The sequence below is a fragment of the Mobula birostris genome, chromosome 23 (genome assembly GCF_030028105.1).
Source record: "Mobula birostris isolate sMobBir1 chromosome 23, sMobBir1.hap1, whole genome shotgun sequence".
Lineage (NCBI taxonomy): Eukaryota > Metazoa > Chordata > Chondrichthyes > Myliobatiformes > Myliobatidae > Mobula > Mobula birostris.
The window spans coordinates 50,472,581-51,049,296 of record NC_092392.1 but is presented as its reverse complement, the minus strand read 5'-3'; the positions used below and the strand labels follow the sequence as shown (position 1 = coordinate 51,049,296).

At 42.3% G+C, this 576,716-nt stretch overlaps 1 protein-coding gene across 2 annotated transcripts; it reads right to left on the bottom strand.

The window, feature by feature from the left end:
• Positions 1–177,950: 177,950 nt before the first annotated feature.
• Positions 177,951–450,986, bottom strand: LOC140186823 (phosphatidylinositol 3-kinase C2 domain-containing subunit gamma-like). Of its 2 annotated transcripts, XM_072241431.1 has the most exons (34): positions 450,551–450,986; positions 449,072–449,194; positions 435,071–436,273; positions 427,292–427,413; positions 422,082–422,239; positions 406,688–406,802; positions 397,220–397,331; positions 397,010–397,086; positions 395,630–395,693; positions 391,833–391,952; positions 376,878–376,914; positions 368,693–368,897; positions 366,150–366,275; positions 362,254–362,418; positions 355,908–355,983; positions 345,882–346,015; positions 340,968–341,159; positions 324,735–324,828; positions 316,799–316,893; positions 296,769–296,949; positions 295,290–295,397; positions 290,239–290,331; positions 286,790–286,919; positions 283,940–284,076; positions 282,859–283,028; positions 280,871–281,027; positions 259,887–259,996; positions 254,980–255,181; positions 252,766–252,890; positions 216,486–216,603; positions 209,722–209,791; positions 209,485–209,585; positions 191,709–191,834; positions 177,951–178,640 (listed from the first exon to the last, which is right to left on the bottom strand). In XM_072241431.1, the coding sequence occupies exons 3-34, from the start codon at positions 436,220–436,222 to the stop codon at positions 178,482–178,484; spliced, it is 5,031 nt and encodes a 1,676-aa protein (XP_072097532.1). In that variant the 5' UTR covers positions 436,223–436,273; positions 449,072–449,194; positions 450,551–450,986; the 3' UTR covers positions 177,951–178,481. The 2 variants fall into 2 exon arrangements, with proteins under 2 accessions (XP_072097532.1, XP_072097531.1); XM_072241430.1 differs by lacking the exon at positions 449,072–449,194.
• Positions 450,987–576,716: the final 125,730 nt, after the last annotated feature.

Below are 576,716 nucleotides of genomic sequence, written 5' to 3'. Positions count from 1 at the left end.
TTGTGAGGCTTAGTATGGCTCCAAAGCCATATAGATAGATAAGTAGATAGATAGATATACTTTATTGATCCTGAAGGAAATTGGGTTTCGTTACAGCTGCACCAACCAAGAATAGAGCATAAATATAGCAATACAAAAACCACAAACAATCAAACAACAAAATGCAAACTATGCCAGATGGAAAAAAGTCCAGGACCAGCCTATTGGCTCAGGGTGTCTGACCCTCCACAGGAAGAGCTGCAAGTTCGATGGCCACAGGCAGGAACGACCTCCCGTGCCGCCCGTGTTGAATCTCGGTGGAATATGGCCGAAGTCCAAAAGTAAAGAGTTCAATATCTGGTCTACAAACACGTTCCTCGATCGTAATATGACCCGGATTGCACCATCTGTTGTTAACCAGAACAGTAAGCACCCAACTCCTTTACGCTCTCCGCTCTCAGTGCACTTCCGGTCAGCCAGAACGGTCTGGAAGCCATCCATGGAGAAGTTTTGATCGTGTATGTCCTCGTGCAGCCCTGTTCCAGAGAAACACATAACACTGCACTCCTGAAATGTTCTCTGACGCCTGGCTAGCGCCGTGAACTCGTCCATTTTATTACCCACCGAACTCCTCTTCTCCATAAGTCTCTGTTGTCTCGACCAGGTCCTCTTTCCTCGACTTTGTGATCCCCCTCTGCATCCTCTGTGTGTTTTCCTCCTGATTTCAGCAGGGGTGTCCATCGCTCTGCTTGCTAAACCGGCTGGCATTAGCGCAAGCAGCTGGTCCCTGGAATGAACAATGCGACCATGCTTCTCTCCCGCGTGTTGGAATGTAACTATTTCCAGCGCTAAAAACCCAAATAAAACTCTGTCTACCAGCATGTTCGAGAGGGTGCAGCTTCGACGTGTTACCGTGAAAAAAAATGCAAAAAATAACGTAAGTTAAAAGTAAGAAGAAAAGTTTGCTGACGACACCACTGTTGGCTGAAATAAAGGTGACAAATCAGTATGTAGGAAGGAGATTGAAAATCTGACTGAATGAGTGAGAGGCTGTTGTTGTGGAACCAATGTCAGCAAAACTTTGAAAAACTTCTGTAGTTGTGCGCTGGAGAGTACTATTTTCAGCATTCCCACATCCATGTTGGAACTCCTAAAATCTACTACTGGTTATGATGAGAAGTGCTAGCAGTACTATAGGGAAATGATAATAAAGTCCAGGCCCATCTGCTTTACTGGGTTTTGAACTGGGAGATAAATATTGATGCACTTCTCACCTCTTCTGTGAAATGGTGTAATTGGAACTTTAGCATTTAGCTGTTCAGCAGTGAAGTGTAAGCCTGTGTTCAGTTCAGTTCAATAGGTTTCAATAGGTACATTTAATGTAAGAGAAATGTATACAATATACATTCTGAAATTCTTCTACTTTGCAAACATCCACAAAAACAGAGGAGTGCCCCAAAGAATGAATGACAGTTAAATGTTAGAACCTCAAATAATCCCCCCAGCTACCCCTCCCACATATAAGCAGCAGCAAAGCAATGATCCCCCTCCTCCAGCAAAAAAGCACCCCACTGTGCACTCAAGCATGCAGCAAAGCATCAATAAAGACACAGACTTGCAGTACCCCAAAGATTACTCATTCGTCCAGTATTCCACAGGCTCTCTCTCTCTCTCTCCCTAATAAGGGAAAAAGAGATGTCCTCATTTTACAGTGAGAGGGGAGACATAGCAAATCAACTTGCTGATTTATGGTGTTAGAAGTCTATTGCGAGCACTGAGCCCAAAGAACTCCGTGCACACAGCCAGCAGCCAGCTCGCTGCTTACGATCTTCCGTCTCCTACGATTCGTCAGGCGGCAGCAGCTTCGGCCTTGAATCCACCCGCCTCTAGAGCCACGAAAATCTGACACCCTGAATGCGCGTTAGTCTTCCAGGCTGCATCCTTGGCATATCGAAAAGCGGCTAGTCGTGAAGCCCCGACAGCAGGTCCCATTTCTGCAAAGAACAGAAGTCAGCGTGTAACTCCAGGTCAGGGTCTTCAAAAGAACATTGAAAAGGGAAAAAAGAGATATCAAAGATAGAAATAGAGCTCTTTCCGATGATGCAAACAAAGAAGTCGTCGTTAGGCGCCATCGTCCTCCTAAGTTCAGTTCAGCAATGAAGTGTTAGCCTGTGTTAAAGCTCAGATCTCTGAAGTGAGGCTTGAACTCACAACCTTTTGCCAGGAAGGTAAGGGTGCTCTTCAATAATTGTAATGCTAGTCTAACAAACGGAGCAGAAGAGAGCATAGCCTTCAACTTTTCCATAAAATGTACAGTAAGAACTATAGAGGAACAAAACATGAGGAGGTAAGTCTAGGAAATGAAGAGCGGTTGCAGCTAAGGGAGACAGTTAAGTGCTAGACGTATGATGGGGATAAAGGCTGACTGATGAGAGAGAAAGCGTGAGAATGAGAATGAGAGAGTGGGGGAGAGGATGAGTGTGGCTGAAGGTGTGATAGAAACACGACTGCAGAGGAAATCACAGACAACTGAGAAAAAGAAGAAGCTCGAGAGAAGTGCATAACCACGAGAGGGGAGGAGAAAAATGGAAACACCAATAACCAACAAAATGGAGGAACCAAACGGCTTAGCAAGTTCTGGACTCAGCATCAGAATCGGATTTACTATCACCGGCATATGTTGTGAAATCTGTTGCTATGCAGCAGCAGTACATTGCAATGCATAATAATAAAAAATGAATTACGTTTGCTATATATATATTTAAAAAGTTAAATGAAATACATTGTGTAAAAAGAGGGAAATAACGTAGTGAGGTAGTGTTCATGGGCTCAATGCCCATTCAGAAATCTGATAGCAGAGGGGAAGAAACTATTTCTGAATGAGAGAAAAGCAATAAGGTTAACTGCCCGAAGAGAGCAACCACGACAATGTAGTTCAGTTTTGAAAATGGTGTCGTAAATCTTGCTCACATCAACCATCAACCAGAGAAGGCTTCTGCTTTGAAAGTACAGTTAAAACGCATTGATGGAGTTGGATTGTAGTCGAGGTAGTTGCTAAACTCTATGTTATTTTATATTGACAAGCAAGCTATGATCCTTCTGACAGGTCTCAATACAATCATGTCATTGCCCCAATACTTCCTTCAATCTGCCTTGCTGCAATGTTGCATCTCCCCTTTAACATACTTCCCATGAGAGTGCAACTAATCTTCAGAACCAGCAACAAATTTTTATCCCATGGTGACTATACTCTATAACCAAGGTTAAGTTGCAGTATGAAATGATAGCTGCACTTGTATGCACTAATGCAAATTGCCAAGTCATTGTTGATTAATGTATTGAAGGACCTTACACTCAACATCCCCAAGACAAGGTCCTCAATGAGTATTCCCTTACTGCATCACACTCTCCTCTGCCACTAATTTTCAAGCTAAACCCTTGAAGATATGGATTACTTATAGTATTCAATGCTATAATTCAAAGCAATCTCATTACCAAACTCCTAAATATAGAACCCAACACCTCCAATTGCAACTAGATCCTGACTTCCTGACCACTAAACCACAATCAGTAAGGATAGGCAGTAACACTTTCATCACAATTCATCACCATCACAAACAGTGGTGTCTGACAAGGCCGTGTCCTCAGCCACCTTCTCTACTCCTGTACACTCATAACTACAGGACTATATTTTGGTCTAACTCCATCTACAAGTTTCTAGATGACACCGTCCGACTGAGTCGAATCTCAGATAGTGATGAGTCAGGGTACAGGGTGGGGATAAGGAGCATAGTGACATTGTGTCATGAAAACATCCTTTCCCTCAATATCAGCAAACCAAAAGAGTTGGTCACCTACTTCAGGAAGGGGGACAGTACACATCAATGGTGCTGAGGTCAAGAGTTGAAAGTTCAGGTTCCTAATAGTGGACATTACCAATAGCCTGATTGGGTCCAGCTTTGTTGTTGCCACAGCAAAGTTACTGCACCAGCACCTCCACTTCCTCAGGAAGGTAAAGAAATTTGGCCTGCCTCTTTGATACTCATTTTCATTAATACACCAAAGAAAGCAACCGAATTGGATGCTTCACAGCTTGCTATAGCAACTGCTCTGCCCTAACTCTAAGAAATTACAGAGAATTGTAGACATAGCTTAGGGCAGAAATCAGCCTCCCCTCCATGGACTTCTTGCTGCCTTGGTAAAGCAGCCAGCAGTATACACTCACCTTGGACATTTTCTCGTCTCTCCCTCACAAAAACTTGAAGGCATCCAGTATACTAGCAGGCTCAAGGACAGCTTCTATCCTACTGTTATAAGTCTATTGATTGGTCCCCTAGTACGATAAAATGAAATTTTGACCTCACAATCTCCTTCAACTTGCACCTTATTGTCTACCTGCACTGCACTTTCCCTGTAACTCTTACACTTTATTTTGCATTCTGTTACTGTTTTACCTTGTATTACCTCAGTGTACTGCTGTAATGAATTGATTTGTATGTACGGTATGGAAAGCAAAATTTTCACTATACCTTAATACATGTGACAATAATAATACTTTCTATATCTCAAGATCTACCTCTGAAGCAAAGGGACGACACCGATGACGAAAGGCACCACTACATACAATGCAAACAACGGGAATTCTGCTGATGCTGGAAATTCAAGCAACACACATCAAAGTTGCTGGTGAACGCAGCAGGCCAGGCAGCATCTCTAGGAAGAGGTGCAGTCGACGTTTCAGGCCGAGACCCTTCGTCAGGACTAACTGAAGGAAGAGTGAGTAAGAGATTTGAAAGTTGGAGGGGGAGGGGGAGATCCAAAATGATAGGAGAAGACAGGAGGGGGAGGGATGGAGCCAAGAGCTGGACAGGTGATTGGCAAAAGGGTTACCAGAGGATCATGGGACAGGAGGTCCGGGAAGAAAGACAAGGGGGGAGGGAACCCAGAGGATGGGCAAGGGGTATATTCAGAGGGACAAAGGGAGAAAAAGGAGAGTGAGAGAAGGAATGTGTGTATAAAAATAAGTAACAGATAGGGTACGAGGGGGAGGTGGGGCATTAGCGGAAGTTAGAGAAGTCGATGTTCATGCCATCAGGTTGGAGGCTACCCAGATGGAATATAAGGTGTTGTTCCTCCAACCTGAGTGTGGCTTCATCTTTACAGTAGAGAAAGCAGGATCTCCCAGTGGCCACACATTTTAATTCCACATCCCATTCCCATTCTGACATGTCTATCCACGGCCTCCTCTACTATAAAGATGAAGCCACACTCAGGTTGGAGGAACAACACGTTGTATTCCGTCTGGGTAGCCTCCAACCTGATGGCATGAACATCGACTTCTCTAACTTCCGCTAATGTCCCACCTCCCCCTCGTACCCCATCTGTTACTTATTTTTATACACACATTCTTTCTCTCACTCTCCTTTTTCTCCCTCTGTCCCTCTGAATATACCCCTTGCCCATCCCCTGGGTTCCACCCCCCCCCCGTCTTTCTTCCCGGACCTCCTGTCCCATGATCCTCTCGTATCCCTTTTGCCAATCACCTGTCCAGCTCTTGGCTCCATCCCTCCCTCTCCTGTCTTCTCCTATCATTTTGGATCTCCCCCTCCCCCTCCAACTTTCAAATCTCTTACTCACTCTTCCTTCAGTTAGTCCTGACGAAGGGTCTCGGCCTGAAACGTCGACTGCACCTCTTCCTAGAGATGCTGCCTGGCCTGCTGCGTTCACCAGCAACTTTGATGTGTGTTACTACATACAATGAATCAGCAAAACTATGGTCAATTGGTCAAGAGCTTAGATCTGGCATAAAACGTATAGCAGCAGTGATCTCTACCCTTTTGTATGCCTCTGAGACCAGGAACACCTGCAGCTGGCATGTCAAGGTACTGAAAAAATACTGCTAATGCTAGCTATGAAAATCTTCCAAACTCACTGGAAGGGTAAATCCTCACCCAGATAAACATCTCCAAAATTAAGCCTCAGTTACCCTCTACCGGGCAAGCTGCACTGAGACCAGAATAGACGTTCTATTCTGAGATCTGCCATGTGGAAGTATTACCAGGTTGATGAAGGAAAATATTCAACGAAGCAGACAAAGCCTCCTTTGAACGAAATGCAACACATCCACTACCTCTTAGTAATCCTTGGTTTGTGACCATTCAAAAGTGTTGAAGGAGCATTGAGAATGGTGTTAAGAACCCCAAGTCCATGCATTGGAACACACAGGAGCCCAATGTAAGTCATAGATGGTGATTAACACCCACCTGCCCCACCAGCCATCTTCTGCCCTATCTTTGGGAGAGTATCTGTTTCCCATATTAGCTTCATCAGTCACCTTGGAATATGTAAAACCAAGGAGAAGCAAATATCCTTTGATCCTGATGATTGTCTAAGAAGAAGAAACCTAAAATTAATTATAATGGTGTAAACTATGAGGCACAGAACAATTGCAAATTCATCCTATTGATGTCTTATGCGACAAGGTGATTCGGACTTGCCTGTGGCATACTGACAAATAAAGTATTATTACCATGTTATTCTTGACAAATATATACTAATTGCTGCCAAGGAGATTAGTCACTTTGAATTATTGAGAAGTGGCAACTGGGAATTTACGACATATTTATAATTAATACAATTTATTCATTCCAATAACTGGTAAGCTCTGTACTCGTGGATCACAAGCATAACAATTTAAATCAACATCAGGATATTTGAACTAATAAAGATTAGCTCTTGGAGTTGGCATTATGATTCTTGATTGCTCCTTCAGTAGGTCTAATTGCATATAGATGTAAAACGTACCTATCTTTCCAATTTCAGGACTTATTCATGCCTAATTAGAAATTCATATCATAGCATTGCAAAATGTTTTATGTACTCAGAACACTCACCCAGGGTGTTATTCTCAACACGTGCTTCTCATTTCACATCAGTCTCTAATGTACATTTTGAGAGTGAAATTTTCTGATGCTTAATATTATTTATAACATATATAACTAATTATTTCCCTGAAACGTCCCCCCACATTTCCTGGTGTCCTGAGTCTATAACCTTACAAGGAAGGGAAAAGTATTTAACTTCAAACTTCTTCAATGATGATATTGAATCCCAGTTTGGAAATACAAGAGGTAGTTTCATGGGTGAGGCTAACACTTATTCCTATCATATACAATTACTGTATGCCTCCAACATGAATGGATGGGAACTCATTTTCTGACACTGTAATATGGTTGTATAGTATTCTGAACAACTGCCATATCGATTTACAAGAATGCTATCAGGCGCCAAGTCACTACTAATAAAGTAGATGACCAAATACTTGACAAAGTTTTAAAAGGATTTATTGGGGATTCAGGAAAAGAATAGTTGAAGGTCAAGGCCTTAGATCGAACATAAAGCCATGGGCTCTTATATAGACTATATTTAAAGTACTTGAAAGATGGCACCAGTGCTGATTTAGAAAATCCTCCAAATTCTCTGGAGAGATAAATGAATCAGCCTCAGCACCCTCTCCCAGATCAAAAGCCCCCCAATCAGACTTTAATTTACTTAATCAGCTTTCTTGAGCAGGCCAGTTGTAACATGACCACCATGAAACATGCTAATCCACAGTCCGTCATGGGAAGAGTACTAGGTGAAAAAGGGAACGATTCAAGGACATACTCAAGGCTTCCTTGAGGAGATACAACATCCCTATTGACCTGGGTATCTCTGGACTATCGTCACTCAAGGTGGAGAAGGGGCATTTGGGATGGGTATTGGGAACCTTGGGTCATGTATTAGAAGCATCACAGAAGTCCTACATAAATATCAGAAGCAGTGCACCCCCTCAGAAACTATTGAGCACTCATTTATCCCTCCTGTCACAGCTGTATGGGAGTCTAGGGTCATCTCATAACACATTGAACCAGCAAAAGAAATAAGCAACATCATGAATTCTGTAGGAAAGAATACGAGGAAGAAGAAGATCTCTCAGAGCCAGAGATTCAGGTTTGATCATTGCCTTGGTGTCGTCTATGTGGGGTTTGCGTGTTCTCCCTGTAACTATATAGTGTGCGAGTGAGTGATATCGGGGGAGAATAAACAATAGAGGATCAGTGCAAACAGGTGGTTGGAAATTAGTGCAGACTCATTGTCTGAAGGGCTTGTTTCTATGATGCACATCTTTGTGAAGACTTAAAGGAGGACAGGTCGATAGAGAGGAAGAGAATATTTAGAGAAGACCATATCTTACGGGTTTAGCTGACAGGTGTTCAAGACTGTTGGAAGGTTGGCAGTTTGAACTCGTGCATACAAAGACTGACAGAGGGTGGGTGTGGGAAAGGGTGATTATAATCAGAAGAACACTGGAATGGTTGAATATGGAGATAATAAAGGACATTGACTGTAATCTTTCTTATTGTGAAGAGGATGTGATAAAATTAATTGATTTGAAAAGTGAAGCCTTTTTTCAGACAAACTTTTAACTGCAATGGCTATAACCTCTGAAGTCACCTGGGTTGGGAAATCACATTATACACTTCTGAGCTAATCTCCTGGCTCATGTGTGGTGAATTTGGCATTGATGCAGCTTGACATTAAAATTGGTTGAGCTTGCCTGAATGTTGTAATCCCCTAAACAGCATTGCTTTATTGCACTCCCACACAGGATTATTCAGGTTTGTGGTAATGTTGTTTGGAGCTGTGGGGAGGGGCATTTCACCTCCTACACTCTGGACCTCACTGATTTACCAACAATTAGAAGAACACTGTAAATTGTCACTAATAGTCTTCCAACACTTCTGGAAATTTCTGAATTCAGATACAGTTTTTTTTAGATAATTAAGAGTTAATTGAATTTGGACACAGAATTCATAGCAATTTAGCTAAATTCCTTTTTCATTCAGCATTGCCAAAAACTGATTGCTCTAACTAGGCACTCATCTCAGTGGGATTTTATGATGTTATGGAATATCTCTTTGTGTAAAGGCGGCGACTTGTTGGTTTATACAATGATCCCAAATATATTTTATCAAGACATATGAGAGACGTATGAGAAAAAATAGTTAAAGTGTTTTGAAGTGTTTTTGGGACAGTGAAAATGTTACAAAATTCACACGCCAGGTCATTGCAAAGTTCAGAAGGAAAATAAATATCTTACAAAAAGTGATGGATACAACTCAGTTCGTCACAGGCAAAGCCCACCCTGGCATTGAGCACATCTACAAAGACTGCTACCCCAAGAAAGCAGCATCCATATTCAAGCATCCTCACCATCTAGGCCATGCTTTCTTCTCATTTTTGCTATTGGGAAGGAGGTATGGAAGCATTAGATCCTACATGACCAGGTTTAGGAGCAGTTATCATCCTTTGACCATTTGGCTCCTGAAACAGCGTGGATAACTCACACATTTCAGCTCTGAACTGATTCTAGCCTAAGGACTCACTTTCAAGGACTCTACAACTCATGTTCTCTGTACTATTTATTTACTTGTTTGTTTATTATTATTATTAGTTTCATTTTTATTTTTGCACAGTTTGTCTCTCTTTTACACATTGGGTATTTGTCAGTCTTTGTGTGTAGTTTTTCATTGATTCTATTGTATTTCTTTGGTCTACTGGGAATGCCTATAAGAAAATGAATCTCATGGTAGTGTATGGTGACATATGCAATACATACTTTGATAATAATTTTTTATATTGAACTTTGAATATCCTTTAGCAAACTCTTGAACTTTTCCAATCTTTAGATATGATTAATACTGATTGTTTATACCCATTAGTTATAACTATAACTAAAGAGTAATGGGACTAAAACTCAATGTTATTTGGCGAAGAAGGGACTTTGTCTAACACCTGTAAACCTGATCACAGCAGCATGTGAATAAATCAAGTGTATTTACAAAGTCTTTTTGAAAAGACAATGATAGAAGTGAGCAGAACTAACAGATGGATCACTGACATTGATAATGGCATTGTTATTGTTGTGAGTCAAAACGGAACTTGACTGAATTTGTGAGATGTTGCTTGAATAGTAGCTTTCTGTGGATGAGTCCATTATGCCATAAAAATAAGACTTCAGGAATGGAGGCATCAACTTGCTATTGATCTTCTATGGAAAATGGGTATTCCTATGGCCAGTATTTGCACAGGGAACCATGTTGAGGTCAGTATTAGAAATTACAACTATAACACATCAGTTCTTCTCTCACTGTTGGAGTAATTACTGACTAAATGCAGCAATATGACAGGAATATCATTGAGATTAGCTTTTAGTTATATGCCAGTTTGTGTGCACTATAATCATACTGTAATGTTTGGTGTACTTGCATAGACTACGGTAAAACATCAGAAATTTGGGGTAGAGGAATTTATTTATAAAGTATTGTGCAAAAGTCTTAGGCATGCTAGATTTTGATATAAGTTGTTTTAGATATTTATTTTTTGTCTTCTGCCTTAGGAGTAAATAGAAAAGAGCAGATTTTAGATTTCGAAACATCCATTTTCCAAAAAATTTAAAATTACGGGTAATTTTTGCATTTCGTTAAAGAAAGTAATATATCAAGTAATAGACCACTTTTCAAATAAAAACTTGGTTGCTTTGTCGGCATATAGTCCAGTGCATGATTAAGCAAAGATAACAACCAGGTGATAATGAGCAATGACATAATAAGTTGAATGAACTAAACTAATTAATTGAAACAGAAACAGGTGTAGAAGGAATCAAAGGACAACCAAACTAAAAGGTGAAGGTGTGGCAGTTGTAACAGTTTAACCTTCAAATCATTAATTGTTACACCATGGCGAGAGTGAGCATCACAAAACACAAAGTGATCGTCATGCATCAGCAAGGTCTCTTGCAAGCAGAAATTCTGCTGCAGACAGGAATTTCAAAATGTGTTGTCAAAGCTCTTCTGAGACGCCATGTTGGCCATGGAAACTGAGTGCAGCAGACGAGAGATACACCTAACTGATGTCCCTTCCAAATTGGAAGAAGTCCAGCACTACTATCAGCTCTGAATTCACAGAAACTTCTGGAATCCAAGTACACCCCTCTACAGTCCAGAGAAGTCTTGTCAGAAGTGGTCCCCATGGAAGAGTTGCTGCCAAAAAGCCATTCATCTGAAGTGACTCAACTACGCACAAAAGTACAAGGACTGGGGCACTGAAAAATGATAGCAAGTGCTCTGGACTGACAGGTCAAAATTTGAAAGTTTTGCTTTATACAGGAGGTAGTTTGTCCGTAGAAGAGCTGGAGAGTGCTACATGGATGAGTGTCTGTAGCCAACAGTGAAGCATGGCTGAGGTTCCTTGCAGGTTTGGGGATGCATTTCTGCAAATGAAGTTGGTAATCTGGTCAGATTTAATGGAATCCGCAGTGCTGAGAAGTACAGACTCTCATCCATCACACAATACTATCAGAGAGGTGCCTGATCAGTCCCAACTTCATTCTGCTGCAGGACAATGACCCCAAACACATGCTCAAGGTCATCAAGAACTACCTTCAGTGAAAAGAAGAACAAGGAGTTCTGCAGCAGATGGTATGGCCTCCAGAGAGCCCTGATCTCAACGTTATCAAAGCTGTCTGGGATTACCTGGACAGACAGAAACCAACATGGCAATAAAAATTCATAGAAACATAGAAACATAGAAAATAGGTGCAGGAGTAGGCCATTCAGCCCTTCGAGCCTGCACCGCCATTTATTATGATCATGGCTGATCATCCAACTCAGAACCCTGCCCCAGCCTTCCCTCCATACCCCCTGATCCCCGTAGCCACAAGGGCCATATCTAACTCCCTCTTAAATATAGCCAATGAACTGGCCTCAACTGTTTCTTTTGGCAGAGAATTCCACAGATTCACCACCCTCTGTGTGAAGAAGTTTTTCCTAATCTTGGTCCTAAAAGGCTTCCCCTTTATCCTCAAACTGTGACCCCTCGTTCTGGACTTCCCCAACATCGGGAACAATCTTCCTGCATCTAGCCTGTCCAATTCCTTTAGGATTTTATACGTTTCAATCAGATCCCCCCTCAATCTTCTAAATTCCAACGAGTACAAGCCCAGTTCATCCAGTCTTTCTTCATATGAAAGTCCTGCCATCCCAGGAATCAATCTGGTGAACCTTGTTTGTACTCCCTCTATGGGAAGGATGTCTTTCCTCAGATTAGGGGACCAAAACTGCACACAATACTCCAGGTGTGGTCTCACCAAAGCCTTGTACAACTGTCATTCATAATTCATGACAGTTTATCTAAGAGAATTTATACAGTATTAAAGAAAAAAAGCTGGTCACTCCAATATTGATTTGATTAAGTATTTTTTACTGTTTACTGCTCTTTTTAGTAATTTTCTTGCTATTTAGAAACTTCTCATTTCATTATTCTTGAAAGAATCTTTACCTTACAGAATCTATTTTGCATGTGCCTGGAACTTTGGTGCAGTGCTGTATATATTAGGTTTTCACCAGATGATTAGAGCTGCAAGACCAATTCAAACAACATATGTCCGATGGTAAAGACCTGGTGGCTCTCAATCCACTGCTGTACTTTCTGAACTATGAGCAACATGAAATCAACACAGACAAAAACATTGCTTTATTGATAAGTAGCAGCTATGAACCAGTGATGAGGTGTAAATATTGATTCTTTCTTCAGCAGAGCTAATAACTCCAGGTGATGAAAGCACCACAATTGAGTGTTTATCAAATAATATCACTATTCCAATTGTTTCTTCTCTTCTTGTTATTAATAACACCACTAAAATGCTTCAATTTCTATTTTGTGCCAAACACTGATAACACCCCACATGAATTCTTCTCACAATAATGTCTATGACCTGGGAGAGTACTTAATAGCTCTTTCACAGTATAGTTTATTCAAAGTAGGTGAATGCCTCTAATAAAAGAATATCCAGTGTTGCAAACCGCAAGGTATGGGCACCACATTCTCCTGAAGAATTCAAAAATACTTACAAAATTTGTGGAAGGGAGGATGTGAAGGGTGTGGAATGGATAGCATACCCACCCAAACTTAATGCAGCTTTTACACCAACTTCTCGGCTTGATAATGTAACACCTGCCTGAAAGAAATAATAAATCTCCTTTGAGCCAGGTGATGAGTCACACAGTCATAGGTGAATATGGTGAATACAATGAAAACATGTACTGTTTGTCTTCTTGTGCACAAAGTGATTTGCCTGGGTATCTTATAAGGAAGAATCTGAGAGAATGAGTTTCACTTTTTTCTCTCCCACATTTTCCCACTGTTTTCCCAGTAGGTTTTCCTCTCCCAGGAGCTTTGTGTGGTTGTGGTCAGAGGATGGGAAAGACCAGAGGTAGTCATAAGTTTTACTAATCCAGGTGGATCTGTCACAACAACGGACTCTGCTGTAGGATCTACGCACCCACACAGGTGGGCTGCGCAATAGGTTTGACAATTGCGCTGGTGACTATGCAATTTCCAGCTAATTAGTATTCCATTAGGGTGGTATTTAACTCCTTCTTTTCATTATTTTGTCGAGACTTGACAAAAGGACAGCAACTTTTATGCTCCCTGCTTGCCCTCATCCCTGTCTAGGAAAGAAGACTATCTTTTCAACTGATGCTGTCAAGGACCGGGATTCATTTAGTTTTAGTTATTGCTTCTAGCTGCAGTGTTGGCATTAACTTTCAGTTTGAGACTTCTGGTTAATGGCTCCATGGGCCTAGCATTTATTGCTTTCCTTTCCCTTTAAATTCTGCAATAACACTCATTAAAGTCAGTGAACTGCTGACCCACTTCAGAGAGTCTCAGTCTCTCTCCCCCTCCCCCCTTCCCCCTCCCTCCTCCCTCCTCCCTCCCCCCCCTATATATATATACACCCCCACCCCCACCCCATCCAAATATTTTGACAGGATCACCTGGTCTTCTACCTGCCAGTTTTTGTGCATTTTGGAGTATCTGATGGGTCAGATATCCTTCTTTTCTGTGAATTGGATTTCCGTTAAAAACTGTTTTCCCTGCCTAAGTTACCCAGGCACGCTGCACCTAATTTAAGTGTCCCTACCAACCAAATTCTCATCAGTTTCACTATGAGTATATCTGTACTCCCATATACCTATCATCATTCTAGATGCCTAGGGTCTCCTGAGGCCTTTGCTGGCTTGCTGCACTTCCATTGCAATGTACTGTCTGAACTTCAGTAGGCTGAGCAACTGCATTGCATCAGACCACAGCTCAAAGTTGGGGTGGAGTTTATTGTCACGAACATAGGCGAAATTGTAAACTTGCAGCAGCATCAAACTATGACGTACAGGAAAAATGATCGAAGATAAATCAGGTGAAAAAGCAAATAACATATTTAAGGTAAGTACCTGACCTTGATGTTAAGATAGATCATCGCACTAACACAAATATGAGATCAAACCTCAAAGTACCATCACTGGGTTATTTAGCTTTTTACTATTATGTCTTTTCTTTAAACTTGTTGAGTACAAGCGGAATAATATAAACCTGTTGCTGACAGGATTCCAACAAAGGATATATAAATACCCCTCACTTCATTCTTCTTACAGGCCAGAGGAACTTTCAAAAAAGCAGTGGTACTGGTCATATACCACAAAGGAGACAGAGCATGTCAGTAACCTGGAATGTTTGCATTCAATGAAGTAACTAATTTATCTGCTCCAAATATTATCATTTGTTCAATCATCTGTCAGGATATAGCTGGACTGAATGACTTTACATTCAACTGATTTTGTCACAGCTTAGTTTTTAACCTGTCAGGTATCCCAAATTTTTGTTCCACATGCCAAACATCACTGAGCTATCAGTGCTATCACATGCCTTTTTGCAGCTATTTCATTTCATTTTGTGCTGCAAAATTATGTACAACTTTCTAATTACCTTGTACAAAATATTATTGGTATTTTTCATTAGCGTGGCAGGGCGGAGATACGACTCTACCAAACGAGGTGCAAGGTGCTCTTTCCCTCCGCTAACCTGTACCTGTTTAGCAAACCCCCTCCCCCCCTCACCGATCAGAGTCATGTGAATCCATAGGAGTAAGTGATGGCTGGTGCATAGCACAAGTTTTGGTAATGCGACTACTGACGCCAGGCAGACAATATCTGAAGAGTATTGATAATGGCTGGAGTCACCCATCCAGTAAAGACACTGCTCAGAAGGAGGCAATGACAAACCCCTTCTGTAGAAAAATTTGCATGAAAATCACAAGACCGTAAGACATAGGAACAGAATTGGGCCATGTGCACCATTGAGTCTACTCTGCCATTCAATCATGGCTGATCCTTTTTTTTAATGTCCTCCTCAACCCCAGTTCCCGGCCTTCTCCAATTAACCATGATCCTATGTCATATGACGTGTCATATAACGAATGATCTTTTCATTACTTCTGTTAGTAAGATCAGTGTCCAGGAGAGGGCTCAGCATCAGCTGGAATGACCTTCGGGAAACATTAACTGGCTTTTGAGATTTAAAATGGGAAGCATGATTGCCTGTTTTGACTCCATGCTTGTGCCTGATTGTACAAGAAATGCTTGCACTCTTTAAGACTTGTACCATAGCCTTGTGTGGTGAGTGTCTTCTGGCACTCTGCCAGGGCTCTGCAGTGAAAAACTGCCACTTTAATCAGATGTCATAAGGGGCATCTCATCCATGTCAAAATGCATTCTGGTGTTTCAACACCTTTGAAAGAGCGGAGAAACAGAAAATATAAATAAATCTATTTTTAAACTTTGTCATGCAGACAAGCTGAAAAAGACAACACAATCAAGTGACTTCCTTCGATACATAACTGTTGCATATTCAATCAAGATAATACTGAAATCTGCAAAAGTATGGATATGACCATGACAACTATTTCATAGTGTCTTCACAGGACACGGGCATAAACAACTAGTTAATTGGACAAAGCAGCATTTATATTAATGGATTTATAAGCTGGATGACATGTAGCCTCAAGTGATTCCAAATTTAGGTTTTTAGCACAAGATTATAGTGGTGAAATTCAAGTTCTAGAAACTACAAAAGCAGAATTATTGTAAGAACTGTTTATTTTTTGATGTGCTTACCAATAAACTTTCAGTTAATTGTTACTAATACTCAAATGGCTTGAATGTTATAAAAGCAATGAACATAGTAGAGCATCAGAATAAGTAATGTGGCTTTCTAGAGATCTACATAAATGTTGCTGTGTAGGCCTAACTGCTTAGTTGTATTATGTTGTGACTTTGAGATGATACCAGTTATACTACTGGATCAATGTATACCCTGTCCATGTTCTATAGTCTTTCTATTTCCTCCTTTAATTCAGCGCAATTCACTTATTGATTTCTAGATGTTATGTGTGTTTGGAATGGCTATATCTATTTGCTTGCTTGTACTTGCTTGTTTATAATATTATAATCCAGGTGGTTATTATGGGTTGCCCTATCTATAAAATTATATGTAGGACTCTGACTCTAAAACAAGATTAGGCTTTTATTTATAGATATGGTGTCTTTTATGAGTTTGTATTTTAAAGCAAGATTTTGGTGAATGATGTTTGCCACTTGATTGTGCCTGTGTAAGTAATCAGATTGAGTTAAATTGCTGCTGGATCCTGTATTGTGTTGGATTGTTTCTGGTTTCTCTTGCCATTTTCTGCATTTATCATCTTGAATTTGTTGGACTTTTATTACGTGTTTTTGATTTTTCTTTTTGTTTGAATCATCCAGCCCTGTATTTCCACAAGGAATCCCTCTGTTTCTGGGAAGCATTCTACAACTATTATTATTATGTATTACACTGTACTGTTGTCACAAAACAACAAATTTCACAACATGTGCCAGTGATATTAAACCTGTTTCTGATTACGTTAACATATTTCCTGTTGGTGAGAATTCTTTCATGTGGTTGGCTGTTCAGCCAATTGGATGACATGACAGCTACTGGGTGCCAGATGTCCCTGTTGAATGCATGTCTGACAGCAGCAGACATCAGAAAAGGAGGCTTCTTCCAACAAATATTGAAGCTTTACGGAAGCTTTCTTTGTGCTTGGTAGGAAGTGTCATTGTTTTGCAGTGACTACAAGTTCTGGATATTGTTTCCACTGATGTTATGTGCTCTAAAGACTTTATAAAATTAATTAATTAAATATATACTGTAAATTAAGCTAGCAATGTTTCCGATTATCCCTTTTGGGAGCACGGTTATACAGTGAGATCTGAGAAAACCAGTGGATTTTTGTTTGTAAATATTAACCTTTTGCTAAAAAAATATGATGGGATAGGTTAATGCATGATACAGGATGTATATTTTTGATCTATGAAAGTACAGGTGGGGTTGATTGATTGATACAAAAATAATGGATGGGATGTTCAGCTACGAAAATCTTCATACTGAACCATGAAACAAAGAATGTAGAACAATGCAGCCCTGGATTGGCCATTCAGCCCACAATGTTGTGCTGATCTTGAATTCAATTTGTACTAAATGTCCTTCTCCTGTGTATCATCCATGTCTCTCCATTCCCTTCATATTCATGTGTTCAATCAAACTAGCTGCTTCCACTGTCCTGATCACCCATTCTAGGTGCCTACCACTCTTTGTGTTTATAATTTAAAAAATTGTCTCTCACATTGCCTTTAAACTCCCCCCACTCCCCCAACCTTAAAAGCATGTTTTCTTGTGTTTGACCTTTCTACCCCAGGGAAAAGATTCTGACTGTCTACAGTACTTATGCTTCTCATAATTTTACAAAACTCTAGCGTGTCTCCCCTCAGCCTCTGACGCACTAGGGAGAACAACTCAAGTTTGTCCAACCTTTTCTTAAAGCTCCTCTAGGGGCATCTTGGTAAACTTCTTCTGCAGCCTTTCCACATTCTTCTAATAGGGCTACCAGAAATGCACACAATACTCCAAGTGTGGCTTGACTAAAGTTTTTTTTAATAACAGCAGCATGATTTCCTTACACTTATACACAACACCCCTACTAATAAAGGCAAGCATTCCATATGTCTTATTTACCACCTTATCCACTTGCATGGCAACTTTCTGTAAATTATGAACCTGGACCCCAAGCTCCCTCTGTACCTCAATGCTATTGAGGGGCCTCCCATTAACTTGATACATTCTATTTTCAAAATATAACACCTCTCACATGCCCAGGTTTAAAGGGCTTTAAAAATTGTTAGTCAAAGAAACTGAAAATATAACAATAGAGTCAATTATTTAAACCATTTAATGGCAGGCAGGTTCTTATCAAGTTTGTTGTTTTCTTTGGAAGTGTATCATATGTAAAAAGTGACAATGCAAATTAGAATGAATTCATTCTGGTACATAGATGTTCAGGAATGTATCTGACTCCAAAAAGAAAACGTACGAGAAACTTGTATTATTTGGATCTAGAAATATTTTCCCTGAATTTTGACATTAATGGAAAAGGCAGTGCACAATTTAAACTTAATCCAGAGTGGGAATGATTTTAGAGGAGTGGGTACATTTACAATATTCAGCCTTCCGGTGCTCCCTTGTTATTCATGACTCATTTAACTTGCCTGCTGCTGCCTTTTCATTTGACACCAAGTCGTTCAGTCCCTGCTGCTATTTTAATGAAGAGATTGTCTTTGATCAAATGAAATCTAAAAATCAATCTATTTCACAAATTAGAACTCTGGTTGTGAATTAAGTTGCGCTTAGCACAAGATACTTCTTTAACTGCAGTCACTGATTCCCGTCTGCTGATCCAGAGCACAGAACATTTCAATATTTGCATAAAAGAGGTTAGGATGAAATGGTTAGTAACAGAACTTATTAATGGGTACCTTGGCTCACCATGTCCATGCTGACCATTAAATACCCACCAATTTTAATTCCATTTACCAGCACAAGGTTTGTAACTTCCCATATCTTGGTGATTTAAGTGCTCATCTAAATATTTCTTAAATGCCACTAATATATCCTTAGACACTGTTGCAAACTGGACTGTCCTCTAAGTGGGGAAAAATCCTCCTCTGATCCCCACTTAACTATTTACCCCTTAATTTAAACCTACTGTGTAGCTGCTACTTTTCATCTTCTCTGCTATGAGGAAAAAGGTTTCCTCCTGCCTACACTGTCACTGTGTCTCACAATTTTCGGTATTCTTTGTCATCTTCCCCTGTTCCAGGGGTGGCCAACCTTTTACAATCCTTGCGTCAATTTTTTCATTCATGAGTTCAGATGCGTCGTATAACTCTTGTACTCCCATTCAATTCTTGTTAAAATATGTTAATATAGAACTCGTGCGTGAAAAAATCGCATCTGAACTCGAGCGTGAAAAAATTGACTCATGGAATGTAAAAGGTTGGCCACTCCTGCTCTATTCCAAGGAAAACAAAGTGGCACAAGTTCAGTGATAGCCCAAGTACAGAGAGAGCGACACCAAATTGGAGTTAACAGTTCACTGAATTTAATAAGAACTGTACAGAACAAAGAAAAGTAATACATTCTAGGCCAACAGGACTATTAACTAAAGACGAATGACATCACTGCAGCTCAAAAGCAGTGCTTTTATACTAAATTACTTTAGTACTTAAGTACTAAATTAATACTGCTCCTCTTAACAGCGTCTCTCAACTCTGCTCTCAAACACATCTCCCCCATTTCATGCACATCTGCTCTCACTCCATCCTCCTGCCACCCTACTAGGAATAGGGTTCCCCTGGTCCTCACCTACCACCCCACCAGCCTCCGGGTCCAACATATTATTCTCCGTAACTTCCGCCACCTCCAATGAGATCCCATCACTAAGCACATCTTTCCCTCCACTCCCACCTCCCCGCTTTACGCAGGGATCGCTCCCTATGCAACTTCATTCTCCATTCACCTCCTCCATCCCTCCCCACCGATCTTCCTCCTGGCACTTATCCCCGTAAGCAGAACAAATGCTACACATGCCCTTACACTTCCTCCCTTAGCACCATTCAGGGCCCCAGACAGTACTTCCAGGCGAGGCGAAACTTCACCTGTGAGTCGGCTGGGGTGTTATACTGCGTCCGGTGCTCCCGATGTGGCCTTTTATATATTGGCGAGACCCGACGCAGACTGGGAGATTGTTTTGCTGAACACCTATGCTCTGTCCATCAGAGAAAGCAGGATCTCCCAGTGGCCACACATTTTAATTCCACACCCCATTCCCATTCTGATATGTCTATCCACGGCCTCCTCTACTGTAAAGATGAAGCCACACTCAGGTTGGAGGAACAACACCTTATATTCCATCTGGGTAGCCTCCAACCTGATGGCATGAACATTGACTTCTCAAACTTCCGCTAATGCCCCTCCTCCCCCTCGTACCCCATCCGTTATTTATATATATATACACACACATTCTTTCTCTCACTCTCCTTTTTCTCCCTCTGTCCCTCTGACTATATCCCTTGCCCATCCTCTGGGTTTTCCCCCCCTCCCCCTTGTCTTTCTTCCCGGACCTCCTGTCCCATGATCCTCTCATATCCCCTTTGCCAATCACCTGTCCAGCTCTTGGCTCCATCCCTCCCCCTCCTGTCTTCTCCTATCATCTTGGATCTCCCCCTCCGCCTCCCACTTTCAAATCTCTTACTAGCTCTTCTTTCAGTTAGTCCTGACGAAGGGTCTCGGCCCAAAACGTCGACTGTACCTCTTCCTAGAGATGCTGCCTGGCCTGCTGCATTCACCAGCAACTTTGATGTGTGTGGCTTGAACTTCCAGCATCTGCAGAATTCCTCGTGTTTGCGTCTCTAACTCACTAATGTTTTTTTACCCTGGAACATGGACTAAGGTAAGCAGAGAACGTTGCTGTTACTGTGCTTCACTCAAGACTTGACAAGATGAAAATGAAAGGAAGGAAGTTAAATACAATTACAAAGAAACCCTAATTAGCTTGAATTCTCCAGTGAATGATTGCCAGCTCCTCCTGTGAAAGCAGCAAGACTCAGCGGCAGCGTCCATGGCTGTGACAGGGCCCCCATCTCTAGGCCTAGCTCCTGAGGTGCTGTAAGTCTGTGCCTGCTGTAAGTCCCAGGTGGGAAATTTGTCTAGTATGTGTCGAGGGGCACCCAAGAATGTTCCTCTGGTCCATACCTTTTGCAATCCACGAGGTACTGAACACTGCCCTGCACCCAGTGAGATGCTAGGACACATTGCACAGAACAGTCCAGTGACCTATCCCAAGAGGGGGTGTGGGGGGGTGATTGGAGTTAGTGGGGACGAGGTCACTGGCTTGAGGTGGGGAACATGGAGCACTGGGTGAATTTTCATGGATGATGATAGGTGCAGCTTAGAGGAGGCTCTGTGGATAGTCTTTTTCACGAACATAGCATGGGTCCAAACTGCGGCTGTCTACTCTCAATGGAAGTTCTCTAGACACCAGCCAGACTTTGTTCCCTGGCTTGAGAGGCTTCACCTTTCAGTGGAACTGATCAGCCTGCCAGGCCTGTCTCTGTTTGTGCTTGTAGAGTTGGACCAACCGTTCAGCTGCAGGGACTCCCACAGCAGTCTCTTGGCCAGAGAAGATTGGTGGCTGAAATTCCTTCTGACGTTTAAAGGGGGGCATGCCAGAGGAGGATGACTGGGGTTATTGTGGGCAATCACTGCCCAAACCAGTTGGGAACTCCAGGTTGTGGGGTTGGAAGAGACAAGGCAGTACAGGGTTGTCTCTAGTTCCTGAGACAGGGTTGTCTCCAGTTTCTGAGACAGGGTTGTCTCCAAATCTCAGTCTGGCTGTTAACGTGGGGATAGAAACCTGATGAGAGGTTGGATTTAAAAATGCAAACACGAGGAAATCTGCAGATGCTGGAATTTCAAGCAACACACATAAAAGTTGCTGGTGAACGCAGCAGGCCAGGCAGCATCTATTGGAAGAGGTACAGTCGACGTTTTGGGATCTCCCCCTCCCCCTCCCACTTTCAAACCTCTTACTAGCTCTTCTTTCAGTTAGTTCTGACGAAGGGTCTCGGCCCGAAGCGTTGACCATACCTCTTCCTAGAGATGCTGCCTGGCCTGCTGCGTTCACCAGCAACTTTTATGTGTGTTGCAAGAGGTTGGATGTAGTTCCCAAGAGATAACAGAAAACCTTCAGAAAATGGGACGTGAACTGTGGGCCTCTATCAGACACTATATCCTCTTTGGTGGCCAGATGTTCTTGGTTCCTGACATCAGTTACAGTCTGGTGGAGTCAAGCAATGGGAAAGAAAAGCACAGTGGTGCAACTGATCGTCTACTGAAGAGTGCTGGGAGAATACAGCTCCAATGCATCAACCTCGACGAAGAATGGATGGGGTGGGTCTGGATTTTGCAACACTGTAGCAGTGGTGAAGCATCACTTTAGCTCTGAGGCGGCTTGGCCTGCTTCATTTGTCTAATCGAATCCTGCAGTGGTCTCCTTGGTGAGTGCATTTATGCAAGCTGCAATGGAACTGAAGTTTCTGGTGAAGCGGTGATAAGAGTTTGCAAACACCATGAAGCACATCACCTATTTGGTTGTAGATAGTTTGGGCCACTCTGTGACTACCTGAGCTTGACATGGGTCCATTTGAACTCTGGAAGGGGTGAGGATGTAAGCACAAGAACAACACCTGCTCTTTGTGAACTCACACTTCTCTGGCTTGGCATAAAGGTCATTTGAGGAGTCATCTGAGAACCTTCCAGACGTGCTGGACATATTCCTAGTGAGAACAGGAATAGATAAGAATGTCGTCGAAACAAACTGACTCAACATGTCCTAGAGCACATCGGTGACCAAGTCTTGCAAAACAGCAGGGGCATTGGCCAGACCAAATGGCAACATGAGGCAGTCATAGTAGCCAGTGGAGGCATTGAATGCTGTCTTCCACTCATCCCCTCCGTGCATGTGAACCAGGTTGTAAGCATTGTGTTGATCAATCTTAGAGAATGTGTTTGCTCCCTGGAGATGTTCAAATGCAGAGGCAAAAAGGGGAAGAGGGTAGCAGTTCTTCACCACGATGTTGTTCAGCGGCTGATAATCAATGCAGGGATGGAGCTTGCTATCTGCCTTGCTCACTAAAAAGAAGCCTGCCCCTGCTGGTGAGGCGGATGGACAGACAAATGCCTCCTCAATGTATTCTTCCATGGCCACTCTTTCAGGATGAGAGAGGGAAGCTAGGACTAGAACCTGGTAGGAGGTCAACGGCGCAATCGTATGGCTGATGTGGAGGCAGGGAGGTGACCTTCTTACTGAAGACTTCGAGAATGCCAGCATCTTCAGCTGGATCACCTGACTGGTCCACACTACTAGTTGGCTCAGGAGGGGTATCACTGACAGGAGCTTGTGCTGTACCCAGACAGGTAGACAGGCATCTCACACAAAATGCTGGAAGAACTCAGCAGGCCAGACCACATCTATAGATAAAAAGTACAGTCGACGTTTTGGGCCTAGACCCTTCAGCAGGGCTGAAGAATAAAAGATGAGTAGATTTAAAAATGGGAGGAGGGGAGAGAGCAAAATACAAGGTGATGGGTGAAACCGGGAGGGGGAGGGATGAGGTAAAGAGCTGGAAAGTTGGTGAAAGAGATTGAGTGCAGGAGAAGGAGGAGTCTGGTAGGAGAGAACAGAAAGCCATGGATAAAAGAAAAGCTGGGGGGGGGTTGTGGAGGAGCACCAGAGGGAGGCGATGGACAGGCAAGGAGATAAGGTGAGAGAGGAAAAAGGAGATGAGGAATGGTGAAGGGGGGTGAGCACTACCAGAAGTTTGAGAAATCGATGTTCATGCCATCAGGTTGGAGGGTATCCACACGGACTATAAGGTGTCGTTCTTCCAACCTGAGTGTGGCCTCATTGTGACAGTAGAGGAGACCATGGATTGACATATCAGAATGGGAATGGGAAGTAAAATTAAAATGAGTGGCCACTGGGAGATCCAACTCCTAGCAGACTGAGAGTAGGTACTCAGCTAAACGGTCTCCCAATCTACGTAACGGTGCGTGACCAAGTGGTTAAGGCATCGGTCCAGTGATCTGAAGATTGCTAGTTCAAGCCTCAGCTGAGGCAGCGTGTTGTGTCCTTGAGCAAGGCATTTAACCACACATTGCTCTGCGACGACACCAGTGCCAAGCTGTATCGGCCCTAGTGCCCTTACCTTGGACAGCATCGGTGGCGTGGAGAGGGGAGACTAGCGGCATGGGCAACTGCCAGTCTTCCATACAGCCTTGCTCAGGCCTGTGCCCTGGAAACCTTCCAAGGCACAAATCCATGGTCTCGCGAGACTAACAGATGACTATTATTATTATTATTATTATTAATCAACATAGGGAGAGACGGAGAATTTGAGAGAAGAGGATGGCATTTTTACAAGTATCAGGGTGGGAAGAGGTATAGTCCAGGTAGCCGTGAGAGTCCATGGGTTTATAATAGACATCAGTAGTTAAGCTGTCTCCATTGATAGAGATAATGAGATTAAGAAATGGTAAATTTGAGGGGAGAGTGGAAGTTGGAGGCAAAGTTGATGAAGTCGATGAGCTCCATGTGGGTGCAGGAAGCAGCAACCATGTAGTCTTTGATGTAGCATAGGAAGAGCAGGGGGCGGATACCAGTATAGGCTTGGAACATAGACTGTTTCACATGGCTGACAAAAAGGCAGGCATAGCTGGGACCCATGTGAGTGCTCATTGCTACACCTTTTGTTTGAAGGAAGTGGGAAGAGCCAAAGGAGAAATTATTGAGAGTGAGAACAAGTTCTGCTGGATGGAGGAGAGTGGTGGTGGAGAGGAACTGGTTGGGTTCTGGTGTCCAGAAATAAACAGAGAACTTTGAGGCTTTCCCGGTGGGGGATGGAGGTGTACAGGGTCAGGACATCCATTGTGAAAATAAGATGATGGGGGCCATGGAACTTGAAATCTTTGAAAAGATCCAGAATGTGTGAAGTGTCATGGATATAGGTAGGAAGGAACTGAACTAGAAAGGATAAGACAGAGTTGAGTTAAGGTATGCTGGTCCCCAATCTTGGAGCACTTTTAAGGACCAATCGATGGGTGTTGAGAGAGCCAGGGAAGGCCACGCACCAGCAGCAATTCAGGTGAATCAATAACATAGAAGAAGAGCTGTTCCCTTTTCCTGCCTTCTAGGACAAGTTGGAGGGGTATCATAGAAAGGTGGATCTTACCAGTGCTCAGGGGCTGACCATTCAGAGTCTTGATATCAATATTCCCTCTCAATGGGAACTTTGCTTCTATGAGCATGGGAGATATCCATGAGGTTCCCGGCTGCCCCGGAGTCAATAAATGCTAGAAGCCCATGGATCTGGGATCCCCTCAACAGGGAAGCTGGGAGTATTACTTGATTAGGGGAAGATACTTGCAGGGTGAATCGAACCGGCAGAATTCCCTTCTTGCTGACGAGTCTCAAGATTGGACACTTGGGACATGGTGCCTGGAAGTGCCATGGTGAGCCACAGGAGAGGCAGCAACCTGTCCTTCTGTGCTGATCACGTTCCTCCTGAGACAGGTGTACGCCCCCCACCCCCTACCTGCATGAGCTCCTCTATGGGTGATGAGAGAGGAGAGAAGGGGGTGAAGACAGGCAGTAATCTGATGAGTATGAGAGTTGGGACATTCCCCCTCAGCACCACTCAGCTGTCTGGTTGAGTATTTGAATGGACAAATTTAACAGGCCATCCAGGCTGTCCTGTTCATCACGCACTTTGATCTCATAGTGAAACTCTGTACGCAGCCCATGTTGGAAAGCAGCGATGAGGTTTTTGACTCCCATCCAGGAGGTGTGTAGTCTTCTGAGGGCTAGATTAGTGGCATTTAAATCCGATGATCCAGATCTATATAAGAAAACCAGGTATGACTTGCGGAGGGCTGTTTGGAGGGCTAAGAAACAATTCTGGAAGAGGTTAGAGGCAATGTTGGATGCACGTCAACTCTGGCAGGGTTTGCAGACCATTACTTCTTACAAAGTGAAACCCAACACCATGAATGGCAGTGATGCTTCATTCCCAGATGAGCTCTACGCCTTTTATGCTCTCTTTGAAAGGGAGAATAAAACCACGGCCATGAGGATCCCTGCAGCATTCAAGGACCCTGTGATCTATGTCAGAGGCTGACATCGGGGGGAGGGGGGGTGAACCCTGCAAGGTGGCAGGGCCTGATGGAGTACCTTGTCAGGCTCTGAAAACCTGTGCCAACCCACTGGTAGGAGTGTTCAAGGACATCTTCAATCTCTCACTACTACAGTCAGAAGTTCCCACCTGCTTCAAAAGGGCATTAATTATACCAGTGCCCAAGAAGAGCAGTGTCAGTAGCCTCAATGACTATTGTCCAGTAGCACTCACAACTATGGTGATGAAACGCTTCGAGAGGTTGGTCAAGGCTAGAATCAGCAACTATCTCAGAAAGGACCTGGACCCATTGCAATTTGCCTATTGCTACAATAGGTCAACAGCAGACGTGATCTCAATGGCTCTCCATGCAGGCTTAGATCACCTGGACAATGAAAATACTTATGTCAGGTGCTGTTTATTGACTATAGCTCAACATTCAACATCATTCCTATAGACCTGATCAAAAAGCTACAGAACCTAGGCCTCTGTACCTCCCTCTGCAACTGGATCTTCGACTTCCTAACAGGAAGTCCACAGTCTGAGCGGATTGGAAATAACATCTCCACCTTGCTGACGATCAACACTGGCACACCACAGGGACGTGTGTTTAGCCCACTGCTGTAATCTCTCTACACTCATAACTGTGTTACTAGGCATAGCTCAAATGCCATCTATAAATTTGCTGATGATGCGTCTATTGGCTGAATTTCAGATGGTGACGAAAGGGCAAACAGAAGTGAGATATACCAGTCAGTTCAGTTGTGTTGTAAGAACAACCTAGCAGTCAATGTTAGCAAGACCAAAGAGCTGATTATGGACTTCAGGAAGAGACTAGAGAAGACAAACCAATTGTCATAGTCGGATCAGAAGTGGAGAGAATTAGCAATTTCAGGTTCCTGGGTGTCAAAATCTCCGAGGACCTAACATGGATGCAACATATTGATGCAGCTATAAAAAAAGGTAAGACAGTGGCTATGTTTCTTTTAGGAGTTTGAGGGGATTTGTTTTGTCAACCAAAACACTAAAACTCCTACAAATTTGGTGTGGAGAGCACTCTGACTGGCTGCATCACCGTCTGGAATGGAACGGAAAGTTGTAAAGTTAGTCAGTTACATCATGGGTACTAGCCTCTGCAGTATCCAAGACATCTTCAGGGAATGGTGCCTTAAGAAGGCGGCATCCATCATTAAAGATGCCCACCACCCAGGACATCCTTTCTTTGCATTGTTACCATCGGGAAGGAGCCTGAAGGCGCATACTTAGTGATTCAGGAACAACTTCTTCCCTTCTGCCATCTGATTTCTGAATGGACATTGAACCCATGAACACCACCTCACTGCCTTTTTGTTTCTGTTTTATTTGCATACTTATTTTAACTTAAATATTTAATATATATTTACTATAATTCAGTATTTTCTCTCTGTTTATTTATCATGTATTTCATTGTAAAGTTAACAAATTTTGTGACATATTCAGGTGATATTAAAATCTGATTCTGAGGCGGCATCTCCTACCCTGTCTCAACCGCAAGTGTGCGGAACTTTACTGCATAGTCTTTCACTGACCCTCGCCCTTGGCACAATACAGAAGTTGGTGGGTAGCCTCCTGACCCCAAACTAGAAGGTCAAACATTCTCTTGAACTCGACTACAAATTGCTGGAAAGTTTGGGCTGCAGGAGAACCTTGTTCAGGGTGTTGAACAGGCTGAGTGGGGTCTGACTATGAGATTCACCAGCGTACCTGCACCATTACTAAACTAACTTGGGTGGGCTTCGAAAGTCAGGTCACACTGTGTAATTAAGTTTCTGCAGCCGTCAGTGTCACCAGAGTATCTGCTGGATGTGGGAATACTCGGATCAGGTCTGGAAGAAGACAAGGGAATCGGGACATTAGCGGCTGAGGCTGTTGAGATTGTAATAGAAGAGGATGCGAGAGCTGACACCTGCTCTTTCAGCTTGGAATGGGCTTTCTGTTCTGAGAGTAAACATTGTACTGCGAGAGCCATTTCTGCCAACCCAGCCTCCACTGACTTTAACTTCTCATTCCACCTGACCAACAAGATTCAGCCTGGACTGATCTTGCTGCTCTGAGAGTAGTTGTTGCACTGTGAGAGCCACTTCTGCTTCATTACAATCTTGGTCCAAATGTGGATGAAGGAGTTGAACTCCAGAGGTGAGGTCTAAGTAAATGCAATTGATGTCAAGGCAGTATTTGTTTGAGTGTAGTATGTAGCTATACTGGAGTCTGTGGTAATCAGGCATAAATCTCTGCTTGTTGGAATCATACCTCACACAATGGAAAATGGTTATGGCAGGCAGAGGTCAATTATCTCAGCCACTGGATGCCTCTGCAGAAATTCCTCAGGTTAAGGTTCTGGACCCAACCATATTCGCTCAATGCCCCATCTTCAGTTGTAAGATCAGAGTGGTGAAACCCACTGATGACAGCACAGTGTTCAGCAGTGTTCATAGCTCTGCAGATAATGTAGAAGTCCACATCCAAATTCCACAAGACTTTGGACAATATCCAGGCCTGGGCTGACAGGTGGCAATATTTGCATTACACAAGTGCCAGTCAATGACAATATTCAAAAGAGAAAATCCAGCTATCATCTCCTGACATTCAATTGCATTACCATCACTAAATCCCACACTTTCAATATTCTGGTGGTCACGATTGACCAGAAGCTGAACTGAAGTAACTATAAATATAACGTGCCTACCAGAGCAGACTAGAACCTTAGAAACCTGTGACAAGTGACTGACCAAACTCCCCAAAGAATGTCTACTATCCACAAGAAGCATTAGGTTTACCCTCCATTGCCTCAATGACACTCAAGAAGCTCGACAACATATAGGACATAGCAGCCTGTTTGATAGGCATACCATTCTGAGCCATTTACTCATTCCACCATTGATGCACAGTAGAGATAGTTCGTACCATCAACAGCATGCACAGCAGCAACTGATCAAGAGTCCTTAAATAGCATCTTCTAAACACATGACCTCTATAAGCGAGAAAGGTAATGGCAACCAAAGCATAGGGACACCACCATGTGGAAGATGTCCACAAGCAACACACCATCCTGAGATGGAACTACATTAATCCATGATATCCTTTGGCTTTAACATTCGCACACATACCGACTGCGATATTTCAACGGTAAACCCAACCATTTTCCTCAGGCACTTGTTAGTCAAATGACAAATTCCCGTAGAGACATCTCCTCATATACCCTCTCGGTATATAAGTGACACCTAGAAGACCTAAAGAACTGTGTCAGGGAATTTTGTACCCAATACCTCTATCGCTATGCCAAAAAGTATATATTGCTGAGACTGGAAGGCCATTGAAGACCAGGATAGCAGAACATAAGCGTGCCTTAAAAAACTTGAAAGCAGATCACTGCTTATCATACTCATGAGGACCAAAGTTTGATGAGGCCAACATCTTTGATGAGGCCAAACACTGGAGATGAAGCATGTGGGGGAACCTAAATGTAGGTTCTAAGAGCGTAAAGATAACTCCAGTCTGGAATCACACATTCCTAAAGTGGGTTTAGGACTATAAAAAGAATTGACCAATCAGAACAAGACCAATTCAAACTAACCAATCAGGAATAGAAAATTCAGTTCCAGCCAATTGGGATCGAGCATTAAGCCCTGCCCATGCCCTGCTCACTCAAGAGGGTTTATAAGGAGGTGTCTCCAGGAGGATTTTTCATTTGACTAACTTGTGTCTGAGGAAGATGGTTGGGTTTACCTTTGAAATGTTGCAATCAGTATCTGCAAGTGTATGACTGTTAAGGTCAAAGGATAGTATGGATCGATTTGATGACGAGTTGCAGAACTTCCGTAGTCACTAATGGAAATACATTGTCATTTCTTCACTGGATCAAAATCTTGGGGTGCCCTTCCTAATAGCTCTATGGCTATACCCACACTTATTCAACCTGAGCCTGAGGCTCCGGAGAGTTCCTGTACTGTGGAAAACGTCCTGCCTCATCCCTGTGCCGAAGACGCTGCGCCCCAGTGGCCTCAATGACTACAGACCGGTGGCATTGACCTCCCACATCATGAAGACCCTGGAGAGACTTGTTCTGGAGCTGCTCCGGCCTATGGTCAGGGCACACTTAGATCCCCTCCAGTTCACCTACCAGCCCCGACTAGGAGTTAAGGATGCCATCATCTACCTGCTGAACCATGTCTACGCCCACCTGGACAAGTCAGTGAGCACTGTGAGGGTCATGTTTTTTGACTTCTCCAGTGCGTTCAACACCATCCGCCCTGCTCTGCTAGGGGAGAAGCTGACAGCGATGCAGGTGAATGTTTCCCTGGTGTCATGGATTCTTGATTACCTGACTGGCAGACCACAGTACGTGTGCTTGCAACACTGTGTGTCCGACAGAGTGATCAGCAGCACTGGGGCTCCACAGGGGACTGTCTTGTCTCGCTTTCTCTTCACCATTTACACCTCGGACTTCAACTACTGCATAGAGTCTTGTCACCTTCAGAAGTTTTTGGATGACTCTGCCATAGTTGGATGCATCAGCAAGGGAGATGAGGCTGAGTACAGGGCTATGGTAGGAAGCTTTGTCACATGGTGTGAGCAGAATTATCTGCAGCTTAATGTGAAAAAGGCTAAGGAGCTAGTGGTAGACCTGAGGAGAGCTAAGGTACCAGTGACCCCTGTTTCCATCCAGGGGGTCAGTGTGGACATGGTGGAGGATTACAAATATCTGGGGATATGAATTGACAATAAACTGGACTGGTCAAAGAACACTGAGTCTGTCTGCAAGAAGGGTCAGAGCCGTCTCTATTTCCTGAGTAGACTGAGGTCCTTTAACATGTGCCGGACGATGCTGAGGATGTTCTACGAGTCTGTGGTGGCCAGTGTTATCATGTTTGCTGTTGTGTGCTGGGGCAGCAGGCTGAGGGTGGCAGACACCAACAGAATCAACAAACTCATTCGTAAGGCCAGTAATGTTGTGGGGATGGAACTGGACTCTCTGACGGTGGTGTCTGAAAAGAGGATGCTGTCTAAGTTGCATGCCATCTTGGTCAATGTCTCCCATCCACTACATAATGTACTGGGTTGGCCACAGGAGTACATTCAGCCAGAGACTCGTTCCACCGAGATGCAGCACTGAGCGTCATAGGCAGTCATTCCTGCCTGTGGCCATCAAACTTTACAACTCCTCCCTCGGAGGGTCAGACACCCTGAGTGAGCCAATAGGCTGGTCCTGGACTTAGTTCATAATTTACTGGCATAATTTACATATTACTATTTAACTATTTATGGTTCTATTACTATTTATTACTTATGGGGCAACTGTAACGAAAGCCAATTTCCCCCTGGGATCAATAAAGTATGACTATGACTATGAAAGGTGGCAGTCATTCAGGAAGGCAGCTCCCCATTACCTCCTCCAGGGCTATTAAATGGTCTCTTAGTGAGCAAAGTGCATATCCCTTGAATGAATAAAATATAGTCTGATAAAGTTCCTCTGCATCCTCTCAACTGCAATCATGTCCTTCTGTGAGGAGAAGTACTCAAAAGAGAATGAACAGTTATTGTGGAAAACAAGTTAAGTAGAAATAAAAATTAACTGGGAGTCTGCATAATAGCAAGTTAGAGGAGTAGAATGGAAGAAATTCATAACTAGCAGTATTACATTGTTCCCACCTCTCCTTGCCCTGACAGGTTATTATGACTCTTCATTGTCTAACGGGAATAATGGTACAGTACAGCTGTGGTACAGGACAGGATGTAACTGTGGAATGATTATTAGTTTGGAGAATGTAGTCTATTTAGCATCTTCAACATATTACAAAGGTTTAAAAAAGGGAACCACTTAATGAGATAAGAAAAACGTCCAGTCAAGGAGGTTAGTTAGAGAGTGAGCTTGAGGTAGAGAGGTTTGCGGACAGAATTGCAGAGACAGGAAAAAGCACCGTTTCAATCACAAAGCATAGTCATCAGTTAATTTGACTTGACCTTAAGGAACACCTGAGAACACTGGATGAAATAAAGACAATGAGACAGTCCAACATCTTAGGTATGGTGCTGAAAGTTTGTGCTTCGGAAGCACCTGTGCCTGTAGTCAGGCTGCTCTATGACTTTGTAAAAGTATCAGTTTCCTGACAAGGTGGAAAGTTGCCATGGTACATCTTGTTCACAAAAGCAGGATAACTCTAATCTAGCTAATTACCATTCCATCAGAATACTCTGTTATCAGTACATGATGGAAACTGTTGACAAGTTTTATCAGTTGAATGCTTGTATTACATTCTGATAAGACCACCAGGCTCCAGTCTTCACCACAGCCTTGGGATCATCTTTGACAAATGGAATGTTCTAAATAAAAGGATGTCTGGCTCACATGAGCACCACCTGCAAGTTTCCCTGAGAAGCTGCTGTTCATTCATTATCACTGGGTATACATCCTAACCGATACAATGAAAAAGCACCTGTATCTCACAAACTGCAGCAGTTCCAGAGTGCAGCTCATTCTTACCATCTAAAGGGCAGTAAATGCTTGCCATTCCAGAATGTCCAGATCCTGTCAATGGATAAAAACATATAATGGATTTGGAAGAACAGCGGGATTTGATCAAAATGACAGCAGATAAATGTGAGTCCTTTGCCGCTGTTCTTTGAGAAATCCAATTTGATTTAAGCAGCAAATTTAGAGCATTGTGCTCCTTTTGTTAACCATGGAAGTGGCTGAATTCTTTTAAATGGTGACTTGAATTGAACTCATTGGTTTGACCAATTCTTGTGAATTATGCTTTTAATTTATAGGGATGGCTCTTTATATTTTATATTTTTTATTTTTTTCTATTTTATATCTTTATATTTTGTGGGTGTTTCTTTATATTCGTAGCAGCTTTAACTGTATACTGTTCCTGAGAGAGGGGGAAAGGGAAGGAAAAGAGGGGAAAAAGCAGGGAGAGAAGGCGAGAGAGGAATAGAAAACTTTAATTTAAAAATTAATCTTAGTTTAAACTATTCATGGATCATTTGACTTACTTGGCTAACTCCCTCTGCAGAATTAGCTTCTGGATTTACAGGGATGAGTTCTACCATTAACATTTCACGCACAAAGCTTTGACAGAAACATATGCTGGGATTTTGGCAATACCTCATAAAACGAATGAATAATGCATCAGAAATCACATTGAGTGAATCGGCTTTGGTTCCCAAATTCCAACATTCGCTCCCACTGCATGATTTCCCTTGCTGTGACAATTAATTAGTAATGTCTATCCTTCTCCAGCAACTTGAGTGCATTAGCTTAACTGATTCTTCAATATGGAACTGAAAAGATGTTCCCCAAAATATTATAATTTGGATGAGACTTCAAGGCACATCCCCCACTGTGCTCTTATGTGGAGGTAGAGCATCTTTTAGTTCCATTTTAAAAGGAGCTGTGAACCTTCTATGGCGTCCTGGGAAATACTTATTTTCAATCAACATCATATTGGTTGTCAATGTTGTTTGTGAGAACATACGGTGTACAAGCCAACTGCCAAACCTCTGTCATTATTGTAGTTACCACATGTTGAAAGTACTTAGTGAGGTATTTTTGAGAGTTTATGAGATTGTGGGTCTCCCTTTATTTTCTTGGGCAGTACAGTTAAAGAATTAAACCAATGAATAAATCAAGCTTAGTATTTTCAACTAGTTTTGTTATTAATTGAGTCTTCATTCAAGCTAATGAAGAGAAAATGAATTGAAAATCAAAGGGAGCATTGGCCAGACCAAATGGCTTCAAGAAGTACTCATAATGGCCAGTGAAGGTGTTGAATGCTGTCTTCCACTCATTCCCTTCTGACCAACACCTGACATGCTACTCAGTTCTGCTGAGTTCTGCAGAATTGTCATTGTAATATTAGTTGTTTGGAGTTATGGTCCAAGATTAACTTTTACCTCATTGCAATTAATTTTGATTATTTTTAAGGCTAGGAGGAACTCCTTTATAATTTTTTTAAAAGTGTCTAATACAGCTTGAAGCAATTCAACTCAATCTCTCACATCATGGCACTTTTTCCAATCCTTGCAATGGATGCAGAGGCAAAATTTTAAGCTGATGCTCTAAGAAATAAAGACTGGTTTAGGGCCTTATTATTTTTTTTTGAGTATATTGTGACCAATTCATTTTAAACTTTTTTCTTATTTTATTCTCTGAAATGGAAGGATTATCTAAATGAAATAAATCCTGTGCAATTGTGAATCTCATTTTCATTAAAACTGAATTAAAATCAAATTGCTGTATTCCAGTTGAGCAGATCATCAGTTACTCTTTGATGTTCATTATCCTTTTGTATTATAATCAACTTGGACAATTATCAGTATTTCAGAGCATCAATTCCACTGGAAAGTGGCCACTGACTTTGTGCCTTGAACGTGTTTCATTAGTTAACAACAACCTGCAGCACATCCCTTTCCCCTCACGTGTCTTGACTTCTCACCTTTATCTTTTCTTCCTCCTGTGTCTATATATGTCCATTTACAAAAACCACAATAATCCATTTTCACCTTCTGTGTCCCAACGTATTGATGCAATTAAGAAGGCACACCAGTGGTTATATTTCATGAGGAGATTTGGCATGTCACTAAAGACTCTAGCAGATTTCTACAGATGTCCCGTTGAGAGCATCATTGGCTAGAGATGGGACAGTGCACAGAATTGGAAAAAGCTGGAGAGGGTTGTAAGCTCAGCCAGCTCCACAGTGGGCACCAGCCTTCCCACCATCGAGGACATCTTCAAACGGCCATGCCCCACAAAGGCAGCATCCACCATTAAGGGTCCTCATCATCCAGGACATGCCCTCTTCTCATTACCACCATCAGGAATGAAGTACGGCAGCCTGAAGACACGTACTCAATGTTTTAGGAATGGTTTCTTTCCCTCCGCTGTCAGATTTCTGAATGGTGAATGAACTGATGAACACTGCATCACTATTCAGATTATTGTCATTTAGAAATGCATGCATTAAAAAATGATACAATGTTCCTCCGGTTTTATATCACAGAAACACAAGACAGACCAAGACTAAAACTGACAAAAACCACATAATTATAACATATAGTTACAACAGTGTAAAGCAATACCATAATTTGATAAGAGCAGACCATGGGCATGGTAAAAAAAAGTCTCAAAGTCCGATAGCCCCAACCTCTCACGCAGACAGTAGAAGGAAGAAACTCTCCTTGCCACGAGCTTCCAGTGCTGCAAACTTGCCGATGCTGCATCTTGGAAGCACCCGACCACATTTTGCTCTCTTTTTGCACTACTTTTTAAAAAATGTTTCTTACTGTAACTTTTACTTTATATATTGGACTGTACTGTTGGAAAACACATGTCAATGATAATAAACTAGATTCTGATTGATTAATACACACTGCCACTGACTTCCCATATTACAATAGCACACATCACCTCCCCTTATGCATTCCTTTAGGATCAGGATGATTTGCTGCCATGCTGGTTCTGTGGTGACTAACGAGGCTACTGTACCAAGCACAGATTCTTCCTCCAATGGGGCAGGTACTGCTGAGTGGTATAGAGGTACAGTAGGTTCACTCCAGGGCTTTCAAGCACTCCAAAAGGGTTTAAGAGGTTCAAAGGTTAATTTATTATCAAAATATACAACTCTGCGATTCTTCTTCTCCAGGTAGCCATGAAACCAAGATAAAAAGGAATGGCAACACGGTCATCAATCCCCAGACTCCCATCCCCCCGTATGAAACACCACAAGGACATCGACCCCCATATCTCCCTCCCCCGCACAAAAAGAGAAAGAGCCACTAAAAATGCAGAATATATTAAAAAAAAATTATAAGACTGAAAAGAGTCCAAAGATCACGGTCCAAATCCATATCCATGCTCATATCCACAATGCAGAAAACTTTGGTAACATCCCTCACGCACAGTGGCAGGTCATACAGGCTCTTCTGTCTGGCAGCAAAGCAAACCCACCAGCGATCAGAAGGCAGGCAGCCAGCACTCGCCTCCTGTATTTGCACTGATGTTTCAATCTGCCTTATTGCTTTAATCGGTGAAATGGAATAAAAAAACAGCTCGCGCTCTTCTCAGTCTTTTAGCTCGAGGCCCGCGCTCACTTCCTCCCAGAATCCTGTTGGAGACAGCAAAGCACTGGATCACCCAAACGATCTTCAAACTGCAAATCACAGGCAATACAAAACACAGATATAACAAGACATAAAATAAGTGAAATAAATAGAAATAATAAGTGAAATAAGAAGTTTTCTGATGACTCTGCCATAGTTAGAAGCATCAGCAAGGGAGATGAGGCTGAGTACAGGGCTACGGTAGGAAACTTTGTCACATGGTGTGAGCAGAATTATCTGCAGCTTAATGTGAAAAAGACTAAGGAGTTGGTGGTAGACGTGAGGAGAGCTAAGGTACTGGTGACCCCTGTTTCCATCCAGGGGGTCAGTGTGGACATGGTGGAGGATTACAAATACCTGGGGATACGAATTGACAATAAACTGGACTGGTCAAAGAACACTGAGGCTGTCTACAAGAAGGGTCAGAGCCGTCTCTATTTCCTGAGGAGACTGAGGTCCTTTAACATGTGCCGGACGATGCTGAGGATGTTCTACAAGTCTGGGGTGGCCAGTGCGATCATGTTTGCTGTTGTGTGCTGGGGCAGCAGGCTGAGGGTAGCAGACACCAACAGAATCAACAAACTCATTTGTAAGGCCAGTGATGTTGTGGGGATGGAACTGGACTCTCTGATGGTGGTGTCTGAAAAGACGATGCTGTCTAAGTTGCATGCCATCTTGGACAATGTCTCCCATCCACTACATAATGTATTGGTTGGGCACAGGAGTACATTCAGCCAGAGACTCACTCCACCTTTCTTCACAGAATGTTATAGGAAGTCATTCCTGCCTGTGGCCATCAAACTTTACAACTCATCCCTTGGAGGGTCAGACACCCTGAGCCAATAGGCTGGTCCTGGACTTATTTCCTGGCATAATTTACATATTACTATTTAACTATTTATGGTTTTATTACTATTTAATTATTTATGGTCAACTGTAACGAAAACCAGTTTCCCCCGGGATCAATAAAGTATGACTATGACTATGACTATGAAGTAGTTTCATGGTCTATCCAGAAGATTTCGACTCTGGGAATGTTGTATGCAGATGCCATCTTGACCATCTTGAAGCAACCCAGTGCTTGGCCTCAAGTTTCTCTGCAGCATCCAGAGTCTTGCTTCTCCATGTTGAGCAGTATGGGCCAGAGATTCTCAGGAGTCGGAGGGAATGGTGCATTTCTGCATGGAAGCCTCAAGAATATCCTTCAGTCACTGCTAATGAGGCAGATCATCAGTGGAGGTGCCATTTCCCAGCTGAGTTATCTTCACCCTAAACCATGAAGAAGGGTAGAATTCTAACACCCCACTTGAGATCAGCATGAATTTCAAATGAACAAATTAGGATTACTCATAGACATGAAATATGTTGTGGTGATACAAATACTAAGAGCTTTCGAACAGTAACAGGGATTGGTAAACACAAGAGATTCTGCAGATACTGGAAATTCAAAGCAACTCACACAAAATGCTGGAGGAACTCAGCAGGTCAGGCAGCATCTACGGAAATGAATACACATTCAACATTTTGGGCTGAGACCCTTCTTCAGGACTGGAAAGGAAGAGAGAAGATGCCAGGATAAAAAGGTGGGGGGAGGAGAATAAGGTTAGCTGGAAGATAATAGGTGAACATGAGAAAAACTGGGGTCCTGATGAAGGATGACGTTTGGCCCAAAATATTGACTGTTTACTCTTTTTTCATTGATGCTGCCTAGCCTGCTGAGTTTCTCCAGCATTGTGTGTGTGTTGCTGAAGTGTTGGGTGAAGAAAGGTGGGTGAGAAAGGTAAAGGGCTGGAAATGAAGTATTCTGATAGGAAGGAGATTGGACAGCAACTGATGCAAGCTTTGAAATCGACTCTGTGGCACACTGACAGCAGCGGATGTACCAATGGCTTCAGAACCAATACACTCCTGCCTTCATTTCCATACTTTCAAAGTTTGGTCTCTCAAGCTTATGAGAATAGTTCCAAGCCTTTCACAACAGCTCATTCATGTCCACAGGGAACTGGTATGTAATTCTACTACCCAACTCATCAAAATCTGGCTGCACATCATGGCGTTCTGAAGTTTAAGCAGAAAATTTCGGAGATGCTCAACACTTGAATCAGAGTCTGTGGAGAGAAAAAGAGAGTTAATGTTATAAGTAATTAACCTTTCTTCAATTCTGCTGTTAATATATGATGTGGCCTCTTAAAATTTTAAGGAAAAATGAAGGTGAGCCTGATGGACCTGCAGTGAGCTTTATAGCCCAGGTCCGTTTCATAATGTTAGAGTATATATGTAGACAGACCTCCAATTCACATAATCCTCCATCTTACATTCAGTGGCCAACACCTGTACCTAATAAAGTGGCCACTGAGTGTATGCTCATGGTCTTCTGCTGCTGTAGTCTATCCACTTCAAAGTTCATCGATTTGAGTGTTCAGAGTTCTCTGAGTTGTGCACACCACTACTGTAACACATGGTTATGAGTTACTGTTACGTTCCTGTCAGCTTGAACTGATCAGGCCATTCTCCTCTGACATCTCTCACTGATGAGGTGTTTTCACCCATGGAACTGCTGCTCACTGGATCTTTTCTTTGTACCATTTGCTCTAAACTCCGGAGACCTTTGTGTGTGAAAAGCCCAGATCAGCAGTTTCTGAGATGGCAACAGCTGTAAATCCACATGCAGGTCACTTAGATCACATTTCCTTCCCATTTTCATGTTTGTTCTGAACAACAAATTAATCTCTTGACCATGTCTACATGCTTTTCTGCATTGAGTTTCTGCCACATGATTGGATGATTAGTTATTTCCATTAATGAGCAGGTGTACGGGTGTAACTAATGAAGTGGCCACTGATTATGCATTTATATAACATATCTATTAGACATGGAGCAGAATTAGGCCATTCAGCCTCTCAAGTCTACATCACCGTTTCATCATGGCTAATCTATTTCCTTCTCAACCCTATTCACCTGCCTCTTCCCTGTAATCTTTCATTTCCTGATTAATCAGAAACCTCTCAACTGTGGCCTTAAATGCACCCAGTGACCTGACCTCAACAGTCACATGTGGCAATGAATTCTACAGAATTATCACTCTGGCTAAAGAAATTCCTCCTCATCTCTGCTCTAAATTGACATACCACTATTCTGAGGCTGTGCCCTCTGGCCCTCGACTCCCTCACCATAGAAAACATCCTCTCCACATCCACTCTATCTAGGCATTTCAACATTTGATAGGCTTCAATGAGATCCTTCCTCATTCTTCTAAACACTAGTGAGTGCGGGCCCAGAGCCTTCTATTGCTTCTCATATGACAAGACTTTCATTGCCAGAATCATCCTTGTGAACCTCCTCTGAATCCTCTCCCATGTTAGCACATCCCTTCTTAAATAAGCAGCCCAAAACTGAGCACAGTACTTTGTGAGGCCTCAGCATTGCATCCTCTCTTTTACCTTCTGTCCTCTTGAAAGGAATGCTAACATTACATTTGCCTTCTTCACTACAGACTCAACCTGCAAGTTAATCTTTAGGGAATCCTGCATGAGGACTCCCAAGCATTTCCCTTTGCATCTTTGATTTTTTAAAAATTTCCTCTCTGTTTAGAAAATAGTCTATGCTTCTATTCCTTCTACCAAAGTGCATGACCATCCACTTCCCTATACTGTATTTCATTTTCCAATTCTTTGCCTGTTCTAATCTGTCAAAGTCCTTCTACAGACACCTTGCTTCCTCAACATTTCCTGCTCCTCCACCGACCTTTGTATTGTCTACAAACATAGCCAGAAAGCCATTAATTCCATCATCCAAATCATTGACATACAATGTAAAAAGAATTAGCTCCAACTCCGACCTCTGCTGGACACCACTAGTCACCCGCAGCCAATCAGAGACGGTTCCTTTTATTCCCACTCTTTGCCTCCTACCAATCAGCCAAATCTCTATCCATGCTAGTATCTTTCCTGTAATACCATGGGCTCTTATCTTGTTAAGCAGCCGCATGTGCAGCACCTTGACAAATCCAAGTATATAGCATCCACCAATTCTCCCTTGTTAACGAATCCTAACAGATCTGTCAGAGAAGATTTCTCTTTAAGGAAACCATGCAGACTTCAGTCTACCTTATCATGCGCCTCTAAGTACCCCAAAACTACATCCTTAAGAATCGACTCCTACATCTTCCCAACCACTGAGGTTGGCCTAACTGGCTTAGAATTTCCTTTCTTCTGCCTCCTTCCCCTCTTGACGAGTGGAGTGACACTTGCAATTTTCCAGTCCTCCAGAACCATTCCAGAATCCCGTGATTCTTGAAAGATGATTACTAATACCTCCACAATCTCTTTAGCTGCCTCTTTCAGAACCAAGGGGTATAAACTATCTGACCTAGGTGACTTATCTACCTTTTAAACTTCTCCCTGGTAATCACAACTTCATTCACTTCTGCCCCCTGGCACTTTTGAACTTCCAGCATACTGCTAGTGTCTTCCACAGTGAAGACTGATGCAAAATATTTTCTCAGCTTGTCCACCATTTAGTTGTCCCATATTACTACCTCTCCAGCATCATTTTATTTATGATTTTCTACAAACTACAGCGTAGAAGAAAAAAATCCATAGTATAAATAGAAGGATCATTGCAATACAGACAAAAATAGCAATAATACATGTCTTAACAAATGAGCAAGTCACCCATATCAAAAATGAAAAATTAGAAAGGAAAGCACCCAACCCACCCACTGTCCAACTCCAAGCCAACCATTATATTATAAGTATAAATATTTGAAAGGACATTTGAGATAAACTTTTATCTCCCCAGAACTATATATTGTAATAAAAAGAGAAATTAATAATTATTATAAAAAGCAGCCTGCTACCTAATCAAAGAATCAGAGAAAGCTGGAAATGCAGGATCTGACTATCAAGGGAAGAATAAAAATACACCAATCAATCTAGATGAGAATTATGAAAATATTCAAGAAAAGGTCCTCACACCTTATGGAACTTTATGTCCGAATTAAAAAGTGAATAGTAAATCTTTCAATGATCTAAACAAGACATAATATCCCTAAGCTGTTGAGCATGGGTAGGGGGAACTACAACTCTCCACTTAAGGAGTACTGCACGTCTAGCTAAAAGAGAGGCAAAAGAATCGGCTGGGTGATATACTGCGGCTGGTGCTCCCGATGTGGCCTTCTATATATTGGCGAGACCCGACGCAGACTGGGAGATCGTTTCGCTGAACACCTATGCTCTGACCGCCAGAGAAAGCAGGATCTCCCAGTGGCCGCACATTTTAATTCCACATCCCATTCCCATTCTGATATGTCTATCCAGGGCCTCCTCTACTGTAAAGATGAAGCCACACACAGGTTGGAGGACGACACCTTATATTCCGTCTGGGTAGCCTCTAACCTGATGGCACGAACATTGACTTCTCAAACTTCCGCTAATGCCCCACCTCCCCTTCATACCCCATCCGTTATTTATTTATATACACACATTCTTTCTCTCTCTATCCTTTTTCTCCCCCTGTCCCTCTGACTATACCCCTTGCCCATCCTCTGGGTTTTTCTCCCCCCTCCCCATTTTCCTTCTCCCTGGGCCTCCTGTCCCATGATCCTCTCATATCCCTTTTGCCAATCACCTGTCCAGCTCTTGGCTCCATCCCTCCCCCTCCTGTCTTCTCCTATCATTTTGGATCTCCCCCTCCCCCTCCCACTTTCAAATCTCTTACTAACTCTTCCTTCAGTTAGTCCTGACAAAGGGTCTCGGTCCGAAACGTCGACTGTACCTCTTCCTAGAGATGCTGCCTGGCCTGCTGCGTTCACCAGCAACTTTGATGTGTGGTGCTCAAAAGACAATGTTCGTCATTTAGCCGGGATCAAATGCTTGTTAGAGTCTTGAGAAATACCAAAAAGGGAAATCGAAGGATCAGGTTCTAAGTGACAATTTAATATAGAAGATAAAGTTAAAAAAACTTTCCAAAATTTTTCCAAAGTAGGACAGGCCCAATACATATGAATAAGGGAAGCCTCACCTCCTTTGCATTTGTCACACCAGGGACAAATATCAGGATAGAACTTCGCCAATTTGGTTTTAGACATATGAGCCCTGTGGACAACTTTAAACTGTAAAAGACAATGACGAGCACATAAAGAAATTGAATTAACTGACTTAAGAATTGAAACCCAAATCTCCTCTCTCTATACACCGATGATTTGTTACTTTTTATATCAAACCCGACCTTTGATGTTTTCACTTCTTAATAAATTTAGTCCGTTACATAAGAGTGAACTTTTTCCGATAAATAAGGAAGCATAAGCATTAGAATTTCAATATCTCCCTTTTAAAGTAGTAAACAATTATTTTACTTATCTTGGTATTATAGTAACAAGGAATTATAATTGCCTTTTTGATGAGAATTTCTATAATCTTTTAAATTGTACAAAACAGAGTCTAGCACAGTGGTCACCTCTGTCTATGTCTTCAATTGGGCGAATTAATGTAATTAAAATGTATATTCTTCCTAAATTTTTATACTTATTTCAATCTTTACCTATATTTATTCCTAAAGTTTTTTTTTGATTCTTTAGGTTCTGTTATCTCGTCATACCTATGGAAGGGTAAACTGCCTAGACTAAATGAAGCTCATCTTCAAAAGCCTAAAAGAGAAGGTGGCTTGGCATTGCCTAATTTTCCTTCATATTATTGGGCAGTCAATATTCGCAATATTATCTTTTGGTCCTACTTTTGTAATCAGTCTATTTGTCCAACATGGGTGGCAATGGAATTCAATGCTTATAAGAAATTATCTATTCTAGCTTTACTTGGATTTACACTTCCTTGCCACTTGCCAAAATTTATTATCAATCAGGCATACTCTGAGAATATGGGTTCAATTTAGAAAATATCATGGCCTTTATAGTTTTTCCCTTTCTAGTCCTATTCTATACAATAATTTATTTCAACCTTCTATGCAGGATTCCACATTCCAAGACTGGTGTAGGAGAGGTATCAGGCGCTTTGAAGATCTTTTTATAGACAATCGGTTTGCGACTTTTGAACAGTTGTCTACAAAGTTTAATTTACTGAATACTCATTTTTTTTGATAACTTCAAATTAGACCTTTCATTAGCCCTTTAATGCCACATTTTCCTGAACAACCTGTTAAAAATGCTGTAGACTCGTTTCTTCAAATGAACCCCTTGGGTAGAGGTTTAATTTCTACTATTCGTGTCAAATTTATGAATCGCAGACGAGCCCCTTGTGATAAAATTAAAACTGCTTGGGAGCATGACTTAGGTTTTTTTTTGTCCGACGAGGTTTGGGACTCTTTTTACTCTTTATGTATCTGAAAAAACTTCTTGTATCCTCATTGATATTGTTGGCTAACTTACCTTCAAATTTCATCTTTTCCATCATTATGGCTTTTTTTTTAAGTTGTTTTGTGTTGGTTTTTAAAAGAATCCCAATCTCTAACTTCCCACTAATTTTTGCTCTATTATATGCCCTCTCTTTTGCTTTTATGTTGGGTTTGACTTCCCTTGTCAGCCATGGTAGCTTCATCCCTGCATTTAGAATACTTCTTCTTTGCGATACATCTATCTTGCGCCTTCCAAATTGCTGCCAGAAACTGCAGCCATCGCTGGTCTGTCAGCATCCCTGCTGGTGTCCCTGTCTAATCCACTTTGGCCAGCTCCTCTCTCATGCTGCTGTAATTCCCTTTACTCCACTCTAATACTGATGCATCTGACTTTAGGATCTCCTTCTCAGATTGCAGGATGATTCTATCATATTACGATCACTGTCTCCTAAGGGTTTCTTTACCTTAAGCTCCCTAATCAAATCGGATTCATCAAACAACACCGAATCCCCTTGTGGGCTCAACCACAAACTGCTCTAAAAAGCCACTTTGTAGACATTTTGCAAATTCTCTTTCTTGGGATCCAGCATCAGCATGATTTTCTCAATCTACCTGCATATTGAAATCTGCCATGACTATTGTAACATTACCTTTTTGACATGCTTTTTCTAACCCTTGGTGTAACTTGTAACCCACATCCTGGCTACGGTTTGGAAACCTGTATATAACTCCCATCTGTGCCTTCTCAACTTTGTAGTTTCTTAATTCCACCCACAAGGATTCTACGTCTTCCAATCCAATGTCACCTTTTTGTAAGGGTTTGATTTAACTTTTCCATTTTTTACCAACATCCATGCCACACCCTCTGCCTACCTGCCTGTCATCCAGGGTGTGGTCTTGGATGTTACGCTCCCAAGTATAATCTTCTTTCAGCTATTGCTCAGTGATGCCCATGGCATAATATCTGCCAATCTCTAACTACACCACAAGATCATCTATTTTATTCTGTATACTGTATGCCTTCATATATTTAACCTTCAATCTTGTATCCGTCACCCTTTTTGATTTTCTTCCTCTTTTTACACTACAATTCATCTCGCCGACTGCAATTTTCCCCTAACATCTGCCTGTCCTTCCTGACGTTTCACTATATACTGCCTCTGCTTGTGAACCAACTGTCCTATCACTCTAGCTCCCATCCCCACCAAATTAGTTCAAACCCTCCCAACAGCTCCAGCAAACCTACCCGCAAGGATATTCATTCCCCTCTGGACCCCATTCTCCTGTCTTCTTCCCTTTGACATCCTTACTAATGAAGATCCTATCAACCTCCGCTTTAACTATACCTAATAACTTTACCTCCACAGCCTTCTGTGGCAATGAGTTCCTCAGATTCATCATTCGCTGACTCAGAGGACATCCTTGTATTCTGAGGCTGTGCCCTCTGGTCCTAGACCATCCCCCCCCCCCCACTATAGAAAACATCCTCTCCACGTCCACTCTAACTAGGCCTTTTGATAGGTTTCAATGAAATCCCCTTTCATTCTTCTAAACTCCAGCAAGCACAGTCTCAGAGTCATCAAACATGTCTCAAATATTAACCCTTTCGTTTCTGGTGCTTATGATATTCTGATTTTATTTCAGGTTTTCAGCATCTGCAGTTTTATCTGGTTTGATCTACATATGACCTGGGCTCATCCTGATTTAGGTCTGGAATCTGCCTCAAAGTCAAGAATAGGAAGGAAACTATGGAATCAGAATCAGGTTTATTACTGGCATGTGTCGCAAAATTTGTTAACTTTACAGCAGCAGTACAATACAATACATGATAGTATAGAAAGAAGAAGAATAAATAAGTATATATGTGTATATTAAATAGATTAAAATAGTGTAGAACAGAAATAATGTAAAAAGGGAGGTACTGTTTATGGGTTCAATATCCATTGAGGAATTGGATGGCAGAGGGAAAGAAGCTTTTCCCGAATCTCTGAGTTTGTGCCGTGATGGTAACAATGAGAAGAGGACATGTTCTGGTTGATGGGGGTCCTTAATAATGGATGCTGCCTTTCTGAGACACCACACTTTGATGACCTCTTGGATACTATGGAGGCTAGTACCCAAGATGGAGCTGACTAATTTTACAACTTTCTGTAGCTTCTTTCAGTCCTGTGCAGTAGCCACCCCATGCCAGACAGTGAAGCGGCCTGTCAGAATACTCCCCACGGTACATCTGTAAAAGTTTGAGTGTTTTGGGTGACAAACTAAATCTCTTCAAACTCCTAATGAAATATAGCCACTGACTTGTCTTCTTTATAGCTGCATCTATATATTGCGACCAGGTTAGATCTTCAGAGATCTTGACAGTAGGGACTTGAAATTGCTCACTCTCTCCTCTTCTGATCCCTCTATGAGGATTGGCTCATGTTCCATTGTTTTACCCTTCCTGAAGTCCACAATCAGCTCTTCCGCCTTACTCACCTGGAGTGCAAGTTTGTTGCTGCCACACCACTCAACAAGCTGGTATATCTCACTTCTGTGCACCCATTCATCTCAATCTGAATTCTACCAACAATGGCTGTATCATCAGCAAATTTATAGATGGCATTTGAGCTATGCCTAGCCACACAGTCATGGGTGTAGAGAGAGTAGAGCAGTGGGCTAAGCACACACCCCTGAGGTGTGCCAGTGTTGATTGTCAGCAGGGTGAAGATGCTACTTCCAATCCTCAAAGATCTTGGTCTTCCAGTTAGGAAGTCGAAGATCCAGTTGCAGAGGGAGGTACAGAGGCCCAGGTTCTGTAGCTTTTTGATCAGGAATGTAGGAATGATAGTATTAAATGCTGAACTATAGTCAATAAACAGCATGTGGGTTTAGGTGCTTGAATTTTCCAGGTGATCTAAGACTGCATGGAGAGACTCAAACCATTTTTCCTTGACATTCACTTCCACACCACCAGCATCCTTGGGGTCACCATTAACACATAAACAATGTCTATAAAAGAACAGGCAAGCTGCTTGGTATTCTGCATGACTAGAAACTTCTATCGATCAGATACATACTATTATATTTGTTATTGAGGGAGAGCGCAGAACACACACCAAGAGTCCAGCATATAAGATATTCAACTGAACTTTATTGATAACACTGCTTGGACAATATGTGGGAGTATCTAACTGAGTGACATAGGCATCATCATCATCATCAGATGCCATGCCCAGTTTGAGCTTTGACTGCCATGGCCCACACACTCCTGTTTCGGGTCAAGTGGATCAATTCATTGGTATTCATTTCCAGTTCCCTGGCTGCTGTCTCCATCATCATTTGCCGTTATCTTCCTCTTGCTTTCTTCCTTTCAGTCGTTCCCTAATTACTGTGCATTCTAACTCCTCTTTCCTAATCACATGTCCAATGAAGTTACATTGCCTTTTCATGATCTCATACATAATTTCTCTTTTTGTGTTTGCTCTGTTCATGACATCCTTGTTAGATATTTGTTTCATCCATGGTATTCTTTGCATCCTCCTCAAAAACCACATCTCTGCTGCTACAATTCATTTCCTCATGTTACCAGATATTGTCCAACATTCTGAGCCATATAACATAACTGGATAAACGTAACATTTCAGTACTCTGAGGCCGGTTGTCATGCCTAGTTTAGTATTGGTCAGTATACTCTTCATTCTCGTAAAGGTGTCTTTTGCCATCCCTATTCTTCTCTTGATGTCCAAGTCGCACCTGCTATCTGATGTCACCCAGCTTCCTAAATAGCAAAAGTTCTGTACTTGTTTTATGTCTTCCCCGTTTATTCTCAGCCTGCAGATAAGATTCTCCTTCTTTTTGGATATCACCATACATTCTGTCTTTTTGCAATTGATAGATAGACTCATTTTTGCACTTTCTTCAACAATTATATCAATTAAGTTTTGTCATTCTTCCTCCATACTTGCAATTAACACAGTGTCATCTGCATATTTGAAATTATTGATGTTTTCATCGCCAACTTTGATTCCCAAGATGTCTCTTATTTTTTGTAATATTGTTTCACTGTACACATTAAATAAATCGGGGAGAAAACGTACCCTTGTCTAACGCCTCTCTTGAATTTCGTAAACTGACTCATTTCTCCATCTATTCTTACAGCAGCACTTTGTTCCCAGTACAGATTTCTGATTAGGCCGAGGTCTTTCGAATCTAGATCTAGAGTTTTCTGTAATATTTCAAATAACTTATTGTGCTTCACTTTATCAAATGCTTTTGTGTAGTCGATAAAACAAACAAACAAATCTTTTTGCATGAATAGCTTGTTCTGATATTGCATTTCTTGTATCTTTGTCTTTCACAAAACCACATTGTTCTTTGCCTATTTCAGCTTGTATCTTACTTTTAGCTCGTAATCAAAATTCTTAGAAGTATCTTAGTGATATGACTCATTAAACTCCGAGAAGAGGAGAAGATGGCGGCACGACGCAGCTTGCAGCGGCCAGTCCGGTGGTGATGTCTATTATTTGTCAAATAGGGTGCCGTGCACAATCCTGATTTAAAGGAGATGGACTTGAGAGCACTGAGGAACATCTGGTGAAACTTCTGAAATGCCTGCTTCACTGCTGCTGCTACTGTGTGGTCCAGAATCTCCGGAGGAGAAGGCCCCGAGTCCTCGGCTTTGCTTGTTGCTTGGCAGCCGGGGCGAGGTCAAAGCGCTCGGCAGAGGATGGTGCTTGGAGAGGTTGTGTCGGAGGGGCTGGTCGGAGGCTCAAAGTTTTCGGACGGACTCAGAGTCCGCTGCAGTCGGGTGCTTCCAGTGGTGCTGCATCGGCAAGTTGGCGGTGCTTGGAGGTTCATGGCAGGGAGAGTTTCTCCCTTCTGCCGCCTGCGTGAGATGATGAGTCTATCGGGACTTTGAGACTTTTTTTTTTACCATGCCCATGGTCTGCTCTTTATCAAATATGGTATTGCTTTGCACTGTTACATCTATATGTTATAATTATGTGGTTTTGTCAGTTTCAGTCTTGGTTTGTTCTGTGTTTTCTTGTGATATCATTCTGGAGGAACGTTGTATTATTTTTTAATGCATGCATTTCTGAATGACAATAAACGATGACTGAGTGTCCTCATACTCTAATCTAAACCTATGGTCCTATGTAATTCACATTCTATTGCTCCAGGTTTCTTAGGAAGAGTGATAAGTACTGATTTTTTCATCTCTTCTGGTATTATTCCAGTCTCATAAATGTCACTGATTAAATCAGTAAGATTTTCAATTCTATAATCTTCAAGGACGATAATTTGTTCTATTACTAATTCATCAGGACCTGCTGCCTTTCCTTTCTTCATCTTACTTATTGCATTATGAACTTCAGATTTTAAAATACTTGGAGCAATGAATGACTAAGGGGTAACTCCACTTTCCCCAAAGCTCTGAAAGTCCCCAATCAGAGCCTCATCACTAGTTGCAGTTTACAGCCATACCCAGGACTAGACATAGGCATACCACTATTAATAACCACAATATCTCCCCTTCTTGAAAAAAGAAAAAAACAGGTATGTATTATTTGTCTATAGAACTGCACTGAATTATTGTCACTGAAATTGAGTGATTCAGTTCACTGTACCCACAACATGTAACTTATGCTCCTTGCATAAACATAAAAAAGAACTGTGAACATTATAACTGCCTTTCTCTTTGTTTTAATGGCCTGTCTGACTGTCTGCCTCTCTCTCACTAACTCTCTCTCTGTTTTCCTCCTTATATTCCTCCTATTTTTTTTTAAGATCAGTCTCATTTTGTGGAATGTTTTCAACATTGAAACAGTTAAAAAAAAGTACCAAATCTAATGGAGGTCAGGGTAGACTACTTGAACTTTGGCAAAGTGAGAGGACAATTCTGCCTCTTTTAGTAACTTGCCCTAAGCTATTGGGCTATGGAGTATAACTCTGTAGTGGAACAGATAAAAGACCTGTACAGGTATAGGTTTCTGGAAGTGTTGGAGCAGATGGAGTTCCTCGAACAGGTGCATCCACCTCAGGCAAGAGGTTCTTGTCATAAGGATCAGGCCATTGTTTCTTTGTCTACCTTTTGTGGACTTTGAAGGTGCACAATTGCACATCTGTTCTGACTGATTTCATTTTGTGATGCTTTGATCACAAACGATTGTGGTGCATGCTGTCAGACTCATTCCTCTGGCGAATTGGTTTGAAAACCAAACAGCTTCACCACTCCTGACCAGCGACAAAGATTTCACTCTGTGTCTGAGATCATGCATGCTCTTTGTTTTCTCACGCTGTGCTGTCTCAAAATTTCCACTCTTTCTAATTCCAGTAAGTGAAGTTGGCAAAGGGAAGGAAGAATGGGGCAGACTTGTTCTTATTCTCCAGCCCATTGACGGCTCTGATTGACTGCAGCCATTTGCAAGTGCTATGGAGTGATAAGCTTGCAATACTTTGTTAGGGGTCTTTTGCCTTCAGTAGGAGAATCTTAACAGTTTGCGCTGTTCTTTCCACTTCTCCATTTGCCTGTGGGTACTTTGGACCACTTGTCTGGTGTTTGAATTCATAGTCCTTAGCAAATGCTTTGAATCCTGAGCAGCTGAATTGTGGACTACTGTCTGACACAAGTGTCTCTGGTATTCCATGGTGAGCGAATACAGGTTTCAGGTGCTGTCTAACTGCTGCTGAGGATGTAGAGGACAGCTTGAACACTCAACGTTCCATGAGTAGTTATCAACAGTGAGAAGATATTTGTCCCTTTTCAGGTTGAAAATGTCTGTGCCTGCAATTTGCCATGGAATATCAGGGAACTCTATGGGCCAGAGAGGTTCAACATGATTTTTCGACCGTTTTCTGCATGTATTACATTGTTCTACATAATCCCGCAGCTGGGTGCTCAGACCAGGCCACCACACAATTGTCCTGCTCTTAGGCACTGTTTTTCGAGGCCTTGGATGACTAAAGTTTTTAGCAGGCGTAGAAGCAGGAATGATGACTCTGGAGCCCTTAAGCAGCAAACCATCAAGAATGTTGAATATGTCTTTTTTATCCAGTAAGATCTGAGTTTGTGAGCTGGCCATCCGTTTTCAGTGTATTCCATGACCCTGCTGCAGATTTGGTTCTTTTTCAACTTGGCACCAAGTTTACTCTGTGATGCAAGAAAGCTTTCACAAACCTGAGCTTAGTAGATGTTGTTACCTTCCTGCAGCTTCCACCCACTCACTTTTGCATGGCATCCTTGACATCCTTGAGAAAGATTTGCCAGGAGCATATTCAATGTCATAACAGTATCACATAAGCGTCATTCTGAATCTTTGCAGATGTGGAGGTAAGCCATCCAAGTATTTTGAGCTGAGGAGGCTGACAAGTAGCTTGTGGTCTGTTTCAAGAAGGAATTTTGTGGCCTATCAAGTAGCAGCTGAAGTGTTCACAAGCCCACACGAGAGTCAGCATCTCCTTTTTGATTTGGGTATAACACTATTCAGTAGGAATCAGTGCTCTTCATGCACATGCCACCAGTTTCCATACACCGCTGCAGTTTGCATGAGCACCCCCAAAGGCCAAAGGAAGAGGCATCTGCTGAGACCTTGGTTGCTTTGTTCGGATCAAAGAATGCCAATGTTGGCGGAAAGATAAGCTCTGCCTTAAGTGATGAGAGTGGTGCGTCCCAGGCCTAAACATTTCTCTGAGAGAAGAGGTCCCATAGTGGTTTTGCTTTCTCCATCAAATCTAGAATTAACTTTCCCAGCTGGTTTGCCATGCCAAGGAAACTGCAGATCTCTGATACGTTCACAGGTTGTTCCATGTTCCAATCTCCTGCCAGTTTGACTAATCTGGTTGCACTCCTTCTAAAGACGATGTACACTCCTTCTGGTGGCCTGAGAACTTCACCCCCAGCTTTGGAAATACACATTTATTTTTGTTCAGGGTGATTCCTGTCTGTTTCATTTTCTCCAAAGTAGCTTTCATTCTTTTGTCATGTTCCTCACTTTGAGCCTCCGAAGATGAGTATATCATCCATGTGGCAGAATAGTCCTTCCAGTCCCTCCAAAATTTGCTTCATCCTCATCTGAAGGAGTTCAGGGGCTGATGAGATGCCAGAAAGGAATCTTTTGTAGGCATAGCATCCATAAAGTGTGATAATGGTTGTGAGCTTCTGTGACTCAGAAGCTAAACAGATCTGCCAGAACAACGTGCTTGGATCTAGTTTGGCGAAGAACTATGCTCCACCCAGCATACCCAATATGTGGTCAACAGAGGGTAGAATAAACTTTTACCTCACTGCATTATTCAATTTTGTTAGATCAACACAGATCCTCACTGTGCCATCTGGCTTGGGAACAGGAACAATGCCCGCACATCAGAGTAGGTCCATCCACGCTAGTTACGATGTCAGGTGCCTCCATTCTCTTAAGTTCAAGCTTTGCCTCTGTTCATCAATGGGACTGGTATTCACCTTGCTGTGGTCAGAGAGTAGGGTGTCACTCCTGACCTCACTTGGGTAAGGTAGTCTTCTTTCAATATTCCCAGGCCTGTGAACAAATCCAAATACTGAACATTGTATAGTAAATCCAACCTTGCAATGAGGTTCAGCTTTTTAATAGCATGTCATCTCAGTAGCGGTGAAAAGACATTCTGAAAAACATAGGCATCCTCTTTTAACTGTTTGTCATTTTGACGGATGGAAGTAGCTAACATTCCTTACACACTGAGCTTATGTTTCCCTGGTCCCGTGAGCACTTTCTTTGTTGGGTTTAGCGTAATGTCTGTTTTCTTCACCAGTTTTGTGAACAGATTTTTGGGAATGGCTGTGACATCTGCTCTAGTGTACATTTTGAACGTCACTGCCTCATTTTGCAACGGAATCGTAGTATACCAGCCTTGTGTATTTGAATCTAGAGCCCCAAGGAAAGCTCTTTTCTAAAAATCTGAATCATGGTCTTCATTGACCTCCTGAAGAACTGTTTTTGAGTGGCACTGGTTTTTATAATGGCCAAATCTATTGCATTGGTGGCATTTCACTTCTTTTGCTGGACAGGGCTCTTTGACGTGGAATGGAGACTTGCCACATCTCCTGTAGTTGGACATTTTACCTGCCCTTTGTTTCACTTGTTTGTTTTGCTTAAGCTGATCTCCACTGTCACATCTTTCTAAGTCTTTCTGGCTACACGTTATTTGTACCCTTCCTTTTGCACAGCTTCCAGCATTACCTCAGCATCATTTTCATGCCTTTTGCTGATGAACATTCTCACTCTGCCTAACCATAGTAATAGCTGACTGGTGTGTGACTTCCTAACCAGAAGACCACAGTCTGTGTGGATTGGTGATACTATCTCCTCATTGCTGACAATCAACACTGATGCACCTCACGGGTGTGTGCTTAGCCCACTGTTCTACTCTCTCTATACCCATTACTGTGTGGCTAGGGATAGCTCAAATACCATCCATAAGTTTGCTGATGTTACAACCATTGCTGGTAGAATCTCAGATGGAGATGAGAGGGCTTACAGGAGCGAGATATGCCAATTAGTGGTGTGGTGTCGCAGCAACAACCTTGCACTGAATGTCAGTAAGACGAAAGAGCTGATTGTGGACTTCAGGAAGGGTAAGACAAAGGAACACATACCAATCCTCATAGAGGGATCAGAAGTGGAGAGAGTGAGCAGCTTCAAGATCATGGGTGTTAAGGTCTCTGAGGACCTAACCTGTTCCCAACATTTTGAAGCAGCTATAAAGAAGGCAAGACAGCGACTATACTTCATTAGAAGTTTGAAATTATTTGGTATGTCAACAAAACACTCAAAAACCTCTATAGATGTACCATGGAGAACATTCTGACAGGCTGCATCACTGTCTGCTATGGGGGAGAGGCTACTGCACAGGACCGAAAGAAGCTGCAGAAGGTCATAAATTTAGTTGGCTCTATCTTGGGTGCTAGCTTACAAAGTACTCAGGACATCTTCAAGGAGCAGTGTCTCAGAAAGGCAGCATCCATTATTAAGGAGCCCCAGCACCCAGGGCATGCCCCTGTCTCACTGTAACCATCAGGTAGGAGATACAGAAGCCTGAAGGCACACACTCAGCGATTCAGGAACAGCTTCTTCCATTCTGCCATCTGATTCCTAAATGGGCATTGAACCTGTGAATACTACCTCACTTTTTGAATTTCTACTATTTTTGTTTTTGCACAATTTTTAATCTATTCAATATGCATATACTGTAATTTATTTATTTATTTATTTATTCTATATTGTGTGTTGTATTGAACTGTTGCTGCTAAGTTAACACATTTCACAACACATGCCAGTGATAACTAACCTGATCCTGATTCTGATTCTCTAGTGTGAGATTTGCCTGTAACTGAAGTCCCTCTTACAATTTATTGTCCAGTAGTCTAACAACAATTCTGTCTCTAATGAGCTCATCTCTCAGGTTTCCATATTTACAGTTGCCAGACTGGGCATATAATGTGACGAAGCTATTTACACCTTCCTCTGGCTCTTGTTTTCTGGAGTTAAACTTTGCCCTCATATATCACATTTTGATTTCCTATGAAATATTCTTTGAATTTGTCCTGCACTGTTTTGTACTCCTTTGTCTGACTACCTTTTAGTCCTAATCCACCCACAATGTCATCTGCTTTGTCACCTATGCAGTATGCTTACTTGGTGCTTACTTGATGCTCTTCTGAAGCCTGAGTGAGCTTGCTTGCAACCCTAAATGTATCAAAGCATCTGAGCCATCTCTCAAAGTCCTCTCATTTAGAGAAGTCAAATGTCTCCGGGAGCTTTATTAGGCAAGTAGTTCTAAGTGTTGTAGGTATTTGGTCCATTTTCCCATTTGTTTGTTTATTTATTATTTTATTTGTTTGGACTACAAAAGTCGTCTTTTCTCTCCCTGAGAGCTTGACTGACTTCTCCACTGTGTCTGTGTCTCTGTGCACTTCCCCAAGCTAGTGGTTCACAGGTCATTACAATGTATCCACTTTTGGGTGCAGCCCGAAGGCATTGCCTTGCAACCTTGGCTAGTTCTCAGCTCATACAGTGCATACAAAAGCATAAGGAGTTTAGATATTTTTCATAGATACAAGTGGACGAAAGCAGTTCTTACTGTAAGTTCTTTCTTGTTGGGTATCTCCTTTGGTCTGTCGTCCAAATTCATTGACAATCAACCACTTCTGACACTATGTTGTGTTAGGTATTGTGGGAAAGTGCAGAGCACACTAGGACAGCAGCATGCAGGACACTCAGCTGAACATTATTGATAACACTGTTTGTACAGTGTGTGAAATCCTTCCCTGTGGGAGCGGCAAACTGAGTGACATTGAATAACATTAATAACTACCACAACACATACCATGGTTGGAAGAATGTATGTGAGGTTTGGAATGCTTCCTCCTTTCCTGATTTCCCAAACTCTTTCCAGCATCAATGAGACTGTCAGGAATGTGATGGAAAACTTGCTCTTTCCTGGATGAATGCAGTAAAAGCACACTCCCCAAGCTCAGTACCATCCACGGCAATTCAGGCCATTTGTCTGACACTTCATCAACTACACAAAGTATTCACTCCCACCATTTTACTGCACCAAATCAAACTTATGACTTCAACCATACAGTCATGCAAGAATTGCAGGCACTTTGGAAGACCACTATTTGCATGTTGTCTTCCTAATCCTGAAAATGCCCTCTTATCAATAATGGGGTTGTACTTTCTGCACACAGACTACTGAGGTTTAAGAAGGCAGTTCACTGTTATCTTCCTAAAGGCAATGAGGGATGGACAATGAGGAGACTAGACAGCACCCATGGAGTGAGAAACATAGTTAATGCTTCAGTTCTGATGAAAGATTGTTGACACTGCTTTTATCTCCACAAATGCTGTCTAGTCTGCTGAATGTCTCCACAAATAAACAAGCAAAAATAAAAACAAACTTGATAACTGCAGAGACCATTGGTGCCTTACAGCAGTTTTTGTTTAGGGCACATTGAAAATCCTTTCACATAATAATACAATTGACAGCTGGTACTGGATGCATTACTGGCATTATGTGACAGCAGGATTCATTGCTTTGGATATTTAAGCATATGGCTCATTGAGTAGTTAGCATTACCTTCCTGTTGGGCTTAGCAGCTTATAAACCTAAGGCAAATTTCAAATATTTCAAAGCCACCTGAGCTTGATTTCTCTACATGTGTCGTGGTTGATCTTCTGCTGCTGGTGTGATCTTGCTTTCTTTGCTCCTCAAGGGAGAATGTGACATTTTTCATTCACTAGCCCATCCTTCTCAGAAACAAGCTTCATACACTTTGTGAAAGTGGCACCACTTTGGTAAAAGATGAGTCATACAGAGAGACAACATAAACCTTTCATCCCAGTGAGTCAGTGTCAACCATCAGTCATCCACTGTTTACACTAACCCTACCTGTAGTGGCAACTCGAACAAACCAATGCCACTGCTGGCAACCACACAGGGAGTTACCTTGTTTGTATGATGTGCCCTCTCATCAATCCAATAATAATGTTCCAAAAAGTCAAAGAAATGTTTTTGATCCTTTATTAGCAACTAGCAAAACATACAATCTTGAAGTAATGAAACTTCTGAACAAAAACTAGTGATATTAAAAATAATTAAGCAAAGTTAGGTGCTCAACAAAAAATATGACATCTGGCAGTCCACAGCTCTAAAAACTGAACAGAATAAACTCAAATATGCAACTTATTCCCTTCACTTTTACCATGCCCCCACCCATGTGACTTACTACTATAATCAGTGCTCAACACAGAATACAACAAACATGAGGAATTCTGCAGATGCTGGAAATTCAAGCAACACACATCAAAGTTGCTGGTGAACGCAGCAGGCCAGGCAGCATCTCTAGGAAGAGGTACAGTCGACGTTTCAGGCCGAGACCCTTCGTCAGGACTAACTGAAGAAAGAGCTAGTAAGAGATTTGAAGGTGGGAGGGGGAGGGGGAGAGGGAAGATCCAAAATGATAGGAAAAGACAGGAGGGGGAGGGATGGAGCCAAGAGCTGGACAGGTGATTGGCAAAAGGGATATGAGAGGATCATGGGACAGGAGGCCCAGGGAGAAGGAAAAGGGCGAGGGGGGGAAACCCAGAGGATGGGCAAGGGGTATAGTCAGAGGGACAGAGGGAGAAAAAGGAGAGTGAGAGAAAGAATGTGTGTATATAAATAACGGATGGGGTATGAGGGGGAGGTAGGGCATTAGCGGAAGTTAGAGAAGTCAATGTTCATGCCATCAGGTTGGAGGCTACCCAGACGGAATATAGGTGTTGTTTCTCCAAGCTGGGTGTGGCTTCATCCTTACAGTAGAGGAGGCCGTGGATAGACACATCAGAATGGGAATGGGATGTGGAATTAAAATGTGTGGCCACTGGGAGATCCTGTTTTCTCTGGCGGACAGAGTGTAGGTGTTCAGCAAAACGATCTCCCAGTCTGCGTCGGGTCTCGCCAATATATAGAAGGCCACATTGGGAGCACCGGATGCAGTATATCACCCCAGCCGACTCACAGGTGAAGTGTCGCCTCACCTGGAAGGACTGTCTAGGGCCCTGAATGGTGGTAAGGGAGGAAGTGTAAGGGCATGTGTAGCACTACAGGGATAAGTGCTGGGAGGGAGATCAGTGGGGAGGGATGGGGGGGACGCATGGACAAGGGAGTCACGTAGGGAGCGATCCTTGCAGAAAGCGGGGGGGGGGAGGGAAAGATGTGCTTAGTGGTGGGATCCCGTTGTGGCGGAAGTTACGGAGAATAATATGTTGGACCCGGAGGCTGGCGGGGTGGTAGGTGAGGACCAGGGGAACCCTATTCCTAGTGGGGTGGCGGGAGGATGGAGTGAGAGCAGATGTGCGTGAAACGGGGGAGATGCGTTTTAGAGCAGAGTTGATGGTGGAGGAGGGTAAGCCCCTTTCTTTAAAGAAGCAGGACATCTCCCTCGTCCTGGAATGAAAAGCCTCATCCTGAGAGCAGATGCGGCGGAGACGGAGGAATTGCGAGAAGGGGATGGCAATTTTGCAAGAGACAGGGTGAGAAGAGGAATAGTCCAGATAGCTGTGAGAGTCAGTAGGCTTATAGTAGACATCAGTAGATAAGCTGTCTCCAGAGGTAGAGACAGAAAGATCGAGGGAGGGGAGGGAGGTGTCAGAAATGGACCAGGTAAACTTGAGGGCAGGGTGAAAGTTGGAGGTAAAGTTAATGAAGTCAACGAGCTCAGCATGCGTGCAGGAAGCAGTGCCAATGCAGTCGTTGATGTAGCGAAGGAGAAGTGAGGGACAGATACCAGAATAGGTACGGAACGTAGATTGTTCCACAAAGCCAACAAAAAGGCAGGCATAGCTCGGACCCATGCAGGTGCACATAGCTACACCTTTAGTTTGGAGGAAGTAGGAGGAGGCAAAGGAGAAATTATTAAGAGTAAGGACTAATTCCCCAAGAGCAAGCAGCTTTAAGTTCCTGGGTGTGAGTATCATGAAAGATCTATGCTGGGCCCAGCACGGAGATGCAACCCTGAAGACGATGTGCGATGTCAGTGCTAGAATTTTAAGGAGAGTTGGCATGTCATTGAAGAACCTGATGAACTTCCATAGTTGTAGAGGGGAGAGCAATCTGACTGGTTGCATCATTGCCTGGAATGGAAACTCCAATGCGGAGAGATGCAAGAGGCTACAGGGAAGCCCAGAAGGCTACAGGGAGTGGTGGGTTCAGGCAGTTCCATCATAGATATAGCTCTCCCCGCCATCGAAGACATCATCAAAAACTGATATCTCAGGAAAGCAACATCCATCATTAAGGACCCCCTCTATTCCGGTCATGTCCTCCTCCCATTGTTGCCATCAGGCAGGAGGTAAAGGAGACCAATAACCCCCACCTTAATGTTCGACAACAGCCTCTTCCCCACTGCAATAAAGTTCTTCAACTGATCTGACAGCTTACTTTGGAATATTTATCTGTTTTCTCTTCCTCCTGCACTAATGTTGTTATGTTTATTTTCATTTTGTCATGTGTTATGAATAAATTAAATTAATTTAAGTTTATGTTAATTTATGATGTCATGTTTGTAATGTTCTGTGCAGCTGCTGCAAAAGGCTAAGCTTCAATGCATTTATACCCCGTGTATGTGTGTTTATGATAATAAACCTGAACTTTTGTTCTTCTTGCATTCTTTTCAAGTACACCCTCAGCCCCACAAACCCTCAGACTTTCCAAAATCTACCGCACACCTTCACATGCAACGGCCTACTATAATTTAAGCCTACCAACATGCAGGTCTCTGGGATGTAGAAGGAATCTGGAATATCTGAAGGAAACCCATGCATTCGTGGGGAGAATGTGCAAAGTCAACATACAAACCATCCAAGGTCAGGGTTGAACCTGGGGATGTTGGAGACATGCAGCTGCTTGACTCCTCAGTGCTGTGTTGTGCCACTCTCCACCTCCTGCCTGATTTTCCACAGCACGGATAAGAGCAAGTGATCAGGAGAGTACAACTTCCTTGCAATACACATCACTAATTTAAATGGAGATTTATTCTCTTGACAGATGAAATCTCTCTGGAATGCAAAAAAAAAGTTATCTTAATCATGCTCTTGCTCTCATTGCTTTCTCTTATAAATGCCCTGTGATCTCACAGTACAGGGGAAGGGCAAAGCCTTTGAAACAATCTCCGATTACATCTACAGCAGCAAAGTAAAACATGCTATCCTCTCTGGTTAGAAGGAGATTAGAGACATTTGGATAGCTTTGAAAGTAAAGTCATCTTCACCGAGTCCCCAGTCCCTCCAAAACGCATGTCAGTTTACAATCAGTTGGACTTTAATGGTTTGGGCTTAATTTAAATTGAATGGAGTGCTGAACCAAGCACTTATCTCTTTATGAGATTTATCTTCGAGAGAAAGGATCACTCGAAGGATGGCAGATATCCTTCTGTTAAGATACAATGTAACATGCCATGGTCTAAAGCACTTACACACTCAAATACTCAGGATTATCAGTGATGTGTCAATACATGGATCATGCTAAAATCTTCCTGTAATTTTGCTCTAGAAAAAAAGACAATGGTAATGTTATTGGCAGATGGACAATTTTTCACTTTACTTTTTAATCAAAGTATTAACCCACTCTGCACTGTGTAACTTTCAAAGTATGCCCAGTGTGACACTTGTAATGACAGCAGCATAACTGTGCTAATGGATATCTTAAACATGACAAGAATGAATGAATAACTTAGGTTAAACTGATAGAGAGGCACATATGTTAATGTAACTGCACTGCTAATTAACATAGCAATTTTACCATCAAGAATTTGAAGAAGAATTTTTTCACCGCAGGTGATTGAAATCTGCAAAGACCTGCCGAGAAGGTGGTGGAGACAAGTTACTCACAACATTAAGGAAGTACGTCAATCAACAAGGCACGTTAGGCTACAGTGCATGTGCTGGAAAATGGTATTAGTATAGATGACTATTTAATGGTTGGCATGGTTATGGTGAATCAAAGCTTATATTTCTGCGATGATTGTCTCATGACTCTGCAACACTAATAATAATAATAATGATGTCCCACACTCATGGTTAACAGAAGTTCTTTATATTTAAACAACTCCCAATACTTGTGATATTCTTGCAACATCTGATGACGTGATGGCGTACTATAATCACTCTACCTAATAACAACCGAAAAAGAACAATCGCCATTATCAAAATAATCTGATACATTTTCCAAGGCGACTCTCTAAGTCCACTATGGTTCTGTCTAGCTTTAAACCTGCTCTCTAATTTACTGAATTGGATGAAAATTGGGTACCAAATCAGACACATTGAAATGAGCTATACCTTAACACACCTTTTATACCTGGATGATTTGAAATTATATGCTCCTTTACATTTAAGCTAAAGCAATTAATTCAAATAGTAGACCTATTTTTGAAAGACACAAACATGAGCTTTGGACTGGATAAATGCAGAACATTGAACATAAAGAAAAGTGTAATAGAGCAAGTAGAATACAAAACAGAGCAGCTGGATACAATACAACCGATGGATGAATAGGAAACATAAACCATTTTTTAAAAAAGGAGGGAGAGAGAAACCGGGGAATTATAGACCGGTTAGCCTAACGTCGGTGGTGGGGAAACTGCTGGAGTCAGTTATCAAGGATGTGATAACAGCACACTTGGAAAGCGGTGAAATGATCGGACAAAGTCAGCATGGATTTGTGAAAGGAAAATCATGTCTGACGAATCTCATAGAATTTTTTGAGGATGTAACTAGTAGAGTGGATAGGGGACAACCAGTGGATGTGGTATATTTGGATTTTCAAAAGGCTTTTGACAAGGTCCCACACAGGAGATTAGTGTGCAAACTTAAAGCACACGGTATTGGGGGTAAGGTATTGGTGTGGGTGGAGAATTGGTTAGCAGACAGGAAGCAAAGAGTGGGAATAAACGGGACCTTTTCGGAATGGCAGGTGGTGACTAGTGGGGTACCGCAAGGCTCAGTGCTGGGACCCCAGTTGTTTACAATATATATTATTGACTTGGATGAGGGAATTAAATGCAGCATCTCCAAGTTTGCGGATGACACGAAGCTGGGTGGCGGTGTTAGCTGTGAGGAGGATGCTAAGAGGATGCAGGGTGACTTGGATAGGTTGGGTGAGTGGGCAAATTCATGGCAGATGCAATTTAATGTGGATAAATGTGAAGTTATCCACTTTGGTGGCAAAAATAGGAAAACAGATTATTATCTGAATGGTGGCCGATTAGGAAAAGGGGAGGTGCAACGAGACCTGGGTGTCATTATACACCAGTCATTGAAAGTGGGCATGCAGGCATAGCAGGCGGTGAAAAAGGCGAATGGTATGCTGGCATTTATAGCGAGAGGATTTGAGTACAGGAGCAGGGAGGTACTACTGCAGTTGTACAAGGCCTTGGTGAGACCACACCTGGAGTATTGTGTGCAGTTTTGGTTCCCTAATCTGAGGAAAGACATCCTTGCCATAGAGGGAGTACAAAGAAGGTTCACCAGATTGATTCCTGGAATGGCAGGACTTTCATATGAAGAAAGACAGGATGAACTGGGCTTGTACTCGTTGGAATTTAGGGGGGAATCTGATTGAAATGTATAAGATCCTAAAGGGATTGGACAGGCTAGATGCAGGAAGATTGTTCCCGATGTTGGGGAAGTCCAGAATGAGGGGCCACAGTTTGAGGATAGAGGGGAAGCCTTTTAGGACCGAGATTAGGAAAAACTTCTTCACACAGAGAGTGGTGAATCTGTGGAATTCTCTGCCACAGGAAACAGTTGAGGCCAGTTCATTGGCTATATTTAAGAGGGAGTTAGATATGGCCCTTGTGGCTACGGGGGTCAGGGGGTATGGAGGGAAGGCTGGGGCGGGTTCTGAGTTGGATGATCAGCCATGATCATAATAAATGGCAGTGCAGGCTCGAAGGGCCGAATGGCCTACTCCTGCACCTATTTTCTATGTTTCTATGTTTCTATAAAAATATCCAGGATATCAACAAGAAAATAGATCATAGTGCAATAAAGGAAAAACTTTTGACAGAATTCATTTCAAGGCTTAAGAAAATCTGCCAAACAGAGCTCAACAGTAAAAATATGGCAAAGACAATAAACACTTTCACTTTGCCTATAGTAATATATTCTTTGGGCATAATATTTTGGTCTGAAACTTATATGGAAAGTTTACAAAAAAAATAAGAACTGAAATGACAAATTTCAGAAAGTGCTTAGCTTAGTACTACCTGGGTCAGAATGGGGAAAGAGGAATGAATCAGCACTCTATGAAAGCATATGTAATTCTGATAAAAAGCACACACCACTAAATTTAAATAAAAGCACAACCCAGAAAATGAAGACATTATCATCATTGAAGAAAAAGTTATCCAGCGGAACAGCATAACCCTCCATGGAAGTCATCCCCATGATCTGAGCAGACTAGATGTCAACAAGGAAGCATTGAACGGCTGGCTCTGAGTGGGAGAGCTCTTCCCAGAAACAGAAGGGTTCCTTGTGGCAATATAGGACCAGCTGGTTAACACAAAAATTATCAAAAATACATAATAAAAGACCAACACATTCAGGGTATAGAAAACGCCAAGAAAAAACAGAAACAATTCATCACATTACAGGATTCTATAGCAGTTTAACTCAATCTGATTACTTATACAGGCACAATCAAGTGGCAGGCATCATTCACCAAAATCTTGCTTGAAAACACAAACTCATAAAAGAAACCATAACTTGCTATAAATACAAGCTTGGTGCAGTTTTACAGTGAGAATACCTCGAGTTGTATTATGTCTGATCAGTTATTACATATGGGACAATCCATAATAACCACCCAGATATAATAATACAGAACATACAAGCAAGAACAACTTATTTAATAGATATAGCCATTGCAGACACACATAGCTTACAGAAATCAATAAGCGAAAAGCACTGAAAGCATGTTGACTTAAAAAAGGAAATTGAAAGACTTTGGAACACAAAGATGTACATTGTCCCAATAGTAATATCTACAACTGGTGTCGTCCCATGGTCACTACACAATAGCATTAAACAGTTAGGTCTGCACAGTAATATCTATATAAACCTTCAGAAAGCCACAATAAGAAACATCACTGGAATAGTCCAAAAGTTCCTTGCAATTGAGAAATGAGTGTGCCTGGCTATGCCCATAATCAGGTTTTACCAGCTTGAGCTGAGAAAATATAAAAATAATAATCATTACTTTATTTTTATAGGATCTTTCATTCATTAAGATGCAGGCTCAAAGTGCTTTACATACAGTAGATTGTATAAATAAATCAATATAGTCATAAAAATGAGACAAAATTAAAAATGATATGTAAAGACAAACATTGTATAGAATAAATGTAATTGAAAATAGCAAATTACATAAATGTAATCAACATCAACAGACATCAAGGAATTCTGTAAATAGGCAAAATTTAAAAAAGTAGGTCTTAGAAGTGTTTTGAAACGTTCCACAGTACTAGCCTGGTGTATCTTGGTAGGGTATTCCAGATTGTTGGTGCATAAGAGCAAAAGGCCACATTACCAGTTCTTATATGCTTGGCTCTAGGAACACAAAGCAAACTAATATTTGCTGACTAAGATTACGATTTGGAATGTAAGGGGATAGACACTCCAAAATATGCATTAGAGCTAGGTTATTCGAAGTCTTATGTACAATTAAGAGTATTTTAAAATTTATTTTAAGGGTCACAGATAGCCAGTGTAATGATGCCAAAACGAGTGAGGTGTGCTCAGATTTTCTTTTTTTTTTTGGTTAAGATTCTTGCAGCTGCATTTTGAACAAGCTGCAGCTGATTTACATCTTTTTTTGGTAGTCCTGAAAAGAACGCATTACAGGAGTCTAATTAGCGAGTACCAATTTTTCTGCATCTTAAGATGTTAAGAGACATCAAACTCTTGCAACGTTCCTCAAATGAAAAAATGCAGACTTAGTTACGTGGTTAATATGAGATTTGAAATTTACCTCAGAGTCAATAATAACGCCTAAATTCTTGACTTCTGGCTTGATTTGTAAGGCTGTTTTCGCGCACCTCTCATAACTTCGTGCAGGTTTATTTTTAAGAATCACACTATTTTAAAAAATTGCTACCAATAAACAATTTCTATTTTTTTTTCCTTATTTAATTTAAGGAAATTCGAACTCACCCATTCTGTAATGCTAGTAAGACACCGAATGAGAGGGTTTAGAGACTCATTTACATCTGGAGTAATAGACAAATATTTATGATATTCGGCAATAAATAATTCATTGAGGGATGGCCATTATAGATTGTACATGGGCGATTGTAGCAGAATGGACAGAGCCTGACAGTAGATGTGAATAGATTTGTATGCAAGATGAACTATAAAGCAAAGACTGGAAAGAATAACTGCTTCATCCTGAGATAGAAAGGAAATTTTCCTTAACGATATGATTTAAAAACCCATGAGCCTTGAAACTCCTTCTCACAATATTGCAAAACAAAAAGCGCTGAGCTGTTGAGAATGAGCTTATGCTGGAGTAGAACAAAGTTTTCAAGCTTTTCAGTGCCAGTCTGACTTCCTGGTGGGAGTCATTCTGGTGCACAAAACCTTCCCCAACTGATATCAACATTAATGCAACAACCAATGCTCACCTCCAGAGTAATTTTCAACCTCACTGGTCTGAAAAATAACAGTCTTAGTTACTTACAGAGGACTCAGCTTTTGTACTACTGTTTCAGGTGAAACTACATGAATTACAGGGTCTACACTCGGCCCCTTTCCTGTGCTGGGCGAGTCTGCAACTCTACAGGCACTCAGTGGCCTCTTTATTAGGTACCTCCTGTGTACGTTTGCAGCCGTCTGCTGCTGTAGCCCATCTGCTTCACTGGTCTGAAATATGATAGCCTTACTTTGAAAGGACTCAGCTTTTATATCACTGTTTCATGTGACACCACATGAATCAAAGGGTCTACACTCAGCCCGTTTTCCTTGCTAGACTACTCTGTAGCCTCATTGCTTACTCTAAATATAATTTACATATTGATGCAGCTATTAAGAAGGCAAGACAGTGGCTATATCACATTAGGAGTTTGAGGAGATTTGGTTTGTCACCTGAAACACTCAAAACCTTCTACAAATGTACCCCGGAGAGCATTCTGACAAGCTGCCTCACTGTCTGGTATGGATGGGGTCGGAGGGTGGGGTGGTACAACTGCACAGGGTGGAAAGAAGCTACAGATAGTTATAAAATTATTCAGCTCCATCATGGATACTGTCCTCTGTAGTATCCAAGACATCTTTAAGGAGCGGTGTCTCAGAAAGGCGGTGTCCACTATTAAGGACGCCCGTCAGCCAGGGCATGCCCTCTTCTCATTGTTACTGTAGGGAAGGAGGTACAGAAGCCTGAAGGCACACACTCAGCAATTCAGGAACAGCTTCTTCCCCTCTGCCATCTGATTCCTAAAAGCTACCTTACTTTTGTTTTATTATTTCTGTTTGAGTAGTATTTTTAATTTAACTATTTCATTTATTTATTTATTTTTCTATATTTTCCACATTGAACTGCTGCCACGAAGTTAACAAATTTCACAACATACGCTGGTGATAATAAACCTGATTCTGATTCTGACTTAAGACTGAACCTTTGTTTCATGTTTAACTGCTTCTTGATGCTTTAAAACGACATTGAAAGGGGATTTGACTACATTTCATGTGTAAGTTGGTGAATAACAAGAAATGTATTATAATTAAAAAGCACAGCAGCAAGTCCTTCTGGCCATTGGGTCTGCATAAGGCATCAGACATCCAGTTACACGAAGACCTTTATTTTCTTCACCATGTCCCTGTCAGCTCCCCCAGGATACTATCACTTGCCTATACATTAACGGCAATTTACAGTAACCAATTAATTTAACAACCCATGCAGCTTAGCAATGTGTCAGGAGGCTGATAAAAATCCATATGGTAACAGGAGAATGCGTAAACTACACACAGGTCAGCTGAAGCTGTGAGACTACTAACTGTGTTGCAATGACTCTACAGCTGAGAGGCGGGGTGTAATGAAGGAAGGCTGTGATTAAATTAAAAACAATGCAGAAAACATTCACAAGGACATTGACTGAATTTGGAGGCTGTCTTGATTTATAAGGAGAGATTGAATAGGCTGCCTTTGTGTTCTGTGGAGTGAAGCAGGCTGAGGGGTGACATGATTGGCATACAGTACTGTGGAATTGTCTTAGGCACATATATACAGCTAGTGTGCATAAGACTTCTGCACAGTACTGTGTAGTTTTATGTATTGCACTGTACTGCTGCCACAAAAAATAAACAGATTTCATGACATACGTGAGTGATGATAAACCCGATTCCGATATGGGTCTCTATTGTGGACTGAGAGTGGGAAGGGGCCAGGGAGAGGGGTATCATGGTTGGGAAGAGGGGAAGGGAGAAGGGAGGGAGTGGGAAGCTCCAGAGAGACATTTTGTAATGATTAATAATCTGATTGTTTGCAATCAAATGGCATTGCCTGGTGTCTCAGGCCTGGGTGTGTCTGCATCCGCATCCCCCTCCCCTGCTCCTGACTCTCCTTCTGCTCCACGCCTACCTTGCTCCACCCTCACCATTCCCAACACCTTCTGCTCCCGCCAGATTTACAAACTCGCCCTCTGCTTCACGTGTACAAATATAGTACTGACCAGTAGTCTTAGACACCCTAGTTATATATACTGTACATGTGCCTAAGACACTATACTGTCTATAAAATTATGAGCACACAGATAGGTAGATAGCCAGTGCCTGTTTTCCATGGTAAGGGTGGCAAAACAAGAGGGAAGAAGTTAATATAAGACAGAGGAGACCTAACGTGTAAATTTTTTACACAAAGTGTAGTTGGTATCCGGACTGAACTGCCAAAGGTGGTAGTGAACACGGGACTAGTAACCACAGTTAAGAGGCAATTGGATGGACTTGAACAAGAAGGGCATGGAGTGATTAATACAGGCAAGCATGATTAACATGGATGAGCATGATGGTCGCACAGACATGTTGGGCCTGAAGATGTCCCCAGTGGACCCAGTTCTCTCCAACTCAATGTCTTTTCATGCTACTTAAATCATGTCGGAGGCAGGAATCTTCATTCAAATCCTTGTTCCCATAGAGTTAGTGAAGACCCATGTACACAGTGAGACTTCTCTACTAAGCAATGTACTTCAGGCTAGGCTTCACTGAAATCCTTACTGATGGCAATGATACAGAGTGAGATCATTTATCAGCTCATGGATGCCTGGACTGTTTTTGTGGATGGATTTCAAGGTGTTTGCATTTAGTACCTTAGATAAACATAGAATTGCATCTTACAAACCACACGAAGAATAAATTACCAATGGCTTCATTTCATTGCCACCAGCTTTGATGGGGGTACTGTGCAGCCGCAGTAGAAGCCTTCCGGGCAAGTCAATAGGTTTCTATAGGTACGTTTAACGTCAGAGAAATGTATAAAATACACATCCTGACATTCTTTTTCTCTGCAGACATCCACGAAAACAGAGGAGTGCCTCAAAGAATGAATGACGGTTAAAACGTTAGAACCCCAAAGCCCCACCCCCCAACTCCCACTCCCACACACAAGCAACAGCAAGACATCGACCAACCCCCACCCCCTACAACCTCACCAGCAAAAAAACATCAGCCCCCTCCACCGAGCGCTCAAGCATTGGGTGAAGAGCTTTAAAAAGCAGGAAGTTTTTTTCAACAGGAGGCTTTGATTGGAGTACTGCTCAGACGCAGTAGACACATTCCCACACAAGTCTAGTGAAGGGCTTTAAAAACCCAGTGTCCATAAACATGGAAACATGGAAATTCTACAGCACAATACAGGCCCTTCGGCCCAGAATGCTGTGCCGAACATGTACTTACTTTAGAAATTATCTAGGGTGACCCATAGGCCTCTATTTTTTGAAGCTTCATGTTCCTTTCCAGGAGTCACTACTGTATCTGCCTCCACCACTGTTGCCGGCAGCCCATTCCACACACTCACCACTCTCAGCGTAATAAACTTAACCCCTGACGTCTCCTCTGTACCTACTTCCAAGCACCTTAAAACTCTGCTCTCTCGTGTTAGATATTTCAACCCTGAGAAAAAACCTCTGACTATCCACACCATCAATGCCTCCCATCATCTTATACACCTCTATCAGGGCACCTGTCATCCTCCATCGCTCCAAGGAGAAAAACCCAAGTTCACTCAACCTATTCTCGTAAGGCATGCTCCCCAATCCAGGCAACATCCTTGTAAATCTCCTCTGCACCTTTTCTATAGTTTCCACATCCTTCCTGTAATGAGGCGACCAGAACTGAGCACAGTACTCCAAGTGTGGTCTGGCCAGGGTCCTATACAGCTGTAACGTTATCTCTCGGCTCAGTCCCACAGTTGATGAAGGCCAATGCACCGTATGCCTTCTTAACCACAGAATCAACCTGTGCAGCAGCTTTGAGTGTCCTATGGACTCGCACCCCAAGATCCCTCTGATCCTCCACACTGCTAAGAGTCTTATCATTAATATTATATTCTGCCATCATATTTGACCTACCAAAATGGACCACCTCACATTTATCTGGGTTGAAATCCATCTGCCACTTCTCAGCCCAGTTTTGCATCCTATTGATGTCCTGCTGTAACCCCTGACAGCCCTCCACACTATCCACAACACCTCCAACCTTTGTGTCATCAGCAAATTTACTAACCCATCCCTCCACTTTTGCATCCAGGTCATTTATAAAAATCACAAAGAGTAGGGGTCCCAGAACAGATCCCTGAGGCACACCACTGGTCACTGACCTCCATCCAGAATATGACCCGTCTACAACCACTCTTTGCTTTCTGTGGGCAAGCCAGTTCTGGATCCACAAAGCAAAGTCTACTTGGATCCCATGCCTCCTTACTTTCTCAATAAGTCTTGCATAGGGTACCTTATCAAATGCCTTGCTGAAATCCAAATTCACTACATCTACTGCTCTACCTTCATCAATGTGTTTAGTTATATCCACAAAAAATTCAATCAGGCTCGTAACGCATGATCTGCCACTGACAAAGCCATGCTGACTACTCCTAATCATATTATGCCTCTCCAAATGTTCATAAATCCTGCCTCTCAGAAACTTCTCTCTCTCTCTCCTCTCTCTCTCTCTCTATATATATATATAGAGAGAGAGAGAGAGAGGGCACACGCTGATAGCTAGTGGGCAAATTCTCACTGGCAGTTGATTGAGTGGATGGGTGGGGACTTTGGTGTGGAGGATCCTAGTAGTTTGGAAGGGGTTAGTTTGTAGCCTATGGCTGCAAAAGGGAGAGGGGAGTTGAGATTGAAGCAGGAGGGCAGGAGACTGTGGAATATTCCAGAAGTAAGGGTAGTCAAAAAAGGGTGCATCAAGTGAAAGACCTGAAGTAATGGGAGACAACAAATTGAGGAAAATGGGTGAATTGGAGGAATTTATAGTTCTGTATAAAATTAAAGGTCAGAAAGAAGGAGAAGGAGGATTCAGAGCCCTTAATCGTTTGAAAGTGGCAGCAGCATTAGAGAACCAAATAGGTAAAGGATTCCAGGCCAAGATTTTGTCTAATGGATTGCTGAAAATTTGTTGCAAAGATATTGACCAATAACAGTGCTAAAATGGTGGGAAAATGGGTTGTGAAAGTGGAGTGTATTACTCTGAAAGAAAGAAGGGAGTTAAGGGAGTAGTGTATGATATTTGGTCTGGCATGACTGAAAAGGAAATTTTAGACAATATTAAAGGTGGTTGAGTGATTGAAGCCAAACGATTAAAATCGAGAGAAGGTGGTAATTGGGATTCTCCTGTTTTTCTGGTTTTTGCAGGTGATGTTCTTCCAACTAGAGTCTATCTTGGGTGCATGTCTTATCAAGTTAGAGAATACATTAGGCCTCCCTTACGCTGTTATAATTGCCAGAGATCTGGACACGTTGCTGGTTCATGTCGAGGTAAAAGAAGATGTATGAAATGTGGAGAGGATCGTGATATTAAAACATGTAAAGCAGTGGTGCCTAAATGCAGTAACTGTGGAGGGCACCATATAGCGGCGTTCAGTGGATGTGAGTATTTCAGTAAGGCAAAGCAGATTCATGATGTTAGTATCCAGCAAAAAATATCATAAGCTGAGGCAGTAAAGAAAGTTGATAGAGAGCAAAGGATAAGTAAAGAAAAGATTGGAATGATGAGGAGTCAGTTCATTCCGAGTTCTCCAACTATGGTTCCTTCACGCATGTTGTTGATGACTAAAGAGTCTTTTTTGGCGTTTGTTGGTGATGTACTGGTCGGGGCTAAAATTACAGCCAAGAGGTCGGATATGATAAAAGTAGTTGTTGGAACTGCAGAGAGGTTCCTTGAAATAGAACAGATTTCGCCGGAAAAATTACATGAGCATATGACAGACAAACAATCACAGAATACTTCCCAGTTGTTGGGATCAGAGAGTACGGAGGAGCTTTATGTGGATGAAGAGGCCAATAATTAGTATTTGGATGTTTTTAATATTACAATGGAATGCAAGAGGTTTATCTGCAAATGGTCAAGAATTAAAAAGATTTGTCGGAACTTTTAAAGACAAGTGTGATTTGATCTGTATTCAGGAGACATGGTTAAAGACTCATTTAGATTTTGTGATCCCTGGATATGATAGTTTGAGAGCTCACAGAATGAGTAAATCTGGTGGAGGGTGTGCAACTTTCATAAAAACAGGATTCCAGTTTAGAGGACTTGATTTTAAATCTAACCTTGAAATTGTAGCTGTGGCGGTTTGGAGCTCTTATGGTCAAATAACTTTGATTAACTTTTATAATCCAGGTAATATGATGTTATCAGATTTGGATGAAATTATGAATAAGGTAAGATCCTCAGTAATCTGGGTTGGAGATTTCAATGGCCATAATCCTATATGGGGTAGTGAAAGTAAAGATAGTAATGGAGCGGTAATAGAGGAGTTTCTAGATAAATACAACATGGTACTGCTAAATGACGGAAGGCCTACAAGATTTAATATTGTAAAGAATACTTGTAGTCATTTAGACTTATCTATCTTTTCCTCAAACTTAGCTAGGGTTGGGGAATGGGATGTTGTGGACAGATACACACTAGGACATGATCACTATCCTATATTATGTAGATCTGGTAGAAATTTGATAGTCGAAGTTGAGGAGAGGTCTGCTGAGTATAATTTTTCTTTGACTCATTGGGATGAGTACCAAGAGAAAGCTGTGGATATAATAGAAGAGATTAATAGCGAGGGCTCCATAGATGATTGGAATGAATCTCTCTGTTCTATAATTCATAAATTTGCTCAGTTGACTATTCAGCTATGGAATGTTCCTAAGGCTCGAGCACTAGTTCCGTGGTGGAATAAAAATTGTGATATGGCAGTTAGAAACAGAAATAGAGCTTACACGAAATTAAGAAAGTACTCAGTGTTAGATAATGTTATGGAGTATAAAAAGGAAAGAGCAGTAGCAAGGAGAGTAATTAAAAATGCAAAGTGGGATAGTTGGAGAAGATTTTGTGGAATCCTGAGCCCTGAGACACCTATAAAGCAGCTATGGATGATCATTCACAGAATGTCAGGGATATATAGGAGACCATCTATTCCAGCTTACCTGAAAGGAGATATTGAAGCTGTAACCAATAAGGAAAAGGCTGATATGTTTGTAGAGGTGTTCCAAGCATTACACAGTTCTGGAGAGTTAGGTGATTTGAGAAAGGAAATTATGTTAAAAGTAAGTTGGAAATTGGACAGGAGTTTGGATGATAATAGCTCCATAAATTTGTTTTTCTCCCTTCAGAAATTGTAGGAAGCTGTCCAATCAGGTTCAAACACTTCTCCTCGTAGATGGACTGTGTTAATGAACTGCTTAAGCATTTAGATGACTCTATATTAATAGAAATTCTAGCATTGTTTAATTCAGTGTGGAAAGAAGGAAAATTACCAGTAGAATGGAAGCATGCAGTGGTAGTTCCAGTTTTAAAGCCAGGTAAGGACGCGTCTAGTCCTAGTTCATATCGGCCTGTAGCTTTAACGTCAGTGCTTTGTAGAACTATGGAACGAATGGTCACCAACAGACTTGTTTATTTTTTGGAAAATAAGGGACATTTTGCTGCCTATCAAAATGGTTTTAGAACTGGAAGATCAACAATGGAATCTGTTGCCCTTTTAGATCATGATATTAAAACAGCATTTCAAAATAGAGAAGTAATGGTAAGTGTATTTCTAGATATTAAAACAGCACATAACTCACTATGGAAGGATGGTTTATTAATTAAACTCTATGATGCGGGAATTAAAGGTAGAATGTTTAACTGGATCAAAGATTTCCTTAAGGAAAGGACAATTCAAGTAAGAATAGGCAGAACAAGCTCCAAGTCAGTTAAATAGGTAATGGTACCCCTCAAGGAAGTGTCATCAGTCCAGTTCTTTTTAATGTCATGATAAATGATATGTTTGATCAGGTAGGGACAGGATTTGGCAAATCATTGTTTGCAGACGATGGTGCAATCTGGAAAAGTGGAAGAAACATCAAGTATATATTAAGGCAGGTACAAAAGGCTTTAAGATCAGTTGAAAACTGGGCTAATAAATGGGGTTTTGGGATTTCTGCTTCTAAGTCCAAGTATATGATTTTTGGCTTTAGAAGAAAGATTCCTGATGGTGAATTGTGTCTATATGATTCTTCACTAGAAAAAGTCAAGCTATTCAAGTTTTTAGGTGCCTGGTTTGATGAAAGACTTACTTGGAGGGTTCATATAGATAAAACAATTGGAAAGTGTGAGGAAGTTTTAAATGTTATGTGAAGTATTGCTGGATGTGACTGGAGAGCAGGGTGGGAAACTATGTACTTAATATATCTGGCTATGATTAGATCAGTTATAGATTATGGTTGTATTGCTTATGGCTCCGTTGCTACGGCAGTGCTTGGAAAACTAGACACTGTGCAGTCCAAAGCACTTAGACTCTGTTGTGGAGCTTTTAGAACAACATCAGTCCCGGCATCATGTGTGGAGGTGGGAGAAGTGCCTCTGCATTTAAGACAAATTCAGTTGGGCCTGCAGTATTGGGTAAAACTAAATGGATTCAATCACAGCTGTCCACCAAAGTGTCTTTTGCAGGGGAAGTCGGAGCGCCAAAGTAAAATTAAAAGATACCCATTTTTAGTTTTGATTAATAACTGGGCTGTGAAATTGAAACTAACTGAAGAAGACATAGTTAACCAAATTTGCTTGCCACCCGTCCCTTTTTGGCTCTTTCCAGAACCAGAAGTAGACCTATTCCTCCTTTTACAGCTTCAAGGAAGCAGTGCAATTTCATCAGCGTTGATCACAAATGAATATTTAAATAATAAATGGGGATCTTATCTGAAGATTTTTACTGATGGCTCAGTGGACCCAGAAAGCGGTAGGGCAGGATTTGGGATGTATGTGTCTCAAATTGGAGTTAAGGTTGGTCATCGGGTTTCAGATGGTGTTTCTGTCTTTGCAACAGAATTATTAGCAATCCTCTGGGCCTCATGGTGGATAGAAGACTCTTGACTACGTAGGGTTATCATCTGTTCGGATTCTGCTGCTGCCTTAGAGGCTATAAAAGGGAATAAATCAAAAGCTCGTCCTGACATAGTTATTGAGATTCTCTTAGTGTTGTTTAGAGTAGGGAAGATGGGTTGTGCAGTTAGATTTTCATGGATATACGGGCATGCTGGGGTGGAGTGAAATGAAATTGTGGATGGCATTGCAAAGTCTTCCTTACAGAGCAGGCAAGTAGAAATTAGAGTTCCCCTAGGCAGAGCAGAATTCAGAAGTAGGATTAAAAAAGATATAGAGAAGAAGTGGCAGGAGGATTGGAAAAATGAATTAAGGGGCAGGCATTATTTTTCTAGTCACCCACTAGTTAAAAAGGTCTCAGAATGCTACCTTTTAAGTCGTAGAGATATAGTGAAATTAACAAGACTTAGGTTGGGGCATTGTGGGTTAAACTATTATTTAAAGATAATAGGAAAACATCCTACTGGATTATGTGACTGTGGTAGTCCAGAGACAGTCCAGCATGTTTTGCTGAGCTGTAATCGATACAAAATTGAAAGAAGCATGTTGTCCAAGAGGCTATCTGGCTTAAATTTATTTTGGTTTTCTATTAAATCTTCATTTGGCCATCAAAAGAATAAACATCTGATTGAAGAGTTTATTATTCAGTTTATACGTGAGACTCGGTTGTATTCGAGAATTTGAGTTCCTTGAAGTTCTATAATTAATTATACATCCTGTGGAGAGCAGTAATATGCCTAGATGCGTCTAAACAGCCGGAAATAGAAGAAGAAGAATCCTCTGGTTGGGCTGGCCAGGCGTCCAGCGGAGACTGGTAATTGGGGCTGTTGATTGAGTGGGTGGGGATTTTGGTGCGGAGGAGCCTAGTAGTTTGGAAGGGGTTAGTTTGTAGCCTATGGCTGCAAAAGGGAGAGGGGTGGTTGAGATTGAAGCAGGAGGGCGGGAGACTGTGGAATACTACAGAAGAACGGGTAGCCAAAAAAAGGTGCATCAAATGAAAGACCTGAAGTAATGGGGGACAACAAATTGAGGAAAATGGGTGAATTAGAGGAATTTATAGTTCTGTATAAAATTAAAGGTCAGAAGGAAGGAGGAGGAGGATTTAGAGCCCTTAATCCTTTGAAAGTGGTAGCAGCATTACAGAACCAAATAGGTAAAGGATTCCAGGCCAAGATTTTGTCTAATGGATTGCTGAAGATTTGTTGCAAAGATATTGACCAATAACAGTGCTAAAATGGTGGGAAAATTGGTTGTGAAAGTGGAGTGTATTACTCTGAAAGAAAGGAAGGGAGTTAAGGGGGTAGTGTATGGTATTTGGTCTGGCATGACTGAAAAGGAAATTTTAGACAATATTAAAGGTGGTTGAGTGATTGAAGCCAAATGATTAAAATCGAGAGAAGGTGGTAATTGGGATCCCCCTGTTCTTCTGGTTTTTGCAGGTGATGTTCTTCCAACTAGAGTCTATCTTGGGTGCATGTCTTATCAAGTTAGAGAATACATTAGGCCTCCCTTACGCTGTTATAATTGTCAGAGATTTGGACGCGTTGCTGGTTCATGTCGAGGTAAAAGAAGATGTATGAAATGTGGAGAGGATCGTGATATTAAAACATGTAAGGCAGTGGTGCCTAAATGCAGTAACTGTGGAGGGGACCATATAGCGGCGTTCAGTGGATGTGAATATTTCAGTAAGGCAAAGCAGATTCATGATGCTAGTATCCAGCAAAAAATATCATAAGCTGAGGCAGTAAAGAAAGTTGATAGAGAGCAAAGGATAAGTAAAAAAAAAATTGGAATGATGGGGAGTCAGTTCATTCTGAGTTCTCCAACTATGGTTCCTTCACGCATGTTGTTGATGACTAAAGAGTCTTTTTTGGCGTTTGTTGCTGATGTACTGGTTGGGGATAAAACTACAGCCAAGAGGTCGGATATGATAAAAGCAGTTGCTGGAGCTGCAGAGAGGTTCCTTGAAATAAAACAGATTTCGCTGGAAAAATTACAGGAGTATATGACAGACAAACAATCACAGAATACTTCCCAGTTGTTGGGATCAGAGAGTACAGAGGAGTTTTATGTGGATGACGAGGCCAACAATTAGTATTTGGATGTTTTTAATATTACAGTGGAATGCAAGGGGTTTATCTGCAAATGGTGGAGAATTAAAAAGATTCGTTGGAACTTTTAAAGACAAGCCTGATTTGATCTATACACAGGAGACATGGTTAAAGCCTCATTTAGATTTTGTGATCCCTCGATATGACAGTTTGAGAGCTGACAGAATGGGTAAATCTAGTGGAGGGTGTGCAACTTTCATAAGAACAGGACTCCAGTTTAGAAGACTTGATTTTAAATCTAACCTTGAAATTGTGGCTGTGGAGGTTTGGAGCTCTCGTGGTCAAATAACCTCAGAGTGTTAGACAAGTGGGTCACGGTTAGGAGGGGGAAGGGGAAGAGTCAGGTAATAGAGAGTACCCCGGTGGCTGTGCCCCTTAACAATAGGTACTCCTGTTTGAGTACTGTTGGGGGGGGACAGCTTACCCGGGGGAAGCGACAGTGGCCGTGCCTCTGGCACAGAGTCCGGCCCTGTAGCTCAGAAGGGTTGGGAAAGGAAGAGGAGGGCAGTTGTGATAGGGGACTCGATAGTAAGGGGGTCAGATAGGCAATTCTGTGGACGCAGTCCAGAGACCCGGATGGTAGTTTGCCTCCCTGGTGCCAGGGTCCGGGATATTTCTGATCGTGTTCAAGATATCCTGAAGTGGGAGGGTGAGGAGCCAGAGGTCGTGGTACATATAGGTACCAATGACATAGGTAGGAAAAGGGAAGAGGTCCTGAAAGGAGAATATAGGGAGCTAGGAAGGGAGTTGAGAAAAAGGACTGCAAAGGTAGTAACCTCGGGATTACTGCCTGTGCCACGCGACAGTGAGAGTAGGAATGCGATGAGGTGGAGGATAAATGCGTGGCTGAGGGATTGGAGCAGGAGGCAGGGATTCAAGTTTTTGGATCATTGGGACCTCTTTTGGCGCAGGCGTGACCTGTACAAAAAGGACGGGTTACACTTGAATCCCAGGGGGACCAATATCCTGGCAGGGAGATTAGCGAGGGCTACTGAGGTGACTTTAAACTAGAATGGTTGGGGGGTGGGAATCAAATTAAAGAGGCTAGGCGAGAGGAGGTTAGTTCACAACAGGGGGATGGGAACCAGTGCAGAGAGACAGAGGGGTGTAAAGTGAGGGTAGAAGCAAAAAGTAGTAAGGAGAAAAGTAAAAGTGGCAGGCCGACAAATCCAGGGCAAGCATCAAAAAGGGTCACTTTTCAACATAATTGTATAAGGACTAAGGGAGTTGTAAAAGAGCGCCTGAGGGCTTTGTGTGTCAATGCAAGGAGCATTCGTAACAAGGTGGATGAATTGAAAGTGCAGATTGTTATTAATGATTATGATATAGTTGGGATCACAGAGACATGGCTCCAGGGTGACCAAGGATGGGAGCTCAACGTTCAGAGATATTCAATATTCAGGAGGGATAGACATGAAAGAAAAGGAGGTGCGGTGGCGTTGCTGGTTAAAGATGAGATTAACGCAATAGAAAGGAAGGACATAAGATGGGAAGATGTGGAATTGATATGGGTAGAGCTGCATAACACTAAGGGGCAGAAAACGCTGGTGGGAGTTGTGTACAGGCCACCTAACAGTAGTAGTGAGGTCGGAGATGGTATTAAACAGGAAATTAGAAATGTGTGCAATAAAGGAACAGCAGTTATAATTAGCTAAGATAGACTGGCAAATGACACTTAAAGGATTGACGGTGGATATGCAATGGCAAGCATTTAAGGATTGCATGGATGAACTACAACAATTGTTCATCCCAGTTTGGCAAAAGAATAAATCAAGGAAGGTAGTGCACCTGTGGCTGACAAGAGAAATTAGGGATAGTATCAATTCCAAAGAAGAAGCATACAAATTAGCCAGAAACAGTGGCTCACCTGAGCACTGGGAGAAATTCAGAGTTCAGCAGAGGAGGACAAAGGGCTTAATTAGGAAGGGGAAAAAAGATTATGAGAGAAAACTGGCAGGGAACTTAAAAACTGACTGTAAAAGCTTTTATAGATATGTAAAAAGGAAAAGACTGGTAAAGACAAATGAAGGTCCCCTACAGACAGAAACAGGTGAATTGATTATGGGGAGCAAGGACATGGCAGACCAATTGAATAATTAGTTTGGTTCTGTCTTCACTAAGGAGGATCTTCCAGAAATAGTAGGGGACAGAGGGTCCAGTGAGATGGAGGAACTGAGTGAAATACATGTTAGTAGGGAAGTGGTGTTAGGTAAATTGAAGAGATTAAAGGCAGATAAATCCCCAGGGCCAGATGGTCTGCATCCCAGAGTGCTTAAGGAAGTAGCCCAAGAAATAGTGGATGCATTAGTGATAATTTTTCAAAACTCGTTAGATTCTGGACTAGTTCCTGAGGATTGGAGGGTGGCTAATGTAACCCCACTTTTTAAAAAAGGAGGGAGAGAGAAATCGGGGAATTATAGACCGGTTATCCTAACGTCGGTGGTGGGGAGACTGCTGGAGTCAGTTATCAAAGATGTGATAACAGAACATTTGGAAAGCGGTGGAATCATCGGACAAAGTCAGCATGGATTTGTGAAAGGAAAATCATGTCTGACGAATCTCATAGAATTTTTTGAGGATGTAACTAGTAGAGTGGATAGGGGAGAACCAGTGGATATGGTATATTTGGATTTTCAAAAGGCTTTTGAAAAGGTCCCACACAGTAGATTAGTGTGCAAACTTAAAGCACACGGTATTGGGGGTAAGATATTGATGTGGATAGAGAATTGGTTAGCAGACAGGAAGCAAAGAGTGGGAATAAACGGGACCTTTTCAAAATGGTAGGCAGTGACTAGTGGGGTACCGCAAGGCTCAGTGCTGGGACCCCAGTTGTTTACAATATATATTAATGACTTGGATGAGGGAATTAAATGCAGCATCTCCAAGTTTGCGGATGACACGATGCTGGGCGGCAGTGTTAGCTGTGAGGAGGATGCTAAGAGGATGCAGGGTGACTTGGATAGGTTGGGTGAGTGGGCAGATTCATGGCAGATGCAATTTAATGTGGATAAATGTGAAGTTATCCACTTTGGTGGCAAAAATAGGAAAACAGATTATTATCTGAATGGTGGCCAATTAGGAAAAGGAGAGGTGCAACGAGACCTGGGTGTCATTATACACCAGTCATTGAAAGTGGGCATGCAGGAACAGCAGGAGGTGAAAAAGGCAAATGGTATGCTGGCATTTATAGCAAGAGGATTTGAGTACAGGAGCAGGGAGATACTACTGTAGTTGTACAAGGCCTTGGTGAGACCACACCTGGAGTATTGTGTGCAGTTTTGGTCCCCTAATCTGAGGAAAGACATCCTTGCCATAGAGGGAGTACAAGGAAGGTTCACCAGATTGATTCCTGGGATGGTAGGACTTTCATATGAAGAAAGACTGGATGAACTGGGCTTGTACTCATTGGAATTTAGAAGATTGAGGGGGGATCTGATTGAAACATATAAAATCCTAAAGGGATTGGACAGGCTAGATGCAGGAGGATTGTTCCCGATGTTGGGGAAGTCCAGAACGAGGGGTCACAGTTTGAGGATAAAAGGGAAGCCGTTTAGGACCGAGATTAGGAAAAACTTCTTCGCACAGAGAGTGGTGAATCTGTGGAATTCTCTGCCACAGGAAACAGTTGAGGCCAGTTCATTGGCTATATTTAAGAGGGAGTTAGATATGGCCCTTGTGGCTACGGGGATCATGGGGTATGGAAGGAAGGCTGGAGCAGGGTTCTGAGTTGGATGATCAGCCATGATCATAATAAATGGCGGTGCAGGCTCGAAGGGCCGAATGGCCTACTCCTGCACCTATTTTCTATGTTTCTATGTTACCTTTTAAATCGTAGAGATATGGTGAAATTAACAAGACTTAGGTTGGGGCATTGTGGGCTAAACTATTATTTAAAGAAAATAGGAGAACTTCCTACTGGATTATGTGACTGTGGTAGTCCAGAGACAGTCCAGCATGTTTTGCTGAGCTGTAATCGATACAAAATTGAAAGAAGCATGTTGTTCAAGAGGCTATCTGGCTTAAATTTGTTTTGGTTTTCTATTAAATCTTTGTTTGGCCATCAAGAGAATCAACATTTGATTGAAGAGTTTATTATTCAGTTTATATGTGAGACTAGGTTATATTCGAGAACTTGAGTTCCTTGAAGTTCTATAATTAATTATACATCTTGCAATATGCCTAGGTACGTCTAAACAGCCCGAAATAGAAGAAGAAGAAGAAGAAGAAACCACCTCTGGCTGCTGGATTGTTCCTGACCATACCCACTGTCTGAATCCCTTCTCTTCCTTTTCCTTCTGTTGCCTCGCGTCACCTGTAACCCTCGCCTGCATTGCTGACTAGTTCAATCGCCGGAGCAAGATAAGGAACTGTCTATCGTTGTTTTGAGCTGTTTCTGTGTCCACGCCTTCACTAAGTAGGTCCGGCTGTTTGCTGCTGCCTAGTGTTGGGAACCGTCTGTATCCACACCTTTGCTAGGTAGGTCTGACCATTTGCTGCTACCTAGTGTTGAGAACCGTCTGTATCCACACCTTTGCGAGGTAGGTCCGGCCATTTGCCGCTTCCTAGTGTTGGGAACCATCTATATCCATGCCTTTGTTAGGTAGATCCGGCCGTTTGCCGCTACCTAGTGTTGGGAACTGTCTGTGTCCACACCTTCACTAGGTAGGTCTGGCCGTCTGCCGCTGCCTTGGCTTGAGAACCATCTTGTTGTATTCTGCATTCTGTGTAATGAGTCCTGGCTCTATGTCCTGTATCCAAGGAGGGGTTCCGGTTCTGTGTTCCATGTTCTGGTCTCTCCCTCGACCAAGGCTCTGCATTCCTGTCTCTCCCTCGACCAAGGCTCTGTGTTCCTGTCTCTCCCTCAACCAAGGCTCTGCATTTCTGTCAATCCCTCGACCAAGTCAAGGCTTCAATGTCTCGTCCTAGAACCTTGTCTAGTCCAAGTCCTGTCCAAGCCATGGCTTTGTGTTCTCATCTTGTCCATGTGTCTTGCCCAGCCCAGGAACACCTTGCCCAGCCTGGTGCTGGGATTCCCTCGTCCTGTGCTGAGGTTCCCTTGTCCTGTCCAGGAGTCTCACGTCCAGTCCTGTTGCCACTCCTCATCCTGGAGCCACATCTTGTCTTCGCCTAGTTCTGGAGTCTGAGCCCGAGTCAAGTACCAGGTTCTGGCTTGGAGACCATACCCAAGCCTCAAAGTACCCTAGCCTCGAAGAACCCAAGCCTCGTCATGTCTTCACCTATATCTGGGGTCGGAGCCCGAGTCAAGATCCAGGTTTCGGGTCCTTGTCCAGTCTCTGGTTCGGAGTCCAAGCCCAGACTCCTAGTTCCAAGTTTTATGTCCTGGTTCCACTATCCTAGTCAAGTCCTAGCCCAGGCCCTGAATCCTTGTCTCGTCCAGGGCCTGTGTCATGTCCAGTGTCGTTTCCTCTCAACTTCCCTTGCCTTCTTGATGCTCCTAGTCCAGTACCTAGTACGTCAGTGTCTGTGCCTTGCATTTGGGTCCCGCTCCCAGCGCCGCACATTATGACACTCCCATCCCCATTGATCATGCAAAGGTCATTGCCAGAGGCTCAGCAATCTCCCCCCTCACCTCCCACAGTAGCCTGGGGTATATTTCATCCGGTTCCAGTGACTTATCCAACTTGATGCTTCCCAAAAGCTCCAGCACATCCTCTTTCTTAATGTCTATATGCTCAAGCTTTTCAGTCCACTGCAAGTCATCCCTACAATCGCCAAGAAGCAAAGTATCCATTAAGTACTTCAGCTAGCTCCTCCAGTTCCATACACACTTTTGCACTGTTAAACTTGATTGGTCCTATTTTCTCAGGTCTTATCCTCTTGCTCTTTGCATACTTGTAGAATGCCTTGGGGTTTTCCTTAATCCTGCTAGCAAAGGTCTTCTCATGTCCACTTCTGGCTCTCCTAATTTCATTCTTAAGCTCCTTCCTGCTAGCCTTATAATTTTCTAGATCTCTATCATTACCTAGTTTTTTGAACCTTTTGTAAGCTTTTCTTTTCTTCTTGACTAGATTTTCAACAGCCTTTGTATACACTATGGTTCCTGTACCCTACCATTCTTTCCCTGTCTCAATGGAATGTACCTATGCAGAACACCACACAAATATCCCCTGATTTGCCATATTTCTGCCGTACATTTCTGAGAACATCTGTTCTCAATTTATGCCTCCAAGTTTCTGCCTGATAGCTTCATATTTCCCCTTACTCCAATAAAATGCTTTCCTAACTTATCTGTTCTTATCCTTCTCCAATGTTATGGTAAAGGAGATAGAATTGTGATCACTATCTCCAAAATGATCTCCTACTGAGAGACCTGACACCTGACTAGGTTCATTTCTCAATATCAGATCGCATACAGCCTCTCCTCTTGTAGGCTTATCTATATATTGTGTTAAGAAACCTTCCTGAACACACCTAATGAACTCTACCCCACCTAAACGCCTTGCTCTAGGAAGATGCCAATCAATAGTGGGGAAATTAATATCTCCCATCACAACAACCCTGTTATTATTGCCCCGTTCCAGAATCTGTCTCCCTATCTGCTCCTCAATCTCCCTGTTACTATTGGGTGGTCTATAAAAAACACCCAGTAGAGTTATTAACCCCGTCCTGTTCCTTTCCTTTCCTTTTTCAATATTTTAATTGATTTTGATTTCTATATATAGAAGAATGCAGAGTTCAAGAGAATACATATTATTCCTTTTCCTAACTTCCACCCACTGAGACTCAGTGGACAATCCCACCATGATTTCCTCCTTTTCTGCAGCCATGACACTGTCTCTAATCAGCAGTGCCATGCCCCCACCTCTTTTGCCTCCCTGTCCTTTCTAAAATATCTAAAGCCTGGCACTCTAAGTAGCCATTCCTGCACCTGAGCCATCCAAGTCTCTGTAATGGCCACAATATCATAGCTCCAAGTACTGATCCACATTCTAAGCTCATCTGCTTTGTTCATGATACTCCTTGCATTAAAATAGACACATCTCAAACCATTAGTCTGAGCACATCCCATTCCTATCACCTGCCCATCCTCCTTCTCACACTGTCTGCAAGCTTTCTCGATTTGTGAGCCAACCGTCCCTTCCTCTGTCTCTTCATTTTGGTTCCCCCCCCCACCCCCAGCAATTCTAGTTTAAACTCTCCCCAATAGCCTTAGCAAACCTCCCTGCCAGGATATTAGTCCCCTATAAAAGACAAGTACCGTCTAGCAGAGCAGTCGTGCGAGCGGTCATTGTGGGAGTGGTCTGAGTCAGAGTGGTAAGGCTTTGGTTCAACAGGGCTTTGGTGAGAACAGATGGAGACAACAGAAATAGGTACACTCATTCCTTATTTCCTATTTATTTTTTCTTATTTAACTTTTGAGAGAATGGGGGTCTGTCTACAGAGCCTCTGTTCTGTTCTGGGTGTCAAATGTGGGATTTCTGATAGACTATCAGCCACTCCAATGACCACATCTGCATCAGGTGCATCGAGATGCAGCTCGACGGCCTTCAGCTCCTTTGGGAAAGTGAAGGGGTGATCGACAGGAGCTATAGTGAGGTTGTCATCCTAAGTCTACAGGAGACAGACAAATGGGTGACTGTCAGGAGAGGGAAGGGACAATGTCATTTCATTTTTAAATCTTTTTTATTGATTATTATTGAGATCAACAAAAGAAAATTAAAATAATCAAATCAGCAGGTCAATATGTACAATGAGGAATTAAGTTACCAAATAACTGATTAACAAAGCTAAACAATATAACAATAATAATAAGAAAAAATAAAGTCTTAAGAATAATATTTTGGAAAAAAGAAAGATGGGAAAAAAGAACACCTACTAACTAAAACAAAAAAAAACCCTACTAACAAAAAAAACACCAAAAAGAGTTAAAAAAAAAACCATTGAGAGCACAACCCCAGAGCTATATGCCATACAAGCTTCCATAAAAGAAAAACAGCAATCTGCCAACTCAAATCCATTTAAACAAGAATCAGAAGGAAACAGGGGGAAGGGACTATGTCAGATCGTGGAGAGCACCCCTGTGGCCATCTCCCTCAATGATAACTACTCCATTTTGATTACTGTTGGGGGTGTGGACAAACTACCTGGGGGAAGCAACGATGGCCATGCATCTGGCACAGAGTCTAGCCCTGTAGCTCAGAAGGGTAGGGAACTGAACAGGATGGCAGCAGTAATAGGAGGCTGTATAGTTAGGGGACGGATAGGTGATTCTGTGGATGGGGAAAGAAAAACACGGATGGTAGTTTGCCTCCCAGGTGCCAGGGTCCACGATATTTCTGAACATGTCCACAATATCCTGAAAAGGGAGGGTGAGCAGCCAGAAGTCATGGTACATATTGGTACCAATGACATGGGTAGAAAAAAGGAGGATCTCCTGAAAACAGAGTACAGGGAGTTAGGAAGGAAGCAGAAAAGCAGGACCTTAAGGGTAGTAATCTTGGGATTATTGCCTGTGCCACACAACAGTGAGGATAGGAATAGAATGAGGTGGCAGGTAAATGTTTGACTGAAGAATTGGAGCAGGCGGCAGGGATTCAGATTTCTGGATAATTGGGACCTCTTCTGGGGCAGGTGTGACTGGTTCAAATGGGACGGGTTGAACTTGAATCTGAGGGGGACCAATATTCTTGTGGGCAGGTTTACTAAAGCTGTCGGGAGTGGCTTAAGCTAATAAGGTAGGGGATGGGAGCCAGTAGGATAGAGCTGAGGATGAGCCAGCAGGTTTACAAGTAGATTATGGATGTAACATGAATGTAAGGAAGTACAAGCCAGTGATTGGATACAAATGCAGACAGAGCGAAGAGTTAAGTTGTACCAGAGAGGCAAAATTAAAAGGGCAAAGAATGCAGGACTGAAGTTGCTATATTTAAATGCGCATAGCATTCAGAATAGAATGGATGAACTCGTTGCGCAATTAGAGATGGGTCGGTATGACGTTATAGGCGTCACTGCATCGTAGCTGAAAGAAGGCTATAGTTGGGAGCTTAACATCAAAGGATATACTTTGTATCGAAAGGACAGGCAGGAAAGCGTAGGCGATGGTGTGGCTCTGTTGGTAAGAGATAGAATTACATCTTTAGAAACAGGCGACATAGGGTCAGAGAGGGTCATAGGGTCTTTGTGGATGGAGTTAAGAAACTGCAAAGGTAAAAACAAAATGGGAATCATATATAGGCCTCCAAATAGTAGCCAAGATGTGGGGTTTAGATTGCAAAGAGAGCTAGAAAAGGTATGTAATAAGGGTATTGACACAATTGTAATAGGAAACTTCAATATGCAAGGGGCTTGGAAAACTCAGGCTGGTGTTGGATCACAAGAGAGGGGATTTGTTGAATGCCTAAGAAAATGAATTCTTAGAGCAGCTTGTGCTTGAGTCTACTCAGGGAAAGGCTATCTTAGATTGAGTGTTGTGTAATAACCTAGATCTTATTAGGGAGCTTAATGTAAAGGAACTTTTAGGAGGCAGTGATCATAATATGATTGAGTTCATACTGCAACTTGAGGGGGAGAATCATAAGTCACATGCACCATTATCACAATGGAATAAAGGGAATTACAGAGGCATGAAAGCAGAGCTTGCCTAAATGGGTTGGAGAAGGATACTGGCAAGGATGACAGCAGAGCAGAGATGGCTGAAGTTTCTGGGAATAGTTCACAAGGTGCAGGATAGATACGTCCCACAGAAGAAGAAGTTCTTAAGCGGCAGGGCTAGGCAACTGTGGCTGACAAGCGAAGTTAAGGACAGCATAAAAGCCAAGGAAAGGGAATATAAGGTAGCAAAAATGAATGGGAAGTTGGATGATTAGGAAGCTTTTAAAGTCCAACAAAAGGCAACTAAAAAAGCTATAAGAAGGGAAAAGATGAAATATGAGGACAAATTAGCCAATAATATAAAGCAAGATACTATTTTTTTTCAGTTATATAAGAAGGGAGGAAGCAAAAGAAAGAAAATCATAGGCCAGTTAACCTAACCTCAGTGGTTGGGAAAGTTCTGGAGTCTATTATTAAAGATAATGTTTCGGGGTACTTGGAGATTAATGATAAGATAAGCCAAAGTCAACATGGTTTCTGTGAAGGGAAATCTTGCCTGACAAATTTGTTAGAGTTCTTCAAGGAGCTAACAAGCAGGCTGGACAAAGGAGAGGCAGTCCATGTCATTTAGCTGGATTTTCAAAAGGCATTTGATAGGGTGCCACACATGAGGCTGCTTAACAAGGTAAAATCCTAGGGTGTTACAGGAAAGATACTGGCATGGATAGAGGAATGGCTGACAGGCAGGAGGCAGCAAGTGGGAATAAAGCGGGCCTTCCTTGGTTAGCTGCCAGTGACTAGTGGTGTTCCTCAGGGGTCAGTATTGGGACCGCTATTTTTCATATTGTTTGTCAATGATTTGGATAATGGAATTGCTGGCTTTGTGGCAAAGTTTGCGGATGATATGAAGATAGGTGGAGGGGTAGGTAGTGTTGAGGAAGCAATGCGATAGCAGCAGGACAGACTAATTGGAAGAATGGGCAAAAAAGTAGCAGGTGGAATACAGTGCTGGGAAATGTATGATAATACAATTTGCTAGAAGAAACAAAAGTGCAGACTATTATCTAAATGGGGAAAAAGTTCAAACATCAGAGGTGCAGAAAAACTTAGGAGTCCTTGTGCAAGACTCCCAGAAGCTTACTTTACAAGTTGAATCTGTGGTAAAGAAAGCAAATACAATGTTGGCATTTATTTCAAGGGGAATAGAATATAAAAACAAAGAGATAATGCTGAGCCTTTATAAAACTCTAGTCAGGTTACACTTTGAGTATTGCCAACAGCTTTGGTCTCCATATCTCAGAAGGGCTGTGTTGTCATTGAAGAGAATCCAGAGGAGGTTCACGAGGATGATTCTGGGAATGAAGGGGTTAATGTATGAGGAGCATTTGGCAGCTTTGGGCCTGTACTCACTGGAGTTCAGAAGAACCTTTCGGGGTCTCATTGAAACCTACCGAATATTGAAAGGATTAGATAGGGTGGATGGGGAGTGGATGTTTCCTATGGTGGAGATATCCAGAACCGGAGGGCACAGCCTCAAAGTTGAGGGGCGACCTTTCAGAACAGAGGTAAGGAGGAATGTTTTTAGCTAGAGAGTAGTGAATCTGTGGAACGCTCTGCCACAGACTGCAGTGGAGGCCAAGTCTGTAGGTATATTTAAAGCTGAAGTTAATGGTTTCCTGATTGGTTAGGGTATCAAAGGATATGGTGAGAAGGCAGGTGTATGCAGTTGACTGGGATACGGGATCAGTCATGTTGGAATGCTGGAGCAGACTCCATAAGCTGAGTGGCCTAATTCTGCTCCTATGTCTTTTGGTCTTATTTTTGCTTCAATTTCAAATTCATCACAATTTGATGACTAGTATACATAAAGAAGTAACATGATATTTCATTTCCCGTTCTGCACTAATGGTCAGATAGGCTGTCAAATTGTAAGTGCCTGGATTTTGCTGGGAAAAAATAACCTCAGTTGATGACAAATGGTATCATTGGCGTGCAAATTGACTGTCAAGTTCAAGGTTAAAACCATGACTTGCTAATCTGAACTGTCACTGCACTGCCTCATCTTGGTCCAGGCGCAGGTGCGAGGCTGCATATATGGCATTACTCAGCGAGGACTGTGTCAGTGAAGTGTTAATATCAGTGTCAGCACTGCTTTTCAGCAGGGTCTCTCTATTAGCAACTGTCCTTGTCATCCCTGGGTGGACCAATTCACCCAATTTCCTTACTGAAGTAAATAAAATATTTCATTTATGTTACTTTAGTGCACAAAAGCAAGCAGAATGGGCCTGCAGATTTGCTCACACTGCAAGTCTCTAAGTGCAAACATTCATAGTGCGCAGTTGTGCTATATCACTATTTACAGAGTCTGCCCCTCTCCTTTTCCAGAATTGCAAAATTCATTCTTGAAACAGCATCACTGTCCAGGAACAGGAAGGGTACTGCTTGCATTGTGTATTGTACCTTGAAGAGATGACTGTTGTGAGGCTGTGTGTTATTAGAGTGCTCGGAATGGTAAACCGTGTGGCGTCAACAGGGACATAGAATAATGCTGTTCTGGAAATCTTGCATGAGAGTATTGTGATACTTGCAGAAATTTGAAAACAACTTCAGGCTGACGCATAGTCGGGAAATCTGTAGATGCTGGAAATCCAAGCAACACACACAAAATGCTGGAGGAACTCAACAGGCCAGGCAGCTTCTATGGAAAACAGTAAACAATCGTCATTTCGGACTGAAACCCTTCATCAGGACCCCTGATGAAGAGTCCCAGCCCAAAACATTAACTGCTTACTCTTTTCCATAGAAGTTGCCTGGTCTGCTGAGTTCCTCCACAGTAGCATTTTTTTTTATACCCACAAGAGATTCTGCAGGTGCTGGAAATCCAGAGTAAGGCACACAAGGTGCTGGAGGAACTCAGCAGTTAGGCAGCATCTATGGAGAGGAATAAACAGATGAATTTTCAGGCTGAAACCCTTCATTAGGATCATCTTTTCCTCTTGGCGCTGATAAAAAGACTTGGCCAAAACTCCAACTGCTTTTCCCTCACCGTGGTTGCTGCCTGAGCCGCTGAGTTTGTTTAGCATGATTTCAGCATCACTAAAATGTAGAAAGGAAATTCTTATGCCACCAAGTTAATTATGTATTTTTATGCAGGATGCTTATAAAATTAAAAAAGCACAAAAGAGAACAATGTAACTCTAACTTTCTGTTATCTTCTGAGTGCTGCTCTTTTGATCTACTCCATGATCAATCTAACTCTTCCCTCCTATATAACCCATAATCTCCATTTTTATTTCATCCATGTGCCTATCTAAGAGCCCCTTAAATGTCTGTAATACATCAGCTTCTACCACCACCCTCCCCCTCCCAGCAGTGCAAACCAGGCACTTGCCTCTCACTGTGTAAAAAAAATTATCTCTCACATTTCCCCTAAACTTTCCTCCACTGAGCTTAAAAGGATGTTTCTTGTATTGGTTATTGCTGCCTTGGGAGAAAGGCACTGGCTGTCCACTTGATCTATGTCTCTTATAATCTTATACACCTCTCTCAAGTTACCTCTCATCCTCCTTTGCTCCAAAGAGAAAAGCCCTAGCTCACTCCACCTCTCCTTATAAGATAGTTCCTCCAATCCAGGCAGCATCCATGTAAATCTCCTCTGCACCCTCTCCAAAGCTTCCACATCCTTCCAAGAACGAGGTAATCAGAACTGAACATAATACTCCAAGTGTGGCCTAACCAGAGTTTTACAGAGCTGTAACATTACCTCACAGCTCTTCAATTCGAACTCCTGATTAATAAAGGCCAACACAACATATCCCTACTTAACTATTGTGTATTTAATATTTCAGTAATATTTGAGTAATATTGTAAATATATTGTTTGTTTATGCATTGTTTACATAATGTATTGCAGGTTATCTGTAAAAGTATATAAATAGCATACTTCATCACACCACCACGTGACACATCAGAACCTTGATTAAAGTACAAAATGAACTAAGAATTGTATCTCTTGGCTCCCTTGTTTTCCTTTAAATTACTTTAATATTTTGCAGTTACAAAACATAACAGTGGTGACGAGGTAATGTTAGAACAAACCCAAGATGACTACTTACTTGCTGAAGGGCAGTGAAATGTTTGAGTTTAAAAAAAGCACAGTGAGAAATGGTCCAGTTATTTTCTTCGGTGCAACATGTTTTCTTTTCAGAGGGAAAGATGATCGAGTTAAAAGAAAGGCAAAAAATGGAAGAATTCATGGGTTCATAAACAGTGAATACCAGGTGATTATAATCATATAAAAAAAGAGCAGAAATGGCTGGCTATGTCAGAAAGATTGACGTGTTTGATTGCACAACAGATAACTGGATTTTGTGTACTGGATGGATTGAGCAGTACATTAAAGCAAATGGAATATCCAATGAGAAACAAGTACAAATTTTGATGAGTGTATTGGATTTAAAGGCATACAGTTTGTTTAGAAATTTAACTGCTTCAACTAAACCAGCCGAAATGAGTTTTGCTGATATTGTGAAAGTAATGCAGGAATATTTAGAACGGAACAATTGTTGATTGCAGAATGCTTTAGATTTCATAAGCTGAATTGAAAGGAAAGGCAGTCCAATTCATTGTACATGGCTGAATTGAAGAGATTGCCTGAGCATTGTCAGTTCAACGATAGGCTTAATGATACTCTGAGAGATCGTTTAGTTTGTGGAATCTTACAAGAAAGCATTCAAAAACAGCTCCTAACTAAAGCACAAATTACATTTATAAGAGCAGTGGAACAGTAGAAACAGCAGACAGAGACACAATTGAGTTGCAGTCAGGAATGAAAGTGAACGTGAACAAAATTACAATGTCTAAACAGAGGCCAGCCTGGCTGAACAAATAGCATTATTGGTGTGGCAGGGGCTCACACACAACAGACCAATGCAGATTTAAAGGTGAAACTTGCAGAAAATGCAACAAAAAAGTAGGACACATAAAAGGTGCATGTCAGACAGACAAAAATAAATGGACTGTTCAGGGAGGAGGAAAAGATAAAAAGTCAAATTGCGGTTTCAAAAAGAGTACTGATCTGCATGCTGTTGATGAAAAATCTGATGATGAGAGTTACACTGGACTGAATAGACTTGAGATTTACAATGTGAAAACTAATAATAGACAAGCAATATGGCTTAAGTCAGATGTGAAGAGCAAATTGATTAGAAGGAAATTGGACACCGGCTTGGCTGATTCAATCATTCCACAGAATAAGTTTGAATGGCATTTCGAAGATACTGAACTGAAACCTGCAGATATCCAACTAAGAACTTATACTGTGGGAGTGACATTTGTAACAGCGAAATACACCAACCAACAAGCCACATTAGGATGGTATGTAGTAGAGACAAGGCAGCCAGCATTATGGGGGTGTGATTGGCTGAGGTAACTAAAACTTCACTGGAGATGCCGCGTGCAATAGTGTCAACTTAAAGCGAACTCAGAAAGGTACTGAATGATGCCATGACAGTGTTCAATAGTGGCACTGGAAAACTCAAACATATTGAGGGTAAAATAGTGTTAAATGAGAATGCCACATTCAAGTTTTCCAAAGCCCATCAAGTTCTTTATACCATCCGCGATAAAGTAGCCAGTGAGCTAGATTGTATGAAGGCTGAAGAAATTCTTTCTATTTGAGTGGAGGCAGTGGGCAACACCAGTAGCCCTAGTAGCCAAGAAGAATGGTCTGTCAGGATCTGTGTCAATTTTAAGTTCACCATCAACCCAGTACTGAAAGTAGATCAGTACCCTTTGCCTACTTCCGAGGATATCTTTGCAAACCTTTCTGGAGGGAGGCACTTCAACAAAGTGGTCTGCTGAAGCCTCCCTACTGATAGAGATAGAAGAAAAGTCCAAAATGTTTCTCAACATAAACACTCACAAAGGGCTTTGTCAGTAAAATAGGCTTATTTTCAGAGTAGCAGCTGCACCTGCACTCTGGCAGAAAGCCATGGACCAGCTGGTGCAGGGATGCACAGGCACTCACTGTTACCTGGATGACATCATTGTTACTGGTAAGGACGATAAGGACCAGCTCCAAAACCTGAAGGCAGTGTTGCAAAGATTAGAAAATTATGGATGCAGAGCATGATGCAACAAGTATGAACTCTTTAAACCAGGCATTACTCACTATGCTCGAACAATCATCCCACAAGGATTACACAAGTGTGCTGAGAAAATTCATGCAGTGGTGGATGCCCCAAGGCCAAAGGGTGTGTCACAGCTGTGATCTTTTTTAGGATTTGGCAATTACTATAATAGGTTCCTGCCAAACCTGGAATTTGTCCCCCATGACTTGAACTCATTGCTACAGATCAGGAAGAAATGGCAATGGACAAAGTGTTGTGAGGTGGTTTCCGAAAGGTAAAGGAAGTGGTGACTTCAGACACTGTACTCACACATTAGATCCACATCATCCAGTGAAGCTTGACGTGCACTGTTTGGGATGCCAATATGCCTGGAAGAAAGGTGTCCAGAGTCAACTCCAGAGCTGTCAGAACTGCTTTCTGCGGTCTGAGAGACAAGTCCTACAGCCAGCGAGGAGGGGGCTCCAGAACCTTAGATTGTTTCACACTGCAAGTCTCTCCTGCCAAGCAGAGTGACACCCCCACCCTCCTCCCTACCCCTGCCGCCCGTCAGGAGAGACATTATCCCCCAAGAGTAAGAAAGCCTCCAGAGCGATTAAATCTTCAGGCCTGAATGGACCAATTGCTGTTGATATCTATATATAATAGTTATAGTATATATTATTTAGTATAATGTGTATATAGTTGAGATGCATTCTATATTGAGTTGGAGTTAATGGCTAAGCAGGAAGGGGTGTTGTGTATTTAATATTTCAGTAATATTTGAGTAATGTAGAAAATATATTGTGGGATTAAGCATTCTTTGTTGTTTACATAATACATTGTGGATTATCTGTAAGGGTACACAATTGCCACACACCATCACGCCACCACATGATACATGGCTGTCTCACTGAAAGTAAAAAATGAACTAAGACTCACATCTCTTGGCTTCCTTGTTTTCCTTTCAATTAGTTTAATGTTTTGGAGTTACAAAGCATAACATTAACCATCCTATTAACTTGTGCAGAAGCTTTGAGGGATCTATGGACATGGGCCCCAAAATCCCTCTGTTCCTCTGCACTGTTAAGAATTGTATCATTAACCTTGTATTCTGCCTTCAGGTTAGAGCTTCCAAAATTTATCACTTCACACTTTTCTGGGTTGAACTCCATCTGCCATTTCTCAGCCCAGTTCTGCATCTGTGTTCTGTTATAACCCATGATAACCTTCTACACTATCCACAATACCGGCAGCCTTCATGTCATTTGCAAACTTACGAACCCACTTCATTCAAGTCATTTATTAAAATCACAAAGAGCATGGGTTCAAGAATGGATCCCTGGGGAACATTGCTTGTTATAGGCAGAAAATACTCCACCTACTACCACATTTTGTCTTTTGGGGTCTAGCCAATTCTGAATCCACTCTGCCAAGTTTCCATTGATCCAATGTCTGATGATTTCCCTGTTGAACCTTCCATGCAAAACCTTGTCAATTGCTTTATTGAAAGCCATATACACCAAATCCACCACTCTACCTTAATCAATATATTTTGTCATTTCCTTGAAAAAGTCAACCAGGCTCATGTAGCATGTCCAACCCTTCACAAAGCCATGCTGACTATCCTTAATAAGACAATGCTTCTCCAAATTTCATAAATCCTGTCACTTAGATTCCTTGCTATTAGTTTTCCCACCACTAACATAAGGCTCACTTGTCTCCCAGGATTATTCCTATTATCCCATCATCAAAATCTGGTGGTTTTGTTGACAGTTCAACAAATTTATTTATAAGATCATAGAGTTCTACAGCATGAAAACAGGTCCTTCAACCCAAGGTGCCTTCCTGAGCCAGTCCCTTTTACCTGCATTTGGCTCACATCTTTCTCAAGATTTTTGTGTCTATGTACCTGCCTAAACGTCCCTTTAGTAACTTTTAGGATGTAGCTGAGATTTAGGGACCAGTAAAGTATGGATCTGATTCCCAATGTGTCCCAATTTACTCCCATCCGGACTAGATATTATGGTGGTACATTTGGCCATATCATCCTTTACTTAAGGAGAAGAAATTTGGTTAAAGTAGTCCCTCTAGACCACTACTCACAATATGCATGTGATGCACAGAGTTAATTCTCATACATGTTGTGCTGCTGTCCCTTGTTCAAGTGAACGTTGAATTCCTTGTAGCTATATATAGCATATATGAGGGAGATTGAAAATCTGACTGAATACTGCCACAACTAGAATCTGTCATTCAATGTCTGCCAAACCAAAGAGCTTATTATTGACTAAAAGAGGAAGAAACCAGAGGACCATGTCGGCGTATCTGGAGAGGGTCTGCAACTTTGAATTCCTCAGTGTTATCATTTCAGAGGATTTGTCCTGGGTTGAGCACCTAAGTGCTATTACAAAGAAGGCACAGCAGCGTCTCTACTTTCCTAGAAGTTTGCAATGATTCAGGATGTCAACTGAAACTTCGACAAACTTCTACAGATGACTGGTGAAGAATATACTGACTGGCTGTATCACAGCCTGGTATGGAAACACCAATAGAAAAGCCAACAAAAAGTAGTGGATACGGCCCAGTCCATCACGGGAAAAGCCCTCCCCACCATTGAGCACACCTAGATAGAGTGTGGTTGCAGGAAGGCAACATCCATCATCAAGGACCCCCACCATCCATGCCATACCCTCTTCTCGCTGCCATCAGGAAGCCTCATGACCCACATAACCAGGTTCAGGAACAGTTATTACCCCTCAGCCATCAGTCTCCTGAACCAATAACCTCACTCAACTTCATTCACCCCATCACTGAACTGTTTCTACAACCTATGAACACACTTTCAAGGCCTCTTCACCTCGTGTTCTTGATATTTATTGCTTATTTATTTATTAATAATATTTTGTTTGTTTTTTCTTCTTTTTATATTTTCACAGTTTGTTGTCTTTTGCACATTAGTTGTTTGTCCATCATTGCTGTGTGTGGTTATTCTTTTATTCTATTGTGTTTCTTTGGATTTACTGTGAATGTTGCAAGAAAATTAAACTCAGGGACATATATGGTGACATATAATATAAGTACTTAGATAATAACTTTACTTTGAACTTTGAACAGTCAGAATCCCATGAACTTCAATTATATTTTCAACCAATGATTCATGTGATTATGATCTGCATAGCTGGGCTTTCTATTCTATGTTACCCTATGGTAATCACTTGCAACGGTGAGGCCCAGTTTGGTAGCATTATTGCTGCATTGATATTGCCATCAGCAGAGAAATTAGGATCTGTCTCTTTCACAGATGTTTGGCATGTTTGGCAGATTCCTATCAATTGAAAGCTTTAGGCCATAGGATGGATGTCTATAGCTCCAAATATCTAGATGTTCAAGATTAGTTTGACCTTGCCACATAATGTGCATGAAAATCTTTCTTATTTTTTTGCATGGCAGGCACTGAGCGGCATTTGATAAAGATTCAGACTTGCCAAACACTTGTGAAGGAGGCAGAGCCTAATTTCATCCTTCTCTGCTGATGACAACATTAATACGGCAATAATGCGACCAAAATGGGCCTCACCAATGCAACTGATTACCAGAGGGTAATGCAGAATGGAAAACCCAGAATTTATCATCAGGAAGGACATCCCTAATATACTCTGGGTATATGATTTTATAAACGGCCTGGTTGTCAAAGTACACTTGTTTGCAATAGCAAATCACAGTCTTAGTAGTCTGTCATATGTGTGGGATGTACAAATAGTGTTTTATTTACAGTATCATTTTTATTTGTGTTGCTTCATGTCAATGATGAAAATTTGCTGTGCCTCGTGGTTCCAGAGCTTGGTTCAGAAAGCTGTGCAATTTAGCTCCCTCACTTTTGAGGATCTATATCTCTTCACATCTTTCTGCTCTGAAGAGCATCTGCTAATCATCTGACTCATCAGTCCCTTTGTCCTTGAGCTGTAATTGTATAGATATGTAAATTTTTGGCACATTTTTTTCTAATTTGATACCGCTACACTATTGGGGTCTTTTAAATTTTTATACCTCTGAGAAATGATTTAACTCTGTGCATGGTTTTGATTACAAGCCAAAATATATGCAGGCAAAACCTTGTTCAGTAATCACTGTTTGGTAATGGATTATTCAATAACTTCCTGCAATTCTTATTTTAATCTTCGAAAGTCAACAAGCTACAGAACAGTGCATTCTGTGAGTTCTTTCAATCTTTTATAGCTGACAATGAAAGTCAAAACAATTGGCTGTGTGCATTTAACAAAATAAGTTCCACCAATGTTGTTTTTTGTTATGGTTCTTCTCTTCAATCTCAAAGGCCAGTTTGAATCAACTTTGTGAATATAATGTTGAAATATTATATTATTATGAATATATTCTTGAAAAGCTATTGTAATAATCTTGGTGCAGGAATTATTTAAGCAAAACCTCAATCTAAAAAACAAATGGACACATTGCATGATAACTATCATTAATGTTGTGCTGTTTTTATAAATATGTATTTGGAAATACAGATATTGCTTATATCTGTTTATAAGTATTTATAAGTATTTATTGTTCATCCTTAATTATTGTTGATATGGTCCAGATGGCCTTCTCAAAAATCAGTTGTATCCTTTAAATTAACTTTAACAACAATATGATATTATTCAAAAAATAAATCACATTCAATTTCACAATCGTATTCTGCTCTTTCTTATCCTATGCTGATTTTCCATGATTATTTCATCTAATTTTAAAGATTTGTTTTCAATGATATCTAGTTTATTAACCTTTTTCACAAAAACAAAGCAAATTGTGTAAAATGTACTGTTCTAAAGAATGTCTTAAAATTATACTTGTCTCTTTTGAACGGGGGATTTTAGATTACAAATACAGTTTGTAAATGTTATAAAGGGTATGGCTTGGTAGTCCATCACCCCTCCTGGGACATGCGTAGGCTGCCAACAGCAGTTTGCTGACTCCTTTGATCTGGGTCAGTCTTTCAAATTGTCCCCCGGTATAGTCCATCTTTGAAGATCCTACTCCTCCCAGCGATGAGGTTTTTGGAACTTTTGCTGGGGTTTTGTAGCCCTGAGCTTTTACGGGTTTGCTAGCCCCATGCCCAACTGTCCTCCTTTCGCAGCCAGGTTTGGAACTGTCCACCGCAGTTTATAAATTGTATAAGGCTTGTTAATTCCAAAGGACCAATTGTTATTCTGAAGCATCAACAGTAGATCATAATATGTTTCTTGATGCATATGATTTGGTTTATGTGCTGATAAATTTAAATTAATGTTTCACCAGATTTTCTGATGAGGTTATTTCTTTCACAGACATCTGCATATCGTTTGATGCCTTCTTTGGAAATTAACTGTAACCCAGTTCAACAATGGGTAATAGCCAACCATCTGGTCAATATCCTGGAAGACAAATTAATCACCACGAACTCTGCTGATGATTACCTAACTCAATTATCTTTTCCTGACTGTCCATATTGATTGGTGATATTCATGATATTGTCACAACTCAGTCATAAGATATGGCTGAGCTGCTGAGATTCATAAAGTGAATGAGGATTCTCTACCATCACCACCCTTATCAGCTCCGGAGACCTTCCATCCTAAACTCATAATTCCCACACCCCGGACCACTCGGTTTTACCTCCTCCCCAAGATCCACAAGCCTGACTGTTCCGGTAGACCCATAGTTTCTGCCTGCTCCTGTCCCACCGAACTTGTATCTGCCTACCTGGACTCCATTTTGTCACCCATAGTTCAGTCCCTCCCCACCTACATCCAGAATACATCACATGCCTTCCACCTTTTCAATAACTTCCAGTTCCCCAGTTCCAACCACTTCATTTTCACTATGGATGTCCAATCCCTATACACCTCTGTTCCCCATCAAGAAGGCCTCAAAGCCCTCTGCTATTTTCTGGATAATAGACCTCACCAGTTCCCCACCGCCATTACCCTCCTCTGGTTGGCGGAACTGGTTCTCACACTCAATAACTTCTCTTTTGGCTCTTCCTACTTTCTTCAGACTAAAGGTGTAGCTATGGGAACTTGCATGGGACCCAGCTCCGCCTGCCTCTTCGTTGGTTATGTGGAACAGTCTGTGCTCCAAACCTATTCTGGTACTGCTCCCCAACTTTTCCTTCGGTACATTGATGACTACATCGGTGCTGCTTCCTGCACCCATGCTGAGCTCGTCAATTTTATCGACTTTACTTCAAACTTCCATCCAGCCCTCAAATCCACTTGGTCTATCTCGGACACTCCTCTCTCCTTTCTCGATGTCTCGGTCTCCATCTCTGGAGATAGACTGTCCACTGACATCTTCTACAAGCCCACTGACTGTCATAACTACCTCGACTATACCTCTTCCCACCCCACCACATGCAAAAATGCCATTCCCTATTCCCAGTTCCTCTGTCTCCGCCGCATCTGCTCCGAGGATGAGGTTTTCCGTTCCATGACATCTCAAATGTCCTCCTTCTTTAAGGATCGTTGTTTCCCTTCTATCGTCATCAATGATGCCCTCACCCGCATCTCCTCCATTTCCCACACTTCAACCCTCACCCCATCCTCCCGCCACCACAACAGGGACAGAGTTCCCCTTGTCCTCACCTACCACCCCACCAGCCTTCGGATCCAGCACATTATCCTCCGCAACTTCCGCCACCTTCAACAGGATCCCACCACTAAGCACATCTTTCCCTCTCCACCCCTCTCCGCTTTCCGCAGGGATCAGTCCCTCCGTGACTCCCTGATCCACACATCTCTCCCCACGGATCTCCCACTGGGCACTTATCCCTGTAAGCGCAAGTGCTGCACCTGTCCCTATACCTTCTCTTCTGCCACCATCCAGGGCCCCAAACAGTCCTTCCAAGTGAGGCAATACTTCACTTTTGAGTCTGTTGGGGTCATGTATTGCATCCGGTGCTCCCGGTGCGGCCTCCTCTACATCGATGAAACCCGACGCAGATTGGGGGACCGCTTCATCGAGCACCTCCGTTTCGTCTGCCACAACAGACAGGATCTCCCAGTAGCCACCCACTTCAACTCTGTTTCCCACTCCCATTCAGATATGTCCATGCATGACCTCCTCTACTGCCATGATGAGGTTAAACTCAGGTTGGAGGAGCAACACCTCATATACCGTCTAGGTAGTCTCCAGACCCTTGGTATGAATATAGAATTCTCCAACTTCCGGTAATTCCCTCCCCCTCCCTTCCTCTATCCCTATGTCACTCTGCCCCCTCCCCCAGCTGCCTATCACCTCCCTCATGGTTCCACCTCCTTTTACTACCCATTGTGCTTTCCCCTATTCCTTCTTCACCTTTCCTGCCTATCACCTCCCTGCTTCCCCTCCCCCACCCCTTTATCTTTCCCCTTACTCGTTTTTCACCTGGAACCTACCAGCCTTCTCCTTCTCACCCTCCCCCACCTTCTTTATAGGGCCTCTGCCCCGTCCCTCTACAATCCTGACGAAGGGTTCCGGCCTGAAACGTCGACTCATCGTTTCCACAGATGCTGCCTGATCTGCTGAATTCCTCCAGCGTGTTGTGAGTGTTGCTTTGACCCCTGCATCTGCAGATTATTTTGTGCTCAGTTATAATTGATCATTTTACCTTCTTCTTATTAGGGGAAGCAATCTTTTACAATATGTGTTGGAGTGCAAACAATACTCAGGAGAACATATCAATGATTAAATCAAAAATAAATGGCAGGCTAAGATTTAGACTGTTGGAAAGCATTGCATCCTCCAAGGGACTACAACCTTGTCGTAGGGTTTGGAGGCTCGTGTGCCTCAATATCCCAGAGAGCTATGTTGGCTGGCGTCAGGGCTTTGTGCTTTGGCTCTCGGTAGGATCACCCATTGCAAACAAGTCAAAGGGTAGAGGCCAGACTAAGAGAGGTCCACTGGTCCTCCCAGTATGGGGGTTCTGCTCAGGGCTAGCAACCCTGACTAGTAAAACAAAATTGTTACAGAAACAGCAATGAAGAATACTTCTACGGCTGAGTGTGATGGTATTCCTGAGTCTCCATGCGGGACTTGCATGAAAGTCGAGAGGAAGCTATTGACATGATGAGGGAAACTCTGAACACCGTTACAGATGGAGGACATTCATTGCTACGCCAAATACCATCAGCATAATGGGTAGTAGTAAGAAAAACATTGCACGAAGAGGAATGAGCTATGTCATCGTATACAACTCTGAGATTTGCTTTCTGGGCACACACAGTAAACCCATGAAGCACAAAAGAAACCATGTTCTTCTCAGACACCAGTATAACTGAAGCTTGCTTAAAGCAGGTGGGCACCTCAGACAGCTAAAGTGAGAGGTTAAGGATCTCAGTGAGCACTCCAACCAGGTATTTAGTGTTCAACCAGGTACCCCATCTGGGGCCTGATGCTTTCCATGGGCTCACCCTTCTGAAGGATGCTGTCATATTGGCTCATACAGGATCACTGGGGGCTGTAGGAGTTCCTGATGGTTCCTCCATGTTTTGATGGTCAAAGCAAGCATAGAAGTTATTGAATTCATCTGGAAGTGAAGCCCTGTTGTCACCTTTGTCACTTGATTTTACCTTGTAAGAGGTGATAGCTTTCAAGCTCTGGCACAGCTGTTGAGTATCATTATTGATTCAGTTTTAGTCCAGAATTGCCACTTCACCCATGAGATGGCTTTCCAGAGATCGTACCTGGATCTCGTGGTCCCCAAACTTGAATGCTTCTGATCTGGCCCTCAGCTTATGGTTAGATCTCCTGGTTCATCTGTTTGGGGAAGGCCAAATGTTTTTTTGGGGACACACTCATCTAAGACCGTTTTTATAAAGGAATCTTTGATTTGCATTCATCTCTGGATTGGTTAATCCCTAAAAATAAGTACAAATATCTTAAATGAAAAGAGAAGCATGGAAGGAGTTAAATTGAGTGAAACAGAAGGACCCGAGGACAGTGTACAAAGAATAGGATAGGACACAGTATTGATTTAAGCAATTTTACACAAGTCACTGAGACATATACTGTTTATGATGCTGCTAAGATGGTGTATTGATATAAAAGTACAATCACATTTCTTCAGTTGCAGCCCTGATTTAAAGATGGATAAAAAAAATCAACAGGCAGAAGGGGATTAAGGAAGAAATAACTTTGGGTATGAAGAAGGGTCTCAAGAATAATTAGAAAAGAAGCCTAAGTATTTCAATTGCAAATCAATTGTCTTTAAAATGCATTTGGGCAAATAATTGATTGAGTCATTCACTTTTTTTGCAAGTGCAATAAAGCAGGACATAGTGTGCTTAACATATACTTCTTTTCTAGTCACCTCTAAGTTCCCAGCAAGTTAGTTCACCAAGTATATAGAGTACTGATGGTTGATAGCAAACTGCATTAACACTTGTCTGGAGGATGCTTTGTGAAGGCATACAGTATGACAGATACATTGCATGGACCTACTGAGGTATATATTGGAAACTGGGTTTCATCAGCAGGGAATGACATGTACCTGTGCTATTTAAAGGAGCAATCTACCACTTAGTGCTTCTGTGCGCTTCAATTCAGCAGGCAGTCGACTGCCTATAGATCGCTAGTACAGATTTGGGATGAGCAGAGGTCATAGGACCAACCACAGAAATGTGAGCCAATAGCTATTGCAGATTCAGATTAATTTATCACACGTGGATTGACACATAGAGTGAGGTGCGCCTTTGTGTTAACAACCAATGCATCTAAGGACGTGCTGCAGCAGTCCGCAAGAGGTGCCACGCATTCTGACGCCAGCATAGCGTGTCCACAATGCCACTTAGTGGCGATCCCATGGGTAAGCAGCAAATAATAAGGAATAAGTGTGTCGGAGTACTCCAGGGGGAAAAGGCAGCCCTTGTCGTGGAGCATTCTCCCCCCGTCCCCACCCAACACTCAGGCGTGGGCCTTGCTCCCATCTCCAGATGCTTTGGTTTTCCAAGTGATCACTGCTCTGTCCATAAATATGAAAGTTATTGCCAGTTTGAAGATTTCTCTTTCTTGTAATATTCCAGTGGTGATCAATGTTTGCTGTTGTTAAGTTTTGTAACTCCCAAACAAACTAATTAAAAGGAAAACAAGAAAGCCAGGAAGGTGAGTTTAACTTTAAGTGAGGTGTGCACGTATCATGGGATTCTCTATACTAGTGGTACCCTGGGCTCTCTGCAAGGTCTAGCTCTCCTTCAGTGCTCACTTCCTCCTTGAGTGTGAGCTGAAATTCCTCTTGGGCATTGTCATAAATACAAACTTCAAAGTAAATTTATTGGTAAAGTACATATATGCCACCATATTAGATTAGATTAGATTCAATTTTATTGTCATTGTGCCGAGTACAGATACAAAGCCAATGAAATGCAGTTCGCATCTAACCAGAAATGCAAAGAATAGTGTTATTTACAAAATTACTGCGAATAAAACTAAGTGCTACAGCACACAAATATAAAAGTACTGGGTGCAATACTGCTTACAGCTGTGATGAGAGGATAAGCAGGGTCACAGCCTCAGGGAAGAAGCTCTTCCTGTGCCCGCTGGTGCAGGAGTGGAGGCTCCTGTAGCGCCTACCGGATGGGAGGAGAGTAAAACGTCCATGGTTAGGGTGAGATGCATCCTTGATAATGCTTTTCGCCCTGCCTAAGCAGCGTTTATGGTAGATGTTCTCAATGGTGGGCAATTGGGTGCCGGTAATCAGCTGGGCAGTTTTCATCACATGCTGGAGTGCTTTGCGGTCTGATATGGGACAATTGCCATACCACACTGAGATGCAGTTGGTGGGTCTGCTGTCAATGGTACAGCGGTAAAAGTCCATCAGTATCCTGGGACAGAGCTGAGCTTTCTTCATGCTCACCAGGAAATAAAGGCGTTGTTGCCTTTATACAACCCTGAGATTCATTTTCTTGCCGACATAGTCAATAAATCCATAATAGAATAATAATTATGCTAGCATAAATGAAAAAAAACAGACCAACCTGGGCATTCAACCCGTGTGCAAAAGACAACAAACTGTGAATACAAAAGGAAAGAAATAATAATAAATAAACATCGAGAACATGAGATGAAGAGTCCTTGAAGGTGAGTCCATACGACATCATGTCCACAATTTCTTTGCTGTACCAGGCTTTAATTCAGCTCCAACACAGCACAGCTTATGGGAAGAAGGCTTACTCCGTCCTTCCTTCCTTGGCTCCTCACCATAATAAATAGTGGCACGGTAGTGTAGCGATTAGCACAATGCTTTCCAATGCCAACTATAAGATTGGGGTTCAATTCCTGCAGCCGATTTGATGTAAACAATGCATTTCTCTCTATGTTTGAATGTGTGTCTGTCAAATAGAGATAATTTTTAATCTGGGCTCCTGATTGGACTTCAAAGCATCAGTACCACCAGCATAGCCATTGGATTATTGGGGGTCTTCAGGATGAGATTCTGGTCCCTGGATAAACCAGGAAGCATCGGGCAGTACTCACTGAAAAGAGCTCCTGAGCATTAGTGCCTTTGTTGTGTGCTCCACAACCAGGCCAATATTGGGCCACATCCCTTGCTGAAAGCAGTGGTGGGTGCAGATGGAGGACTAAATCAATAGATAATGATGAAGAGGGGCCCTCACACGAGTACTTCAAGAGCGTGAAAATCTCTGATGGACTCCATTCCACTGGCTCCTTGTCTATTCCCATCCACTACCCTCTTATCATTACTACCATCAGGGACGAGGTACAGAAGCCTTAGGACTTACACTTAACATTTTAGGAAAACCTCTTCCCCTCTGCCATCAGATTTCTGAACGGACTATAAATCCCACGAGTACTACTGCAGTATTCGCTTCTTGCACTGTTTATTTATTTTGTGTACAGTAACTTGCAGGTATTGCCCTGTGCTGCCACCGCAGAACGACGCATTCCTTGACGCGTGCCAGTGATAATAAACCTGATGCTGACTCTGACCCATTGGCCCACCAGCTCTCCCTCTGCTTCTCCTGCCTTCCATCACTACGAGGGGTTATTTACAGAAGTTGATTAATTGGCCAATCTGCATGTTTTTGGAGACACAGGTAACCGTAGATGTTGGAATCCATGGTGGCAAGCAATCTGCTGGAGGAACTCAGCAGGCCGAGCAGCACCTGTGGGGGTGGGGTAACTGATGATAATTTGGATCAAGATTCTGCCTCAGGACAGAGAGTGGATAAGAGAGATAGCCAGTATAAATGGGAAAGCGTCAGTGGTGAGACTGAAGCCTCAAACCTGAGGAGTGCTGTGGGATAGCAGGCAGGTGGAGCTACTTCGGGGAGTGGAGAGGTGGAGTTTGAGACACTGGCAGGTGGGTGATGGATGGAGGCAGCAAATAACAGGCAATAGAGAAGGAGCGAGGTGGGGAGAAGCTGGGGGGAGGGTAAAACCCACATGATTTGGTATGCGGGAGGAAATTGGTGCACCTGGAGGAAGTTCACACAGTCACAGGGAGAACGTGTATACTCCACAAAGACAGCACCGGAGATCAGGATTGAACCCAGGTCATTGGAGTTGTGACATATTGTTCTACCTGGTGTCTACTCCTCCTCCCATAACTCAAATACACACGCATTCTTGCCTCAGGTGTGAGGTAAAATAATACAAACAAATGATCCAAGTTGAAAGTTCAAAGTAAATCTATTATCAAATTACATATTTGTCATCATATACAATCCTGAGATTCGTTTTCTTGAGTAATCAGATGAAGAAACGGCTACAGGGTCTCATATGGAGCATTGCTTCTGAACATTTTTTTTTTGATGGCTGTAATTATGTCGCTACTTGCAAGAAGTTTCTATGTTCTTCCCGTGACCGCGTGTGTTTCCTCCAGGTGCTCCGGTTTCTTCCCACACTCCAAAGACGTACCGGTTGGCAGGTTAACTGTTCGTTGTAAATTGTCCTGTGATTAGGCTATGATTAAATCGGGGGATTGCTGGGCGCCTGTTTAACGGAGGCAGAGTCGCGGGTTTGGTATGTGAAATGGCAGACACAGATTACAACTGAGTATAGCAACTGTTCATTCACAAGCAAGCAACAAAACACTTTACTCACATGTAAGTCGAACAAGCACTCACTCATCCAGGTCATCCAAACTATAGACACTACAACACCAAGCATTCAAGGCATATGTGGAATGCTCTGCCCCAGAAGGCAGTGGAGGCCAAGTCTTCGGATGCTTTCAAGAAAGAGATGGATAGAGCTCTTAAAGATAGCAGAATCAAAGGTTATGGGGATAGGGCAGGAAATGGATACTGATTGTGGATGATCAGCCGTGATCACAGTGAATGGCAGTGCTGGCTCGAAGGGCCGAATGGCCCGCTCCTGCACCTATTAACTATTGTCTATTGTTAAATGAGTCCAAGTTACACAACAAGATTACACAAGCAATAAACAACTACTTAACTCGGTGTGCACCCAAAACATGAGCGCTTCACCCTTTTAACTGCAAAACACCTTCCAGACGGTTTCTCCAGTGCTGAACGTGGCTGTCAGCCTGGACTGGCTTGGGGGGAAAAGCGAGCGACTCGTGCACGGTCGTTCACTTTTATACATCTGAAGACTGGAAGCTGGCTGCAGGTATGGCAGCACGTAACCTGGGACCAGAAACCAGTGCCGCAGGGCACAGGAGCTAACCAATGGGAAGGCGGCTACATACTTCGAGCAGGCCCATCATTATCCAAAATGGTGGAAGTGACCTTCAGAACAATTATCAATCCACAAATAAAATAACCTTCCATATGACAGTGGTGTGGCTTGAAGGAGGGCGTATTCCGCACTGTATCTCAATAAATAAATAAATAAAGTTTCTTCCCTAGTCTCAGGCATACAACACCTAAAAATCTACAAAGAAACAGGGAAAGGTAATAAGCAGGAAATGAGGGAGGAGGAAAGCTGACATCATAGGGTGGTAGAGAATTATTTGAACAGATAGAGAGGATCTCACAATGAAGCAGTTGTAATTATCCAAAGTGTTAATTATCCCAGTGTGAAGTAACAGCAGAAATGCAGCAGTTAAACTGGAGGCAAGTCTCTGAATAGTTCATAGCAGGGTTCAGGAGTACTCAGATGCAAGTCTGTTTCCCAATGACTGGTGAGAATGTGAAGCTCACCACTATAGGGGAAGTTTATATGATTATTGTGGATATGTATAAGGGAGAGTCTGGGGAAATGCACAGTAGCATAGCGGTTAGTCAGCACTTTACACTGTGGTCAGATGCAATTCCCGCTGCTATCAGCAAGCATTTTGTATGGTCTCCCCATTACCGGTTTCCTCGGAGTGCCCTACTTCCCTCTCACATTTCAAAGATGTACAGGTTAGGGTTAATGAGTTGTTGGCATGCTATGTTGGTGCTGGAAGCGTGACGACATTTGCGGGCAGCCCAGCACAATCCTCACTGATATGATTTGATGCAAACAATGCATTTCACTGTATGTTTTGATATACGTGTGACAAATAAAGCTAATCTTTAATCCTCAGCCTTTAAACACAAAGGGACCTCCTTCATAGAAGCAGGTGCCTTGGTCCAACTTATCCATGAAGAACAAGATGCCCATATATGCAAGTGCCACTTGCCTGTGTTGGACCCGTATCCTTCTCACCCTTCCCTATTGAGGTGCCCGTCCAAATGACTTTAGAGGATGAAGAATGCTGATGGATTTATGTGAAGAATGTAAAAAACTGAAGTAGGAGTTGTCCATTTGGCCCAGCTTGCCTAGTTCACCTCTCAGTAAAATCATGGCTGGTCTTTTAACACATATTGCACATATTTGATGTTTAATATTTAAATGTGCTATTCTCTGCCTGCAGAGAATTATCTAAAGAGAGAGAGAGAGTACCTCAGTGCGAAACTGTTATAACTATTCATGACACTGGCATTTGCACTGGATATAATGAGGATATAATGATTGAAGAGGACAGAGTAGGGGCAGGAGATCTACAATAAATAAAATATATGAGGTTGAGCTCAACAAGTAAGAATTGTGGAGCTCCTGAGGAAGGGTATCCAAAGTGATTGAATAAACAATTCTACTACATGACTCTTCCAAAGTTAGATTTACAACAAAACAAATGGAGGACGCAATATCCACCACACTGCACACAGTTCTGTCTCACTTGGACAACAAGGACACTTATGCCAGAATCCTGTACATTGATTTCAGTTCAGCATTCAGTACCATCATCCCGCAGAGACTAGTGGAGAAACTGTCGCTGCTTGGCCTTAGCACTGCCATGTGTCGCTGGATTCTGGATTTCTTGACAGAGAGACCACAGTCAGTCCGTGTTGGCAGGAACATCTCTGACTCCATCACACTGAGCACTGGATCCCCACAAGGCTGTGTGCTTAGCCCACTGCTGTTTACACTGCTAACTCATGACTGTGCAGCCAGATTCAAGGAGAACCTGATCATTAAATTTGCTGATGATACCACAGTGGTGGGACTCATCAGCAAAAATGATGAAACATTGTACAGGGAGGAGGTCAAACACCTAGAGAGCTGGTGCAGGGATAACAACTTGATGCTTAATGTCACCAAAACCAAGGAGATAATCGTCGATTTCAGATGGTCTCAGCCTGAGCACACACCCTTCAGCAACAGTGGCTCCACAGTGGAGAGAGTGGAAAACATCAAGTTCCTTCGGGTGCAGATCTCGGGCAATCTCACCTGGTCCAGGAACAGCACTAGGATTGTGAAACGGACCCAGCAGAGATTGCACTTTCTGAGGAAGCTTAAACAAGCATCACTCCCCACTAACATCTTAACTACAATCTACAGAGGCGTGGTTGAGAGTGTGCTGATCTTTTGCATCACAACCTGGTACTCCAGCTGCGGTGTTGTCGACAAAAAAGCCTTGCAGAGGGTGGTTAGGAGAGCAGAGAAGATTATTGGGGTCTCCCTACCTTCTGTCCAAGACCTCTTTCAGAGTTGATGCCTCCAGAAGACACGGTACATCATTAAAGACCCCTCACACCCTCTCCATGAACTGTTTGTTCTTCTGCCATCAGGCAAACGTTACAGGAGCATCAAAACTAAAACCACAAGGCTACTAAACAGCTTCCTCCCACAGGCAGTCAGACTGCTAAATAGCTGCTCTACCTGACTCTGCTTTGGACACGTTTAACTTGCACTGGACACTTATAACTTGATTTTAACTGAGATGTGGCTGTTGTGTTTTACTATTTATGGTTATGTTTATTATTTAGTGTTGCGTTTGTTATGTTGTGATTTCACTGCTCCTGGGAAACGCTGTCTCATTCTGCCCTGCAGAGCTGATGTACGGTTAGAATGACAATAAAGTATTTTGAATCTTGAATCTTGAATCTTGAAAAGCAGGTGCAATTAAAATGTAAGTTTTGTTCCTACATGGTAATGTGTATGATCACGCATCAGAACTGAGAACAGTAATGTTTGCTCAGAATTACTGATTTATGGCTATAGAAAGATCAGACTGATTGCACAGTATAAATACTTAACACTGCAGTATGTGAAATATTTACGCAGGACAAAGAGGAAAGCAGAATATTTGTATGTGCTAGCCATAACAAAAAGGAGTGAGGAAATAGTGACTCCACCACAATAGAACTGAGACCAGCAGAGATATAAGAAAATATATGATCCAACACTTTGAGTGGTCTCCAGATCTACAGACTGACTAATGAAGGCAGGAAGAAGGAAAATGAGTAAAAGTTATGGTTTTATAATTGTAGAGAATTTCAAACACATTGAAAATAACTGGGACAAAGAAAGAGCGGAAGTGAATCAAAAACATTTTTGAATCTTGACAGCCAAGGACATCTTGTCCAAATTATAGAGAGCCTTGGTGATACTGAATGAGGAATATTATGAGCATATGTCTGGTCTCCCTATTTAAAGAAGGGTTCCCTTGTGACAGAATACGTGCAGTAAAGCTTCACCTGATTGGTTCAGATTTAGGCTCAGATTCAATTATGCATCACACGTGCATCGCGACATACAGCAAAATGCATCATTTGTGTTAACAATCAAGACAAACTGAGGTTGTGCGGGGGTCAGCCTGCAAGGGATCCATATCCAGACTGGTTCCTGGGATAGGTGAATGTCTATGAGGAAGTATTAAACAGTTTAGAAGAACAAAACATAATCTCAATAAAATATACAAAATTCCTATGGAGCCCAATAAAGTTGATGAGGTTCCCCTTCATGATTATTGACATTATAATGTAGGAAATTAACTTACATTTTAATTGTACCTACTTTCATTGTATACTCAACTTTCTTGGACTTCTGTTGAAACTATTTTAGTTCTTAATTTAGTAGGATCCATATTCTTTCTTATATTGCCTAGCTTGGCATAATTTATTTCTTATAGATCTCCTACTCATTCCGCAAAATGAATATTTGCCAGCTCCTCTTTTATTCTTTCTGTAACATCCCAATCTGGCTTAAGTGCAGGCTGTTATAACAGTCCACCTGCTGTACAGTTGCCAGTGTCATGGAAAGGGACCCTATTGTCACACCAATCCGTTGACTGCACGCTAATTTTTATTTATTTATTTATTGAGATACAGCAGGGGTAGCCCCTTCCGGCCCCTCGAGCTGCACTGTCCAGCAAACCCCTAACTTAATGCTAGCTTAATCATGGGACAATTTACAATGAGCAATTAACCTCCCAGCTGCTGTGCCCTTGGACGGTGGGAGAAAGCTGAAGCACCCAAAGGAAACACACAACCACTGCCACCCCAAATTCTTCTGAATTGTTTGCCCCAATTTGCAAATAGGTTGTCAGTAATCCAGAGTTCATTAATTTCAGATTCTGCTCCTTTAAATTTAGCTCATTACACTTCCACAGCAAGACTTATTTCCTTTTCCTATCCATTGTATTTCATCCAACCTGGACCCTATTTTCCCGCCCCATTTGCAAATTCCTCATCATGATGTCCTTTACCCCAGCACAGAGACGCAATGTGATATTTCATAGCTTTGACTTGGGCTGCACAAGATACTTATTATAATATTTTTATCACTTGTAATTTGTTTTCCCCCTTCACAGATTTGCAAATCAATGAGACTGACTTGCAATTTCACTTATGTATCCTGCAATCTCTGTCCCTGTGCATCTAATGGAAAACATAGAACCATAGAACCATAGAAACTACAGCACAGAAACAGGCCCTTTGGCCCGTCTTGGCTGTGCCGAACCATTTTCTGCCTAGTCCCACTGACCTGCACACGGACCATATCCCTCCATACACCTCCCATCCATGTATCTGTCCAATTTATTCTTAAATGTTAAAAAAGAACCCGCATTTATCACCTCGTCTGGCAGCTCATTCCATACTCCCACCACTCTCTGTGTGAAGAAGTCCCCCCTAATGTTCCCTTTAAACTTTTCCCCCCTCACCCTTAACCCATGTCCTCTGGTTTTTTTCTCCCCTTGCCTCAGTGGAAAAAGCCTGCTTGCATTCACTCTATCTATACCCATCATAATTTTATATACCTCTATCAAATCTCCCCTCATTCTTCTACGCTCCAGGGAATAAAGTCCTAACCTATTCAACCTTTCTCTGTAACTGAGTTTCTCAAGTTCCGGCAACATCCTTGTAAACCTTCTCTGCACTCTTTCAACCTTATTTATATCCTTCCTGTAATTTGGTGACCAAAACTGAACACAATACTCCAGATTCGGCCTCACCAATGCCTTATATAACCTCATCATAACATTCCAGCTCTTATACTCAATACTTCGATTAATAAAGGCCAATGTACCAAAAGCTCTCTTTACGACCCTATCTACCTGTGACAACACTTTTAGGGAATTTTGTATCTGTATTCCCAGATCTCTCTGTTCCACTGCACTCCTCAGTGCCTTACCATTAACCCTGTATGTTCTACGTTGGTTTGTCCTTCCAACGTGCAATACCTCACACTTGTCAGTATTAAACTCCATCTGCCATTTTTCAGCCCATTTTTCCAGCTGGTCCAAGTCCCTCTGCAGGCTCTGAAAACCTTCCTCACTGTCTACTACACCTCCAATCTTTGTATCATCAGCAAACTTGCTGATCCAATTTACCACATTATCATCCAGATCATTGATATAGATGACAAATAACAATGGACCCAGCACTGATCCCTGTGGCACACCACTAGTCACAGGCCTCCACTCAGAAAAGCAATTCTCTACCACCACTCTCTGGCTTCTTCCATCGAGCCAATGTCTAATCCAATTTACCACCTCTCCATGTATACCTAGCGACTGAATTTTCCTAACTAACCTCCCATGCGGGACCTTGTCAAAGGCCTTACTTAAGTCCATGTAGACAATATCCACTGCCTTCCCTTCATCCACTTTCCTGGTAACCTCCTCGAAAAACTCCAACAGATTGGTCAAACATGACCTACCACGCACAAAGCCATGTTGACTCTCCCTAATAAGCCTCTGTCTATCCAAATGTTGTAGATTCTGTCTCTTAGTACTCCCTCCAATAATTTACCTACTACTGACGTTAAACTCACCGGCCTATAATTTCCCGGATTACTTTTCGATCCTTTTTTAAACAACGGAACAACATGAGCCACTCTCCAATCCTCCGGCACTTCACCCGTAGACAGCGACATTTTAAATATTTCTGCCAGGGCCCCCGCAGTTTCAACACTAGTCTCCTTCAAGGTCCGAGGGATCACTCTGTCAGGTCCCGGGGATTTATCCACTTTAATTTTCCTCAAGACAGCAAGCACCTCTTCCTTTTCAATTTGTACAGTTTCCATGGTCTCACTACTTGCTTCCCTCAATTCCATAGATTTCATGCCAGCTTCCTTAGTAAATACAGACGCAAAAAACTTATTTAAGATCTCCCCCATTTCTTTTGGTTCCATACATAGCCGACCACTCTGATCTTCAAGAGGACCAATTTTATCCCTTACGATCCTTTTGCTCTTAATATACTTGTAAAAGCTCTTTGGATTATCCTTCACTTTGACTGCCAAGGCAACCTCATGTATTCTTTTAGCCCTCCTGATTTCTTTCTTAAGTATTTTCTTGCACTTCTTATACTCCTCAAGCACCTGATTTACCCCCTGTTTCCTATACATTTCATACAACTCCCTCTTCTTCTTTATCAGAGTTGCAATATCCCTTGAGAACCAAGGTCCCTTATTCCTATTCAGTTTGCCTTTAATCCTGACAGGAACATACAAACTCTGCACTCTCAAAATTTCTCCTTTGAGGGCTTCCCACCTACCAATCACATCTTTGCCAGAGAACAACCTGTCCCAATCCACGCTTTTTAGATCCTTTCTCATTTCTTCAAATTTGGCCTTCTTCCAGTTCAGAACCTCAACCCTAGGACCAGATCTATCCTTGTCCATGATCAAATTGAAACTAATGGTGTTATGATCACTGGAACCAAAGTGCTCCCCTACACGGACTTCCGTCACTTGCATATGGGGTACTGTCCTCCAATCTCTTTGTAGTCCTCACCATCGTGCTCCCTAAGAGTCACCATTTCCCTCTTCCTAAATCTACAAATCTATGTAATGAATTAGCTTCTCTTTAAGTATCTCCAGTGACCAACCATCCACAATCATTGGGGTGGGATATTTTAGAGAATTGTTTCCCCTACCAGAGGTTCTTCTCCTCCACCATCAGTTTGGTGAACCCATGAACACTACCTCATCAGTCCTTTATTTTTGCTCTCTTTATTTTGTCATTTTATGTTTTTGCATTGCACTGTTTTTACAAAATAACAAATTCCACATAACATAAGTCACTGCTAATAAATCTGATTCTGATTTTGAAATCACTATGAATTTTGGTTCTAAATAGCCGGTCTATTATCTTGTTACTTCTCTCCTCCTAGTGGAAATATCTCATCAGATCAGATCCTCTAGGATCTAATCATTCCAACAAATCTCTCATCTCAGAGGAATTAGCAGAGAAAAATCTCTTCTGCCTGCATCCAATGCTAGTTTCATTTGGCTGAAATAAAATTAGACAGACCAATCGCTTACTATTTACTTACAGATTGATTCACTCCCAGAGTTCCTCCTCCATTCTTGCTTTAACATCACAAGGCATTCATGGGTTCCAAAAGCTCGTGGAGAGTGATGTAACATTCAAACATCTTCTCAGAGGGTTTTCTGCTTGCCAAGCCCACACTGTGCTCTTACTCTTCTCCGCTGCTGTTTAAGTACAGGGGACCCACTCACACGGGGTGTTACACACCCCCAAGAGATAAACAAAGCTCGCGCCAATTTCAGTTCTCTCAATCCTTGTTATCATCATTCATTCCCTAATAATTCATCTCAAATTGTAAAATTATAATATTTATCCCTTGCTGTCATTCAAAAACTGGAATATTGAAGTCTGACTGGATTAACTGACATGTGGAGCTGAAGAAGTTTTGAAGCAAAAAAGGCTGTAGATAATGGAAATCTAAAATAAAAACAGAAAATAGGGGAAACTGAGCAGGTTGGGTAGTGTATATGCAGAGCGAAGCAGAATTATTGCTTCATCAGATAAAGAATCAAACATAAGGTCATTAACCCGAAATGTTAACTTTGTTTTTCTCTTCACAGATACTGACTTCCTGACATTTACAGTTTTTATTAAAGAAATTAAGGCTTTATGCTTAGAGTTTTTTTTCAAAGTTCTCATTCAGCTGGACGGTGATGGGTGAAGCCAGGTGGGTGGGAAAGGTTAAGGGTTGGACAAGGAAGATTCTGATAGGAGGGGAGAGTGGACAACAGGGGAAAGGGAAAGGGGAGAGGACCCAGGGGGAAGTAATAGGCAGGTGAGAAGGCCAATGTGGGGAATAGAGGAGGGTGCGGAATTTTTGTTCACCAGAAGGAGAAATTGATATTCATGCCATCAGGTTGGAGGGTACCCAGGCAGAATATAAGGTATTGCTCCTCCACTCCGAGAGTGGCCTCATTTTGGTATAAGACGAGTCCATGGATCGACATGTCAGAAGGGGAATGGCAATCGGAATTAAAATGTTTGGCCTTCGGGAAGCTCTACTTGTGGCCATTGGTGCGGAAGTGCTTGATGAAGTGGTCCCCCAATTTACGACATGCCTCACCAGTGTAGAGGAGGCTGCATCAGGAGCACCAGATACCATAGACAGCCTCAGCAGATTGGCAGGTGAAGTGTTGCCTCACCTGGAAGAACCAGTTATTTTATTGTCACAGCTCATTAAGTAGAAAATTTTGGAATATTAGGCAGTAGTTTCAGAAGGGAAATGTTGAGGTCAATTGAAGAGTTGGTCCTTTGAATATAGGTTGATGCACATTGAAAGGTGAGTCCTCATATCAAAGTTCAGTCCTGTTGTTGTTTGCCACACTCACTTTCTTGCTGCATCAAATGCATAGCCTGCAAGTGAATAAAATAGAAATAACCCTAAGGGAATATAATAAACTAGAACGAATTAAATGAAAATAAAAACCCAATTAAATGTGATTAACAGTAAAGAACAGTGAGTGCTTGAATTTCCATATGGGCAGGAATTTCTCCTTCTGTCAACATCACCAGATGAGCCACAGAAAGTCTGGAAAATGATGAAGCGATGGGATAACTCCTACATGTATCTTCCATTTTATGTGCCCTGTACAGTTCCTATTTGCCCCCAATGTCCAGTCTCAGTAAGGGGCAGATTGACAGCAAATCTGTATAAAAATACACTTTCCCTATTTGTACTGCACGCCATGAGAACTCCAAGAGCTGGATAGTCCTCAGGATTAGTACCTGATTTGGGTTAATATGGCTGAGTAGTTAGATCGTGAAGGCCTACAATGAAAACCTGAGGCCAAAGTTGTTGCTGATTATTCCCACTGCTCCATCCTCCGTCCCTGCTCCATCTTTTTACTCCAGAGGGAAAGGTAAACCAGGAATTTGCATCTTTAGAATACCACATATCACAGGCATCCAAGGATTTTTGAAGAGTGCAATGGGACACTAACAGATACACCACAGCGTTGGTTCAGCATTGTGAAGAAGAAGGCTTGGCATAAGATTGAGAAAGAACTCTTTACATCAAGGTGACTAACAGCTAGGATAGCTCACAGTAAAGGGCAGGTCACGGCCAGAATAAGGAACTCCTACGAAGTATCACAAAACAGTTATAGGGAGATGGAAGCAGTAGCATTCTGGAAGGAGAAGTTAATAAGATCTGCCACTCTCTCAAGCTCATCTGGTGAAATACTAAGTTCTTAAATGTTATCAATATATTCATTAGTCATTTGGAAGAATTGCATGGGAATTTATTGAAGCTGGTAGAAGGATAATTAAATGGATATCTGGTTTTATATCTTTACTGTAAATCAATAAAACATACAGCACCACAGAAATGAGAAAAAAAACATTTTTAAAAGGCCCTTGTTTCCACCGGTTTCTTTCAATATGACTCTTATCCACTTAAATTAAATCTTCACATTTGGATTCTGGACATACAATGCAATCACTATAAAACAAATGGCTTCAATGAATTATAGTCCATTGTCCCTTCAATGTGATTTACTTCATTGTTACATCTATACAAGTAGTATTATAAACACAGATGGCTTTTAGAAGAGATAATGCCCGAAGATTTTTAAAATTCATTTATGGGATGTGAAAAGGCATTAAAAAAAAGCAGCATATGAAATTCATTGTGAGTGATTGCAGAGCTTGGAGATGCAATGTGATTTGGCTGTCCTCATCCTTACTTTTTAAAGCCTAAAATACAGGTACAACAAGCATTTAGGAAAGCTAAAAGTTATCATTTATTGCTGGGGAACAGAACACGAAAAGAGGGAGATTATGATTAAATCAGTCAGTGGTGAAATCAAACTGGCTCAACTGAGCACAGAACAGGTTTTCTGATTTAAGAATGGATATAAATGCACTGGAAGTTCAGGGGGGGTGGGGTTTACGTGACTAACACGTGGAAAGGATGTGTTACCTTATAAGGAAAGCTTGGACATATTGGGCTTGCGTCTGACTCAGTGATGATAATGCCATAGACTGAGTATATTACTTTGTAAGACAATCTTTTCTGGTGTAGTATGCTTGTTAACTAAACAATAATCATGCAAAGCCTAAGCACTAACTAGACCTTTCAACATTAAGTCAAATATTTGGGAATGGAACTAAACTCTGTGGTATCATCCATTATCAAATCCTAGGATGGGAGGAAATATATTGACCCTTATAGTTGGGCCTAGTTTATTTGTCTGTTGAACTATTGCAGCACTATCCTTAATCTGAGGTAACTGATCTGCAATAAACACAACCATTGTCCTTTGCGCCAGATTCTGGAAAGGAGTAATAATAACAGGATTGTTGTGGTGGGAGACTTTAATTTCCCAAATATTGATTGGAATCTCTCCAGAGGAAAGGGTTTAGATGGGGTGGAGTTTGGTAGGTGTGTTCAGGAAAGTTTCTTGACACAATATGTAGATAAGCCTACAAGAGGAGAGGCTGTACTTGATCTGGCATTGGGAAATGAACCTGGTCAGGTGTCAGGTCTCTAGAGCATTTTGGAGATAGTGATCATAATTCTATCTCCTTTATCATAGCATTGAACAGACAAGTTAGGGAAACGCTTAATTAGAGTAAGGGGAATTATGAGGCTATCAGGCAGGAACTTGGAAGCATAAATTGGAAAGAGATGTTCTCAGGGAAGCGTATGGAAGAAGTGTGGCAAATGTTCAGGGGATATTTGTGTGGAATTCTGCATAGGTATGTTCCAATGAGACAGGGAAAGGATGGTAGGGTACAGGAACCGAGGTGTACAAAGGCTGTTGTAAATCTAGTCAAGAAGAAAAGAAGAGCTTACGAAAGGTTCAAAAAATTAGGTAATGATAGAGATCTAGAAGATTATAAGGCTAGCAGGAAGGAGCTTAAGAATGAAATTAGGAGAGCCAGAAGGGGCCATGAGAAGGCCTTGGCAGACAGGATTAAGGAAAACCCCAAGGTATTCTACAAGTATGTGAAGAGCAAGAGGATAAGATGTGAGAGAATAGGACCAATTAAGTGTGACAGTGGAAAAATGTGTATGGAACCAGAGGAGATGGCAGATGTACTTAATGAATACTTGACTTCAGTATTCAGTATGGAAAAAGATCTTGGCAATTGTAGGGATGACTTGCAGCAGACTGAAAATCTTGAGCATGTAGATATTAAGGAAGAAGATGTACTGGAGCTTTTGGAAAGCACCAAGTTGGATAAGTCACCGGGACCAAACTGGATGTACCCCAGGCTATTGTGGAAAGCGAGGGAAGAGATTGCAGAGCCTCTGGCGATGATCTTTGCATCATCAATGAGGATGGGAGAGGTTCCGGAGGATTGGAGGTTTGCGAATGTTGTTCCCTAATTCAAGAAAGGGAGTAGGGATAGCCCGGGAAATTATAGACCAGTGAGTCTTACTTCAGTGGTTGGTAAGTTGATGGAGAAGATCCTGAGAGGCAGGATTTATGAACATTTGGAGAGGCATAACATGATTAGGAATAGTCAGCATGGCTTTGTCAAAAGCAGGTTGTGCCTTACGAGCCTGATTGAAATTCTTGAGGATGCGTCTAAACACATTGATGAAGGTAGAGTAGTAGATGTAGTGTATATAGATTTCAGCAAGGGATTTGATAAGATACCCCATGCAAGGATTATTCAGAAAGTAAAGAGGCATGGAATCCAAGGGGATACTGCTTTGTGGATCTAGAACTGGCTTGCCCGCAGAGGGCAACGAGTGGTTGTAGACGGGTGATATTCTGCAAGGAGGCCAGTGACTAGTGGTGTGCCTCAGGGATCTGTTCTGGGACCCCTACTCTTTGTGACTTCTATAAACGAAATGGATGAGGAAGTGGAGGGATGGATTAGTAAATTTGCTGATGACATAAATGTTGGGGATGTTGTGGATAGTGTAGAGGGCTGTCAGAGGTTACAGCGGGACATTGATAGGATGCAAAACTGGACTGAGAAGTGGCAGATGGAGTTCAACCCAGATAAGAGTGAGGTGGTTCATTTTGGTAGGTCAAATATGATGGCAGAATATAGCATTAATGGTAAGACTCTTGACAGTGTGGAGGATCAGAGGGTTCTTGTGGTTTGAGTCCATAGGACACTCAAAGGTGCTACGCAGGTTGACTCTGTGGTTAAGAAGGCATACGGTGTACTGGCCTTCATCAATCATGGGATTGAGTTTAAGAGCTGAGAGGTAATGTTGCAGCTATATCGGATCCGGGTCAGACCCCACTTAGAGACTGTGCTTAACTCTGGTCGCCTCATTACAGGAAGGACATGGAAACCATAGAAAGGGTGCAGAGGATATTTACAAGGATGTTGCCTGGATTTGGGAGCATGCCTTATGAGAATAAATTGAGTGAACTCGGCCTTTTCTCGTTGAAGCGACTGAGGATGAGAGGTGACCTAATAGAGGTGTACAAGATAATGAGAGGCATTGATCATGTGGATAGTCAGAGGCTTTTTCCTAGGGATGAAATAGCTAGCATCAGAGGGCATAATTTTAAGGTGCTTGGAAGTAGGTACAGAGGAGATGTCAGGGGTAAGTTTTTTATGTAGAGAGTGTTGAGTGTGTGGAATGGTTTGCCGGTGGTGGTGGTGGAGGCAGAAATGATAAGGTCTTTTAAGAGACTCCTGGATAGGTGCATGGAACTTAGAAAAATAGAGGCTATGGGTACGCCTAGGTCGTTCTAAGGTAAGGACTTGTTTGGCACAGCTTTGTGGGCCTATATTGTGCTGTAGGTTTTCTGTGTTTCTATTTTTCTAGATGTGACTCCATTTTGTGGAGATCTTACCCTTTGATTCATGTTTATTTTGGTTTTCCGCAGGATTTCCACAAAATGGAGTCACATCTGGTGCAAAGGACAATGTTTATTTTGGTTTTTCTAAAGCTCATTAATGCCACACATGGTCAAATATTATCTTAGTTCTTGTCAGCCACTGTCATCTTGCCTTTGGAATTTAGCTCCTCTGTCCATATTTGGACAAAGGCTGCGAGGAGTTCTGTGAGGACACACCAGTCCTCATCGAGGGATCAGTAGTGGAAAGGGTGAGCAGTGTCAAGTTCCTTCGTGTCAGGATCTCTGAAGATCTATCCTGGGTCCAACATATTGATGCAATTACAAAAAAAGATGCAACTGTGGCTATACTTCATTAGGTGTTTGAGGAGAATTCGTATGTCACCAAAGGTTCTAGCAAATTTCTGCAGAAGCACCATGGAGAGGATTCTAATGGGTTGCATCATTGTCTGGTGTTGTCAGTATCGGATTGGAAAAAGCTGCAGAAAGTTGCAAACTCAACCAGGTCCATCATGGACACTAGCCTTCCCAATGCTGAATCGATCTTCAAAAGGTGATACCTCAAAAAGGCTGCGTGCATCATTGAGGACATGTCCTCTTCTCATTGCTACCATCAGAGAGGACGTACAGGATCCTGAAGACACATTCTCAACCCTCAACAGCTTCTTCCCATCTGCCACCAGATTTCTGATTGTTCAATGAACCGATGTACACTACCTTCTATAAATAAATACAAATTGGAATTTATAGTTTTAAAATTATTTTGTATTACACTGTACTGCTGCCACAAAACAACAAATTTCATAAAATATGTCAGTGATATTAAACCTGTTTCCGATTCTGAAGCCAAGTGGTCTTGTTGAAAAACTGGGCATCTCTGTGAATAGTTTATCAATGAACAAGTCTGCAAGTTTGTACTGCTGATGGCATCTGCCATCACTTTTGTGATGATGCAGAGCAGTTAGTTTGGATTTGTACCAACCTGTAGACTCGCCCATCGTTAATCTATTCATAGGGATGCCCAGTTTTTTTTAAAAAGAAGGTACATATTGAGGCAAATGCCCACATGGTTGGGTGAAGCCTGGTGCTGTAACTGTACTGCAAAAACATGGCTAGAGGCACAGATCGTTCTGAAGCACTGGGCCTGTAGCCTGGTCCTATTATCCCTTCTGTATCTGGCACTGTCATCTGTTTCTTGATACCTGGTGGAGTGAATCAGATATACTGAAGAATGTCTTCTGTAGAGAATGCAGGAATGGATGATACATGGCATTTCTGGCTGGAGGTGTTTTTACATTCGTCAGTCTTGTTGGAGTTATAGAAACATAACGACAAAACAAGGCCCTTGGGCCCACTGAATCCATGGCAACCATCAACTACTAATAAATCCTATATTAATCTCATTTTGTATTTTTCCAATATTCTCATCAACACCCTCAGAGACTACCACATTCATCCATATGAAGAATAAGTGATAGTGGCAAAGTGACCTAACAACATGATCCTTTCCATCATCAAGGACGTCGTTGAGAGGCAGTACCTCAAGAAGGCGGAATTCATCTTGACATATGGGTACTTTGATAATAAATTTACTTTGACTTTGACCTTTGATTCAAAGCCTGAAGGACCTGGAGGGAACTGAGGGAGGGACAAACAGAATTCTGTGTGTTGACTTGTGCGTCTATGAGGCTGAGGGAATTTGGTATCCGTTAGAAAGAAAGCCAAACAAAGTAAAGTGATTCTGTGAATGCTCTATGATCTCAGCAGGGTGGCTTAAACAGCATGTAGAAAGTCTCTTTTCTTAGTCCTAGCAAAGAGTTCTCTCTTTTACACAACATTTCTACAACTAACATTTTACAGTATTCTCTGGTTAAGAGTGAGTTGATTTTTTTTAATCTACATTTTATCCACCTGGCTTCACAAAATAATAACAACTACCTAGGTGATGTTGATTAGAAGTGAGGGGGATGAAATGATCATAGCAATTAAGCTGGCTGTAAGCAGAGTGGAAAAGATGCTTCACTGTTTGTTCCTTTCATGCAGAAATCTATGTTAAAGTTGATAGCCTGTTTGCTGTTGAGGATTCTATGTTCTCATCACTCTGCATCTTGCTTACGCTGCACTGCTTTGTGACCTCTGCCCTTCTCCAATGCTGATCTCTTGTTCACTCCAAGTTTCTTATACCATTCTTAGTGCTCATGCCATCAGCTGCCTGGTTCCTAACATCTAGAATTCTCATTCTGATTCCTTCATCAACCATAGCTCTCAATCTCATGCTTCTTTCCCCCAACCCCAGCTCCCAATCACATAATTCATTCCTCCAACTAGAGCCCTCAATCACATGATTCCTTCCCCAAACTCCAGGTTCCATTCACACGATATGATCCCTGGGCCCTGAACGGATTCCCGAACTCACTGAACTAATGTTTATTTCTTCGGTGATACAGTGCAGATTGGGCCCTCCCAGCCCTTCAAGCCGCACCTCCACCCAGCAACACCCCAACAAACTCGATTAACCCTAACCTAATCACAGGGCAGTTCACAATGACCAATTAACCTACGGGTACATCTTTGGACTGTGGGAGGAAACGGGAGTACCTGGAGAAATTCCACCCATTCCACGGGGAGGACGTGCAGAGACTGCTTATAGAACAGCACCAGAATTGACTATGAATTCTGAAGCGCACTGAGCAGTAACAGCATCATGCTAACTGCTATGCTACTGTGACACCCTCATCTGCCAGTTCAAAACACTGAACCTCCTTGCAATGAAGAGTCATCGATGCACACCAACAGCCATTGTGCTGAGGGAATGGAATTCTTTCTTAGTCTGTTGAGAGAACAGTAGTAATCCTATTTAACAAATACCCCACTATTGTCTCCCAATCTGCACCTATATTATCACAGACTCAATGTATCCAGTAACCAAATGTTCTGTTGCCATAATGAAAGTTGTATCTTCACTCATGGCACACAGGAAGAAGCGTTTGTCCTTACTGCTTTGTTTGTTTGTTTGGCCCATTTCCTTATTGAATTTCCATGTTTTATTCCCTTTGCCAGAGTTAAAACACAAGATATTGATCAAGTGCAGGAATGCCCGGATGCTCGGTGGCAGAGTCTCTGAAAAGTGGCAGCTGGAGGATGGGGAGTTTGCAAAGTTCAAAGGAGAACTCGACCCTGAGGCAGAGTCTGAAGTCATGTATGTGCTACCGGCTGTGATGTGGGCACTCAGGATAAAGAAGATAAAGCTCACGAATCTGTGACTTAGTCATCCCATGGGTAATGGAGAGTCTGGCTGATGGGTGCATTGTCTCTACTCGCTTTGTAATTATAACTGCTCTACTCACTTTATACTTATGACTGTGAGGCTCAGTCCAGCTCCAATGCCATATTTAAGTTTGCTGACAACACCACTGTTGCTGGCCAAATCAAAGGTGATGATGAATTGGCTTATATGAGGGAGATTAGAAATCTGGGTGAATGGTGCCATAACAACAGCTTCTCACTCAACATTAGCAAAACCAAAGAGCTGAATGTTGACTACAGGAGGAAGAAGCAGGAGGCCCATGAGCTAGTCATCGTTTGGGGATCAGAGGTGGGGATATAATTCCTTGGCATTATCCTATCAGAGGATTTGTTCGGGGACCAGCACAGAAGTTCTGTTACAAAGAAGGCACAGCAGCACCTTTAATTTCTTATGGTTTGCGCATAATCAGCATGTCATCTAAAACTTTGACAAACTTCTATAGTTGCACAGTGGAGAGTATCTGGCTGGTTGCATTAAGGCCTAGTATGGAAAAACCTACAAAACGTAATGGATACAGCCAAGTCCATCATAGGAAAGACACTCCCCACCATTGAGCACATCTACATGGTGCGCTACCACAAGAAAGCACCATCCATCATCCTGGCCATGCTCTCCTCTCACTGCTGCCATTGGGAAGGAAGGCCAGGAGCTTTAGGTCCCACACCATCAGGTTCAGGTACAGTTATTACCTTTTAGCCATCAGGCTCCTGAACCAGTGTGGATAATGTCACTCTTCTTAACACTGAACTGATTTGAGAACCCAAAGACTTATTTTCAAGAACTTTGCAATTCATGTTCTTGTTATTATTTATTTTTTATTCTTATTTGTTGTTTTTGTATTTGCACAGTTTGTCTTCTTTTGCACATTGTTTGTCAGTCTTTGTGTGTAATTTCTCATCGATTGTATTGTATTTCTTTGTTCTACTGTGAATGTCTGCAAGAAAGCAAATCTCAGGATCGTATATGGTGACGTATTTGTATTTTGATAATAAATTTACTTTGAACTTTGCCAAGAGAACAGTACTGAGGAGTGGCTGATCATTGGCAAATATTCCTCTGAGTGATTGGCAGTGAGGAGTTTGGAGAGTGAAGACTGGAAGAGGGAGAGCAGAAGGTGGGTGTGGTGGAAGAAGGTTGGGGTTTGAAGGGATGAATGATAAAGGTAGTGATAAAGAGAAGAGGAAGCAATGAAGAAGAATGGGGGTAAAGCATATGGGAAGTACAGAAGAAGGGAATGGGGATGAGGTATGAGGTGCAGGAAGTGAGGGAAAAGGATGAAGGGAAGGGAGTGGGGGAACAGTAAAGAAGAAAGGGCAAGTGAGCAAGAGTCTAGTTGCTAAGGGAACAGAAAAGATACATGAGGATATTACCAGGACTGGATGGATTAAGTAAGAAGGTGAAGTTGGATAGACTGCTCTTCCTTTTCTTGGACCAAAGTAGATTGAGGTGTGACTTTATAGAGGCCTATAAAATCACGAGGGGTATAGATAAGGTGGATGGTCAAAGTCTTTCTCCCCGGTTATAGGAGTCTGAAACTAGAGTACCTGGATTCAAGATGATGAGGAAAAGACTTAGAAGGGACCCAAGTACAAATTTGCTCACACAGAGAATGGTGGATGTATGGAGTGACCAACCAGAGGAAGCTATGGATGTAGGTAAAATTACAATATATACAAGATGCTTAGACAGGTACATGGATAGAAAATCTTCAGATGGCTAGAGGTCAAAAGCAGGCAAATACGACTTGCTCAGATAGACATTGTGGTCAACATGGATGAGTTCGGCTGAATGGCTTGTTCCTGCTGTGTATAACTCTGTGACTCTAAAAATCAAAGAGGAGGTAGAGCGAGGGAAGGGGAGGGTGGGTGAATGACATGAGCAGGTGTGAGAAAAGTGACAGGAAATGAAGAGTTGGAAGATGAAGGGGAAAAGAGGAAAGAGGGAAATGAAGAATGGCACAGGGAAGGGAGAAAGGGGAGGGTGGGCAGAAGTGTGTGTAATCAGAGTGTAGCTAGAGTGCAAGGAGACGTCAGTGTGTGTGCATCCATGTATCTCTGATCTCCTTCTCACAGGCCAAGACCTCCCTCTGCCGCACAAACACACCACATTTTAAGAAAAATTAACCACGGTCATCTGCTTTCTTCAATTATGCAGGAAACATGTCACCCTTAACCAAAAGGGAAATCATTAAATGTGAAGAGTCAAAATTAGCGAGTTTTAGGGATAGGCAGAGGCCTGGGAGTGACTAAATTGCTTGAGTAAAGAGCTAGGACAGAAAAATTTGGATAAATGGCCTTCTTTTTTGTTGTATGATTACCTTTGTGTGTGTGTGTATATCCAATATCTTTCATATTCTTAACAACATGAGTATTGATATTATCAGAGAGGAGCTACAGGAGCCTGAAGACACATACCTAACATTTTAGGAACAGTTTCTTCCCCTTCTCCATCAGATTTCTGAACGGACAATGAGCTATCCCGTGAACACTACCTCACTATTTCTGCACTACTTATTTTTTTTATTGAGATACAGCGTGGAGTAGGGCCTTCTGGCCTTTTGACCAGCGCCTCCCAGCAATCTCCCGATTTTAATCCTAGCCTAATCACCTATTTAATTTACTTTTTATATATAGAGTTAATTGGGCCATTAGTTAATTAGGGTAGCCACTTATTTAGGACAACACTTAAAGAACAGAAACAAATCGAGAAAGTAGCTGGGATTCCCTACGTTTATTTGGGAATAATCTGCTGCTTAATTAGGACAGGAGACTGATGCTGAATCTAGCATCAGTTGCGTGCACTTGTGTGGCCGTTAGACACTACAGCGTATTTAGAATGAACAGTTTTTAAGTAGCATCAGTTGCATGTGCTTGTGTTCAAAAAGCAGTGATTTAATAAGCGAGAAATAAGCAGTAAGACAATTCGGTACTGCTTTGCTCAGCTCAGTTCAAGCATCAGGATTTGAGATGCCAGAAGCGGTCAGGAGTGAAAATGAAACAATTCCATTACCTCAACAAGTTAGCAACTATGAAGAATTTGAAGGTATTGATAATCATTTTGAATGTTACAACGGAAATTAAGATTTTGAGGATGCATTTATCGAAAACATTGCATGAATGCAGTCCATTATCTGCACTAGATTTTGTTTATTTGGTGATGGTTGTCCATTGTGTCTGACAATGATGGAAAATCTGTGTGGGAGAGTTTTTAAAGTGGAGAAGTCATTGCACTGGGGCAGTTCCACTTTCTCGACCTTGGAGGTCTGCATCCAGCGGTACAAGGACTCCATAACAACTGGAGTCTTCCTTCACTGCAGTAGATGACCATGACTTTCTCCAATGAGCAGTGCAGAACCGCATTCCTGGCCTTTGGATCTCACTCGCTCAGTCCACTGGAGCTGACTTCATTTGCAATCAATCCAAAGAACACGGCAGCGTACACTAGATGAATTCTTCTGCTTATAACTATTAGGAACTAATACGCAGTTCTATAGTACTGTAGAGATATTGGTAGTGTTCTAATTTGATTTGTATTTCATCTAAATACATAAACTGTTACTTAGTTAGATGGTAATTTCCCTTTTTTATATCTTTTTAACTAATTCCATGAAACGTCGGCTCATTGGGTCAGCTGCTTAATTGGACCAGAATGTACTGTTCTTGATGTGCCCCAATTAACCGGATCTACAGCATTTTTATTGTGTTTTTTAATGTATTGTACTGTACTGCTGCCACAAAACAACAAATTTCACAACATGCAACCTGATATTAAACCTGATTCTGATGTTGATACTTTCTACCTTTAATGCCCTAATCAGGTGACATCTACCACCATTGGACTATTTCTGCAGTTCCCACTGTTAACAAGTTGCTAAGGCTTGTTCAACATCTCCTCCGCCTGTAACCTCAAGGCAGAAGGCATACAGAAACGACAGCATCTCCAAATCCCCTGGTGTGCTATACATAATCCTGACTTGGCCAATCATCATCATTCCCTTAACAACATTCCAACAAAACAACATGATGGAAGTCACACGTTACCTGAAATTTACTACTTAATCTTTTGAGTTTGGTTCACATTCCATATATTTTCATGATGTAGAAGACTATTTGGTACTTCAAGTTCATGCTGGTTCTCAAAGCAAACTCCTCCACTTGTGTCCCTGTCAACAATTCACTCTCACCTGCCCATCAAGTCTATTCTGTATCTCTTCCTACCCATCTACAGAAATTTACAGGAGCCAATTAACCTCAAACAAGAGAAAATCTGCAGATTCTGGAAATCCAAGCAGCACACACACACATGCTGGAGGAAATCAGCAGGCCAGGCAGCATCTATTGAAAAGAGTACAGTCAACATTTCAGGCTGCAATCCTTTGGCAGGACTGGAGAAAAAAAGGTGAGGAGTATATTTGAAAGGTGGGGGGAAGGGAGAAAGAAACACAAGGTCGTGGGTGAAACCTGAAGGGGGAGGGATGAAGTAAAGAGCTGGGAAATTGATTGGTGAAAGAGAAACAGGGCTGGAGGAGTCTGATAGGAGAGAATAGAAGGCCATGGAAGAAAGAAAAGGGGGGGAGGAGCACCAGAGAGAGGCGATGGGCAGGCAAGGAGATAAGGTGCGAGTGGGAAAAGGAGATGGGGAATGGTGAAAGGTGGGGGGGGGCATTACTGAAAGTTTGAGAAATCAGTGCTCATGCCATCAGATTGGAGGCTACCCAGACAGAAGATAAGGTGTTGTTCCTCCAATTTGAGTTCCTTCCAGCTTGTCTTCAGGATGTGGGAGAAAATCAGAGTACTTAGAGACACCCTACAATTTGCTTACCGACACAACCGACCAACAGATGATGCAATAGCCACAGCTCTACACACCGTCCCTAGACATCTGGAGAAGAAGGATGCTTATGTGAGAATGCTGTTCTTAGACTACAGTTCAGCATTCAACTCCATAATTCTCTCCCGATTTTACAAGAAGCTCAGAGACCTCAGCCTTCAGCCTGCCTTGTGCAGCTGGATCCTGGACTTCCTGTCAGATCGCCGGCAGGTAGTAAGAGTGAGCTCCCTCACCTCTGCCCCTCTGACCCTCAACACAAGTGCCCCTCAGGGCTATGTCCTAAGCCCCCTCCTTTCTGTATACCCATGACTGTGTCGCCACCCACAGCTCCAATCTGCTCACTAAATTTGCTGACAATATCACATTGATTGACCTTATCTCAAATAGTAATGAGACAGTTTGCAGAGAAGACGTCATCACCCTGAGGTCAAGAAAAAAACCTCTTTCTCAATGTCGCAAAAACAAAGGAGCTTGTTGTGGACTACAGGAGGAATGGAGACAGGCTAACCCCTATTGACATCAATGGATCTGTGGTTGAGAAGGTGAACAGCTTTGAGTTCCTCAGCATACACATCACCAAGAATCTCACATGGTCTGTACATACAGGCTGTGTGGTGAAAAAAGAACAAAGTGCCTCTTTCACCGCAGATGTTGAAGAAGTTTGGTATGAGTCCCCATATCCTAAGAACTTTCTACAGGGGCACAATTGAGAGCATCCTGACTGGCTGCATCACTGCCTGGTATGGGAACTGTACCTCACTTAATCGAAGGACTCTGCAGAGAGTGGTGCAGACAGCCCAGCACATCTATAGATGTGAACTTCCCACTATTCAGGACATTTACAAAGAAAGGTGTGTAAAAAGGGCCCGAAGGATCATTGGGGACCCGAGTTATCCCAACTACAAACTGTTCCAGCTGCTACCATCTGGGAAATGGTACCGCAGCATAAAAGGCAGGACCAACAGGCTCCAGGACAGCTTCTTCCACCAGGTCATCAGACTGATTAATTCACACCAGTATAATTGTATTTCTGTACTATATTGACTGTCCTGTTGTACATACTATTTATTAAAAATTACTATAAATGGCACATTGCACCTTTAGGTGGAGACGTAACGTAAAGATTTTTACTCCTCATGTATGTGAAGGATGTAAGAAATAAAGTCAATTCAATTCAATTCACTTACGTGACAATAATAAGTGTGTACTGACTCTACAGGCAGCAGGGGACAGGATTGAATCTTGGCTGCTGAAGCCATGAGGCCACAGAAGTAGCTGCTGTCCCACCTTGCTGCCCTTGTATTAGATAGGGATTCATCTGTATACTTCATCTGCCTTATGTCTATTACCTTCTAAAGATGCATCAGGCTCAATTTGATGATTTCATTTGATACCTCAGTTTTGTTTTTTTTTCAGGAAGTGAAACCCGTTGAAGATTATGCTTCCTCGTTCTGGGCACCTTCACTATTGTAAACATTTTCCACCCATCTTCCCATCAAATTCTTTGGCCATCTTAATTTTCTCAGTGAGATCCCCCTTTATTTATTTTATATATACTCTGGGGAATACCACCTCTTGTCTGTTTTCATATTTCACTTCTAAGGAAGACCTGCCTGGTACAGTTGTCAAGAATATTTTCTCTTTTAAGTGTTTGTTTCAATACTTACTTTTCCCAGTGAATGTAATTTTCTACATGAGGTATTTAGCAATAAGCGAAAAAAAGATGAAAAACGTGCCAAGGAGATATGTATGAGGACTATAATCTGAAATTAACTCCAGGGCAAAAGCTTTCAATGATCAATCTGATTGGTTCATTAACATTCCATCACTGATTCTGATTGGTTCATTAACATTCCATCACTGATTCTGATTGGTTCATTAATATTCCATCAATCAAAGTCATTGCATTTGCTTTTCCTTTTAACTTCAGTATGCGATAAGCCTTATTAATCAGAACACAGCAATGGAAACTTCTCGTACGTTTAGGACCATAACTTGAGTTCTGGTATAAGGGTGCAATGGTGTGAATGAAACACTAGCTCAGAGATGGTTACACAATCATTTCAGGCAACAACCACTTCGTAAAATATTTTAATCTGTCCATGTTACCCAGATGAGTCAGTAGCACTGGAGTCTGTAGAAACATCACAGCTAATGTGTATCACTGCGACACTTTGAGTGGTTAGTTGGGAAAATGTTATTTTTTCCAGAGATTAAACACCAATCCAAAACTAAAATAATTATAATAGATAAAGCAAAATGCTATGGTGCAAAAAAAATCCCAAAACCAAGTGAAGTCTGCATAGTGGGAGCAGGGGTATGGGGTAAGGAGAGATGAGTTGCAGGTTTATACCATGTCAGTCTGTGGACCAGTTCAGAATAACTAATTATCAGGATAAGTAGACAGTGGGATGGTTTTACAATGTTAAGTCCACACAACATCATTTCATCAGAGACTGAAGTAAAAGACTTTATTTTTTTAAAGAAACTTCCTGCCATTTGTAGTTAGCAGAATAAGTACAATATTCCTGGCAGACATGAAGCAAGTTTGGTAAATGCACCTTAACCTGACCTCTTCTGAGCATGGCTTTCACTGGTGAATCTGTATGTGTCATTGCCACAGACAGCAAGTAAAATTACTTTATGGTCCAAGTGATAATCATTGGATCCAAATGTGTAAATACTATAAGACTGTCCTACCTAACGCCTAAAAGAAAATAGGATGGAGGTGGGGCAAACTGCAAGCAGTAAAATGGCATTTAAAGTAACTACTACTCTTCATTGGGCAGGGAAGGCGAAACAACAGCATAGTGTTGAAGTTTTCTCATTTGTAACAATTCATTTTCCAAACTTCTGCTCTGATTTATGTCCTTCTGGTATGATAAATAGTGTTCATTTCCCTGTGCAGTTTCATTGACACCCAACGAAATCCCCTCTCCACTTGTCTGCCAATATCTCAAGGATATCCTACATCATCGCAGCTACTTTACATCTGTAGTTTTCGGAGCCAAGGCAGTGAAGCCAGGGACTTGGATGTACTTCATTTGCACCTTTCAGCCAGCAGCGCGAAGAAGTGTTAGGATTTAAGTCCTGATAGACCTGTTACGATATAAATTCTTATATTCTGGGAGAGAAAGTTAATTTAAAAAAAGGAAAGAGTAAGAAATGTGGGAAGATGCTAAGCTCAAGATTCAGTGGTTCAGATAAACAAGAAAGACAAATGAAGAGAAAAAGTAATAAGGAGTAGAGAGAAGGCAGGACTGTCCTGTTTTATGACTCTGTGAAAGAATTGGGATTAAATTAGGAATGCTGATTAAAACTGGGTTGGGATGTGGGAATGGTCAGGATGTTTTTTGTATTTTGTCAGGTGCCAGCCATGGATGTCTGTCAAAATGTATGAAGGGAGGAAGCCACCTGATGATGTAATACTTCCCTGAGGAGCAGGAAGTTCATGATGTGCCATTGCATAATCTTCATTAAAGAGGAACATCAACACAACTCCCGTGTCAGTGTTTTCTATTTCATTGCACTCTGTGTGGAGTTTGCGCACAGGCCCAGCGACTGAGAGACTTTCTACATCCTAGGGACATTATGATTGGAAGATTAGTTGGCCATTGTAAATAAAAAAAAGATTAGTGTAAATGAGTACATGATGGCTTGCACAGATTTGATGAGCTGAAGGGCCTGTTATACTTCTGTAAATTTTATCATACACTATTGGGGGAATGGAGGATTAATGTAAATATGTGTGAAAGAGCCAGCACATGCTAATGGACTGAAGGGCCAGTTTTGTTCTTATAACTGTAATTACATGAATACTATTTGAATTTATAAGCAAAAATATCTTGGATGCAACAACAGTTAGAGAAAAAGTGACCCATGCCTGATGTTCTTTAGATTATTGCTCTAAAGGAAAGGCCATATCTCTGACATGTCTGATACCCTCTATTCTGAGTTCTATCATAGGAAGACATTACTGGCAGATAGAGGTAAAGATTCAAGGATTTGCTCAATGAAGAAATGCAAAGTTCTCACTAATTCCAGGGAGTCTCTGACCCATGTCTGCTTAAGGTGAAGGAAGGTTTGCGATGGTATTGAGAAGACCTACTCTGTACATTCAGAATGCTCAGTGAATCTATAAGTCTGGAAGGAGTGTACCACCTCAAAAACCTCATGGGTGGATGTGTCAGTCTCCTTCTGACCTACAAGGGGTGATTGATAAGTTCGTGGCCTAAGGTAGAAGGAGTCAATTTTAGAAAACCTAGCACATTTATTTTTCAACATAGTCCCCTCCTACATTTACACACTCACTCCAGTGGTCATGGAGCATACGGATCTTGGACCTCCAGAAAGTGTCCACAGCAGGGGTGATTGATAAGTTTGTGGCCTATTGTAGAAGGAGATGAGCTATTAACTTCAAACTTTCTGCATTATCACTCAAAGAGTTGAATTGCACATGCATGTAACGAGAGCGTCTGGGACCTCCAGGTCGTCCACAGCAGAGGTGATTGATAAATTCGTGGCCTAAGGTAGAAGGAGATGAATTATACAGCTCTTGTAATTATACAGACTCTCATGAGTCTTCGCTCTCCAGGGCACAGGCCCGGGCAAGGTTGTATGGAAGACCAGCAGTTGCCCATGCTGCAAGTCTCCCCTCTCCACGACACCAATGTTGTCCAAGAGAAGGGCATTAGGGCCCATACAGCTTGGCACCGGTGTTGTCGCAGAGTAATGTGTGGTTAAGTGCCTTGCTCAAGGACACAACAAGTTGCCTCGGTTGGGGCGCGAACTCACGACCTTCAGGTCGCTAGTTCAATGCCTTAATCACTTGGCCGCGTGCCCACAACCCCTGAGGGACTACCTTAGAGGAAAGTGCTATGGGCTTTCTTTCCCATGTGGTTGACTAGTAAGTGCTTCTGTCAGATGTGTCACACTATTTGAAAACAATGGTATTATGTTTGCTTGCTCCCAAGACCTCACTGCTGATGTTCTCACTTCATTTCAAGCCAAAATATGTCTTTATTGCAGCTCAGAGTTTACGTAATCTGTATCACAGTAATTACAAAAGAGAAATCAACAAAATGTGCCATAATAGTGTGAATGCTGGATAATCAAATTTTATTTATCCTGTTTGGGAAGTGTCATACGTGCAGTAGGATGCAGTCTGGAGTTAGGGTATATTGCAAATATTAATTTCACCAGCAACTAATCTTCAGATTTGAATATAGATTGCAGATTGGATTTAAAAAGCAGCTCAGAACAATTAGGCCTCCGACACCTGCATATGCATGAATGCAGCCTAGAGTTAGTGGAAATTAACACTCATTTTGGGTGTCTGGAGCGTGGGTGCAAAGAAGTGTGTAAAAACTCTGTAATTCAAAGGAAGCATTGTAGATACATTGTAACTATAGAATTGTCCTGCGCTTACCTTTAATCTTTAGCATTAAAAAACTGTCAAGTAATATTGAGTCGGGAGGTCACGTCTTACTAGAGTGTCTCAATGTGATGCCTGTTTTTGTTGAGTAAAACATTCTATATCTATTAGCTTCAGTGTCCCTCCTGTGTTCACATCATAACAATAACCATAATGTGTGTTACAATAGCAGTTCAAGTTTGATCTGAGGTTTACATTTTGGCATTGACATCTTAAAATTTATGGTATATACAGTATACATAGCCAGTCAAATTTAAAGACTTCAAGCATTCGTGAGAGAATCAACTGTAGTAATTCATTTTCAGTCAACGTTGCCATGAAGTTAGTAAAGCAATCGGGTAAATGCATGTAAAGATCAATATTTTTTCATTTCCCTTGAAGTTTATACCGAGCTAATAAAAATAGATCATGCAATGCTTTCAATTTCTTCCTCATCTTATCATAGAGAACCAGCTTTTACTTACTCTGTTTATTTTAAAATACTTTGAGATAGTGGTGAACTCAAGTTTGAGAAACATTACCATAACGCACCAGATGAATCAACTTTCTTTGTAATCAACCCTACCATAGGCAAATTATTACAGGCTGCTTCCTGAAGGTGAACATGTTCAAAACCATGCAGAAATGGGATGGAAAACTCGGAGGAGGATTATGCATTTGACACATACTTTTGGACTGAAGTGATGTGTGACAATGCTCTGGGGGGCAAAGTGGTGGTGCAGGCAGCGTCGTTGATTCACACTGTAGCAGTGTAGGTTCGACCCTGTGTGAATTCTGGCTACTTCCCTTATGATTATGAGTTCTTTGGTTTCCACACACCTCCCAAATATCTCAAGTCAATTCAAGTCAAGTCAAGTCAATTTTTATTGTCACTTCAACCATAACTGCTGGCACAGTACACAGTAAAACGAGACAATGTTTTTCAGGACCAAGGTGCTACATGAAACAATACAAAAATTATACTGAACTATGTAAAAAACAACACAAAACTACGCTAGACTACAGACCTATCCAGGACTGCATAAAGTGCAGAGAACAGTGCAGGCATTACAATAAATAATAAACAAGACAATAGGCACAGTAGAGGGCAGTAGGTTGGTGTCAGTCCAGGCTCTGGGTATTGAGGAGTCTGATGACTTGGGGGAAGAAACTGTTACATAGTCTGGTTGTGAAAGCCCAAATGCTTCGGTGCCTTTTGCCAGATGGCAGGAGGGAGAAGAGTTTGCATGAGGGGTGCGTGGGGTCCTTCATAATGCTGTTTGCTTTATGGATGCAGCGTGTAATGTAAATGTCTGTAATGGCGGGAAGAGAGACCCCGATGATCTTCTCAGCTGACCTCACTATCCGCTGCAGGGTCTTGCGATCCGAGATGGTGCAATTTCCGAACCAGGCAGTGATGCAGCTGCTCAGGATGCTCTCAATACAACCTCTGTAGAATGTGGTGAGGATGGGGAGTGGGAGATGGACTTTTCTCAGCCTTCGCAGTAGAGTCGCTGCTGGGCTTTCTTTGCTATGGCGCTGGTGTTGAGGGACCAGGTGAGATTCTCCACCAGGTGAACACCAAGAAATTTGGTGCTCTTAACGATCTCGAGGTCGTCGATGTTCAGCGGAGAGTGGTCGCTCCGTGCTCTCCTGAAGTCAACAACCATCGCTTTTGTTTTGTTCACATTCAGAGACAGGTTCTTGGCTCTGCACCAGTCCGTTAGCCACTGCACCTCCTCTCTGTATGCTGACTCATCATTCTTGCTGATGAGACCCACCACGGTCGTGTCATCGGCGAACTTGATGATGTGGTTCGAGCTGTGTGTTGCAGCGCAGTCGTGGGTCAGCAGAGTGAACAGCAGTGGACTGAGAACACAGCCCTGGGGGGCTCCTGTGCTCAGTGTGATGGTGTTGGAGCTGCTGCTCCCGATCCGTACTGACTGAGGTCTCCCAGTCAGGAAGTCTCGGATCCAGTTACAGAGGGAGGTGTTCAGGCCCAGTGGGCTCAGGTTTCCAATCAGTTTCTGAGGAATGATTCTGTTGGATGCTGAACAGCATTCGAACGTAAGTGTCTTTTTTGTCCAGGTGGGTTAGGGCCAAGTGAAGGGTGATGGCAATGGCATTGTCTGTTGAATGGTTGGGACGGTACGTGAACTGCAGGGGGTCCAGTGAGGGGGGCAGCAGAGTCTTGACAGTAGTCGTTGAGGCAGGACACTGAAGACTTCTTCGGCACGGGGACGATGGTGGTGGCCTTGAAGCACGTAGGAATGACAGCGCTGCTCAGGGAGATTTGGAGATGTCAGTGAGAATCTCTGCTAGCTGGTCTGCACATCCTCTAAGCACTCTGCCAGGAGCCTTCCGTGGGTTGACCCTGCACAGGGTTCTCCTCACATTGGCCCGGTAAGACACAGCACCTGGTCATTTGGAGGAGGGGTGGTCTTCCTTGTCGCCATGTCATTTTCTGCCTCAAAATGAACGTAGAAGTAGTTCAACGCATCTGGGAGGGAGGCATCACCAGCACAGGTAGGTGATGTTGTCTTGTAGTTGGTGATGTCTGATCTGATATTTGATAGGTCGATTGGTTGCTGTTAGTTATCTCTAGTGCAAGTATCAGGTGAGGGAACTCAGGAGAGTGGTTATGTAATGGAATAGGGATATAAATGGGAAATTAATAGGATTAATAGGTTCTCAGTGCACTGTGGCTTCCTTCTAGTTCATAAGGCAATAAAAACTGGATCAGTTCTGAATTAGTTGACTTCTCAGCTTCAATGGATTATTGGAGAAGTTGTGAATATTGAAATAAGCCTGATTTATGCCTATCATGGTTCCTTAAGGTTGTTATAGTTGGGGGGGGGTGGTTGGATGGTTGTGGGGACAAGGTCCCACTACCTAGTTAATTCTCCCCATGGTGTGCGCCTCAAATAACCTCTGACAGCCACGTCCAGCTCCCGGCCTTCACATGTGACTTAGCTACTAAGCCCAGCAGAACTGTTTCTACTGATAGGAGAAGGGGCAAAAGTGGGTTACTGGTGCCTTAAAACCAGTCGCTTCAGGCAGAATTGGCTTATCAGCCGTGGAAGGCAGCTCATCTTGGAGAAGGGAAATTTTGATCTCAAACCTCTGCTGCCTTGTGGCTGTACCCAGTCATGGAAGTGTTCCAGGAGTAAACCTTGAGGGAAGATTTGGAGCCAGAGTCCCTAAAGCAGTCCTATGTTGAGTTCAACACTGACTGGACTCTCCAATGACACCACTGGTGCCAAACTGTATGGGTCTCTGCTGTTCCTTTGGATTCATCAGCTGCATGGAGAGGCGGTGCCTGAGAGTGGGCAACAGCTTGCTTTCCATATCATCGTGTACTAGCTTGCATATCGACTGACCCTGTCCAACAGAGGGCCTCATCCCGATCACCTTTCAATGTTCCAAAGAGCAGTAGCATCAGAGGTCTGCCTAGAGGTTCCTTGTCTGTCCAGAAGCAAAATGGAGATAGCATTAAAATAAAAAGAAAATCAGATGCATTTTTACAAAAAAAATGCATTTCATTGCTAGTGTTTACATTTTTCTTCATTCTTTCTTTGAAATAATGTTGTTTTAAAGAAAAGATGGTGCCAGAGGCTTTTGTAGACCCAAACAACTTCTTCTGGTTCATCCACGAAACAGCTTATTCTTCATTTCTCATGCCTTCTTTTCAAGGTGGCTGGAGTCCTGCTGGAGTCCGTGATCTACACCTGCACTTCTCTGAGTTTTCATACTGGCATTTCAATATCTCCAACTGCATTAGAGGACGTGTACCTTCGGGGTGTGGCCCGGCAGTTCCTCGCCCATGTTGCCGACTGCAGCGTTGTTGGAGACTGAACCATCGAGACAGCGGGCGCTGTGAGCTGCTGTCAGAAGAAATGCGTGAGCGATCCTCTCTCTCTTTTCGATGGTGAGTGAGACAGCCTCTCAGTCCTCGAGTCAGAGGAGTCAGGGAAGTGGCCCAGAAGATTGTAACATCGAAGCAGTTGTTGCAGGAGAGTGCCTGTCTGAGATACCAAAGTGTTGGGTGATGGACGGGAGGTTTTATGATCAAGGTCTCTTTGAGGGCTTTTGCTAGTGCTTGCTTGCTGGTGGGGGGAGTCAGTGCTTTTGCTATTACAAGTGGGGGAGGGGGAGGAAGGGTCATTGCTTCTGCTGCTGATTGTGTGTCGGGGGCTTTTGGGTTCTGATGTTTCTGTCATTCATTCTTTGGGTTTTTTTCTGTTTCATGGATGTCTGCAAAGAGCAAGAATTTCAGGCTGTATACTGTATACATTCTCTGATACTAAATTGAACCATTTGCAGTATTTGAGTATCTTTTCATTCAGTATGTGAATTTGTAGCACACAATTCAAAATTCCTGTCAAGGATTTACTCTGCAGGCATCAGAAGGAGTCATTCCAACTACAAACTACATGAATTCTGGAACGTTGGCTGTCATATGGGTAAGATTCAGCTTCCATTTCCTCTTCCATCAATTACTTGTGAACAGTTTGCATTGTCCATAAATATTAAGGTCTTCCTAAAGTAGAAGGTAACTTGACGAGTTCTGGCAGTTTATCACAACGCTCAACTGATTTTTGTCTTTCCTCCTCAGAAATATGGATGAGAATGATCCTCCATTCTTTCACTTTCTATAACAATGTTGAAGTGCAGTGCACATTTCAATCCTTGTGTGCTTTTGTCTCACAATGGGATCATGACCAACCTGTGACCTCACTTCAGAAACTTTTTTTTTCTCATTTCCTCATTAACTTCGGTTCAGTAGAACAAAACTACTTTCAAAAGGAGTCCAACATTAGTACCACTTAACTTTGGTTCTGACAGACTTGCCTCATATTGAGATGAATGTCCCTGATAATCAGCGGCAATTGGGTAGATAAAGGGCAATTAGCTGTTTCCCTAATTGGAAATCTATCAAGTCATATAATACATTCTCTGTTTGTTTAATCTCACATTGCAACTGAGCCTTGTCTGGGGTCCTGTTTTTGCACATGTGTAGATTAGAACCTTTAGTTTCCGGATAGGCCCCTTTAACAGTCTGACACAAAGAAGTTGCTTTGAGACCACTTCCTTGTCAACTGCCATCTAAAGTTCTTATTATGGGTTAACTTGTCTTGCCCAAGTAATGCCTTGGAATGCAGATACCAAGTTTGCAAATGAATCGCAACGTCAGTAAGATGAAAGAGCTGATTGTGGACTTCAGGAAGGGTAAGACGAAGGAACACATACCAATCGTCATAGAGGGATCAGAACTGGAGAGAGTGAGCAGTTTCAAGTTCCTGGCTGTCAAGATCTCTGAGGAGCTAACCTGGTCCCAACATATCAATGCAGTTATAAAGAAGGCAAGACAGCAACTATACTTCATTAGGAGTTCAAGGAGATTTGGTATGTCAACAAATACACTCAAAAACTCATCGTCATGGATCGATGTACCATGGAGAGCATTCTGATAGGCTGCATCACTGTCTGGTATGGCGGGGGGAGGGGCATGGTTGCTATGGCACAGGACTGGAAGAAGCTGCAGAGGGACGTAAATTTAGTCAGTTCCATCTTGGGTGCTAGCCTACAAAGTATCCAGGACATCTTAAAGGAGCGGTGTCTAAGAAAGGCAGCATCAATTATTAAGGACCCCTAGCACCCAGGGCATGCCCTTTTCTCACTGTTACCATCAGGTAGGAGGTACAGAAGCCTGAAGGCACACACTCAGCAATTCAGGAACAGCTTCTTCCCCTCTGCCATCCAATTATTAAATGAACATTGAACCCGCGAACACTACCTCACTTTTTTAATATATATTATTTGTTTTTTGCATGATGTTTAATCTATTCAATATACATATACTATAATTGATTGTTTGATTTATTATTATTTTATTATTTTTCTTCTTCTTCTTCTATATTATGTATTTCACTGAAATGCTGCTGCAAGTTAACAAATTTCAAGACACATGCCGATGATAATAGACCTGATTCTGATTCTGAAATGCAATCTAAGTGATTTTGACCATGGAATGATTGTTGGTGCCAGACAGGGTAGTTTGAGTATCACAGAAACTCCTGATCTCCTGAGGTTTTTCATGCACGACAGTCCCTAGAGTTCGCAGGAAATGCTGCAATAAGCAAAAAAAAAATCTAGTGGGTGACAGTTCTGTGGGCGAAAATGCATGTTAATGAGAAAGGTGAAAGGAGAATGGCCAGAATGGTTCAATCTGACAGGAAGGCGACACTTATAACAGTTAAGCATTACAACAGTGGTGTGCAGAAGAGCATCTCTGAACACACAACACATCAAACTTTGAAGCAGATGGGCTACAGCAGCAGGAGGTTCCAAACCTACGTTCAGTGGCCACATTATTAGGCACCCTTTAAGATGGCCACTGAGTGAAAGCACCATCAGTATTTGTTGAGAAACCTGGTGCCTTTTTCTTCTAATTTTGTCACTACTTGCTTAGAACTGTAAGGAGACAGGTTGTTATTATAGATGAGATAAAAGAATGACGTCTTTTTGTTCCTTTTGCATTTCAATGTGTCTGATGAACCGGTGACAACCCTAATGATATTTTGTTATGTGGTGACAATCTATTCATAATGAAATACCATTCAAAGTTCAGAAAATTCATTCAATGAAGCAACAGATGAGCAATGTGTAAACAGACTGTTTATCTCATCTATCAATGACTGACTACATCAGGATTGTTTTTCTCAGACATTGTAGAAGCAAAGTAATTAAGCCCTTTCTAACCAGATTCTGTATTATCTATATGTTTACCAACAGAGAAGTAATTTCTGTAAATGATCTCTCACGGTATATTATCCAAGAAGAAGTGTATTGCACAGACACAAAAAACAAAGGAAGTTACTCTGGTTTATGCAACCGGGATACAAAATGACCCTGTTTACCTTCAGAATCCGAATCAGGTTTACTATCAATAGCAGCAGTAGATTGCAATATATATAATAATGAACTACAAATTACAACAAAGCAAAAAAATATGAATTTTAATTAAATAAGCAGTGCAAAAAGAGAGAAAAAATAATGAGGTAGTATACCTCATAATAATGAACTTATTGTTCATTCAGAAATCTGATGGTAGAGGGAAAAATCTGTTCCTAAAATGCTGAGTATGTGTCTTTAGGCTTCTGTACCTCCTCCTTGATAGTAGCAATGAGAAGAGGTGATGTTCTAGGTGATAGGAGTCCTTTTGAAGATGTTTTTGATGCTGGGGAGGCTAGTACCCATGATGCCCATGATTACTGACGTTTTATTTCTGACTGGCCCATGAGTTATTGACCCCTTTAAAGAATTCTGGTTTATTTTTTCCACTGAGTTCATGTCATATGTGTAATGAAGTATGATGCTTTGGTCTGAACCTGTAGACCAATTGTGTTATTGATTGATTGGTTGTCTATCATGTTCGAAGACGACAGAGGAACCTATCTGGGAGAGTTTTTAAAGTGAAAAAGCTGTTGCACTGGGAAGTGTAATTCCCTCTACCTCGGAAATCCAGGTCTAGTAGTATGAGTAGTTGTCACAACTGGAGTCTTCCTTGGTTGCAATGGATGACCATGTCTTCTTCTGTGCCTTGGCATGCCCTTCACGAAGCATTGTAGAGCCACCTTCTTGCCTGTTGGATCTCACTGTTGATCTCATCTGCCTGGTTTGCCAGAGCTGACTTTGCATGCTAGAACATTAATGTTCCTATCTCACCAGGGTATGATGCTTGCCAGCTTCACTCACTTGGTTTCGCCCACCTATTGAAGCAGTGTACGGGGACGTGTTTGCAGTTATATGCAAACAGCTACTTAAATGCATCATGGTTTTTAGCATGAACTTCCCCTCATTCACTCCACACTTCTATAAATCCCGTATTCCTTCCCCACCAAAAACCACTATCCATATGACCGTTGGAACATAGGATCAGAATTAGGCGATTTGGCCCATCAAATCTGCTTTGCCATTCCATCACGGCTGATTTATTATTCCTTTCAACTCTGTTCTCCTGCCTTTTCCCTGTAATCTTTGACACCCTGATTAATCAAGAACCTATCAACCTTTGCCTTAAATGTACTCAATGACTTGGCCTGCACAGCTGTCCGTGGCAAAGAATTCCACAGATTCACCAACCTCTGGCGAAAGAAATTTTTCCTCTTTTATGTTCTAAGTTGATATTCCTAAATTCTGAGGCTGTGCCCTCTGGTCCTAGACTTCCCCATCATAGGAAACATCTATTCCACATCCACTTTATTCAGATGTTTCAATATTTGATAGATTGCAATGAGATCTTCCCTCATTCTTCTAAACTCCAGTGAGCAGAGGCTCAGAGCTATCAAATACTCTTCATGTACTAATCCTTTCATTTCTGGGATCATTCTCTGAACCTTCTCTAGACCCTCTTCAATGCCAGCACATCTGTTATTAGATAAAGAGACCAAAGCTGCTCACAATACCCTAGGTGCGGCCTGACTAATGCCTTATAAAGCCTCAGCATTTCACCCTTGACTTTTGTATTCTAGTACTCTCAAAATGACAACTAACATTTCATTTTCCCTCCCTACTACCTGCGCAATCTGCAAGTTATCCTTTAGGAATCCTGCACGAGGACTACCAAGTCCCTTTGCACATCTGATTTTTGAATTTTCTCCTCATTTACAAAATAGTCCACATCTTTATTCCTTCTGCCAACATGCGTGACCATGCACTTCCTTGCATTATATTCCATCTGTCACTTCTTTGCTCATTCTCCAAATCTGTCTAAGTCCTTCTGCAGACACCCTGCTTCCTCAACACTACTCGCCCTTTCACCAGTCTTTGTATTGTCCGCAAACTTGGCCACAAAGCCATCAATTCCTTTATCCTAATCATTGATATACAACATGAAAATAAGCAGTCCCAACACCGACCCCTGTGGAACACCACTAATCAGTGGCAGCCAACCAGAAAAGCTCCTTTTATTCCCACTCTTTGCCTCCTGCCTGTCAGCCAATCTTCTATTCACAATTAAGAACTTAGCAGGCCAGGCAGCATCTATAGAAAAGAGTACAGTAGACGTTTTGGGCTGAGGCCTTTCATTAGAACTGGAAAACAAGATGAGGAGTCACAGTAAGAAAGAGGGGGGGAGGGGAGGGAAAACCACAAGGTGATAGGTGAAACCAGGAGTGAGGGTGGAAGGGTGAGGTAAAGAGCTGGGAAGTTGATAGGTGTAAGAGATACAGGGCTGGAAAGGGGGGAATCTGATAGGAGAGGACAGAAGGCATGAAAGAAAGAAAAGGGGGAGGAGAACCAGAGGGAGGTGATACGCAGATAAGGAGATAAGATGAGAGGGAAATGGTGAAGGAGAGGAGAAGGGCATTACCAGAAGTTTGAGAAGTCTATGTTCGTGCCATCAGGTTGGAGCTTGCCCTAATGGAATATAAGGTGTTGCTCCACCAACCTGAGTGTGGCCTCATCGCACCACTAGAAGAGGCCATGGACTGACATTTCAGAATGGGAATGGGAGCATCTGGTGCAGCCTCTTGTATATCAGTGAGACCAGATGCAGATTGGGAGACTGCTTTGCCTAGCACCTACGCTCCATCCGCAAGTAGAAGTAGGATCTCCTGGTGGTCACCCATTTTAATTCCACTTCCAGTTCCCATTCTGACATGTCAGTCCATGGCCTCCTCCACTGTCACAATGAAGCCACACTCAGGTTGGAGAAGCAACACTTTATTTTTTTCTGGGTAGCCTCCAAACTGATGGCATGAACATCAGTTTATGGAACTTCTGGTTTTAATGCCCCTCTTTATCATTCTCCATTCTCATTTCCCTCTCTCACCTTATCTCCTTATCTGCCTATCACCTTCCTCTGGTCATTCTCCCTCTTTTCTTTCTTCTGTGGCCTTCTGTCCTCCCCTATCAGATTCCTGCTTCTCCAGCCCTGCATCTCTTTCACCAATCAACTTCCCAGTTCTTTACCTCAGGGGTTTCCAACTTTTTTTACACTGCGGACCAGTTTATTATTGACAATATTCTTGTGGACCGGCCGACCCGGTGGGGGGGGGGGGTGAGGGGGGGGTAGGGTTGCCAATGGCCAAGAGTAGCAGTCAAATACGTTGTGTTTACTCCGAGAAAGACTACAATGACCATGAAGCCTTGCACCGGCACCAGTGAGCATGCGTGTACGTGCCGATTTTTTTCCTACAAATCGTTTTTGCCGATTCTGTTCGGGGGGCGGGGTGTTAATCATGACCGGAATATAGGTCATGAACACTCAATTTCATTTCTAAGAGGGTTAATCTAATGAATTTAATATTAAACACACAGCGCATATTTTCCTCGCATGAATATAGTGATAAGTCAATTATCAGGTGAGGACAGGGGAGCTTGAAGTAAGTGTTGAACATACTTCCAGTAGAAGTGGTGGAGGCAGGTTCAATATTATCATTTAAAGAAATATTTGATAGCTGTATGGACAGGAAAGGAATGGAGGGTTATGGACTGAGTGCAGGTCGACGGAACTAGGTGAGAGTAAGCATTCGGCATGGACAAAAGGGCCAAGATCGCCTGTTTCTGTGCTGTAATTGCTATATGGTTATACAAGTCACTTATAAGTCAATAGCATCATAACATTTTAAGTAACATTTGGATATTAAACACACAGAACATACTCTCCCCGTATGAACCTATAAAATCATTGCAACACACCAATATCACTGAATCAGTGGGAGCCATGGGCTGAATACTTGTTCCCTGCAACAAGATGGTGCTATCGAGGAGTGACGGGAGACAGTGATTCTCGAAGGGGGTTCCTTATGTCCAGTCTATTCCACAGTTTAGTTTTCATTGCATTCATTGCAGAGATATATTGGAAATGGAAGTAACGTTTTCAGTGATTTCATGGCTACCTCAGGATATTTAGCCTTGACTTTGATCCGGAATGCCAGCAGAGATGTTATGTCAAACATACTTTTCAGCCCATCGTCATTTGCAAGCTCGAGGAGTTGATCTTCTTCCCGCTCTGATATGGATGATGTGCGGATAATGACCTCGCGTGCATTCAAGCTCAACAGTGGGCGTGACAGGGAATGAGGAAAGGCAGCTGACTCATATCGCCAAATCATATCATTTCCTCGCTGCCTGGTAGCACATGCTTTGCTACCAGGTTGGGGACCGCTGCTTTACTTCACCCCCCCACCACGGTTTCACCTATATCCTTTGGTTATTCCTCATCTCCTCCCACTTTCTTACTCTGACTCTTCATCGTCTTCTCCAGTCCTGATCTCAGCCCGAAATGTTGACTGTACTCTTTCCCATAGATGTCGTCTGGCCTGCTGAGTTCCTCCAGCATTGTGTGCGTGTTGCTTGGATTTCAAGCATCTGAAGATTTTCTTTTGTTTCTATTCATGCTTGTACCTTTCCTGTAATACCATATGCTATTATCTTGTTAAGCGATCTCATGTGCAGCACCTTGACAAAGGCCTTCTGAAATCCACATTAACAACGTCTACCGACTCTTCTTTGTCTATCCTGCCTGTTAATTCCTCAAAGAATTTTAACAGATTTGTCAGGCAAGATTTCCCCTTTAGGAAACCATGATGACTTAGGTCTCTTTTATCATATGCCTCCAAGTACCCTGAAACCTCATCCTTAGTAATAGACTCTAACATCTTTCCAACCACTGAAGTCAGGCTAACTGGCCTTCAATTTTCTTTCTTCTGCCTCACTCCCTTCTTAAAGAGCGAAATGACATTTGCAATTTTCCAGTCCTCTGGAACCATTCCAGAATCTAGTGATTCTTGAAAGATTACTCTTGTGATGATTCTTGTTACTGGAAACTGCAATATTCAGAGATCTGTAAGCCTGGTATCGACTCCAGATGTGAATAACTCTAAACGGAAGTCTGAAAGACATAACTCGAAGCTGAGAATGGTTTCGGCAGCTAATCTGAACAATCAGGTGGAAGGTTTTAAAATAGTGAAAGCTTTTATAGGGTGGGTGTAGAAGTGCTTCCATTTGCGAAGAAGAACAAAAACATGGCTGATAATGTTTACTAATAAAATCCAATTGGGAATTCAGTAAAAGCAGCCCAAGGATGATTAAAAGTTGGACTTTCTACCTCAAGTTGATGTTGAGGTGACTACTACAGTAAACATATGAGGGCTAAAAGTAAAGTTAGATATGCTGATTTGAATTGATGAATAAGGATGAAGGTAGGTTTGTGTGGAGAATAAATGTCAACATGGACCAGAGGGAAACATGAACCCCTGAAAACAACCCTGCCAGTCCTCTTTTGCACTTTTTATTTGTTTTTTGTAATATATCATCACTTTTATGTATTGCTGCCACTGAACAGATTTCATGACATATAACAGTGATAGTAAACCCGATTCTAATTCTGATTCAATACTCATTTCTCTCTAATACTCTATGGTACAGCTAATCAACAACTATATATTAGGTGTGCAGTATTGCGTGAAGAATTTATGAGGAATAATGCAGACAAAGTGTGGGAGGAACTCAGTAGGTCAGGCAGCATCCATGGGAATGAATAAACAGTCAACGTTTCAGGCTGAGTCCCTTCATCAGGACTGGAAAGAAAGGGGGAAGATGCCAGAATAAGGAGGTGGGAGGAGGGAAGGAGCAACAGGGTGATAAGTGAAGCTAGGTAAATGGGGGAGGGGGGATGAAGTGAGAAGCTGGGAGGTGATCGGTGGAAAATGTAAAGGGCTGGAGAAGAAGGAAACTGATAGGAGAGGAGAATAGACATGGGAGACACAGAAGGAGAAAGGGCACTAGCAGAAGGATAAGCAGGTGAGGAGAAGAGATAAGAGGCAAAAGTGGGGAATTGAAGAAGAGGGAAGGTGGAAGGGGGGGAACAAATTACCAGAAGTGTGAGAAACTAATGTTAATGCCATCAGGTTGGATCCTACTTAGACAGAATTCAGACAACCCACCTCTCCCAGAACTTCCGGGAGTCTCCCACATATTAATAGTGGCTCCCTGATGCCCGCAAATTATATACAATGTCCCGGAAATTGATTTTTTTTGAGAGCGAGCGTGAGAGAACGCGCGAGAAACAGCGAGAGAGCGAGTGCAAGAACAAGAAAGCAAGCGCGAGTGAGAGAGAAAGCGAGAGCAAGAGCGATAGAGCGAGGGCGAGTGAGAGCGATCACGAATGAGAGAGAGAGCGAGAGAGTTCCAAAAAAAGAAAATATAAAACGTATGTCCCCCCAGACTACCCTAAAGTGTACCCCTGCCTAATAGGGCTCAAAATAATGATAGTGTTGCTCGCTGCACTGTTTGCAACAGTGACTTTTCTATTGCCCATGGTGGGTTAAGACTGTAAAAGACATGTTGAGGTGAGTTTAACAGGTGTTATTCGTTCATTAGCATAGCAAACGTTATTTAAACTAGCTGGCTGGCTGCTAAGGAGCTACTCTATTGCAGACGTCCCACCTCTCCCGGAAGTCTCCTGCAAATTGATGGTGCTACCTCTCTGAAATGAGTTTTTGCAGGGTGGGATGTCTGAGAATATGAAGTATTACTCCTCCAACCTGAGAGTTCCCTTATTATGGCAGAAAAGGACACCATGGACCTATCATGTCAGATTGGGAATGGGGATAGGAATTAAAATGGTTGGCCACTGTGAATCCCACTTTGCGGATGGAGTGGAGGTGCTCGACAAAGCAGTTCCTAATCAATGTCGCTGCATCGAGAGTGCCAGATACAGCAGACGACCCCAACAGGTTCGCAGGTGAAGTGTTCACTCACCTGGAAGGATCGCTTGGGGCTCTGAACTGAGGTGAAGGAGGAGGTGAATGGGTAGGTGTAGCACTTCTGCCTCTTTCAGGGATATATGCCAGGAGAGAGATTAGTGGGGAGGGACGAAGAGACAAAGAAACTACAGGCGGAGAAATCCCAGTGGAAAGTGGAGAGTGGGGAGGGATGGAGGTAAAGATATGTTTGGTGGTAGGGTTCCATTGAAGATGTCAGAAGAGAATGATGTGTTGGATGTGGAGGTTCATGGGGTCGTGGTCGGTGAGGACAACTGGAACTCCATCCCAATTAAGAGGTATAGAAGGTGAGTAACATTAAATTCCTGGGTGGCACTATCTCAGATGAACTGTCCTGGACCCATATAAATATAATTGCGAATGAAGTATGATAGTGCCCATATTTCCTCAGGAGTCTGCAGAGATTTGGTATGTCATCAAAAACCTTGGCAAACTTCTATAGATGTGTGGTGGAAAGTGTGCTGACTGGCTGCATCATGGCCTGGTATGAGAACACTAATGCCTTTGAGCGAAAACCCTACAAAAGATAGTGGATTCAGCCCAGTACATCATGGGTAAAACGCTCTCAACCATTGAGCACATCTACATAAAATGTTGCTGTGGAAAAGCAGCATCCTTCATCAAAGTTGCTGGTGAACGCAGCAGGCCAGGCAGCATCTCTAGGAAAAGGTGCAGTCGACGTTTCAGGCCGAGACCCTTCGTCAGGACTAACTGAAGGAAGAGTGAGTAAGGGATTTGAAAGTTGGAGGGGGAGGGGGAGATCCAAAATGATAGGAGAAGACAGGAGGGGGAGGGATGGAGCCAACAGCTGGACAGGTGATTGGCAAAAGGGGATACGAGAGGATCATGGGACAGGAGGTCTGGGAAGAAAGACAAGGGGGGGGGGGACCTAGAGGATGGGCAAGAGGTATATTCAGAGGGACAGAGGGAGAAAAAGGAGAGTGAGAGAAAGAATGTGTGCATAAAAATAAGTAACAGATGGGGTACGAGGGGGAGGTGGAGCCTAGCGGAAATTAGAGAAGTCGATGTTCATGCCATCAGGTTGGAGGCTACCCAGACGGAATATAAGGTGTTGTTCCTCCAACCTGAGTGTGGCTTCATCTTTACAGTAGAGGAGGCCGTGGATAGACATGTCAGAATGGGAATGGGAATGGGATGTGGAATTAAAATGTGTAGCCACTGGGAGATCCTGCTTTCTCTGGCGGACAGAGCGTAGATGTCAGCAAAGATCCTCACTACCCATCCATGCTCTTTTCTTGCTGTTGCCAAAAGGTAGAAGGTACAGGAGCCTCAGGACTTGCACCACCAGGTTCAAGAACAGTTACTATCCCTCGACCATCAGGTTCTTGAACAAAAGGGAATAACTACACTCATTTAAGGACATTTTTATCTTGTTATTTCATGCTCATTATTTATTGCTGGTATTTATTATTTGCACAGTTTGTTTACTTTCTACAGTTCCGGTTACAGTCTATAGATTTGCAAAGTATGCTTGCCGAAGAAGAACCAGTGTTGTATGTGGTGACATGCACGTACTCTGATAATAAGTTTTACTTTGAACTTTGAAGTTTGTATATTGAAGGCAGCGGGAGTTGGGGTGTGCATAGTTGTCCAGGGAATGGATGAAATGCCAGTGATAGAGGATAAGAGACTCTGTTCTTTGAAGAAGGAGGACATCCCTGATTGGACCTCTCTGATATTCTGGAAAGGACCTCATCGTGGGAACAAATGTGACAGAGGTGAAGGAACTGAGAAAAGGGAATGGCATTTTTACAGGAGACAGCGAGAAGAGGTATATAGCTGTGGCAGTCGGTAGGTTTATAAATGATATCAGTAGACAGATTGTCTCCAGAGATGGACACAGGTAGATTGTGAAAGAGGAGAGACGTGTCTGAAAAATTGACAGACTCAGCATGAGTAAATGAGGCTGTCATAGTGCAGAAAATTTGGGGAGCATTACCAGGGATGGCTTGGAACATAAACTCCCGATGGGGCCTCATCTACATTGTTGAGACATGACATACGTTGGGGGATTGCTTTGTCAATCACCTCCAGACCATCCACAAAGAGTAGGATATCCCAGTGGCCAACCATTTACAAATGTAAATTCCTATCCTCATTCTTGCCATATGCTAATACGAGGGGGCATAATTTGAAGGTGATTGGAGGAGAATACTGGGGGAATGTCAGAGGTATTTTTTTCACAGAGAATGGTGAGTGCATGAGACACCCTCCCAGGAGTGGAGGTAGAGGCCGGTACATTAGGGGCATCTTAGATAGGCATATGGGAAATAGTAAAATGGAAGGCTATGTAGGAGGAAAGGGTTAGATTGATCTGAGAGTAGGTTAAAATGTTGGCACAACATGATGAACTAAAGAACATGTACTGTGCTGTAATGTTCTATATTCTATATAATTCTAATTCTGCCATTCCTTTGGTAAAGTTGTTTGTTTGACAAGAGCAGAGAGAAAACATAGAGTGGTTGTAGATATGTATTAATTCCCTGGACTAATGCTTTTGTGGATTGGAGGATGGTGTGTGGAATGGTTGATTAACCTGTTAGAAAATATGATATTTATGATACTGAAAGCACTCTACGGCTGTTTGATCAATATTCTCTTTGCATAGATCATTAGAGGTCACCTCCCACTAGCCTATAGAGCACAAAGTAAAATATCAATTGATCCCTGTGCGGGGTGGAAATTGATGGTATACTTACACTGTGCAATGCAGCAAACCAAGGTCATAATCTAAGCAGGTGAGGGAGTTAAAATGTGTACATGTGGTGTAAGCAACGTTGCCATGTTGCTGCATAAATCATTAGGGTAATTATTTCCAAAAACAGCAAAGATGCAAATGAACCCTTCACAATAAAAACATATGGATTCAGAGCACGAAGGCTGCGAGTGAATGGCTGATTTTTCGGAGCGAAGGGAGTTTTTTTACTACTCGGGTAAAAGAGAGGTGAGACTGCACAGGTGTGTGACGTCAGCCAGTAGAGCGAGAAAGGTTTAAAAAGAAGACCGCCATATCCAGTGGGCAACATTTGGAGCGGGCAGCGGAGTGAGAGGCAGCAGAGTGATAGGGCTGTGGCTCAATGGACTTAGGTGGTAATGGGAGGAGGCGAGGTAGGTTTACCTGTGTTAATTGCAGAAAGGAAGTAGTATGAGAGTGAGGCCAGTTTTCTGTGCTCAGTGCCTGATGTGGGAGGTCCTGGAGTCTCCCAGCCTCCCGGACGGTCATACCTGCACCAGGTGTGTCGAGCTGCAGATCCTAAGGGACTGAGTTAGGGAACTGAAGATGCAGCTTGATGACCTTCGCTTGGTCAGGGAGAGTGAGGTGTTGATAGAAAGGAGTTATACGCAGGTGGTCACACCGGGGCCACGGGAGACAGGCAAGTGGGTCACAGTCAGGAGGGGGATGGGGAAGAGTCAGGTACTAGAGAGTACCCCTGTGGCTGTACCCCTTGACAATAAGTACTCCTGTTTGAGTACTGTTGGGGGGGGGGGGCGGGGGAGGAGACAGTGGCCGTGCCTCTGGCACAGAGTTTGGCCCTGTGGCTCAGAAGGGTAGGGAAAGGAAGAGGATGGCAGCAGTGAAAGGAGACTCTATGGTTAGGAGGTCAAACAGGTGATTGTGTGGATGCAGGAAAGAAACTCGGATGGAAATTTGCCTCCCAGGTTCCAGGGTCTGGGATGTTTCAGATCGTGTCCAAGGTATCCTGCAGTGAGAGGGAGAACAGCCAGAGGTCATGGTACATATTGGTACCAATGACATAGGTAGGAAAAGGGAAGAGGTCCTGAAAAAAGACTCCAGGGAGTTAGGAAGGAATTTGAGAAACAGGACCGCAAAGGTAGTAATCTCGGAATTACTGCCTGTGCCACGCGACAGTGAGAATAGGAATGGAATGAGATGGAGGATAAATGCGTGGCTGAGGGATTGGAGCAGGGGGCAGGGATTCAGATTTCTGGATCATTGGGACCTCTTTTGGGGCAGGTGTGACCTGTACAAAAAGGATGGATTGCACTTGAATCCCAGGGGGACCAATATCCTGGCGGGGAGGTTTGCTAAGGCTACTGGGGAGAATTTAAACTAGAATTGTTGGGAGGTGGGAACTGAACTGAAGAGACTGGGGAAGATGAGGTTGGCTCACAAACAGAGAAAGCTTGTAGGCAGTGCGAGAGGGAGGATAGGCAGGTGACAGGGAAGGGTCGTGCTCAGACCGAAGGTTTGAGATGTGTCTATTTTAACGCAAGGTGTGTTGTGAACAAAGCGGTTGAGCTTAGACCGTGGATCAGTACTTGGAGCTATGATGTGGTGGCCATCACAGAGACTTGGATGGCTCAGGGACAAGAATGGTTACTTCAAGTGCGAGGTTTTAGATGTTTCAGAAAGGACAGGGAGGGAGGCAAAGGAAGTGGGGGCGTGGCACTGTTGATCAGAGATAGTGTCACAGCTGCAGAAAAGGTGGACGCCATGGTGGGATTGTCTATGGAGTCTCTGTGGGTGGAGGTTAGGAACAAGAAGGAGTCAATAACTTTACTGAGTTCCTTTTATAGGCCACCCAATAGTAACAGGGATATTGAGGAGCAGATAGGGAAACAGATCCTGCCTGGAAAGGTGTAATAATAACAGAGTTGTTGTGATGGGAGATTATAATTTGTCAAATATCGATTGGAATCTCCCTAGAGCAAGGGGTTTAGATGGGGTGGAGTTTGTTAGGTGTGTTCAGGAAGGTTTCTTGACACAATATGTAGATAAGCCTACAAGAGGAGAGGCTGTATTTGATTTGGTATTGGGAAATGAACCTGGTCAGGTGTCAGATTTCCCAGTGGGAGAGCATTTTGGAGATAGTGATCATAATTCTATCTCCTTTAGCAATGGCATTGGAGAGAGATAGGAACAGACAAGTGTTTAATTGGAGTAAAGGGAATTATGAGGCTATCAGGCAGGACATTGGAGGCTTAATTTGGAAACAGATGTTCTCAGGGAAAAGTACGGAAGAAATTTGGCAAATATTCAGGGGATATTTCTGTGGAGTTCTGCATAGGTACTTTCCAATGAGACAGGGAAGTTATGGTAGGGTACAGGAACTGTGGTGTACAAAGGCTGTAATAAATCTAGTTAAGAAGAAAAGAAAAGCTTACAAAAGGTTCAGAGAGCTAGGTAATGTTAGAGATCTAGAAGATTATAAGGTTAATAGGAAGGAGCTTAAGAAGGAAATTAGGAAAGCCAGAAGGGGCCATGAGAAGGCCTTGGCGGGCAGGATTAAGGAAAACCCCAGGGCATTCTACAAGTATGTGAAGAGAAAGAAGATAAGACACGAAAGAATAGGACGCATCAAGTGTGACTGTGGGAAAGTATGTATGGAACCGGAGGAAATAGCAGAGGTACTTAGTGAATACTTTACTTCAGCATTCACTATGGAGAAGGATCTTGGTGATTGTAATGATGACTTGCAGCAGACTGAAAAGCCTGAGCATGTAGATATTAAGAAAGAGGATGTGCTGGAGCTTTTGGAAAACATCAAGTTGGATAAGTCTCCAGGACTGGATGAGATGTACCCCAGGGTACTGTGGGAGTCGAGGAAGGAGATTGCTGAGTCTCTGGTGATGATGTTTGCATCATCAAATGGGCCGGGAGAGGTTCTGGAGGATTGGAGGGTTGCGGACGTTGTTCCTTTATTCAAGAAAGGGAGTAGAGATAGCCCAGGAAATTATAGACCAGTGAGTCTTACCTCAGTGGTTGGTAAGTTGTTGGAGTAGATCCTGAGAGGCAGGATTTATGAACATTCAGAGAGGTATAATATGATTAGGAATAGTCAGCATGGCTTTGTCCAGGGCAGGTCATGCCTTACGAGCCTGATTGAATTTTTTGAGGATGTGACTAAACACATTGATTAACGTAGAGCAGTAGATGTAGTCTATATGAATTTCAGCAAGGCATTTGATAAGGTACCCCATACAAGGCTTATTGAGAAAGTAAGGAGGCATGGGATCCAACAGGACATTGTTTTGTGGATCCAGAACTGGCTTGCCCACAGAAGGCAAAGAATGGTTGTAGATGGGTCATATTCTGCATGGAGGTCAGTCACCAGTGGAGTGCCTCAGGGATCTGTTCTGGGACCTTTACTCCGTGATTTTTATAAATGACCTGGATGAGGAAGTGGAGGGATGGGTTAGTAGGTTTGCTGATGACACAAAGGTTGTGGATAATGTGGAAGGCCGTCAGAAGTTACAGCGGGACATTGAGAGGATGCAAAACTAGGCTGAGAAGTGGCAGATGGAGTTCAACCCAGATAAGTGTGAAGTGATTCATCTTTGTAGGTCAAATATGATGGCAGAATATAGTATTAATGGTAGGACTCTTGGCAGTGTGGAGGATCAGAGGGATCTTGGGGTCTGAGTCCACAGGACACTCAAAGCAGCTGCACAGGTTGACTCTGTGGTTAAGAAGGCATACGGTGGATTGGCTTTCATCAATTGTGGGATTGAATTTAGGAGCCAAGAGGTAATGTTGCAGCTATATAGGACCCTGGTCAGACACCACTTGGACGACTGTGCTCATTTCTGGTCGCCTCACTACAGGAAGGATGTGGAAGCCATAGAAAGGTTGCAGAGGAGATTTACAAGGATGTTGTCTAGATTGGGGAACATGCCTTATGAGAATAGGTTGAGTGAACGCAGCCTTTTCTCCTTGGAGTGACGGAGGATGAGAGGTGAGCTGATAGAGGTGTATAAGATGATGAGAGGCATTGATCGTGTGGATAGTTGGAGGTTTTTTCCCAGGGCTGAAATAGTTGCCACAAGAGAACACAGGTTTAAGGTGCTCAGGAGTAGGTACAGAGGAGATGTCAGGGGTAAGCTTTTTACTAGAGAGTGGTGAGTGTGTGGAATGGGCTGCCGGCAACGGTGGTGGAGGCCGATGCGATAGGGTCTTTTAAGAGACTTTTAGATAGGTACATGGAGCTTAGTAAAATAGAGGGCCATAGGTAAGCCTAGTAATTTCTAAGGTAGGGACATGTTCGGCACAATTCTGTGGGCCGAAGGGCCTGTATTGTGTTGTAGGTTTTCTATGTTTCCAAGTTTCTATGTTAAAAATATAAAATCTCTCATTTTATCATTTTATCAAAGTGCATCATTTTCATCACTTTCTTTATGCTCTTATTCCAAGTTACTCATTATGACCTATATGAAGTAGGCTTGGATGCGTTACAGCACCCATTTTTAAATCAAAGGCGTTAAACTTACAGACTGAGGTCCTTTGCTCTGACGTGTTGCACTGTTGTGTTTTGCTGGAGCAAGGCAGAATTAATCTCCTTGCCCCCCTCTTTCCAAAGATCTGTGTCTTCATATTAAAAAGGTGAAATAGATTCTGTCTCAGATCTCTCTGTTGTAAAACACATTATATGATGCACAATTCTATAATAAACATATTCCAACACATAATACATGCTTATTTGAATAATAGTTTAACCTAATGATTAATTTTCCATGGTGTCCTTAATCACTAAACTGCCTGATGTGTCTAAAACTTAAAACAAAATGCTGTCCTTTTTGATTTTCCATTCTCCTGTGAATATGTTACCAATACATATTGGAGCATGTACATATTTATGGTTGCGTCAAGCTCCATTAAATATCTTAAACTCTCGCTGGCTAAGCATTTGGGAATGTGGAGGACTTAATGATTAGTTCCCACAGATATCCGTATCAATCCTTTCTGAGAATGGAAATTGTTTACAAAACCTCTGGTGCCCAATACATACTTCCATTATACAGATATAGATGCATTAATTGATATCACTGTAAGTCTTCTCAATGACAATGTCACAGTGACAGTAAGGAAATTAATGCTCTCTCATTAATGAACATATTTTTGAAGTAATGATTCCCCTCTGAAAGTAGTAGTATGTAAAATGTGCTGAATTTAAGAAAAACAGCAGTGAAATTCAGGTAAATTTGCTCTAATCAAGATAATAGAACTGGAACCAGCGATTAGAAACCATTCCTGTTTGTCCCTGCAGCTTGGCAGTCAGACATGCCGATACACTTCATTGCTGGTGACACATGAAAGCAATTGCTTAGATAGAAAGACTCTAGAGCCATTAAACAGTCTTAATACAGGATTCATCACCATGGGTCAGACCTCGAAGTAAGCAATAGCTGTGGAAAGCTAAGTAGGTGTTATTTATAGCTCTCTTAAGTGGACCCTTTTGCTCTCATCACACAGACTCTGGTAGAATCAGACTGAACTGTTCCTTTTTTTTCTTTACGATGCTCCCTGGATGGAGTGATTGTTTGGTCCTTTATGCCCAAGTTCTAGAGCTTGCACTTGTGCGAATTACAGTACAAGACATGAATCTGCTCAGTCAGAATGATTCCCTTGGTCAGTACACATTGCTGTTTATTTATTTAGCAATACAGCCCTTCTGGCCCTCTGAGCCACACTGTCCCAGCGACCCCCGACAAACCCTAACCTAATCACAGCACAGCTTACAATGACTAATTACCTACCCAGTACGTCTTTGGACTATGGGAGGAAACCAGAGGACCCAGACCCAAGGAGAACCCGCGCACTTCACGGGGGAGGACGTGCAGAGGCTCCTTACAGAACGGCATCGGAACTGAGCTCCGAACTGCGGAATAGCATCCTGCTAACTGCTATGCTGCCACGATGGGAAAGGTAAAGTTGTCATGCGGTTTCCTGGCAGTATTCTTGCTACAAAATCTGACAGCGTCTTGAAAATTCATCAAGGATCAAGATGCAGACTTTTTCAAATATCTGCCAATGGCCTCCTCTTTCTCAACCACAAACTGTCCCTATTTTCCATAGAACACCGGCGATACTCAGTTCAATTTCTGTGATATTTTTCCTTCCCTTCTGTATCCAACTGCTTGTATTTGATCCTTCAGATCAAGGATCTGTTAGTGGAAAAATGAAACAAAATCCTCAACTTGAAAATCATTATTGCAGAATGTAATCACTGCCATAGAGTTCATGTACGGACAATTATGTCGGGTGTGCTCACCACAGGGTGCAATGGGATGAGCAGTATGTATATGTAGGATCAAACAAAATTCAATATCAGCTTCCATTTAAGATTGAAAGCATCTTAAAGAGCTTGATGGAAGAAATGAAACATAGAAAGATCAAAGTCTTGGTCAGGGAGGCGAGATTTAAGGAAGAATCAGTGAGGGAGTTACTACTTATCTTTAGAGGAGGATTGCAAGCTGGAAGACTGCAGGGAAAATGAAAGGGAACCATCAGTTCCAGAAATGAAAGGATGAAGAGTTCAGGGTTGGTTTTCACTCAGGGGAGGTTATAGAAATGATGTGGGGGTGGTCATACATTGATACAAGCCCAGCGCTGGATCTTTTCATCTCGAATTGCCGAAAAGTCATAAACCGACTAGACTTCAGCACTCGTTTCTCCTCCTCAAACCTTACCCCTTCTGAACACATTTCCCTCCACTCTCTCTGAAGGAATTCAATTATTACTATCAAACCTGCAGGCAAAGGGGGTGCGGTCGTAGTGTGGCGGACTGACCTCTACCTTGATGAGGCCAGGTGACATCTCCTCTCACTTATCCCCAGGCCCCACTCTGGACCATTAGGCTACTGTTTGCCAGAGCTGTTGGGAGTGGTTTAAACTAATATGTCAGGGGATGGGAACCAGTATGATAGAGCTGAGGATGGGCCAGCAGGTTTACAAGTAGATGGTGTAATATGTAATATGAATGTAAGGAAGGACAAGCCAATGATTGGGTACAACTGCAGACTGAGCAAAGAGTTGAGTTGTACCACAGAGGCAAAATTCATAAGGATGAAGAATGCAGAACTGAAGGTGCTGTATTTAAATGCGCATAGCATTCAAAATAAGGTGGTTGTACTCGTGGCACAATTAGAGATTGGTTGGTCTGATGTTGTGGGCATCACTGTGTCGTGGCTGAAAGGAGGCCATAGTTGGGAGTTTAACATCAAATGATATACTTTGTATCAAAAAGGAGAGGCAGGAAGGCATAGACGGTGGTCTGGCTCTATCAGTAAGAGATGGAATTACATCTTTAGAAAGAGGTGACAGAGGGTCAGAGAATGTTGAATCTTTGTGGGTGGAGTTAAAAAACTGCAAGGGTAAAACAAAATATTCTGGGAATTATATATGGGCCTCCAAATAGTAGCCAAGATGTGTGGTTGAGATTGCAAACTGAGCTGGAAAGAGCATGTAATAAGGATAATGTCACAATTGTAATGGGGAACTTTAAAATGCAAGGGGATGAGGAAGATCAGGTTGGTGGTGGATCATAAGAAAAGGAATTTGAATGCCTATGAGATGGCTTTTTGGAGCAGCTTGATCTCAAACCTACAAGGAGGAAGGTTATCTTAGATTGGATGTTGTGTAGTAACCCAGATTTTATTAGGGAGCTTAATGTAAAGGAACCCTCAGGAGACAGTGACCATAATATGATTGTATACATACTGCAGTTTGAGAGGGACAAGCATAAGTATCATTAGTATCACGATGGAATAAAGGGAATTACAGAGGCATGAGAGAGGGGCTTGCCCAGGTGATTGGAAGAGGATACTGCAGAGGGATTATGGCAGAGCAGAGGTGGCTGAAGTTTCTGGGAATAGTTCACAAGGCGCAAGATAGATATGTCCCACAGAAGAAGTTCTCAGGCAGCAGGGCTAGGCAATCATGGCTGACAAGCGAAGCTAAGGATTGTATAAAATCCAAGGAAAAGGCATGTAAGGACTAAGGGTCTCAGCCCGAAACATCGACTGTACCTCTTCCTAGAGATGCTCCCTGGCCTGCTGCGTTCACCAGCAACTTTGATGTGTGTTGCGTAGATTAATTTAATGGGTACTTTGCATCAGTCTTCACTGTGGAAGACACTAGCAGTGTGCCGGAGGTCTATGAGTATCAGGGAGCAAGAGTAAGTACCATTACTATTACAGAGGAAATAGTGCCAGGCAAACTCAAAGTTCATAGTGACCAGGTGGACTATATCCCACAGTCCTGAAAGAGGTTGCTGAAGAGGTAATGGATGCATTGGTCATGATCTTTCAAGAACCCCTTGAATCTGGCATGGTTGCGGAGGACTGGAAAACTGAAAATGTCACTCCACTCTTCAAGAAGGGAGGAAGTCAAAAGAGATGAAATTATAGGCCTGTTAGCCTAAATCTCAGTGATTTAGAAAGTGTTGGAGTCTATTATTAAGGATGAAGTTTCAAGGTACTTGGAGTCTAATGATAAAATAAGTCAAAGTCAGCATGGTGTAGGGCTCTCAGTAATATTAGACAGACTGTTAATCGCTTATTACCAAAATGGCTTCTCTGAGGTGTTATAATAAAATGGCTTCTCATACTGTTAACTGCTGAGCAAGGGGTTCTCTGTCACAGCAATGTTTGGATTATACAATGTGATAATGGAAACCGTATTCATTTGTTAGCCAATGGAAGTCATGTTCTGTTAACTTGTATATGTGCGCTGAGTTGAGGAGCGCAGGCTTTTTCGGGAGGCAAGCAGAGAGGACGGACGTGTGAGGAATGGACAGCGGTTCCAGGGTGGCGGATAACAGACCTGGGGGGTTCAGAGGGTGGCCGGAGTCTCGGAAGGACGTTGTGGATGGAATTGGAGGCGTCAGCTCCAATGTATTAAAATATTATGCGCACAAGACTGAAAGTTACTTATGTGGCTCCTTTTCTTTTAGTTGTTGCTACTAACCCATCACCAAAATTTGCTACAGAGTATAATTTTTTCTCGCACTTTGTATATTGTTTCATATTTGTGTCGTGGCTGATCATTGGGCAACTCACACCTTATCTGCACCAAAGCATTTGCACTGTTTGGTGGGGTCGATGGCTATTCACCCTAGGTAATGGGAGTCAGTGGGAGCAAAGGCCATTACATTGTGGGGGCTCGTCTCGCAGATTTGAATTCTGTCAGGATAAGGGGTAAGTCACCTGGGTTAAATTAGAAGGGATGGACATGGATAAGATTGAATTTTGGTGTGAGATCGAGGATGTCCTGGTTATTTGTGCCTGTGTATTAAGTGGGTGGGTACACGTACCCCGGACGGCGTGTTAATTCAATGTTTGAATACAGTCGGAGCTATCAGTAAGGTTGAGATTGTAAGCAGAAAGATTGGTAAATCGGGGGACTCAGCCTTTGTGCTGATACAGACGGGTGCTGACGTCAAGGAATTGGGACTGCCCCAGTCTATTGGTGACGTAGGTGAGGCGGGGCCATGGGGCGTGCACGCTGTCACGGAGGAAGGGTTTGAAGAGACACCAAAGGGGTTGCCCAAAGCTCAGGTGGAGATTTTAGAGAGCAGGTCCAATCGTTTTTGAGGAATGAAGGAAGAGAGTGGTCAGATTTGGAGAATGTAATTAGTTCTCATTCCCCACTGGAGAGGGAGGGCTCTGAGTTGGCCTCAGCCATTAACTCTTTGATGAACCGGGCAGTGGGCCCGCGACAGAAGTTAAGAATTTTCTCAGGGAGGGTACCCATCCCCGATGGGGAGGATGATTATGAATCCTGGGTAGAACATACCTCTCAGTTGCTAGGTGAGTGGCAGTGTTCTGAGGAGGAGAAGCAGCAAAGATTGGGGGACAGCTTGGGAGGGGCGGCAGCTGAGGTGGTAAAAGGGGTGAGAGTTAATCAGCCCCTGCCTTCTTGGAAGGAGTGTCTAGTCGCCCTAGAGGAGGCATTTCGGCTGACGGGAAGCCTGGTGGAGCTTTTAGGGGGGATTTAGAATCTGTGTCAGGAGCACTACTGCATGGGAGGTCACATTTAAGCGAGGAATGCCTCTGGTGCATATGTTCCTGGTGATGGTGATGCATTGTGCCCCCGTGAGGCCAGTTGGGGGAGAGCAGTCGGGAAAAAGGCCTAAGTTGACCGCTGAAGCTTTTAACTTTGGGGCATCACCTGTACTGGAGGGTTGGAAGTGGAGGCTGGTGGAGAAGATGTTGATGATGACAGATGTTTTTTCCCTTCGAGTTTGATGTGGGTTGTTCCAGGAGCACTCACCACACCATGCGAGTGACTGAGGATACTCCGTTTAGAGAATGATCACGGCAACTGGCCCCTGCAGATGTGGAAGACGTGCAACAGCATTTGGGCAAGTTCAAGGAGGCTGGGATCATCACGGAGTCCTGAAGCCCTTATGCGTCTGCTATCGGAGTGGCTCGGAAGAAGAATAGGAAGGTTCGTATGTGCGTGGACTATGAAACACTGAACAGGCGCACGGTCCCAGATCAGTACACAGTCCCCCGGGCGGAAGATGCGCTGGCCTGTCTGAGTGGGGTGAGGTGGTTTAGCGTGCTGGATTTGAGGAGTGGGTATTACCAGATCCCGATGAGTGAGGCCGATAGGAGAAGGTGGCCTTCATTTGCCCTTTGGGCTCTTACCAGTTTGAATGGATGTCCCAGGGCATATTGGGGGCCCCTGCTGCCTTCCAGAGGGTCATGGAGAAGACAGTGGGGGATATGAACCTGCTCGAAGTGCTGATATATTTGGATGACCTCATAGTATTTGGATCCACCTTGGAAGAACATGAAGCGAGGCTAATGAAGGCGCTCAACTGACTGAAGCAGGAAGGGTTGAAACTTTCCCTGGACAAGTGCCAGTTTTTCCAGACGTCTGTTAGCTATGTTGGACACATTGTCTCGCGGAATGGTGTAGCAATAGACCCAGCTAAGATTGAAGCAGTGACCACCTGGCCGAGGCCCCAGACCGTGAGAGCTCTGCGCTCGTTCCTAAGGTTCTGTGAGTACTATCGCAGATTCATGAAGGGCTACACTAAGGTGAGTCTTCCCTTGTACCAGCTTCTGGCTGGCTACCCTCCCCTGGGACAGAGGGGGAAAGGGAGGAAAGGACGAGAGGTGGGAGAATATTTGAATCCGTCAGAGCCCTTTGGACAGAGATGGGATGACAAATGTGAAGCCGCTTTTCAGTCACTGAAGGAGATGCTGACTCAGGCGCCGGTGCTGGCTTTTGCAGACCCCCGATTGCCCTGTGTGCTACACACTGACGCCAGTCATGAGGGGTTAGGGGCTGCTCTATATCAGAATCAGGGCACTGGCCTGAGGCCTGTAGCGTTTGTCATCCGGAGTTTGTCACCTTCAGAGAGAAACTATCACACTCACAAGTTGGAGTTCCTGGCATTGAAACAGGCGGTGGTGGATAAGCTGAGTGACTATCTCTACGGGGCTAAGTTTGAGGTGCGGACAGACAACAACCCGCTCACTTACATCCTGACCTCGGCGAAACTGGATGCCACAGGCCATCGGTGCTTGGCAGCTTTGTCTGTATATGATTTCAGCCTGAAGTACCGGCCAGGGAGCCGGAATGTCGATGCAGATGCGCTGTCCTGATGGGGCCATGTGGAGCCGGGGAAGGACGAGGAGTGGAAGAGTGTTCCTGCATCCCGGGTGAAGGCCATGTGCCAGTTTGCTATCACCGTGCCGGCTGAGGAGAAGGAGAGGCCAGATCAAGCAGTGGACTCACTGGGGGCATCCGATGATGCCCTGCCCCTAGTGTACTGTAACCTGACTGCTCTGAAGACCACGCAGCTGCCAGGGTTAAGCCCTGAGGAAGTGGCCGCTGTGCAACGAGATGACCCAGACATTGGCCCTGTCTGGCATGTGGTGGAAGAGGGGGATGTGACACGGGTGGAGAAGGCTAAGCACGGTTCCGTGTCCCTGTTACTGAAAGAATGGTTTCGGTTGAGGTTGAAGAACCAGATGTTATACCGGGTAACGTCACTCCTGGACCGACCTCGGTGTTGGCAGCTGGTCCTGCCGGAGAAGTATCGGAAGGTTGTGTTGAAGTCCCTCCATGATGACTCTGGACATCTGGGGGTGGAAAAGACCTATGGATTGCTCAAGGATCGGTTTTACTGGCCCCGAATGAAGACAGAGGTCGAAGAGTACTGCAAGTCCTGCATTCGTTGCATACGGTGGAAGACGCTGCCCGGGCAGGCTGCCCCTTTGTCCCACTTGCAGAGTGCGGGGCCTTTGGACCTGGTGTATATGGATTTCCTGTCCATAGAACCTGATGTCAGCAACACGGCAAATGTCTTGGTCATCACAGACCACTACACCAGGTGTGCTCAAGCTTTTCCTACCAAGGATCAGAGGGCAACTACAGTGGCAAAAGTGTTATGGGAGAAGTATTTTGTGCATTATGGTCTTCCTCGGTGGATCCATAGTGACCAGGGACGAGACTTTGAAAGCAGGCTCATCTATGAGTTACTGGGCATGCTGGGGGTTGAGAAATTGAGGACCACAGCCTATAATTCCCACACTTTAATTCCCACCTCCATCCACTTTCTGACATGTTGAACCATGGCCTGCCACGATGAGGCCACCCTCCAGAGGAGCAACACCTCATATTCTGTCTATGTAGCCTCCAAGCTGATGTCATGAACATCGAATTCTCCTTCCGGTAATTATTTTCTTTCTTTTTTTCTTTTCCCCTCCCCCTTCCCTCTTTTTCTATTCCCCACTCTGGCCTCAGCCTCTTCTCCTCACCTGCCTATCACCTCCCCATGGTGCCCCTCCTCTTCCCTTTCTCACATGGTCCCCTCCCCTCTCCTATCAGATTCCTTCTTCTCCAGCCATTTAACTTCCTCACCCACCTGGCTTCTCCTATCACCGTCTAGCTTGTCCTCCTTTCCCTCCCCCATCTTTTTTATTGTGGTGCCTTCCCCTTCCTATCCATTCCCGATGAAGAGTCTCAGCCCGAAACTTGGACTGTTTATCCACTTTCATAGATGCTGCCTGACCTGCTGAATTCCTCCGGCATTTTGTGTGTGTTGATATAAATGGCTTGGTGAATTTTATGTGTTAGGACAACTCAATGCGAACGTAAATGAGCAAAGACAAGGTTGGACGAGGAGGGTAATGTGGGAAAGGATTGTGTGCTGATGCAGCAGAACCTCAGAAGAGCTAGTTTACACAGGCTGGAGAGTGGAGGCTGGACAATAAAGTTTTGAAGTAGATCATTCTCACAGTGACAAGGGAGTAGACAGTCTTAGATGCCAATGAGGGCCAGTTGTAGCAAATGCGATAGAGGTGGTTGTAGAATGGAGGGTGTAACTGATCAGAAATGAGACCAAGCAGGATGCCAAGATTATGAATGGTCTAGATAGTGGTTAGACTGAGTGAAATGGATAGCAGTGGCTGAAGGGAATGTGTGCAGTTATTAACTGGTGATAAAGAATCTGTCATTCATTGAAGACAACATGTTGGTCAAGCAATTGGATAGAGAAGGGAAGGAGAAATAGCAGAAAAATAAAATCGTGGTGGAAAGTAAGGACAGATTGTGAATGAGAAATGAGCAAATACTTGAAGTCTGGAGATCACAGGGAACACTGAGTAATAATGGCAGTGGTTAGCGATCTTCTGAGTTCAACAGGAGATGTAAGACTGGAAATAAAGATTTGTTACTATTATATAAACGGAGAATGCTGGAAATATTCAGCAGGTAAAAGGACTGAAACTTAAACTCAGTTTCTCTTCCTACATGCGAGGACTGACTTACTGAACATTTCCAATATTCTCTGGTTTTATTTTAGATTTCTAGCACCTACAGTTTCTTTTAAATTTCACTTGGTGATCACAGTCTGCTGTCAGTAGGTCAAGAAAGATGCAAGATAAGTATGCTTGTTCATAGTGACAGAGGACAATTGCAGAGTGATTTCTAATTTTAGTTCAGGTCACTGTTGTGGCAGAGCTAGGGGTCTAATAAGACAACTTCAAACAATAAGGGAAAGCAAAAGATATCTTTGAGAAGGAGCCAGACTTTCAAAGAGTTACGAGGGTCAGGAGCGGGTGTATGTGGTTAACATCTCTGCAGAACAAGGATGCTTGTGTATTCCTGTTCTACAGGATACCTCATAACAGTGCGGCCATTGTCCCTTTCCCTACTTCCCAGCACACTACCTCACACATGCTTATAAGTTTCCCTTTGACTCTTCTTGCAATCTGTACAAGGAGCCAATCTCAGTCGCCAGCTAGCTTAACGCTAAATCATTGGGATGTGAGGGTAAACTAAAGTACCTAGAGGACATGCACAGAGTCACAGAAGGAACTTGCAATCTCCACATAAACAGCTCCAGAGGTGAGATTTGAACCCAGATTGCTGGAGTAGCGAAGTGGCCACATTGACTTCTCCAACATCATCCTGCCTTACGTTTTTGTCCAATTGATTCCAGCAATTATCAAAATCACAAACTTTAATAGTTAAAGTATGGGTAAAAAGAAAAAGTAGTAATTGGAGTTTAAAATTAGAACACTTAGAAGCAATCTCTTCAGTATTGTCAGTCAAAACAGTGGAGAGGTTTTCAAATGTCAAAGAAAATTAAGAAGTTAATTATGGATCTTTTTTGTTAATGGTGGATTCAGTGCTAAGAATCAATATGGGTTTACTCTTTGGTGAATAGCGTGCCAGCAGCATACACTCCAAGTGAAGCAAAGTTTGGTAGTCAGAGAGGCACAGGAAAATACGGAAACAGACCTTTCAACCCAGAGTTCACACTGACCACCAAACAACCAGTTACAGTTCTGTGCAAAAGTCTTAGGCACCCCTAGATTTTCAATATGTTTTTATACGGTATGGAGTCCAAGATCTCGACATCTTTGAGGATGTCTGGGATTACCTGGAGAGACAGAAGCAAATGGGACAGCCAAAGTCTGAAGAAGAACTGTGGCAAATTCTCCAAGATGCTTGGAACAACCTACCAGCCGATTTTCTTACAAAATTGCACAAACAGTGAACCTAAGAAAACTGATGCAGTTTTAAAGGCAAAGGGTGGTCAACCCAAATATTGATTTGATTTAGTTTTCCGCGTTTATTGCTCTATTTAGTCATTTTTTGATATTTAGAAAATTTCATTTCATTACTTTTGAAAGCACCTTCGTTTTACAGATCTTTTTACATGTGCCTATGACTTTTGCACAATACTGTACAATGACCCTACCCTAATCTATGTGACTCTTCCGAAATTCCCATCAACTGCCCTCAGATTCTACCATTCACACACACCAGCTTATAGGAATGTGGAAAGGATTAACCGACAAATCAGCAAATTATTGAGATGTGGGAGGAAACCAGAGCACCCTGGGGAAATCTACAGAATCACTGGGAAAAACATGCAAACTCCGCATCAATAGCACTAGAGGTCAGGATTGAACCTGGGCTATTGGTACTACAAAAGAGCAAATCTATGAGTTGTACCAGCATGCCACAAAGGCCAATTTCACTGTAACTTAGTCCAAACAATTTCCCTGTCGTCATTCTCAGAATAACTTTTATCAGTAAGTCTGATATGTAGAGTCACAGAGCGATAGTAAGATATAACATGGGAACAGGCCCTTCAGCCCAACTGGTCCATGCTAACCAAAATGCCCTTCCAAGCTCATCCCAATTTCCTGAGTATGGCCCATAACTTTCTAAACCTTTCCTATCCATGTCCCTGTTCAACTGTTTTTTACGGTGCTAATGTACCTACTTCAACTACCTATAGCTTCTATTAATTGCTACACCTTTCACCAAGTAGGCTTATATCTACATTAAACTAAATTACACTCAGTGGACATCTTAATAGGTAGCTCCTGTACCTATTCTAGAGGCCACTGAGTGAATACTCATGACATTTTGCTGTTGTAGCCCATCCACTTTAACGTTTGGCGTGTTGTGCGTTCAGAGATGCTCTTCTGCACACTTCTGTTGTAACGTGTGGTTATTTGGTTTCCTTCTGCCTTCTGGTCAGCTTGAACCAGTCTGACCATTCTCCTCTAACCTATATCATTAACAAGGTGTTTTTGCCCACAGAGCTGTCACTCACTGGATGTGTTTTGTTTTTCGCACCGTTCTCTGTGAACTCAAAAGGATGTCATGTGTGAAAATCCCAGGAGATCAGCAATTACTGAGATACTCGAACCACCCCATCTGGCACCAATAATCATTCCATGGTCAAAGTCAGTCCGATCACATTTCTTCCCCATTCTAATCTTTGGTCTGAATAACAACTGAACCTTTGACCATGTCTACATGCTCTTATGTATTAAATTGTTGTCCATGATTGGCTGATTAGATATTTACAAGCAGGTTTACAATAAAGGGGCCAATGCGTGTGCAAACAGTTAATGCTAAGAGTTTTGGTTCTTTGGCGCTGATTTGAGAGAAAAATTTAAGTATGAATTCAGAGAACCTCAGAACAGTACTAAGGTCATAGTGGGTCATGAATATTTGCAAATGAATGATGAGCTGAATGTGCAAAGCCGGGGTAGTTTAATTCCAAATTCTCTTTAAGATTTCTTTCTTTTTTCGTCATTCACGGTTCAGTACCTTGGTTCAGATCTTTTTCCATCTGGACCCCTTTGAAACTAGTTTTAATTATCTTTTGTTGTTCTTGGTCTGCAGTAGAATAAAAGATTTATAGTGGCTTGCAGGTTGGGTTGTTCTGTGAAGATCTTGGCACAATGCCTGCTTTATATTATCGTTTTTGTGACAGCGGTAGGAAAGGAGCGCAGAAGAATGGAGGTAGTTCCAACAATTCATGATGCTGTTAGAGGTTATATAAAACATAATTCAATTTCTGCATTCATCATAATTTGTACCATTAAACTCAGTTTAATATTGCAATAAATTAATCTCAAGGTAGTATATGGTGACATACATTCAGTGGCTACTTTATTAGCTGGTACCTCCTTTACCTAATAAAGTAGCCACTGAGTGTATGCTCACAGACTTCTGCTGCCGTAGCCCATCCACTTCAAGGTTAGACATGTTGTACATTCAGAGATGCTCTTCTGCACACCACTGTCGCCATGCGTGATTATTTGAGTTTCTATCGCTTTCCTGTCAGCTTGATCATTCTCCCCTGACCTTTGTCATTAACAAGGCACTCTTCCCCACAGAACTGCTGCTCACTGGATGTTTTTATGTTTTTGAAACCATCCTCTGTAAACTCTAGAGACTGTGGTGCTTGAAAATCCCAGGACATCGGCAGCTTTTAAGATGTTCAAACCACCCCTTCTGACAGCAACAAGCTTAAAGCTACTTCAATCACATTTCTTCCCCATTCTGAAGTTTGATCTAGTGGGGAGGGGGGGTGGTGGGAGGGGCGATTGACTCCATGGCCTGAGGATCACAAACAGCACAGAGCTAGATTGAATTTAGCTGAATATTCCTGGATTGGTTTGATGATTTGTGGTTTTGTGTTTTTCGCTTGATTTTTTTGTTTTTGTTTTTTTGCTGCTCGTGCAATTTGTTCTTTTTTGGCATATTTAGAGGTTTGATGTTTTTCTTTGAACGGGATCAGGTTTTCTCTCTTTGTTTTGGGGCTGTCTTTGGGAAGACGAATCTCAGGGCTATATATTGCATGCATACTTTGATAGCAAATGTACTTTGAATCTGTGAATCTTTGAACTGAACCTCTTGACCATGTCTGCATGCTTTTATGCATTGAGTTGCTGCCACATGATTGACTGATTAAATATTTGTATTAACAAGCAGGTGTACAAGTGTACCTAATACAGTGGCCACGAGTGTAACATACCTTGATAGTAAATTTACTTCGACTTTGACTTTCAGTTTGATCCTCAGTGAAGCAAAGGACGCTTTAGTGAGGGAAATTTATGCATAATATTTCACACTAAACAAGTTGGAGAAAAATAACCCTCAGCACAGAAAATAAGGTTGAACTTACTGTAACATAGAACATAGTACAGCACATTACAGGCCCTTGGGCCCACGAAGTTGTGCCGACCCTCAAACCCTGCCTCCCATATAACCCCCCACCTTAAATTCCTGCATATACCTGTCTAGCAATCTCTTAAACTTCACTAGTGTATCTGCCTCCACCACTGACTCAGGCAGTGCATTCCATGCACCAACCACTCTCTGAGTAAAAAACCTTCCTATAATATCCCCTTTGAACTTCCCACCCCTTACCTTAAAGCCGTGTCCTCTTGTATTGAACAGTGGTGCCCTGGGGAAGAGGCGCTGGCTATCCACTCTATCTATTCCTCTTATTATCTTGTACACCTCTATCATGTGTCCTCTCATCCTCCTTCTCTCCAAAGAGTAAAGCCCTAGCTCCCTTAATCTATGATCATAATGCATACTCTCTAAACCAGGCAGCATCCTGGTAAATCTCCTCTGTACCCTTTCCAACGAACAACAAAATATTTCTCAATGTTTCCATTCATTTTGTTGCCCGCAGAGGAAGCTGTGCTTGCTGCAGTTCAGTGAATCCCCAGATTACTTTACTGGCACGTTTTGAGGAGTGGAGCAGCAGGAGTGGGTCTCCCAGACTCTCAAGCCTGTCCTGTCCTAAATGAGGTCAGGGTGGATCTGAGTGTGATCCCAACTCCGCATTCCCGTCTACCTGCAACAACCTTACACCCTTGTCTCTCTACCTCTGCCTGCAAAATTATTGAAGAATATTGCTGGGTCTTGAGGCCCAGAGTCACAGAGCTAGGTCGAATAGATTAAGACTTTATTCCCTGGAGAGCAGAAAAATAAGGGAAGATCTTATTTTATATTGACATACAGCTTGGAGTAGGCCCTTCCGGCGCTTCATGCCATGACGACCAGCCACCCCTGACTTAACCCTAGCCTAATCATGGGACAACTTACAACGACTAATAACCTACCAATTGGGTACATCTTTTGGGAGGAAATCGGAGCACCTGGAGGAAACCTGCGCAGTCACGGGGAGAACGTACAAACCCCTTACAGGCAGCTGCCGGATTTGAACCCGGGTCACTGGAACTGCAAAGTGTTGTGCTAACCACTTTGCTACCATGCCACTCCCTCTTATTGAGGTATACAAAGGTATGGGGGGCATGGATGGGGCAGGCGGGCTTCCCCCCCCCCTCCATTTCGGAAAGAGTAGACACAAAGGGTCATTGGTTTAGGCTGAAAGGTGAAATAATTAAGGGGAAACTGAGGGTTAACTACTTCACCGAGGGAGTGGTGCAAGTGAGGAATGAGCTGCCAGTGGAAGTGGTAGATGTAGGTTCAGTTCTAACACTTTTAGAGAAGTTTGGACAGGGACATGGAGGATAGCAGTATGGAGGGCTATGGTCCAGGTGTAGGTAGATGGGACTAGGCAGGAAACCAGGCCAGCATGGACTGGACGAGTCAAGGGGCCTGTTTCTATGCTGCCGTTCTCTATGACTCTATGATTCTAGGGCTGGGTTTCACAACATCTTTTATGTCATGGACTCCCTACCATGAACCAATGGATCAGTGGACCCCAGGCTGGGAACACCGGCTCTACAGCATGTGCTGAATATGCCATATATTAGCTTCTGGGGCATTTGTTTCCAGTCCTTGACTTTAGACCAGGGAGTCCTGGTGCTGAAACAGCAATTAGACTTATTGAAATAGGGCATTGAAATGACTGATTTTTTTAAACTTTATTTTAATGTTTTGAAGTATTTTTTTAAAAAATTAATCAGTTCTAATTCTTTGTTGTAAGTTATTGAGATTTATTTTAGTACTATTTACATTTCTTTATCAGACCCAATTAAAATTGCTAAAAAGCCTTTGACAACTGTGAAAAGCCATCAGCAATTTCAGGGAGCGAAGCCTCTGGCACACTACCTGAGGCCTTCTTGTCACTTGGAGCCTTTTCCACCTTCCTGGGATTAGTTTATCCTAACCTCTACATTTAAAAATTGCAGGAAAGGACAGGGACATGCGCAGTAATTCCAGGCAGCAGGCGAAAACCAAGATGATCCATCGCAAGTAGCTGGCACACTGGTGCAACTGGTAGATCAAGAGTCCTGAAGAAGGGTCTCGGCCCAAAACATCGACTGTACTCTTTTCCATAGATGCTGCTTGGCCTGCTGAGTTCTTTCAGTGTTTTGTATGTGTTGTTTGGATTTCCAGCAACTGCAGATTTTCTCTTGTTTGAGCAAGATACTTCAGTTGGTTGAATGGCAGTGCAGCAACAACCTCTCAATTAACATCAGTAAGACCAAAGAATTGATTGTGGACTTCAGAAACGGCAAGATGAGGGAACACGTACCAGTCCTCATCAAGGGATCAGAAGTGGAAAGGGTGAGCAATTTCATGTTCCTGGGTGTCAACATCTCTGAAGATCTATCCTTGTCCAATATATTTATGTACTTATGAAGAAGACACGGCAGCAGCTATATTTCATTAGGAGTTTGAGCAGAATTAGGCATATCACCAAAGACACCTGAACATTTCTACAGATATACCGTGGAGAGCATTCTAACTGGCTACATTACTGCCTGGTATGGGGTGGGAGGGGGGCTACTACACAGGATTGAAATAAACTGAAGAATATTGTGAACTCAATCACCTCCTTCATGGGCACTAAGCTCCCAAGCATCCAGGACATCTTCAAGGATTGATGCCTCAAACAGGCAGCATCCATCATTCAGGACCCCTATCACCTAGGTCATGCTTTCTTCTCTTCGCTACCATCAGGGAGGAGGTACAGGAGCCCGAAGGCTCACACTCAGTGATTCAGGAATAGCTTCTTCCACTCTGCCATCAGATTTCTGAATGGCCATCAAATTCATGAACGCTGCCTTATTACTCTTTATGCTCTACTTATTACTTACTGTGACTTTACAGTTTTTATTATTTTGTATTGCAATATACTGCTGCCACATAACAATACATTTCACAACATATGCCAGTGATATTAAACTTTATCCTGATTATGATTCTGATTTGATGGATTGAAATGGCTGCTTTCTGTCTTGTAAAAATATATGGAAATTTGGGTTTGTAAACATAAAAACCAACATCGTATGATTTCTCCATAAAAATTAGGAAAAAAATATAAATTTGACTCTTTCATCGAATGAAACTTTTCGGCACGGTAAAATTTGGATTGAAGCCTATTTAAAAAAAAGCATGAAGGAATTATTGTCTAATTCTTTATTTAAATATGAAATACAATGGATCCCTTAATAATCTGTGTGTCGTTTTGTCAAGTGGAATTCAATATGACAGTCAAATCAAGTTAACAGAAATTCATTAATTAACTTCACCAGTTGAATTCCTAGAGAACATCTGTGAGTACATTTTTCAAGGTATAAGTTTCACTGTATTTTTATTTGACCCAGTATTCAAACTGAAAACATTGGCATTTTTGAATGATGCACAGAATAAATACGACAATCGTAGCACATTAGTTGGCATGACGGGAATTGCAAGTATGTGGCTAGAAAGTAAAAATAAAATGTAGTGATTTAATTTTCTGTAAGAGGCTGTCAGAATAGATTTATAAATTGTATTGATGATGCAGCCACAATATTTTGCATGACATTTCATTCTTGTTGGGTATTGAAGATGTACAATAATCAAAGGATCCAAGCTTTGATAGTCTGAAGAAGACATTAATCTAGGTTAATTTGCCCCATTATCTGACAAGCGTTACATTACCTTGACAAGTTATTATAGCAGTAATGGTGTAAATGTAATTGGCACTATGATAAAACTCAGAAAGGTGGATAAATTGGCAGAATGCATAATGACGAAAGAGGTGTTCAACTGTGACAAATAGGGGTCTCAGTAGATCACTCAGGAAGTCTGGAGGACTGTTAATAAACAGAGTTGCCATTTTTGATTATGACCTGAGGCCGTGAAATCTCGACAATACAGCTCTGCAGAAGGAAACTTCCTTTTAACAGGCAGCTTTCAAGACTTGTCTTTCATTCAGGAGGTAGCGTGCATTAATGGTAATGGATCAAAGTCTTTCCCTGCACCACCTCCAATTTTTTTTTACTCTTTCAAGAGGAACAGAAATGTTTGAAGGGAATATTTAAGGAGGGATTTATTGAGGCAGTATGACAAAGTGTTGGATAGTTCCAGTTTCAATGCATTTACTTCCCTGTATCATTCTTAACATCTCTTAGTTGTATGGAGGAGCCTGTTTTTTACTATAGGATGTGAGGGTGTCTTCTTGCCTCGCTTTGATTGGGGGGAGGGTATCCAGTGAAGATACACCATCGATGTGTGGGCCAAGTTTGGAGGAGCCATAATCTTGACCGAACTGCTTCATTTATATGCTTATTGAACACAGCTTATCTGATCCTACCTTGATGGTTACATTTGCCAATAGGGCAAGTGCTGACCTACAAGATTTCAAAACATGGATTTAAGTTTATTACTATGTGACTTTCTTTTCACCAATTATGTCAATGCAAATTTTAACCGCTGCTCAACGCTTTACTCTCAGATTATCGTTTTGACCTGCTGTTCAGTTCCCATGGTTTAAGCCTATCTCCAGTGATTCTGATTGTGTATGTTCGGTTTGCGTAGAAGCTTGTGATCATGAAGAACTCCTTTATTTCTCAATTGTGCATCCTATTTTCAGATTTTGTATCAAAATACAATTCACAACCCCATCCTTGTTTTATTTTGCAAAGATCAGAAATCATGTTAAATTAGCATAACTGCTGTTAGGAGTGAACATATTCTATGTAGACAGCTGTACAGTTAACTGGAACACCACTGCAAGTGCTTTGGGATGTTACTGCATGACCAAGCCTAACAAGGGCTGATTGGGTGAGAGGCAAACAAACAACTTGATCTTGCCTCCAGTCCAGAGCAGAGACAAGGTAGCTCAGGCTTAATCACATTCTGTACTTACTTGGAAAATTCATTTATTTCTGTATGGTACTTCCTCCACCAGTCAGGATAAACTGAACATTTATCAGTTTTGAACATATCACCAAACTGTGGAGGAAGATCCAGTGAAGGAACAATCAATATCAATCCTGACAAATTATAATATTAAAAAACCAGGAGCAGGATTCAGATGTTTGGCCATTATGGTATTCAGTAAAATCACAGATGATCTACTCAAGTCTACTTCCTGTGATGTCCCCACATTTCATGATTCCCCTAGCACCTCTGAACCGCAAATGTTCAACTGTTGCATCTGTGAATAATTTTAGTGATCTATTGCTCTGCATAAGTAAATAGTTGCTTTCCTTTTTGCCACACCCAATGTATTTGCACACTTAGAATTGTACACGGCCTGAAAGAGGAAATACATGCTTAGAAATTGAAGAGCTCTTTACACTTGATTTACATATGAAGCCATTTTGCTCAAGTTAAATTGCACTGGCAATCACATCTCAGTTGATCAGTGACAATTGCTAAACCGGTCCAGGCACCTCTGGATTAATTAAGAATAGCATGGCTGATGTTTACCTGGCAAGAAGTGTGTGTCTGATAGTGACAATCTGCACATGGCAGCCTCTTACCTGTTTATCAACAGAACCTACTGTGAAAGGTGTGACCCAGGAGCTTAACCCCTTCCACCCCCACAGAAAAGTCAAAACACATTAAAGTGTCCTGATTGCACCATCGATGGTTTATCGACGGCCATTTGCAAACATCTTTCTGTGCTTCACATTTGTCTGTAAGCATCATTGAAAGAGATTTTATTGTTCAGTCATTTAGTCAAGTCTGACTCTTCATGCTCTCATGGACGGTAGGGTTTTCAGAAGTAGATTGCCAGGCCTTTCTTCCGCACAGATACTGCTGCTGCCCAGGTTGGGACCCAGCTGGGTTTCAACTCAGAAAGTGATTACCATCCTGTATTATGTACCACAGAGCTACTGGCTCTTTTTGATGAGGTGGAACTTGCAGTGGATCAGGGACACCTGTGGTACAGGTCCAGCTCAACACAGGGTTCCAGACATACGCGACAGCATTGGGTTCCCCATCCCTGCTGCCAATGATATTGTGCTGGGGCTGCCTTGAACACTGCCCTTTAAGTGCTGACACCCCTCCCAGACATTGGCACTGCAGGAACGCACCAACTGTGTGAGATCTGGGGCTGCTGCAGTGGGGGGAAGCAGGCAAAATTGTGAAAATTGCAAAATTTTAACTGGCTTTTTCACCGACTTGGTGACTTTTTTCTACAGGCCATTAAACTAAGCAGATGTCTGACATGGAGCAACACAAAAAATCTGAAGGACTCAGTGAATGGAGCAGCACCTGTGGGGAGGGGTGTGGGTGGGAAGAAATGGCTCAGTTCCTCCAGCAGATTGTTGGTTGTTCCAGATTCCAGCATCTCTAGTCTCTTGTGTCTCCATCTCTATAATCACCACCCATTTGTTCCCTACCAAAAAAGATGAAGTCCAATTTTTTTTAGCAACAGTGTCCTTAAAAATGCCAAAATAGCAATAAGATGACTTAAGAACATTACCTTATCCAAAAATTACTGATTTTACAAGCAATGTCTAGGCGTCCAGTGAACATTGGGAGAATAGGATGATGGCATTCTCCAAGGCCTTGAAGCAAAGAGTTCCTCTTCATCTCCATTTTAAATAATTGGCTCTTTACTCCCCAACTAGGGGAACACCCTTTCAGCATTTATTAGCTAAAAAGCCCTTCAGAATTGTTTATGTGTTAATGTCTCACAGTCTTCTAAATTTGTATGCTGTAAGCCTATCCTTTTCTTTACTTAATGTTTTCTTTCTAGGAACTAAGCTTGTGAAGTTCTATTTTACCTCCCCTAAGGTATGAACACACTTCTTTTGGGGCATAAAAAAGCTTAGAAATTCTTTGGGACCCGGAGAAGAGCTTTAATTGTCATTGCAAGGGCCATCAGCTAGATTTATGGTTATGAGACAAATGCTTGTAGGTTAGTAAAACACCTTTAATTCACTCACTGTATTGGTGTAGAGTGCATGAAGAAAAATGGGTCTAATTGAGGATAGAACCAGGTTCTGAAGATGGGATCAGAGATCTGAAGAAGGTAGGAATGAACAGTGGATCCCGGGGAGTGGTGAGTGAGGAGCCCATTGTGGACTGGGGAGGACGGTAAGTCAAGGGGCCTCTGATCAATGGTTGTAGGAGGGCCAGTAGATGTGTGGGAGGGTTAGATCAGGTGTTTGGAGCTGGGGTTGGTTGAATGTACTTGGCTTGTTGATCGTTAGCCAAGAAGTTTGGAGAGTGTGTGAGTGGGTGGGATTATAAACGGGTTTTGAATTTAGGGTGGTAGAATGGCAGGAGATGAAGTCCCTGAAAAACTGAATGGAAATTACATGAAGGAGCTTAACTTAAGTCAGGATCCAACACCAGGCTTGGATGTGCCCCAGAAAGTTATATCCAATAATAATGGCCACAGAGCACAGTTAATGTTGTTAAAGCCTGGTTGGGCTGATTGTCTTTGGTGGTAGGTGTGTCTTGGAACAATACGGCTGAATCTTTCATGATGATGAGCATTGCATAAGGAATGACATCATTTAAACAGGCATGAATCTGATGCAGTAAACAATTGATCCATTCAGTGTGTCTTGAGACAGGGATTTGTTGATTGAATTTCCAGAGCAACAGAATTCCACAAAAAAACTTAAGTAACCAAATTCTTCTCCAGGAGATATTGATTTTCACACATGTAGCGCCAAAAGGGGCTCTTTTTGTGCTCAAATATTTATAAAATAACAGAGTCCTCCGAATGTTAAATCACCATGGACAAATAAAATCACAGATTTCGCCCTTCTTGCACACCATTATTAAAAAAAAACCCTATCGTTAGCTTTCCTAATTGCTTGCTCAACCAGTATACTAACTTTGAGCTATGATACCCGTGCCCTCTGACTATCAATAGTTCCCAGTAACACACCATTTAAAAATATTCTGATTCTTTATTTTCCTCCCATGTTAGCTAATATTGGATAAGATTGCAGGTGATAGGCAGTTGGGGGAGGGAGCAGAGTGACATAGGGATAGGGGAAGGGAGGGGGAGTGAATTACCAGAAGTTGGAGAATTCTATGTTCATACAAAGGGGCTGGAGACTACCTAGGTGGTATATGAGTTGTTGCTCCTCCAACCTGAGTTTAGTCCCTACCTCCCTCACGATTCTGCCTCCTTCTACTACCCATTGTGTATTCCTTCTTCATCTTTCCTGCCTATCACCTCCCTGTTTCCCCTCCCCTACCCCTTTATCTTTCTCCTTACTGGTTTTTCACCTAAAACCTACCAGCCTTCTCCTTCCCACCTTCCCCCCACCTTCTTTATAGGGCCTCTGCCCCTTCCCTCTACAGTCCTGACGAAGGGTTCCGGTCTGAAACGTCGACCAATCTTTTCCATGGATGCTGCCCGACCTGCTGAGCTCCTCCAGCGTGATGTCAATCCATGGCTTCCTCTACTACTGCAATGAGACACTCTCAGGATGAAGGAGAAACACCTCACTTTCCAGCTGGGTAGCTTCCAACCTGATGGCGTGAACATTGATTTCTCATATTTTCAGTAATATTAACCCCCTCTAACTTCCGTCTTCTTCAATTTCCCACTCTGGACCCCCTCATACCTCTCTCCTCTCCTCACCTGCCTATTACCTTCACCTGAAGCCTCTCCTTCCCCTTCTCCCATGGTTCACTCTCCTCTTCTATCAGATTCCTTCTTCTCCAGCCCTTTACTTTTCCAACCTATCACCTCCCAGCTTCTTAATGCACCCCCCCACCCCCCACCACCAACTGGCTTCACCTATCACCTTCTAGATTGTACTTCTTCCCCTCCCCCTAGATTCTGGCTCCTTCCCTGTTCCTTTCCAGTCCTGATGAAGGGCTTCATCCCAAAACATTAACGGTTTTATTCACCTCCATAGTTGCTGCCAAACCTGCTGAGTTCCTCCAGCATTTTGTGTGTGTTGCTCTGGATTTCCAGCATCTGCAGAATCTCTTGTGTCTCTGACTGTCGATTTGCTTTGTGCAGATTATAGACTGAGTGAATCCTAATGCAGTACATTATTGCAGATCTGTCCACAGCAGCATACAAAACTGGATAGTGCAACAGCAGAATCCTCCAGGCGAAATTCAGTATCTTCAAGGATAATGCTCTTTTAACTGAAAGCATTTTTTACAGCTGGCATCAGCCACATACAAAGTACTTAAAATTGTTTCAATATTGTTTGTTTGCAATCGACTTTTCAAAGATCTGTATAATGAAAAGTTGGTCAAATCTATCCTGGTATTATTTTCCCAAATATGGCTATTCATTAGATAACAGATAGGATTTTTCTCATTTTGGTTGTCAAAGTCAGACCTCCCAATGACTTCTTATGCTCCACTGCTGCATGATTCTGTAAATCACTTTCCCTACATTTTATTTAAGTCATTCTGCTTTTCAGTATTAGGCCTGATGGGAGATGTTAGAACTCAGCTTTGTGTCAACCTTTTACAGCTTCCTTATTTTTTTTGTTTGCAGAGATTTATTTATGCTTATTTCCAATCTTGTGACTTCTATCTTAGTGTCATCATCTTTTATGAAACGGCATTTTACATGTGCGTCACTCACCATAGCCATTATTTCACCCTATCTTAAAAAGACCCTATTGCAATACCGCTTTGAAATGAATAGTTTTATCATTGAGCGCTCTTCGCAAATACTGGGAAGTTAAGAAGGATTATGATGAAACTTTTCAATGCAGAAGTGAAGTGATTGACCTTCAGCAGGAGGGAAAGGAAGTGCTTGTTTTATTGCACTGTATGTTATCTTAAGCTTTGAAAATAAACAGACTGCTACATCTCTAAACACTCCAAAATATGATGTGCTATATTTTATGTGGAGTTTTATTGGTGTAAGCTATAAAATTAGGTCCCAAGGTAAGCTATAAAATTAGATCAGAACTTAATGTTAAGAAGTGGCTCTCTTCTCAAATCTGAGAGTATTTCTAAAGGAAGCTTTCGGTTCTATAGACAGTTGTCAATGCATCCACGCCTGATACCAGTTCAATGGGTCCAATTACTTCTTTTATTTCAATGCTGAGATGTTGATTTTGTCATGGGGATAGCAATCTGAATCATGAATCATTCAACCCAGATACAAAAGCTTTGCAAACGGTGTAGCATTATCCTGGAATATGGATCAGGTGTGCTCAAAACAAAATGAAAGCAGCAAAGATGTGAGTACACCTCTTTGGAATTCCCCAGGATCATTGAGAAGTCATGGAAGTATTAAATTTTTTTGCTGCTCTTTCTCAGCTCGCACTGGATGTTTCATTCAAGCACTGGGTTACCAATGCTATTGGAAAGAATACAAGGCAGCTCATGTCCCATCCTGAATGCAACAAAAAGTAGGTGTATAATATAATCTTCCACATCCACGGGGTTATCGGTAAGCAAATATCAATAAATAGACAAAAATCTTTTTGATCTACACATACAAATATGTTATGGGTCATCCTTGGTCCTCATATCAAACTATTATGTTTAGCACCTGATTTAATTTAACATTAACTCTCTGGCACTTTAGCTTTTGCTTTGCCTTGTTATGAAATAGGTGGCAGCATAGATGCCCTGTTTCCGTGCTGTAATTGTTATATCGTTATATGGTTATATAACAGCACAAGATACTGCAGATGCTGGAATCTGGAGCAAAATACACAGTGCTGGAGGAATTTGGTGGGTCAGGCAGTATCTGTGGAGGGGAACTGATAGACAACATTCTGGGTTGACATCCTCTATCGATGTTGAGAGGAAGAGTAAAATGGTGGAGGGAAAGAATGGAGCAATATGTAGTAGGTGATTGGTGGGTGGGTCAAGGTGAGGGGATGGGAGAGAATGGGAATGAAGACAGAAGCTGGGAGGTGAAAGGTGGAACATGGAATACTGGGGGGGAGGGTTGAGGAGGGGAACTAGTGGGAGGAACGTATGGATGAGGGGCAGATGGAGAGGGGGTAGTGGAGGGAAAAGACATAGGGTGAAGGGAACTGGTAGCTTAGGAAGAGAGAGAAATGAAAACATGAAAAAAGGACAGAAGGGACGCGGTACTCTAAGTTAGAGAATTCAATATTCATGCCGGTAGGTTGGAGACGGCCCAGCGGGATCTGAGAATCTGTTTCTCTAATTTCCCTGTAGCCTCCACCTGGCAGTGGACAGACATATTTAATATGGCGATGGGAAAAAGAATTAAAATGACTGGCCACTGGGAGATTTCAGCTGGTGAAGGTGCTTGGCGATGCCCATCCTCCGGTCTGTGTCATGTCTCACCAATGTAGAGGAGGCTGCTCCAGGAGCTTCACATGTAATACATAACACCAAGGGAACCACATGTGAAAGCCTGCCTCAGCTGGAAGAGCTGTTTTGGGTCTTGGAAGCAGGTCTAACACACTTTGTGGTTACTGGGGAGAGTTACACCCAGGAATTGCTGGAGGTACTCAGCAGGTCAGGCAGCACCTACGGAAGGAAATAAACAGGTTCAGGCTGAGACCCCTCATCAGGATTCAGGATGAGTGCCTAGAGCAGGAGGGGATCGGCAGGGAACAATGAGCAGATGAGGGAGTCAGAGCGAGAGGGATCCTTGCAGAAAACAGAGAGAGACGAGGCGGGGGTGATGAAGAATGACAATTTGTTTGCGTAGGCTGCGATTTAAAATCTCCACTATTTATTGTCATTGAAGTTAAATGAATAAATTGAGGACTACAAGAGACATAATACAAGCCACTGAAGGGCTATAACTACACACACTCAAAATTAACCCATCCTCCACCAAGTAATTTAAGAGAATTAAAAGAACGCACCACAGTACACTAAAATATTGACGTAAAGTTTTGAACCTTTTATGTACACAATAAACTTCATAGATCTATGACACTTCGCCACGAAGTTTAATGCTTTCAATGGTTTGGAAAAAAGAGATGGAGCATTCTTCACCTCTTTGAAAATCTTAGTTGAAAATCAGTAATTAAGTACAGCATACTGGTTTACCGCAAGCTTTAACTTAGATCTGCTAACAGCTGTACAGGTGATATATAAATACTTATATTGTGTCGCAGGTTTCCTTTAAACGTCCTAAGGTGGCAATCACCATCAAACACAGAAGAAAACATCAAGTAGAATAGGCTTCAAGAATGGCACAAACTGATTTTCAACAGAGGAAGTTCTGTGCCTGACGTCTGCTCACCTTTCTGCCATCAGATTAAACAATTGCCCAGTTTATACCACTTGTCTTCCTCCAGCTTTACATCCCTGAGAGGAATATTTACTGCACCCAGCAGGCTCTGCCTGCACCACACGCTCAGCTGGATGACCCGGTTTGGTAGCTCAGTTCTTGAGATCCCAGCATACTCCAACTGTAAATAGAAGAAAAGAGTGTGAGATAATAGTTACTAGTTTAAAGTCTTTCTGATGCTTTGGTACAACACAAGTGTTTGCCTGATGAAGTTATTTCATCAGACTCAGCTCCATCATAGGCACTAACCTCCCCAGCATCAAGGACATCTTCAAAAGGCAATGCCTCAAAAAGGTGGCATCCGTCATTAATGGCCACCATCTCACAAAACATGTCCTCTTCTCATTGCTACAGGAGGTAGCCCGAAAGATGCACGCTCAACAGCTTCTTTCCCTCTGCAATCATGTTTCTGAACAGACAATAAACTAACCCACGATCACTGCCTTACTAATTTTTTTGTTCTCGTTTTGCACTACTTATTTAATTAAAACAATTAAAAGTTACATATATTTCTTAGAATTTATAATTTTTTATGTATTGCACTGTACTGCTGCCACAAAACAACAATAAAACAGTATCAGAATCAGGTTTAATATCACTGACTTATTCTGATAATTTGGTTTGTTTACCCACATTAATGGTGTCATATATTGTTTTGTTTTAAACAATCAGCTATTCTTAGCAGTATGCTCCAACTTCAGAGAATAATTTCACTTTTGGTTGATGGTGTATAGTGGGTGATACAGACTGACAAAATGTTATACACAAACACAAGGAATTCTGCAGATGTTGGAAATCCAGAGCAACACACACAAAATGCTGGAAGAACTCAGCAGACCAGGCAACATTTATGGAAAGGAGTAAACAGACGATGTTTCAGGCTGAGGCTCTCCTTCAGAACTGAGAAGGAAGAGGGGAGATGGCAGAATAAAAAGGAGTGGGAAGGGGAATGAGGTTAGCTGGCAGGTGACAGGTGAAGCAAGGTGGGTGGGGAAGGTCAAGGGCTGGAGAAAAAGGAATCTGTTAAGAGAAGAGAGTGGACAATAGCAGAAAAGGAAGGAGGAGGGGACCCGGGGGAGGTAATAGGCCCATGAGAAAAAGTGAAACCTCAGAGTGGGGAATAGAGGGGATGGGAAATTTGTTCACCGGAAGGAGAAATTGAAATTCATGCCATCAGGTTGGAGGGTACCCAGACGGAATATAACCTATTGCTCCTGCACCCTAAGGGTGGCCTCCTCTTGGCACAATAGGAGGACATGAATCGACATGTTGGAACAGGAATGGGAATGGGAATTAAAATGTTTGGCCACTGGGAAGTTCTGCTTGTGACGGACTGGTGTAGAGGTGCTCGACAAAGTGGTCCCCCAACACATACACCATACCTAATATCCCTTCTATGCATATTGTTGCAATGGAAAATCAAGTAATGTGTATATTGCTGATTTTTCTGTAAATACATGTCACCTTAACATTTGAGACAGAGACTGATAGTTTCCTGATTAGTAAGAAGTTAAGAGTTACAGGATAATAGGGTTCAGAAAAAAAAAATCAGCCATGATTGATTGAATGGTGGAGCAGACACATTGGGCTGACTAGCCTGTATCTACTCCTATATCTTATGGTCCTTGCTTGAAGTGGACACATACCTTAATATTATGTTTCAAAATAGATTAATGAAATTAGCCATGCACCTAGTTATTGGGGTCGGACAGTACAAAAATGAAGTTACAGTAAAACTAATGATTTCTTTATGTTTGTGGCATTGCAGAGTATGGGAAACTTGTTCCCATCGCAGAGGTGTATAAAACTAGCAAATGCATTTTTAAGACAAAGGGGAGAAGAGTTTCAAAGAGTTCTGGAGAATTTTTTTCATTCAGAGGGTGGTTGGATTCTGGAATACTATGCCTGAAGGGGCAGTGCATTCCTGTTTGTAGGCAAGCACTGAGTTCACTGAGGATGAGAAGGCTATGGGCTAAATGTTAGTAAATTAGATTAGTGTAAGTGGGTACTTTATGGTCAGCACAGACATGACATACTGAAGAGCCTGTTACTGTGCTACATGACATTATGATTCTAACCATAGAACCATATAACAATTACAGCACGGAAACAAACCATCTCGGCCTTTCTAGTCCGTGCCCAACTCTTACTCTCACCTAGTCCCACCGAACTGCACTCAGCCCATAACCCTCCATTCTTTTCCTGTCCATATAGCCATCCAATTTAACTTTAAATGACAACATCGAACCTGCCTCAACCACTTCTGCTGGAAACTCGTTCCACACAGCTACCACTCTCTGAGTAAAGAAATTCCCCCTCATGTTACCCCTAAACTTCTGCCCTTTAACTCTCAACTCATGTCCTCTTGTTTGAGTCTCCCCGACTCTCAATGGAAAAAGCCTATCCACATCAACTCTAACTACCCCCTCTCATAATTTTAAATACCTCTATCAAGTCTCCCCTCAACCTTCTACGTTCCAAAGAATAAAGACACAACTTGTTCAACCTTTTTCTGTAACTTAGGTGATGAAATCCAGGTAACATTCTAGTAAACCTTCTCTGTACTCTCTCAGTTTTGTTGACATCTTTCCTATAACTCGGTGACAAGAACTGTACACAAAACTCCAAATTTGGCCTTACCAATTCCTTGTACAATTTCAACATTACATCCCAACTCTTTATAAATCAATGCTCTGATTTATAAAGGTCAGCATACCAAAAGCTTTCTTCACCATCCTATCCACATGAGATTCCATCTTCAGGGAACTATGCACTATTATTCACAGATCCCTCTGTTCTACTGCATTCTTCAATACCCTACCATTTACCATGTATGTCCTATTTTGATTATTCCTACCAAAATGTAGCACCTCACACTTAGGCTCTTGAGCTCTGTCTTGTCCCTTGTTGAATCTCAAGTTTTTTACCATGGGTCATGTGGAAAGCAAAGCCAGAGGTGAGGCCTTTCTCCAGACAACTGGAGACACTCACATAACAATGGAGTCTTACCACAGCCTTTGCCTAGTTCTGATGAATTGGACTAGAGCCTCTCTAACCTTTGGTTAGTCAGTTCAAAGTTGTAACTTTCCCAGGACCAAATGAAGGGTTTGCAGCCTTTACCAATGGATGCTTTCGCTGTCTTAGGCAAACTCCATGGCCTAGGAGTGAAAATAAAACAGCAATCTATATTTTTAACTAATTTTACATGATTATATAGATTGTAAACTGAACAAACATCTTGAATTGAGAGCTTTGAGACATGCATTTAATGTCAAATATTATCTAATTCATTCAGTAATACAAAGATCCAACTTTTATCAAAAATTCATTGATGATCAGATAATTGGCATATTTGTAGTAGTGAGGCTTCAGTAAATGTGATGGTGTTCCTAACCTGAAGAAATGCATGACTTGCTGGTTCATGCATGGTAATTCAGATTATAACATCCAGCTGTTTGATTGATTCCTCCAGGTACAATAAATAGAAAGTTAGGCCTGAGTACTGGAAACAGATAAGGCATCCAGGTATTCTCCAATGCTTCAGGTACATTCTGCACCCTCTAAGTAACATCCTTATGTCACTAAGAGGGTTGAAGTTGATCTAACCTTTGTCTATTCTTCGTAATCTTGAGGTTATTGAAAACCCTGTGTCTCTTCTCACACCTGTAAATTTACTGTATCACTGCAGAGCAAGTGGAGACATTGCCTTCCATTTTCCAAAATTATTTCAAGCGTTCTCAGTGGATTGGAAAACAGAAACTGTAACGTTGTCAATCAAGAAATAAGGAAAGGTGGAAACAGGAAACTACAGGATGTCAAATGAATTTGACAACCATCTTTTTAAAATACTGGAATCCATTATTAAGGAAGGATTACAAAACAATTAGAAATGCAAAACATGAAAAGACAGTGTCATCTTCCTTAGAAAGAGCCAACTTGGTTTTATGAATAAGTCATATTTCACAATTTTATTAGAGTACACTGAGGATGTAACTAGCAGTGCAGAACAAAAAAAAAAAATTAGTTAACAGTCAGAAACAAAACTATTGGGATAAATGCAAGAGATTCTACAGATGCTGGAAATCCAAACAAAATGATGGAGGAACTCAATGGGTCAGGCAGCATCTATGGAAAGGAATTGACAGTTGATGTTTTCAGCCAAGACCCTTCAGTCTGATGGAGAATCTCAGCTTGAAATGTCGACTGTTTATCCCTTTCTATAGATGCTGCTTGACCTGCTGAGATCCTCCAGTGTTTTGTATGTGTTACTATCAGGATAAATGTGTCATTTTCCACATTGACAGGTTTAATTAGTGGGTATCTTAGGGATTGGTGCTGAGTCCTCAGGTGTTTAAAAACTGTATTAATGACTTAGATGAGGGAACTGAGTTTGCTGCCAATACAAAAATAGTCGGGAGAGTGAGTTATAAGGAAGTTGGCAAAAGTGAAAAAGCAGCTTAAGTGTATGTGTGAAAAAAGCTGTAGAAGGAAACAGTGAGAGAAATGTAAAATATTCTGGCTTACTGGAGAAAAGGAAAGTGGAGTATTATATGTTGGACAGGGAGATCTCTGTGTCCTGAGGCAGGCAATTAGCATGCAGGTACTACAAGTAATTAAGAGGTAGATAGAACATTGGCCTTTATTGTTTGAAAGATGGAACACAGAAGTAAGGAGGTCTTGTCTTAACTGCAAGAGGTACTGGAATACAGTGGAGATTGTTCTTTTCTGAAGAAGGAGGCTCAAAAAAACCATAGGTGCTGGAAATCTGAAGTAAATGATTGATGAACTCCATTACAGAGATTTGGCTGGCACCAGGGCAGGAATGGATTCTCAATATTCCTGGATTTCAGTGCTTTAAAAGGGATTGAGGGGGCCGGGGAAGGGGAGGAGGGGTGGCATTACCGGTCAAGGATACTATTACAGCTACAGAAAGGGTGGGTAATGTAGCAGGATCCTCTTTTGAGTCAGTATGGGTGGAAGTTGGGACAGGAAGGGAGCAGTTACTCTATTGGGAGTATTCTATAGGCCCTCTGGTAGCAGCAGAGATACAGAGGAGCAGATTGGGAGGCAGGTTTTGGAAAGGTGCACAAATAACAGGGTTGTTATCATGGGTGACTTTAACTTCCTGAATATTGATTGGCACCTGATTAGTTCCAATGGTTTAGACGGGGCAGAGTTTGTTAAGTGGGTCCAGGACAGATTCCTTTCACAGTATGTTGACAGGCCGACTAGGGGGAATGCCATAATAGATCTAGTATTAGGTAACAAACCGGGTCAGGTCACAGATCTCTCAGTGGGTGAGCATCTGGGGGACAGTGACTACCGCTCCCTGGCCTTTAGCATTATCATGGAAAAGGATAGAATCAGAGGGGACAGGAAATTTTTTAATTGGGGAAGGGCAAATTATGAGGCTGTAAGGCTGGAACTTGTGGGTGTGAATTGGGATGATGTTTTGACAGTGAAATGTACTATGGACATGTGGTCGATGTTTAGGGATCTCTTGCAGGATGTTAGGAATAAATTTGCCCCGGTGAGGAAGATAAAGAATGGTAGGGTGAAGGAACCATGGGTGACAAGTGAAGTGGAAAATCTAGTCAGGTGGAAGAAGGCAGCATACATGAGGTTTAGGAAGCAAGGATCAGATGGGTCTATTGAGGAATATAGGGAAGCAAGAAAGGAGCTTAAGAAGGGGCTGAGGAGAGCAAGAAGGGGGCATGAGAAGGCCTTGGCGAGTAGGGTAAAGGAAAACCCCAAGGCATTCTTCAATTATGTAAAGAACAAAAGGATGACAGGAGTGAAGGTAGGACTGATTAAAGATAAAGGTGGGAAGATGTGCCTGGAGGTTGTGGAAGTGAGCGAGGTCCTCAATGAATACTTCTCTTCGGTATTCACCAATGAGAGGGAACTTGATGATGGTGAGGACAATATGAGTGAGGTTGATGTTCTGGAGCATGTTGATATTAAGGGAGAGGAGGCGTTGCAGTTGTTAAAATACATTAGGACGGATAAGTCCCCGGGGCCTGATAGAATATTCCCCAGGCCGCTCCATGAGGAGAGGGAAGAGATTGCTGAGCCACCGGCTAGGATCTTTATGTCCTCGTTGTCCACAGGAATGGTGCCGGAGGATTGGAGGGAGGCGAATGTTGTCCCCTTGTTCAAAAAAGGTATTAGGGATAGTCCAAGTAATTATGGACCAGCGAGCCTTACATCTGTGGTGGGAAAGCTGTTGCAAAAGATTCTTAGAGATAGAATCTATGGGCATTTAGAGAATCATGGTCTGATCAGGGACAGTCAGCATGGCTTTGTGAAGGGCAGATCATGTCTAACAAACCTGATGGAGTTCTTTGAGGAAGTGACCAGGCATATAGATGAGGGTAGTGTAGTGGATGTGATCTACATGGATTTTAGTAAGGCATTTGACAAGATTCCACATGGTAGGCTTATTCAGAAAGTTAGAAGGCATGGGATCCAGGGAAGTTTGGCCAGGTGGATTCAGAATTGGCTTACCTGCAGAAAGCAGAGGGTCGTGGTGGAGGGAGTACATTTGGATTGGAGGTTTGTGACTAGTGGTGTCCCACAAGGATCGGTTCTGGGACCTCTACTTTTCATGATTTTTATTAACGACCTGGATATGGGGGTAGAAGGGTGGGTTGGCAAGTTTGCAGACGACACAAAGGTTGGTGATGTTGTGGATAGTGTAGAGGATTGTCGAAGATTTCAGAGAGACATTGATAGGTTGCAGAAGTGGCAGATGGAGTTTAACCCAGAGAAGTGTGAGGTGGTACACTTTGGAAGGACAAACTCCAAGGCAGAGTACAAAGTAAATGGCAGGATACTTGGTAGTGTGGAGGAGCAGAGGGATCTGGGGGTACATGTCCACAGATCCCTGAAAGTTGTCTCACAGGTAGATAAGGTAGTTAAGAAAGCTTATGAGGTGTTAGCTTTCATAAGTTGATGGATAGAGTTTAAGAGTCGCGAGGTAATGATGCAGCCCTATAAAACTCTGGTTATGCCACACTTGGAGTACTGTGTTCAGTTTTGGTTGCCTCACTATAGGAAGGATGTGGAAGCATTGGAAAGAGTACAGAGGAGATTTACCAGGATGCTGCCTGGTTTAGAGAGTATGCATTATGATCAGAGATTAAGGGAGCTAGGGCTTTACTCTTTAGGGAGAAGGAGGATGAGAGGAGACATGATAGAGGTATACAAGATATTAAGAGGAATAGATAGAGTGGATAGCCAGCACCTCTTTCTCAGGGCACCCCTGCTCAATACAAGAGGACATGGATTAAAGGTAAGGGGTGGGAAGTTCAAGGGGGATATTAGAGGAAGATTTTTTACTTAGAGAGTGGTTGGTGCGTGGAATGCACTGCCTGAGTCATTGGTGGAGGCAGATACACTCGTGAAGTTTAAGAGACTATTTGACAGGTATGTGGAGTAATTTAAGATGGGGTGTTATATGAGAGGCAGGGTTTAAGGGTGGACACAACATTATGGGCCGAAGGGCCTGTACTGTGCTGTACAATTCTATGTTGTATGTTCTATGATAGATGAGCTGTGAATGCTCAGCAGGTTGAGCAGCAAATTTCCCTCTAAGGTGTATGTGAGTGTGCGTGTGCACACATCTTTTGCTTCCGGAGCACAAAGGAATTTAAACTGTGCACAAAAGGTTGTCACCCTGTACCTATCGGCATGTTAAGTATATTTCACGATCGTACAGAATCACATTTCCTTTCCCGGTTTCTCATGCGGATGATGTTGACAATGTGGAGTTTGCGACGATTTGTCTGCAGATTTTAGAACTGGCTTATCTATACCATTTCTATTGAGGAATTATTCAGTTCGCACATGTCGTTGTCACTAGGCAAAAAATTGCACAGCACAAGATTTTTGAGCACACCCATCATTACAAATTAGAGGCAACATTGTTTGGCAGCATCTGAAATGGTTAAAGTTTCAGGTCCAGGACAATTGATTGGAAGAGAGCTTTTGCCCAGAACTATGTAGAATGATTAACGTGACCTCCCAAAACACCCCACAAAATTAGTAAAATATCCCTACAGAGTCACAGTCATAAAACACAGGTCCTTTGACCCATTAAGTCTCATTTGCACCCTGCTATTCTAAGCCCACTAAATTTCCTCCATATTCCCTTCAAACGGACACTCACCTACACACTAGGATCATTTGATAGTTGCCAGTTAACCTACCAACCTACACATCCCTGGGATATTAGAGAAAGCCCAAGTACGTGGGTGAAACCAAGCAGAAACTGCAATGGTGTGCAGATTGAAGGCCAGCAGCACCAGAGGTCAGGATTGAACATCAGGGTGCGTTTCGCAGTAGCTGCACTACAGCTGGAGCAGGGGAAGCTGGTCTGAGCCCTTGCAGAACTCTTTTCATGTCAATCAGAGGATCAGCACAAAAAGAGGGGAAGGAAAATTCAGTGGCAGAGAGGACACGCACGGTCAGCATGTTTACCCTAAGACACAGCGAAGCTCAGGCCTAACCTCTGCTGTAGCTGCAGTTGTGCAGAGCTGCAATAAATATTGCGAGTCCCAGAAACCATGAGTGAGATACAGCGCATTAAAAACTTAGACAGGCAGCTGCAAATAGCAACTCATTGATGTTCCACTGGGAACCCTTGAATTCATGTCTCCTGTAGGCTTTGCTCCTAGTTTTACAGATAGTCAGAAATGAAGGCTATGGGTTGTACACATTATTACTCTAATGTCTGTCAATAGGACAGAGATGAGGGCAGGTTGATGGTGTTGGTCGATTAGTGAAGGCACCAGCAAGATGCTAGCTGTACTAAGGTGAACCATGACCAGGAATGTCTGGTCCAGTTTTGTGACAGGTGGGACTTGAACAGGAAGTAGCATTGTGTTAAAACACACAGGATTCAAAATGGCATTTCTTTTTACAAAATTGGTGCATAGAAAAGTCAGCACAATTGGGTCTAGATTATAAACTTGCAAGACACCAGATGTATAACCAGAACGAGGACCAGCCGTTCATAGTCCTGCTACAATCCCCTCTAGACAATCCACATTTGCTGAGCCAATAATCCATTAAACTATGATTGGAAATACTAAACCCATTTAGTAGCATCATAGCAGATGCCTTGTCTCAGACCATAAAAATGACTTAGAAGAGATTTATTAATTTACTAATTAACTCTAAGGACTTGATGATTCACTACGAACAATGTAATTATCTAGAACTGCAGCCAAGTGTACTAAAAATAGTTGTACAGTAGGGAGTTTGGAATAATGTGTATAATCTTTGTCATTTGGAATGGTGTCTTTAAAGACTTTGCTTTATATCTATGTATAACATATTATTTTGTAACTGTTCAAAAGCACTTCTGATATATATTTGACAAATAATGGAGTCCAAGAGAACATGATTTAAAACATTCTTAGCTTTACTTAATATCTCTCCCTGCCTCTGAATCAATTCAGATTGTTAGTAAGGCATGGTAAGGCTAACTTTAAATCCTTTTAAAAATGGGTAATCTTGTAAATTAAGTGTTCTCCAGATAGTTTATTCAGTAATCCCCCGCCCTGATGAGACACAGTTGTGATAATTCCGCAATCATTCATTTCCTATAGAGAAGCCATACTCAACACAGCACAAATCTGGAATTAGTCCTACGCCACTGTAGGTGTGATTCCGCAAACAGTGCTTTCCAGTAGCTGAGTCCAACTCCGAGCATTTCAGAGCTGAGAGAAATCACCGCCAGTGTTTAAACTTTTGAGACACAATGTAAATTTGATTAATAGTTATATGATCAATCAAAACAAAAAATATCAGTTGTGTCAGGCAAAAAATTCCTTCATAAATTACCAGAACATTCAATAACACTGGACAACAAAGATTTTGCTTCCTGAATACTTTTGGGTGTATCTTATAGATTTTGGGCTGCTGATCAAGAAAATCATCATGAAGTTTCCCTATCACGCACCATTTTAAAAAATCACTTATATTTGTTATTTCAATTAATAATTCAAGCCAGAATAACTGATGCCAAGATTAAGGAAGCCATTTTTGTTGGTCCACAAGTCAAACAGATCATCAGTGAAGGGCAATTTGAAGAACTTCTAGTGGGACCGGAGAAAATCGCATGGAAGGCATTCAAGGATGTTGTCGAAAATGTTCTTGGCAACTTCAGATCACCAAACTACTTGCAGCTGGTTGCCAACAAGCTTCAGGCATATAAAACCATGAGGTGCAACATGTCACTAAAGTTTCATTTAATGCATTCCCATTTAGACTTCTCTGCAAATCCTGGAACTGTCAGTGACAAGCATTATGAAAGGTTTCACTAGGACATTGCGGTCATGGAGAAACAGTATCAGGGCAACTGAAGTCCATCAGTGCTGGCTGATTATTGTTGGACACTTAAGCGAGAAGTCTCAGACACTGAGTACAAATGAAAATCATCAACAAAACATTTTTAGCTTAATTGAAATATTGCGAAGTGTCAGCACCATTATGCAATTAAATACATTATATTCAATAAAGGTTAATTTTTTGTTTCTCCAAATTCCCACATGATACAACTAGTCTGAAATTGTATTTGTGTTCAGCTTCAAACAATCTATCATAAACAAAGAAAAATTCTGAGGAAGCAACACTTGCAAAAAAATGTTGTCCAGTGTAATTAGAACTCTACATCTTGCCTCAAAGGTTAGGGTTTGAGATGCCTTTTAAGAAATGGACACTGTAAGCAATAACTTTTGCCATCATTTTCTGAAGTTGTAGAGTTACAGACAGTTATATAACCCCTGTTAATGACTCAAGATCACACCTTTGGAGCTTTTGGAGGAGAGAACTCCAGATGAAGGATCGTTTGAAATTACTAGGAATTGTTGAACCCAATGAGTTAGAATTTGTCTTCTCTAGATCCATGGTTATTCCTCAAAATATTTATGGAATGGAGCTTTGGGAAAGAGAATGCTGATTGTATGAGGCACTTTCAGCTCATAATAGCACCTACTTATTATTCCTTCTGGAGAGTTTCAGTGGGTTATAGTTGCTACAGACTACAGTGAGACAATCATACCCTACTGTTTTTAAAATGGTGTAGGAGAGAAGAGAGGGAACTGTTAGACAAACATCAGAAGTATGGAAAATGCTTATGTCTTTTATAAACGATGTGACATCTAAAATAAATCAACTGAATTAGACAATGTCAACATAAGTTTATGAGAGGGAATTCAAGTTTGACAAAACTATGCAATATTTTTGTGGACGTTACTGATAGAGTAGATAAGGGTGAACCAGTGGATGAGGTGCAGTTGTATTTTTAGGAAGTCTTTGATGAAATCCCACATAAAGCTAAATTTATTTGGGATTAACAATTCTAGATGGGCAATGGACTGAAAATTGGTCAATAAATCCAGAGATGGAGTAAGATAAATGGGACTTATCAGATGGTACTGTATGACTCAGGGCCCTGTTATGCACAATAAATATCAATCAACTGGATGAGGGAGTCAAATGAAGTATTTTTAAACCACCAATGAGACAAAACCGGTGGGACTGTGAGCTTTGAGATAGATACAAAGAGGCTTCAGGGAGATTTGGACAAGTTGAATGGATGAGAAAATATCTGGCAGATGCAGTGTAATATGGATAGCAGTCAAGTTATCCACTTACTGCTGAAATAGAAAGACAGAGCGTCGTTTAAATTGTGATAGAATGGAAAACATTGATGAACTAAGGGATCTGGGTGTCCTGGTACACTGGTCACTGAAAGAAAGCATGCAGGTGCAGCAAGCAGTTAAGAAAGCCCATTGTGTGTTGGCCTTTCATACAGATTTGAGTACACCAGCAAGGTATACTTATGCACAGTCTTGATGAACCATGCAGGCAGTATTATGAGAAATATCCTTCCCTTTATCTAAGAAGGATATAATTGACAGAAGAGGCAATGGAAAGGCTAGCCAGCCTGATTCCTAGGTTGGTGGAACAGTCATTTGAGAAGAGCTTAGGTTGATTAGGTTTACATCCACAGGAGCTCAGATGAATAAGAGAGGATCTTATGAAGAAGTACAAATTCTGACAGGGTTAGATAGACTAGATTTTGGAAGGATGCTACCCAGGTAATGGGTTGGAGGAGAGCAGGACTGGATGGATGCATAGAACAAAGGGTCACAGACTTAGGATGCAAGGCAAATCATATAGGTAAATAGTGCTTGGTTTATTATTGTCACATGTATTGAGGCGCAGTGAACACCTTTGTTTTGCATGCCATATAGATACTTTCATCAAGATGCTACAAGAAAGAAGCAACGACAAAATTAAGAATATAGTCTCCCAGTCAGAGAGAAAGTTCAGAGCAAGTAAACAATAAGGTGAAAGGCCATGATGAGCTGGGTTAAGAGACCATCTATTATCTAAGGGGACTATTCAGCAGTCTTTTAACAGCAGGATAGAAGCTTTCCTTTAGCCTGATGATATGTGCTTCCTGGCTTTTGTATTTTCTGCCCAATGGAAGAAGGGAGTATTGAGGGTGTCCATGGTGGGAGTGGTCTTTGTGGAAATATCCTCAGTCAGAGCCTGGTGAAACTGTGGAATTCTCTATCACAGAAGGCAATGAAGGACAAGTTGCTGAAGAAGGAGGAAGGAAGACTTCAAAAGATTGGGCTTTTCTCCTTGGAATGAAGGAGGACGAGTTGTGGCTTGATAAAGGTGTACAAGATGATAAGGAGCACTGATAGAGTGGGCAGACAGAGACTTTTTCCCAGGATGGAAACAGCTAATACAAGGGGGCATAGATTCATGGTGTTTGGAGGAAGGTAAAGGGGAGAGATCAGAGGCAGATTTTCTTTTCACATGGAGCGCAGTAAGTGCTTGGAACGTACGGCCTCTGGTGGTGGTAGAGGCAGATACATTAGGGACATTTAAGAGACTCTTAGATAAGGACATGGATGAAAGAAAAATTGAAGGATATGTGGGAGGGAAGAGTTAGATTCATGTTGGAGTAGGTTAGTCTTATACTGTGCAGTACTGTTCAATGTTCTAAAATGCAGAGTCATAAAGGGATGTGGGGACTGAGCATGTGATATGGTATCAAGATAATTAAATTGAATCGAGATGCAGGAAAAAGTGCTGAATGGATTACTTCTATCTTCCTATTTCTAGCTAACATAACATGAGTAATTATGTTCAGAGTACTTACAATCTCATTATATGTTGGATTGCTGTTTTTCGGAACCACATTTGTTTTCCTTTTGGTCATCCGCTTTGCATCGGGTAAGAGGTAGATCTTCACGTAAGCGTCTGGTGCAGAACCATCTGGTAAAAACTAGAGAGAGAAAAGGGTTGAAATGAAATGGAGGACCCAAAGCCAAATATCCATCTTCAAGAACTTAGCATTTTGGGAATATGCGCTGGCTCCTGATACTGCCCACTGACATATTACATTACAAGCTGGAACAATATTCTGATGAAAATTCAATTGATCAAATACAGTGGTGGGTCCCAGAAGTTGAAATTAAAGAAAAAAAATAAAACCTTTATAGAAACTCCTGATATTTCTCAATGTTTTGTCTTTCAATGTCTGTGGAAGATGCCACAGTGTTGTATAAAATGAGTTCCTTACCTATCAGTTGAACCATGATCAAATGCAGAGGCCAATTGAGAACAACTTTGGCCCTAAGCACTACATTACATCATCCTAACCTGAGAGTTAAAGAACACCACCCAGCTTTAGCCTAACAGATTTGGACACACTGTTGCATGCACAGTTGGTCAGTACTCTATATTATCCTCAAGCAACAAATTAATTGGAGCACCTAAGTTACCAGTTTAACCAATTTAACGGCATACCCACATGATATTTAATGAAAGCACAGAAAATGGCTTACTCCCAAGAGTCAGGTACTTCATGACAAACGTGACTCGATCTGCAAGGTGAGCAAGCAGAAAGATGAGAACAATAAATCCATGACTATGCAAACTGCAGATTGGGATAATTCAGTGTCAGAAGCTGTAATCACAAGTAACTTCCAAATAATATCTATCATGTAGAGGCAGGTCTTTATAGCACATGCATAGCCTGCTTCGGTGTAATATTAGACTTAAAATTTCAGATTTCAGATTCAGATTTATTTATCACATGTGCATCGAAACACACAATGAAATGTGTCATTTGCGTTAACAACCAACATGCTCGAAGGTGCACTGGGGGAGGCCTGTAAGTGTCACCACACATTCCCTGTCAATATAGCATGCCCACAATGTTCGGTAGAACAGTGCAGATCACCACAAGCGACAAAACAACAACAGCAAAACAAGTCCCTTCCCTCTCCCATCCACCACATACATGGACAGTTCTGCAACTCTATTGGTCAGCTTGTGAGCTCATTCCCCGCAGTGTAGGAGAGTGAGGGGTGAACCCCCCCACCCCCCAGAGAGGAGTATGAAACCATGAGGGACACTGATAGGGTGAATGTGTACAAACTTTATCCCCAGGGTTGGTGAATCGCAAACCAGAGGGCACAAGTTTAAGATGAGAGAAGAGAAATTTAATAGAGACCCAAGGGGTAACCTTTCCACCCAGAAGGTTCTCCATATATGTAGGCCACAAACTCACTTCAGATAGATCCAACGTTCAGAACTTTCCTTTTGTGTTAGCTTGCACTTCTGGTTCCTGGCACACCCGTTTCTACCGCACAGTTTCCTGTGAGCCCGACAGTTTGCCACCTGATCAGTTCACTACTCTTTCATCCAATGTCCAAAATATCAATCTGAGGTTCTGGTCCTGTCACAGATACTTTGACACACCATCTACTGTTTTTTCCTCTCCATCAATGCTGCCTGACTGCTAAGTTCCTCCAGCATTTTGTTCAAGCTACGCTGGATTTCCAGTATCTGCAGAATCTTTTGAGTTTATGACCCAGCATCTCCTGCCCTTCCTCCTCTGATCTACCCTGCACTCTCACCTAACAATCTAGTACTCAGACCCACTACCTATCTGCTTCTGTTCACTCTCTCTACCCATGCAGAGGAATAGCTTTTGGTGTGACAAGATGCTGGTAGCCCATAAACCTTAGTCATCACACAATAGAATATTGCAAGAAAGGATACTCAGCGCAGGCATCCACTGGCTTACCATGTGCTGTCTACTCACTGCACTATTCCAGCCCCTTAACATTCTTGTGAGGAAATTACAACATATAAAATTAAACTTCAGAGATGAATAATTTGCTAATCAGTCACTAACACTTCAATATGAAGCTAAACATGAAGAATAATCCTCAGATTTTCAGTATATTTTACAGTGGTACCGGTTCCTGGATATCTGCGTTTTTGGAGGCCCAAGGCCCAGAGGCAGTCTGCCTAGGCGTTGGAGGACTGTCTGGTGTGTGTGCATCGGTGGGTGGGTCGATGGAGGGGAGGAAAGGGGCTTGTTTTGCTGTTGTTGTTTTGTCACTGTGGTTGCCTGGTACATTATGGGCATGCTATGCTGGAGCCAGGATACCTGGCGACACTTGCGCCCCCATACAAACATAGGTTGTGCTGGCTGGCAATGCAAACAACTCACTTCATTGCACGCTTCAATATACTGCACACATATTAAATAAGTGAATCTGAATCTGAAAACATTTCATATTTAACGTGGTTGTTTCCCTTGCACATATTTGCAAAGGTTTTCAACACCTCAGCCAGTGATGGTGCATTAGACCCACCCTCTGCTACTTCAGGATTTCCATGTTAATCTGCACACAAGCCAGTTTCACAGAACATCTGCTACCACTGTTTCCCCATCATTGTTTCTGCAGTTGGCAGATCATTCTAATAGCATACATTTAACATCTTAAGTTGTAGAATTCATGATGTAGATGTAACATTGGGAGGTGGCTCATTCCCCTGAGAACGGGGAATCTCTAGACACACTGTCAGTCTCCATTTTGCTCAGATTCCATCAGTTCACTCCAACATTTTTTCTTCTCTTGAAGTGAATCAACAGCTGTTGGAAAAGATATTTCAGAGCCAGAAGAACCTCTTGGAACTGTTAAAATCATCTGGACTGGTAAGAGGGCAATTTTCCCACTTGCTTTTCTCTAATGTGGCTTAACTTTTTAATTTAACTTGGCTTTCCAAGAAGATTAAGTGTGTTGGTGTGGTGAGTCAGTTTGCAAAGTATCATGTTTGAGTAATACATGCTGGAGGGCGTACTGATTGTGTCCAAGAAAGAATAAGTAAGGAAACAGAGCCATTAATTCAATAGAAATTGGTTTTGATATGTTATGCTATTTCTGCCCAGATATCACTGCTCAGAATGGGAAGAAAGGCACCCCATTGGCACAGCTAGTAAAATGTTTGCTTCACCTTCGGCAATCCCACCTTGCAGTGCTGTTGTGTGGAGCTTGCATGCCTTCCCTATAAATATGTGAGTTTTCTCCTCTGTCACAAGGAAATATAGATTGATAGACTGACTGACTGCTATGAATTACCCTCAGTGCATCGGTGTGTAGTAGATCTGAAAAAGACGATGGGAAAATGCAGAGAACATATTGGAGAGAAAACTGTACAAAGCAGGTTACCGAGGGAATGGGATTGCTCTGTGAGCCAGCAGAGTCTCAATGGGCTGAACGGCCTCTTTCTATGTCATTAGGGAGCTGAATAAATGAATACTCATTGGAAGCTATATTTGAGTGTCTCTGCTTGCAGTACCGCACAGTATTTCACACCTAGAGCAATGCAAAGTGAGGCTAAGAGCTGCTGAATGCAGCATTTTGAACCAATATCTGATGTCTGAACTTAATATGATGTAATAACAAGAATGATATGGGCATTTTGTTCACTGTTTTTGATGTGCCTAGAAATGGATGATGTGTCCTGGGTAGCACATATAAGATGCTGGAGGAATTCAGCAGGTCAGGCAGCATCTGTGGAGAGGAATAAACAGTCGATGTTTCTGGCTGAGACCCTCCATCTGGACGCCAAGCCTCAACCATTACTCCGGCAGTTCAGTCCAAACACAAACCACCCTTTGTGTGAAGAGGTTTCCCCTCAGGTCACTTTTAAATCATTCACCTCTTCCTTAAACCTGTGTCCTATAGTTGTTAAATCTCCTTCCCAGGGAGAACAACTGTGTGTGTTCACCCTGCCTTTATGCCTCATGACTTTATACATCTCTGTAAGTTCACCCCTCAATCTACTATGTTCCAGGAAATAAAGTCCTAGCCTGCCCAATGACTCCCTTTCACTCAGTCCCTCATGTACTTGCAGAATCATTTTAAAGCTTCTCAGCACTCTTTCTAGTTTCATGATGTCATTCCTGTAACAAAGCTAAAAACTTTGCACATTACTCCAAGTGAGGTCTCACCAACATCTTGAACAACTGTAAAACAATGCCTCTAACTGCTATATCCAATGCCCTTACTGATGAATGTCAGTGTGCCAAAAACCTACTTTGCTATTCTGTCTAACTGTGATGCCACATTCAATGAACTATGTAACTGTAGCCCTACTTCCCTCTGGTCAACAACACTTCCCAAGACCATACTATTCATTGCATAAGTTCTAACCTGGTTTGACCTCCCACTTTTCACTTATCCAAATTGGAAGTCATTTGCTAGTCTTGGCCCACCTACCCAGCTGACCAAGATTCAATGGTATTTTTTGAAAACCTTCTTCACTGCCTACAAACCATCTATTTTGCAGATCATTCATTATTAACAAAAACACACCAGGGGCTCATTACACAGGATTCAGGAGACAGATGGGAATCAAAGAGTCTGTGCTCTCATATCTTACACACAGCATCTCTCAGCCCTTTCAATGTTAAGTAATTCACTGGAGCTCCCTTCAGTCATTGCAGCCTTTATTTCACAATCACTTGTGAGTTGGATATAGCCATCACTGGCCTCTTGATCTATCACTTGGCTTGTAACGGCTTATGGCCTCTTACAGTATGGAAGTTAATTCAATTGGTTGGGGGTTGGGGTATGGTGCCCTCAAATTCAAAAAACCTTGTACTGCTCTCCTGCCATGTTATCCCTCATCTACACTATCTTGTTTTCTGCAGGGCAAGCTTAGCTTGGTGCTTACAATAGTTGGGGACAAGACAGTTGTAAGCTGTGCATGCAAGTCCTGTCAGAAATGACAGAAAAGGGCCCATTTTAGTTCATGAGTTCATGTGGTGCTACAGTACATTGTCCATATTTTTAGCCAAGCTTTTTGGGAGATCCAGTTGGTGCTGGTCACATGTAGTGCACCAGCAGAGATGGATTGCAATCCCTAAGCTTCAATATCCAACTAGATGAAAGCATGGCTGGAGCTTAGAAGTGATTTCCCAATATACATTCAGTTTACTCACGCCCTACAGAAACCTTTATAAAACAACACAACACAACTAATTTATAAGTTTATAAAATTATGAGGGACATAATTAGAGAACCAAAAAATGACAAGGCCATAAGACATAGGAGCAATATTAGGCCATTTGGCCCATCCACTTTGCTCTGTTATTCTATTTTTGTTGATTTATTATCCCTCAACCCCATTCTCCGGTTTTCTTCCCATAATCTCTGACACTCATACTAATCAAGAACTTATTAACCTCTGCTTTAAATATACTTGGCCTCCACAGCTGTCTGTAACAATAAACTCCTTAGATTCTCTACTCCCTGGGTAGAAAAATTCCTCCTCACCTCTGTTCTAAAGGGACGTCTTTATAATCTGAGCCTGTGTCCTCTGGTCCAATACTCCTCCGCATCCTCTCCACATTTACTCTATCTGGGCCTTTCAGTATTCAATAGGTTTCAATGAGATCCCCCTTCATTCTTCTAAACTCCAGCAAGTACAGGCCTAGAGCTGTAGAACACTCCTCGTATATCAGCCTTTATCCCAGGTTAAAGCGTCAATAATAGAGGGCATGTATTTAAGTGAGAGGGGGAATGGTTAAAGGAGATGTATAGGTCAAGTTTTTTTAATACAGAGAGTGGTGGATGCCTGGGCTACAAAAAGTAATGGATTCGGCCCAATACTTCACAGATAAAGCCCTCCCGACCATTGAGCACACCTACATGAAACGTTGCTGTAGAAAAGCAGCATCTACATCAAAGGTGCTCACCACCCAGGCCATGCTCTTTTCTTACAGCTGCCAGCAGGTAGAGGGTTTAAGAGTCTCAGAACTTGCACCACCAGGTTCAAGAACAGTTACTACCCCTCAACCATCAGGCTCTTGAACAAAAGGGAACAATTACACTCATTCTGTTTCTGGTGTTCCCAAAACTGATGATCTCACCTTAAGGACTCTTTATCTTGTTATTTCATGCTCTTGTTGTTTATTTATATTTGCATTTGCACAGTTTGTTGTTTATTGATCCTGTTTTTCAGTTACTGTTCTACAGATTTGCTATGTATGCCCACAGGAAAAGAATCTCAGCGTTGTATGTGGTGCCATGTATGGACGCTGTTAATAAATTTTACTTTGAACTTTGACTGTCCTGCTGGGTTTGGTGGGGGAGGCAGATATGATAGAGGCGTTTAAGAGGCTTTTAGATGGGCACAGGAAAATGCAGATAATAGTGGATTTTGGACCATGTGCAGTCAGAAAAGATTAGGTGTCATTAGCTTAATTAGTTTGGCACAACATCATTGGCTAAAAGTCCTTTTCCTGTGCTGTACTGTTCTATGTCCTGTAATTATTTTCCCTTTGCCTAAGCTTACTCTTCTATGTGAGAATATCAGTTTAGATTACTGACATTTGCTTGGAGAGACAGGTGGGACCAATGAGATGACTGAATCGCCCTTCATCCTGCAGAGAGTCAAGAACCAGCTTGATAATGGCTTTGACATGCAGCCCAACACCCCGTATAACTGCAATGGCCGACACACTATAATATTAACGGTTCACATCCCTCCACACCCAGAATCTGTTGACCCTTCTGGTGGCGTGGAGTCCCTGGCCAAATGGTCTCCTAAAAGTAATCAAAACACATCCAGGGAATCATTTTGGCTCTGTTGCAATTCATGTCTAAGGACTCAATCCCTGTGTATAAAATGACAGCAGCAACGAGGGAGGGGTGTGCTGAGAGTAAGAGATGGGGTCAGTGCTATGTAACAGAAAATATTCCTTTTTCCAAGTGATCTGTTTTTTTAAAAAATCCCATCCGATGGTGGGGAAGGTTGTTTATGGAACTATCACAGAACGCTGGAGTCGGCAAACTGAGCAGTAATGCTGGGTCAACAATTATCAGCAGTGTGGTGGCAGCAGGGTGTTGTTATTAGCAGAGGGAAGAGCTCTTAATAAATAACAGCTGGTCGCAGTGTGAAGAGAGTCTGTAACAACACAACCAGCTGAGAGAGGATAATGTGGAGTTATGAAGTCATTCAAAAGGTCACGGTCAGAGAAAACACAGGAAACAAAAGGCAGGGAGCAGGTTGGCGGCTTTACAACAGAGGAGATTAAATGCGGCTATAAACTTCACCACTCCTGCAGCGCTGAAGAAAACATTAGAGAATAATAACCAGGCTTCTCTGGCACAGTACACTTTAAGATTATGCAGCAACATTCAATTCATGCTTCCCCCGAACAAAAGGAATGACATCGCATGATTTGCATTCATTCACTTTGTCTCACTGGACTTGTTTTGATTTGATCGTTTGGCCTGGGTTTCCATCCCACCAGAGAAAACACATTTTCTGGATATACCTGTGGTGTAGATTGTCTAATATGGTGATGCACAGATAGTTGTTAGGCAAACAGTTGCCTCCCTTCACCCTGATGTTCAATCCTCTTCTAAATCCAGTATATCCTAATTTAACCTGAGCTATTAAACCAGAGAGCTTATTTTCTCAACAAATGGCTTTGTTCCTCTTCTCTTGTTTTGGTTAGAATGATTTGTCAACTTCCCTAAAGTTACTCATTTGTGTTTGAGAGGCACAGTTCTGGTGTGTTTCTGCTATATGACAACCTAGTGAAAAAAATGATTCTGAATTTTCTGAAACAAAATTTTCTTTTGCAATCAAAGTGGGGAAGGATGGCAAATTTAGTGAATACTTCATCTCATTATTTCTCCTTAATCTTTCTATAGAAGATGGGGTGGTGGGGCCATTTTGTTAGCAGTTTTGTAATTTAGGGCTAAATATAATTTCCTGCATGGAATTACAAGAGACTTGAATTTAGTTTTCGGTGATTGAATCTGGCTTTACTCCAAGAGACAATGAAGTTTTTGGAGTACTGTGAAACTCTTGATGATTTAGCTTAGGGAAGGAAACCTGTGGCTTGACCTGCCTGTGACTCTGGCCTACGTTGACATGATAACCTCTTAGTTACCTTTATGCAGTCTGGGAAAACTGAAGGTAGATCCGCTACTCTACCTTCTTCAGTCTCTCGCAATGTTTTAGCTTTAAAGGCTTGCACACATCTTGCTTTTCTTTAACCTCCCTTGTGCTGAAATCTGCTGCTCAGTTTTATTCCTGATGGTCCCCTTTGAAGATGTGGATTTCAGCTAAGTCTCATTCTTAAAAATGGAGAACTACCTTTAGGGAATATTATTATCTTCCTTTCTAAACACAAGATATTCTGCAGATGCTGGAAATCCAGAGTAACACACACAAAATACTGCAGGTTATGACAAAAGGTGTCGACTTGAATCACTGACAGTTAATTCCTCTCCACGGATGCTCCCTTCCTGAGTACCCCCAGTACACTGTGTGTATTATCCTTCCCATTTGGTTGTATAGGCTTGACCAAAAAAAAAACACAACTCAACAGGATTCATGCATTATCAAGTAAGTGTCCAAAATGATGCTTCACCCAAAAATGACCCCCCAGTTCTGTCTTAGTGCCATCGCTATGCACTTTATAATAAGAAAGAATTGAACTATTGGAAAAAAATAAAATAAATGAAAATTATGGCTTGAAAATAGGACTGAAATTCATCTCCATATCCTGCACCAGAGCTCCTGTCACTGGTTATGAATAATTTATGTTAATTTAAGTCTATATAATTTATGTTTGTCATGTTTGTAATGTACTGTGTTGCTGCTTCAGAAAGCTAATTTTCATGACATTTACACCCTGGGAATGTCTGCTCATGGTAATACACTTGAAATTGAACTATTTCACTTTAAAGCTTAAGGTTATATTGTTTTTATTCTGGTCCAGTGTTGTCCAGTATACAGATTAAGTTACCAGTAAATTTATTCAACAAAAACACGTAAAGCTCCTTTCGTTCAACCTAGTGTGACCAGGTATTTATGACTGGTTTATAAATGCAAATCGCCCAACCTTTGCCATTGTGTAATTGCTCACAACAATGAAGAGAATTGTTATCATTAGTTTGATATTTTCAGTAGAGTATGTGTTTCAAGAAGCACTTTAAGAACTATAATTGACAGAAAGGCTTATTATACAAGATGAATCAAGTACTACTATTTTGAAAAGATAGTTCACTAGAGATGTCTCTAGGTGACTGAAGACAGGCTTTAGCTCAGCACATCTATCAAAAGCTACTGTTATAAATCAATAGGAATGAGAGATATCACTTATTAGAATTACAAGTTTAAATCAAAAGCAAGCAGTACTGAAGTAACTTGAGTTTTTTCTTGAATATGGTTCACAGTTCAAAGTAAATTTTACTATCAGAGTACATATATGTCACCAAATACAACCCCCAGATTCTTTTTCCTGTGGGCATATTCAGCAAATCTATGGAATAGTAACTGTAAACAGGATCAATGAGAGATCAAACAGAGCGTAGAAGCCAGCAAACTGTGCAAATGCAAATATAAATAAATAGCAATAAGTAATGAGAGCATGAAATAACAAGATAAAGAGCCCTTAAACTGAGATCATTGGTTGTGGGAACATCTCAATAGATGAGTGTAGTTATCCTCTTTTGTTCAAGAGCCTGATGGTTGAGGGGTAGTAACTGTTCGTGAACTTGGTCGTGTGAGTCTTAAGTTCTTGGACCCTCTACCTGATGGCAGCGGTTAGAAAAGAGCATGGCCTGGGTGGTGGGAATCTCTGATGATGGATGCTGCTTTCTTACTACAGCCTTTCACGTAGATGTGCTCAATGTTTGGGCCAAATCCGCTACCTTTTGTAGGATTTTCCATTCGAAGGCTAAAATGTAGTCAGTCAATACACTTTCCACTGCACATCTATAGAAATTTGTCAAAGTTTTGATGCCATGCTGAATCTCCAGAGACTCCCAAGGAAGTAGAGGGACTGTTGTGTTTGCTTTGTAATTACATTTATATGCTGTGTCTATGACAGATTCTCTGAGATAGTAACACCCAGGAATTTAATGTTTCTGACCCTCTGCACCTCTGATCCTCTGATGAGGACTAGCTCATGGACCTCTGGCTTCCCTTTCTTGAAGTCTACAATCAGTTCCTTGATGTTGCTGACATTGAGTGAAAGGTTGTTGTTATGACACCACTCAGCCAAATATTCAATCTCCCTCCTGTATGCTGATTCATCACCACCTTTGATATGGATCACCAGAGTGGTGTCATCAGCAAACTTGAATACGGTATTGGAGCTGTAGTTAACCTCAAAAATCATAGGTGTAAAGTGAGTAGAGCAGGGGACTAAGCACACAGTCCTTTTGGTGCACCTGTGCTGATGGGGATTATGGAGGAGATGTTTTTGACAATCTGAACTGACTGAGGTCTGCAAGTGAGGAAATTGAGTATCCAATTGCACAAGGGGGTATTGAGGCCCAGGTCTTGGAGTTTACTGAATAATTTTGATGGGATGATGGTATTAAATGCTGAGCTGTAATCAATAGAGCATTCTGATGAATACATCTTTTGCTGTCCATGTGTTTCAGGACTGTGTGAAGAGCCAATGAAATGACAAATTGGAGCAGATCCAAGTTACTATCAGATAGGAGCTGATATGTTTCATCACCAACCTCTCAAAACACTTTATCACTATGGATGTAAGTGCCACTGGGCGATTGTCACTGAGGTGGGAGACATGCTCTTCTTGGGCACCGGTATGATTGAAGTCTGCTTGAAGCAGATGGGTACCTCACACAGCCAAAGCGAGAGGTTGAAGGTATCTGTGAATGCACCAATTGGTCAGCACAGCTCTTCAGTACTTGGCTAGGTACTCCACCTGGACTGGATGCTTTCCTTAGATTCACCCTCTTGAAGGCAACTAGCAACGCATCTTCAGATACTGAGACAAAGGACCATCAGGAGATGTGGGGGCGCACGATGGCTCCTCCATGTTTTGATGGTCAAAGGAAGCATAGAAGGCATTGGGCTTATCTGGAAGTGAAGATCTGTTGTCCACCATATTGCTTGATTTAACTTTATAGGAGGTTATGGTATTCAAACTGCCACAGCTGTCAAGCGTCCCTCGTTGATCCCAGTGTAATCCAGAATCTTCACTTCACCGTGAGATGGCTTTCCAAAGATCAGACCTGCACCTCTTCTAGCATTCTTGAGCTCCAGCTTTGAATGCCTCTGACCTGCCCTCAGCAAATATCAGATTTCATGGCTCATACAGGGCTTCTGACAGGGGAAGGCTGAACAATTTTGTAGGGACACACTCATCTACATCTGTTTTAATAAAGTCTGTTAAAATCCTGGTGTAGTCAAACCACTTGAACATGGCCAGTCCACTGACTCAAAGCAATCCTGTAATCATTTCCCTGCCTCCTGCGACCACTTCTTAGTTGTTTTAATCTCCGGAGCCTTGTTGCGACTCTGGTGCTGCAGGTTATATACTGGTGATAGTTGGGCAGGGTTTCCTTCAAACAAGCCTGGTTGAAATCATTAACTAATTTGAACTATGTCAAGGTGAGCCTGTTTCTTGTCTACAGATGACATTGTGCAGTGTCGCGAGAGCTTTATTATATAGTCAGCCTCTGGAGGTAGATAAACAGTGATCAGGATCATAGATGAGAACTCCCAAGCCAAGGAGAATGGTCTGCTTTTGATCGATAGGTGTTCCAAGTCAGGGGAACATGAGTTCGACATAACAGCCACATTGGTATACCAAAGTGAATTGACCAAAAAGCACACACTGCTACCCTTTTCTTAACCAGAGTTCCCAGTTCAATCCATTCTGAAATTCATAAGTCTTTCTGGTCTGACCGCTGCGTCCACTGATAACCAAGTCACGGCACAGCAGACAATTGAGATCTTGCCTTGTCTGCCTCTGATACGGCAAACTTGTCCTCAGATCATCAATTTTATTTTCTTCGCATTCGCCATCAAGATGCTGGGTAGAGGAGACCTCATTCCTTCATGTTTCAGCTTGACTTGGATCCTCACTCTCCTTCCGCGCTTTCGGCCATGGCAATGACCTTTAAAGGCACCGCACGTGACTGCTCTGCATTCTTTCATTGATCGTGCATGACTGTTCTGCGTTCTTTTACTGGCTTTTATTATACACGTATCTTCTTGAATGTCCATTAAGTTGTAGCCCCCAGAGAATCCAAACTTTCCACAAGTGGTACATAAATCCTATTTGTCTGACTGGAAATGGAGTCATGCATCAGTTTGTGTTGACCATCAAACACCCATCTATAGTAATCCTATTTAATCTCATCACATTCCCCTCAGCTCTACTCCATTGCCCCTTTGACCCACCACTCACATACACAGTAGGTGCAATTTACAATGGCCAGTTTGGATGTGGGAGGAAGCCAGGGTTCCCGTCGAAACCCACCCAGTCACAGGGAGAGTATGGAACCAGGCAGCACCAGGCGTCTGGGTTGGATCTGGGTCACTGGAGCTATGAAATAGGAGCTCTAATGACCCACCATGCCAACTTGAAGTGAGAGAATGTGTACTCTTGATGGAATTTCTCATGTTTTGATGAATATATAGTACTGTGCAAAAGTCTTAAGCTCATATAGGGAGCTAGGGTGTCTAAGACTTTTGTACAATACTGTAGTAATTTTATGCTGCTACTACAAAAAAAAAACAAATTTCATGACATATGTACATGATGATAAATTTGATTCTGACATGGGTCGCTATTATGGACTGAGAATGGGAAGGGGGCAGAGAGAGGGAAATCATGGTCAGGAAAACGTGAAGGGAGAGGGAAGGGAGCAGGTAGCATCAGAGAGACATTCCGTAATGATCAATATGATCAATAATTGTTTGGAGCCAAATGATCTTGTCTGGTGCCTCAGGATTGGGTGGTCTGTACCCGTGTCATCCCCTGCCCTGGCACTCATTCTCTACCACCTGTGCCATACTCCTCCCGTGACGCTCCACCTTCACCATTCCTGTGCCATCCCCTGCCCTGGCACTCATTCTCTTCCGCCTGTGCCATACTCCTCCCGTGGCTCTCCACCTTCACCATTCCCGTGCCATCCCCTGCCCTGGCACTCATTCTCTGTCGCCTGTGCCATACTCCTCCCGTGGCGCTCCACCTTCACCATTCCCGTGCCATCCCCTGCCCTGGCACTCATTCTCTGCCGCCTGTGCCATACTCCTCCCGTGACGCTCCACCTTCACCATTCCTGTGCCATCCCCTGCCCTGGCACTCATTCTCTACCATCTGTGCCATACTCCTCCCGTGGCGCTCCATCTTCACCATTACCAATATCCTTTGCTCCTGCTGGATTTGCAAACTTGCTCTCTGCTTCACATTGACAAATACAGTACTATAGATATATATATATATAATTGGTCATTGGTTGGATGAAGGTTTCCATTACATTAGTGTATCTGAGACTAACAATTTGAAATATTACATTTCTTTATGTGGTTTAGACTGTAAAAGCAACACTAGATTAAAAATAGAACAGGCCTTTCAGCCCACGATGTTGTGCTGACCTTTTCACCTACTGTATGATCAATATAACCCTTCTCTCCTGCGTAGCTCTTCATTTTTCTATCATCCATATTCCTATCTTAGAGTTTCATAAAAATGTCCCAAATGTATCTACCTCTACCATCACACCTGGCAGGGCATACTCTCTGTGCAAAGAAATGTACCTCTGACTTCCCCCCCCTTACATTTTCCTCTAATTACCCGTTACATTGCCAGTGACAAGTTGCTTATAGAGTTCACATGGTAAATTACGCCAGTGGATGAGATGAGCAGGAGCCGGCTTGCATTTTCCCCAGTGCAGTCCTCTCCTTGCATTCCCTGATCCCACCAATATCTATGGATCAGGAAGAGGCCTGGATGGTCCTGCCACATAGACATGATGGAAGTGCATGGGCTTGAGAAAAACCTCTCTGCAAACCTGAGACAGATGTCAATCTGTCAAAGTTATCAAAGTTTTTCAATATTGCTGACAGTCACAATCAGAAACATTTTAAAACTATTGTCAATCTCGGTTTTAAAAATTAGAAATTATTTTAGATTATTAAAAAAAACAACCAGAAATACATCAATACACATTTAAATAATTAAAAACTTTAAAACAAATGCACCCCATTAAAATGTGGTTTTCCTTATTCTCATAATTTTTCCTTGACTCATTGAATGGGTTTGCAGTTCCCAGCATACACACCAGGAAATCATTACCAACTCCTACTCTCCAGGATTCAAAGGAAGCCCAGCTGGGAAACTGCTGGTAGAGTCTGACCAAAGAGTTTGAGACATTTTCTTCCATGGGCGCATCTTAAAACATGCTGCACTTTTATTAAATACTAGTAGCTCTGCTTAAAATTGCTGGCAAAACGCAGCATTGTGCAACCCAAAGTATTGTTAGGTTTCAAAAGAATAGTGTTCCAAATGATTGAACACTTTGAAAGCCATCCTTTCAAAACACAAATATATTCCAAACACTTTCTTTCCTCATAGTACCATGATTCCAGATCTATTCGCCACACTAATTATCTTACAAAACACAAGTTTAAAATTTTAATATTTGATGAAGGCAAAAGTAAGTACCAAACTGATGATTGGTCAATATCCTCAGGGAAAAATTCTTAAAAGGCCCAATTGATTCTTGCCCTATCCCAGGAAAATGAGTGATTGGGAGCTTCTCAATGTATAATCCCTCGACTGGCCTACAAAATTCCTAGACTGCTAAACTTTAAGAACAATTGGCACTGCCCTATAAAACATGAGCAAACATTTTCAAACGGAGACTGTGATCCAACATGAGTCACTGCTGTCTGGAAGTCAGGGAACAAATTGGACCAACAGTTCAAAAATGATAGCTTGATTTGCACAGTGTTTGCATAGAACAAAGTTCTTTGACAATTCATTTTCTGGCAGTGACACTGTTCTCAGCCCACCAATAAAATAACAAAAGAGGTTGGGTTTTTCAAAGACAGGGGTTTGTTGAGCTTTCAAAGGGGGATGAATTGCTACTTCCAGTACCGTGCTGATTAATGACTTTGAGAGCAAGAAAACGGCGCCAGACAAATAGTTGCCTGGGCCAGAAACATCTTGACAGGTGCTAAATCTAACCTTCCTTCAGTATGCCTCCTTTTCTAGTCACTGGCTCCTAGCCCAAACTAGCCAGTAGGAAACATTAAACAAACCTGGAGCAAAGTCTTCACATAAGTAAACCTTGCATGCAGATCCTATATTAAACTCATTAGCATCTTGGTTAAATTGCAATGATCAATTTAATATGTTAACATAGTATATTACAAGTATGGAGGTAAAACAGGTGTAAAATGACAACAGAGTTAAATCTAAGTGAGACCCCAGAAATCTAAATGAACTTGACATCCAACGTGTCTAACAGAGAGCAACATAAACAAACTTTTGGACTGCTTCCTGCTTAAGTGCCTTGGGGCATTATATAAATATTATCTGCTTCTGCACTGTGGGCTTTTGCTTCTTGTCAAATGATTGGGATGGTTCAGTGACCAGAACTGAAGAAGAAATTCATCGAGCTGTTATCACCAGTGTAGCTGTTACAATTTGCCTCATTGGACATTCAAACATGTATCACATTTCACTGAATTGCTTCCACTTTAAGTGACTGTTTAGTGGGAAAGGGCATCAGTTAATGAGAATTGTGTGTTTTTTTTAAGGACCGAGCTCTATTCCTGGTCACAGGGAGCAGAGAGATCAGCTCCAGGACTAATTTTTCTTTATGTTCACAGTAGTAGTTCTCATTGTGTGTGGCGGTGAGTTTATAATTGGGAAAACTGATTGAACTGACTGCTTGCTGTGCTCCCTGCAAACTAGTTATGCTTCACAGATCACCTCAGTTATTACTTTTACACTGATTGACTCCTTGAGCTGCCACTCATTTATTTGGAGGTCACGCACGTAGCTGTGTGCTAAGGAATTTCCAAAAGCCCAAATCTCCGTCTATACTTCTCACTGCCTCAGTAAAGCACCCGGCATAATCAAAGATCCCGCCCACCACTGACATTCCCTCTCCTTACTTCTCCCATTGTGTAGAAAATAATCCACCAGGCTCAAGGACAGTTTCTATCCCACCGTTATCAGACATGAATTGACCTCTTGTACAATAAGATGGAATCTTGGCCTCATAGTCTACCTCGATACGACCTTACACTTTATCATTTACCAGCATTGCACACTTTCGGTAGCTGTTACACTGTATTCTACATTGTTATTGCTTCATCTTATTCTAGCTCAAAGCACTGTGCAATGATATGATCTGTTTAAACAATATGCTGGACAGGTGTTTCTCTGTATCTTGCCACATGTGACAATAATAACCAAAAAAACACAAATTATCAGAGCAAAAATGGGGTTGATAGCTGTACTGTGTGCAGTTTTATATGGGCTAACGTCTATTCTTAGATGAGAATTGATACAAAGTGTTGTTGGTTTCCCTCAGCTACACCGTATTTACATGGAATGAACAGGAATTAATCGCGCTTCTTGTGGAAACCTGACCAAAGAGAGGGCAGGAATTCTAACCACAAAATATTCTGCAGATTCTGGGGTCAAAGCAACACTCACAACATGCTGGAGGAACTCAGCAGGTCGGGCAGCGTCCATGGAAACAATCAGTCAACATTTCGGTCCTGATGAAGGGTTTCGGCCCGAGACATTGACTGATCGTTTCCACGGATGCTGCCCAACCTGTTGAGTTCCTCCAGCGTGTTGTGAGTGGGGCAGGAATTCTACTTGGGGCAGATGCTAATTAAGGGAAGCCTCAAGTTCTTGAAAAAGAAGGTACAACTCTGAAAGGTAATCTGCACTCCAAATTTACATGTGATCGCACTTGTTTGTGCAGGAAGCAAGAGAAGGACAGGAAAATAGCCTTATTTTCCCTGAAAATTAAACTATTTTATTAATGCTCCATTGATCATTCAAAATATTGGGGCAGTGCAGCCCATCAGCACTGATAATCTAAGATGGCATTTCAATGCAGGACAGGGGAAGCACTTCAAGGTTGTATGTGATGAGGTGGGCCCCATCCCTTTTGTAAGTGGATACAAAGCCTCCCTGTGCTCCAGTCAAAGAGGAACAAGGATGTTTTTCCTAGTATCTTGGGCTTTTCCTCAATTAGCTTCTTAAAGAACTGGATGATTTGGTCATTGATATAACACTTGTTTGTAGGAGGTCATCAATGAGTGAATTGGTTTCCTTGCCTGTTGGGTGTTACCAGACTACGCATACATAAAAAGTAGAAGCAGTAGTGACCTTTTGGCCCCTTGTGCTCAGTCTGGTCTTCAATAGAATCATGGACGAACTTTTACCTCAGTGTCACTTTCTTGCACCAACCTGCATTCTTAGATTCCTTAATATCATCTTCTTCGCTTGAAAAACACAATGTGATTATCTGAACGGATCTACATGGTGTAAGAATATTCTTACTTTAGTAAAAATTACAAAGAAAACAGCAACTACACTCAGAACCCAATGCCTAATGAATCAAGAGGGAAATTTTGTGCAGATAACATTGATGGAGCATTACCTGGATTGGATCATTATCTGTAAATTCAGCACCTCAACAACAAAACAAGTGAGGGTGGGATTTTGCAGCTTTGCATTTCTCTTAGTGATAGAAAATTCTGCAGAACAGCGTGTTTGAACACCTAGCGGATGTACAGTATGTTCTTACAATGTTTTTGATGTGCTTCACCATCACAGACAGCTTGCAGTTTGCCCAGGAGATTCGGAGCTGCGTGCTTGCTGACAAGTTCTCAGTGTGAAAGACAGCCCCTGAAAGACAAACAAGTGCACCAAATTGATCAGCCATGGCTTGGAAGTATATGATGCATCTCCTGGTACTTTCTGCGTGCTGCATGAACTACAAGGAACACCGAATAATGAACAGGAATAGATGCATTTTCAGTACCTGATGACGATGACTCTGAAGCTCTCTCATTGTTTGGAAAACAATGAAAAAAAGTATAGACAAGATCACTCTGCAAAATATAAAAGAAATCTTTTTAGTGTCTTTTGCACATACTGTATATTCTTCAAATCATTTGGATAATTTCCTTGTGGGCATTTCTACAACATAATTCAATCTATACTGGAAATTCATGCAGAGAAGTGGATTCACTTGATATAAAAATGCTGTGAATTTTCATAAGCAAACATGATGTAATTGTGTCCAGAAATAATATAAACCAGTGCTAACCTGAAAACTTGCTTTTAATCCAGCAACCCAGTCAAAGTGGTTCAAAGTAAGTGTTTTGTTATTTTAAAAAATATTTTCTTTTTTTTTTAGGGTTCTCGGTGTCACTGGCAAGATGAGCATTTACTACAGATCTTTGATTACTATTGAACATAGTGCTTGTTAGGCCATTTCAGAGGACATATAAGGGTCAAGGCACTTCACCACATGTTGCTCTGTGACACACTGGTGCCAAGCTATATCGGTCCTAGTGCCCTTCCCTTGGACAACATCAGTGGTGTGGAGAGGGGAGGCTTGCAGCACGGGCAACTGCCGGTCTTCCATACAACCTTGCCCAGGCCTGCGCCCTGGAAACCTTCCAAGTTGCAAATTCATGGTCTCACGAGACTAACAGTGGCCTATTTATCTATAAGAGTCAACTAAAATGGGTGGGTCAGGTGTCACAGATAGGTCAGATGAAGTACAGCAGATTCCTTCCCTGAAGGACAGTTGTGAACCAGATAGATTAATGACAATCTCCTACGTAATTAATGAAGAAGGAAGAGTTCTGAGTAGTTGATAGACAATGATAGCTCTGCTGTGTTAATACTTTCTCTCAATGGTGGGGGAGAGTTTGCTGCTGATTCTCGAGTCAGAGAACTCAGGGGGAAAACATGATGTGGCGGACTTCAATATTGGATTCAATAAGTTGTTTTGCTTTGTTGGTCTCCCATCTCACTGTGTGACACCTCTCTGACCCTTTATTAGGAAGAGAGAGCCTGTGGTATGTCAAATTTGTCAGGGTGAATGATTTTTTTTGTTGTACTGCAGATTGTGGTCTCTCCTTTGCTGTTGCTTGCTTGGTGTTTGGTGGGTGCTGATGCTTTTTGCAGAAATAAGTGTGGATGGGGAGGATTGATACTTTGCTGCTGCTTGTGCGTGGGAGGGGGGAGAAGGGGCCTTTGGGGGTTTAACGTTTTTACTGTCACTCATCTTCTGGTTTTCATGGATATCCGTGAAGAGCAAAAATTTCATGTTGTATAATGTGTACATTCTCTAATATTCAATGGAACTATTTGAATAATTTATTTGACCATTTCAGCCCATGTATCAGGTGCTCTGAGTACAAATCAAGCTTCACAGTGAAAAGCTGAGTTGAGTTTCAGAGAAAAAAAACACAAGAAAGTTGATCATTAGAAAAATATTTCATAATAAATGTGGTTGAATATCTGTTTGTTTCCATTTTTTTCCTTGATTAACATTTGTATTTTTCAGAAATATATTTATATCCTGAATTTGTGCCTTGGATCTAAAGTAAACATGACTGATATTTTGAAACTACAAGAAAAGCCTTGTGTTTCCAAATGAAACTCAAGTCGAGGCAGGACTTTGAGCGTGAACCAGTAGATTTTTAGCACAATTGGATATTACTCCTATTGAGACCCCAGCACACATTCATTTTTGTTTTACATGTTACATGGGAAAAGCTGAGGATAGCAATTTTACCTATGAACTCATTGAATTTAAAGGGAACACTGAAAACCAGGCCCTAGGAAGTTTGGCATTGAAATTCAACTGAGTTTGAAGAGAGCGTGGGTAATAGAACCTTGTGAGGCATTCGCAGAACCATCAGGATTTCTGAATATTTAAATACTAGATTATTGGAATTTTACTGCACACTGTCCTTTGTATTTAAGTCAGGGATAAAGCTGCAGAACCTGGGTTCTTTCAGAGCCTGACTTCTGTTGGAAGCACAAGACTGATAGATTAGTCCTAAAAACGGAGCAGTGTCATGTGGATCTCTTTGTACGTCAATTCTCAAAATGGTAGTTTTAATTATGAGGCACACTTGTCGAGAAAATGGATTTCACCTTTATCTGATGTGCTTCTAAGTTTAGATCTAATGTGCTTCTAAGTTTTAGATCTAATAGCAAATCAGAAGACCTCCCCTGAGAGAAAAAAAGTACAGGGCTTCTAAACTGTAAGGATGGTTTTCACCCTAATTACTATATTAAAATGAAATCAGAATCACTGTCTTTTTTAAATTAGGACATACTGTGTAAGAATCAATGACACTGGGCAGGCTCAGAGTCAGAGATAAGTCAGATGAAGTACAAACAGATTCCTTCCCTGAACGACAGCCGTGAACTAGAAACAGGGTCATATTCTTGAAGGGCTTCCTCCATGGTAGATGGAGCACAGCAGCTGAAGAGAGAACTTAGCACAGAAATGGGCTGAAGGAGAATGGTCTGAGAGCCGGCTTTGACTCAATGGCATGAATGCCCCCCTTCTACATAACGACTTTGCACTCCAATTCACAAAATTGTCTTGAGTCCTGGAGTTACCCCTTTAATGTAATACCACGGGAAGAATAACCAAGGCAGTGTGACTATAAGTTCATTCTGGGTACACAGCCTTGCTGAGCTGAGGGGAAGGTTGTCTTCGTGGTCTATTTTTAATGTTCTTTGCAAATTAAATTGAATGCACCTCATGGTTTGAACAACTTGAATCACTGCAGATCTGGACTACACTCCAGCACGCAAATATTTCATATTGTAAAGAAAATTCTGGTGTAAAAAAATAACATTCTTGTTTATTCTAATTGTAGCTCGGTGTCAGGACTGGATTTAAATAATGATGCAATTATATCTGAGGTAACTTATTATATCTGGACCTAGTATGTTCGTTACTTAGGACATAGCTTCTTCTCATTACTATCTTCAGGAAAGAGGTACAGGAGCCTGAAAATCCACTTAGTGTTTTAGGAACAGCTTCATGCTCTCTGCCATCAGATTTCTGAATAGTCCTTGAACCCAATAACTTATATTTTGCTCTCTTTTTGCAGTAATTTAAAAAATATATTTCTTAATGTAACTTATAGTATTTTAATGCATTGCACTGTAATGCTGCCACAATAGTTGCAACAACAAATTTCACAACGTCAGTCAGTGTTAACTCTAATTCTAGATTATAAATTGTCCAGCATTGACCGAATGCTTCATGCAAACTGCTGATGTTTGGTAGAGACCAACTGGTATATTTACTGAATACTGATTAGAATTGAGCTTGAAGATTCAGAAAGGAATCTGGGTGAGAATTTCAGCCGGCATATAGGTACATTTAATGTCAGAGAAATGTATACAATATACATCCTTGAATTTTTTTTCTTCGCAAACATCCACGAAAACAGGAGTGCCCCAAAGAATGAATGACAGTTAAATGTTAGGACGCCAAAGCCCCCCCAGCTCCCCCCACCCACGCACAAGCCACATACTCCCCTCCTATACACACAGTGGCCACTTTATTAGGTACACCTGCTTGTTAGTGCAAATACCTAATCAGCCAATCACGTGGCAGCAACTCCGTGCATAAAGCATGCAGACATGGTCAAGAAGATCAGTTGTTGTTCAGACCAGAATCAGAATGGGAAAGAAAAGTGATCTAAATGACTTTGACCATGGAATGATTGTTGGTGCCAGATGGGGTGGTTTGAGTATCTCAGAAACTGCTGATCTCCTGGAATTTTCAGGCACAGCAGTCTCCAGAGTTTACAGAGAATGGTGCAAAAAACATCCAGTGAGCAGCTGTTCTGTGGACAAATACACCTTATTAATGAGAGAGGTCAGAGGTGAATGGCCAGACTGGTTCAAGCTGACAAGAAAATGAAAGTAACCCAAATAACCACATATTACAACAGTAGTGTACATAAGAGCTACTGCAGCAGAAGATCATGAACACACACCCAGTGTTCAGTTTATTAGGTACAGGAAAGTCTTCATCACTTTACAATTCATGTCAGAGAAACTGAATTTTGAACTCTGTGATCTGAATAATCTCATTTACATTTTTACCCGTGATGAGGAAATATGAACTTATAGTGCCTTGAAAAACGATTCAGTTCCGCAATTATTTTCACATTTTACTGTCTCATTTTCCAAATCGAAGTAGGATGTTTGTGAGCTAATCTACAAAACATTGTACATCATGTCAAATCAAAAGAAAAATTCCAAAACCTGTCAACGATTTACTACAAGTTCAAAAACAAAAGTGTGAGGCTGAAAGAGTATTCATCCCTTTTGTAAACTTTCCTTAGGTGCAATACTACATGTTAACTTATTAACTCACCTAATTTGTTGAAGTAGAGAATTGGAGGACACCTACTTTCAATGAATTTATAAGTACTTCCTCTCTCTGTAAAGTCAAACAGTATGGTAGATTTTCAACAGGCCAAACCAAACTGAAGACAAAGAGCATTTAAGACAAGCCAGGGAAATGATGATAGAGAAGTACAAATCTTGGGAAGGGTACAAAAACATTTCAAAGGCACTGAACATACCTCAGAGCTCACTGCAGTTCATCATGAAAAAATGGAAACCACCGCCACACTGCCTAGATCAGGCAGTCCCTCTAAAATTAGTTGCTGGAGAAGAATGCACTGGTAAGAGAGGCTACCGTGATGCCAATAGCTGCAACTGGAGATGAGGTTCATTACTCCACAATCTCTAATGTCTTGAACAAAAAAGGTATTTATGGAAGAGGGGCAAGGAGGAAGCTTTGGCTAATAAAAAAGCATACCCTCCCATATAGGCTTTGCAAAGCATCACTTAAAATGTGCTGTAAAGATGTGGAAGATGGTCTTGTGGTCAGATGAGACTAAACTGGAACATGTTGTCCTAAACACTAAGTGGTACGTATGGTGTAAACCTAATGCTGCACATCAGCCAGGTAACACCATCCCTACTGTAAGTATGGTGGAGGTAGCATCATGGTAGTGGGATGCTTTTCAGCAGCCGAAATTGGAAATTTTGTGAAGATTGATGGGAAGATGAATACTGCTAAATACAGAGAGATGCTGGATAAAAACTTGCTAGCCTCTGCCCGAATGCTTAAACAGTGGAGGAGATTTGCCTTTCTGAAGAGCGGCCCAGTCAGAGTTCTGACCTTAACCCGATTGAACATTCTGGCAAGACCTCAAGATTGCTGTCCACTGCCGATCCCCAACTAATCTGGCACAGCTTGATCAGTTTTGCAAGGAGGAATGGGCAAATCTTGCTCCATCACTTTGTGCAAAGCTAATAGAGTCTTATTGAAAAAAAACTACTGGCAGTAATAGCTGCGAGAAGTGGTTGGACTAGGTACCAAACAAAGGGGGATGAATACTTCTGTACTGCTGACGTTACAGGTTTTGAATTTTTAGTTTTTCATGCTTTACAATATTCTCTGTTTTTCAGACTCTACTATGATAAAGGGAGCATGTCATTCACAAATAAGAATTCTCAGTTAAATTGATCATAATCCCTGGTTGTAATACTCATGTCTGTGAACAAATGGTTGGGGGCTGAATAAATTTGCAAGGCACTGTCTGTACTACACATAAAGTAACTTAAGCCATTTTTCTTTCTTTCTGCTTCAGTCCTGCGGCAAATGCAATTGAAATTCCAAGCATAACTGACAGCAGAACATCATGAGGGAATGGGTACAGCTAATATGGTACGGGGACTATGGATCAATATACACAAAGAAGGGAAAGAACACATGATATGATGCTATTGGGAAAGAACGTTTGTCTTCAAGCAAATGCCAAGATCATTCTGCTTGCCTAATGATTCATCATTGTCCATTCCAACAAAAGTGGTACCAGAGGTTTACACTCCTGCTTTCTCATTTTCAACTGGATGTCATTATGAGCAACTGAATAAGTGGATTTGAAAGAGTTTTCATCTGCCATTAGGTGTGCACTCATTTAATGGAACTGGGTATAAACCATAAACAGTATTGTTTTTGGGGCTCTGGGAGTTATACAGTGCAGTTAAAACTTAATTGGAATTGAACCCCAGGGATCAAACTCAGGACATTCTGCATATTCATTCTGCAACTATCATTCTCCTAGCATTGTTGACTGAAATATTTTTGCCAGTAATGCCTTGAACAAAGCATTCAGTTTTGTAGGAATGTTAAAGTTAATTATAGCTGAAATATTTTTTGATCAATATTAATACAGATGACTTTAATTCAATTAAAGAGGTTAAATCTTGGAGCAATGAAATCAATACACACAATCATTTTTTTTGTTAGATATGTATTTGGATGTAATGAATAGAGATTGGGATCATGCATATAATTATAGGTAAGTAGTGAAAGATTGTTTTTAATGGTTTGTAAATTGTTAACAGGAGAGAAAGGATGGAGGATAATTACAAGGAGAATGAAGTGGAATGATAGAAGATTTGTTTTCGTTGCAGAAGATTATTAGAGCATGGAAAAGGGGATGATGAATAACTATTCAGGCAGCAAATGTAACAATTTGAAAGAGAACTTTGTGCACATGTGAAGTTGGATGATATAGAAGAATGCATGAAGAGACTGGGAGAGAGGAGAGGAGCAGAAAATTTCACATGAAGAGCTGGCACTAGATGCATTGCAATGGATTGATTGGTCCTATCCTTTGTTCAAAATTCCCCATTTCACTCTCCTAGCACTGACATTTCACATAGACTTACTGTGGCAACATGAGGTGATCCGTTCAGCAAATATCCCACATACGTATTTAGTTCATCCTTTCTTTTCCTCGCCAATTCCCTTCCCTTAGACAATTCTATCAGAGGCTTGTAAGGAAATCTGGAACACAGACATTCGCAACCATCACTTTTTTCTTCAAAATACTGTACATATACTACTGGAAGAAATGTATCAGCAGAAAGGTTTAAATGTTAACATAAGAAGAGCAAATGCAGAAAATACTTACCATCTGTGGAAAAAGAAACAGAATTAACACCAAATAATTTTTATCAGAAGATGTAAAGTTACTTTGCAGTCCTGGTTAGGCTGTATCTGGACTATTGCATTCAATTCTGGCCACCCGGTTACAGGAAGGGTGTGCAAGCTTTGCAGAGGGTGCAGAAGAAGTTCACCAGGATAAAGCCAGGATTAGAGCACATGTTATATAGTGATAGGTTGGAAAAACAAGGTTGTTCTCTCTGGACTAACAGAGGCTAAGAGGAGACCTGATACAAGTACTGTGCTCAGTTCTCATAGCCTCACTACAGGAAGGATATTGAAACCATAGCAAGGGTGCAGACAAGATTTATAAGGATGTTGCCTGGACTGGGGAACATGCCTTATGAGAATAGGTTGAGTGAACTTGGTTTTTTCTTCGGGTGACCTGATAGAGGTGTACAAGATGATGGGAGACATTGACCGTGTGGATAGTCAGAGGCTTTTTCCCAGGGCCGAGATGGCTAGCATGAGAGGGCACAGTTTTAAGGTGCTTGGAAGCAGGTACAGAGGAGATGTCAGGGGTAAGTTTTTTACACACAGAGCAGTAAGTGCTTGGAATGGGCTGCCGATAATGGTGGTGGAGACAGATATGATGGAGACTTTTAAGAGACTCCTGGATAGGTACATGGAGCGTAGAAAAATAGAGGGCTGTGGGTAACCCTAGGTAATTTCTAAGGTAAATACATGTTTGGCACAGCATTGTGGGCTGAAGGTTTTCTATGTTTCTAAGTTTGTAAAGTAATATGATGGATAGACAGACAGTCACCATCCTTTCCCCAGGTTGAAATATCTAATATAGAGGGCATGCTTTTAAGGTAAGGAGAAAAATTCAAAGGAGATTTGTGATGCAAGTTTTTTTTTACAGAGAGTGGTGGGTGCTGGATGGTGCTGGGGTGGTGGTGGAGGCAGTTATGATAGAGGCATTTAAAAGACTCTATGGTAGGCAATGGATATGCAGAGGATGGAGCAATATGGACATTGTGCAGGCAGGAGGAATTCGTTTAATTAGGAATCATTAGACTAATTTGTTTGGTGCATCACTGGCTGAGGACCCTGTTCCTGTGCTGTACAGTTCCATGTTTAACTGGGAAAATAAAGTTTCCAGTTTCAGAGAAAAGAAGGAAAGGGGAGAGAACGATGAGGAAGAATGGTGAGGACAGGAGAGATTGAGGACACAACTGGTAGTAATATTGGATGAAGGTTTATAAAAGAAGAGATGAATGAAATCCGGAACACCTCGATAAGAGAGCAAAACAGAGAATTGTAGACTTGCTGAAGTTCTTGAAACCAATCAGCCTGCAATGTGCCAAGTCTGGAATTGAGATGCTCATCTTTAAACTTGCATTGAGCTTTATTTGAATAGTGTAGGAAGCCAAATACTGATAGGGCAGAGTGGGAATGGGATGGGAATTAAAGTGACAGGTAACTTGAAGCTCAGGGGCTCCTTTGCGCCCTGACAAGAGGTGCTCTGCAAAATACTCAACTAATCCGTGTATTGTTTGCCTGTCGTAGAGAATCAAGTGAGGTTGGATAAGTATAAATGAATTGCTGCTTTACCTTAACGATTGAGACCCGCGGATGAGAAGAAGGAGCAAAAGGAAGTTTTGCATCTCCTGTTTTTGCATGGGAAGGGGCTGAGAGAATGGGAGCAGGAGTTGGTTGAGAAGGAAAAGTCGATCAGCGCCTTGAACAGCAAGTGATCCCATGGGAAAGCTTACACAGAAGAAGGCAAGATGTGACTGGCGGGCTCCCTGTGAAGTGCTCCAGATTATTGGGGATAACCTGTGGATACCGATGTGTCACGGAGAGCATTTAGACTGGCTGCATCATCGTCTGGAATGGCGAGGCCACTGCACGGGACCGGAAAAAGCTACAGAGGGTTGTAAACTCAGCCAGCTCCATCACCACTAAGGACCTCTTCAAAAGGTGATGCCTCAAGATTACAGCATCCATCAATAAGGACCCTTATGACCTAAGAAATGCCCTCTTCTCATTGTTAATATCAGAATGGAGGTACAAGAGCCTGAAGACAACACTCAAAGCTTTCCAAACAGCTTTTACCCCTCTACCATCAGCTTTCTGAACGGACAACGGACCACAGTACACTGCTGCTTCAAAACAACACATTTCACGCCTGATGTGAGTGATAATAAATCAGATTCTGATTCTGAATCTGGAAGCTGATAGGCCAGAAGACGACAACATGAGAACCTTACCCTTGCTTTGGGAGATGAGGATGAGAGCAAACGGGATGGAAGAGGCTGAGTTGTATCAACGGTGATAGAGGGAAAACACAGATGGACACCTCAGAAGTTCTGGAGTGGAATATGAGTTCATCAGAACAGATGTAACAGAAGTGGAAAATGGAGTGGAGTCCTTATTCAGAAGTGTTGTGGAAGGAAATAAGCATAGGTTGCAGTAGGAACCTGTGGCTTGTCATGGACACTAGTTGTAAACATACACCGGAGGCAGATATAGGGACATTGAGAAAGGAAAAGAAGGAATTATGGATGGATTACATTTAAGTGAGAGCCCATAAAAATAGGCAGAAAGGGCAACAAAACTTCTGAATACTGTACAAAGAGAAAAAAAATAACACCATTACAATCAACACTGAACCAGAAAAGATGAGGGAAGGGGCCTAGAAGGATTGAAACACTAACTATTTCATTCACACCTCAAAGGGACAAATAGCAATCACATCAAAGAAGGGAGGAGGGCATCTTCGACAAGAACTGAATATGCCGGAAAAACTCAGCAGGTCAGACAGCACCTGAGAAATATTTGGGTTCTGTTCTCCTTTGATAGAACTGGTCAACTTGAAATATTAACTCCGCTTCTCTTTCCACAGATGCTGCCTGGCCTGTTTTCAGCATTTTCTGTATTTGCTTCAGATTTCAGGTGTCTGAATTTTCAGAGTTTAGGTGTTCTTGGTTGATCTTGGGTGATCTTGGTAGAGAATTGGAAGTAAATTAAATAGTAATCCAAATGCAAATTACATAATGCAAGAAATATATGTCATTAGAGCAAGAAGTGGGAGAAATACACACTAATCCAGGGACTAGGAATGGAGAGAGAAAGGGAGTTTATGTTTCAGGTCGATGATCCTTTATCTGAACTGGGCAAGGTTATAAAAGTTGGGAGTGAATTAAACAATGATTGAAAATCAGATACTGGAAAATAGAAAATAAGAACAAACACTATTTGGAATACTGCAATGAATTAAACAACTATCCAAAATGTGGTAAACCATATATATATGTTGTAACTGGGTTAACTGTCTGGACACGCCCCTCTGCTGACTGCCCCTGTGGCTCCTCCCATAGAGCCCTGAATAAAGGTGATTTTGCCCTGCTCCTCCCCCTCAGTCCAGGGGCAGACACGCAGCATGCTGGAAGTTATATTTTACTGCGAATAAAAGCCTTTCAGTATTCACCCTACTTCTTTTGGAATAATTGAAGGTGCATCACAAAAGTAAAATGTACTTTTCTAAATTATTAGAGTTGATCCAACCACTTTTTGGCTTGGGCAAATTTGAGAGAAGGTTTCATAAACAATTCACAGAATAATCAGTTAATAATCATGCAATTGAATGTGGGGGGATAAAATGGCATTGGTGCAAACGGGTGCTTGATGGTCAACATTTATTCGATGGACCAAAGGGCCTCTTTCCACGTTGTATTGTAGTGAATATTTTTAATTGTTAGATACTGCCATGTAAACTTCATATTCCACCAGAAATGGTGAGGGATGACGCAGGATTCAAACAATGATCTTCACAATAGCTTCCAATATATCATAGAATCATACACAGCTAGCCTTCTGTGTTCCTGTTTAATCCTACTGGCCAGCTCATGGCCCTGATGATTATGAGGGTTGCTGCCTCCACCATCCTTTTGGGTACATCCACAGCCGTAACAGAGCAACATATCTTCTCCTAGCATCATGCATACCAAATAGTGACACAACAGATGCTGACGCTGGAATGTGGAGCAACACATAAAACGCAAAAGGAACTCAGCAGGTCAGGCAGTATCTGTGGAGGGAAATGGGCAGTCAACAATTCAGATCGCGACCCTCCATCTTGACTGAAAGATAGAGGGGAGGTAAAGAGGTGAGGAGAAGCTCAAGGTAAATTTTATTATCAGGGTACATATATGTCACCATATGCAACCCAGAGATTTATTTTCTTGTGGGCATATGCAGTAAACCTATAGAAGAGTAACTATAACAGGATGAATGAAAGATCAACCAGAGTGCAGAAAGCTCACGAACTGTGCATCTGTGCAAATGCAAATTTGATGGCAGCAGCAAGAAGAGGGCATGACCTGGGTGCTGGGACGGTATGGGGCAAGAGCTGGCAGGCAATAGATGGATCCAAGTGAGGAGGGGTGATAGCGAGATAGAGTAGGGAAGAGTGGAAATTACCACAGAAACTGAAGGTGGAGGCAGATGATGGAATCTGGTAATTGAAGCATGCTGAGTTCCAGATTGAGCATAATTTTTCAGATGTACGTGGAAACATACAGTGAAAAGCGCAGTTTGCATTAACAACCAACACAACCTAAGGATATGCCGGGCACAGCCCGCAAGTGTCAGCACACATAACAGTGCCCACATAGTATATTCACAACATAGCATGGAGCTTTTCCAGTATTAGTAGCAAGTAAGCTGAACTGCAGATATTGTTGAGGTATTAGCTTGTATCATTACCATGCAAGAGGAAAGAGAAATTTCCACTTCATTATTTTGGCTATTATAGAATATGTAATAGAAGGCTAAATCTCATCATCTTCAATTCATGCATGAGAGAAGAGACTGTTTTGACTGGACTTCATTGCTGTTTGTACATCATCCCAAGCAATTACCTGCAATTACTTCCTTTGAAATGCAATACATAGTAAGTGCGGCAAATAGTTTGCACACCGCAGTTTACTGTAAACATAGTAAGGCAAGCACCTTGCAAACTTGCATTTAATGTCTTTGGTAAAGAAAGAAATTTTGCAAGATTAGGGAACTTCCTGTGCTTTGACTAGCTCTATTAGATATTTAATACTTAACAGAACAGGCAAGAGGAACCTTTGTCGTCAACGCTCTCCCTGGAGGACGTAACATTCAGCCCTATTTCAATACTACACTAGCTAGGAAATATCCAGGCAACCCCTGGATATTACAACAGCTGGCTGATGGAAATTTGTCATTACACAATTCACAAATCACGACCAAAAATATGAGGCATGGAATAAAAACTCACTCTTATGGAATTTATGTGGAATGAAAGAAATAAAATAAACACAGATTCAATTTAATTTTCTGACACATGCGCAGATGATGTTGCTTCAAATTACGGAAAAGCATGACATGGTCTGTTCTCTAGGAATTCAACCCCTCTGTGAAGTAAGGGTGTACATATTCAAGTCTTAGGTTTGGAACAAAGCTGAAACTGTTGTTGGCTGTACTTAGCAAGCAGTCACCTCCTAACTGGTATTTCAACACCAACTGTACTTGATACCGACCATTCCTGTACACATTGTTCCAACAAAATTAATATAGTCAACAGAAGTTGAGAATCCAAATACCTAGAAGATGGGAAGCTATCGAGGATTAATCTTAGCTTAGTTGTTAAGATGGATGCATGTAAGGTTATCTCCCTGCTGGGGCAAGAATGTAGGGAGAGAGAAGGGAAATAATTAAAAATGACTGAGTAGATGCCAGGGAAGGTCACAAGTACCCTGGGAGCAATGCAATGAATGCAGCAATTCAGTAAAGAATTCGCTATCAGGTACTGACATGCAACTGAAATATCACCTTCATTATACCTGTCCAAGAAGGTGTGCTATTTAAATTGGTCTCCTCTAATGATACAAAACCCAACTGAGATATATCACAGTTTGGATTACAGCACTACCATGATCATATAGAGCAGAGTGCACAATTGGTCAATTCAATTGACTGTCTCTATGCTTAACGGTACAAAGTTCAAAGTAAATTTATTAGTAAAGTATATATATTCGCAATATACAGCCCTGAGATTCATTTTCTTGTGGGCATACACAATAAATCCACAATAGAATAACAATCATAATAGAATCATTGGAAGACCACATCAACTTAGGCATTCAACCAGTGTGCAAAAGACAACAAACTACAAATACAAAAGGAAAAAAAGAAAATAATAATAATAATAATAATAAAAAATGAATAAGCAATAAATATCGAGAACATGAGATGACTCGTCCATAAATTGTGGGACCGGTCCAGTGTGAGGGCAAGTGAAGTTGAGTGAAATTATCCCCTTTGTTCAAGAGCTTGATGACTGAAGAGTAATAACTGTTCCTGAATCTGGTGGTGTGAGTCCTGAGGCTCCTGTATCTTCTTCCTGATGGCAGCAGTGAGAAGAGAGCATGATCTGGATGGTGAGAGTCTCTGATGATGCGTGCTGCTTTCCTGTGACAACGCTTTGCGCAGATGTCATCAGCAGTGGGGAGGGCATTACCTGTGATGGACTGGGCAGTATCCACTACTCAAGGGCTTTGGTGTTTTCATACCTGGCTGTGATACAGCCAGTCAATATACTCTCCACTACGTACCTATCAAAGTTGGTCAAAATTTTAGATGTCATGCCGAATCTTCATGAACTGCTAAGGAAGCAGAGGAACTGCTGTGCATTCTTCTTAACTGCACTTATGTGCTGGAGCCAGGACAGGTCCTCTGAAATGATAACACTGAGGAATTTAAGGTTTCTGACCCTCTCCCTCTCTGATCCTCTTAGTCATAGTCATACTTTATTGATCCAGGGGGAAATTGTTTTTCGTTACAGTTTCACCATAAATAATAAATAGTAATAAAACCATAAATAGTTAAATAGTAATATGTAAGTTTATGCCAGAAAATAAGTCCAAGACCAGCCTATTGGCTCAGGGTGTCTGACCCTCCAAGGGAGGAGTTGTAAAGTTTGATAGCCACAGGCAGGAATGACAGCCTATGACGCTCTGTGTTGCATCTCGGTGGAATGAGTCTCTGGCTGAATGTACTCCTGTGCCCAACCAGTATATTATGTAGTGGATGGGAGACATTGTCCAAGATGGCATGCAACTTGGACAGCATCCTCTTTTCAGACCCCACCGTCAGAGAGTCCAGTTCCATCCCCACAACATCACTGGCCTTATGAATGAGTTTGTTGATTCTGTTGGTGTCTGCTACCCTCAGCCTGCTGCCCCAGCACACAACAGCAACATGATAGCACTGGTCACTACAGACTCGTAGAACATCCTCAGCATCGTCCGGCAGATGTTAAAGGACCTCAGTCTCCTCAGGAAATAGAGACGGCTCTGACCCTTCTTGTAAACAGCCTCAGTGTTCTTTGACCAGTCCAGTTTATTGTCAATTCGTATCCCCAGGTATTTGTAATTTGATGAGGGCTGGCTCATGGACTTCTGGCTTCCTCCTCCTGAAGTCAATAATCAGCTCCCTCTTCTTGCTGACATTGAGTAACTGGTTGTTGTTATGGCAGCACCCAGCCAGATTTTCAATCTCCCTCCTACATGCTGCTTGGTTACAACCCTTGATTCAGCCTAAGACAGTGCTGTTGCCAGCAATCCTGAGTATGGCAATGGAGCTGTGCTTGGTCAAAAGTGTAAAGTGAGTAGAGCAGGGGGCTACGCACACAGCCTTGTGGTGCACCTGTGCTGATGGAGATTGAGGAAGAGATGTTGTTGCCAATCCGAACTGACTGGAGTCTGCAAGTAGGAAAGTCGAGGATCTAATTGCACAAGGAAGTATTCAGGCTAAGGAATTGAAGCTTATTGATTTGTTTTGAGAGGATGATGATATTGAATGCCGAGCAGTAGTCTATAAAGAGCATCCTGATGTATGCATCTTTGATATCCAGGTCTTCCAGAGTTGAGTGAAGAATCAATGTGATGGCATCTGCTGTGGACCTGTTACTCCATTAGGCAAATTGAAGTTGATCTAAGTCACTTTTTAGGCAGGAGTTGAGATGTTTTATCATTCACCTCATAAAGCACTTCATCACTATGGTTGTAGATGCCACTGAATGATAGATTAACACATCCTTCTTTGGCACCCAAAGAAGTGAAGTTTACTGGAAGCAGGTGAGTACCTCACACTGCTGAAACGAGAGGTTAAAGATCTCAATGAACTCTCCAGTCAGTTGATCAGCTCAGGTCTTTAGTACTTGACCAAGCACCCTGTCTGTGTAGAATGCTTCTTGTGGGGTCACTCTCCTGAAAGCTGTTCGCATTTCAGCCTCAGATACTGAAATAACAGGATCACTGGGGTTACGGGCGCTTGTGATGGTTCCGCCATGTTTTGACAGTAAAAGTGAACATAACTGAGTTCATCTGGAAGCGAAGCCCTGTTGTCATCCATGTCACTTGATTTTACTTCGTAAGATGTGATAGCACTCAAGCCCTGCCATAACTGTCAAACATGCTTCACTGGGAGAAGTTTGGTTCGGAAATGCCACTTCACCCATGAAATGGCTAAACAGCGATCATACCTCCTTGTAACTTTCTTGATCACCAGACTTAAATATCTCAGACCTGGTGCTCAGCAGAATGCCGACCTCATCGTCCATCTAGGGCTTCTCATTGGGCAAGACTCTAAATGATTTTGTGGGGACACACTCGTCTACGACTGCTTTAATAAAGTCCTCTGAATTACTGGATGGCGAATGGTACGCTGGCATTTATAGCGAGAGGATTCGAGTACAGGAGCAGGGAGGTACTACTGCAGTTGTACAAGGCCTTGGTGAGACCACACCTGGAGTATTGTGTGCAGTTTTGGTCCCCTAATCTGAGGAAAGACATCCTTGTCATAGAGGGAGTACAAACAAGGTTCACCAGATTGATTCCTGGGATGGCAGGACTTTCATATGAAGAAAGACTGGATGAACTGGGCTTGTACTCGTTGGAATTTAGAAGATTGAGGGGGGATCTGATTGAAACATATAAGATCCTAAAGGGATTGGACAGGCTAGATGCAGGAAGATTGTTCCCGATGTTGGGCAAGTCCAGAACGAGGGGTCACAGTTTGAGGATAAAGGGGAAGCCTTTTAGGACCGAGATTAGGAAAAACTTCTTCACACAGAGAGTGGTGAATCTGTGGAATTCTCTGCCACAGGAAACAGTTGAGGCTAGTTCATTGGCTATATTTAAGAGGGAGTTAGATATGGCCCTTGTGGCTACGGGGATCAGGGGGTATGGAGGGAAGGCTGGGGCAGGGTTCTGAGTTGGATGATCAGCCATGATCATAATAAATGGCGGTGCAGGCTCGAAGGGCCGAATGGCCTACTCCTGCACCTATTTTCTATGTTTCTATGTATTAGGAAGTATTTTTCCTCGCAAAGGATATTACAAATCTCGAATGCTCCCTCTCAAGTTAGAGTTCGCAGGTCATGCTGTTAGGAGGCTGGCAAAATGCTGGAGGTGTTGATAGTTCTGGGATGAAGGTCAGGTTGACAATTAGAGTTCTGGGGCATGGAATTAATTTTGGTCAGACAAATGATGGATATGAGTTTAGTGCCAGGAAGTGGTCCTGAGGTTGGAGATCATGGTCTTGCTGAATGGTAGAAGAGGAGAAATGATCTGTTCCTGAAGGGAGTTTGTGATCACAGTTGGTTAGATGGATTCAAGTTGAATTATGAAAACACCAGGAAACCCTCTGCAGTGGGAATATTCCAAATATGAGGCTCCACAGTCTCAGGTCTAATTACACAGACTCTCTTGAATTACTGGAATTACAGGAGGCCGCTGATGTTGGAATCTAGAGCAACAAGTAAACTGCTGGAGGAACTCAGCAAGTCAGGCCGTTGTGGACATGATAATAAACTCGACTTTGGCTTTTGACTTTGAATGGACCGTTGCCATTTCAGGTCAAGACCCTTCATCTCGTCAACAAGATAAAAGCGGAGATTGCTAGCGTAAAGAACTGAAGGGAAGAGGTGAGACAAGAGCTGGCAAATGACAGATGGATCGGGGGGGGAATAAGCAGATGGAGTGGATTAGCAGCAGGTGCTGGGAGGTGATTGGTGGAGTGAACAAAGGACAGCAGGTGATAGAATTTGACCTTCATTTCCTATCAGATCCCATCACCTGCAGCCCCTTGTTGCCCCCACCTATCACCGCCCAACTTTGTGGCTGTTTTCACCCTTCCCTCCTCCAACAAATTGCCCTCCTCACCTGGATCCACCTATCAGTTGATAGCTTTGCTCCATCCCTTCCTCTATCTCTATCCACCAGCTATCTTCCCTCTGTACTTCAGTCCAGATGAAGGGTCTCAACCTACACCATTGATTGCAGAGCCAAGTGATCCACCCATTGGCTCAACATTTCAATGCCGATTCCCATTCCTGATCTGACATCTCGGTCCGTAGCCTTCTCTTGTGGCACGATAAGGCCACCCTCAGGGTGGAGGAACAACATCTTATATTCCGTCTGGGTAGCCTCTTCCCTGGAGGTATGAATATCGATTTCTCCTTCCTGAAAAAAAAACTCCCCTCTTCGTCTATTCCTCACTCTGGCCTCTTAGCTCTTCTCACCTGCCTATCATTTGCCCCTGGGCCCCTCCTCCTTCCTTTTCTCCTATCTTGCATTCTCCTCGCTGATCAAGTTCCTTCATGTGCAGCCCTTTACCTTTCCCACCCAGCTGGCTTCACCTATCACCCTCTAGCTATCCTCCTTCCCCTCCCCACACACTTTTATTCTGGCGTCTTCCCCTTTCCTTTTCAGTCATGAACCATTGACTGTTTCTTCATTTCCATAGATGCTGCCTGACCTGCTGAGTTCCTCCAGCATTTTTGTGTGCGTTGCAATCCATAGATGCTTCCTGACCATTTCAGTTCCTCCAGCAGTTTGTTCCTTTTCTCACTTGGTTCTACATGAACAACTCGTGCGATGGACGGGGCCGCTGAGCAGCTGAATTCCCAAGAAGTGTTGAGCAAGACACATGGTTGTGTCACTGATCCCTTTGTTCTTGCACAGATACTCTGTGTATTATCAAGATACAAACTTCATAAACTGCACAATAAATGCCATTGATTTTTCTATTGCACAATGCATATAAATGTTGTACAACATGATTGGATTTTTAGGCCAGGATGTCTATATGTACTCTGACTGTTCTCGTGAGACTGATGGTAATTTAGTTCCTCCATGGGTGAGAGAGGCTAGGGTATTGGTCATTCAATTTGTGGTTAAATATTGCCTTGTTGCCAAAGCTTTAAACATTGTCTCATATTTCTCTAGAGGCTGCAATATTTAATTGCTTACTCCTAACCTACTTTTATAAGGATTGGTGAGGCTTAAAACTTTTCTCTTTGGATGCAATATTTAAGGAGGTTTCCACAAACAGGTTAAAGTTTCTCCAGACTCACATTTTCTTTGCCTACTTATAATGTATACTTAAAGATCAGCAGCCAAGGTAAAGCTGTTGATTTAAGAAGATTAGATTGTCCTTGCCCTAGTGTTCACTCTCATGGGCTTGCGCACTTGGCAGTAACTGTTCACCTCTGTTTGACTGGCACACTCAGCTTGGAAGCTATTGGGAGAGCTGCTGCATTACTCCAGGGCAGACCCAGGATCAATCTTTGGGTCCTGTCTGTGTGGAGTTTGCATGTTATTCTTGTGACCATGTGGGTCTCCTCTGTGTGCTCCCACATCCATTGATTGTGTGGATAGTCAGAGGCTTTTTCCCATGGCTGAAATGGCTAGCACGAGAGGGCACAGTTTTAAGGTGCCTGGAAGTAGGTTCAGAGGGTATGTCAGGTGCAAGTTTTTTACGCAGGGAGTGGTGAGTGCATGGAACAGGCAGCCAGCAATGGTGGTGGAGGTGGATACAATAGGGTCTTTTAAGAGACTCCTGGATAGGTACATGGAGCTTAGAAAAATAGAGGGCTATGGGTAACCTGAGGTAATTTCTAAAGTAAGTACATGTTCGGCACAGCATTGTGAGCCGAAAGGCCTTAATTGTCCTGTACGTTTTCTATGTTTCTGTGTTTTTATATTTCTATATATCTACCCTAAAGAAATGCGAGTTGATGGTTTAGTTGGCCACAGTAAGTTGCCCTTAGTGTGTAGGTGAGTGAAAGAACTGTGGAAGCTGATGAAAATGTGGGAAATTAACATAGGATTTGTGCAGGTGCATGGCTGACGGTTGGTGTAGACTTGATGGGCCAAGGGGCCTGTTTCTGCACTGAACCACCGTAACTCTATTCAGTTGCCACTATAGCTGTTCTTTCAGTGTCCCGTTTATTCCCACTCTTTGCTTCCTGTCTGCTAACCAATTCTCCAACCACACCAATACCTTACCCACAATACCGTGTGCTTTAAGTTTGCACACTAATCTCCTGTGTGGGACCTTGTCAAAAGCCTTCTGAAAATCCAAATATACCACATCCACTGGTTCTCCCCTATCCACTCTACTAGTTACATCCTCAAAAAATTCTATAAGATTCGTCAGACATGATTTTCCTTTCACAAATCCATGCTGACTTTGTCCGATCATTTCACCGCTTTCCAAATGTGCTGTTATCACATCTTTGATAACTGACTCCAGCAGTTTCCCCACCACCGACGTTAGGCTAACCAGTCTATAATTCCCCGGTTTCTCCCTCCCTCCTTTTTTAAAAAGTGGAGTTACATTAGCCACCCTCCAATCCTCAGGAACTAGTCCAGAATCTAACGAGTTTTGAAAAATTATCACTAATGCATCCACTATTTCTTGGGCTACTTCCTTAAGCAACCTGGGATGCAGATCATCTGGCCCTGGGGATTTATCTGCCTTCAATCGCTTCAATTTACCTAACACCATTTCCCTGCTAACATGTATTTCGCTCAGTTCCTCCATCTCACTGGACCCTCTGTCCCCTACTATTTCTGGAAGATTATTTATGTCCTCCTTAGTGAAGACAGAACCAAAGTAATTATTCAATTGGTCTGCCATGTCCTTGCTCCTCATAATCAATTCACCTGTTTCTGTCTGCAGGGGACCTACATTTGTCTTTACCAGTCTTTTCCTTTTCACATATCTATAAAAGCTTTTACAGTCCATTTTTATGTTTCCTGCCAGTTTTCTCTCATAATCTTTTCTCCCCTTCCTAATTAAGCCCTTTGTCCTCCTCTGCTGAACTCTGAATTTCTCCCAGTCCTCAGGTGATCCACTTTCTCTGGCTAATTTGTATGCTTCTTCTTTGGAATTGATACTATCCCTAATTTCTCTTGTCAGCCACGGGTGCACTACCTTCCTTGATTTATTCTTTTGCCAAACTGGGATGAACAATTGTTGTAGTTCATCCATGCAACCTTTAAATGCTTGCTATTGCATATCCACCGTCAATCCTTTAAGTGTCATTTGCCAGTCTATCTTAGCTAATTCACGTCTCATACCTTCAAAGTTACCCCCCTTTAAGTTCAGAACCTTTGTTTCTGAATTAACTATGTCACTCTCCATCTTAATGAAGAATTCCACCATATTATGGTCACTCTTACCCAAGGGGCCTCTCACGACAAGATCGCTAATTAACCCTTCCTCATTGCTCAAAACCCAGTCCAGAATAGCCTGCTCTCTAGTTGGTTCCTCGACATGTTGGTTCAAAAAACCATCCCGCATACCTTCCAAGAAATCCTCTTCCTCAGCACCTTTACCAATTTGGTTCACCCAATCTACATGTAGATTGAAGTCACCCATTATAACTGCTGTTCCTTTATTGCACACATTTCTAATTTCCTGTTTAATACCATCTCCGACCTCACTACTACTGTTAGGTGGCCTGTACACAACTCCCACCAGCGTCTTCTGCCCCTTAGTGTTACGCAGCTCTACCCATATCGATTCCACATCTTCCCGGCTTATGTCCTTCCTTTCTATTGCGTTAATCTCTTCTTTAACCAGCAACGCCACCCCACCTCCCCTTCCTTCGTGTCTATCCCTCCTGAATATTGAATATCCCTGAACGTTGAGCTCCCATCCTTGGTCACCCTGGAGCCATGTCTCTGTGATCCCAACTATATCATAATCATTAATAACAATCTGCACTTTCAATTCATCCACCTTATTATGAATGCTCCTTGCATTGACACACAAAGCCTTCAGGCGCTCTTTTACAACTCTCTTAGCCCTTATACAATTATGCTGAAAAGTGGCCCTTTTTAATGCTTGCCCTGGATTTGTCGGCCTGCCACTTTTACTTTTCTCCATAGTACTTTTTGCTTCTACCCTCACTTTACACCCCTCTGTCTCTCTGCACTGGTTCCCATCCCCCTGTAGTGAACTAACCTCCTCACGCCTAGCTTCTTTAATTTGATTCCCACCCTCCAACCATTCTAGTTTAAAGTCACCTCAGTAGCCCCCGCTAATCTCCCTGCCAGGATATTGGTCCCCCTAGGATTCAAGTGCAACCCGTCCTTTTTGTACAGGTCACGCCTGCGCCAAAAGAGGTCCCAATGATCCAAAAACTTGAATCCCTGCCCCCTGCTCCAATCCCTCAGCCACGCATTTATCCTCCACCTCATCGCATTCCTACTCTCACTGTCGCGTGGCACAGGCAGTAATCCCGAGATTACTACCTTTGCGGTCCTTTTTCTCAACTCCCTTCCTAGCTCCCTATATTCTCCTTTCAGGACCTCATCCGTTTTCCTACCTATGTCATTGGTACCTATATGTACCACGACCTCTGGCTCCTCACCCTCCCACTTCAGGATATCTTGGACACGATCAGAAATATCCCGAACCCTGGCACCAGGGAGGCAAACTACCATCCGGGTCTCTGGACTGCATCCACAGAATCGCCTATCTGACCCCCTTACTATCGAGTCCCCTATCACAACTGCCCTCCTCTTCCTTGCCCTACCCTTCTGAGCTACAGGGCCGGACTCTGTGCCGAAGGCACGGCCACTGTCGCTTCCCCCGGGTAAGCTGTCCCCCCCAACAGTACCTGTTGTTAACAACAGGAGTACCTGTTGTTAAGGGGCACAGCCACCGGGGTACTCCCTATTACCTGACGTTTCCCCTTCCCCCTCCTAACCGTGACCCACTTGTCTGCCTCCCGTGGCCCCGGCATGACCACCTGCCTGCAACTCCTCTCTATCACCTCCTCACTCTCCCTGACCAGACGAAGGTCATCGAGCTGCAGCTCCAGTTCCGTAACGCGGTCCCTTAGGAGCTGCATCTCGATGCACTTGGCGCAGATGTAGACGTCCGGGAGGCTTGGAGACTCAAGGGCCTCCCACATCCGACACCGAGAACAGCAAACTGCCCTCACACTCATACTGCCCCTGTCCTCAAATAACAACAGAAAATGAATGCCAAACCTCCGTCGCCTCGCCCGTTTTCGCCTAAGCCAGTTGAGTCGAAGCCCTTAAGTCTTCACTCTGCTCCCGGCTCACTCCGCAGCCCGCAAACTACGCTGCCCGCTCTATGAGCCTCTGTTCCTTTTAAATCTGCCGCGCTGCACTGCAAAGAACAGCTATAGTGACAACTGAATAGAGTTACAGTGGTTCAGTGCAGAAACTGAAAGGGACCTTTTCAGAATGGCAGGCGGTGACTAGTGGGGTACCGCAAGGCTCAGTGCTGGGACCTCAGTTGTTTACAATATATATTAATGACTTGGATGAGGGAATTAAATGCAGCATCTCCAAGTTTGCGGATGACACGAAGCTGGGCGACAGTGTTAGCTGTGAGGAGGATGCTAAGAGGATGCAGGGTGACTTGGATAGGTTGGGTGAGTGGGCAAATTCATGGCAGATGCAATTTAATGTGGATAAATGTGAAGTTATCCACTTTGGTGGCAAAAATAGGAAAACAGATTATTATCTGAATGGTGGCCGATTAGGAAAAGGGGAGGTGCAACGAGACCTGGGTGTCATTATACACCAGTCATTGAAAGTGGGCATGCAGGTACAACAGGCGGTGAAAAAGGCGAATGGTATGCTGGCATTTATAGCGAGAGGATTCGAGTACAGGAGCAGGGAGGTACTACTGCAGTTGTACAAGGCCTTGGTGAGACCACACCTGGAGTATTGTGTGCAGTTTTGGTCCCCTAATCTGAGGAAAGACATCCTTGCCATAGAGGGAGTACAAAGAAGGTTCACCAGATTGATTCCTGGGATGGCAGGACTTTCATATGAAGAAAGACTGGATGAACTGGGCTTGTACTCGTTGGAATTTAGAAGATTGAGGGGGGATCTGATTGAAACGTATAAGATCCTAAAGGGATTGGACAGGCTAGATGCAGGAAGATTGTTCCCGATGTTGGGGAAGTCCAGAACGAGGGGCCACAGTTTGAGGATAGAGGGGAAGCCTTTTAGGACCGAGATTAGGAAAAACTTCTTCACACAGAGAGTGGTGAGTCTGTGAAATTCTCTGCCACAGGAAACAGTTGAGGCCAGTTCATTGGCTATGTTTAAGAGGGAGTTAGATATGGCCCTTGTGGCTACGGGGGTCAGGGGGTATGGAGGGAAGGCTGGGGCAGGGTTCTGAGTTGGATGATCAGCCATGATCATAATAAATGGCGGTGCAGGCTCGATGGGCCGAATGGCCTACTCCTGCACCTATTTTCTACGTTTCTATGTTTCTTTGTTTCTGCCTCAAATGGTGATAGTCAGTTTATCACATTACTTCATGGACATTCTCCAAGTCTTGGTTGAAGGTAAGACTGAAATTAATCCTAAATCTAAGAGAATGTAGACAATTAATACGAGCGATGCTTCTGTCACAGATGGGATGTTGAGCTTGACGCTGCTTGGATGGAAAGTCAAGCAATTAGTCGTTGTTAGGTTAGGGTTAAACCCCCAGAACTCCAAGTATTCCAGCTTGATCCTGAATCCCACATTGAATGACCTTTTCATTTTGCTGAAAGAATTACTCATAGCAAATGTTTAGCTGGTGCTTTGTACACTGTCAGCTAATTATAGATTACCAGAAGCAATGGTTGTCTGGGAACCTACATGGAAACCTCCCTATTTAGTTATGGCTTCAATTGTGTTTGAGGCATTCCACTCTTACATACTAAAGCTTCCACACTGGAAGTCAAAGGTCAATCATTGACTTTCTGCCACAGCAGGAAAAAAGCTACAGCCAAACTAATTGGCTGTTAGGCACATCAGTTTAGTATTTGGTTTAATTAATCAGTATAAATAATATATTAAAGTGGGATTTTTGTTCTGTGAAGTTGAGACATTAGATAATTTTGATTAGAACTTTTTAATTAAGAGGGGCAGACAGTACTCCAGACTCTGATACAGATGGCAGTGCTACTGACATGAACAGAGACCATAACTTGATATGTTTCAGTTCTCGACCTCTGTACTGGGGCTGCCTCTAGGTGCACTGGTAAAATTCACAATCTTGTTCATTCAGTTTCAAACCAGGCAGTTGGATTCTGCACTATCTGGGAAGAAAGCCAAGTTTAAGTGATGGGTGTGCCTATCAAAGCCTCATTCATAGGGGAAAGCAGCCTGATAAGTCAATACTGCCCTAGACTACTGTAAACTTCTCTGTCTGAGGTATTGGATTACTACGGTTTCCATAGCACCAACGTTCAGTAATCATTTCTATAACTTGAAACCCACTATTAGCCTGCAGATAGGAGCTTCAGCAGCTTCTGAGTATGAACACCTCTTTTCCATTTTAGGAATGTGTTAAGTCATCCCTTTTGTTCTCGCAGCGTGTGAGGAAAGTTTAGAAGAAGGGTAAAAGGAACATGAAGAGTGGGGACTCTGAACAAGAGAAGTGCAGGAACAGAAGCCCAGTGGATGATTGGAGGGCGGGGAGTGAAGCCCCATTGAATTTAATATAAACAAGGAAGCAAGGAATTAGAGAAAGTTTCTTCAATGTGTTGGCAAAACAATGAGTAATCTAATAGACATACTATTAAGAGTATTTCCATAGCCTCTTGTGACATACAAAGGTGCTAAGACCCGAGGGACATACTGTATATACAGCTAATCATTGCTGTATATACAATACTATGCAATACTTTTGCATAGTATTGTATTTGTCAATGTGGAGTGGAGAGAGACTTTGCAAAGCTGGTGGGAGCAAAGGATGTTGGGAACGGTGAGGGTGAAGTGTGACAAGAGGGTTGTGGGACAGGTGACAGAGAAGGAGTGCCGGGGTGGGGGAGGTGGCGTGGGTACAGACACACCCATCCCCGAGACACTAGGCAAGGTCATTTGATTCCAAACAATTGGCTTATTGGTCATTACAGAATGTCTCTCTGGTGTTTCCCACTCCCTTCCCTTCCCTTTTCCCAACCATGATTCCCGTGTCCTTAACCCCTTCCCACTCTCAGTCCACAAAAGAGACCCAGATCAGAGTCAGGTTTATCGCTCACGTATGTCAGGAAATTTTTTTAAGATAGCAGTACAGTGCAATACATAAAATTACTACAGCACTATGCAAAAGTCTCAGGTACCCTAGCTATATATGTGTGCCTAAGACTTTTCCACAGTACTGTAGAAGCTGCCAGCTGCATTGGCATATTAGCTTGAATAATTTGCAACAATTATGTCCGTCCCTTTGAATGTAAATATTCCTAAAGTTGACATTGTTTAAAGAATATTCAACATTTTTTCAAACTGAAGTGGACAACTTCATGCTTCTGTGTTGTACACCTGTTACGACAGGTACCTGTCCGCATCAGCTTCCAAGACGTAGACGCTCTAACTCCCCTGTGTATGGCTAGCTTTATACTTTGGACCCTTTAAAGAATCAGAACAGTCCTGCTAATTGGCAATCGTGCAAGGACTGAGCATTTAAGGGGCACCTCATATGAAGTTTGTTGTTCAAGTGTAAGCCTACTTGTGATTTTGTCTACTGTTTGTTTTGTGCTCAGATTCTCAATCCAGTTTGATACAATGCCTCAATCCTTGCTTCAGATACTTCAGCATTTGGGTCCAAACCATCCTCGTCAAGGACTCTTGTCACAGTACGATTGAGCCAACATGGATCCATTGGGTTACCATGGCCTTTCGACAGCTGTGACCAGCCACATCCAGAAAATTTCAAGGCAGAGCCTGGAGATACATGACCTCTAAGTCACCATGTCCCAACTACTGCAGGAGGGAAGCCAAAGTTGATCGGGTGAGGCTGTCAGTCGCTCTGCAGATCCAGTCCATTTTCCGACCCCAGAGAGATTCGATGGTGACCTGGGTTCATGCTGCAGCTTCCTCCTCCAATGCTCATTAGAGTTTGAACTCCAGCCATCCTGGTTCCCTTCGGAGCATGGGAAGGTGGTCTTCATTATCTCTCTTCTGATTGGAAGAGCCCTGTCCAGGGCCACCGCGCATTGGGAACGCAGGTCAGACATTTGCTTGGACTCAGAGGATTTCTTGGAGGAAGGTGTTCCATCACTCCGCTGGTGCCAGCTAAGCCTCAGACCGCCTGATGAAAATTCAACAGGGTGGAAGGTCAGCGGCCGGCCACGCAATTGAATTTTCGTCCTTGGCCCAAGAGAGTGGCTGGAATGGGGAAACCTTGAATACGATAAACCGCCACGGACACCAAAATGAACTGAAGGATGCCTTTGCCTTGGGAGAACCAGCTGAGGACTTGAAGGTTCTGGTCAACCAATCCATTTGTCTCGATAATCATTTGGCAGAGCGTAAGTGGGATAACTTCAAGAGAAGGAAGAGGGCTAGCCCGAGTCCAATCTCAATGCATTATACTTTCATCCTCCGATCTTGGACCATGACTAGCCTGTCTCCTGCTGAGCTCATGCAAATCGGCCACTTAACCATCTCTGGCGATGAAAGGATCTCGTGTCGGGGTCGAGGTTGCTGCCATTACTGCAGGGAAGCAGGTCACCTGTGGGCCGAATTTCGGAAGAACTGTTCCAACTGTCCGGTGTCAGGGGGGCAGTGATGGTAGCAGCCAGCACCCTCGACCTCACAGATTTTGGTGTCACGCTGAGGGCAGAGATCTCTTGGGGTATGAACTGACGAGAGGTGCATGCTCTTTTAGACTCTGGAGCAGTGGGACATTTCCTGGACTTGGAGACTGCCCATTGGCTCAACATACCACTGCAGGTGTTGTGTCAGCACATGACGGCAACTGTCTTGGACGGCTGTCCGCTTGTTTCCAGGCAGATCCGGCAGCAGATGTTGGTCTTGCGGATGAGGAGAGGACATTAGTTTCCACATCATTGAGTCTTCTCACATACCCATGATCTTCAGACACCCTTGGGTGTCCCCTTCCATAAAATGGAAGGAAGGCAGGATCATTGCATGGTCCAGTCACTGCAAGAAGGTATGTTTTTGGCTTGATGCTTTGACCCCTAGACTCTCCCAAGAGCAGCAGCCAACAAGGGGGCAGACCTGCTCAAGGTGACCCGCAGCCTTCAGGGAACCCAATCCTACCTTCAACGGAAGACCGATTGGCGAGTTCTGACCCAGTTCAGTCAGGGGTATGCTGGAACTAGATCTCTAGTTCAGGAGCAAACCATGGAGGTGTCCAAGACATATGGAACTCTAGCTGCTAAGCTAGAGGACTCCAGTTGCCAGGTCCTGTCTAAGGGGAAGGCTCCAGAACAGACAGACTCTTTGGGCCTAGTCCCAGGAGCACAAGGACTATTTGTCGCACCTCCCTGCCAATGTCTGAGGAGACAGACAAGGACTTGGACAGTGATTTGGCTTCTTTGTTCACTAAAGCCTCTTCTGAACCTATGGGGGAGACTCTGGGGTCTGCCAAAGCACCCTCGTTACTGACAGAGTTTCAAAAGTCATCCGTGGAGGAAGGTTTGGGGGTAATCGCAGCACCCAAGCTGGTAGAAATCCCTTCTATCTAAATGGATTTGGAGAGGTCTTCGGTAAGGGAAAGGCCTCGAATCTTCCACTGCACCAACCCTACGACTGAGCAATAGATCTACTGCCAGGTACATGTCCTCCACAGGGTCAATTATGCATGCTCTCAGGCCTGAAGAGAAGCGCTATGGAGGAATATATTAAAGAGGCTCTTGCCTAGGATTCATTGGGCCCTCCACCTCTCCAGCTGGCGCTGACTTCTTCCTACATAAGAAGGACGTAAGTCTGCAGCTTGCATTGATTATAGGGGGTTGAATTGCATAACAGTCAGGAACATTACCCTCTTCCACTCCTTAACACTGGTTTTGAGATTCTCCAAGGGGCAAGAGTAATTTTGAAGCTGGACTTGTGGATTGCGTACAACTTAGTTCGCATAAAGAAGGGTGAAGAGCGGAAGATGGCATTCGACACACCCACAGGGCACTATGAGTACCTGATCATGCCCTTTGACCTTGTGAGCATGCCAGCTGTTTTCCAGGCCTTTATAAATGACATGCTCTGAGATGCTCTTCGTAAGTATGCTTTCTCTATTTGGATGACATCTTAATTTTCTCAAAGTCCATGGAGAAGCACAATGCTCACATCAGAAGTATCCTAAAGAGGCTTTTTGCTCATGGACTTTACGTCAAGCTGGACAAGTCTGAATTTCACGTAACCACTATTTCTTTACCGGGTTTCATCATCTTTAATGGTAATCTCAAGATGGACCCTCGTAAGACGCAGGCAGCCAGAAATTGGCTATCACCATCCAGTGTGAAGCAGATCCAATATTTCCTCAGATTTGCCAACTTTTATTGAAAGTTTATCGGAAACTTCAGCTCAGTGGCGGCTCTGCTGACAGCACAAACCGAGAGACCAACGGGCCCTTTTGGTTGGGCTACCGAGGCAGAGGCTGCTTTCACAGAGCTCAAGCAGGGTTTGTGACGGCTCCCATTTTAGCTTGCACCTAACCTGGACCTTCCCTTCATTGTGGAGGTGGGTGCCTTGGACATCGGAGTGAGTACAGTGTTGTCTCAATGGACACCTTCAGACAATAAGCTGCATCCGTTTGCGTTCTTCTCCAGGTGACTATGCCTGGCAGAGGTGAATTACGACACCGGGAATTAAGAGCAGCTTGCGGTCAAGTTTGCTCTGGAGGGATAGCGTGCTGGATCGAGTGGGCCAAGACCCCTTTTATTGTATGGATATACCACAAGAACTTGGCTTGTGTTCAGGAGGCCAAGAGACTGAATTCCTGGCAGGCCAGGTGGTCTCTTTTCTTTAACTGTTTTAATTTCATCCTCACCTGTTGACTGGGATCTAAGACCCAGAAGCCAGATGCCTTGTCCCGTCAGTTTGACGAACCTGAACGAGAAAAGCAGCCAACCACCATTTTGCTCCAAGCCAAAGTGATAGCGCCAGTTCGTTGGAGGATTGACACACTTGTTTGTGTGGCCCAGATGCATGGGAAAATCCCTCAGAATGGCCCTCTGGGTTGGCTGTTCATTCCTAGTCCCGCCTGGTCTCAGGTTCCTAAATGGGGCATGCAAGAGCATTGACATCTCACCCAGGGATTGCCAGGAGCCTCGAGTTCATTAAGAGAAGATACTGATGGCCTGGAATGCTGAGTGAGGTCCGTCAACATGTGCTGGCACGTGAGGTATGCATCCAATACAAAGAGCCCTACAACCAACGTCATGGGCTCCTTCACCCCCTGCCTGTTCCAGAAAGACCACGGGCTCACACCTCCATGGCCTTTGTCAAGGGTCTTCCCCCTTCCAAGGAGAAGACCGTTACCATGGTAATTGGAGATCGCTTAATAGAGGCCTGCAAAGTCATCGCCTTGGTCACCTGTGGCAGAGATGGCCGAGATTGTTCTGCAGCAGTCTTCAGGATCCATGGTTTACCGGTGGGCATTGTGTTGCATCGCAGTCTGCAATTCACATCACGTTTCTGGAGGGTGTTTTGCAAACTGATTGGGGCCACAGCGGGACTTTCCTCTGGGTTTCACCCACAATCCAAAGGCCAGACAGAGACCAAGATATGGAATGTCCCCTAAGATGCCTGGCCTCTGAAAGACCAAACAAGTGTAGCGAACATTTGATGTGGGCAGAGGTCACCCAGAGCACTCTAAGGCATGAGATGTCCTCTTTCGAATGCCAATTTGGGTATTCTCCGCCACTCTTCCCTGAGCAAGAGGTAGAGGTTGAGGTCCTTGTGGCTGAAGATCTCGTCCAATACTGGAAGGACAGATGGACTAGGGCAAGGGAGATGTTGTTAGCTTCTACCCAGAAGGCTGAAGTAAAGGCTAACTGCAAGAGAAGACCAGGACCAGTTTTGCAGCCTGGATCTCGGGATTTGTCTCTGTGAGCGGAGTCCAGGAAACTGGGACCCGATTTCATTGGACCCTTTAGGGTTCTCTAGAAAGTAAACCTGGTGGCCTACACCTTGCAGTTCCCCAAGACCCTCAAGACCAATCACACTTTCCACGTTTTCAACTTCAAGCCTGTGAACACCAGCCCATTAGCCCCACCACCATCAGCCACACTGACACCCTGGTTTGTTGATGGGGGAACAGGTTTTCACTGTGAGAAGAATTTTGGACTCGCCTACTGTTCTAGATGTTCAGCAATATCTTGTGGACTGGGAAAGATTCAGACCGGTGCTGTGCCTGAAAGTCATCTGGGATCCGGTTCTCATCCATGACTACAATGATTGTCTCTCCAAGCAGCCAGGGTCATCAATAGTCAGCCATAGGAGAGGGGGTCCTGTTACAACATGCACCCATCTGCACCAGCTTCTGAGGTTTAGGTGCTCTAACTCTCCCGAGTATGGATAGCTGCTGAGCCCCCTTTAAAGATTCAGGACAGTCCCACTAATTGGCAGTCATGTTTTGGGTGTCAAGGGGTGAACATTTAAGGAGCACCTGAATTGAGGTTTGGTGCTCAATCATAAGTCTTTCTAGTGATTTTTGTCTAGCATTTGTGTTGTGCTCAGTTCTTAATCCAGTTTGTTACTGTATCCCAACCCTTGCTTCGAATACTCCTGCATTTGGGTCCAAACATCCTTGTCAAGGACGCTCATCACAACACCATCTATCTGCTCACTTAGCTTGTCCACATCCCTTCATCGCCTTTCGTATTCCCACCATTTTGTGTCATCAGCAAACTTTGGAATGTTACACTTCATCCACAAAACTGTACATATTGATTGTGAATCACTGGGGCCCAGGAAATAACTGTTATGATATCTCTCCAGTCAAGCCTGCCAACCTGAGAAGGATCCATAGTTCGCGCTCTTTAGAAAATAAATACTTTCTACCTGTTAGCCAACTCTTAATCTGTGCTGGGAAAGGATGAAAGAAGAGGAACTGGAAGCACTAGGGAATAAACTGTGTCCTGCGGTGGACAGGACCTACATCTTCTAAATGAAAAGGCCATAATTATACAATTGAGGCTCAGAGGTATGTAAAAATCACAGAGTTGGAATAATGGGGATGTCAGATATCCAAATGTAGACTGGAATATCAATAACATAAATAATTTTTTTTTAAAGTGAGTGGAGGTTTTGCACAATGTTCTGGAGATTTTTGGTGGTCTTTGTTTCTTTGAAGGGTGTTTCCATGCTCAACAACTCTTTGAATATTGCCTGAATGAATGGAAGTTGAGCAGCTCTCAGGAAGCTTGCCATCATCCAGGATAAAGTAGTTCAATTGACTGGTGTTCCATCCGTCACCCTAACCATTCATCCCCTCCCTCATCATTTACTTGGGTGCAGTAGGTGGCATCTACAAATACTCTGCAGCTGATATTCCTGGTTACTCTGAAACCCTGAATTATACTCCAGACTCATGTCATGAACTACTGAGGGCATTAAGTATATGGCAACACCAGCACCTACAAATCATTCTCCAAGTCATATACTATCTCTAGAGAGTCACAGAACCACCTTAAGACATAGGAGCAGAATTAGGCCATTCATACCATTGAGAATGCTCTGCCATCGTATCATGGCTGATTTATTATCCCTCTCAATCCCATTTTCCTGCCATCTCCCCATAACCTTTGACATCCTTATTAACCAAGAACAGATCAACCTCTGCTTTAAAAGTACGTATGATTTTCCCTTAACTTCATCTGTAACAATTAATTCCACAGATTCACCACCCTCTGGCTAAAGCAATTCCTCATCATCTCTAATCTAAGGGGACATTTTTCTATTCTGAGGTTGTGCCCTCTGGTCCAAGACTTCCCCCACTATGGGAAACATCCTCTCCGTATCCATTCTGTCTAGGCCTTTCAATATTTGATAGGCTTCAATGATATCCCCACTCATTGTTTGAGACTCCAGCAATTACATATGAGGAGCCACCAAATGATGACCCTTTCATTCCCGGGATCATTCTCGTGAACCACTTCTGGACCGTTTCCAATGCCAACAAATACTTCCTTAGATTAGGGGCCCTAGACGGCTCATAATACTCCAAATGCAGTCTGACCAATGCTTTTGAAAGTCTCACCATGGACACAGTCTCACTGGCCTAATCTGTCCATGGTAGCCCATTGGAAAATATCTTGCCATGTTTTTTTATCATCGCTGGGTGTAAATCCTGGTAATAACGTCACCACTGGGCTACACTCACTGAGTGAGCTCTCCACTGCTTTTTCAATGGCAGTTTAGGGATGTGCTGGCCATCTATGCCAGGTACCAAGAAATGAATAAAAGAAAATTAAAATCTCATCGAGGAAACTATAAAATTTACATACTGTGAATAAAATGAGAGTTAAAACTTCAGAAAATTTTTCCATAATGATAACCATAAAACTACCCACTGGTTCACTATTGTCCTTCAGGGAAGGAAATCTAGGTTCATATTACTCCAGATAAACCAACAGAGTTGACTCTTAAACGCCTAACTAAATACTCAGTTTAAGGACAATTAAGGATTTGCAAAAAGTGCAGGAGATCCAAAGTCTTGAAAAAAGGAATACATTAAAATAAAAAAAAACATATGAGCTATTTGACCTGACAATGTAGTTGCCTTGGAAACCTGAGCCAGTTAGAGGGGTGTGGGAATGGTGAGGAAGATAAATCGTTAACCTCCTCGTTATGAAGTGAAAGTTGAGGGTCTTGATAAGAGCCATTAGTCTCCAACTGAGCATCAGAGCAAATGTGGCAGGTGAAATGAAATTAAGCCTGTATCAAGCATCATTTATTCTTTTAATAGTATCAGGATTAAAAATGTGTTAATCTAGCTAAAGGAACTCTTCTCTTCAGTCAGGTATTCACTGCAAAACAAACTAATGCTTTGGTTTACAAACTGTTCCTTCCCTGCACCATTTAGTTTCCTGTGCTAACCTTGTAAAAATGTTTGCAATGCTCACATACATCAATACAAACCTGGAAACAAGAAATTAATTCAATATCCAATTTCAGTGCAAAAGCATCAGCGTGTGTTCTGAATGATTATTTGAAACCTATAGGTTAGTTACAGATGAAAGCAAATCTTTCACATCCAATGGCAATGATTTTCAAATTGCACTTTCCAAATATTGGAAAGGTCATTACATGGACCTGAACAAATTTATTGCTGTGCTTAATTCTCTGAAATCTAGAAATGAATTAAATCCTCAGTTTAACAGACCTGCAAAAAGAGGCACTACTGCAGGAAAGCTTTAAATATCCAGTTTCTACTATCGAGCTTTGTAAAATCCAATGGAATGAACTAACCCATTGGAAAAACTCGAGTGTATTTTAATTGGGAATTGTTGGAAATGCTCAGCAAGAAGTAATTGCAATGCTGATTTATAATGGAAGAAAGAACATTTAACCTTAACGACAGGTAAGGTATCGAAGGATTGGAGGATAGCTAATGTTATTCAACTGCTTATAAAGGCTCTAAAAATAAACCAGGAAATTATAGTTCGGTGATCCAGACATCAGTTGTGGGAAAGTTATTGGAAGGTATTCTAAGGGACTGGATACATGAGTACTTGGATAGACAGTGAGTGTTTAGGGATGATCAGCATGGTTTTGTGCGTGGTAGGTCATATCTAGCCAATCTTACACAGTTTTTTAGGAAGTTCTCTGTAAAGTTGATGAAGGCAAGGCAGTAAATGTTGCTACATGGACATTTGACAAGCTCCCGCATGGAATATTGGTCAAGAAGGTTCAGCCGCTTGGCATTTAAGATGAGGTAATGAATAGGATTAGACATTGGCTTTGTGGGAGAGGCCAGAGAATGGTAGTAGATGATTGCCTCTCAGATTGGAGGCCTGTGACTAGTGGAATACAGCAGGAATTGTTACTGGATCCACTATTGTTAATCATCCATATCAATGATCTGGATGATAATGTGGTTAATGAGATCAGCAAATATGCAAGTGGCACCAAGATTGGGAGTGTAGCAGAGAGCAAAGAAGTCTATCAGAGCTTGCAGTGAGATCGGAACAAGTGTAAGGTGATGCACTTCAGTAGGACCAGCCATGGTAGGTCTTATACAGTGAACAGTAGGGCACAGAGGAGTGCCATAGAACAAAGGGATCTGGGACTACAGATCCATAATTCATTGAAAGTGGCCGCACAGGTAGATAGGTCGTAAAGGAAGTATTGAGTACAGGAGATGGGATCTTTTGTTGAAGTTAGATAAGATGAAAAAGAGCTTTGACCAATGGCCAATCCAGACATCAAAAGTTTTGAGAGGAATCAAGTTCACTGCCTGAATACAAAAGGCTGCAGTGGCTCATTAAAGTGAAAAAGACTTTTGACCAGCAACCAATCGGCATTTTGATATTGCTTAGCAAGAGCAATTTGAAGGATGGTAGGGGCAAGAGCAGCAGCCATTTGAGTAGATAGTCAGAGTGTCAATCTTAAAGTTTTAGTTCTTCGAGGCTTCAGCAAAGACAGGGTTCAATCAGAGAAAGCCAAGGAAAGAAAAGCTCAAGGTCCTTTTTTCCCCTTCCTTTCTTCCTATCTGCTCAGCTAGAATAGTAGAGACACCAGGCAGGACAGTCGAATGCTCCTCTTGTGGGATGTGGGAAGACAGGGAGACGTCCAGTGTCCCTGATGATCACAATTGCATGAAGTTCATCCAGCTGCAGCTTCTAACAGTGTTAAGGAGTTGGAGCTGGAACTGGGCAAACTCTGGATCATTCAGGACTCTGAAGGGATGATGGATAGGACATATCAAGAGATAGTTACAACCAAGGTGCAGGACACAGGAAACTGGGTGACAGTCAGGAAGGAGAAAGGGGTTAAGGAGTCAGAGCAGAGTATCCCTGTGGCCATTCCCTTCAACCACAGGTATATCACTATGGATATTGCTGGGAGGGGAAGGAGGAGGGCGTTGACCTAACAGAAGAAAGTCAAAGTAGTTGGGTCTCTGGCACTGAAGAGGGAAGAAGAGGCATGCTGTGGTGATAGGGGATTTGTTAGTTAGGGGAATGGACAGGAGGTTCTGTGGGCAAGAAAGAGATTCCCCAGTGGTATGCTGCCTCCTGGGTACCAGGATCCGGGATATCTCAGATCATGTTGTTAGCATTCTTAAGTGGGAGGGTGAACAGCCAGAAGTTGTGGTCCATGTAAGTACCAATGGCATGGGTAGGATGATTGACAAGGTTCTGCATAAGGAGTTCACGGACTTAGATGTGGTTAAAGGGCAAAACCTCCATGGTTACGATCTTAGATTTGCTACCTGTGCCCCATGCTAGTCTGGCCAGAACTAGGAAGATTATACAGTTTAATACGTGGCTAAGGAGTTGGTGTAGGAGGGAAGGCATAAGATTTTTGGATCATTGACTCTCTTCCAGGGAAGGTGGAACCTATACAAAAGGGCAGTTTGCACTGAACTGGAGGGGAACCAAATATACTATTGGGAAGGTTTGTAAATGCTGCATGATGGGTTTCAAACTGAAATTATGTGAAGCTACCATAACTAGAGAGAAGTTCTTGGGAAACGGAAAAGTCTGAAGGTAGATAAGTCACATGAACCAGGTGATGTTGACACCAGGGTTCTGAAAGAGGCAGCTGAAGACATTGTGGAGGCATTAGTAATGATCTTTCAAGAATCACTGGATTCTGGAATGGTCCCAGAAGACTGGAGAATTGCAAATGTCACTCTACTCTTCAAGAAAGGATGGAGGCTGAAGAAAATAAATCATAGGACTGTTAGCCTGACCTCAGTTGTTGGGAAGATATTGGAGTGGATTGTTAAGGATGAGGCATCAGGATACTTGGAAGGACATGATAAAATAGGCCGTAGTCAGCATGGTTTCCTCAGGGGAAAGTCTCGCCTGACAAATCTGTTGGAATTTTTTGAAGAAATAACAAACAGGATAGACAACGAAGAATTGGGTGACGTTGTGTATTTGGATTTTCAGAAGGCCTTTGACATGGTGCCACACATGAGACTGCTTAACAAGTTACGAGTCCAGACTATTACAGGAAATGTTCTAGCGTGGGTAAAGCAGTGGCTGATTGGCAGGAGGTGAAGAGTGGAAATAAAAAGAGCCTTTTCTGATTAGTTGCCAGTGACTAGTGATGTTCCACAGGCGTCTGTGTTGGGACTGATTCTTTTTTAACTATATGGCAATGATTTGGATGATGGAATTGATGGCTTTTTTGCAAAGTTTGCAGACAATATGAAAAAAAGTGGAGGGGCAGGTTGTTTTGAGGAAGTAGAGTGGCGACAGAGGACTTGACAGAGTAGCAGAAAGGGCAAATAAATGGCAGATGGAATACAGTCTTGGGAAGTATATGATCATGCATAATGGTAGAAGAAATGAAAGGGTTGACTATTTTTTAAATCGAGAGAAAATACAAAAAACTGAGGGGCAAAGCGACTTGGGAGTCGTTGTGTGGAATTCCCTAAAGGTTAATTTGCAGGTTGAGTCAGTGGTGAGGAAGGCAAATGTGAGGAAGGCACTCATTTCAAGAGGACTGGAATATAAAAGCAAGGATGTAATGTTGAGACTTTATAAAGCACTGGTGATGCCTCACTTGGAAATTGTGAGCAGTTTTGGGCCCCTTATCTTAGAAAGGATGTGCTAAAACTGGACAGGGTTCAAAGGAGGCTGATGAAAATGATTACAAGATTGAATGGCTTGTCATATGAAAAGTGTTTGATGGCTCTGGGCCTGTATTCACTAGATTTCAGGAGAATAAGGGGGACCTCATTGAAATCTATCGAATGGTGAAAGGCCCTGATAGAGTGGATGTGGAGAGGATGTTTCCTAAGTTGGGTGAGTCTGAGGCAAGAGGACACAGCTTCAGAATAGAGGGCATCCTTTGAGAATGGAGATGAGGAAGAATTTCTTTAGCCAGACACTGGTGAATCTGTGGAATTCTTTACCACAGGCAGCTGTGGAGGCCAAGTCTTCAGGTATATTTATGGCAAAGGTGGATAGGTTCTTGATTGACCAGGGCATGAACGAATATGAGGAAAAGGTAGGAGATTGGGGCTGAGAGGAAAATTGGATCAGCCGTTATGAAATGGCAGAGTAGATTTGATGGGCCAAATGGCCTAATTCTGCTCATATATCTTATGCTCTCATGCTCTTACGTTGGTGAGGCCTAATTTGGAGCATTTTGTGCAATTTTGGTCACCTACCTATGGGAAACATTTAAATAAAGTTGGAGTACAGAGAAAATTTGCAAGGAAATTGCTGGGACTGGAGGACCTGAGTTATAATGTAGTTATAAAGAAGGCAAGACAGAGGCTATACTTTATTAGGAGCTTGAAGAGATTTGGCATGTCAAATACACTCAAATACTTCTATAGTTGTACTGTGCAGAGCATCTTGACAGGCTGCATCACTGTCTGGTATGGAGGGGCTATCGCACAGGACTGAAAGAAGCTGCAGAAGGTTGTAAATCTAGTCAGCTCCATCTTGGGCACTAGCCTACAAAGTACCCAGGATATCTTTAGAGAGCAGTGTCTCAGAAAGGCAGCGTCCATTATTAAAGACCTCCAGCCCTGAGGACATGCCCTTTTCTCACTGTTACCATCAGGTAGGAGGTACAGAAGCCTGAAGGCACACACTCAGCGATTCAGGAACAACTTCTTCCCCTCTGCCATCCAATTCCTAAATGGACATTGAATCTTTGGACACTACCTCACTTTAAAAAAAAATACAGTATTTGTTTTTGCACATTTTTAATCTATTCAATATACATAATTGATTTACTTGTTTATTTATTATTATTATAGTTTTTATTTAATTTATTATTATTTTTTTTCTCTTCTCTGCTAGATTATGTACTGCATTGAACTGTTGCTGCGAAGTTAACAAATTTCACATCACATGCTGGTGGTAATAAACCTGATTCTGATTCTGAAGATTGAATTGGTTTGGACTTTATTCCTTAGAACATGGAAAGTTGTGGGGGGTAAGATTTGATAGAAGTAAACAAAATTATAAGGGGTATAGATAAGGTAAAAGCAACCACTGAGGTTGGGTGGGACTACAACCAGTGGTTATGGGTTAAGGGCGAAAGGTGAAAAGTTTAAGAGATACACGAGGAGAAACTTCTTCACTCAGAGGGTTGTGAGAGTGTGGAACAATCTGACAGTACAAGTGGTGCATGCGAGCTCCATTTCAACGCTTGACAGAAGTTTGAAGGGGAAGAAACTGTTCCTAAAAATGTTTCGGGCTCCTGTACCTCCTCTCTGTTGGTAGCAATGAGAGGAGGGCATTTCCTGGGCAATGAAGATACCTAATGATGGGCAATAGTCTTTTGAGGCATCACCTTTTGACGATAACCTCGATGCTGGGGAGGCTAGTGCACGTGATGGAGTTGGCTGAGTTTACAACACTCTGCAACTTTTTTCTGATCCTGTGCAGTGGCAGACCGTAGCTGGAAAATTGTGTACAGTCTTGGAATCCTTACCTAAAAAAGATGATATACTTGTACTAAGATTGATAACTGGGATGGCTGGTTTGTCGTGGGAAGGGAGAACAAGTAGTCTAGAATTTTAAAGAATGAGATAATTCAGTGAAACTTAAAATTCTTGCAAGGCTCAAGAGGCTGGAAGAAGGGATAAAGGGAGGTTTCTGTGCCAGAGGAAAGTTAAGGTGTAGGCTATTTAGGACTAAGATGGAAAACTCCTTTGTTCATTGAATCGCAAACAACAGGGATTCTGCAGATGCTGGAAATTCAAGCAACACACATCAAAGTTGCTGGTGAACGCAGCAGGCCAAGCAGCATCTCTCGGAAGAGATTCAAAACAGAGATTGATAAGTTTCTGAATATTATGGAAAGCAAGGGATTTGGGGATACTGCAGGAAAATCGTGCTGGAAAATCCTGCAAAAAATAATGGAAACGGCCTAGTCCACCAGAGGGAAAGCCCTCTCCACCATTGAGCACATCTACATGGAGCATTGTTGCAGGAAAGCAGCATTCATCATCGGGGACCCCCACCACCCAGGTGTCTCTTCTTGCTGCTGCCATCAGGAAGAAGGTACAAGAGGATCAGGACTCACACCACCAGGTTCAGGAACAGTTATTTCACCTCAAGCATTGGCTCTTGAACCAAAGGGGGTAACTTTCTTCAATTTCACTTGCCCCTATCAATGAAATGTTACCACAACTGATGGACTCGCTTTCAAGGACTCTTCAACTCACGTTCTCAATATTTTTTGCTTTTGTGGTGGCATCCGTTAGTCTCGCGAGACCATGGATCTGCGCCTGGAAAGTCTTGCAAGTGTCCTCTCCAGGGCACAGGCCTGGGCAAGGTTGTATGGAAGACCGGCAGTTGCCCATGCTGCAAGTCTCCCCTCTCCACGCCACTGATGTTGTCCAAGGGAAGGGCAAGGACCGATACAGCTTGGCACCAGTGTCGTCACAGGAGTTGCCAGAACGAGGTTGAAGGCAACGTTGGGCTGCCTTAGGGACTCCAGCTCTGGATTTGTCCTCAGGGTTTACTCCCGAAGCCTTTCCCATGAGTGGGTATGGCCGCAAGGCAGCGAAGGTTTGAAATCAGAGTTTTCCCCCTCTCTTAGATGGACTGCCTTCCCAGGCTGACGAGCTCCATCTACCCGAAGCACTGGTTTTAAGGTGCCAGGACCCGCCTTCGCCCCTTCTCCTGTCAGTAGAAACAGTTCCGCTGAGCTTAGAGGCCAAGCCCGCGAGAAGGCCAGGAGTTGGACTTGGTTGTCAGAGGCTATTTGAGGTGCATGCTGTGAGGAGCACTTTTAGGTAGTGGGAGCTTGTCCCCACTACCACTCCTCGGCTTGACAACCTTGCTTATTTATATATTATCATCATTATTTCTTTTTTTTTCTATTTTGTATTTGCATACTGGTTGTCTGCCTTGTTGGCTGTGGTCTTTCATTGATTCTTTTATGGTTATTGGATTTACTGAGTATGCCTGCAAGAAAATTAATCTTAGGGTTGTATATGGTTTCGTACAGTATATGTTCGTTGATGATAAATTTACTTCGACATTTGAACTTGTTTAGTCAGAACTGAAGAAACTACCTGCGAGTTTGGGCACCATGTTTTTGGTTTTAGGATATGATCACTTTTAACCATGCCAGCAGACCTCTACCACTAAAAACAGTAGCAAGGGAGCACCCACCAGAAATGTCCATGTAAGTATTCAGTTGGAGAAGGAGTTGCTGGCCTATAGCACTTACAGGAAATCAGGATCAAAAGTCAAAATTCAAGTTTATTTATCACGTGTACATCGAAACATACAGTGAAAAGTGTCATTTGCATTAACAACCAACACACCCAAGGATGTGCTGGGGGCAGCCCACAAGCGTCACCACACAATCCAGTGCCATTTAAGTGAAGGCCCCTCTACGTCCCTCCGAATTTATTGATAAGTCTTCGTTGGTTTTCTGTGTTCATTTCTCAAATCTAACTCAGATCTGAGAAATCAGCATGTTCCTTTGTTTTGCCAAATGCTAATCTCTCATTTTAACTCATCTCCGGGGCACAAGCAAGAGAACTTCCAGTACAGCTTGACATTGTCAAGATCCTGACTCCCAATGGATCCTACCAAATTCCTGCAGATCCTCCAAAAGCCTCAACTCCTTTGGATTTGTTGATTGCCATTTCACTAGTGAAATTTAAGAGACTTAAGTAAAGTAAAGGCATCCGTTAGTCTTGCGAGACCATGGATCTGCGCCTGGAAAGTCCTCACTCTCCAGGGCACAAGCCTGAGCAAGGTTGTATGGAAGACCAGCAGTTGCCCATGCTGCAAGTCTCCCCTCTCCACAACACCAATGTTGTCCAAGGGAAGGGCATTAGGACCCATACAGCTTGGCACCAGTGTCGTCGCAGAGCAATGTGTGATTAAGTGCCTTGCTCAAGGACACAACACGTTCCCTCGGCTGGGGCTCGAACTCACGACCTTCAGGTAGCTAGTCCAGTGCCTTAACCAGTTGGCCACGTGCCCACACGTGGAGACAACTAGACAGGTATATGGAGGAATTTAAGGTGGGGGATTATATAGGAGGCAGGGTTTAAGGGTCGGGACAACATTGTGGGCCGAAGGGCCTGTACTGTGCTGTACTGTTCTATGTTCTATTACAACAGAGTTATTTTCTTTGAAAGATGCACCGTAGAGAGAAAAAGTAACATTTTCAAATGGAAACCACCTAATAGGTGGGTTGAGGGGAAGAAAGACGCACTCTCACTGTTAGACTGTTGGGGAAGAAATGCAATAGCACTGGCAGTGTCCAGGGAAGGTTTTCCATGTTGTTGTTATAGTCATATGGCACAGAAGATTTATATTTAAACCTATTTATCACATTACAGCAGAACACAGAGTGAAATGTGTCATTTGCGCTAACAAGCAAAATACCCAAGGATGTGCTGGGAGCAGCCCACAAGTGTCACCACACATTCCAAAGCCAGTCACACTTTTCGGTGCCAAACGGAAACAGGCCCTTTGGACATGCAGGTCCGCACACAATACACTCAACCCATTTTATTCTGCCTGCTTCACCGCACCACCCCACTCCCAGATGGTCCCAATTAACCCACCAACCTGCATGTCTTTTGAAATGTAGGATGAAACCAAGCAGCCAAGGGAAACCCACAAAATCACCAATGGCAATGTGAGAGCAGGATTAAAGCTGCATTTATGAACTAGTGAGTCAGAAGCTACCACGCTGTTTTCATGGCTGGAGAGTTGGAGTAATGAGGAGAGAACTCTAAGGGTTGCCGACTTTGACATGTGGGACACTGGGAGGATATTTAATTGAAGTGTATAAACTATTAGAAGTCTAGAAAAGAGAAATAGAAAGGACTTATTTTCCTTCGTATAGGGATTAGTAACCAGGGGTTGGGCAATAAAGTTAGATAGACTGGTGGAAGAATTAGAAGGGAGTTGAGTAAAAATATTTCACTCAATACATATTGAGGGTCTGGAACCCACTGCCTGAAAGGATGGTGGGGGCAAAGCAATTGCTGCATTTAAAAAGTGACCCGAAGAGCTGCCAAACAGTCACAATTTGCAGGATCCAAAGTTGGGAAAGGACATTAACACAAAATCTGTGTTTGGTCAGCTTGGCTATAAGGGGCCAAATATTCTCTTTCTTTACATAAATGTCCCTGATCCCACGATGTGAATTTGAGGGGAACTCACTGTTAGGACAGAGATGGGTGTGAGTGCTTTGTTAGTGTTAGGCTGGGCATAATGTAGGGACATTCACTGTTGGGCCAAGTATAAAGGTCTGATTAAGGGGCAGTTCTATGTCAATGGGGAAGCAGAAGGGCTATTCCCTTTAAGGAAGGGCTGATATGCTGAACACCAACAAAGCAACAGTTAAAGAGATGCCTGATTATCAAAAGCAACACACACAAAATGCTGGAGGAACTCAGCAGGTCAGGTTGCATCTATGAAAATGAATAAACAGTTGATATTTCGGGCTGAGACACTTCTCTAGGACTGAGAAGGAAGGGAAAAGATACTAGAGTAAAAAGGTTGGGTGGGGGGGGGGAGAAGGAGGCTAGCTGGAAGGTGATAGGTGAAGCTAGGTGGGTGGGAAGGGTCTAGGGCTGGAGAAGCAGGAATCTGATAGGAGTCCTTCTCAGTCCTGAAGGAGAGTCCTGGCCTGAAATGTCGACTGTTTATTCATTTCCATAGGTGTTGCCTGACTTGCTAAATTCCTTCAGCATTTTGTATGTGTTGCTTAAGCTTCCAGCATCCGCAGACTTTCTCATGTTTACGTCTGATTATCAATCCTTCCATACCTTGGTAACTCTGATGCAGGAAAGCAGCAGTGAAGCTGATGGTTGAGTTCAACAAACTGATTGTAACTTCTTTCAATGAAGGTTGCCTCACATTGTCCCTCTCGTTCCACTTGAATCTTGTAAAACTGAAATGAGATCAGATGCATAGATCACTGGGCATGCAGGAAAATCAAATAGATTATTCCTGGAAAATTTCTGGCTGAATAATTGTGTGGCAGGAACCTGGCACTGCAAATTCCAAGATCTCGACACAGATTCTCATTACCGAGCATATGGCATTTGACAAGCAGCACTCTTGAGCTATTCAAAGGTAGATAAAATGCATCTTTCCAGGCCTCCGCATCTAACGCATAGTTATCAGCTGTTCCCAGCTTGCTCTTTGCAAAATAACTGCATTTCCAGAACTTCCAGATAAAACGAAAGGGAATCATATTTGTGAGAGGCCTGCACTGGAGCATACAGCTTCTCATCTGCAGCATAGTCATTTACAGCATCAAATGGACAGCCAAGTCAGAAAGCTTTCAGATCTACCTGCAAGGAAAATAGGTCCTCTTATGTGTCAGAGTGGTTCAATTAAAATATGCAAATATATGTGGAATTAATTTCCTCCAGCTGTGTTGGATTATAATATTGATGTACTAATCAGCATTAGGCTTATCCCTATAGATATTGAAAAGAATATGGAACAAATGCAAATAGAGCATTGATAACCATTGGACTCATCTTAACTGTTGGCAAAGCAGTCTACTCCTCTCGTATTTCTGTAACTAATAAATTTAATTGTTTGAAAAAAATGTAGACGGCATCTACTGAAAGCATCATTTCTTCCAAGTTGCTTGCCGCCGTCTTTTGGGAATCAGTCTTCATTTCTGTGGGAATTTAAGGGTAATCTCTGAAAATTTGCAACCCCACCTGTGGCAGCTCAAGTCTATAACTTAGTAATGAATCAGTGAGTTATGCGGGTAAAAGAGCCTCCATTTTGAACGGGTGCTTAGCTCATCTTAGTTTATTTCACTTCGTGAAACAACAGCTGAGATACACTTTACTTCAGTGCTCTTGCTCAAATTCTACGCTAACAATAAACTTCCCATAAGACATAGGAATAGAATAAGGCCATTTAGTTCATTGAGCCTGCTTCAACATTTGGCCATGGCTGATTTCCCTTTGCCTTCTCTTGCCTTCTCTCTGTAACCTTTTACTTCTTAAATAATTCAGAAGCTATCAGCCCCCACTTTAAATAAACTCATTGATGTGGCCTCCACAGCCATCTGTGGCATTGAATTACAGAGATTCACCACCCTCTGGCTAAAGAAATTCCTCCTCATCTCTTATATAAAGGAATTCCCTTCTAATAAAAGGCTACCCCCTCTGGTTCTAGGCTCTCCCACTGATGGAAACATTCTTTCCACATACACACTATATAGGCTTTCAATATTCTTAACGATGCTGTTTGGTTTAGCTGTAAACATATGTATGGATGAACGACAATTAAACTTGAATTTCAATTTATTTCAGTGAGAGCTCTCTCCCTGCCCCCACTTCCATTCTTCTAAATTCCAGCAAGTACAGGCCCAGAGCTATCAAATGCTCCTCATACATAAAGTCGTGAGGTAAAAAGCAGGAGTTGCTATGGATTGAGTGTGGGCTTTGTACAACCTGCACGTGCGTTGTGTTACGCTGTGAGGCAAAGAACAGAATCTTGAGACTGTGTCCCTACAAATCCAATGGCAAAAACATGCAGTTGTTGGAAAACTGATGTAAAAGCACAAAATGCTGTAAGTTCTGAAGTGCAGCAGCAGCAACAGTGGTGAGGCTTAGTTGGAGGGTCTGATGAAGCACTGTTTCTTTCTTCTTCGATGCTCTTCAGAGGATTTCCAACATTTTCCTTATTTTATCTCCACAAACCCATTTTATTTTCTAAAAGATAAACAATTCGGAGAGAGGCTGTTCATCGTTTTTAGGCTTGACGGGCCAAATGGCCTAATTCTGCTCCTATATCTTATGGTCTTGTAGATTGTGGTTGAGAGGGAAATGGATCAGTCATGATGAAATGGCAGAGCGGAAGATGAGCTAAATGACCTAATTCTACTCCCACATCTTATGGTCTTATGATTTCATTAAAACTCAAATTGCAAAATGTTCTTGAAGAATCTTATTAAAGATTCTAGCTTTATTCAGTTATTGAATATCTGATTGATTTACTACAGTACTCACATACTCCTTATGAGGTGCTATTTTCTTCTCAAAGCCACACACTAATGCAGTCCTTATGAGACCGTCTGTCTGTAACGTGTATGTTTCTGGTGCAAAGGATAGAACCGGCTGGACATTTGCACCTGCAAATTTCTTCTGTGCCATGATGTGGGCGAAAAAATTAATTTTCACTGGTAGACTTTTCAGACTTTCTTTAATGAGGCTGTAGGTGAAAAAAATACAGTATTACTAGCCAGTGTCAAAGAAAGTCAAACCTGATGATGACCTGTAAATACTACAGGAAAACCATTGCCCTCAACACAGGCTTGGAATTTACTTCCAGTCATAATGTGCTTTTGCTTTAGTTGAATTTTATATATTCTGTTCAGTGACGTCAATGACAAATAAATATTATCCAGACAGATTGACTCCTGGACTATGAGGGGAACTTAAGTTATTCATGGCCTTGTATGGCCATTATAAATCCTGTAAAGGCTGTAGTTAAGTTTGGAATCTCAATTCTCAGTCACAAGTTATTAGAAGGCTCGGACAGCCTAATTTACTGAATAATCACTACAAAATTTTATTGTTTTGTTTAGAGATATGGCATGGTACAGGTCCTTCTGGACCAACAAGCTGACTCCGCCCAGTTACACCTATGTGACCAATTAACCAATTAACCCGTCCATCTTTGGAATGTGGGAGGAAACAGGTGCAGCCAGAAGATATCCATGCGGCCACAGGGAGAACTTACAAACTCCTTGCAGGCAACGGTGGGATATCAACCCAGGTCACTGTCACTGCAATAACATCACGCTAACCTGCCACCTTAAATGATTCATAAGTTTTCTGTGCTCGGTGTCAGATGTGGGAGGTCCTGGAGTCTCCTAGCCTCTCGGATGGCCATATCCACACCCGGTGTGTCGAGCTGCAGCTCCTAAGGGACCGAGTTGTACAAAAAGGACGGGTTGCACTTGAATCCCAGGGGGACCAATGTCCTGGCGGGGAGTTTGCTAAGGCTACCGGGGAGAGCTTAAACTAGGATTGCTGGGGGGTGGGAACCGAACTGAAGAGACTGGGGAAGAGGAGGTTGGCTCACAAATAGAGCAAGCTTGTAGACAGTGCGGGAGGGAGGATAGGCAGGTGATAGAGAAGGACGTGCTCAGACAGAAGGTATGAGATGTATTTATTTTAACGCAAGGAGTGGTGTGAACAAAGCGGATCAGCTTATAGCATGGATCAGTACTTGGAGCTATGATGTGGCGGCCATTACAGAGACTTGGATGGCTCAGGGACAGGAATGGTTATTTCAAGCGCAGGATTTTAGATGTCTCAGAAAGGACAGGGAGGGATGCAAGAGAGGTGGGGACGTGGCACTGTTGATCAGAGATAGTGTCACAGCTGCAGAAAAGGTGGGCGCCATGGAGGGATTGTCTACGGAGTCTCTGTGGGTGGAGGTTAGGAACAGGAAGGGGTCAATAACCTTACTGGGTGCTTTTTATAGGCCGCCCAATAGTAAAAGGGATATCAAGGAGCAGATAGGGAAACAGATCCTGGAAAGGAGTAATAATAACAGAGTTGTCGTGATGGGAGATTTAAATTTCCCAAATATCGGTTGGCACCTCCCTAGAGCAAGGGGTTTAGTTGGAGTAGAGTTTATTAGGTGTGTTCAGGAAGGTTCCTTGACACAATATGTAGATAAGCCTACAAGAGGAGAGGCTGTATTTGATTTGGTATTGGGAAATGAACCTGGTCAGGTGTCAGATCTCTCAGTGGGAGAGCATTTTGGAGATAGTGATCATAATTCTATCTCCTTTAAAATAGCATTGGAGAGAGATAGGAACAGACAAGTTAGAAAAGCATTTAATTTGAGTAAGGGGAATTATGAGGCTATCAGGCAGGAAATTGGAAGCTTAAATTGGAAACAGATGTTGTCAGGGAAAAGTACGGAAGAAATGTGGCAAATATTCAGGGGATATTTGTGTGGAGTTCTGCATAGGTGCATTCCAATGAGACAGAGAAGTTATGGTAGGGTACAGGAACCGTGGTGTGCAAAGACTGTAATAAATCTAGTTAAGAAGAAAAGTAAAGTTTACAAAAGGTTCAGAGAGCTGGGTAATGTTAGAGATCTAGAAGATTATAAGGCTAATAGGAAGAAGCTTAAGAAGGAAATTAGGAGAGGCAGAAGGGGCCATGAGAAGGCCTTGGTGGAAAGGATTAAGGAAAACCCCAAGGCATTCTATAAGTATGTGAAGAGCAAGAGGATAAGACGTGAAAGAATAGGACCTATCAAGTGTGACAGTGGGAAAGTGTTTAAGGAACCAGAGGAAATAACAGAGGTACTTAATGAATACTTTACTTCAGTGTTCACTATGGAGAAGGATCTTGGTGATTGTAGTGATGACTTGCAGCAGACTGAAAAGCTTAAGCATGTAGATATTAAGAAAGAGGATGTGCTGGAACTTTTGGAAAGCATCAAGTTGGATAAGTCATGGGGACCAGATGAGATGTACCCCAGGCTACCGTGGGAGGCGAGAGAGGAGAATGCTGAGCCCCTGGTGATGATCTTTGTATCATCAATGGGGACAGGAGAGGTTCTGGAAGATTGGAGGGTTGTGGATATTGTTCCTTTATTCAAGAAATGGAGTAGAGATAGCACAGGAAATTATAAACCAGTGAGTCTTAACTCAGTGGTTGCTAAGTTGATGGAGAAGATCCTGAGAGGCAGGATTTATGAACATTTGGAGAGGTATAATATGATTAGGAGTAGTCAGCATGGTTTTATCAAGGGCAGGTCATGCCTTATGAGCCTGATTGAATTTTTTGAGGATGTGACTAAACACATTAATGAAAGAAGAGCAGTAGATGTAGTGTATATGGATTTCAGCAAGGCATTTGATAAGGTACCTCATGCAAGGCTTATGAGAAAGTAAGGAGGCATGGGATCCAAGGGGACATTGCTTTGTGGATCCAGAACTGGCTTGCCCACAGAAGACAAAGAGTGGTTGTAGACGGGTCATATTCTGCATGGAGATTGGTCACCAGTGGAGTGCCTCAGGGATCTGTTCTGGGACCCTTATTCTTTGTGATTTTTATTAATGACCTGGATGAGGAAGTGGAGGGATGGGTTAGTAAGTTTGCTGATGATACAAAGGTTGGGTGTGTTGTGGATAGTGGGGAGGGCTGTCAGAAGTTACAGTGGGACATTGAAAAGATGCAAAACTGGGCTGAGAATTGGCAGATGGAGTTCAACCCAGATAAGTGTGAAGTGGTTCATTTTGGTAGGTTAAATATGATGGCAGAATATAGTATTAATGGTAAGACTCTTGGCAGTGTGGAGGATCAGAGGGGTCTTGGGATCCGAGTCCAAAGGACACTCAAAGCAGCTGCGCAGGTTGGCTCGGTGGTGAAGAAGGTGTACGGTGTTTTGGCCTTCATCAATCCTGGAAATGAATTTAGGAGCCAAGAGGTAATGTTGCAGCTATATAGGACCCTGGTCGGACCACACTTGGAGTACTGTGCTCAGTTCTGGTCGCCTCACTACAGGAAGGATGTGGAAACCATAGAAAGGTGCAGAGGAGATTTACAAGGATGTTGCCTGGATTGGGGAGCATGCCTTATGAGAATAGGTTGAGTGAACTTGGCCTTTTCTCCTTGGAGTGACGGAGGATGATAGAGATGATATAAGATGATGAGAGGCATTGAACGTGTGGATAATCAGTGTCTTTTTCCCAGGGATAGATAGAGCTCTTAAAGATAGCGGAATGAAGGGATATGGGGAGATGGCAGGAAAAGGGTACTGATTGTGGATGATCAGCCATGATCACAGTGAATGGTAGTGCTGGCTCGAAGGGCTGAATGGCCTACTCCTGCATCTATTGTCTATTGGGATGAAATGGTTGCAACAAGCGGACACAGATTTAAGGTGCTGGGGAGTAGGTACAGAGGAGATGTCAGGGGTAAGTTTTTTACTCAGAGAGTGGTGAGTGCATGGAATGGGCTGCCGGCAACAGTGGTGGAGGTGGATACGATAGGGTCTTCTAAGAGACTTTTAGATAGCTACATGGAACTTAGTAAAATAATGGGCTATAGGTGAGCCTAGTAATTTCTAAAGTAGGGACATGTTCGGCACAACTCTGTGGGCCAAAGGGCCTGTATGGTGCTGTAGGTTTTCTATGTTTCTATGTTGCTTTCAGTTCGAAGTATGTTTTGAACAGGAAAGAAGGTGCCTGTTCCATTGGAAATGATTGGGTCCTTTATTAATAACAGCAGGACTGAGTGTGTGGGAAGGGCATTTCAGCTTCAGAAGAGTTACAAATAGTTCATCACTCCTGGCTACAAATAGCTGGTTGCTCCTGCACTATAAAGCACATTGAAATGTATTGATCAGCATTTATGCAGTGATGGCAATGTAACATTTAGCCTTGAGCTGTCAGTTCATTTTCACTGTTTATTCTCAAGCCGAGAGCTCTACTAATTACCATATTGCTGCACGTTCACTTATTGCACTTGAATCCCAATGAATCCACTTTGCTAAATCTGTCTTCTTTACACAAAATGAAGAATGATATTGCAGAGACTGTGATCATTTGGCCCATTGTACTGCCACAGTCGCATTTTATACAATTTCTATGACATATTCATACCTAATATTACATGCATATTTTATAAATGTTATATTTAATATTAAACACTTTGACATATTTCCCCCCAAATCCTATTAAATTTTCTGAGAATTGTTGGAAAAGTCTTATTCCTTGGCCTTATTATTTTGATCGATTTATCTTCATTAAAGTCACCACGGAGCGCTATTGTAATTAATTCTGCAAGTGGAAAATTATTCTTTTGAATTCATCAGAGTTGAATTTAGACACAGAGTGAGCTGGGGATATTAAAGCAGTAAATGGGACAAAAGTCCCGGCTTCAACCTTGTGAAGTACGAGGTGGCCTGTGCATCCGAGTCCATTGGCCGCAGATTGTTGTAAACATACTTCAGGTCCTGGACCTCAGTCAGCTCAGGCAGTCCAGCTGACAGCATCTAAGGCAGATAAGAATGGAAGACCTGTGATTACTAAATTATAGTCACCTCTATAAACACTAATTACAGACAGACTGTGGTATTCGTGTCCTCACAGCAGCTTGTGAGATGCTGGAGGTTTGACACAGTCTTCTGTTACTGGGCCTCTTTTTGTTTGGCCAGCAATCCATTATCCTTCTTATACCTTATTGCTAGTCAGGGTGTGAAATCACTGGAGCGGGACATCTTCTGGCATCCACCATTACTTATAACTTTTCCTGCAGCTTAGAAGTCAAGTACTGCTTACTAATCAGCTGCCATTGCAAGGTGATAATGGTGAATCAGTCAAAGCCAAAGTTAAATTAAATTTATTATCGAAGTATGTATAGGTCACCAAATTCTATCTTGAGTTTCATTTCCTTCAGGCATTTACAAGAAAATAAAGAAATTCTATAGTTGTACATTCATGCTTTGTAAATAAAATAAGCCTTTGAATTTTTGAAAGACCTATACATAAAAGACTAATAAACAACTGATGTGCAAAAGAAGACAAATAGTGCAAATAAAACAAAAATAGATTATACTGAAACATGAATTGTAGAGTCTGTGAAGGTGAATCTACAAAATGGAAAGCAATTAGGTATTTGGAGATATCCAAGCTGCAGTTTCTCACCAGCGTGATGTAAAGTTGACAAAAAAAGGAGGAACAGAGGTAATTTAATTTAACTTCGGAGGTTAAATACATTGTAAGTGGAAAGTTATTCTTTTGAATTCATCAGAGTTGAATTTAGACACAGAGTGAGCTGGGGATATTAAAGCAGTAAATGGGACAAGAAGTTCCGGCTTCAACCTTGTGAAGTACGAGGAAGTTAATTTAATTTAACTTCAGATACAGTTAATTACAGGGAACGACTATGACCAAGAGCTAGGATAAGAGGCTCTGAGTGTCCAGTGTGTTGGTGTGGGACAGCGTTTTCCAGCATTAAAGGTTTATGAGTCCACCAAGCAAAGTTGAGGTGCTATTCCATCCCAGTGGATGAAGATGAGATTACTTCACCAAGCACAGATGATGTGGTCTTTTCAACTACTGATTCACAAGCCGCAGCGATTCACTCTGGAGAGAGTCATCATACTCCAGGTCAGTCGAGAGATAACCCAGGTCAGGTTTCAGACCACAGTACCCAGGTAGATCCTTCACATGATGGCGGTGGTGAGGAGGTAGAGAAGAAGAAGAAGGTCAAGTGGCCAGCAATGGCAGATGAGAAGGCTTGGCATGTATTTGATGAGGATATCAGTATGATCTTGGAGAACACTCTCAGGGGAACATCAAAGAGAAAGTTGGAGGTGATGGGCGATATGATTTACGATGTTGCAAAGTACAGGTTTGGTTTGGTTGAGTAGAAGAAAGCAAAGCCTACACAGCAACCAAGCAGGTACCAGAAGGAGATTAGTAGGTTGAGGAGAGAGCTTAGATCGTTGAGACAGAGGTGGAAAGTAGCAAGTGAGGTTGACAGCCAGGGCTTGCTGATCTCCAAGAGCATTTTCGAATAAAGTTAGCATCGCTCCGTCGTACAGAGTCACAACGTGAAAAGAGAAAGAAGAGAGAGAAGCCAAGAAAGTCGTTCTTTGAGAACCCTCACGATTTCACAAAGAAACTGTTTGAACAAAGTAAGAGTGGGCAGCTTAACATCTCTCAACAAGAGCTTGACGATCACCTAGCAAGCACCTCTCTAACGAACAGTGGGAGGCTCCTTTGCTTGACATTTCAGGGCTTGTGAAGCCTACCAAGCCAGGAGTGAAGTTCGATCTGTCAGAACCCAAACTGGCAGAAGTCGAACGGTTCATCAGAAAGGCAAGGTCAGGCTCAGTGCCAGGACCTAATGGAGTGCTGTATAGGGTGTTCAAGAAATGTGAAGAGCTGAGGAAATACTTGTGGAAATTGTTAATGGTGGTGTGGAGACAAGGTGTTCTCCCTTTGCCATGGAGTGAGGCTGAAGGAATAGACATCCCGAAGGAAGAGAATTCTTCTACATTGAATCAGTTCTGACCAATTTCACTCCAAAATGTAGATGGAGAGATTATGTTTGGCATTCTGGCAGAAAGAATATCTTTATTTGTGATAGAGAATGGATTAGTAAATACATCTGTGCAGAAGGCAGGAATACCAGGCTTCCCAGGATGCCTTGAACATTCTCGTATGATATGGCATACCATCCAGGAGTCAAAAAGGTTGAGAAGAAATCTGGCTGTAGTTTGGCATGATCTGGCAAATGCGTATGGTTCTGTTCCCCATGTCCTGATTGAGTTTGCGATGGAATTCCTATGGATTCCTGCTAAGGTGAGGAACTTTGTTATGTAGTACTACAACGATTTCCGGATGAGGTTTTCCACTCAGCAGTTTACAACTAGGTGGCAGAGCTTGGATGTTGGTATCCCAATGGGGTGTGCAATTTCACCCATCCTTTTTGTGTTAGCCATGGAGGTCATTGTGAGGGCTGCAGAATCAGTGGGACCAGGTATCGCACTTGATGGCGGAGAAGAGTTACCACTAATACGAGCGTTCATGGATGATCTTACCCTTTTGGATCCCAGCATGGAAGCAGTGGAAAATGTATTATCTAGACTTGAGGAGCTAATGGATTGGGGAAGAATGAAGTTCAAGACCAAGAAGTCAAAGAGCCTTGTTCTTAGGAGTGGAAAGCTGGTTGACTTTCATTTCACCCTTTGTGGAGAGGAGATTCCATCCATTCAGGACCAACCAGTTAAGAGCCTCGGGCAACGGTACACAGAAGAGCTGAGAGACACCAAGAGGGTTCAAGAGACAGGAGAACAGATCAGCAGAGGTCTGATGTCTGTTGACAAGTGTGGCTTGCCTGGCTAGTTGAAGTTGTGGTGCTTGCAGTACGAAATGATGCCACGGATAATGTGGCCACTAACTGTCTATGAAGTGGCAATGTCCCATGTTGAGGCAACGGAACGGAAGATCAACAAGTATGTGAAGAAATGGCTTGGAGTACCGAGCAGTCTCACCAATGTTGCAATCCACAGTAGCCAGACAAAGCTTACCATCCCAGTGCAATCCCTTGTTGAAGAGGTCGAGGTAGCCAACGTAAGATCACTCTTGATGCTTCGAGACTCAAAAGACTCTGTTATCAAGAACACCCAGCCGGATGTGAGATCAGGCAGGAAGTGGTCAGCCCGTGTAGCAGCTGATAAGGCAGAGTCTAGATTGAAGCACAAGGAGATGGTTGGGGCTATCCAGCTAGGCCACCAGGGACTTAGATGGACAACCCACAAGTGGTGGTCATCTTCTACAGGTAAGGAGCGCCGTGAGCTTGTAACACAAGAAATACATAGAACATAGAACATAGAATAGTACTGCACAGTACAGGTCCTTCAGCCCACAATGTTGTGCCGACCCTCAAACCCTGCCTCCCATATAAACCCCACCTTAAGTTCCTCCATATACCTGTCTAGTAGTCTCTTAAACTTCACTAGTGTATCTGCCGCCACCACTGACTCAGGCAGTGCATTCCACACACCAACCAGCTCTCTGAGTAAAAAACCTTCATCTAATATCCCCCTTGAACTTCCCACCCCTACCTTAAAGCTATGTCCTTTTGTATTGAGCAGTGGTGCCCTGGGGAAGAGGTGCTGGCTATCCACTCTATCTATTCCTCTTATTACCTTGTACACCTCTATCATGTCTCCTCTCATCCTCTTTCTCTCCAAAGAGTAAAGCCCTAGCTCCCTAATACGAGAGGTAGAAGAGGAGAAGAGGAGAGGAGGTTAACTAAAACAGCTGGCCTGGCCAAACAAGGGGCTTGGACCCGGTGGGAAAGTGTTCAACAACGACGCCTATCTTGGATTGTTCTGTGGCAGATGGAACCGCTCCGCATTTCTTTTCTATGCAGAGCAGCATACGATCTGCTCCCAACACCAGCCAACCTCAGCACCTGGTATGAAGATAAGACAGACAGGTGTGCTGCTTGTGGCGAGAAGGGAACACTTCAACATATTTTGAGTGCATGCAGAGTCAATCTTTCCAGCAGCATGTACACTTGGAGACATAACAACATTCTCAAAGTTGTAACAGAAGCAGTTGAGCAGAGAGTACTGCAGCACAACTTATCTCATGCCCCATGCTGCACAGAACATCGCATATCATTTGTGAAAGAAGGCTCCAAGTCAATGGTGCACAGTGCAGGCCCACGATCAAGCATACTTTCTTCAGCCAATGATTGGTGTGTCAAGGCTGACCTGGACGGGAAAGACATTTTCCCGGAGCAAATAGTTTTCTCCACGTTGCATCCAGAAATAATCTGACGCCAGTAAAGAAGTGGTTATTGGTGAACTCACAGAGCCCTGAGAAGACAACATCGATGAAGCCCTTGAGCGCAAGTTAACCAAGTATACAGAATTAAGATCAGAGTGCATAGACAGAGGGTGGAAGGTCTCATGCTATCCATTCTAAGTAGGCTGCCATGGGTTTATTGCGTTCACTCTCCAGAAGTGGCTGCGTGACCTTGGCTTCACTAGAAGAGAGATCAAGCCAACCAGCAGGGCTGTAGCTGAGGCAGCAGAGAAAGGATCAGCATGGGTGTGGACCAAGTATTTCCAGAGGGGCAGATAATCAGACAGTGTATACATATCTTGCAAACCCTTCAGTAGTTGCATAGACACCTGAAGAGTAGACTACCTGTTGGATGGAAGTGACCAAGAACTCTGATAGAGGCTGATGCCAAGTTTTTAAGCTCACCAGTGAGAAGTAGTGCTTTAGCATTGCTGGCCCACCACCTCGAGGGAGTCTTGATCATAAGTGGGCCGAAACTCCTGAAGACAGGTGGCAGATCAACTGATGATCCCACTGGTGATAGCACAGGACAGTTAACATCTTAGTCCACGTGTATTTTTTTAACTCTACGATGTTTATGAGTGTCAAATAATGTACAGAAAGGGAAATAAAGAGAGGGGGAAGGCAGATTAGTAGAAGAGAGTGACAGGCAGACAGGGAAAAATTCTTTAGTGGCATTTCACCAAATAGAGGACTGTAAATCCACTGTTTAAATTATTTACATTCTGCAGTTGATTGGACGGATGCTCTGTGCCACGGGTGCCTGATTTCATTTTAATTAATTACTTAAAGAGCAAGGAAGATCTGAATCTGTCAACGTCTTACCAAAGGATCAGGTAAGATGTCTTTCATTTTAACAGACTCTCAGCAGGCTGCATATTTCACTATGGTAACAAGCTCAATGGAGTTGACTGGACATTCTACATGTGGACTATAGAGTGATCTTCAGTCTGTGAGTACTGGAGAGAGGGCAGCTTCCATCACATCCACTGAACATGTATCCTGACTGGTGGCATCATGGTCTGGTACGTAATTCAAATGCACAGGGATATAAAAATCTACAGAGAGTAGAGGAATCATTGCAGGCACATCCTTCCCCACTACCGGCTAGTATCTATATGCCCCGAAAAGATAAAGTCGAGTTTGTTGTTATATGCATTAGTACATGTATGCTCTGGGGTAATAACTTACTTGCAGCAGCATCACAGGCATGTAGTATCATATAAGCAGCAGTCACAAGTAAAACGTAAGTCAAATGCGACTTTTACAAAAAAGAACGCAATTGGAACAAATAAAAGTGGTCATAGTGTTTCTAAACTCTTCAGATTATGGTTATATCGGTTGCTTCAAGGACTGAATAAGTTAAGGGAAATATTTATTCTTGAACCTAATGGTGTTGGAATTCAGCCTTTGTACTTCCAGCCCAGTGGTCACTTTGGGAAAGTGACACGGCCTGGATGAGGGCAACACCTGTCATCAAAATAACCTCTTCCCTTCAGCCATTTGGTTCTTGAACCAACCTGCACAACCCCAACCACTACCTTTGTATGTCACATGATGAACACGTTGCACTGAAATGGGTTTTATTTGTTCTAATTGTGCTCTTTCTTATATAATTTTTTATAGATTTTTGTTTTTCTTCTTAATATCATGTCTCTAATTTTATGCCTATGATGCTACGGCAAGAAAGTTTTTCATTGCATTAATGCATACAGGTACTTATGCACATAACAATAACTCCACTTTGACTTTGAGGTGATGAGAGAAGCCATGGGATGCTGGTGATCTGTCCACACATTCCCCAGCAATGGGCTGCAATGATTGTGCCAACCGGAATGTAGCCCTGAATGACACATCTCTGCAGCTCTCACCCCAGGCTGTCCAAAACCTGGTCCTCACAGGAAGTCTTTCCAATCCAAGCCATGGGATCATTCATTGCTGGCTCACAACACAGCCGTGTAATAAGTAACGCATCTCTACCACATATACAATCTAATTGCCCTTTTTACTGCTTTTGCTCTTGGGAGCACATCCTGATCGATAATTGCAGTACCAGTGACCAGTGAAAAACGACACTGCACTTCTTTCACACACTTACCATGTTCAGCAAGTTACAAATAAAGCAGCCCTTCCCCATTTAATCGGTGAAGATACTCCCCACTCTGGGGGGGGGCGGCGGGGTGGTGTCAGCATTCATGCTGTTGAACTCTTGAAATAAAGGGGATAACCTTACTGAACTTCATTTGCCCCGCCATTGAAATATTTCCACAATGAATGGACTCACTTCCAAGGACTCTTCATCACATGTTCTCAATAGTTATTTTGCTTATTTAGTTATGATTATTATTTCTTCTTTTTGGATTTGCACAGTTTATTGTCTTTACACTCTTATTAGATACCCCATTTGGGCAGTCTTTCATTGATTCTGGGATTATGGCTATTATAGTATAGATTTATTTATTTATTTATTTATTTATTGATAGTGGAATAGTCTCTTTGGGCCATGCAATCTCCTGATTTACTCCTAGCCTGATCACGGGACAACTTACAATGATCAATTAGCCTACCGGCCGGTACATCTTTAAACTACGGAAGGAAACCGGATCACCTGGAGGAAACCCACATGGTCACAGGGAGAACATACAAACTACTCACAGGCAGTGGGGGGAGTTCAACCTGGGTCACCTGCACTAGAAAACATTGTGCTAACTGCTGCTGGTTATTTCTTCAGTGGTTTGAACGGGGCACAACTGCTCAAGCACGTGGAGGTTGGCCAGTGAGAACAGCGGGAAGAGTTTAAAAGTGAGGAAGCCTCCCGGACGGCCACACCTGTACCAGGTGCGTCGAGCTGCAGCTCCTTAGGGACTGCATTAGGGAACTGGAGACGCAGCTCGATGACCTTCGTCTGGTCAGGGAGAGTGAGGAGGTGATAGAGAGGAGCTATAGGCAGGTAGTCAATTCGGGGTCTCGGGAGACAGATAACTGGGTAACGGTCGGGAGAGGGAAAGGCAAGAAGCAGATGTTAGAGAGTACCCCAGTGGCTGTACCCCTTAACAATAAGTACTCCTGCTTCAGTACTGTTGGGGAGACGGACTACCTGGGGGAAGCAACAGTGGCCCTGCCTCTGGCACAGAGTCTGGCCCTGTGGCTGAAAACGATAGGGAAAGGAAGAGGATGGCAGCAGTGATAGGAGACTCTATAGTTAGGGGGTCAGATAGGCGATTCTGTGGATGCAGGAAAGAAACGCGGATGGTAGTTCGCCTCCCAGGTGCCAGGGTCCGGGATGTTTCTGATTGTGTCCACAATATCTTGAAGTGGGAAGGAGAACAGCCAGAGGTCGTGGTACATATTGGAAACAATGACATAGGTAGGAAAAGGGAGGAGGCCTTGAAAACAGACTACAGGGAGTTAGGAAGGAAGTTGAGAAGCAGGACCTCAAAGGTAGTAATCTCAGGATAATGCGTGGCTAAGGGATTGGAGCGGGCACAGGGATTCAGATTTCTGGATCATTGGGACCTCTTCTGGGGCAGGTGTGACGTGTACAAAAAGGAAGGGTTGCACTTGAAGCTGAGGAGGACAATTATCCTGGTGGGGAGGTTTGCAAAGGTTATTGGGGAGAGTTTAAACTAGAATTGCTGGGGGGTGGGAACCAAACTGAAGTGACGGAGGAAAGGGAGGTTTGCTAACAAATAGAGAAAGCTCAGAGACAGTGCGAAAGGGAGGATAGGCAGGTGATAGAGAAGGGATGCACTCAGACGGATGGTTTGAGATGTGTCTATTTTAATGCGAGGAGTATTATGAATAAAGCGGATGAGCTTAGAGCGTGGATCAGCGCTTGGAGCTTTGATGTTGCGGCCATTACAGAGACTTGGATGGTGCAGGGGCAGGAATGGCTACTTCAAGTGCCAGGCTTTAGATGTTTCAGAAAGGACAAGGAGGGAGGAAAAAGAGGTGGGGGTGTGGCACTGCTGATCAAAGATAATGTCATGGCTGCAGAAAAGGAGGAAGTCATGGAGGGGTTGTCTACAGGGTCTCTGTGGGTGGAAACTAGGAGTAGGAAGGGGTCAATAATTCTACTTGGTGATTTTTATAGACCACCCAATAGTAACAGGGACATCGAGGAGCAGATAGGGAGACAGATTCTGCAAAGGTGTAATTAGAACAGGGTTGTTGTGGTGGGAGATTATAATTTCCCAAATATTAAATGGCATCTCGCTGTAGTGAAGGGCTTAGATGGGGTGGAGTTTGTTAGGTGTGATCAGGAAGGTTTCTTGACTCAATATGTAGATAAGCCTACAAGAGGCGAGCCTGTACTTGATCTGGTATTGGGAAATGAACCTGGTCAGTGATCACAATTCTATCTACTTTACCACAGCATTGGAGAGGGATAGGAATAGACAAGTTAGGGAAACGTTTAATTGGAGTAAGGGGAACTATGAGGCTATCAGGCAGGAAATTGGAGACTTAAATTGGAAACAGATGTTGTCAGGGAAAAGTGCGGAAGAAATGTGGCAAATATTCAGGGGATATTTGTGTGGAGTTCTGCACAGGTACGTTCCAATGAGACCGAGAAGTTATGGTAGCGTACAGGAACCGTGGTGTACAAAGGCTGTAATAAATCTAGTCAAGAAGAAAAGTAAAGTTAAAAAAACTAGGTAATGATAGAGATCTAGAAAATTGTAAGGCTAGCAGGAAAGAGCACAAGAATAAAATTAGGAGAGCCAAAAGAGGCCATGAGAAGGCCTTGGTGGACAGGATTAAGGAAAACCCTAAAGTATTCTACAAGTATGTGAAGAGCAAAAGTATAAGACGTAAGAGAATAGGACCAATCAATTGTGACAGTGGGAAAGTGTGTATAAAACTGGAGGAGATGACAGAGGTACTTAATGAATTCTTTTCTTCAGTATTCACTATGGAAAAGGATCTTGGCGATTGTAGGAATGACTTGCAGTGGACTGAAAAGCTTGAGCATGTAGATATTAAGGAAGAGGATGCGCTGGAGCTTTTGGAAAGCACCAAGTTGGATAAGTCACTGGGACTGGACGGGATGTACCCCAGGCTACTGTGGGAAGTGAGGGAGGAAATTGCTGAGCCTCTGGTGATGATCTTTGTATCATCAATGACAACGGGAGAGGTTCTGGAGGATTGGAGGTTTGCGAATGTTTCCTTGTTCAAGCAAGGGAGTAGGGATAATCCAGGAAATTATAGACCAGTTAGTCTTACTTCAGTGTTTGATAAGTTGGTGGAGAAGATCCTGAGAGGCAGGATTTATGAACATTTGGAGAGGCATAATATGATTAGGAATAGTCAGCATGGCTTTGTCAAAGGCAGGTCATGCCTTACGAGCCTGATTGAATTTCTTGAGGACGTGACTAAACACATTGATGAAGGTAGAGCAGTAGATGTAGTGAATATGGATTTTAGCAAGGCATTTGATAAGATACCACATGCAAGGCTTTTTGAGAAAGTAAGGAGGCATGAGATCCAAGGGGAAATTGCTTTGTGGATCCAGACCTACCTTGCTCACAGAAGGCAAAGAGTGGTTGTAGATGGGTCATATTCTGCATGGAGGCCATTGACTAGTGGTGTGCCTCAGGGATCTGTTCTGGGACCTCTACTCTTTGTGATTTTTATAAATGACCTGGTTGAGGAAGTGGAGGGATGGGTTAGTAAATTTGCTGATGACACAATGGTTGGGGGCGTTATGGATAGTGTGGAGGGCTGTCAGAGGTTACAGCGGGACATTGATGGATGCAAAACTGGGCTGAGAAGTGGCAGATGGAGTTCAACCCAGATAAGTGGTTCATTTTGGTAGGTCAAAAATGATGGCAGAATATAGCATTAATGGCAAGACTCTTGGCAATGTGGAGTGTCAGAGGGATCTTGGGGTTCGAGTCCATAGGCCACTCAAAGCTGCTACGCAGGTTGGCTCTGGGGTTAAGAAGGCATACGGTGCATTGGCCTTCATCAATCATGGGATTGAGTTTAAGAGCCGAGAGGTAATGTTGCAGCTATATAGGACCTTGCTTAGACCCCACTTGCAGTACTGTGTTCAATTCTGGTCGCTTCATTACAGGAAGGTCGTGGAAACCACAGAAAGGGTGCAGAGGAGACTGACAAGGATGTTGTCTGGATTGGGGAGCATGCCTTATGAGAATAGGTTGAGTGAACTCGGCCTTTTCTCCTTGTAATGACGGAGGATGAGAGGTGACCTGATTGAGGTGTACAAGATAATGAGAGGCATTGATCATGTGGATAGTCAGAGGCTTTTTCCCAGGGTTGAAATGGCTAGCATGAGAGGACATAGTTTTAAGGTGCTTGGAGGCAGGTACACAGGAGATGTCAGGGGTAAGTTTTTTATGCACAGAGTGGTAAGTGCGTGGAATGGGCTGCTGGCGGCTGTGGTAGAGGTGGAAATGATAGGGTCTTTTAAGAGACTCCTGGATGGATACATGGAGCTTAGAAAAATAGAGGGCTATGGGTAACCCTAGGGTAGTTCTAAGGTAAAGACATGTTCGGCACAGCTTTTTGGGCCGAAGGGCCTGTATTGTGCTGTAGGTTTTCTATGTTTCCATGTTTCTACTACAGCGCGGCCCTGTTATGGTTATTATTCTATTATGGATTTATTCAGTATGCCCATAGGAAAATGAATCTTAGGGTTGTATATGGTGACATATATGGATTTCAATAATAAAATTTACTCTAATCTCTGAACTTTTGAGGGATTAGGATGAGAGTTAAGCTCGGCCCTTATGGGGGAGTCAGTATCCCACCTCTATACATTCCCTGCAAATCTGCTTCACAGCTGCAAGCTGAGATACAGATGTGCTTTGAGAACATTTTCCCATTATTGGAAAATCTCGTAAGTGAATCATTGAGAGCTTTCTTTGGAGGCTGTCGAAAAATTTTACTGACATTCTTCTAATTCGTGAGAACACTGTGATAAGTGGATCCTGAAAACTTTAGAACGTAAACATCCTCCAATTGGGAAATATTAATCATTTTTTTCCCTCCGCAGTGTCTAAACATGACGATACAGACACTGTAGATTCTGCAGGTAGGAGAAACAAAATGGTCAGATATGCCCAGTAAGTCATCAACCCACCCTTATCTGGTTCCTGTTATCATCTTCCTGACTTATCCATTTATCATCGGCTATCCTCTGTCTGCACCTCCACCCTCCCTCCCACCTGAACCAGGATCAGAATCTGGTTTAGTACCACCACATGTACTGTGAAATCTGTAAAAATTACTGTAAGTTTCAAGAATAAATAGTGCAAAATGGAATAGTGAGCTAGTGTTCATGGACCATTCAGAAATCAGATGACGTAGGGGTTAATGCTGTTCCTAAAACATTGAGTGTGTGTCGTCAGTCTCCTAAACCTTTTCCCCAATGATACTACCAAGAGAGGATATCCCAGATTCTGAGCTTCTTTAATGATGGATGCTCCCTCTTGATGCTCTATCTGACTGTTTTTCTCTTTCCTTCTCAGTTTCTACTTAGCATCCACTAGCCACCAACTCCTGACTCCACTTGTTACCCTTCCATACCATCCTCATCCGTCCAGCATCCTCCTGCTCATCAGGTTCCACCTACCATCTGCCAGCTCCTGACTCACCCCACCCTCTCAATTCTTTTTACTTTCCGTCTCCCCCTCTACACTCTTAGTCTTGATGCAGGGACTTAATGCCAAACTGCTAACTATTCCTTTGACCGCCTGCAAGGAAATGCCACTGACTGGCATATTCCAGGGTGCAGGAGTAGGTGCTGAGGGACGCACTGAAGCTCGGTGGACCTAATGTAAAGGATCTTTGTGGAAGGACCACAGTTTAGTCTCCTTCTGCTACAAAACAGGAAGGGCTGAGGTTAGTGGAGAAATCCCTCAGACATCGAAAGCATTTATCACCTCAGAGTGGCAATGTTCACAACCATGGACTCGGCTGCACAGCAGATTTGGCAATTGCGCTCGTGAATATGTATGTGTCCGCTAATCATTATCTAACTATGGTGGTATTTAACTCCCTTCCTATTGTTGCAGTCTGTGTCGAGACTTGACCAAAGCACAGCAACGTTATACTGCCTGCTTGCATTTGGCCTTGTGAGAAAAGTTGATAATCGTGTCAACTAACGCTGAAGACCATCGGTATTCGTTTTATATTTATATGTTCCTTTCAGCTGCAGTGTTGGCATCTAGTTTTCTATTTGAGAGTTTCAATAATGGCCCAGTTTGACCTAGCGTTTATTGTTTTCTTTTCCCTTAAACCCATGTTTGCATTGAAGTTTGTGAACTAGCAACCTGCTTCACTCTCTCTCTCTCTCCTCGCTTGGGCCATATCCAAACAGACAGACAGCAAGTCTCGATTACACAAAGATGGACCCAGCAGAGAGAGGACAGCTGACCTTGGCCCTGAGATTCATTGGCCAAGTAGGGGACAAGCTACAGGCAATTGAGTCTGTTCTCATGTTAGTCTCATGTCGACAAGCCCAAACTCATCTAGAGGAACAGGAATCATCCCTCGCAGCAGCTGTCCATGAACTCACTGCAGACTGTCATTAGCATTCTTGCCAACACAATTCAGCAGCCTCTGGCCGCCTCAGTCCCACTCCCAGCATCTCGCAGGCCCTCCTTTTCTCCTGCCTTCGGATCCCCATAGACCCCCAAGTCTATACATTAACCAAGTATTCCACCACCAGGCAGAGACTCTGGTGATCCCGATGGCTGCAGAAATTTTATTACCCAATGCGAGCTGAAATTACAAGCACAGCCTGGTCGTTTTGGTGATGATGAGTGAAAGCTGGCAAACATGGTCAATCACCCAGATGGTCCTCCACACAGCCGATTAAACGCTTAACAGGAGCAAAGATACCTTGCAGCCCAGTCGTTCAAGCATTTTGTTACAGAGTTAAGGAGGGTTTTTACCTTCTGGTACGGGGTCAGGAAGTCAGGAAGCTGCCCACTGACTCCTGGATTTGTGCCAAGGCCAAGGGACGATGACAGCCTATGCAATCAAATTCCACCCACTTGCAGTAGAAGTGCAATGGAATGACAGATCTCTCTTCACTGCCTTCCAGTGTGGACTGAACAGCATGAGAGCACTGTCCGTGATGAGCAGGATAGTCTGAATGATCTGATTAATCTGGCTATTTGATTTGACGACCGGGTAACAGAGTGGCGCAGGGAAAGAGTATCTCAATCTTCCTACGCATCTTCTAATCACCGTCTTTCCTTGCCCTTGCCTTCTCCCTCATTACCCAGCACCCAGTCCACGGAGGAGCCTATGCAAATGGGGTGTATGAGCCTGTCTCAGGAGGAAAGAGAGCAGCACAGGAGAACAGGTTCCTGCCTCTGTTGTGGTGATCCAGGATATTTCCGGGCACCGTGTGTCAAACGTCCAGGAAAAGAGGGTACCTGCAACGGGGAGGGGAGTTCTGACAGGGTGTTTCTCTCTTCATTCAGTTTCCTCTAACTGTGTAATGCTTACAGCTTCCTTATCGTGGGGTCTCGAACCCATGAACTTAAAGCACTTATCGATTCTGCTGCAGCCGGCAATCTCACGGACATCTCTCCAGCTCAAGGATGGGGAGTTCTGACTGGGAAATTGAATGAAAAGATTGATGACAAGGCCCTGGACAGTTGACCTCTGGGCAGGGGCTAGATGGCTTTGTGAAGGGCAGATCGTGTCTAACAAGCCTGATAGAGTTCTTTGAGGAGTTGACCAGGCATATAGATGAGGGTAGTGCAGTGGATGTGATCTATATGGATTTTAGTAAGGCATTTGACAAGGTTCCACACAGTAGGCTTATTCAGAAAGTCAGAAGGCATGGGATCCAGGGAAGTTTGGCCAGGTGGATTCAGAATTGGCTTGCCTGTAGAAGGCAGGGGGTGGTGGTGGTGGGAGTACATTCAAGTTGGAGGATTGTGACTAGTGATGTCCCACAAGGATCTGTTCTGGGACCTCTACTTTTCGTGATTTTTATTAACGACCTGGATGTGGGGGTAGAAGGGTGGGTTGGCAAGTTTGCAGACGACACAAAGGTTGGTGGTGTTGTAGATAGTGTAGAGGATTGTCAAAGATTGCAGAGAGACATTGATAGGATGCAGAAGTGGGCTAAGAGCTGGTAGATGGAGTTCAACCCGGAGAAGTGTGAGGTGGTACACTTTGGAAGGACAAACTCCAAGGCAGAGTACAAAGTAAATGGCAGGATACTTGGTAGTGTGGAGGAGCAGCGGGATCTCGGGGTACATGTCCATAGATCCCTGAAAGTTGCCTCACAGGTGGATAGGGTAGTTAAGAAAGTTTATGGGGTGTTAGCTTTCATAAGTCGAGGGATAGAGTTTAAGAGTCGCGATGTAATGATGCAGCTCTATAAAACTCTGGTTAGGCCACACTTGGAGTACTGTGTCCAGTTCTGGTCACCTCACTATAGGAAGGATGTGGAAGCATTGGAAAGGGTACAGAGGAGATTTACCAGGATGCTGCCTGGTTTAGAGAGTATGCATTATGATCAGAGATTAAGGGAGCTAAGGCTTTACTCTTTGGAGAGAAGGAGGATGAGAGGAGACATGATAGAGGTGTACAAGATAGTAAGAGTAATAGATAGAGTGGATACCTAGCGCCTCTTCCCCAGGGCACCACTGCTCAATACAAGAGGACATGGCTTTAAGGTAAGGGGTGGGAAGTTCAAGGGGGATATTAGAGGAAGGTTTTTTACTCAGAGAGTGGTTGGTGCGTGGAATGCACTGCCTGAGTCAGTGGTGGAGGCAGATACACTACTGAAGTTTAAGAGACTACTAGACAGGTATATGGAGGAATTTAAGGTGGGGGCTTATATGGGAGGCAGGGTTTGAGGGTCGGCACAACATTGTGGGCCGAAGGGCCTGTACTGTGTTGTACTATTCTATGTTCTATGTTTCCAGTGAACCCCTCAAACTTGTGCTCAAAAGCAACCCTAGTGAAGAACTCTCCTTCTATCTGGTTGATTCACCTGAACTGCCACTGGTGCTTGGTCTCCCCTGGTTATCCTGACACAACCCATGGATTGATTGGTCTCTGAAAGCCCTCCAAGAGTGGGGACTGGCCTGCCTACCTGTCTGGGTCCAGCTCAAGCTCCGTTCCATGAACCCCCTCCTTTGTCAGCTAAGGCTGAATATGCTGATCTCCTTGAGGACCTTCAGTAAAATGATGGCCACCTCCCTGCTCCCACACTGGGCACCATATGACTGTGCCATAGACCTCCTAACTAGCACTAGTTCTCCCGGGGGCCAGATCTTTTCCCTCTCTCGTCTTGAAATGGTTGCCATGGAAGAATATATCAAAGAGGCATTGGCCATGGGATTTATCCATCCATCAACCTCGCCAGCAGGAGCGAGCTTCTTTTTTGTGAGCAAAAGAGATGGTAAGCTTCAGCCCTGCATCGATTATTGGCCTCTGTATAATATCACTGCTCCCCATCTGGCGTCTGCATTCGAACATCTCCAGGAAGCAACCATATTTTCCAAAATTGATCAGTGCAATGCTTAGTCTGCTTTGTGTCAGAGAAGGGGATGAGTGGAAGACAGCTTTCGACATCTCTTATGGCTCTATGAGTACCTTGTGATGGCCTTTGGACTCACCCATGCCCCGCTGTTTTCCAGGCTTTAATTAACGATATACTCAGGGAGCTGTTAAACCAGTTTCTTTTTGTGTATTTAGATGACATCCTTGTCTATTACTGCTCTCATCAGGAACATGTTCAGCATGTCCGCAGACTAATCAAACGACTCCTCGAAAATAACCTGCGCGCCAAGCCTGAGAAATGCGAGTTCCGTAAAGACCAGGTGTTGTTTTTGGACTATATACTTACCCCATCCAGTGTTCAAATATAGTATTTGATCATGGATCACAGTTCCCTTCCCTCTTTTGGAAGGCTTTCTGCTCTCCTGTAGGAGCCACGACCAGCCCCTTGTCTGGTTTCCACACCCCATCCAATGACCAGACTGAGAGAGTGAACCAGGCGTTAGAGATGACCCTGAGCTGCATTGCCCCTTCCAACCCCATGTCTTGGAGCTGCTAAATAGTTTGGGCAGAGATCGCCCACAATAACCTCCAGTCATCCTCCATGGGCATGTCGCCCTTCGAATGCCAGAAAGGATTCCAGCCACCACTCTTCCCTGACCAGGAGATTGATGTAGAAGTTCCTGCTGCTGAACTGTTGATCCAGCGCTACAAGCGCACCTGGAGATGAGCCAGGGCTTCTCTGCTACATGCTCAGAAACAACGTGCCTTTCAAGCCAGGAGAACAGGTCTGGTTGGCATCAGTGGATCTTCCCCTGAAAGTCAAGAGCTACAAATTGGCTCCATGCTACATTTGTAGTGGAAAAGGCTATCAACAAGGTCTCATACAGATTGCTTCTGCCAGCAACAATGAAGGTCCACCCAGTATTCCAGGTTTCCCAGCTCAAGCCTGTTACTACCTCTTCCCTGGTCCCAGTCACCCACCACCCCTCCTCCCCGCTTGCTAGATAGTTCCCTGGTCTATATGGTGTGGCATCTCCTGGCATCTGGCCTGGTGGATTGTGGATTGTGGATTGGGAGTGGTACGGTCCTGAAAAACATTCTTGGATCCTGGCAAAGGACATCTTGGACAAATCGCTCACCAGGACTTACAACTGACACAGTCCTGTGGTGCCTCAGGAAATGCACCCTGTCACAACTACAGACTTGGCAGCACAGCCGACTCGGCAATTGCGCTTGTGAATATGCATGTATCAGCTAATTACTATTTCATTATGGTATTTATCTCTCTTCTTTTTATTGTTGAAACTTGACCAAAGCACAGCACCGTTATACTGCTTGCTTGCATTCGGCCTTTCCTGAAAAAAGCGGACTATCGAGTCGACTGATGCTGAAGACCAGCGCAATTCATTTTAGATTTAGATATTCCTTTCAGCCATAGCGTTAGCATCCAGTTTTCTGTTTGAGAGTTTAGTTAACGGCCCTGTTTGGCTTAGTGTTTATTGTTTTCTTATTCCTTAAAACATTTTTCACTTTAAAGTGCGTGAACTATCAACCCACTTCAGTCTCTCTCTCTCTCTGTGCACATGGGCCTTATCCAAATGGACTGACACAATGATGTCATTTTTTTTTTAAGAAGTGTTAAAATGACTGGAATTGTTGATCAAATGACCCGAGAATATATAATATCTCTTTGCACTGGATTGTCATTTTGTACAGTATATATATTGTATTATTAATGAAGTTTATTTCTAAGATAAAGAAGAAACCCTTTTCCCTTCATGATGCTGCTTGACCTAATGAGTTCTTCTGGCACCTTCTATTCATGGACAATTTGAAATTATATTCTCCTTCATCAGTTTATATAGGCATCCGTTAGTCTCATGAGTCCATGGATTTGCGCCTTTGAAGGTTTCCAGGGCGCAGGCCTGGGCAAAGTTGTATGGAAGACCAGCAGTTGCCCATGCTGCAAGTCTCCCCTCTCCACGCCACCGACGTTGTCCAAGGGAAGGGCATTATGACCCATACAGCTTGGCACCGGTGTCATCGCAGAGCAACGTGTGGTGAAGTGCCTTGCTCAAGGACACAACATGCTGCCTCAGCCAAGGTTTGAACTAGCGACCTTCAGATCACTAGACAAACGCCTTAACCACTTGGTCACGTGCCTTCATCAGTACTGCTAAAGCAATTAGTTCAAATAGTAGAACTATTTTCTAAAGACACAAACATGAACTTTGGACTGGATAAATGCAGAACATTAGAGAGGTGTAATAGAGCTAGGAGAATATAAAACAGAGCAGCAAGTTACAATACAACCGATGGATGAATATGAAACATGTAAGTATGTGGGATATCAACAAGAAAAGTAAATTGATCATAGCGCAGTAAACTTTTCACAGAATTACCTCAAGGCTTAAGAAAATCTGTCAAACAGTGCTCAATAGTAAAAATATAACAAAGGCAATAAACACTTTTGCTACCCATATTGATGTATTCTTTTAGCATAATATCTTGGTCTGAAACTGATATGGAAAATTTACAAAATTAAAGAACTGAAATTACATACAGTAGTTTAGAAAACACTGTGTACACTCAAACACACTTAGATTAAGACTACCTAGAACAGAAGGAGGAAGAGGGATAACATAAATGTAAAACTTTACACAGCAGCCAGATAAAACTTCTAAGGTTAGAGTCTCATCAAATAAAACGGGATTCAGCACTCCACACGAGCATATGCAATTCTGATAAATGCACACCACCAAACTTAAATAAAAGGACAACCCAGAAAAATGAAGGAATTATCACTCTAGGAGAACATGTTAACCAATTGAAGAGTATGATCCTCCATGGAAGACATCCCTTTGATCTGAGCAAAGTACATGTCGACAAGGAAGCATTAAACACCTGGCTAAGAGTTGGAGACCTCTTCCCAGATGTAGGAGGGTTCCTTGTGGCAAAACAGGACCAGGTGGTTAACACAAAAAATTACAAAAAATACCTAAAAAAAGACCAACAAATTCAAGATGATAAATGCAGAAAATGCGAAGAAAAACCAGAAACAATCCAACACATTACAGGATCCTGCAGCAGTTTAACTCAATCTGATTACTTACACAGGCACAATCAAGTGACAAACATAATTCACCAAAGTGTTGTTTTAAAATGCAAACTCATAAAAGACACCATACCTTACTATAAATACAAGCCTGATCCAGATCCAGTTTTAGAGAAGAGTGGTACAAATTATATTATGACTGATCAATTATTACATATAGGACACTCCATAATATCTGCCCAGATATAATAAACAAGTAAGAACAACTTACTTGATAGATATAGCCATTCCAAACACACATAACTTCAAGAAACCAATAAGTCAAAAACACCAGAAATATGCTGAATTAAAAGAGGAAATTGAAAGACTATGGAACATGAACAGGCTATACATTGTCCCGATAATAATATCTACAACTGGTGTCATCCCAAAGGCACTACACAACAGCATTAAACAATTAGGGCTACACAGCAATATTGATATAAATCTTCAGGATGCCACAATACTAAACACCACTAGAATAATCTGAAAGCTCCTAACAATTTACAAATGGGTGTGCTTGCCTTTGCTTGTACCTCAGGTTTTGAGCTGAGAAAGAATTGTGACCAGTGAAAGGTGCATTGTAGTTATCTAGTCTATTTAATATAAAGGTGTGAATTAGTTTTTCAGAATCATAGTGGCGGAAAAGGACATACTTTTGCAATATATCTTAAGTGTAGAAATGCTGTTCGAGTCACTTTCTTTATGTGGGATTTAAAATCTTATCTCTATGGTCATTCTGTCTTTACGCCATCAGAGTCACTGCCCTTCCCCACTCTCCTTGCATCTTTACAAGCTTAATTTGGTTCCTTTTCAGTTTTGGTGAAGGTGGTTCTGACCTAAAATGTTCATGCTGTTTCTCTTCCCACAGGTGTGGTCTGACCTGCTGAGGGTTTCCAACATTTTGTGTTTTTGAGCTGAAGGGGGAAACCTGCCTTTAATAGTCATAGAAACATAGAAAACCTACTGCACAATACAGGCCCCTCGGCCCATAATGCTATGCCAAACATGTACCTACTTTAGAAATTACCTAGGGTTACCCATAGTTCTCTATTGTTCTATTGGTCTCGTGAGACCATGGATTTGCACCTTGGAAGGTTTCCAGGGCACAGGCCTGGGCAAGGTTGTATGGAAGACCAGCAGTTGCCCATGCTGCAAGTCTCCCCTCTCCACACCACCGATATTGTCCAAGGGAAGGGCACTAGGGCTGATACAGCTTGGCACCGGTGTCGTCGCAAAGCAATGCATGGTTAAGTGCCTTGCTCAAGGATACAACACGCTGCCTCAGCTGAGGCTCGAACTAGCAACCTTTAGGTCTCTAGACTGTTGCCTTAATCACTTGGCCACCCACCAACACATACCTATCCAGGAGTCTCTTAAAAGACCCTATTGTATCCGCCTCCACCACAGTCGCTGACAACCCATTCCATGTACTCACCACTCTCTGCTAAAAAACTTGTCCCTGACATCCCCTCTCTACCTACTTCCAAGCACCTTAAAAATGTGCCCTCTCGTGTTAGCCATTTCAGACTGGGAAAAAACCTCTATCTACACGATCAATGCCTCTCATCATCTTATACACCTCAGAAAAGGCCAAATTCACTCAACCTATTCTCATAAGGCATGCTCCCCAATCCAAGCAACATCCTTGTAAATCTCCTCTGCACCTTTTCTATAGTTTCCGCATCCTTCCTGTAGTGAGGTGACCAGAACTGAGCACAGTACTCCAAGTGGGGTCTGGCCAGGGTTCTTGGAGTATTGTGCTCAGTTCTGGTCACCTCACTACAGGAAGGATGTGGAAACTATAGGAAGGGTGCAGAAGAGAAAGTCAGCAGAACTTGAAAGAGCCTTTAAGTGTCTTGAAATTTTAACTCAAATTCCTATTCCATGTAGAATCTTATTTTCCACACCAGGCGATTTAAGGACTTCAACAAATTCGGTGTCTTACCAGCTCAAGCAGATTCATCAGGAGCTGAGTATGATGACGGACAATGTTGTAAGCCTGACAGCTCAAGTCCACAAACCTCTGGAACTGAGCCCCATTTTTCCCACCTTCTGTGATGAAGTGCTCCATTTCAGCAGTAAATATAAAGGGAACGCGGTCCCTAGCCAAAAACATGGACAAAACATTATTAATGGAATGTGAAGTTCAAAACCTACAGAATTCTGAAATTTAGAAGTGAAAATGCTGGAAATATTTCCACAAACAGCATCTGTGGAAAGTGAAAGAGTTAACATTTCATATTGAATACACTTGGCAGAGCTGAGAAATTGAGGGCAAAAAATTAGTTCTAAGAGATGGAAGGGATGATTTGGACAAGTGGAATATCTCTGATTGAGTGGGACAAGGATTGGCATAGTGATAAGCTACTGAGGAAGCCATTTATCTGATAGATTTATGGATTAATGACAGAGTTGAAAGAAAAAGAGAGACAGAGGAAGAGAAATGGAGGGAGACGGAGAGAGAGAGTGACAGAGAGACGGATAGAGAGAGAGAGAGAGATAGAGAGAGAGATAGGGATAGAGACAGAGATAGAGGTAGAGATAGAGACAGAGAGAGAGATAGAGGTAGTATTAGAAATAAAGACAGAGAGAGAGAAAGAGCAAAAGAAAAGAGAGGGAGAAAACAAAGGGACATATGATAGCAGTAAATTTGAGTAGATTCCAGTCCAACAGGAAGTGTGCAAAGTAAAAAGCTGAATTAATATTAATAAGATTCAGTACACTGTTTTAAAAATAGAAAGTAAGTATTACACATTTACACATAATGAAAGAGCGAATATCTTTCACAGCATGTCAAAGTAGAGTTTTCAACGTGTGGTCACTACAGGAAACACAGAATCCAATCTGATTGCTGCCTGGTCTCTCTAAATGCAAACTGAGGAGTGGCTTGATAATCTGTTTTGTGCTGAGGGCCAAGGGTTACCAGGAGAGTTCTTCTGCACTGCATTGAATAATATGTGGGAAACATTAACAAACTCATTGGTGCCTTACTTTATTACTTTGCTTGAGAGAGAGTTGTGTTGTCAGTACGGTGCTGGTCCATCATAGAAAACATGTTACTCAAGTCCCTCGGATGGTGTTTACAATCAGATCCATCTTACTCAGGGTCTATGCTCATATCCACTGGGGAGATAATTCATTGAAACATAAAAGATCCAGAGGGATCTTCACAGAGTGTTTCCCCTTTTTGGAGATCTACAACTAGGAGTCAATGTTTAAAATAAAGGCTCATTCATTTAAGACTGAAATTTCGAAGGTCATGAGTCTCTGGAATTCTTTCCCTCAAAGGGTGGCAGGAGGAGAGTCACTGAAGTTTTAAGACAGAGCTGGATAGGTTTTTGTTGAACGGGTTCTTGAAATGTGACTGGGGTTAGGGCAGGTGCTTGGAGCTGAGTTTACAATTGGATAAAAAATAATGAATGAAATAAAAAAACCAAAAATAAAATAATGTACATGTTTACACTTGCAGGCTGCCCCCAGCACATCCTTGGCTGTGTTGGTTGTTGAAGCAAACAACACATTTCATTAACATGAGAAAATCTGCAGATGCTCGAATTCCAAAGCAACACACACAAAATGCTGGAGGAACTCAACAGGTCAGGCAGTGTCTACAGCCCAAAACATCGACTGTCTATTCTTTTCCATAGATGCTGCCTGGCCTTCTGAGTTCCTCCAGTGTTTTGTGTGCATGAAACGTTTTATTCCAGGTTTCGATATGCATATGATAAATAAATCTGTATCTAAATCTGAATGGAGGAACAATCCTAAGGGGTAGAAGCAGCCCACTCCATTCCTGATTTGCAGCTTCAGGTTGTGTAAGTTGTAAAGGCAGATCAGACCATCTGGGGACTTTCAAATGCATCACCTCAGCATTAAGCAGGGACAATCTGTCTCAGTGACACTTGAAATCTATGACACATCCATTATACTAACCTCTTCATGTTTAAAATCATCTGAGCATGCCCCAAAAACTTTCCAAAGTCTATGTGGAACATGTGGCCTGAGGTTTTCAGCATGATGTTATCATTATGACGATCACAGATACCCAGCACGAAAGTAGCCACACACCAGCCGGCACAGGAGCTGACGAAGTTTTCCATAGCCTGGTTAGCAAAATATTAAAAAACAATGATATAAAACAATGAAACCAAGGAAATATAGCCAAATAATTCCCTGGTTAAAATTTCTTTCAATGCACAGAAATCTTTGATGCGAGGTTCATGGTTAACGATCCTTCGATCTCATGCAGACAGCCCCAACCAGGATATCAATTCCCTTCACTGCTCAACATGTTAAAATTAGCAAGAGTGAATATTTGAACAAGCAGCATGAGAAATATTAGCCATCCAAGTGAAGTGTCATTAACTTTCAGATCACTTGTAGTAATATGGGAAGGAACTTTGCAGAAGGGCAAAGAGGTGAGTTGCTCCTCTCAAGAGATAATGGTCATAGTCATAGTAGTCATAGTCATACTTTATTGGTCCCGGGGGAAATTGGTTTTCGTTACAGTTGCACCATAAATAATAAATAGTAATAGAACCATAAATAATTAAATAGTAATATGTAAATTATGCCAGTAAATTATGAAATAAGTCCAGGACCAGCCTATTGGCTCAGGGTGTCTGACCCTCCAAGGGACCAGTTGTAAAGTTTGATGGCCACAGGCAGGAATGACTTCCTATGACGCTCTGTACTGCATCTCGGAGGAATGAGTCTCTGGCTGAATGTACTCCTGTGCCCAACCAGTACATTATGTAGTGGATGGGAGACATTGACCAAGATGGCATGCAACTTAGACAGCATCCTCTCTTCAGACACCACCGTGAGAGAGTCCAGTTCCATCCCCACAACATCACTGACCTTACGAATGAGTTTGTTGATTCTGCTGGTGTCTGCCACCCTCAGCCTACTGCCCCAGCACACAACAGCAAACGTGATAGCACTGGCCACCACAGACTTGTAGTACATCCTCAGCATCGTCTGGCAGATGTTAAATGTTTGAGTTAAAACTCACTTTCATGTGTAGTTCCTCAGTAGGGTTGTTTGCCTGGAACCATTTTGTAAGTGTGTCTTCCTTGAATGGCCCAGTAATGCCGTATTGCATGTGGATCTTGGCAAGGGTTGTAGCACCAGGTATCATCTCCACCATCCCTGCAAGAAGTCACAAATGTTGAGTGAAGTAACACCAAAATATTTCTTTAAATTTAGTGTCGTCTAGGATACCATCACAAAACTCACACTGCTGTTTGGAAGGAGTTTGTACGTTCTCCTTGTGACTGTGTGGTGCTCCAGTTCCCTCCCACAGTCAAAAGACATACCAGTTGGATAGATAGATACTTCATTGATCCCAGAGTAAATTACAGTGTCACAGTAGCATTACAGGTGCACAGATATGCAAATATACAAATATAAGAAGTAAGAAAGAATAAAAAAAAGTTATCTCAAACATTCTAACAGGAGGGCATCATCACTTCCCCATCTATAGGTTGACTCATTATAGAGCCTAATGGCTGAGGGAAAGAATGACTTCATGTAGCACGCTTTGGAGCAGCGTGGCTGTCCTAGTTTATTACTGAAAGTGCTCCTCTGTTCAGCCAAGGTGGCATGCAGAGGGTGAGAACCATTGTCCAGAATTGCCAGGATTTTCCGTAGGAACCTTTGTTCTATCATAGCCTCCAGTGTGCCCAGTTTGTCTCCTTTGACTGTTTTTCTAATCAGTTTAATGAGCCTGTTGGGATCACCTGTGTTTATGCCATTGCCCCAGCGGACCACTGCATAGAAGATTGTACGGGTGGCAACAGACTGGTAGAACATGTGAAAGAGAGCCTTGCATACTCCAAAGTAACTCAGCCTCCTCAGGAAGCAAAGGTGACTCTGGCCCTTATTGTACACAGCCTCTGTGTTGGCTCTCCACTCAACTCTGTCATCCAGGTGCACCCCATGTACTTGTAGGTCCTCACCACATCATGTCCTCACCATCAATAGTAACAGGGAACAGTGCAGGCTTAGTCTTCCTAAAGTCCATCACCATCTCTTTTGTCTTACTGATATTGAGCTGCAGATGATTCAGCTTGTACCATTTGACAAAGTCCTCCACCAGGGCCCTGTGTTCATCCCCCCGTCCTCCCTTTATACACTGATCTATTGCTGAGTCATCGGAGAATTTCTGCAGATGGCATGACTTGGTGTTGTACCTGAAGTCTGATTGCTCATCGTAAATTGTCCCACGATTAGGCTATGGTAAAATGGGGGTTGCTGGGTGGCATGGCTTGAAAGGCCAGAAGGGCCTACTTTGTGCTGTATCTCAATAAATAAATAAGTAAATAGAAATGTTAGACATCAAGTAGTATAGTTCCATCATTACTTATTTCACGTGCTCATTTATATTTGATTATTGAAGGATAAGTGATTCACTTTGGAAGATCAAATTTGAAAGCAGAATACAGGACTAATGGCAGGATTCTTGGCTGTGTGGAGGAATGGCGGGAACTTGGGGTCCATGTCTATAGATCCCTCGAAGTTGCCACACAAGTTGATAGGACTGTTAAGAAGGCATATGCTTGCTGGCCTCCATTAGTCAGGGGATTGAGTTCAAGAGCCGTGAAGTTTCAGTTCTATACAACTCTGGTTACATCACACTTGGAATATCATGTTCATTTCTGGTTGCCTCATTATAGGAAGGATGTGGAAGTTTTAGAGCAGATGAAGAGGAGATTTATCAGGATGCTGCTATGATTAGAGAGCATGTCTTACAAGGATAGGTTGAACAAGCTAATGTTTTCCTCTTTGGAGTAAAGGAGGATGAGAGTTGACTTAATAGAGATGTACAGGATGATAAGAGGCATAGATCAAATGGATGGCCAAACACTTTTTCCCCAGGGAAGAAATGGCCAATACCAGGGAACATAATTTTAGGGCAATTGGAGGGAAGTACAGAGGGAATGTCAGAGGTAAGTTTCTTGCATAGAGTTGTGGGTGCATAGAAAGCCCTGCCAAGGGTTGTGGTAGAGGCAGATAGAGGTATTTAAGCAACTCTGAGGCAGGCACATGCATGACAGGAAAATGGAGGGTTATGTAGGTGAGAAGGGTTAAAAGGTCGGCACAACTTTGTGTGCTGAAGGACCCGTACTGTGCTGTAGTGTTCCATGTTTTATGATAGCAAAACCAATAATTACTGGCCTGTTTTCTATATATACACTTGTTCTCTGTTATTTTCGACTGCAAACACCTTTAGAGAAATGTCTTTCTATGTTTTGGAATATTATCATTTTTGAGTTCTTCTTCTCAGTCACTAATCCTTAATATGTGCTCGCTGTTGTATCTCTGCCTGATGTTTAGCTCCACCCTCAGATAATATTTTGCAAACATTGAACACAAATGACCAAGGACTAATTTTGTCCACATTACTTTCTTCAGATATGTTGTTGTTAAAAGCTGGTACATAATCTCAGTTCGTAGCACCAATTACTGTCAGAAACTTCACAGGAGTGACTATTGATCTTTAAAAAAAATTATGGTAGACAGAAGAGTGATGTCGAGTTCAATTCTGCCTTCTCTCTGTATGGAGTTTAGAGGTTCTCCATATGACCATGTGGGTTTCCCTGAAATGTTCACATTTCCTCCCATATCCCAATGAATCACAAGTTGGTAGGTTACTTTACCCCTAGGACAAAATTAGAATATGGTTGATAGCATGTGGGTAGACTTATATGGGATGAATACAGCATTATTCTGAGAGCCAGGCTAGATAGGTGAAATAGTCTTCTATTTTTATGAAGCATATCAATTAATGAATGTGATATAACCTCTTCATCTTTGTAACTTGGATATACAGTAAGTTAGTAGGAGGTACTGTACCACTGACCTTTCCCCCTTCCTGTTGATATGCATCTATAGACGATCATGTTCATGTTCAACCCCTCCTGGCACCAGATCCGGTCCATTAATTTCACTATCTGCAGAACCAGCATGTCCTGTCGGAGGTCATCTCCCATCTGGAAAGATGCAAAGATCCAAGACAATTAGTTCAAAAATCCCATTAGAAAATGATCCCCCCTCCCCACTCCCCACTGCTGGATCATTCCAAGGAGAGTTGGTTGAAGTCTACATTAATAGCAACATTGGTGGAAAATAACAAAGGAAAGTGTTATAGGATGCAGGTATGACATTTGCAAGAAATGCACACTGAATTCATAATGTTTAATCTTACATGAATGTTGACCTGCTGTTATAAGTTGAAGGATATGCTACTTTATCACAAATGAGATATTATTAAAGATACAAGGTTGGACAACAGCCAGTGGAAATGCTTATTATGCAGGAAATACGTGCAAACAGAAGAATTTTAACAATACTCGACATATTTTCCTTTTTAAATTGCAAATCCATTGGATTTGCCTATGGAAAGTTATTCTGCTGTGCTGACTGGCTGTGCTGTCTGGAGTCATCGCAGTGTCACCTCTGGCTGTTGTCTGGAGGTGCTGCAGTGTCACCTCTGGTAGGAGGACCGAATAACACATAACATTGAACAGTATAGCACAGTATAGGCCCCACAATGCTGTGCTGACGTATATAAGCCTACTCTATGATCAACCTAACCCTTCCCTCCTACACAGTCCATAACCCTTCATTTTTCTTACATCCATAAGCCTATCTAAGAATCTCTTAACTGTATCAGCCTCCTCCACCACCCTTGGCAGTGTGTTCCTGGCACAACCGTTCTCTGTGTGAAGACCCTACCGCTGACATCTCCTCTAAACTTTCCTCCACTCACCTTAAACAGATGTCCTCTTGTAGCGAGCATTGCCACCCTGGACAGGGAAGAGTGCTGATTTTCCACTCTATCTATGCCTCTCATAATCTTATGGCAAGTAACCTTTCGTCTTCTGTTGCTCCAAAGAGAAAAGCCTTAGCTTGCTCAGCCTTTCCTCTAAGTCTAAGACATGTTCTCTAATCCAGGCAGCATCCTGGTTAACGTGGTGACAAGTTAACATAGACAATTTTCATTTAAGTTGTACAAAAATATGTTTGAAATGAAAATATACAAAAGGAGAATTAACTGAAATTGAAATGTGCATTACGTTTTCATTGATCTGTTTGGGCCAAACCCACAGGTACCTAACCACGTCCTACGCAGTTGTTAGCAACATTGGAGATTTGTTTTTTTTTATATGAAAGTAATGGGCTGGATTTTTCTGGCGGAGACCAATTTTTTCATGTGGCATCATTGGTAATTTCCCCTGTACTTGTAAGGCTGCCTGGGACTCAAGGCTGTAGCAAGCTCCTTAGGCTCCTTAGGCTTGCTACTGCTAAGAAATTCCAGGATATATTTTTTCCAGAGTTGTGCTTATTTTTGGTATATGTGCTGTTGAACTTTTATTTCAAGTGCAGTAAGTTATTCAAGTAGTTCAGTTCAGTAGTTAAGGGGCTTTGGCTGTGTATACCAGTCATTTAACTGAACAATGTCATAAATATCAGAATGTTGGCTTCCATAATGAACTCACTTCCCTAAAAGGATGAAACTGATTGTAGCTTCACAATAACTTGCATGGAAGATGTTCATACACCCTTCTCTGTAAGACAAAACTGTTCTATGTTTGTCTCTTTCAAAATATATTGAACCTGGATTCCCTACACAGGACACTGGAACTGGAAGACTAGCTTAGAGAACTTGAACCTTACAAGATCTTCAGACCCCAATTGATTAACAAGGATTAAACCTTCCAAACTGATGGGAGCTAATCCTGACACTTCTGTGAACTGTCCTCACCCGAAGAGTAAAGGGGAGTAGAAATGTACACGCCAACCCTTGGGTACATTGAATACAAAGATCAATTTGGAAGATGACAATTTAAAGATAAATGCAGATTAATTTACTCCATGCGCTTGTAAATTTGAACCTGTGGCCATATTTACTAATGCATCAGGGGGAAGATGGTGGCACACATGGTCACAGCAACTTCTCTGGCTCCAATCAACAGTGAAATTTCTTACCCTGTTTCTATGATCAATAAACACTGCAGATTGGAAAGAGAAAGTCTACCCAACTACCAGGACAACGAGTTATTTACTGTTTACCTGTGCGTGCATTTTATATTTTATTAACTTATTTATGGCAATAGTTTGGTTTGTGTGTTATGTGTGATATAAGTTTTGTGGGTGCACTGTGCTGATTTGCTTGGTTGTATATATGTACAGTCAAGGACAATAATTTGAACCTGAGCTTGAACTTAAAACGCAGGATATAGCATTGTCACCTGTTCCAAAGTTTGCTTCAGTGGTGGAGCTCTAACTGAGAACAGGGCAGGGTGCACAACAACTTGTAAATTCCAAATTTAACACCACAGACATCTAATTAAGGGGTTTCCAACTCACCCGTGGAACAGCAGAGACTGGACTGCTGCTGGTCTAATTCTGACTAAAGGTGAGTGTACAAATTAATTCTGGTCATTTAAATTCAGAGCACGTACTGCGTGCAACAGCCTATAAAATGAAAGTCGTTGCATTTCCAATCAGCCATTTCAAACATCTCCTCAAATTCTGGTTTGGTGCTTTATTTCTTCACTTATTTCTCTTTCCTCCATTGCAGTCTGTGTAGCAATTGCTGTTTTCTCACCCTCCTCTCACTTAACTCTAATCTTCTTCCACCTATTTATAGATGCTTCCCCACTTCTTCATCCTTCTTTCGTTCTTCACTTTCCATGCACTGTAAATTTCTCCAACCTACCCTCTCGTTTTGTTCCACTGTCTCACCCTTCCCTTTTCACTCCTGTTGTTATACTCTTCTCTTACTCTTTCCTTATAGCTTGTTCTTCCATAATATTATTTTTAACCTGTCAGCCTCTTCCTTTGACTTGCTTTACAATATCCCATCCCTTGCTTCACTGTTCACTGAACTCTGTGTCCCTTCTCACTATTGTGACACATTGCTTATTGTTTCCCCTGAACTGTATTGTCCTTGTTTTTTTTTGTGAAAATATAATACAATGTGATCTCTCCAGAGATAACAGTGCAGTTATAATGACAACTGTTTTACAGCAAGTGGATCAAGTGCTGCAAATTCAGCTGCTTGACATTAGTATTGAACAGTGTTAGGATTACTCATTGTATGAAATCCATTCTGAAACCATTATCTTATTTCAAAATATGTTGATGCTTGACCAATAAATGAATAAAATACTTTGCTCAATGTACCAGCAGTAAACAGTTGACAGAAAGACATAGCTATAATTTCACTAATTATCACTCAGTTATTAAAGTATATTTTTCAAATATGCCATAACTAAAACTCAACAAATATCATTCATGTCCTACCTTAAATATCACATTGATATTTTTCCCCAAAGCGTTGGCATTGATGAAAGAAACTTTCAAAGGAACAGCATTTGATGTGAAATAGGAACAAGCCTTTTTGCAAACAGAAACACATAAAAAAAAAAATAAGCATTGTATATAAAGCCTGCTGCAGATAAATTTTTGTGGTATCATTTGGGAGTGTGAAATGGAATGAATTTTGGATTGTTTTACCAAGTAGCCAACATAAATTGTTGAGCTGAGTTACAGTAATTAAATCAGTATCTAGACCTCTCAAATTTGACTTAATATTTTGTAGGTTTAAACCCCACACCTTGCCCTAATGCAAGACCTAGACAGACATTTTTCACGTTGACGAGAGGGCTGCAATATAGGGAATACTTTCTTTCAAGTAAAATGTTAATTTAATGCCCGTTTCTGACACTAAAAGATTCCATGGCATATTCAGTGTTGATCAGGGAGTTTGCATCCTCTCCAAATCTTCATGAATCCTTTAATGAACTCCCCTCAAACAGATTATCTTATTACTTGTCCTGTTGCCTGTGGAACAATCCTTTCACAAACTGGCAGTCATTGTTTGCCCAGAAAATTACAGTGAGAATCTGACAATAAATAATATATAATAAATTACTCAAAAAATAAATCTTATCAATTGCAATATGACCTTTCTAAATCCTGCGGCTGTAAGAGGTGCCACATAACGGCACGTTCCTTCTTTATATATGTTAAGTTGAAGAAAGATAAAGAAACAAAGCCTAGATTTTTCTATTAAAATAATACCAATCAAAGCAAATGCAAATTATTTCTCTAAGAACTAAAAAAACGTCTTGCATCAGCAATTCTGCATGATGTATTAAGAGAAAAGTTAATCATATTCAAGAAATAAGTATCTTTCACTGGTCACATAATGTTTTTGTAGAAAGAATTCCTCCAGGTGCATTGGAGCTTTTCCCTTCACTGTATCAAGTTAATCTCAGAAAGGCATCTCATTTCACTCACTAACAAATTAATTTTAGCATCTGCTTGCAATTCAGCATCAAGAGCTAAGGCTGTGGAACTGAGGTAATTTTGTTTTAAGCACAAACCTTAAGGCTATTACATTGTTATAATTTATTTCCCTTGTGACATCCTTCAGACAACAGAGAATGTGGATGATTATATTCACCTCACCCTGTAGTGGCTTTCAATGCATGTTCAAAAATCAGCGTTTAGCTCTATAAAGTGATATGAGCACTTAAATCTTTCAATAAACAATATTTCTGTTGCAATGAATATTAATGGTTGAGTTTCAGGGAGTGATGTCATCGCTCTCATTGCAGACTGGGAAAGTGGCAAGTTTTGACCCAGCAGACTTTAGACAAATTGCAAAAATGACTAGATCAGTAAGTAAGATAAATCTGTTCATTTTCTGCTTGGCTCAGTTTGTAATCCACTTGCCAGAGTCAGAAGGTAGGAGTGCGACTCGAATTCAAAATCTGTGGTGGTGATTCAATGCAGTCACCCTTGTTTGAGGTGTCACCTTTCAGGCGATAGGCAAGCAAGAAATAGCTACATCTGACTACTTAACAATATTAGGAATATGCAAGTAATTTGTAATGATAATACAGTACTGAAAAAAAGGACAGATTTCACATGGTTTAGTCCAATTGCAGATGGAATGTTGCGTTGGACAACACTTTCGTGCATGTTTGGCTGATTTCCCACTGCACATCAAAGTCAGTTACTCAAACTTCCACCTGCTCCACATTCTGCCATTGGCTCATCTCATCCGTTGACAAGATCCTCAGACATGTCATTGTTAGCTCTGAACTCACCCATTTTATTGTTTGCCTTGGCTGCCTTCCATCTCCCTTCCTGCTCTAAGATACTGCTCATTTACCTTCCCCACCTCCATTTGTTCTCACATCAAGTCTTCATTACAGTCACCCTGAAATAAAATATTTTTGTAGTCTTGCTCTCAGCATGCCAAATCCTGATGTTTATTCCTTTTATTAACAGAAAAACAATAAGAACTATGTTTGCCAGGAATGAACTGTTCTTTGTTACTCTTAAGTACTGACAAAGTCAAAAAAACTAATTTTTATTGATGCGCCACTCCCGTAATAATGAACGAATGGGACTATGGATGAACACCTTGCTCTCCTAGTTTTTCAGGTTATGTGTCAGCTTAACTCAGATACTTATTCATCTCTAAATAAGTAGTCATGAGTTCAACCCCTAATGTACGACTTCAGTATCTAAGCCAAGTTAACATTTCAGTTCAGCGCTGAGGGAGAGCTGCATTATTGGTACTGATATTGCTTTATTATTGTAACATAGGAGATCGAACAGTAAAGCACAGTACAGCCCCTTCGGCCACAAAGTTATGCTGACTCTAAGATCAATCTAACCATTTCCTCCTACATAGCTCTCCATTTTTCTATCATCCATATGTCTTTCCAAGTGTTTCTTAAATTCCCTAATATATCTGTTCTACCACCAGGCAGTGCATTCCATGAATCTACCATTCTCTGTGTAAAAATATTATCTCTGATATCCCTTCAATCAACTTAAAATGATGCCCCTTTGTATTAGCCATTGTTGCCCTGAGAAAGTCTTTGGCTATCCAACTGATTTATGCCTCTTATTGTCTTGTACACCTCCATGAAGTCACTTTGTTATCAACTTACCTATTCTGAGATTCAGTGAAAACCTTTCCATATAGGTCATTTCAAAGTCTAAATACTTTGAGTACAAGGGAAGAGGAATATTAGAATGCAGAATATCATGTTACAGTTGCAGAGAAAGTGCAGTGCAGGTAGACAAATAAGGTGTAAGGTCAAAGCAGACTGAAATGTCAATAGTTTGCCTTTAACATGGAGAGGGTGCAGAGAAGATTCACTAGAATGATTCGGGGAATGAGAGGGTTAACATATGAGGAACGTTTGTCCGCTCTTGGACTGTATTCCTTGGAGTTTAGAAGAATGAGGGGAGACCTCATAGAAACATTTTGAATGTTGAAAGGCATGGACAGAGTGAATGTGGCAAAGTTGTTTCCCATGATGGGGGAGTCCAGTACGAGAGGGCATGACTTAAGGATTGAAAGGCACCCATTCAGAACAGAAATGCGAAGAAATTTTTTTAGTCAGAGGGTGGTGAATCTATGGAATTTGTTGCCACGCGCAGCAGTGGAGGCCAAGTCATTGGGTGTATTTAAGGCAGAGATTGATAGGTATCTGAGTAGTCAGGGCATCAAAGGTTATGGTGAGAAGGCGGGGGAGTGGGACTAAATGGGAGAATGGATCAGCTCATGATAAAATGGCAGAGCAGACTCGATGGGCCAAATGGCCGACTTCTGCTCCTTTGTCTTATGGTCCTATGGTCTTATGGTCTAACATACAACAAGGCATACAAGAGTCTTAAATCAGTGGGATAGAACCTGGTGGTATGTTTTCAAGATTCTATATTTTCTGCCCCATGGAGGTGGGGGGAGGGGGGTGAGGAGAGAATGTCTGGAGTGGGAGGGGTCTTTGATTATTCTGACTACTTTTCCAAGGCAACAAGTTGTGGACAGAGTCCATGGAGGGGAGGCTGGTTTTCGTGATGGAAAAAGCTGTGTCCACATCTTGTGGTCCTGAGCAGGGCAGTTATCATACCAAGTTCAATAGTGCATGTATAAAAATTGATGTGGGTCAATGGGACCATGCTGAGTTCCCTTCGTGTTCTGAGGAATTAGACACTGCTGTGCTTTCTAACGCACTGGAGATTTGGTTTGTTAGTGCTGAAACTCCAGTTTGCAATTAACTTGGATACACATGAAATTCATGCTTCTGTCTAATGATCATAATTTCAATCCCCTGGCTGCAGTAATCATGCTCTTTGTTGCTTTAGTTGATGAACATGGTGTACAATTAAAGATGATTGCACACCCGTATTGAACCTGTTTTCTCAAATCCCATTTCCCTTACATCCCACAGTCTTTTCTGATTTACAGGTGGCAAATGGTAAAAAATGATACAGTACTCCTCTCACTTTTATTCTACACTACTGTACTTATTAAGGGCTGCATGACTTACTTGGCCAAGTAAAGGCAGCTCAGTACTTTCAAGAGTAAGAAACTGGCACCTTGTGTACACTAGAGCGGGTCTGAACAAGATAAATCACCAGGCACAAATGGCCTAAGTCTGTGCAACATTGTTGTCCCTCATCCAGCACGGCATTAATTCTGCACAAATGGACAGCAGAATATCTATCCATATTAAGTGGTATTTGTCTGAGAGAGTGCCTGTTCCTGCATTTTGCCAAGATGTGCACATTTTTACTCTTCTAAGGCTTCAACACCGGACCAAATCTTTTGCCTTCTGTGAAGACGTCTTACACTTACATCCAGGTCACATACAAAGACGGTGAAGGGCAAAATCCCTTAATCAATACTGACCCCACAAGTAACTTGTTCTCCTCAAAAAAAAAAGGCTGTTCCTTCAAACACATTCTGCCCTTGCAGAAGCAACCAAATACTATCCAAACTAAAATCTGCCCACTAACCTTATACCCTTCTAGATTTATAAGGGAGTTTCCAGGATTGGAAACTTGTGGTTATGATGAAAGATTTGGAAAAGCCGGAAATGTTTTCCTTGAAACAAAGAAGACCAGCTTGGGAAACACGATTGAGGTGTGTCAATTATTGAGGTAGGGGAGCGCATGTACATGATAAAACAACAAAGGCCGATTTCCCTTCTCATAAGGGTCAAACGCGAGTGGGGCATTGATGGGAGAATGCCTGGAGAAGAGGTATGGAAAGCCTGTATACACCCAGAGAGGCACGGGAACTTATTGCCAGAGAAGGTGGTGGAGTCAGAACTCTGATCACATGTACAAAATAGTTAGATGAACTGCAGGGCTACTGATGGAGTGCCTGAATGTGGGATAATAATGGGTCACGATAGATTGAATATTGTAAATTTTCTGTGATTTCTACCTTTATTAAGTAACATGTTGTATATACAATATTTAATATAAGGAAGATATGGGAAAACTAAACTGTGCAGTGGTTTCCTTCTTTGTGAACTTACACTAACATCAATGCCTTTCACTACAAAAGCAGGATTCAATGGCAGGCGACAAGCATGCTCCTCGTAGAAGAATTTCTCGATTTCTTCCAGCTCTTTTTCTAATACAGTCTGCAAAATGAAAAGAACAATTAAACACATTAACATCCTTTTACTCAATGCTAAAAGAAATTTAATCACAACGTTAAAGAATGAATCTTGGCAAGATACGCAACAGTTGGTTTACCAGAAGGATGGTTCAGTTTACAAAACAAAAGGAGATTTACCAGGATGTTGCCTGGATTAGAGATGTGTCTTATGAAGGTAGGTTGAATGAGCTTTTCTCTTTTGAGCAAAGGAGGGTGTGAGGTGACTTGATAGATGTCTATGTGATTATGTGATGATAAGATGCTCAGGTCCAGTGGATAGCCAGAGATTTTTTTTTCCCCCAGGGTGAAAATGGCTAATATGAAGGGATATAATTTTAAGGTGATTGAAGGAAAGTACAGGAAGGATGTCAGAGCTAAGTTCTTTACACAAAGAGTGTTGGGTGCATGGAATGCCCTGCCAGGGGTGGTGGTAGAAGCAGATATAGTAGGGGCATTTAAGAAACTCTTAGGTAAGCACATGGATGATAGAAATATGGAGGGCTGTGTAGGAGGGAAGGAATAGATTGATCTCAGAATAGGTTAAATGGTCAGCACAACATTGTGGACCAAAGGACCTGTACTGTGTGGTAATGTTCTATGCTTTATGTCTACCTGAGCAACAATAAACTAAAAGAAAACATTTATTGATCCAATTATCTGTGACATTTGCAATATCTATTATATACACTTGCAATGATCGAAACTGTTTTCAGAAAATATCAAAGGATTTTCTCTTTTCCTGGTTTGTGAGTAAATAATTGATAAAGGTCAGCTGTTTTGTTTCAAATGTGTTCTCATTTGATGGCTTCGTTGTACAATTCTCTCCCTGCCACCAATTGGATGCCACACCATCAGTTTTGGTTTATCTGGCATCACCAGCAAAATATTGTGTAAATTTTTCCTTCTGTTCTCACCATTTTTTAAACGGGTGACTTTCGGTGTCATGGTGGTGGAGCAGTTAGTACAACTGTTGTCTCACTGTTTCAGAGACCCAGGTCAGTCTAACCTCTGGTGTCATCTGTGTGGAGTTTGCAGATCCCCTTGTGACCTCTTGAGTTTCCAATGGGTGCTCCGGTTTCCTGTACATCCCAAAGATAGGATGGTAGGTTAACTGTCAATTGTAAACTGTCCTCAGTGTACTAAATTATCTGTAATGTAAGTATTTGACAAAAGAATCAAAAGGGAAAAAGAGTAAACAGCTGGAATAAATGTAAGTAAAGAATTTTTAAGATAATCAGTCAATTGAAAACAAAAAAATTGTTTCACTGCTCTCCTGACATTGCCTGAATAAATGGTCTTTATATTGGGTCAGTATTGACCAAAGGTACCATTTCACATCTTGGATTGCACTCACCGAACGCTTTGACTGGTCAGCTGCCCAGACTTTCTTAGCGACCTCTGCCAGCTTTTCAATGAGCTTGGTTTCTTTTTCAAACTCCTTTTGCATGGCCCGCCCTGAGCAAGAGAGCAGTGCTGCCAACAGCTGGCCGTACCTGCCCTTAAACTGAGTGTCTGCCAAGCCATCCCTCAGTAACCTAGGGGGAGAAAAAACCACAACAACCTTAACTCAGAACTCCACCCGAACCCCTTCATCAGCAGAGAATTACATCAAATGTCAGGAACTATGGAGTATTCAAATGTTTCCTTCTAAAGCATAAGAACCAAGATAACAGTCTTTTGCTGGCAAATTTCATAATTGGCTTTAAAATACTGTTGACATAGATAATTATCCGTGAGAAACTCTCTAACTCTTCAGTTCCATGGTCCATGGAGCTGTATAGTTCAGAAACTGGCCTTCCGGCTCACCACAAACATTCTGGCGCATTAAAACCCTATTCTCCTGTGTCTTGCCTATACAATTGCCTGTCTAAATATCTCAATTTTTTTGATTAATAAGACAGCACATGATTCGCTGATCATGCTTACGCTACAGAAAGCATTCCTGGCTTCAACTTGTAACGTGACGTTTTGTGTCAGCCTCACAAAGGTCACCAGTTCCAAAATGAAAACCCTGAGTTCAAATGTAAATGCAAAGGGAAGCTTGCATTGTGCCAACTATTTACATTTATTCAGGAGAATAGAATGGAAGACAGAAGCAAGCAGTTGGGAGAGTCGGTGGATTGAAAAACCCTGAAGGATCATCCAACATACCTTATTCTGCTTTCAGTCAGTTCCATAATCAGAGCTAGTCTTTACTTCACAAATGTCTTAACCTGTCTTCCTCTCCAAAGCTCCAATTGAAGGAGCGTCTTAAAATTTTGGAAAGAATTTTCTTAAACTCTTTGCCTGGATAAACACTTTCTGAATTGCTCCAAAGTCAAACATTAATCTTAAAATTATGTGTCTTGGTCACCTCACCTGAGGAACAGTGGGGAAGGAGAATGCAGGTGATAGGTGAGACCTGGTGAGGGGATGGGTAGGTAGGTGGTGGTGGAGGGAGGAAGTAAGATGGTAGGAGGGAATAGGTGGAAGAGGTAAAGGGCTGAAGAAGGAAGAATAGGAGAGGACAGTGAACCATGGAAGAAAGAGGAGGAGGAGGGGAAATAGAGATTTGTGTGAGGGCAGCATTGATGGTGGTGGAAGGAAAACTTTGTTCTTTGAAAAAAAGAAGACATCTCAGATGTTCTAAAACTGAATCGTCAACCTGAGAACAGATGCAGTGGAGACAGAGGGACTGAAAGAATGGAATAGCATTTTTACAAGTGAAAAGGTGGGAAGAGATATAGTCGAGATAACTGCGAGAGTCAGTAGGTTTGTAAAAACTGTCAGTGGATTGTTTATCTCCAGATATAGAGACAGAGATATCTACAAAGGGAAGAGAGGTATCAGAGACGAACCAATTAAATTTGAGGACAGGGTGGAAGTTGGAGATGAAGCTAAAAAAATAGATGAGCTCAGCACTTGTGCAAGAAATAGAACCAATGCTGCCCCCCTGCACCTACACAGCAGCAACAATTCAGTCAGTTTGGCCTCAAACTGTCTAGGGGAGGAGAAGATGGCGGTGCGATGCAGTGCGCGCGGCTTCTCCGGTGAAAGATATCTGTATTTGTCAAGTAGGATGCTGTGCACAATCCTGATTTGATGGAGACAGACATGAGAAGCACGGAGGAAAATCTGGAGAAACTTCTGAAATGTTTCGCTGCCGCTGCTACTGTGCGATCCAGAATCTCCGGAGGGGAAGGCCCCGAGTCCTCGGCTTTGCCTGTTGCTTAGCGGCAGGGGCCGGGGTCGAAGCGCTCGGCAAAGATGGTGCTTGGTGCTCAGTGTCGGTGGCTCGAAGTTTTTGGACGGACTCAAGAGTCGGCTGTGGTCAGGTGCTTCCAGGATGCTGCATCGGCAAGTTTGCGGCGCTGGAGGTTCATGGCAGGGAGAGTTTTCTTCCTTCTACCACCTGCGTGAGATGATGGGACTTTCGAGACTTTGAGACTTCTTTTTACTGTGCCCATGGTCTGTTCTTTATCAAATTACGGTATTGCTTTGCACTGTTGTAACTATATGTTATAATTATGTGGTTTTTGTCAGTTTTTTAGTCTTGGTCTGTCTTGTGTTTCTGTAATATCATATTGGAGGAACATTGTATCATTTCTTAATGCATGCATTACTAAATGACAATAAACGAGGACTGCTTGTCCTCATAATCTAATCTAATCTAAACTGTCAGAAGACAGGACACTCCGCCATCATTTAAAATCTATTGCTGCTTGGCAGTGACAGATCGGTGGCTAGTCATGATGAATATAAACTGCACAACTAACTTGGGATATTTTACAGCATTTCAAATCCTATCTTTGCAAAAATAAAATTGACAACCAAAAGATGTCTCTTTTCCTTCTTCCTGGTCACGGGAAAGTGCAAAAGAAGTAGCTGGGATGATTTTTTGGTGAATGACATCACTGAAAACTTTGAGGATGTGTCATGTGAACTTTCAGATAAAAGAGGGGTGAGGTTGCATTCCTAGAGTATGGTCAAAGTCATAATCTTTTGGAATACTGAGCCAAGTCATCAGTGCATATGAAAATAAGTGCGAGTTGAAAAAGAAATATTTATTTATTGTTTTTCCCATAAATTTCCAAGACAGCAAATTTGATTCTGTATTTCAAATATTTTATATTGCATTTCAAATTTTTAGATAGTAAATATTGAATAAATGAATCTCTGTTACTTATACAGCCATAATTTTTTGGTGGTGTTGGGGAGGAGGGCGGAGGTGGTCGGCCACTGGTGGGTTAGGATGGTGATTAATCTGATTGATTAATCTGGAAACGCACAATGGATTTACAGTATCATTGATAGTTGGTGACAGATAATTAAATCATATCAGTGCCCTTTCTCAAATAACACACACAAAATTCTGAAGGAACAAGGTGGACAAACTTGTGGCGTAATTAGAGATTGGTTGGTATGACGTTGTGTGCATCACTGAGTCGTGGCTGAAAGAAGGCCATAGTTTGGAGCTTAACATCAAATGAAATACTTTGTATTGAAAAGAGAGGCAGGGAGACAGAGGTGGTGGTGTGGCTCTGTTAGTAAGAGATGGAATTACATCTTTAGAAAGGGGTGGCTTAGGGTCGGAGAATGTTGAATCTTTTTGGGTGGAGTTGAGAAACTGCAAGCATGAGAAAACCATTATGGAAATCATATATAGGCCTTCAAATGGAAGCCTAGATGTGGGGTTGAGACTGCAAAGGGAGCTGGAAAAGGCATGTAATAAGGGTATTGCCACAATTGCAAAGGGAGACTTTAATACACAAGGGTTTGGGAAAATTAAGTTGGTGTTGGATCAGAAGAGAAGGAATCTGTTGAATGCCTATGAGATGGCTTTTTAGAGCAACTTGTGCTTGAGCCTACTTGGGGAAAGGCTATCCTAGATTGAGTGTGTGTAATAACTCAGATATTATTAGGGAGCTTCCTATAAATTAACCCTTAGGAGGCTGTGATCATAATATATTTAAATTCATACTGCAACTTGAGAGGGAGAAGCTTAAGTCATATATAACTGTATTGCAATGGAATAAAGGGAATTACAGCCGCATGAGAGAGGAGCTTGCCCAGGTGGATTGGAGGAGGATAATGGCGGGGATGATGGTAGAGTAGAGATGGCTGAAGTTTCTGGGAATAGTTCACAAGATGCAGGATAGATAAGTGGGGTAGGTAACCGTGGCTGATAAGGGAAGTTAAGAACCACTGCACAAACACCAAGGAAAGGGCATATAAGTTAGCAAAAGTGAGTAGGAACTTGAATGATTTGGAAGGTTTGAAAATCCAACAAAAGGCAACTAAAAAAGCTATAAGAAGGAAAAAGATGAAATATGAGGGTAAACTCGTCAATAGTATAAAGCAGGATACTAAAAGTTTTTTTTCAGTTATATAAAGAATAAAAGGGAGGTTAGAGTTGATATTGGACCACTGGAAAATGATGCTGGTGAGGTAGCAATGGGGAACAAAGAAATGGCAGATAGGGCCAGCTGGTGGTGCAACGACATCGGCGCCGGACCGGGAGCGGAGGTTTCCGGGTTCAAAACCAGTCGGGTCCACTCCCGAGTACGCTTTCCATCCGTGTGGGGTTGAGTGTCGAGATCGCAACTCGATCTCGTAAAATAAAAAGGGAAAATACTGCGAAAATGTCTGTGTGAGGAGTGGCGCGCCACACAGTCTCTCTCTCTCTTGTTCATGCCTTGTAAAAAGCCATGGAAAAGACATCATCACAGACACATGCACGCACATGCAGACATGCACGCACACGCAGACGCAAATGCACAGACTCGTACGCAAGCAGGCACATGCCAAAAAAAAAAAAAGAAAGGACAGATGAACTTAAGGAATACTTTGCATCACTCTTCACTGTGGAAGCCACTAACAGTGTGCTATAGGTCCGTGAGTGTCAGGGAGCAGGAGTGAGTACCATTGCCATTACAAAGGAAAAAGTGTTAGGCAAACTGAATGGTCTTAAGGTGGATAAGTCACTTGGACCAGATAGACTACATCCAAGAGTCCTGAAAAAGGTTGCTGAAGAGATAATATATAGGTCACGATTTTTCAAGAATCACTTGATTCTGGCATGGTCACAGAGGATTGTAAAATTGCAAATGTCTCTCTACTCTTTAAGAATGGAGGAAGGCAAAAAAAAGGAAATTATAGGCCAGTTAGCCTAACCTCAGTGTTTGAGAGAAGTGTTGGAGTCCATTATTAAGGATGAGGTTTTGGGGTACTTGGAGACTAATGATAAAATAAGTCGAAGTCAGTATGGTTTCTGTAAAGGGAAATCTTACCTGACCAAATCTGTAAGAGCTCTTCGAGGAAGTAACAAGCACGTGGTCAAAAGAGGGGCAGTAGATGTCATTTACTTGGAATTTCAGAAGGCATTTGAGAAAGTACTACATATGAGACTGCTAAACAGGAAAATATCCTATGGCATTACAGGAAAGATACCGGCATGCAGAGAGGAATGGTAGTCAGGCAGCAGGCAGATGGGAGCATGTGGGAATGAAGAGAGCCTTTCTTGGTTGGCTGTCAGTGACTAGTGGTTTTCCCTGGGGGGTCAGATTTGGGACTGCTGCCTTTCACATCGTTTGTTAATGATTTAGATAATGGAATTGATGGCTTTGTGGTAAAGTTTGCAGATGATACAAAGATAGGTGGAGGGCTAGGAAGTGCTGAGGAAGCAATGTGATTGCAGAAGGACTTGGACAAATTGGAAGAATGGGAAAAAAATGGCCGATGGAATACAGTGTTGGAAAATATATGATAATGCATTTTGGTAAAAGGAAAAAAAGTGCAGACTCTTATCTAAATCTAAATGGGGAGAAAATTCAAACATCAGAGGTGCAAAGGAACTTAGAAGACCCTGTGCAAGACTCCCAGAAGGTTAATTTACAGGCTGAGTCTGTGGTAAAGAAAGCAAATTTAATGTTGGCATTTATTTCAAGGGAAATAGAATATAAGAGCAGGGGGATAATGCTGAAGCTTTATAAGACACTAATCAGGCCGCACTTGGAGTATTGTCAACAGTTCTGGGCCCCATATCTCAGAAAGGATGCATTGTCATTGGGGAGAGTCCAGAGGAGGTTCACAAGGATGATTCCGGGAATGGAGGGGTTAACATGTGAGGAGCATTTGGCAGCTTTGGGCCTGTATTCACTGGAATTTAGAAGAATGCGGAGCGATCTCATTGAAACCCACCGAATGTTGAAGGGACTAGATGAGGTGGATATGGAGAGGATGTTTTCTCTGGTGGGGCTATCCAAAACTGCAGGGCACAGGCTCACAAATGAGGGGTGACCTTTCAGAACAGAGGTAAGGAGGAATTTTTTAGCCAGGAAGTAGTAAATCTGTGGGTTGCTCTGCCACAGACTGGGGTGGAGGCCAAGTCTATGGGTATATTTAAGGCAGAAATTAATTCTTTCCATATTGGTCAGGGCATCAAAGGATATGATAAAAGGGCAGGTGCATATGGTTGAGTGCGATCCGGGATCAGCCATGATAGAATGGTGGAGCTGACTCGATGGGCTGAATGGCCTAATTTTGCTCCTATGTCTTAAGGTCTTATGGTCTAACTCAGCAAGTCAGTCAGCATCTGTGAAGAGGAGTGAAGAGTTGAAGTATTGGGCTGGGTCCCTTCTGCTTAGCTTAACTGAGCTGCAAACCTACTTGAAGGGAATGGGTCAATTCAACCAGGCAATGTAAAAAGAGTCGCAATAAAGGGTCAAACCATGACCTTGCATTTCTTTCTACTTCTTGTAATCCCCTTAGCCTGCTGCAGGTCTCTGAGTCTCATTAAACTTGAGGTCTTGATGTTATGACTTTCCTGTGAAACCCAGTCCACAAGTGACAGTGTGGTCAAAAATTAGATCCAAGGTCTTGCCCTGGGATTGCCCTGCTGGCCTATTGATAGTATGTGCTGTCAAAGATCTTTTCAGTTGTTTCTCTTATAACCAGTGCCAGTTAGAAGCAGTTGAAAGAGATTTAATTTACAAAACTATTATATTGAAAATATAAAAAATGATTTTAAACACATAAAGCCTATTTAAAATACAGGTATTATTTAAAAATAAGGTTAACAAAACCTCAAACCCTTCACTCGCACTGGTCTCTTTAATCCAGGTCAGTATTCACATATAAGTGGTTATATTACATAAACGATATATGACCAGCATAAAGCTGAGCAGGAAGTATAATTTGTATTGCTCCTTGGTTCGGTATGACTGAGGTCTGCCGCTGAATTCACCATTAAATCCTCTAGAGGAGCTTCTGGTCCAGTGTGCTGCCATTGGACTCCAGAATGTTCCTGACCCCCCATGTAACAAGGGTACAGTCTCAAACATTAGGAGCAACCTGACCCCTGAAGACCCCTGAAGAGAACATTACCTGTTCTCCAAACTGCTGCCAGAATATAAGCATATCAGGACTATTGAAATTCATTTAGCACAGCGTGTGTTTTCTAGCCCATATTTAATTTGTTTAAAGGTTAATCTTCTCACTTTAGGAGCAACAGGTTTAGAGGCTACAGCTCATAGAACCTCACATCTCCAGCAGTCTGGGTTCAATCCTGACCTTGGATGCTATTTGTGTAGAGTTTGCCGGTCTCTCCCAGTGACTGTGTGGTATTCCCTCCGGGTGCTCTGGTTTCCTCCAACATACCAAAGTGCCCGTGTTGCTGTTGGTAAATTCTCCACTGTAATTTGCTGTAACGTGTTGGTGAGTGGTAGAGCTTGGGAGGATTTGAGGGCAATGCTGCAAATTTCATGGGATTAGTGTATATAGGCCCTTCAAGATCTGTGCGACTCGATGGGCCTGTTTCCATTTTGGATACTTCATGACATCAAGCATTAGAATGAAGGAGTATATCAAAGTAATATTTACAGGAATACATGTCAGGAGGAATTAAATAATCCCAGGCATAACCTCTTCTTGTTTATCTTAATTGAACACCTTATCAGTGTCTGTAAAGTTAATACATTGGGTAAACAGACAAAGCGCTGGAAGAACTCAGCAGGACAGGAGGCAGCAATGGAGGGAATAAACAGTCGATGATTTGGGTTGAGGCCCTTCATCAGGACTGGATAGGAAGAAGGAAGAAGACTGAATAAGAAAGTGGAGGGAGCGGAAGAACTACAAGCTGGCAGGTGAAGCCAAATGAGGGGGAAGGTAGGTGGCTGGGGAGGGGGACAAAGTGAGAAGCTAGGAGGTGATAGGTGGAAAAGGCCTGAAACATCAACTATTTATTCCTCTCCATAGATGCTGCCTGACCTGCTGAGTTTCTCCAGCACTTTTGTGTGTTTTCCCCTGGATTTCCAGCATCTTCAGAATCTCTTGTGCTTAATAGATGAGATAACTAATTCTGAATTACATAAGAGTAATAAAGAAATGTTCATCACGAGAGAGAAAAAATAAACATGGGCTCTGGAAGCTGTGCAGAAGAACTTGCTGTTAAGGCCCACTTACTCACCAGCATCTTCCACCAATATGGTACAGATTTTTAATCTGAAATATTAATTCAATTTTTCTCTGCACATTGCCTGACAGACATTTTTCACAGACATTGACAGATCTCCAAGGAAATTTACAACATTCATCTTTTGGATTCTGGTTTCATGAACAGATTAGACCAGTTTCTCTCAACTCTAACATGTCCCTTTGTTTGCTCTCTCCCTTTTTAATTTTTCTCCTTAATCTATTACTCATTAAATATTGAGTGAAAGGAACTATCTCAAATCATAAACAGGAGGAAGTCTGCAGATGTTGGAAATCCGAAAGAACACTCCCTAAGTGTGTTGATGTTTCGGGCAGAGACTCCTTTTCAGGATGGAAAAGCAGGGGGAAAGACGCCAGAATAAAAAGGTAGGGGGAAGGAAAGGAGGATAGCTAGAAGCTGATAGGTGAAGCCAGGTGGATGAGAAAGGTAAGGGACTGGAGATGAAAGAATTTGATAGGAGAGGAGAGTGGAACATAGAAGAAAAGGAAGGAGGAGGGAACCCGGGGGTGATAGGCAGGTGAGAAGAGGTAAAATACCAGAGTAGGGAATACAAAAAGAAGAGGGGGGTGGGAGAGAAATTATTTTTTACTAGGAAGAGAAATTGATATTCATGTCATCAGGTTGGAGGCTACCCAGATGGAACATAAGGTGTTGCTCCTCCACTTTGAGGGTGGCCTCATCTTGGCACAAGGGGAGACCATGGACTGACATGTCGGAACAGGAAAGGGAATCTTAACTAAAATGTTTGGCCAATCATAGCCTGACTCTATTAGCAATATTCTCTGTATCCAATCCATCCTTCTCATACCCTCTCTATAACCATTAACTAACGAGTTTTCTCACTTTCTCAGTTCTGATGAAGGGTCATCAGCCTGAAATGTTAACTCTCTTTCTCATTCCATCAATACTGCTCAAGCTGCTGTTTACTTCCAGCAATTTCTTCTTTTACCACCGATTTGAAACTCTCATCTGCCCCTCAATGACCTCTTACTGCTTTAACTTCATATTTTTCTCCAGTTCTGAGAGCACAGCACTTCTCCAATTCTCATCCCTTTTGGATCTGCAACTGTTTCCATTTGTCAACAATCTAGGCCTTAGCCTCAGTTCCCTCCCTGACATTTGGAATCTGAATCAGAATCTGGTTTATTGTCACTGACGTAAGTTGTGAAATTTGTTGCTTGGTGCTAGTGGTACAGTGCAGGCAAAACAAATTATCTTAAGTTCAATAATATAAATAAATAAACAGTGCTAAAGATGAATAGTGAGGAGGTGTTTACGGGCTGTTCATAAATCTGATGGCAGAGGGGAAGAAAACTAAAATGTTGAGTGTGGGTCATTTGGTTCCTCCCAGATGGTAGTAATGAGAAGAGGGCATGTCCTGGATGGTAATAACAGATGCCGCCTTCATGAGGTGCCACCTATGGAAGATGTTCTCAATGGTGGGAGGTTTGTGCCCCTGATGTAGCTGGCTGAGTCTACAATCATCTGCGTCAGAACCTGATACGAAGTCTCTTTTGATCCTTTGCATTGGAGCTTCCATGAATAGTGGGTCAAAAAGCCTGTACTGTGCTGTGGTGTTCTGTGTTCAATGTTCTATACCAGGCTATGATGCCAACAGTCAGAATTCCCTCCACAGTACATCTGTAGGAATTTGTCTTTGGTGACATATCATAACTCCTGAAACTACCTCCATCTTCATCTTCACCTCACTTTTCATCCCTCAGATATTCATTGGATAGAACCTCTTTGACTGTACTCAGTCACAGACAAGAGAAAATCTGCAGACGCTGGAAATCCGAGCAACAGACAGAAAATGCTGGAGGGACTCAGCAGGCCAGGCAGCATCTATAGAAAAGAGTACAGCCGACGTTTTGGGCCGAGACCCTCCAGCAGTCCTGTCAAACCCTTCTGGCCAAAACACCGACCGTACTCTTTTCTTAGATACTGGCCGGCCTGCTGAGTTCCTCCAGCATTTTGTCTGTGTTGTGTATGCTGCTGACTACACTCAGTTACAAATTATTATGTATCTTCTGTACCTCATAAAGTAGCCATTAGATGTGAGTTCATGTTCTTCGGCTGCTGTATTCGATTCACTTTAAGGTTCAACATGTTCTGCACTCGGAGGTGCCTTCTACACACTACTGTTGCAATGCTTGGTTATTTAAGTTGCTATTGCTTTCCTGTCAGCCTGAACCATTCCCCTCTGACCTCTCTCATTAACCAGGAGTTTTCTCCCACATAACCGCTGCTCGCTGGATGTATTTTGCTTCTCACATATTCCCTGTAAACTCTAGAGAATGTTGTGTGTGAAAATCCCAGAATATCAGCAGTTTCTGAGATTCTCAAACCACTTCGTCTGGCACCAATAATCATTCCATGGTCTAAGTCATTTAGATCACATTTCCTCCCCATTCTGTTATTTGGTCTGAATTACAACTGAACCACAACTGAACCTTTTGACCATGTCTGCATGTTTTATGCATGATTGGCTGATTAGGTATTTGCTTGAATGGGCGGGTGTACAGGTGTATCTAATAAAGTAGCCACTGAATATGTGTCATTGCTCATAGGATTAAAAATTGTCGTCTTTGGTTCAATGTCAATTTCTGTGGATTTAAGCATTGTTAAAGCATTTTAGGATGCTTTCAGAATTTAAAAATGCTTCACAAATACAAAGTTGTCTTAACAATCACTCAGCTTCAAGCATGCGTTACATTAACTCAGTAAAACTGTAGACTAAATCCAATGTTAATCATTATATGATATCCAAAATTAAATACATTTCATCTCCACTCCCTGTTTACTTCATTAAGCCAGGCAACTTTGTCATTACACTGACAGGATTGTTCAACTAAAGGCATTACTCACACCAGGGATCATTGGCCTTTTATCAACAAACAGCCTACATTTCATAGAAGGCTGGCACTATTAAGAATGAGTTAATAAGATGACAGATGGCCAAATGGAAGTGTTGTTCTTTAAAGAAAGCTGGAAGTTCAAACAAAATCTGACTAAGATATTGCACTGCATAGTCCAAAGGTTAATTATGTTTTGTGATTAGTTTTCCATGAAAATTTATATGGCTGAGAATGAATGTTTATTTAATGAAACAATAACTGAAAAACTCATTCAGTCTGAGGGAAGAAAAACACATAATGTTGTGAAAATGTATCCCTTTGTACTTACTGAGCGTTTTCTGCACAGTGAGGTCTGGGCAGATGCAAAAAGGCCAATGGCAAGCAATGCATGCCTGGATGTCACCTCAACTAGACTTAGTTGCATATTTGTGCTTACGGGTTGCATGGTGCATTCCTGCTTCTCGAAACTTCAGATGCGCCTCCCAGTCCTGGAGTCTGTTGCATGGAACGTCTGGTCTCCTTTAAGCTCTGTACTTTCTCCTTGCTCGTTGGGCCCTGACTGCCATATCTGGCACAGGATTGGCCACCCAGCGAATATGTGTTACCACCAGCCACCTCCACAGCCCTGACCCATGGCAATCTGAGCTCTCAAAGAATGAGCTTCCATCCACCCAGTAACCCCTCTGGCCTCTGACCTCTGACCTGTACACTGCGATCTGATTCAATGCTCATTGGTAGAGCAGGCAGAGGAAAGACCTTCACATGCTGGTTCTATTGGGAACAGTGCTTTGAGGCTTGAGCACAATTGTACTTTGCATGGAGTCATAGAGTCATAGAGTACAGAAATGATCCCTTTGGCTCAACTGGTCCATCTAGACCAAGATTCCCACCTAAGCTAGACCCATGTGCCTGTGTTTGACCCACATCCCTCTAAGCCAGGGGTTCCCCTCATAATTTTATACACTTTTATCAGATCACCCTTCATTTTCCTAGGTTCAGTGAAAGCACTCCCCTCTCTCCATAATTCAGCCTCTTGAGTCCTGGCAACATTCCTATAAATCTCTCCTGCACACTTTCTAACTTATGGACACCTTTCCCAGAGCAGGGTGACTAAAACTGAACACAGTATTCCAACTGTGGCCTCAACAACCATGACTCCACACCACATTAATGGCCCGTGCCTCCAAAAATGCATTGGCCCATGTGTGTATGGATAGTTAACTGCACAACTCTCTTTAAGAAGCATTTTCCGAGACCTCTGTGCTCTACTACCATCCTACTGATTTGTAAATTTCTTTGGGGAGAAAACAGAGAATAAACAACTGAAGTTTTGACTCAAGAAACATATGCTTATGTTAATCTGCTCTGCCTTATGTTCATGTGCATCCAGCAGCAGGAAGAAATGACATGTTGTGACAGACTACCTTCCCACCCTTCCAATGTTTCTGGCAACCTCAGAACCCAATCAGAATCAGATTTATTATCACTGAAATATGTTGTGAAATTACTCTGGCAGCAGTACAGAGAATAAACTCAGTGTTCTTTTTCTAATATCACAAAAACTAATCCGCAGTCTGAAACACCAGTCACCATAGAATGATAATGCCATTCCAGTAGCACGAACATCTCCATTTTCTAACCACGTTCTTGTGCCTTCTTTTGAGTTTGTTCCTGCCACGTCACTTCCATCCTTAAGGATTCCTCCTCCTTCTCTCGCCACTGACAACCAACACGGAGACACCTTAATTAGCTCGCTGCTCTACTCTACAGGTTCGCGACTATGCAGCAAACTACTGCTCAAACACCATCTGTAACGTCACAGACACTGCTCCTACGTTGACACTACTGGTGGTAAAGTCTCAAATGACGCCAAGCCGATGTATGGGAGTTAGATATATCTGCTGGTAGAGTAGTATTGCAACAATCACCTCACACCCAACATCAGTAATACCAAGGAATTGATTGTGGGCTCCAGGAAGAGGACATCGGGAGAAAATACACTAGTCCTCATTGGGAGGTAGTTCTAAAAAGACCGAGCAGTGTTAAGGTCCTGAAAGTTAACATCTTAGGGGATCTATCCTGGGCCCAACACATTGATGCAATCACAAAGAAGGCGCACCAGTGATTCTACTTTATTACGAATCTGCTGAGGTTTGGTATGTCACTGAAGACTCCTGCAAATTTCTGTGGATTATGGTGGAGACCATTCTGACCAGTTGCATCACAGCCTGATATGGAGGCTTAAATGCACAGCACTGCAAGAGGCTGCAGAGGGTTGTACACTCAACCAGCACCATCAGAGGCACAACCATCCCCAGCATTGAGGACATCTTTAAAAGGCTGTACTTTAATCAGCCGGCATCCATCAATAAGGATCTTCATCATCCAGACATACCCTCTTCTGGTTACTATCATCGAGCAGGAGACAGAGGAGCTTGAGGACCTGCACTCAATGATTCAGAAACAGCATCTTCCTTCCACCATCAGATTTCTGAATGGCCCATGAACCCATGAACACTACCTCATTATTCCTTATGTTTATTTGAAACTTATAGTACTTTTATAGCTTTGCACTGTATTTCTGCTGCCAAACAGCAAGCTTCACATCAAAGAAAATGATAATAAACCTGATTCTGATTCTGATCTTGCTTCTCTTTCCAAGGCGAGCAAATGCTAATGATTCGCACAGATCTTGTGTAAAATGAATAAAACAGTGGAAAACCTCAGCAGCTCAGGCAGCACTTGTGAAGAGAGAACCCAGGTAAGTTTTCAGGTTCATGACCGTTCTTTGATAATCATTGACTTGAATCATCAACTATAGGTCCATAGGAGCAGAATTAGGCCATTTGGTAGGTCAAGTCTGTCCCACCATTCGATCATGGTTGATTTATTATTACTCTCAACCCCATTCTTCTGCCTTCTCCCCGTAACTGTTGACACCCTTACTAACCAAGAACTGACCAGCCTCCACTTTAAATAGATCCAGTGATCTGGCCTCCACAGTCATCTGTGGCAATTAATTCTACAGATTCACCATATATTGGCGAAAGAAATTCCTCCTTATCTCTGTTCTGAAGTGACATCCATGTATTCTGGGGCTGTTCCTCTTAGTTGTAGACTCCCCCACAGTTGGAAACATCCTCTTCATCAACTGTTTCTACAGCTACAGATATCGCCTGACCAGCTGAATATTTTCAGCATTTTGTGCTTTTATTTGCCAGCATCCACAGCTTATTTACTTCCGGGCGGATCTTGTACTGAAACTGTTTGCAATATCCAGCCTTCCAAAGTCCATCTGAAATCTGCTCTGTCTTACCGAGCAAGAGGTAACTGCGCTCCTTCCTAAAATGAGCTTGGAAAAGGCAAGAGGAGGAGGATAGGGGATGTAACAGTGACTTGACTGGATATGCAGTTACAATAAGACAACTAAGTAGCAAAATGGGGTCATGCAAGTTTGTGCATGCGTGATTGCTTCCTCTGCGCTCCACTTGCTGCAGAATATAAACAAGCTGATTAACCAGCAACTGGGACCTTTGCCAACCTAGAAATAAAACACATTTTCTTGTCTGCAGATCTGTTGCAGGCTCGTGCAAAGCTTGAGAGCCAATGGAACAAACTGAACTGAGTTCTCCAAATGTAAAGCACCGGTTTGCCAATTCCAGCCTGCACTCAGCACCGTATTGGCACCTAAGGATCAGAATTCACAGGACTACACTTCACTTTAGTCTCCTTTGTTACATGACTAGTCAGCTGTGAAGCTGGTTTTCGGTTACCTAGACTTAGATTTGACAGGATGGATTTTCTAAACTGTTCTAATTTTCAAAGCTACCCCAAGCCTGCCTGTTACTTTCTGCAGGCTGTGTGCTGATCTGGACTGTAGCTTATGAGCATTACATTTGCTGAAAAGCAAGATGAGAATGAAGGAGCCAGAGCAAAAAAAAAGTATTTTCATTTGCATAATCATCCACTCAATCATTTAGCATAACTGTGTCAAATTCCCAATGAAGAAACACTCCTGGGGAGGCTCTAAATTTGGGTGATAGTATCAACTGATCAGATAAATTGGGTGGTACTAAATTACCTACATTTGTTCATATCTTCCAGTAACCTCCAAACAAGTGAAAATCAGAGGAGATATATAACAGGCAATCAATTCTCATTAGTCATTAGTGGCCAGAAGCATCGCAAGCCTCATGAGCTTACTAATGTAGAGGGTTGTAAACTCAACCATTTCCGTCATAGGCACTAGTCACACCAGCACGGAGGATATCTTCAAAAGGTGATGCCTCAAAGCGGTGACATCCATCATTAAGGACCTCTATCACCCAGGTCATGTTCTCTTCTTAATACTACAGGTTCAGCATCCTTTATCCAAAATTCTTGGGGTTGGAAATGTTCAGATCTTAGATGTTTTGGGATTTTGGAATATTTGCATCTATAAAATGAGATACGTTGTGGTTTGGAACCCAGGTCTAGAGGAGAAATCCATATACATTACATCAGAATTAGAATCAGGTTTATTATCACTGGTATGTGACGTGAAATTTGTTAACTTAGCAGCAGCAGTTCAATGCGATACATAACATAGTAGAGGAAAAAATAAATAAATAAGTAAATCTTATTCGGCATACTTTATACTGTATACGTATATTGAATAAATTAAAAATCGTGCAAAAAAAAACCAGAAATACTATATATTTTTAAAAAACGAGGTAGTGTCCAAGGGTTCAATGTCCATTTAGGAATCGGATGGCAGAGGGGTCGAAGCTGTTCCTGAATTGCTGAGTGTGTGCCTTCAGGCTTCTGTATCTCCTACCGGATGGTAACAATGAGAAAAGGGCATGCCCTGGGTGCTGGAGGTCCTTAATAATGGATGTTGCCTTTCTGAGACACCGTTCCTTGAAGATGTTCTGGGTACTTTGTAGGCTAGTACCCAAGATGGAGCTGACTAAATTTACAACCCTCTGTAGCTTCTTTTGGTCCTATGCAGTTGCTCCCACCGTCCCTCCTCCGTACCAGACAGTGATGCAGCCTGTCAGAATGCTCCCCGCGGTGCATCCAAAGAAGTTTTTGAGTGTATTTGTTAACATACCAAATCCCTTCAAAACTCCTAATAAGGTATAGCCACTGTCTTGCCTTTTTTATAGCTGCATCAGTATGTTGGGTCAGATCTTCAGAGATCTTGACATATACAGTACAATGTATACATATACCCTGAAGGTAGCTTTATACAATATTTTTTCATAGCTATCACTATCTCTACTACCCATTCGAACAGTCAGTGGATATTCAGCATTGACCTCATTCTTGACTCTGAATTTATGTGTTACCACTTGTTCATAACACATATATATATTGATGCAGCTGTTTATCATTTCATCAGTGATGATCTTGGCAAACTCACCAATGAATTACTCTGTTGCTTCATGATCAGCAGACGCTTTATCACTACAAATTATTAAAAATTTAATGCTGTGCTTTTTCTTAAATTTCTACAGCCAGCCTGTCGATTGTTTACAAATGCTTTTGATTTTCAGTTCGTTATGATAGATCTTTGCTTGTTTCATGACCAGCATACCATTAAGCAACATACGTTAACAATCCACTTTTTCAATGCAAGTTGAGATCTTCATTCTTTACTTCATGTAGTGTTTTCCAATTGTTTATTAATTTCTGTTCATTACATATTTGAGGTCCCTTCTTGGAATTGTTGCTGGTGCACAGAGACGTGGGAACCTCCCAGGGCCTTGTGGAATTTACCATTTATGGCGTTATGTCAGCACTTTAAAAAATTGGATTATGGAGGTTTTTGTATTTTGGAATTTTGGATAAGGGTGTTCAACCTGTACATTCAAACTGGAGGTATAGGAGCCTGAAGACACATACTCAATGTTTTAAGAACAGCTTCTTCCCTTCTGCCATCAGATTTCTGAACAGCTCATGAACCTACAAATACTACCTCACAATTCTACACCTTTTTTGCTCGATTTATTTCTTTTTATATATTCTTTTTGTAATTTATAATAATTTTTATGAGTGTTCATCTGGACATTTCTTAAATTCTGTTGGTGACTCAGCTTCAAATACTCTCTCAGGCAGTGCAGACCAGATACATAGCACTCTCTGCGTGAAGGAGGTCACCCTCATATCCACTTTCAGTCTCTTCCCCCTCGTGCTAAACCTATATCCTCTAGTCTTATCCACTTCTGATACAGGGAGAAGGTTCCTGCGGTCCACCCTATCTATACCTCTCACAGTTTTATAGATCTCAGTTATGCCCTTATTTAACCTCCTCCACTCTATGGAGAAAAAGACCAGGCTTCTCCAATTTCTCCTCACAACTGAACTGTTCCATCCAAGGCATCCGGAGCATCTCCACTGCACCCTCTCTTATGCTTTCACCTATTCCTTGGTGACCAAAACTCCACACAGTACTCTAGCTGAGGACTGACCAAGGTTTTATTGCATTGGAGAATAACCTCTCTAATTATCTATTCAATGCCCTGACTTATGAAGATCACTATCATATGTATTTTCCTAAGATTGTTTGTCTGCATAGTGCCACCTTTAAGGATCTGTGGACCTTTACTCCGGGGTCCCTCTGCTCCTTATACTTCCACTTATGGTGTTGTCTTAACCTTGTTTATGCTCCTAAAATGCCTCTTCTCCATGGATTGTCACCTTGTCATGGTGGAGAAGCTTGTGTGGTCCTGTGATCCCGAGAGCAATGCCATCTGGAGCTATGCTCCTGGTAGGGTCACCCATGGCGGTAAGGTCGAGGGTAAGGGTCCTGACAAAGAACAATCCAACCAAGACCTCAACGGTGGAACAGTCAGATGAAGTTACTTTGTACTCAACGGCTGTGAAGGCGGTTGAAGGCTGCAACAAATCCATCAGCTCCAGTCATCGTGGTTTCCATGCAATTGGAATCAGTTGGTTGATTTGTGAAGTATCGTGTGCTTCTTGGAGTGCAACATCAAGTACACGTGAAACAAATACGCGCACAGGCATCTTTGCTCTGTGTGTCACTTCTTCAGAATGAAGACCATCATCCTCGACCTCGAGGGATAGCCACGGCGACGAAAATGCCTAGTCTTGCCTTTGTCTGAATTAAACTCTCATCTCCCATTTCACAATCCATTTCATCAAAAAATTCACATTGTTTTCATTATCAGTATTGACGGTGGTAGAGATAGCTTAACTCCATCAAAGCACCTCAGCATTTCAAACATGTCTATTCATTCTCTCAATCACTAAACTCTGAGGAAAACAAATAATTATATTTTCTCAAATGTCCCAACTTATCAGAACCCTATTAACTCAGGTATTGTTCTAGTAAATTGTCTTTGCGTCCTCTTGGTATTTCTTCCAAAAGTGTTGTAGTCGGAGTTGGCAGCAATAGCCCGCCATCTGAGCTTCAACTAGTGTTTTAATGTAGTTGGCCCACATTTTCAAGATATTGCTTCCATAGGGAGTTTTGATCTTTCTCATGGAACTGAGAATGAAATGCTTGAACTAATTCAGATTGCTGCACTAGTTCAGACTGGTTAATGACTCTGTCAAGAGTCTTGAGCCTATAGGAAAGCTAGACCTTATTTCAATTTCACAAATAAAATGCAAGTGCTGTATCTAACTTCTTATAGCAATGTGGCATTGCTACTAACAGTTCCTGCCTCACATCTCCCGTGACCAGGATCTCTACTTTCCTGAGATTCTCCAGCATTTTGAATGTGTGTTGCTTAAGATTTTCAGCATCTGCAGAATCTCTTGTGTTCGTGACCGGTGATCTGGGTTCAGTTCCCTCCTGGTGCTCCAGTTTCCTTCCACAACCCAAACATTTGAGGATTGGTAGACTAATTACCAATCCTCACAGAAACAGGCCCTTTGGCCCACCTGGTTTATGCGAGTCGGGTATGTTTGGTTCCATCTGCCTGCACCTGCTCCATACACCCTTTCATCCATGTATCTATTGAAACTTCTCTTAAATGTTACAATTGATCCTGCATCTACCTCTTCTACTGGCAGCTCATTCCATATTCATTCCATTCAGGGAGAAGTAGTTCCCACTCAGATTCTCATTAAATATGTCACCTTTCACACTAAATCTAGTTCAATTCTCAGCCAATCTGAAGGGAAAAAACTTGCATGTATTCACCCTATCTATACCCTTCCTAATTTTGTACCTCTATAAGATCTCCCCTCATTCTCCTGTGCTCTAGGGAACAAGGTTCTAAAATATTCAACCTTTCCCTACAACTTAGGTCTTCAAGTCTCAGCAAAATCCATGTAAAATTTACTCAGTACTCTTTCAAGCCTATTTATATCCTTTTTGTTGGCACTGCAGCTTGCTCCTTATGTAGGTGAGAGGTAAAATCAGGGGCGAGGTGATGGGAACGTAACAAGACTAAAATATATTAGCGTACGTTTAGTGTAAATGGGTGCTTAATCTTCAACATGGACTGCTCTCTAAAGGTCCTAAAGATTCTTCTGATGCTGGAAATCTTGAGCAACACCCACAAAATGTTGGAGGAACTCAGTAAGTCAGACAACATCTATGGAGAGAATAAACAGTCAATATTTAGGGCTGAGACCCTTCATCAGAGCCTGGCTGAAAGTTCTTTTGCTATGGTTTATGAATCTATTGCCTTATGCTCACTGCTCAGGATAGGCAATATGTCTGAATGCATCAGCCCTGTGATGAATTGCAAACTGCACCTTTAGGATTGGGGAGATCACGTGATTGTGAGTACAGGTGGAATAATAAAGAGACCGCATGCCAGGAGATCTTTGTGAAGACACTATTTGGGGCTTTTTAAAAAAGCAAGGAGTTGGCCTTACCTTAAGTGATAAGCAGGACCTCCCTTCAGAGTGCTGGGTTGGGTGCTCAATGGCTGGGAAGCACAGTGGACCGTACGGCTGGGCCACCCATGCAGAGTGGAAAAAATATCACAGAAGATCCAGGGGACCTTCTTTGTCCAGTTTAACACTGGGGGCTTAGCTTTATTAGTGCCCTTCACCACTGCTAATAAGAAGAATTGATAACTTATGACTTACCAATACAATTGATGACTCACTCGTATACTCCTGATTGAACGATCTAGCAGGAATTCCACAAGTGGGCTATTAAGGTGCCATTCAAACTTTATTGCCTGTTGAAAATAAGACGGTTTTTAAAAAGTGACTTCCAGCAAATTTATCTGTCTGCATTTTCAATTATTATCTCTAACACAACACAATGTTATTAGTTTTTATGATTCTTTCTCTAAATCTTTATAATCATCATTACTGGCTTATATTTCAACCCCAGACTGAGACATTTGAATATCTCGCCACAGGGCCAATGGGAAGGCTCATTTGCATTTGACGTGCTTAAATGTGGCATCTCAAGGTTTATCAAAAGCAACTATGGTCTCTTTTCAAAATGTCAGAGGAGCTCATGACTCTCAACTGAGGCGCTGCTCTGCCTAAGTCTTGAAGAAATTGCAGCGAGTCGTGAAAGCAACCGGATCCATTTTGCTAGCCAGCCTCCCTCCATTGACTCTTGCAGGTTGAGTTCGTGATAAGGAAGGTAAGTGCAATTTAACATTCATTTTGAGAGGACTAGACATAAAAGCAAAATTCTAAAGCTCAGGCTTTATAAGGCATTGGTCAGACCTCACTTGGAATATTATGAGCAGCTTTGGGACCCTTATCTAAAAGATAATGTGTTGGCATTGCAGAGGGTTCAGAAGAGGTTCATGAGAATAATCCAGGATTGAAATGGTTAACATTTGAGGAGCGTTTGATGGCTTTGGACCAGTGGGCACAGCCACAGCCTCAGAATGACAGGATGTTCCTTTAAAACAGAGATGTGGATGAATTTCTTCAGCTAGAAGGTGGTGAATCTGTGGAATTCATTGCCGCAGACGGCTATGGAGGCCAAGTCACCAGATATACTTAAAATAGAGACTGATGGCTTCTTGATTAGTCAGGGTTGCAAGGAGAAGTCAGGAGAATGAGGTTGAGAGGAATAATAAATCACCCATGATGGAACAGTAGAGTAGACACAACAGGGCAGATGGCCTCACTTTGCTCCCATCTCTAATGGTCTTATGGACTCTGTCAATATTTCATGCTGTCTCTGGAAAGCAGCCAAAATAATCCAGGAGCCCTCTTACCTAGTTGTTCTCTTTTCTCCTTTCTCCTGTTTTGCAGAAGCTACCAAAGACTGAAGAAACAGGCTCAAGGACAGTTTTTATCCCACTGTGATCACACTCTTCAAAAGACTAATCATACAATGAAGGTGAATTCTTGATATCTCAACCTATCTTAAAATGGCCTTTGCTCTATATTTGTCAACCTGCACTGTACTTTGTAACTGAAACACTATATTTTTCATTCTACTTTTCTTTTTACCACCTCACTGCACTTATGTATGGCATGATCTGTCTGGATAGAATGCAAAATAAAAGTGTTTTGCTGTAAATCCGTACACATGACAATAATGAACCATTCCAAACCAATCCACCTCCACTGATTACTAAAACCTTTTTTTTTAAAGTCTGTCCTAAGCCTTTGTGGCCCATCAGGCCAGTGCTTATGCCGGTTTCTGTGGCGTGAAGCGATTGAGAGTACGAGACTCCCCCCGGATAGGACGCCAGCCTATCGCAAGGTTAACCCCCAGCATTTACCAGTACCCATTTTCAGCTGGGTGGACTGAAGCAGTGTATGGTTAAGTGCCTTGCTCAAAGACACAACACGCTGCCTTGGCCGAGACTCGAACCCAAGACCTTCAGATCGTGAGCTCAATGCCCTGACCACTTGGCCACGCGCCACACAGCAAACCAATCCACCTCCACTGATCACTAAAACCTACTGGTCCCACTTCTCTAGTGTGTATTTGTATAAGACCACAAGACTACAAGATATAGGAGGAAAGGTCCAGAGGTCACAGGTAGATAGGGTCGTAAAGAGAGCTTTTGGTACATTGGCCTTTATAAGTCAAAGTATTGAGTATAAGAGCTGGAATGTTATGATGAGGTTGTATAAGGCCTTGGTGAGGCCAAATCTGGAGTATCTTTCTTTTCTTTTTCAATCTTTTTATTAATTTCATAGAATGAAAACATAACATAACAATAATACAAGTAGTAGGAGATACATTGTTACACTTAAAATGAGTGATTGTAGGACTAAATAGTATAAATTGACAAAGCTCCCAATCGTGTAGAATAACAATGAATAATACAAAGCAAAAAAAAACTGAAGAAAAATCATGAAAAAGAAAAAAAAAAGAAAAAAAAAATAAACCCCATCCCAAAAAAAACTAAACTAAATAGAATTAGTCAACTAAACTAAAAGCCTTGGGCAATACTAACAACTTAAAAATGGGAAAGAAGAAAACCTTAGTGTCGACGACTCCATTCCTCTCAACCAACAGTACAGAGAAATAAAACAAGTTTGGAAATGGTCAAATTACATCAAATGAAAATGCTGAATGAATGGCCTCCAAGTTTTTTCAAATTTAATGGAAGGGTCATAAACCGCACTTCTAATTTTTTCCAAATTCAAACACACCATAGTTTGTGAAAACCAATGAAATACAGTAGGAGGGTTAATCTCTTTCCAATTCAGCAAAATGGATCTTCTAGCCATTAGAGTAAGAAATGCAATCATCCTACGTGCTGAAGAGGTTAAATAATTTGAATCTATCATTGGTAATCCAAAGATAGCAGTAATTGGATGAGGTTGTAAGTCTCTATTCAAAACCGTTGAAATAATGTCAAAAATATCTTTCTAATATTTTTCCAAGAAAGGACATGACCAAAACACGTGAGTTAAAGCAGCTATCTCGCAATGACATCTATCACATATTGGATTAATATAAGAATAATAACGAGATAGTTTATCTTTGGACATATGAGCCCTGTGCACTACTTTAAACTGTATCAACACATGTTTAGCACATATAGAGGATAAATTAACCAATTGAAGAATTTTTTCCCATTTTTCAATCAGTATAATTATCTTAAGTTCTTTTTCCCAGTCAGCTTTAATTTTATTGAAAGCATCAGGACATAAATTCATAATTATATTATATATAATTGCTACAACACTTTTCTGACAAAGATTAAATCTAAAATTTTTTCCGAAGTGTCCATTGGATATGGGTGTGGAAAATTAGGAGAAACCGTAATTAAAAAGTTTCTAATCTGTAAATATCTAAAAAAGTGAGATCTGGGTGAGTTATATTTATTAGAAAGTTGATCCAAAGGCATGAAACAATTATCCAGAAATAAATCACGAAAACGTATTATACCTTTGGTTTTCCAATCAAAGTAAGCTTGATCCATAGTGGAAGGTTGAAAAAGGAAATTAGATATAATAGGACTTGCTAAAATAAATTGATTAAACCCAAAAAATCTTCGAAATTGAAACCATATACGTAAAGTATGCTTAACTATTGGATTATTCATTTGTTTATATAATTTAGAAGAAGTAAAAGGAAGCGAGGTTCCTAAAACCGAACCTAAGGAAAACCCTTGTAATGAATTACATTCAAGATTTACCCAATGTGGAATTAAAGATACATCCAAATCTCGTAATTTTAAATATCGAATATTAATTGCCCAATAATAGAATCTAAAATTTGGGAGGGCAAGCCCCCCCCCCTCCTTTTTAGGTTTCTGTAAATACTTTTTACCTAACCTAGGATTTTTGTTCTGCCATATATATGAGGAAATTTTTGAGTCTACGTTATCGAAAAAAGATTTTGAGATAAAAATTGGAACCAATTGAAATACATATAGAAATTTGGGCAAAATGATCATCTTAATAGCATTAATCTGACCAATCAAAGACAAAGAGATTGGTGACCAGAATCTGGAGTGTCGTGTTCAGTTTTGGTCACCAAATTACAGGAAGGATATAAATAAGGTTGAAAGAGTGCAGAGAAGGTTTACAAGGATGTTGCCGGGACTTGAGAAACTCAGTTACAGAGAAAGGTTGAATAGGTTAGGACTTTATTCCCTGGAGCGTAGAAGAATGAGGGCAGATTTGATAGAGGTATATAAAATTATGATGGGTATAAACAGAGTGAATGCAAGCAGGCTTTTTCCACTGAGGCAAGGGAGAAAAAAAACAGAGGACATGGGTTAAGGGTGAGGGGGGAAAAGTTTAAAGGGAACATTGGGGGGGCTTCTTCACACAGAGAGTGGTGGGAGTATGGAATGAGCTGCCAGATGAGGTGGTAAATGCGGGTTCTTTCTTAACATTTAAGAATAAATTGGACAGATACGTGGATGGGAGGTGTATGGAGGGATATGGTCTTTGTGCAGGTCAGTGGGACTAGGCAGAAAATAGTTAAGCACAGCCAGGAAGGGCCAAAAGGCCTGTTTCTGGGCTGTAGTTTCTATGGTTTCTAATTAGGTCATTTGGCCCGTCGACTCAGCTCTGCCATTCAATCATGGCTGATCTTCTTTTCCTCTGCTCAACCCCATTCCCCAGACTTCTCCCCATAACCTTTAATGCCATGTCCAATCAAGAACCTTTCAACCTCTGACTTAAATACAGCCAATGACCTGGCCTCCACAGCTGCCTGTGTTAACAAATTCCACATATTGACCACCCTCTGGCTAAAGAAATTTCTCCGCATCCCTGTTTTAAATGGACACCCCTCTATCCTGAGACTGTGCACTCTTGTCCTAGACTCTCCCATGATGTGAAACGTCCTTTGCACATCTACTCTGTCTCGGCCTTTTTAAAATTTGAAAGGTTTCAATGAGATACCTCTCATCCTTCTAAATTCCAGCAAGTACAGACTCAGAGCCACCAAAAGTTCCTTGTATGATAACCCTTTAATTCCCGGAATCGCCCTGTATGTCTGTCAGCTTTAAACTGACATCAGGTTTTCTGACCTAAATCCAAGATTCATTCCTCTTGTTCCCCCTCCTCTCTCAAATGAAAATTGAACTGTATGTGATTGTATATAAGATGCAATGTAGGCATTTCATAACCAGTACCTTTGAGTAAGCACAATGCTAAGATTCTCAGAAATATACTGTGTGTATATCCAGAAGTCAGCAAACTTTTAGTAAGCACCTCAGGCATTAATACAGACAGTCAACAAATTAAAAATGTCGAACTTTAAAACAACACTGGAGGGGACATGAATTAAGGTATTGAGGGATGGTATTGTTATTGAACATCCAGGGCTACTGGATGATTTACTGTCATTCTGCATTTCCTGCATGGCAGGTGTTGGTTATTAATGCTAGCTTGGTTTCAGCTCTGCTTCACTAAACACTGGCTCGATGTTGTGCTGCTGAATGTGAGGAGCCAGCTGATTATTGAGACTGCAGTTCTGGCCCATGGCTGAAGAAGTTCTGCATCAAGGGGCTTTTACTACCAAGTTCTCAGCACAGGCAAGGCTAACAGTTGTCATTAACCATAATTACCCTTTGTACCGGTGAGCTGCCTTCTTGAATTCTTGCAGCCCACAAAGCTCCCAGGGTGCTCCAGGATTTAGACTAGGGGTTCCCAACCTCTTTCATGCCATGGACCAATAGCATCAAGCAAGGGCTCCGTGGACCCCAGGTGGGGAACCCTGAGCATCAATATGTAAATATTGGGGCACTCCGGGGGTGGGGGGGGTGCATAGTCAACACAGCATTCCTGGCAGCCCATGTTATTTATTGTTCTTGTTTTAAAAATGCATTCGTGGGATTATGTTGGGATGCTCAAGTTCATTTATTGTTACATTTGAGCTTGGGTTATACAGTTATTTTCTTGTGCATTTGTGGGTCACCTTGACTGAAACCAGCGTGTGTAGTAATCACCTCCTCTGCCTGTATGAGACTGAGCAGTTCTCTCCTCAGGTCATAGATCCCAGTTTGTTTTTGTGTTTATCACAATAAAAATGGTCATAGAGTTAAATGAACATTCTCGTCTGTCATCATGGACCAAATACTGACTAGAGTATATAATCTGCACTAAAAATATGATAAATGGAAGTTTTATTTTGATTTTGATGAATTTTCTTTTCACTTTGTTATCTGGAAGATATTTAAATATCTGTGGAAGCTCTGGATGCAAATATCTCTCCAGTTGAGTTTTTCGTGTTGTTAGCTGCATGCTGCATATATGGCAGCAGTGTTCTATCACTGAAATGTATTTGAATGTCCTGTGTAAATGCTGACCATCTCATAACCTCACGCCTCCCTACTGTGTCAGCCACTATCTGGCCCACCTGCGGAGGATTATTCATTTAATTATTTATTTGGTGATAAGCCATTCTAGTCCTACAGGCTGCACCGCCAACAACCCCCAATTTAACCCTAGCCTAAGCACAATGTCCAATTAACCTACTAACTGGAATGCCTTTGGACTGTGGGAAGAAACCAGAGTGCCCAGAGAAAACCCACATGTTCCATGGGGAGAACACACAAACCCCTTACAGAGGATGCTGGGATTGAACTCTGAACTGCAAGTTGGACAACGAGGCCATTGTGGGAACTGCAGGGCATCACAATGCGTATCAGTCAGCATGACGGTATGACAGCTCCGAACTCCAAGGCCCTGCGCTATAATACCATTGCACTAACCGCTACGCTACTGTGACGCCCTGCAGTTCCCTCAATGGCCTCATTATCCACTCAGAACCCATAAGACTGGAATGGAAGCAGGTCACCGTCGGTCACAAGAAACTACTGCTAAAAAGGTGCAAATGCATGATGTGCACGCTTGACCCCACAATGAGATTTATACAGAATAGATGGAGAGAGAAGTATGAAATGCTGATTTTTTTTTATCAGCTCTCTGTGTCAGTTATTGACTCATCATGTTGCTGACACTGTGTGAAATACACACTTACATTATAACCCTGCTTCAGTTTACTCTCTTCTTGCCCTTGTCATAGGGAGGTCAACTGCACCAGATTGAATGCTATATCAATGAGTCAAAGATTGAACCTGGTCCCTTCCTGAGTGCATATTCCTCGATAACACTCTACCATTCCTGACTCATCAAGCCACCAATTAACTGACATCCCACCCTGCAAAAACTCATTTCAGGGAGGTAGCATCATCAATTTGCGGGAGACTTCCGGGAGAGGTGGGATGTCTGCAACAGGGTAGCTCCTTAGCCGCTAACCAGCTAGTTTAAATAACGTTAGCTATGCTAATGAATGAATGACACCTGTTAAACTCACCTCAACACGTCTTTTACAGTCTTAACCCACCATGCGCAATAGAAAAGTCACTGTTGCAAACAGTGCAGCGAGCAACACTGTCATTATTTTGACCCCTATTAGGCAGGGGTACACTTTAGGGTAGTCTGGGGTGACGTACATTTTATATTTTTTTGGAACACTCCGCCATGGCGCGCGCGCTCTCTCTCTCTCTCTCTCTGTCTCTCGTGGTCGCTCTCTCTTGCTTTCGCTCTCACCTGCTTTCTCTCTCGCTCGCTTGCTTTCTCTCGCTCTCTCTTGCGCTCGTGCTCTCTCTCGCTTGCTTTCTCTCGCGCTCGCGCTCTCTCTCGCTCGCTTGCTTGCTCTCTCGCTCTCTCTCGCTCGCTTGCTTGCTCTCGCTCTTTCTCACGCACGCTCCTCTCTCTCTCTCGTGGTCGCTCTCGCGCTCTCTCTTGCTTTCTCTCGCTCGCTCTCAAAAAAATTGATTTCCGTGATATTGTATATAATTTGCGGGCATCAGGGAGCCACTATTCAGATGTGGGAGACTCCTGGAACTTCCGGGAGAGGTTGAACTTCCGGGAGGATGTCTGAATTAATATGCAAATTCACCAATCAATTAAGCTTTAGAATTGTCAAACTTTAAAGCTTCTATTCCAGGGCATCTTTCTGAGTTAAGTCTTCACATGTTACAAATCTCCCACTGTAGTTCTATTAAACTGGCAGATTGGCTAAAAAGGTTTTCATTAGACAGGTTTCACTTTGCAGATCCCTGGAGGCTGTAAACAATGAGGGCTGTATATAAAGCTGTACTTTATCAAGGCTATTTACCTGAACCAACTGTGGCAGATAATCTAACAATTCATCATTGAGAATGGTTCCAATCTGCTGGACTGCTGCCTGACGAAGTTCTTGATCTGAAAACCTTAGCGTGGAAAACAAAAGGTACATCGTGAGATAACGAGCAACCCCATTTCATTCCCTTTGTACACAAGAGTACTATGTTACAATCAAACCTAATTTTACCAGAGAATGGATTAAAAAAAAGCAAATTATGTCCTCTCAAGATTAATATAAACCATTCATTTCAGGCAGTTTGGAATTTGTATTAAATTTCTGTTCCTTTAAAGAGGGACCGCATGCAATGCACACAAGTGCTTCAGTCTGAATTGTTTCAGATACTGGCCTGAAACGTCAACTGTACTCTTTTACATAGAGGCTGCCTGGCCTGCTGAGTTCCTCCAGCATTTCCTGTGTGTTGCTTGGATTTCCAGCATCTGCAGATATTCTCTTGTTTGTGAACAGGTACTGTATGTCTATCTGCTTAAGTTTTACAATGGCTTGCTACCAAACTAGCCAGTATGGAGCATTTTGTTCAGACGATTTCATGTAAAATTATTTCACTAGCTGGAATGAACAATGGTAATACACATCTAGCAAAGATTATTTTAAGCTTCTAAACTAATCCATCAGGTAGACTCATGGGACGTTGCGACAGGTTCAGGGAAAAGTTGGTCAAATTGTTTGCTCCCTTTCAGATCTGGGATCAATAGGCTAGCAAATAGGGTGGACAAAGAAAGAAAAAGACACGGGATCTGAGGAAGAGGGAACATTTGTTTCCAAAACTGGTTCAATGGCAGGAAGCAAAGGGCAGTTATTTTCATGTGAATGAAAGGCTGATACCGGTGTGGTTCTACAAAGCTCAGAAATCAGTTTCTTACTTTGTGTAACACATAGTAATACTTTTGACCTGACTCCAGATGCCATGATAAAGAAGGCTGCAAATTGTACGTGAATTGGCCTTGTGGTTGACAATGAGTGCAGGAGCCTTAGACTGCAAGCAGGTGTCAAAGATCTGTTCAGCGACACAATAAGAAGCTATACAAAAAAAAGGGAAAATGAAATTGAATCCAGAGAAATGTATTTGGCAAGGTGTTTAAAAAGGTATATTCCAAGGGAAGCTTCCTTTATCAGCTGAGCTGTTGAGAGTAAGAGCAGCAAGTTTTTTATTGTAAGTAGGCAGGTCACAGCTTAAGCACTGTGTACAGTGTTGGGCATTAACTACAGAAAAGATTTGAGTGCACAGGAGAGGGTGCTGACTGCATTTACAAATAAGTGGCCCAGGACTGGAAGGTTGTAACTAAAAGGAAAGACTGTATGAACATGACTAGTACTTGCACTGTGTACTGGCTTGGTGACAAATTCATGAAACCTCTTCTACTATCTGAGATCTTGATGGAAAAAAATAATGAAACTGATTGATCCATTTTGACCCTTAAACTTGCTTCAGGCATTGTGAAGTTGGATATAACCTGCATTGTAATTTATGGAGTCCATGGGAGCAGTACAACAGCCTCAAACTGAGAAATGAAACCCCAAAGTAAGCATGAGTATCACTAATTAGCGTGGAGGTGATACTCAATTGCAGTTGTTAAAAATCTGCAATTGTAAAATAAAATTCTGCATTCATACGAGGTAACAAGGAAGTAGAAATGGGATAATAATGCAAATATTCTTGCACATATCGTGAAGGTAATGTGATTATTAACCCAGAAGGAACAATTATGGGAAGTATCATTGAATCAGAACCAGGTTTATCATCACTGACATATGTTGTGAAATATGCTGTTCTGCGGTAAAAGTACATTGCAATACAGTATGTTCTATAATGTACAATGAGATATTGTATATATCAGAATCAATGTCACTGGCATATGTCATGAAATGTGTTAACTTTGTGGCAGCAGTACAATGCAATACATGATAGATGTAGAAAATACCCCTGTAATCGGAATTACAGTAAGTAGATATATGGATATCAAATAGTTAAATTAAATAAGTAGTGCAAAAACAGAAATAAAAATGTAGTGAGGTAGTGTTCATGGGTTCAATATGCATTCAGAAATCGGATGGCAGAGGGAAAGAAGCTGTTCCTGAATCGTTGAGTGTGCCTTCAGGCTTCTGTATCTCTTTCCTGATGGTGACAATGAGAAGACGGCATGCCCTGGGTGGTGGGGGTGGGGTCCTTAATGATTTGAGGCACTGCTACTTGAAGATGTCTTGGATACTATGGAGGCTAGTACCCATGATGGGGCTGGCTAATTTTACAACTCTCTGCAGCTTACTTTGACCCTGTGTAGTTGGCACCCACCCCCACCCCTATACCAGACAGTGATGCAGCTAGTTACAATGCTTTCCATGGTACATCCGTAGAAATTTGTGGGTGTTTTAGGTGACATACCAAATCTCCTCAAAATCCTAATGAAATATAGCTTCTGTCTTGCCTTCTTTATAACTACATCAATATGTTGGGACCAAGTTTGGAGATATTAACACCCAGGAACTTGAAATGGTTCACTCTTTCCACTTCTGATTCCTGCATAAGAACTGGTGTGTGTTTCCTTGCCTTACCCCTTCTGAAGTGCACAATCAGCCCTTTGGTCTTACTCACATTGAGTACAAGGTTGTTGCTGCGACACCACTCAACTAGCTGGTGTATCTCGCTCCTGGACACCCTTTCATCACCATCTGAAATTTTGCCAACAGTGGCTGTTCATCAGCAAATTTATAGATGGCATTTGAGATGCGTCTAGCTACCGAGTCATGGGTGTAAAGAGAGTAGAGCAGTGGGCTAAACACACATCCCTGAGGTGCGCCAGTGTAGATTGTCACCAAGGTGGAGATGTTATTTCCAATCCACACAGATTATGGTCTTCAGGTTAGGAAACTGAAAATCCAGTTGTAGAGGGAGCTGCGGAGGCCCATAGGCCCAGGTTCTGTAGCTATCCTATCAGGGCTGTAGGAATGATGGTGTAAACTGCTGAGCTGTAGTCAATAAACTGCATCCTGACATAGGTAACACACACAAAATGCTGGAGGAACTCAGCAGACCAGGCAGGATCTATGGAAAAGAGTACAATCGACTTTCTGGGCAGAGACCCTTCAAGCTCTGATGAAGGGTCTCGTCCGGAAACGTCGACTGTACTCTTTGCCATTGATGCTGCCTGGCCTGCTGAGTTCCTCTAGCATTTTGTGTATGTTGTTTGGATTTCCAGTATCTGCAGATTTTCTCTTGTTTGTGGTCCTGACATAGGAACTTGCATTGTGCAGATGACCCAAGGCCATGTGGAGAGCCAATCAGATAATGTCCACTGGAGACCTACTGTGGCAATAGGTAAATTGCAATGGGTCCACGTCCCTGCTAAGGCAGGAGTTGATTCTGGCCATGACCAACCTCTCAAAGCACTTTATCAGCATAAATGTGAGTGCAACTGGACGATAGTCAAGGACAGCTCACACTGCTCTTCTTGGGCACTGGTATAATTGTTGCTCTTTTGAAGTAGGTGGGAACTTCCGACTGTAGCAATGAGAAATTGAAAATGTCTTCAAACTCCCCTGCCAGTTGGTTGGCACAAGTTTTAAGAGTCTTACCGGGTACTCCATCCAAGGGGACTGCCGCCTTGCGAAAGTTCACCCTCTTGCAAGGCAGCCTGACATTGGCCTATTGGCCTCTGAGACAGAGATTACTGGGTCACTGGGTGCTTCAGGGATCCTCATAGCTGTAGCTTTATAGCCTTCATGGACCATTCAGACTTCTGATGGTGGAGGGGAAGAAGTTGTTCCTAAAATTTTGAGTATCTGTCTGCAGGCTTCTGTACCTTCTCCTTGATATTCGCAATGAGAAAGAGGCATGTTCTGGGTGGCGTGGGTCTTTAATAATGGATTCTGCCTTTCTGAGGCACTATCTTTTGAAGATGTTCTTGATTCTGACTAGGTCAATTTCCATGATGGAGCTGGTTGAGTTTACAACCCTCTGCATCTTGTCCATTTCTGAGTATTGGGCTCTCTCTACTATATGGAGGTACTCCAGAGCATGTCTGTCTTAACTGACCTGTAGAATTAACGAGGACAATGATAGTCAGTCTCTAGTGTTACAGGTCTGTACAGACAAGGAACTTTGGGACGGGAGGCCTTTCAGCCTTCTCAGGCATTTCTGCCATTAAGTAAGGTTAGGGTTGTTCTATAATTCAATTTACCTTCCATAATGCCATAACCTCATAATTTTACAGAACATGGCACAGCTAACATGGATGGTCACAGTCTTTTCCCCAGCGTGTGGAAGTGTAGAACCAGAAGGCATAGGTTTAAGGTGAGAGGGGAAAGGTTTAAAGAAAACCTGAGAAGCTCAGTTTTCATACAGAGGATGTTGAATATTTGAAACAAGTTGCCAGAGGAAGTGCTGGAGGTAGGTACAATTACAATAGTTAAATACATTTGGACAGGGAAGTTTTAAAGGAATATAGACCAAACATAGGCAAACGGGACAAGCTTAGGAAAACTCTTTAGACAGCATGGCTAATATGACTCTATAAGAACAAATACCTGCTACTCTCAGTGTTAACAACTTCAGCTTAATCGAGTATTGATAGACTTCTGTGTGGCAGGCACTCTCAGCCCTGTACCAACCTGTATGTAAAGAAGCGCTTTGTGATATCACTTTCCAATGGCTTTGTTGTAATTTTAACTTCATGCTGTCTTGTTTATGAGGAAACAGTTGTTTTCTGTATTTAACACTTCTATCACTTCATACTCATGTCAGGAACTGCAGAGAAGGCTTGGTCCAAAAGCAGAGTCGTGGAGACAATTTAGTGGTGAGCAGTAACTTTGATAATCAACTGCAAAATAATAAGCCATGAGGGGCCACAAAATGAGAGAGAACAAATGCTAAACTCAGAGGCAACAAGGTAACTGAAGGCTAGGAGCAACTGGTTGAGGCTGGCTGGTTCGATGGGTGAAAAGGGACTGTGGATGAGAGCAGGGTATAAATAGGCTGCAGATGATGACTTGGAAATGAGCTGCGGTGACGCCTATTACCTGGGTCGAGACTGGAAGGTGCCTATCTGTGTAGGCTTGACAGGAACCATACACCTCCCCCTTCACAATGGCTGGCACCTGACAGCCCAGGATGATCCAGATGGGGCTGATGGAGCTTTGATGGGCACTGGATCCAAGATGAAACTGGATGGCACCCAAGATCTCACCTCTGGGCTGTACCCTTCCCAGTGGACCAAGTGCTCCACACGCCATCCACGATGACGTGAGTCCATCAACCAGTGAACCATGTACAGTGGACCACCTTTCGCCATCCGAGGCTCTGGAGGTGCGGGCTCCATTGGGTTGAGTGGCCCATGGAAAACAGGCTTGAGACAGGGCACACGGAAGGTGGGTGTGACCCGGATGGGCAGTGGCAGCTGAAGATGGTAAGTGACTGGATCGATGCGATGGGTAATCTTGAAGGGACCGATGAACTGAGGCAGTAGCTTGCGAGGGTCGTGCATGGCCGCAGGTCTCTGTTGGACAGGAAGACACAACCCCCAAGATGAAGTAGTTTTGCTGGGCTCAGATGGTGGTTGGCCTGGTGGCAGTAGGCATAGTTGGCAGCCAGCATGGCACCATCTGGAGGAATTGCACTGGGCACATTGAAGGCAGGCCATGGCGCACTAATATACATCTGCTATCATGTTGGATAACAGAATTGGCATTGCAGAAGATCAAGGGTTCCTCATGTGTCTGGATGGGTGGAGAGGGGTGGTCTACTGGAGCACCTCAGAATGCATGGCTTCTGGCATATGCATGCAGTTGTCAGATGTGTCAGTCACAGCATACTCGTCCTGCAGGACCTGGGGGAGCTGATTCTCGAAGTCCCAGATGATTGTGGCAAGGATCTGGGAGGATGGGATGATGGGTAAGAGTCGATCTCTGTTTCATCTGGGTCGAACTGTCATGACAGGACATCCACTTTAGTGTTCTTGGAGCCGGGTCAGCAGGAGATGATGAATTTGAATTGCTCAAAGGGGGCCCTGCGAGCCTGACAGGGGGTGAGTTGATGGGTTTGTTGGATGGATATGAGGCTCTGGTAGTCAGTCCAGATCAGGAAGGGATTGGTTTTTCCCATCAGCTTATTAAATCAACTCTCAGAGTTCACCAGTGCTCATGTGCAAAGACTGTGTGCGTGCTCTGACCATCCCAGACTCCAAGGGACCTCCATCAATGGCCGTGATGCAGAAGTGGTGAGAGATAGGCTCAGCAGGGAGTTCAAGCTGCACACATAGCCTGGTCCAGAAAGTTAACCTGCTGTGCTGGAATCCACCTGCGCCTACTGTGTGCGTAAAGCGGTTGGTGTGTGGAGGTGGAGAGAGAGAGAGTTGGACTATGGCTCTGGAACAAAGGGCCAGTGTGGAGCTTACAAAATAGAAGACTCCTCGTCTCTACCTGGTGGTGCCGTTTCCCGGACACAGTGCGCATTTGATGCGTGGGTGATTGGCGGCTGTGCAGTAAGCACACAAATTGTTTTTCCACTGACACTCGTGCTCTTAGGGGGTTAAGGGAGCTCTTCCTAACAGCCTGGGTTCTGGACGCATTGATGGCCCTGCAGCTGGACCTGATTCTGGGAATGCAACTGGGGTTCTGGTTGCTGCTCAAGAGGGTCATTCCAAAAGATATTTGTCAACTTGAGGGGGCCAGAGTGATGAGACTATCAAGATCGGTGGGCATCTCCCAACTAGACAGCTCATCTTTCAAATGCTCTGAGAGGCCGCGATAGGAATGCACAACAATGCTTCTGCATTCCAGCCATATTCCGCCATGAAGTCCCTGAATTCCAAGGCGCATTCAAGCGCAGAGCATGAGCCTTGACATAGGCGAACTAACTGATCCACTGTCCCCCTTCCACTTCCTGGATGGTCAAAAGCTTGGTGCAGCTCATCGGTAAACTCGCGCACTGGAATTCGGGGCTTAAAGGGAGGAAAATGAATTTGCATAGGGTTCCTATATTGAGATGGAGAGCTGGCTGAGAGTGGCGAGCAGATGGTCAATGATTTCCTGCTGCTTCTGGATCACGTGCTCATGTTGACGGATGACTTCCTTTATGCAAACGTACTCTGCTAGGTCAATTGTGGGTTCACTTATCCTGTCAGGTAATGCAGAGGAGGCTTGACCAAAAAAGCAGAGCAACGGAGATGATTTAGTGGTGAGCGATAACTTCCCTAATGAATTGCAAAATAACAAGCCCCAGGAAGTCTCAGAATGAACAGATATTACACTCACAGGTAACAAAGTAACTGAAGGCGAGGAACAACTGGTTAAGGCTGGCTGGTTCATATGAGTGAACAAGGACTGCGGATGAGTGCTGGGTTTAAATAGGCTGCAGGTGATGTGTTGGAAGCAAGTAGCTGGTGACACCTGTTAGCTGGGTGGAGACTGGGAGGTGCAGGCCTGACAACTCCCACTCCACCTTCTACTCTCAATGGGGTGCAGTCTATTTTGTACATACCATTGTCAGCCCTTCATCCTTCATTCCTTCCTACCAATCACATTCTGCTTTCAAGATGTACACTCAGTGGCCACTATATTAGGTTATGTGTGTTACTGTCTCCTTCTTGTAAGCTTGAGCCAGTCTGGCTGCTCCTCTGACTCTCATTATCAAGGTGTATTCACTGTCAGACTGTTGTTGATGGGATGATCCGTTTTTCACACCATTCTCTGTGAACTCTAGAGACTGTTGTGCATGAAATCCACAGGAGATCTGCAGTCTCTGAGATACTCACACCATGCCGTCTACTCTGAGCAATCATTCTGTGGTCAAAGTCCCGAAAATCACATTTCTTCCCCATGCTGATGTTTGGTTTGAACAACAATTGAGCCTCTTGACCATACCTTCATGATTAGATATTGGCATTCACGAGTAGGTGTACTGGTGTACTCAATATGTAGCCACTGAGTGTATAATGGCTATACACAAGATCTTGATGCTTCATATTAAGAAAACATAACATCCAGTTGATCTGTGTGCTTATCACTTCCTGTCCCTCAAAAGAGAAAGAATCAGTCTCTGATATACATGCATAAAGATAAACTCACTGAAATATAAATGCACTGGTGGTAAACCAGTGAAAAGCATATCCTGGGGCCGGCTGGTGGCGCAACGACATCGGCGCCAGACCCAGGAGAGGAGGTTCCCGGGTTCGAAACCAGTCGGGTCTGCTCCCGAGTACGCTTTCCATCCGTGACAGGTTGAGTGTCAAGACTGCAACGCAACCTCGTAAAAATAAAGGGGAAATACTGCGAAAATATCTGTGTGAGGAGTGGCGCACCACACAGTCTCTCTCTCGCTCTGCGCCTTGTAAAAGCCATGAAAAAGACATCATCACGGACACACGCATGGACACGCAGACGCACACGCACAGACGCGCATGCACGCACACGCACGCAGGCACACGCTAAAAAAAAGAAAAGCATATCCTGTAGCAAATATAGAGTGGTTGTAAAAGGCCAGTATTAAATTAGATTAGATTAGATTCAACTTTATTGTCATTGTGCCGAGTACAGATACAAAGCCAATGAAATGCAGTTAGCATCTGACTAGAAATGCAAAGAATAGTGTTATTTACAAAATAACTGCGAATAAAAAGTAAGTGTTACAGCACACAAATATAAAAGTACTGAGACAGTACAATATGGGTGCAATACTGCTTAGCGCTGTGATGTGAGGTTCAGCAGGGTCACAGCCTCAGGGAAGAAGCTCTTCCTGTGCCTGCTGGTGTGGGAATGGACGCTCCGTATGGGGGTACAGAGATAGTGAAAGATGAATTAAGCAAATGATCAGCTTTTAGAGGAAGTTGCTCATGTCTACCCTAAGGCTACTAACCCTAGTGTAGCATTTAACACATATAATGCAGCCACACTGAACAGTTCACTTGCCTCCCTTTATCAGGGTTACCCAACCTGGGGTCTTTGGACCCCTCGGTTAATGATAGGGGTCCATGGCATAAGAAAGGTTGGGAACCCCTGCTAGATGGTGGTGTGATATGGTACAATAATGACTAATATACATAGAGTTCTTCAGTCAGTTATTATTTATGGAGCCAAATCAATGGTAGTGATAAATGAGATCATGGTTAGAGTTTATTTTATGAAAGATTCAGCTGTTACGATGTGCATATGTCTGTGGATTAACAGCCCAGGAAGTAATCCAAGCAGGGCCAGTTCCAGACAGCAGTAAGGGTGTCTCTCAATGCCCAGTGCTCTGTGAGAGACAGGTTAATAAAGATTGCTTGTCCCTCTCAGGATTGCAAAGCAGAGTGCTTGCTGCTATAGTCATCAATGATACCTCGACACTGACGCAGGTCTATCAGGATTAGTCAATGTTGTGTCATACACTACAGAAGCAGCCCCTTCATCCTATCAAGCCCACAACACTTATCAACGACATATTTACACTAATCCAATGTAATCCCATTTCTATCCAGCTAACATTGGGACAAATGAAATAAAATGAAGTGAAATAGACTTTGCACATCCTGCACATCACTCCAGCTGCCTCTGTCACTGTCAGGATCATGTTGTGGTACACCCAGAAATTTACGCTCAGAATGGGGAATACCAGAAGGGTATGTTAAAAGAAGAAATTGTAGGTCAAAAATATATAGACCAAACAATATACCAAGCAATAAGTGTAGAGAAACATATCACTGCAACTAACATTAATTGTAATTCTTTTAATTTGTGTATAATAGAAAGCGCAAGTTGTCTCAAACTGAAATAATGTTGCCTTCAGTGGAAGTAATGAGCTGGTTGTTCTATGATTATAAACATTTCTGATGGGCATTAACAGTGGCCAATTGCACATGATTCACTAAAGTTATATGATCCTGAGATTAGAGAGGCTGATTAAAGCAACATTTGTAAACTGATAGCTATCCAATCATTGGTAGGTCAGTGAATGAATTATAACCACCTACACTGACGACTACACTGAGGATCTGACTGCCACCCGATGTTGATTGTTTCCCTTGTAGTATAAATGAGTCAGATATATAAGAGCACTTCAAATACTACTTAATGGGGAGTTTGTGTAAAGTAATTTGACTCTCATGGGTAATTAGAGGAATGTAGGTAGCATAGCATAGATGGATAATTGTCCTTGAAATTGTGTGGAGCAATTGAAGATTTTAGCTATTTGACTTTGAAGGAAGCTCACCTTGCACAAACATGTTTTCATGCCAAGAGCTTCCAATTTGATTCATTTTCTGCCTGATTTGATTGGTTCATGGGTTGGTGGGTGTGTCATCTGAGGAAGGATAAAGCAGGCTGGGCCTCTACTCTCTAGGGTTTAGAAGAAAGAGCACCAGTCTCATTGAAATATGCCACTCTCAGTTTGGAGGGGCAACATTTCATATTCCATTTGGGTAGCCTTCATCCTGATGGCCTGCACATCAATTTCTCCAACCTGGTAATTTCTTTGCCCCTCCTCCTTTTCTCTTTCCATTCTGAATTCTGGCTGCCCACCTACCCTTCTCTTCTCACCCACCTATCACCTTTCACTGGCACTCCTCCTCCTTCCCACTCTCACCTCCTATCAGAATCCTTCTTCTTCACCCTTTTACCCTTCCACCTTTCAACTCCCAGCTTTTCACAACATTTCCCCCCAGCCACCAGCACACCTTCCTCTCACCTGCCAGCTTTTACTCCTTCCCTTCTCCCTCCTGCTTATTCTGGCTGTTCCCCCTACCTTTTTAGTGCTGATGAAGGGTCTCACCCTGAAACGTTGACTACTTATTCCCCTCCATAGATGCTGCCCGACCTGTTGTGTTCCTCCTGCATTTTGTGTTTGTTACTCTGTATTCCCAGCATCTGCAGAATATATTGCAGACATCCCACCTTGCAAAAACTCATTTCAGGGAGGTAGCACCACCACCCTTGCCCTTTGCAACCCCATATCCCCCCCACCCCGGTCGACCTCCAAGGGTATATGTATACAGAACATTTGATTATGAAAGAACACAACAATTTATTTGATCACATATTGAAACTATTTACACACACACACATATATATATATATATATATATATATATATATATATACATTCCTTGTTGAGTATTTTGTTGGCAGTCTCAATGCTAATAGTTAGATGCTAATGCAAATAGCTTTTCTATTTCTTTTGCAAACTTTTCTTGTACTGTGATGTGGCTTGCTTGGCAGATTTGAGCATTTTGCTGTAAGACCCAAACTGTAATTTTGCAAGACACCAGATTCACAAGTGCTTTGTGAGATAGCGGACTTCTGAATTCTGTTTTAATGTGACACACCATGCTGAATGCCCTTTCTACATCACAATTAGAATTTGGCAGCACCAAAAGCAGCTTCATCAACCAGCAGAGCTCTTTGAATCTCAACTGCCCTGTGCTCACAGATTTTACTTTGGACAGCTTCCCCCAGAACTCATCAACTGGCAAACTTTTGTAGTTTGGCACCAGTCCTTCAAGGTTAGTTGAGACATAATCCAGGACTTCCGAGTGGAGCTGTTCTCTCGCATCTGCCTTGATCACACTTGGAAATCTCTCTGCCAAAGTCAAAATCTGCTCTGGATTCACCTCATCTTGGCTCTCTGTATTGACCACTGACAGACTTTTCAAGATTTGGTCTCTCAATGACACCTGTTAAACTCACCTCAACATGTCTTTTATAGTCATTTAACCCACCATGGGCAATAGAAAAGCCACTGTTGCAAACACTGTCATTATTTTTTATCCCTATTAGGCAGGGGTACACTTTAGTGTAGTCTGGGGAGAAGTACTGTTTATATTTTCTTTTTTTGGAACACTGTGCCATGGTGCTGCAGGACACTAAACTGAACTGATGGACAATGAAAGATAGAGAGAGGTCGACTGTAAAGCTCGCCCACAGAGAAAACTGATAGGTCTACTTAGCACAATGAGAGACTAATCAGGATGCTTTCTCTGTCAGTCTCTCCCGATGTCTGTCACTTGCTCTCTCTCTCTCTCTCTCTCTCTCTCTCTCCCTTTCGCTCGCTCGCTCTCAAAAAAAATCGATTTCCGGGATATTGTATATAATTTGCAGGCATCAGGGAGCAGCTATCAATATGCGGGAGACTCCTGGAACTTCCGGGAGAGGCGGGATGTCTGATATTGTGTTAGAATCTCAATATAAAGCATCTGCCATTCAGGACCAAGATGAAGAAAAAAATCTTCATTCAAAGACTAAGGAAGCTTTTGAGTACATTCAGAACAGTGAATGATAGACATTGAGATAACAAGGAAAAGAAATGCGGTTAGTGCAGGGAACTGTTGCCTGTGTTAAAGAGCAGACTTGATCAGCAGGCATGGGGGGTGGAATACAAATACTTCTGTTGCTGATATTCTTATGATTGTGGGTGGACAGGGGGTAGCAGCTTAATAAAACTTTGCCTCACAGCTCCAGTGATTCAGGCTCAATCTTGAGCCCTAGTGCTGTCTGTTTGAGTTCATACATTCTCCGCATGACTGCATAGTTTTCCCTGGAGTGCTCTAGTTTTGTTCTACCGCCCAAAGACGTATGGTTTGGTAGGTTAGTTCACCACAGTAAATTGCCCCCTGATATGTTGATGAGTGGTAGAATCTGGGGGGAAAACTTACAGGAATATGTAGAAAACAACAGGTTTGTGTTGGATTAGTGTAAATGGAGGCTTAATGGTTGGTGCAGAAGGGTGGGTTTCAGTGCTGTACAACTATGAGATGAGATAATTGTCTGGTTTTCCCTTTCTTGATCTACTGTTCCTCCCTTTACCAAGACATCCCTCAGTGGATGTATTTTTTCCCCATTGAAATCCTGGGCATTATTCCCTTTATTTTTGTGGTGACTCCTTGGAATTCTGTCCTTCATTCACCTGATTCAGTCCTGAATGTCGGAGATCACAAAAGGTTTTCATCTTTCTGTGCAAATTCTGCACAGGTTGCCCTTAATCAACAGTTTCAAAAACTGCAGTACACGGCAATTTTCTGCTTTTCTATACAAGGTCATATAGCACAAGTTAAGCATATATAACATATAGCATTGGAAAGGGTACAGAGGAGATTTACCAGGATGCTGCCTGGTTTAGAAAGTATGTATTATGATCAGAGATTAAGGGAGCTAGGGCTTTACCCTTTGGAGAGAAGGAGGATGAGAGGAGACATGACAGAGGTGCACAAGATAATAAGAGGAATTGATTGAGTGGATAGCCAGCGCCTCTTCCCCAGGGCACCATTGCTCAATACAAGAGGACATGGCTTTAAGGTAAGGAGTGGGAAGTTCAAGGGGGATATTAGAGGAAGATTTTTTACTCAGAGAGTGGTTGGTGTGTGGAATGCACTGCCTGAGTCAGTGGCGGAGGCAGATACACTAGTGAAGTTGAGGAGACTACTAGACAGGTATATGGAGGAATTTAAGGTGGGGGCTTATATGGGAGGCAGGGTTTGAGGGTCGGCACAACATTGTGGGCGAAGGGCCTGTACTGGGTGTACTATTCTATGTTCTATGTTAACAAATAGCTTTTTCTACCCTATTGCTACTGTCAATGTACTGGACAAAACATAGTCCATAGATAGCAAAAGCTACTTATACAGAGATTAATTTTGTTAAAAAACATTCAAGTCTCATTCCCTCAGTGAATATTTTCATCTCCCATTTTATCATTCATTAAAATATTATTTTACTTCATTTCAAAAACAAATGATCTAATCTTCATGCAAGTTCTCATCCTGAACTTCACTAGTTCCTCTATCCTCCGCATTCGATCTAAGCAGCTGGTTTAGTTGGCAAGAAGCTCTTTAAGGGATGAAGTAGGTTGCATCTGTCAAGTGTTGACCCTGTTTTATTTGGTGTGTTTACAAATCTGTCTGCAAGCCAGTTATTTTTTTCCAAAATAGTGACAAGAGTGGAGCAGTACAGGATAAAAATGCTTTGACTGTAGACCATTGCTTGAAATTGATTGGCCTGTGGTGACTGGTTTCTTAAAGTTTCATTCACAGGAATGTGGAAAGAAGATACCATTTTAGTCTGTAACTTTAGATCTGTGAGGCTGTTTATTAAAACCTCCTCCTACTCTGATGTTTGTATCTGTTGGTGAAGGTGTATTATCCTGTCAAAAAACAGTTTGGAAATGCATGAAAATTTATTTTCTGCAGCAGCACAGTGCAAGGTTTTTGTCTTGAGAATTCTGATAAGCTAAATTCAAATAATTAAATTATGACATTATATTGAATCATCAGGGTTACTTATGCCTTCAGCATAAAACATTGAGAGTTGCCTTTAAAAGAGTATATCATTGTTGAAGTGTCAATAAAAAAAGTTTTATGAAGGAATATAAAGACCAGAAAGGCTGTGTCTTAAAATCTGTTGCTGATATGTAGACCATTGTCTGTCTAGATTTTGCATTTTGATTAAGGGTTTATTCCTCATTGTTTATACTTCAGGCCTCTCAACAGTCAGCAGAAATTAAAGGAGCGATTTTGAAAACAATTTGCAGAAGTTAAGAGTATTATGATTATAATAGTGAAGGATTTTAACTTCCCTAATTTGAGCTTTAGTACAAAGGCTCAAAGAGAGCAGAGTTTAAGTACATTGAAGAATATTTTTAAGATAATATGAAAAGAGTCCATCTGGACAGGACCAATACTTGACCTTAACTAAAAAAATGAAGCTCAGAAGGTGGTGGAAGTGTTGCTGAGGGAATAGTTCAGGAACAATGACCATAATTTTATAAGCTTCAAGGTAGCTACAGAAAAAAATGCTTGGTCCTTAAGATAAATTCATGATTGGGGGCAAGGGTGATTCCAGCAGCATAAGGGAGGACCTGGTAGATCTAGAGTGGGAGCAGATGCCTGTAGGTAAAACAACGGCTTTTAAAAGAGTTAGCAAGTGTACAGGAAAGGGTAAATGACAGCTATAGCAAGATTACAGAACCTCAGATGACAAAGGATATTGAAGATTTTATCAGGAAAAGAATAAGAATGTACAGCTTGTAAAGGCACATACTGTAAGTCTGAGGGAAACTCTTGAGGAATAGAAGGAGAATAGTACAGAGCATAAGAAAAAAATAAGGAGGGCAATAAGGGGTCTTGAAATATAATTATCAAGTTAGATTAACAAGAATCCCATGACTTTCATTCATATATCAAGAGTAAGAGAGGAGCCAGGAAAAAGTAGGTTCCCTTCATGACCAAAGGGCTTATCTAGGGAATATGGGTGAGGTCTGAAATAAAGACTTCTCATCTTAAATTCATCAAGGAGAAGGAGATGGAAGATAATGAGTTTTGGGTGGGGTTTGTGGATAATCTGGAGCAAGTCAGTATTAAAAAGAAAGAGATATTAGATGTAATTGGACACCTAAGGGGTTACAGATTTCCAGGACTGGATGAGATCTGTTTACTATGGGAACCAGTGGAGGAGATAGTTGTGGCCTTGACATATATTTTTTACATGTATATTAGCCACAACTGAGGCAACAGAAGACTGCAGAAGAGCTGATATTTAAGAAGAAGGGCAAGGAAAAGCCAGATAACCTCACTCCAGTTTGTCTTTTGTCAGTACTAAAGAGAATATTGGAGAAGAAACGTAGGGGTATGTTTTATGTACATCTGGAAAGACAGGGTACTCAAGGATATTTATATGGCTTTGGGATGCTGAAATCCATTCTCACTAATTTGACAGAGTTTTTTGCAATGTGATTAAAAAAATTAATGAAGGTAAGGCAATGGATCTTGTCTATATGAACTTCAGTAAGGCGATTTTATATTTTTTCCTTTCCCTCCCAGATCTTTATCCTATAAGGATCTCACATCCTAAAAGGATTGCAAACTTCGAAGCTGGTTCTGGGAGATCGTTCTGCAGTATAAGCTTGTCTCTGGAGTTCAGGTGGTGACCAGTTGTTGAGCCAAGTGACGGATTTAGCTCCTTAACTGAATCTATACTTGCTGGACTTGTATAATTCAGAGTGCTTGCATGGAAACCCAGGCCTGCAGTTTATTGAATGAGCGTGATTAGTTCCACATGGAGCAAACCAGACAAAGTTAGCATGGTTTGGTCCAAACAAATGGATTACAGTACCTCAAGATCATGTTACCCCAAACATCAAACTGAAAAAGATAATCATAGAAACAACTTGTTTTAAACAAAGCTGAGCAGTTGTGCGAACTGCTGACATAGAGGGAAGACAATACACTGAGAGATACAACAAACTCCTACCTTGAAAGCAGAAGTGCCAGTGACTCCAAAGGGTTTTCTGAAAAGCTCCATCTCTTCAGGATTGCATAAATCTCAGGCAGAGAAACCGAGTCCCTGCTGAGTGCACAGCCCAGTAAGAGAGGAAGGAAGCAGTTTGTACTGTTACAGAATGAACGTTTTGCCCAGAGCAAGTTTTTCTCATTTTCTTCAATCCTGTAAAACACAAGGTGAGGTTCAAAATAGTCAGATATCGAGCTCCAAAAGAGGACTAATTTTCCACTACTGGTAAACTTCAAGTTAGGCATGAGAAGTGAAAACTTTTCTCTGACTATGTAACTCGGTGTTAATCATTCTTCTGTATAAACTGTTGCTGTATTTTAATTTTTTTTCTCAGATGTTCTCCCTATTACCTCCACACATAAAGTTCACAAATCAAGCTCAATTAATATAAAAATCTTCGAGCATTTTTCTTTCTGGGATATGGCATAGTAATATTGTTTATGGCATGGCATTGATAACTTGCTGGAAATATCTGACAAGGGAGTTGGGAATTGCTTTGTAATCAGCAGAAGAAGCAAAAGGACTTGGGTTAAGACTCAGTATTGAGATAAATGTTATAGCACACAGTGCTGGGAAGACAATAGAAAGAAAGGATGTATTCTTCATCTAAGAGCAAAGTAATAATGCATGAATAAGGGTGGACAGTTATCAAGAAACAATCCCTGATTTTGCACATTTTTTTCAGAAAGTATTCTTTTTAAAGAGTGAAATGTAAAAAAGATGCCAGCTCTAATGGGATCCCACACCACCCACATTGTCCTCTCTCAACTACTCTGTGCTTTCTGCAAGGACCACTCTCTACGTGACTCCCTTCGTGCATTCTCACCCATCCCTCCCCATCTCCTGTCACTTCCCCTTGCAATTATAGGAAGTTCAACTCTTTCCATTACTCGTCCTCTCTCAGCACCGTACAGGGACCTAAACAAACCTTCCTGGTAAGGCAGAGATTCACACGGACCTCCCCTATCTATTGCATTCGGAGTATGTGATATGGCCTCCTCCACATCGGTGAGACCAAAGCATGGACTTGGTAACTCTTTTATGGAGTGCCCACACTCTGTCTGCAATGGTCATCTTGACCTTCATTTGCATTTCACTTCAGCTCCTCTTCCTAGTCACACACCACCCTATCTGTCCTTGGCCTTCCCCACAGCCACGGAGGAGCCAAATGCAAGTAGTACCTCATATTCTACTTGGGTAGCCTATAGCCCACTGGTATGAACATTGAGTTTTCTAATTTCAGGTAACTCACTGCCCCACTTTCCCCACTCCAGTCCACGGAGGTGCTCTCTCCCTTTGTTCAGCTGCCCTCCCTACCAAGGCTCACTCTATCTGCCCATCACTCCAGTTATCAATTTCTTCCCCATTGGTTCTGCTTTCCTATTCCCTTCCTCACCTAGTTTCATTTGCTGAACATTCCTCCTTCATCCAGTTCCATCTATCACCTCCAGTGTCTACCTCTCCCTCTCGCTTGTACATTGTGGCTATCCTTCCTCTATATTTTCATTTTGACTCAGAATACTGATCACCCCTTTCACTTTCACTCCTCAGCAGCTGCTTGACCCTTTGACTTCTTGTAGCAGTCTGCTTTATTTTTTCCAGATTCCAGCTTCTGCAGCGTTTTGTGTCTCCGTGATTTCTGGGTTTGTTCATCAAAGTTCAGGAAAGAAACTGAATGCTTCCTGGTAGGAATTAGCTTGTGCCCCTATTGTAATTACATCAAATGATGGAACACCGAGTGAAACTCTTTTTTTGGAGAATTTGGACCATGTTGTTCTTGGAAATGATCGACAGCACAGTCACCTCCAGATTGAAGTTCAATCAGAGTGGCGATGGTGGGATATGGGTGTGGGTGCTATTGGTTTAGTGCAGAGCCACTGTGGGGAGCTTGAAGGAGGAAGTTGTTATTGACTTACTGATAGGGCAAAGAGTCATACAACATAGAAACAAGTCTTTTGGACCACTGCAGCGTCCCTGTCTATACTAATCCCATGCCTGCATTAATTCCACGTCCCTCTGTACCTTGCTGATTAAAGTACCTGTCCAGATGCCTCTTAAATTTTGTTGCCATCACCACCTTCTTTTGCAGCTCAATAGCTACTCTTTGTGTGAAAAGGTTACCTTTCAGATCCTGTTTGAACCATATTCCTCTCACATTAAACTTTTTTCCTGTTGTTGTGGACAAACTTGTCATGGGAAAGTTTCTGGCAATCTAGCTTATTTATGACTCTCATAATTTTATAAACCTCTATCCTGTCATCTCTCAGCTCCTAGCATTATCTTCTTTATCATTAATATACAGTATATGAGGAGTAACAGAGAACGCAGCATTGATCCCTTCTGCCTACCACCGGCCATGGGCCTTTAGTCTGAAAAATAACCTTTCACTACCGCCCTTTGTTTCTTTCCACTAAGCCAGCTTCACACAATTGTCCAGCTAACTTTGAATCCCATGTGCGCAGACCATCTAGACCAGCCTACCATGCAAGGTCATGTCAAAGGCCCTGTGAACGTCCACGTGGATGGTCTGTCCCAGGAGACGGTTGCACTGGGACACCAGGCTATCCTAAGATGGTCACAACCAGGAATGGATGGTCCAACTTTCTCCACACTGTTACAAAAGGAGGTTGACATCAACCTTTTCTACCCGATGTAAATCATGGGAAGTGGGGAAGGTCGACTCACTCCCAGAAAGTGTGGAGATGAGGTTCTACAATTATAGAAAATTACTCTGAAACAGCCATATTACTCTGGAAAATAAAATCAATTTTAATTATAACTTGTTGAAAGAAACAATAATACATAATTGTATCATTATGTACGGGTCAACTGATGCATACCTATCATGGAAACCACATGTCCCATCACTATTCAGGGCTGGGATTACCTGCTGGACTTCCCAGCATGGTGCAATCTAACCTGAATAGTGGATTCAAATGACGATATTCATCTGGACACAAGCATGGCTGTCTGTTATAGAGAAAGAAGAAATTGCTGAATGTATTCAGGCGAGCCTGTGCTCTGATAGAATGACAAGGTAGACACATCCTATCCCTCCTTGAGGCCCTCGATTGGCTGAGGTCGACCACAGATGTTGTGTTCCAGTTGACTATGTGATATAAAGGCCAGCACACAAGCCAGAGCTGTACAACCTAGAGAGGGAGCTGTTGTCCTCTCAGCCACCTCCCCTCTTCATGCAGCTGATGAACCCAGCCAAATGGTAGAGACTGACACAGTCCAGAGAAGGGCATTGTCTTATTGTAATGAATAAAATTCTAACAGGAATTGACAAGTTATATACTTCGTTCAGCTTGGAAAGTCTTGAGCTAAGGAGCATAATCTCAGGACAAGACTGAAATAAAGAGAAATGTATTGACGATTCTCCAGGGGATTATGAAAACCAGTTGCTGACTTCTCATGAGGGTGAAATCAAAAAGCTTTTGGGTGCCAAGCGATTCCAAAGGTCTATCAGGACCTACCAGTGATGTGGACTTGATGTGAAAGATCATCAGTGGGCTTGCTGATTGGTGGAGAAAATTCAGGGATCAATACTCTTCCATTTTTTATGTTCCATGGTTGGAACGTTTTGCTGAAATTAAATACACCTTGAATCTACCCTGTGGAGTGATGTTTTGAAGATGTAGCCCTGAATCCTTCAAGTGAGGTGATTACAGGATCACACTGTTGTACAGAATGTGAACGATTTTAGCCCTGCCAATAAGTGCTGGTCAAACAATTTTAGCCAGAGGGTGGTGAATCTATGGAATTTGTTGCCACGGGTGGCAGTGGAGGCCAAGTCATTGGGTGTATTTAAGGCAGAGATTGATAGGTATCTGAGTAGCCAGGGCATCAAAGGTTATGGTGAGAAGGCAGGGGAATGGGACTAAATGGGAGAATGGATCAGCTCATGATAAAATGGTGGAGCAGACTCGATGGGCCGAATGGCCGACTTCTGCTCCTTTGTCTTATGGTCTGTCTTATGGTCTTATATGGAGCTGGTATATCTTACTTCTAAGATGGACTATGAGCTAAAACTTGGAACAAAAGCTGCTCTTAATTATTTGGAGGCATTGGTAAGCACATCACGAATAATATTATAAGTTACACCCTAGTAGCTCTGATTTAAGTTACATAATACTGACGATGGTGTGCAGGTTTAATTTGAACTATAGTGCTCAGAATTATGATTACAGGGTGTCCAAATACATATTTGCTAAGACATATGATAATGATTTTCACTATCTTGCATTCTTTCTTTCATCAAGTGCTGATTAACTGGTATTTGATATGGGCAATATTTTCTTTCTCAATTAACTTCCTTGACATATCAGCCCACATCTAACAATTTCCTGTGGCAATTACTGTCCACATATCTTGGCTTGGACTTCCATTCCAGCAATCCTTTACTTGTGAATTTCTGCATTTATGTTGCATGACTTAAATAAATCTTTTGTACCCAGGTTGGGTAAAAATCTGTCCATTACCTCATCTTTGCCCACTGCCATTATTTCTGCTGTAATTTTATTGAATCTGCTGTGTATGTTTGCAAAGTGTTTGTCATCTTATCTGAGATCATGAAATTCTGTTACTTTTGTGGTATAGTTACTGATTTAAAGAAAAATATTCTAAGCTCTTTGCTCATATATTTTTTAAATCAAGATTTTATTGGCCAGTCCTTTATCTATAAAACCTTCATAGAAAAGTCTTTTTTTCTAATTTTAAGCCCATGTGTCTCTCTCTGTTCCCCAACACTCTGTGTCCTTTAATTTTCAATGTTTGAAAGAGCATCACAGCAAACACGTCATGGTTAAGCCATTCAATTCAGTTTCCAAACTTATACCAAAAGGGTGCTCCTCACACATGGGAAGGACTTACAAAAGAAAGGAATGTTTTTGCTGGATGTCTGCCAACTGTTTTCTGGACACTTCATCTAGATCATTGACATATTGGCTGCACGTCGCAGGACCAGGCCGAGAAAACTTGACTCGGTGAGTGTCTGGGAAATCTATCTGTGAATAAAATGAGTTGGACATAGTTTACTTGTCACAGTTTTCCTAAATCAATAGCAAATAGTCTTTAAATTGAATGCTAACAAAATAGATCCGAAAAATAAATTACTAGGTGTTCAAATGTGTGCAGAACTATCAGTCATTTCAGGTATTCATTGCATGAAGCACTTAAAGATGCATAAAGGGAAGTGGAGGCTGATTTACACAACAGTGGCCTCTTTCTCCTTTAAAATTTCCACGATTCTGCTTTATGTACCTATTCTTTTAATTGTCCTTTCTCAATAATCCAATAACTGCAGCTTTGAGCACACCTACAGGGAACTCGATAGCAGCATCCATCATCAAGGACCTCCAGCATCCAGGCCATGCTCTCTTCTCATTGCTGACGTTGGGAAGGAGATACAAGAGCCTCAGATCCCACACCACCAGGTTTTAGGAGTAGTTATTACCCTTCAACCATTAAGTTCCTGAACTTCACTCACCTCCACTCTGAAGTGATTCCATAACCTATGAACTGGTTTTCAAGGACTCTACAGCTCATGTTCTCAGTGTTATTTATTTTTAAAATTTTCACAGTTTTCTACAAACTATTTTATACAATATTCTTTTGTACATTGATTGTTTGTCAGTCATGGTTTTGGTGTAGTTTTTTTTATTAATTCTATTGTATATCTCTGTCCTACTGTGAATGTCTGCAAGAAAATTAATCTCATGGTTGTATATGGTGACATATACTTTGGTAATAAATTAACTTTGGACTTTTGATAGCTTGATGAATACTGGAATCAACATCACATCAGTTTTTAATAACACTGTATTTTAAACTCCTCTCATCTCGTGCTATGTTTAAGAGTGCAGACACTAGTTTCTGATTTATGAATCAATGGAACTAACAAACCTATCTCTGCTTTATCTACTCCTTCCATGATTCTGTGTATCTCAAATCTTTTAACAGGTTTCCAAGTTTGAAGGCATACATCTGAGGGTATATTATCTTTTCCTTTAAGTCAGCTGCCTAATTTCCAGTTTGTGGTTATAATTACAATCCCAGTGAAAGACCAAAGGAACACTTACATTGCTTGAACACGAACACACACACACACACACTCCATTACACCTATTTGAATCATGGGCTATGTCTCCCATCATGTTGAAAAGTCCACCGATTACAATGTGCCTTTGTGCTCTCTTCATTAAACTTTGAGAGCATAGCCAAGATATTGAATTGTTTTGCGAATTGGAATTGTAATGTCTTTGCTGAATAGGAATTTAACTACAGAAGCATTCTCAATCCAATCAACCTCATTAACATTTGAACAGGGCCAGCTGGTTGCTAGTTAATTAAAATATTGTAGATGTGCTGCTACAAAACTGACCACTCATTCATCTGCGTGAGGCACCAGACTACATTTGCATTTCTGTCTTCAGCTAGCATTAACTGCTTGCTGGGTGTAGTTTTTACAGGTGCAATCTCCCCTCTTGTATTGAAGCCCTGATTGTATGTGTAGATTAGTGAAGGGTCAATGATACAACATATGACAAGAGAATGAATCCCATATTGAAGCTCCTGGTATTTTGGATGCTGAGACTGGAAACACTAATTGACATTTCCATCTATTATATTCAGAAATCTCTCACCTAATCCAAGAATTAACCCATAAATTAAATAGTTATTTCAGCAAGACATAACACATAATTTTGGTCCATCACCAGGAATTTACCTTGTTTTTTTTAAAGTATTATTGTTGCATCATTCTTTTACAATGGCTGGGAACAATAATTATAGTAAGTAAGATTAATTAAGAGGTTCCTGGAGAAAGAAACTCACTTATGTGTTGGCACAATGCAAGACAATTCCTGCTATCTATCACTGTCTCAGCCATATTCTGATTCACAATGGATTAACATTGATGTTAAAATTGAAATGCTCAGTCAACATCAGATTAAGTAAAGAAATAGCTGCAGTTAAAGTATGACTCAATAGCAAAATAGGACAAAATAGCATACGACAGGGAATACTTCTTATCGTACAGTCAAAGACATGGAGGCAAACTCTTCAGACCAGTGAGTCGATGTTGAACATCAATCACCCAGTTACACTAATCCGATTTTATTCTCTCACATTCCTCCCATATTTTAACCACTCTCCTCCATACAGTTCACAGCAGCTGATTAAGCTGATCAACTTGCACGGTTTTGGAAGAGGGGTGGAAACTGGAGCACCCTGAGGAAACCCGGGAGGTCAAAGGGAGAACATACAAACTCCACACAGAGAACACAAGAAGCAACACCTCATATATCGTCAGGGTAGTCTCCAGCCCCTTGGTATGAACATTGAATTCTCCAACTTCTGGCAATTCCCTTCCCCTCCCTTCCCCTATCCCAGTTTTACTCTTCCCCCTCCCCCAGCTGCCTACTACCTCCCTTATGGTTCCGCCTCCTTCTACTACCCATTGTGTTTTCCCCTTTTCCTCTTCACCTTTCCTGCCTATCACCTCCCTGCTTCCCCTCCCCCACCCCTTTATCTTTCCCCTTACTGGTTTTTTACCTGGAACCTTCCAGCCTTCTCCTTCCCGCCCTCCTGCCACCTTCTTTATAGGACGCCTGCCCCCTCCCTCTTCAGTCCTGATGAAGGGTTCCGGCCCGAAACGTTGACTGTTCGTTTCCACGGATGCTGCCCGACCTGCTGAGTTCCTCCAGCGTGTTGTGAGCGTTGCTTTGACCCCAGCATCTGCGGAATATTTTGTATTTACACCAGAAGATATGATTGAACCTGGCTTACTGGGGCTGTGAGGCAGTGTCTTTACTTGCTTCAGCACCATGCTGTTTGTCCGGTGTTCATATCTAGTCTCACCCATATGGTGTTAGATAGAAAAGACATATGAAACAAGCTGCTAGGGGAAGCGGTTGTGGCAGGTATATTTACAATATTGAAAAATGCTAGTTGTCAGGATGGCAGTGGTGTACATTGGTGGCTCTTTGTGGGCTGCAGGAAATTGTACCAGTTTTCCTCTTAAATATACTCCTTTTGAACTACTTTCACTGCAATCAGCAGCACATACATTTTCTCTGAACGACGGGCTACGAAACTACTTCAATGATTTTCAGATCTCACGTTCGACGGTTAGATGCGGAGCAATTAAGCGCGGCACCTTTAAGCATCAAAGCTATGGCCATGGCCGAAACTGTGGCAGGAGAGGCGGGATTCAAACCAGGCCAGAGTGCAGGGGATGAGGCTTCCTCTTTTGAGCATCTTGTTGGTGACTATTTCAGGGCAAGGCTGCTGTATCAGATGCCGATGAGGTTGATCTCTCTTGTTTGTTGCATTGAGACTTGGTCAACAGCGAACACACCAGACGCAGCTATCCGACCAGGAGGTTTTGCAATTTTCAGAATGGATTGAACCTCTAATTCTGGTAAGAAAAGAGGTGGCAGTGTATGCTTTTTAGTCAATTTTTGTTGATGCATGGATGTCTGGGTTATGTCAACATCTTATTCCCCTGATGCAGAACAACTAATGATTAAATGTAGAACATCCCACTTGCTTCGAGAGTTCTCGTCCGTGATCCGGACTGCAGTTTACATACCGCCAGCGGCCGACTATAAGCAAGCACTTGTGAAACTGCGTGATGCTGTTTGTGAACAAGAAACAGCACATCCCGATGCATTTCAAATTATAGTCGGCAACATGAACCAGGCCTGTATGAAGAAAACCCTGCCCAATTATCACCAGCACGTAACCTGTTGCACCAGAGGTCCCAGCACACTAGACCACTGCTACACTATGATAGGGAATGCCCATCATTCCTTCCCAAGACCCCATTTTGGCAAGTCGGATCATTTGTCTGTACTCCTGCTACCTGCATACAGACAGAGCCTAAGGAGCAAGGCTCCAGAGATCAAGACAACTAAGAGGAGGTCACAGGAGGCTGAGGAATGGTTACAGGATTGCCTTGAGTCAGTGGACTAAGCCATGTTCAAGAACTCATCTGAGAACCTGAATGACTACACCAGGGTCATTAGAGACTTTATTAAAACAGCTGTGGATGAGTGTGCCCACATGAAATCATTCAGGGTTTTCCCCAATCAGAAGCCTTGGATGAACAATGAAATCCAAAACCTGCTGAGAGCCAGCAGGGTGGCATTCAAGTCTAGAGGTCAAAAATACTACAAGAGGTGCAAGTATGAAATCATGGGCGAAGTGGAGATTCTGGTCTAGACTGGAATCAACGAGGGATGCTCGACAACTGTGGCAAGGTTTCAGTGCTATAATCTCCTACAAAGTTAAATCTTGCGACATAGGGGACAGCAGAGCTTCGCTTCCAGATGAGCTCAATGCCTTCTATGTTTGCTTTGACCACCAGAACAGGGAGGAAGCATCGTGCACCCCCATGTTGCCCAGTGATCCTTTGGTCTCAGTATCTGAAGATGATGTGTGGGCTGCCTTCGAGAGAGTGAATCCAGGGAAAGCACCCAGTCCAGATGGAGAACTTTGCCGAGTACTGAAGACCTGAGCTGACCAACTGGCTGGTGTGTTCACAGATGTGAACTCCGGTAGTGTATGGTACCCGTCTGCTTCAAGCAGGCTTCAATCATACCAGTGCCCAAGAAGAGTGTGGTGACCTGTCTAAATGACTATTGCCCAGTGGCACTTATATCCACAGTGATGAAGTTTTTTGAGAGGCTAGTGTTGAAGCATATCAGTTCCTGTCTGAATGGCGACTTGCATCTGCTCCAATTTGCCTACCGAAGCAACAGGTCTACAGCAGATGCTAACTTGTTGGCTTTTCACACAACTCTGGAACATCTGGACAGCAGAGATGCATACATCTGGATACTCTTTATCGATTAGAGCTTGGCATTTAACACCATCATCCCCTCAAAACTAATCAGTAAACTCAACACCCTCTTGTGCAATTGGATCCTGGATTTTCTCACTTGTAGACTGCAGTCAGTTCAGATTGGCAAAAACATCTCCTCCACAATCTCCATCAGCTCAGAAGAACTGCAGGGATGTGTACTTAGCCTCTGCTCTACTCACTTTACACTTATGACTGTGTGGCTAAGTACAGCTCCAACACCATATACAAGTTTACTGATGACACCACTGTTGTGGGCTGTAGCAAAGCTGGTGATGAATCAACATACAGGAGGGAGATTGAAAACTTGGCTGAGTGGCGTAATAACAACAACTTCTCATTCAATGTCAATAAGACCACGGAACTGATTGTGGACTTCAGAAGAGGAAAACCAGAGGTCCATGAACCAGCAATCATTGTATGATCAGAGGTGGAAAGGGTCAGTAACTTTAAATTCCTGGGTGTCACTATCTCAGAGGACCTATCCTGAACCCATCATATAAATATTATTGTGAGCAAAGCACGACAGCGCCTCTATATCCTCAGGAGTCTGCAGAAATTTGGCATGTCATCGAAAACCTTGGCAAACTTCTATAGATGTGTGGTGGAAAGTGTGCCAACTGGCTGCATTATGGCCTGATCTGGAAACACCATTGGCCTTGAATGGAAAATCCTACAGAAGGTAGTGGATTTGGCACAGTGCATCATGGGTAAAACCCTCCCAACCATTGAGCATATCTACAGGAAACGTTGCTATAGTAAAGCAGCATCCAATGTCAAAGATCCTCACCGCCCAGGCCATGCTCTTTTCTCACTGCTGCTATCAGGTGGAAAATACAGGTGCCACAGTACTGCCCTTCAACCATTAGGCCCTCAAACAAAAGGGGATAGTTACACTCATTTAAGGACTCTGTTATATTGTTATTTCATGCTCATTATTTATTGCTATTTATTTATAATTGCATTTTCTCAGTTTGTAATTATTGTTCAATAGATTTTCCAAGGATGCTTGCAGATAAAGAATCCCAGGGTTATATGTGGTGACATGTACATACCCTGATAATAAATTTTTCTTTGAACTTTGAACTAAAGGTACATGGCAACACACAAGACATGCCGGAGAAACTCAGCGCATGAGGCAGCATCTATGGAGGGGAATAAGCAGTCCATACTTTGGGCCAAGGCCTTTCAACAGGACAGTAAAGGAAGGAGGAAGAAGCCTGAATAAGGTGTGGGGAGGGGAAGGAGTATAGACTGGCACATGAAATGTTGATTGTTTATTCCTCTCCATGGATGCTGGCTGACCTGCTGAGTTCCGCCAGCATTCTGTGTATGTGTTGGACTGGGTTTTTGCTATCTTCAGAATCTCTTGAGTCTCTATTTTGACGTGGATATGAAAGGTTTAGAGGGATGTGGGCCAGACACTGGCAAATGGGATTAGCTTAGATGGGGATCTTGGTCAGCATGAACCATTTGGGCTGAAGGATCTATTTCCATGCTGGCTCCATAACATAACCCATGAAGCAACTTTTAATCCACAAACAAAATTAACATAAGCAATAGAGAATGAAACATTTATGGCTCTGCTTAATTCACTATGGAAGGACAACCTGCTCACACCTATTTTATACTCCTGGTGAATTGAGTTATACCCAACATTTGAGGAGACAGTATACAGGAGTTAGTATAAAATATAGAGACTGTGCATGTACAGTTTGGGAATGACTTTGAGCCTCTATGGAAAGATGATTCAAATGGATAACATGGACTTCATCAAATGCCTTTTGTGTTGGATGCAAATGGAACAACTGAGTAACTGCAAGTACTAGATTAACAAGGAATTCAAATAGACAACAGACAATAGGTGCAGGAGTAGGCCATTCGGCCCTTCGAGCCAGCACCGCCATTCACTGTGATCATGGCTGATCATCCACAATCAGTATCCAGTTCCTGCCTTATCCACATAACCTTTGATTCCGCTATCTTTAAGAGCTCTATCCATCTCTTTCTTGAAAGCATCCAAAGACTTGGCCTCCACAGCCTTCTGGGACAGAGCATTCCATATATCCACCACTCTCTGGGTGAAAAAGTTTTTCCTCAACTCCGTTCTAAATGGCCTACCCCTTATTCTTAAACTGTGGCCTCTGGTTCTGGACTCACCAATCAGTGGGAACATGCTTCCTGCCTCCAGCGTGTCCAATCCCTTAATAATCTTACATGTTTCAATAAGATCCCCTCTCAGCCTTCTAAATTCCGGAGTATACAAGCCCAGTCCCTCCAACCTTTCGATATATGACAGTCCTGCCATTCCAGGAATTAATCTTGTGAACCTACGCTGCATTCCCTCAATAGCAAGAATGTCTTTCCTCAAATTTGGAGACCAAAACTGCACACAGTACTCCAGATATGGTCTCACCAGTGCCCTGTACAGCTGCAGAAGGACCCCTTTGCTCTTATACTCAGTTTCCCTTGTTATGAAGGCCAGCATGCCATTAGCTTTCTTCACAGCCTGCTGTACCTGCATGCTTGCTTTCAGTGACTCATGTACAAGAAACACCTAGATCTCGTTGTACTTCTCCTTTTCCTAACTTGACTGCATTTAGATAATAACCTGCCTTCCTGTTCTTACCACCAAAGTGGATAACCTTACATTTATCCACATTAAACTGCACCTGCCATGCATCTACCCACTCACCCAGCCTGTCCAAGTCACCCTGCATTCTCATAATATCCTCCTCACATTTCACACTGCCACCCAGCTTTGTGTCATGGGCAAATTTGCTAATGTTACTTCTAATTCCCTCATCTAAATCATTAATATACATTGTAAACAGCTGTGGTCCCAGCACTGAACCCTACGGTACCCCACTGGTCACCGCCTGCCATTCCGAAAGGGACCCATTAATCGCTACTCTTTGTTTTCTGTCAGCCAGCCAATTTTCAATCCATGTCAGTACTCTGCCCCCAATACCACGTGCCCTAATTTTTTCCACTAATCTCCTATGTGGAACGTTATCAAAGGCTTTCTGAAAGTCCAGGTACACTACATCCACTGGCTCTCCCTTGTCCATTTTCATAGTTACATCCTCAAAAAATTCCAGAAGATTAGTCAAGCACGATTTCCTCTTCGTAAATCCATGCTGACTTGGACCGATCCTGTTACTGCTATCCAGATGTGTCGAAATTTCAACTTTCATAATTGACTCCAGCATCTTTCCCACCACCGACGTCAGGCTAACCGGTCTATAGTTCCCTGTGTTCTCTCTTCCTCCGTTCTTGAAGAGAGGGACAACATTAGCCACCCTCCAATCCACAGGAACTGATCCTGAATCTATAGAACATTGGAAAATGTTTACCAATGCGTCCACGATTTCTAAAGCCACCTCCTTAAGTACCCTGGGATGCAGACCATCAGGTCCCGGGGACTTATCAGCCTTCAGACCCAACAGTCTATCCAACACCATTTCCTGCCTAATATAAATTTCCTTCAGTTCATCCATTACCCTAGGTCCTTTGGCCACTATTATATCTGGGAGATTGTTTGTGTCTTCCCTAGTGAAGACAGATCCAAAGTACCTGTTCAACTCGTCTGCCATTTCCTTTTTCCCCATAATAAATTCACCCGTTTCTGTCTTCAAGGGCCCAATTTTGGTCTTAACTATTTTTTTCCTTTTCACATATCTAAAGAAGCTTTTACTATCCTCCTTTATATTCTTGGCTAGTTTACCTTCGTACCTCATTTTTTCTCCGCATATTGAAATAAAACGGTTTTGATGTAGGATAGGTTACCGGTGGTCAGTATGATTCAATGTGACAAAGGGCCTGTTCTCTTGGTGTACCACTATAACGCTTTAAAATTGATAGGAAAAATGGCATCAAAGCATTCCTTCTACAAGCCTCAGGCTGAGCTGAGCAGCTGCTGTGTTTTCCACCAATAAGTGGCCAAAAGTTACTATACTGAGGACTTGCCACCGTCTCCCCCTCTAGAAATAATGAGCTACAGGTTGCTTATGATTCAGCAGATTTGGAGAACTGAACAGCTTTCTTCCGTTCTTTACAAAATGAGCCTGTACCAACGTTTATATTCTGAGTATTGGGCTAATTTGGGCGTATATTGAAAACGTTCCAGAATAATCTGCGTTTTCATTCAGACGTTTCCTGGATTGCATGGGACATCACCACTGTCTTAGAACAGGGGTTCCCAACCCTTTTGCTGCCATAAGCCATACCATGAACCGAGAGGTTGGACCCGTTTTAGAAGGAAATGTGTGGATAATCTGTGCAACTCTTCAGGAGTACTGAAACTGAATGGAGCAACACAGGGGTCTAAGATTTCATTATCAATCACTTGGTGTCAATATCTATCTGACCCTCTGCGGTTTGGTTGTTATGCATCTGATTCACTTGTCCCCATGGCAGTCTGTTGGAGTTGTTGATTTATTCTTGATTGTTGGACAGAATGTCACAGATGTCCATTCTCTTGCTACTCCAGCAATTATTCCTTATGACAGACCTTTTTAGATGTTGTCAGGAGGTCCACTATGTTATTGGTCCTGGGAGGATTGATAAACTGAGCCAACATATTGACAATTTTCAATGATCCAAAACCAAACTCAAGCACATCCTGTTTTGGCTTCTGGATATAGGCTTCTGCTCAATTGCCTTCAACAGAGCTAGATGTTAATGAATTGTTATAGTAGCACGATATTCAATTATCTCATCGCTGAGTATTTAATGAAACAGCCTCTCAGCAATTTGGCTGATCATCAATCAATCAATGCAGTCGACATTTCACAACATTTAAAATATGGAACAGCTCAAATACATCGTGATTATTATTTAATCATTTAAGAGCACTTCTGCTCTACCCATTCCTCTAAAATGCAGTCATTACTGAAAGTACAAAGAAAGCCTCAGTAATCCCTTTGTGACAAGGACCTTTTCAACTCTAGTAGCCTAGCAACAAGTTGCATTATATTATCTGGCAATGTTACAGCATGCTGTTTTATTATACCTGATGCAATACTGCTTACCTGTAAGATTAATGTGTCTGCATGGCTGGCGTTAGGTTGGACAAGACACAACAGTTTCGTGCTGTGGACCAATACTCTGTTTGGAAAAGAGGAGTATGTCATTTTCAGGACACACATCACATATATGAGAGCCACATTTTATTTCGTGCTGCAATTTAACTTGGCAATTTGCAATATAGCTGCTGAGACTTACACTGTAAATTTTCTTTCAGTCAAAGGCAGGAGGCAAATTCAGTAAGGCTTTAAGCCAGTAGTGTATTCTCACCAGAGCATGATTCAGAGATATGAAACACTTTCATGTGACGTATAAGTCCTGGAACTCTGACTCATGCATTGAAGCCCCAGTTGAGACTCACTGTTAGCACAGGCCGGGAATTTGCTTCTCTTTGGCAGAAATTTCATTTACAACCTTAAATTGGGCTTTCAAACAAAATTATTGCAGTGAGTCATAGAATCATAGAAAGCTACAGCACAGAAACAGGCTCCTTTAGCTCATCTAATCCATGCCAAACAATTTTTAACTGCCCAGTCCCATCAACCTACACATGGACCACAGCTCTCTATACCCCTGCCATCCATGTATCTACCCAAACGTCTCTTAAATGTTGCCATTAAGCTTGCTTGCACCACTTGCACTGGCAACTCGTTCCACACTCTCACGACCTTCTGAGTGAAGAAGTTTCCTCTCATGTTCCTCTTAAACTTTTCACCTTTCGTCTGTAACCCATGACCTCTAGTTGCAGTCTCACCCAAATTCAGTGGAAAAAGCCTGCTTGCATTTACCCTATCTATACCCCTCATAGTTTTGTATACCTCTATCAAATCTCCCCTCAATTTTCTATGTTCAAGGAATAAATTCCTAACCTATTCAATCTTCTCTTATATTTGAGAGGCAACATCAAATATAATGTTGGTAACATCCTGTAAAATTTCTCTGTATTTTTTCAACCTTATTTACATCTTTCCTGTAGGTAGGTGACCAAAACTGCACACAATACTCCAAACTAAGCTTAATCAATGTCTTATACAACTTCAACATCACATTCCTTCTCCTGTACTCAAGACTTTGACTTATGAAGGCCAATAACCCAAAAGCTTTCTTTATGACCCTGTTTATCTGTGCTATCACTTTCACATGAATCATGGACCATGATTCCCAGGACTCTTTGTTCCACCACACTCCTCAGTGCCCTACCAACCACTGTGTATGTCCTACCATTGTTGGTCTTACCAATGTGCAACACCCCACACTTCTCTGCATTAAAGTCCATCTGCCATTTCTCAGCCCATTTTTCCAGCTGGTCCAGATCCTAGTGCAAACTCTGATAGTCTTCCTCACTGTCTACTACACCTCCAATCTTGGTGTTATCCACAAAATTCTTGATCCAGTTAACCACATTATCACCCAGATCATTGATATAGATGACAAACAACAAAGGACACAACACCGATCCCTGTGGCACACAACTAATCACAAGCCTCCAGTCAGCGAGGCAACCATCTACTATCACTCGCTGGCTTCTCCCACAATACCAATGTCTAATCCAATTTACTCCTCTTGAATGCCAAGCAACTGAATCTTCTTGACCAGCCTCCCATGTGGGACCTTGTCAAATGCCTTGCTAAGGTCCACGTAGACAACCTCTACTGCCCTGCCTTCATCAACTTTCCCAGTAACTTCCTTGGAAAACTCTATAAGATTGGTTAGACATGACCTACCACACACAAATCCATGCTGACTATCCTTAATCAGTCCATGTCCATCAAAATACTCATATGTCTGGTCCCTTGGAATACCTTCCAATAACTTTCACATCACTGATCTCAGACTCACTGACCTATAATTTCCCGGTTTATGTTTAGGGCCTTTGCTGAACAATGGAACAACACTAGCTATCCTCCAATCATCTGGTACCTCACCTGTCACTAAGGATGATTTAAATATATCTGCTAAGGCCCCTGCAATTTCTGCACTTGCCTCCCACAAGGTCTGAGAGAATACCTTGTTAGGCCCTGGGGAATTATCCACGCTAATTTGCCTCAAGAAAGCAAACACCTTCTCCCCTGTAATCTGCATATGGTCCATGACCTTTGTGCTGCTTCACCTCACTTCTATAGATTCTGTGTCTATCTCCCAAGTAAATACAGATGCAAAAAAATCCATTTAAGATCTCCCCCATCTCTTTTGGCTCCATGCATGGATTACAATTCTGATCTTCCACACGGCCAATTTTGTCCCTTGCAGTTCAGGATTCTCCTTCACCTTGTTTGCTAGGGTAACCTCATGCCTTCTTTTAGCCCTCTTTCTAAAGCATTTTCTTGCATTTCTTATACTTCATAAGCACCTCATTTGTTCCTACCTGCCTATACCTGCTATGCACCTCCTATCTTTCTTGGCCAGGGACTCAATATCTCTTGAAAACCAAGGTTTCTCAAACCTGTTGTCTTTACCTTTTATTCTGACAGGCACATACACGCTTTGTACTCTCAAAATATCACTTTTGAAGGCCTCCCATTTACCAAGTACGCCTTTGCCAGAAAACAGCCTGCCCCAAACCACACTTGCCTGATCCTTTCTGATACCATCAAAATTGGCCTTTCTCCGATTTAGAATTTCAACCTGCAGACTAGACAATATTCATTTTGAAACTAATGGCATTTTGATCATTCGATGCAAAGTGTTCCCTACACAAACTTCTGCCATTTACCCAGTCTCATTCCCTAAAAGGAGATCAAGTATTGCTCACTCTTTCATTGGAACATCTATCTACTGATTAAGAAAATTTTCCTGAACATATTTGACAAGCTCTTTCCATCTAGACCTAGGGATTATTTCTTGCAAAAGTCTGCAGTCTCTCTACAGATTTGTTCCTCTGAGCCCCACGGGACTGTTGGGTGGTCAATAATATAGCCCCAATAATATGATCATACCTTTCTTATTCCTCATTTGCACCCATACAGCCTCACTAGACGAGTTCTCCAGACTGTCCTGACTGAGCACTACGATGACGTTACTTTCTTTTTCCTGATTGGTGGATGGATGATACGTTACTTTTTGTGAGAGGAAGGAGTTGGTGATTTGGGGTCTGATGTTCTAGTAGGTATTTTTCTGTGTGAATGATTTGTTAGTTTTTTGAATGTGGAAGAGGAGGTTGGGGGTTTTCATGCTATTGTTGCTATCCTTTTCTGTGAGGGAAGGGGTTGTGGGTTTAATGTTATTATCTCTGGTTTTTGCGAGGGAGGGGGTTAGGGATTTGATGTTATTGTCGCTGTTTTTTTGCGAGGGAGTGATTCTGGGGTTTGATGTTATTGTCGGTGTTTTTTTTGTGGAGGGGGTTGGGGGTTTGCGGTTTTTATTGTTCCAGCCGCTGTTTTCCATGTGGGCGATCTGTTAGTTTTTTGCGTCGGGGAGGGGGTGGGGGGTTTGTTTCTTTTTCTTTTTTGTTCTGGGGTGGGGGTGGTTGATGACTTTTCTTTCAACTACCCCCATGGTCTTTCTATATTCCATGGTTATCTGGAGAAGATGCATATCAGAGTTGTATTGTACATGCATACCTTGACATTAAAAATGAACCTTTAAACCTTTAATAATGCCACCCCTCCCCCTTTAATCCCTCCCACTCTGTTGCATCTAAAACAACGGTACCCCAGAATACTGAGCTGCCAGTCCTGCCCCTCCTGCAACCAAAGTCCCAGTAATGGCTCCAGTATCATAATTCTATGTGTTGATCCATGCCCTGAGCTTATCTGTCTTTCCTGCAATACCTCATACATTGAAATATACACACCTCAGAACATTAGTTGCACCATACACATCTTTTGATTCCTCACTTTGTCTGAGGGCCTAACAACATCTGACTTCACAACCTCTCCACTATCTGTTCTGGCACTCTGGTTCCCATCCCCCTGCAACTCTATTTAACGCCCACCTCACATGCAGAATTAGCAAACCACTAGGATATTAGTCCCACTACAGTTCAGGTGCAAAAATTCTCTTGCATACAGGACCCACCTTCCCTGGAAGAGTGCCCAATGATCCAAAAACCTGATACCCTCCCTCCTACACCAACTCCTTAGCCACATCTTAAACCGTATGATCTTCCTATTTCTAGCCTCACTGACACATGGGATGGGTAGAAATTCTGACAGCACAACCCTGGAGGTCCTGTCCTTTAACTTAACACCTAACTCCCTGACGCAAACACGAGGAAAGCTGCAGATGCTGGAATTTCAAGCAACACACATCAAAGTTGCTGGTGAACGCAGCAGGCCAGGCAGCATCTCTAGGAAGAGGTACAGTCGACGTTTTGGGCCGAGGCCCTTCGTCAGGACTAACTGAAAGAAGAGCTAGTAAGAGATTTGAAAGTGGGAGGGGGAGGGGGAGATCCAAAATGATAGGAGAAGACAGGAGGGGGTGGGATGGAGCTAAGAGCTGGACAGTTGATTGACAAAAGGGATGTGAGAGGAACATGGGACAGGAGGCCTAGGGAGATAGAAAAGGGGGAGGGGGGGGAACCCAGAGGATGGGCAAGGGGTATAGTGAGAGGGACAGAGGGAGAAAAAGGAGAGAGAGAAAAAGAATGTCTGTATATAAATAAATAACCGATGGGGTACGAGGGGGAGGTGGGGCATTATCGGAAGTTTGAGAAGTCAATGTCTTCCAGTGGCCACACGTTTTAATTCCACGTCCCATTCCCATTCTGATATGTCTATCCACAGCTTCCTCTACTGTAAAGATGAAGCCACACTCAGGTTGGAGGAACAACACCTTATATTCCGCCTGGATAGCCTCCAACCTGATGGCATGAACATTGACTTCTCAAACTTCCACTAATGCCCCCCCACCGATACCCCATCCATTATTTATTTATATACACACATTCTTTTTCTCCCTCTGTCCCTCTCACTATACCCCTTGCCCATCCTCTGGGTTTTCCCCCCTCCCCCTTTTCTACCTCCCTAGGATTCCTGTCCCATGATCCTCTCATATCCCTTTTGCGAATCACCTGTCCAGCTCTTGGCTCCATCCCTCCCCCTCCTGTCTTCTCCTATCATTTCGGATCTCCCCCTCCCCCTCCCACTTTCAAATCTCTTACTAGCTCTTCTTTCAGTTAGTCCTGACAAAGGGTCTCAGCCCGAAACGTCGACTGTACCTCTTCCTAGAGATGCTGCCTGGCCTGCTGCATTCACCAGAAACTTTGATCTGTGTTACCTAACTTCCTGAACTCACTTTGCAGAACCTCATCACTCTTCCTCCCTATCTCATTGGTACCTACATGGACCGTGACCTCTGGCTGCTCACCTTCCCACTTAAGAACACTGAGGATTTGAACTGAGATGCCCTGGAACCTGGCACCCGGGAGGCAACATACCATCTGTGAATCTTGTTCTCATCGACAGACCTCCTTTCTGTTTGCCTATCATTATAGCTCTCTTCTTCTCCCCATTTCCCTTCTGAATCCGGGTTCAGTGCCAGAGATCTGATCACTGTGACTTCTCTTTGCTTGTTCACGCCTCCAATATTATCCAAAGTGATATTCCTGTTATGAGAAGGATGACTACAGGGGTACTCTGCACTGACTGGTAAACCCCCTTCCCCTTCCTGACTGTCACCCAGTCTCCTGTTCCCTGCACTCTGGTGTAACTGCCTCTACATATGTCCTATCTATCACCCCCTTAGCTTCCTGAATGACTTAGAGCTCCGAATCCTTTATGCGGATTGTTAGAAGCTGCAGCTGGGTGCACTTCTTGCGGTGTCTGGGAAGAACCAAGAGGACGTTTTCTGTTTTTAAGTGTGGATGGAAACATATTAAATCATTTGAAAAATAGTCAGTTAATTACTTGGAGATGAAGACATTAAAGGGTCATAGGGCTTCTATCCATACATGTAAACATCGAGATTACTTAAATATGGATGATGCAATAAATGGTATTACATTATTGAGACATGGTGGTAGTGAAAATAATTAACTGTGAAGCAATTAAATCAAGTACAAGTAATTACTTTGGCAAAGACTAATATATCAGGCAAAAAACTGGAGGTTCACTCTGCAACATCTCTATGGTATTAAATATGGAGAAACAATTTACTGAGCAGCACACAAAATAAATCACAGCATTGAGTAGTCATTATTGTCAGCAGCAAAATTACACAAAGTTGTAAAAGGGAAGGAGATCTGAGGTGGGAAAGAGTCTGAGTGTACCTCCCAGAAAGCTCCTTGACAATGTGAAATGAGTTTCTGAGTAACTAGGAAGGCTATAATGATATTCAACAATTTTCTTGCAGTCATCGGTAATCCACAGTACATGGCGGGAGATGCATCTCCCTTTGCCATTGTTAACTTACTGCTGAGAGCTGTAGAGAGCCATGGATGCACTTGCTAAGGTTTCAACATTTTTGGAGATCTTGTTGCTGTCAGAATGGTTGCCAGTGGCTATACGATATCCATGCAATTCCAGACTGAGTGTTGCCTCACAGGACAATTTCCGAATCTCAATGGGCATGCATATTCTGAAATGGAAACAGCATCTTGTTTAACCCAAAACAGAAAACAATTCTTGGGCCACACGCAGTTGGCTGCAAGGATGCAGCAGCATCGTAGGAGGAAAGAAATTGATGATGTTTTGGGCTGAAGTTCTCCATCAGGCCTGAGAGTGGAGAGGCAAGATGGCCACCATAGACAGAAGAAGGGGAGTGGCAAGAAAGAACGCTAAGGGGATGGGGGAACGAAAAAGGGTGTAAGATGACAGGCAGATAGGGCAAGTGAATGGGAATGGAGTTGGGGGAATCCGGAATGGTATGCTGGCATTCATAGCAAGAGGATTCGAGTACAGGAGCAGGGAGGTACTATTGCAGTTGTACAAGGCCTTGGTGAGACCACACCTGGAGTATTGTGTGCAATTTTGGTCCCCTAATCTGAGGAAAGACATCCTTGCCATAGAGGGAGTACAAAGAAGGTTCACCAGATTGATTCCTGGGATGGCAGTACTTTCATATGATGAAAGACTGGATCAACTAGGCTTATACTCGTTGGAATTTAGAAGATTGAGGGGGGATCTTATTGAAACGTATAAAATCCTAAAGGGATTGGACCGGCTAGATGCAGGAAAATTGTTCCCGATGTTGAGGAAGTCCAGAATGAGGGGTTACAGTTTGAGGATAAAGGGGAAGCCTTTTAGGACCGAGATTAGGAAAAACTTCTTCACATAGAGAGTGGTGAATCTGTGGAATTCTCTGCTACAGGAGACAGTTGAGGCCAGTTCATTGGCTATATTTAAGAGGGAGTTAGATATGGCCCTTGTAGCTAAAGGGATCAGGGGGTATGGAGGGAAGGCTGGTACAGGGTTCTGAGTTGGATGATCAGCCATGATCATACTGAATGGCAGTACAGGCTCGAAGGGCTGAATGGCCTACTCCTGCACCTATTTTCTATGTTTCTAGATGGACGTAGACAAAGAGAAAGAGGAAAAAGGAAGAAAACAGCAAGATGTGAGGAGGGGAGCGTGAGGGCCAGAGATGGCTGCTGGAGGGAGATAAACAGGGACATCAGTGCTGGATTCTGATAAGTGAAGAAGGTGAAATTGGAAGAGGAGAAGGGAAAGGTGGACGACAGGTGGAACCAGACGAGAGGTTGGGGAAAACCTGTGTGAAGTGGATGCATGGAGGAGAGGGAAGTGGACAAAGATGGGTGAATGGGGGATTGGGGAGAGGGTGGAAAGGAGAATAAAAATTGGAGGACTGGACGATCAGAAGAAGGGGATTTGGAAAGGGGGTGGTGAGAGGGGAAAATAAAAGCAGATGATTGATACCTGTGATTTGAAAACTGAGTATTCAGGCCATTGGATTTTATACCACCGAGACAGAAATAAGGTATCGCTCTTCCGGTTTGCATTGAGCTTCATCCTGAACAGGTCAGTGTTTGAAAGGGGAGGGGAGGTGAAATGTTCTGCAACGAGATGCTTGGGATGGACTTTGTGGACTGAGCATACAGTACTGTGCGAAAGTCTATAGCTGGGGTGGCTAAGAGTTTTGTGCAGTACTGGAGCAGGGAGAGGGAAGCATGGTTGGGAAAAGGGGAAGGGAGACGGGAGGGAGTGGGAAGCACCAGAGAGGCATTCTCTATTGATCTATGACCTTGGTGTCTCAGGGCTGGATATGCCTACACCATGCCACCCCTCCACCCTGGCACTCCTTCTCTGCCACCTGACCTGCGTCACTCCCCCGGCATTCCACCCTCACTGCCCCACCATCTTTTGCTCCCAGATTGATAAATACAGTACTGTTCAAAAGTCTTAGGCACCATGTCTATATATATGTGAAACGGCTACTGAATCTATGCTTGGTCTTGCCGATGTAGAGGAGGCAACATTGAGAGCACTGAATGAAGCAGGCAAGGATGGAGGAGATGTATGTGAATTTTTGCCTCCCTTGGAGAGCAATTTAGGTCCTGGATAGTAGTGAGAGAAGAGGCATAAGGACAAGTGTTACATCTACTGTGAGGGCAGAGGAAAGTGCTCAGGGTAAGTGAAGGATGGGTAGAGAGTGATAAGCAGAGCAAGGTTTCGCAAAGGGAGTTATTCCCAGGGAAGACAAAAAGGGGTGGGAGGAGAAGATGTGCCTGGTGATTGGATCACATTGTAGCTAATAGAAAGATAAGGGATGGTGTGCAGGATATAGTGGGTCATTGAGTGAAGGTAAAGTGCAGGGGAACTTATCTCTATTCTATTTGGGAGAAGGTGGTGTGAGAGAAGAAGTATGAGAAACAGGGGACACGTGAAATAGGACTCTATCAAACACAGCAGAAGGGAAGCCACCATTCTTGAAAAAGGAGGCCATCTTGGAAGAGAAAGCCTCAATCAGGGAGCAGAAATGGCAAAGACAGAGAAACTGAGAGAAAGGAATCACATCCACACAAGAGACAGGATGGCAAGCGGAGTGACCTATGTAGCTATGGGAGTCGGTTGGTTTAAAGTAAATTTCAGTGGATAGTTTGTCCCCTGAGTTGGAGATGGTGAGACTAGAAAAATGGGGAGAAGTATCTGAAAAGGTCCATGTGAATTTGAGAGCAGGGTGAAAGTTGATGGCAAAGGTAATAACATTGATGAGTTCTGCATGGGAGCAAGAAACAGCGCTAATACAGTCATCAATGAAATGGAGAGAGAACTGGGGAGAAGGTTTGGGACAGGGACTGTTTCACATAGCCAACAAAAGACAGGCATAGCTGGGGTCTCTGCAGGTGCTCATGGCTACACCTTTGATTTGTAGAAAGTGAGATGAGTGAAATTAGAAGTTATTTGAGGTATGAACAGGTTCAGCTAGGTGGATGAGAGGGTTGGTGCAGGAGAAATGGTTGGATCATTGTTATGGAATGAAGCAGAGGACTTTCAGACCTTCCTAATGGAGGATGGAGGTGTATAAAGTTTGGACATTCATAGTGAAAATAAAGCATTTGGATCTGGAGAATTTAAAGTTGTCAAGTGGTGGAGAACATGTGAGGTGGGAAGGGACCGCACAAGGGAAGAGAAGGTGGGGTCAAAGTTTGAGAAGGAAGTTTGGGTAGGGCAAGAGCAGGCAGAAACAATGGGTCTACCAGGACATTCCTGTTTGTGGATCTTGGGTAACAGATAGGAGCAGGAAGTTTGGGTTGAGGCACCACCAGATTAGAGGCTGTGGAGAGAAGATATCTGATGTAATGAGATTTGTGACAGTGCAGGAGGTAATGGCCTGGTGTTTATCGAAGAGGGTCATTATCCAGTGGTTGATAAGAGGAAGCATCCAAAAACTATTGACTGGCCTCTGCAAGGTACAATTCAGTCCCTGAGCATGACCCCCACCTTGCTTGTCTATGAGTTTGATGACTAGGTAGCAACTGGTGCAAAGTGAATGGAGAGTTGTTTGTCCAGAGGGTTGTGAGGGTGGAATGGGTCAGAAGAGTGAAGACGTTGAGATGGTTCATTTAACTGTAACTGTAAAATAGTTTCTGTAAAATATAGTTTCTGTGCAGTACGGTGTCAAACATACCCAAGCCAAAGAGTAAAGCTCAGCCAACTCTATGTCAGAATGCAGCATCAAAGGTTTTTCCACTGTGGGAGTAAATTATTCAGTTTGAGCATCTATTGCACTCCTGTCACTCCATATCTTAATTTTTAAAAGGGTTTAAACACAAGTGATTCAGAAGAATGCAACAATGAGTCTAGGCTGACTCCTGTAAGGTCACAGTGATTCCTACGTGTATTACCCACCTCTGGTTCCATCTAGCCAAGTGGAAAAGAAAAGGCTTTGTGATGCAAATCTCTTCCGTTTTAATCACTGGACACAATTCGATGCCTCCGTATTTTAATGAACAAGAAACAAATAAGTTCTCATAGCTATACGAGGAAGGAAAAACAAAACGTTAGTCTGGATTTGGCAATGTCTCAAAGTTCAGCTGTCATCAGCAGTAAGTCAATTAAGTTAATGATGAGAAATATGAAGACCACAGGAGCTTCAAATGCATTAAGCAAATAAAATGTACATTGAGATTAATAGCATTGATAATATATGTGCATATTTCATGTTATTTATTTCCATATCCATGCTTTGATTAACTTTGAGCAGAGTGAACACAAATGTAGAGAAGATGGCAAGAAACAGAGGCAGGAAATGCAGGAAACATTTAACAAGTCAGGATGGATCTGTGGAGAAAGAATGGAAATAAGAAAACAGGAAATACTGGAAACACTCACAGGACAGGCAGTATCTGCAGGAAGAGACAAATGTAATATTTCAGATCTGGGACCCTTCATCAACTCTGATGAATGGTGATGGAACTGAAAAGTTAACTTGTTTCCATCTACACAGATGCTGCCCTTTTATTTGTCTACTTTTGCATATTGGGTGTTTGTCAGTCATTGTTTCTGTTTAGCTTTTCATAAATGTGATTGCGTTTCTTTACTTTCCTGTAAATGCCTGCAAGACAATAAATCTTAAGGTAATATATGGTGACATATATGTACTTTGATTTTAAATTTGCTTTGACTTTTCATTTTGGCCTGTCATGTTGAGTATTTCCAGTTTTTTTTATTTTGGATTTCCAGCATTGCAGATTTTTTTTGAAGGAAACAGTTTTTCAGTTGAGTTGAGACATCTGTTGCACTTCAATGCACTTTGGGAGGACAAACCATAGTAGAACTTACACAATTAACAGTAGGGCACCGAGAAATGTGTAGAGCAAAGATCTATAATTCATTGAAAGTGTCATCACAGGTAGATACAGTCATGAAGACAGCATTTGGTATGTTGGCCTTTATAAATCAAAGTACTGAAGAGAGGAGTTAGGATTTCACGTTAAAGTTGTATGAGATGTTGGTGACAACAAATTTGGAATATTGTGTGCAGTTTTTGCAAGTAACCTCCAGGAAAGATTGAGTGCAGAGGGTGTTGACAGGACTCGAGGACCTGAATTATGGGGAAAGGTTGAATAAGTTAAGACTTTATTCCCTGGAGCATAGGAGAATGAGGGGAGATTTCATAGAGGTGTACAAAATGATGTGGGGTATAGATAGGGTAAATTCAAGCAGGCTTTTCCACTGAGATTGGGTGAGACTAGAACTAGTGGTCATAAATTAAGAGTGAAAGGTGAAATACTTAAGGCAACCTGAGGGGGAACAGAGAAGGTAGTGCATGTGTATAAGATGCTGCCAGCATAACTGGTCAATATGAGTTTGATTGTGCCATTAAGTGGTTTGGATAAGTGCTTGGATAGAGGGGGTATGAAGGGCAATGGTCCAGGTGCAGGTCAATGGGACTAGGCAGAATAATAGATTGGCATGGACCAGATGAGCAGAAGGACATGCGTCTGTGCTATAGTGCTCTATAACTCTATGACTATATCTGAGATGTTAACTTATTTCCTCTTTCTCCAGATGCTGCCCACTCTGCTGATGTGTTGCAGCACTTTATGGTTTTGTTTCTGTTTTCCAATATTTGTTGTTTATTGATTGTCATCGAAAGCAGCATCCTCTCTTTTAACCTTCTCCCTGTGAGGTACATTCCTTTGATCAATCAATTCTGTCACAAGTCAATGGAATATTGTGGTTCAATTTCAATGTGTAAGCACTTGAAATCCAGACTATGAAAAGACTGTTAAAGGCCTAACTAACTGATAAAAGCAAAGAATAAAGACACATTGCGATAGCACTTATAACAATCTCATGAAATTCTTAAGTAGCATAAAACCATTCTTGAAGTGCAGTTATTGTTAGAATATGGAAAATTCATGTAGATAGATAAAATACATAAACATAAGAGATTCTGCAGATACTGGAAATCCAGAACAACACACATAATGTGCTAGAGGAACTCAGCAGGTCAGGCAGCATCTCTGGAGAAGAATAAATAGTTGAAGTTTTAGGCTGAGATCCTTCTTCGACCTAAACATTGACTGTTGATTCCTCTCTATAGACCTCACATATAGTGAGCTATATACAAATAGATAACCTATCATAACAATAATGATCACTGGGTGATCTTAGTTACATGTTAGTTATGGATATCAAAGGGAATTTCCCTTTCCTTCTTAATACTCTGAAGTCTTCTGTACACCCTGGAAAGTAGTTTGGTCTTCAGGTGAAGAAAAATCTATTTGATGGCATTTTTGACAATACACTGCTCCCTCAGTACTGAACATGGGAGTTAGTCTAGATTGTGTTCTCGTCTCCAATGCAGGATGAAATATGACCCTTACAAGTTAGAGGCTCAAAGCTACAGATGAACTCCTTTAACAATATAGATTGCTCCATCTCACCTCTTAGCCCAGACACTGGGGATTCTGTGCACAGCATAAATGTTGAAGCTGAAATCTGCACTGATCATCTGCGCCTGAGCCACAGGTACAGTTTCTGTGGCACCAACACCAGCGATTTGAAAATCAGTGTCAAAGTTACTGCAGTAGGTGTATATAAGGTGGGAAATAGCAGCGGTCAAGGTATTGATTGACTTGATGAGCAAACCTGTAATGGAGAAGAAACATTTTTGAAATATCTTTCCTTATGATGGAAGTATCACTAGAGATACTGGTATTTACTATTCATTCCTAGTTGATTTGTTTTTATAGAATTGTAAAGCTTGCTTGGTCATTTCAGAGTGAAACTAAATGGCAAGAGTATCAGTGTGGGACAGGGGGTCACAGATACTGCAGGATACACTTCATGTGTTGTGTATTTTTAATATTTCAGTAATTTTACAAGTATATTGTTTGTAAGCATTCTTTATTTGTTAAATAATTCATTAAGTGTTATGTGTGAAAATATATGAATTAGCATACATCACAAACTATCACAACATAAGTGCGTAAAGTAAAAACTAAGACCCATTCTGCTGCGCTTCTGTCTTTTTCTTGCAATTTGTTTTATGTTTCAGATTTTCAAAGCGCTAACAGTGGCAACGAGGTATTTTTATAACAAACCCAAGATAACTGCTGAGGCAGAGCGAAACATTCAAGTTTTAAAAAAAGCAGAGTAAGAAACGGTTGAGTTTAAAAAAAACTGCAAGACATATCTCTTCAGAAGGACAAGAGTGAAATGGTTGAGTTTTGAAAAAGGAAGAAAACAGACAAATGCACAGGGTCATAAACAATGAGTACTGGATGATAATCAAAATTTAAAAAAAGCAGAAATGGCTGGCTACATCAGAAAGGTAGATGCATTCAATTGCACAACAGATAACTGGAATATGTATACTGAGCAAATTGAGCAGTATTTTAGAGTAAATGAAATAGCCAAAGGGAAGTGAGTGCCAGTTTTGCTGAATGCATTGGGTTTAAAGGCATACAGAAGTTTGATTGCTCCAATAAAATGAGCTAATATTAATTTTGCTAATATCATGAAAGTAATGCAGCAACATTTAGAACTGAAACCATTGTTGATTGCAGAATGCTTTAGGTTTCATAAGTGGAATCAAAATGAAGCGGAGTCCATTTCAGCATACATGGCTGAATTGAAGAAGTTGTCTGAGTATTGTCAGTCGGTACAGTGATGGACTTAGCAATGCATCAAGAGATCATTTAGTTTGTGGAATCTTGCAAGAAAGCATTCAAAAATAGCTCCTAACTGCAGTACAACACATTTAAAACAGCAGTTGAAATAGATGTATCAATGGAAACAGTGAACAGAGATGCAATTGAGTTGCAGTCTGGAATGAAAGTGAGCGTGAACAAAATTGCAACATCTAAACAGAAACCAGCCTGACCAAACAAACTGTGTTACTGTTGAGGCAGGGGTTCACGTACATTAAGGCCAATGCAGATTTAAAGGTGAAACTTGCAGAAAATGCAACAAAGTAGAACATATACAAAGAGCTTGTTGGGCAGACAAAAATAAATAAACTGCACAGGGAAGAGAAAAAGATAAAACGTCAAGTTGCATTTTCACAAGGGGCACTAATCTTGATGCTGTTGATGAAAAACCTGATGATAAGAGTGGCATAAGAATGTATAGCCTTGAGAGTTACAATGTGAAAACTATCAAGAGACAAGCAATATAGCGTACACCGGAAGTGAACGGCAAATTAATTAAAATGGAATTGGACGCTGGCTTGGCTATTTCAGTCATTCCACAATATGAGTTTGAACAGCATTTCAAAGATACTAAACTGAGGCCTGCAGGTATCCAAATAAGGACTTATACAAGACAAAAATAACTCCTGTGGGAATGACATTCGTAACAGTGAAATATAACAACCAGCAAGCCACATTTGGGCTTGTACATGGTAAAGACATGAGGACCAGCATAATGGAGGCATGAATGGCTGAGACAACTACAACTTGATTGGAGATCCATCCACCATTTGCATGCCACATCCGCTGTAATAGCGTCAACTGAGAGTGAATTAGGAAAGGTACTGAATGAATCCACAGCAGTGTTTAAGGATGCAATGGAAAACTCAAACAGATCAACAGTAATAATGTTAAATGAAAATGCCACACACACATTTTACAAAGCACGTCAGACTTCCTATACTGTCAGTGCTGAAATAGCCAGTGCCTTAGATCGCATGGAGAATGAGGGAACTCTTTCCAAGATTGAGTGGAGCCCATGGGCAACACCAGTGGACTCAGTAGCCAAGAAGAATGGGTCTGTCAGGATCTGTGATGATTTAAAAAAAATAAATCAATACTCTCTGGCCATATTAGAGAATATCTTTGTAAACCTTTCTGGAGATAAACCCTTCAGCAAACCGGACCTAGCTGAGGCTTACCTACAGACGGAGATGGAAGAAGTGTCCAAAGTGTTTCTCACCATAAGCACTCACAAAGGGCTTTATCACTATTATAGGCTTATTTTTGGAGTAGCATCTGCACCTGCACTCTGACAGGAAGCTATGGAACAGGTGCTACAAGGCTGTCCAGGCACTTAGTGTTACCTAGATAACAAGGAACATCTACAAAAACTCAAGGCAGTGTGAACAAGATTAGAATATTATGGGTTCAGAGGATGATGTAACAAGTATGAATTTTTAAACCAAACATTACTTACTGTGATATTATGATCCACATTGCCCAGTGAAACTTGCGTTTCACTGTTTGGGATGCTAAGGCAATCAAGAGGAAGTTGTGCAAAGCTAACAGAATCACTTCCTGCAATCCCAGAGCCAACTCTTACACCCGCCACAGAGGAGGACCCCAGAATCTGCCTTTGTTTCACAGCCACAAGTCTCACCTGCCAAACAGTGTGATCCCTCCTGTCAGTGAAGACCTTATCCCACATGAGTAAGAAAACCTCCACAGTGATTAAATATTTCGTCCTGAATGGGACAACTTAAAATTGACCATGCTGTGGATGTGTACAGGTATACAGTAGTTGTATTTTATAGTTAAGCAGGGAGGAATGTTGTGTATTTACCATTTCAGTAATATTTAAGTAATATTGTAAATATATTATTTGATTAAGAATTCTTTATTTGTTCAAATATTTCATAATGAGTTTTATGTAAAAATACCTAAATGGCATGGCAGGATGCTACCATGTCATAAGTGCATGCACCTCACTTGAAGTAAAAACAAAACTAAGATCCATTCCCCCAGTCTCCCGTCTTTTACTTGCAATTAATTCAATATTTTGGAGTTACAAAAAAATAACAACACGAGGTCAGCGGGCTTCCTTCCCTGGAGAACATTATAAACCAACAGTTTTTTTTCTGATAATCCAACATTGTTTTTCTTATCCACATTCAAATTCACAAACTTCCATGAGGTATTTGAATTCATCTACTCCTGCATTAATGGTCCAGGCCTTTGGTTTACTATTCGTGTTACTAAAATCTGAAGAGTGCTTCAGCTTTCACATTGTCTGAAGGGCTGCACTGGTGGACATCAGAGAAAGGATATTCTAAACAGGTGATCAAACGTGTGGTTCAAATACCTCAGACTTGAACTGTTTGTTATCACCTTGCCAAAGTGTTTAAATACTGAAACGTAAATGTTAAAGTCATTTAGGCTTGTTTCAAATTATGCCTCACCAATGGAACTCAGTATCTATTGGTCCAAGGTGTGTGATATCTGTAACCTTCAATTATGCAAAACTCAAATCTGCTTCCTGAACCAGTGATCAGGTTTTTTTCAGTATTTGCAACATGTACGCACAGATACAACGAAAAACTGACATGTACTTGTGCAAATGACAAGAGCCTCAACATTGCAGCTCACCCTTTTGCCCTCAGGCATTCGCACTCCACCTCTTTAATCCTTGCCTATTAACACTTGCAGTCATTCTTCCCTTTGGTTCATTCCGTTTTCTCGGTTTTAAAACATAGAGCACAGAGCAGTACTACATTAGCAGCCCTTTGACCCACAATGATGGACTACCCTATATAAACTAATTCCATGATTGATATAAACCCTGCCTCCTACACAGCCCATCGCTCTCCATTTTTCATTCATCCATGTGTCTAAGATTCTCTTAAAAGTCCCCAATATATCAGGCTCAACCATAACTCCCGGCAGTGCATTGCAGACACTTATCACCCTCCGTGTAAAAAAACAGCTTCTGACATCTGCTTAAACTCTTCTGCATTCACCTCAATGGATATCCTTTGGTAGTAGCGACTGTCACTCTGGGAAAAAGGTGCTGACTGTCCACTCTGTCTATGCCTCTGCTCACTCCTATGCATCTCTATCAATTTGGCTCTTATTCTCCTATATTCAAAATAAAAAAAAACCCTAGCTGACTTAACCTTTCCAGTAGGACATGTTAGACATGATTTTGGCCTTCCATATGTTCTCACCCTTCCACGTCTCAAAGTTCGAAGTTCGAAGTGAATGTATTATTAAAGGGCAGCACATGTCACGATATACAACCCTGAATTTTTTTGCAGGCAAATACAGTGAATCCAAAAAACACAATAGAAGTAATAGAGGACTGCACTTAACAATACAGACAAACAACCAATGTGCAAAAGATCACAAGGTGCGCAAATTCAAAATGAAAAAAAAGCAATAAATATGAAGAACATGAGGTGAAGAGCCCTTGAAGCTGAGTCCACAGGCTGTGGGAACATTTCAGTGATGGGACGTGTGAAGTTGAGTGAAGTTATCCCCTCTGGTTCAAGAGCCTGATGGCTGATGGGTAATAACTGTTCCTGAACCAGGTGGTTTGGTCCTAAGGCTCCTGTACGTCCTTCCTGATTGCAGCGGTGAGAAGGGAGCATGACCTGGGCTGTAGGGGTCCTTGATGATGAATGCTGCTTTCCTGCCACACCACTCCATGTGCTCAATAGTGGTGAGGGCTTTACCTGGGATGGACTGAGCCATACCTATACCTTTGGCAGCATTTTCCATTCAAGGGCATTGGTGTTTCCATACCAGGCTGTGATGCAACCAATACATATACGATCCACACACATCTATAGAAGTTTGTCAAAGTTTTAAATGACATGCCAAAGCTCTACAAACTTCTAAGGAAGTAGAAGGGTTGCTGTGCCTTCTTCATAATAGCACACTGAGGCCAGGACAGGTCCTCTGAAATGATAACACAGAGGAATTTAAAGTTGCTGACCCTCTTCGCCTCTGACCCTCCGATGAGGACTGGCTCATGGACCTCTGGTTTCCTCCTCCTGAAGTCAATAATCAGCTCCTTGGTCTTGCTGACATTGAGTGAGAGGTTGTTGTTGTGGCACCAATCAGCCACATGTTCAGACTCCCTCCGATATGCTACAACAACCGTGATGTGATCAACAAACTTAAATATGGCATTGGAGCTGTGGCTTAGCCACATGGTCATAAGTGTAAAGTTTTGAGGGGATGATAGCATTGAATGCTAAGCTGAAGTAATTAAGAGCATCCTGATGTATGCATCTTTGCTGTCCAGATGATCCAGGGTTGAGCAAAGAGCCAATTAAATGGCATCTGCTGTGGATCTGATGTGACAGTAGGCAAATTTGTGTGAATCCAAGTCACTTCTTAGGCACGATTTCAAAAGTTTCAAAGGCACATTTAATGTCAGAGAAATGTATACAACGTACATCCGGAAATGCTTTTTCTTCGCAACAATCCACAAAAACAGAGGAGTGCCCCAAAGAATGAACGACAGTTAAATGTTAGAACCCCAAAGCCCCCCAAGCTCCCCTCCCTCCCGCGTGTAAGCGGCACCAAGCAACAATCCCCACTCCCCCCACCGGCAAAAAAAAAGCATCGACACCTGCCACCGAGCACTCAAGCGTGAGCAACGCAACAGCAAAGACACAGCCTTGAAGTTACCCCAAAGACTTCGCATTTCACCCGGTATTTGACATACCACAGGCTCTCTCTGTCCCTAATAAGGGAGAAAGAGGTATCTCTGTTTCACAGTAAGTGGGGAGACATAACAAACAACTTGCTGGTTTACAATGTTAAAAGTCTGTTATGACTGATATGCTTCATCACCAGTCTCTCAAACCACTTTGTCACTGTGGATGTAAGTGCTGCTGGGCGATCACCATTGAGGCACGTTACCAAGTTCTTCTTAGGCACTGGGATAATTGAAGCTGAAACAAGAGGCTAGATATCAATGAACACTCCAGCCAGTTTATCAGCACAGGTTTTTAGTACTTGACAAGGTACCCCATCCGAGCCAGAAGCTTTCCTTAGGCTCACTAACCAGAAGGATGCTGTCTCATCGGCCTCAAGAGACTGAACTCACAGGGTCATCAGGGCCTGTAGGAGTTTGTGAAGATTCCTCCATGTTTTGACAGTCGAAGTGAGCACAGAAGGCATTGGCTCACCTGGGAGCGAAGCCTTTTTGCCACATATGTCGCTTGTTTTTGCTTTGTTCGTGGTAATAGCATTCAAGTCCTGCCATAGCTGTCATCCTTACCCCTGGAGCCTTGCTCTTTAACCTCTGCCTGAATGCAGATAGGAGAAGGCCAGGTAAGTGATCACATTTGCTGAAATCCAGTCTAGGCATGATTATGATTATGATCATAGTATAGCCTCTCATTTTGCAGGGAACCCTTCAACTAATTTGACCTTGCATAGCTCTCCTGAATCTTTCTATCTTCCTCCACCCAAGCATTTTGACACTTCTGCGGACCTGCCATTTCTTTGTACAGTGTCCTTTTACTGCTGTCTTCCTGTCATGGATATTTGGAATTAATACTTCAGGTCCACGATTTTCTGATGAAGTGTCCCAGACATGAAAGTTTACTCCGTTTCACTTTACACAGATGCTGCTTGATTTGCCAAATTTTTCCACTAATTTTCTGGTTATTTAACATTTCCAGCATCTCAGCTTTTAAGCATTATTTTCATGAGCCCTAAGATACTTTTTACAAGGACATGCTAAGTAAAAACTGTTTTAAATTGTTATTATTGACTCTACTTCCAGATGCATATGAACAATTCACAGGCAAAATAGCAAGACAGTGAAGTAATCCTGATAATCTCCTCATCTGCCCTCAGCCCTCCTTTTCAGAAATTGGGTGTAAGGGCACAGCAGGTTTGCCAACATCTAGTAAGAGATATTGACAGGTTAATTCTTTACATCCAGTTGAAATGAAGGATTAATTCCCATCTTCTGTTTACAGATGCTAATTTTTGCTTTGCTCTGTTTTAATGCAGTATGCAAGATTTAATTTTCCTTCCGATGACATCTGTAGGTTCAACATGCAGTGTCCCAAAGGTACCCTTCTAATCACAGCTGTCCCGATGTTGAGAAGTGTCAAGCTGAATGAGTGAAATATTAAAGAGCTAATTGACTCTATAGCCTTGCAGCCAAATGTAGACATGTGTAGTCTTTGAAGGAGCCTGGAGCAAAGTTCCGACTCATTCAAGGAGTGGTAAAGATAAAATATAACCTACTATATCTCTACCTTCATCGCTGAGTCCACACTCCAGCAACTTAGAGATCAAAAATTCAAGTGCCATTGTGGCAGCCTGTGAAACAATCCACAATAAATCTGATTATTTCAACCCAGCATCATGATACGTCAATGTGGGATTGACATAAATGCTCAAATGATTCATTAACATGTCATTGTGGAAGAGAAGGACCTCGGAGCACAAGTACTTATTTCGCTGCAATTGATGTTATGCAATAGACAGGGGTGGAGAAGAAGGCAATGGGCGTTCTGGTCTTCATCAACCAGGGCATTGAGTACGTGAGCTGGGAAGTTACATCCAAGGTGTTGGTGAAACTGCACTTGGAGTATTGTGCACAGTTATGGCTTCCTTATTATAGGAAAGGCATTTTAAACCTGGAAAGAATGCAGAAAGGATCTACAAGGATGCTGCAAGAACTCAAGGGCCTCATATATAGGGTTCTGAGTGAGATTGGGCAGGCGAGGACTTGATTCTTTGGAGTGTAGAAGACTGAGGGATGACGTTGTATGAGACATCATCACATCTAAGAATGGAAAATAAATTCTGCTGTGCTGACTTCAACATGAACAATTAAAACCACTAAGACCTGCTCAGCATAAGTAAGATGCCAGTTCACACAGGCAGTAAATTGGGTTTTTACCTTGATGCTTGGACAAGTGCACAGAAACCATTGAAGTCTGAAAGTAGAAAAAAGATAGTCAGTCTCTAAAATTGAAATTTCATTTAATTATATCTTTTTATTTTAGAATTTTGCTCCTAAAATTTAGAATCATTCATTCAGCCATTACTTGTGATGTTTGGTTGAATTTTTTTTGTCTAGTTAATTGACCTGCTTATCAACTTTTTAATTAGATTTCACTTTCATGCATCATTTAAAATTATCAGCTTAATTTGCTCCTGCTTTATTCATACAGTAAAACTCAGTCACAGAAAATGTCATCAATCAAATATAGTAAACATCATAATTTGTGAATGTCTTTGTAAACTCTTCTGTGGGATAAAAAAGAAAACAACCGTAGAATAGAACTGAAGGATGTAAATTACAAATCTAGTTCACTTTTATCCATTGGACCACAAATATTTTTGCCCAACAGTGGGGAGTGTTCAGAATTTTCTCTTGGGTAATCACTCCCTCTGAGGAAGACCCTGGATTGGTTCTTGGGAAGACAGGACAAAGAGACTAATTTGTCATTCTGTACCAGGTTCCCTTGTTATTCTAAACGCCAAGTTCACTTAGCATCAAGCGAAGATGTATTCAGGAACTGGTGCAGTAATGTCTCAAGTAATTTATAAAAAACAATCTTCATATAAGTTGGCATTTAACCCAGTGCCAGCATAATTCTGTACCTGGTGACAATGCTTAGCTTCCCCTGGGCAAAATTGCATCCTCTGTACTACATTAGCCTGACTGAAGAATAGCCCAGGGCCAAAAGTCAAATGATGAAAGCTCTTTAGTCACATTTCTCCTGAGAGTCAAACAAAGACTTTGTTTGCTTCTGTTGATTTTCTGTCAGGGAACTAGAAATATTCTTCACCTAGTGGTCACCATCTCATTAAAGAATTTAAACTCATTTTTTTTAAATCTTGATGGAAACAAAGCAAGACATCATGAGGATCCTCATTAACAGTAATGAAGGTTATAACTCTGTGATCTTCTGGGAAATTGTATTTACAGATGGAGACAATTGCATTTGTCTGACCTGTCTCAGGATTGGCTTTTTATCTGGACTTATCTGTAATTTATTTATTTATTTAGTGAGCCAGCACAGAGTTCAGGCCCTTTGAGTCACACTGCCCCAGCATCTCCTGACAATCATGATAAAACCTAACCTAATAATGGGATAATTTACAACGACCAATTAACTTACCCAGTATGTCTTTGAACTGTGGGAGGAAAACAGAAGACCCAGAGAAAACACCCCCATTGCATGGGGAAGATGTACTGAGATTCCTTACAGAACAGCACTGGAATTGAACTCCAAACTCTGCAATACCCTGAGCTCTAATAGTTAATCTTTGTTACCATGGCACCCCAAATGACTTCATATCTCTTTGCTTTCCTTGCCTCACTTTTGAATTTAAAAAAATTAAGATACTTATGCTAACAAATTTTAAAATGATGCCGTAATCTTTTCTTTAGTGCAATCTTTGTCGTAAAGCAATCCAAATTCTCATAACAGACTATAGATTCCTAAATGCAAGAGTTTCTGCGGATGCTGGAAATCCGGCGTAACACACATAAAATGCTGGAAGAACTCAGCAGGTCAGGCAGCATCTGTGGAGAGGAAATAAATAGTCGACATTTTGGGCTGAGACCATTCATCACGACTAGAAAGGAAGAGCGCTTGTTGCTTGTTGAAAAACCTTCTGCAAAATCCTCAGCATGAAAAACAATTGCCTTGAAATTGGCTGGTGCCTGTAAAAAGTATGTTCATCGGAATCTCTCCCTAACATGTTGGAGGATAGCCTATAAGCTATGCTAATAAAGTATTGTATTAAAATTCAGAATCTAATGAGAAGGCTGCAGCACTAATTTTCCTGTACCCAGACAGAATACCAGTTTGAGCCAATTCAAGGTAACAATACATACATACAAGGAGTGTAGGTGGTTACATAACACAACTTTTAAAGCAGGATTAATCAAATATTATATAAGCCACATATGGTGCACACTTACCTTCTTTGACAATGAAAAATTAGAAAATCAAAATGCTATGATTAGAGAGCATATCTAAAGAGCATCGGTTCAGCAAGCTGGAGCCTTTCCCTTTGGAGAGAAGGAGGAGGAGAGGTGACTTGCTGGAGGTATACAAGATGAAGAGAGGCATAGATCAATTTGACAGCCAGAGATATTATCCATGTGCACAAATGGAAAATATGAGGGTGCATAACAGAAAAGTGTTTGGAGGAAAGTATAAGGGGAGGATATGTCAGAGGTAAGTTTTTTACACAGATTTGTAGGTGTGTGAATGCACTAACAGGGATGGTGGTAGAAGCAGTTGCAAGAGGTTCTTCGATAGGCACATAGATGGAAGAAAAATGGAAGGCCGGGTGGGAGGGAAGGGTTAGGTTGATCTTGAAGTGGGTTAAAGATTTGGCACAATATTGTGGGTTGAAAGGCCTGTAATATTCTATGTCCATGTTCAAACCTTAAACATAGCTCTCTGTATACTTTGACACAACGTCCTTTAGATACTTAGGATGATGGAATATCTTTCTAAATCAGACCCTACACCTGCGTCTGATTTGAACACTTTGCTCTGGGTATGTAATATATCAAATTACCACCGCCTTTTGCCATAACTGGTGTTCATAGGATAGTCACAGAGTCATAGAGAACTAGAGCTAGAAACATGCCCTTTGACCCATCTAGTCTGTGCCGAAGAATTTGAACTCTCTAATCTCATTGATCTGCACCTGGAACATAACCCTCCCATTCATGTACCTATCCAAAGTTCTCTTAAACATTGAAATCAACGTTACATCCACCACTTACACTGTCAACTCAATCCACATTCTCACCACCCTCTGAGTGAAGAAGTTTTCCCTCATGTTCCCCTTAAAAATTTCACCTTTCTTCCCAAACCCATGACCTCTGGTTGTAGTCCCACCCAAACTCAGTGGTAAAAGCCTGCTTGCATTTACCTTATCTTTACCTCTCATAATTTTGTATACCTCTGTCAAATCTCCCCTCAATCTTCTATGTTCTAGTGAATCAAGTTCTAACTTATTCAGTCTTTCCTTATAACTCAAGTTCTCCAGTCCCAGCAATGTCCTTGTAAATGTTTTTGTACTCTTTCAATTTTACTTATATCTTTCCTTACGTAGGTGACCAAAATTGAACATAATACTCCAAATTAGGCTCCAGCAACATCTTCAACATAACATACCAACTCCTGTACTCAATGCTTTGATTTATGAAGGCCAATGTGCCAAAAGACCCTATCTACCTGTGATACAACTTTCAATGAACTGTGAAAATGTTTTCCCAGATACCTTTGTTCTATCACTCACTGTGTAAGACCTACCCTCGTTGGTCCTCCCAAAGTACAACACCTCATACTTGTCTGCATTAAATTCTACCTATCTGTTATTGTTCAGCCCATTTTTTCAGCTTTTCCTGATCCTGCTGCAAGCCTTGATAGTATTCCTTGTAGTCCACTGCACCCCCTGTCTTGGTGTCCTCTGCAAATTTCCTGATCCAGTTAACCACATTAGCATCCTTATAACAGGAATTCTGCAGTTGCTGGAAATTCAAGCAACACACATAAAAGTTGCTGGTGAACGCAGCAGGCCAGGCAGCATCTCTAGGAAGAGGTGTAGTCGACGTTTCAGGCCAAGACCCTTCGTCCTGACGTAGGCCTGAAATGTCGACTGCACCTCTTCCTAGAGATGCTGCCTGGCCTGCTGCGTTCACCAGCAACTTTTATGTGTGTTGCTTATCATCCTTATCATTGATATAGTTGACAAACAACAACATCCCTGTGGCACTCCACTAGTCACAGGCCTCCAGTCAGACAGCTAACAATCTACTACCACTAGCTGGCTTCTCCTGCAAACCCACTATCTATGTATTACCTCCCTTGATCTTGATTGCCAAGCGACTGAGCCTTCATGGCCAACCTTCCATGTGGGACCTTGTCAAATGCCTTGCTGAAGTCCATGAAGACAACATTCACTGCCTTGCCTGGTCACTTCCTGGTCACGTCCTCTAGAAATTCTTTAAGGTTGGTTAGACACGACCCAACATGCACAGAGCCATGTTGACTATCCCTAATCGGTCTCTTTCGGCCAAATACTCATAAATCCAGTCCCTTCAAATACCTGCTAATAACTGTTTGAGCACGTGGACTTTATCCTCACTGTGTCTCTAAATTTTCACAGTGGACCCCTGTTGGAGTTCTGTGTGTGTCTACCTTTGGTCAATGTGCACCATGCAAGGACACTGCGGCCAACAGTTGACAAACATTTCATGATAATGGTGGTGCCAAAAATGAACATACAATTTTCTGATCTCCTATGATAAAATCCACATCACTGCTTTTTCCAGTCTTCTGGAAAGCATCTGCCAGTTGGCTTCAGGACAGTGTTCGATTACAGTGTAAAATTGCTATTTTTCTTGTAGTTTAACTTTTACTATACTTGCTTGTATTTTTGCATAACCATGTATATGTGTGTAATTATTCATTGAATATTTCAGTAATTGTAGCTGTTTCCATTTTCTTTTCCAAAAGTTTCTGTGCAGCAAGTGAGTAGCCATTGAATCTGGCTATTTCTTGTCACCAGAATTTCTTTTCTTTTTGTCTAGTTTCAGCTAGATTTTAGTATAAGAAATGAATCTCAAGGTTATACTGATTAAGTCTGCACACCTTGATAATATATTTACTTTGAAATTTGAACAACTTCTTGTTCTTTTGCTTTCCTTTGTTCTTATTACATTCAATAAATGGATATAACCACCAAGTTTTATACTTAATTCTTGACTTGCGAAGAATCTTCGGATTACAAAATCACTAGGATCTAGCAGTGGATTCCTAGATTCCACAAATAAATAGATATGCTGGATTTTGCTAGCCCAATGTACTCTGCCTTCATCTGCATTACCTCATAACTGATGGTTCATTTCAGTATGTCCCGACAGCATAGACTCCCTCTCTCTGGAGATGCCATTGCCTGACACTTCGGTGATCTGAATGCTACTTACTAGCACAAGCCAGCGTGTTCTTTAGGTGTTGCTATATGCAGGCCAGGACTGCTTGATCTGCTGATGAGATTCAAATAGAAACTAGCTCTGTGAAATCATCCGAAATTTTGTTATGACCCTATTCTTCGGAACATCTTTGTGCTCTGTGCGAAAAATAAAATTCTTGGCCCATGTCTTTAATGTGCATTCTGAGATTGTGACATAGGTTTTACTAAATAATTATTTTTGTAGGTGATGTCACATTAGTGTCTTTGAAATTTTGCTGTCTGTAAAATGGCTTTTGTATCACCAACAGTAGTTATTCTGTACTTCGGAAACACTTTGTCGATTATAGATCACTTTTTTTTTAATCATTGCTTCAGTTGAGGGGTGCTTTTCACTAGTGTTCAGCAAATTCAGCTACTTTTGTTTTTCTAAAAAGCCTCAGCCACGAGTTGCATCAAATTGTCGTCACTATAAATTACAGTTCACAATGATTGGAAATCATTCCAAGTCACATGATTTGATTCAAATTTACCACTTTCTGCTCGGTCATTATCATCATCAGCATATTCCATAACCAAATAGTCTTGCTCAATAGTCTGTATGCAAATGCTGAAGATGATGTGACGGATTCTTAAGGTGAAATAAATGAAACTGTAAATTCTACATTGCCGAAATTTACTGAAAAAGTTAGTTTTTCTCCCTGGACATTTGGGGTATTTGTTTTAGTTTTATACAGATAAAACTGAGAAGTTTAAGCCTTAGCACATTGGTATACCCTAAGACTGAGAGAGGGGCTATAAAAATGTAGGACTTTCTTATTTTATAATCAACATGAGTGATCCGTACTGATTAGGAGATTGATTTCATGTCAGCCTTGTTTCAGCTATGAAGCTCTCATTGGCGCTCTGTTGTAATGTACCGATTAGATCTTTAATTGGGAAGACTGCAACCTCATGCAAGTTTTAAGAGGGAAGGAGATTCTGGTCAGCTCCATCTCTCCACCTGACAATAAGCTAAGGACAAATATCACCTCGTGTCCTCCTGAGAGGTGATTTGACATAAAAAGCAATTTCTGTAGACTCTTAATAGTGTCAGAACAATGCCACGGGGAATCATGTTGCAAGTCTCCACAATAAGCAGTACAATTCCCTACACACACAAGATGCATTGACCTGGAAATTGAACAGCATAATGCTAACCCTTTATTCTGTGTTAAATGATTACAAATTGACTTAACTGGAGTGAAAACAGTAGCCAACCATTATCATGTCAGTCACAGATGGGATGATATCATCCAAGTGGGAACCTTAGATGAAATTATCCCAGGACAGAATAGCGTTGGTCATTGTATGTTTACTGGTGAACTCTCCCTATCCTGTCCCATCCAAGTGACTTTTACATGTTGTTAATGCACCTGCCTCAGCAACTTCCTCTGGCAGACTGATCCATATATGTGTTAAGAAGTTGCTACTCCAGTCCCTTTTAAACCTCTCCTCTCTCACGCTGGACCTATGCAGTCTTGTCCTTGATTCCTACCCTTGGGGAAAAGGCAGCATGCATTAATCTTATCTCTGCCCTTCATGGTTATATACTCCTCTTTATCATCACCACTCATTCTCCTGTTCTCCAGATAATAAGGTCCCAGGCTAGTTAGCTCAGTCTCCATAATCAAGTCCCTTAGGACCTGGAAACATCTCCTCTGCACTCTTTCCAAATTAATAGCATCTTTCCAATAGCAGGAAACCAAAACTGAACATGTTATTCCAAAAGCAGCTTCACCAATTTGTGCTACTGCAGCATAACATCTCTAGTTGCATATCCAATGTCCTGACTAATGAAGGTCAGCATGCCAAAACTCTTCTTTACCCCCTGTTTGCCTGTGATGCCACTTTCAGGGAACCACATACCTAGACTCCTTAATCCCTCTATTTTGGCTGATTGGCTTGTTCCTGCTTTTATATCCCAAGTTCTCATGTTTGGTAATGTTCCTGTGGAATGTTTTAGGATGTTCTCCGATGGAAAGGATACTACATAAATGTAAGTTGTTGTTGTATCAGACTTAAAGGAGTATGGGAAATAACAGCATAACCTTCAGCTGCTGGCTCATCACTCTAGAACAGTCTGCACCTGTACCCATCAACAAAGCTATTGTGCTCCCTCCCAAATCCGGTCCGACCGGTATCTGCTGTAAGTTACTCTGTACGTATGACAAGCTGTCTAGCGATGAAAGTATAAAGTTGCAGCAGACTGCCCTCATGCAGGCAGATTCAGACATGACTGTGCCAGGGCTGGTTTCTCATGTTGTCCTACCTCCCGTGTCCCCTTCAGTTTCACCGGCTCACAGGCCTGGTGAGTTCAGTCATTTCCACCCGAACAACGATAGCTCATGTCAGCAGGAAACAATTTCAAAAACAGAAAGGTTTGGAAGGCTCTGCGAGAATAAAAGGGGTTTGTGAGATCATGGCTAGCTGTAGTAACTGGTCAATGGGACACAATGGGGCCTATGACCTACTTTGTGCTGGCGTTAAATGTGTGTTGGAGGATTAGCACTTGTGCAATTGGCCAGAAGGAGATGAGTGCAGTTGATGCATCACACGTACTTCCTTGTCATATGGAACCAAGTCCCAATCAGACTACTGCAGCTTATAAAACCATTGCATTCTGCAATCGTTTTCTCTGTAACCTGTTCTTTGATTCTACCACCGCCGATGTTAAGGGCAATTTTAACTGGTTATTTAACTAACCAACTTGCATGTCTTTGGAATGTCGGAAGAAGCCGCAGCACCCAAAGGAAATGTAAAGGGCTGCATAGTAGCTTAGCGGTTAGCACAACACTTTACAGTGCCAGCTGAAAGATTTGGGGTTCAATTCCCACCGATGTCTGTAAGAAGTTTGTACGTTCTCCTCGTGACTGTGTGGATTTCCTCCAGAAGCTCCTGTTTCCTCCCACATTCCAAAGACGTAGGGGTTAGGGTCAGTAAGTTGTGTGCATATTATGTTGCCACTAGAAGCGTGATGACACTTGCGAAACCCCTCACTGATTTGATTTGATGCAGATGATGCGTTTCATGGCATGTTTCGATGCACTTGTGGCAAATGAAGCTTATCTTTAACGTTTCACAGTGAGAACAAGCAAACTCCACACAGACAGTGATCAAAAATGAGCCTGAGTAGCTGGAGTTGAAAAACAACAGCTCCACAAGTCATATCACTGTCTCCCCGTCTACCCCTATGCATGAAAGGAAAACATTTTATGTGTGAATCCCACTGAGGATGCGAAGCTCCAGCTTTGCCTTCCAGCAGGTGAGGATTTTGAGACAGACTCATCATTACCCATTTTCCAACTTTGCTTAATTACCTTAGGGATTGTCAGTCTTCTTTAAATGGCAGATCACCATCTGGTGGTGAGTTTAAGCTGCTCATGCATAAAATTAGTTTCTGTAGTTGATCAGTTTGAGATTTGCAGCAAGATTGTCTATGCCTGAAAATATCTAATTTAAAGTCTTTCATAAATTGTGTATATGTATATCGACTACTTTCCAGTGTTGGTAATGCATATGTCACTGCTGCAGCCAAAAAAAACACTTCTTATGAAGCGCAAGAGGTTGAGAAATAAGAACACTATCATACTTATCCGGAGAACAGGAAGTAGTCAACACCTAAGATTAAATGGAATTATTTTCAGTTGTGTTTGTATGCAAAATTAATGTTGGCCATCTTCCAATATTAACCTGGAGCACCTAAGAATTGAAATTAATCACTAGGGCGACCCAGGAAATAACTATAGTTGGAATAAAAATCTAGCATTTAATAAAAAAACAAGCACTTTTTCTTACAAGTCAGAAAAATATTGGACATGGGTTCAAAAAAAATGCTCTTTGAGAGTTACGTTTATCTAATTAGGTGATTAAAGATCATTTTCTGATTGGTGTTGGTAGATGATGTTCTGGACGTCTGGATTGCAGTTCAATGAGAGTCAAGGTTTCTGCAGGGTCATTGGTCATTGGTCATCTCCAGAAATCGTCACCTGAGTTACAACTCTACATGTAAATATAAAACTACATTAAAAGTCATGTCTCTCTGGTGGAGATAACTAGCAGCCTCTCAATAGCTAATGGCATCGAAACACTGACAATTAATTACGTAACCACCCCCTTAAGGGACCTTTCTACTGCATTTATCAAATAGTTCAAGCCAGATGTACTCTACATCAACATAGATTAATCATTTTTATTCCTTTGTTTACACATGGATTCACCTGCAGGATACCTATGGCTTTGGGGATTCTTTGAGAAAAATATGAAGAGCCTCATGATTGTTGCCCCCTGTTCCATTTCTCACCATATCCCAGAGCACTGGAGAGGACACTTGTGCTCAGAAAACTTGTACATCCAGTAACAGTCGTGCATTGCTCTCCATTTCCAAAATCCATTTCCCCTGAAGTTAATAGAAAACTGGAATTGCCACAGTGTGTGTGATGTGAGTATGTAACATTCCAGTGAAATTGCCTTTGTTTCATGGTGTGCAAAATCTTATAGGGATAAAATCTCTCAAAAGTTGTGGTGGGTGAAGAGAGGAGAATGTGGACATAAAGGCAGAGGGATTGGCAAAGAGGACGAGGAGGGAGGTGAAGGTTCAGGAGGAGGAGGAAATGGGAAGAGGGAGGAGGATAAGGGGAGAGTGGGTTAGGAGATGGGGAGAGGGAGCAGAAGTGGAAAGAAGGGGAGAAATAGAAAGGAAAAGGGAGAGAGGGAAAAGAAAGGAGGAGTAGGGGGAAGGGAGAAAAGAGCTTATTGTTATTTGTGCAAGTACAATGAAGTTCAGGCATAATGAAAAACAGTTGTAGCAGCATCATAGGTAGGTTCAGACATGAAATTCAACAGATTAACAGATTTTCAGAGAGAATCAAGGAAAGTGGGGTTAATTCAGAGCAATAGCTTTATGGGATCTCACTGGATGCAGGTGGATGCTTTCCTTGTGTCATGGATTCTTGATTACCTGACTGGCAGACCACAGTACGTGTGCTTGCAACACTGTGTGTCCGACAGAGTGATCAGCAGCACTGGGGCTCCACAGCGGACTGTCTTGTCTCCCTTTCTCTTCACCATTTACACCTCGGACTTCAACTACTGCACAGAGTCTTGTCATCTTCAGAAGTTTTCTGATGACTCTGCCATAGTTGGATGCATCAGCAAGGGAGATGAGGTTAAGTACAGGGCTACGGTAGGAAACTTTGTCACATGGTGTGAGCAGAATTATCTGCAGCTTAATGTGAAAAAAACAAAGGAGCTGGTGGTAGACCTGAGGAGAGCTAAAGTACTGGTGACCCCTGTTTCCATCCAGGGGGTCAGTGTGGTCATGGTGGAGGATTACAAATACCTGGGGATACGAATTGACAATAAACTGGACTGGTCAAAGAACACTGAAGCCGTCTACAAGAAGGGTCAGAGCCGTCTCTATTTCCTGAGGAGACTGAGGTCCTTTAACATCTGCCGGACGATGCTGAGGATGTTCTACGAGTCTGTGGTGGCCACACATTTTAATTCCACATCCCATTCCCATTCTGACATGTCTATCCACGGCCTCCTCTACTGTAAAGATGAAGCCACACTCAGGTTGGAGGAACAACACCTTATATTCTGTCTGGGTAGCCTCCAACCTGATGGCATGAACATCGACTTCTCTAACTTCCGCTGATGCCCCACCTCCCCCTTGTACCCCATCTGTTACTTATTTTTATACACACATTCTTTCTCTCACTCTCCTTTTTCTCCCTCTGTCCCTCTGAATATACCCCTTGCCCATCCTCTGGGATCCCCCCCACTCCTTGTCTTTCTTCCCGGACCTCCTGTCCCATGATCCTCTCGTATCCCTTTTGCCTATCACCTGTCCAGCTCTTGGCTCCATCCCTCCCCCTCCTGTCTTCTCCTATCATTTTGGACCTCCCTCTCCCCCTCCAACTTTCAAATCCCTTACTCACTCTTCCTTCAGTTAGTCCTGACGAAGGGTCTCGGCCTGAAACGTCGACTGCACCTCTTCCTAGAGATGCTGCCTGGCCTGCTGCGTTCACCAGCAACTTTGATGTGTGTTGCTTGACTATTCAGTGACTTGATTTGAATACCACATCAAACACACATAAATTTACATTGCAAAAGTCATTATCCCCCCCTTCTTGTAACTAGAGCCTGAGCGCATTTGTGAAGGATTCGGCGAGATCTGTTGAAAATTATCCATTCTCTTTCAACAAAATTTCTGGTCCTGATCAAAGAATCAGACTGTTTCTGAATATCCGCTTGTGAGCATCAATCCATTGGAAGCACTCAGCAGTTTGTAGTAATTGGTTGAGTCAAAGCTGCATGTGGAGATTATTATTCCCCTCGACAGCTCATCGGTATTTTGGATAGAGATGAGAAACCTGTTGTCTTTAGAGTAATATATTCATGTAGCAGTTTTCAAAACTGATTATTTGCTCTATGGTTTTCAAGAGGTAGAGGATGAGATTGATCTACCAGCAGCTACCACCGAATCGACTGGCCAAATGGCTTTCCCCTCTGTCATAATTATCCTATGGCTTCTGTATATCCAAAACAAAAGGCAGTTTTGGTCCTTCTAGTGTAAATTATATCTTTGTTGGATTGCCTTAACAGTTGTTGAATTTGCTTCTTGTGTTCCAAAAGGCTTGCTGAATTAATTGGCATTACGACATGTAGAAAAAGTTGAGAAAAGGTTACTGTTCTTAATCATGCTGACTGGTTATTTTATTGGTGATTCATTCCTGATTTTGCATTTGAGCGAAGCTTCACACTGGGAGCTAGATGTACTTCACCTTATTCTTCTTTCACATATCCCTGTGAATTCCTCCTGAATAATGTAACTGATTTTTTTTCCCCCAGCAGAGTGGCCACTATCATTTATTTTCCATCAAATCGTTTAATAAGTGCACAAGCTCCATGATAGTAGAACATGTCAGAAGGTTTGTATGCAGTAAGTGCTGTCACTTTGAATGTTACATTAGTCACTAGGAAAGGAGATATTTCTCATGTGGCCAAGTAATATCTGGGCAAACTAGAAATGATCAGAACAAATGCTAAAAAGGTATTGTCAAATGCTAGACTGCATCTGCTTTGACCAGAAAAAAAATTATGTTCCAGGAAACCCTATACAGACACTGACTGATGATTCAAATTGCTTTCAAATGGACAGAACTTTTTACTGTTTGTCTCACTGACTGGCAGGTCTTTGTAGTGGACATCTTATCCATATGCAGTGGATTCTCAGACACATCAGGACCAGTATACTTTTGGCTCAGTTAAGCAGCTGCCCTAATTAGCCTAAGTTTCATGGAAATAGTTTAAACATATAAAAACAAGTCAAACTACCATTTAACTGAGTAACAAATTATGTATTTAAATGAAAAACAGAACAAATTGGAATGTTACCAATACTATTACAATACTATAAAACTGTGTGTTAGTTGCTAATAATTATCAATGGAGGAATTCATCTAGTGTATGCTGCTGTGTTCCTTTGATGGTAAATGAACAAATTCAGCACAGACTCCTAGTGCAGCTAATGGACTGCCTTCATTCAATGTTTTGGCAATTGCTTCCTTCAAATCCTCACTTACGTTGCAACATTCAAGGTGGTTGTCGATACCTTCAAATTCTTTGTGGCTTCCTAACTTTTTGAAGTATTGAAATCATTTCATTTTAATGCCGGGCCATTTCTGGCATCTGCAAGCGCCAGTGATTGAAATTCCAGTGAGCAACATAGTTCTGAATTGTCTTACTGCTTATTTCTCACCAAGTATCAGTGACAAAAATCACCTCTTTTTGAACTCAAACACATGCATGCAACTGACGATATTTAAAAACTGTTCACTTTAAGCACTATGTAGTGTCTAATGGTCACACAAGTGCACACAACTGACAATAGTTAGAAACTGTTTTTCAGCTGTCTCCAATCCCAATTAAATGGCATGGCATGGTCCCAGAGGACTGGAAGATTGTAAATGTTACTCCACTCTTTAAGAAGGGAGGAAGGCGAAAGAAAGGAAATTATAGGCCAGTTAGCCTAACCTCAGTGGTTGAGAAAATGTTGGAGTCTATTATTAATGATTAGGTTTTGAGATATTTGAGACTAATGATAAAATAAGTCAAAGTCAGCATGGTTTCTATAAAGAGAAATCTTGCCTGACAAACGTGTTAGAATTCTTCGAGGAGTAACTAGCAGTGTGGACAAAGGAGAACAGAGGAGAGGCAGTGGGTGTCACTTACTTGGATTTTCAGAAGGCATTTGATAAGGTGCCACACATGAGGCTGCTTAACAAGATAAAATCCTATGGCTTTATAAGAGAGATACTAGGATAGATAGTGGAATGGCTGACAGACAGGAAGCAGTGAGTGGGGATAAAAAGGGCCTGTTCTGGTTGTCTACCAGTGCCTAGTGGTGTTCCTTGGGTCAGTATAGGGACCGCTACTTTTCACATTGTTTGTCGGTGATTTGGATAATGGAATTGATGGCTTTGTGGCAAAAGTTGCAGATGATATGAAGATTGGTGGAGGGGTAGGTAGTGCTGAGGAAACAATGGGATTGCAGCAGGACTTAGATAAATTGCAAAAATGGGCAAAAAAGGGGCAGGTGGAATACAGTGTTGGGAAATGTATGATAATATATTTTGGTTACAGGACCAGTAATGCAGACTATTATCGAAATGGGGAGAAAATTCAAACATCAAGGATGCAGTGGGACTTAGGGGTCCTCCTGAAAGTCTCTGAGAAGGTTAATTTGCAGGTTGAGTCTGTGGTGAAGAAACCAAATGCAATGTTGGCATTTATTTCAAGGGGAATAGAATATAAAAGCAAGGAAATAATGCTGTGCCTTTCTAAGACACTGGTCAGGCCGCACTTGGAGAACTGTCAACAGTTTTGGGCTCCATATCTCAGAAAGGATGTGTTGTTATTGGAGAGAGTCAAGAGGAGATTCATGAGGATGATTCCAGGAATGAGGAGAGTTTGGCAGCTTTAGGCCTGTACGTACTGGAATTTAGAAGAATACGGGGGGAGCTCATTGAAACCTACCCAATGTTGGAAGGACTAGATAGGGTGGATGTGGAGAGGATATTTCCTATGGTGGGCATATCCAGAACTAGAGGGCACAGCCTCAAAATTGAGTGGTGACCCTTTAGAACAGAGGTAAGGAGGATTTTTTTAGCCAGGGAGTAGTAAATCTGTGGAATGCTCTGCCACAGACTGCAGTGGAAGCCAAGTCTGTGCATATATTTAAGTTGAAATTTGACTGTTTCCTGTTCGGTCAAGGCATCCAAGAATATGGCGAGAAGGCAGATGTACGGGATTGAATGAGATCTGGGATCACCTATGATGGAATGACAGAGCAGACTGAATGGCCTGAATGACCTAATTCTGCTCCTGTGTCTAATGGTCTTATAGCGTAGTGTCCCAAATAAACAAAGAGAATCCCAGCTGTTCTCTCGATTAGTTTCAGTTTTGCCCCCAAAAAGCAGCTGCCCCGATTAATTGATGGCTTAATTAACTGGAATCCACTGTATTAGGTATTTCCATAAGGAAATCAGCTAATTGATGCAACTCAGTTTTTGTTCATAGAACTTCGTGATTATCAACAGCCAGATGATGTATGGAGATATAAATGTCTTTAACTTGCTGAGCTCGGTGACCTATTGCATCTGTAGCTCTAAAGAATAAAGTGATTATGAAGGAGGAATGTCCCACTTTACTGTTTTGTCCACAACACCTGCCCTGACATTTTATCCTGGTGCTTTGACTAGACAAAAACTTAATCTGGAATTGGAGGTGACTGACACTAGATTTTAGCCACTACAAAGTACATTGACCAATTCACTCACTTTCCATTTTATTCAGACTGTACCTGTTGTTGTTGGACAACCAAATTCAGGTCCTGGATGGCATCAGTTATTTCCTCGGTTTCCACTGAATAAAGCATGTAGCAAATGGCTTTAACCTCCTCAACAATGCGACTTGTGTTGTTCTGTAAAGAACCAAAAGAAGGGCTTTAAAAATTGTCCAATGTTAATACTGTGCATAAACACGAGGAATTCTGTAGATGCTGGAAATTCAAGCAACACACATCGAAGTTGCTGGTGAACGCAGCAGGCCAGACAGCATCTCTAGGAAGAGGTACAATGGACGTTTCGGGCCGAGACCCTTCGTCAGGACTAACTGAAGGAAGAGCTAGTAAAAGATTTGAAAGTGAGAGGGGAGGGGGAGATCCAAAATTTGGCCAATCACCTGTCCAGCTCTTGGCTCCATCCCTCCCCCTCCTGTCTTCTCCTATCATTTTGGATCTCCCCCTCCCCATCCCACTTTCAAATCTCTTACTAGCTCTTTCTTCAGTTAGGCCTGATGAAGGGTCTCGGCCTGAAACGTTGACTATACCTCTTCCTAGAGATGCTGCCTGGCCTGCTGCGTTCACCAGCAACTTTGATGTTTGTTGCTTAATACTGTACACTTAAGGTTCTCCTGGTAATGCAGTTGACTTTTCTACCTGAGCAGCTGCCCCAGATGAAAGTATTCCATAGCTGGACCTTCCTAGTTTGTTCCAGAATAAGTCTCCCTTTGTCACTTTGCACCAACAAAGGCCGATCATTCAAACTCAGAAGTGGAAGAATGTGGATTTTTGTAACTTCTGAGAAGATATATATTCTCTTCCACCTCTTACAGCTTCTCTCCTTTCCGGTGTCCTTAGGAAATACCACATGTTTAGGTAGTCCCAAGAAATCCTCTTCATTAGGGAAGACTGCTTGCTGGAATTCCTACTACTTCCTTGATCACCCCTAAGAAATTCAGAGAACCCTGGGTACCTTGACAAGTACATGGATAGGAGAGGTTTAGAGGGCTATTGGCCAAACAAAGGTATGTGGGACTAGTTTGCTGGGCAATGCAGTCATCATAGACAAGTCGGTTTGAAGGTCCTATTTCTATACTGTAGTAGTAACAGTAGTACTATTACTACCACAACTACTAGTATTAGTAGTAGTAGTAGTAGTAGTAATTGTACTAGTGCAATCACTTGAGTCGAGTAATATGTTCTTCAAAGGGGAGTTGTCTAGTGGTGGGTCCCCTGTTGTATGTAGTGGCTGATCCAAGATCCAGGTAACTGGGATTTTCGGGTGGATTCCCTTTATATAGAACGGTTGAGTGTGAATCTGTCTAACATGGGGAGGCTGATGTACGGGCAACCACCACTCGATCCTTGACAGATCGAGATCAGGATCCAGCTATGGTGCTAAAGAGCAGTACTGGCTCACTTCAACCAAATCAGCACAGTCCGGTGATCCATTACAGGACACAAATAATTTGTCTGATGTATATGAGTGAGGTACGCGAGCTAGTTGCACCCCAGACTTCTGAGATTGTCATTCTGTGGGACTACCCAGTGTAAACTGGATTTAGATTGTTCGTTTTATGTTTCCCTTACTTCATCTCAATGCCCCAAAATGTCATCTCTGTTAGTGAGGGCTCAGTTTAGTTTCAATCAGTCCTTTTTCATTAAAAGGATTGAATAGATGAAAGAATGCTATTCACATTTACAGAAGGCCAAGAAATGTTTCAAAGACCTGTTACACTTTTGTATGTAAAAATCCAGAGAGGAAATGAAATGCAAATCACTCAACTGCTTCTTAATAAATTAGAGATTAAATAGTGACATTTACAAATGCAATACTATGTTCAGGTGCAGTTTTTAATTTAAAATGCTTATTGTGATCAGGCTGTTGAGACATGCTCAGTTTCACTGCTGCAATTGTTTTCTTGAATCAAAATGATCGTGGAACCACTTCTGCATATTGCACGCAATCACCACAACACCAATTGGAGTCAGGTTGTATTATACACTCTCAATCAAGCTACATCAGCTTCAAGTGCAATCAGAATAAAGAGGCTGCCAGTCTAGGTATGCTCTCTATTACCCAGCAGCATTGCAGCAGAATTTCCAAACAGCTTTGATTTATTTTCAGGTTATTGTGCCGGAATAAAGCAGACCATCCACTTCAGAGGTATTCATCTCCTCCATGAATTGACCTTTTATTCTCACATCAGCACACCTCACTTACTGGCAGGTTTCAGGCTCAGCAGAAATGCTGCTGTTTGATCAGGCATGAAGTGAAGGAGGCTTGGTTAACTTCTCATTTCCCTCACTCCCTTCATTAACCCTTAGCTTGCCCTTTCTCATACAGACCCAGAACTTGTCACGTCAGAATGACAGGGGCAGAACAGAATTATTTATAATTTATTTTTAATAATATGTGACATAAGACACAGAATGGGAGAAAAGATTGTGCAACAGATATAAGAGTGAGTATGAACAAGGAATAGTAAGAATGATCGGAAAAGGAAATAGCAAAACTGGGTGAAAGAAGAATAATTTAGAGGAGCAGTGAGAATGATTGTGAGTGAAAGTGAGAATAACTGTGTATGGGAGGTTGAAAGATTTTATGAAGGAAATGGTGAAAAAGATTGACAGAGTATGAGGGAAAGGGTTTGAAAGTCATTCCAATTTGAACTGTTTTTTGGTTGTAATTTTGAGGAAAAAAAAGAATATATTAACACCAGAGCATGCACTAGTTATTTGACTAATCCATTGGTGGGAGGGAGCCTTTCTATCTACCTGACAGGACAGTCAAGCCTTATTTTAATGGCTCAACTGAACAAAAAGGTACAGAACAGTTTGGATCGCCATCATGAACACAGGGAATTCTGCAGATGCTGGACATCTTGAGCAAAGCAGACAAAGCACTGGAGGAACTCAGCTGACAGGCAGCATCTATGGAAGGAATAAGCAGTTTTGGGCTAAGACTCCTCACCAGGACTGGAAAGGATGGAGGCAGAAGCCAGAGACCTGGTGACTAGTCTCGGTCAAAATGTCCACTATTTATTCCCTCCGTAGGTGCTGCCTGACTTGGGGTCTCCATCAGTTCTATTTTGGATGTTAACCTGGATTATGCCCTAAACCCTCTGAGTGGGGTAAGAATTAAATGACAGACTTCAACACGAATGCTGCTACCATACAGGGAAGTAACCACTCTGCAACAATGCACAACTTGCAGGATGTCTGCACTGTAATAGCTAGGCAGATACTATGGCGCACACTGTGAACGAAGAAGAAAACAGCTGTATAACAAGCTTCTCACTGGGTCTTGCTACATGTGACAATAATAAATGACTACCCCTCCCAGGGTTGGATAGATAACGATCCTTAAAGGGGTTGGAATCTCAAGCACTTAGTCATTGTTTGAACCACACCTTACAACATTTCAGCCCAGATCTACCTAACTGCATACAGTGGATATTTGCGCATAAGCAAAATGCAAGGCAAAGTGAAAACAAACACTACAAAATTGAATACATTTTAGCCGAATCAGCACTATACTGAAATAAACCTTCCCCACTCCTTAACCTTCAAGGCACATTTCAGCACATTCTTGCAAGTGAATAATTGTATTTGAGATTCAGCACATGCCAGTTATAGGCTTTCTGCATAGCTAATTTAAAGGTCAAATGTCAGATTATTCCTGATACTTGCAAAGTTTTCATAATGAAAAAGAACTTCTGTTTTGAAATCTTCTTGCGGTGTTTTTGCTGCTTAAATTTCAATGAGAGTACAAATCAAATGAATATGATATGCTTTAGTGTACTTTAGCATCTTACCTGACCGGTCAACAAACTCTTCAGCTCATCGTGATAACTACTGAGTTTTGAACTCAGAACTTTACTGTGGAAATAAAAGTTTCCCATTTACCACAACAAAGAAGCACAAATTTATGACTTTTTATGAAATGCTGCTAAACTTAAAGCCTTTGAAGGCTAGGAAAACTAAATCTCTATGAAACAGAGTTCAGGTATAAAATAACTGCTAAACCTTTTAGCTTGAATTTTGCAAAACATGACTTTGAAGATGTGAAGGATTACAAACATAATTACGGTATTACATTCACTTCTAAACCACTTGGAAGGTTACAAATTAAGGCAACAGCAATCTTCATGTCACATGTTACGAGGCTAAGATTAAAATGGTGGCTGGTTATTCCTTAAGGGATCTCAAAATAGAGAATAAAGTTTTGTTTAAAATCTGGACCAGACTTATCCAGAATTGGCAACCGGTGATCATCTGAAACTTGTACCAGCTGACCTGGGAAGTCAATGGAAGTAGTTTCTGGGGCCTATTGACACTTGATCACTGCTTCAGGTTACTCCACAGCCTGGTTATCCGAGCAAAGGTATCACCCGCAGCAAAGTTCAAGTAAGGGTCAGAAGTGCATTGTGTGTGTAGGAGAGAGCCAGTCACATTTATGGTGGCACGGAAGCCTGCTGGCGCTGATTTACACAAGGTAACTTCAACATACTGTAGGTAAGTAGATAGAGGATAAATCAATGCTCCAGAAAGGTGGGGAGATAATTGGAAAGAGTTGAGGGTAGGGCTAGGGGCAGAGACATTGAGGAGAAGAGTAGGTTTAAAGAAAGATTGTTAACTTACTTTCTTGCACCAGGCAGTATTGCTGAAAAAAGTGCTTACAGAACAATAATAATTATTACAGCAATAATAAGGGGAACCTGAGGGGGAACTTCTTCACTCAGAGGGTGGAACAAGCTGCCAGCAGAAGTGGTGAACGTGGGTTCGATTTCAACGTTCAAGAGGAATTTGGATAGGTACCTGGATGGGAGGGGCATGGGGGGGCTATGGTCCAGATCCAGGAAGATAGGTCTAGACAGTTGAGCATAGACTGGATGGACTGAAGGGCCTTTTTCTGTGCTGTCGTTCTCTATGATTCTCATGTATTTTGGCATATAAAATGCATGACTCAGCAGGCCACCTACTGGGCAAAAGTAAGTAGACAAAACATTGGGAAGCTCTTGTTTTTAGGAGGGAACAGGAAGTTGGCAGGGAAAAAAAGTTGTACAAGTCAGATCCCGCTAAGGTTCCATTGTATATCTCACCGTGTTACAATTAATCCCCCGCAAGTCCTCTGGAAGCAGAGATGAGCTCTCACATTTTTGTCCGGGGCAAGAACTCCATTCATCAACTCTTACCTGGAAAGGCCCACTTTACAGACACCAGTTTCCATGGCAAAAGTCTGAAGTGCAGATGGATCCTGGTCATCCATATTCTGTTGGATAAATTTGCAGGATACAGTTACATGGGAGACACGGTTGATATTAGGGCTAACAGACCATTCCTAGATCTTTGTCTCCAAAATATAAATGCAATGAAAGAAGGTGCAGAGAAAATTTCTGACTTACCGTTCGAGCCAACAGTCGTTGAAGGTGACTGCGTCTAAGCAGTTGTAGCTTAATGTCTTTTCCAAGCTTCACGTAAAACTGCAGGCACTCGTGACTCCCTAAAGTACAGGAACTACACCAACAAGATATAATTAAAGACATAGACAGTTATAATGTACTTTTTATAGGCAAACCTGTGCCATTAAATCACACAAATCCTGTAAGCTGCTTGCAAATTCCTTTTGGACCCAGCAACACTGTGTTTCAAAATGAAAGGTGAGATGGTGAGTGAAGTTACGGAAACATACCTCTCAGCTTCAATTCCGCAAGGAACAATAGTTGGAAAACTTCCAGCCACAATTCTTATTTCCCTGACTTATCTCCTGGCTATAAATATGATCCTGAAGTAATGTCTAGAGTTTAGATGCCAGCATTGTTGTCATTGGCTGAATGGCTGCTACTGTCACAGAGTTTCTTCATTGTATGAAATACAATTTCATACAACATAGGAAATAGAAGATTACAGCACGGTATAGGACTTTCTTCCCATGATGTTGTGCCAACCTTTTAAACTTCTAACCCTTCCCTTCCACATAATCATCTATTTTACTATCATCTATGAGCCTACTGAAGGATTTCTTAAATGCTCCTAATGTATTTGGCTCTACCACCACCCCTGGCAGGGCATTCCCCCTATACTCTTTCCTCCAATCACCTTAAAATTTTGCCCTCTCATATTAGCTGTTTCTGCCCTGGGAAAAAGTCTCTGGCTATCCCTCAACATCTGCCTCTTAACATCTTGTACATCTCTGTCAAGCCACTTCTCATCCTTCTTCACTCCAAAGAAAATAGCCCTACCTTGCTCAGCCTATCATCATAGGACATGCTCTCTAGACCAGGTAGCATTCTGGTAAATCTCCTCTGCACCCTCTCTAAAGTTTCCACATCCTTTCAGTACTAATTTCCTAAGTTCAGTTTTGCAGCATCACATAATTAACTTAACATTAATTAACAATAATGAGAATATGTTGCAGATGTGAGGCAATATTTAAATCATTGAAGGGGCCAACAAAGGTAATTGTAAGTCTTTAGAATCTGTAACCAAATTAATTTTCAGCTTTAAAAAGATTTCAATTTCAAGATAACATTTTTATTTTAGAACATTTGTTATCAGTATCTATCCGAACCATCTGCAGTAAGTGACTCACCTCCTGACATCCCAGTGTTTTTTCACCATTTACATAGCACATATTGGGAAGGTGTTGGAATACTCTCTACTTGCAAAGCTGAGTGTAGCCCCAATGACCTTCAAAGAGCTCAGCATTGAACAGGACAAATCAGCCTATTGCTTGTAACACCATCCACCATCCTATATACTCATCCTTCCCTCATTAATGCACAATAGCTGCAGAGTGTGCCATCCACAAAATACTCAACAGTTACTTGCCCAGGTGACTCCCAAACTTGTGACAAGAGTCTCAGGCTTAGTGACACACTAACACCTTCCAATAAACTTCCATATCACATTTCTTCCTGACTTGGAGATGAATCACTGGAGTTAAATACTGCTCTGCCCCAGGAGCAGTATTTTTCATCAGGACTGGAGAGGATCAAGAAGGCGGCTAACTTCTATCATTCCAAGAACCATGAGCGATGGGAAATAAATGCAGGCCTCATCCAGATGTCAAAAAATGACAGAAGAATGTGTTGTCTGTGTAAGGCAGGTTGAAGACTGAGGATGGAATGAGGTGGTTCTGGGGAAGGGCTGATGCCTTTAAAATAACTTCCTTTTCACCTGAAGGATTTACTCCATTCCAGCGGAAAGCTTGTAGGAGGTGAAGTGCAATGTCGTGGTGAGGAAGATTGAGAAGCTTTGAGCAATGAAACTGCTGGGCTTAGCCCCAGTTTGCACTCAACTCGGGTGTGTGTTGGATCCTTTGGTTGGAATTGTGACTTGCATACCACCATGAAGCTGACATAGAGATGAATCGCAGAGGTGAGCCAAATGTAGGAAGGATTCTGCACTGTCTGTCCCGTGGAGTATGATTCATGTACCCCAATGATCGCCAGAGTACATGCTAGTCGTAAACACAAAATACTCTGCAGATGCTGGGGTCAAAGCAACACTCACAACATGCTGGATGAACTCAGCAGGTCGGGCAGCATCCGTGGAAAAGATCGGTCGATGTTTCGGGCTGGAACCCTTCGTCAGGACTGAAGAGGGAAGGGGCAGAGGCCCTATAAAGAAGGTGGGGGGAGGGTGGGAAGGAGAAGACTGATAGGTTCCAGGTGAAAAACCAGTAAGGGGAAAGATCAAGGGGTGGGGGAGTGAAAGCAGGGAGATGATAGGCAGGAAAGGTGAAGAAGGAATAGGGGAAAACACAATGGGTTGTAGGAGGAGGTGGGACCATGAGGGAGGTGATAGGCAACTGGGGGAGGGGGCAGAGTGAAATAGGGATAGGGGAAGGGAGGGGGAGGGAATTACCGGAAGTTGGAGAATTCTATGTTCATACCAAGGGGCTGGAGACTACCTAGACGGTATATGAGGTGTTGCTCCTCCAACCTGAGTTTTGCCTCATCATGGCAGTAGAGGAGGCCATGTATGGACATATCGGAATAGGAATCCGAATGCTGGTGGAGCTTTTGCTCTCTGTGTGATTTGAAGGGAGGGGGCACAAGGCCATCAGCCCATCCTGTAAAAAACAGAACACATTGTGGAAATAGTAAAGGAGAAATCCATTAGTACTGTGTGTGATGGTTAACAGGAGTTGATGACCTTCAAGACTACCAGTGGTAAAATCCAGAAGTAAACTATTAAGTGCAAGTTACAAGCCAAAATTCAAAACTTGCACTTGGAACGGCCAATTTACAGTAGAGTTAGCTCGGGTCATGGCAGAGAAGCAATTAACGGCATACGATTTTGGGAAGGCATTAGGCAACATTTACAAAATCTAACGAACATCGATTTCTCTAACTTCCTGTAATTTCTACCCCTCCTCCCTCTTTCTTTTTGAATTCCACATACTGGCTCCCCTCACACCCCCTCTCTTCTCCTCACCTGCCCTTTACCTCACTAGTGCCCCTCCACCATCCCTTTATCCCATGGTCCACTCTCTTCATCTATCAGATTCCTTCTTCTTCAGTCCTTTACCCCGTCCACCTATCACCTCCCAGCTTCTCACTTCATTCCCTCTCCCCCACCAACCACCTTCCGCCTCATCTGGTTTCATCCAACTTATACTTCTTCCCCTCCCCACCTTCTTATTCTGATTTCTTCTCCCTGCATTTCCAGTCCTGATGAAGGGTCTTGGCCAGAAACAGCAACTGTTTATTCCTCTCCACAGATTCTGCCTGACCTGCTGCGTTCCTCCAGCATTTTGAATGTGTTGCACAAGACTAGTCTGAGGTACACTTAGCAGGGATGTAGATTTCTTGTTAGAGGATCAACGTTACTACCACAAATGTATACGCAGTGAGCTCAATCCTTGAGTTAGAGCCGTGATACATCAAGGTGGGTGATGATCTGTTTCCTTCAATGCATCAATTGGTCATGCACAATGTAAGACATCAAAAGGATCATATCAACATCCCCATTCTCTGCAATTCATAACTCTGCAGATAAATTTGTCTTCTTCTCACAATGTCAAAGGGAATTTGACAAAATAGATGCAGTCAGCAGGTCTGTCTGAAAATTAACTGCAACCAAACAGTAGCGTGACCTGTTACATTGTCTCACTATCGGGAGCACATGTGGAGGATGATATTCCCATTAATTCAGAGACATCCACAAACTTGGTGAACACCATTAGCCAGACTGAGTCATCAAACCAGGACATGTGGAACAGAATCAACAGAGCTAGGAGTGTCTTCAGGAGCTTGAATATCAAGATACAAGACTACAGAACCAAATTCAATGTAGGTCAGTCCTGTGCACTTTCAACACTATCTTATGGAGAAGAAGACTGGGAAATTACATATTCAATGAAGATGTTTTTATTTCATAGAATTTACCTCAGGAAAATCCTCTGTATCTTCTGGCCCAGAGCTATCTCAAACAAAAAACTGTTATACATTCAAGAAGTTATGAGTTTCTTCACCACCAGGAGACAGTAGAGGTGGATTGGCTATGAATCATCACTGGCAAACTGAAAGAAGGACATCTGAAAGCAGCTAGATGAAAAACTGTGAAACCTAGGTGTTGCTGGAGAAACATTGAAATATTTGTCAGGAACAGGCAGTGATTGAAAACCTTCATCATTGCCCTAAGTGCCAGAGGTACGATAAATCGAAAGTAAAATAATTGGAAACCTCCATAATCCATCTCAATTGATATTGCATACCTGCCAGAGAACAGGCAGAAGTAAAGGCGCACCTTGAAGATCAAAAGCTTTAGTCACATTCAAGTGACGCAGAACCTTTACCTGAAATGTTAATACTCCCTCTGCTTCATAGATGCTGGCTCACGTGCTGAGATTCTCCAGCAGTTTTTATTTTGATTAACACCCTGAGGGGTCACGATTGACCAGAAACTCAAATAGATCAGTTATGTTAACACTCTAGCATCAGAAACAGGCCAGCATTTTTTGCAGCAAATGGCTCAAATCCTAATATCCGAAAGACTTTCCACCTGCTACGAGGCACAATTAAGTGTGAGTGCGCACAGTGCTTTCCACTTGCCCAGATCGGTACAGCTTCAACAACATCCAAGAAACTCAAGAAAAAGCAGGTTTTTGATTTGCATCTCACAATCCACTCTAAGTGTCGGTTCCCCCTGACACTGCCCCTCTGTCCTGTGATAAATAAAATCCTGTTACCGCCTTGATGATTACAGTTGCTTTTCCTGAACCCACCATTTCTACTGGCAAGGATTCAGCAGCAGCCTTAATGGTTACACCACCACCTGAATCTTATATATATCCACAGAGCCCAACTATACACTTTTATAAGATTGCTTTTATATTTATATTATATTGCTTTTATGTTTTTATACTTATTGTGTTTTTGTGATACTGCATTGAATCCAGAGTAACAATCATTTCATTTTTCTTTACACATTCTTTGTGCACTGAAGAATGACAATAAAAAATCTTGAAACCTGAATCTTGATAGATCCCCCCACAAAGGTGCAAATGACTTTGACTTGGAAATAATTGCCTTCCTTCGTTGTAATAGGATCTAAATCCTGGAATTTGATATACCCAAGGGTATTGTGAGAGCATCTTTACCAGGACTGTGTTGGTTCACAAAGGACTACTTCCTAATAAATCTCGGTTTTTCCAATAATAGCTATGTCCCAAAAAATGAATCAATGCAAAAAAAAATATATGGCTTGCATGAAAAGATGGCAAAAGCCACTAATGACACTTAAAATACACATGACAAATCAAATCCAGCCTTCTACTGTCTGAAGAACTACTTTCAATCATGAAAGAGATGGAAGATGTCATCTAAAAAACTCATTTAAAATCTGACTTAATCTCACTAATAATGATATCCTGTTTAGGTTCCCACTGTGACTCTCAGCTCCAGTTTTATCGCCATCTTGTTCCAAACATAGACATGAGGAAAATTCTGCCATGTCGATATTTGGCAGTTTGATGCGGGTGATATGTTTGAATGTAAAGAGAAGGATATTAGCCTTACTGTTGTTGAGAGTCAATGAATGGTACATGTAAAGTGGAACTGTTACTTGCCGCCAAATATTGACTAGATCTTGATCTAAAAATGCACACACTACACTTGACATCAAATAATAATCTGTTCAATTGTGATATCAAAAATCTGTGAAGAAATGGTTGATTGGAATCAGAGGGTGAACATTTTGGCTGCTGCCCATTCCTGAGGAACATTGATATTGGGAGGGGGGGGACGTCGACTCAGACCATGAGAGGCCTGTGTCGGGCATTTTCATGCCTTACAAGGCGCAGATTGGAAGTCTGTGTGGGGCGCCACTCCTCGCACAGACACTAGAGCAATGTGTGATTAAGTGACTTGCTCAAGGACACAAACACGCTGCCACAGCTGAGGCTCGAACTAGCAACCTTGAGGTAACTAGACGAACACCTTAACCACTTGGCCACGTGACCAACACAAATTGGGAGAGTAGGCAAAAACATTTTCAGTGCATATTCCTCAGCCCTCTTTTCTATAGATGCTTTATTAATGATTTTACCACCATCAGGAAGTCAGCAGTAGTGACCGCTGCAGACAATTGCATGGTTTTCAGTTCTATTTACAACTCTTCAGGTACACAATACTCCAGGCGTGGTCTCACCAGGGCCCTGTACAACTGCAGAAGGACCTCTTTGCTCCTATACTTAACTCCCCTTGTTATGAAGGCCAGCATGCCATTAGTTTTCTTCACTGCCTGATGTACCTGCTTGCTTACTTTTAGTGACTGATGAACAAAGACACCTAGATCTCATTGTACTTCCCCTTTTCCTAACTTGACACCATTCAGATAGTAGTCTGCCTTCCTGTTCTTGCCACCAAAGTGGATAACCTCACATTTATCCACATTAAATTGCATCTGCCATGTATCTGCCCACTTACCCAACCTGTCCAAGTCACCCTGCATTCTCATAGCATCCTCCTCACATTTCACACTGCCACCCAGCTTTGTGTCATCTGCAAATTTGCTAATGTTACTTTTAATGCCCTCATCTAAATCATTAATGTATATTGTAAATAGCTGCGGTCCCAGTACCGAGCCTTGCGGTACCCCACTAGTCACCGCCTGACATTCTGAAAAGGACCCATTAATCCCTACTCTTTGTTTCCTGTCTGCCAACCAATTTTCTATCCACGTCAGTACCCTACCCCCAATGCCATTTGCTCTAATCTTGCCCACTAAACTCCTATGTGGGACCTTATCAAAGGCTTTCTGAAAGTCCAGGTACACTACATCCACTGGCTTTCCCATGTCCATTTTCATAGTTACATTCTCAAAAAATTCCAGAAGATTAGCCAAGCATGATTTCCCCTTTGTAAATCCATGCTGACTCGGAGCTAACCTGCTACTGCTATCCAAATAGCCGCTATTTCATCATTTATAATTGATTCCAGATGGCTGTTGGCTCACAAAGAGCTCATCTGCCCTTTGTCAGGTCTTGTTTTTTTTCAGTCCTGCTGGGTGTCCTCACACCCTCCTCACCAGACTAAGTCCGGTGGGATCACCTATCACCTTGGACTTATCCCTCCCCTCCCCCAACCTTCTTACTCTGACTTCTCCTCTTCCTTTCCAGTCCTGATGAAGGGTCTCGGCTTGAAACGTCAACAGTTTTCTCTTTCGCATAGGCGCTGCCTGGCCTGATGAGTTCTTCTAGCATTTTGTGTGTGTTGCTTTGGATTTCCAGCACCTGCAGATTTTGCTTGTGTTTGTGACTGTGCACCATCAACATGATTTAATGTAGCAACACGTTCATGGCTCTCTGACTACACCTCCTAAAAGCACAAAGTTAGCAGGCAAGTGGGAGCATCACCATGTACAAACTTCCCTTATACACCAGCGTTACTTGGTTAGGTATCACCATTCCTTTCATTGTGGCTGGGCCAAAAATTATAGAGCTCTTTACCTGTTACCATGAGGAGCTCTGCATCAGTTTGAGAGGCGATAGCTGCTGCCCTTATCCCAGAAGCCCACAGAACAGGAAAATAAAATATAGTGACACAAAAAGTTCACTAATACCAGATGTGTCTCCATGATCTGGACTGTATGTACCATCAGTCACCCACAACTATGCATGATGATTAACGAAAGTGCAGCAATGTGACTGAGTGAGGCAATTTGTTGTATCAATACAGGGCAATTAGGGGTGACAATAAATGCTAGTCTTGTTAGTGAAAACACAGCTTGGAAATAAATTAACAAAAGCATTCTTGAATGCTACAGTTGTCAAAACAACAAAATTACCTGTACTAAAATGAAGCCAACACTGATCTGCCAGGAGAGGAGTGAAAGTAATATTCCTCATAGCTTCACTTGTGATTATTGCTCCATGGAAGTGATCAACTGCTATACAAAAACTAATCTCCTGCATGTTATTTCTTGTGCACTAAGCACAAATGAACATTGCTGAATGTAAACAATTCGGGAGAATGTTAAGTCTCTTTTGACCAGTGGGATCTTAAAATTCATCCTATATTCAATGGAACATATCCATTTTGGATTTATGGGTAACTTAATTCAAGATTTGTGCAACAAAACATTAATTGATTTTGGAATGAGACATTGATTGTAGGGCTTTAATGTTTTTCCTTTGCAGTAATTGGTTTGTACGTAGATGCAACAGGCTTTCAGTGTACTGTTTCATCTCATGAGTGTTCTTACCTGCATGGGAGCTGATTTAGTGAATAAACTGCAGTTGCTTGATGAAACATGTATGGTAAGGAATAAACTGTTAACATTTTGGGCCAAGGTTGTCATCAGGACTGGAAAGGTAGGTGGGGGAAGGGGGATGAAGTGAGAAGCTAGGAATTGATTGATGGAAAAAGTAAAGGGTTTAGGAAGAAGGAATCTTCCGGAGCAAGTTTGCTCTATCTGCAACAGGCAGGATTTCCTGGTAGCCAACCATTTCAATTCCACTCCCCACCCGCATTTCAACATGTTGGTCCATGACCTCCACTACTGCCATGATGAGACTACTCTCAGAATGGAGGAACAATGCCTCATAATCTGTCTAGGTAGCCTCTAACCTGATGGTATGAAAATTGATTTCTCTGACTTCCATGATTTCTCTAGCTTCTGGTAAAAAATTTCCCTTTCTTCCCTCTTCTCTCTTTTTCCATTCCCCATTCTACCCCCACTCTTGCACCTTCTCTTCTCTTCACTTGCCTATCACCTCCCTCTGGTGCGCCTGCACTTTCCCTTATTCTCATAGTTCACACTCCTCTCCTCACAGATTCCTTCTTCTTCAGCCCATTAGCCCTCCCACCTAACACCTCCCAGCTTCAGACTTCATCCACCCCTCCCAACCCACCGACCGTCCCCCGCACATGGCTTAACCAATTATACTGCCAGATTATAGTCCTTTCCCCTCTCAACCTTCTGATCCTGGCTTCTTCCGCTTTCCTTTCCAGTTCTGATGAAGGATCGCAGCTGAAGTGTCAGCGGTTTATTCCTCTCCAGCATTTTGTGTGTGTTGCTATGCATTTCCAGCATCTGTAGAATCTCCTGTTTTTATGATTCGTTGTTTGATGGGATCGTGAGCCACTTCCTCCCCTTTTAAAACTGAAGGACTGGAGGGACCCATACAACTCCTCCAGCTGTTTATTTGATTCAATCAAATCTTTACCTCAATTCTTTTATTTGCCTTTTCACTGTATCCCATGATACCTTTACCTGATATATTGTATTAATCTCAATATTTGAAATTCCCAAACCATCCATCACATTGGGTATGTAGTTTTAACTATCTTATATGCGAAACTTAGACACACATCTCAATTCAATGCCTTTGTTATAATACAAACTTTGCCCAAACAACTTACTTCTGTAAAACTTCTTCAGCATCGCAGAGCTTTAAAACGTAATCATTGTCGGCCTCAAGATGTTGTTGTGAATTGCACAAGGTCATGTGAATGAGCTCCTCGACTGTAGAGCCAGCTGAAAAGGTTAAAGGATACAATGTTGAAGAGCACGTTATTTTTGGCCATATTCTTGTTCACTGAGATGAACCAGAATCAACAACACTACTAACTGCACTACTGTCAATACAATGTTATTTTGGACAAAAGTAGTTTTCTGATTACTTTTTAACTTGCTCTTCTGCAGTAGATGTCGAGTCCATCTTGATATAGCATCAGGGCTGTCTGCATGGACATTGAGCCACTGATATAATGAGGAAGGATCAATACATTCAAAATTCTTAACTCCAAAAAAATAGTGTGAAATTATGGATGGGACGACCAAACATATTGGACATGGGCTATTTTATAATTCTTCAGTTAGAACAAAAACATAGCATGCCATGTTGGTGTTGGAATGTGTGGCAGGCTTACCGGTTGCCCGTAATACATTCTTGCAAGTGTCGGTAGTTAATACACATGATGCATTTCACTGTATGTTGCAATGTATGCATGACAAATAAATTTGAATCTTGACTCTTAAATACCCTGCTCATATACCCTGAGAGTGTTGTAGATAGGCTGTAGGGTTGTCAGAGGTTACAGTGCAACTTCAATAGGATGCAGAACTGCGCTGAGAAATAGCAGATGGAGTTCAACCCAGATAAGTGTGAAGTGGTTCATTTCAGCAGGAAAATTTGAAGACAGAATATAATATTAACGATAAGATTCTTGGCAGTGTGGAGGTTCAGCAAGATCTTGGGGGTCCATGTCCATAGGAGACTCAAAGCTTGACAGTGTTGCTAAGAAAGCATATGGTATGTTGGCCTTCATCAACCGTGGGATTGAGTTCAAGAGCCATGAGGTAATGTTACAGCTATGTAAGACCTTAGTTAGACCCCACTTGGAGTACTGTGTTCAGTTCTGGTCACCTCATTACAGGAAGGATATGGGTACTATAAGGGAGAGTGTAGAGGAGATTTACAAGGACGTTGCCTGGATTGGAGAGTATGCCTTATGAGAATAGGTTGAGTGAACTTGGCCTTTTCTCCTTGGAGTGAAGGAGGATGAGAGGTGACCTAGTAGACGTGTATAAGATGATGATCGTGTGGATAGCCAGAGGCTTCTTCCCAGGGCTGAAATGGCTAACACGGGTGGGGGGGGGGGTCATAGTTTTAAGGTGCTTGGAAGTAGGTACAAGAGGGATGTCAGAGGTAGGTTTTATACATAGAGAGTGGCGGGTGCATGCACTGTCAGTGAAGGTAGTAGCGGCGGATACAATAGGGTCTCTTAAGAGACTCTTTGATAGGTGCATGGAGCTTAAAAAATAGAGGGCAATGCGGTAAGGAAATTCTAGGCAGTTTTTAGAGTAGGATACATTGTTGGCACAACATCGTGGGCTGAAGGGCTTGTAATGTGCTGTAGATTTCTATGTTTCTATATGTCGCTCGCTTTGCCATATTCCCATATTAAGTTTGTTCCAATTAGTTATGAATTTATTTTAAATGTAGTTCGGAAAGTAGATTCTCTGAGTTTCCTTCTCTTGTGTTATGGTGTAATGTGAAGTCATGGGAAGAGTAATATAGTGGGAGATACAAAATGGGCTATTGTTATGCTCATTCTTCTATTAGTGTCCCAAAAGCACACTTCAAGAATCAGCAATTCTTTGATGCATACTTCTAACCTATGAGCCATAATCCTGAATTCATCTGCTTGTTATTCTCTTCCTCAGTCAATCCTTACTACTTTAACATTGTGAAGTAACATGCATTTTTTAAAACGTCCCTGTTATACTTCCCCTTTAAACATTAATGGCTCTAAATCAAAAGACCTTCTCCATTATCAAAGTTGGTCTGAGTATACAGTAAGTGTTGGTGAAAGATGTAGGTAGAAAGAACAGAAATACTCAATATTCAGTTCCCATGATACCGTTTGAGGAGCCGATAAAAGCAAATACATGAAAGAGAAGCTAAAGAGAATGAGCCATTGTAACAGCACTGAACCTTATGAATAGTATCATCAACTATTTCCACTTCTGACGTAGATACCAGTGAAGGTGTTGTTTCCTGCTGTCTGCTGGTCTGGACTTCACTCTCCCCTGCATTGTTGCTTCTTTCACAGCTTCTGCTGCTGTTGGGCTGGTCTGTGTTTCTTTCCCTGCCTCCTTCCTTCCTTTTCTATGTGATTCAGCCACTTATATCTTGATCACTTGGTCTGCTATATCTGACTTCAGTCACTGTGAATCAGCTCCTTTTCCTACTGCTCTGCTGATTTTGGATTTAGAACATAGAACACAGAGCAGTACAGTGCAGGACAGAGCCTTCACCCCGTTATCACTGTGTCAAAACCAATACCAATCTAAACCAATCCCGTATTCTCTACCGTGTTCACATGCCTGCTTAAATTTCTCCTAAATGTTGCTATTGTATCTGCTTACATCTACTCTCCTGGCAGCATGTTCCAGGCTTCTACCACTCTCTGCGCAAATAGTTTGCTTCACAATTCTTTAAACTTTCCCTGTCCCACCTGAACCTATGCCCTCTAGTATCTGACATTTCTATCCTGGGGAAAAGACTACCCACCCTACTTATGCCTCACATGGTTTTATATACTATTACCAGTTTGCTCCTCAGACTCTGAAGCTCCAGGGAAACGCTCTGATGGTTAAGGTTTCAGTTGCTGTGGTTCTGGGTTCCACCACTTTTACCCTTGAAGTTATATCTGGATTCTCTTTGCACAATTCACACTGAATAACAGTGGCTGAAGCCAGATTCAGCAGACCAGGTGAGAAAAACATAAGTGGCTGAATCCCATGGAAAAGAAAGGAAAAGAGAAGGGAAAGCAGCAGAGACTAGCACAACAGCACCAGAGGGAGATTACAGAAGCAGAATCAGGGTTATTTTCATTGGCATGTGTCGTGAAATTTGTTAACTTAGCAGCAGCAGTTCAATGCAATACATAATATAGAAGAAAAAAAGTAATAAATAAATAAGTAAATGAATTACAGTGTACAGCACGTGTATTGAATAGCTTAAGCTGACACAGCTGAGAAACAGTGAAGAGGAGAGTTAAGCCCAGATCAATAGAAAGCAGGAGGGAAAGGAAAATTTAGAGATTGATTCTAAGGAATGGCCCAGACTTATGGTGATGAGAGCTTTAGAGACAGAAAACCAAAACAGGATAGATTAAGTGTTCCCTCTGATATTGGATGCAACAAGATTTGGAGTAAAGTGCTCAGTAAGGCCATGTTCAAGATAACAAAAAGTGAAAGATATTTGCAGACAAAATGGGGTTGCAGAGACAGAGCAATAAAGGGGTACGATAAGGATAGCTATGTTGAATTGTATACATTGAGCAATGGATGCGAGTGGTGTTTATTGAAGGATAAACTTCAGATGAGAGCGATCTAAACCAGGATCCAGGAGAGGGTGTGGTGAGCATTTTGGTGGTTGAGCTTGCATGTGAAAAGCTGGAGGTTGCTTAGGAGAAGCATTAATCATGAAGGTAACCTCCCTTGATGATGGTGGATTTCAAACACCAAGGTGGACAAGGTTTGACTGCCAAGGACATTGAAATGTGCATTCATTGCAAACACAAAGCAATGACTGTTTATTCCTCTCCGTAGATTCTGCCAGTTTGTTTAGCTCCTCCAGCATTTTGTGCATGTTGCAACATTGAAGAGAAGTTTGGGTACGTACCTGGATAAAAGGTGGATGGTCCATGAAACCAGGTGTGAGCAGATTGGATTAGGCAGAAAATAGGTTGGTACAGACTAAATGGGCTGAATGGCTTGTTTCTATGTTGTAGTTAGAAATGGAATTGGATGCATATCGACTCTGTAAGGGTTTGCTGACCATTATTTCCCTCAAGGCAAAACCTAACATCATGAATGCCTGTGATGCTTCACTCCCAGATAAGCTCAATGCCTCTTATGCAGTCTTTAAAAGGGAGAATAAACTACACCTGTGAGAACCCCTGGCACCTGGTGATCCTGTGATCTCTGTCTCAGAGGCAAACATCAGAACATCTTTCAGGAAGATGAATTCTCACAAGCTGTCTGGCCATGATGGTGTACCTGGAAGGGCTCTGAAAACCAAATCCAAGCAACTGATAGGACATCTTCGCTCTCTCACTGCTGTAGTTAAAGATTCCCACCTGCTTTCAAAGACTGACAATCATACCAGTGCCCAAGAAGAGCAGAGTGAGTTGCCTTAATGACTATGACTGTGATGAAGTGCTGTGAGAGGTTGGTCATGGCCAGAATCAACTCCTGCCTAAGCAAACACCTGGACCCACTGCAATTGGACTATCACTGCAATAGGTCTACAGTGGACGCAGTCTCGCTGGCTCGCCAATTGGCCTTGGATCACCTGGATAACAGTAATGCCTACGTCAGGCTGCTGTTTGTTGATTACAGCTCTGCGTTCAATAGCATCGCACCTTCAGTACTAATAAACAAGCTCCAAAACCTGGGCTTCTGTAACTCCCTCTGGAATTGGATCCTCACTTCCTCATTGGGTGGCCACAGTCAGTGCAAATTGAAGTGAACATCTCCTCCTCACTGACAATCAACACTGCCGCACACCAAGGATACAGCTCCGTCATGGGCACTTAGCCTCCCCAGCATCGAGGACATCGGCAAAAGGCGATACCTCACGAAGTCGGCATCCATCTTTAAGGATCCATATCACCCAGGACGTACCCCCTTCTAATTGCTACCATCAAGGAGAAGATACAGAAGCCTGAAGACACAGAAGCCTGGTTCTGCTCTTTTCTCTCTTCATGCACAACCATGTGGCTGGGCACAGCTCAAATGCCATCTATAAATTAGTCAATGACACAACTATTGTTGGCAAAATTTCAGATGATGACGAGGGGGCATACAGGAGTGAGGTAGATCAGCTGGTTGAATGGTGTCACAACAACATACTTGTTTTCAACATCAGTAAGACTTAGGAATTGATCGTGGACCTCAGAAAGGGAAAGTCAAGGGAACTCACTTCAGTCCTTATCCAGGGATCAGTTGTGGAAAAGGTGAGCAGTTTTACGTTCCTGGGTGTCAACACCTCTGAAGTTCTAGACTAGGTCAAACATATTGATGCAATTACAAAGAAGGCACAACTGCAGCTATGTTTCATTAGGAGTTTGAGGAGACTGAGCAAAGGATGCCACCTATCAAATTTCTACAGTTGTAATTTGGAGAGCATTCTAACCATCTGGTATGAAGGGGCCACTGCACATATTCAGAAAGAGGTGCAGAAGGCTGCATATAGAACATGGAATAGTACAGCACAGTACAGGCCCTTCAGCCCTCAATGTTGTGCTGACCCTCAAACCCTGCCTCCCATATAACCCCCCACCTTAAATTCCTCCATATACCTGTCTAGTAGTCTCTTAAATTTCACTAGTGTATCTGCCTCCACCACTGACTCAGACAGTGTATTCCACACACTAAACACTCTCTGAGTAAAAACATTCCTCTAATATCCCCCTTGAACTTCCCACCCCTTACGTTAAAACCATATCCTCTTGTATTGAGCAGTGCTGCCCTGGGGAAGAGGTGCTGGCTATCCACCCTATCTATTCCTCTTAATATCTTGTATACCTCTATCATGTCTCCTCTCATCCTCCTTCTCTCCAAAGAGTAAAGCGTAAGCTCCCTTAATCTCTGATCATAGTCCATACTCTCTAACCCAGGCAGCATCCTGGTAAATCTCCTCTGTACCCTTTCCAATGCTTCCACATCCTTCCTATAGTGAGGTGATGAGAACTGGACACAGTACTCCAAGTGTGGCCTAACCAGAGTTTTATAGAGCTGCATCATTACCTCGCGACTCTTAAACTCTATCCCTCGACTTATGAAAACTAACACCCTATAAGCTTTCTGAACTACCTTATCTACCTGTGAGGCAACTTTCAGGGATCTGTGCACATGTACCCCCAGCTCCCTCTGCTCCTCCACACTACCAAGTATCCTGCCATTTACTTTGTACTCTACCTTGGAGTTTGTCCTTCCAAAGTGCACCACCTCACACTTCTCTGGGTTGAACTCCATCTGCCACTTCTCAGCCCACTTCTGCATCCTATCAATGTCTCTCGGCAATCTTCGACAATCCTCTACACTATCTACAACACCATCAACCATTGTGTCATCTGCAAACTTGCCAACCCACCCTTCTACCCCCACATCCAGGTCGCTAATAAAAATCACGAAAAGTAAAGGTCCCAGAACAGATCCTTGTGGGACACCACTAGTCACAACCCTCCAATCTGAATGTACTCCCTCCACGATGATCCTCTGTTTTCTGCAGGCAAGCCAATTCTGAATCCACCTGGCCAAACTTCCCTGGATCACATGCCTTCTGACTTTCTGAATAAACCTACCATGTGGAACCTTGTCAAATGCCTTACTAAAATCCATGTAGATCACATCCACTGCACTACCCTCATCTATATGCCTGTTCACCTCCTCAAAGAACTCTATCAGTCTTGTTAAACACGATCTGCCCTTCACAAAGCCATGCTGACTGTCCCTGATCAGACCATGATTCTCTAAATGCCCATAGATCCTATGTCTAAGAATCCTTTGCAACAGCTTTCCCACCACAGACGTAAGGCTCACTGGTCTATAATTACCCGGACTATCCCTAATACCTTTTTTGAACAAGGCGACAACATTCGCCTCCTTCCAATCCTCTGGTACCATTCCCGTGGACAACAAAGACATAAAGATCCTAGCCGGAGGCTCAGCAATCTCTTCCCTCGCCTCATGGAGCAGCCTGGGGAATATTCCATCAGGCCCCAAGGACTTATCCGTCCTAATGTATTTTAACAACTCAAACACTTCCTCTCCCTTAATATCAACATGCTCCAGAACATCAACCTCACTCATATTGTCCTCACCATCATCAAGTTCCCTCTCATTGGTGAATACCGAAGAGAAGTATTCATTGAGGACCTCGCTCACTTCCACATCCTCCAGGTACAGCTTTCCACCATTATCCCTAATCAGTCCTACCTTCACTCCTGTCATCCTTTTTCACATAATTGAAGAATGCCTTGGGGTTTTCCTTTACCCTACTCGCCAAGGCCTTCTCATGCCCCCTTCTTGCTCTTCTCAGCCCATTCTTAAGCACCTTTCTTGCTTCCCTATATTCCTCAATAGACCCATCTGATCCTTGCTTCCTAAACCTCATTTATGCTTCCTTCTTCCACCTGACTAGATTTTCCACCTCACTTGTCACCCATGGTTCCTTCACCCTACCATTCTTTATCTTCCTCACCGGGACAAATTTATCCCTAACATCCTGCAAGAGATCTCGAAACATTGACCACATGTCCATAGTACATTTCCCTGCAAAAACATCATCCCAGTTCACACCCACAAGTTCTAGCTTTATAGCTTCATAATTTGGCCTTCCCCAATTAAAAAATTTCCTGTCCTCTCTGATTTTATCCTTTTCCATGATAATGCTAAAGGCCAGGGAGTGGTGGTCACTGTCCCCCAGATGCTCACCCACTGAGAGATCTGTCACCTGACCCAGTTCATTACCTAATACTGGATCTAGTATGGCATTCCCCCTAGTCGGCCTGTCAACATACTGTGATAGGAATCCATCCTGGACACACTTAACAAACTCTGCCCCATCTAAGCCCTTGGAACTAATCAGGTGCCAATCAATATTAGGGAAGTTAAAGTCACCCATGATAACAACCCTGTTATTTTTGCACCTTTCCAAAATCTGCCTCCCAATCTGCTCCTTGGTATCTCTGCTGCTACCAGGGGGCCTATAGAATACCCCCAATAATAGTATCCCTGACCAGTAATGCCACCCCTCCTCCCCTTTCCCCCCTCCCTCTCTATTCCTTTTAAAGCACTGAAATTCAGGAAAATTGAGAATCCATTCCTGCCTTTGTTCCAGCTAAGTCTCTGTAACGGCCAGTACATCATAATTCCATGTATGTATCCAAGCTCTCAGTTCATTACCTTTGTTCCTGATGCTTCTTGCATTGAAGTACATGCACTTTCGCCCTTCTACCTTACTGTCTTTACACCCTTTATTCTGCTTCTCTTTCCTCAAAGCCTCTCTATATGTTAGATCTGGCTTTACTCCATGCACTTCTTTCACTGCTCTATCACTCCGGGTCCCATCCCCCTTGCAAATTAGTCCACCATGGGCTCGAGCCTCCAATGCATCAGGACTTCTTCGAAAGGTGATGCCTCAAATCAACAGCATCTATCAATAAGGTCCTCCATCACCCAGGATATGCTCTCTTCTCATTGCTACCATCAGGGAGGAGGAACAGGAAGTTGAAAGCACACTCTGAACTTTTTAGGAACAGCTTCTTCCCCTCCACTTCTTCCTCCAGCATTTTGTACGCGTTCCTCTGGATTTCCAGCATCTGATGAAACTCTTGTATTTATGGACAAAGTACCATTGCTTAATAAGCTAAACAAAGCATTTAACAGTACTGTACTTAATAACTTAGGGTATATTGAACTAGATACCCCAATGAAGGTGGTGCACAGCTACATACCAACACAGTACAGGACAATGAACTGGGGTCGATCTGTGGTCTTAGTAATATATGGATCTATTTCTTTTAGGACAATGACCCACCCTCCCCCAGCACTACATATTGATCTGTTGTCTGCGCGTGTGCTGTTGCCTATGCAAGTGCAATGTTCCCTCTCCCTCTCGCTGCAATGTGAATGCACCAGTTAAAGCCACCTCCAGCGCCTGTGTTTTTATTTAATTGATATGTAGTTGTGCACAGACACAACAAATTGGTGGCAAGCACAAACCTGAATATCAGAGAATATCACCAACTGCACCAACAGTTACAGGATGAAACAGTGAGAGTTTAACAGCATGAGAAGGCTGTCACAGACGTTAATAAACGTGAGTACAGTAACAGTGAAAGATGCGCTGAATTTAAAGCGAAAATAATGAGGTACTGGCTTCGCTCAGGATTGTACTAATAAAAGCTGGAGTTGTATATTGCGAGGGTTGAACTGTATTGTAACATGAACAATGTGGAGAAGCAACATAAAGCCCCTACAGTTCTTAGCTTAATAGGTCCAAAGTACAGTCTCTTTAGTAACCTGGTAACCCCTGAAAAACCAGCAAGCAAGATGTTTGATGAAATTGTTGCAATTTTACAAAATCACTTGAGCCCTAAACCACTGGCAATAGCAGAGAGGTTTCGACTTTACAAAAGGGACCCGTCAAAAGGTGAAAGTATTTCTGAACACATTGCAGAACGGCACAAACTTTCCCAGTACTGTGACTTTAGAGATGTACCTTCTGGTGCATTAAGGGACAGGCTTGTATGCGGCATGCATTGTCAAAGCACTGAAAAGAGGCTACTATCCAAAAGAGACCTAACCTTAGAATGGGCACTGACCATTGTAATATCATTGGAGACTGCAGCAAAGGATGCAACAGAACTACAGAAAGGGATAGAATGTGAAATGCACAAAATGCCCCTGAATGGTGCAAAAAGACAAAGATGCTCTTGATGTGGCAGATCTACCCGTGATGCAAATGACTGTTGGTTCAAAGAAAAAGCCTGCAGGAAGTGTCACAGACAAGGACACATAAAGAGAATGTGCAAGGCAGACAAGAAGTACAACTGAGTGAAAAGTCCCAAATCCAAAACTAAGCAAATACATGAAGTTACTAAAGGCAAAATGGAATCAGACAACATAGAATCTGGCAAAGGTGAACTCCCATGCCTAGAATTACATAGTATAATTGAAGCAGATCACAGAATCATTTGGACCACAATAGACGTGTCTGGCGTAAAACTGAAAATGGAGCTGGTTACAGGGTCAGCTTTGTCCATAATTCCAGAAGCTAACTACAACAGACTGTTTTCTGAGAAGACCTCAGTGATGCTAAAGACTTACACAGGTGAAAAAGTGTCTACCAAAGGCAAACTGAAAGTAAATGTGATGCATGGAGGCCCAACACAACAGTTAGGCATGAAGGCCAGAACTGAGCCAGATAGAACATCAACACCAAGATTCCATAAAGTGCATTCAGGGCCTTGTGCACTACGTCCTAAAGTGGATGCTGAACTGCAGAGCTTGAGGGTGTCTGAAATTCTCTCCAAGGTTGAGTGGAGTGATTGGATGATGACCACTGTCCCAGTGATCAAGAAAGGGAAGGCTGGAGCTGTCTGCATAGGTGGGGATTTCAAAGTGAACATTAACCCAGTGCCGCATATTGTGCAGTATCCCCTGCCACAAATAGAAGACATTTTTGCATCTTTGACAGAGAGGCAGATGTCACAAGCCTATCTGCAAATTTAGATTGAGGAGTCAAGCAGGAAGTTCCTCACAATCAACACCCACAAGGCACTGTTCCAGTATAATTGTCTCGTCTTTGGCATCGTATTAGCTCCTGGAATTTGGCAAAGAGCAATGGGCCACGTGCTCCAAGATATCCCATGAACATAGTGTTACCCTGATGACAGCATCGTGACTGGCAAAAGTGATGAAAAGCACCTCTAGAACCTTGGTAAAGTGACTACCAGGCTGAGTGAGTACGGTCTGTATGTGAAGAGAGAGAAATGTAAGTTTTTCAAGAATGAAATTGCATGTTGTGGACGTGTCATTGACTAGCATGACTTACATAAATCACAAAAGAAGACTGAAGCAGTGCTACAGGCACCCAAACCAGAAAAGGTCTCAACTATGACCTTAGTTGAGACAAACTTGGGCCTTGTAAACTACTACTGTTGGTTTCTCCCAAACATTGCCACAGTGCTGCACCCATTGTACACACTGTTACAGACAGGAGCAAAGTGGAAATGGTCAGAAAGATGTGAAAGAGCATTCAAGGAAGCAAAGAGACTAAGAACATCCGATGAACTACTCACCCATTATGACCCATCTCTGCCTATCAGACTGGTGCGTGATGCATCCTCTTGTGACATTGGAGGCATTTTAGCGCTCATTATGAAAAATGGATTTGAATGTCCGATTGTGCTTGCTTCAAGATCACCGACGAGCACAGAATGCAACTATGCACCGATCGACTGAGAGGCCCTTAGTCTAGTATAAGGAATAAAGAAGTTTCACCTCTACCTCTACGGACACAAGTTTACGCTAGTGACAGATCACCAGCCCCTGTGTCTATTTTCAATCTCAGGAAGGGAATTCCAGTGATGACTGCTACCCAGTTACAACACTGGGTACTATTCATAGGAGCCCACTCTTATGACAAGGGTACTAAACAACACAGCTACTCTGATGGCTCGTCATGTCTTCCAGTATTGGCAACTGAAGAAGGGAAGTCTTCATACTGTGACCAAGCAGAAGAATCCCACACTGCATTGGTGGACCAGTTGCTGGTAATAAATTCCGAAATACAAAGGGAAACCAGAAAGGACCCGACATTGTCAAAAGTCTACGAAATCATGATGCAAGGATGGCCAGCTCATGGTTACACTATGTTTCAGTGAGACAAGAGCAACTGTTGGTATGTCCAAGAACGCTGATGTGTGGATCTTGTTTTGAGGTTCCTTCTAAACTTCACAGCAGAGTGTTAGAAAATCTGAATGCAGGACACCTGGGTACAGTCAAGATGAAGAGTCTCACCTGGAACTAAGTGTGGTAGCTAGGAATAGATGGACAGACTGAAGACTTTGGTAAAAGCTGTTTTGCATGTCAAAAAGTTCAAATGCACACCCATAGGCACCATTACACCCTTGGAAGTGGCTATTGCCACCTTGGGAAACAGTATGTATTGACTTTGCTGGGCCATTCATAGACTCGTGTTTCTGATTGCTGTGGATGCTAATTCAAAGTGGCCAGAGGTTACACCAGTGAAGTCAACCATCTTAGCAAAGACTGTCTCTGCCCTGAGGACTATCTTCACCAGACACTGCTTACCAAAACAGATTGTGAGTTGCAACAGAACACAATACATGTCAGAAAAATTCAGGCTTTTCATGAAGACAAATGGCATCAGACATTTCAAGTCAGTTCCTCACCACCCAGCAAATGAGTGAGTTAGCTGAAAGGTTTATCCAAACCTTCAAGAAGTCCATTGAAGTGATGGACAAAGAGGACATTCCTCTACACCACAAGGTAGACAACTTCCTTTTCGTGTATTGGATCTCTGTTCAGGCGACGACAAATCAAACACCTGCAATGCTGTTCATGAGTAGGAATCTGAGATCTTGCATTGACCTCCCGAAACCAGTTCTATAGAAGGAAGTGAAGAAAAAACAATTCAGCCAGTTGCCAAGTGAAGCAGCAAGCAGCTTTGAGATTGGACAGGACATCCTAGCACATGAGTACCGAGAAGACAAGTGGACATCCGGTAGGATAGCTACAAGAACTGGACCACTGATGTACACAGTGAATATTGGAGATCAGACTTGGACACATCATGTGGACCAGATACTGGATGCTCAACCAAGGAACACACCCAAGCCGATTGCACCCAACAAAATGGACACGTTACAGTCATCAGACTTACCTCTCAGTGATGATCATGTCACTGACATTACATGGGAAATTGAGAACGTTCTCTGAGACAAGACACCTACCAAACCTGATGCCATTCCACAGGTCTGGAGGTGCTATCCTGAAAGAAACAGAGCGCCACCCAAAAGACTGAACCTTTAAAACTGTGAAGTTAGTTATGGACTATAATTGTGAAAGCACATTTATTTGAAATATGGGTTTATGAAAGGGAAATTGAATGTTTTGTATATCTACAGTTATATGTTGCATTAATCTAAAGGGGGAGGTAGTGCAATGTACTGATCAATTTCTTTTGGAGCAAAGACTTCCCTTCCCCTATTAGCACTACATATTGATCTGTTGTCTCTGCTTATGCTGTTGCCTACACATGCGCTTTATTCTCTCTGTCTTGCTGCAATGTGAATACACTAGTTAAAGCCATCTCCCACGTCCATGATTTTATTTCCATGATTTTATTTAATTGGTATGTAGTTGTGCACAGACACAACAGGGGGCATTCTAACTGGTTGCCCCTGGTATGGAGGATCACTGCACAGGATCAGAATAAACTGCAGAAATTTGCAAAACTCAGCCAGCTCCATCACGGGCACGAACCTCCCCAGCATCAAGGACATCTTCAAAAGGCGATGCCTCAAAAAGTTAGCATCCATCATTAAGGATCCACATCAGCCAGGACATACTCTCTTCGAATTGCTACCATCAAGGAGGAATACAGGAGGCTGAAGACACACAGTCAATGATTCAGGAACAGCTTCTTCCCCTCTGCCATCAGATTTCTGAATGAACAGTGAACCCATGTACACTACCTCACTATTTTTTGCTTTTTTTTGGCTATTTGCACTATATATTTAATTTAAATTTTTAAAAATATATTTCTTTTTGTAATGTATAGTTTTTTTGATATTACTATGTATTGCAATGTACTGCTGCTGCAAAATAACAAATTTCACGACATATGCCAGTGATATTAAACCAGATTCTGATTGTAGTAGTGCTCTGTGAACCTATGACTCAAAAACATGGGATTTTACAATCAGCCTAGAGTCTAACAAGATGTCATGGCTGAACACTGTCTGATTGATTTAAAATTAACATTGCAAGGGGGGCTGAAAATGCCTGCGTTATATTTAGCTCTAAATGAATGACAGTACAGGGCCACTGAATCTAAAATAGTATCCCACAGGACACAGATCTTTCTTCGTACTTCATTGCCTTCTGTGGAATGTTCTATATATAACACCTTTGCAGCACTGGAACTAAGACAATTTGTTTTGCATTTGGTCTGCTTTAAGAGTTCTTTTAATATTTATGCTCTCTTATATGTTAGCTCCATGCTTCTCTAGATGGGACCAGGCTTCCAGAGGCAGGGATCAAGCCATAATCTATAAAGAGCCATTGGATACAAAAATGCATATTTCACCTGGTTAGTTACACAGTGCCTTGTTCTGCCTGATGGCTGATATTAGCAGAATTTCTTCACAGCTTGTTGTAGTCCGAAGATGGATACAGTATTGGGACTGTATTCATTGGGTACTGCTTGTTTTTGAAGCCTACTTCACACTGAGGCAGCTAATTTAAATATTTTTTATGTTAGATGGCAGGGTCTCTGGAGTAATTTAACAACGAGGGCAGCTGTTAAAATGATGAAAATACTTATAGAGCTGTGCCCAGATTATTTTTGAAGGGTAGCAGTATGAATGGGAAAAGCGAATGGGGTGCGATATCTAACTGATAGATTCCTTTTTGTAGACACTGTTCTTGCAGGTCCAGGAGCAAAAGGTGGTGATTTATGAAGAGAAAAGCCTCACAAAGGGGCAGAAGGCTGGAGTTAATAATAAAGTTGGGAAAATGGTGCAAATTAATTGCAGGTTTCTTTTGATGCTTCTGTTCAAACAGACATACTTCACGTAGAGCAACAAACAATCTGCTGGAGGAACTCAGCAGGTCAAGCAGCAGCTGTGGGAGGGGGAAGGAATTGTTCATGTTTTGGGTCAAAATGCTGCAACAGCTCTGGACATGTGCCACAACATTTGTCACTAAACCAATTTTGTTTCATTGTTATTGGTGGGATTGGCTGCCATATTTCCAAACAGTGCCAACACTAAAAAAAAAATTTATGTTTGTTCTGTGTCTCAGGTTAATTTGTTATGGTACTCATGCTTAACAAAACTCTAGTGATTTTGAATGTATGAGTAAGATCAATGGTAATAGGTAGACAGAAGCACAAATTCCTCTAGGTCAGGGGTTTCCTACCTGGAGTCCACAAACCCCTCAGTTAATGGTAGGGGTCCAAGGCGTAAAACAGGTTGGGAACCCCTGTGCTAGGTACTCTTCCTCACCAAATACTATCCTAAATTGAATTGATTTAATTTTCCTTTCATCAATGCCAGGTAATAGTCTTGGGGATTCTGTACTTAACAGCACCGTTGAAGAAACATCTACATTTGGGCTATCATGGTTCCAGAAGAAAGGTCCCAATCCCATTTAACAAGTTGAAAAGAAGAGCAATCGGTACCAATCTTGCTTGCAGAGCCAATGTTAATAACAAAATGCTATAAAGAACTCTGCTTTCTCACTGATTAAGCACTTCAGTTGCAGAGTAAAAATGTGAATTAATTGTCTGGTTGCACAGGGTTCTTGAGTTTTACTATGAAACAAATATGACAATCTTTTACTGCATTTCACAAAGAAAAAATAAATACCGCTCTGCATTCACATATACGCATTCCTAAATGGAGATTTTCTGCGTATGTTAATAGTGGGTTTAACCTTTAGGGCTTGTAAAAAAAATCTATTGAATATTAAATAGTTACCAACCGTATGGGAATGTTTGTATTGGCTCCGTAAAAACATCTGACACAATGGTTACAGGGATACGCCAGACCCAGAGAAGGTCCTCCGGAAATGCTGTGACAATACTGGTGATCAGACCAGGGTTGGACTGCAAGTCAGAACTCGGGTATTTAGCTCTCAGCCTGTGCAATAGAAACCAAACACAACACAAGAATATGTGAGAGAAAAGCGGGAGAGAGAGAGAAGGCTGAATAAAAAATTACTTTGCATACAATAAATAAAATGTTTTGTTACGTTTTGTGACGCTCTGAAGTAGGCAAAAGAAATAAAATAGCTATGCATGTTCTCATATGTAAAATATAAGATAAACAGGGCAGCAAGGTAGCATAGTGATTAGCGTAACAGTATTACGGCGCCAACTCATTTCCGCCACTATCTGCAAGGAGGGTATATGTTCTCCCTGTGGCAGCATGGGTTTCTCTGGGTACTCCGGGTCCTTCACATTCCAAAGACGTACAGGCGACTAAGTTAATTGGCTACATGGGTGGTGCAGTTTTGAGGTCTGGAAGGGCATGTTTCTCTAAAATAGATAAACAAGAAGGGAAAAATATGGCAAATGTATCTCATGTCTTACTCTATCTGTACAGTGAAAAGATGGGCTACCTTTCATGATTATAATAGCAGAAAATGCTGGGGATGTTCAGCAGGTTTTTGGTGAAAGGTCTCTGATCTGAAGCATGAAGCCTGTTCCTCTCTTTACCTGACCTGCTGAGAGGCCCCAGTATTTTCGACGCTTTCTCTAGATATTCATCATCTGCATTTTTTTTTGCTTTTCAACTATGCTTATAGTTACTCTTCCAAAGAACTGTAAGCCTTAGGGGTAGCAGTGAAGAGTGAAGCTCCAACAGGATTTCAAAGTTTAAAGGCATTTTAAATTATACCATTTTACTGTGAAGTTTCAAGTGCTGGATTCTATGATTAATTTTTGCTGACCTTGCAAGGATTTTCCATCAATTCACTGAAACACCATGTGTTAAAGTTCCCTTTCCCCATCCTCTGCACAGTTAAAGAGTAATCCAACTTCGAGAAATATTGTCTTGTAATTCAGCAGAAAACTGACTGATTATAATACAACTCTGTGTCTACCAGAACAGGAGGAGCAGACAAAATAAAAGATGTTACCTCTGTAAACTATCTGAGGGCATAGAGGGCAATAAGATCTCACAGTGGTTGGCAAGTTGCAATGAAGTCTAATTGTAGGACTGATTACTTATATTAACGAACTCTCTGTTAATTTCCATTACTTTCTACATTAGTTTGGAGTGCCAGCATTAGTTTGTATTATTGATGGGGATGTATTTGCACACTGACTTCTCTGCTAATGATATACATATTAAAATGAGGCACATAATTAAGCATTGAAAGAGATTGGTATTTCAGTCTCACACCAGGACATGAGCAGTGACCACAGATGTAAATGCTGCTGTGTTTCACCTTGCACTGTCCACCAAGGATGATGACTAGAATCTGACGTTTTGGCAGTTTGCCATTTGTTGCTAGACACAAAAAAAGATTTTCTAGTTACTGGATTTAATAGAACAGAAGAATAACACATGCAGAGCTGCAAGAAAAGGGAGAGGACTGATAAGCAAACTTTCTGGGGATCGAGTAGGATAATCTGGAAGGTGAAAATGAGTATTCAGTCAGATCAGCCATGCTTTTATTGAAGGGTGGAGCCACTCCTAACTTTGATATTCTTATGGAATTATTTCAGTGCAAAATCATGAGACCTGTAGCATATGGGATTACCCAGTGTGTTTTTTGACTCTACCTGAAATAGCCAAGAACGTTTTTAAAATACGGCCAGTGGCCACTTAGTTAGGTACCACCTGTATACCTGCTTGGTATGCAAAGATCTAATCAGCCAATCATGTGGCAGCAACTCAATGCATAAAAGCAGACAGACGCTTTCATGAGGTTCAATTGTTGTTCAGACTAAACATCAGAATGGTGAAGAAATGTGTTCTATGTCACTTTGACATTAAATGATTGTTGGTGTTAGGTGGGGTGGTTTGAGTACATCAGAAACTGCTGCTTTCCTGTAATTTCACGTAAGCAGTCTCTAGAGTTTACAGATAGTGGTGCTAAAAAAAATCCAGTGAGCAGCAGCTCTTCAGGGGAAAACACCTTGTTAATGAGAGAGGTCAAAGTCAGACTGTTTCAAGCTGAACGGAAAACAATGGTGACTCAAATAACCACACTGCTACAACAGTGGTGTGTAGAAGAGCATCTCTAAATGTACAACCTTGAAGTAATAGTCTACGGCAGGAGAAGACCATGAACATACCCTCAATGGCCACTTCATTAGGCTCAGGAGACACCTAATAAAATGGCCACTGAGTGTACATTATAATAGATTAAAATGAAGATGTGGATTATTTGCATCAGTGGAAAGGAGAGGACACTTGACTAGACCTCATCCAAACACAATAAGAACAATGACAAGTGTCTTTCCTAACCTCAGGAACTCCAATTACTTAACAAACACTCAACAAAGTCAAGCTGGTGACATTTTAAGGTGGGAAACTCGGCTGTTGATTTACATAGAGTGAGATCCTACAACTATAATCCATTACTGACCTGATGATCTACATTAGTGGTGCTGAGGTTTGTGCATCAGCCCCTGGAGGGAGACGTGAACTACAACAATCTCGTGAGTGCTACCAAATGAGCAATCACCAAGAGCTGTGCGTTTTAACTATTTTTCTTATTATTTGCTTTGCAGCAAGGTTCTGTTCCATGTTGGTGCAAAGTGAATAGAAAATATTTTTGGCTTTTTTAAACTGCATCAATGTGCTCTTCTCATTACTACTATCAGACAGGAGACTCAGACTTAAGGATCTTCCTTTTCGCTATCAGATGCCTGTCTGGTCCATGAACACTACCTCATTATTCCTTTTCTTCTGCACTATTTATTTAACGTGTAATCTATAATATTTTCATATCTTTGCTCTGCAATGCTGCGGCAAAACGACGACGTTCAAGTTGTATTAGATAGTGATGTTAAACCCTGGTTCTGGTACTGTTATCGGCTGTTTGGGGAGAAATGTGGCTTTGACTGCAGTCACAGGCATTGAACACCATTTCCAAAATTAAGTTAAATACCTTTGAACTTTTTGTAAATGAACATTGAAAGTGGAGATTGCGGTTCAAGTGCTGAACATTGCATTTTTAATCTGTGTGGACAACCCTGAACTTATACCACAATTTACTATGCTGGCCCTACCAGAGTCGAATGAGAAACATGCTATGAGTTTTCTCCTGCAGCTGTTGACCTAGGAATGGTGACACAACATTTTTTTCCCTTTCAGTCCTACATCTTTGAAAGCGTGATTGTTTTTTTTTGGAGTACAATTGATATAATTTAGAACACTCAGTTCTGTATTTTTAATCAAGTTTCTCTGTTGCACCACTGACATAAATTCCACGATGTTTGGGGCGTAGCAATTTGGTTGGTGTAGCAATTAGCATAATGCAATTACGGTGCATTAATTCCTGCCTCTGTCTGTAAGGAGTTTGAACATTTTCCTAATGACCGTGTGTGTTTCCTCCAGATGCTCCGGTTTCCCCTCACCTTCCAAAGACGTATGGGTTAGTAGGTTAATTGGTGACATGGGAACAATTGGATGGCATGGCTCATTGGACCAGAAGGGCTTGTAATCAAACTGTAACTCTAAATAAATAAAATTAAAATTCTGTTGCCCCATTTTAGGAAGGATGCTGAGGCTTTAAATGTACAAAGGACACCTTCCAGCATTTAGCAGGAACATGGGGGCCGCTGGGACAGATAGATGCTAGAGAAGCGGCCAGCATGCAGGTGTAGTTTTTAGCATAATGTTATTACAGTGCAAGCAGCAGGGGTTCAATCCCATTGCTGTCTGTGAGAAGGCTGTATGTTCTCCCTGTGAGCTCGTGGCTTTCCTCTGGGTGCTCTGGTTTCCTCCCGTATTCCAAAGAGACATTTGGGTCAGTAGGTTAATTGGTGGCGTAATTGGTGTAATTGGTGGCGTGGGTTTATTAGGCCGGAAGGGGCTGTTAAGATGCTGTATCTCTAAATAAAGAAAATAATATAAGTAAGTGGAATGACTAAGCAGCAGGTGAGCCGACTGGTGCTGCAGTGGGCAATAGCCAAACCCAACTTGAAGTGGAGGATCCCAGAGACTCACTCAGGGCAGGACTGTGGGGTTAGCTAAGATAGACCGTGGGGTTAGCTAAGATAGATCGCAGCCGAAATGGAAAGTAGAAGCAGAACAAAAATAGGAACTAGAAACTAAAGGCCAGAAGAAACCATAATAGCCACTCTAGGATGCAACAATAAACTCCAACTGAAGTGAAGAGTTCGCTGAAATTTCTTTCCAAGGAAGCAGAGTGCTGGAGGGAAGATATAAATTGTAGAGAAACATATCTAATGACAAATTCAATGGCTTGGTCTCACAACAGCACCTTGCAAATAGATGTCAAGAAAACAGAGTCTTTCAAGGAAGAGTGAATAATGAGCATCATTTGCAGAAGAACTGGAATCACAGCAACAAAGCAAAATAGGTTGCCAGAGATTCCAGGATAAACATGAAGGGAGACCAAAAATGCTGAAGTAGCTTGCAGTGCAAGAGGAAATATACAAACGAGGTCAGGCAGAGAGAGCAGAGGGCCATTAAAAAGACTAAATTAAATTTAAAGATTTCTTGATTGATGGCAACTGGCTGCAGGAGTTGAGATTAGGATAGATTTTACGAACTGGTGCTCTTGGGCACTCTTTATATATGCAACTGTCAGCTAAAGCTTTATGCTAGGGGCACTCATTTATAAAATTACCCAGCACGCACACCTGCACAGAGTGGAATGTTCAGACATCCAGTTGTCTTGCCCTATTAATCCAATGACATTTTTAAAGTAAAACCATTTAATTGCGTGTGTGCTAAATGTGAAATTCTTGTGGTACCATTAGCAAATGGAGCTGAACTGCAAAATGTATTCTTATATAAAGACTGATTTTAAAGGTAAAAATGCATATTCAATGGAAATGGGAGAAAACTGATACATCTGTGACATGGAATGAGTAGATAGCTCACACTGGAAGACTCCTCTTTTAGTCTTTCTATTTGTTAATCGCATTCTTAAAAAGCAAGGACAGATCAGAGTTTATTGGCATTAAGCATTGGGTATTCTAGACTTACTGCTTTAAGAAGTCATTGAAGATGGCAAACTCCTCATTGCTACCCTCAGGTTTATGTATTAAATGTACCTGGCGATACCCCAAAGGCAGCAGCTCATCTTTCGAGTCAAAAGAAGTAGAAAACTGCAAACAAAAACAACACACAAATTGAAATACATGACATGTGGTACAAAATACAGAAGAGCAAAACCTTAAACCTCACAATGGTTGGGAAGGAAGTGAAAAACAGACTAGGATTCAGATCTCAATGCTCAAACAACTGGTTAGGACTTCTTTGATCAGATGTTCTTGCTTAGTTAAGATGGCAAAGCTAACAAGGAGAAAGGAGGGGATTGGGGATGAGAGGGAAAATAAATCAACCATAATCGAATGGTGGAACAGATTCGAAAGGCTGACTGGCCCAATTCTGCTCCTATGTCTTATGGTCTTACGTACTAACCAGAATATTATTGAACAGTATATATACAACCTGAAAGAATATGTTCACTGTGGATTGGAGATACAAGTAAACTCACTTTCTTTTTGTATTATTAACATAAGAAGAGTGTTACAGCTTGGCTTCAGTCCAGATGAACCAAAACATTGACTGTCCTTTTCCCTTCAAAGATGCTGCCTGACACATTGAGTTCTTCTAGCATTTTGTGTGTGGTTCCAGTGGATTCAATTTGCCCAGTTACTTCTAATTCAGAGAAGATTTATGCCAGACTTGATGAAATGTTTGGCTTTAATAACTAGTTAATTTAATAATTGCTAAACCTCAGCACCCTAAAGACTGTGTTTTTGTTTTTTGAACACAGCTTTTCTATTGGTTCATTACACACTTTGGGGAGAAGTTAATCTGGAGTGGTAAACCTCACTGGTTGATTTTGTCCACAATTCTGTCTCATGCATCAAATTCCTGCCAGAATAGCATCAGTTCTTTTTAATTTAAGCTCTTGTATGCTGAAGTGCTGGCAAGAGAGATAATGAAGATTTTGGATGGGGTATGTGTTTCCATGGTAACACACAGTGCCTCAAGCCTAAAATCCTGACTATCAATCTTGTTCTTGTATGTTTTCTCCCTCTCTGAACTTCCGATTCTAATGACTTTCACTTTCAAGCCATATGTATTAGTGTCCCTACTGATTTCGTTATGATATTGACATCAATTTAGATATTTGAATGCTGTTCTTCTCTTGTTCACTCCATAGATTCCTCTCTCATTCACTAAGTACTCAGATCCTTCATTCAATCCTCTTGCTATCAGTCATTTTCCTGCTTCCATTTCGGTGTCATTTATTATTATGAATGTATGAGCTGCTGCAGTTAAGCAGAGAGTCAGACTTCAATCACCACAGTGAGGCATTTGCCTTGCAAGACACTCCTTCAATATATTGGCCATCTTTAGAAGTACAGTGGAGCACTGTACCCAATTAATCTATTTTATAGACACATTATAGTGTTTGGGTTTTAATAAAAGTGCTAATGAAAAATGTTACAAAGCAAAATCATCTGTTATCTTTCAGTGCATAGTCCATGTTATTTGAAATACCTGCAAGTCAGGAGTATTAGAAGTTAACACTGGAAATTTATTTTCCAGTGCTAACTTTCCCGGCTTAACTCATTTGAGTGGAGAAGCTGTGTTTTTTTTAAAATGCATATCCATCTAAATTAAACATCTCTGACTCATTCTAGGAGACATAAGAGACTGCAGATACTTGAATCTGGATCAAGAAAAAAAACAAACTGTTGAAGGAACTCAGCAGGTCAGGCCAAAGTGGGGTCTCAACATAAAACATCAACCATCCATTTGCCTCAACCGATGCTGCTTGTTCCTCCAGCAGTTTTCTTTTTGCACCATCTTGTTCTGCTTCTGTTGATCTTTGGAGTAAATGGTGTTGGTTGTATCAGTGACACCATATTAAAGAATGTATCCATTTTGGAGCAATGCCAGCTCTGGATAGAGCAACGAGGACCGCTTCAGTCTGGTTACTGGCGTATGGTAGGTACATTGTGGAGCATTTGCGGATAAACTCCAGTATAGGACCCTCAAATGGGATCATTTGAAAAAGCTCAGTCTCCTGAACCGGTGTGAATAACTTCACTCATCTCAACTCTGAACACAACTGACAGACTCATTTTCAAGTACTCTACAACTCATGTTCTCAGTATTATTTTTCTTTATTTGCCCAGTTTGCACATTGGTTGCTTGTCGGTCTTTGTTTTGTATAGTTTTTAATAAATTCTATTGACAAATTAAAACCATACATAAATCATCAATTATCATGAAGTGCTTTGATCGGCTGGTAATTGCACATATTAAAAACTCCATTCCCGCCACACTGGACGTTCACCAATATGCTTACCGACAAAGGCGCTCAAAGACAGATGCTATCCTATGGCATCTGTCACGCACCTGGCCCTGACAGGCCTTGAAAACAAGGACAGCTATGTCCAAATGCTGTTTCTGCATTTCAGTTTGGCATTCAACACTACTGTCCCAAAGAGCTTGAACAAACTCCTACTCCCCGGTCTAAGTACGCCACTGTGCAACTGGGTGTAGGACTTCCGAACCGACAGACCTCAGATAGTCAGGATGCACAACCGATCCTCACTCCCCACCTTCCTCATCTCAGGTGTCTCCCAGCGCTTTGTGTTGAGCCCTTTACTGTAGACTCTGCTCACACATGACAGCACGGCCGAGCACCTGAGGGGCTCATCACCAACAATGATGGGGTGGAAAGGTGAAAGAGCTTGAGGCCTGGTGCCCAGCAAATAATCTCTTCCTCAAGCGCCACTCCCGCCCCTCTTTACTTCAGCAGCACAGCTGTGGAAATGGCGAGCAGTTTCAGACTCCTGGGAGTGCTCATCTCGCATAGCCTTTCATGGTCCAAGAACACATTCTTCACAAACAAGAAAGCTCACCAACACCTCTACTTTCTGAGGAGGCTGAAGAGTGCTGGCCTATGCACACCGATACTCACATCATTCTACAGACGCAAAATAGACAACAGACAATAGGTGCAGGAGTAGGCCATTCGGCCCTTCGAGCCAGCACTTTTTTCACTGTGATCATGGCTGATCATCCACAATCAATGCCCCGTTCCTGCCTTCTCCCCTTATCCCTTGACTCCGCTATCTTTAAGAGCTCTATCTATCTCTTCCTTGAAAGTATCCAGAGAATTGGCCTCCACTGCCTTCTGAGGCAGAACATTCCACAGACCTACAACTCTCTGTGCCCTCTGTGTGAAAAAGTTTTTCCTCAACTCTGTTCTAAGTGGCCTATTCTTAAACTGTGGCCTCTGGATTTGGACTCAACCATCAGCGGGGACATGCTTCCTGCCTCCAGCGTGTCCAATCCCTTAATAATCTTATATATTTCAATCAGATCCCCTCTCATCCTTCTAAATTCCAGTGTATACAACCCCAGTCGCTCCAATCTTTCAACATATGACAGTCCCGCCATCCTGGGAATTAACCTCGTGTGCCTACGCTGCACTCCCTCAATAGCTAGAATGTCCTTCCTCAAATTTGGAGACCAAAACTGCACACAATACTCTAGCTGGGGTCTCACCAGGGCTCTGTACAACTGCAGAAGGACTTCTTTGCTCCTATACTCAACTCCCCCTGTTATGAAGGCCAACATGCCATTAGCTTTCTTCACTGCCTGCTGTACCTGCTTGCTTACTTTCAGTGACTGATGAACAAGGGCACCAAGATCTCGTTGTACTTCCCCTTTTCCTAACTTGACGCCATTCAGATAGTAACCTGCCTTCCTGTTCTTGCCACCAAAGTGGATAACCTCACATTTATCCACATTAAACTGCATCTGCCATGCATCTGCCCACTCACCCAACCTGTCCAAGTTACCCTGCATTCTCATAACATCCTCCTCACATTTCACACTGCCACCCAGCATGGTGTCATCTGCAAATTTGCTAATGTTACTTTTAATCCCTTCATCTAAATCATTAATATACATCTGTATATTGTAAATAGCTGTGGTCCCAGCACCGAGCCTTGCGGTACCCCACTAGTCACTGCCTGCCATTCTGAAAGGGACAGGTTAATCCCTACTCTTTGTTTCCCGTCTGCCAACCAATTTTCTGTCCATGTCAGTACCCTACCCCCAATACCATGTGCTCTAATTTTGCCCACTAATCTCCTACGCGGAACCTTATCAAAGGCTTTCTGAAAGTCCAGGTACACTACATCCACTGGCTCTCCCTTGTCCATTTTCATAGTTATATCCTCAAAAAATTCCAGAAGATTAGTCAAACATGATTTCCCCTTCGTAAATCCATGCTGACTCAGACCTATCCTGCCACTGCTATCCAAATATGCTGCTATTTCATCTTTTATAATTGACTCCAGCATCTTCCCCACCACTGATGTCAGGCTAACTGGTCTATAATTCCCTGCTTTCTCTCCCTCTTCTTTCTTAAAAAGTGGGATAACATTAGCTACCCTCCAATCCGCAGGAACTGATCCTGAACCTATAGAACATTGGGAAACGATTACCAATGCGTCCACGATTTCTAGAGCCACCTCCTTAAGTACCCTGGGATGCAGATCATCAGGCCCTGGGGAGCGATCAGCCTTCAGTCCCATCAGTCTACCAACACCATTTTCTGCCTAATGTGAATTTCCTTCAGATCCTCCATTACCTTAGGTCCTCTGGCCATTATTACATCTGGGAGATTGTTTGTGTCTTCCCTATTGAAGACAGATCCAAAGTACCTGTTCAACTCATTTGCCATTTCCTTGTTCCCCATGATAATTTCACCCATTACTGTCTTCAAGGGCCCAACTTTGGTCTTAACTAATTTTTTCCTCTTCACATACCTAAAGTAGTATATACTATCCTCCTTTATTTTCTTGGCTAGCTTATCTTTGTACCTCATCTTTTCTCCCCGTATTGTTTTTTTAGTTATCTTCTGTTGCTCTTTAAAAGAAAGGTTCTCTAAAGATGCTGTTTAGAGAACACCCTAACATTCATGGTGCAGAAACTGCACTGTGGCAGACTGGAAGGCTCTACAACAGGTAGGTAAAACTGCTTAATGCTCCACCGGCACCAGCCTACTTGACATCAAGGGCATATATATACAGAAAGGTGCTGGAAAAGGGCTAGTAGAATCATGAAGGATCCCACTCACCCTGCTGATGTTTGGCCCATTTACATCAAGGAAGAGGTTACATAGCATCCATGTCTGGGGTCCAGAGACCTAAGCCTTTTTGGGACTGACTCTCTGGGTGCAGAGCTTGGAAAAAGTGATGCAGCAGACTTCTAACATCATAAATCAGTGAGTTGTTATGTCTCCCCTCTTGCTGTGAAATGGAGACATCTCTTTTTCTCTTATTTGGGGGAGAGAAAGCATGTGGTATGTCGAATTACCGGGTAAACGAGTAGGCTTTGGGGTACTGCTAGTCTGTGTCTTTATTGATGCTTTGTTGCACGCTTGAGTGCGTGGTGGACGGAGCCGAGTGCTTTTTTTCTGCTGGGAGTGGCGGGTTGTTGCCTTCCTGCTGCCTGTGCATGGGAAGGGGAGCTGGGGGGTGGGCTTTGGGGCTCTAACATTTAACAGTCATTCATTCTTTGGGACACTCCTCTGTTTTTGTGGATGTTTGCAAAGAAAAAGAATTTCAGGATGTATATTCTATAAATTTCCCTGACATTAAGTGTTTCTACTGACCTATTGACTCAAAAAATTATTTTCGCCAAGCAGTTAGGCTAATCACAACTCTTCCCCCTAATGCAACTCTCCACACCCCACACCCCTCATGTACAGAGATCAGATTTGTAGATCGGGTGATGTTCTCTTTGTCTCAATTCCAAATGTACACACATGAGAAGAAAAGGTAGAAATGGCTGGATAGAGTACCCTCACATGCCGGTGCTCTGCGGAATGCCCTCTGAAGTGTAATTAGTGTTATAACTGTGAGGTTCGAATTTCAAAAGCATTTTAGTGACATTAATTAAAAGATAAATAATGGTCCGGACACTTCATTGAATGGCCCTGTTCTTCATTGGATCTTTGGTATCTCTTTTGGGATGCTTTGCACTCTTCAGAAAGATTGAATTGAGTTGAATTGTATTTGAATTGTATTTAATTGAACTGACTTTATTTCTTACATCCTTCATATACATGAGGAATAAAAATCTTTACGTTACATCTCCGTCTAAATGTACAGTGTGCAATTTATAGTAATTTATAATAAATAGTATGCACAACAGGACAGCCAATATAACATAGAAATACAAAAGATCAAGTGAAGCCTCACTTTCACACTGTTCATCATTATCCTTTGTCTAAAGTATACAGCAGGATGCATCTATTTTTGTATTTAGAATTGTGGGGTGCCAAGATACAGAAATGAACCATTTGACCCATTGGCTTTCATTTCTAGAACATTACAAGCACATTATCTTTCACTGCCTGGTGTCAGGTCTAAACTTTATGTTCAACAAGTTTTAGAAGATAAGAAAGTGACACTTGATTTTGAGTGAGTGTTGCTTTATTTCCCAAGCACCACAGCACTGAGAAACAACACTTCAGTTCAGTTTATCGATCCTTGATACTCGGTGGAACAACACCATAATTCAATAACTACAGGCAAGTTGCTGAAGAGATCAAAGTCAGCTTCCACGAAACATGCTTCACAAGTGCAGTGTTGGAATTTGTTCTGCCAAGTTACAAAAATGATTTTACACTGGATACTTCCAGGGAATTTAATTAATCTTTAGCTTTCCCTGGCAGCTCTATTCCACACAATACACCTTTTACCATGCTTGAAGCTTTTTTTTTCTACACCCCATACACCAAAGGACTTTTGTAAAGCCTTTGACAAGGCCCCACATGGCAGGCTGATCTGGATGAGTGGATCACATGGGATTCAGGGGGAGCTAGCGAAGTGGATTCAGAATTGGGTCAATGATGGAAAGCGGAGGGTGATGGTTGAACATAGATTCTCCAACTGGAGGCTTGTGATTAGTGGGGCACATCAGTCCCCATGTTGGGACTTCTGTTATTCATTATATCTGTAAATGATTTTGATGTCATTGTCCTTGGAACCATGAGCAACTTTGCTGACGACACTAACTTAGGGGCTCTTGTTGATAATGAAGCACATTACAAAGAGGTCTTGATCAGTTGAGGAATGACAAATGGATTTCAACTTAGACAAGTGTGAGGTGATCCACCTTGGGCATTTAAATCAGGATAAGACCCATAAAGCAACTAGAAGGGGGGGCATTGATGAGTGTTGTGGGATAGAGGGACCTGGGAGTACAAGTGCACTGAGTGCAGGAAGTGCCTGCTCGAGTAGACAAGGTGGTGAAGCAGGCAATTAGCATGCTGGCCTTCATCAGTCAGGGCATCAAGTTTAGGATTATGTTGCAGTTATGTAAGGCACCAGTGAGACCACATTTGGAGGACTGTGTACAGTCTTGGTCACCTTGCTATAGGCTACCAGAGTGTCAGCTGTAAGGTTAGGGTTCAAATCCTGCCCCTGTCTGTAAGGAGTTTGCACATTTTCCCATGACTGCATGGGTTTCCACCGGATGCTCTGGTTTCCTCCCATGTCCCAAAGACATAGGTATGATTAAGGTTAGTGAGTTGGGGACATACTGTGTTAGCACTGGAAGTGGGGTGACAATTTCTAAACATAAAATCATCGATTTGATTGGACGCAAATGACCCATTTCACTGTATGTTTCGATGTACATGCGACAAATAAAGCTAATCTTTAATCTTTAGATCTTTAGCTTTTATGATGTCTTCATTCATTAAGTGTTACTTACAGTGTTTGTGCTAGGCTGAGGTGAGAACTGTTGGTTGGAGATGGGAAAGCCAAAGACCAATGGCTCCAGCTGAACATCTGGCTGAGGAAAATTCATTGACAAGCTTGGCAGCAAAGGCTGTGATGGTCGATTCAAAGTATTTTCTGTTTCATGACTGTGTGGCGGATCTGAGACTGATGGGGAAGGAACGTTTATACTGGAATGTCCCAGTGCCTCAAACCCAATTGGTAACTGAGATGAGTTCAAGCCGCTGGAATCTTCCTCAGTGTCCAATGTTTCTGTGAAGGGATTAGTCACAGCTCCTGACTGTACATGCTGCTCTGGTTCCTTACTTGGGCTCATTTTAAAAGTTGGACAAAAATGGCTGGGTGAATAAGTTGCAGGTGGAAAGGCTTCTTGAACCTGTGCAGTCGAATCTTCGTGATAACCCCCTGTTAACCATTTTGTATCATTGTTGAACTGATGTACAAAGTGTAGATCGGGCGGAAATTGGCAAGATTCTGCTGTAATAGGTGCTAATGGCTGATCAAACGCGGACTGGTCAACACTCCACAAGGCACTCTTTTTCCCCAAGGTAGGTGATAATGGTGTTGGCATATGAGGAACACAATTAAATGGGTCTGGATTCGCCACTTGCTCGGGACTAATTGGATATGGGGTAGTTTTGGTGTGTGGTATTCCATACTCACATTCAGGATTTCTCTGAAAATGGTAACCATCTTGTCCACCACATACTTGGTTTGAAGGAACTTGCTGATCAGAAGAGTCTTCCTTCAGAGATTTCAAATTGCAAGCATTTAGTACATCAGCTGATGCCTGTGTTCCCTGATTCGCAGTGTCAAGTTGCCCATACTCTACTCTCTGACTGCCCATCGCTGACTCATTATGGTGTTGCTGAGATTCTAGGCATGTTTGTGGGTAAGGTATGTTGCAATTTGGCAGTGGATTCATCAGACTATCAACACTTGGGCTCCTTTGAAAGTTGAATGTATTGAATACTGGCTGAGGGATATGCATGGGGGCACTATCTTCATCTTGCATATCATTCAGTTGCCATCCATATGGAGCCTGGATTGAAGGATCGACAGGGACACATGGCTGAGGACTTGGGGAAGTTTTGTCCACTGGTAGGTGTAGTCTCCAAGGTTCCATCTTAACCGCTCATATCCAAGGAACAGAAATATCCCAGTCTAATCAGACAACCTGAAAAACAAGACATTTGTGAAGTATATTCATTTGAGCGACGTTTATAACTATAAATAATTAACCAGCAATAGCTCACATCAAGTGTACCCAAGAGCCAAAAGAATGATATCCCAAAATTCAAGGATCTGGGATTTTAGAAAGGGAAGCAAGGAAAGTTGAAGAAGCCATTGACAAGAGAAGCTCAAATTTTCCTTCTGGGGTCTGGAGAATCTCTTGAACAATTGGTTACAACGGCACAGAATATTTAAAGACTGACAGGTCCTGAGTGCAGAACCAACTTCAGACCCCAACTGTTGCAGAAGAAATTATTATTTTATTTTATTATTTAGGACTACCATGCAGAACAGGCCCTTCCGGCCAAACTAGCAATGCAGCCCAGCATCCCACTTATTTAACACTAGCCTAATCACAGGGCAATTTACAATGACCAATTAACCTTCTCACCAGTACGTCTTTGGAATGTGTGAGGAAACCCACATGGTTCACAGTCAGGGCGTACAAACCCTTTGCAAGCAGTGCCGCAATTGAACTTTGAACTTGGACGACACAAGCTGTAATAGCGTTGTGCTAACCGCTACATTACTATTGTCTCAAATAGAGTTATTGGATGCTTCACGTCCACTTGGGAGAGGAGATGGAACTTCAGCCTAACATCTTATCCATAGGATAGGACTACTGACAGTGCAGCAAAAGTAAGATTTTCTCCTCCTGCTTTTGTTGTTTAGAAAAAACAATCTTACACAATTTACGTTAAAGGACACAACTTACATAATTGTATAAGTTTACGGCAATATCAATCCTACCTCTAAATTGCAACCTCTAGGTTTGAAATGATGTGATGGGAAAAAAAAACCTTTTTTAGGGGCCTGGCCAGTTCACAAGTACGCCAATAATATCAGAGCTGAACAATAAAATGATCGCATGCAATAAAGAAATAACAGAAATAGGAAGAGCTGATGACAAGGAGGCATACAGGAGTGAGATAGATAGGCTAGATGGGAGGTGACACAACAACAACGTTGAACTCAATATCAGCAAGATTGGGGAATTAGTTGATTGAGGACCTCAGGAAGGGGAATTTGGGAGAACACACGCTTGTTCTCACTGAAGCGTCAGCAGTGGAAAGGGTAAGCAGTTTCAGACTCCTGGGCACCTACATCTTATCCTGGGCCCACACACAGAAGCCTGATGACCTTCACTCAATCTTTTAGAAACAGCTTCTTCTCCTCTGCCACCAGATTGCCCTATGCCTCTTCCACACTATATATTTGTTTGTTTGTTTATTTATCAATTTATTTGTAACATACAGCAATTTTTTATGTCTTGTACTTACTGCTGCCACAAAACAGCAAAGTTCATAACGTGTCAGTGATAATAAACTTGATTCTGATTCTATTGAAGAGAAACAGCATTGTTTATATTGTCAGCGTCAATGTGTTCCAAATGGGTCAACAGTATCACTTCCCACCCTCTCATCCACATGAAATCAAATGCCCGCTTGAAATTTATTTTCTCCTAACTGAGGAGCCTTCTTCCAGATCCATTGAGTAGCTAGGACATTTCACAATCCATGATATCTTTTAAACAGCTGCAAACGTGTACCATGCATTCAATGGTGAACAATCAGTTTTGAATCTAAATACTTCACTCTATTGAAGGATCATTTGAATGCTTCTTGAACTATAGGACCAGGAAGGAACATTTTTATTTACTGAGTTAATTATTTTTTAGAAATAGCTTGGAGGAAGCCCTTTCAGCCCAACAAGCTGCGATGCCCAGTGTCCTTCCTATTTAACCTTAGTCTAATCACAGGACAACTTACAACGTTGTTGTTGTGTCACCTCCCATCTAGCCTATCTATCTCACTCCTGTATGCCTCCTTGTCATCAGCTCTTCCTATTTCTGTTATTTCTTTATTGCATGCGATCATTTTATTGTTCAGCTCTGATATTATTGGCGTACTTGTGAACTGGCCAGGCCCCTAAACCAGTTAACTCACTAATGGCTATGTCTTTGGATTGTGGGAGGAAACTGGAGCACCAAGAAGAAACCCATGCATTTCACGGGGAGAAAGCCCCTTAGGGAGGGCACCAGAATCGAACTTTGAACTCTGGAACGCCCCAAGCTGCAATAATGTTGTGCTAACCACTACACTACCACAGCACAACTGTCCAACTAGTGCAACCAAAGCTTCAAATATTTAGCCTCTTTGTTTGGCAGGAGGTAGCAAGGATTATATCAGCTAATATGCTTTATCACTAACACAAGCAAAATGACTTCTTCCATGTCTTTGCAGTGAAAAAGCTATTTCATTCTTTCTGTATATTTAATCTATGTTGATATATCGATTGAAAGAATCTAAAGTGCCATCCATGGTCATCTTGACTCGCCAGAACATGCCTTGCTGCAACTGATACAAGCACAAAAACACTGCACTGGACAAATCCAACTCATTCTCATTAACCCCAGCCTCTCTGCAGCTCCAGAAAGGACAGAACAGAACTTCGCTGGAAGCAAGCTATGTTTACCTTTCTTGCCGTACTCCGTCACTTGTTATCATGACAGAACTGTACAGCATGTGCAGACACTGAGTAAAAAAAATCACAGTTCAGCAACATCCATCTTGTGCTTTCTCTGTGCATATTTTTATGTTATGTGATAGTGTTTGAACATTAAGACCATAACATTGCAAGGAATAGAAGGCTCTGGACCCAGCACTGGAAGAAGGAATTAGTATCGATGGGTGCAACTCTATGTCTCAAGGGACTTGGTAGGATGGGTAGGGGGAAGACATTTGGACCATGAGGTCAGAAGACATAGGAGCAGAATTAGGCTAATCGGCCTATTGAGTGCGCTCCGCCATTTCATCATGGCTGACCCCGGATCCCACTCAGACCCATACACCTGCCTTCTCACCATATCGTTTGATGCCCTGACCGATCAGGAGACTATCAACTTCCGCATTAAATAAACCCACGGACTTGGCCTCCGCCGCAGCCTGTGGCAGAGCATTCCACAGATTCACGACTCTCTGGCTAAAAAAGAATTCCTCCTTACCTCTGCTCTGAAAGGTTGCCCCTCAGTTCTGAGTCTGTGCCCTCTAGCTCTGGATACCTCCTCTCCACCTTATCTAGTCCTTTCAAAATTTGGTAGATTTCAATGAGATCCTCCCACGTTCTTCTAAATTCCAGTGAGTACAGGTTCAAAGCTGCCAAATGCTCCTCATATGTTAACCCCTTCATTTCCAGAATCATCCTTGTGAATCTCCACTGGACTCTCTCCAACACATCCTTTCTGAGATATGGGCCCCAAAACGGTTGACAATACCTCAAGTGTGGTCTGACTAGTGTCTTAAAAGCTTTAGGGTTATCTCCTTGCTTTTATATTCTATTCCCCTTGAAATAAATACTTACATTGCAATTGCTTTCTTTACCACAAACTCTATCTCTAAATTAACCTTCTGGGAGTCTTGCACATGGACTCCTAAGTCCCTCTGCACCTCTGATGTTTGAATTTTCTCCCTACTTAGATCATAGTCTGCACTACTGTTCCTTTTATTAAAATGCATTATCGTACATTTCCCAGCACTGTATTCTACACTTGCACGTGAGGAAGACAAAACTGTAAAATGGTCACTTAGAAATCCAATAGAAAATTCAGGGGAAAGAAGTGTTTGGCGTAGAGTTCAAGGAAACAAGTTGATGTGAGGCAGCATCCGCAAGGTCCCAATGAGCCGGTTCTCATTGGGAAATCAGAGGTGGAGAGGGTTAGCAATGTTAAATTTCTCTGTGTTGTCATTTCAGAGGCTCTGTCCTGGGTCCAGCACAGCAGTGCCTCTACTTCCTTGGAAGTTTACAAAGTTTTGGCATGACATCTAAAAATTTGAGGAAGTTCTATAGATGTGTGATAAAGAGTATATTGACTGGATTGCACCAAGGCCTGGTATGGAAAACTAATCCCTATGAATGGAAAATCCTTTTAAAAGTCGTGAATATGGGCTGGTCCAATACTGCTGAAGCCCTCCACTGAGCACATCTACGTGGAGCACTTTCACAGGAAGGTAGTGTCCATCATCAAGGACCCCCACCATTGTTCATCAGCGTTCCCACGGCACTGCAGCATTCCTTCCGCTCCGCTCACCCAGTAGGACAGCACTCCACTCGCACTCTAGCTCTGACAGTGTCGTCCTCCCTCGGCACTGCCCTGCTGGCACACCTTGAGAACAGACCTCCTGGAACAATGTTGCTCCCTCATTAATGCCCCACCAACAGTATAGAAACATAGAAAACCTACAGCACAATATAGGCCCTTTGGCCCACAAAGCTGTGCCGAACATGTCCTTACCTTAGACTACCTAGGGTTTCCAAGAGCCCTTTGTTTTTCTAAGCTCCATATACCTATCCAGGAGGCTCTTAAAAGACCCTATCATTTCCGTCTCCACCACTGCTGCTGGCAGCCCATTCCACGCACTCACCACTCTCTGTGTGAAAAACTTACCCCTGACATCTCCTCTATACCTAATTCCAAGCACCTTAAAACTGTGCCCTCTTGTGCTGGACATTTCAGCCATGGGAAAAAGCTTCTGACTATCCACAAAATCAATGCCTTTCATTATCTTGTACACCTCCATCAGGTCACTTCTCATCCTCCATCGCTCCAAATTTACTCAACCTATTCTCATAAGGCATGCTCCCTAATCCAGGCAACATCCTTGTAAATCTCCTGTGCACCCTTTCTATGGTTTTGACGTCCTTCCTGTAGTGAGGCGACCAGAATTGAGCACAGTACTCCAAGTGGGGTCTGACCAGGGTCCTATATAGCTGCAACATTACCTCTCAGCTCTTAAGCTCAATCCCATGATTGATGAAGGCCAATGCACCGTATGCCTTTGTATCATCAGCAAACTTACTAACCCACCTCTCCACTTCCTCATCCAGGTCATTTAAAAAAATCACGAAGAGTAAGGGTCCCAGAACAGATCCCTGAGGCACCCCACTGGTCACCGGCCTCCATTCAGAATATGATCCCTCGACAACCACTCTTTGCCTTCTGTGGGCAAGCCAGTTCTGGATCCACAAAGCAATGTCCCCCCTTGGATCTCATGCCTCCTCACTTTCTCAATAAGCCTTGCATGGGGTACCTTATCAAATGCCTTGCTAAAATCCATATAGACTACATCTACAGCTCTACCTTCATCAATGTGTTTAGTCACATCCTCAAAAAATTCTATCAGGTTCGTAAAGCACAACCTGCCCTTGACAAAGCCATGCTGATTAATACTAATCATATTATGCCTCTCTGATCCCCCTCAGACACTGTGGTTCTCCCACACTGTGATGCTTCCTCAGTTTTGCAGTTAGGCAATTAGGGACAGCACGGTTCCATAATGGTTAGTGTGAATCTGTTACAGAGCCAGCATCTTGGATTCAATCCCTCTGCTGTTTGTGAGGAGTTTGGTCATTCTTTCCAGGACCTTCTGGGTTTCCTCCTGGTGCTCTGGTTTCCTCCCAGATTCGAAAGACAAACAGGTTAATTAGTCACCTGAGTGTAATTGGGCAGCATGGGCTTGTTGGACATGAAGGGTCTGTTACCACGTGATATCACCAAGTAAATAAATTAATTAAGAACAATACGGAAAACGTGAGTTGTAACGAGTCCTTGAAAGTGAGACTGTAGGTTGTGGAATTAGTATAGAGTTGTGGTGAGTGAAGTTGGTTCAGGAGCCTGGTGGTTTGAGGCCCAAGGCTTCTCCACCTCCTCCCCAATGATAGCAGTGAGAAAAGGGAGCAGCCTGGATGGTGGATAATGAATGATGCTTTCTTGTGGCTGCACACCATGCAAACCATGAGGAAGGCTTTGCCTGTGATGTATTGCGCTGCATCCATCATTTTCTGTTGTCTTTTCCATTCCTGGGTATTGGTGTTTCCATACCAGGCCACGATGCAGCCAGTAAGAATACTAAAAATCAATTAAGGGGGCAGCTGAGAGTCCAAAATTTCAGGGAAGACGGACAGAACATGAGGAAGAATATGTCGACATGGTTAGATGAAGAGAGTGGGAGGAAACTTCTTTGGAACAGAGACCTGGAGGGTAGTTAGGGCTGTTTCTATTTTGTAACTCTATAGAATTATATGTATCTTGTTCCAGTTCACAATACAGTGGAAATTGCTAACCAACACACCAAGAGAGCATTGAAAGAAAATACTAAAAAAAACTGTGCACATTGGAGATCAGAATCAAAAGAAAATACTGAAAGACAGCAAGTCAGGCAGCATCTATGAGAAGAGAAACAGGTAACGTTCTGCTCTAACTTTAGTTCTAACGAACGGTCCTGGACCTGAAACGTTAATTGTTTCCGTTTCCACAGAAATTGCTTGGCCAGCTGAGTGTTTCCAACATTTTCAGGAATACATCTGAATCAAGCACACAGCTACATGGGCACATCACGGAACTGATTTCTTTCTGTAATGCAGCTTTAGAAGGGGTTGGCCATGCCCTTTGGCAAAAAACTCACTTTACATCATGTTGCTTGATCTCCAAATTAGCTGAGGGCCACTTTCCTGAGCAAGCAGTGATTACAACACATCAGTATGAGTCCACAGCAAGTGACAGAGCAAGGCTTAAATAAGACACTTAAACATCATGGCCACACAATTCATCACTGCCAGGAGCGCAGTGAGAACAGTTTCAGCTGCAAAATTAAAAGAAAATTATGTCTTTATCAAGCTGTGAGCTTCTCCTAAATACCTGGCTATTATTAACTAAGCAAAATGTTGACTGTGTAAACAAGCATGATTTTGTCACTGTTGTGTATAAGTGGGTGTATACCTATGTTTGTATTGTGTGTGAGTGTGTGTGTAACCAAATGTTTGGATGGCGATTTAGGTGCCAGTCCAGATTACAAAGGTCAGTGTGTGTGTGTGTGTGTGTGTGTGTGTGTGTGTGTGTGTGTGTGTGTGTGTGTGTGTGTGAGAGAGAGAGAGAGAGAGATAGTCATAGTTACAGAATAATTCAGTATGAAAACAACATGTCAACCAAAGTTCCCATCTAAACTAGTCCTATTTACCTATTTTTGGCCCAAATTTCTTGAACCCTTTCCTATCCTTTTTTCCTTATCTAAATGTCTATTAATTATTGTTACTGTGCCTACCTCAACTACTTTCTCTCACAGCTTGTTCCATATGTGACGAAGTTTCTCCTCAGATTCCTTTTAAAACTCTCCCCTCTCACCTTGGGCCTTTAACTTATATATCTCTTTTGTATGTGATGCGTGTGTGTTTGTATGAAGGTGCTGGTATATGCATATTGCATTTATGTATGTGGTACTTGTGTGTGTTTTTGTAGTTTTTGTGTTTGCACTGTGTGTGTGTATAACCCAATGTTTGGACAGTGACTGAGGTGCCAGACCAGATTGAAAAGGTCAGGGCATCAGTGCTTGAGGCGAAGGATGGGCTGGTTTGGCTTTCTCCAATGAAGCAATGAGTGAACAGTCTGGAGACAGGCTCTTTGTGGACCAGCTCAGAATGCTATCTGATTGTGTTTCTTATTTGCATTATTTGATTTTTTTTCTCTCTGCATGTTCTCATCTCCGTCTACCTTAAGCCACGAGCTTATCAATCACCCCTGATGCGTTATTAACTGATGAGTTATTAACTTCAAACTTTCTGCATAATCACTCAAAGAGTTGACCTGCACGTGCATGTAACGAGAACTGTATAACTCATCTCCTTCTACCGTAGGCCAGAAACTTATCAATCACCCCTGCTGTGGACACTTTCTGGAGGTCCAAGATCCGTATGCTCCACGAGCACTGGACTAAGTGTGTAAATGTAGGAGGGGACTATGTTGAAAAATAAATGTGCTAGGTTTTCTAAAATTGACTCTTTCTACCCTAGGCAACGAACTTATCAATCACCCTGTGTGTGTGTGCGCGTGTGTGTGTGTGTGTTTATGTGCATAGCCTTTTCTGTATTCCATTGAATTTCCTTTATAGCTTTTACATGCAATGAAGTACTTTCAAAAAACAGTCACCGTTGAGGAAATGTGGCAGGCAATATAGTATCTGCAGAGTGAACTACCAAACAGCAATGTGAAGAGTTGACAAATCTGCTCAAAAGTTCTTGGAACACACATACGGAATCCAGCAATCACCGAAAGAGAAATAGATTGGTTACAGACTTTTGGGGGAGATGCCTTTGTCACCGTTTTATAAGCTGTGACACTTGCTGTTTGTGGCAAAGTGACAGAATTACTACAAAACACAAAATAAATAAATAATGCAAAAATGGAATAATGAGGTTGTGTTGATGGGTTCGTGGACTGGTGATGGAGGGGAAGAAGCTGCTTCTGAGTTGTTGAGTCTTGCACCTCATCCCTGATGGTGGGAAAGAGAAGAGGGCATGTCCTGAAAGGTGATGGTCTATAATGATGGATGCCATTTTCTTAAGCAACTGCCTCTTGAAGATGTCTTTGATGGTGGGGAGGGTTGTACTTGTGATGGGGCTGGCTGAGATTACAACCTCCTGAAACGCCTTTGTTTCTGTGCATTGGACTCCCAATACCAGGCTCTGATGCAACCATTCAGAATGCTACATCTATAGAAATTTGCAAGAGTCTTTAGTGACAGACCAGATCTCCTCAAAATCCTAATAGAGGAGAACTGCAAGCATCCCATCTTCATGATTGCATCAACTTGTTGAGCCTAAGCTGGCTCCTCTGAGATGTTAACACCCAACAACTTAAGGTTGCTTACTGTTGACCCCTCAATGACGACTTGGCACGTGTTCTGCCGACTTTCCCGTCACGAAGTCTACAATCAGTTCCTGGCTCTCGCTGATGCTGAACGCAAGGCTGTTACAACACCACTCAACCTGTCAATTTATGTGACTCTTGAAGCTTCCTTGTCACCACGTGGGATTCTGCCAACAGCACTGGTGTCATCAGTGAATTGATAGATGGCTAGCCATGCAGTCATAAGTGTAGAGAGAGCAGAGCGGTGAGCTAAGCACGCAGCCTAGAGCTACGTCTGCATTGCTTGCTGGTGAGATGTTATTACTGACCCGTACTGATGGTAGTCTCTCGCTAAGATTGCTATTTTATTTATTTATTTATTTAGTGACATAGGATGGTGTAGGCCCTTCCAGCTCTTTGAGCCACACTGCCCCAGCAGCAACTGAGAAACCCGATTAACCCTATTAATCATGGGACAACTTACAATGACCAATTAACCAACCTGCCACGTCTTTGGACTGTGGGAAGAAACCAGAGCACCCAGGGAAATCCCACATACTCCACAGGGAGGACATGCAGATTCCTTACAGGACAGCACTGGAATTGAACTCGGAACTCTGGAATGCCCTGAGGTGTAACAGAGTCATGCTAACCACTACACTCAAGAGGGAAGGATTTATAGAGAACTAGATTTTGAAGCTTGGTCATCAGTACCGAGGGGATGCTGTTAGGTTTACCGGCAGGAAGTAATGACATGCAAATTCTGACATAGTTGTTGTGCGTCAGATTGTGTTTCTAAGTTGCTGTCATGATCGCCTTCCCGAGGTCATACCTGAATATCTTGTATGTCCTGGATCACTGGTTCTGAGTAACACAGATCTAGCGCTCTGCAAACTGTGAATCTTCTGGTTCATCCAGGGCACCTGGTTTAGGAGAACTCAATATATTGTTGAAGGCACATACTCACTAACAGGTCTTGATGAAGATAGAGATGGCATGGCATATTCATTTAGATCCCAAGATGACTCTCCAAATATGCTCTGGTCTATCTAGTCAACATTCATCCTACTCCCTTAATCGCGCGCGGCCATTCCGAATGATATCGTATGTGTTAACTAGGGTCTGTGCACAATCCTGATTTGATGGAGACAGTTGTGAGAAGCATGGAGGAACACCTGGAGAAACTTCTGAAATGCCCGCTTCGCTGTTGCAGCTACTGTGTGATCCAGAATCTCGGGAGGGGAAGGCCCCAAATTCTTGGCTTTGCCTATTGCCTGTTGCCGGGGCCAGGGTCGAAGTGCTCGGCAGAGATGGTGCTCGGTGCTCGGTGTCGGAGGGCTGGTCGGAGGCTTGGAGTTTTCGGTTGGACTCAAGATTCGGCTGTGGTTGGACGCTTCCAGGATGCTGCATCGGCAAGTTTACGGTGCTGGAGGTTCATGGCAGGGAGAGTTTCTCCCTTCTACCGTCTGCGTGAGATGATGGGACTTTTGAGAGACTTTGAGACTTTTTACCATGCCCATGATTTGTTCTTCATCAAATTACAGCATTGCTTTGCACTGTTGGAACTATATGTTATAATTATGTGGTTTTTGTCAGTTTTCAGTTGGTTTGTCTTGTGTTTCTGTGATATCATTCTGGAGAAACATTGTATCATTTCTTAATGCATGCATTACTAAATGACAATAAAAGAGGACTACTTGTCTTCATAATCTAATCTAATCTAATCTAATCAAATCATACCTTTTTGGTCCCCACCACTGGTGCTATGGTCTTCAGTCTCTGCCGCTATGCCATGAGTAGAAGTAGAAATAAATGATCAGACTTGCCAAAGTGCAGACGCGGGATAACATGATAAACATTCCTGATGGAAGTGTCACCGTTAGCTCCTCTGGCTCCACAGGAGACATGTTGGTGATAGTTTGTCAGAAACTGCAAGCTGGCCTGTTTAAAGTCCACAGCAATGACTGGGAAGGAATCAGGGAGTGCTATCTCATGACTGTTGATCATATTGTTTAGCTCCTTCACTGCCAGCTTGACTGTTGCCAGGGGTGAAATGCACACTGCCAGCAGGATGACGATGGAGAGCTCTCTCAGCAGACAGAACTGACAGCATTTGACTGCCAAGTATTCCAGGTCAGGGGAACAGGACTGAGACGGAACTACCACGTCCATGCACCACAACATAGGACATAGAGTGTACAGCACAGGGAAAGGCCTTCAGCCCGCTATGTGGAGCAGAACGAATTAAATTAGTATTCAAATGGCCAATTAAACTAATTGTTTTTGTGTACACAATGACCATATCCTTCCATTCTCTTCACATTTATATGCCTAAACATCTCTTAAAAGTATCTGTCTCTTAAAAAAGGCAGATACTATTAAATTTAGATAAGCATATGAATCCACCCCAGGAAGCACATTCCAGGTGGCCACCACTCTCTGTGTTAAAAGGTTGCCCTTCATACCTCTTTGAAATTACCCCCCCTCACCTTAAATACATGCCCTCTGGTATTAGACATTCCAATCCTGGGAAAGATATAGTCTTCTCTATATATGCCTTTCATAATCTTATAAACCTCTATCAGACCTCCCCGTGCCCTCACCACTGCACAGAATTGTCCACCCACTCGTTATAGCTCATGCCCTCCAATCCAGGCAGCATCTTGGTAAACATAAGAGTCTCTGCGGATGCTGGAAATCCAGACCAATGCACACAAAATGCTGGAGGAACTCAGTAGGTCAGGCAGCAAATATGGAAATAAATGTACAGTCAATATTTTTGGCTGAGAATCTTCATCAGGACTTCCTGTACCATTTCCAAAGCTTCAGCATCCTTCCTATAATGGGACAACCAGACCTGTATGCAATTCTCAAGATGGGACCTAACTAGGACTTTATTAAGCTGCAACATAACTTCCTGACTTTTGAACTCAATGCCTCGACTAATAAAGGTGAGCATGTCATATGCCCTCTTAACATTCCTGTCAACCTGTGTAGCCTCTTTCAAGAATCTATGAATTTTGACCCCAAGACCCCTCTGCTCATCAATATTGTTAAGAGTTTTGCCCTTACCAGTGACCTGTCCCTTACGTTTGTCCTACCAGGGCGCAACACTTCACATCTGGCTGGGTTAAGCTCCATCTGCCATTTCTCTACCCATTTCTGCAACTGATCTATATCCTGCTGTATTCTTTGCTAGTCCTCTATACTATCCACAGCACCATCAATCTTCATATCATCTGCAAACCTACTAATCATCCCGTCTACAATGTCCTCCAGGTCATTTATATACATCACCAACAGTAGAGGTCCCGGTACAGATCTCTGAAGAACACCACTAATTACAGACCTGCAGCCAGAATAAGTCCCTTCAACCTCTACCCTCTGTCTTCTATGGGCAAACTAGTTCTGAATCCAAATGGTCAATTCACCATGGATCCCATGCCTCTTAATAATCTGGATGAGTCTCCAATGAGGGACCTTGTCAAATGCCTTAATTAAATCCATGTAGACAACATCCACAGCTCCACCTTTATCAATTGTTCTCATCACCTCACCCAAAAGCTCAATGAAGTTAGCCCCATTCCAGACAGTGATGCAGCCTGTCAGAATGCTCTCCATGGTAGATCTACAGAAGATTTTGAGTGTTCTTATTGAAATACCAAATCTCTTCAAACTCCAAATGAAGTATAGTCACTGTCTTGCCTTCTTTATAGCTGCATCGATATGTTGGGACCAGGTTAGATCCTCAGAGATCTTGACACCCAGGAACTTGAAGCTGCTCACTCTCTCCACTTCTGATCCCTCTGTGAGGATTGGTATGAGTTCCTTCGTCTTACCCTTCCTGAAGTCCACAATCAGCTCTTTCGTCTTACTGTCGTTGAGTGCCAGGATGTTGCTGCACCACTAGTTGGCATATCTCACTCTGTATGTCCTCTCATTACCACCTGAGATTCTACCAACAATGGATGTATCATCAACAAATTTGTAGATGGCATTTGAGCTATGCCTAGCCACACAGTCAAGGGGATATAGAGAGTAGAGCAGTGGGCTAAGCACACATACCTGAGGTGCACCAGTGTTGATCATCAGCGAGGAGGAGATGTTATCACCAATCCGCACAGACTGTGATCTTCCGGTTAGGAAGGCAAGGATCCAATTGCAGAGGGAGGAACAGAGGCCCAGGTTCTGTAACGTATCAATCAGGATTGAGGGAATGATGGTGTTAAATGCTGAGCTATAGTCGATGGACATCATCCTCATGTCTCCACTGTCATCCACTGGCATGAAACTCACGAGAAAATAGTTTCCAAGATTATAGGACCTTGGGGACTTATCTACTTTAATGCTCTTTAATAGACCAAACACTGCCTCCTCCTTAACCTCAAAGTGCCCTAACATATCAGTGCACTCGAATTTGAGCTCCCTCTCCTGCACATGCTTCTCCTTGATAAATACAGATATAAAGTACTCAGTAAAGACCTCACTCATATCCCCGACATCCAAGCAACTGTCCTTTCCTTTACTCTTGAGTGAGCTCACCTTCTCCCTAGTTAGGTGTGAAGCAGAGTACACAGTCGTCCCCAGTGATCCTCTGGAATTGCAGTCCTCAATGTTATTTTGCAAAGATTATGTATTGAACAGGAAGATGATAGGAAGCAAGGCCAGCATTAGGGGCCTGCACTTCAGCTTTACCTGGAGTCCTCCCCAGTAGCTACATTTCCTGAGACAATGAAGACCTTGAAAATCTTATCTCAAAAATTTTGCAACCAGACCTATTTTAAGTTTTGTAATGAAAAAACATGGAGCAAATAAGTAAGGTAGGATATCATCTTAATGTCACTAGACAATGAACAGCAAGGGAAAATGGTGAAAAGAGATAGAGTCATAGAAAAGTACAGCACAGAAAGAGGCCCTTTGGCCCATCTAGTCTGTGCTGAAACACTTATAGTGTATATATGAACCATAAATGAAGAATATTCACAGAGAGGAGATAGTAAGTTATCAGGTGGCATTGTAGATTCTTAACAGAATATTCAGTTAGCTTTCTGCTTTTTAGATAACCTATTAAATGTTGTCATTACGACTGGCCACCTCTTGTTACTTTCCCTCTCCCCATTGTGTCCAACCCCACCAGGAAATATGCTGATTTTTCATTTTTCATTTCCATAAAACTTTGCTTTGATTGACTGATTTTATTTTTCTGATACTTGTGATTTATTTTTAGAAAGAGAAGAATTCCCCATTAGATTTGGCTGAAAAAATGTTGATTTTCAACATACCAACTAACTGACAGTACAGGAAGTCACCCTGTAACATTATTCAAGTGGGACATTGACTATAGTCCCTTTTATGATCCTGCTTTCTCAAATAATTAGACAAACTGTTTCTGAAAGTTTTTATAGCCTCTGCCTCAACAGCCACTCTGTATGATATTTCACACTTCAAACAGGACCACTGATAAAATTGAACCATTTCTGCACTTACTGATATTTCCTTACATCTTTCCTGATTAGGGACCCAAGAGATTAAAGTCATACTTACTGAAAGCAAACTGGTTTGGCTGAACCAGCCAGAAATAAAGTATTGTTCTCCCAGGCCTCGATGCAATAGTCTCTTGCTGTCATTACCTCTGGTTCAGATCCTCTCTCAAAAATGCTTAGTGGATCAATTAATCCATCAATCTCTCACATTTCATTCAATTTTACTTTTTAGGTTTACGTATTCTTCAAAGAAACCTGAAGATATTTGATTTCATCTCAGTTGTTCTGTGAGGTAGAAACCAAAGATCCCATGGTAGTTGATTTTCTGCGCCGTAAGTCAGAAATTCACTCAGTTCCAGAGTTAAGTTGAGCAGAAGTACAGTGGAAGAAACTTTTCTGAATCGGTTGAATCCATAATGCCAGCTTCTCCTGAGTAGCTCATGGCTTAAGCCACCATCTGCTTGGGTGTTTACATTTCCAAGGTCAAAGTGATCATGTGACAGAGTATTTCCAGTAAGCTGCAAAGCAGCAAGGAAGGTTTTCGATTTCAATATTACTGCACTTGTTTATATCTCAAGCAGGCTGTGACGCATATTTACTGCTGCCATAGTTCAACAGTTTAGCATTGTGCAATCGTACTGTTGTCTGAATGTACTTTAAAATGAAAGGCAATCAAGGTATTGTTGACAATTTCATAACTTTTGTCTGGTTAACTTAAACAGTGCCCCTTGAAATATCGACACTTTTCTTTGGCCAGGACGAAGAATAGGGTGGAGTTTCTGGTCTCACTCTAGCTTGCTTGATGGCGGACCGTGAAGGGAACAATGATTTATGCAGTACACTGTTTGTGGACAGGGAAAGCATGACACAGAATGCAAAACTAATGGGTATGGAAACCCCAGGAAATGTAACGAGCTTCACATGAAAATCACTCTTCATAAATTTCATTCTCATTATTCCCCTGAGGCAACAACCCACTATGACTGATTCATTAACTGATAACACCAGGGTTATTTTTTCATTGAGAGTGTGTTGAGAGTTCTGCATCCCAACCAATTTACGTTGGCTTCTATTATAATTCTGGCGTTGTTCAAGTACTCCCACATTACAAGCATGAAAAGACTTCCTCCATACGCTAGATCCAGCTTGTGGGTATCATTGGAAGTAACAAAACATAACATTGGCGATGAGATCTTTTAAAAATGAACCCAGGATGGCGATTGATCTCTTGAAGTGCAGCAAGACGTTCACACTAAAAAAAACATGGCGAGTAATAAACGCAGCCAGGCACATGCGGAGATGCTTGTGTTTCAAAAATGCAGCACAACACACGTTCTTTGGAAGGAAAGACATGACCAAAGTTTAAAAACAGTCAGAAAATGGAAGAATTCACGGGTTCATAAAGAGTGAGTACCAGGTGATAATAATCATTAAAAAAGCAGAAATGGCTGGCTATATCAGAAAGATTGGCACATTTGATTACACAAAAGATAACTGGAATATGTATATTGAGCTGGTTCAAAAATATTTTAAAGCAGATGAAATAGCCAATGAGAAATAAGTGCCAATTTTTTCTGAGTTCATTGAGTTTAAAGGCATAAAGTTTGCTTCAAAGTTTAATTGCTCTAACCAACCCAGGATAATTGAGCTTTGCTGATATTGTCAAAGTAATGCAGAAACACTTAGAACCTAAACCATTGTTGATTACAGAATAGTTTAGTTTTCATATAAGCAAAATCAAAAAAAGGGAAGTCCATTTCAGCATATGTGGCTGAATTGAAGAGATTGCCTGAGCATTGTCAGATCAGTAAAGGGCTTAATTATGCACTGAGAGATCATGCAGTTTGTGGAATATTAAAAGAAAGCACTCAAAAATGGCTCCTAATGGAAGCACATCTCATATTTAAAAGAGCTGTTGAAGTCACTATTTCAATGGAAACTGCAGACAGAACATGATTGAATTATAGTCAGAAATTAAAGTGAGCATGAATAAAATTACCATATCTAAATAGAAACCAGCCTGGACAAACAAACTGTGTTATCATTGTGGCTGGGGATCACATACACCAAACAAACGCAAGTTTAAAGCTGAAACTTGCAGAAAATGCAACAAAGTAGGACACATGCAAAGAGCATGTCTAGCTGACAAAAATAAATGGGACTACACAGGGAAGAGAAAAAGCTGGGAGGTCAAGTTACAGTTCCAAAAAAAGCAATAATCTGCATACTATTGATTAAAAAGAATCTGATAATGATGAGAGTGATGCAGGATGGATCGCCTTGGAATTTACAATGTGAAAACTAACAACAGTCAAGCAATATGGTTTCCACCAGAATTGAAAGGCAAATTAATTAAAATGGAATTGGACACTGGCTTGGTTGTTTCAATCAATCCACAAAATGAGTTTTAACAACATTTTAAACCTTCTAAACTGAAGCTTGCAGATATCCAGATAAAAAATTATACTAGAAAAAAGATGACTCCCGTGGTTATGACATTCCTAACAGTGAAATATATGAACCAACAAGTCACATTAAGCTTGCATATGGTATAAACAGGAGGGCCAACTTTGTGAGGGGGTGATTGTCTGAGACAACTATAACTTCATTGGAGATCCATGCATACTAGATCTCCTGCAATGAAGCCAAATGAAAGTGAATTAAGAAAGGGATAATGCCACAATTGTCTCCATGCCAAAGAGCATGAACCATTCACCACCAAAGGGCGAACAAGTGTTGGGGCCAACTTCTGTGTCTCTGGTTGGAAAGCATATTGGATCAAGGAAAGACCATGCTGGTCAGAGGAATCGTGAAAGTGATGAAATTAGTGGTCCAACTACAACTGTTTTTGTAGGCAACCTGTCTGAGAAAGCTTCTGATATGTTAATCAGGCAATTACTTGCAAAATATGGCTTGGTTTAGCTGGAAGAGAGTTCAAGGAGCTTTAATATAGTTGCAAGGATTCTGCTTTTGAGAGTATAAAGAATCAGAATCGACTCTGCATGAATTAAGGTTATTGCACAAACTTCAAGTGGGAGGCAAAGAGCTGCTTGTAAAGGTAGATGCAAAGACCAAAGCCCAGCTGAATGGATGGAAGGATAAGAAGAAAAGAGTCAATGGAGATACAAAAATGGGGGATTTTTTGGATGACATTGATGACACGGACAAGGAAACCAAAAGTAAAGATCAGATCATAAAGGGAGCAATAGAAGGATTAATATGAGAATACTCCAGTGAACTAAATGCACCTTTGCAAGATCAAGGAGCACACACTAGAAGAAGAAAAAAGAAGACAAAAAAAGCTGGCTACTGCTGTTAGTACCACTTCCTGCTGTGTCAGAGTCGACTCCTACAACCGCCACAGAGGAGGCCACAGAACTTGAGATTGTTTCACAGCACCAAGTCTCACCTGCCAAGCAGAGTGATCCCTCTTGTTAGGAAATACATTATCCCACAAGAGTAAGAAATCCTCCACAGCAATTAAATATTTAAGCCTGAATGAGACAATTTAAGCTTTACAAATTTGTAGATGTCAGTATATTAGTTGTACTACACAATATACTATGCATTGAGATGCATTCTACATTCGGTTAGAGTTCATAGCTAAGCAGTGGGGAGTGTGTGTATTTAATATTTCAATAAAACTTAAGTAAATGTAGATATATAGGTATCCGTTAGTCTCGTGAGACCATGAATTTGCGCCTTGGAAGGTTTCCAGAGCACAGGCCTGGACAAGGTTGTATGGAAGACCAGCAGTTGCCCATGCTGCAAGTCTCCCCTTTCCATGCCACCGATGTTGTCCAAGGGAAGGGCATTAGGACCCATACAGCTTGGCACTGGTGTTGTCGCAGAGCAATGTGTGGTTAAGTGCCTTGTTCAAGGACACAACACGCTGCCTCAGCCAAGGCTCAAACTAGTGATCTTCAGATTACTAGATAAATGCCTTAACCACTTGGCCACGTGTCATACAAATATATATATATATATATATATTTAAAGAGAGAGAGAGAGAGAGAGAGAGATTAAGCCTCCTTGTTTGTTTAATAAATTCATTACGGGTAATATTCATAAATACATGAATTGCATATGTCATCATGCTACCATATGATACCGCAAGTCACTTAAAGCAAACACGATATTAGACCCCCGTTCCCAGACTACTGTGTCTTCCTTAGAATTAGTCTAATGTTTTGAAGTTACAAAACATAACATAACCATACCACACAACTGAGCTATAATGGGTGAATTAAGTTCATTTTGAGTTGGGTGATAAAGCTTAGCTTTATTTGTCACAGGTACATGGAAACATACGGTGAAATGCATCATGTGTGTCAAATAAAATCAGTGAGGATTGTGCTGGGCAGCCCACAAGTGTCACCATGCTTCCAGCAGCAACATCTCATGTCCACAATTCACTGACCCTGAATATATATCTTTGGAATGAGAGAGGAAGCCATATGGTCATGCAGAGAATGCACAAAACCCTTACAGCTAGCAGTGAGAATTGAACCCTGATCGTACAGCTGGTGCTGTAAGAAGATTCACTACCTGCTAGGCTACCATTGCTGTCTAGAACAGCAGAATTAACAGGCACTCTAACTTACAGACTTTCAAAGCACACTCAAAAATAATTCCATGAATTCTGAAGTTTGGAACTGCAATCCATGATAGACATGCACAAAATTAGGCTTCCAGGGATATTTGTCATTATTGTTTCCCTATTCAACATCTGTGAGAGAAGATTCACCAGACAGAGCTATAACCACTCCTTTCACTTGAAGGCTAAGCTGACAAAAAAGAAATGAAAAGATACTTATTGAAATGAATCAAAACTGAATGACAGAATAATAGCTGAATTAATCAAAGCTTGCTTGTTCCAAACTAGTGACAGACCTATCAGATAAAAGAAAGCTTCATTACAATGAAGAAAATAGTTGAACCTCAAGTGAAATGCATGTGAATATAAAGAATATAATTCATCTTGTAATGCAGATGTGATTGAACATATAAAAAGTTAATGTTTCTCCTTCTGCAAGCCAGGGATCATAGTGTTTTGGAGGGCTTGTCTTTTGTCGTTCTTGTTTATTTGGCATCCCTGTATAAGGGCTGTGTTTGTAACTGAGCACCTTGCAGGCATGAAGAAAACAAATACTCTTCCTAAGGACAAAATTCAGCTTCCACACTTATTGAATGATAAGGTAAAATATTTTGCATCAACCCTAAGTCATTCATCACCTTTAATTCAAGGTGTAGCTAACTGTCCTGATAAAAAGGACTGCATCCCCTTTCTGCACAGTTGAGACAACCATTAAGCAGCAGGCTTTCAAAGACATGGCAATAATAAAGAAGATATCATGATAAATCTGGATACACCAGATTCCCCGTTCCTTATTAATTGTTTCTCTCACCTGGGTTACTTTGCATTTAGCTGTTGTGTGGATATCTGCACAAAGCAAATACACCTGCCTTTGGAGTGGTGAATGGAATCAAGATTATTTCTGCTCAATCGCAAGTTGTTTCCAGCAAGCAGAAATCAAATTAAACTTGTGAAAACAATCCTCCAGAGGCAAGCAGTATAAAACAGAAGTTCTTCAGATGAAATAAGAGGATTTTCTGTCTGAATCTGTGCTTCCACATCCCTTCTTACTGGATATATTGTTTTATATTTTGGTATTACAGAGTCTTAAAATAACACAGCAAGGAAACAGACCCTTTGGCCTAACTGGTAAATACTATACAAGACTCCTGTCAAAGCTCATCCCATTTGCCGGAATTTGATCCATATCCTTCTAAGCTTTCCCTATCCCTGTACCTGTCCAAGTAACTTTTAAATATTGTTAATATACCTGCCTCAACCTCTTTCTCTGGCAACTTATTCCTTATATGGAATAGCTTCTGGGTGAAAAAGTTGCTCCTCAATTTCCTATTAATTCTCTCTCCTTTCATCCTAAATCTATGTCTTCTAGTTCCCAAACCTGGGAAAAAGGCTGTGCACATTGACTCTGTCTGTGTTCCTCATGATTTTATAAGGAGCACAGACAGGGTGAAAATCACCCCTCATTCTCCAATGGTCCAACAAAAAAGTCATAATCGGCTCAAACTCTCTCCTCGAGTCCTGGCAACATCCTTGTCAATCTATTCTTTTATTCAACAACACTACCATTTTCCCTCTCCCTATCTAACTCCTCTTTTCCTGGTACTTAACTTTCCTAATTCATGGATTTTAAATTTCAGCACCACTATGTGATAAATACCCCAGGAATTTATAAGTAGTTAAAATATTCATGATTGTATAGCTCGATATCTTGAACCAAGTAAAAATACAGCCAATGACCATGAAATATCCATTATAATATCAATTTCAAACCTACTAAAAATTGCACCTCCAAGTGTTACATGTGAAATTCACTGTTAAAGTCCTCTTAATACTGATCAAAGGATTGGATATCTCATATCTCTATTAAACCAACCCTTTAAAGCTCATAGCGTGCATCCGATTAATGATTAAACCACAACTCAGGTACATCAACACTACTATTTCAGTATAAGAAGGTTCTATTAATGTGGATTTGATTTGAATACATTTACCTTTCAAAGCTGAGAGCAGTTTGAAACTTGTGTATTTTCTCTTAACTTCCAGCTGTCTGAAACTCAAAGTGAAAGTGGAGCACATACTTTCTGGCACAGATTGAAACTCAGGGTGTTTTAAAAAATGTAGTTAACCACGTAGTCAGCCAGGGCAAGATGGAAGAAGTTCAATTCCAGTAAATTAAGCCTGGCTGGGAAAGGGACAAAACAGGTCGAAATACTAAACTAGTATTTTACAATAAAAGGTGTGACATGCATAAAACATCATTCTTGGCATTACTAAGATGTTTGTAATAGTATTGATCAGAGGAAGGATATTGGAACAGGTAACTTACAAAAAAAAATTCAATTGAATTCAAACAGAAAGTATTGCCTTTGGATCTTGGCATGTTGCTAGTCAAAATATAGAGCTCATGCCATTACAATTGGTTTGGTTTCTTTTTGGCAATGTGGAAGCAAAACAGATATTCAAACCCAATTGAGCTGCAGCTATTACCTAAGGTTTCTTTAGAATTTGTTAACAGAATTTCTTTCCTCTTATATGGGATTTGAATTACTTTCATAATTACACCTACTGTACGTACAACAGAGCAAGGTCACAACGTCTTCTGGAGTCATTTGCCTCTCTTGGTATATTCTTCCTTTGAAAGGAAAGTTGCAGAACTTGCCTTCCTCCAGTAGTTTCCTTACTCCTTATAATAATGTACACCATCTAGTGGATCCTGAATACCTGCTTTCCATTCATCTGCTGTTCCCTAGGGAGTTACCTCTTTTATTCTTTGCCTGTAGTTTGTCTCTATGCCTTTCTCTCTGTTGCTCACCCCAGGTTTTCCTTCACTTTGGTTGCACCCTGTGGAAGTAATTTTTGTTTTCTCTTAGTTACCCAAAGTCTTGTGCTTTCCAGCAGAGGTCATACCATGCTGCTTGGAGTTGAGGTCACCGCTTTGCTCTGAACTAACCCCGGCTTGAATACATGCAGTGATTAAAACAAGTAGACATTCAGAAATGCCTTAGAGCCTCTAAGGACCTGATACAGAGCATTATCCTGAACCAATACAGAGGTGAGAAGTGGAAACCATATTGAGGAACATATAATATGTTGTTTTATAGATCTGTCTGTTGAACATGGTACAGGGTACTATAGTAACACATACAAAATGCTGGAGGAACTCTGCAGATCAGGCAGTAACCATGGAAAGGAATAAACAGTCAACGTTTCAGGCTGAGACCCTTCATCAGGACAATCTTGCTCCTTTCCATCAAAGCTGTCTGATCTGCTGAGTTCCTCCAGCATTTTGTATGTGTTACTCTGGATTTCCAGTGTCTGAATCTCTTGTACTTACGTACAAAGTACCATTGCTATATACGCTAAACAAAGCATTTAACAGTAATGCACTTAATAACTTAGAGTATATTCAACTAGATACCCCAATGAAGGTGGTGCACAGCTACATGCCAACACAGTACAGAACAATGAACAGGAGTGGATCTGTGGTCCTTGTAATATATGGATCTATTTCCTTTAGAGCAATGACTCCCCACCCCCACCTCCAGCACTACATATAGATCTGTTGTCTGCTCATGTGCTGTTGTCTATGCAAGCACATTGTTCTCTCTCACTCTCTTTCTCATTGCAATGCGAATACACCAGCTAAATCCACCTCCCACTTACGTGCTTTTATTTATTTATTTAGTTATTTATCGCTCAGCATAACAAAACTTTCAATTTACAAATACATTTACATTTACATTTCTTCCCCTCATAGATTTCAGCTATCAGAACACTTCCATCAAAATATAGACATCACCTCAACATCCTATACAAAAGCCCTTATTAGTATAGCAGACAGGTTTACATCTACATACTGTGGAAAAAGTTGCCATGTGTTATGAAAACTATTTGTTTTTGAGTGTACCATACATGTCAAAAAGTCCAAAGGAATGTATTCCATGATTAATTTACACCAACCAAAAAGTCCAGGGGCCTTATCGGATATCCAACAAAGTAAAATGTTCTTCCTTGCATAAAAAGTCAGGGTGTTAAAAAGTTTTTTCTGATGTGCATTAATAATACGATTGCTGGGTAAGCCTAAGAGAAAAGACACTGGGTCCAGTTCAAGCTCCATCTTCAGAATCCTTTTCATTTCACCCAAAATATTACTCCAGTGTGCCTGAAGCTTGGGACAAGTCCAAAAACAGTGGGTGAAAGTTCCAGTATTTACTTTACATTTGGAACACATTTGGAGAAACCTCGGTCTTAAATTTCAAGAGACGATCTGGAGTCAGATGGGCTCTATGCAGAATTTTGAGTTGCAGTGCTTTAGCTCTATTACAAACTGTAATTTTCTTTGCATTATCACAGATGTCTTCCCATGGTTCAGCTGTAATTTCTACTCCCGGCTCTTCCTCCCAGACCTTTCCCAGCTGCTCAGCCTCTCCACAAGAACATTCCCTCAGGATGCTGTAAAAAGTACTAATGGAGACTTCACCCTTTGAACAAAACACCCTCTTTTCTATGTCAGAACTATTATTATTATGATTATGCATATGAGCACACACAGTCCTCGTTCATTGTCATTTAGAATTGCATGCATTAAAAAATGATACAATGTTCCTCCAGAAAGATATCACAGAAACACAGGACAAACCAAGACTAAACTGACAAAACCACATAATTATAACATATAGTTACAACGGTGCAAAGCAATACGGTGATTTGATAAAGTGCAGACCATGGGCACAGCAAAAAAAGTCTCAAGTCCTGATAGCCCCATCATCTCACGCAGGCGGAAGCGCCTATAACTTTCCCGATGCATTGGAAGCACCTGACCGCAGCCGACTCTGAGTCTGTCTGAAAACTTCAAGCCTCCGACCAGCCCTCCAATACTGAGCACCGAGCACCATCTCTGTCGGGCGCTTCGACCCCGCCCCGGCCACCGAGCAACAAGCAAAGCCGAGAACTCGGGGCCTTCCCCTCCGGAGATTCTGGATCACACCGTAACAGCGGCAGCGAAACAGGCTTTTCAGAAGTTTCACCAGATGTTCCTCCGTACTCTCACGTCTGTCTCCATCAAATCAGGATTGTGCACGGCACCCTACTTGACAGGTAACAGATATCATTCACCGGAGTGGCTGCTGCAGGCTGCGTCGTGCCGCCATCTGAAGAAATCAGTTAACAATGATGTATTTTTCTGTATATAATCTCTTATCTGAAAGAAACAAAAAAGATCCTTGTTGGGTATGTTAAATTTCTGTACTATTTCAGACATCATTGTTCCTTCATCAAACAAATCTCCTAGATGGAAAATACCCTTAGAAATCCAAAGTTTAAATCTAGAATCCATTTTGCCATGTTGAAAATCTGGACTGCCGGTTGTTGGAGTGAAGGGTGATATTTTCGCTGTGTTGCCCTCAATTTGTCACACCGCCCTCCAAACCCTGACTGTATTAATTGTTATTGGATTGCAACAATATTCCTTAACTAGTTTCATCTTATTGAGGAAAAGCAAATTAATAAGAGGACATTTTGTTTGTGAAGCTTCAATGTCTAGCCAAATTGAGGAGGGGTCCCTGCAAACCCAGTCAACCACATAAGATAAAAAGGAACTTAATTGATATTTTATGATGTCTGGAAAATCCAGACCCCCTAGACTACTGGGAAGCTGTAACTTAGACATTTTAATACAGCAAACACGAGGAATCCTGCAGATGCTGGAAATTCAAGCAACACACATCAAAGTTGCTGGTGAACGCAGCATCTCTAGGAAGAGGTACAGTCGACGTTTCGGGCCAAGACCCTTCATCAGGACTAACTGAAGGAAGAGCTAGTAAGAGATTTGAAAGTGGAAGGGGGAGGGGGAGATCCAAAATGATAGAAGACAGGCGGGGGAGGGATGGAGCCAAGAGCTGGACAGGTGGTTGGCAAAATGGATATGAGAGGATCATGGGACAGGAGGCCCAGGGAGAAGGAAAAAGGGGAGGGGGGAAAAACCCAGAGGATGGGCAAGGGGTGTAGTTGGAGGGACAGAGAGAGAAAAAGGAGAGAGAGAGAAAGAATGTGTGTATATAAATAAATAATGGATGGGGTACAAGGGGGAGGTGGAGCATTAGCGGAAGTTAGAGAAGTCAATGCTCATGCCATCAGGTTGGAGGCTACCCAGATGGAATATAAGGTGTTGTTCCTCCAACCTGAGTGTGGCTTCATCTTTACAGTAGAGGAGGCCATGGATAGACATATCAGAATGGGAATAGGATGTGGAATTAAAATGTGTGGCCACTGGGAGATCCTGCTTTCTCTGGTGGACAGAGTGTAGGTGTTCAGCAAAATGATCTCCCAGTCTGCGTCGGGTCTCGCCAATATATAGAAGGCCACATCGGGAGCACCGGACGCAGTATATCACGCCAGCCGACTCACAGGTGAAGTGTCGCCTCACCTGGAAGGACTGTCTGGGGCCCTGAATGGTGGTAAGGGAGGAAGTGTAAGGGCATGTGTAACACTTGTTCTGCTTACAAGGATAAGTGCCAGGAGGGAGATCGGTGGGGAGGGATGGGGGGGACGAATGGACAAGGGAGTCGCGTAGGGAGAAATCCCTGCGGAAAGCAGGGAGGGGGAGGGAAAGATGTGCTTAGTGGTGGGATCCCGTTGGAGGTGGCGGAAGTTATGGAGAACAATATGTAGGACCCGGAGGCTAGTGGGGTGGTAGGTGAGGACCAGGGGAACCCTATTCCTAGTGGTGTGGCGGGAGGATGAAGTGAGAGCAGATGTGCGTGAAATGGGGGAGATGCGTTTGAGAGCAGAGTTGATGATGGAGGAAGGGAAGCCCCTTTCTTTAAAAAAGGAGGACATCTCCCTCGTCCTGGAATGAAAAGCCTCATCCTGAGAGCAGATGCGGCGGAGATGGAGGAATTGCGAGAAGGGGATGGCATTTTTGCAAGAGACAGGGTGAGAAGAGGAATAGTCCAGATAGCTGTGAGAGTCAGTAGGCTTATAGTGGACATCAGTAGATAAGCTGTCTCCAGAGATAGAGACAGAAAGATCTAGAAAGGGGTGGGAGGTGTCGGAAATGGACCAAGTAAACTTGAGGGCAAGGTGAAAGTTGGAGGCGAAGTTAATGAAGTCAACGAGCTTTTTAATATCGTAAACCAGTGGGTTGTTGTTATGTCTCCCACTCACTGTGAAAATGGGGGACACCTTCCTCTCCCTTATTAGGGAGAGAGAGAACCTGCTGGTTTGCTGAATGCCAGATGAAATGCAATAGTCTTTGGGGTAACGGCAAGTTCTGTGTCTTTTTTATCACTTAGCTCACGCTTGTGGTCGGTGGCAGCTGTGTTTTTTTTGCCGGTGGGGGGAGGTGGGATTGTTGCTCGCCGCCACTTATGCATGGGAGGGGGGACCTGGGGGAAGACTTGGGGTTCTCTCGTTTGGCTGTCGTTCATTCTTTGGGACACTTCTCCGTTTTTGTGGATGTTTGTGAAGAAAATGCATTTCAGTATGTATATCGTATACATTTCTCTGACATTAAATTGAACCTTTGAACATTTGCTGTGTCAAATCCTCCTATGATGCAAATAACTATGGTTCAAAGAAAAGTCTGTAGAAAGCATCACAGACAAGGTCACATAGAGAGAGTGTGCAAGGCAGACAAAAAGCACAACCGAGTGAAAAGTCTCAAACACAAAATAAGCATAGGTGCAACATTACCGAATGTAAAACAGAATCAGACAATATAAAATCTAATAAAGGTAAATTGTCATGCCTAGAACTGCTTAGTATAACTGAAACAGATCACAAAATCATCTGGATCACAAATGATGTCTCCGCTGTAAAACTGAAAATGGAGCTGGATACAGGTGTAGCTTTGTCTATAATTCCAGAGGCTGACTACAGCAAACTGTTTTCTAAGATACAATTAGTAAGGATCTCAGTGATGCTAAAAACTTACCCGGACAAAAAAGTGTCTCTCAAGGGCAAACTGATGATGTATGTATGTATTGAAAAATGGAGGCCAGCAATTTTTGGACATGAATCATTGAGAAAAATCCAACTAGACTGACAGTCAATCAAAGCTGTCAGTGTGACATCAACAGTCCAAGGCAGTCCAAAAGGCAGCACTAACCAGAAATTGGTACAGCTCCCTAATACTAATGAGAAGGTGTTTGAGAAGGGGAACTGAATGGAACTGTCATAAGGGGGGCATTGGGAGCGGACCCAAATGCAAGACACAGACACTTGGAACAGGACAAGGTTTATCAAGAAAGCAGGGGGAGTCAGAAAGAACCGACGCTGGACATGGACACAGGCCCTGGATGAGACAAGGACACCGGGCCTGGGCTAGGACTAAGACTAGGAAAGTGGGACCAGGACAAGGAACTTGGAATTAGGAGCCCAGGCTAGGACTCTAAGCCAGAGACTGGACAGGGATCTGGAACCTGGGTCTTGACTCAGGCTCGGACTCCGGATCTAGGCGAGGACATGACGTGGCTACAGGACTGGATGTGGTTACAGGATTGGACCTGGCTACAAGACTGGATGTGGAACTCCTGTGCAGGAAGAGGCATATGGACAGGATAAGAACACAAAGCTTTGACTTGGACAGAACGAGGTTCTTGGACTAGACGAGGTTCTGGGACGTGGCTTGGACTGGACGAGGTTCTTGGACTTGGCTTGAACTGGACAAGAGACTCCTGGACTGGACGAGGGAACCCCTGCACAGGATGAGGGAACCCCTGCACCGGGCTGGGCAAGGTGCTCCTGGCCTGGGTGAGGAAACTCCAGCACAAGACAAGGAACTTCAATACAGGACATGGCTGTTGGACTAGGTTTGTCCCAGTTCTTGGACTCGGCATGATTAGACTCTTGGGTATGGAGCTGGGATCCTCCTAGGACGCAGGGCCGGTACCCTTTCTTGGATGCAGGGCCAGGATGACTGCCGAGGATACTTGCCAAGGTGATTGCTGAGGAAACTGTCAGGAGTTCGGATGGGGAGGGGAAGGGAACAGTCCCACAGCGAATCCTTGGTTTGCAGAGGTATTTATGTGCCAGCCCAAAGCGAGAATCAGGTGTCTCAATTACTTTATACTTTATACTTTATTGTCGCCAAACAATTGATACTAGAACGTACAATTATCACAGCAATATTTGATTAAGGCACCCAATGGAACAAGGGAAAACAGGAAAACACAGAATAAGGATCGATGAACTGGACTGTGAACCGGAATGTGGATTTCACGGACTAGACCATGACAGAAACAGCAAAGTGCATCCAGTGCCTTATGCCCTATGTCCTAAAGTGGATGCTGAACTCCAGAACTTGGAGGCATCTGGCATTCTCTCCAAGGTTGAGTGGAGCAATTGGGTCATACCCATTGTCCCAGTGATCAAGAAAGGAAAGGCTGGGGCTGGTCACTTATGTGGGGACTTCAAGGTGAGCTTCACACCAGTGCTGCTTACTGTGCAGTATCCCCTGCTATGAATAGAATACATTTTTGCATCTTTGGCAGGCAGGGAGAGGTTTGCAAAGACTGATTTGTCACAAGCCTATTTGCAAATGGAGACTGAGGAATATAGCAGGACTCCTCACAATTAGCTCTCAAAAGGGATTGCTCCAGATAATCATCGGTCTTTGGCATTGCATCAACTCCAGCAGTTTGGCAAAGAGCAATGGACCAAATGTTCCAAGATATCCCAGGAACCCAATATTACCTTGATGACACCATCGTGACTGGCAAAAATGATGAAGAGCATCCCCAGAACCTTGGTAAAGTACTTACTAGGCTGAGTGAGTACGGTCTGCACACAAAGAGAGAAATGTGAGTTTTTCAAGAATGAAATCTCATATTGTGGACATGGGATTGACAAGCATGCCTTACATAAGTCACAAGAGAAGATTGAAGCAGTGCCCAAACCGGAAAATGTATCCCAACTTAGGTCATAATTGGGCCTTGTAAACTGCTACCACTGGTTTTTCCCAAACATTGCTACATTGAATGCACTTTTACAGACAGAAGCAAAGTGGGAATGGTCAGAAAGATGTGAAAGAGCATTCAAGGAAGCCAAGAGACTACTAACATCTGATGAACTGCTCACACATTATGACCCATCCCTGCCCATCGGACTGGCGTGTGATGCACGTCTTTATGGTATTGGAGATCCTTTGGCACACATTATGAAAAATGGATCTGAATTCCTGATTGCAGTTGCTTCAAGATCACTGACGAGCGCAGAACACAACTACGCAGAAATCGACCAAGAGGCCTTTAATCTAGTACAGGGAATAAAGAAATTTCACCATTAACGGTCAAAAGCTTACACTAGTGACAGATCACCAGTTCCTTGTGTCCATTTTGAATCTCAGGAAGAGAATAATAGTGATGACTGTTACCCGGTTACAATGTTGGATACTATTCCTGGAGCCCACTCTTCTGACATAGAGTTCAAAGATCAAACAACACAGCAACACTGATGACTTGTCAGGTCTTCAACTAATGGCAACTGAAGATGAAAAGTCTTCAGATTGTGACCCAGCAGAGGTGTTCCACACTATATTGGTGGACCAGTTGCCAGTAATAAATTCTGAAATACAAAGGGAAACAAGAAATGACCTGACATTGTCAAAACTCTATAAAACCATCATGCAAGGGTCTTCCTAGGCCCAATGAGAGGAGGATCTCGCCATCTTACTATCTGGTCTGTCAAAGCGTTCAGAGAATCATCTCTAAACTGGGCTGTCAGCTCCATTCTGTATCTTACTGTTACTTACTCCAAGCTTTTAAACCTAAGGAATAACTTCTCCCAATGATGTTGGAAGCAGCACCCCCCTTTTAAGGTTCAGTTGTCTAGTAAACACAGCTCACTATGCTTTAAGCAATTAATGATTGCTGCCCAGATAACAAAATCTCAGTTCTAAAGCGAAAGTGTAAATTTTCAGGTCTTTGCATCAATTTAGACAGAAGTAGGTTTGTCAACATGGAGATTTCAGCTCACAATTTCCAGCACTATCCAGTTTTTGGCCCAATATGTCTTCAAATATCAGTCTTAGAGATCACTGAGTAGCAACAAAAAGGCAGTTGTTATCCATAGTACACCAAAGCAAAAGAGATGGAAGACATTTTTGGCACATTCCTTAGAGAAAATAAACTTAGATTCTCCTATAGAGAGTGAAGTGTAGGGTTCAAGGATCAAGGTTCAAGGTTTAGGTTACATTTATTATCAAAGTATGTATGCAGAATACAACTCTGAGATTTGTCTTCTTCAGACAGTCATGATACAAAGAAAACCAAGGAAGCTGTTCAAAAACAAGAGAAAATCTGCAGATACTGGAAATCCAGAGCAACGCACACAAGATGCTGGCAGAACTCAGCAGGCCAGGCAACATCTATGGAAAAGAGTAATCATTTGACGTTCCAGGCTGAGACCCTTCAAAGTTAAGCAGTTAATAGAGCAGCTGCCTCACAGCTGCAGAAGCACAGATTCAAACCTGACCTTAGTAGTCTGTGTGAAGTTTCCACTTCCTTTGTGTGACTAAACACCATTTCTTTGTTACGCCTCTGGTTCCCTTCCACATTCCAAAAATAGTAGGTTAATTGTCCCCTAGTGTAAAGGTGATTGGGAGAGATTAGGCTGGGAATGAATGGGAATGGCCACTCGATAGCATCAGAGGAGATAAGGATAATTAAGAGTAGTTTCACAAGGCAGAGCTCTTGCTTGAGGTAAGATGAACGGAGGGAAAGAAGTTCAACACTGAGATGCACAAAGTTAAAAATTTGAGCCAAAAATGCAAGAATGATGTAAAGAAAAAAAATTATACAGAGAGTAGCTGGGATCCTGCATTCACCTCCTTAGGGATGGTAAACCTCTTTAGCTAGAAGATGATGAATCAGTGGAGGCCAATCAGGAGAAAACAGGAGAATAGGTTGAGAGGGATAATAAATCAGCCTATATGGAATGGTGGGCACAATGGTTTAATACTGCTCCTATGTGTATGGTCCTTTGGTCATATAGCAGAATTAATCAAGGCTTTTGACAAAGAACTGGAGATGCTCTTCAGAGAGAGCAACTTGCAGGATTGTAGTGAAAGAGCAGGGAAATGGAACTGACCTGGTTACTTTGCCAGGAGCTGACATAAACTTGAGGGGCTGAATGGCCTCCTTCTGTGGCAGAATATTTCCACGAAAATCTGACGTGCTCATGGGTTAGGTTCAATATTGTAGCAGCCCTATATCTGCTTCTTGTTATTTTGTGAAGGTGATAAATCCTTTCAATATTATCCCTCGAAATAATGAATTTTCTTCTGACATCCCAGGTTTCACCTAAAGCTCCATGTTACTGTCTTCTTGCTGTGATTCAGTGTCTGGCCATAAGGGGAAGGGGGTAACAAAGTGAAGAGATTTTCTCATTTATATCTTACAGTGAGAGATTTTAAACTAGTCTTTGTCTTAGAGCAAAATCCCTCATCCTTTACACTCTTTGTCAATTGCAACTGCTAATGCTTGTAATTAAAAAGTAATTAAAATATTGTTCATCCATCGTCATCGTCGATGAAGACCTCAACACCATTGATGGTGTCAAGAATAGTGCATGATTTGGATTTAAGTGAGAGAGAGTTGCACAGCATCAGCCTCACTCTCTCTTCCCAATTCCCATCTGGATCCAGTGGCAAGACAGAGTCGAGACAGCTGGAGATGGGACTAGGCACAGTGGATGACCAGGACAACTTCTGTGTCTTGTCCTGCTCTACATGTTCCATGAAGCTTGCAGAGACTGCTTTCTTGACCATTGGTCACGTCCACTCAGTCCGCCAGAGTCTGTCTTCACATGCTGGGATAGACATTTCCCTATCTCACAGAGGGTTTGAGACCCGTCGGCTACCCTCACCTGGTTTAGCTGGTTTGTCGAAGCCGTTGCCCGGGGTGTGGCCACTGTCGCATGCAAACAGCTACAAGGAGCCACAGGTGAGAGCTGAGTTCCAGGTGGGGACCAAAGGTGGACTAACGGCCTTGAAAAGGATGCGACATGTTCCCCCACCAGAGGTGCTACCCCTCCCTGACACCCCATACACCCCAATTAAAATATTAATCAGGACTGGAGGACTCAGAAGTTTAGTGACTATTTCAGTCCTTTCTTTCTACACTAAACTTGGATGTTATTCAATCTTATTTGAACCAGTGGTCAAAATCACTAATTTATGATGAATCAGATCCTATACAAACTAAGCAGTGCGTACACAAAAGCTAGATTTTATTCAATAATTATAAAGTATTCTCAATAAATTCTTCTCAGGCTTCCAGCGTAGAGTTATGAATTATAACTGACGTTTCGATGACAAAACCTGCCATCTTCATCAGGAATGATGTTTGGGTATGTTTTGTACAGTGGTATTTATACCCCCATCATCTGTGCCTCCTGATTGGTTAGACCTCATCCAATCAGATTTCCGCTGTCCCACCTTGTTTACAATGGAATTCTAGTTCTTACTTAGAGTGAAAACTTCATCTTTGTTAAAATTCTTTTCTTCTAATTTTATTCTATTTGATTGACAGTCCCTGATGTTTCATACACACATGGTATGATTCAATTAAATTTCAAAGACAGCATGAAAGTTTTCCTGTAAAATACATATTTCTCTTTAAAAGCATTTCAATCACATCTAATGAAAATGTGCAAATAATTGTTGTAGTTTTGAATTTTATTTGCTTGTGTGTCTTTACTGTTGCACGTGAGTCATTCCCTGTAACATCTTCTGTTTCCTTACAAAAATTCAGATTGTCGAATATAATTTGGGACTTGATCAGGTAACGTGATTAATCATTACAAGATCAATGAAGCTATATTACTTTGATTGCCAAGTGTGGTCGGTTATTTTCACTTTCACTTCTGTTAGAAGATGATGGATTCAAGATACATTCTTACTCAAGAGGAATTGGACTGATGACAGGGTAGTGAAGATGGAATGCCACATTGTCACAGCTGATGCTTTTGAATGGAATATTATACCAAGGCCTTCTTGAATCGATTAAACAGTATTATTATGAAAATAGGTTCAGGTTCATCTGATGCAGAGTCTGAGCTGTGGCCAGTTTTGGAGCTTGGAGTGAGAGTTTTAAATTGGAGAGGACAGAATCAAAATTCTTCAGTGCTATCACGTCAGAGGACCTGTCCCGGGCCCAGCACTTAAGTATAATTATGGAGAAAGCACAGCAGTGCCTCTACTTCCTTAGAAGTTTGTAAAAATTTGGCATGACTACTGAAACTTTGACAGACATCTATAGATGTGTGGTGAAGAGTAAATTGACTGGTTGCATCACAGACTGGTATGGAAATGCCAATGCCCTTGAATACAAAATCCTACAAAAAGTAGTGGATATGACTTTAGGAACAGTTATTACTCCTTAGCCATCAGTCTATTGAACCATTTGGGATAACTTCACCCAACTTTACTTGCCCCATCGTGGAACTGTTCTCACAACCTGTGGACTCACTTTCAAGGACTCTTCATCTCATGTTCACACTATTTATTGCTTATTTATTTGCTATTATTACTTCTATTTGTTGTATATTTGCACAGTTTGTTGTCCTGTGCACATTGGTATTTTGTCCATCCTGTTGGGTGTGGTCTTTCATTGATTCTATTATGGTCCGTGGATTTACTGAGTATGCCGCAAGAAAACGAATCACAGGGTTGTATATGGTGAGGTACGTGTACTTTGATAATAAATTTACTTTGATCTTTGAGATGTTGAAACATGTTACAAGGGTCAGCAATTAGGCACTGCCATGTATATTGTCCATCATCAGTCATTGGATAGATAGATAGATATACTTTATTAATCCTGAGGGAAATTTAGTTTCGTTACAGCCCCACCAACCAAGAATAGAGCGTAAATATAGCAATACAAAAAACCCCAACAATCAAACAACAAAATGCAAACTATGCCAGATGGAAAATAAGTCCAGGACCAGTCTATTGGCTCAAGGTGTCTGACCCTCCACGGGAGGAGCTGCACGTTCGATGGCCACAGGCAGGAACGACCTCCCGTGCCGCCAAGTGTTGTATCACAGTGGAATGTGGCCGAAGTCCCACAGTAAAAAGTTCAATATCCAGTCTGCAAACATGTTCCTCAATTGTAATATACCCCAGATTGCATCATCCGTTGTTAACCAGATCAGTAAGCACCCAACTCCTTTATGCTTACCGCTCTTGATGCACTTCTGGTCGGCCGGAACGGTATTACCCACCGAACTCCTGTTCTCCAAAAGTCTCTGTTGTCTCGATCTGGTCCTCTTTCCTCGGCTTTGTGATCCACCTCTGGGAGATCTTAAGGAGACTGCGTGACCTTTTGGTGTTTGGTACCTAACCTAATATCCCTTCCTATCTAAATTAGTGAGATTGGTGGTAATAGGTGCTTGATGGTTGGGGAGTCAAAGGGGCTGTTTCCCTCTTGGCGAAGGAAGCAGCTAGCTCTTACTGCAGCTTTCAAGTATGTTTCACACTGCAGAAATTTTGAAGAAGCCTCTTTAATTAGAATGAAGGGTGAATTTTTTAAGATGTCACAACAACCTACCAATAATTATTCTAGACTTGTTACACCACTCTGTCTCTGGAATACCTTAAGGAAGTTATGGGCATTCTTAGGAGGCCAGAAATCTAACAGTACAGTGAAAGAGGCTCTGTGGATTTAGGATCCTCCTGATAACTGTTCACAGGTTACCTTTAAAATTCTGAGGATTTTTTCATCAGTGTCAGGGAAAGCACAATATCTCCAACTGGTGACCTGCTCAAGATCCTCCTCGTACCATCCCCACTTGTCAGGCCCCTTTTCCCCAGTCTTGTAGTGTCTCCACCAGACAGTGACAGATCTGCACACTGTGTCTGCTGCCTTCCATCAGCAATGGTTTACAGTCAGTGAGGGTTAGCATTCATTCGATAGCGCCTGGGATACAAAAGATTTATGCAGCAATCCACGAAGACATCAAGTTGTACTGAAGTAAATGTGATTTTCTTGTTCATTTGGGGAATGTGGAGTTTACTGATTGGATTGGTGCTGTACTTTTGGTTAGTTTTGAAGGCTACATTTCTTGATAATCTCTGAATCATGACACTTATTGATTACAATGTTTGGAGTTGCTCATTGGAATCTGGAATATGATTTGGACTATTCCCCTAGTGCCTTATGTAATATTTGACTGCAAGAAGCTTACTGAACCTCACTGTGCAACAAGATGATGATGCATTTTCATGCATTACCATTTTATATCAGAATTAACACTTTCATCATTTCCAGTTGGTTACATTTGAGTCTTTCAGCATCACCATCCTGATATATTAGTTCTGTCCTTCTCTCTGCACGGGCTGCCTAATATTCTAGGTATTAGAAAATGCCTAGCATGTTAACCAATACCTATGCAAGGAGGTTTGTCTTACGTCAAATTTCATTGACTGAATCTTATGGTATTTTTAACCTCAAATTCAAGTTTAATTATCATTCAAACATACATGAATACAGCCAAATGAAACCGTGTTCCTCTGGGGCCAAGGTGCAAAACATACACAGCACATTGAAAACAGTCTCACACACACACACACAAAAAGAAATTAGTGTTTTTGTTGCAATTTCTGATTTGCTGAGACAGGGCATATTCTTCTGAGTGGGTCTTGAAAGAGTCCATGGATTTTGTTTGCGTCCATTCTTCATTTGGAGAAGCTGCCTTGTTCTTTAAACAACGAGCTTCAAAGATCATCTGATTCTCTGTATTTATTATCTGGTAATGATTACCAAGGCAATTATGGCAAATTGAACACCTGTTTGTCTGATACTGAACATAGAAATTCACCCAGATATCTCTGAGGACCTGAAACTCTTTCATGCTGACTGTTAACAAGGAAATATTGAACACGAGATAATTTTAAAGTAGCTGCCTCACAAGCTATTCACAAGAACTTACCCTTGAACAACATTTTAACTTATGTGTTGCCATAGTTAAAAATGATAAGAGTTTAGCACTTTGAACATTTTAGTGTTTTGAATTGGTATTGACATACATCACCGACACATTGCACATTTGACAGATTTAGCACACGCACAAGCGTGCACACAGGTGCCCATTCATATTCTCACCATACATGATGCACAGCATTCACATGTATGGCCAGTTTGTCGTTAACGGTTGGAGCAGTCTTTCAGTACTGTTGAATATCTCCATGTTTGCACCTCTGATAAAATACAAAAAGGTCCTCCCAATGTAGGCTCAAATCTCTTCTGGTCATTAATGAACTAATTTAGAGACACCGTGTGGAACAGGCCCTGCGGGCCCAAAGAGCCTCGCCACCCAGAATCCACCTATTTAACACTAGACTAATCACAGCACAATTTACAATGACCAATTCACCTGCTAATCGGCACGTTTTCGGACTGTTGGAGGAAACCCGAGCACCCAGAGGAAATCCACCCTGTCATACAGAGAATGTACAAAATGCTTACAGACAGCACTGGAACCAAACTCCAAACTCTGACACCCCAATCTGTGAGGAGACAAAAGACAGAACACATGTTATTTTTGGTAAATCTTGCTTTAATGTCATCTGCTAACTGCCAACAATGTCACGTTTGCCTCTGTATTACTTAAATCTCTCCTTCAGGACCTGAGGGCTAGATAAACAGTCCGAGGCATATATTGAGATGCTATTACATGTACAGAGGTGTTATTCATTTTCTATTTTTCATAGGAATACTGCTGATCAGGTAGCTTAATTCAGGAAAGGAGCAGAAACGCCCTCATTGCCTTGAGCACCATTCATTCCTCAAATAACAAAACCAACGTACTACAATTTTCACATGTTAGTTTTGGATATGGCACTACATGTAATTTCTTGTCCATTTTCTAATCAAATCAATTAACTTGAGAGATTTTGGAAACTCTTGAGGATGAAATAATTTGGCCTCTTATCAGCCTATCATTGTCAAAATGCAGTGAAGTTCAAAGTACATTTATTATCAAAGTATGTATACAACCAAAAGTGTAGATAAAGTGTGGTTTATCCAGGAGATAGATAGTTCACTGAGGGCTGTGAGATCTATGGCATTCAAGACCAGTGATCCAGAACTATACAGGAAGTCCCAGTACGACCTGCAGAAGCCTATTTAAGAGTGGACAACAATTCTGTTTGAGGCTAGGGACAGGATCAGAAACACATCAGCTCCAGCAAAGTTTGAAGGTGAACAAAAGTTAGTTTTCCAACAAAGTGAAAGCTAACATTATGAATGTCTCTGATGCTTCACTCTCACTTGACTTCAAAGCCTCTTATGCACACTTTGAAACAGAGAATAAAACTATACCTTTGCAGATTCCTGCAGCATCTGGTGACACTGTGATCTCTGCCTTGGAGGATGACGTCACAACACCTTTCAAGGGGGGGAGCCCTCGCAAGGCATCAGACCCTGATGGTGTACCTGATAGGGTTCTGAAAACCAGTGCCTGCCATCTGGCGGGACATCTTCAATCTCTCACTGCTGCAGATGAAGGTTCCCACCTGTTTCAAAGGGTGACAATCATACCAGTGCCCAGAAAGAGAAGGCTGAGCTCTCTCAATGACATTTCATTAGGAGTTTGAGGAGATTTGGTATGTCACCAAAGACACTCAGAAATTTCTACAAGTGTACTGTGGAGAGTCACTCACCTGTGGGGAGGCCATTGCACAGGGCTGGACAAAGCTGCAGAACATTGTAAGCTCAGCCAGATTTCTCATGGACACTAGCCTCTCCAGCATCCAAGACACCTTCAAAAGGTGATGCCTTAAAAAGGCAGCATCCATCACTAAGGACCCCATCACAAAGGACATGCCCTTTTCTCAATGCCACCATCAGGTAGGAGGTATTGGAACCTGAAGCCACACCTTCAACATTTCAGGAACAGCTTCTTCCCTTCCACCATTAGATTTCTGAGTGGACAGGAACCTATGAACACTTCCTCAGTAATTTTCTCCTCTCTTTTTAGATAGATAGATAGACAGATATACTTTATTAATCCCAAGGGAAATTGGGTTTCGTTACAGCTGCACCAACGAAGAATAGAGCGTAAATATAGCAATACAAAAACCACGAACAATCAAACAACAATATGCAAACTATGCCAGATGGAAAATAAGTCCAGGACCAGTCTATTGGCTCAGGGTGTCTGACTCTCCATGGGAGGAGCTGCACGTTCGATGGCCACAGGCGGTAACAACCTCCTGTGCCACCAAGTGTTGTATCACGGTGGAATGTGGCCGAAGTCCAACAGTAAAAAGTTCAATATCCAGTCTGCAAACCCATTCCTCAATCGTAATATACCCCGGATTGCACCATTTGTTGTTAACCAGATCAGTAAGCACCCAACTCCTTTATGCTTACTGCTCTCGGTGCACTTCCAGTCAGCCGGAACGGTATTACCCAACAAACTCCTCTTCTCCAAAAGTCTCTGTTGTCTCGACCCGGTTCTCTTTCCTCAGCTTTGTGATCCCCCTCTGCATCCTCTGTGTGCTTTCCTCCGGATTTCAGCAGGGATGTCCGCTGCTCTGTTCGCTAAGCCGGCCAGAATTTGCTGGTCCGTGGAATACACAATGCGACCTTGCTTCTGTCCCGCGTGTCAGGATGTAATCATTTCCAGCGCTAAAGAAAACCCAAATAAAACTCTCTCTACCAGTATGTTAGAGAGGGTGCAGCTTCGACGTGTTACCGTGAGAAAAGAAATACAGAAAATAACGTAATTAAAAAGTAAGAAGAAGAAAGTAAGACTAGATCGGAACGGCTGTACCAGGCTGCATACACAGTACTTGTCACAGACATCTCTCTATGCTCGAAGACCAATAGGTTTCAGGCTGATGAAAGAATGTCTGAATATCTTGTGCTGATTTGATAAGCTTCCACCAGTACTTGATGACTGTGTGTGTGTGTGTGTGTGTGTGTTTGTGTGTCTGTGTCCCTGGGAACAGCCCACAGATCAGAGACCATTATTATGTCTAACTTACCCAATACGTTTCCCTGCCAAAGAATCCTCATACTTGGGTTTGTAATGTATCCAAGGCATTAAATTCTTGTATAAATACACAGCGTAAATTGTCGTATCATCTTTTTTTTTGAAAAATGAAGCAATTGAAAAATACTTATTAATATTTACTTTTATTTACTCGAAACCCATTGAGCACTAATGTAACCTATGAGAAATTTGTATGGGAGCTAGATTCTAATTATGTCAGGGAATTAAGTTAATGTTTTGGAAATGCTCCTGGCTGGATCAATAACTGTACGATGTCACATCTATGAATTAATTCAGCTTCATGATATTATTTGACTCTGGAGCTTATATGAAACAGCTATCTAATAATACCACTAGCTGTCAAAAGGAAAAATGAATAAGTAAAACTCACAGGGAAAGCATAGCATAGAACATTAAAGTCGCTAATCATTCACTGGGAATTGAAAGGGTTGATAATAAACTCTGGAAATAAAAAAAAATTAATGAGTGTTCAAGAGAGAATTCTTTTTAATGTTAATGAAGGCTTCAGTTTGCTCACTATGATTGGAAGCTTTACACTGAGCAACTTGTCTTGAAGGCAAAGCAGGAGGTGTTGTCTACATTCCAATGCCATATTCAAGTTTGCTGATGACACCTCACTGTCATAGGTCGAATCAAAGGTGGTGATGAATAAGCATATAGCTGGGAAACTGAAAATCTTGTTGAGTGGTACCATAACAACAACATCTCATTCAATGTCAGCACGACCAAAGAAGAGATAATTGGCTTCGGGAGAAGTAAACCGGAAGTCCATAAGCCAGTCCTCATCAGAGGATCAGAGATGGAGAGGGTCAGCAACTTTATATTCCTTGGTGTATTCATTCCGGAGGATCTGTCCTGGGCCCAGCACGTATGGGCAATTACGAAGAAAAAAACTGCAGCACCTCTACTTCCTTAGGAGTTTGTGAAGATTCAATATGACATCTAAAACTTTGACAAACTCCTATAGGTGTGTAGTGGAGAGTTTACTGACTAGCTGTATTACAGCCTAGTATGAAAACACCAATGCCTTTGGATGGAAAATCCTCCAAAAATTCGTGGATACGGTCCAGTCCATCACGGGTAAAGTCCTCCCCACAACTGGGCACATCTACATAAACCATTGTTGCAGGAAAGCAGCATCCATCATCAGAGATTCCCACTCATCCAGGACATGCTCTTTTCTCGCTACTGTTATCAGGAAGAAGGTATAGGAGTCTCAGGTCTCACACCACCAGGTTCAGAAACAGTTATTACCCTTCAACCATCAGACTGTTGAACTAAAAATGACAACTACGTTCAACTTCTCTTGCCCCATCATTGAAATGCTTCCACAAACTATGCACTCAAATTCAAAAACTCTTCATCTCGTGTTCTCAATATTTATTCCTTATTTAATTTTTATTATTATTTATTTATTTTTTTGAATTTGCTCAGTTTGTTGTGTTTTCCACACTAGTTGAATGCCCAAGTTGGTGCGGTCTTTCATTAATTAGAAACATAGAAAACCTACAGCACAATACAGGCCCTTCAGCACACAAAGCTGTGCTGAACATGTCCTTACCTGAGAAATTACCTAGGGTTACCCATAGGCCTCTATTTTTCTGAGCTCAATATACCTGTCCAGGAGTCCCTGAAAAGTCCTTATCATATCCGCCTCCACCACTGTTGCTGGCAGCCCATTCCACGCACTCACCACTCTCTGTGTAAAAAACTTACCCCTGACATCTCCTCTGTTGCTACTTCCAAACACCTTAAAACTGTGCCCTTGTGCTGGCTATTTCAGCCCTGGGAAAAAGCCTCTGTCTATCCTCACGATCAATGCTTCTCATCATCTTATATACCTCTGTCAGTCACCTCTCATCCTCCAACTCTCCAAGGAAAAAAGGCCAAGTTCACTCAACCTATCCTCATAGGGCGTGCTCCCCAATCCAGTCTCCTTCTGCACCCTTTCTATAGTTTCCACATCCTTCCTAAAATGAGGTGACCAGAACTGAGCACAGTACTCCAAGTAGGGTCTGACCAGGGTCCTTTATAGCTGCAACATTACCTCTCAGATCCTAAATTCAATTCCACGATTGATGAAGGCCAATGCACCATATGCCTTCTTAACCACAGAGTCAACCTGCGCAGCAGCCTTGAGTGTCCTATGTACTCAGACCCCAAGATCCCTCTGATCATCCACACTGCCAAGACACTTATCATTAATACTATATTCTGTCATCATATTTGACGTACCAAAATTAACCACCTCACACTTATCTGGGTTGAGCTCCATCTGCCACTTCTCAGGCCAGTTTTGATCCTATCAATATCCCACTGTAACGTCTGACAGCCCTCCACACTATCCACAACACCCCTAACCTTTGTGTCATCAGCAAATTTACTAACGCATCCCTCCACTTCCTCATCCAGGTCATTTATAAAAATCATGAAGAGAAGGGGTCCCAGAACAGATCCCTGAGGCACACCACTGGTCGCTGGCCTCCATGCAGGATATGACCCGTCTACAACCACTCTTTGCCTTCTGTGGGCAAGCCAGTTCTGGATCCACAAAGCAATGTCCCCTTGGATCCCATGCCTCCTTACTTTCTCAATAAGCCTTGCATGGGCTACCTTGTCAAATGTCTTGCTGAAATCCATAATACACTACATCTACTGTTCTTCCTTCATCAATGTGTTTAGTCACATCCTCAAAAAATGCATTCGGGCTCATAAGGCATGACATGCCTTTCACAAAGCCATGCTGACTATTCCTAATCATATTATGCTTCTCCAAATATTCATAAATCCTGCCACTCAGGATCTTCTCCATCAACTTACTAACCACTGAAGTAATACTCACCGGTCTATAATTTCCTGGGCTATCTCTACTCTCTTTCTTGAATAATGGAACAACATCCGCAACCCTCCAATCCTCTGGCACCTCTCCTATCCTCAATGATGATGCAAAGATCATTGCCAGAGGCTCAGCAATCTCCTCCCTCACCTCCTACAGTAGCCTGGGGTACACCTCATCCAGTCCTGGTGACTTATCCAACTTGATTCTTTCAAAAAACTCCTGCACATCCTCTTTCTTAATACCTACCTGCTCAAGCTTTTCAGTCCACTGTAAGTCATCCAGACAATTGCCAAGATCCTTTTCTGTAGTGAATACTGAAACAAAGTACTCATTAAGTACCTCTGCTGTCTCCTCCAGTTCCATACACACTTTTCCACTGTCACACTTGATTGCTCCTATTCTCTCACGTCTTAACCTCTTGCTCTTCACATACTTGTAGAATGCCTTGGGGTTTACCTTAATCCTGTCTGTCAAGGCCTTCTCATGGCCCCATCTGGCTTTCCTAATTTCTTTCTTGAGCTCCTTCCCACTAGCCTTATAATCTTCTAGCTCTCTATCATTACCTAGCTTTTTGAACCTTTCGTAATCTCTTCTTCTCTTCTTGACTAGATTTACAATAGCCTTTGTACACCACAATTCCTGTACCCTATCATCCTTTCCCTGTCTCATTGGAATGTACCTATTCAGAACTTCCCACAAATATCCCCTGAACATTTGCCACATTTCTTCTGTACATTTCCCTGAGAACATGTTACCAATTTATGCTTCCAAGTTCTTGCCTGATAGCCTCATATTTCCCCTTACTCTAATTAAGTGTTTCCCTAACTTATCTGTTCCTATCCCTCTCCAGTGCTATGATAAAGGAGATAGAGTTGTGATTACTATCTTCAAAATGATCCATTGAAAGATCTGACACCTGACCAGGTTCATTTCCCAATACCAGATCAAGTACAGCCTCTCCTCTTGTAGGCTTATCTACATACATATTGTGTCAAGAACCCATCTTGAGCACACCTAACAAATTCCGCCCTTTCTAAACCCCTTGCTCTAGGGAGATGCAAATCAATAGTTGGGAAATTTAGATCTCCCAGCACGACAACCCTGCTATTATTAAACCATTCCAGAATTTGTCTCCCTATCTGCTCCTCAATGTCCCTGTTACTATTGGGTGGTCATTAAAAACACTCAGTAGAGTTATTGACCCCTTCCTGTTCCTAATTTCCACCCACAGAGACTCTGTAGACAACCCCTCCATGTCTTCCTCCTTTTCTGCAGCCATGACACCAGCTCTGATAAATAGTGCCATGCCAGCACCTTTTTTGTCTCCCTCCCTGTCCTTTATGAATGATCTAAAGCCTGGCATTCGAAGTAACCATTCCTGCCCCTGAGCCATCCAAGTCTCTGTAATGACCACAACATCATAGCTCCAAGTACTGATTAACGCTCTAAGTCCATCCGTTTTGTTCACAATATTCCTTGCATTAAAATAGACACATCTCAAACCATCGGTCTGAGCGCGTCCCTTCTCTATCAACTGCCTATCCTCCCTCTCGCACTGTCTCCAAGCTTTCTCTATTTGTGAGCCAACCGCCTCTTCAGTTTGGTTCCCACCCCCCAGCAATCCTTGTTTAAACTCTCCCCAATAACCTTTGCAAACCTCCCCGCCAGGCGATGGGTCCCCCTGGGATTCTAGTGCAACCTGCCCTTTTTGTACACACCTGCCCCAAAAGAGGTCCCAATGATCCAGAAATCTGAATCCCTGTTACGGTTGAATTCTATTATGGTTATTATTCAGAATCAGAACTAGGTATAACATCATCGGCTCATGCCGTGAAATTTGTTGTTTTTGTGGCAGCACCACAGTGCAATACATAATTTTTAGGAAAGAAACTGTGAATTACAGTAAGTATCTCCATAGTAAATAGTTAAGTAAGTAGTGCAAAAATGGAAATAAAAAAGCAGTGAGGTAGTGTTTGTGGGTTCAATGCCTTTTCAGAAATCTGATGGCAGAGGGGAAGAAGGTGTTCCTGATTCATTGAATATATGCCTTCAGTCTTCTGTACTTCCTTCCTGATGGTAGCAATGAGAACAATGCATGTCCTGGTGATGGGATTGCTTAATGATGGACGCTGCCTTTTGGAAGCATTGCTCCTTGAAGATGTCCTGGATATTAAGAAGGCTAGTGCCCATCATGGAGCTGACTAAGTTTGCAGCTCTCTGCAGCTTATTTCAATCCTGTGCATTAGCCCCACCCACTCCGCTTCACCCCATACCAGATGGTGATGCAACCAGTTAGAATGCTTATGGATTTATTGAGAATGCCCACAATAATATGAATCCCGGGGTTGTATATGGTCACATATATGTACTTTGATAATAAATTTATCTTGAACTTTAGCAAGGTCTTTGATAAGCTCCCATGTGCAAAGTTGGCTCAAAGACTTTCAGTCGCTTGGCATTCAAGATGAGGTAGTAACTGGAATTAGACGCTGGCTTCATGGGAAAAGCCAGAGAGTGGTAGTAGATGTTTGCCTTTCAGAGTAGAGACCTGTAACTGGTGGTGAACCACGGGGATCTGTGCTGGGTCCGTGGGAAATAAAGAAATGGCAGATAGATTGAACAGATATTTGTACCTACCTTCATGACAAAATATATGAAGGACATTCTAATAGAACATAGAACATTGAACATAGAAGTCTACAGCACATTACAGGCCCTTCGGCCCACAATGTTGTGTTGACCATGTAACCTACTCTAGAAACTGCCTAGAATTTACCTCATGCATGGCTCTCATTTTTCTAAGTTCCATGTACCTATCTTAGAGGCTCCTAAAAGATCCTATTGTATCCGCTTTCACCACCACCGCTGGCAGTTCATTCCACGCACCCACCACCCTCTGTGTGAAAAACTTACCCTGACATCCCCTCGGTACCTATTTCCAAGCACCTTAAAACTATGCCCCCTCGTGTTAGCTATTTCAGCCCTGGGAAAAAGCCTCTGGATATCCACACGATCAATGGCTCTCATCATCTTAGTAGAAAATCTGGGAAGGAAGAGCTCAGAGCAATTAGTTTTCACTAAGGAAATGTTACTAAGCAAACTAATGAGGGGGAGGAGAAGATGGCGGCGCAATGCAGTGCGTGCGGCAGCTCCGAATTGATATCGTATTTGTAAGTAGGTACCATGCACAATCCTGATTTGATGGAGACAGACGTGAGAAGCACAGAGAAACATCTGGAGAAACTTCTGAAATGCCCGCTCCGCTGCCGCTGCTACTGTGCGGTCGAGAATCTCCGGAGGGGAAGGCCCCAAATTCTCGGTTTTGCCTATTCCCCATTGCCAGGGACGGAGTCGAAGTGCTGGGCAGAGATGGTGCTCAGTGCTCGGTGTCAGAGGGCTGGTCGGAGGCTTGAAGTTTTTGGACGGACTCAAGAGTTGGCAGTGGTTGGGTGCTTCCAGGGTGCTGCATCGGCAAGTTTGCGGCGCTGGAGGTTCATGGCAGGGAGAATTTTTCTTCCTTCTACCGTCTGCGTGAGATGATGGGACTTCCGAGAGTCTTTGAGACCTTTTTTTTTTTAACCTTGCCCATGGTCTACTCTTCACGAAATTACGGTATTGCTTTGCACTGTTGTAACTATATGTTATAATTATGTGGTTTTTGTCAGTTTTTCAGTCTTGGTTTGTCTTGTGTTTCTGTGATATCATTCTGGAGGAACATTGTATCATTTCTTAATGCATACATTACTAAATGACAATAAAAGAGGACTGTGTGTCCTCATAATCTAAAAAAATGTAATCTAATCTAATGGGACAAGTTCACTGAACCTATGTTAGGGGCAATAAATTGCTGAAAAGGCAATGGAAGCATTGTTTGTGATCTTCCAAAGTTCCTGAGATTCTGGAAAGGTCCCTGCTGGTTGGGAAACCATTAATGTGACACTCCAATAAAGGAAGAAGGAAGATATAAATCAGGAAACGATAGTCCATATAACATACTATCTCTCACTGGTAGTGAAGTAGCAGGTTCATAGCAAATCATAAAATATCAAGCAGAATCAATCAGAATCAGAATGATATTTATTATTACTGACATATATGGTGAAATTTTGGTTTGTGGAATACATTGACCTGGAACAGCACAACATCGTCCTTCATCTCCATGTTCCATATCGCTGGCACTTTGAGTGTGGTGTGGAGGTCTGGACTCCAGATGTCTTTCATCCTATGTCCACATTATTGATCTTTTGAGCACAAAGCAAAAAACCTTGATTCCTGATGTTCTTTGTCACCCATATGCGTTGCTGGCCTTTGAACCCGGAACGGAGGCCTGACTTCTAACTCCACCATATCCCTGTCCCTAAACCCTAATCTGACCCCTAACTCCCCTCTCTGTCCCCAAAAGTTTCTCTACAAACTTAAAAAAAAACAACAAAGCTTGAGCCACGATCTTGACAGTGACCACAGCTCAATGCCATCATGAAACTCTCTGAATTCTTTCTTTGGTGCACCTATAAAAATTGGTGAGGGTCAGCACAGTTGTGATGAACTTCTTTTGTTTTTTGAAGAGGTAGAAGTGCTAATGTGCTTCCTTGGCCACCGTGTCTATGTGACTGGAGCCGAATAAGCAGTTGGCGATGTTTAATCCTTGGAATTTGAGGATTGCAACCATGTTCGCCACAGCACCATTGATTTAAAAAAAAGCACTGGAAAATTGCAAATGTCACCCCTCTCTTCAAGAAGGGAGGGAGGCATAAGAAAGGAAATCATAGGTCAGTTAGTCGGACCTCAGTGGTTGGGAAGACATTGGAGTCGATTGTCAAGACTGACATTTCAAGGTACTTGGAGGCATATGATAAAATAGGCCAAAATAAGCATGGTTTCCTTAAAGAGAAAATATTCCCTGACAAGCCTGTTGGGATTCTTTGAGGAAATACCAAGCAAAATAGACAAAGGAGAATTGGTGGATGTTGTGTATTTGGATTTTCACAAGGCCTTTGATAAGGTGCTGCACATGAGGTTGCTTAACAAGATAAGTGCCCACGGTATTACAGGAAAGATACTAGCAGGGATAGAGCATTGGCTGATTAGCAGAAGGCAAAGAGTGGGAATAAAGGGAGCCTTTTCAGGAAGTGTATGGTAAAAGGAATAAAAACAGAGACTATTTTCTAAATGGGGAGAAAATTCAAAAACCTGATGTGAAAAGGGATTTGGGAATCCTCGTGCAGGACGGTCAGGAAGGCAAATGCAATATTAGCATTCATTTTGAATGGACTAGAATATAAAAGCAAGGATGTAATGCTGAAGCTTTGTAAGGCACTGGTGAGGCCTCACTTGGAATATTGCGAGTGGTTTTAGTCCCCTTATCTGAGAAAGGATGTGTTGACATTGGAGAGGTTCAACGGAGGTTCGCAAAAATGAAAGCCTTATCATATGAGAAACATTTGAAGGCTCTGGACCTGTACTCACTGGAATTTAGATGAATGAAGGAGGATCTCATTGAAACCTATCTAATGTTGAAAGGCCTCAAGAGAGTAGATGTGGAGAAGATATTTCTTATAGTGTGAGAGTCTCGGACCAGAGAACACAACCTCTGAATAGAGGGACGTCCATTTAGAACAAAGATGAGGAGGAATTCCTTGCCATAGGCAGCTGTGGAGTCCAGGTCATTAGGTATATTTAAAGTAGAGGTTAAAGGTTCTTGATTAGTCAGGGCATGAAGGGTTACAGGGAGAAGGCAGAAGTTTGGGGTTGAGAGGGAAATAGATCAGACATGATCAAATAGTATAGCAAATCGATGGGCTGAATGGTCTAATTCGGCTCCTATTTTTTATGGCCTTCTGGTTTTATAGATGAAAGGACAGAATCTGTTCCAATCAAATTTACTGGAGTTCCAAAAATATGTTAAGTGAGATGTGTGCAAGGTACAAAAGTCTGCAAAGGGATAGTAGATAATTCATATTCAGAGTTATTCATTTATCACATCTATATCAAAGCATACTGTACAGTGAAATGCTTCATAATGATGTGCTAGGCACAGTCCACCAGTGTCACAACACATTCCAGTGCCAACATAGCATGTCTGCCATATTCACAGAACAAGACAAGCAACAATAACAAGAATCAAGGATCAACCTTATCAAATGTATATGTTTATTTGCCATATACATTTACATGTTTTCAGAATTTGCTGTGGTGTGTTGGTCTGACATACAATAAAAAACAAAATTCAAAAATTATAAAAGAATAGATAAAAAGTAAAGTTGAAGATTAACTGACAGATATGGAATAAAATGTGCATAAGTATTTATTTAAGTATATATAAGTACATAAATACCAGCATATATTTATGATGTAAAAAGCATTATGAAAAGTGGTTTGAAGTGTTTACAGTGTAGTGCAGTGACTGAGGTAATGGATAGAGGGGGTTGAGGGAAGCTAAGTAGAACTGATGATTTGATTAACTGCTTGGGGGGGAGAGATTTTTAAGATAAGACCATAAGACAAAGGAGCAGAAGTCAGCCATTCGGCCCATTGAGTCTGCTCCGCCATTTGATCATGAGCTGATCCATTCTCCTATTTAGTCCCACTCCCCCGCCTTCTCACCATAACCTTTGATGCCCTGGCTACTCAGATACCTATCAATCTCTGCCTTAAATACACCCAATGACCTGGCCTCCGCTGCCGCCCGTGGCAACAAATTCCATAGATTCACCACCCTCTGGCTAAAAAAATTTCTTCGCAAGGTATTGTGAAGTTTTTGTTTTAATAGCCCTAAGTGCTTCCCAGAGGGAGTTTCTGAAAAAAAGCAGATTGCAGGGTGAGTGGTGTCCACAATGATTTTCTCTGCCTGCTTGTTTGTCCTGAACACGTACAAGTCCTTCAGTGATAGTAGACTGTAGCCAATGACCTTTTCTGCTGACCTGACAGTTCACTGTAGTTTCAGTCAACAAAACAACACCAACAAAAACACCAATGGGAAAACAAGGCCTTTTTCTCTCTCTCTCTCACCTTTTCAACCACGCACACATACAGATAGTCTTCTAACATCAGGGCAGGTCATCTATGGGCCTTCAGCCTCCAGTGTATTTGCAAACTTGCAGATATTGGGCCTTTGACTTCTCTAGCAGACTTGCAGGCGTGCAGACTCAGGTTTTGACTTCCAGAGTTCGATCGACCTTCGGGCTTTGATCTTCTGTCGACTCCTGTATAGGTTCAAGCATTATGTAAAAACATAAAGTTAAGGATTCTCTTTTGGATCAAGTGCCAATATTGGAAAATAATAAATGACAGAGAAGTCAACTAAATAATTTCTGTCCATTTTCATGGAATAAGAAATTAAAACTATTTTTGGAGAACAAAAAGTGTACAAAGGATAAGGAGGCGAAAGAAATATGTATTGGTTGAAAAAATGGAAAATTAATGCTCCGATCCTCATCAATTCATATAGATTGTGAAAAGGTGGAGTCCCAGAAAGGGACTGAGAATTTACACTTGGTGAAATTTCTTCACTAAGTGGATACTGAATCTTTCTGCCTGAGAAGGGTGTAAAGGCTTACTAATTGAATATATTCAAGACAGAAACAAGGAAGTGGTGATACACCGTGACTTTATTCAATAGTAAAGTTGGAACAAAGGATTGCTTCATTTGCTCTACGTTTGTAACTGGAGAAGGGCCACCAAATGCATAAAGCAGCAAGTTCATGTATAGATAGAACCAGCAGTTGAGAAGGCATGTGGAATGAGTGGCCTTTATTGCAAAGGATTTCAAGTATTACATTAGAGAAGTTCTTCACCATTCTGCAGAACATTGGTGATACCATACCTGGAAATTTCATTCAGTTTTGGTCCCTTTACTTAAGTAACAATATACTTGCATTGAGAATTTTAGGTAGATTGATTAAGAAGGGATTGTCTTTCGAGGAAGGCTTCAAAAGGATGTACCTATATACTGCATTTTAAAAGATGAGATGATCCTGTTGAAATATATAAGATTCAGATACGGTAGACGTGGAGATTGTGTTTCTTTTTTTTGGGAGGCTAGATTTAAGGGATACACCAGAATGAAGGGTTGCTTGTTAAATCTAGAGATTAATAGCATTATGTCCTTTGAATACATGATAATTGTTATGTTTGCTATTTATTCAGCCCATAAAGTGAACAATTAAAAGTAGGTTACTCTATTCTCTTATTTTTGTTTTGCTTGTTATTAGGTGGGAAACAGGTGTAGTGCATTGATTAGTGAGGATTATGTATGTAGATTGAATTTGCTCAATTTGAGATCTTGTGTAAGATTGATAAACCTTCCTTAAGCTGTATTCACCCCCCTAACGTTAATATCTGACTCTACTTTCCAGCATTGCCTTTCAAAAAATGCTCAAATAAAGAAGGTATTAGTCGGAGGAAAATCAAAGGGAAAACTGTAGCATTAACGAGAAACAGGAAAAAGATAAAAGTGGATATGATATAGTTGCCAATCGAACTTCCTTGAAGATAAGCAACAGAATTCAATCTCTGTTCTTTACTGAATTTAAAAAAGGGTTTGACCTATTTGAGATGATTACAAAGTAAGTGCCAGACAGACAAATGCCTATTGCCTACAGGTAGTAATAATGGACTTGGCAAGGTATACAGTACTGTGCAAGTCTTGGTCATACAGTATATTCCTGAGACTTTTGCACAGTACTGTATATTTAGATGTATTAGGAAATTGCCCTGATGCAATGGTCAGGGAACAAGATGTAACAAAAAAAAAACGACATTCAATAATTATGAAGAATAATGAATTATATAAAATAAACTTAAGTACTGGTATGGAATAGAATGTGTATAAATACATAAATACCAGCATGCATTTACAATGTAAACAACTACATAAAAAAGTGGTTTAAAGTGTTTACAGTGCAGTGCAGTGACTAAGGTAAAAGATAGAGGGTGTGGATGGCTAACTAGAATGGTTGATCAGTTTAACTGCCTAGGGAAGAAATTTTAAGATGGTGAGATTTTTTTTTAATAGCCCTATAGCAACTTCCAGAAGGTAACTTTTGGAAAAGGCAGTTTTCTAGTGGGTGGGTCATGTCTGCAATGATTTTTCCTGCCTGTTTCTTTGTCCTGAACACATACAGGTCCTGCAGTGATTGTAGATTGCAGCCAGTGACCTCTTCTGCTGACCTGAATTTTTCATATATTACGGAACATAGAACAAGAGCAGGCCATTCAGCCCACAAATGCTGTGCCGAGCCAGCTAAAAAGCAAATCAAAAACATCTAAGCACTAATCCCTCCTACCTACACCATGTCCATATCCCTCCATCTTCCTTACATCCATGTGCCTATCCAAATGTCTCTCAAAAGCCTCTAATGTATTTGCCTCTACCACCATACCAGGCAGCACCATCCAAGCATCCACCACTCTCTGAGTAAAAAACATACCCCTCACATCCCCCTTGAACCTAACCCCTCTCACCTTCAATGCCTACCCTCCGGAATTAGACATCTCAACCCTGGGAAACAGGTGCTCTCAGTTTGGGAGAGGATGGTGCACCAAACCAGACAGTAATGGCTGATGTGAGGATGCTCGCTGAGGCAGCACTGTAGAATTGCACCAGTATCATAGTCATAGTCATAGTCATACTTTATTGATCCCGGGGGAAACTGGTTTTCGTTACAGTTGCACCATAGATAATAAATAGTAATAAAACCATAAATAGTTAAATAGTAATATGTAAATTATGCCAATAAATTATGAAATAAGTCCAGGACCAGTCTATTGGCTCAGGGTGTCTGACCCTCCAAGGGAGGAGTTGTAAAGTTTGATGGCCACAGGCAGGAATGACTTCCTATGATGCTCAGTGCTGCATCTCAGTGGAATGAGTCTCTGGCTGAATGTACTCCTGTGCCCAACCAGTACATTATGTAGTGGATGGGAGACATTGTCCAAGATGGCATGCAATTTGGACAGCATTCTCTTTTCAGACACCACCGTGAAAGAGTCCAGTTCCATCCCCACAACATGACTGGCCTTACGAATGAGTTTGTTGATTCTGTTGGTGTCTGCTACCCTCAGCCTGCTGCCCCAGCACACAACAGCAAACATGATAGCACTGGCCACCACAGACTTGTAGAACATCCTCAGCATCGTCTGGCAGATGTTAAAGGACCTCAGTCTCCTCAGAAAATAGAGACGGCTCTGACCCTTCTTGTAGACAGCCTCAGTGTTCTTTGACCAGTCCAGTTTATTGTCAATTCGTATCCCCGGGTATTTGTAATCCTCCACCGTGTCCACACTGACCCCCTGGATGGAAACAGGGGTCACCGGTACCTTAGCTCTCCTCGGGTCTACCACCAGCTCCTTAGTCTTTTTCACATTAAGCTTCAGATAATTCTGCTCACACCATGTGACAAAGTTTCCTACCGTAGCCCTGTACTCAGCCTCATTTCCCTTGCTGATACATTCAACTATGGCAGAGTCATCCGAAAACATACAAATCTATGTTGTATGTATTTAGAAATACAGTGTGAACAGGAACCACCACCCCCCAGCCCAAAAAATCACACCACCCGGCAACCCACCTATTTAGCCTAATCACAGGACAACTTACAAGAACCAATTAACCTACTAAACGGTACAGCTTTGAACTGTGACAGGAAACTGGAGCACAGCTCCTGGGGAGGGGGTACAATCTCCTTACAGACGGTGCTGGATTTGAACTCCGAACTCCTGAACGCCCCAAGCTGTGACAGTGTTGCGATAATTGCTGAACTACTGTGTTCTGGAGGAGCTGGAATTTTAAAAAACTGCTGCAAGAAGTACATTCTCTGCTGAGCCTTTCTGCTAATGAAGGAGATATAGTTCTCCCGTTCTTAGTTCAAACAGTGGAAGCTGGAAATAATTAGCAGGTCGGGCTGTATCTGTGTAAAAAGAAAGAGAGTTAATGTTCCAAGTCAAAGACATTTCATCTAATTAGTCATCCCTTATCAGAGTATCTGAAGGTTCGACCTTAATTGAATGCCACAGGAGAAATGCATGGAATCAGAAACAGATTTAATATCGCTGGCACATGTTGTGAAACTCGTAAACTGTACGGCAGCAATATATGAAAAATAAATATAGAGAAAAAACTTACATTAAGTGTATGTGTATATATGTATGCATATATATGTTTATTAAATAGTTAAGTTAAAAGAAATAGTGCAAGATAACAGAAATAAAAAAGTAGTGAGGTAGTTTTCGTGTGTTCAATGTCCATTTAGAAATCGGATGGCAGAGGGGAAGAAGCTGTTCCTGAGTCACTGAGTGCGTGCCTTCAGGCTTCTGTACCTCCTTCCCAATGGTAACAGTATGAAGAGGGCATGTCTTGGGTGGTGGGTTTCCTTAATGATGGATGCTGCCTTCCTAAGACACAGCTCCTTGAAGATGTCTTGAATACCATGGAGGTCTTGGTACCCATGATAGAGTTAAATAATTTTACAAATTTCTGCAACTTATTTCAATCTCATACAGTAGCCCCCCCCACCCCATTCCAGACAGTGATGCAGCCAGTCAGAATGCTGTCCATGGTACATTTGTAGAGGTTTTCGAGTGTTATAGTTGACAAACCAAGTCTCCTCAATCTCCTAATGAAATATAGTCACCGTCTTGCCTTCTTTGTAGCTGCATGAAAGTGTGCTAAATGTTTCAAAGCCACTTTTCTATAATTAGATATCAGTTAAACAGCAGTATTAACAGATCCTGCGATTCTGATTAATGGTTCATCTACTGAGTAGTTGCGGAATTAGGTGTCTAATTCCTAATCTTCATCGTACTTTTCATGGAATAGCAGCAATTGGGCTGAATTATGTCAGCTTTGAGTGTCAGGTTCTCCAGCCAGGAATGTGTTGTATTGAATTGAATCATTCTACTCAGGAAATTTAATTTCGTTGTAAGCTACATAAAATTCATCTGCTTTGAATGAAGACTCTTTCCCATCTTTAGTTTTCCTTCCTCATGCTTCCTCTAAAAAAAGGTGCATTATAAAATTATACGTCATATTGAGGCTCTCTGTTGGTCAAGGTCGACCATGGATGTTGTGACCCAGCTGTCTACGTGATATACAGGCTAGAGCACCATGATATAGATAACAAGCTTTTGCCAAAGCAGCAAGCTCCCCTTCTCCATGCAGTTGATGAATCTAAAGGAACAGCAGAGACTGATACAATTTGGCACCAGCAGCATTGCACGAGTTTCTAGTCAACGTTGAACTCAACATAGGACTGCTTTAGGGTCTGCGGCTCCAGATTTGTCGTTGGGGTTTACTCCCAAAGCCCTCCCCGTTAAAGGTTATAGCTGTAAGGCAGCGGAGGTTTGAGATCAGAGTTTTCCTTCTCCTAGATGAGCTGCCAACTAAGAGACCGCAAGGAAGGTCTACGGCTTGTGATCTCCATCTGCCTGAAGTGACTGGTTTTAAGGCACCAGTAACCTGACGTTGCCCCTTCTCCTTCCAGTGGAACAGTTCCGCTAGGCTTAGTAGCTAGGCCACACATGAAGGCCAGGAACTGGAGTTGGTTGTCAGAGGCTACCTGATGTGCACTCCACCTGGAGCATTTAATAGGCAGTGTGAGCTTATCCCCACTACCTCCCCCAGCTATGACAACATTAAGGAGGCAAACGTGATATATAGCTTCAGAATAGCTGGGGAATCTTAGCAGATCACAGATAACAATTGCAAGAATAGAATAAATTGCTCCAATAAAATAATTGTCAGATGTAACTATATCTTCACCACTGCACAACTGAGAACTACACTTTTAGTCAATCCTATCACGTTATGAAGAAAAAAATCTGACCGTTTCAATATTTCCTTCAAATAATCATAGAATTACTGATGTAATCTTAAAAGTACAAAATGGAAAATTTTGTGTGTGGTCTATGGTGCCTTTGTGCTCAGTCATTTCTAAGAAGAAAATCCATCTAAAAAGCCTGGAGCACGAAGTTGAGAAGTATTTGGCTAAGGGTCTTACATTATGATATTGGTTGAAGCAGAGCCTCAAAGCAGGAACTTCGGAACACTTGTCAGTGAGAGATTCAGCCTTATGACTGGGGAGACTAGGCAGTTCACTGGGAGGCTCTTATTTGAAATCTATAATCTGTCCTTTGAACACTCTGAACCATCAATGCAGAGAACTTTCGAGATGAAGTTGAAGAAGAAAGTTATTATCTAAGGAAGCCTGAAGCTTATAACATTGGTGACCAAGCCAGGCACTATCTGTGAATAGGGGACTCATGTCTTTCATTGGTAGAGTTTAGATGGAGAAGGGATTATTGTTATGCTGCAGTTTCATAGCTATCTAGCACTCAATTATATGGTCAGTGGGAAAACTTTCACCACATAGATAGAATATAATTAGTTTGAGCTGCCTCCAGCTGGAAGACATATTTTGTGTCAAAAGGGTCTGAGTTCAAACATTACTCCAGGATCTGAACCCTGTTCAATACTGAGAGAAAAATTCTACTCTTGGAGGTATAAACTTTTGTAAGAAACATGACATTCAGCCTCAGTTTTCCCACTTGATTTGAATGTAGGATATCTCATGGTATTATTTTGAAGAGAAAAAAAAAATCAATGGCCAAGGAGGCTATCTTCCCATACTAAGAACCTCAAATTTGTGAGCACATGTAAGTCATTAAAACAAAACAGCAGATGCTGGAAATCTGAATCAAAAATACACTCAGGCAGCATCTGTAGAGAGAGAAACAGGATAAGGGTAACTTAGACGGAGGTGAACAGCAATTCTTTTCTGAGACAGTTGTGAATCTTAGAACGTTCTGCCTGAAAGAGTGAATGTTCTTTAATTGCATATATCTTAAGCTAAGCCTGATAGATTTTTATCACTGAGGAAGTCAAGGGACCTGAGGATTGAGTGTAGGCTTTGTCGTGTTTGTGCTTCTGTTCCTGCTGTTCATATGTTCTTATTTATGGTAGTGGTAAAGACAGGGAGAGAATCTTTGTCTAATACACAGCATGCAACATGCAAATATCTGTGGTGAGTTATTCCCCCTGCATATGCACAATGTTATATCCTCCACAATCACTATCAGCACAGGTGAACTCAAGGCTGTGTGTTTAGCCCCGTGCTCTACTTGCTTTCCACCTATGACTGTGTGGCTAAGCACAGCACCAATGCCACAGTTAAGTGCGCTGAAGGCACCACTGTTGTTGGCCGAATCAAAAGTGCTGACGAATTGGTGTATGGGAAGGAGATTGAAAATCTGGTTGAGTGGTGCCACAACAGCGACCTCTTACTCAATGTTCAGAGAACAGCGAAAGTGCAGGGGAGAGGGAGGTAGGTCCACATTCAGAGTCATATAGAGTCTTGGTACATTAGGGTAAGACCAGGCAGGATATCCTGGATTCTGGGTCGGGTGGTGGTGAGTGGTGTGTCTAGGATACCTTTACAGCAGCGAGTCTACGGACCCCTTACTTAATGGTATTGTTCCATGGCAGAAGAAAAAGGTTGTGAACCCCTGCTTTAGAGCCTTCATTAAAAGGATCTTTGCAGTATTGGACAGGGTAACGTTAGTTATGGATAAGAATCTTGAGTAATGCTGAAAAAACTTCCATGTCCTAACCAGAGGTTTTAAGGGAGCTCTAAACTGTTTGGTTTCTGCTCTCACTCAAGCCTGATTTATACTTCTGTGTCAAATCTACGCCTTAGGGTGACATGCACCTCCCCAAAAAAAGTAACTCATGCGTTGCGGTGACTCAGACCGTAACAACTGTGAATGGTCCGCGTGGTAGCATTGTATTTATTCACAGGCATTTCCAGTTGCTTTTCTCCGCCATGTCCGTACACTGATACGAAATAAATGGTTGGAGACAGTGAACCAAATCGTCAAATCTACCTGCCGACATCCGAAAATATTTGAAATGCATTTCCTCGTCCATGTCGCTCACGAAGAAACTCAGCACAGTGGCATAGAAACCTCACCTCCAACTAGCATTTTGGTGGTGAATTGTAGAGCAACGCAGACACAACAACGCATGCTCACTACGGTGTACAGCTATTCAGAAGTATAAATCAGGCCTACGGCATAGCCCGTACGCAGAAGTATAAATCAGGCTTCAACCAGGCATGTACACAGTATGTTAAACACATAAATTGTCACCCCTTTAACACGTTTCACCTTCCTTTGTACAGTCCTTCATTGTCCCTTCACCTCCAATGTTTTACTCCTTCTACTATCCACATCAAGGTCAAGAACTCCTAAAAGGTAATGATAAAAGGTTTGCTTGCTAACCAAACAACAATGAGTAGATCCACTGATATCCACCTCCAGCAACCTAGGTTCAACCTTAAACTTTGGTGTCTCTGGTGTTTGCATGTTCTCCCTGTAACTGTGTGAGTTTCTTTCTGCATATCAAAATTGAATGGGTTGCTGGGTTAATTAAAGGCTTCAAAGGTACATTTAATGTCAGAGAAATGTATACAATATACATCCTGAAATGCTTTTACTTCGCAACCAACCACGAAAACAGAGGAGTGCCCCTAAGTATGAATGACAGTTAAATGTTAGAACCTCAAAGTCACCCCTCAGCTCCCCTCCCTCCCAGGCATAAGTGGCAGCAAGCAATGATCCACCTGCCCCCCACAGGCAAAAAAAAAGCATCAACACCCACCACCAAGAATCAAGCAAGCAGCAAAAGCAACAGCAAAGACACAGACTTGCAGTACTCCAAAGACTATTCATTAACCCGGTGTTTGGCATACCACAGGCTCTCTCTCTCCCTACTAAGGGAGAAAGAGATGTCTCCGTTACTGTAGTTAGTTACTGTAGGTTGCCTTTAGTGTGCATGTGAGTGATAGAATCCGGGGGAAGCTGATGAGAATGTGAAGAGAATAGAAAGGGATTAGTGTGGGACTGAGAGCTTGAACATCAGTGCAACATGGACAGCTAGGGTCATGCTGTATACCTCTGTGACTGTAACTTTTATCTTCTTCCAGAAATGGGTGGGGGGAAGTCATGGGAGAAGGGTGGAGGGTCTATCTTAAATTTGATGCCTCAGCAGACATAGAGAGGAGACTATCCTTTCACTGATGGGCAGGAAGCCACCAAAACTTTGTTGCTTTAATCTTCTATGTTCAGCAACAGAGCTTCACTGTGATCACTAACTCCTCTTGATTTATTCAACAGTTGGACATACTTACTTCCATCTGTTTTGTGGCTGCCTCATCATGGAGGAATTTGGGGCAGAAGTTACAAAACGAAATACCTGCTGTCTTATCTTCCCAAGGAGATGGGTCACGTATTTGCAGAAGAGGAGGAGACATTGTGGGAGGATTAGGAGGACAGAAGGATAGGGAGGGACAGCATGAAGCATTGGGAGACGAAGTGGAGGGGGGCAAGATGAAGAACTCATGTGAAAGGAGGGGCAGGAGGGGACGTGGAAGAGAAGAGTACAGGAAGGAATATAGGAGAGAGGAGGGGCAGGAGGGGACTTTAGAGAAAGAGGAGGGGTAGGAGGAATACTGGAGAGAGAGAAGGGGCAGAATGGGACACAGGAGAGACATAAGATACAGGAGAGGACAGTGTACAGAGCGAATGTGCAGAAGGGTACAATGAAGAAAGGAGGGACAAGGTGGGATGCTGAAGAGAGAGAAGGGACAGTGGAGAGAAAGCGAGAAGGGATTATGATGATGACGATGATGAAGAGCCGAGTGCCACCCCATGGTAGCCCCAGAGAAACTTGCAGAAGAAGATCAAGGAGAATAGGTTAGCAGGCGAACAGAATTCCTGACTTTTTATGTTTTTAATCCTATTAAGCTTATGGTGCTGTGTGTCATAGTGGTATCACAGGCATTACTCTTGGCCATCATTCCTGTGACAAGCAAAAGGCCCTTAAACAGAATGAGCACTGGAAAGCAAGAACAACGCAGCTGTATTGTAAATGGGCCTTTAACAAAAGCTCTCGGAAGAGGAAGAGTGCTTGACAGAATATATGCGAATGGCAGGTAGGATTTTATTATGGTCCTATTCACATCAGTGCTTATGGAATGGTAGACAATAACTCAGGAAATTCCTCCCCAACCTACTTGTTTTGCTGCCTCTCTATGACACTCTATTTAACTCCATCTCAGTTCTGTTGAGAGTTTCAACCCAAAACATCAGCAATTTCTTTCCTTAACCTACTGAGTTCCACCAACATATTGTCTGTTTCACTTTGCCTTGTGACGATATCCTGAATAATTCATTATAGACTGTGCCTTTAAGAACCCTGCCTATGGGCTGTACAACATAAACAGCTTGTTACAGAGAGAGAGAGGGGCGAAGACTGCTCACAGTTCGTTTGGGATTTATGCAAGGACACTGCCAGCTTTTGAGTTCCTACAGAGAGAGAGGAGGAGCTCCCTGATGGACAGCTGGTGTTCAGCACAACAGTATTTAAACCAGCTTAGTTGCTTGTTTCACAAGACACAGAAGGACATGCTGACACACTAAGGTGTGGTGAAATTACCGCAATACTTTCAGGTGCCCACGAGTGTGGGACTGAGGATCCATTAAGAGGAATCGATCTGTGATTATTAGTGCTTGAAAGAGCAACCCTGTGGAATCTACCAGTGTGTCTAACCCTTGCCTGGATTGGTAGATCACTTGAAGACAGTGCTCTTAAGTTGGTCAAGTTTGGCTAACTTGGAAGTCTCAGAGGACAATGGGAAGAATCGACGGCATCGGTTTACATGGACAACAAACCTCTCTCTCTCTCTCTCCTCAATTCTACTCAACTCAATATCACAAACTGAACTGACTTCGTTTACCTACCATCGTAAGGCTGTATCAATTACCACCTAAGCTTGAAGAAGTTTGGGTTTATATTTCCACACCTATATATGCATAAATTCTGCTAACCTGTTTGATTTATCTAGTTTTACATTACTGTATTGCGTAGTTACTAATAAAAATAGTGTTAGTAAACTGCAAAAACAGACTCCAGGTGTGTTCCATTTCTGCTAGTTCTTTAACCTGTTACAGGGTACGTAACAGCGTAAGCCTTGGTTACCTTTTCAAGCATCTCTTTCTTTGGCTCAGCTCCCCCCCCCCCACCATTATTATAGTAGTATTGAGTATGATGTTCTCCTATTGGTGGGTCTCCAGGATCTCATATGTGGGAGCAGCTAGGATAGATGACACCAAAAGTTTTTGTAGGCCCAGGTGACTTCTTCCAGACTGTCCACGAAACAGCTTATTCTTCCTTTCTGATGTCTTTCTTTTCTTTACAAGGCGGCTGGGATTCTGTCAGATCCCCTGATCTTCAGTTCAAACTACAGTTTTCCACAAGCGAGGGTTTTTGTATTGACCATGTAGCCTGACATTTCAATATCAAAATCATTCAATATCATTCCAAAAAAGTGGCCTGGAAGACATGCACCTTTTGGGGGTGGGGGTGGGGGGGGGCGGCCTGTAGATGACCTGATTCAATAGGTTTCGATAGGTACATTTAATGTCAGAGAAATGTATACAATATACATCCTCGGTGGGAGGAGAGAGAGCAGTGTGTCGCACGTGCGCAGCCCTCCGGTGAAAAATGATATCGTATCCATTAAATAGGGGCCGTGAACAATTCTGATTTGATGGGGAGGGACCTGAAATCACAGAGGAACATCCGGAGAAATTTCTGAAATGCTTGTCCGCTGCTGTCCTTACTACGTGGTCGGGAATCTTCCGGAGGGTAGGCCTCAAAATCCCCGGCTTTGCCTGCTGTTTGTGACCAAGATTGAGGTTGAATCATTTGGACAGAGATGACGCTCAGTACTCGGTGTCGGAGAGCTGATTCAGAGGCTCGAAGTTTTCTGATGACTCAGAGACGGATTGTGGTCGGGCATGGCAGTGGGAGTTTTTCTTCCTTCTCCCGTCTGCGTGAGATGTGGGACATTTGAGAGACTTTGAACTTTTACTGTGTTCATGGACTTCTTCATCAAGTTATGGTATTGTTGCACTGTTGTAACCATATGTTATAATTACATGGTTTTGTCAATTTTTTCAGTCCTGGTCTGTCCTGTGTTTTGTGATATCACACTGGAGGAAACATTGTATCATTTCTCAATGCATGCATTACTAAATGACAATAAAAGAGGACTGCGTGCCTTCATAATCTAATATAAATTATTTTTCTTCGTAAACTTCCATGAAAACAGAGGAGTGCCCTAAAGAATGAATGACAGTTAAATGTTTGAGCCCCAAAGCCCACCCCCCCAGCTCCCCCCTCCTACACATAAGCAGCAGCAAAGCAATGTGTTGGGCACGTGGCCAAGTGGTTAAGATGTTCGTCTAGTGATTTGAAGGTCGCTAGTTTGAGCCTCAGCTGTGGTAGCGTGCTTGTGTCCTTGAGCAAGGCACTTAACCACACATTGCTCTAGTGTCTGTGCGAGGAATGGCGCCCCACACAGACTTCCAATCTGTACCTTGTAAGGCATGAAAATGCCCGACGCAGTCCTCTTATGGTCTGAGTCAACGTTCCCTACTCTCCCCAAAACAATGACAACCCCACCAGCAAAAAAGCATTGGCACCCCCCACTGAGCACTCAAACATGCAGCAAAGCATCAATAAAGACACAGACTTGCAGTATCCCAAACACTACTTGTTCACCCGGTATTCAACATACCACAGGCTCTCTCTCTTCCTAATAAGGGAAAAAGAGATGTCCCCGTTTCACAGCGAGAGGGAAGACATAACAAAGCAACTCGCTAATTTATGATGTTAAAAGTCTGTTGCATCACTTTTTCCAAGCTCTGTACCCAAAGAACGGGTCTCTGGGAACACAGCCAGCAGCTAGCTCACTGCTTTCGATCTTCCGTCTCCCATGACGCACCAGATGGCGGCACCGACCTTGAGTCCACCCGCCTCCAGAGCCACGAAAAACCATCACCCTGAAGGTGCGCTAGTCTTCTATGCCATGTCCTAGGCTTACTGAAAAACATCCAGTTGTGAGACTCGGAGGGCGGGTCCCATTTCCACAAAGAACCAAAGTCAGCATGTAACTCCAGGTCAGGTTCTTCAAAAGGACCCTGAAAAGGAAAAAAAAGAGATATTAAAGATAGAAATAGAGCTGTTTCCGAAGTTGCAAGCAAAGGAGTCGACATTAGGCGCCATCGTCCTCCTAAGCTCTGCCCTCTAGCTGATTTTGCCACTTGAAATGTCAGAGGAGACTGAAACATCAAGGTAGGAGGTAGTGTGCACTGTCGTTGGAAGAAGGCCTCTGTAATTGAGCTATCTCTCTCTCTCTCACACACACATTCTAGATGGAGGATGAGAGCCTATCGGTCCCTGAGTTGGTGAGCTTGGAGAAGCGACACGGAAGATTGTAAAGTCAGGACAGTGAGCTACTAGTCTCCTGCACTCATTGCTGCAGGAGCGATCTCTCCCTCGCCCTCACTGCTGAGACTCACTGCTGAGAGAGAGCCTGTGAGATGCTGAAGAGCTGGGACATGGACTATTTTATGATAGACTCTAGATCATGGTCTCTTTAGGGGCTTTTGCTATTGCTTGCATGGTGGGGGGGTGAAGGGGGCTTTGGCATTCTGATGTTACTCTCACTCATTCTTTGGGGTTTCTTGTTTTGTGGATGTCTGTGAAGTGTAAGAATTTCAGGTTGTGTACTGTACACATTTTCTGTTATAAAATTGAACTGTTTGAACATATTCTACCACTGCTTGATCACCATGTGACTTAACTTGGGATGTGAGGGAGGATTCCCTTCTGTAGAATGTCTATGCATGGGGAGGCTGTTCTTGACAAATCAGAGTCAGGGTACAAAGGCAAGGAATACAAGATGACTGGGGACCCTTTACTGCTGCAACCTTTCCCTGACGTCTCTGCTGTCCCCACCATTGTGATGTAAGGACATCACAATGCATCTGTGAGGACAATGCACACCCATGCAATCATCTGTTTGAACTTCTTCCATCCGGCAGACGTTATAAGATTTTCTATGCCCGCACTTCCAGACTGAAAAATAGCTTTTTCCCCAGAGCTATAATTGCTCTGAACCAATCAATCAAGCATCATCCATAAATTTGTTATATTGCTACTTTTAATACTGGTTTTATGGCTGTCATGCATCTGGGTTGTGCTTTTGTACCGCTGGACATTGCTCGTACTGGCTGGTTACTTGATTTTATTTATTGTTTATTTATTTTATTTGTTGTTTTAAAGCATTGAGTATGGCGTGCAGCCAAGTGGTTAAGGCATTGGTCTAATGATCTGAAGGTCGTGAGTTCGAGCCTTGGTCGAGGCAGCGTGTTGTGTCCTTGAGCAAGGCACTTAACCACACATTGCTCTGCGACGACACCGGTGCCAAGCTGCATGGGTCCTAATGCCCTTACATCGGTGGTGTGGAGAGGGGAGACTTGCAGCATGGGCAACTGCCGGTCTTCCATACAACCTTGCCCAGACCTGTGCCCTGGAAACCTTCCAAAGCTCAAATCCATGGTCTCATGAGACTAACGGATGCCTGTGTGTATGTATATATGAGTGTATGAAACTCATTTTCACTGTATTGGTGCATGACAAATTGTACTATGCAATGACAATAAAGATAATTCAATTTCATGTGTCATCATTTTCTGCCAGCTCCACCAATAGTTGTATCACTCTTTGTCTGGAACTTCCCTCTTGACCGTACCACCATGGGTGACCCTACCAAGAGCAAACACCAGACAGCCAAAATCCAGATGGCATCCCTCTCAGGAGCTCACAAGCCTCTTCACCACAACAAGCTGACAGTCGTTGGAGAAGAATTCCCTTACTATTCTTCAGCAAAGTGTCTTTGGATTTTTTAAGAGCTGTGTGAAGGCATACAGTTGTAGTTAGTAATATACGAAAAATACAAGTCTCTAGATAGTAAGTCAAATTTTGCCTACAGTTTTGGAGAATGCCTAAGCAATATCATCAACATTGCCTGAATTGTTACCATGGGAACTGACATTCGTTTTGCCTCTTTTCGAGGATCAGCAAATTATACTGCTCTTCGGCAAAACAATATCCACATCCTAACATTTGCCCTCCAAGAAATTGCATTTGTTCAGCAATATCGTTCTAAAACTCACAAATATTCCACATTACAGAAAGGAATCACAAAGAAGTTGCACTTGCTTTGTGAGATTCTCTGCAACAAAGAAAGAAGTAATTTGTAAAACTTACAGAAAGGTAGCGCAATCTAATCATTAATCCATTTGTTCATGGTGTAATTTATTATATAGCCATTTCTTCAATATTTTATCATCAGTTATGATTGAAGGATTGGACGATATTCCATGAATGTTGTACACTACTTGGGACAAGGCCGCCCTCTCCTGGAAATAGCAGAAATACAAATAACTCAGTCAGTTTAAAGATTCAAGATTGTTTATTATCACTATCCGGTACCCCAGTGTAAAGGAGAACAAAATGATTGTTACTCTAGATTTGATACTTACATAGTAAAGTTTTGAGACATTGAAACTTTTGTCAAAAGAGCACCGTAGTAGCTTAGCGGTTCGTGTGATGCTATTAGAGTTCAGGGTGTTTGAGTCTGGAGTTCAATTCCAATGTCCTCTGTAAGGAAGTTTGTACATTCCTTCATGTGTGCACAAGGGTTTCCTTTGGGTACTCTGGTTTCCTCCCATAGGCCAAAGATGTACGAGTTAGTAGGTTAGTTGGTCATTGTAAACTGTTCTGTGATTAGGCTAGGATTAAAATCGATGTGTTTCTGGGAGGCACAGCTTGGTGGGCCAGATGGTCCTGTTGCACATTGTATCTCTTCATAGATTTTTTAAAAAAAATCCTTTTGAAAGAGATCAGAATTATAATCAAATGGCAGTAATGTTTGAAATAAGGTAGTATTGCCCTTCCTTTGGAATGTTCTCCAATGACACCCCTCCACCAATTTTTACAGAGTCCCCATAGGAAGCATCCTGTCTGGGTGCATCACAGCTTGGTATGGTACAATCCACGTTCCAAACCTATACTGGTATCTGTCCCCCACTTTTCCTTCGCTACATCGACGACTGCATTGGTGCTGCTTCCTGCACGCATGCTGAGCTCATTGACTTCATTTGCTTTGCCTCCAACTTTCACCTTACCCTCAAGTTTACCTGGTCCATTCCCGACACCTCCCTCCCCTTTCTTGATCTTTCTGTCTCTATCTCTGGAGACAGCTTATCTACTGATGTCTACTCTAAGCCTACGGACTCTCGCAGCTACCTAGACTATTCCTCTTCCCACCCTGTCTCTTGCAAAAATGCCATCCCCTTCTCGCAATTCCTCCGTCTCCGCCGCATCTGCTCTTAGGGTGAGGCTTTTCATTCCAGGACAAAGGAGATGTCTTCTTTTTTAAAGAAAGGGGCTTCCCTTCCTCCACCATCAACTCTGCTCTCTAATGCATCTCTCCCATTTCATGCACATCTGCTCTCACCCCATCCTCCTGCCACCCCACTAGGAATAGGGTTCCCCTGGTTCTCACCTACCACCACTCCAGGTCCAACATATTATTCTCCGTAACTTCCACCACCTCCAACGGGATCCCACCACTAAGCACATCTTTCCCTCCCCCCACCCTGCTTTCCACTGGGATCGCTTCCTACGTGACTTCCTTGTCCATTTGACCCCCTATCCCTTCCTATCAATCTCCCTCCCAGCACTTACCCTTGAAAGTGGAACAAGTGCTACACATGACCTTACAATTCCTCCCTCACCACCATTCAGGGCCCCAGACAGTCCTTCCAGGTGAGGCAACACTTCACCTGTGAGTCGGCCGGGGTGATGTACTGCGTCCGGTGCTCCCAATGCGGCCTTCTATATATTGGTGAGACCTGACGCAGGCTGGGAGACCATTTCGCTGAACACCTATGCTCTGTCTGCCAGAGAAAGCAGGATCTCCCAGTGGCCACACATTTTAGTTCCATGTCCCATTCACATTCTGATATGTCTATCCACGGCCTCCTCTATTGTCAAGATGAAGCCACACTCAGGTTGGAGGAACAACACCTTATATTCCATCTAGGTAGCCACCAACCTGATGGCATGAATATTGACTTCTCTAACTTCCGTTAATGTCCCTCCTCCCCTTCTTACCCCATCCCTTATTTATTTATTTTTTTCCCCTTTTCTTCTCTCTCTCTTTTTTCTCCCTCTGTCCCTCTCACAATCACCCTTTGCCTGCTCTCCATCTTCCTCTGGGCTCCCCTCCCCCTTTCTTTCTCCTTAGGCTTCCCATCCCATGATCCTCTCCCTTCTCCAGCCTTGTATCCCTTTTGCCAATCAACTTCCCAGCTCTTAGCTCCATCTCTCCCCCTCCTGTCTTCTCCTATCATTTCAGATCTCCTTCTCCCACTCCGACTTTCAAATCTCTTTCTATCTCTTCTTTCAGTTAGTCCTGATGAAGGGTCTCTGCCCGAAATGTTGACTGTACCTCTTCCTATAGATGCTGCCTGGCCTACTGCATTCCACCAGCAACTTGTGTGTGTTACTTGGATTTCCAGCATCTGCAGATTTCCTTGTGTTTGCGAAGAAATTTCAGAGTTGTGAATCTAGCCCAGTTCATCATAAAAATAATTCTCCCCTCCATGACCCTCGCAACACAGCTGACATTATCAGGACCCCACCCACACCAGACATTCTCCCTTCTGATCCTCCCCTCAGGCAGGAAATACAAAAGTCTGGAAGCACGTTGCACTAGGCTCAAGAAAAGCTTCTATCACATTATCGAATGGTCCCCCTTGTATGATAAAAAGTACCCTTGACCTCACAATCTACCTTGCTAAGATCTTGCACATTATTGTCTGCCTGCAGTGAACTTTCTCTGTAACTGCATCACAATATTCTGCTTTCTGTTAATGTTTGAGATCTGCGGCATTATTGTAGATCCTTACCACCCATCCCACAATCTCTTTGACCCACTACCATCAGGAAAGAGGTACAGGAGCATCAGGACTGGGACTGCCACACTAGGTAACAACTTCTTCCTTCAGGCTGTGAGACTAATGAATACCCTGCCACCACCAAGGTTTCGTCATTAGGTCCAAGCTGTTTACTGTTTACTACTTACCTGTGCTGCACACTACATGCATTTTGAATGAAATTTTATTACCTTATTCATGCTAATATTTGGCTCATGTGCCGTGTGTGTTAAATGTTTTGTGGGTGCACTGTGGTCAAGAGAAATGTTGTTCCATTTGGTTGTATATATACAGTAAGATGGCAATAAACTTGAATTTGTCCTTGAACTGTTTCCTTTGTATTCTCTCAACAGATAGATGTGATGAAATAATCTGTTGGGATGGCATGCAAAACAATATTTTTCCACTGTGCTTCAGTACATATGACAATAATAAACCAATTTACCAATTTAATTTCCTCTCTCCAGTCCCTCAGTGGACTCAGCAGTACATCAAAAGACATGCAGTTAACCTTAAGGTGTTACATTACCCATCTTTAAATGAACATAAAACTACTCTCACTCTTGGTGAAAGCTTCTAGCTATTTCAAATTTCACCTACACATTGACGTTTTCTAATAATCCAGTTAAGATGAATAATCTATTTTGATCCATTGCCAGGTTAACATTATGTTGACTGAGGAGCTAGGACTTCTAGACAATATACTGTCTGTTTAAAATGTACCTCAGAGTTGGGAGCAGCATCATTGTAGTGTGTTACAATGTTAGATTAACAGAAAAGAAAGCTCATTTGGTGAGTAGAAGGTTACTGGATGTGCCCAGATTTTTGATTATGGGGCATAATTTCTGGGTCAGAGCAACACAGCATGGTCTGAACCGATTTCCAACACTTTTGACGCACTGATGCTAAACAGCTACAACTAAGTCTCTTTTCAATAAAATTCTACTGCGCCAATTGGAGTGGATCTTGCATTCTCATCAATGGAAGAAATTACAGTGTCTCTGGAGTTCTCAATTCAGTGGTCCAAATGCATAATTTGGCCCATTAGCCATAGTAATACATCTTTGATTTAAGTGCTAGTCTTTAAATCAAAAGACTAGCACTAGAACTCTAGCACCTTTGTTCGTTATAGGATGGTAGGGCCTTAGATGGAATTGATTTGGCGATGTAATTCAAAATGGAGAAGGATTAACAAACTAAACTAAAGTCCTGATACTGCAAACACAAAAGATTCTGCAGATGTGGAAAATCCAAAGAAATACATCCAAGAAGCTGGAGGAACTTAGCAGGTCAGGCAGCACATACGGAAAGGAAAAAAGAGTCAATGAAAGGTCTTGGCCTGAAACGTCAACTCTTTAAACCTTTCCATAGATGCTGCCTGATCTATTGAGTTCCTCCAGCAGTTTGCATGTGCAGCCATGATATTGACCTTCTGCTTTTGAATAGAGCGTTGATGAGGGAGATTTGCTCATTTGGCCCTGGTCAGTGCTAAACCAACGGTGCAAGAACAGTTCATATGAAATACCATATACACCATTCTTTAACACATACAGGCCTCACTATGTCTTCAAAAATTGCATCAAGAATATGAAAAAAACTTTGCTTTTAAACAATTCAACAAGTGAATTACATATAAAGATGAAATTTTGAGTCGATACTCAGGAATCATTTGTATTTGTAGCATTTGATTCAGCAAAGTTACTAATTATGTTAAGTGAAATAGAACTTAAGTTTTGTGATTTTGGACTTCCTCCCAGAAATTTCATAATGCGCTCTGTGCAAAGTGACAGGTTTCCATAAGGAGACTGAATCTGTTGCAAATTGAAAATGTCATCTGTGTGTGTGATTTGAATGTGATAACAAGCCACATGAGGAATAATTAGCCTTTAACTAACTGTAACCTGCAGCCATCCTTATTGCTTACCAGGTTACACTGCACGCCTCACCATCCATCACGAAAGCCAATAAATGCCATGTTCTCCAACTCTGCTGGGTTCAGGTGAAACTAATTGTGTTATTTATAAATAAGATGATTAAGAGAAATGAACTATCTATCAAGCTGCTTATATTACAAGTGTAACAATAGTGGAATCAGTCCATAATACATCATTGCGCTTTTTTTTCAGAGTGACTATTTTTCTCAGCATATTAATTTGCTGGATTTTATTGAAAACAGTCAATCATTCATTTATGTTGTATTTAAAGGCCCTGGATTCCAAAGCCTAGAATGCTGAATTGAAGTTCTATCAATATCATTTTCACACATTTCTTTAATGACATTAGCACCAGTGTTAATAATACTGTAGATAATTTTAGTTTAAATTTAAAAATAGAGATAAAGGTCAAGAATTGGGACCCTCCATTCATCCCAGCTGCAAGTTTTCATAAACATGAGAGATTCTGCAGGTGCTGGAGATCCAAAGTAACACTTACAAGATGCTGGAGGGGAGAAGGAACTTCTTTAGCCAGAGGGTGGTGAACCTGTAGAACTCCTTACCACAGATGGTTGTGGAGGCCAAGTCATTGGATATATTTAAGGCAGAGACTGATTTGTTCTTGAATGGTGACAGGGTAAGGGTTACGGGGAGAAGGTGGGAGAATGAGGTTAAAATACGGGCATGATTGAATGGTGGAGCAGAACTGATGAGCAGAATGTCATAATTTTTTTCCTATATTTTATGGTTTTATAGTTTTGTGGATCTACGCTTAAAACAGTGCCTTTTATAATAATTTATAAAAGAAAAATATACATTTCGGTAGAATTTTACACACATTCAAGCAGTTACAACACATTTTACATCATCGATTTTCACTCATTCAATGGTAGATGCTTGATGTCTGTATTTCACCCCTTTCACCAATGCCTAACCTTCTCTTCAAACTTGACACCCCTCCCTCTCCGTTCAGTTTTCCATATTAAACGTCTGACCATTACCTGCTGCCTCAGAATGTGTGATTTGAAAAGATAATCGTCAATGACAGGGATTAATGGGACAATTTGACAGAGAAGTTGCAAAACAAAACTGAAGAAATTAATTTTGGTTCTAAATCTTGGCTCTAAATTTCACCAGTAGTCACACTATTGACAGAATAAATATTATGATTGCTTGCAGCGTTTTGTTTATTGCCCAAGGGCATATACTTGGCGAGCCATTAGAATTCAAATCAATTTAAGAAAATATTTTATTGTATCACAATTACTCATTTAATATGAAAGCAAGGACCAAAAATATTAAAGAGATACTGTTGAAATATCTTTGTGAGTTTTCACAAATCATTGCAAGTAAAATTGTGGAACAAGGAACATCAATTACAAAGGGAAAATGTTATGCACGAGTATGTCAAATCTTGGTTCTTCAAGGTTGTACTTCTGTGCTACATATTCTTACTATATTTTATCTGATGCATAAGAGGGAAAAAACAATTTTAGAAAAAAAATTAGTCAGTTTCGAAGCTAATGCTCAGACTGAAATTCTTCTGATTCAGTGGAAAATAGGTGATAACTTGGCAACAATTAAGTATCCATTATGAAATGATAAATGAAGGAGCTTTGTGGAAAAAAAAACAGATCTCATGTTTGAGAATAGAAGATTTAACTGTTCTGAAGCAAACCCAGATTGCAAAAATAACTTTCACTTCTGTTGTTCCTTTTGATGCAAAGAATAATTGAAAACAAATATTGGGCTGAGGAAAGATGATTAAGAAAAGTACTTGGCAGGAAGAAATATGGATTTTTTTAAGGAAGGAGGACATTGATGAAATAGCAGGACAGACTTCATAGCTGAAAAGCCTAATTCCACTCCAATGCCTCATAGGAACCTAAGTATGGATGATTACTACAATTTAAAAAAAAATATAAGTTCATTATTGGGAGTCTAAGTAGAAAAGATGAGAGTAGGAGAACATGGAAGTTTGGTAGGAGGTAGTTCAGGTTAGTAGGACTCTCACAGCTATCTGGACTATTCCTCTTCTCACACTGTCTCTTGCAAAAATGCCATCCCCTTCTCGCAATTCCTCCGTCTCCGCTGCTTCTGCTCTCAGGATGAGGCTTTTCATTCCAGGATAAGGGAGGTGTCCTCTTTTTTTAAAGAAAGGGGCTTCCCTTCCTCCACCATCAACTCTGCTCTCAGACGCATCTCCCCCATTTCACGCACATCTGCTGTCACTCCATCCTCCCGCCACCCCACTTGGAATAGGGTTCCCCTTGTCATCACCTACCACCCCACCAGCCTCCGGGTCCAACATATAATTCTCCGTAACTTCCGCCACTTCCAACGGGATCCCACCACTAAGCACATCTGTCCCTCCCCCCACCCTGCTTTCCGCAGGGATCGCTCCCTATGCGACTCCCTTGTCCATTCGTCCCCCCGATTCCTCCCCACTGATCTCCCTCCTGGCACTTATCCGTGTAAGCGGAAGAAGTGCTACATATGCCCTTACACTTCCTCCCTCACCACCATTCAGGGCCCCAGACAGTCCTTCCAGGTGAGGCGACACTTCACCTGTGAGGCGGTTGGGGTGATATTATGCATCCATGCTCCCGATGTGGCCTTCTATATATTGGCGAGACCCAACGCAGACTGGGAGATCGTTTCACTGAACACCTACGCTCTGTCCACCAGAGAAAACAGGATCTCCCAGTGGCCACACATTTTAATTCCACATCCTATTCCCATTCTGATATGTCTATCCACGGCCTCCTCTACTGTAAAGGTGAAGCCACACTCAGGTTGGAGGAACAACACCTTATATTCCGTCTGGGTAGCTTCCAACCTGATGGCAAGAACATTGACTTCTCAAACTTCCGCTAATGCCCCACCTCCCCCTCGTACCCCATCTGTTATTTATTTATATACACACATTCTTTTTCTCTCTCTCCTTTTTCACCCTCTGTCCCTCTCACTACACCCCTTGCCTATCCTTTGGGTTCCCCCCCTCCTCCTTATCTTTCTCCCTAGGCCTCCTGTCCCATGATCCTCTCACATCCCTTTTGTCAATCACCTGTCCAGCTCTTGGCTCCATCCCTCCCCCTCCTGTCTTCTCCTATCATTTCAGATCTCCCCCTCCCCCTCCCACTTTCAAATCTCTTACTAGCTCTTCTTTCAGTTAGTCCTGACGAAGGGTCTCAGCCCGAAACGTCGACTGTACCTCTTCCTAGAGATGCTGCCTGGCCTGCTGTGTTCACCAGGAACTTTTATGTATGTTGCTTGAAATTCCAGCATCTACAGATTTCCTCGAGTTCGGGTTGGTAGGAGATAGTTTGTGGATCAGTGGTGAGTCTCTGATTGTTCTTTTTCAATCTTTTTATTAGTTTCATAAAATATGAACATAACATAATAATAGTACAAAGTTATTGGGAATACATTGTTGTACTTAACATGAGTAATTATAGAACCAAATAGTACTTAATTAACAAAACTCCCAATCATATAGGATACCAATGAATAATACAGAACAAAAAAAAAATCTGGACAAAAATCATGAAAAAAGAAAAAAACAAAAAAAAAACCCTCAAAAAAAAACTAAGCTAAACAGAATTAATCAACTAAACTGAAAAAAAAGACCTGGGCTGTTTTAACATTGTAAGAAATGGGAGAAAAGAAAACCGTAGTGTCGACGACTCCGTTCCTCTCAACCAACACTACAGAGAAGTAAAATAAGTTTGGAAATGGTCAAATTACATCATATGAAAATGCTGAATAAATGGCCTCCAAGCTTTTTCAAATTTAATGGGTCGTAAACCACATTTCTAATTTTTTCCAAATTTAAACACAACATAGTTTGTGAAAACCAATGAAATATAGTAGGAGGGTTAATCTCTTTCCAGTTCAGCAAAATGGATCATCTAGCCATTAAAGTAAGAAATGCAATCATCCGACGAGCTGAAGAGGTTAAATGATTTGATTCTATCATTGGTAACCCAAAAGTAACAGTAATTGGGTGAGGTTGTAAGTCTATATTCAAAACCGTTGAAATAATATCAAAAATATCTTTCCAATATTTTTCCAACAAAGGACATGACCAAAACATGTGAGTCAAAGAAGCTATCTCGCAATGACATCTATCACATATTGGATTAATATAAGAATAATAACGAGATAGTTTATCTTTGGACATATGAGCCCTGTGCACTACTTTAAACTGTATCAACACATGTTTAGCACATATAGAAGATGAATTAAATAATTGAAGAATTTTTTCCCATTTTTCAGTTGGTATAATAATCTTAAATTCTCTTTCCCAATCAGTTTTAATTTTATTAGATACATCAGGACATAATTTCATAATTATTTTATAAATAATTGCGACAACACTTTTCTGAGAGAGAGTTAAATCTAAAATTCGTTCCAAAACATGCATTGGATATAAGTGTGGAAAATTAGGAGAAACAGTAATTAAAAAGTTTCTAACCTGTAGGTATCTAAAAAAGTGAGATCTGAGTAAATTATATTTATTAGCAAGTTGATCAAAAGACATAAAACAATTATCCAAAAATAAATCACGAAATCGTACTATACCTTTGATTTTCCAGTCAAAGTAAGCTTGATCCATGGTGGAAGGTTGAAAAAGGAAATTAGATATAATAGGACTTGCTAAAATAAATTGATTCAACCCAAGAATCTCTGATTGCTCATAAAAATTATTCTGATATAACCATAGAGAGACTAATATCAAGATTTAGAGATAGTAGTTTTGTATGTTAACATAATAAGAAAGGATAAAAGTGATCAGCCACTCAACCTGACATGCCCACTCTGCCATTCAATAAGATTATGGTTGATCATATATGTTTGTACTTCAGCATTAACCACATGGTCATCCATTCCCTTAATAGCTAAGAATCTCTGAGTTTTTTCCTCGAATATACTGAGTCCCTGAGCTCCGAGATCCATTTGACGGGGAGTTCTAAACATTCACGGAAGTTCACAGAATTCTCAGTTTCACCCTGAATAATTAGTCTCTTATTTTGAGACTATGAACCCTTCTACCTCATAAGGAAACATTAACCTCTCAGCTACCCTGTAAAGACACATCAAAAATCTGCACTTCCCAGTAAGATCCCTTCTCAATTTTTCGAATCCTAGAAGAACATGGATCCACTCTGCTTAATCCTTCCACATCCAACATAACCTCCATCCCAGGAATCAATCTAGTCAATTTTGGCCTGTTGGTCCCTTTATCAGCTGAAACAGCTGAACCAGTGTCTAATTCCATTTTAATTAATTTGCCATTCACTTCTGCTGTAAACTAAACTGCTTGTCTATTGTTAATTTTCACACCCTATATCTCAAGGTGACACACTCCTATGTCACTCTCATTATTATCAGACGTTTTATCAACAGCATGCTGATTAGTCCTCTTTATGAAAGTGCAACTTGACTTTTTAACTTTTTCTCTTCCCTGTGCAGACAATCTATTTTTGACTACCTAACGTGCTGTTTGTACGTGTTCTACTTTTGTCTTTAAATCTGAATTAGTCTGGTGTATGTAGGACCATGCCACAACGGTAACAGATGCTGGTCAGCCAGGTTGGTTTCCAATTAGTTGTTGCAATTTTATTCATGCTCACTTTCATTCTTGACTGCAACTCAATTGTGTTTCTATCTGCTTTTTCCATTGATACAGCTCTGTTAAATGTAAGTTGTGATTCAGTTAGGTGTAATTTTTGAATGCTTTCTTGGAAGATTACATAAACTAAATGATCTCACAGTGCATCAATAAACCCATTACTGAACTGACAATACTCAGACAACTTCCCTTCCGTTTAATTTCAATGAAACCTAAAGCGTTCTGTAATCAACAATGGCTTTGATTCTAAATGTTCCAATATTATTTTCATGAACTCAACCAAGCTCATTTTAGCTGGTTTGCTTGGAGCAGTCAAACTTCTCATCAATCCACTCAGCAAAATTGACACTTCCTTCTCATTTCATTTGCTTCAAACTACAGCTCAATTTGCTCAGTATACAAAATCCAGTTCTCTCTTGTGCAATTGAATGTGTCAATCCTTCTGATGAAGCCAGATACTTCTGCTTTTTTTATACATGATTATTATCACTTAGTGTTGGCGCGTGGCCAGGTGGTTAAGGCATCAGTCTAGGGATCTGAAGGTCGCTAGTTCGAGCCTCAGCTGAGGTAGCCTGTTGTGTCCTTGAGCAAGGAACTTAACCACACATTGCTCTGCGATGACACCGGTGCCCAGCTGTTTCGACCCTAGTGCCCTTCCCTTGGACAACATCAGTGGCATGGAGAGAGGAGACTTGCAGCATGGGCAACTGCTGGTCTTCCATACAACCTTGCCCAGGCCTGCGTCCTGGAAACCTTCCAAGGCACAAATCCATGGTCCCACGAGACTAATGGATGCCTATATAAAAAAAATTAACACCTATTACTCACTGTTTATGAAGCCATGAATTTGTTAATTTTCTGCCTTTTTTTAACTCAGTCATATGTGTCTCCTTTTCTGAAGAGACACATGCACTTTTTACTCACTCAAACATCATGCTGCACTTTTTTGAACTCAGACGTCTTGCTGTAGTTCAAGAGGTAGGTTCATTTTAAATTTGTTTGTCACCTCTGTTATGTTTCATAACTCTGAAACATAAAATTAATTGTTTGCAAAAACGCAAAGCCAGGAACATGGTTTAACTTCATTTTTGCTTTAAGCGAGGCATGCAAGTATAACGTGGTTGGTGATAATGTATGCCTTTTACATAGTTCTACACATAACCCATAATGAATTATTCAAACAAAGAAAGAGTGCTTAATCAAACAATATTACAAAAATGTTACTGAAATATTAAATGCGCAACAATAAGACTATTGAATCATCCTTTATTATGATCAAATGGATTCGTCACCTCACAATCTACCTCATTTTGATCTTATACCTTAGGTAAATAATTTTAAAAAGTTGTTGATATGAAAATGAAAGCAATGGGAAAAGGGATTCAAGGAGACATTTAGGTGGGAGAAGAAAGCTGCAGTGGCGGAACAAAAAGATCCTATCTATATCAAAATTTCTAAAGTTGCGTAAAATTCAATTAATACCATATGCAATGTAAAAGCTATGAGACTGATAGTTGATCAAGACGTGTGTAAAATTACAAGGGACATTACAGAGTGAAAGACTTCAGACTTTTTCCAATTGTTATGGAATCAGGAGCTGGAGGGTAAAGGTTTAAGGGAGAGAAGAAAGATTGAATAAGAAATTGAGCGGCAACTTTTTTTCCACAGTGGGTATATGTATGGAACGAGCTGTCAGAGGAATTAGTTAAGGCAAGTACAATAACAACTCTTAAAGTACAGTTGGACTTTTAAAGGATATGGTTCAAAAGGTTATGGGCCAAATTGTTGGCAAGTGGGATCACACTGGATTGGATAGCTTGTTCAGCTTGGAACAGAGGGGCCAAAGAGTGTGTAACTTTTGTCCTGTGTAACTGTGTAAACTCTATAAGAGAAAATAGATGAATAATTTTACAATTATTGTATGGAAGCGTAGATTATATGCAAAAGTTTTTAGGAATTGACTCAATTTGATGAACATGGGTTGGAGACAGATTTGAACCATCTGTAAGTGTCAATCTTAGACCACAATCAGGGATGTGAAGAAAGCAAATATTGCTTCACCCTGTTTGTATGAAAGACAATAACTGAGCTGAACTTCATCTTCTGTTGAAATGTTTTAAACTCGAGACTTAAATCTTGCATGAGAAAGGAAGGAAAATTACTTTCTTAATTCAACATTCCAGCATTTCCCATTAATTGCAGCATGAGGGAGACAGTGCAGCAGTTTAGAAACAAGAGAAATGGTGTTATGTTAAATTTTAAATGGATCATACAGACAGATGCTCATAAGTATGTGTTCCAACCAATAAAATTTAACTTCCCTTCACACTGTATTTGGAAAAATAAACGTATTACATTTGTTGTGAAAACTTATTATCATCTGGGAAAACATTTCCAATTTTCATTTAATAGATTAGTAAGTTGGCAATGTCGGTAGAAATTAAGAAGCTATTTTGGCCCAGAATCTATGGAAGGATTGATGGTGAGCCAATCAGTGGTCACTGTATTAATGGGGGAATTCTAACAGTTGCTTATGGATTACACAGATCTGTGGTTAAACATTGAAGCTGGACACTGATGCTCTACAAAAAGTGCCACTTTGCAATGTTCTCCAGAGTAATCAATATATATGTATATGAATTAACAAGAACTTCAGATATTTGCAAACTGTTCTCTCTGTAAAAAAATAGTATAATCTTATTTTTAATGCAAATATTGTAGCAGGGCTTCAGTCATTATAATTTTTTGTTTAATAAACATTCTGGCTTGTAAAAACATATTATATGCAGATCATTGTTCTCTGGCATAATTTGGTACTTTGTAAATTATATAAAATGATAATTTTTATATGTCTTATTCAAGATATTTATGATTCTACTTTTGTCTCATGAGATACAGCACGGTAACAGGCCACAGGCCATTCCGGCCCATGAATCCATGTCACCCAATTACACCCACATGTCCAATTAACCTACTAACCCATACATCTTTAGAATGTGGGAGGAAACTGGAGCAAGGAAAGACATCCACGTGGTCAAGGAAAGAAGATGCAAACTCCTTACAGACAATGACGGAAATTGAACCCAAGGTAGCTAGTGCTGTAATAGCATTACTGTAACTACTATGCTACTATGCTTACTTCTGATCTTTATTCTGTGCACCATAGTTTGCAGAATTAGGTGGAAGTTAAGCTTTATATTTCTTGCTCTGATATTTGTGAGAATTATGAAATGTGAATACAGTAATTGTTTAACTTTTTGATAAAATTCATGTTGCTTGAGAGAAGAAATCTCAGATTAGGAGCAATTAACAAGCCTTCACCATCCTGTCTCAGCTGGTAGCATCACTATTTGCATGAAGTGGTCTTTCATGATCTTCATCCTATCGCATGTAGTCTAGTTGTTCTCCCTAGCCCGCTCCCTCCTCAGTCACGTAAACCATGGATACTTTTAAATTTTCTATTATCCTGTTCATAAACCAATGACCTGACATGTTAACCCTCTTCCTTTCTCTGGAAGTGCTGTCTGACCAGTTGAGTATTTTTGCCATTTACTCTGCTGTAGGTGGAACTCCCTTAGTTGCCATGGGTATTAAATCGGCTAGCCACCTCCGGCCTGCAGAGTGGAGCTGATTACATAAAGGCCAGAGTTGTCGAAGTGAAGTGGCAGCAAATGCAAGCAAGTTGCCCCAAACAATGGCATTATAGACCAGATATTCATTGATGTATTAGATTTTGGTGCTGCAGAGTGCAAGGAAGTTGTTTGAACTATGAGGGATCCCACAGCTGATATCAGTGTTCTTTGTTATTGTGTTTTGCAGGCTTAGTTTGCATTAGGGAACTTTATTTTGAGGTTAATAGAACATGCATATCCCTAATACTTAGCCTACAGTACCTCTTCCAGTCAGAAGGAAGATGGAACTATGGAAGCTAACCAAAGTCACTTCCCCATACCCTTACCAGATAGTCATCTTCTCCTCATGCTCCTGCTACTTTCCAGGATCTCCATGGACTTCAGGTTCTGGGTCTCCTCGCTTTTCTTTATCTCCTTTGATTGACAATATTGAGCAGCACAGAACACGCAATAATGAAGTTTCTCCATCTCTTTGACATTCAATGCAAGGGTCCATGAGAAGGAGAGTCAATTTATCAAGCCTATGCTTGACTCTCAGTACATTCCCGTCGCCAGACTTCCAAAACAGAGAATCTGCTTTCAAGTGCTGCCATGTGAGAAGATTCAATGGTGTGCTCAAAGCCTCTGAAAAATTTAACACTATTGGAATTGATTTAATATTGTCACATATTCCGAAGCTCAGTGAAGTGCTTGCCTTACAAACTGTTGTGGCGTATCATGCCATTAAACAGTGCACTGAGGTAGAACAAGGTAAAGCAATAACAAACAAGAGAAAATCTACAGATGCTGGAAATCCAAGCAACACAGACAAAATGCTAGAGGAACTCAGCAGGCCAGCATCTATGGAGAAGAGTAGTCAACGTTTCGGGCCAAAGCCCTTCGGCAGGCCGCAATGCAGAATAAAGTGCAGTATAGGTTAATAATAGGGCAAGATCGTAACGAGATAGATTGTGAGGTCAAGAATCCATCTTATTATACTCGGAAACCATTTAAAGGTGGGATAGAAAGTGCCTTTGAGCCTAGTGATTTAAGGTTTTTGTATCTTCTGCCTGATGGAAGAGGGGAGAAGAGAGAATGTCTGGGGTGCGTGGGGTCTTTGATTATGCTACCTGCTCTACTGAGGCAGTGAGAATTACAGACAGATTCTATAGAAGAGAGGCTGGTTTCCAAGATGTGCTGAGCTGGGTCCACAAAAATATGCAGTTTCTTGTGGATGCATGCAGAGCAGTGGCCATACCTAGCCTTTGCACATCCAGACAGAATGCTCTCTATGGTGTGTTGATAAAAATTAGTGAGAGTCGATGGAGACATGCCAAACTTTTTTTAGCCTCCTGAGGAAGTGGAGGCTTTGGTGAGCTTTCTTGTCTGTAGTGCCTACATGGTTGAACCAGGAGAGGCCATAATTTGTTCACTCCTAGGAACTTATCACTGTAAACCCTCTCAACCATCACAGCATTGATGTAAACAGGAGCACGTGCACCGTCCCCTTCCTGAAGTAAATGACCAGCTCTTTCATTTTGCTGACATTAAGGGAATGGTTGTTGTCATGACAGCATGTTACTAAGCTCTCTATCTTCTTCCTGTTGTCTCCTCAAAAACCAGCTGTGCTGTAAGAGAAATGCCAGTTCCACACCTCAGTTATTTCCTTCCTGGATTATGTCCTTTCACCCCAAGGCATAACAATGGAAAGTGTGCCGTTGCAAAATGGCACCAACCGTGCTCACTCAAGTAGCTACAGTGCTTCTTGGGCTTCTTCATCTTCTATCGTCATTTCATTAGAAACTACAGCCAAATTGCTGCTCCTCCCAGCTCCCTTACCAAATCACCTACCTCATGGATACCCTGGTCTGCTGCTGTAGACAATGCTTTTGAGGAACTCAAGGAACACTTCAACGCTACTCCCATTCTCTACCATCCGAATCCATCCGAAACTGGTAGAGGTGGATGCATCTGACATGGGAGCTGGGGACATCCTCTCCCAGTGAGGACAGGGCGGGAAGACACAGCACCATTATGGAGTATGAGACAGGGAGCTACTAACTATTAAATGAGTCTTGGAGAAGTGGAGATATTGGCTGATGGGAAACATTGATCCCTTCCTGATCTGAACTGACCACCAGAACATCCTTTCCATTCAACAGAACCATCAATTCAACCCACGTCAGACTCATTGGGCCCTCTTCTTTGCACAATTCAGCTTCACAATCTCCAGCAACCTGGTTCCAAAAATACAAAAGGCTGACAGCCTGTCACAACAGATTGACCTAGCTGAAATAGAGAATGATCCTCAGCCAATCATCGCATCCTTTCAGATCCTCATCCCAGTAACCTGGGATCTTGAGAACCAGATCTGCTAGGCCCAGTGGCACAGACCTGCTCTGGCCGACACACCTGACACCTGCAGGAATGTGCTGCTGGCTGAGCACTCTGATGCATTCCAGTGGGTCCACTCCTCACCTCTATCTCGCTGGCTAGGTGCATGACGGACTCTGGATCTTTTGCAATGCCAGTTCTCGTGACCCACTGCAATCACAGATGTACCTGACTCTTTTGCTGCCTGCCCTCAGTGTACCTAATCCAATTCCTCCCGCCGACACCCCTCTGGGCTCCCGTGGCTCCCACTGGTTCCTCAATTACCGTGTCGTCATGGATTTCATTATAGGGTTGCCTCCTTCCGATGGGGTCATGGTGGATACTGATACTGATAGTGGTGGAACGGTTCTCCTTGGTGGGCCCACTTAATTGCCCTACCTAAGCTTCCCTCAGCTACTGAGATGGCAGAACTGTTTCTCCAACATCTAGTTCACCTTCAAAGTTCAAAGTTCCAAATTCAATGTTCAAAACTTCAAAGTAAATTTAATATCAAAGTACATATATGCCACCACATACAACCCTGAGATTCATTTTCTTGCGGGCATTCAGAGTAAATTTAAAGAAGTACAATAGAGTCAATGAAAGACCTCACCTAACAAGATGGACAAACTCCAACGTGCAAGAGACAGCAAACTGTGCAAATACAAAAAGGGGGATCAGGTCAGTGATGAGGTGAGTGAAGTTGAGTGAACTTATCTCCTCATGTTCAAGGGCCTAATGGTTGAGTGGAAATAACTGTTCCTGAATTTAGTAGTGTGGGTCTTCAGATTCCTAAACTTTCTTCCTGATGGCAGGAGCGAGAACAGAGCACGGCCTGGGAGGTGGGGATTTTTGATGATGGATGCTGCTTTCCTGTGACAGCACTCTATATAGGTGTGCTCAGTAGTGGTCAGGTCACTTGTCTGAGTGCCACTGGTACCACGTAACCCAGTACTACCTGCCGCATGGTCAGGTGGTCGGCGACTAAACCGGCTCCCCCACCAGGCTTGCCTGATGAGGAGGGTGGCTAGACACCCTGCAAGACGAAAAGCATGACCTGTCGAAGAGCGGATGAATCCTCTCGCAGCGTCAATGGCCATCTAGCAAACACGTGCCGTGAAGCACGGAAAGGGCATCCCTTGCATCGAAGCTTGGTCTGGCCATCCACTGCAACGGAACTTCCCCCAGCCATCTTGGACCCCACCATGCCGCTGGATCTGGGAGGGGATGTCGAGAGGGTGGGTCTGGACCTGTGCAACCCCTTACTTACCTAAAGTCCGCTCACGCACGCGTCGTTCCTTTCTAAGGAGTGGGATACCACCCCACTAACTGACTGAAAGGAACCATCATCATCCTATGGGATGGATAGCCAGAGGGGGAGGGCTTTGCTTGTGATGGGCTGGGCTGTATCCGGTACACTTTGTGGGTTTTCTGTTCAAGGGCATTGGTGTTTCTATGCCAAGCTGTGATACAACCAGTCAATATACTCTCCAACGAACATCTGTAGAAGTTTGTCAAAGGTTTAGATAACATGCCAAATCTTTGCAAACCTTGAAGGAAGCAGAGGCACTGCTGTGCTTTTATTGCGATGGCATTTACATGTTGAACACAGGACAGATCCTCTGAAATGTTGAGACTGATGAATTTAAAGTTTCTGCGCCTCTTCACCTCTGATCCCTTGAGGACTGGCTCATGGACCTTCGGTTTCCTCTTCTTGTAGTCAATAATCAGCTCCTTGGTCTTGTTGAGTTGCTGTTGTAGCACTACAACCATATTTTTTAATCTCCCTCCTATATACTGATTTGCCACCAGCTCTGACTTGGCCAATGACAGCGGTTTTGTCAGCACACTTAAATATGTCATTGGAACTGTACGTAGCCTCACAGTCATAAGTATAAAGCAAGTAAAGGAGGGTCTAAGCACACAGCCTCGAGGTGGACCTGTGCAGATGGAGATTGCAGAGGAGATGTTGTTGCCAATCCAAACTGATTGGGGTCTGCAAGTGAGGAGGTCAGGATCCAGTTGAGGTCTAGGTCTTGAAACTTTTGATTAGTTTTGAGGGGACGGGAGTTTTAAGGTTGATCAGCTTTGAGGAGATAATAGTTCCACGGTTACCCTCAGGACATAGCATCAGATCAGGCCTACAATTCATCTCTTACTCTGGCAAGCCCTTTGCTCCCTCCTCTGCACCTCAGTGAATTTGCCCTCTGGCTAACATCTGCAGACCAAATGTTATTCAGAAAGAGCCACTCAACGAATGGAGAAGCATCTGCAATGCTTTGCCATCTCTAACCCTTTCATATGGAAGAAACATCTCCCCTAGGACAAGCTGTCCCACAATTTACACACCTCTGCCAAGTGCTTCATGGCTACCAACCCCCATTGTTTCCCACAGAGGAGCTCATAACCAAGGTACAATCCACTAGGTACCTGGTTCGCCAATGTCAGAATGCATGGAGGAGGGCATGGAGGGCCATCTTAGCTGTCAGTTGTGCCAACTACTGGCAGTGCCCAGCCAGATTACTCCAGCCTGTGGACCCTGTCTGACTGTCCAGCCCAGTTCTGCCTCTGTATACTGACTTGCAAGATCTTGCCTCGGGTCTTTGGTCCCTTTGAGATTACTCATCACATCAGTCCAATCTCTTACCATCTCCTTCACGTGTCCTGCCTTCAGCCCATTGTCTATAGACTACTCAACCTACCTGAGCCTGCACCTCCACAACCTACAACAGTGGATGGTGATTCCATGTACATGGTTCAACAGTGGTTGGATTCACATCACTGTGGAAAGGGACTGTGGTATATGGTTGACTGCAAAGGGTACGACCCAGAAGAGAGGTCTAAGGTGTCAGCCAGTTACATCTCAGGTCCATCACTCATTGATGAGTTCCATCAGACCCATTCGGAACATCCTGGGCCATTTGGTGGGTGTTGTGTTCCTGTCAAGCCTGCACCTGCAGCCTATTTAACCCCAATTCTCATCTACAGTCCTTGTTCATTCATAGAGCCAGCCAGTCTCAACCAGTTGCTTCTAGTTGCCTGTTGTGTTTAGTTTCTGCTCTCTCTTGGTTTGTTGCCCCTTGTGGCTTGTTATTTTGCAGACTAATATTAAAGATATTGGTTACTTGTGAATAAGCTCTGCTTTTGAGCCAAGCCTCCTCTACAGTTCCTAACACTTCAGGCTCTGCCTCATACACCTCAGGTACTGGGACTCCATACTGCTCTTCTTCTGGCACTGGCTGCAACATTCACTTTATAAAGTTGTGCAGGACACATCAATGAACCATCTACATCTATTTACGTTCCCTGGACTTACGCAAGCAACAAAATCTTGCCATGAGGAGACCAATGGTATTTTTCTGATAACTCTCAGCTGCTTTGATTGGTACAGAGACTTGCTGCAGCGGAGGGTAACCATTGCCTCTTATGGGTATATACATTTCAGTTATTGGTTTGGTAGCTGGTAGTCCAGACAATTAACCCAGAGACCTGAACTTGAATCCCATCTTTGCTGTTGGGGAATTGAAATTCATGTAATTACACATATTTGAAATTAAACCAGTTTCTTCACTGGTAATCATGAAATCACTGGATTTTTATAAAAGATTAAAAATTTTCAGAGAATGAAATCCTCACATTCCATATTCCATCTGAGCTCGTGTTCATGGGTTCAATGTCCATTCAGAAATCAGATTAAAAGGGTAAAAATACATTTCTGCATCATTGAGTGTGTGCCTTCCGTCTCCTGTGCCTCCTTCCTGATGGTAGCAATGAGCAGAGGGCATGTCTTGGGTGACGGAGATCCTTAATGATGGATGTCGTCTTTTTGAGGCATCGTTCCTTGAAATGTCTTGGGTGCTATAGAGGCTGGCGCCCACGATGGAGCTGACTCAATTCACAGCTCTCTGCAGCATTTTTGATCATGTGTAGTAACCTCTCCCCCCACCACCCCCCTTACCAGATGGTGGTGCAGGCAGTTAGAATGCTCTCCAAGATATATCTGTAGAAATTTTCGAGCGTCTTTGGTGATATACCAGATCCCCTCAAATTCTTCATGAAATATCCTATCAGATTCCTTCTTTTTCAGCCCTTTACCTCTTCTGCCTATCACCTTCTGGCATCTCACTTCATTTCCCCTCCCCCACTCATCAATTCTCCCCCGCACTAAGTTTCACCTATCAGCCTGTATTCCTTCCCTTTCCCCAACCCTCCACTTTCTCATGTTGGCTTCTTCCCCATTCCTTTTCAGTCCAGATGAAGAGTCTGGACCCAAAACATCAACTGCTCATTCCTCTCCGTAGATGCTGTCTGCAGAATTCTTTCAGCACTTTGTGGGCGTTCTTCTGACTTTCCAGCATCTTCAGAATCCTGTGTTTAATCCTTACCTGAATCTGGCCTATCTGTGACTCCAGATTAACTAACATTAACATTGTTCCCAGTTTAGGGAAAGTTAAGGTCCATACCCCAAAGATGGATGAAAGCCAAACATAAAATAAGCTGGAATAGGGCACAGGCATAACTTGAGATGAAATCCTATCTTTTTCAATGTAACGTTCCGTTATATTGGCTCGTGTAGCTCTCGGGGAAATCCCGCCCAGCACCTGCTTCAACAGTCCCCTCAGGGTCGGTTGCTGCCCGAATCAATCACAAACATCAATCATCAGCCAGCACACCCAGTAAATTTTAACAAATACACTTTATAGATATTACTAATTCTATGACATTAATATGCATTTGGTACAGAGAGGAAAGTAATGGAAAAAAAAGGCGCCAACACTTATCAAAGTCCAAGTTCTTCGCGCGCTACCGTTGGAGCTCAATTCGACGTCAGACGACCACTCGAATTCCATCAACTCACAGCTTGGGACCATCCTGAATGATCGACCGGAGCCTCTCCGCACGTCCGCCGTCCTCTTCGTCTCTCCTCCGACTCCCCGCCAAAAACTCAGTCCACAGTCATATCATACAGCATGGCATCCGAAAACAAAACGATACATAACCACCCATTGGCTAATAGAACCCTGTTATCTCATTTTAAGGTAAAACAAACCGTTAGCGCAAACTCTCTTCAGCGTTAAAGCACAACAAAGCCGCATTCCCCAGATTAACATAACAAAGTCGCCATTTTAAATGTAACAAAAGAAAGACCTTGTACACTCTCCCCCACCACAAAAAGTCATGCCCTCATGACGTTAACAGAGTTCACCAGTGCTCCTTGTAAAACACAAAACCCAGCCCAGGTGCATAAAGCAGTGACGTAACTTTGCAGGGCAGTAGAGATCACACCCTGCTCTCCCGGCGCTATATAAGTGAGTCTTTCCGGGGGATGCCTACTCCTCTGAGGCCTCTGTACTTCCTCTGCTGACTCTCCCTGTTCAGACAGCCCAGTTGACCCCTCGAGCCTATCTGTCGGACCTTCCCCTTCACCGGGATCCCTCTGCCCCTGTGAGCCCTCTGGCTCGGGTTCTGCCTCCACCCTCTCCTCCCCCAATTCCGGCTGTAATACAGGCGGCTCTGCAATACCCTCCCTCGGTTCCCCTGACTCAGTGATGGAAGGGCCAAGAGTCTCTTCTCCCGGCACCGGGGAATCAGCGAACGGAAGCAGGTACCACACGTCCGACTCATCATCTTCCGATGATGTATCCCTTCTCGAGGTGGGGACCGGCCCCATTTTCTTTGCAACGGGCTCTTCCCGTGCCCCGCGCCCTCGCAGAGTCCTCGTAATAGGAGTAAACTCCCATTTGGGCTCTGGGTCCATCTTCACCTCTCGACCCAGAGGCAACAGGTGGTTCCGATGGAGTACCTTGACAGGCCCCTGCCCGCCCTCAGGTCTCACCCAGTAAACCGGGAGATTCGGCATCTGACTCTCCACCACATAAGGGGTGGCTGCCCAACAGTCCGCCAACTTGTGCTTACCCTGTAGTCTTAAATTCCGGATAAGGGCTCGGTCTCCCGGCAATAGCTGGACGAACTTTACCTTCTGATCATACCTCCTTTTATTCCGCTGGTTCTGCTTGGTGGCTGCCGCCTCAGCCAACTCGTATGCCCTTTTCAACTCTCTCCTCATATCGGACACGTACTTCAGACATGGCTTCGAAGGTATTTCCCCCGCTTCAGTCCCAAAACACAGATCAATGGGCAAATTCGCTTCCCGTCCGAACATCAGACAGTAGGGCGAGTACCCCGTAGTGTCATTGCAAGTACAATTGTAACAGTGAACCAAATGGGTGATGTGCATAGTGTACACTTACTCTTCTGTCCCATCTCCAAGGTGCCGAGCATGTCCAGCAGGGTCCGGTTAAATCTCTCGGGTTGAGGATCACCCTGCGGGTGATAGGGGGTGGTTCTGGACTTTTCAACCCCAAGCATATCCAGCAATTCATGGATAAGCCTGCCCTCGAAGTCCCGTCCCTGATCACTGTGGATCCGCCGGGGAAGGCCATAATGAACAAAGTACTTCTCCCATAACACCTTCGCCACTGTAGTCGCTTTCTGATCCTTAGTAGGAAAAGACTGCGCATATCTAGTGTAGTGATCCGTGAGGACCAAGACATTCACGGTATTGCTGGTATCCGGCTCAATAGACTGGAAATCCATACACACCAGGTTCATGGTTCCAGCACTCTGCAAGTGGGATAATGGGGCCGCCTGCGCAGGCAAGGTCTTCCTCCTGACGCAACGGCTACAGGTCTTACAGTATTCTTCCACCTCCCCCCTCATCCGGGGCTAGTAAAACCGGTCCTTGACTAATCCATAGGTCTTCTCTACCCCTAAGTGCCCGGAATCATCATGTAGAGCCTGGAGCACAGCCTTTCGATACTTCTCAGGCATGACCAGCTGCCAGCGCCGGGGGTGATCTGGAGGTGAAGTGACCCGGTACAGGACGTGGTTCTTCAGCTTCAACCGGGGCCACTCCTTCAGTAGTAGAGGAACGGAGGCATGTTTCGCCTTCTCCACCTGCCCCATATCACCCTGGCTAACCGCGTACCAGATAGTGCCAATGCTCGGGTCATCACGCTGAGCCGCCTCTACTTCCTGGGGACTCAACTCCGGCAGCTGCCTGTTCCTCAGAGCAGTCACATTACAGTAAACAGTGGGTAGCGCGTCATCGTCAGCCCCCAGTTGATCCACTGCCCGATCCGTTCCCATCTGTGCTCCTACTTCCCCGTCGCTCCCAACTTGACACATGGCCTTTACTCCCTGGGCAGGGGCACTCTTCCACTCCTCGGCCGTGCCCGACTCGTCGTGCGCCCAACAAGATAGAGCATCTGCATCAATGTTCCGACTCCCCGGGCGGTACTTCAGGCTGAACTCATAGGCAGACAAGGCCGCTAACCACCGGTGCCCAGTAGCGTCCAGCTTCGCCGAGGTCAGGATATAAGTGAGGGGGTTGTTGTCAGTTCTCACCTCAAATTGGGCCCCGTATAGGTAGTCACTCAACTTGTCCACCACCGCCCATTTCAACGCCAAGAACTCCAGCTTGTGAGTGGGATAGTTTCTCTCAGATGGCAACAAGCTCCGACTGACAAATGCCACCGGCCTCAAGCCGTTTCCCTGTTCCTGGTACAGAACAGCCCCCAGACCGTCATGGCTGGCATCAGTGTGTAGAACATACGGCTTACAGGGATCAGCAAAAGCCAACACCGGGGCCTGTGTCAGCGCCCTTTTTAGAGATTGGAACGCCTCCTCACATTGAGCATCCCACCTCAATCCAAAAGGCTCCCCCGGGTCCAAGTATCCTCCTACCTCCGACCCTCGGTCTCCCTTCCTCCTCCTCCCCACAGGTGGATAGCCACACAGCAGCTGGTTCAATGGATGACTCATTTTCGCATATCCTTTCACGAATCGCCGGTAATATCCGCAAAACCCCAAAAACGAGCGTAAGGCGCTCACCTTCTGAGGTCTCGGCCAGGTGGTGACTGCGGCTATCTTACCCGGATCGGTGGCCACTCCATTTTGCGAGATTATGTGCCCGACATAGCTGACCGACGTCTTACAGAACTGGCATTTATCCAGGGAAAGTTTTAAACCTTCCTCCTTCAGCCGACTCAGCACCTTCAGCAGCCGCTCCTCATGTTCCTCCAACGTAGATCCAAACACTATCTGGTCGTCCAGGTACACCAATACCTCCAGCAGGTTCATGTCCCCCACTGTCCGCTCCATGAGCCGCTGGAAGGTGGCTGGGGACCCCGAGATACTTTGGGGCATTCGTTCGAACTGGAAAAACCCCAGGGGACAGATAAAGGCTGTCTTCTCCTTATCAGTCTCGCTCATCGGAATCTGGTAATACCCACTCCGCAAATCCAATACACTGAACCACTGTGCACCACTCAGACAGGCCAAGGCATCTTCCACCCTCGGGACCGTATGTTGGTCGGGAACAGTGCGGCGGTTCAGGGTCCTATAGTCCACGCACATGTGTACCTTCCCATTTTTCTTCCTTGCCACCACTATGGGGGACACATAGGGGCTTCGGGACTCCGCAATAATCCCTGCGTCTTTCAACTGCCGCACATCTTCCACATCTGCTGGGGCCAACTGCCGTGACCTCTCCCTAAACGGGGTGTCATTTGTCACCCGAATAGTGTGCCGAGTGCTCTTGGAACATTCTACATCAAACTCGCCCTGAGAAAAGACATCCCCTAACTTCAGCATCTTCTCCACCAGCCTGCTCTTATACGCCGGCGGTACAGGGGAGTTTTCAAAATTAAAGGCCTCCTCGGTCAGCCGCCCCCCGTTTCCCAATAGTTCTCCTCCAGTGGGCTTCACGGGGGCGCTGGACATCATCGTCACCGGGAACAAGTGCGTGAGGGGCATCCTGTGCTTAAAGGTGATCTCCCTCTCCGTTATGTTCCTTACCATCACCCCCATCCGCCGTGCCTGTACAGCTGAGGGCCTCTGCAATTCACGTCTCACCAGCACCCCAGCCGGGAACCGAGACTCCCTTTCCAGGTCGTCAGGGGCGTCTACTAGCAGGGCCTCGCCCGGCGGTAATCCGGGGAATCTGGGGGTCCCCATCACTAATGCCGCCTCCCCTGGCCGTATCACCTTAGGCCTTGCCTGAGTGCACCAGACCTTCCCTCGTTTGCACTCAGGATCCAGCCCCTGGAGGTCACCCACTCCTTCGTACACCGCTCGGAACACGGGGTGGACCGAGAGGGTCTCCAGAAAGTTCTCACCCCCCTTCTTCTTACAGGCTTCCAGGAGCCGTCGCACCAGAGGGGAGTTAGTCCCCACCAGAAGGGCAGCACCACCGGTCTCCACCGGGTCCGGACAAACCAACACCAGCGTCTCAAAGGCTTCCGATACTCCCACATCTTCCTCTGAAAATTCCAATCTCACTGACAAGTATCCATCGTACGGGTAATCACCATCACTTATGCCCCAAATCTCCAATGCGTTAAACGGAGTTACTGCCAAATGCTTCAGATATTTGTTGTAGAACGACCGGTACAGTAGGGTAACCTGCGACCCGGTGTCAAGGATGGCTTTCGCAAAGATTCCCTCTATCCGTAGGGACATGCTGGAACGGGGTCCCACCAGTCCATCAGGAATTTGGGCTTGTTCTTTCCGGGGTTCCATAGCGGTTTTCTGGGAATGTGTTCCTCCCGAGACTCCAGTCCGTTCCCTCACTGAGCCTCTCCTAAGTTTCCCGATACCTCTCCCTTCTTGGTGGCCCGGGGGCCCTCCCCCCTTGGCGCATCTCGTCTCTCACAATCCTTCCGCAAGTGGCCAGCTTCCCCACAGCGGTAGCACACCCCCGGCCACTCACATTCCCAGCGGAAATGCCCCTCTCTCCCACAGTTATAGCACCCACTAATCGCCGCCTCTCTCCTCCCGATACGGGCCCCCGGGGACCCCTTGGATTTCCCTGGTCTCACCCCGGCTACCACCTCCTGAACCGCTGAAGACCGTCCCTGAGGGTCCGAGCCCCCTCGTCGGCCCAAAGCACGCTCCTCGGCCCGTACCTCTCGGATCAGCTGTCCGAATGATGGAGGGGAGCTCTGCTTAAATGACTGCCGTACACTCCAAGCCACCCTGTCATCCTCCCAGGAACCGCTACATATCTGGCTCACTCCGCCACTTCGTCCTCCCTCACTACCCCTCGTCGCAGCAACCCCGTAAGCTTTCCTTCCAGCCTGAAAGCATAGTCTGAGAGCTTTTCCCCTCTTCTCTGCCCCATCCGTTGAAACTCCGCTAAATGCCGCCAGGGATCCCCTGACAGTCCAAACACTTCCTCCAAAGCGTCCAAACACTCCGATAGGGAAGCCAAGGGGCGTGCCGCCCTCAGATTGCGGACCACCTGGGCCGCCCTGCCCCTTAAGCTTTCCACCAATCGCTGTCTCTTTTCCTCATCCGACACTGGCCACACCTCTAACAATTGGGATATATCTTCAACCTAGGTATCGTAGTCATCCTCCCCTTCCGGGGTGGGCTTGGCTCCCAAGAAAATTCTCAGCTTCAGGCGGGGCCCCTCAACCCTTCTCGCCAAGGAGGTAATGACAGCCGTTAACTCGGCAGTCTCCTCAAGCCCATGGGGGCGGGGCCTGGCCAAACCTTCCCACTCCACACCTCTACCTCTTGCTACAGGCACCTGGCCGGGGGCCTCATCTAGCTCCTCCTCCTCCGACACCTCTTCACTTGCGTCCTCGGGGAGAGTGTAGAGACCCCACAGCCCCGCCTCCCCCTGGACGTGGACTGTCGCTGGTAATTTTAAAGTCATGATGTCGGCACTCGTCCGCACCAACATCCAGCTAGCCTCCAGTTCTTTCCCACCCCTTCTAGCTACAAGTTCTACCTGCCCGATACCTTTAATCAAACTCAACCCTCGCACCAGTACCTCTGCCGGAATGCGATAATCGACCCCGCTTACCACACACGCATGATTCACCGGTACCTCCTCCAATTCACACCAACTTACAATCTTATCTCGCTCCATCTTCACACCACTTACCGCAACGACAAGTACAATTTTCCCGAAAAGTCCAAATCCAGGACGGTAGCCCCCACTTGTAATGTTCCGTTATATTGGCTCGTGTAGCTCTCGGGGAAATCCCGCCCAGCACCTGCTTCAACACTCCCCTCAGGGTCAGTCGCTGCCCGAATCAATCGCAAACATCAATCATCAGCCAGCACACCCAGTAAATTTTAACAAATACACTTTATAGATATTACTAATTCTATGACATTAATATGCATTTGAAACAGAGAGGAATGTAATGGAAAAAAAAGGCGCCAACACTTATCAAAGTCCAAGTTCTTCGCGCGCTACCGTTGGAGCTCAATTCGACGTCAGACGACCACCCGAATTCCGTCGACTCACGACTCGGGACCACCCTGAGTGATCGACCGGAGCCTCTCCGCACGTCCGCCGTCCTCCTCGTCTCTCCTCCGACTCCCCACCAAAACTCAGTCCACAGTCATATCATACAGCATGGCATCCGAAAACAAAACGATACATAACCACCCATTGGCTAATAGAACCTGGTTATCTCATTTTAAAGTAAAACAAACTGCTAGCTCAAACTCTCTTCAGCGTTAAAGCACAACAAAGCCGCATTCCCCAGATTAACATAACAAAATCGCCATTTTAAATGTAACGAAAGAAAGACCCTGTACATCAAAATGAACTAGTGAGAGTCTGGCTTCTACTACATACACTTTGTTGCTTATTTTGTGCTGTTCTTTGAATAAGAAATAACTCTTGCTAATCTCTGTGAAATTGTGTTTCAATTTTGCCTTCCATGACTTTCCATATTTCTCTTTCTGACACGATTTGCAGCTTCTTACATCATTATAAACTTACTGTGCACAGAGCAATCCTTCAAGATGTTATCAATTTGAAATTGCTGCAGATGGCACAGGAAATCAGCGGCTGGTGCTGAAGTTAAACTGGCATTCATTATGGGGCTTCTTGAACCATTTCCACTCTTTAGCTTTGCATTAACATTTAGATGGAAGAATGAAAAGTGTCACCTCCTTCGTGTTATGATATTGTCAAATCAGAGCCTTGAGGAAGCCGAAAAATGTGCTCATCTTTGGCTATCATTTTATAATTATTTTGATAACGTTGTACATCCTGTTTATATTTGCTATAACTCATAAGGTAATGATACTCCCATAACAATTATTTTTTTTACAAAATTAATGGTCTCCTCTTACTACTTGTTTACTCCACGCAGATTCATTGAATTTGAGACCACTCAAGGAGACCATTCATTTCCTGCCAGGCAAATTCTATTCATTGTCCACTAATTCCATTCCTGGATGTGTGGGGGACATATTTATTCATTCATGGAAATTTGGATGTAGGCATTGCTGGCTAGGTCTTCTGTTCTTCTATTGCCAGTTTCTTCTGTTCTGTGGATGTCTGCAAAGAGTAAGAATTTCAGACTGTAGACTGTATACATTCTCTGATGTTAATTGGAACCATTGAAACATTGTTCTTGAGAAGTTAGTAGTGAGCATCTTTGATCTGCTATGATCCTCCTGACTTGTGCAACCTTGTTTGTAGAAAGGCTTTGGGGTATCAGCAGCCATTCCCTGTGGGATATTCAGCCTCTTATGTCTTGTTGTCGTAGTACTTTTGTTTCTGGTCAATTGTGACCCCTATGATGTTGATGGCTGGAGACCCAGTAACAGTACTTCCATTAAATGAAAAGGATAGCTGCTTCGAATTTCTCTTGCATTACATGAATATTACTTGTCCCTTAGACTCACTTTATTATATACATCTGTACACCTGCTCATTAATGCAATTATCTAATCAGTCAATCATGTGGCAGCATCTCAATGCATAAAGGTATGAAGACATGGTCAAAAGGTTCAGTTGTTATTTCAAAAGGGGAAGAAATGTAATCCAAGTGATTTTGACCATGGAGTGATTGTCGGTGCCAGATGGGGTGGTTTGAGTATCTCAGAAACTGCTGATCTTCTGGGATTTTCACACACAACAGTCTCTAGAATTTACAGAGAATGGTGTGAGAAAAAACATCCAGTGAGCAGCAGTTCTATGAGGGGAAAAGCCTTGTTAATGAGAGAGCCAGAGGAGAAAGGCTGGACTAGTTCAAGCTGACAGGAAGGTGACAGTAACTCAAATAATCCAGTTGGACACAGAAGAGCATTTCAGAGCACACAACATATTGAACTTTTAAGTGGATGGCTACAGCAGCAGGAGACCATGAGCAAACACTCAGTGGCCACTTTATTAGGTACAGCCGGTACCAAATAAAGTTGCCACTAAGTGAATAAGCCGATATCTGAATGTTGCTTAGAACTTGCTGCATGTGTATATGGGTTAATTTATTTTCTGAGGAGTAGCAAATGGTGCATTGTGCAATCATTAACAATCATTCCCATTTCTAACTTTATAATGGAAGGAAGTAATTGATAAAAAGCAACTGAAGATAGTCCATATTCTGATTCACTTATTTATCACATGCACATTGAAGCCTGTGGTGAAATGTGCTTTTTTGTGTTAACAACCAACACAGCCTAAGGTTGTGCTGAGGGCAGTCTGCAAGTGTCACCACACATAAAGCCGTCAACGTAGCATGTCCACAATGCTCTGCAGAAGAAAACAAAAACAGCAAAACAAGCCCCTTTCCTCCCTCCCACTCTCTCCCACAATCCTTCACCCCCAGGAGAGGCCATTGGCCCTCCAGTCTCCAGACTTCAGCTATCAGGCTTCAATCTTCAGTAATGATGCCAGACTACCTGACTATGAAACTCTGGGTTCACCCACTGGCCAGTCCTCGTGCCTCTGCTCGGACAGATATATAATCTCGGGACCCACTGATCCAGGACATCATGACACCTAGGGATGGGCTTCATCGTACATCCACGTTTCTGGTCTTCAAGTGCGGAGCAGTGACCTAGAACTGGATGTCCTTTGACACCTGTCCACATTGCTTGGAATCTGCCTAGAGACTGGGATGACTGATTCCAATAGCCACATCTATCTTCATTTGTGAACGGTATGACTCCAGGCAATGGAATGTTTTCCTTTAAATGCCTTTTAACTTTCTGATGCCACACATGGTCAGATGTTGCCTTAATATCACTTCACCTTACTTTGGTAATTCTGTTCTCTGATCCTTTATTGGACTAAGACTGTGATGACATCTGGAGAAGAATGGTCCTGAAAAAAACGCAAAACGAGCACAATTGAACAGGTTATTAGTAATTCTAACAGTTCATCTACCAGCTTCTGATCCTCACCGTCCTCACCCCCACCCAGCCTCTTGATCTGGCTTCTTCCATCTTCCTTTTCAGTACTGATGAAGGGTCCCAGCCTGAAATGTCAACAGTTTATTCCCCTCTATAGATGCTGCCTGATCTGCTGAGTTCCTCCAGCATTTGGTGTGTGTTGTTTCTAAGCAGTACTTGATAACTACAAACGTAACACCCTTCATCACATTGCAAGTGACCAGATTAATTTGTTCTTCGTAAATGGGCATTAGCTTGGCTAATCGGATTCTAAGTCCCTCCTCTGCACTCAGAGGCTACATTCCAGGAAGGTGCGTAAATTCTTGGTTATAGCTGCTAATGCAGCCTTGCTGTGACATGTTAATGAATGATGTTCTTAGGGTAAATAAAGTAATTTGAATTTCTTCAACCAAAATTAGAAAGCGTTTTTTAATATTCTAATCATATAAAATACTTGGCTCAACAATCCAAATGCTAGCAGGTGATAGTATAACTTGTGAAATAGATCATGACATTTTATAAAGACACACCAAGGTGCTGCAATCTGGAACTGCATTCCCTTTCTGTAGAGATTCAAATGTAAAAGTACAAATGGGTTTTAATAAATGGGAAGTGAGATATGGAAAAGACATGGAAGACTATGTAACACAGTAGACAAATTGGGCTAATTAGCTAGTTCCTCCTGTACTGTATGATCTTACGATATTCTAAGCAACATTCATGAAAATGTTTATAGCTTCAAAGACTACTGGTCTCTGCTCTAAATTAGCGATGAGTTAATCAGAAATACCGTTCGGATGATGCTTGTCCTTGTAAGCCACTTGTCTTCCATTAATTTCTTGGACTACAACTGATTTCAGAAGTTCAGAGCATTTTGAAAAGATGAGGCCAAAAAAGGTCTTCTTGTTGCCTAGCCTTTTATTTCTGACAGGCTTACTTACAAGTTTTCTGGGCATGGCAGTGCATTTCCTCTTCTGAAATATAACATGAGTAAATTAAAGTTTCTGCATCATTTAGCAATGGAAATGTTAAAAGCCCAATTTTTCAAAATGATTGCAAGCATGATTAGTACTTAATGCCTCTTCTTTTTCAGCTCAAGCTAATCCTAAAAAAAACAGCATTTAGTGTAGGTCTGGGAGGATAAATTCACCTCTAGTGACATTGACAGTGGATCTCAAGAAACAAGTGGTGATTTTCTTCCTAGATTTTGACCTAATTCCATAGCAAGGAACCTGATTTGTAGAATGCAATCTTCAAACATAAAATTGTAGGATGGGTTAGTAATTTGAACAGAAACAGAAGATACTAGAATAATATGTGTATTTTATATATTGCATTATTTATGTTTCTGTGATAAAAACACATCAATGGACAATGATCTGGGAACTCAAAGTGATAGACTTGTGTTCCAAACATTCAAAATTAACCAGATAAATGGAAGCAATGTATGAAAAACTATTATAAGAAGGCTGTGGAATCTTTAAATTGTGCACAGAAGATTTACAAAGGTACTACTTGGACTAAAGGATATGTCTTATGAAAATAGGTTCAGCAAGCTAAAGTTTTTCTCTTTAGAGCACAGGAGGATGAGAGGTCACTTGAAAAAGGTGTATAAGTTAATAGGAGGCATAGGTAGCCAAAGAGATTTTACCAGGTCCGAAATACTAATACAAAGGACCATAATTTTAAGGTATATGGAGTAAAGTACAGGGGGACGTAAGTGGTAAGTTTTTACACAGAGTGATGATTGTGTGGAATGCCCTGACAGGGGTGGAGGTAGAGCCAGATACATTAAATAATCTTTTAGATAGGTACATGGACGATGGAAGATTGTAGGGTAATTTAGAAAGGATGGGCTAGATTGAAGCAACACACACAAAATGTTAGAGGAACTCAGCAGGTCAGGCAGCATCAATGGAAATGACTAAACAGTCGACATTTCGGGCCAAGACCCTTCATATGCACTTCAAAAATAATAAGATGAGAAGTCAGAGCAAGAAGATTGAACTTAGGTTAAAAAGTCTGAACATCATGGGCCTGTGCTATGCTGTGATGTTCTATGTTCTGTATTCTATATACTTAAAGGAGAATGTTAATCAATGTGCACTCACATCTGGTGAATTTACATCAAGAATCATGAGTGTTCTCAAACTTCATGAATCTGAATTGTTAAATCATGGCTGGCTGTCAACACTTTGGTTTCAGAGTCTAGGCTGGGGTCCCTCTCCTGGATTTTAACCACAGGCACAGCAGTTCCAAATATTAAGAATTAATCTTTTATTGTTAATAGGTTTTTAGTGATTAAAGTAATTACTCCCAAATGATTTAACATAGGGAAATATTCCCTCTGTACCGGGGGTTTCCAACCTTGTTCATGCCATGAACCATTAAGCAAAGGGTCCATGGACCAGCTTGGGAACCCCTGCAAAGTGTTAAAACATAGAACAAGGAACATTGCAGCACTCTACAGGCCCTTTGACCCACACCGTTATGCTGTCCTTTTAATCTACGTTCTTCTCAGTTCTTAGCGACTTAGCGAACATGCAAAATTAAAGTTCAAAGTTCAAAGTCAATTTATTATCAACAACATTATTACCACACTATACTTGATACCATCCAGTGAAAGGGTTTTCAAAACACGATTCAACACGACAGGTAGTTTCCAATATATGTTACCATATTCTACCCTGAGATTCCTTTTCTTGCAGGCATTCAAAGCAGATACAAAGAAACATAATCGAATCAATGGTGAGCTACACACAAATAAAGGTGGACAAAGAACGATTGACCAAAAGAAAACAAACGCTGCAGATACAAAAAGACTAGTAATTATGACAATACGTAATAAATAATACTGAGAACATGAGTTGTAGAGTCCTTGAAAGTGAGTCCATAGGTAGACATTCCCTCAATTTTTTTTACAGCTGCATGGATCAATTGCTGTTCTGAGCCAGAAACTTTTATATGGACTGAAAACTGTGTGATACTTTAATTATTTTTGCAATATGCATAAATATGAATATTTAAAATGAAAGTTGAAAAATGCATACTTTTGTTTTTATTTATTAACTGAAGGGTATAATGAAATACAGTACAATAAATAAAACCTTCCACATTTCATAAACAAGAGAAAATCTACAGATGCTGGAAATCCAAGCAACACACAAAATGCTGGTGGAACTCAGCAAGCCAGGCAGCATCAATGGAAAAAAGTACAGTAAATGTTTCAGGCTGAGACCTTTTGGCAGGACTGGGAAGGGTATTGTCGAAGGGTCTCGGCCCAGAATGTCAACTGTACTTTTTTCTGTAGTTGCTGCCTGGCCCACTGAGTTCCTCCAGCATTTTGAGTGTGTTGCTTTCACATATCACGAATGTTTACTGATCTGACTTTATTACAAAACCATTGTCTATAATGGGTAGTGGGTAGTGGCTCCATATGTCACTACTACAGGGCGTGACAACCCTACCTTACACTAGTCCCAGGCTCAGCTGGCTCTAGCTGACAATACCCGGTATGGGTCCCTATTCAAGGTTACGGATCCCACAGCTTTGTGGGTATCTTTGGAAGAAGAGAAGGCTAAAGAGTAAACCCTACACAAATCGGGAGTGGAGCCCCCTAAGCGGTTGGATGACGTATCATGTCACCTCCCAGCAGCTCCCTCAGCCAAGCTTCACAGTCCTTTGGACCACATCCACGAGGCCGAGAGGGAGATCTTGATGCCTGTGCAGCCCAGGATCTCCATATTCATCGCCCAGGTCTGCATCCCAGATACCGGGCGCATCCATTGTCTACTTAGACAGACAGAGCCATTAATTGATTGTCCATAAACACTGTCCAGATGAAAAATACATCTTAGTCCTCATTAACTCATCCAAATATTCCACTTCTGGTCTGTTTGTAGATTTAGATTTGGTTGAATTCATAATACTGAATCCATGCTCACAGTCAGGATTAGAAGTTTGAAGTGTTCCAACGATGTCATCAAGAATTGACAGTTCCTCAAATTCTTTGTTTCTAACCACATAGTTTAACATACCAGTGAACATCTCAATTGAACCAGCCTTAACTTTCTCAGAAACGACAAATTTGAAATCATAGTATTGCTGTGATATTTTTGTCTTAGTAGCTTTGTATGTTTTTTTGTCAGTTGTACAACGTTCTCTTTTCCAAATTCAAAATTGGTTGCATTTGCAATAGCAACAGGGTCAAAAGCTTGCCATTTTCTGAACTCATAAATAGAAAATCTAATATCTTAGTGATCACACCCACGTTGAATTAATCGAATAGTAGTTGCAGTATCAACATCAGAACTTACAGATGCAAGAAAATCTTTCATTTTCTCACTCCAATAAACAGTATCACCAAGATACTGTGACCATAACTTGTTATATTTTGCTTTTACATACTGCAGTGCTTCAATCGTATTTAAACAGCTTTTCTGAAGGAACTTACGAAGAGATGCCAGATCCTTAAAACATCATTAAGGACAGTTAATGCTACTCGATATTGTGGATTGGTCAAAATCACAATTATATTAACATATATTTTAAAATTATATCAGCATAATTTCTAAATCATTCTGTATTAACGTCATATAAAAGAAAATTCTAGCTGTGTGGCAACAAAGGCTATGTGCACGGTAGCAATTCAGTTACTGCACAGCCGTGTACCCGCACAGTTTAGAGGAAACAGTGGTTGTGTAAAAATTAGTTCCATCCTACCCGATTTAAGATTACTTTACTTGTGTAGTTCACACATATTTTGTTCAGGAGAATAAAATGGCTTCAGTAAAATGATCACCTGCTGTGAGGTTTTAATGCATTGAGCTATGAACATAAATTTTGTATGAAACCAGAACTTGCATAAAGGATGAATGTGACAGTGCATAACATTTGCATGAGTGGGAGAGACAGATGGATGAGAGGCAACATTGAGAAGGAAGTGGAAATAGAAAAGGAGTTTATTGGTGAGGTAAATGAAGATGAGCAGTGACATTCTGGAGTGGGTTTGAGACAAGAGAGAGGAGCTGGGTTGATGTACAAAGTTACAGTGTGTTTACTTTTCCTTTAAAGCATTGACATGTTAGGTACCATGCACGAATTTGCTGCTATACAAGACAAAGTAAAAAGTAACCACCAGGCCAGTTTTCTCTCCGGTATTTTCTGCACAGAACATTTCATTGATAAGAAATTGGAAAGTGTTTTCTACTTGCATTTCTCTGTCAAATCATGCCTTATCTTGATCTTTCTGCTAAAGATTAAAAAATCTTATCCTTGTTATATTCCACAGGTGTTCCATTCTATTTAGTCTGAATGAGACTACATTTGACTCCTATAATTGTACTACCACTCCTTTTAGGCAACTCTGGGTGAGTTGCGTTACTTGACTTCAGGCCTGTCGAGTGTCTAACATTCCCATTGACTGTGCAGCATCATGCTCTTAAGCTTTGGAATAGCAAAAAGACTCCCAATTTAATGGTTTTAGCCATCAGTTTAATAGACTTCTATTTTTATCTTCTGTATTTTAATCAGTCATAACCAAAGCATACAAAGAAATTGCAATTATATTGTACTTTATTATGCATAATGCCCCAGTTATTTTTTTTTCTGGATCTTTAATCTTCAACCTCAGGAGCTGGTGTGGGGAAGCAGGTTTGCAGATTCAGTAAGTGGAACAGAAGACACTCATTAACCATCTTATTTGTAAACATCTAAGTCAAACAAGTGCTTATCAAAGCACCATAAGGTACAAAATTTACATCACTAAATATTCAGTAACATTTCAAACTCAACAGGTACCTCATTAAGTCTCCCCAAGTTATGCAACTACAAAACTAAACATTCAACAAGCAGATCGATAGCTAAGTGTGCACATGAACTCTCTTATATTTGCAGCACACTTTCCCAATGGTTCTTCCGTGCTGGTCACAACCTCGGTGTGAAGATGAGCCCCCGGAGACAAAGGAAAGAAAGTAAGCCTCTTGCACCCTGAGGCACCCGGAACCTGAACCCAGTGCCATGGCACGTGAGGCAGCCAAGGCAAGAAGCCGGTGCATCCTTTGAATGGCACAGTCAACAACCAACACGGCAGAAGCAATTTTCAGCTGACAAGCAAATTAACCCTTCACATTATAGGAGCCTACAGCCAACTCTAACAAGTGGGTAAAGCCACCTAACGTGACATTTCAGCATCTTGAGAATCCCAGGATGGTGTCACATCCAAAATACCTGACAAAATTCATAAGTACGATCTGACACTCACAGTAGGTTGTCTCTCACACACTGCAGATCCTAGGGAATATTCAGCCAAGCACTGATATACTGCCCAACAATACTATCTCCAAATAGAGAGCATCTCATCATTTCTACGTGGCTCGTCCCTGACTCCCCAAAGGCATCAAATCACATCCAGAGTGTGGCTCAATACTTCCCATTTTCCTGGATGAGTTGAGCTCCAACAAGGCACACTAAACTTGATACCATCCAGTGCAAAGCTTTTCAAAACACTATTCAACATGACAGGTAGTTTTCTGTTTTTTGCCTTACTTCTTTCAATATTGGCATTAAATTTGTACTTATCAAATCCAGTGGGATGATTCTAGAGCCACAGGAATATTGGAAAATTACAACCAGTGCAACATATTCACAATAAGTTGGGCTATTTGATTCCCAAAGTAGTTTCTTTCAATGCTTTAAATATTCTTCTGAACTGCTTCCTGCAATATTTAAGTAAAGATCAGCAACAAGTTCCTCAGAAAGGAAATAATAGTAATGGAATTGCTGTCATTAATTGTTCCGACATGTCGGAATGGGAATTATCCCCATTCCCATTCCAGCATGTCAGTCCATGGCATTCTCTTCTGCCATAATGAGGCCCCCCTCAGGTTGGAGGAGAAACACCTCATATTCCATCTGGCATGAATTTCTTCTTCCAGTAATTTTTTCCCCTTCCACTTGCCTCTTTTATTCTCTACTCTGGCTTCTTACCTCTTCTCCTCACCTGCCTATCACCTACCCCTCGTGCCCTTCCTTCTTCCCTTTCTCCCCATAGTTCACATTCTTCTACGATCAGATTCTTTCTTCTCCATCCCTTTACGGTGGGATGGAGGCGGAGGGCTGTCGTCATTGGAGACTGTATAGTCAAGGGAGCAGACAGGAGATTTTGTGGACCTGAGAAGGACACCCGCATGGTTTGTTGCTTCCTGGGTGCCAGGGTCCGGGATGTCTCTGACCAGGTGCACGACATCCTGGTATGAGAGGGAAAGCAACCAGAAGTCGTGATACATGTTGGTACCAGCGACATAGGCAGGAAGAGGGTTGAGGTCCTGAAGTGTGAGTTTCGGGAACTAGGCAGAAGGCTGAAGAACAGGACCTCAAGGGTGGCGTTCTCAGGATTGCTGCCGTGCTACGTGACAGAAATGGTAAGAATTGGAGGAGATGGCAGTTGAATGCGTGGCTGAGGAGTTGGTGCAGGGAGCAGGGTTTTAGATTTTTTGATCATTGGGATCTCTTCTGGGGATGGTGGGACCTGTACAGATTGGATGGGTTGCACCTGAACTCGAGGGGGAGCAATATCCTTGCAGGTAGGTTTGCTGGCATGGTTTGGGAGGGTTTAAACTAATTTGCAAGGGGGATGGGACCCAGAGCGACAGAGCAGTGAAAGAAGTGCATGGAGTAAAGCCAGATCTAACATATAGAGAGGCTTTGAGGAAAGAGAAGCAGAATAAAGGGTGCAAAGGTAGTAAGGTAGAAGGGCTAAAGTGTGTGTACCTTGATGCATCAGGAACAAAGGTGATGAACTGACAGCTTGGATACATACATGGGATTATGATGTAGTGGCCATTACAGAGACTTGGCTGGCACCAGGGCAGGAATGGATTCTCAATATTCCTGGATTTCAGTGCTTTAAAAGGGATAGAGAGTGGGGGAAAGAGGAGGAGGGGTGGCATTACTGGTCAGGGATACTAGTAGAGCTACAGAAAGGGTGGGTAGTGTAGCAGGATCCTCTTTTGAGTCAGTATGGGTGGAGGTCAGGAACAGGAAGGGAGCAGTTACTCTATTGGGGGTATTCGATAGGCCCCCTGGTAGCAGCAGAGATACAGAGGAGCAGATTGGGAAGCAGATTTTGTAAAGGTGAAAAAATAACAGGGTTGTTAACATGGGTGACTTTAACTTCCCTAATATTGACTGGCACCTGATTAGTTCCAAGGATTTAGATGGGGCAGAGTTTGTCAAGAGTGTCCAGGATGGATTCCTGTCACAGTATATTGACAGACCGACTTGGGGGAATGCCATACTAGATCTAGTACTAGGTAACGAATCGGGTCAGGTGACAGATCTCTCAGTGGGTGAGCATCTGGGGGACAGTGACCACCGCTCCCTGGCCTTTAGCATTATCATGGAAAAGGATAGAATCAGAGAGGACAGAAAAATTTTTAATTAGTGAAGGGCAATTTATGAGGCTATAGGGCTAGGACTTGCGGGTATAAGTTGGGATGATGTTTTTGCAGGGAAATGTACTATGGACATGTGGTCAATGTTTAGAGATCTCTTGCAGGATATTAAGGATAAATTTGTCCCGGTGAGGAAGATAAAGAATGGTAGGGTGAAGGAACCATGGGTGACAAGTGAGGTGGAAAATCTAGTCAGGTGGAAGAAGGCAGCATACATGAGGTTTAGGAAGCAAGGATCAGATGGGACTATTGAGCAATATACGGAAGCAAGAAAGGAGCTTAAGAAGGGGCTGAGAAGAGCAAGAAGGGGGCATGAGAAGGCCTTGGCGAGTAGGTAAAGGAAAACCCCAAGGCATTCTTCAATTATGTGAAGAATAAAAAGATGACAAGAGTGAAGGTAGGACCGATTAGAGATAAAGGTGGGAAGATGTGCCTGGAGGCTGTGGAAGTGAGCGAGGTCCTCAATGAATACTTCTCTTCGGTATTCACCAATGAGAGGGAACTTGATGACAGTGAGGACAATATGAGTGAGGTTGATACTCTGGAGCATGTTGATATTAAGGGAGAGGAGGTGTTGGAGTTGTTAAAATGCATGAGGACGGATAAGTTCCCAGGGCCTGACGGAATATTCCCCAGGCTGCTCCACGAGGCAAGGGAAGATATTGCTAAGCCTCTAGGTAGGATCTTTATGTCCTCGTTGTCCACGGGAACAGTACCGGAGGATTGGAGGGAAGCGAGTGTTGTCCCCTTGTTCAAAAAAGGTAGTAGGGGTAATCTGGGTAATTATAGACCAGTGAGCCTTACGTCTGTGGTGGGAAAGCTGTTGGAAAAGATTCTTAGAGATAGGATCTATAGGCATTTAGAAAATCATGGTCTGATCAGGGACAGTCAGCATGGCTTTGTGAAGGGCAGATCGTGTCTAACAAGCCTGATAGGGTTCTTCGAGGAGGTGACCAAGCATATAGATGAGGGTAGTGCAGTGGATGTGATCTACCTGGATTATAGTAAGGCATTTGACAAGGTTCCAAATGGTAGGCTTATTCAGAAAGTCAGAAGGCATGGGATCCAGGGAAATTTGGCCTGGTGGATTCAGAATTGGCTTGCTTGCAGAAGGCAGAGGGCCGTGGTGGAGGGAGTACATTCGGATTGGAGGGTTGTGACTAGCGGTGTCCCACAAAGATCGGTTCTGGGACCTCTACTTTTCATGATTTTTATTAATGACCTGGATGTGGGTGTAGAAGGGTGGGTTAGCAAGTTTGCAGATGACACAAAGGTTGGTGGTGTTGTAGATAGTGTAGAGGATAGTTGAAGATTGCAAAAAGACATTAATAGGATGCAGAAGTGGGCTGAGAAGTGGCGGATGACGTTTAAGCCAGAGAAGTGTGAGGCGGTACACTTTGGAGGGACAAACTCCAAGGCAGAGTACAAAGTAAATGGCAGGATACTTGGTAGTGTGGAGGAGCAGAGGGATCTGGGGGTACATGTCCACAGATCCCTGAAAGTTGCCTCACAGGTAGATAGGATAGTTAAGAAAGCTTATGGGGTGTTAGCTTTCATAAGTCAAGGGATAGAGTTTAAGATTCGCGATGTAATGATGCAGCTCTATAAACCTCTGGTTAGGCCAGACTTGGAGTACTGCGTCCAGTTCTGGTTGCTTCACTATAGGAAGGATGTGGAAGCATTGGAAAGGGTACAGAGGAGATTTACCAGGATGCTGCCTGGTTTAGAGAGTATGGATTATGATCAGAGATTAAGGGAGCTAGGGCTTTACTCTTTGGAGAGAAGGAGGATGAGAGGAGACATGATAGAGGTGTACAAGATATTAAGAGGAATAGATAGAGTGGATAGCCAGTGCCTCTTCCCCAGGGCACCACTGCTCAATGCAAGAGGACATGGCTTTAAGGTAAGGGGTGGGAAGTTCAAGGGGGATATTAGAGGAAGGTTTTTTACTCAGAGAGTGGTTGGTGCGTGGAATGCACTGCCTGAGTCAGTGGTGAGGGCAGATACACTAGTGAAGTTTAAGAGACTACTAAACAGGTATATGGAGAAATTTAAAGTGGGGCGTTATATGGGTGGCAGGGTTTAAGGGTCGGCACAACATTGTGGGCCAAAGGGCCTGTAATGTGCTGTACTGTTCTATGTTCTATGTTGTATGTTTAGATTCCCCCCCCCCACCAACTTAGCTTCACATATCACATGCTAGCTTGTCCCCCTTTCCCTCCCCTCACCTTTTTATTCTGCTGTCTTTCCCCTTTCTTTCCAGTCCTGATGAAGGGTCTTGGCCCAAAATGTTGGCTGTCCATTCATTTTCATAGATGCTGCCTGACCTGCTGAGTTGCTCCAGCATTTTGTGTGCATTGATCTGGAATTCCAGCATCTGCAGAATCTCTTGTGTTTATTAAATGTGAATGTATGATTAGTGAAACATCAACTAACACCTTATACCATCTGTATCAGAAGTAACCATTTGGGAAGGCAATGTACAGTGGCATGCAAAAGTTTGGGCACCCCCGGTCAAAATTTCTGTTACTGTGAATAGCTAAGCAAGTAATAGATGAACTGATTTCCAAAAGGCATAAAGTTAAAGATGACGCATTTCTTTAATATTTTAAGCGAGAAAACTTTTTTATTTCCATCTTTTACAGTTTCAAAATAATAAAAAGGAAGAGGGCCCGAAGCAAAAGTTTGACCACCCTGCATGGCAGTACTTAGTAACACCCCCTTTGGCAAGTATCACAGTTTGTAAATGCTTTTTGTAGCCAGCTAAGAGTCTTTCAGTTCTTGTTTGGGGGATTTTCGCCCATTCTTCCTTACAAAAGGCTTCTATTTCTGTGAGATTCTTGTGCCATCTTGCACGCACTGCTCTTTTGAGGTCTATCCACAGAGTCTCGATGATGTTTAGGTCGGGGGACTGTGAGGGCCATGGCAAAACCTTCAGCTTGTGCCTTTTGAGGTAGTCCATTGTGAATTTTGAGGTGTGTTTGGGATTATTATCCTGTTGTGGAAGCCATCCTCTTTTCATCTTCGGCTTTTTTACCGACAGTGTGATGTTTGCTTCGAGAATTTTCTGGTATTTAATTGAATTCATTCTCCCCTCTACCAGTAAATGTTCCCCGTACCATTGGCTGCAACACAAGCCCAAAGCATGATCGATCCACCCCCATGCTTAACAGTTGGAGAGGTGTTCTTTTCGTGTAATTCTGCACACGTTTTTCTCCAAACGTACCTTTGCTCATTGCAGCCAAAAAGTTCTATTTTAACTTCAGTCCACAGGACTTGTTTCCAAACTGCATCAGGCCTTATATCACTTTTGCCAATCAACTTCCCAGCTTTTAGCTCCATCCTATCCCCCCTCCTGTCTTCTCCTATCATTTTGGATCTCCTCCTCTCTCTCCCACTTTGAAATCTCTTACTATCTTTTCTTTCAGTTAGTCCTGACGAAGGGTCTCGGCCTGAAACGTCGACTGTACCTCTTCCTAGCGATGCTGCCTGGCCTGCTGCGTTGACCAGCAATTTTTATGTGTGAGGCTTGTTTAGATGTTCCTTTGAACCTTTTGAACAATACCAGAAAATTCTGGAAGCAAACATCACACCATCTGTGAAAAAGCTGAAGATGAAAAGAGGATGATCCTAAACACACCTCAAAATTCACAATGGACTACCTCAAGAGGTGCAAGCTGAAGGTTTTGCCATGGCCCTCACAGTCCCCTGACCTAAACATCATCGAGAATCTGCGGATAGACCTCAAAAGAGCAGTGCATGCAAGACAGCAAAAGAATCTCACAGAAATAGAAGCCTTTTACAAGGAGGAATGGGCGAAAATCCCTCAAATAAGAACTGAAAGACTCTTAGCTGGCTACAAAAAGCATTTACAAGCTGTGATACTTGCCAAAGGGGGTGTTACTAAGTACTGCCATGCAGGGTGCCCAAACTTTTGCCTTGGGCCCTTTTCCTTTTTTGTTATTTTGTAACTGTAAAAGATGGAAATAAAAAAGTTTTCTTGCTTAAAATATTTAAGAAATGTGTCATCTTTAACTTTATGCCTTTTGGAAATCAGTTCATCTTTTACTCGCTTAGCTATTCACAGTAACAGAAATTTTGACCAGGATGTCCAAACTTTTGCATGCCACTGTACAACAGAGCCCTAGAAATGTGAAGAGCTTTAACCCAGTTGAGAACATTGACAGGAAATAATGTTTGATTTTTGTTTTCCAGCAATTCTTCTGAAATGAAGGCTTAAAGAAAGTTTTCATATGTCTGAAAATAAAAGGAAGTCTTGGAACTTTGGCATTTTATATAACCCCAATTCTTTGCAAAATGACAGAAAAGACATTCATTATTAGAAACTAATGTTAAAAGCAGGGATCCATGAAGAGTAACTGTCACTGAGAGACCCATACTTGAGCTTTTTTGTCGACTATTATTTGCACTGGTTATTTTGTGCCTCTAATGCAATGGGTTCCTGCAAACGTTTACCACTTGTGTAACTGTGAAAAAGTAATGAGAACATAATGGACCATAATTACACCCACTCTACTAAGGCAGGCATCTGAATTTCTTTGTGTGCTTAAGTAACATTGTGCCTTATGACAGAAAGTAGATTCCTGCTAAGGAGGAATTACATGATATACATGTAGGCAATGCGGAGCTGCTGTCTCACAGCACCCAAGATATGGGTTCATTCTCTGGGTTTCTTTCGATGCTCCCACATCCTAAAGGCATGCAGGTTGGTAGGCTAATCGACTACAGTAAACTGCTCTGGGCGTGCAGTTGAATGATAGAATCTGGAGTGGTCGATGAGAGTGTGGAGAGAATAAAATAGGATTAATGTAGAATCCTGCATTAGGCAGTGTAAGAAGGTACTGATGTTCAGTGCATTTTGGGCTAAGAGGCCTATTTCTATGTTACATTTCTCTATGACTCTTTTATCCATCATTCTGCCTGCTCTGCTGCTGTGTTCTATAGAGTCACAGAGCACTACAGCACAGAAACAGACCCTTCTGCCCATCTAGTCTGTGCTAATCTCATCGACCTGCACCTGCACAATAACCCTCCACACCCCTCCCGTCCAAACTTGTCTTAAATGTTGAAATCGAACCCGCAACCACCTCTTCCGTTGATAATTCATTCAACACTCTCACCACCCTTTGAATGACAAAGTTCCCTCTCATGTTCCCCTTGAGCATTTCATCTTTTACCCATCACCTACGACCTCCAGTTCTAGTCTCATCCAACCCCTGTGTAAAACGCAACACACACAAAATGCTGGAGGAACTCAGCAGGCCAGGCAGCATCTATGGAGAAGAGTACAGTCGATGTTTCGGGCCGAGACTCTTCATCAGGACTCCTGAGTTTCTCCAGCATTTTGTGTGCGTGGCCTGGATTTCCAGCATCTGCTGATTTTCTCTTGTTTGCCAGTGGAAAAAGCTTGCTTGCATTTACCCTATCTCTACCCCTCATAATGTTGTATATTCCTATCCTATCTCTCTTCATTCTCCTAATTTGTTCCCTCATAACCAAATAAATAGTGTTTTATAACCCAGTGACTAAGAACCTGGAAGCTCTCATAGCAATCTGCAGTCCACCTCAACGTGATCTATGGCACAGTCAATGAAATGTCCTCTAAACTACTAACTGTGAAAAAGAGAGCAGGCACGGAATTGCATTGTTGTCGAATGCATTTCATATCTTTATTAATGCTTTGTTGGATGATGTTTTAAGAGGAATTGTTGATCCTAGTAAGCAATTTAACTGTCTACTTTTGTAGAGGTATACTTTACAACCTACTAACTGACACACTCGATTCATCATTTTGACAAATGCATAGGTGGTGAGCTGAAATGGTGCAGACTCTGAGCTCAGTGTTATGGTTTAGCACAGGGATCTTGTAGCTTTAAGTTATTGATTTTAAAGTGATGAAGGTCATTTGTCTCAATTGATATTTAATGTCAGTCACAGGTCTCTGGAATGGCCATGACAAAGAGTAAGCAATGCTTAGACTTCCTTAATTTCAGTTGAAGTTCAGTCTGTGCTTGCACCATGAATGACCTTCATTTGACAATTCCTCTTCATCACCCAGAAATTCTGAGTAATACACCAGAAGTGCTTCTTTAACTTACACAGCAGGTGCACACTAGATGATCATTTACAGTAAGGGGAGATCCTGGTTCAATGACCCTTCACTCTGTTTTCTGAAGAAATAGCCTTAATAGGTCTCTTTGTCAAAACATGTGTTGTGCTTATCAAAGCAACAGTGAGATATATGAAAATATCACAGTGTGCTTCATATTGCAAGCTCTGTTGCACCATTGCGTGGCTCCTGGAAAATAAACCTGAAGCAAAAAAAACTCAACAAAAATCTGGAGGTGTCAGTGACGAGAGTCACAGAGTTATACAAGAAAACAGGCCCATCGGCCCAACTCATCCAAGTTGCCAACCTGAGCTCGTCTCAGTTGTCCGTGTTGGCCCATATCCATTTCTTATCCGTGTACCTGTCTAGATGTCCTTTAAACACTGTAATTTTATTCCCCCTCTACCACTTCCCCTGTAAGCTCATTCCATTCACCCACCACCCTCACTGTGAAAAACTTGCCTGCCGAGTCCCCTTAAATCTTCAGCAACACACATAAAATGCTGGAGGGTCAAGCAAGTCAGGCAGCATCTATGGAAATGAACAAACAGCTGATGTTTGGACCGAGACCTTTCCTTCAGTCTTTCCCCTCTTACCTTAAACCTATGCCCTCTCGTTTTAAATTTCAATTGCCTGAGGAAAAAGACTGTCACCATCCATCACATCTGATGATTTTATATATCCAAGGTCAACCCTTAGCCTTCTATGCTCCAGGGTAAAAAGCTCGAGCCCATCCAGTATCTCCTCAATCATTCCAGTCCTGGTGAATTGTTTCTGTATTCTTTGCAACTGAATGACATCTTTCCTATAACTAGGCAACCAGAATTGCAACAATGCTCCAAGTGCCATCTCACCAATGTCTTGTACAACTCTAAGTTATGTCCCATCTGTTGCACTGTGAAATAAAAGTCATTCAGGAGCAGTAAATGAGATGGAGAAAGCTAAAGGGAGAATGAGAGGGGGAGACAGAGACAGAGAGAGAGGGAGGTAGATAAAGAGAGAAGGGTAGAAAGAGACAGGGAGATAAAAAGGGACAATTATTAGTTTTGATTTATTATTGTCACATGTACAGAGGTACAGTGAAAAGCTTGTCTTGTATACTGTTTATACAGATCAGATCATTACACAGTACATTGGGCTGGAATAGGGTAAAATAATAACAATGCAGAATAGGGTGTAAAGACTACTGAAAACATGCAGTACAGGTAAATGATAAAGTGCAAGGTCATAAAGAGGTAGATTGTGAGACCGAGCGCCCACATTATCATACACGAGATCTGTTCAAGAATCTGATAACAGCGGGATAAAAGCTGTCCTTGAGCCTGGTGGTACGTGCATTCAGGCTTTAGTATCTTCTGCCTGATGAGATAAGGGAGAAGAGGGAATGTCCGGGCTGGGTGGGGTCTTTGAGTATGCAGGCTACCTGGTGACTTTGAAAATAGAAAGGCAGATCCTCAACTGACAATGTAAGGATATTACTGCACATAACATGGCTGAACTCCTCAAGTAGTATTCCAGTTACTGCCATCTCCCTGGACACCGAAAAGGCCTTTGACAGGGTTGAGTGGAGATTTTTAACCACAGCCTTGTCATTCTTTGGGTTTGGCTCTATCTTTAATTCATGGATTAGAATTTTGTATAAAAACTCTAAGGCTGCAGTTATTACAAATGGTATCATATCCCCATTTTTCAACATTTCAAGGGGTACATGCCAAGGCTGCCCCCTCTCCCACTGTTATTCACGACTTTTTTGAAACCATTGGCCATAACGATTCGAGCAGATCCAAATGTTAGAGGAGTGAAGGGAGGCAGAAAGGAGCATAAACTGATGCTATATGCTGACGATATTTTATTACTGATTAGTGACCCTCCTAATTCCTTACCCCCACTAATGAAAACAATTCATTAGTCTGAGGTATCTGGTTATAAAACTAACTGCAATAAATCTGAGGCTATGCCAATGTCAAAATTGCATTATTCAAATTCAGTATTTCAGTTTAATTTCAGATGGGTACCAGTTGGAATGAAGTACCTAGGGGTCAAACTCAGTCAGAATTTGGATGAAATAATGACTTTAAATTATGATCCATTATTGAGTAGGATAAAAAATAATCTGGATAAGTGGGAGGCACTGAGACTGTCACTCTGGGGTAAAGTCGATGTAGTCAAAATGATCATTGCACCTCAGTTTAACTATCTTTCTATGATGCTTCCTTTAAATATATCAGATTTGATCTACAAGCAATACAACAAAATTATCAGGGATTTTCTATCGGATAAGAAGAAGCTTAGAATTAAAATGAATAACATGTGTATGTCCAGAGACATGGGTGGGCTCAGTCTACCAGATGTCAGGGCATATAAATTATCCTTTGAAATTACCCAGTTAGCTAAACATTGGGACAGGGCTGATGTTGATTTAGATTGGTTAATTATAGAACAGAGCCTTGCAGCACCACATTCTCCCCTTAGCATCCTCTCACAACATGTGGAAAACAAGACTAATCTACGTTTGTAAATCCTATACTATTTCACTCAAGGAGTGTGTGGAGTACAATTCATAAAGCTTGTAGAAGGTCACATTTAAACCAGTTATACTCCTCGCTCTGGAAAAACCCTGAGATACGCATTGGGAAGAGAATGGTGTACTGGACAGAATGGAAGATTAAAGGTGTAAATACAGTAGATGATCTCGATGAGAATGGGAGTTTTATGTCATATGTGGATTTGCAGAGGAAATATAACTTTGTAGATAAAAGGAAGTATTTACAAATAAGACATTGCGTTAGTAGCATATTCAAGAACGGTGACCCACAAAGTAACCCTTTAACTGAATACTTTACATTAGCACAGGAAGTTCATAAAGCATCAGTGTTTTACAAAATGTTCAAGCACTCTGTGGGTAAATCGTGTAACAATCTCAAAGCAGTATGGCGGAAGGATCTTGGAAGCGATATTGAAGATAATGAGTGGTCAAATATTTTATCAAATGTGGATAGACATATTAGGGAAGCGAGAGGGAAATTTATTCAGTCTAAGGTAGTACAAAGATATTACTGGACACCAACTAGACTCTACAAAATAGGGATTGTTGATAATAATTTATGCTGGAAATGGGCAGATATTTTCACATGATTTGGGAGTGTTCCATGGTTCGTCCATTTTGGTGCAAAGTTCTTGGGGAGTTGGTCGGATTCCACACTACCCTTGCGCCCACGGCTTTGTCTCCTGGGTGACAGGACAATGACACCTAATGTAAACATTAACGAATTCACTATTTTAAAGGTGGGTCTCATCACAGCTGCAAAAATTATGTTGCAAAACTGGAAAAAAACCCAGATGTCCCACTGTGAAGGAATGGACTGAGGAAATGATTAAAATTTCATCATATGAACACATGTTGGGAAGAATTAACAATGAGGGAAAAGTGCAAGACGTGTGGGATCAATTTTGGTTGTATGTTAATCTAAACTTAAATTAGAACTTCTTTCTGTCTCTAAGTGTTATTTGTTTTCCTATCATGGGATGGCTGTGTAAATATCCTGTACTGTATCTGCTCTATGATATGCTGTGCTGGTTTGTAAAATATGAATAAATAATAATAAAAATTTGAATTATATTAAAAATAGATAGCAACAACTGAAGCTAAAAATCCCCAAGTTGCTTCTGCACTAGTGAATGGGAAGTAGCACACATCCATGGTGAGGAGGATGATAATGTTTTCACAAATTTTGAGGTTACTTATGTCCCATGTGAGGATTCTGATCCCTGTTGTGGCCTGAACAATGCCTGCCCTATGACTATTCACTTACTGAAGTGGTCCCCCAATTCATTTCCATGCTGGCAGGCCAGATATTTGGCTTTGTAGAACTGTGGAGCGTCCTTGGAAATGCAACTGGAGACCAATGCTCAAACCAATACAGTTTCAATTGGCTCCTAAGTTTGCTGGAGTGAGACAGAAATTCAGTGCTGTGTGTTTCAGGGGCTTCGGGCAAATACACAATCCAAAACTATTTAATTTTTTTGCATTTCATTCATCATTTGTTGATTGATTGTACTGGCTACATCCTTGGCCCACCGAGTCTGTAAAGCATACAGCACAGGAAAAGACCATTGAGAGCCATTTTGCTTTCACCTGTATGAACATAGTGCAGTGGTTAGCGGAGTCATTTTACGGCACCAGCGTCTGAGTTCGATTCTGGCTATTGTCTGTAAAGAGTTTGCACGTTCTCCCCACGACTGTGTGCCCCAGTTTCCTCCTACATTCCAAAGGTGTACAGTGAGGGTTAATAACTTGTAGGTTGTGGGCACACAGTCAGAAGAGTGGTGATGCCTGCGGGCTACTCCCAGTACAGTTCTTGCTGATTTTATTTGGAACACATGACACATTTCAGTGTATTTCAGTGTATATTTAGATGTATCCATGACAAATAAAGCTAATCTTTATCTTTATATTATTATGAAACAATTAAATTGTTTTTAATGTTAAACCATACAAAGCTATGTGTTCCAACTGATGAAACCTGAGATAAAAATTGCAAGATGCATTAAGTTTGTATGATTCCCTCATAAATATGTAGAGTAGAGATATAGGAAGAACTAAGAGGACTGTGAATTTAGACAGTAATACATACGTTATACTTTCATACTTTATACAAACAATTGATACTAGAACGTACAATCATCACAGCGATATTTGATACTGCGCTTCGCAATCCCTGGAGTACATATCGATAGCAAATAATCAAAATTTAAGTTATAAACCATAAATAGAAAATAGAAAAGGGAAAGTAAGGTAGTGCAAAAAAACCGAGAGGCAGGTCTGGATATTTGGAGAGTACGGCCCAGGTCCAGGTCAGGATCCGTTCAGCAGTCTTATCGCAGTTGGAAAGAAGCTGATCCCAAATCTGGCCATATGAGTCTTCAAGCTCCTGAGCCTTCTCCCGGAGGGAAGAGGGATGAAAAGTGTGTTGGCTGGATGGGTCGTGTCCTTGATTATCCTGGCAGCACTGCTCCGACAGCGTGTGATGTAAAGTGAGTCCAAGGACGGAAGATTGGTTTGTGCGATGTGCTGCGCCGTGTTCACAATCTTCTGCAGCTTCTTCCGGTCTTGGACAGGACAACTTCCATACCAGGTTGTGATGCACCCTAGAAGAATGCTTTCTACGGTGCATCTATAAAAATTAGTGAGGGTTTTAGGGGACAGCCCAAATTTCTTCAGTTTTTTCAGGAAGTAAAGGCACTGGTGGGCCTTCTTGGCAGTGGACTCTGCTTGGTTGGACCAAGTCAGGTCATTTGTGATATTGACCCCGAGGAACTTAAAGCTTTTGACCTGTTCCACTTGCGCACCACCGATGTAAATTGGGTCATGCGGTCCGCTACTCCTTCTGAAGTCAACAACCAATTCCTTCATCTTGCTGACGTTGATGGATAGGTTATTGTCTTTGCACCATGCCACCAGGTTCTTAATTTCCTCTCTGTTCTCAAACTCATCATTACCCAAGATAAGGCCTACAATTGTTGTGTCATATATGCAAACTTATATATTGAGTTCGATGGAAACTTGGCTACACAATCATAGATGTACAGTGAGTACAGCAGGGGCTGAGTACACAGCCTTGTGTGGCACCGCTGCTCAGAGTGATTGTAGAGGAGAGCTTGTTCCCTATTTTTACAGCCTGGGTCCTGTCTGTGAGGAACTTGAAGATCCAGCTGCAGATCTGAGTGCTAAGGACCAGGTTCCGGAGCTTAGGAATCAATTTATTTGGAATGATGGTATTAAAGTCAGAGCTGTAGTCAAGGAAAAGGAGCTTTACATATGCGTCTTTATTCTCCAGGTGTTCTAAGGAGGAACGTAGGGCCAGAGAGGTGGCATCTGCCATTGACCTGTTGTTCCGGTATGCGAATTGCAAAGCTTTGAGGTTGACTGGTAGGCTGTGGTTGATGTGTGCCATAACCAATCACTCAAAGCACTTCATAGTAATCGATGTCAGAGCCACAGGTCGATAGTCATTCAGGCATGCCACCTTGCTCTTCTTCGGCACTGGGATTATCATTGCCTTCTTAAAACACAAGGGGATCTTAGACTGAAGCAAGGAGCATTTGAAGATGTCAGCAAACACTCCGGCTAGCTCACTTGCACAGGCCCGGAGAACCCGTCCCGGGACGCCATCTGGGCCCGTCGCCTTCCTTGGGTTTATCTTCAGGAAGGCCCTTCTAATGTCCTCCTCGGTGATGATGAATCTCGATGCCACCAGGTCCGGTTCATCCGGAGGGAGCGGGACGCTCCTCTTCTGTTCAAATCTTGTGTAGAATACGTTAAGTTCGTCAGGAAGAGAAGTGCCACAGTTATTGATATTCCCAGCCTTTTCTTTGCGCCCAGTGATCTCATTTAGACCCTGCCATAGTCTACTGGCATCCCTCTGGTTAGTCTGGGCTTCCAACTTGCCTCGATATTGCCTCTTGGCACCCTTAATGGCTTTCCGGAGTTCACGCCTGGATTCCGTGTAGCGACTAGTATCTGATAATTTATGCACATTTACTGAGAGATCATAGATTAAAGAGATTATAGGTTAGTTTTATTTGTTTAAACATTGAAACATACAGTGAAATGCATCAAATCAGATTGGTGAGGATTGCGCCGGGGCAGCTCGCAAGTATCACCATGCTTCCTGCGCCAATGTAGCATGTCCATAACTCACTAACCTTAACCCTAGCCATCCACCTTTGGAATGTAGGTGGAAACCAGAACATCCAGAGGAAACCCACATGGTCACAGGGGGAATGTACGCACCCCTTACAGACAGTGTCATCACTGGTGCTCTAAGTGATTGTGCTAACAGTTACACTAACATACCATCCCAATATTGTGCCTTCAAGCATTTTCATGTCTCTGATCTCAAAGGAAGCAAGGGCTCCCTTTATAATAGAGTACAATATACCATTGTTTTACTCCATTTTCTTTATCATATTTTTTCCCTCGAATGCATCACCATTTGATATATCGTGACTACCCAGTTGTTTGTTTCAACCTGTTTTCCAACCCGAGATGAGAGGGTACGGCTTTTGGCATCACATTGCTTCCTATTATTGTCTTCCCCAAGCCAAAGCCTTGTGGTAACCTAGCTTGCTTTTTGAGTCAGAATCTTAACTAGCCCAACGCTTATCCTTGATTAAGATTGGAGAACAAGGAGGAGAATATGGCTAATGGGCATATCCCAGGGTGAATCAGTATTGTTCTTTCTAATTAAGACTGACTAAGCATCTAATTGGTATCAGCATTCCTTCGGGAAGAAAGCAGCAAATCAGAGGTTCATGTGTGCTTTCTTTCCCTTTGTCCCTCTTTGTGTCTTTTAATTGTGAGCCACAGGTTTTTATGTGTTAAGCAGCTCAAGCATCCCAGTTTGCCCAATTACCTCCCACAATTATAGTTTGTGCTCTGGAAACAAACATCAGCAAGTGTCCCGCACAGCTGACAATTCTTGCTGCATTCAAGCATCAGGCCCCTGTTCAAAGCTATTGCTAGTGATACAAAGTTAGAATACATTTGAGAGTAATTTTAGGCTTTAACTTTAGCACTCCAGCCAATTGCGATCAAACAGAAGGCAGAAGATTGAGGTAAGACAGAAATGTTGACGCTCGGTGTTGGTTGGCATAAAGCAAACTAGCTTCATGATAAATAAGCCATCAGGCACCAATTGTGAGAGAAGACCAGATGGCTACAAGACATGAATAATCGCAGAGCAAGAAAGTTACTTTATCACCTGACATTAAGATCGCCGAAAACCCCAGGACTGTCAAGATGAATGTGTTAACTGACAATCTGTTTCATGTGGTAAGTCTTATTTTAGAACTCTGGCTATGTAAATTGATACCAATGATTCATGGAACAAAGACTACAAACCATTGGATTAAAGATGCTGCACCAGGGGCGATGTTATTCCTTCGGTGTCAGCCTGCAGAATTTAAGTGCCTAAATATTATGAGACCCGCAAAACTCTTTGCTAAATCAGATTTTATTCGGGAAAATGTTAAACTTGCTGTAATATTGCATGTGATTCCATTATTACGATAGCACTGGAAAACTTCAGGCAAGATTTTATTTATTTTGAATGGGAGATGTAACTGAGGCTGTTTTCAGTGTTCAGAGGCCAACCCAAATGAAAATCAAGTAAACCTCAGATGCTGGAAATCGGACATGAAACAAATTGCTTGAAGCACCCAGCAGGTCAGGCAGCATCTGTGGAAAGAGAAACAGAGTTAATGCTTCACTTCAATGAAGGGTTTTTATCTCTGCTGACACAAATTGGTTGAGGTCTTTCTAAATTAGATTAACACCTTAGAAATGGATTTAACTTGGGGTTATTTTGCTCAAAGGACAAAATAGGATTTCGAGATTATTTTAAAGTTATATATATGTCACCAAAAACAGCCCTGATATTAATTTTCTTGTGGGCATTGCCAATAATTCTATACAATAATAACCACAACAAAATCAATGAAAAACTGACCAACTAGGGCATTCAACCAGAGTAAAGAAGACAATGAATTGTGTAAATATAAAAGAATAATAAATAAATAAATGAATGAATGAATGCATGCATGCATGCTGACAGCAACTCAAGGATCAAGGACCAATTGTATTTGTCATATATCTTTACATGTATTAGGAATTCTCTGTGGTGTGTTGGCACAGCATAGAACAAAAGCATCATTCAAAAATGATAGAAAGTAAATTTAGAAGTAAGGATAAAGAATAAAATATACGTAAATACCAGCCTGTATTTACAATATAAAAAGTGGTTTAAAGTCACAAACAAGAGAAAATCTGCAGATGCTGGAAATCCGAACAATACACACAAAATGCTGGAGGATCTCAGTGTGGGTCAGGCAGCTTACTGGAAAAAAAGTAGAATCAACATTTCGGCAGGACTGGAGAGAAAAAAGCTGCGGAGTAGATTTAAGAGGTGGAGGGAGGGGAGAGAGAAACACCAGGTGATAGGTGAAACCTGGAGGGGGAGGAATGAAATAAAGAGCTGGGAAGTTGGTTGGTGAAAGAGACAGAAGGCCATGGAAGAAAGAAAAGGGGGGAGGAGCACCAGAGGGAGGTGATAGGTGTGCAAGGAGATAAGGTTAGAGTGGGAAAAGGGGATGGGAAATGGTGAAGGGGGGCGGGGACCTTATCGGGAGCTTGAGAAATCAATGTTTACGCCATCAGGTTGGAGGCTACCCAAACGGAATATAAGGTGTTGTTTCTCCAACCTAAGTGTGGCCTCATCACAACATGGGAAGTGGAATTAAAATGGGTGGGCACTGGGAGATCCTGCTTTCTCTGGCAGATGGAGCGTGGGTGCCCAGCAAGTTAATAAACTCTTTAACTACATGTAGGATTGATTATCTGGTCCCTGCATATTGCTTGATCATGGACCTTTTTTTCATCTAACCCACCTACCCACAGAAGCCCCTCTGAGCCTAGCCAGACACTAAGTTTGGATCTGATCTCTGAGCATCAGGATGGATATATTACAAAAGAGTGTAGCACCTATTAAAACAGGACTTAGAAGACCGCCAAATCTGCCCAGAAACACTTTTTAGAAGTTTCGATGACTATAGTATGGGACAGAATCACATGTTATTGTGGTGTATACTGCAACTACTGCCTTGATGGTGTGCTCATTGCTCTAGGTGCTGTATCCTGAATGGCTACATCATAGTCTGGTATGGCAATTCCAATGCACAGGAAAGCAAGACGCTTTAAAGAGCTGTGAAGACGCTTGGCTCCCTCCCTACCACTAACAACATCTCTTAGATTGCTGCCTTGAGAAGGTGGCATCCATCATCATGGATTCCCACCATCCAGGTCATGCCCTCTTCACACTCCCACCTTTGGGCAGGAGGTACAGTAAACTGAGCTCCACACCACCAGGTCCAAGAGCGGCTCCTGTTCTGCAAAGATCAGGTCTTGCTCATCTAACCCTATATCAGCAGTGGAAAACCATGAACCACCTCCTGCACAGCCATGGACTTAACATTCATTATGTTTCTGTTTTTCTTTACACAAAATTCTTGCTTTTGTACAAATACATGTTATTATTTTATGTCTAATTTATGTCTAATTTATATTCTGTGTATTGTCCATGAGGTTGCTTGCAGCAGTGTTTCATTGCACTATACCTCATGGTATTTGGCACATGATAATGAACTCAACATGACTTGAACACACCCACAGCAATGCCGAGGTGGAAATCATGACACATATTGTACATGCCACCAACCAATTCTTAGCAATACAACATTGGAACTCATTTTTACAGCAGCCATCCTCTCTTAACCTACATGGCCAAATATATAACCATCAGTAAGAAGGACTCCCTATCATGACTATTCAGAGAGAACAATCACTGATTGCAGATTTTTTTATGCTATTGGTTGCTGTTATAAATGTAGACTATATTCACAAGTAAATTTCTGAAATGGAAAGATCACAACTATTTGGAAAGATTGGACACCATGAAAAAATGTAGACCAAGAGGGGTCTTATTGGAGGTCTTTAAAATTAAGATGGCATTCAACAACATTGCATATCATCTTAGTCCATGTGTATTTTGTAACTCTGGATAAATTGCTTTGGTTTGTAAGTCCAGAACTGGAAAGCGTTTGTAAATGCTACCAAATTAGACAAAGAACTAAAGAGGAATTTCTTTTAGCGAGATTGGTAAGAAAATGTTAAATGTCAAATGGTTATGTTAAAAAGTATGTTTAAAAATTACATGCATTAACAGAGGAGAAGAGATTGGAGAGGAGTTGGAGACCTTAGAAGAAGTGATTCAATGTTAGGAGTTCTATATGTGATATAAAATGGCACAGACTCTCAGGACCACTTTCCCTCTTTCTTAGTTATAAACCATAAGACCATAAGGTATAGAAGCAGAGTTAGGCCATTCAGCCCATTGATTATGCTACATCCTTCCATTATGGCTGATTTATTAATCCTCTCAACCCCATTTTCCTTCCTTTTTCCTGTAATCTTTGACACCCTGACTAACTAAAAACCTATGAATCTCAGCTTTAAATGTGCTCAATCTCTTAGCCTCTACAGACAACTGTGGCGATGAATTCCACAGATTCACTACCCTCTGGTTAAAGAAGCTCCTCCTCATGTCTAAAGGGATATTCTTATGTTCTGAGTCTGTGCCTTCTGGACCTAAGCTCCTGCATTATAGGAAACGTCCCCTTCACGTCCACTCTAACTAGGACTTTCAATATTTGATGGATTTCAGTGAGACCCTCTCTTCATTCTTCTGATGCCAGCAAGTACAGGCTCAGAGCCACCAAAAGTTTTTCATATGTTAAACCATTCATTCCCAGGATCATTCTTGTGAACCTCCTCTGGACTATAGAGCCTACATAATAATACAAAACAGTTTTTTGAATTCATACCTTTTCATTTACACATCAATTAAGTTTTAGGCAACACTGATGGAATCTCCCCTTCCCTGAAATATCTCTGGACATTCAGCAGTATGTCTGCTACATTCTCACATCCCCGGCTTATAAAGCATCTGAACTTTGATGACTCAATCTCAGCAAATAAAAAGGAATAAGATGTAACTTGGATTTAATACAAATTCAGTGGACTAAGAGAAATTAAATTTCGATTCTGGCTAATGGTAACAGCTGAAATGCAAATCCCTTACCTTTTTAACTTCAGTGGGGTTGCTAATAATTCAGAATCTTTAATTTCAGCAATGCACATAAGGGCATTACAGTTGCTGAATGTTATTTGACAGAACAGATCAAAACCTCGCCAATGACTTCAACTTCAGCTTGTTAGATTTTATTCTCCCCCTTTTCATCAATAACTTAAATGATCTTAAAGGAAAGTCTCTGAAGATTAGCAATGGCCCAGAAAATTCACAACTTTCAATCTATGTCAATTACAAGCATAAGATTTTCTCTCAAGGATGTGAGCTGTTATTGTAGTCATTATGTTAGTAATGATTTATTCACTATCCAAGTAGGATTAAATTTGGGGCCATATAAGATGATACTGTAAAAACTTGTTTGCTCCATTAATAAGACTGTTTTGCAGCTTCAGGAATGTTTTAACATCAAGTTAACATAATTTCTCAACTATTTGGATAATTTGATCACTACAGCTTATACGTATACATACTGTATATTCTTTGCAGTACAGGCTACATTCAACTACTTAATATCCTCAGTGATTCTGCAGTCATTGATATTTTATATTGGATGGCAGTTTGGGATTACACGTGCTAGCATTATCATTGTAATCTCCTACCAGAGCAACACAAAGGCATAGTATTAAGATTTTGCACTTATGATCAGGGAAGGGCTAGTCATTTAACAGTGGATGCGGACTGTGTTTAATATGGGGTCATATTTCATCTTTCAGATGTTTAAAATTTAAAAAAAAGTTCTGGAAATACTCAGGTACTCAACACTGACTGATCAATTGAGTATTTCTGCTACTTTTGTTTTTATTTCAACTTTACAGCATCTGCCATTTTATTTTTGCTTTCAGATTTTTGTCTTTTTATGAACTCTGATCAATTTTGATTTTCATTTTTGGCAACATGAATCTTAGCATATTACTGTTATGTTTGGCCTCCCCTATGTCCTCTAAATATAGTTTTGTGAAGATGTTCTGTAATGCATAATGCATAATCTCATTTGGTTCTAAGCTGTGACCAGATACATTATGATGCAGTTTTCCATTAGAAACTGAAGTGTTTCCCAAGTGCTAGTATGCCCTTCCAGGAAGGAACCAGTCAAGTCTATCCAAATAGACTCATGATTCCAGCTCAACAACATGTATGTATGTGCACAAGCTGTGTAATCCATGTATGTGCACGAAGCTTCCCTCTTCTAACAATGGGCAATGCAGGGATATACAAAAATACAAAAAGAAAACAGAGTTGCAAATCCATTTGTAATTGATTTATCCAGTTCCCTGGATGCTCTGTGCACGTGCATAAATCATATGTTTATATATCACACTGTTTTCTACATTTTGAAAAGGAACAATATTTCAGATTATTGACAAATTTCACTTTGCCAGATTTTTTTCTGAGACTTTTTAATCTTCTGGATGAAACATAAGCCATTTTGCCTTGATGATGATGAGCTTGAGTCAAAGTAAGGGAATTGTGGTCATTTTTCATACAGTCTCTACTGGAATATGCTCATCAATACTTAACCCTGACATACCTCTTTTAGGAATTAATAAGTTTATGTGTATGCACGAAGCATATCTTGATGTACCACATATGTCCATTAGCACTACAACATACTAACTCCAAAGCAACACACAACCTCAAGAAGGGTTTCGGCCCAAAAAGTCCACCATCTATTAATTTCTATAGATGCTGCCGGACCTGCTGAGTTCCTCCAGTATTTTCTGTGTGTTGCTTCGGATTTCCAGCATCTACAGACTTATACTAGCTCCAAACATCAGATTTGCCAGATGTTGTTGGAACAACCTATACCATGTTGCTTAAATACACGAGTCACTGTTTTCTTTCTGGATTGCCTTTCCTCATCTCAGTGTTTGGCTGAACTAAGCTTAAGTGTGTTCTGGATCTTCTGCACATGGCAAAATCTACAGGAGTATAATCTGTTGTTCTGCAGCTAAGCAAGAATGTAATCTTTCATTGTTAAATTTGAACATCTTTTGATGCCTCCTTCAGATCTTCATTCAGAGTGCTTAGCTACTCCATTTGACATAAAATGCTGTGGTAAAATAAGCGTGTACTTAAAACCATTTTGGTTTCCTAAAGCATTCAGATTGTAAAGAAGTACTACTGAAGACTAGTTCTCCTGTCGTGCTAACAGTATGCCTTGTTGTAGTATTGGATGCAACATGCTTCATCTCAACCATTTTCAAGTGACTGTAAATATGTACTAAGTAATTAATTTCTTTCTCACAATGGTAGGTCCTCTTTAGGAAGTTCTCATTGGCCAAACCTATCTCTATAAAGATCTCTTTGATAATGTGGCTATATACTTCTGATCGACTGTATATTTCAATTACCAACCAGCTTTACAACATAATTATCTAATCCAAGCCAATGTACATCACTTCATGCTAAAAATACCAGAGCATTCAGAGCGAAAGTCTTTCAAAATCTATCTTCTCAGTACAATTGCTATTGCAAGTGTCTGTTCCTATCTGACTCAATCTTGTTCCACCAACATCTTGCTTGACATGTTACGACTGCAAATCTTTATCTGGATTTTGTTCACTTCAGTCTATCCCTTTAAGTTTATTGTGTATACTTGTTTCAGTTTGTGTTTTCTTGCCTCGCATTAGGGTTATAATATGGCTGAGTAGCAGTCATTCCAATAGGCAACTATTTATTGGTTCAATATTTGTGCCCATTAATATATCATCTTGATTCCATTAGCAATGATCAGGAGCTAGATGTACCTTGGTTATGTCAGCTGGAATGAGATAGATCATTGGGTTATGAATACTTGCAGAAAGAGGCTTTATGCCTATCTATACTGACATCATTCATGAACACTTGGTTCACAAACTTCTATGCATTGGTAATCCATGTGCTTCTCTAAATATTTCTTAAATGTTGTAAGATTACCTGCCTCCAAAACCTACTTTGGTAGTGCATTCCAAATAGATCTTCAGTGATAATTTAAAAGTGTAAGGTTATCCGTGCACAAATAAAAAGACAGACAGGCTTATTTCTCAAATATCATTGATTCTCCTTATTAGCTGAGCCTATACATGAGATCAAACTGGATTAGTGAAAACTTGGGTCTCCCTAACTCTGTAGGCAAATTTTGGGAAAGACCTGAATGGTGATAAATTGAGTAAAGGAACAAGATCGGATACCTTCGCACTGTACATCCTTGTACCCGTATCGTTTTAAGAAGACATTCAGAAACATTGAGCATTTAGGAAGAAACCTGTTGTCTTGTCCTTCATGGAAGCTGCAGATTTGCAGTAGGAATAGCTTAGACAGGTAAGTGTAATATCGTCCTTACATAAACACACTGCAGCCATAGAGCACTGATAATGGAGAAAATTAATGTTTAAATGGTGGATGTGCTGTTTTAACCATTTATCCAGCCATCATCATTTACTGTTTGTTTGGTCTTGTTATGACCATTGGTTGCTGCATTTTCTATACTAGTATCCTGACTATGCTGCAAAGGAATTCAATTGCCTGAAAATTGCTTTGTTCTATTCATTGAAGATATCGCATAAAAGAATTTCTATTTTTTATCCAGTTATAATTAAGATATACAAACTGACAGAAATCCAAAGTCAAGTCCTGTCGTCAACAGTACATTGTTGTTAGAGATAACAACATCAATTAGATAACAACTATAGAACAAATTTAAGAATGACAATTGTTTGATCTTGCTTTGTAATTGATGACTATGGTCAATCTGAAGTATCGAGGGTGGATAGACTGAAGGAGGAAGAGGAAGAGGAGGGGTAAGTATTCAGAATCAGAATCAAAATTAGAATCAGAATTAGGTTTATTATCACCAGCATGTGTCATGAAATTTGTTAACTTAGCAGCAGCAGTTCAAGGCAATACATAATATAGAAGAAAATCAATCAATCAATCAACTACAGTATAGAAATATTGAATAAATAAAAAATGGTGCAAAAACAGAAATAATATATATTTTTAAAGTGAGATAGCGTTCACGGGTTCAATGTCCATTTGGGAATCGGATGGCAGAGGGGAAGAAATTGATCCTGAATTGTGGAGTGTGTGCCTTCAGGCTTCTGTACCTCCTACCTGATGGTAACAGTGAGAGAAGGGCATGCCCTGGGTGCTGGGGGTCCTTAATAATGGACGCTGCCTTTCTGAGACACCGCTCCTTGAAGATGTCCTGGGTACTTTGTAGGCTAGTATCCAAGATGGAGCTGACTAGATTTACAACCTTCTGCAGCTTCTTTTGGTCCTGTGTAGTAGCACCCCACCCCACACCTCCATACCAGACAGTGATGCAGCCTGTCAGAATGCTCTCCATGGTACATCTGTAGAAGTTTTTGAGTGTATTTGTTGACGTAGCAAATCTCTTCAAACACCTAATGATGTATTGTTGGTGCCTTGCCTTCTTTATAGCTGCATCAATATGTTGGGACCAGGTTATGGCCTCAGAGATCTTGACACCCAAGAACTTGAAACTGCTCACTCTCTCCAATTCTGATCCCTCTATGAGGAATGGTTTGTGTTACTTTGTCTTACCCTTCCTGAAGTTTACAATCAGCTCTTTCGTCTTACTGACTTTGAGTGCAAGGTTGCTGCTGCGACACCACTCCACTAGTTGGTATATCTCACTCCTGTACGCCCTCTCGTCTCTATCTGAGATTCTACCAACAATGGTTGTATCATCAGCAAATTAATAAATAGTATTTGAGCTATGTCTAGCCACACAGTCATGCATATAGAGAGAGTAGGGCATCGGGCTAAGCACACACCCCTGAGGTGAACCATTGTCAGCAAGGAGGAGATGTTATCATCAATCTGCACAGACTGTGGTCTTCTGGTTAGGAAGTCAAGGATCCAATTGCAGAGGGAGGTACAGAATACTGTTGACCTAATGTGGCGATAGGCAAATTGCAGTGGGTCCAGGTCCTTGCTGAGGCAGGAGTTCAGTCTAGTCATGACCAACCTCTCAAAGCATTTCATCACTGTAGATGTGAGTGCTACCGGGCGATAGTCATTAAGGCAGCCCACATTATTCTTCTTAAGCACTGGTATAATTGTTGCCTTTTTGAAGCAAGTGGGAATTTCTGCCTGTAGCAGTGAGAGGTCGAAAATGTCCTTGAATACTCCCGCCAGTTGATTGGCACAGGTTTTCAGAGCCTCACCAGGTACTCACGAGAGTTCACCCTCTTTAAAGACAGTCTAGCATTGGCCTCTGAGACAGAGGTCACAGGGTCACTGGATGCAGCAGGGATCTTCATAGTTGTAGTTGTGTTCTCCCTTTCAAAGCGGGTATAGAATGCATTGAGATCATCTGGTAGTGAAGCATCACTGCCATTCATGCTATTGGGTTTTACTTTGTAGGAAGTAATGTCTTACAAACCCTGCCAGAGTTGTCGTACATTTGATTGTGCCTCCAACCTCATGCAAAATTGTTTCTTTGCCCTTGAACTAGCCCTCCACAAGTCATGCCTGGTTTTCTTGTACAGACCTGGGTTGCCAGACTTGAATGTCACAGATTCAAGTCACAGATGTCACAGATCTAGCCTTCAGCAGACAACGTACCTTCTGGTTCATCCACGCCTTTTGGTTTAATATCAGCCAGAAAGCAAATTTGACAGTTGTGGATTTTCTGCCCAGCACATTAAGTGACTGCCCACCTAAATGATTTATGAGTGAATCGCAAAGAATATTTCACTTTTGGTGAAACAGCAAGTAATCCAGCGTTGAAGTCATTGAGATCGATAGATGCATGATGAGTGAAATATTGTCTACAGTTCTTACTGAGACAATACAATGCTGACAATTAATCTATTGACACAAAAACATGTTTAGAATGCAACTAAGCTTCACCAATATTGCAAAGATAGAGTTTACATTTTATACATTGTGGTGGTCTAAGATAGATACTTAAGCCAGTCATAATTTGCTCAGTACTATCAAAACATTGGATCCTGTGGCATTAAGTCTGATTTGTACTTCTGCGTCAACGTGTCACCGTAAGTACTGTGTCGCCGCAAACCCTATGCAAAGACGACGCGGAATCCTATGCGAGAGCCTGTGTTGCTGCGACGTGCACCTCTCCCAAAATGTAACCGTGTGTCGCGGCAACGCAGAATGTAACAGTTATGATTGGTCCGCTTGGTAGCATCGCATTTCATCCTATGCTACAATAGCTTCCCATTGAGCGACTGAAGGGCAGGGAAGGAACTCTGGCTGCAATGCTTTCCATAAAGCTTTACAGACCTCCGAAATTATGGAGGACACATTTCACTTTCACGAAAAAAGACACCTGCTTCTTGTTTACCCCGAGAAAGACTACCATGACCATGAAGCCTTGCGCAGGCAGCTAGGTGCGCATGCGTGACGTGCGCGAATTGCAGAGTGACACAGACACACCAATGCACAAGTATAAATGCTCTCAACGCGCGTAGTCCACTTGCGTAGGTTACGGCATCCAGTTAATGCAGAAGTATAAATCAGGCTTTAGTCGGTTCTTCCAGCCGCTCTCTTCTTCAGCGTGGATAACAGAAATAAGTGCATCTCCAAAACTTTGTCTAAGAGGACTTTCTTCAAGAGTAGGCTTCACACTTAAAAAACACATTCTTTTTTTTCATAAATTTTTGACTGTTATAGTACATTCTCACATTTAATATTCACATTTAAGATCACATTTAAATTTGACACTGGAACATAACGGGTGCTAACTATAGATCATAGAAACATAGAAAACCTACAGCACAATACAGGCCCTTTGGTCCACAAAGCAGTGCCGAACATGTCCTTACCTTAAAAATTACCCATAGCCCTCTATTTTTCTAAGCTCTATGTACCTATCCAGGAGTCTCTTAAAAGACCCTGTCTTATCCGCCTCCACCACCGTCGCCGGCAGCCCATTCCACGTACTCACCACTCTCTGCATAAAAATAACTTACCCCTGACATCTCCTCTGTACCTACTTCAAAGCACCTTAAAACTGTGCTCCTTAGTGCTTGCCGTTTCAGCCCTGGGAAAAAGCCTCTGACTATCACACGATCAGTAAAGAAGTAAATTATAATACAACAATGCATCTATTATGTTGCTGCCAAATTCTCCAATTTTACTTAATTAATAAGCCACTCTTAAGTTCTGCTTATGACTCTTCAGAACCTCCTTAAATTGAAATATTTAAAGTCTGATCCCATCAATCAACTGTGTGAATAGGAGCATCCATCTCTAAGCCCACTTCTTGGACAAGAATTCTCCACCCTACACCGATGGCTCCTTCTTCCATTTCTAACTATCCTCCTCTTCTTGGACATCCCACTCTGGCTTTCTACCTACACTGGATCTTTTCCTCTCTAATTGCTAACGAGACGTCAACTTCAGCTCTCTGCTCTCCTCCTTGAATCTTACCTCCTCTGAACTCACTGCCCTCCACTCTCTCCACATCAATCCCAATCTTATCATCAAACCCACAGACAAAGGGGTTGCTGTTGTAGAGTGGCGGATTTACCGTTACCTCGCTGAGGCCAGGCAGCAACTCTCAGACACCTTCTCTTACTTACACCTCGAAAAGGACCCCAGTCTGGATCATCAGAAAATAGTCTCCAACACCATCACTAACCTCACCAACTCTGGAGAACTCCCATCCACTGTCACCGGACTCATAGTTCCCTTAGCCCATACCACTTCCTACCGAAGATCCACAAACCTGACAATCCAGGTAGGCCCACTGTCTCTGCCTGCTCCTACCTCACTGAACTCGCGTTTGCACACTTTGACTCTATTCTATCCCTCTTGGTTCGATCCCTTCCCGCAACACTTCATATGCCCTCGAACTCCTCAACAACTTTCAATTCCCTACCTATCTCACTTTCATCATGGATATCCCATCCCTAAATACAGTATTTCTAATCCCCATCAAGAAGGCCTTAAATCTCAAAAGGCTTCCGTCTTAAAAATAACCAGAACACCTTTACCTGCCCCCCCCGCCCCCATTCTCCACTTTCGGCAAGGATCGCTCCCTCCATGATTCCCTTGTCCATTCATCCCTCCTCACTAATCTCTCTCCTGGCACTTACCCCTGCAAGCTACCATAATGCTGTACCTGCCCATTTACCTCCTCCCTTACCTCCATTTAGGGCCCCAGTCAATCCTTCCATTCCAGGTGGGGCAACTCTTCACCCGTGAACCTGTTGGGGTTGTCTACCGTATACAGCCTCCTTTAAAATGGTGTAACCCAACGTAAGTTGTGGGAACCACAGTGTCGAGTACCTCTGGTCCATCTGCAAAAAGTGGAATTTCCTGGTGACCAACCAATTTAAATCCTATCCTTAATCACATTCTGATAGGTTGGTCCATGCCCTGCTATTTGCCAAGATGAGGCCACTCTCAGCGTGGAGAAGCAACCCCTCATATTCTGTGTACCCTTGAACTTGATGGTATGAACATAATTGTTTCCTTCCAGTAAAACTTTCCTTCCCCACTTCTTCTATTCCCCACTCTAGCTTCTTACCTCTTTTCCTCACTGCCTATCACCTCCCCCGGTACCCTTCCTCCTTCCCCTTCTCCTGTGGTCCACTCTCCTCTCCTATCAGATCCCTCCTTCTCCAGCCCTTTACCTTTCCTACCCACCTGGCTTCACCTATAACCCTCTAGCTAGTCTTCCTTCCTTTCCCCTCACCTTTTTATTCTAGCATCATCCCCCTTCCTTCTTGATCCTGATGAAGGGTCTTAGCCTGAAACGCCAACTGTTTATTCATTTCCATAGATGCTACCTGACCTGCTGAGTTCCTCCAGCATTTTGTAGAATTAGTGGTAATGAATAATGTTCTGAATGCATAATAATAAACATCCAGTATATGGATGTTTCTTTTATTTCTGAAATAACACGCGACTCACAGGCAAAAGCAAGAATTCAAGCTGAGTCCTTGAATCCAGAAATTGCCGTGTGGCAATTTTGAGCAGTCATTAAAAAAGTCAATTGCATTAGGCTCACACTGGATTAGGATATCAGGTTTCCTTCCTTAATCCTTTAAAATAATCTGGTACTTTGGAATTGGAATGGGAATGATTCTGGGAATGAAAGGGTTAATGCATGAGGCATGTTTGATGGCTCTGGGCCTGTACTTACTTCAGTCTGTAATAATGAGGGGGATCTCAGTGAAACTGATTGAATATTGGAAGGCCTAGACACAGTGGATGTGGAGAGGATGTTTCCTGTAGTGGGAGAGTCTAGGACGAGAGGCACAGCTTCAGAATACAAGCATGTCATTTTAGAACAGAGCAGAGGAAGAATTTCTTTGGTCAGAAGGTGGAGAAGCTGTGGAATTCATTGTCACAGACAGCTGTGAAGGCCAAATCATTGAGTATATTTAAAGTGGAGGTTGATAGGTTCTTGCATAGTAAGGGTGTCAAAAGTTTATGTGGAGGAAGCAGGGAAGTGGGGTTGACAGGGGCAATAAATCAGTCGTGATGGAATGTAGGAGCAGACTCGAATAGCCAGATTCTGCTCCTGTGTCTTATGGTCTAATTTCATGGTCACACTTATTAATGCTTACCCTTTTTAATCTTGGGCCAATTAATTTAAAGGTGTCTAATAGAAGATAATTGATATGTTAACATTATTTCTCTCTCCACACATGTTGTGTGACCAGCTGATCATTTCCTGTTTTCTTTTATAATCTCAATGTCTGCCCTCTGGATTCTCCAGTTTTGATTGCTGGTTTACATTGGGTGTGTCCTTTTTAACCTGAACAGGCAGTAGAAATACAAAACTGGCCCTCAGCACTTCCAAGATAGCAAAAGGAACACCGCATGTGATTTCTGCTGGTGGAAATCTGTACCTATGGAGATAACTGGTGAAATCAGCCTTAGTAATCAAATAAACACTGAATATCCAGACACACAGAGGCACTTCATAGTTCCAGTGACACAGATTCAATCCTAACCTCAGGTGCTAGTGATGAGTGATCTTTTCCAATAAGTGACATTCCTTCAAGCTACTGGTTTTGTGAGGGTAGGTGAAAATACCAGCTGAAGTGCTGAGCTCCAATTTAGCAGTAGAGTGACTAATCAACATTGCAGATTGAATAACATCATGACCTGCACACAACACATGTGCTCCAGCCCTAATGAATATTACAGCCATCCAGACATAAGCTGCTGCAGGTCTACACAATATTAGAATCAATCCAAAACCTGCAGCACCCAGAGACTGAGTGATTTATGCTGCCCAATTGTTACGTTGATGAATTTGTGGCCAAGTTTGTGATGATACAAGGATAGGTGGAGGGGCAGGTAGTGTTGAGGAAGCAGGGAAACAGAATAGGGAGAATGGGCAAAGAAGTGGCAGATGGAATACAACACAGGGAAGTGTATGGTCATACACTTTGGTAGAAGAAATAGAGGTGTGGACTATTTTCTAAATGGGGAAACAAATTCAGCAATTGGAGGTGCACAGAGACTTGGGGGTCCTCATGCAGGATTCCCTAAAGGTTAATTTGCAGGTTGAGTCAGTTGTAAGGAAGTCGGATGTAAAATTAGCGTTCATTTCGAGAGTTCTGGAACATAATCCCATCATCCAGATCATTGAAAAGAAGCAGTCCAACACCGACGCCTGCGGAACACCACTAGTCACCAGCAGCCAACCAGAACAGTCCCCCTTTATACCTGTTCTTTCCCTTTTGCCAGTCAGCCAGTCTTCTATCCATGCCAGTATCTTTCCTGAAACACCACAAGCTCTTATCTTGTTTAGTAGCCTCATGCGTGGCATAAGGCCTTCAGAAAATCTAAGTACACAGCAACTACTGACTCTCCTTTGTCTATCCTATCTGTTATTTTCTCAAAGCAACCAGCATAATCAAAGATCTCATCCACCACAGACATTCTCTCTTCTCCCCTCTCCCATCACGTAGAAGATAGAAAAGCCTGAAACCAGGCTCAGGGACAGCTTCCAGCATGCCATAACAAGACTATGGAATGGTTCCCAAGTACAATAAGATGCACTCTTGATCTAATTGATGATGGTCTTGCACTGCACTTTCTCTGTAGCTATTACATTCTATTCTGCATTGCTACAGTTTAATTTTGTTTGTTTGCCTCACCGCACTGTGTAATGATTTGATCTGTATGAACAGTATGCAAGATAAGCTTTGCACTGTATCTTGGTACATGTGACAAGAATAAACCAATGCCAATTCCATCTCGTATTTAAGGCTGGGACAATTTTCTGTGTGATTTCACTGAGATTCACCGAGAGTCAAATCAAACATTCTATGTTCTCTGTACCACACATCCAGATTTAACTTATCAGCCAGTATTCTTCCTTGCAAATACATGGGGAGTTCTCCATTTCATCCTGCAAGTGGGAAATAAGTCATTCTCCAATGGATATTTACAACTGTCTGAGATTGTGAGTCCATCCAAGTACAACACAGGAACACAATGCTTGGAATAAAACAAGGGACTTAGAAAGTCCACAGGAAGTCAAAATAAATAATTTTTATCATTTCTTGAAATCACATTTTAGGCTGTTTACTTGAAGCAATGCAATTGTAAAATGAAAGGAGTTCTACCGTATAAATTTCAGCTCCCAGTTGCCTAGGGACTGGCTTTGGCAAAGTCATGTCATCTCTGTGGGGCAGCTGGAACATTTCAAAGACGCTTTGCTTCCAAGTTATCAGCAAGCACAAACGTTTGGAAGAAGCAGTTTAGTTGTCTAGTTACGCTGTCAAGAAACGTCACCAGACGAACAGCAGGCTCTGCCTCCTCTGAGCAGTTTCAGCCAGACTGAGTTTACCAAAGTCTCCTGCGCCCAGCACCACCCAAATCCCTCTCCATTTACAATGGTTCCTTTGCCAGTATTAAGCAGCAGCAAAGATTTGGCACATGAGGAACAATATGCTGTGTATGTTTAGATATTACAGTATCTGCCATATGTTGTCCCTGGGTAGAACTTGACACTTTTCTTAATAGCTCCATTTTCAGAGTTTTCTCCGCCACTTTCAAGCTGAACATATTAGCAAATATCTATCATCGCATTTCTTTCCACACATCCTGAATATCTGACAGCTAATTTATAACGTTTTTTTAAACTGTGGTTCTTAAAATTTGCAATAAATAAAGGAAGAAGACTGCCTACTTGGTGATTTTTCACAAGGGAGCTGTCTATGAGACACTCACAAGAATCAGACTACTTCCTCTTGATGGGAAAAACTGAACAGAAAACACTAATTCCAGAAATACCCAGCAGGCCATGCAGCATCTCTGGAGAGAGAAAACAGAGGTTATATTTCAGGTTGATGGCCAAGGTTCCAGAGTACTACCTCGGCATTTGAAGGTTTGGACTTTTGGTACAAAGGATGCAGGGTATCGACAGTTATTGTGTGATAATAGAGATGTCTACAATTGGAAAGGATGGAATCCCTTCAAGATGGTACCAAGATCATTGTTCAGATATAGTTGTCTTTTTAAGGGTAGCTTTGTGGACAGAAAGGGAAGTTAGAGGTATTTTTTTTACCATAGATGCTGCCTGGCCTGCTGAGTTCCTCCAACATTCTGTGTATGTTGTTGGGGGTTAGGTTATGGTTATGGACAGTGATCTGTGGGAGTTAGAGGTCAGATTAGGTTTAGGATAGGAGTGTGGAGGAGCTAGAAGTCAGAAGTCAGCTCTGCACTCCATGTTTGCAGTCCAGCGATGTAGACATTGGGACAAATAACATCAGAGTCCAGACCTCTGCTTGGCACTTGAAGGGCAACAAACGAGGACGTGTGATGAAGTTCCTTCATCAGGACTGGAAAGGAAAGAGGAAGAAGCCAGAAAGCAAACACTGCCTTGCAATGTCTGTAGGTGACACAGACCCAGGTTTTCCCTGAAGCTTGTGGACACAGTGCGTGTGGCTGAGGTGCCTATCATGGTTAAAAGCTAGGCGTGTTGGCTGTGACTGTGAATCGTGTAGCAGTGCAAGTGTGCAAAGGTGTGGCAGAAGTTCGGTCCACCAATCGACAGAGGCTGCCGCAGAGTGAGTGATGGGTGTGGTGTTGCACTGAGTGATGTCTGAGGTCGGTGATATCACATGCACAAACTGAGTCTGTATACTGAGGTTGTGGATCCCAGTTACTCTCTGTACCCAGCTTCACTAGACTCCTGGTGTAGACCATCACATATATATCCTTACACTGCCCTTAGAGAACACAACACAACAAAGTAGGAGCAAGTGTGGAATACCTGGAGATGGTCCTGATGCAGGGTTTTGACCTGAAAAATTTGATAACTTCTCTCCCCCCCCAACCCCCACAGATACTGTTCAAATCGCTGAGTACTTCCAATAGTTTTGTCATTGCTATGGCCTGGTACCTTAAATCTACCCTGCCTTTCAATATAATCACAGTTGATCTATCCCAGCCCTCAGTTCCTTCTCTGTGCCAGATATCAATACCCCTAAATCACCCAATGTTATCTGTGCTTCCACATTAAATGAATCATGTATGTGATGCAAGTGTGCACAATGTGCACATTTTCTTTTTTTTTGTATTTGCACAGCTTGCTGTGCTTTGCCACTGGTTGTTTGTCCATCTTTATTATCGTGTTTCTTTGTATTTTCTGAAAACGCCCGCAAGGTAATGAATCTCAGGGTGGTATATGGTGACATGTCTGTATGTACTTTGATAATAAATTTATTTTGAACTTTGAAATTGGATAATTATTCCTAGACACAGAGCACAATGAAGAGTTCATTGGAAGTCCATGGACTGAAGGAATTTAGGCATGCAGTGGCAGGGGCAGATTTAGCAATTCTTTCCCAACCATTTATAATGCAGTCCATACTAATTATAACATCTAATTCACCTTGACTGTACATTATTGTTACAGAACTATATATATTAATCACCATGTACTTAAAAACAATGTACCTATTGACAAAAAGGTATAGTGTTATGAAAGGAACATCCATGTGTTATATCTACACTAAGATGTTGGTCCATGAGCAATCAATGCTTCTTAACTTCACTCTGGAATAAATTATATTTTCCTTCATCTATAAGAAGACTCTACTGAAACCAATTGGTAAATGCTCTCCAAGATAATATCATTGGGAGCTATGATATGTATTATGTTGTTATAAATCAGCAAGCTGTTACACCCTTATATAAAATGCAATATGTGGAACTAATTAAGTTGGTTAATAACATATGCAGTATAAATGCCTCTCGGGCTTATAGCCAGGTACACCTATTGATTTTAACTGATGTTTCGATGACAAGCTCTGTCATCTTTATCAGGGATGATGCCTGGGCATGCCTAGTCTGTTAGTATTTCTACTCCCATCGTTCTTCCTCCCTGATTGGATAGTCTTCATCCAATCAGGTTACTGTTGTTCCACCTTGTTTACAATTGAATTCCATTACTTACTTAGAGCAAGACCTTCATCTTTATTAAAATTATTTTCCTCTGGTTTTATTTCACTGGCTTCCTACACCAGGCGGTCCCAAAAGCCTCTGGTGTGGCACAGTAGTTTTGTGCCATCAAAGTCAATATTATGGCCATTGCAAATGCAGTCTTCTGCTACTGCTAATTTCTCTGGAAAATAATTTTAACAAAGACGAAGGTCTCGCTCTAAGTACAAACTGGAATTCGATTATAAACAAGGTAGGACAGTGGAAACCTGATCGGATGAGGACTAACCAATCAGGAGGGATTAATGACAGGGATATAAATACCACCAGACTCGACATGTCCAGGCATCGCCCCTGATGAAGATGGCAGAGCTTGCCATTGAAACATAGGTTAAAGTCAATACCTGTACCCAGCGGGAAACCCATGAAGAGTTTGTTTGTTATATATACTGGGAAACATTAGATCCTTTAACGTTATTATTATCATCATCATCAGGTGCCATGCCCAGTTTGAGCTTTGACTACCATGGCCCACACACTCTTGTTTCAGGTCAAGTGGATCAATTCATTGATATTCATTTCCAGTTCTCTGGCTGCTGTCTCCATCATCATTTGCCTTTGCCTTCCCTTTGCTTTCTTCCCTTCAATCTTTCCCATAATTACCGTGCATTCTAACTCCTCTTTCCTAATCACATGTCCAATGAAGTTACATTTCATGATCTCATACATTATTTCTCTTTTTGTGCTTGCTCTGTTCATGACATCCTCGTTAGATATTCATTTCGTCCATGATATTCTTTGCATCCTCCACAAAAACCACATCTCTGCTGCTTCAATTCGTTTCCTCATGTTACTAGATATTGTCCAACATTCTGATACATATAACATAACTGGATAAACGTAACATTTCAGTACTTCAGGTTGTCATGCCTAGTTTAATGTTGGTCAGTATACTCTTCATTCTCGTAAAGGTGTCTTTTGCCATCACTATTCTTCGTTTGATGTCCAAGTTGCACCTGCCATCTGATGTCACCCAGCTTCCTAAGTAGCAAAAGTTCTGTACTTGTTTTATGTCTTCCCTGTTTATTTTCAGCCTGCAGAAAGGATTCTCCTTTTTTTTGGATATCACCATATATTCTGTCTTTTTGCAATTAATGGATAGACCCATTTTTGCACTTGCTTCAACAACTATATCAATTAAGTTTTGTAGTACTTCCTCCGTATTTGCAATTGACACAGTGTCATCCGCATATCTGAAATTATTGATGTTTTCACTGCCAAGATGTCTCTTATTTTTTGTAATATTGTTTCACTGTACACATTAAACAAATCAGGGGAGAAAACACACCCTTGTCTAACGCCTCTCTTGATTTTCATAAACTGACTCACTTCTCCATCTATTCTTACAGCGGCAGTTTGTTCCCAGTACAGATTTCTGATTAAGCGGAGATCTTCTGAATCTAGATCTAAAGTTTCCTGTAATATTTCAAATAACTTATTGTGCTTCATTTTATTAAATGCTTTTGTGTAGTCAATAAAACAAATAAACAAATCTTTTTGCACGAATAACTCGTTCTGATGGTATCCTTAACATCAATATCGCGTTTCTTGTACCTTTGTCTTTCGCAAAAGCACATTGTTCTTTACCTATTTCAGCTTGTATCTTACTTTTAGCTCTTGTCATCAAAATTCTTGGAAGTATCTTAGTGATATGACTCATTAAACTTATGGTCCTATGTAATTCACATTCTATTGCTTCAGGTTTCTTAGGAAGAGTGATAAATACTGATATTTTTCATCTCTTCTGGTATTATTCCAGTCTCATAAATGTCATTGATTAAATCAGTAAGTTTTTCAATTCCATAATCTTCAAGGGCGATAATTTGTTCTATTACTAATTCATCAGGACCTGCTGCTTTTCCTTCCTTCGTCTTATTTATTGCATTACGAACTTCAGATTTTAAAATACTTGGACCTTCAATGTTCTTCTTAATTTCTGTTTTTTCACCTCGATCATCTTCAAACAATTCCTGAATATACTCAGTCTATCTGTTCATAATCTCATCTTTTTCCATGATAATGGTACCATCCTTTGCTTTCAAACATCCACCTGAAGAACAGAGGAGCTTTTTACCAGTGATATTCTTGATTTGTTGATGTACCCATTTTGGATCAGTACTAGGGATTCTTATACTAATTTATTCTTGTGGAACCTCCCATACGAATGGAGTAGGAATTCAACATATGCAGCAATTATTGCTCTTTTGACAAAAGTGTTTGGGAACAAGAGATCCAAAAGAAGGTTGTTTGAAAGAACTCTATAGATGCCAGCTCTCTCTGTAAATGGTTCAAGAATAAAATCCACAATAAATTCAGTGAGCTATGCATTGCTTTTACATCTGAAGAAAACCTAGCACTGAAATATTGCCACAGCAACTGCTAACATTTTTGACCTTGGTGTGTGTATAGTATTTAAATGAAATTTAAATATTAATCATAATTTTGACTACTTTCACAATAACCACCTAAAGGACTGAAATTGATTGTCGACAAGTTCATAAATTGATGCTTCAGAAATGATAATGTGAACATGAATTTGTTCAGAGTTCCAGGAACAAACTTTGTCTCGTTTAGATTAAATTAGCAAGCTTACTTGTGATATTTTTCTCTTGATAAATGATCTGAAACATTACATCTGCTTGAACAAACTTTTCTTCACTAATCTAAGAAAAAAATTGAAGTCTTTGGAATGAAAAAATAAGTCAGAAGAAGATCTGGTGAACATTTATCAGTGTGAAAATGTCATTCTGAACTTTGCATTTTTCATTTTTTATTAGAAGTGATAAAATTTGGAAATGAATACAGGATCTATCTATAAATATGTTATCGCCAAAGCAAAAAGTAAAAATTGTGCAGTATTCCTAAAGTCACACAAGACATTAGACAATAAGATTCTGTTAAAAAAAGATTGCACCACAGTGGTGATTTTACATTGAGTTTTTAAAAATTGATCTCTTATACAAGCCTGAAAACTAAAAACTAAAGAGTAATCAAAGGCTGACTTAATGCTTATCAAGTGTATGTTATTATATTATGTATTTGCATATCCAATAAGATGACAGTTACAGATACTCATGGGGGTTTTATCTAAGGATTACAGGGTTGATGGTGATCCAAACTATTTTCTAATAGCAAAAACTGTAGCCCCAGTAGACATGAGTATTGTACCATTTATAGTTGTGGCAAACGGAGACACAGGAACCTATGGATTTTGGAATCTGAAGCAACAAACAAGCCATTGGAGGAACTCAGCATGTTGAGCAGCATCTGTGGCGGTGGGCAGTGAAGAAGTAATTGTTGATGATTAATGATGAAAGCCTGCATCATGGTAGAGGTTTGCTAGCAAGAATATTTCAAAATTTCTGCTTATGCTTATTTACCAGTCAGCATGTAAATGATGGTACCCTCTTCAGTATCATTTTTGTTTCCTCTTGGATTGCATCTTATCATTTCATCTTTTTCCAGCTCATCTCCTGCCCTCCTCCTGATTATTTGAACTAAGAGCCCAAACCACACAAAGTATGCCCTTGTAGATTATTATCGACTAACATCTGCTCACAACTTCAAATACTATCTGAACGTGATCTCTTTGAATCTGCTAATATTGAAAATCATAGTATACCGAACTTATTAGAAATGTTTAATCTACTTCTTAGAAATATGGGGCCTTTTTCACCTCTCCTGTCAAAGTAGAAACTCTCAAAGATTTAATTGAAATGATTCTTGAGCAGTTTCAATAACACTGAAACTACACAAGGAGAATTCAATAAATTCCACACAAATTAAATGATGAATCTTCATCACACAATATCTGCATTGTCTGAGATTTACCATGAACTCCATGGCCACATTATTAGATATACCTGCTCATTAATTCAAATATCTAATCAGTCAATCATGTGGCAGCAATCCAATCCATAAAAGCACGCAGACATGGTCAAGAGGCTCAGCTGTTGTTCAGACTAAGTATCAGAATAGGAAAAAAATGTGATCTAAGTGACATTGACCGTGGAATGATTGTTGATGCTATACAGTGGTTTGAATATCTCAGAAACTCCTGATTTTCTGGGACTTTCATGCACAAGTGTTTTACAGAACAAAAAATATCCAGTGAGTGGTAGTTCTGTAGGTGAAAACATGCAGTTAGTGAGAGATTTCAAAGGAGAATGGTCAGATTGGTTCAACCTGACAGGAAGATGACAGAAATAAAGAAGGAGCTTATTTGCAGCATCTTGACAGAACCACATGTTCAAAAGCCTGGACAATAAAGGGAGCAGAGTAAATGAGAGCGATTATTGCATTATATAGGGCTGAAAATTGTAGGTTGGCATCTCTAAGCAAGTTTGGCTGAGTGTTCCGGGTGAGGAACACTCATAGCACATAACTTTGTTATGTAGTACTACAAAGATTTCCGGATGAGGTTTTCCACTCAGCAGTTTACAACTAGGTGGCAGCGCTTGGATGTTGGTATCCCAATGGGATGTGCAATTTCACCCATCCTTTTTGTGTTGGCCATGGAGGTCATTGTGAGGGCTGCAGAACCAGTGGGACCAGGTGTTGCACTTGATGGCGGAGGGGAGTTACCACCAATACGAGTGTTCATGGACGATCTCACACTTTTGGGTCCCAGTACGGAGGCAGTAGAAAATGTTCTATCTAGACTCGAGGAGCTAATGGATTGGGGAAGACGGAAGTTCAAGACCAAGAAGTCGAGGAGCCTTGTTCTTAAGAGAGAAAAGCTGGTTGACTTTCATTTCACCCTTTGTGGAGAGGAGATTCCATCCACTCAGGACCAACCAGTTAAGAGCCTCGGGCGATGGTACAAAGAGGAGCTGAGAGACACCAAGAGGGTTCAAGAGACAGGAGAACAGATCAAGCAAAGGTCTGATGTCTGTTGACAAGTATGGCTTGCCTGGCAAGTTGAAGTTGTGGTGCTTGCAGTACGAACTGATGCCACGGATAATGTGACCACTAACTGTCTATGAAGTGGCAATGTCCCACATTGAGGTAATGGAACGGAGGATCGACAAGTATGTGAAGAAGTGGCTTGGAGTACCGAGCAGCCTCACCAAAGTTGCAATCCACAGTAGCCAGACAAAGCTTACCATTCCAGTGCAATCCCTTGTTGAAGAGGTCAAGGTAGCCAAGGTAAGATCATTCTTGATACTTCGAGACTCAAAAGATCCTGTCATCAAGAACACCCAGCCGGATGTGAGATCAGGCAGCAAGTGGTCAGCCCGTATAGCAGTTGATGAGGCAGAGTCTAGATTGAAGCACAAGGAGATGGTTGGGGCTATCCAGCTAGGCCGCCAAGGACTTGAATGGACAACCCACAAGTGGTGATCATCTTCTACAGGTAAGGAGCGCCG

Coding starts and splice junctions, on each gene's coding strand:
- LOC140186823 (XM_072241431.1), bottom strand. CDS start 436,222: ATGGAACCTTGGAGACTACACCTACCAGTGGACAAAACTTCCCCAAGT. Junction 346,016..355,907: donor CAGACACATTAATCTTACAG/GTAAGCAGTATT, acceptor TTTTATTCACAG/ATAGATTTCCCAGACACTCA. Junction 178,641..191,708: donor ATCCAACATATAATGAGATT/GTAAGTACTCTG, acceptor TTCTATTTACAG/TTGGAGTATGCTGGGATCTC.